Here is a 576,716-nt window from a genome sequence, read left to right as displayed (position 1 = left end):
GGATCGGAAGTCACGGTCCATGGTGCTGAAACAGTTTAACTCTTTCAGCACCATGGACAGTGACTATCTCCTGACGTCGCGTACCGATAATTTTTTTGCCGGGTTCGGCCAAAACGAGTTCGGCCGAACCCGGTGAAGTTCGGTTCGGTTGTCCATGTTCGCTCATCGCAAAGACACTCCGTTTGGATGTTCGGAAACAGAAAAGCACGTGGTGCTTTTCTGTTTTCATTCATCCTTTTCACTGCTGTTGCGCGAATCACACTCGTCCCACGGAAGTGCTTCCGTGTTGGTGCGCGTGATTTTCACGCACCCATTGCCTTCAATGGGTGCATGATGCGCGAAATACGCAGAGTTATTGAACCTGTCGCGCTTTTTGCGCAGCAGACAAACACTGCGCAAAAAGCACGGACTGTCTGTACTGCCCCATAGACTTGTATTGGTCCATGCGTGCCGCGTGAAAACCACGCGGCCCGCACGGACCGAATACACGCTCGTGTGAATCCCCCCTAATATTGTTTACATAAGACTAGAATATGATAACTAATTAGATTGTAATAAAATAAAAAAGATCAATACAATATTTACTGAATAATCAACAAAAATATAGCTATAAGGGCACATTCAGACATGGCGGAATTTCTGTTGAATTCTGCTGCTGACAGTCCGCAGTGGAATTCTGCAGCAGCCGGTTTTTTACATTTCTTTCTATAAATTTTTAGGAAAGTTAGTTCAGACGTTGCAGAAAATAACTGTGCGGAAATTAGGCGGCAGTGCAGATTTTTCCCTCCGCAGCATGCTCATGACGTTGCAGAGAAGAAACGGAATTTCACTGCGGATTTCAGCCTCTGCAATGCAAAAACTGAAATCTGTGGCAAGTCCGCTGTGTTTTCTGCAATGTCTGAATTACCTGTCAAATATGCAAATGTAGGTGCAGATTCGTTACGTAATTGCCCCGAATTTGCACCAACATTTGCAGTGGAAAAATTCCGCCACGTCTGAACATGGCTAAGGGGACTCACAATTCATATGGAAAAATACGTTTATAAAATGTTTATATTAAAGTATTAAAATACATTCAGGCTGGGTTCACACGACCATGTTACGTCCGTAATGTACGGAACGTATTTCGGCCGGAAGACCCGGACCGAACACAGTGCAGGGAGCCGGGCTCCTAGCATCATAGTGATGTACGATGCTAGGAGTCCCTGCCTCGCTGCAGGACAACTGTCCCGTACTGTAATCATGATTACAGTACGGGACAGTAGTTCCACGCAGAGGCAGGGACTCCTAGCGTCGTACATCACTATGATGCTAGGAGCCCGGCTCCCTGCATTGTGTTCGCGCCGGGTCTTCCGGCCGAAATACGTTCCGTACATTACGGACGTAACATGGTCGTGTGAACCCAGCCTCAACATTACAAAACCCAAATGTCTAGGGAGCGCAATGGGCTTATACTAAATGTTTTTTATTGATAATCTTTAGATGGAATGTTTTATAAAATTTGAAACATGACAGATAATCTATTAGGGTTTTGGATGGAGCTGTAGTGACGCCTCTATAGAGGTGTATGAGCTTTCCAATGTAAGTTTTTCTCTAGTGGATTCCGTACAAAGATGACAGAAAAAAAATCGTAGGATGTTCCAGGTGCTGTATGCATGGACCCTTACTCCCAAATCTTTGTTTATGGTACTGAGAATGCAATGCATATTAAAAAATAATTAGATTTACAATAATTTTTTTTTTTTATGTATTTCAGCACACTGTGTCTATAGAAAAATACTCAGGCACCTGGTACGGCATACTACTGGTATGCCCTAATAAACACTTAGGCCCCATGCACACGAACATGCTTTTGCGACCGCAATTCCCCCGAAAATCAACGGGAGAATTGCGGCCCCATTCATTTCTATGGGGCCATGCACAGGACCGTAGTTTTTACGGTACATGCATGGCCCGGGAGCCCGCACCGCAGAAAGAACGGACATGCCTTTTTACGGCCGTCTTCTGCGGTCCGGGCTCATTGAAAATAATGGCCACGGCCATTTGCGGGCGGCTCGCTGCTGACAGTTCGCAGCCAGCCGACCTGAAAATCACGGCCGTGCACATGGCTACGGTCGTGTGCATGAGGCCTTACTGTAGAATAGACAGGTCTATGGACCACTGTCAGGTCCTGGACTGCCTCCATAGTGATTCTACCCCTGACAATATTGATCCCCTTTATACAGTGCCACAATCAGGTTTGTTTGTGGCACGGAAGTCTTCTGTGGTCCGGAAAGTCGTTCTACAATGCCGCTTCATTGCACGAGGACAGTGGTAATAGTCACGCAATCTGCTTGAGGTGATGGTACGTCAAGATACCTTGACATACCGCGGTGTGCCAGGAGGTTAATTTTATAGGACAACGTTTTAAGTAAGATTTTTAATTTACATTTTTACTATTTTTGAAATAATTCCACTAAAGACGGAATTTATGTGTGCAATTATTTGATTTCAAACAATGGATGCAAGAGGAAATACCCCATAGAATATTCTACAAGAATAAACTGTTCAGAATGCTTTTTAGATTTTAAAACATGGCTGGAAAATATAATTTTGTGCCTGTATCATCATACATCACTATTTAGTCATGTGCTTCTATCCAGAGTTACTGCTGTAAATTAAAAGTTTTTATATACAGTTGATTTTTTTTTTTGGCAACCTTTTGAAAATGAGGTGGGAAATATTGCAATTCTCCATTGGTATAAATGCCTTCTAGCTGTCTGCTTTTTAGCTAGGAGGCATTTCTTCCAAAATAGATTTCTTGAGGAACATTGCCATTCAACAATAGGATAGAAAATTCATGGGTTTATTGTGCAAGTTACAAAAGAAAAAAATATTGTGCTCATTAAATCCCAGAAAATTATTACGAAGGGCTGATAATCACAGCAGATTTTAGGTGCCCTATTTTCCTTCTTTTTTTATCAAGAAATGGGATTTGTAAGTGAATACAGTTTTTCAGTAATATTTTAAGAATCCTGTAACAAAGTCTTTTAGCACTTTTCCAATGTTTGCTGCTTTCAGTATTTATATTACGGTTGAGTTACGACCAGTTTTTCGCTTAAGCTGAGTACTCTGGAAAGGAAAGAGTTAAATCGATATACTAATGAGGTAAAGAAGCCCAAAAATAGCTCTATCTGCCTCTATGAATTATTTCCAGAGGGTGCAGCTTAGAGGGAACAGTTCTTATGAGAGAAGTACTTGTACTACAAACAAATAAGTAAGACATAGCAGTTCTAAGTTTAGGATTAGCAGTGTATATTGACAAGAGTAATAACAGAAGCAATTCAGAATCTTAGATAACTGGGCGTTTCTCCTCAAAAAAGGCCTAGGACGTAGATCTATATCACTGGGATGTAATTTAGGCAGGACATGCTGAATTCAGAACAGCTAAGTGTTAAATATTGCAAAGAAGGCCTCAAGGTAGGTTCTAGACCTGAATTGCAAACATAATTCCGATAAATAGGTCAATTGTATTTATGACTAAATAGATATCTGCTACTAAAATATTAAAACTTTTTTTTTTTTCAATTGGACTGTTAACACAGTAACATAAGCAGCTGACTTATACTATAGATACCTATTCCTTATGTCTAGCTAGTATAAGTCCTCAATAAAAATGTTGATCTACAGTATATCTACACAAGTATAAAAACGCATATTTCTGCTTCATAAACTTTTAGCAAAATAAAGACACAAATTAGCATACTGTCTGCTCAGTTGAGGCATAGGAGAATTGATATATGCATTTCTAAAGCTTAAAAAATGACAGCAAAGCAACTGCAGCAATATTTCCATCAGTCAGTCAAGCATTTTAACAAACGTTGCTCTCAATGCTTTCGAAGTGGAACGTAACATGAGAAAAAACATCCTAAAAGCACTTTTTGCAGCCAGCGTTATTTCCAGCACATGGTCAGATAGTAAGAAGTGCAATTAATGAACATTAAGAAAGTATAGCATGATTAGTTTTGATAATGCTTAGGTTTGTACCACCATCTATATGAATAAACAGAAGAGGCACCAAGATCATGTGACTTAGGCTGGACTATTAGCAGATTTTCCTCTCCCTGCACGGCGATTTTCGCAGTGTTTTTCGCCCACGGCCATTGAGCACCGCGGGCATAAAACGCCGCTAAATACGCTTTCTCTGCCTCGCATTGACGTCAATGGGAGGTCAGATGCGTAAACGCCCGAAGATAGAGCATGTCCCTTAATTCTCCCGCGAGACAGTTTTTCCGCTCGCGGGAGAAAACCACCCCCGGCTCCCATTGAAATCAATGGGAGGCATTTTCGGGCCGTTTTTGACTAGTTTTGCGGCGCGGTTTCCGCGTCAAAAAACTCGCCAAAAAAACTCAGTGTGAACATAGCCTTAGTTTTTTGAGCAAAACACAGAAGTGTATCCAAAACGGTAGAGAAATGTTCTGAGAGTATGTTCACATGTGGCAGATATATTGCAGAAATTTCTGAAACTGTCCCATTCATCTGAATATTCATGCACATGCTGCAGAAACAACTCCATTCAGATGAATGGAGATGATTTTTTAAGCACAGAAATGTCTGCAACAAAATCTGCCATGTATGAATCCACCCTAACAATTCTTTTGTATTCACTCCTGTTTTTTGCTCAAAAAAATGCATTATAAACTGCATCAAACCTGCATGTTTGAATCTAGCCTAAGAGATTTAAATAGATTGGTCAGAGATTTGGAACAAATCGCAGTATGAATGAACTAAACAGCTTGCAAACTGCATCACATCTACCAAGTTTTATCCCCACTCTGCAGAAAATATCCTTGCAGAAATTGACCTGCGCTGTAGATTTTCTAATCAGCAGCATATAAATTTATGCTGTGCAATTGTTTTCTCTATTGAGTTTAACAGGGAAGTAAAAATCCCTAGAAAAACTCCAACAGCGATTATTGCTGCAGAAAAGCTGTAAATTCATAGCAAAAATTTCAAGCAGGAAAATAAAAAAAAGCCCTATTTCCAGGTTAAAATAAAAAAAGACAATACTAACCTCCCCTAGCATTCCCCTAGTGATGCCTCACTTCTGCATTTGTTCTCCATGCTACCACCTCCTTGAATGACGTTTCATTCGATGTGACTGCTGCAGCCAATCACACACAACAGCGGTCACATGGGAAGCAAAGTTATCCCAGGAGTCCAGTCCAACACAGACCAGAGGAGGGTGTAGGGAGGCGTCTCTAAGATAACTCCAGGGCATCTTTAAGGTAACTCCAGGGCAGGAGAGTATTGCCTATTTTTATTTCCTCTGCTCCCATCTTCTCTGCAACGGCAACATTTTTCCCAGCTTTTTTTTTGCCATTTTTTTCTAAAAAAAAAAAATGCTGCTGACAGATGTTACTTTAAAGTCCTTGTTAAAATATGGTTAAGTCTATATACACAGCGTTTTGATTTGTAGTGTTTTAATAGAGTTTTTGTGGTCATTTTTCAATACTATGTACGTATTGACTCTGAATGTAAGATTATTTATCATTTGTGTCTATCCAAAACGAATACAAATTATGTTAAAAATAAAAACAGCATGCTTTAGGCGTGGCATTTTTCTAGGCTTCTTAATAGTATTTAAAAAACGCCTGGAAAAAAAGCAGCTGTACAAAATAAGACATTTTAAAAAACACCATAAAAACGCTTCAAATTGCAGGTGCTTTTTTTTTACATGTTTTTAAGGCCTTGTTCACACGGTGCTAAAAAAAAAAAGATGTGTAAATGCATCAAAAATTCTAGCATATTTGTGAAGCACTTTTTAAAGTACAGGCGTTTTTGCTGCATTTTTGCCGCGGTTTTTTGGGCGCGTAATTAGAACTCCCATTGACTATGGGAATTAGGCGCATTTTCGGAGCATTTTCAGAGCGTTTTACATGCCAAGAATTGACCTGACGCTTCTTTTTTTACACGACACAGTTTTTAAACACACGAGTGTAAAAAAAACTCACCGTGTGCACTACAATTTGTTTATCCCATTGATGTCAGAGGGAAGCTTAAAGCATGCGTTTTTTCGGGACACAAAAAATGCTGCAAAAACGCGTCAAATACATGCCGTGTGAACAAGGCCTTAAAAACGCTACAAAAAACACTGTGTAAAGGAGGCGTTAGGGCTTTCTTGGTTAAGAATTTAGTTTCTAAAATTATAAATGTATTCTAATCCCATCTGTGTGAAAGTTTCACTGTTATTGGCCAAATTAGTATGTACAGTAAATGTAATTGAGCTGATTGCTTACATGTACATTACATAAAGCATACTCAAGTAAAGCTTCATTGACCAACATTAGTAAAAGTATGGTGATTAGTAAAGGTCTGTGATTTTCAACATTTCACAGTCATGCAATGTGACTGATCGAGAGAGTTTATTCATCAAATTCCTGTTCTGATAAAGCCACACTGGTTAAAGAAGTTTTGCACAAAGATAATGAGCTGTTTTGAAGGGGCCCCAGCGATCCTGCGAGAATTGCTTCACCTTCCTCGCTCACACTGATTGGTCCTGTCAAATGCCGGCACACTTGAATGGGAGAAGGCTGTAATACTGTGAACCGCTGCTAGTATTAAGCAGTGAAGGGAATGAAGGATAAGCAGCACTCGCACGAGTACAGTGGCCCCGTCAAAGCAGCTGATAGGCGGGGCTGTCAAGAGTTGGACCCCTACTGATCAGATATTTATGGCCTATCATGGAGCTATTTCTCTCTCTCCGGTAAAACCCTTTAAGTGCTGTTTTTGGGAATTGAAAAAAAAAAATCTCAAATTACCGGTAATTTGGTTTCTATGAAACCCTCCATGACAGCACCACAGGTTGTTAGGGCTTCACCTCTAATAGGCGATAACGGTTCTCACCGGTTTGTTTGTCGATCCTTTGTGACGTCTGGGAGATGGTGCTTGTAACCCTGGGCAACGCTTAGCACAGCAGGTTTAGAGGCAGTCAGATGAATAGGCCAGAAGTCAAGACAGGCAGCAGACGTCGTTACGGGTATGGATAGCAATAGGTCAAGGCAGGCAGCAGGCAAGGATAGTACAAGTTCACAAGTTCAGGCAGAGGTCACAACGGGAAATCCAGACAAAGGCAGAAGGCAAGGTAACAGGGAAAACTGGGTACAGGGAAGCTCACAGGGATAACTTGGTTGAACAAGCAAGGATCTGAGGGAGGAGGATCCTTAAATAGGAAGTTTTAGGATTTTGGAACACGCCGGCCCTTTAAGAAGAGAAGAGTCAGCGCGTGCGCCCGCTAGTGGCTGCAGTCACACATCGTGGATGATGGCCATGGAGGGAAGTGAGTGATGCAGTTACCTGACGATGCCCAAAGCCTGCGGAGCGTCTGGATCGGGTAAGTGGAACTCAGGACGAGCATGAGGGAATGGAGCGTACAGAAACTGGAGCAGAGGCCGTAGAAGCAGCGGGGAACAGCGCGGCAGCAGTTACATAGGCACAGGAAACAGCAAGAGGTTAAATAAACCCCCCACCTCCCAATCCTCAGTGTTTTTCCTGTCCCTATTAGGGCATGTAAGAGGAAGAGGATTGCTGCCACTCCTGGTAAAACTTTTTTTGGGGCTAAGCAGGGATTCTTACCTTTGTTCTGCTGCCTTCCGGATTGCCTTCCAGATTGCTAATCCAGCCTCTGGTCTTTGCTGCGCCCTAAGTAAAGCGAGACCTCAGGTGCCAGTTCCAGTTCCGACGGGTTCCCCTCGTGTGCCCCCCCCCCCACACTTTAGGCATCAGAGGACTGTGTTCCTAGCTGGAGAGGGGGGGATGTCCTCCTTCTGGCAGCTTTTCCGGCGTGCGTTCCATGCATGTGGAGCACACTCAACGTCACTTCCAGTTGTGTTGTACGTGCTTCCGGCCACATGATGATGTACTTTCGCTCATGTGTGAAGTCGCGCTGTTTCAATGGCGGCACACATCGATCGCGGTGACTTATTTGGTCCAAGCTTCCCACACTTCCTCCCACATGGTCGTATGAAGGGGAAGTGGACTGCAGCGAAGAGAGGAGGACCAATCTTGCATTGGAAGAGGAAATCAGGCGCATCCCGGTGGGCGAGGTTAAAGGTCACCCAGATTCAAAGCTCACTCTCTACAGGCAGGACAACGTGCTTTTACTCTCATGTCTGAATAGGAGAAATTGGCTGTAAAGCATGGTTCTATGGAATCTGAAAAGTGCGTGACCTCCGGCTCAGTAAGTTTATTCTGGTAGGGGTCTTACTTGAGGAAATTGGACGTTATTTTTTCCCCCTTCCCCCTTTTTTTCTCTCAGAGTGATAAAGATCCTCCTCAGAAATCTAAGAAGGATCCTAAAATTCGAAAATGTGCTATTTGTTTAAAAAAATTACCATCCTCCATTAAGAAATAGGCGTGCCAGATGTGTATTGACAAAATTATTTGGGAGGAACAGCCATGGATGAACTTAAAGCAATGGTTAGGGAGGAGATTTCAGTCATCACTTGCTACCTTCTCTCAGTCCTTTATACCTACTGCCCCCCCCCCCCCCCGTTTCAAAAGAGAGAACGATTTCTTTTGAGGATTCTGATTCAGAAGGGGTAGTTAGAGGATGGAGAGTTACCGTGTATGTCTACATCTAAGAGAGAATAAAAGTACTATTTTTCAACAGAACAGATTGATGAACTGCTTAATGCTGTTAGGAATACAACGGGGTAGAGTAGATCCAGGAAGCCCATTCAGTTGCAGGACGAAATATTCGCAGGGCTATGAGCAAAGAAGAGGCAGTTTTTCTCAGTACGTGAAAATCTACTATGCTTAGATGAATGTAAATTTCCTGAAAGACAACTTCCCCTTCCAGCGGAAATCCAAGACTGATTTCCTTTGGATGAAGACCAATTTAAATAGATGGAGGCTCCCAAGATTGATGTTCAGATAGCCAAAGTGACGAAGAAAAATTGTTCCCCTTTGAGGATTCTTCACAATTGACCCATTAGATCGCAGAGCAGACAGCTTGCTCAAAAAATTTTGGGAAGCAACCACTGTGCTACTGCAAGCCAACACCAGTGCCACTTGCATGGCAAGGTCTATTTAAAGATGGCTTAACCAGCTAGAGTCTCAGCTATGGGAGGGCACAGCTAGGGAGGATATTTTTGCCTCTATCCGCCTTCTTTCTATGGCAACTAGCTTCCTGGCTGATTCTTCCTCTGAATCTATTAAAATAGCTTCAAGAGCAGATGTTCTATCCTACACAACCAGAAGGGCCCCATGTCTAAATATATGGAAGGGAGATCCCCTCTCAAATACCAAACTTTGCAGGATTCCTTTCCAGGGTGAATACCTATTTGGACCAGAACTGGATATTATTATAGAAAAAGTGGCTGATAAGAAAAGTCTTCATGAATCTAAAAATATCCTAAAAAGACAGTTCTTTCATCTCTTTCAGAACACACAGCAAAATTATAGAGGAAAAGGACAATCGGACAGATGGAGCTATCGAAAAAGGATGTAAGGGACAGAATATTCTTCTCACCCACTACAAACAAAACCAAAATCAACAATGACGCCATAAGAGTGGGGGCAGGATTTCAAGAGTCATAGACCAACAGCAAATCATAACGAGCAACCGGTGGATCCTAACCTCAATTTCACAAGGTTTCAAAATAAATCTTGCCACCTAACCCCATCAAAGATGGTCATTACTCGGCTTCCATCAGTCACTTATCAAGCAGCACTAAAAAAAAAGGTATCCATAAATTATTACTCCAAGAGGTAATCTCTCACGCAGATACAATTGAACACTAAAGGCTGCAGCTCACGTTAGGCCTACAGCCTATAAGGCTCTGGGAAGACTCCCTGCGCAGGGAAGACTCCCTGTGCAGGCCGGTGGGGTGACATCACCTCATCACGCTGGCCTGCGCATGCAACCCACCCAGAGGCAGTGGCGGGAACGGGGCAAGGTAAGTAACATTTTTTTTTTGGGGATTGTGTGCCACTATATGCAAGGGAGGGGGGAGCTGTGTGAAACTATATACAAGGGGAGGGGAGAGCTGTGAGCCACAATATACAAGAGGAGGGGGGAGCTGTGTGCCACTATATACAAGGGGAGGAGGGAGCTATGTGCCACTATATACAAGGGGAAGGGGGAGCTTTGTGCCACTATATACAATGGAAGGGGGGAGCGGTGTGCCACTATATAAACGGGAAGGGGGGAGCTGTGTGACACTACATACAAGGGGGGCGGGAGCTGTGTGTCACTATATACAAGGGGGAGGGAGCTGTGTGCCACTATCTACTAAGGCGGATGTGTCAATATATACAAGGGGGGGACTGTGGTGCTATCTACAGTGGGCTATGTGTGGCACTATCTACAGGGGGCTGTGTGTGGCACCTACTACGGGGGGCACAAAGGAGGCTTTACTGCTGTGGGGAGACAAAGGTGGAACGGTTACTTAAGAGGCACTGTTATTGTGTCGAGCACTGAGGGATCATTATTACTGTCTGGGCCACTGCGGATTACGAGTTTGTTTAGAGGATGGGGTATTGGTGTGGAGGATGCTGGAAAATCTAGAAACCAACATGTCTGTGTGTCAAATTCTGCAGAGACAAATTGTGGCTGAAATAAGTCGTCACAGTGGTCTGGGCTGGATGGAGAAAAAAAGGGAAAATTAATTACTCTAATCAGAGAAGACATCACCTCTGAGTCACTAGATATAAATGTGCTGTAATCACTTATACATTCTGCAGAGCTCTGGTGTATAACTGGCATCTACCACTTTAAGGTCACTACATAGTGGTAATATTGGCCTTTGTATAGCAGGTTTTTTTCAGTAACAGTATGTGGTTATGGTGTGGTGGTATTATTCAGTAACAGTTTTGGGGGTATTAGTCCGTCAATATGTGATTATGGTGTGGTGGTATGATTCAGTGACAGTATGGGGTTGTTAGTCAGTCACTATGTGATTATGGTGTGGCAGTATTATTCAGTAACACTTTGGGGGTTTTATTCAGTCACTACATGGCGGTATTTTTTGGACCTTATAATGTATTATAATTGGTAATATTGGTCTTATAATAGTGAGTTGTGTTCAGTAACAGTATGCAGGTAATATTTCATCTGGTATAGTTGATATAATAACTGTATATGTATATAGATAATTTTTTTGTGTGAGAGGGGGGACATATGCTTAATAAATTGACCTGCAGTGTGTTTTCTGCCAACGTTGCGACTTTGATTTCACACAATAAAAACTTATTTTTTCTTGAGTTTGTGGCGGGAATCGCAGCGATTCCTCCGGAAAAATCGCAGCGATTCCTCCGGAAAAATCGCAACTCAGGAAAAAATAAATAAATTATACTTACCCATTAAACTCTCCTTCTTCCTGCAGTCTGGCCACCTGGGATGATGTGTCATCCAATGTGACCGCTGCAGCCATTTACAGGCTACAGTGTCACAAGGCCTGCAACGTCATCTTGGGAGGCGTTTTTATTTTTACGCCAGTGCTGCATTCCGCAACAAAAATTCAGTTGTGGTGCGGTTTTAATGGACGGAAGATGCTGCGGATTCCAGGTCAGATACGCTTCGCAGTTTTTATGCAGCATATCCGACCCGTGGGAACCCGACCTCAGTCTGGGTTTACAATCTCCAGTTTCGGTCCTCTTTTTTGCTGCGATTGGCGCAATATAGTGGCTAAATGCTACCTTTTTTTATTGATTTTGCAAAAAACGCTGCGTTTTGCTATAATTTCAAAGTAGTTGCGGCAAAAAAACGCACGACAACCGCAGTGTGTGAACCCAGCCTAAAGTACATCACGGAACTGCTGCGACTTTGTATTTTTGCATTGGCTCAATCTACCACCAATCTGACTACGGCTATTTTCTTTTGCCTGCCTACTTATGTTGGCCCCACCTGCTGCCAATTTTGACATACCTACAATATCAAGGCCACTTTTGATTTTTCTCCAGGGCCACTTTAAGTTCCCAATCTGCCCCTGGCTACTGGCCACGTTTGGCCAGCAACCTTTCAGACCAAGTGACTGGATCCCTATGCAGGCCGGCAAGGATCCCGTCAGCATTGAGGATGCTTTGGAGAAGCTTTCTTTCGTCACGGGACCAGTGCCTAGGTGAGTATAATTGTATTTGTTTTGTGGCGCTATCTTCAAGGGGGAGGTGAGGGGGTGCTATCTACAGTGGGGCTGTATGGCGATATCTAGAGGTATCACATCCATCTAAGTTACTTCTTAAGTGGCCGTCTAGCTTGAAAAATGCTCATTATTAAACTAAAGTATTATGAAAGTTGTAGACCAAAATAGGATATTGGATGGAATGCTTACATCTACGATTTGGTTTCCATATGGTAGCTAGGCTTTCCTCCCTCATGGCAACGATGCATTTTGTGGTCGTAGCTATCTTAATAGCATTCCAAGGCAGAGTGGCTTACTGAAACCCCCCATTGGCAGCCAGCACGCAGGTACCGCCTGGTTTTGTTGTAGATTCTTCTGTGTGCCTCATGCAACTCAAAGGCAAAAAAAATATATTTAGAAAACTAAAGTTTGCATTACTAACAATAACAAGAAAAACTAACATTACAAACTGGCTTTGCCCAGCAAAAGGTACTTCAAAAGGTTAAAGAGGCTCTGTCACCAGATTTTGCAACCCCTATCTGCTATTGCAGCAGATAGGCGCTGCAATGTAGATTACAGTAACGTTTTTATTTTTCTGCAGCAGCATCGGCGTTTGCAGGTAAGTCGATGTAGCTACTTACCTGCAAACGCTGATGCTGCTGCAGAATCAACTGTAGCTTCTGGTGCCGATGTGGCCGACACGATGCAGGACCTGTGAGTGACGACACAGCGTGATCTCTCGAGAACACGCTGTGAGTCTGCACTGCCAGAAGCTGGGCGTTCTGAAGAGAAGTGGATGATACTTCTCGTCAGAATGCCCAGCTAGTAAAAGTAGTAAAAACGCCCCGATGTACGCACATAATACACGCCCACTTGGACTTTTACTTTAAACACGCCCACTTGGACTTTTGCAAGCCTCATTTGCATAAATACAAAAATGGTCATAACTTGGCCAAAATGCTCGTTTTTTAAAAATAAAAACGTTACTGTAATCTACATTGCAGCGCCTATCTGCTGCAATAGCAGATAGGGGTTGCAAAATCTGGTCACAGAGCCTCTTTAAATAATGTTCTCAGCAGTATATAGAATAGTTCTGACAAGTAAATATTAAATGTGTTTAACATTTATTTTAAGTACTATTTGATTTCAAATACTTTACTTTTCCATTTCATCTGCCAAGTCAATAGAAAAACATCAAAAGAACAGAGCCTCTTCTATAAGAACGTTTATCATGTTGATATGTTCGGCATTCATTCTGTCTATTTAATACTCCTTGTTTGAATGACAATTCCAGATTAGCATTTGTGGTCTTTAAAATTATATAGCTTGGAGACAGACATTTATTTATCTGATACCAAGTTCTGTAGATATGCAGAAACCTTGAAAGTGATTTTTTATTTATTTTTTTAAGCACAGAACAGATGAAAACCAAGATAAGATTTATATTATTATAGTGCTATATTTTAAACAATATGAAAAGGATTGCAAACACATTGGTCAGGGAATGCTGTATCATGGTTGAAGCCTTTTGAAAGGAAATATTTTCTTTGTGTATACCTAATCAGAAATTGACTGAGAAGCAATGATAAATGTTTTGTTTACACAAGTGAGACGATTCCGACACCCTTTCCAATTTTTTTCTCCAAATTTTCAGCCTGAGCCCCTCAGGATTTGTTAGTATCTGTTTTTAAAACAGGTCAGGCATGGCTCTGTAATAAACTGAAGCCATGGGGCTAGTGTGAATAGAGCTTATGAGTGTGTGAAAGGTACAATATTTTTGTGTATGACCTTGTACTATTGCCATTATTCCATTACTAAGTTTCCCATATCAAAATCTAAAGAATTTTCTTATTTTGCGGTGCCACATAGAACTGTCAGAGATACTGTATGCACTACCAACATGTATTATGACATGGGGCTGGTAGAACTATTCTTTTTATTTATATTTAACTGCTATAAAACCATAATTCTTGCAAAGTGCTTTGTTAAAAAGATGAGTGACTCTTGTGTTTGGGTTTTGATTTTGTCCTGATTCAATTTTCATGCTTTGGCTTTGATTAGACACAAAGATATAGATGAAAAATAAATAATTTGTAGGTGTCTTTGTTATATTAATATTTTATATTATTTTCAAATTTGAACAAGTGTTTTGTACCTGATGTGCTTAAAAGGCTTTTCTCACCAAAGACATCCCTTTTACTTATGCTCTATACCTGAAAATATAAATCATCTTAATACGTGTATTTATAGAAAATGGTTAAAGAGATATTTGTAAATGTAATGTCAATGGGGCACTCATTGTTAGACCATGTAGTCATTAGTTACGTCCACTAGCTGCAGTCTGCAAAAGAGGATGTGCATGCACAGATAGCACAATACTGTCTTCTGCTTCCACTATCTTCAGCATCTACAAGCAGAGAAGAGGGATCTCACTCACTGTGATGCTCCCCATCCCCTCCTGCTTGTAACACATTGACAGCAGGACTCTGAGAATGCTGCAGGCTAACATGATCTGTCAGCTGCTGTATAGTAACAGATAGGAGCAGGACAGCTCCTCTCTGCTGGCTTTGAGAGGAGCTGTCCTGTTCTTATATAGGGCTCTGTTTATATCTGCATTGTGACTTTCATTTATAAGTGACGCTGTGATGGATTTGTGACATAACGGACACTATCGATGATCAAAGGACCCCATTGACGTGTAATGGGGTCCATTGGCTTCCACTGAGGTTATATTTTATTCGTCCACAATTACATACAAAAATATAAAACATAATTAACACCCTAGGCTCTAATGAGACCATCTAAAAGTACCAGCAACAACAATATATACTTGATCCAGTAATACAGGCTGTGATTTCTCAAATAACAGAGGAAATGTGTCTAGAACACAGTATATTCCACATATAAAAACCGAAAGCTGCTGCCTAAGAGGTAACCAAATACATATCCAAAATGATGCAAAATAGCAAAAAAGAGGAGGTTAATTACCTGTTTCTGGCATGATGGAGGATGGAACACTCATAAGCGAGACACCTCGATGCGCGTTTCACAACCTTCATCAGGTGTTACTTTTTGAAGGTCTCAGTAGAGTTAATGGTTTAATTATGTTTTATATTTTTGTATGTAATTGTGGAAATGGGTTGTCCATGTCTATGGACGAATAAAATATAATAATTTGGACTATATGGGTCTAATTGCGTATTTGTTTTCAGACATATTTTGATTTAGATATATAATATATGTATGGAGATTTATTTATAGATTTATAGCCCATTACTAATTTTAGTGTATAAAAATAATGCAGGGCAGCAGTCAGGGAAGCTGGCATAGGGATACTCTTTTGACAGTTTTGTGAAGCCCCATTCCTCTACCTACCCACTAACCAGGAACAACAAAGGAGTCACATCAGGGATAAATGGAGCATAAAACAAGTATGAGTATTTTCAAACAATAAAGACACTTAGATGCTTTAATTAATAATAACTTTTGAACTTGGACAATTTTTGCATGAATACTTGTACTAAGGCAAACCCTTTAATGTGCTTGTGCTCTCGGCCAAAAGACTGCAGGAATTGAAAGATGATTTAAAAAAAACTAAATAATATTGTCATAAAGTGATCATATAATACCATAATAAAATCAAATAAAAATAAAATCATTATGCATTTTCCCAAAAACAAATACTACCATATCGTGCACAAATACTCACATATAGTGCTAAGATAATATCCTTTATATAGTATTCAAATAACCGCACCATAAAGTGCTCAAAGAATGCTATAATAAAGTGTATGGTATCTAGTGTATAGGGTACTGGTAGTGGGGGATCCAATTATTAGGGAAACGGATAGGGATATCTGTCATAAAGACTTGATGCTTAGAACCTCACATTTACTGTATAAGTACAGTAAATATAGCAGTAATGCAAATTAAATATTAAATTATGAGATGTAAATAGAAGAAATCCCACAGCACTCCGATGAATCAAAAAGGTGTCGTTTTATTCAGTCAACAAAGTTGCAACATTTCCGTTCTGCTATAGGACCTTTTTCAAGCATAGTGATGCATCAATACATGCAGTATATAATGTGTATGTCTCATTAACATAATGAGAGATCATTGACAAAGTGTGCATTAAGATATTGTACAAAATATAGGCAATTATAAAAAGACATCTGATACAATAATGTAATTACGTGAGGTGATAAATATCCAGTGATAAAAATAGACATACATTTAAAAATAAGTATATTTAAGCTTGATTAACATTTAATAAAAAATGCAACCATATGTATATAGGGGTTGAAGTTACAAGGGCACTCACCAATCCTGGATCATGTATGTAAATTCAGAATTCCAATTTTGCGATAATAATCCATGTATTGTCTAACTACCTGGCGTCCTCCAGGTAGTACTGCGCATGCTCGTATAATCACAGCGGCAGTGTCTCGTTGCGTAGAAACCGCATGGAGCATAACCTACTGTGCAGGCGCAAGAGGTCCCAAAGGACCTCACTAAATAAAACACTGCATAGTGAAAAGGGCCGTCACGGAGGCAACTTCAATTATGCATCTTTTGTATTAAGTCTGTATGACAACAAACATTAAAGGGTAGGACAATAGTCCAAATATGACAATATCTACTGATCCAATCAAATAGAACAGGGGGACATGCACTAGATAAATTATATTACCAGTGATCATATATTATTATATCAGACTATAAAGTATATACATTTGCTATTTAGTTCCACATGCAGGCTCGAGCTTCCAGATCCACACTTCCGTGGACACTGGTGTCTCGAGACAAGGTTCGTGTGCTACCCTGTTACATTTTCATGAGCAGGGATCGCTACACGAAAATACCTAATATTCGTGTATCGGTACAGGCAAAAGTAGTCTATATATTGAGAGAGCATAATCAGTCTCCCTATATATAAAGATAGATGATTAAATTAATATTCCAGTGTATGCATGTTCATTGTTCTTTAAAAGGATACACAAAGAAGAAAAAACAAAATAATAATAATGATGATACTCTATTGAGTGAAGTCAAACAGACACATATCTATGCCCTTATATATCATACATCATGTATGGAAAAATAAATCCAGTCATGGTGAGTGGTCCTGGAGTCCTGTTGTCCTCTGTGAAGAGAAAAGAAGAAATAAAAAAAATAAGAGACGGGATGTACATATGATGTATCACATATACAGTATAAATCCACTGAAGAAGACATCACAAGGCTAAAGAGGAATATTCAGGTAGACAAATGTCAAATTGAGAGTCTCGCCACATTAAACTCCACATTAAGGCCCTTTGGTTTCAAAGATTCTAATAGGAAGATCCATTTGAGTTCACATCTATGTAATAATATATGTCTGTTTTTAGGCAATATCGACACACAGACTTCAGAAGAAATACCAGGAGAGCAGGCCGAAGGAGGAATAGAGCAAGGAAGAACCCGCCATCAGAGAAATTCACGGCTACAAGGAATGAGGAATACCTCCAACAGGGGGAAGCATCTTCAGAAACAGTGGTAAATATTTAGTCTACTGTTTTGACACCCACACAATTATAGGTCTTGTCTAGAGGACTGTCCTTTTGTCCCAGCCAAACTATGGACTGGTTTGGTTTGGAGTTAGATCTGTACAACTTTATTAGGAGTCTTAAAGTTTGGTTTGGTTCACGGGATGTGGATATTGACTCTAGAATTGTTAATAGTGAATTTTGTCTTAACAGTTTTGGATTACATAATAAAAGTAATTTTCAGCCACCAGCATTAGAACATCCTATTGAGGCATATATGAATTTGGTTAAAAACCATATTGAAATACTGCATATTGGTAGTCAAGATAGGGTGTTTGAAACATCCTAATGTTACGACTATGGAAATGTTGGCTATTGAGGAATTGGTCCATAACCACGACCTTACCATAAAACCTGCGAACAAGGGTGGTGCGGTCGTGGTTATGGACCCACTATATTATTATATATACTATGTTTTTAATCTCTTGTTTTCTTTTTACAGAGGACAACAGGACTCCAGGACCACTCACCATTACTGGTTTTATTTTTACATACATGATGTATGATATATAAGGGCATAGATATGAGTCTGTTTGGCTCCACTCATTAGAGTATCATCATTATTATAATTTAGTTTTTTCTTCTCTGTGTATCCTTTTAATGAAAGATGGACATGCATACACTGGAATATTAATTGAATTATCTATCTTTATATATATATATAGGGAGACTGATTATGCTCTCTCAATGTGATACACGAATATTAGGTCTTTTCATGTAGCGATCCCTGCTCATGAAAATGTAACAGGGTAGCACACGAACCTTGTCTCGAGACACCAGTGTCCACGGAAGTGTGGATCTGGAAGCTCGAGCCTACGTGTGGAACTAAGTAGCGAGTGTATATACTTTATAGTCTGATATAATAATATATGATCACTAGTAATATAACTTATCTAGTGCATGTCCCCCTGTTCTATTTGATTGGATCACTAGATATTGTCATATTTGGACTATTATCCTACCCTTTAATGTTTGTTGTCATACAGACTTAATACAAAAGATGCACAATTGAAAATGCCTCCGTGACGGCCCTTTTCACTAAGCAGTGTTTTATTTAGTGAGGTCCTTTGGGACCTCTTGCGCCTGCACAGTAGGTTATGCTCCATGCGGTTGCTACGCAACGAGACACTGCCGCTGTGATTATGCGAGCATGCGCAGTACTACCTGGAGGACGCCAGATAGTTAGACAATACATGGATATTTACAGCGAAATTGGAATTCTGAATTTACATACAGTACATGATCCAGGATATATTCATATTGTTGCATTTTTTATTAAATGTTAATCAAGCTTAAATATACTTATTTTTAAATGTATGTCTATTTTTATCACTGGATATTTATCACCTCACGTAATTACATTATTTTATCAGATGTCTTTTTATAATTGTCTATATTTTGTACAATATCTGAATGCACACTTTGTCAATGATCTCTCATTATGTTAATGAGTCATACACTTTATATACTGCATGTATTGATGCATCACTATGCTTGAAAAAGGTCCTATAGCAGGACGGAAATGTTGCAGCTTTGTTGACTGAATAAAACGGCACCTTTTTGATCGGAGTGCTGTGGGATTTCTTATATTTATATCTAATAATTTAATATTTAATTTGCATTACTGCTATATTTACTGTACTCATACAGTAAATGTGAGGTTCTAAGCATCAAGTCTTTGACAGATATCCCTATCCGTTTCCCTAATAATTGAGTCCCCCACTACCAGTACCCTATACACTAGATACCATACACTTTAAGATATAATTCTCTGAGTACTTTATGGTGCTGTTATTTGGACACTATATGAAGGATATTATCTTAGCACTATATGTACATGAGGTTCTTTGTAAACATTTTGATCAAGTGGCAAGTGGGCTTATACAGTTTGATCAAAATGTTTACAAAGAACCTCATGTTCATGTTTTTAAATTATGCCTAGCGGCTCAGATCAACGTATATACTGTGGATTGTGCGGTCCATGTCTAGTTTCTCACAATGCTGATATTGTATAGTCTATCCTCCTCATTTCCTTTGTTTTACTTGGTACCAGCACTACACGCATTTGAAAAAATACCCAGCTGATTTTAATTCAGGAATGACCTCATAAGTGTTCCTGCTCTTGCTTGTGCTCTCAGTTGGCCACTGGGGGCGCATGGCAAGGTGAGCTCATGCCATCTGTTCACGTGTTGTGGTGCTGTATGGTGGTGTCTGTTGCTGTAGTGCTGCACTTGTGGGGGGATGTGGCCCAGAGCCAAGGAGGCTTGGCACGGTCTGAAGGCATGGGTGCTTATGGGCCCCTGGGTTGCTCCCTCTGCGGGAGCGGTGCTGCGGTGGCAGTAGCCTCCATGCGGTGCTGCAACCACTAGAGTAGGGACCCACTTTAAAGAGGTCGCCGTGAAGTGGCAAGTGGGCTTATACAGTTTGATCAAAATGTTTACAAAGAACCTCATGTTCATGTTTCTAAATTATGCCTAGCGGCTCAGATCAACGTATATACTGTGGATTGTGCGGTCTATGTCTAGTTTCTCACAATGCTGATATATATATATATATACTGTATATGTATACAATGTTTGCATATATCTTAGCACTCGAAGAGTGCTGCTGCTTCTTTGTGTTTGTCTGCTATTTCATTGCAGTTACAGCATATTTGCACCTGTCCATTCATATCACTATGTTATGAGGTGCAGTCTTGTGTTTTGCCTAAATTTGGAGGTATCGCTGTTTTGGAGGTGGGGGGTGCTAGGAGGTTGAAGGAGTGTTTAAACTAGGAACTGGGAGGGAAGGCATACAATATGAGGGGAAGACAGTGTAGATAGTAACCTGGGAAAAGTAGTGAAACTGGGGATGGAATAGAGGGAAGGATTACAATAGTTAAAAGGTATAAGAGTAAGGCCTCATTTACACGAGCGTATTATACGCGCGTGCGACGCGCGTGCTTTTCACGCGTGTCGTACGCACCTATAATAGTCTATGGGGCTGTTTAGACGATGCGTGAATTTTGCGCTGCGTGAGTGCGTTGCGTAAAACTCACGACATGTTCTATATTCTTGCGTTTTTCACGCAACACGCACCCATTGACTTCAATGGGTGCGTGAAAACAACGCATGCCACACTGACGGTCCTGCGTTGCATGCGCGAAAATCACGCAAGAGCTGTCAAACTCCTGAATGTAAACAGAAAAGCACCACGTGCTTTTCTGGTTACAAACATCCAAACGGAGTGTCAAATTCGAGATGAGCGCACCGAACTTCACCGGGTTCGGCCAAACTCGTTTTGACCGAAACCGGTAAAAAATGTTCGGGTACGCGACGTCAGGAGACAGTCACTGTCCACGGTGCTGAAAGCGTTAAACTGGTTCAGCACCATGGACAGTGACTTCCGCTCCGAAAATCCATGAACCTGTAAAAAAAAAAAGACGTTCTGACTTACCGATAACTCCGGTCCGACCTCCCGGGATGACAGTTCAGTCCAAATGACAGCTGCAGCCAATCACAGGCCAAGCACAGGCTGCAGCCAATCACAGGCCAAGCACAGGCTGCAGCCAATCACAGGCCAAGCACAGGCTGCAGCCAATCACAGGCTGCAGCGGTCTCATGGACTGCGGCGTCATCCTGGGAGGTGGGGCCGGATGGCAAGAGAGGGACGCGTCACCAAGGCAACGGCCGGGAGCCCGGACTGGGGGAAGCAGGAAGTTCTTGGTAAGTATGAAAGTCTTTTTATTTTCACAGGTTGGTGTATATTGTGATCGGCATTCACTGTTGAATGTGCTGAAAGAGTTACTGCCGATCAGTTAGCTCTTTCAGCACCTTGGACAGTGACGGGCCTCGACTACCTCATCTCTATGATGGCGGCTGCGTGAAAATCACGCAGCCGCGCATCATGACACACGGAGCTGTCAAATGCCTTTTGCGCGTTTAAAACGCAACAAGGCTGCGTATACGCAGTGCATACGCCATGCATACGCGCGCAAAACGCAGCGTTTTTTGCGCGCGCAAAACGCATACGCTCGTGTAAATGAGGCCTAAGAGAGAATTGAAAAGACACATAAAGAGCATGTATACTAATGTCTGAAGCCCCTTAATCAAGATTGAGGAATTAGAAGTGATAATGTTTGAAGAGAAACATGAGATATGGCTGGATGATAGCTATGTGCTGGACTGGAGCAGGACACAACAATAGGAGTGGGGCACTTCCAGGGGTGAACCCAGCCTGTGTGGCGCCTGTGGCGTACTATAAAAAGGTGCCCCCCCCCCCCCAAAATCTATCAGAGTTTTCTCATTCCTAGCTTTACACATCTAACACGCAATATATACATTTTTTAAATAGGAAAGCATTTTATGTTTATTTGTTAGGCCCTGTTCACATGGAGTATTTTGACGAGTTTTTGGGCGCAGAAACCGCTCCGCAAAACTCGTCAAATACCGGCCGAAAATGCCTCCCGAGAAAGAAGGGACATGCCCTATCTTCGCGCGTTTACGCCTCTGACCTCCCATTGACATCAATGGGAGGCAGAGAGAGGGTATTTCGTGGAGTTTTTTGCCCGTAGCACTCAATGGCCGCGAGCGAAAAACGCGGTGAAAATCGCGGCAAACGACGTGCACGAAGGACAAAATTTGCCTCGAAATTCCAAACAGAATTTTGAGGCAGAATTTTCGTCCTGCAAAAAACTCAGTGTGAACATAGCCTTAAAGTGCTGTTTGAAGTATGGAAAATATTTAAAGAATTCTTCTTACTGCCAATCAGTGCAGTACAAATAGTACAGTCTGCACAGCCCCATATCTCTCCTCGGCAGCCAGTCTCATTTGCGGCGTCACTCTCTGCAATTACATTCAAGCCAGTCCAGGACGGATCGCGCTTAGCGCTGTTTTGAAGCGGCACGTCCTGGGCCGGTTTCTTTGCTCTACCTGCTGTGTTGTTGTGGTCTGGCTGTGCTGGCTTGATGCTAGTGGTGGATTAATATGATCTTTGGCCCTGGGCTGTACAGAAGTTATGGGCCCACATCCCACACGTAAGTATCACCTACATGTCAAAGTACATCACATGCCACTTTGCAGACTGTCTCTTAGCCTGATCATCTGCTGCCGCACTCACACTTCCCCACAGCCACCACACCAGTAATTTACATAGATTGTAAGACCAACATTACAAATAATACCGCCATACTGCTACTGAATAATACCTCCATACTGTTATTGAATAATACCTCCATACTGTTACTGAATAATACCGCCATACTGCTACTGAATAATACCTCCATACTGTTACTGAATAATACCCCCATACTGTTACTGAATAATACCTCCATACTGTTACTGAATAATACCCCCATACTGTTACTGAATAATACCCCCATACTGTTACTGAATAATACCTCCATACTGTTACTGAATAATACCCCCATACTGTTACTGAATAATACCTCCATACTGTTACTGAATAATACCCCCATACTGTTACTGAATAATACCCCCATACTGTTACTGAATAATACCCCCATACTGTTACTGAATAATACCCCCATACTGTTACTGAATAATACCCCCATACTGTTACTGAATAATACCCCCATATTGTTACTGAATAATACCTCCATACTGTTACTGAATAATACCTCCATACTGTTACTGAATAATACCTTCATACTGTTACTGAATAATACCCCCATACTGTTACTGAATAATACCCCCATACTGTTACTGAATAATACCCCCATACTGTTACTGAATAATACCCCCATACTGTTACTGAATAATACCTCCATACTGTTACTGAATAATACCTCCATACTGTTACTGAATAATACCCCCATACTGTTACTGAATAATACCCCCATACTGTTACTGAATAATACCTCCATACTGTTACTGAATAATACCTCCATACTGTTACTGAATAATACCTCCATACTGTTACTGAATAATACCCCCATACTGTTACTGAATAATACCCCCATACTGTTACTGAATAATACCCCCATACTGTTACTGAATAATACCCCCATACTGTTACTGAATAATACCCCCATACTGTTACTGAATAAAACCACCAAACCATGATCACATATTACTACAACATAGTGTCAGAAAAACCCCACAATACTGTTAGTGAATAAATCACACTATATATAGACCAATATTACCACCATATAGTGACCTTATAGAGGTAGATGCCAGTTATACACAAGATATCTGTAGACCATATAAGTGATTACAGTATAGTTATATCGAGTGACTATTGTGGCAAATTGAAGTTTTTAAAATTTTTATACTGCTTTTTTTTTGGTAGGTTCCACTGGAGCGTTTGGACTACGTCATAGATTCATTGGACTACTCCGATTATCTACTTTTTAAAAAAAAAAAAAAATGGTGAAAGAGGGTTGCATGGGGGAGTTTAGATTTCAATAAAAGTTTTTCTTATGTCTGTTTTTTTTAATACTTTATTATGGCCTTGGTAATGGCTGTTGTCTGATTGAGAGCGTCCATTACTAAGAAGGGTCTTCGTGTTAGCCAGTAAAAAGGCTATCACTAACCCCTATTATTACCCCGGTTCTCACTGCCGCGAGGGGAGTACGATCCAGTACCCGACCATCTGAAGCGACGGTAAGGCAGCACAGGCTGGTTTTAGCAGGCTGGGAAGGGATAAAAAACGTGGCCCTTCCCACCCTGGTGATGCTAGGCTGCAGCTGCTGTATTGTATCTGGCTGGTTGTGAAAAATAGCGGGAACCCCACGTCTTTTTAAAAAAATAAATAGAAAAAGAATTACGTGAGATCCCCTCCATTTTTCATAACCAGCAGCAGCCTAGCATTACCAGGGTGGGAAGGGCCATGGTTTTTGGCCATTCCAAGCCTGATAGTACCAGCCTGCGGCCACCCCAGTACCCGCCCTTCTCTTCAGACGGTCGGGTGCTGGATCGTACCCAGCTCTTCCCAGTACTCCTGGTGGCGGTGGGTACCGGGGTAATAATAGGGGTTAGTGATAGCCTTATTACTGGCTAACACTAAGCCCCTTCTTAGTAATGGACGCTCTCAATCAGACAGCTGCCATTACTAAGGCAGTAATGAAGTATTAAAAAACAGAGACATAAAGAACTTTATTTTATTGAAATGACAACTCTTCCACACAATCCACTTTAACCATTTTATTAAAAAAATTAAAATAAAGCTTAAATCGGCGAAGTAGTCCAACGAATCTACAACGTAGTCCAAATGGTCCAGCGGAACCTGCAAAACAAAAATTAGCTGTATGAAAAATAAAAATAAAGTTGGCTACCCCCACAGACGTACAAACATATGAATAAATAGCTACCTTTGGAAACATATTAAAATAATTAGAAAAATTAGGCCCATAAAATAAAACATATAAAAAATAAATAAATTATTATAACACCTTTCTTTTAAAGAGAACCTTTCACCTCCCCATACATGTACAGCTGAGTGCAGTATGTAATGGGGAGGGCTGCACAAACTCTGGGGCACTTTACATTTTTTTCCTAGCCTCCTTCGTTATTTAGATATCAGTGCTGTAATATTTGGCGCCCGATATTTAAATAACCCCAGGAACTGTCAATGGGGAGGTAATTGGCAAGGGGGCGTGTAACATCGCCATGACACTGTCCAATCAGCTACGGTCAGCGTTACAGCAAGAGCTGGAGAGAGAGCGCGTGCGCGCAGCTCCGCCACCACTAAGGAACACGAGGAGAAGAAGAGTGTGAATTCTTCTTCTTCTGTTCCATGGCATCGGAGCTGTGCGCGCACGCACGCTCTCACACTTTAGCTCTCGGCAGACAAGGACGACGACAAGACTGATCTCTCACCTGAAATCACAGTCTTGTACTTGCCTGCCGAGAGCTGAAGAGTGAGAGCGTGCGCGCGCACATGATATCCTCTCTCCAGCTCTTGCTGTTGACATTGTCCGTAGCGGATTGGGCAGTGTCACAGCGATGTTACGCGCCACCTTGCCAATTACCGCCCCATTGGCAGTTCATGGGGTTATTTAAATATCGGGCACCAAATATTACAGCACAGATATCTAAGTAAGGAAAGAGGGTAGGAAAAAAAATATAAAGTGCCCCAGAGTTTGTGCAGCCCTCCCCATTACATGCTGCACTCAAATGCAAATCTGTGGGCAGGTGAAAGATTCTCTTTTAAAGTGTAACAACTTTTTAAAAGACTTTTGACATGTCAGAAGTTTTGATCAGTGGGGTCCGAGCACTGAGACCCCCCACTAGTCGCTAAAACGAAGCAGCAGAAGTGCTCGGGTGAGCGGTGTGCTGCTTCAATTCTGTTTGGCTTTCCTTGGAGCAGTGTACGGGCTCAATAGAAAGTCTAGGAGTCCGTACACCGCTCACTCGGCTGAAAGTCGATCATTAATGAAGCGGCACAGCGCTCACCCGAGCACTTCTGCTGCTTCGTTTTAGCGATCGGTGGGGGCCTCAGTGCTCGGTCCCCCACCGATGAAAACTTCGGACATGTCACTATGATATATAAAGATATCTATTAATGCGATTGGTGCAAGTTTTAATTACTTTTTATTGAAAATGATTTGTACTTTTTGAGATACAGCTGCTTTGTATCCTGTATATAGAGCAGCTGTATATAGCGCTGAGACCTGAATGCATTAGGTCGCCTATTACTGATCACATCTAAGTTATGAACTTAGATGTGATCGGTAACAGCTCGATCCTGCAGGACTCGCTGACACTGAATCAGTCAGTCCCGCTGACCTGACAGATACAGGATACAGCGCTATATACATTATATATTTATTTTTATTAGCGGGGGCAGGTATATGGGGAAGGATTAGGGCCTGTTCACATCAGCGTTGGCTTTCCTTTCCGGGGTTCCGTGGGAGGTTTCCGTCGGGTGAACCCCGCAACGGAAAGTCAAACTGAAACCACAGCTTCCGTTTCAGTCACCATTGAAATCAATGGTGACGGAAACATTGCTAATGGTTTCCGTTCGTCACCATTCCGGCAGGTTTCCGTTTTTGTGACGGAATCAATAGCGCAGTCGACGGCGCTAATGGTGACCAAAACGGAAGCTGTGGTTTCAGTTTGACTTTCCGTTGCGGGGTTACCTCCGACGGAACCCCAGAACGGAAAGCCAACGCTGATGTGAACAGGCCCTAAGGCTTCTTTCACACTAGCATTAATATACGTTTACCTCTCTTCCGTCAGAGGAAGAGAGTATCGATATATTAAACGGAAAGCAACGGTTCCATTAGAATTACCATTGCTTTCAATGGTAATTCTTTTGTATCAGTTGCTTTCCGTTTGTCTCCGTTCGCTAAGTTTCCGTTTTTTTTTTAAAGGAAACAAAAGTACAGTCTGCAGAACTTTTATTTCCGTTCAAAAGAATTCCGTTTAACGTATCGATCCTCTCTTAAGGTTGCTTTCCGTTTAACGTATCGATCCTCTCTTCCTCTGATGGAAGAGAGGTAAACGTATATTAATGCTAGTGTGAACAAAGCCCAATACAAGATATTAATATAAAAAAAAAAAAAAAACCCCAGCTGGGATTTGAACCAGCAACCTTCCATGTGTAAGGCAGACAAGCTAACCACTGCACTATAGAAGCTGTCATAGTCAATGTGTCTGAAACTGTAGTAGTTGAGGGTTTATTCAACGACAGGCACTATCAGTCTCTGCTGCGTGTGGGTGGTGACTGGTCAGAGGACTCACAGTCAGACTGGCTGCCGCATACAGTGTGCACTGGGAGTGACTGTGAGACTCACCAGTCACAGCCCTGATTGTAGCTTTCCCACGCTAATTAAGCACAGGAAAGCTACAAAGCCAGGAGAATACTGCAAGGGGGGGAGCCAGGAGTATACTGCAAGGGGGGGAGCCAGGAGTATACTGCAAGGGGGGGGGGTCTGGGCGTTTTACTGACAGCAGAGGGCTCTAAAGGGGGGAATTATCCCCCCACCATAGAGCCCTGACTAGTTACTATACTGAAAGGTTAGGGGGGGTCTGAGCATCTGACTGACTGCTCTAAAGGGGGGGGGGGGCTGAATCCCCCCCTAGAGAGCTCCCTGCAGTAAGTCAGACAGTCAGACGCTCCCCCACCCACACTAATCCTTCCATTATAGTGATGTGAGGGCTCTATGGGGTGGATTATTCCAGCCCCATAGAGCCCTCTGCTGTCGGTAATATACCCAGACCCCCCCTTGCAGTATACTCACGTCACGGGTCCCGGTCCCAGCAAGGCAGGAACTTACCTTGTGCTGCTCGTCGCTCCTCCTGCAGACTTGCTCCTCTCTGGCTGCATGTGCTGTGTACAGCGTCAGAGAGGAGGAGGAGTGTTACAGACGTTCGGCACGTCTGCTATGTGCGTCTGCATGGCCCCTACCCCCGGTCCAGTCCGTCCCGGGCTGAAAATGCCACCACCCCCCGTTTGGGTAGGTGGTGCCGCCTGAGGCCGTCGGCTCACCTGGCCTCATGGCAGGTGCGGCACTGGGCACTTCTAGACCTAATTTTAACAAATAGGTCTGACCGGATATCTAAAGAACAGGTTGGGGGTTAGCTATGTGAAGGTAAGAGTAACTCAACTTTATACGCTTTCATTTAACCTTCACTAAGATGTTTCATAGAGGAGCTACAAAATCATTTAGCTTCAGGAAGACCAATATTTATTTGCTTAGAGAAGTTCTTATAAACATAAACTAGAGAAATATACTCAAAAATAAAAGTACACAAGCTAAATGGGACATTTTTAAAACCAGCCTTAAAGGATATGTGATTTTTTTTGTTTAATAATAAAACAATGTCTTATATTTTATGTGTAAGAGACACACAGGACCAGCTTTCTGCTGAGCCATCAGTCCTGCTGACCTGTCGGATTAGGCTTTATTGACAAGATGCAACTTCTATATTCAGGATACAAAGAAGCTGTATCTCAAAAAGTACATTTAAAAAAAATAAAAACCTATGTAAAAATTGCATATAATCACATAATACACTTTATTTAAGTGACTTCAAAGTCTTACATAGCCTTTAAATATGTCCTGTGAAAGATACAGATGTAGCCAAGTTTATCTTGACTGATAGCTTGCTGCAGTGGGATTTCACACAATAAAAGCCATTGAAAAGTCATTGAAAAGGTCAAGTTAAAGTTTCTTGCCACTGTGTATTTAAATCGTTGAGTCAAGATAAAGATGGCTACATCTATACACTCCTTATAGAAATAAACGAGTTACGAACTGGAGAAAACAAAGTGACAAAACAAAAGCATTTAAACTACTGCACAGGAACAAGAAGGAGGTGACAAATAAAAGACAAATAAAGGCAGCAAAGATTGAAAAAGGGGCAAATAATTGCCAAAGTAAAAATAACGTACAAATAATAAGAATAAAAAAAATATTAAGAAACTTAAAACGTAAAGTGTTGGCCCTCTCAGAAATAACCTGTGCGTAATAGTAGAGGAGGATGAGGAAAAGGCCAATATATTAAATGCTTCTCAACAGTATTTTCTACAGGAATATTCAATGACAGGTAAAATGCTTGGGGATAAAATAAATGTTTTATTAAATTATAGATCGATGTGGTATGTGCTACATAAAAGTCTAACGGGGGAATATATGTAATGGGGTTAAAAAAACCAGAGTGATTATTAATGGAACTTAGATTGGTTCACAGTTACCAGTGGGTTACCAATGGGGTCAGTATTGGGCCCTCTTCTTTTTAATATTTCTACTAATGACCTTGTAAAGTAATCCACTCAGAAGAAAATAATATAGTACAGGGATCTGGGAAACTGGAGCCTTGGACAGAAAAATACCAAATTAAATTTAAAGAGGCTCTGTCACCAGATTCTCAAATCCCTATCTCCTATTGCATGTAATCGGCGCTGCAATGTACATAACAGTAACGTTTTTGTTTTTTATAAAACGTTCATTTTTGGCAAAGTTATGAGCAATTTTATATATATATATATATATATATATATATATATATATATATGCAAATGAGCTTTGAAATGGACAATTGGGCGTTTTTTTTTTTCGTTCTGTCCAACTGGGCGTGTATTGTGTTTTTAACTGGGCGTGTTTATGTGTATAGTGCTGACCAATCAGTTACCAGTCAGTGTCATACACTCCTCTCCATTCATTTACACAGCAGCGATCTGCAGCCACATACACAGAGATTAACGTTAATCAAGTGTCCTGATAATGAATACACATGACCTCCAGTCTGGACGTCATGTGTATTCAGAATCCTCACACTTCTGGCTCGTTTCTTTGAGATTTCCAGCAAGGGAAACGAAATCTCGTTTACCTCCGTAATCTTGCGAGATTATGCGTGGCTTGCTGGAATCTCACAGAAAAGATTCAGAAGTGTCAGGATTCTGAATACACATGACGTCCAGGCTGGATTTCATGTGTATTCATTATCAGGACACTTGATTAACGTTAATCTCTGTGTATGTGGCTGCACATCGCTGCTATGTAAATGAATGGAGAGGAGTGTATGACACTGACTGGTAACTGATTGGTCAGCGTCATACACGTAAACACGCCCAGTTAAAAACACAATACACGCCCAGTTGGACATAACGAAAAAAAAAACGCCCAATTGTCCATTTCAAAGCTCATTTGCATTTATATAAAATAGCTCATAACTTGGCCAAAAATGAACGTTTTTAAAAAAAACAAAACAACTTTACTGTTCTCTACATTGCAGCGCCGATCACATGCAATAGGAGATAGGGATTTCAGAATCTGATGACAGAGCCTCTTTAAATGGATATTCCGACCCTTGGGACCACTTGCTTGGCTTTTTACTTATATTCGATAGAATGTAATGGAAAAAGCAGCCCTCATGCATGAGCACCTATCTATTCATCCTCACCAGGTGGGGCAGAAGTCAGATAAGGTGGGTCCCAGGGTTGGACCCTGCATTTATCAGATATTTATGGCATATCCTGTGGATATGCCATAAATGTCTGATTTAGGCATAACCCTTTAATGTAAATAAAAAGAAAGGTTATGCACTGGGCCAATAAAATATAATTTTAAAATTATGTATTAAATAGTAAAACAATGTGTAAAATTGCCACTGAATGGGACTTGGGGATATTATTGGACAGTAAACTTAACTTTAGCAACCAGTGCCAGGCAGCAGCTGCCAACGCAAATACAATCATGGGATGCATCAAAAAAGGCATAGATGCACATGACAAGAACATAGTTTTGCTCATATACTAATCAGACCACACATGGCATATTGTGTAGAATTTTGGGTACCTGTGTATAAGAAGAAAACAGCTGATCTGGAGCAACACCTGAGCCAGTTCAGCTATGTCTTTCATATATATATATATATATATTTATATATATATACATATATACATACATATACGGGTGCGAATAAGATAATTAAGGAAATGGGTGGGTTGCAGTACCAAAAAAGATCAAACTTGAGATTATTGAGTTTGGAAAAAGATGAGTGTAACTAGAGGTGTAAATAGTCATATGGGACCCAGAGCAAATTTTGCACCTGGGTCCCTCCGCTTGTTGCTCAGATGCACAGGCCCCCGTTGTGTTGCGAGTCTCAAATACAACATAGCAATAATACAATTTAAAATTATACAGTCATAAAGTAACCACAATCCTCTATACAAATAACACATATCACCATATTGTTAATGAACAAAACCCAGTGACCATGACCACATTACCACAACATAGTGACTGAATAATACTACTATACTGTTACTGAATAAAAAAAACGCTGTAAAAAGACCAATATTACCACCACACAGTGATCATATATATGGTAGATACTAGTTCTACAGAGGGTCCCTATAGACCAAATCAATATACAGTACAGTTACGTCTAGTGACTCACAGGTGATTTCTTCTCTGAATGGAATTGTTCACTTTCCTCATCATCTTCATTCACCGCCATGACAACTTCTACCAGCCACAACTTGTCTCTGAAAAGTTTACAGCACAAATATTTGGCTTCTTGTTTTTCCAGCATCCTCCCCAAATATTCCCAAATAGTTACAGTGCCCCTTTAGGCCCCACACTGTAATAGTGCTCCACTAAGTGACCCCCACAGTAACAGTGCCCCTTTAGGCCCCGCACTGTAATAGTGATCCACTAAGTGACCCACACAGTAACAGTGCCCCTTTACGCCCCGCACTGTAATAGTGCTCCACTTAGTGACCCCCATAGTAACAGTGCCCTTTTAGGCCCCCCACTGTAATAGTGCTCCTCTTATTAGTCCTCACAATAATAGTGCCCCCAAAACACCACACACTAGTAGTCTTCTTTTGTGCCCACATATAGTTCTTTTTTTTTTGCCCTATATAGTAGTAAAGCCCCAAATATAGTAGTAAGGTATCCCCATATAGTAGCTAGGCCCCCATATAGTAAGTAGGTGCCCCATCCTCAATAGTGCCCCCCACAAATGAAAATAAAAAAATGTAAATTCAAGTAACCTTGTACCCACAACGAGCTCATGCGTCTTCTGCCTACTGCCCGGCGCAGGCTGTGCGATGCAGTAATGTCATCACGCCGCCTGTATCGGTATGTCAGGCGGAAGTTCTCAGCGTCCTCCGGAACTAAAAAAGCCTGCGGCTTACCAAAGTTAGTGGTGGGGCAGAGAGCCAATGATTCTCTACTCCAACAAAGTAAGTGACGCTCGTAGAGGGGTCCGCGGCTGACGGGCTCCCTTCCCCTCCAGACCCTGTACGCCATGTAAAGGGGAATCTAATTACTATGTACAAATACAGTATATCAATGAACAGTACAGAAAGACTGCCTAATGATCTTTTAATACCTAGGTCTGTCAGCTTGACATGGGGCAACCTCTACATCTAAATGAAAGATTGTTTTATTAACATAGACAGGGTTTCTTTTTTTACTGTAAGAACAGTGAGACTGTGGAACTCTCTGCCACAAGATATTGTGATGGTTGATTTGATGAACAAGTACAAGAGATGCCTGGATGCCTTTCTTGAAAGATACTATGCAACATTACAAGATATAGGTACGAGATTTCTGGAGGTGGGTTGTTGATCCAGGGATTTATTTTGATTGGCATATATATATTTTTATATATAGCAGACAAAAAATTGCCACAGCACACTGCGAACACTAATGTAACCTAAACCGCTAAATATAAATAAATATGCATTACATGCTAAATCTATTTACAAAAGGGAGGTTATTATTGCACATTTTGATCAAAAAGTGTTTTCCCACCTGCCACGACAAGGCGACCTCTGTAAAGTGGGGACCTACTCTGCACATACACCCAGAACTGGGACTAAGCCTACATATGTATCTGGGGTTGGTAGGAACCAGCATTAAACTAATTAAAATCACCCAGGGCAGAAAGGGAGGAGTGAAAGAACAAAAATGGAGGCAGTCACTAACCCCACATGTATAGATCACATAAACACGACAAAGGTTTGAACAGCACATTCCAACAAAATGATACAAAACGTGTATGCAGGTGCAAGAACACCTGTGACTGCAAATATACAGCAGACAAAAAAATGGCGACAGCACACTACAAACACTAATGTAACCTAAACCGCTAAATATAAATAAATGTGCATGACATGCTAAATCTACTTACAAAAGGGAGGTTCTTAGTGCACAGTTTGATCAAAAAGTGTTTCCCCACCTGCCACGACAAAGCGACCTCTGTAAGGTGGGGACCTACTCTGCACATACACCCAGAACTGGGACTAAGCCTACATATATATCTGGGGATGGTAGGAACCAGCATTAAACTGATTAAAATCACCCAGGGCAGAATTAGAGGAGTGCAAGAACAAAAATGGAGGCAGTCACTAACCCGACATATATGAATCACATAAACACAACAAAAGTTTGAACAGCACATTCCAATAAAATATATTTATATTTACTGTGTATATATATATATATATATATATATATATATATTACAGTCCAGATACAAATGAACACAGAGCACTCCAACACACCTAAATATTAGGCCATGTGCTCATTACCAGAGGATGAATCAGTTCCCCAACTTGAATATAAAACGACCATAGAACAAAGTAACAGCACCAGGACTTCAGAGAAGATGAAACACTGTGGATTTATTCACCTCAAGTGAGCGACGTTTCGGTTCATCACAGAACCTTTCTCAAGCTACTACATACTGCACACAGTGTCAAGTATAAATAGGATGTACATACAACAATTTACAAAAACATATTTGATGTGCAGTTTATATAAAAATAGTTTATAGATATGAATTCCAACCCATGTCACAAGCCAATTATATGAAGTGCATGAATTTCACAGTTGTACAGAAACATGTCAGACATCATTTGTCATTTACCTATTGAGCTGCCCCTGTGGTGTTCACTATGTTGGTGAGACCCCCACGGAAGTGACCCTCAGGATGAGGAGTCACAAATCCAATATTAATACAAAGAGACGTGATTTACCAGTGTTCAGACATTTTTTTGGAACGTAAGCATGGGGTGTCACAATTAAAATTTAGAATCATAGATTCAGTACCCCCAATGAGACGAGGTGGCGATAGAGAGTTGGCCTTTAAAAGAAAGGATTTGGAGTGGATATATAGGTTGGAAACTATGTCCCCTAAGGGGTTAAGTGTTGAATATCCATATGGTCCACATATCTAGAACAGTGGAGGGTAACTTGCCTAGGCTCCTGGGGGTTACTGTTGGTGGTTTAACTTGAAGGTATAGCTAGTTTATATACATGTAAGATTAAAGGTCTGATTTGGACCTTTTCCATATGTATTTTTAACCAATTTTACTGTTTGTACTTATGAATACTGCATATTTTTTTTTCTATCCTGTATCTTTCGGATAAACAATTCTTTGTGAAGCAATTGGATGGCTGTTATAAAGTAGCAGAAGCCCATTTTTTTGAGTCTTAAAGAGGCTCTGTCACCAGATTCTGAAATCCCTATCTCCTATTGCATGTGATCGGCGCTGCAATGTAGATAACAGTAACATTTTTTTTTTTTTTTAAACTTTCATTTTTGGCGAAGTTATGAGCTATTTTATATATATGCAAATGAGCTTTGAAATGGACAACTGGGCGTTTTTTTTTCGTTATGTCCAACTGGGCGTGTATTGTGTTTTTAACTGGGAGTGTTTACGTGTATGACGCTGACCAATCCGTGACCAGTCAGCGTCATACACTCCTCTCCATTAATTTACAAGTAGCACAGCGTTCTTACTAGAACGATGTGCAGCCACATACACATGTGTCCTGATAATGAATACACATGACCATCCAGCCTGGATGTCATGTGTATTCAGAATCCTGACACTTCTGAATCTTTTCTGTGAGATTCCGGCAAGCCACTCGTGATCTCGCAAGATTACGGAGGTAAACGAGATTTTGTTTCTCTAGCTGGAAATCTCAGAGAAAAGAGTCAGAAGTGTCAGGATTCTGAATACACATGACGTCCAGGCTGGATGGTCATGTGTATTCATTATCAGGACACATGTGTATGTGGCTGCACATCGTTCTAGTAAGAACGCTGTGCTGCTTGTAAATGAATGGAGAGGAGTGTATGACGCTGACTGGGCACGGATTGGTCAGCGTCATACACATAAACACGGCCAGTTAAAAACACAATACACGCCCAGTTGGACATAACGAAAAAAAAACGCCCAGTTGTCCATTTCAAAGCTCATTTGCATATATATAAAATAGCTCATAACTTGGCCAAAACTGAAAGTTTAAAAAAAAACAAAAAAACTTTACTGTTATCTACATTGCAGCGCCGATCACATGCAATAGGAGATAGGGATTTGAGAATCTGGTGACAGAGCCTCTTTAAGTACTCAAGTAAATATACTGTAGATGTATATTAGCTCTTCAATTTCATTCCGGAGTACAAGGATGGAGCATTTTTTTTACTGTATTGTAGAATTGCTGCAAAATATATAGTAGAGCTCCCCTCTATCTAAATTGTTACCCATATGTATATTAAAAATAAGGTGAGCTCCTCTCCACCAAGTAAGTGTATATTAACAGTATTTAGTAAACGTCTACCGCTTGATGTTATGGGTGTGGGTTTATTCGAAATCTCCAGCGGAGATGACATTATCCCCAGTAATTCTGAGAGTCCGACACGGTTGGATGGTGAGTGTAGCTAGAGTTGATAATACACCTAGATATCTATTCCATATATGGTAGCTTTGAATTTGGGGTTATATAAATGTGAGTTATTTTTCTCTGGATCCATGCTATCTGCCACATCTATTGGATGCAGCACTGCTCATGCATCTATTCTGCAGCCCCTTCTCATCCTTTTTTGTGCTATATATTCTATCTAAATCTTATATCCATGTTCAGGAGACTAGTGCCGCAGCTCGCACATGCGCAGAACGGCTGGAACGCAAGTGCCGCTTGTGCGCATGCGCAGTAGTGACCTTGTGGTCATATGCGTTCCACTTGACCGAACTTCCGGTTTGGACGCCATCTTTGAGCACGCGCAGTAGGTGCACGCTGATGCTGAACTGATGCATCCGGAGCCGGTAATATATTAGTATTTGCAAGATTTACATGTATATATCTTCTAAATTGGCCTCTGCACCTTTCCAAATTAGCCTAATTGCTAATTAGTCACTGTCCACAGGTTTTATACACTATGTATTCACATATATTGCATTTTTTGTATCAATCAACTGTGAAATTCATGCACTTCATATAATTGACTTTTGACATGGGTTGGAATTCATATCTATAAACTATTCTTATATAACCTGTACATCAAATATGTTTTTGTAAATTGTTGTATGTACTTCCTATTTATACTTGACAGAGGTCAGAAGAAGCGCGATCTCCAGCGCGAAACAGGCTGTAACCTACAACTTGCTGTCTTCCCTGTAATGCTTTTACCCTCGCCAAGGTGACACAATAAAGTTAAGAAGATTTGCAAACGGGTGAGTGCCGCATTTTCATTTCTCTCATTCATATTATACTGTGTGCAGTGTGTAGTTGCTTGAGAAAGGTTCTGTGATGAACCGAAACGTCGCTCACTTGAGGTGAATAAATCCACCGTGTTTCATCTACTCTGAAATCCTGCTGCCGTTACATTGTTCTATGGTTGTTTTATTTATTTATATATATATATATATATATATATATATATATATATATATATATATATATATATATATGGCAACTACCTCCTTGTGGTGTTTGCCTTCCTCTGGATCAACACTGTAGGATTATAGGTTGAACTTGATGGACCTGTGTTTTACTTATTTTTTTTCAATGCCATCAACCGTGTAACTATGTACTGTAAACATAACACTGCCATGCACAGCCAAGATAAAACCTCTATGCATGGTTTCTGATTTAATTTATCCATATTTCAATATTTGACGTTTGACATTTCAGTTATTAGGATTGCACAATAGGTGACATTTCTTAGTAAATATGTCACAGGTCTAATTAACCTTCTATATTCTGTAACCTCAGCTTTGTATCACATCTAATAAACAGTAGATGGCCTTGCCCCTGCCCTTTATTGATTAACAGATCTCAAATATTACCACTGTACTGTACTCAAAGCTACAAAACAGTGTTCGAATAGAATAAGAAAAATTCCAAATAGTGCTTAAATAACACTATTATCCAGCAAAAAAAAAAACCACCATACAGTGCTCAAGATATATCGCCATATAATGCATGAATAATACAGTACCCAAATAATTTTATCATGCATCAGTCAAATTATACCATCAAACACTGACCAAATAATACTGCCATTCATTGCTGAAATAATATCTGCAATACAGCAGATAATAAATATTGCATAATGGTGCATATAGTTAAAAAAAAAACTGCACATTTTGCCTATAAAATGCAAAGCAGTGCCTAGATAAATAGTTAAAGGGTAACTAAACGTTCAAAAAACTTCTAAAAAGTCAGTGACATGTCAGAAGTTTTGATTGTTGGGGGTCTGAGCACTGAGACCCCCACTAATCGCTAAAACTAAGCTGCAGAATCGCTCAGGTGAGCACTACAGCCGCATAGTTTTTGATCGCTATTCTCGGAAAGCCATGAACGTTCTATTGAGCCCATACCCTAGTTCCTCGGCTTTCCGAGAAAAACCAATCAGAAACTAAGCAGCTCAGCACTCACCCGAGTACTTCTGCCACTTCATTTTATCAATCAGTGGGGGTCTCAGTGCAGTATCTGTACGTGATCTGCTACTTTGTGGATGAGTTGCTGTGGTTCCTAAACATTTTCACTTTGCAATAATACTGCTCTCAGTTGATCCTGAAATATCCAGGAGGGAAGATTTCAGTACCACGCTCGAATTCAATGAGCTTTTTAAACCCACCCATTCACAAATGTTTGTAAAGGCAGACTGCATGGCTAAGTGCTTGATTTTTTTTTTTTACACCTGTGGCAATGAGAGTGAATGAAACTAAATTCAAAGATTAAGAGGTGTGTCCCAATACTTTTATCCATATAGTTTATATACTGCATAACTACATGTTAAAGAGAAATTAGCTGCTTAAATAATTAATCATCCAAATGCAATGTACCATTAACTCAGTGGTATGTTCATGTACATCTATTTATTGTAATAAAGTGAAAACTATAAAAAGTAATCCTTTAACAATTACACAACCTAGACCTCTTAACAAAATAACTCCACATTTATTTTAAAATTTAAATCAATTAAAGATTAGCAACAAAGAATTCCACAGTTAAAAGTGGAATGTGCATTTCTTACATTCAAATAATTTAATTTAACAGGTCCTTCACCACTATGTGCCTTCACCAACGTCCTCAAAATGATTGACAGCTAGGTCTAACTACAATGCTCTGCTGCATGGCTTCAAAACTAAAACCTGAGCACTGTTTTATCGGCATTAATTATCACTGTTAATGGTCAGTATTTGGCGGTATTGTTAGGGCACTGTATGGCACTATTATTTGAGCACAAAATAGCTCTGTTTTTTGGTGCATTATTGTAGAGTTGTTTTCGACACTGCATAATACAGTTTCTTGCTCACTTTATGGTAGTTTTTGAAAGACTAAAATAATAATCATAATAATAATCTTTATATGGCGGCAACATACTCCGCACTTTACAATTCAGAGGGATCATGTACAGGCAATATCAGACATTACATAGTGACAAAATAAATTAACAATTCAAACAAGAGGAATGAGAGCCCTGCTCGCAAGAGCTTACAATCTATGAGGAAACAGGAAGTGATACAAGTGGTAAAAAGTGATGGTTTTGTAAAATGGTCCAGCCATCTTTTATACAAAATAGTGTAGTAAAGCTTCATGAGCCGGTCACCAGCCACTATATGTGTATGCACAGGTAAGAAGGGCAATAGGATGCAAGGAGTGTCGGCGACAAAAAGGAAAGGAGCCAAATTAGGGAATGTGATATTGAATCTACCCACAGAAAATACAGCACAATTCAGAAGAGATAATGGACTGTTGCTAGATTCATGCAAAATGTAAAAATGTTTGAAAAATATTATTAATAGTATTAGACCCTGTTCACTCCACATATATATTTTTTTCAAGATTAGAAAAAAAGGTATTTTTTTGCCATTGACTTCTATTGTATAATTAACAGAATCCGTCTGGATCCTTCTTTTCAACACGACACAAAAATGGAGCCTGCATAATTTTTGTGTCCTGTTGTATCCTGTTTTAAAGGGAACTTAAACTAAAATATAAAACAGTACCTTTCAACAGGATGTAAAAACGTGGTATAAACCTAGCCTATCCAGCTAATAACCATCACATCTAAGATCATCAACTTAGATGTGAACGTGATTAGCTGGAACTCTTTTTTATTTTATAGAAAAATACAAAACATATCTACAAAATTCATAACTAAAAACAAAATCTTAGCAAAAAATACATTGCTGTATATATAACACCTGGCCCGATATACTCCTCTCATACAGCCACATTCACACCTTATCCAAAACAACAACAACTAGATTCTCAAAAAAGATAAAACCAAAAACTACATAACAAAACAATAGCAAAAAAGAACCTACTCCCACCCATGCCAACCAAAGTGCACAGAAACAATAACAATAAAACAAATAAGCAACTAACACCCCAAACAACAAAACACCCTTTTTTTTTTTTTACAATTTTTATATTTATTTGACATTTTTTTTTTTAATATATATATATATATATATTATTTTTTTTCCCTTCACCATAATAAATGTCACACACACATATCCTATCTTTCCCTATCCTTACATATCCTAACCTTCACCACCCCCAGCCGGCATCTCGCCTCATGTCCTCTCATGTCCGCGTAGTCCAGATGCTGGCCCCTACTACCACACCCAATACCCCAGCCCAGCCCCACGCCCCATGTCCTCCCATGTCCGCATAGTCCAGGGCTGGGCTAGGCACACCCCCACCACAACCCCAACCCTCCTCCCAACCTAACTATTACCCCCCTAAAAAATGACCCTAGTCTAACAATATACAAAATGATATACAATATATTCAATATATACACAACTAATCTTACAAAAACCATACAAATACAAAACCAAAACATTCCCGAAAGCACCAAGTTCGGTCGCTTGTAAACCCTTTTTCTGCCTTTATCAAAAACAAAACAAAACACTTCTTGTGCTTACCCAGCCCATCACCAGAGAGAGAGAAGGGAAAGGCCCCCCAGCACCCCCCAGAGGCCAAACTCCACGTCCACCACCTCACCCATCCCTATCGCTTGCCTTATCTCCTTACCCTATTACTAGCCCTTCTACTGACCCTACTAAAAACTGACCCTATGCTGACCCTCACCTTTCCCTATTCCTAGCCCTATCGCTAATATTCTTTTGGTGCCTCAGTGGAACGCAGACCCCCACCTCCAGTTGAGCACCGGCGAAAACCCTCCCCTCCCCCTCATGGAGGCCGACACATTAAGGTACCCGAAAGGAAAAGCCCCTCCAAAGGCGAGAGGCTTTGGATGCCCCCAATCTGTCAACCTCCAAAGAATGCACCTTCACCAGGTCACCCATGATATTGCTAACAACCTCATCGACTAGGAGGATTTTCTTCTGAGTAGAGACTAGGCTTCGTGTATTCCATGTAAAGTGCCTAACCACTATACTGACTAGAAACAAGGTGCAGTGGTCCCTACCACCAAGGTCTCCGAACACTCCATAGGCCCACCCAGCATAGGAGAGGCTGGTTAGGCCTGGCCAACCAATGGAGGCTCCCACCCTTTTGTATACCTCTGTATTGAAGGGGCAATGAAGCAGGAAATGCTCCATGCTTTCCAGCACGCCACCACACTCCTCCCGGGGACAACCCCTATCATCAGAGTTTCTGTACTTCAAGTTGCCTCTTACATACAGTCTCCCATGGAAGCAACGCCAAGCCAGATCCCAAAACTTCTGGGGAATCCTCGCTGAATTTAAAAGTTTTAATCCCACCCCGAGGTCACTACTTGGGCAGTCTTTGAGCGCCAGGGGCTTCTGAAAGTGGGTCATCAGGACCGTACTGTCAAGAAATTTTCTCGACATGGTCCTGATCTCCCGCACTCCCAGACCCCACCGGCGAACAATCTTCAGCACCAGGGTGGCATAAGCCGGGAGATGTCCGTGAGGCGTACGCAGGTTTTTCACTTGCCCTCCTCTCTCCCATTCCTGGAAGAAAGGCAGAAACCACCCCCTGCAGGAGGATATCCACCAAGGAGCCCTCTCTTGCCAGAGGTTTGCCAGGTTGATCTTAACAAAGGTGTTTACTAGAAACACCACCGGGTTAACCATATCTAACCCGCCTAGTCTCCTTGGTAGGTAAGTAACCTCCCTCTTGATTAGGTTAAGCCTGTTCCCCCATAACAGCTGGAAGAACAGGCAATAGACCCGAGTCCAGAGAGGTTCTGGCAAAATGCACACACTGCCTAGGTAGAGCAACATGGGCAACAGGTAGGCCTTGGCCAGGTGAACTCTTTCCCTCAGGGTTAAGGACCAACCCTTCCATTGGCCGACCTTCTGGGCAACTAGATTCAGCCTACCCTCCCAGTTTTTCTTGGGATAATCACCCGGGCCAAATTCGACTCCTAAGATCTTAGCAGACCCCTGAGGCTCTGGAAGGGTGTCCGGGAGATCAAAACCGGGATCTCCGCCTCCCAGCCAGAGACTCTCGCACTTATCCCGGTTGATCTTGGACCCAGATGCCAACGAGTAAGGTTCCACTTCCGACATCACCCACTCCGCCTCCCCTCTCGAGGAGACGAAAATAGAGACGTCGTCTGCGTACGCAACCACCCTCTGAGTGGCTTCCGGCCCCTCCAGGCCGGCCCCGACCCCCGCCAATGGCCCACGATCGATCCTTTTAAGAAAAGGATCAATTGCAAACACATATAGCAAAGGGCTCAAGGGACAACCCTGGCGGACACCAGACCCAACCTCAAAGGGGGTTCCAACCCAACCGTTCACCAGCGCAAATGTCTCAGCCCCAGTATATAAGGTCTGAAGCCAATTGACAAACCCCCCCGGTAGGCCGTACCTCAGAAGGACCGACCAGAGGTACTCGGGGTCCACCCGGTCAAAAGCCTTGGCCTGGTCCAAGGACAGGATGTACCCCTTCCATCGACCAGCACTTCCCTGCTCCACTGCCTCTCTGACACTGAGAACAGCACTAATCGTGCTGCGGCCTGGAACAGAGCAGTGCTGGACCGGCGAAAGGAGCCGGGGTGCAAACTTCACCAGCCGATTAAACAGCACCTTTGCGAGAACCTTTCTGTCCGTATTGAGAAGCGCTATGGGACGCCAATTCTCAATACGGGTCGAGTCCTTACCCTTCGATAAAATAATCAAGGCCGACCTCCTCATTGACTTTGGCAAAATACCCGAGGAAAGGCACTCATTAAAAACCGCGGTCAAGAGAGGAACAAGGGTTCCTTTAAAGGTCTTATAAAACTCGGATGTTAAGCCATCCGGACCTGGCGATTTTTTGACGGCAAGCCCGTCAATCGCCAGTCCCACTTCCTCTTCCTTGATCGATTCTATCAAAACACCAAGAGCGGGGTCTACCCCTGGTTCGGGAATGGTTTCGGCCAGGAAAGCCGACATCTCATCTCTGTTTAGATCCTGCTTTCTCAAGAGGTGTGAGTAGAAGGATCTGACAACCTCCAGGATCCCTGACTTGGATCTCTTCAGGGAGCCTGTACTATCAGCCAGTCCTGTAATGATCTTACGATTCACTGACATTTTACAGTTCCTGTAGGGGTCGGGCAAGCGGTACCTCCCGAAATCGCTCTCAAGAACCAAAGATGCGTGCCTATCATACTGACACCTCTTAAGCAAAGCTTTCACCCCGGAGATTTCCTCACGGCTACCTCCGGTGGAGACTAGATGCTCGAGTTTCCTCCTCAGTTCCTGATATAGGCGGTACCTATTCAGGGACCTGAGGCACGAGAGCTGGCGGAAAAACTCTGCTACCCGTTTTTTGAACATCTCCCACCACTCTGACTTAGCACCACTAAGATCCAACAAAGGTACCTGGCTCTGAAGAAAATCCTCAAAGGCCTGTCTTATCTCCGTTTCTTCCAAGAGAGTTGAATTCATTCTCCATACACCTCTTCCCATCTGGAGGGACTCTGCAATATTCAAAGAGAAAATAATTAGACAGTGGTCGGAGAACTCCACCTCAACAACGGACACTGCTGAAGAGATGGCTTCCTCCTTCAAAAAAAACCTGTCTATCCTAGACCTACAATTACCTCTATGATAGGTGAACCCCGAGTGACCTGGGGTATGCCTGATGTGGATATCCACCAGGCGAGCATCGCTAACTATGCTATTTAATGTCACACTATCATAAGCCAACCTATCTCTGGAACCTCCTCTGTCTTGGAGTCTAACGACAGTATTAAAATCTCCTCCAAAGATGACATGTCGGCTCGTAAAAAGGAAAGGTTTAATTCTCATGAAGAGGCTTTTTCTGTCCCACTCAGTCTGGGGACCATAGATATTAATTAGTCGTAGTTCTTGCCCCCTAATGAGAACATCTAGGATCAAGCACCTCCCCATTTCTAACTCAATCATCCGTCGGCATGTTACCGGTGCGGTGAAAAGGACCGCCACACCGCTATACGGCTCAGCCGCAAGAGACCAGTAGGAGGGCCCGCGTCGCCACTCCCTCCTAGCTTTTACGACGTCTGCCAAAAGTGACAGCCTGGTCTCCTGCAAAAACAAAATGTCGGCTTCAACTCGGCCAAGAAAATCAAAGGCTGCAAATCTAGCCATATCAGACTTAATGCTGGCAACGTTAATCGATGCCAGCGTCAACGGTGCGGGTGCCGCCATCTAAGATGATTGAGTTAGACGGCTTTCCTCTTTCCACTCTGTGCTTCCTTATCTGAGGAAGACCCCTGGGAATTCCTCCCCTTTGCCCTTTTTTTGGAAACCGAAGAGTCCATTTCTTCCAAATTTTTCCCCTTCCCTTCTTTATCCTCCGACTCCAGGGCAACCTCCGCCCCCGAAACCAGTGCACCTCGCAAGGGAGGAGGTTCAGCGTCCCCGGAGACCCCTACCTCGCCCTCCTACTTGCCTTGAGGAGCTGGAATATCCATGAGGGCTTGGTAGCGGTTGGGGGAGAGACCCAGGGGGGTGCAGGTCCTGCCTTCCCTGGTCAGGGTAGAGCCAGATGTTCTTGGCGCTTTGACGTTCTTTCCCTGTGTCCCTTTTTCTTTAGGCTGAACCCTCTCCTCCTCACCAACGCTTTCATAATGGGAGGACTGAGAGTCTTCAGCCACCTGCTCTCTCTGGATCCTCCTGATCTCCTCATTCAAATCGGACTCCTCAAGGGCATCTGTTTCTGGGCCAGGGTCCAGGTCAGGGCCAGAGATCACCCCAGTTGCCTGGGCCTCTCTCTGCTCCCTTTCCTTTCGCCTTTTCTCCTGCCTTCGTTGATAGGAAGGGGGGGGCTCTCTTAGCGTTCTTCACCTGCCCTTGGGCTCCGCCATCGCCACATGCCTCCTCACCTGCAGAAGCCACCCCACTTTCCTCTTCCACAGGTTTAGAGACAGTGTTGACCACGGAGCGTGGACACCGACTGAATGGGTGACCTAAGTCACCACACAGGTGGCACCTAATCTGGCCACACGTTGCGGCTAGATGGCCTACCCCTCCGCAATGAGCGCACTTCTGCACAGTGCAGCTGGCGCTCAGGTGCGAAGGGTCGCCACACCGGTGACACAGCTTCGGTTGCCCCTGGTAGAAGACCAAGATTCGATCCCTCCCGAGAAAAGCGGAGGATGGAATGTGGGACACAGTTTGCCCCAGACGTTTAAGTTTGACCATAAACGTCCAGGCCCCTGACCAGATGCCAAACTCGTCCAAGTTCTTCCTTGGCATCTCCGCCACCTCGCCATATCTGCTCAACCAGGTCATTATATCAACGCAAGAAAGTGACTCGTTACGGGTGAGAACGGTCACTTTCTTGAGACCACTCTGGCGGGATATCGCTTGTACAGCAAAATCCCGCCAGCCGGGCTCGCTCTTCACCAGCTCATAATTCCCCCAGAAGACCTCAAGGCCCCCCGGGTGAACAAAGCTGATGTCGAACTCGGCCGTACCATAAGGATGTATCAAGGCAAAGATGTCACTCGCCTTGAAGCCCATCTCCAGCAGCAGCTCCACCACCCTCTTTCTAGGAGGGCACGCATCATTGCCCCGCCACCGGAGACGGACCACATTCCTCCTGGCAGCGGCCGGCCCGGTTGTTGGGAGCGACCACTGATCTCCCCTTCTCTCTCGGAAGGCATCCAGACCGTACCTCTCTATCCAAAAGGATAGGTCCCGCTGCACACCCCCTACTGTTAGGGTCTGCTTCCCCTCCCTTAAGGCCTCCAGGAGACGCTGTTGCAAGTTACCGTCCCTGGGGCCAGAGGAGAAAGAAGGGTGAGCCGGTGGTCCCCCCCTCACTACCCCAGCATAAGATCTGCTGGGAGTAGTAGTGGAGGGAGCACCCGGCCCCTCTGCACCCTTGGTTGGCACATTATCTAAAGAATTTGACACATTTTTATTACCCACGCTATTACCTATCACATTTCTAAACAAACTCTCATACATCATTTCTTTGGCCAGGTCAGGATCAACATTTTTCTTTTTTTCAATTGCTTTTGCCCCCCCTCCTCCACTACCCACCTCCGCATCATTGGGTGCTTTTGTGGAGAGACCGCCAGATGTTATAAGCGGTACCTCCACGCTACCCTCCGCTTCATTAGTGTCCATGGCAACCAGGGGAGGGGAGGGGAGGGGAGACATTTACTCCGACACTGCGTTGCGGCAGTGCCAGCATCGGGTTATTAATTTCAACATATCGGACGCCGCTGCCGGGCTGGTCTGCGGCGTCCAAACCACTCCCCTTTCTCAGGGAGGGGCTTCCCACTGGCTCATCGTTGTCAGCATCGCCTCTGTCCGGGGCTGTAGCTGACTTTCCGCCTTCTTTGTCAGCTGACTCAGATGTTACAGAGCTGGCTGACATCCAGTCAGCTACATCACGGGAACGTGCCGCTGACTTCTGGTCCGCCCCGTTCACCGGCCCTTGATTCACGCTACTGGCCGGCTTCAGGGACTCGCCTTCTGTCAGCCTCGGGACCACTCCCCCTGACACGATGACACCAGTTTTGCCCGGCCCCACGATTTTCTTCCCGTTTACCCGTTCCAGCCCCACTGCAGAAGCTGGAACTGGGGGACTTGCGGGACCTGCACCCCGAACCGAGACATCCTCTGGCCTGGAGTGCAGGGGAGACCCCAATTTAAATACGAGTCTCACCTGGGGCCTCTTCTCCTTCTCCTTCTTCTTCTTCTTCTTTTTCTTTTTCTTTTTTCTCCCCTCATCCTCGGCTGGCAGCTCTGAGCCAAAGCAGAATCCCTCCATGGGTATTGGGGATTCCAGCTCCTGGATCTGCGTTAGTACACCCGGGGGACGCTCGTCCTCGGACTCAGAGCTGCTCCCAGACGACGAAGGCAGCCGCACATTGCTGGGTGACGCCATCCTCCTCACTCCTCCATCCTCCTCCTCGCTGCCAGTCTCCCCAGTCTCCCTCGGGACCTCCGAATCGCTTTCCTCCTTCCGAGGGGACCCGGTGGAAACTGACACAGATGGTCTTAAACTTTTGTCCTCCTCTGCCACACATGTCTTCACGCTGGGGGACGACATCTCTCCAAAACGATCATCGTTCTGGAGCTTCTCCGAGAAGACGCCTCCCCCAGCGACAATCTCCTGGCGCCTTTCCTTCATCTCCTCTATGTCCCGCAACAAAGAGCGCACTTGCAGCGTGTACCGGGCCCTCTTCGCCCCAGAGGACTTGGCCGCCCTGCTTCGGGCCATTGTCAGCTCACCCCGGAGGAGCTGCAGGGACTTACCCAGGTCACGGTACTCCTGGACGTGGGCCGCCAGGCGGGAGCTAAACACCGTGACATCCTCTCCCGGCCTCAGCGATCCCCATCCCAGGGTGTCCCCGCAGCACTGTTGTTCCGGCCCTGATGGTGCTGGGCCCTCTCCAGGGAAAACCGACGCCATCTCCGATCCTCTCCTCGCGGCACCTTTTGGAGCCTCAGCCTTTGGGGGAGCTGGGACAACATTGCTGCTGCCCCTGGATGCTTTCTTCTCCCCTGAGGCTGACTGTTTCTTAGCAGCCTGCTGGCTGGTCCCTCCACCCTCCACCAGCCTGCTCCTGAGGGTGAAGGACCGAGGCTCCATCCTAGGATGGAGCCCCCTTCAGGGCCCTCTCCAAGCCCAGGTACGATGTTACAAACCTGGGCTGCTGGTATAGGAGAGTCCCTGGTCTGGGCCTGGTAGCTGGAGGCTGGATGCTGGAGCCTGGAAGCTGGTAGCTGCAGCCTGGAAGCTGGGTGCTGGAGCCTTGAAGCTGTAGCCTGGAAGCTGTCAGCTGGAGCCTGGAGCCTGGAAGCTGGAACCTGCGTGTCAGACATGAGCAGTCAGTCCTGCTGACCTGACAAAATCAGTTTTGATGGCAAGCTGTTTTGTATACATGATACATAGAACGTGTATTTTAAAAATAAAAACATTTTTTATTTAAAGTAAATTTGAAAGTTGCTTTAAATCACCTAAGGCATTAAGTTAAAAAAAAAAAATTGTTTCAAGTTTGTAATTCTGGCACATTTTTATGATTATTATCTGAAATGTATTGATCATCATTAATTTAATGTTTTGAAGATTTTGTACTGTACTATTCTGTTATGAATTTAACCCCTTCCCGACATTTGCCGTAAATATACGTCATGGAAAGCCAGTGCTTCCCGCAAAATGTCGTATACTTACGCCAAATGTTTGGCACCGGCTCAGAAGCTGAGTCGGTGCCATCATCGTCGGATCTCAGCTGTATCTTACAGCTGACATCCGACTGTAACGGCGGGGACCGAAATTAGCTTCGATCCCCGCCATTAACCCCTTAAGTGCAGCGCTCAAACGCGATCGCTGCACTTAAGGTGTTTGCAGCTCATCAGAACCCCAGCAATGAAATTGACGGGGTTCCGGTGGCTGCAATGGCAACCGGAGGCCTAATACTGGCCTCTCGGTCTGCCTAGCACCGAAGCCGGTCAAGATCCGCCCGGCGGCGGAGCCTGATCGGCTTCCGTAGCTGCCAGCAAGATGGCGCCAGGTCAGGAGCTGATCCGGCGTCATCAGCGGTGGAAGTCAGCTGTACTGTACAGCTGACATCCACCTGTAACGGCAGGAAGCGGAGCTAGCTCCGATCCCTGCCATTAACCCCTTCGATGCAGCAATCGAAAGCGATTGCTGCATCGTAGCAGTCACTAGCAGATCGCCAGCCCTGTCAGGCAATCAGGACTGGCGACTGCTGTTATGGCAACAGGAGACACAATGGTCTCCTGCTCTGCCATTACGGAAGCCGATTTAGGCCCCGCCGGGAGCTGAAGCCTAATCGGCTTGCTGTCAGTGAATGACTGACAGATCTAATACATTGCACTACATAGGTAGTGCAATGTATTAGAAAAAAACAAATCTGACCGTTGGACCTTCAGGTCCCCTAGTGGGACTTGAGAAAAAGTGTAAAAAAAAAGTATAAAAAAGTGTAAAAAAATTTGCAAAAAATAAAAGTTTGAAAACAATAAAAGTTTCAAGTAATCAAATAAAACACAATCCCCCTTTTACTCTTATCAAGTCCTTTATTATTGAAAAATAATAATAAACCATATGTATTTGGTATCGCCATGACCGTAACGACCTGAGGTATCAAAATATTATATTATTTATTGCACGCGGAGAACAGCGTAAAAAAAAACCGTAAGAAACGTTACCAGAGTTTCTGTTTTTTGGTCACTTTGCCCTACAAATATTAGAATAAAAAGTGATCAAAAAGTCGACAAAAAAATTAAAAAGTTATGGTTCTCACAACTTGGCGACAGAAAAAATACATTCTTTTTACAAAAGTAATTTTATTGTGCAAAAAGTTGTAAAACATAAAAAAGTCCTATAAAATAGGTATCGCCGGAATCGTACTGACCCGCAGAATAAAGTTAACTTGTAATTTATAACGCATGGTGAACACTGTATAAAAAAAACGAAAAAAGCTGTGCCAGAATTGCGTTTTTTTGTTTACCTGGCATCCCAAAAAATAGGATAAAAGGTGATCAAAAAGTTGCATGTACCCCAAAATGGTACCAATAATAACTACAGCTCGTCCCGCAACAAACCAGCCCACATACCGCTACGTCTATGAAAAATAAAATTAGTTATGGCTCCAATAAGTCAGGGAATAAAAAATATGCAGTTGTGCTGACCCGAGGGGAACATTTCTTCTGTTTCAAGAGGCGATTTATCAAGGACCTAAAATTAGTGAACCAGGAAGGGGAGAGCCCAAACATATCCACTGGAAGCGACGGTCCCCGTATTATACCAGGACAACACTTTCCCAGCAAAATTCCCCAAACTACAAAAGTGGGGAGTGTGGACCAAAAGGGGGATAAGAAATGACACCATTTATCAGTGCGACACCGGCCTGTGCAGAAAGGATTGCTTCACAGCGTAACACACATCTATGGATTATTTTTATTTATTTACCCCATTATTATACCACCTGACTATGCCCCTTATATACTCCGCCCCGCTTACATGTACCCCCACATTATAAATGGAAACACCAGCAATACTCAAACAAATATAGTACCAAGCAAAATCCGCTCTCCAAAAGCCAAATGGTGCTCCCTCGGCTCTGAACCCTACATCGTGCCCAAACAGCAGTTTCCTTCAACATATATGGCATCGTCATACCGGGAGAACCCTTTTAACAATTTTTGGGGTGTGTGTCTCCAGTGGCATAAGCTGGGCATGACATATTTTCCACTGAATGGCATATCTAGGGAAAAATATAAATTTTTAATTTGCACCATCCGCAGTGCATTCATTTATGTAAAAGACCTGTGGGGTGAAAATGCTCACTACACCCCTTAATAAATGCCTTGAGGGGTGCAGTTTCCATAATGATTTCTGAAGAGACCCTAGTAGTTGGAAGGTATATGGTTAATATTGAAAGAAACAAATGTGCCGGAGCACACTAAAACCCAATTTCCCAACTACTAACTGATTAGTGATAATAAAATATAACTTTTATTGATTTGCTATTAAGATGTCCATGAAGGGACACACAATGAACACAAAGGGTTAAAAATTATAGCCAATGTCAGTTAGCACACACTCTGTATAGACTCTGCCTGCACTGTTGCAGGATAGAGTATAAAGTGGAGAGAGTCTGAATGTATTAGAACAGCAGCTGCAGACTGCTGAACCTACGTAGATTCAACGATTTAGCGTGCTATAAATGCCAATGAGACATGACTGTTTAAAAGTAACTTAGCCCCCCCGACATGTTTCGCTGTCAACACAGCGTCCTCAGGGGATCAATAATGGGGCTAATGGGGTCACTTCTCAGGGGTTTCTTTTTATTATTTCACATCTGAGCCTCTGCAGTTGTGAACCAATACTTTGTAAATCGCCAAATTAGGCCTCCACTCCGCATGGTACTCTTCACTCCTGAGCCCTGTCATATGTCCAGGCAAAAGATTACTCCAAATGGCGGTCCTTCCCTTCTGAGCCCTACTGTTTGCCCAAACAGCAGTTTATGACCACATATGGGGTATTGCCGTACTCGGGAGAAATTGCTTTACAAACGTTGGGTTATTTTTTTCCTTTATTTGTTGAGAAAATGAAAAAAATTTCGCTAAAGCTACGTCTTATTGAAGAAAAAGGACTGTTTTTATTTTCACTGCCTAATTCTAATAAATTCTATGAAACATCTGTGGGGTCAAAATGCTCACTACACCCCTAGATGAATTCCTCCAGAGGTGTAGTTTCCTAAATGGAGTCCCTTTTTGGGCGTTTTCATTGTTTTGTCCCCTCAGGGGCTTTGCAAATGTGACATGGCCTCCGCAAACCATTCCTGCTAAATGTGATCTCAAAAAGCCAAATAGTGCTCTTTCCCTTCTAATAAACATATTATTTATTATGTACTTTTTGCACATCACTACGCATCTTTTCAAATAATATAATGCTTTCTTTTTATATAATGGATTTATGGTCCAATTAAGATCTATGTTCTCTTCACATCACTCTTTTGTTTTTTCACTTTTTTTCTCTTTTATTCATTTATCTTTTCACTCTTTCATTGTCACTTTCATTATTTATTGCATATATATTTTCACCTTTAAATGGCACTCCATCCATTCTAAGCCCTGCCGTGTGTCCAAACATCCATTTATTACCACATGTGGGGCATTGTTTTACTCGGGAGAAATTGCTTTACAAATTTTTTGGTGCTTTTTCTCCTTCAGTCCTTGTGGAAATGAGAAAAAATTAGCTAAACCTACATTTTCTTTGAAAAAATTTAGATTGTCATTTTCAGGGCCTACTTCCAATAATTTATGCAAAAAACCTGTGGAGTCAAAACACTCACTATACCCCTAGATCATTTCCTCAATGGGTGTAGTTTCCAAAATGCAGTCAATTGTGGGGGGTTTCCACTGTTTTGTCCCCTCAGGGGCTTTGTAAATGTGACATGGCCTCCGCAAACCATTCCTGCTAAATGTGAACTCCAAAAGCCAAATGGCACTCTTTCACTTCTAAGCCCTGCCGTGTGTCCAAACATCCGTTTATTACCACATGTGGGGTATTGTTTTACTCGGGAGAAATTGCTTTACAAATTTTACGGTGCTTTTTCTCTTTCAGTCCTTGTGGAAATGAGAAAAATTTGCTAAACCTACATTTTCTTTGAAGAGATGTTGATTTTAATTTTCACGGCCTACTTCCAATAATTTCTGTAAAAAACCTGTGCGGTCAAAATGCTCACTACACCCCTAGATAATTTCCTTGAGGTGTCTAGTTTCCCAGATGGGGTCACTTTTGGGAGATTTTTACTGTTTTGGCACTGCAAGAGCCCTTCAAACCTGACATGGTGCCTAAAATATATTCTAACAAAAATAAGGCCCCAAAATCCCCTAGGTGTTCCTTTGCTTCTGAGGCCGGTGCTTCATTCCAGTAGCACGCTACAGCCACATGTGGGATATTTCCTAAAACTGCAGAAACTGGGCAACAAATATTGAGTTGAATTTCTCTGGTAAAACCTTCTGTGCTATAAAAAAAATTGTATTAAAAAATTATTTCTGCAAAAAAATATGACATTTGTAAATTTCACCTCTACTTTGCTTTAATTCCTGTGAAATGTGTAAAGGGTTAAGACATTTTCTAAATACGGTTTTGAATACTTTGAGGGGTGAAGTTTTTAAAATGGGGTGACTTTTTGGAGTTTTCTAATATATAAGGCCCTCAAAACCACTTCACAACTGAACTGGCCCCTGTAAAAATAGCCTTTTGAAATTTTCTTGAAAATGTGAGAAATTGCTGCTAAAGTTCTAAGCCTTGTGAGGTCATAGAAAAATAAAATGATGTTCAAAAAACGATGGCAATCTAAAGTAGACATATGGGTGATGTTAATTAGCAACAATTTTGTGTGGTATAACTGCCTGTCTTACAAGCAGATACATTTAAATTGAGAAAAATGCTAATTTTTGCAATTTTTCGCAAATTTTTGGTGTTTTTCACAATTAAATACTGAACATATCGAGCAAATTTTGCCAGTAACATAAAGTGCAATGTGTCACGAGAAAACAATCTCAGAATCGCTTGGATAGGTGAAAGCATTCCGGAGTTATTACCACATAAAGTGACACATGTCAGATTTGAAAAATGAGGCTCTGTCAGGAAGGTCAAAAGTGGCTAAAGAGGGAAGGGGTTAAACATGAATATTGTGAATTATTATGTCACTTTTATCTGCACCTAATATGTCATACTGGTGATGACCTCATATTACATATTTGTGCACATTTTTATATGTAATTGATGTTACAATCACTGTTAATGATTGTGAGAGTTGTATATACTTGACACTTTGGTACTGTTGTTATGCTTGATAAAGGCTTTTTACAGCTGAAATGTTGTATGGGTGAATAAAGGTCTACTATTTTAAAGTGCTGCCTTCAGGGGCATAGCTAAAGGCTCATGGGCCCCAGTGCAAAAGTCCTTCTTGCCCCCCCCCCAAACTTCTCTTCATGGCCGATGGCTTCATGGCTTTCAGCTGCGTTGCTGGGTCTCCTAGGTGACCCAGAAATGCAGCATTAGGAGCCAGGGGTATTGCTAAGGTCTTAAAACATCAGGTGCAATAGCCCAATACATGTTGTCGTCGTCCCCAAATCTGTGTATGTGTGTGCATATGTGTATATGTGTGCATATATATATATATATATATACTGTCAAAGACATGAACAGTCTAGAATTTTTAGGCTAGGTTAATTTTACCAGTGAGAGAGAGATTATATAAAAAAAAACAGAAAATCATATAGTCAAAATTATATATATTTATTTGCATTGTGCACAGAGAAATAAGTATTTGATCCCCTACCAACATGGGCAAGACCAAAGAGCTTTCTAAGGATGTCAGGGACAAGATCATAGACCTGCACAAGGCTGGAATGGGCTACAAAACCATAAGTAAGACGCTGGGTGAGAAGGAGGCAACTGTTGGTGCAATAGTAAGAAAATGGAAGACATACAAAATGACTGTCAATCGACATCGATCTGTGGCTCCATGCAAAATCTCACCTCGTGGGGTATCCTTGATCCTGAGGAAGGTGAGAGCTCAGCCGAAAACTACACGGGGGGAATATGTTAATGATCTCAAGGCAGCTTGGACCACAGTCACCAAGAAAACCATTGGTAACACATTACGCCGTAATGGATTAAAATCCTGCAGTGCCCGCAAGGTCCCCCTGCTCAAGAAGGCACATGTACAGGCCCATCTGAAGTTTGCAAATGAGCATCTGGATGATTCTGAGAGTGATTGGGAGAAAGTGCTGTGGTCAGATGAGACTAAAATTGAGCTCTTTGGCATTAACTCAACTCACCGTGTTTGGAGGAAGATAAATGCTGCCTATGACCCAAAGAACACCGTCCCCACTGTCAAGCATGGAGGTGGAAACATTATGTTTTGGAGGTGTTTCTCTGCTAAGGGCACAGGACTACTTCACCGCATCAATGGGAGAATGGATGGAGCCATGTACCGTCAAATCCTGAGTGACAACCTCCTTCCCTCCACCAGGACATTAAAAATGGCTCGTGGCTGGGCCTTCCAGCACGACAATGACCCAAAACATACAGCCAAGGCAACAAAGGAGTGGCTCAAAAAGAAGCACATGAAGGTCATGGAGTGGCCTAGCCAGTCTCCAGACCTTAATCCCATCGAAAACTTATGGAGGGAGCTGAAGATCCGAGTTGCCAAGCGACAGCCTCGAAATCTTAATGATTTACAGATGATCTGCAAAGAGGAGTGTGCCAAAATTCCATCTAACATGTGTGCAAACCTCATCATCAACTACAAAAAACGTCTGACTGCTGTGCTTGCCAACAAGGGTTTTGCCACCAAGTATTAAGTCTTGTTTGCCAAAGGGATCAAATACTTATTTCTCTGTGCACAATGCAAATAAATATATATAATTTTGACAATGTGATTTTCTGCTTTTTTTTAAAATATAATCTATCTCTCACTGGTAAAATTAACCTAGCCTAAAAATTCTAGACTGTTCATGTCTTTGACAGTGGGCAAACTTACAAAATCAGCAAGGGATCAAATACGTATTTCCTTCACTGTATGTATATATTTGTATATATATATATATATATATATATATATATATATATATATATATAAACCGCAAATCAGCCACATCGTTTTTCAATTATTATTATATTTTAAAACCACATGGGGTCCCCCCACCCCATTTTTCATAACCAGCCACATACAACAAAGCAGCAGCAGGTTAGCATTACCAGTGTGGGAAAGGCCACAGTTTTTGGCCGTTCCCGGCCTAATAATACAGCCTGCGTCCGCTCCAGTACCTGACTACCACTGCATATGGTCGGGTATTGGATCGTACCTGACTCTTCCCGGTAACCCTGGTGACGGTGGGTTCTGGGGTAATAATGGGGGGTTAGTGTTAGCCTTTTCACCGGCTAACAATAAGCTCTGCCTTAGTAATGGACAGTGTCATTCAGCCAGCCGCCAATACTAAGGCAGTAGTAATAAAGTAAAAAAAACAAAAACACAGACACATAGAAAAAATATTTTATTGAAAAAAAAAACCTACACAACTCTTGTTAGCTATTTTATTGAGAATAAAAAAAACATTGTCATCGAAGTAGTCCAAAAACCGAACCTGTAAAAAAAAAAACACAAACCCCCGAAAACCCAATTTGTAACAAAGCAATTATTATACTTACCTTTCCTGGGTCCGCAACAGCAAACTAAGCGGAGACAGCTCTAAGTTGTCATTGGTTCGTTTACATCACGTGGTCCCAGGTTATCTCCAGGTCATTGGCTTACTTTTAAATGTAGGCCAATGAACTGAGGTAACTGGGCACCAAGTGATGTAAACTAACCAATGACAGCTTAGAGCTGTCACTGCTTAGTTTACTGATGCTTGTAAGTGGCGCAGGATCACCCGAGATTTTTGCCGCGTCTCAGGTGCATGCACCACTAAAAATACCTAGTGCGGGGACTCCTTCACATACAAAGGAGTTCCAGCGCTAGGAGTTGTTAGTGGTCATTCACCTACTTTCAAAAGTAGGTGAATGATTGCTAGTAACCAGGTAAGGCCCTGATCACATCTGCATTCAGCATTCTATTGTTCTCCTCTGTGAGAGGAGCAGAACAACAAAAATGACAGAAGTGCAGGCTCAGTTGAACCACAGCGCCTGACCGAACCCATTGACTATAATGAGTTCCAACTGGGTGTTATTCCCGATATTTTCAGTGAAATCTGCGATGGGGGCCCCTAACGGAACCACCAATGCAGATGTGAATTAGGCCTGGGAGTCTATGGTTGACAGATGCCAATGTATGGCATTGGTCATAGGTGCACGTTAAACGTATACTCAAGGGAGCTCCCGACATCACTGTCCATATAAAAGGACATATTGGGTCAGTCCAAGTTGCCATACATTATCAACCCATATATGTTTTTTGTTTTGTTTTTGTTTTAAAAAATTGGTGGATGATTGAACATACTGATATATCGGGCATAGAAGGAAGGGGCTAGTGAATGACAGCGTGAACTGTACAATGCATGTTTAAACCCAGGGTATGTGGAGTAATGGTGTATATAGCTGAACTAAATATAGGACAGCATAGAGGCGGTATTACTCAGTAACCGTCCATAATAAACATTGATGATGCTCACGTACAATATTGGTTATAGTTGCGTAGAATGGAGAACCTGTTTATTAACACCTTCCTGCTCCTGGACATACTACTAGGTCATGATAAGTGCATAACTCGTACAGCAGTTGTCACCGCTCCTTCAGCAGGGATCGATCGCGCTGTCCCCGCTGTTTAACCCCTTAGAAGCCGCGTTCTATACCGATTGCGGCTTCTTAGGGGTCAAAACACCATCGACATCCCGCAACATTATTGCGGGTGCCAATGGTTACTATGGTAACTGGAGGCCTAACAATGGCCTCCGGCTATGCCATCTACGGAAGTCTAGTGGGTCAGTCAGGACCCACTATTCTTGCTGTCAGTGAGTAGCTGACAGCTCTAATACACAGCACTACTCATGTAGTGCAGTGTATTAGAATTGTGATCAGGGCCTCCTGCCCTCGAGTCCCCTAGTGGGACAAAAAAAAGTTAAATAAAATAAAAAAAATAAAAGTTTAAAAGTAACAAAAGTAAAAATCACCCTTTTTCCCTTATCAGTCTTTTATTATTAAAAACAATTATAAAATAAAGAAACTATACATATTTGGTATTGCTGCATCCGCAACGACCGTAACTACAAAAATATTTTGTTATTTGTCCCGCGCGGTGAACACCGTAAAGGAAAATAATAATAAACCATACCAAAATCGCTATTTTTTGGTCACTTCATCTCCCAAAAAATGAAATAAAAAGAGATCAAAAAGTCACATGTACCCAAAAATGGTACTAATCAAAACTACCATTCGTTACGCAAAAAACAAGACCTAACACAGCTTTCTTGATGGAAAAATAATATGGCAAAACAAAAAGCAAATTATTTTTTATAAAAAGTATTTTATTGTGCAAACGCCATAAGACATAAAAAAAAACTATAAACATATGATATTGCTGTAATCACATTGACCTGCACAATAAAGTGAATATAATTTTAAGTGCATGGTGCAGTTTTTTCGTCACCACACCTCTTAAAAAAACAATAAAAACTGATCAAAAAGTCACATGCACCCCATGAAAACTACAATGAATTCCTCATGGGGTCTAGTTTCCAAAATGAGGACACTTTTCAGGGGTTTCCCCTGTACTGGTACCTCAGAAGTTCTGCAAATACGACATGACGCCCAGAAACCAATCCAGCAAAATCTAAATGCCAAATAGCGCTCCTGCCTTTCTGAGCTCTGCCGTTTGTCCAACCAGCAATTTATTACCACATATGGGGTATTTCCGTAATCGGGAAAAATTGCTTTTCAAATTTTGGGGTGCTTTTTCTCCTTTATTCCTTGTAAAAATAAAAAATTTGCACGTATTATCAATTTCACAAACTAATTCCACGAAATGAAGCAAAAAACCTGTGGGGTCTAAATGCTCACTATATTCCTTGATAAATTCCTTGAGGGATAAAGTTTGCCAAATGGGGGCACTTTTGGGGGGTTTCTACTGTTTTGGCACCACAAGACATCTTCAAACCTGACATGGTGCCTAAAATATAGTCTAATAAAAAGGAGGCTCCAAAATCCACTATGTGCTCCTATGCTTCTGAGGCCTATGTTTCAGTCCATTAGCACACTAGGGCCACATGAGGGATATTTCTAAAAACTGCAGAATCTGGGCAATAAATATTGAGAAAAAAAGAAGAGAGGAAAACTCCAGCTCACCAGTCCTGCGTCTTGCACCACACTTCGTTCGGATCTCCGCCACGACCCACGGTGAATAGCATAAGGAAAAAGAAGGTACGATCCAGCGCTATTTGGTGATTAAAAAGGAATCGATATTCCCACTTTTATTAGCATAGAAAAATAGATGAGTATAAAAGACACAGTATCGAGGTGGTTTCAAAATGGTAAGTGTCAAAGGCTTTGATACTTACCATTTTGAAACCACCTCGATACTGTGTCTTTTATACTCATCTATTTTTCTATGCAAATAAAAGTGGGAATATCGATTCCTTTTTAACCACCAAACAGCGCTGGATCGTACCTTATTTTTCTTTACAATAAATATTGAGTTGTGTTTCTCTGGTAAAACGGTCTGTGTTACAGAAAAAAATATATTACAAATGGTCACGTCCCCCATCAGACTGACTCCAGATGCCTTAATCACCCCTATAACCTCCATTTTATTGCCCCGGCTTATCTTAATGATATATCACTTCATGTACTAATTGTCTTTGTGTAACATCTAAATGTTGTGCTTTTTTCTAAGTCATTCATTTGTAAACTGCCTGAAGAAGGAGCCTCTGTGCTCTGAAAGCTTGCATATAGAACTTTTATGGTTAGCCAATAAAGGTATCATACCTTCTATACTTTTGTCTTTTTTGACACAAAGGCAAAAAAAATGAAATTTGTAAATTTGCTTTAATTCCTGTGAAACGCCTGAAGGGTTAAAACACTTTCTGAATGCTGTTTTCAATACTTTAAGGGGTCTAGGTTTTAAAATGGGATGCTTTATGCTGGTTTCTAAAATATAGGCCCCTCAAAGCCACTTCAGAACTGAACTGGTACCTAAAAAAAAAAAGGCTTTTGAAATTTTCTGCAAGATATGAGAAATTGCTTCTTATGTTCTAAGCCTTGTAACATCCTAGAAAAATAAAAGAATGTTCAAAAAATGATGCCAACATATAGTAGACATATGGAAAATGTGAAATAATCACTATTTTGTGTGGTATTGCTATCTATCTTACAAGCAGATACATTTCAATTCTGAAAAATGCAAATTTTTCCACATTTTCTAAACGTTTTGCTATTTTTCACAAATAAACACTGAATATATAGACCAAATTTTACCACTAACATAAAGTCCAATCTGTCACGAGAAAACAATCTCAGATTCGCTTGGATAAGTATAAGTATTGAGTTATTACCACATAGAGTGACAGATGTCAGATTCGAAAAATGGGCTATGAGCCTTAAGGCTGGGTTCACACGACCTATTTTCAGACGTAAATGAGGCATATTATGCCTCGTTTTACGTCTGAAAATAGGGCTCCAATACGTCGGCAAACATCTACCCATTCATTTGAATGGGTTTGCCGATGTACTGTGCCGACGACCTGTCATTTACGTGTCGTCGTTTGACAGCTGTCAAACGACGACGCGTAAATTGACTGCCTCGGCAAAGAAGTGCAGGACACTTCTTTGCAACGTAATTTGAGCCGTTCTTCAATGCATTCAATGCAGAGCAGCTCAAGATTACGGGCGTCAAAGACGCCTCGCATAATGCGAGGAGCTTTTACGTCTGAAACGACGCAGCTGTTTTCTCCTGAAAACAGTCTGTGTTTTCAGACGTAAAAGGAAGCTAGCGTGTGCACATACCCTAAGGCCCAAACTAGGCTGCGTCATTAAAGGGTTAAAGTTGTTGATAATGTATACTAATACTAACACTTTTAGATAATAGTCTCGGAAATTTCGTTTAGACCATTAGTTTTTTTATTGTCTCTAATTTATACATCCAGTAAACTTCTCTTTTACATAAGTTATTGTAGCTATTGCTACACGAAGAATCTATATGATCAATTGGTGTGATAGAATAGCAGTCAAAGGAACCTTTATGTTTCAATAAACAATATCTTGATATGCTGTGTTGTAAGACATTGTTAGTACAATCGGAGCGATGTTTATTTAATCCATGGTGTAATGGTTGAATTGTTCTAACAACATATTGTATGTTGCAGATGCACTAAATAAGGTAAATTACAGTACATAACTGGATTTACAAGGAAGATGATGTTTAATATTGAATGTGTTACCGGAATGGGTAGACCGAAATGTAGTTTGTTTGTGACTAATGGCCTTGCAGCACATACTGTACATCTAGTAGTATCACATCTATAGCTACATGGGGATGTAACTGGGGGGTGTGATTTGGTCATTTGTTAGTCTCTCCCACTGTCGGATCCTGCTTGGTGCCAGCCTAACACTAGGCTTAGATACAGGGCCTCAGCAGACAGTGTAATCTTATATTTACCAACTCTTCCGCCACGTCACTGGTCCTGACTTCATACAGCTACATAACGTTGTGAAACATGTGAAAGACGTCCGGACCAGCGCTGTTCCCGGACGCGAGGATGGTAAGTACCGTATTTTTCAGACTATACAACGCACTTTTTTAGCAAGAATAGATCTTGCTAAAAAGTCCCTGCGTCTTATAGTCGGCAGTCAGGGGGCCCCGCCCCCCTGACCTCTTCCTTAACCCCTTCCCAACCCACGACGAGCTGGCACATTATGAACCGGGGGGGGGGGTGATGTTTATTGTGGGAGCCCGCTCGTTACACTGCAGGTGTTAGCTGTGTTTTACAGCTGACTCGCTGCTCTGATGACTAGGAAAAGCTATCGCGCTGTTCCTGGCCGTTTAACTAGTTAAATGGGTTTTCCCCATGAGGGAAATTTATGACATATCTACAGGATATGTCATAAATGTCAGATATATGCGGGTCTCACCTCTGGAACCCACACCTATCTCTAGAACGGGGCCCCCGAAAACCTTCTAGGTTTTTGTGCTCACGCTGCCTCCCGGCCACTTACTAATTACATAGTCGGGAGTTACGGAAACAGCGTAACATGCTGAGCTACACTGTTTACGTAACTCCCATAGAAGTGAATGGCAGTTACAGAAGCAGCGTAGCATGCAAGCTACACTTTTTTCGTAACTACTATTCAGTTCTATGGTAGTTATGGAAACAGTGTAGCTCAGCGAGTTACGCTATTTCCGTAACTTCCAACTATCTAATCAGTAAGTGGCCGGGAGGCAGCATGAGCACAAAAATCTAAATCAAGGTTTAGAGGTTGGACCCGCATCTATCTGATATTTATGACATATCCTGTGGATGTAGATAAATGGAGAAAAAAGTGGATAAAATTCTCCAGCGCTGTCCAATTGTTGTGGAATTGAAGGATTCAATCCAAGGGAAGAAGTTTAAATAAGATATATTTTTAATGGATAAGAATGCTACGCGTTACAAGATCGGACCGATCTCTTCATCAGGCAAAGAAACATACATTTGTATTTTATACAGTTGTATGTTTCTTTGCCTGATGAAGAGATCGGTCCGATCTCGTAACGCGTAGCATTCTTATCCATTAAACATATATCTTATTTAAACTTCTTGCCTTGGATTGAATCCTTCAATTCCACAACAATTGGACAGCGCTGGAGAATTGTATCCACTTTTTTCTACATTTATCTCGATCTACTGAGGGAGCCCTGATAGCCCCTGCACGGATTTACCAGCTGCAGTCCTTTGAGACCATACAGGCACTTCTGGGCGTTGTGCTCCTAGCACAACACCACAAGGTAAGCACAACCGCTTACCCCCGACCCTGTGTCACTTTAAACGAGAGATGATGCACGATGTGCGCCGGGTGTTTTTTGTTTTTTTCTCTTCTTGTCTATAGATATCCTGTGGATGTGTCATTTTCCCACATGGGAAAACCCCATGCCCAGTCAATAGCGACTGCTGCATTTAAACAGTTAGGAGGGGGCAGCCCAAAGCCCCCCAGCAACACGAGCGGGGGCACCACTGGTTGTCATGGCACCCTAATGAAGGTCCCCAGGTCTGCCTTCTGTCTGCCTCTGCCAAACCATGCCTCTGGCAGGACGTAGCAGAAGCCTGTAAAAATGACAATATATTGCAATACATTTGTATTGCAACGTATTGTACCAGCAATCTAATGATCGGTGGTTCAAGTCCCCTAGGGGAACTAATAAAATGTGTAAAAAAAAATGTTAGATACATTTTCAGGAGTGTACAAAAAAAAATCAAAAAATGTTACAAGTTAAAAAAATACTTTTCCCATTTTTTCACAAGCACAAATTAAAAAATTGGTATTGCTGCGTCTGTAAAAGTCAGAAATATTACAATATCCCATTATTTAACTCACACGGTGAACAGCGTAAAAAAAATAACATTTAAAACATCATTGTTTTTTGGTCACCTTAGCGCTAAAAGAAATTAAATAAAAAGTGTTAAAAAAAGAGTATGTACCAAAAAATGGTGCCAATAAAAACTACAGTTTGTCCTGCAAAAAATAAGCCCTCACACCGCTCAATCAATGAAAAAATATAAACGTTATGGCTCTCATAATGTGGTGAAATAGAACAATCGTTTTTTCTTTGTAAAAGTAGTAAAATATGAAATAATTTTTTCGTCTTATAATCAGGCGCGTCTTATAGTCTGAAAAATACAGTACACTGTTACTATAGTATATGTAGTGTATTACATAGACCCCAGTTACTGTAGTAACTGAATAGATGTGGTGCAGGGCAGAGTTAGCTCCAGGTTTATGTGAGCACTTGGGTGACACAGACTTAGTGGGCCCCTTTGTCGGGTAACTCACTCACGGCAGCAGTAAACTGGCAGAAAATGTCACTTTGTGCCCCCATATAATAGTTAAGCCCTGATTATGCCCCCATAAAGAAGTTAGGCCCCCAGTTTGCACCCCCATTAATTTAGTGCCCACTGTAGATAGTACCACACAGCCCCCCCCTCCCTGGTAGTGCCACACAGCCCACCCAGGAAGTGCCAGACAGCCACCCTTCCCAGGTAGTGCCACACAGTCCTCCCTTCCAGGTAGTGCCACACAGCCCCCACCTCCCAGGTAGTCCACACAGGCCTCCCAGGTAGTGCCACACAGCCCCCCTGCCTTTTACTGCCACACAGCCCCATTCCAGGTAGTGACACACAGCCCCCATCCCTGGTAGTGCCACCCAACCCCCCCCCCCCATAGGTAGCGCCTTTGGGGCTCCCTCTAGGAGTGGAACCCCACCAACGATGCTCTGGCCCTGGAGCCCCTGACTTCACTATCCATATATGGATAGTTATTTCCGGAGCAGAGCTGAAGTCCCAGGCAGAGCGCTAGCAAATGCTCTGCTTCTCGGGCTCTGCCTGAGACTGCTTCTCTCCTCCTGGCATCACTGTCCATATGTGAACAGTCATCATTGTTCATTTATGAACAGTGATGTCAGGGGCAACCCCAGAGCTGTCTCTCAGGCAGAGCACTATTATAACTCTGCCTGGGAATCTGTAGCCTAGTAAATGGCAGTGTAGGGAGCTACCTCCCTGCTCTGCCATAGTGTTCAATAGTATCTGCATCCTAAGGACGCAGATACTATTGAATGTGGCGTCGCTACCGCTGTAGCAGACATAGCGGCTGCTAGCGAGGTCATTGGGCATGGGGGCCCCCTCATGCCACAGGCCCCGTAGCATCGGCTATGGCTGCTACAGCGGAAGTTACGCCGCCTCCTAGACAGGGGCTCCCTCTAGATGCGGAATCCCGTCGGCAACACTCTGGCTGGGAATTCCACTCCTGGAGGAGCCATGACACCAGCTTCAGCACTCGGCGGCCGAGTGGGCCCCCCGAAGTACAGTTGGCCCAACACTCGCCCAGGTTTGCCGGGTGCTGACACCGACCCTGGTGCGGGGGGCCGTGGGCCCCCCTAGCTTTGCGGCCCGTTCGCAATTGCGACCATTGCAACCCCCTATGGCTACGTCACTGGCTGCCTTAGTATCTATGAATTGTACACAAAAAGTCACAGATGCAACAATTCTGTTTATTTCTAAACATTTGTAGGTTATTTAAAGCTTCAGTAAACTTGCTCCAGAAGCTACTATTTGAATTACATTTACATAAAATCTTGAAACCAGTTAGTCACTGTGGCTCACATTCTAAACTTTTTGCACCAAATTTTTTTCCTATTGTTAATTATAACTATGTGGCCATAAAAGAAATGTGTGACCCTCCCTAACACTAATAATTAGAATACCATCCATTCAGCAAGCAAATAAAAATAAAAAATGAAATATGGAGTTTTTCTTATATTTGTACTCAATTCCTGTGTTTTTTACCCATAATAAAGCATTCTCTGAATAGATAAATACTAGCAGCAAACATTGGCAGGATCCCAAAGCTAAATACATAGTGCAGAATATAATGAAGAATAGAACTGCAAGATAAGCTATGTGTGCGCCAGTAATGACCTGCAAATAAACACAAATTAAAGGACCAACAATTCCCTTTAAGAGTAAATCACAATACTAACTGTGCCAGACTGAAGTCTGAAGAACCTGGTCGAGGAAGAGAGAGTTTTTACAGTAGCAGCAAATCTCATCCGCACGCTGCAGAAAAAAAAACCCAAACAAAAGACGTGTGGAAATTGACTTGCTGTAAGGATTTTCAATTCGCAGCATGTCAATTTATGTTGTGAAAATGCTGCGGAATTTTCGCACAGGAAATCCTGATATTCAGCAGTGTTTATGTGAAGTGTGAATTTACCCCTAAAACAATTTGGATAAGTTCTCCCACATCTTTTCCTGTGCCAATCTCTCATTGCAGGTGTCAATATTTATTTAACTTTCATGCAATAGCAGATTATACCCTGTTCACCTATAACTTCCTTGCTGCTGGCAGTGGAGGAAACACCAGTGTTGAAATATGAACCAGGTAAGTGTGCTGTGCTTTACTATAAGGCTGGCACTATACCAACTACAATGAGTTTGGCACATTGGGGACTACTATGAAACTAACATTATGGACACAACTGGTACCAGAGACTCTATTATGAGCACAGTCAGGGCCGGCCTTAGGGGTGTGCGACCTGTGCCATTGCATAGGGCGCATCACTCCAGCAGGTGGAAGGGGGTGCTGCGCTGGCTCCCTTCCCCTTCTTGTTTCAGAAGCACCCGGGCCAGCGACTCAGCAGCCGCCTTTCCAACCTGGGGGCTTCTTCACTCAGTGGCGTCGCTACCGCAGGAGCATTCATAGCAACTGCGGCTACTACAGCAGTAGAGACGCCACAACAGCAGAGCAGGGAGGTATCTTCCTGCTCTATCTACTAGCGCTACTGTAGCTCCCTGAATTAGCGGAATCCTCATGTGGCTGGGGATTCCGCTCCTGGACGGAGCACTTGATGTCTCTGTCCATAAATGGAGAGTGACATCAGGGGCAACTTCTGAAGCAGAATTTCCATCCACAGCGTTGCCGACGCTGTGATCAGGGATTCCACTCCGGGTGAAGCCAGTGATGTCACTATCCATAAATGGACATAGATGACAAGGGCTTCTCCTGGAGTGGAATCCCCAGTCACAACGTCAGCAACCCTGTGTACAGGGATTCCGCTTCAGGAGTTTCCCCTTATGTTACTGTCCATATATGGACAGAGACATCAAGTGGAGCGCTCCAGGAGCGGAATCTCCGGCCACAGGGGGAAGGGGATTCCGCTCCTTCAGGGAGCTAAAGAGGCGCTATTTACAGGAAGGGGGGTGCTATCTACAACTGTGTCGCACTACCTACAAGGGGGCTGTGTGGCACTACCTACAAAAGGGATGTGTGGCACTACCTACCAGGGGGCTGTGTGCCACTACCTACCAGGGGGTTGTGTAGCACTACAAACCAGGGGGCTGTGTGGCACTACCTACTAGTGGCCTGTGTGGCACTAGCTACAAGGGGGCTGTGTGGCACTACCTACAAGGGGGCTGTGTGGCACTACCTACATGGGGCTGTGTGGCACTACCTACAAGGGACTTTGTGGCACTACCTACATGGGGCTCTGTGGCACTACATACTGGGGGCTGTGTGGCACTACATACTGGGGGCTGTGTGGCACTAGCTACAAGTAAGAGCACTGGCATCTCCTGAGGAGGAGACGGGGACCAGCGCTCACAGATCCATGGCTGCGGGCGTCAGGAGGTGAGTGAGCCTGCCGGCCCGCGGCCATGGGGATAACAGTATCCTCCTCTTACGCCCGCTCCTCTTGGGGCCAGAACGAGAGAGAAACTTCTTCAGGAGAGTAGGGGCATTGAGGTTCTCTTCTGGCTCCCAGGACCACCCTTCAGGACCAAACCCCCGCCAATCCACCAAATAAAAGGTTCTTCCACCCACTCTCTTGGTGTCCAGGATCTCCTTAACCGCAAAAGTCTCTGATGAACCGCTGGGAGCCACTGCAGGAGAAGAAGTCTTGGAGTAGCGGTTCAAGGTCACCGTCTTGAGCAGGGAGACAGAAGGAGTTGGGGATCTTGAGGGTAGGAGGCAGCCAAAGCTTGTAGGAGACAGTGTTGATTCGTTGCAAAATCTCAAAGGGTCCAAAGAACCTGGGAGCAAACTAGTACGATGGCACCCTCAGCCGGATATTCCTAGAGGACAGCCAGACCTTAGTACCTGGAAGAAACTGGGGAGGCTCTCGTCTTCTTGTGTCTGCCTTTCTTTTCATGCGTTCGGCCGCTAGCAGAATAGAAGATCGGGTCTGCTGCCAGATTTGTAGAAAGTTCCTGAATGCAGAGTCAACTGCAGGCACCTGGGACATAGTGAAAACAGGGAGAGGTATTCGAGGGTGTTGGCCATAGACAATAAAAAATTAACTGTTAGCGGTGGACTCACTAGTGTGATTGTTGTAGGAGAACTAAGCTCAACCTAGCAGCTGCACCCAGTCATCATGCTGCCTGGAGATACAGTGTCATAGATAGTTCTCCATAATCTGATTTATTCTCTCGACTTGACCATTGGACTGGGGACGGTAGGCAGAGGAAAAGTCCAACTTCACACCGAGGAGTACGCAGAGGGCTCTCCAGAACTTTGAGGTAAACTGAACCCGCCAATCTGACACAATATGCAGAGGCAAGCCGTGCAGACGGAAGATGTGTTGGACGAAGAGATTGGCCAGTCGGGAAGCGGACGCTAGGCCGGTCAGTGGAACGAATTGAGCTATCTTGGAGAATCGGTCTACCACCACCCAGACGGTACTGCAGCCAGCAGAGAGAGGCAGGTCTGTGACAAAGCCCATAGCAATATGTGGCCAGGGGGCATTTGGCAAAGACAGCGGATGGAGCAGTCCCGCCGGTTTGGAGTGGGCAACTTTATTTGCTGCGCACACCATGCAGGAGACAAAGTCTGTGATGTCTTTGGGCAGTGTGTGCCACCAGAACTGACGATCGATCAAGTCTCAGGTCTTACCCGCGTGCCCTGCCAGTTTGGAACTGTGTCCCCAGCGGAGGATTCTTCTTCTGTCTGCCAGACGCACAAAAGTCCTCCCTGGTAGACTGTCTCTAACTTGAAGAGGGTTGACAGGGATGATGCAGGACGGATTAATGATATTCCGTGGAAACTCCATAGTGTCCTCTGTCTCGAATGACCTGGACAAGGCATCGGCCCTCACATATTTGTCGGCCGGACTGTAGTGGAGCTCAAACTGGTACCGTGCAAACAACAGCGACCACCTGTCCTGAAGGAGATTCGGTCGTTGGGCCGTCTGGAGATAAGTGACGTTCTTGTGGTCCGTGAATATCAAGATGGGATGAACTGCGTCCTCTAATAGATGTCTCCACTCCTCCAGAGCCGATTTGATGGCCAGTAACTCCCGATCCCCAATCGTGTAGTTGCGGAAGAGAAGAGCTTGGAGTAATAGCCACATACCATTGGCTTGCCCTTGGAACCTCTCTGGAACAGGAGTGCACCAGCACCGACAGTGGAGTCGTCCACCTCCAACGAGAACTGTCGAGAAACATCTGGATGATGGAGGATAGAGGCTGACGTGAAGGCACTCTTCGGGCTATTAATTGTGGCTTCCGCTTCTGGAGTCCACACCTTGGCATTCAAGCCTTTCTTGGTGAGGTTAGAGATAGGAGATGTCAGTGAGGAAAAGTTTGGAATAAACTGTAAAAATTGGCGAATCCCAGGAAGCGCTGTATGGCCCTCAAGCCTTGAGGACGTGGCTATTCCAGGACGGACTTTACCTTTTCAGGATCCATTTTGAGACCTTGATTCGAGATGATGTAGCCCAGGAAGGGTAGAGCATCTTTCTCAAACAGGCACTTCTCCAACTTGGCGTACAGACGATTCTTCCTTAACCGTAGCAAAAGTTGACGGACATGTCTCCGATGAGTCATTGGATCTTGAGAAAAAATCAAGATGTCATCAAGATAGACCACAACACAAACATAGAGGAGGTCACGGAAGATGTCATTAACAAACTCTTGGAAGACCGCGGGAGCATTACACAGACCGAAGGGCATTACTAGGTATTCATAGTGTCCATCACGTGTGTTAAATGCCATCTTCTGGATTAGGTTGTAAGCCCCACGCAGGTCTAGCTTTGAAAAAATCTTGGCTCCACGTATGCGATCAAACACTTCAGAAATCAATGGCAACGGATACCTATTTTTCACCGTGATCTGGTTGAGACCCCGGTAGTCGATGCAAGGACGCAGAGAACCATCCTTTTTCTTGACAAAGAGGAACCCGGCTCTTGCCGTGGAGGAAGACTTCCGTATGAAGCCCCTCTCCAAGTTCTCCTTAACATAGGCGGACATGCACAGAGTCTCTGGTAAGGAGAGAGGATATACCCTACCACGAGGAAGGGATGCACGAGGAACTAGGTCGATAGGACAGTCATACGCCCGATGTGGGGGCAGGGACTCCGCCTCTTTCTTGCTGAAGACATCCGAGAATGACCAGGCAATCCTGCCAAGGACTGAGGCAGGGGAGGCTGAGCTGAACTAATCTATACCAGGCAACGGTTAAGACACTCGGAACCCCACTTGAGAACCTCTCCAGAATTCCAGTCCAGGACTGGGGCATGTAGTCAGAGCAAGGGCAGACCCAGCAGCACAGGATTGACAGCTTTAGCCAGAACAAAGAACGAGACGAGCTCGAAATGGAGGGCTTCCATTTGGAGCCTCAGCGGCTTGGTCACAGCTACAATTGGGTCTGGCAGAGGTAGTCCATTCACAGATGCAACCCTCAACAGCCTCTACAGAGGGGTTGTGGGCAATTGGAGAAGATCCACCAGGTCTCTACGAATTAGCAACGGATCCATAGTCCAGATACGCAGAGACCTGATGAGTTTTCTCACCGGACACTATGGACAATTGCGACGAAAATCCTTCTTTACCCAGGGTTGTTTCTCCCACCAACTCTAGGCTCTGGGGCAGCAGCTTTGTACTCGCGGATTACTTTTAACTTTACAGGTGAGCAGTTACGATCTTTTGCCCATCAAATTCATAATTGATACACACATGTGGCGCCGTGTTTTTTCACTCTACTTTTAGTATATTTATCGGGCCATTGCTATTTACCCAATCTGGTTGGCTTGGATCCCGCTGTGTGAGGAGTTTCCGTGGGACCATTCGCCCGCAAATCATTGGGGGTATTTGGTTCGGAGACCCTCTGACACTGGCTGCCTACTACTACAATCATCATCATGTTGGATTTCATTAACGAGAGAGCAACCTCCCGGGATTTTCTCATCACGCAACTGATAACAACAGATACCTACGATGTTCAAACTGTACCTGTAAGTAACAACACCAATATTGAACAAATGAAAACTATGACTGATTTATTTCTCCAGTTGGAGGATACTTTGAAGGAAGAAGCCTTTCTAAGCATTGACTGTCGCTTCCTGGACATTTATTTGACTGAGAAAATAGCCCCTAGGGGTCTTAGGGTGTTTTTTAAAACCCCATATTTGAATGATATTAATTTCTGTACGGATTGGCTTAAGGCATTGGAACTAAGCAATGCTGGCCTAATTAAGTGTTTATTGAGAAAAAGGCTTGAAATTTGTGCCGGTTTGGCAACCACTATACATGCATTGAGCGATGAGCTATGTCATTTTTCTAACATTCCAGTTTTTAAAAAATTGGAATTGTCAACCATTGACCGTTTGCAACAATTTGAAAGAGACACTATCTCTAAAAAAATGAGGAAACTCAAAAGAGATAGAACTGACTACATTGACAATGTATTAGGGGACTGGACCTCCAAACCTCCACTTAGCAAACACACTAATTTGGAACCCCCCAAAAGGATCCTCGAGACCCCTCTTAGGAATTCATCCTATCATTGTAAACGCTCCAGATCAAGAATTACTTCCAATACTAATAGTCCCATGGTCAATATGGATAAAAACAAAGAATTGATTAAAAATAAAAACTTGACAAAACATACATCTATAATCAACATGAGTACCAGTAGGTCCAACAACACTAATCCAATTATAAGGCCTATAGTCTCTGTTTCTAATCAGGAATTGCTTTCTGCCAGCCATATACATGCCCAACATTCACATTCTAATATTCAAAATTATCCAAAAATTTCTCACAACCCTAATACTACCCATTTCACTCCCTTAGGACAGGTTCCTCTACATGCCTTCAAAGCAGTCAATTTGGAGGCGCATTTGAAATTATACAATCTTATTCCAGACACCCCACCTAATTTATCCCCTAGATCCCCTCTATTTAATGACTCTATTGAAATTGACAACATGTCTCCCCTCCCACCATCCCTGGTGAATTTATCCACACACGATGACTTCACTCAGGACAGTAACCATATAACTTTACCATATCCTTTTAATAACACCACTGATGGTTTGGGGCCCATTTTGGATAATACCCTGGCAGCAGTATCTTTTTTAGGACTCCCGTCACATTTCACCAGGCCTCCAATTACACCAATATCACAAACAAGGGACATCCTACTACCTATTATAAAAAGTCCAAAAATACAGATGACAACTCCCTTTTTCCCAGTTTTTCAGAAAATTACATCAAAAAGAAAACTGGTAGAAGATTTAGAGGATGTAGAGGTGGCAGACACAAACTTCCCCCTCCTCCCAAAGAAACACAGGCAGACACAATAAAATTGTTTAATCTGTCTAAATATGTATTGAATAAGGACGAGACCAGTCTATTATCCAAGGGTCTTTCCTTTTGCCCAAATACCCCCCCTAATGGATTTGATTTATTTATGGACTTAAATAGATTTATGCGCAAGCTTACATTATTACGGCATTTTGAAATTTCCCCAGTAATAGCCCTTCCCCTTGCCATACAGAGTCCCGACATACCACCGCATATCCCTAAGCCCTTAGCGGTAGATGTCCGCCCTAAATCTACATTTTACCCTTTACACCATCGGGGACCGGCCCTTGAGACCTTTTATAATCTTGTTAGTAATGATTTTAAGACTATTGAACAACCGACTTTATCCTCAGACAATCTTACCAAATCTGAGCGCATTGCATTGAAGAATCTATAAAAAAAACATCTAATAGTAATACGTTCGGCTGACAAATGGGGGGTATCATCATCCAGGATCGTTTAGACTATACAAATGAGGCATATAGATTATTGTCTGACACAAATTTCTATGAGAAATTACAGTGCAATCCGATACCTTTGTTCCAACAGGAATATAAACTACTCATTGAGACAGCTTTTTTAGACCAAATTTTAAGTAAAAAAGAGAAACTTTTTTTAACGGTCCCATTTCCTACTATTCCGTTTTTATACCATTTGCCAAAGGTACACAAATCTTTGTCTAACCCTCCCGGTAGACCAATCATTTCAGGGATTGGGTCATTAACGAGCAATATGTCCCATTTTATTGACATGCACCTACAAACATATGTTTTAAAATTACCATCTTATCTTAAAGATTCTACACATTTAATCAGAGAATTGCACAACCTATAATCCCTTTATGATTTTATGGACCTTTGGTTTTTAACAGCTGACGTATCCTCACTATATACAAACATTCCGCATGACCTTGGCCTACAAGCCATTTCATCATACTTAACTCTGGATTCACGTCTTCCAAGCAATCAGATAGACTTTCTAATAAACTGTATTGATTTCATTCTTACACACAATGCATTTACATTTGAGGGTAAGTTCTACAGACAGATTAGAGGCTGTGCGATGGGCTCACGCTTTGCCCCATCGTACGCCAATCTGTACATGGGAGCATATGAAAATCTATATATTTACGGAGATCACAATTATAAGGACAACATAATTTTCTATACAAGGTACATAGATGACCTATTCTTTATCATCAAAGGAAACCAAACAGTGATTCCTGCAATTATTGACCATCTCAATAATAACAACTTTGGAATTTCTTTCACATACACTTATTCATTTGTTAAAATTGATTTTTTGGACCTTGCGATAGAGAAGTCTGGTCAGTCAGTGATCACGAAAACACATTTTAAAGGGGTAGATGTGAATAGCTATTTAAATTTTAGGAGCGCTCACTACCCACCATGGCTGATAAATGTACCTTTTGGACAATATAAAAGAATAAGGAAAAACTGCACGAGCAATAAAGATTTCTCTGACGAATGTAAGTTGCTTAAAAAGAGGTTCAAAGAAAAAAACTTCCCAATGAGTCTGATTAATGGTGCAGAGACTAGGGCGAAGGCTCTGACACAATTTGAGTGCATCAACCCTGTGGCTAAAGACCCTAAAAAAATCGATTGATTTTAGCTGTAATTTTATCACCACATACAATAAAGGCAGTAAGTACATTAGCTCTACAATACATAAATATTGTCATATCCTTAAAAATGACCAATTTATGAAAGACATCCTCCCAGTTAAACCAAAAATTACGTACAGAAGGGCGAAAACCCTGAGGAACCTAATTGCACCTAGTAAACTTCGGAATATTTCCCAAATACCTATCAAAACTTCTCTGATTATGAATGGTTCATATCGCTGCGGGAGAACAAGATGTCTGTGCTGCCTGAGTATTACTAATAAAAAAACAGATTTTACTTCTATGTCAACTAACGAAAAGTTTCAGATAAAAAGCTTTTTAAACTGCGGAAGCAGCTATGTTATATATCTTCTCCAATGTCCATGTAACCGACAATATGTGGGCCGTACTACCCAAACCCTCAGAGACAGGATCAACAAACACAGGTTCAATGTTAAAAGTGGATACACCAAACATAGTGTATCACGTCATTTTGCTTTAAAGCACAAATGTAACTTTGATCTCATAACTGTCACCCCTATTGAGTATATTCCTGTAGATATATCCAATAGGTTCATTAGGTTAAAACAAAGGGAAAACTTTTGGATCTACAAACTGGGGACCTTGTATCCAAATGGCCTCAATGACATCGCAGAATCTACATTGGACTGATACCCTTTACTAATTTTAAAAAATGCACCTTTTAAAGCACTTTTACATATGAGCTTCTTCTTATGAATATTAATATTGCTTAATTCTTTTTCATTTTAATATTTTATTCTTTTATTATAGAGGAGGTGTCCAGTTTTTTCTTTTATCTTCTTATTTTATTAGCACTCCAGACAATACCTGTAATTTTTCCCACCAAAATGACCATTATTTCAATAGTCTGCACATTATTGACAGAATAACATCTAAATATAATCTTTCTACTTACATTTTCGTGATGCTCCGGACCTCGTTTCGTTGCAACCCTTAGGTTCTCTGTATGCGCGACCCTGCGTGTCACTATGCGTTTCATGGGTTCGATTGGACTCTCCCGGCCACCTTATCTCTTTTGATAGCGGTCGTCATGACAACGGTCTATGCGTTTCACCTTGCGTTCCATTGGCGTTCTGATTTTCCTTCCCTGCTGTGTCATAAACAAACACTTGTCCTGCCTGCGCCCTATGAGATGCTTGCTGTGCGTCTCACCTTGCATTCCACTGGCGTTTTGACTTCCTTCCCGGCTGTGTCGCTTATGGTCTCCATGACAACGCGTTGTTATTGATGGTACAATTATTTCTATATGTATCCAGCAGTTGCAAATGCATTTTTATTTATCTTACTTCAATTCTTGTGTTATTTTAAGTTTATGTTCAATGTGCAATTTCATAATCCATTGCCTTTTTGCGCAAATATTTTATGCCATTTCGTTTAAATGATTTAATTACTATATAATTATGCAATTATGCGGTTATGTACTGTCTGATCATTTTAATTCCATTAATGTTGTTAACATATGACAACAATGAATTGTTTTAACACTTTACGTTTGGATTGAACTCTGACCCGCTGGTTTTGGCGGTTTTTTTCAGGACTCTGGTCTGAATTAGGCTTAATTAGCCCTGCAATCTGTATGTGTATAAATATGTGCCTCCTTGCTGACATCTTAACTTGCCTGAGGAAGACGCCAGTCCGGCGTTGAAACGCGTAGCAATTGTCTATTTATACTACCTCAATTAAATGTATTAACTCTTTATCAAGCAGCGCCTCAGTATCCCGTTTTTTATTCTTTATCAATCAATTTTGGCATCTCTTTGGAGTTTTGCGTTGGGATCGGCAGCAGCTTTGTACTCGCGGATTACTTTTAACTTTACAGGTGAGCAGTTACGATCTTTTGCCCATCAAATTCATAATTGATACACACATGTGGCGCCGTGTTTTTTCACTCTACTTTTAGTATACTGGGGCTTTTGAGGACACAGATACACAAGTTGGCCTCCGAAGCCGCAATATAGTCAAAGTCCCGAGGTGCGTCTGCGTTGTCTCTCCTGGGTAGACAGCTTAAACTGGTCTGTCCTCACAGACTCCTTAGAAGGATAAGCATCTGAGGACAGCAGGGGTTGGAGCAAAGTAGGAACCGGACTAGGGAGTCCTCACTCCCAACGAGCTTCTTGGAACCATTCTCAGATCCTTATATCAATCTGGGCATCCAGGGTACATGGTAGATCTCGGGCGACAAGCTCGTCCTTAATCCTAGGAGACAGTCCCTGCCAGAATGTTGCACCAGGGCCTCATTGTTCCACAACAGTTCTCCCACCAGGGTGTGGAAGTGGATGGCGTACTCGCCCACGGAGGTGTCTCCCTGGCCTAGGTTCAGCAAGGATGTGGCTGCAGACGAGACTCGTCCAGGCTCCTCAAACACAGTGAAAAATGTCCGTAGGAAGCCCTGGAAGTCACGGGTCTCCGGTCCTTGTCTCTCCCAGATAGGGTTCGCCTATGCAAGGGCCCTGCCAGTGAGGAGAAAGACGATGAAAGCGACCCTTGCGCCATCAGACGAGAATGCCCTTGCTTGCAGACTAAAGTGGATTTGGCACTGGTTCAAAAATCCATGGCAGATCCTCACGTCTCCATCATAGCGGTAAGGAAGCGGCAAAGAAAATCAGGGATCAGCAATGCCAGGAGGTGTAGTCGGAAGATCAGTACTGACAGGAGGTGTAGTAGGAGGAATGGCAGCTTGCACCCCCAGCCGACGTGCAATAATGTTCAATGCCTGGAGGAGTTGGTCCTGTTGAGACCGGAGGTCTAGCATATCCGCCCGCTTCTCCTGTGACGTCGTCATGGTTTTGGATTGACCAGCGGGGTCCATGGCCTGAGCCTACTGTCACGTTGGGTATGTGGACCCACTGGGCCGTACTGCCTTCACGGTATGGCAGCTGGCCAACAGGACACAGGTCATAGTCTATAGTTCATATAGTGTACCTGTGGTAGCTGAGACCGTAGCAAGACAGGCTCAGCTGGTACTAGGCAGCAGGCAGGCACCAGGCATGGTGTAGCAGGACAGGCGTGGTACACAGCACAGCAGGATAGCACGGGATACAGGTTACAGGTAGCAGGAATGGGGAACACCGGGAACTGGAAAACACTTAGGAGACCATTTGAATAGACATACTAGGATAACGACAACAAGGCTCAGGCAAGGGAGGAAGCGGCTGGGCACCTCTTATAGTCCAGGGTGCTCATGGGCTAATCTTGTACATTAATTCTGGTGCGCGCGCTGGCCCTTTACGGGACCCGGCCGGGAGAAGTGGAAGTGAGCGCTGGCGTCTCCTGAAGAGTAGACGGGGACCAGCGCTCATAGATCCATGGCTGCGGGCGTCAGGAAGTGAGTGAGCCTGACGGCCCGCGGCCATGGGCATGTGACACAGAATTTTCACTCCGCAGCATGCATATTCTGTTGCGGAGAAGCAGTGGAATTTTACTGCAGATTTCAGCCATTGTAATGCAAAAACTGAAATCTGCAGTAAGTCCACATTGATATCCGCAACGTCTGAAAGTCAAATATGCAAATGTTGCAGCACATTCGTTGCGTAATTGACGTGATTTTGCAGCCACATTGTCAGCGGAAAATTCTGCTTCGTCTGAACGTGCCGCCCTTAGGGTTAAAGCAAAACTCACTTTTGTTTACATTTCTGTCTTCTCTTTATTTTCTTTGTCATCTCTATCCTAAAAACAACAATACAAGATTTAAAAAGAGATTAACACCTTCTGCCACAGCCAGTTTTTGCTTTTACCTCTTAATACTTTAATTTTCTAAATTTTTTTATTTTTCCGTTGATATAGCCATATGAGGACTTTTTGTTAATTGGTTTTTAACGGCATTATTTAATGTACCATATAATGTAGTGGAAATCTTTTAAAAATTAATTTGTTGGATGGAATCGAAAAAAGCAGCAATTTCATGATGAACAGCGTTCACCGTGTGGTAAAAATGACATGTTAACGGGTCATTATGATTAAGGTGATTTTATGTTTCAGTTTTTTTACAAAATAAAAATAATTAGTTAAAAAAAATCACTATATTCTGAGACCCATAACTTTTTTTCTTTTTCTATCATTGGAGATATGTGAGGGCTTATTCTTCGCAGGGCAAGCTGTAGTTCTTATTGGTACTATTTTGAACATATGTCTTTTTGGTCACTTTTTATTTCATTTTGTTTTTGGGAGGAGAGGTGAAAAATTCTGGTGTTCGTTTACTTTTTTTCTTTTCGGCGTTCAGCTTGCAGAATAAACAACATCAGGGGTGCGACAATACCAATTATGTTTATTTTTTTATTGTTTACATTATTTGAGATTATTATCTAGTCATTGAAAGCCTACAAGTTTGTGGTTGTATGTAATGCTTTTCTTTCCCCCATCAACTCTCTCTAACAGTGATTTACTGTCTGACACACACGCGCTGCTAATCTCTCTGCTATATAGCTCTTGTATATTTTCGTTTTGTATTTGTAGTGAACAAGCTACAATGAGGATAATGTGGGCCAACTTAAAGGACAGGTGTCGCGAAAAAAAAAAATTTGATATGTTTTTGCTTTTAGTATGTTATTAAAATACATTTTATTTATTTGTATTTTTGTGTTTTACTTTTTTATTTTTTATTTCTTTTACTTCTCTATGGGGGCTGCCATATTTTTTTTCATCTCTGTATGTGTCGATTAACGACACATACAGAGATGGAATACGGCACATACATCCCCATATTGAATGCGAACGGGAGCCGTTCCATTCACTATAGTGTACACCGTCTGTGTGGGAACGGCCGCTCCCACACAGTCCAAAAGCATGGTCTTCGGCCGAGTGACATCCGGCGCCATTTTCATGTGGACCGGAAGCCGCGGCCGGACTGTAAGATGACTACTCCCGGTCGCGGCTTCCGTCCATATGTTCAGAAGCAAGGACTAGGAGCAGAGGGAGCGGACAGAGCGGCGGCAGTGGCGGCGGCAGGAGCAGGTAAGTTATGTTTGTGTATGTTCGTGTTTTACTGTGTGATTACACTCTATCTAATCCTCCTACACTGTGCATTCGCTCAAAAAATGGCGGCACACAGTGTAGGAGGTTTGAACATTCAACCCCCTTCTTTTCTCCTGGCACTAGCCAGGAGAAAGGATGGGGCATTGTGTGAGCACACTAGAGCGTGTGTGTCTACACCAAATTTGCAGCATAAAGCAATGAGGTTGCTTTACCACATTGCAATGCTGCAATTTTGGGAATTGCTCCCTCTAGTGACCAGCACATGGAAATGTTATAAATTAGAATCTAATTTATAGTATTTCCTGACTTGTGAAAAAAAATGAGAACAATGTGTAATTATTTATTGACTAACAGTTTTACTAAAAAAGAAAAAAATATTTTTCTAGCGACACATTCGCTTTAAAGGAGTTATCCGACGGCAGCAAAAAAACACCAAACACCTATAACAGTGATCTACACTGTAATTCTATTGCTTTTATCGGAAAAAATAAAATGTTCCTACCATTAGCTCCATATCGCTGCTTACACGCTGTAAGTCTTCCTGATTCTGACGGGACTGCACACTGTTTTACTGATCTTTTCCTACATGTCCCATGAAGCTTTGCTGTCCTCTCTACACAGTTATCTCTTCGCACCAAATCCCTCTGCCCACATCCCATTGGTAGTGGTATAGAGCATGCGCCGATTGGATAGGGGAGTCACTAAGTCAATTAGACCCAGCGCAGGCAATATTGATGCAGGGGCTGGGTTAGTAAACGATTGTCATCAGCACCAGCCCCTTGCAGTCACATGTTGAATGATGCGCCGATACCAAGTGGAGTAGGAAGAAATTCAAGGTCACGTGTAGCGGTGTCGGCGCATCATCAAGAATAAGAGAACTACAGAGTAAATGGATCACGTGACTGCAAATAGGCATTATCATGCAAATATGCAAAAGCAAGTATATTGAGAAGAGTAGTACAAAACTGTTTCAGAGGACGTTTATGGTGTCTGGATAACCCCTTTAAGACACCATAAATATGAATACCTATGTCTTCATGCATTTGCATCAGTGGTCTACAACCCATTACTCTCCAGCTGCAAAGTGCCATGGCACAACTGTTGGAGAACCTCTGGTTCATAAACCTATGAATAGTTCCCCAATATTATTTTGTAGGTTTGCCAAATAAGCTTTTTTCCATGTGCTGATCATGTGTTTATTTTATGCTATACAATATGTTTCATACCACATTTGGTGCATAACATAAAGATAAATCATGTAGGGGAAAATGAACAGATCAATCCAGCTTACTATATTTAGCAATTTATCAGAATGAAGGTTTTTAACCTCTAGTGACCAGCCTATTTTAGACCTCAATGACAACGCATTTTTTGCATTTTTTCCATCATCGCATTCAAAGAGCTATAACTTTTTTTAACTTTAAATATTTTTTATTAGCATCATTTTGGGGTACATATAATTTATTGATTAACTATTTTTTGGGGGGAATTTAAAAGAAAAAGCTATTTTGCCATTCTTTTTTGCATCTTACATTTACGTTGTTTATCTTGAGGTATAAATAACATAATAACTTTATTCAGCGGGTTGTTACAATTGCGGTGATACAAAATTTATATCGTTTTACTACTTTTACACAGTAAAAACACTTTTTTCAAAATTATTTGTTTGTATTGCCATATTTCAGGGGCCATAACTTTTTTATATTTCTGCTAACATAGCTGTATGATGGCTTCTTTTTTGCGGGATCACTTGTAGTTTTTATTGGTACCAATTTGAAGTACATCCGACTTTTTGATCACTTTTTATCTAATTTTTTTGAAGGCAGGATGAACAGAAAACAGCAATTCTGGCATTGTTTTTTATTTTATTTTATAAATAAAATGGCTGCTAGCGGCGCCACTGGGTATATGGAGGGGCCTCACAGGCCCCGTAACATCCTCTATGGTTACACCACTGATTTAAGTGTATTATTGCCTGTCAGTGTAAAACTGACAGGCATCTGTTAGGCCATGTTTTAGGAAACGTCAGTCCCTTTAAGATTACCATGACTACTAGTCTAGCTTCCTGGAGGTTCTGGTTTTAGTTGCTGAGCCTATTCCACTTCTCTGTCTTTCTTCAGATTGAAAGGTGGTGTATTTAAATCTGGGTTGGTTCTGTTTTCTTTGCTTGTTTTTTTCCCGGTTTCCATGTGTTTGATCAATCTACTGATTATACCATGTACCTTTGACAATTTGCACTTTTTGGAACTGGAAATCGGCTTGTTTCTGGATTACCCTTTACTTACTGATTTGGACTTTCTGCTCCCGGATGGTTTTAACCTCTGCAATCCCTGATATCCACTAGCTTTGTGATTTGGAATTTCTGTTTACTCTCGGGCTTTCTTGTTATCTGCTCTGGTATTGTCTGCATTGCCCCTCTTATCCAACACCGAATTCTGTTAAAACAACCTGGGTTCCATGCTGCAAAGTCCAACCTGCCTTGCGGTGGGCTCTGTCAGAAACCATAGAGTAGCCTTAGGTTCTGTTGATCAGAGTTGTGAGAGATTTGGGTTTGCGGATTTATTTGCACGCTCATTCCTGAGTCTCCAGTAGCCTTTGGGGAATCGCTCACTTAGAAATTCCACCCTGGGAATTGCTCAACTGGTGATTCCATAACAACATGCCTAACAGACATTCACTAAAGGCAGACCTGGGAGCCTTTGTTAGGCCCTGGCTGCCATAAAAATCATCGGCACCCCGCGATCATATCGTATGTGTTCTGATAGGGGGAGAGAGGGATCCCCTGCCCTCTAAAACCACTGAGATGCGGTCGTCGCTATTGAATGCTGCATCTATGGGATTAAACAGTCGAGATCAATGCTAATTTTGATCCCACCCTCTCGAACAGGTCAGCTCCAAGCCCTCAGCTACTTCCAGTAGCTAAGAGCAGGGAGCTTTTACTCCTCCCGGCAGCACTGTCTTATTCTGAGGCAGCGCCGTGAAAAGGCTACTGCATCAGATTAAAGCCCGTTAGTGACCTCCATAAAAACACCTATGGGCGGTCAGTAACGGGTTAAACAAATAAAAAAACATATCAATTGTTTTCAAGTTCTATGTAGACAGCACCAATTAAAGTTTTCACACTAGTTTATGTTCTCAGTTCTTCCAAATAAGTTACTTTTTCTGAACCATGTAAAACTCCAGGGGGCACCAGCTTAATTTACCTGAGATCACAGGTTCCCACAGAAGTTACTATAGGAGTGTGTTGCTGAACATATTCACTACTAAGATTTAAGCCTTTTCACATTATTTTTAAAACAAGTCATGTCAGTTTTAGCCAAAGGCTATGTGCCTGCTGGGGGAATAGAGAATAAGCATGCAGATGGAAAGCTAATGGCCACTTTCAGCATGAATATGTAAATGACAACAGCAGTCAGACACCATTTAGGGTTTTAAACATTCAGCTCGTCATAGTCATCTGTTAAGGATCACTTGGCCAAATGCAAACATTTCAATGACTGACAGAAAAATTGTGCCTCACCTTTAGTCATGCACTTCAAAAAGAAGCATAATGCCAAGAATTACAGTACATGTTATAAGAACACAATTCCAGCATATATTTCTACCTACTTGCATACAGGTATTTTTCAATCTAATTTCCAACCTGGGTCTTTAGCTCAGATGCTAATTATGTATTTCTAAATAAATAAAAGAAAAGGAATTTTATATACACTGTAATTCTATTCATGTAATGTATACAAATATTAATACATAAAGCAATATTATACAATATGGTCACATCTTATACATTTTTTTGTTACTCAGCTGATGTACTTTTTCAGTTTATATAATGTAAATTTTTGTTATCATAGATGTGGTTTAACTATCAAATTTGTAGATATTTTGCTATTAATAATGGAAGATTCAATTGTCAATTGTCATGATTGAAAACAAATTAAAAGATTTTGTTTTCCTCCTACAAACTACAAATTACTTTAAAGTATTCCAAATATCTATGTATGTTATAAATAGAAATACTGTAGATAGATATGAATATCAAGGATGTACATGTTATGGGGGCTCACATACATTCATTTTAATGGGTGGTGAGGACCTGAACTAGGATGTGGTCTGCAATGATGCAATGCTGCAAGGTTAGCAAAAAAAAAAGTGGTGGAAAATGTACTTTCGTATGTCTGATCATATATAAGCTAATATTTTGTCACAGAACCTTTCTTTCTACAATGGCGACTCTAGAGAGTGCCACACAGTGGCCCCTGGAGGTAGTGCTATACCCTCCTGTAGGAAATGCCCCACCTTCCTCTGTAGATAGTGCCACTCACCCCTCTAGGTAGTGTGCCACACCCCCCTGTAGGTAGTGCCACACACATCTCCTGTAGGTAGTGCCACACACATCTCCTGTAGGTAGTGCCACACACATCCACTGTAGGTAGTGCTACACACATCCCCTGTAGGTAGTGCCACACACATCCTCTGTAGGTTGTGCCACACACATCCCCTGTATGTAGTGCCACACAATGCGCTTTGTAGATAATGCCACACACCCATTGCAGCTAGTGCCACACCACACTTGTCAACAGTGCCCACAGTGCCCTCGGTAGATAGTGCCACATACACCTGTATAGTGCCACAGACACACCCCTTGTACATAGTGCAACACACACCCCGATGTATAATGCCACGCAGACCCTGTAGATTGTGCCGCACAACCCCTTGTAGATAGTGCCACACCTCACCTTTTAGATGGTGCCACACACAGTCCCCTGTCAATTGTGCCACACCCCCATAGACATTGCCACACAACCCCCTTGTAGATAGTGCCAAACCCCCCCCCCTTTTAGACAGTGCCACACACACCCTGCTTCTAGATATTGCCACACACCCTCCCCTTGTAGATAGGGCCACAGCCCCCCTTGTAGATAGTGCCATACAACCCCTCTTGTAAAAAAGTGGCATACATCCCCATTGTAAATAGTTCCATACACCCCGCTCCTTGTAGTTATTGCAATATACCCCCTTGTAAATAGTGCCATATACCCCCTTGTAAATAGCGCCATACCCCCCTTGTAAATATTGACACACACACCACCCTGCATATTGCATCTCCAAGAAAACAAAAAACAAAACCTGTACTCAACGAGCCTGGGCCGTTCCTGCGATGAACGGAGCTCCAGCCTACTCAGCCACATTAGGCCTGAAGCATAAGCTGGAGCGATTTGGGTCATTCCGCCGGCACGGTGACATCATTGCGCCTGCGCAGGGATCCAATCCCTGTTTTCTATAGGCTGCAGCGAATAGCGAACAGGGGACCTAGCTCCCTGCAGCTCCGCCATTGTATTCAATTGTATCTGCATACAATTGAATATGGTAGTCATCGGGGGCCCCCTTGAGCGAGGGGGAACACGGGGCCTGGAGCTCCAAGAGTGCCAATGATAATCCGGCCCTGGATACCACTCCTGCCAGAGGGCCCCGCCGCCGGATCCTGTACTTTCCTCGGTGGCCTTTCCTCCCGCAAGGCCACCAACATCTTCTGCATTCTCCTGCTCGCGTCCATTGTGTTCCAAGTGTAAGCGCGCCATGGATGTATCTTTTAAAGAGCCAGTGCGTGCAAAATTCGAAAATCACCCTATCATCTCTGCTGCACCCCAGGACTATTTCAGGCACTTTCACCATCTACCAGGTGCCTGAGCAATTTTGGAACAACCCAGAGTTATCCTGCAAGGGTTCTTTCTATGCCCCTGATCCTGTCTGCTATTGAGACCAGTAATTAGTCTGCATCCAGGTGTTCGTTACCAGACTGTATCCTGTCTGCTGGTGCTATACACTACCAGTCTGTATCCAGTAATTTGTTACCAGCTGTATCCTGTGATCCACTACCAGCCTGTGTCTGATAATCCATTACCAATCTGTATCCTGTAATCTGCTACCAGCCTGGGTCCAGTAATCCGCTACCAGTCTGCATCCAGTGATCGCTACCAGTCTGCATTCAGTAATCTGCTACCAGCCTGCATCCAATTATCTGTTACCTGCCTGTGTCCAGTTACCTGCTACCTGCCTGTGTCCAGCTGCATGTCTTCAGCTGTTTGCTATCCACTATCCACCTGTGATCCGTGATCCGCAGTCAAGCCTCCAATTATCAAGTTACCATCTACCTGAGCCCAATCTCTAATTCTTTGTGCAAGGAGTTTCGTACAAACCTTCACATCCACATTGAGTAGAAAAATTGGGCGGTAACGCTCACATTTGTCGTCTTTGCTCTTTTTAGGGAAAATCGTGATGGTAGCCCCCAAAGCCTGCCTGGGAAGAGGTGTCCCAGAAAACAAAAGCTGAGTACCAGTTTGTCATATGTGGAAGAAGTGTGGGGAGTAACTTTTTATAATAGCCACCATGAAGACCATCAGGACCGGGACTCTTCTCTATGGGCTTTGAGGGAACAATGTCAGAAATTTCTGGAGAAGAGAGATGGGCCATTGCAATTTATCACAATCCTATTCTAAAAGGGCAGGAAGCTTGAGAGACTTTAGGAAGGAATTTATTTAGGTACATGTCTTTGGATCTAAATAGGAAAAACTAGGTTTCAGGTTATATAAAGAGTAAAATGCCTAAATTCCTCTGCAATCTGTTCTGTGTGAAGAATTTTCAAATTTGATATAGGAAGAGTCTTTTTTTTTTTTCAGCAGATGAGAGATGAGATCTATCCTCTATCCCCATGGGTAGAGGTGAGCGAACTTATGAAAAGTTTGGTTCGGCTAGTTCGCCGAATTTCACGAAAAAGTTCGATTCGGACCGAACTAGTTCTGACCGAACCTGTAATTTCCGTGCGCCGAGCATGGTACTGTCCAGGGTGCTGAAAGAGTTAATGGGCTGCACTAACTCTTTCAGCAACCTTGACAGTACCATGCTCGGCGCGCGGAAAATAAAATTTTAATGTAATAAAAAAATAAAATAAATACGTTCATCCTTACATTCCTCTTGTCCGGCCTCCAGCGATTATGTTTCATCCATGTCGCCGCTGCAGCCAATCACAGGCTGTAGTGGCGGTCACGCACGTCAGGATGACGTCAGAAGGCCGGCCTCCAGGGATGACGCTTCATCCCACGTGACCGCCTCTGCAGCCAATCACAGGCTGCAGCGGCCTCTGCAGCCAATCACAGGCTGCAGCGGCCTCTGCAGCCAATCACACGCTCCTCTCCTGAAATACTCTGTGCTGCCTTAAACTCTGTGGACAGGTCAGGATCCTGTTTCTTTTAAATGCTGCTGGGGAACCCGCTCAATCCACTATATAAGGCTGCGCTACAGTGCAGCATTTAAAAGAAACAGGATCCTGACCTGTCCACAGAGTTTAAGGCAGCACAGAGTATTTCAGGAGATGAGCGTGCAGATTCAGTGCTGCTGTGAACTCTGCTCTTACCATTACGTAGCTCTCAGTCTGTTACCTCTCCTCCACTCCTGTCCTCAATAACACCTTCACATGATTGGCAAGTCACCACGTAATGGTAAGAGCAGAGTTCACAGCAGCACAGAATATTTCAGGAGAGGAGCGTGCAGATTCTATGCTGCTGTGAACTCTGCTCTTACCATTACGTGGTGACTTGCCAATCATGTGAAGGTGTTATTGAGGACAGGAGTGGAGGAGAGGTAACAGACTGAGAGCTACGTAATGGTAAGAGCAGAGTTCACAGCAGCACAGAATATTTCAGGAGAGGAGCGTGCAGATTCTATGCTGCTGTGAACTCTGCTCTTACCATTACGTAGCTCAGTCTGTTACCTCTCCTCCACTCCTGTCCTCAATAACACCTTCACATGATTGGCAAGTCACCATCCCGCACAAGATCCGCACGCTCATCTCCTGAAATACTCTGTGCTGCTGTGAACTCTGCTCTTACCATTACGTGGTGACTTGACAATCATGTGAAGGTGTTATTGAGGACAGGAGTGGAGGAGAGGTAACAGACTGAGAGCTACGTAATGGTAAGAGCAGAGTTCACAGCAGCACTGAATCTGCACGCTAATCTCCTGAAATACTCTGTGCTGCCTTAAACTCTGTGGACAGGTCAGGATCCTGTTTCTTTTAAATGCTGCTGGGGAACCCGCTCGATCCACTATATAAGGCTGCGCCTCCATCCTCGTCTGCCCCAGTCACTTATTCCCAAGCACTGTAGCGCAGCCTTATATAGTGGATCGAACAGGTTCCCCAGCAGCATTTAAAAGAAACAGGATCCTGACCTGTCCACAGAGTTTAAGGCAGCACAGAGTATTTCAGGAGATGAGCACGGCCGAGCACGGCCGGCCACGGGCAGCCGGTCGTTTTTCCGAGCCGTGCTCCCATTATAAAGTATAGGAGCACGGCCCGTAAAATAAAAAAAATAGAACATGTTCTATCTTTTTAACGGCACGGGCACATTCCCGTGAGAAAGCGGGAAGGTACCCGTGGCTAACAGAAGTCTATGGGCCCGCTATTTCGGGTCGTGATTACGACCCGTAATAACAGGTGTTTTTACGGTCGTGTGCATGAGGCCCCGTAATGACGGGTGGCTACATGTGTGCACCCGTCATTACGGCAGCGTTGCTAGGCGACGTAAGTAAATAGTCACTGTTCAGGGTGCTGAAAGAGTTAACTGATCGGCAGTAACTGTTTCAGCACCCTGGACAGTGAATTCCGATCAGAATATAGAGTAACCTGTAAAAAAAAAAAAGACGTTCATACTTACCGAGAACTTTCTGCTTCCTCCAGTCCGGTCTCCTGGCCGTTGCCTTGGTGACGCATCCCTCTCGACATCCGGCCCGACATTCCTGGATGACGTTACAGCCCATGTGACCGCTGCAGCCAATCACAGGCTGCCGCGTCAGAAAAGAAGGTCGGACTGGAGGAAGAAGAGGGACTCGTCACCAAGACAACGACCGGGTACGTATGAAATGCTTTTTATTATATTTTTAATCAGCAGCCTCTTTTCTCTATCAGTGATTGATAGAGACAAGTGGCTGCCGATTTGTATAATATTTTTGACCGGGTTCAGTCAAAACGTGTTCGGCTGAACCCGGTGAAGTTCGGATTCGCTGCGAACCGAACTTTTCCTGATGTTCGGACCGAAACCGGGTTCGGTTGTCCCGGTTCGCTCATCTCTACCCATGGGCATAACTTTTAAATTTTAGCATATGAAATTGTTTAACTGACTTAAGGTTAAGGTGGTTCTAAAGTTGACACGAAAGGTCGGTAAGTTCCTTTTAGACCTTCAGAGATTTTGAATTTTTTATGAATAGATTCTAATGATGATATTTGTGCCAGTCTCTTTTAGCTTTTATTCTGGTGAAATTTGAATAGCATATCTGCCCCATTGTCACCAGCAGTAGTCTTAATTTCCAAGATATATGTACTTTCATACTGGGCCTTAGAAGCTAGAAAATGATTTGCTGTTTCCCTTTTCACATGGAAACATGAGTTTGGCAAACATGTGAAAGTTGTTGGCCATTTCATTAAGATGTGATTGTAGCATCTCGTGTGCCTCTTACCACCGAGATTTGGATGTATCGCTACCCTCTTGTATATAAATTGTTTCCGCTTCCATAACTCTAGTTTGTAAAATTGTATGCATTTCCATGTTTTGAAATTTAATGTGGCTAATTGTTGCATTAAAACCCCTCATAAGAGGGACTTTATAGAGTCCTATAAAGCAGAGCCCTTATTGATGGCAAAATATTCAGTTAAACTGGCTATTATATGGCCCCCATTCACAAGGTTTAACCAAAAAGCATTACGATTTTATCTCGCACCTTGTCGTCATAACAGCCTTCGTATACTCAGTAGCATTTGGAAGTGGTCAGAAAGTCTTTGGACCCTAATACCAGAACAATAAGGGAGAGTGATTAATACGCTTCAGAGAAGCAGGAAAACTGCAAGGACCTCATCTCTAATGAATTGCTGTACTTGTTACTCCCCATTGTGCAAAAATATTTTTATAAAAGACGTCTTGTGCCAACTGTAAGCTAAAAAGTATTTCCAAAATGGCTGTTTTTAACCTCTGTTATAAGAGAGATATTGACTTTACAAAAAACAAATTAATATTTAATTAGAATACTATTTTTATACTAGATAACTGCACCATAATTTATAACACTCAATTGTAATAGCATTATTTAATTACCAGTATCAAAACAAAATGACATTTAAATTAAAATTAAAATAGACTAATTTGGACATTTTATTAACTACTCACTACGTACTTTCAAACTGTACTAATTCCATGAGAAAATACTTTTTCAATTATTCATATTTGACTAATCAAGTAATTTTATTAAATCATTCAGCCTAATTTGTCTGTATTTTATGTTGTTCTGGAATGTGTATATGAATGTTTTTATCCTAGTCTGTTTGAAGTTCGTCTAACAGGAAATTGTAATTTTTATTATAGTTACTTCGTAACCTGGCTAAAATTATTATTACTTTCATGTCTTGATTGACCAACACTATACATCATGCAGTTTGAGTTTATTTAGGGGGGATATATCCTATGACAACATACTGTATTTACACTTTATAGACCTCCTTTCAAATATATGAATTGATTGACTAGGATTTGTACTGCATACACTGAAAGCAGGGTCAGCAGTCATCTCATCATTCGAGTAAACGATTACAAGAAAAGGTAAAAACGCTGTTTTTAATCGACCCATTTGTTTCAGCATAAATAACTTTCACAGGTTTCCAGTGGATTTCCAGTCTGCTTAAAATTGTGTGATGTATGACACAGTCCTGCTCTATAAGTCGTGGTCACGTCATTCTGGTGCCATTTACAACATGGAGAGGGACCTGTGTCAATGTACCAGTCAGTAATATAGATGACTTGCTTACACACCGCAGTGCACACAATAAAATATAAAATGTTGTTTTGTTTTTTTTACTCTTTCACTAGGACACAAAACATTGTTTGAACGAAAAAAAAATAGTGTCAGGTCACTGCTGTGAGATTTCATCTAATTTTTCAGAAGTGCAAAAATATCACTTCTGTTTCTTCCTCCACACAGTGCAAATAAAAAATAATAATAATTTTGCTGCTTTGCAAATGGGCTCATATGAGCAAAACCAGAGACCAAAAGGAAGAGAGACCTATCTGTACACAGCACTGTTTTGGGGCTCTTGCCCCTCATCAATACAGAGAAGGGTACTGGTTAGCCTTAGATGCTCAGCGGGTGTACTGGCTCTCATTGAAGGTGTATGGATACTTACTGTATTTGCAAGAATGCAACTTATTTACATTTTGTGTCACCCCTTTTTTTTCTCAAATATTGTAAGATATTGTGAACAGGACCCTCCCTACTTTTGTTTAAATTTTTTATTAGTTTTACTACTGTGTGGTACCCTCTGAATTGTATAGTGCTGCAGAATATGTTGGCACTATATAAATAAAGATTTTTATTATTATTATTATTTACCACACTATGACATACTCCTCAGCATCAGTGTCTGTCAGCACAAGGGAGAAGAGATCACTCATGGGCTGTACAATACAAAAGCAGTATATGGATGAAGCTGTGCCGATACAGGGGAGTAAGTCAAGACAGCAGAATCCTGGACTCAAAGAAATCACATCCAGCATGTATTACTGGGAGGGACACATAAACCAAGTTTGAAATAGGAGCAGGATTTAAACTGCATATCAAGGGGATCTGAAAATGAATGAAGGAATGATGATTGTAGCCTGAAGCTTAGTGACATTTTTTTACTCAAGGTCATCACCATTAACATGTGTAAAATCATTTTTACCATGTAAAAAAAAAAATCAGAGTCCGACATGAGTTACCAAGGCAAATTTGATTTGCCATGAATTTATTCAGATTAGAATAGAAGTGATACAAAATAAAGAGTTGTGTAATTTTGTTTGAGAGTTTTACTGCCCCCTTTTTCATTGAATATATATTAGAAACCCATTGTGTGTCTGTGACATACCTTGTGTTTGTGCTCTATCTTTCACTAACTTTTTGTCCTCTTTCCTTAACTCCTTTATATATCAAAATCCAATATAATTTTTCACATCAGCCTCTTAGTTTTATTTAATAAACGAGAATAAAATGGGGTAGTTTCAATATAAAAAAAAAATCTTTTCCCCTTACTTTGCTTTACTGTGTGTATTAATTGAATGTTACTATAACATTCCTTACTATTATTTTATTCTAATCTCCTTTATTATCAAATATTGGAAATATCTTATTAATTCAACTAATATGAACAATCTCATATTTTGTGTAATTCACTCAAGAACTTATTTTTCTGTAATTGTGTAAAGTAAGTACTCTGGAGATGAGCGAGGGTCCCAATTTTTTTTCGATCATCTCTAGTGCACGCACTTTACACCATTATGGAAAATCAGAATGTTTATTTTGTTGAACAAAGCGATGAATAGGGTACAGCTTGTCGATCGGCGCTTGTTTGCTTTATTCACAAGGAGCAATGATCATTATGTATGGGGATGAACACTCCTTACTACATGCATTCGCCTCATGCTGGCAGCACATCTTCCGGTTAACAAAGGGAGATGTGCTCTGGACTAGCGACCGTTTTTTTGTCCGCATAAAAAATGTGACTAGCTGATGAACGTTTGCTTATTTATCTTCCGATCTTTGCCCTGTTAATCACAGCATTCGTATGAACACTCATTCACCCGATCATTTGCCCATGTAAAAGGGCTTTACCATATAGTATTTAACTCTTCAGACAGTCTTTCAGACTTCTAAATGAATAATTTTCTTATCTATGCTGTTGGTCACAGAAGATGACAGATGCGAGAGATCCATGCGCTTGATAAGTTTAAACGTTATCACTCATATTGAGTAGAAGGGCTACTTGTGTTTTTTTCACATCTGCCACAGCAATTCCAGTCAAGACTTGCAGTGGATTGCTGGTTTTCTATTAAAAAAAATATATATATTTATAATTATGGGGTATCAGGAGTTGTAGAATTTGTATTTCCCTTTTAATGTAATGAACTTAGGACATCTTGACATTCTTCAAAGTTTTTACATTGTTAGATGATGGCTTTGGACTATAAGAAAAGGTCAAGCATCATAAATCTGGGATTAAAAATTACATTAAATACAAAATATCAATCAATAAGTAGTAAATATTGTAATTAGGGTAAAAAAAAAAATACGAAAAGCAGCCGATGAGGAATATTAAAAACATAAAAGACCTTCTTGAGAATTTTTAGAACAGTGCATCATTTTTTATATCATAATCGGAAAAATTATAATACAAAAGTGGATATTCTTGGAAATGTCTTAAACATTACTGTTAATGTTAAATAATGATAACCGTAATACATTATAAATAATCAAGTTTCTTTAATGAGCAAGTCAAATATACTTTATATAATAGCTAAAGTTTGGCCAACTCCAGAGTTACATTTTTAATCTAAGCAATCAAATACTGTACAGTACTAGCTGGGTTGTTAAGTAAAGGTTATTTTCAGTTTGTTTACTATAAAAAGTTTGCAGCAAAATGTTGATCAAAAAGTCAAAGGCAAGCAAGCCAATATTTCATCTGAATTTACAATAAAAGTCAAAACGATTTAGTGAATTGATGGCTTTGGGAGAACAGACTGTAGAAGGTAGATAACTAGTTTAATTCTTGTTAAGGTCATAAAGATATTGATCTATAGCGGTCAGAAGTCTACTGCAGCAGTATAAAATGAAAAAACTTAGCAGGCAAGAAAAAGTTACAAAGAAATACAGAGGTGTTACATTGTGAAGCAAGATTTTCAGTTGAATGTGGCAACTGTTATATTTGAGTCAACTCTGCTATCCAAACTGAAATTAAGATTTTCTTTTAACCCCTTAACGACCAAGGACGAAAATGAACGTCATGGTCGGCTGCTAGTTCCCGCACCATGACGTTCATTTTTGTCCGCATTTCAAACTGTCACTCTGTGTAAACACAGAGTGACAGACCCGCGCTGACAGTTGTCCCCGACAGCTGAGACATCAGTCTTGCCGGACAGCGGACCATCGCCGCTGATTTCGGCAGTTAACCCCTTAAGTGCGGCGACGGATTGCCGTCGCCGCATTTAAGTGGTTTGAAGCACATCAGCAGCCCCCACGAAGTGATCGTGGGGGCTACCGATGCTTGTCACGGCAATCGGAGGTCAGATAATGACCTCCGGGTTGCCATGCACGGAAGCCTCGGAGGAACAGCCTCCGGCCGTTCCTCCTCTGCTTCCTGTCAGTGTGACAGTCACGTCACAATGACAGTTAGAGTACATCACACTACGTGTGTAGTGTAATGTACTCTAGCAGCGATCAAAGCTGCAAGACTAAGTGTCCCCTAGTGGGACAAGTTAAAAAAGTAAAAAAAAGTAATAAAATTTTTTAAAAAAAGTGTAAAAATAAAAGTTAGAAGTTCTATAAACACTAAATGCTTTTTTTCCTATAATAAGACTTTTATTATAGAAAAAAAATGAACACGTTAAAAAAGTACACATATTTGGTATCACCGCGTTCGTAACGAACCCAACTATAAAACTATAATGTTATTTTTCCCGCACGATGAACACCCCAAAAAAAATCAATAAAAAACTACGACAGAATCGCAATTTTTTGGGTCACCACCGCTCCCTAAATAAAGAATAAAAAGTGATCAAAAAGTCGCATGTACCCGAAAATAATACCAATAAAAACTTCTATCCGTCCCGCAAAAAACAAGCCCTTACACAGCTTTTTTGACTAAAAAAATTAAAAAATTATGGCTCTCAGAATATGGTGACACAGAAATATTTTTTTTTATAAATAAGTCATTTTATTGCGCAAACGCTAAAAAAAAGGACCAAACCTATATACATATGGTATCGCCGTAATCGTACCAACCCGCAAAATAAAGTAAAAATTTCATTTATAGCGTACGGTGAGCGCCGCAAAAAGAAAACCTAAAAAACGGTGTCAGAATTCCTGTTTTTTGCTCAGGATTGCAAAAAAATTTAATAAAAAGTGATCAAAAAAAATCGCATGTACCCCAAAATGGTACCAATGAAAACTACAGATTGTCCCGCAACAAATAAGCCTTCACACCACTCTATTGATGGAAAAATAAAAAAGTTATGGCTCTTGGAAAGCGGGGAGTGAAAATCTAAAATATGAAAGCAAAAAATGGATCAGTCCTGAAAGGGTTAATTCATTTCTAATGAAAAAACGTATGACCACATGTGCGGTATTTCCGTACTCAGGAGAAATTGCTTTATAAAAAAATGGTTGTTTTTTTCCTCCTTTATCCCTTGTGAAAATGAGAAAATGCAACATTTTAGTGGAAAAAATGTTGATATTAATTTTCGCGCCCTAATTCTAATAAACTCTGCAAAAGACCCGTGGGGTGTAAATGCTCACTATACCCCTAGAAAAATTCCTTGAAGGTTTTTCCAAAATGGGGTCACTTTTGGTGGGTTTCCACTGTTTTGGTCCCTCCAGTGCATTGCAAATGCGACATGGCACCGAAAACCATTCCAGCAAAATCATAAATCCAAATGGCGCTCCTTCCCTTCTGAGCCCTGCTGTGGGTCCAAACAGCAGTTTATTACCACATATGGGGTATTGTCGTAATCGGGAGACATTGCTTTACAAATGTTGGGGTGCATTTTCTTCGTTATTCCTTGTAAATAATAAAAATTTCTATGTTGTTTCAGAAAAAAAGTACATTTTAATTCTTACAGACTAATTTCAATATATTTAGCGAAAAACCTGTGTGGTCAAAATGCTAACTATACCCCTAGATAAATACCTTATGTCTAGACTAAGTTGCACCTGCACCTCTCAGAGTATCAGCCGTGAGTGCCGCGACGTCATCAGCACTCGACGGCCAGGCGGCGTATATTGGTATCGCCACTACTCTCATACGATCCCACTCTATTTGGAGCGAGCTTCAGGTATGGTAAGATTAGTTTTTTATTTTATCATGCTAATCTCTCCCTCAATAGTTCTTTCCCTACTATCGAGTCGGTATAGTCCCGACGTACGTTTCACTGACAAAGTCAGCTTCTTCACGGCTGATACTCTGAGAGGTGCAGGTGCAACTTAGTCTGCGATCCTAGTCCCACTGGTCAGTGGTGTGTGATTGTGAACGGGCAGCGTGTCTGCCCTAGTGTAGCGTAAGCCGCTATCCCAGTACTGCTGCTTAACTGATGGTCAGAGCAGCAGTGCTAGGGAGATATAAATATAACTAAGACGCACACAGGGGAGTTTAATTCTCCCAGACAGAAGATCGTGAACGGACAGCGTGCCTGCCCCAGTGCAGTGTAAGCCGCGATCCCAGTACTGCTGCTTAACTGATGGTCAGAGCAGCAGTGCTAGGGAGATATAAATATAACTAAGACGCACACAGGGGAGTTTAATTCTCCCAAACAGAAGATCGTGAACGGACAGCGTGCCTGCCCCAGGGCAGTGTAAGCCGTGATTCCAGTACTGCTGCTTAACCCATGATCGAGACAGCAATATTTGAGATATAAATACAATTAGGATGCATACAGGGGAGTCTTATTTCTCCCAGAGAGAATAAGTTGTCCCAACTTGAATATACACAATCGCACAGTATAGGTACTAGGGGATTACCCCCCTTTCCTGTGTGAGTTACTAGCTGTTCACACAGGCTATGATATCGTGGTGTATATAATTATCAATCACAGTCACAAAGCAAAACCCTTGGAGCACTCCCTCAATTTTCCCATTGAAGAGGAATAGCCATAGATTGGCCTCCTAATCAATGGGATTGGATATAACCAAGTAAAGAAAGTATTCAACACAAATACACATATATAAAATTAATAAAACAATATTGTTGCAAATAAAGGGGACTTTGCACAAGCAAATTCTTTCTCCTATTATACCAGTCGGTATCAATTCAAATAATTGAAGGCGACATTGATCCATCGTGCTCTACTTTTCCTCTCTTCCCCTTACCTAAAAAAATTTTCTATGAAACAAAAGGTGGTGTACACCAGAGCATGAAAGGATATTATAAATAATTCAATTCACAACTAAGAAATAAAAATTGGAGGTTCTCCTCAAATAATTCTTTATGTAGCTTGCAATTGCCTGCTGTGTGGCTCGCTATAGGAACCCTGAGTTCTAACCATATGCTCTTGCTACAATATGACATCCAAATTAACAATATTACAGACTTATCTTATCCCCAGAAAAGTGCCAATTTGGTTGGTGGAATACCAATGTGTTAAATTTAAAACTGAAATAAGTTGAAATTTCATGATTTTGTGTTTCTCTATATTAAATAGGTTAACAATTTTACTTAAATGTGGCTCCTGGTCATCACTCAGAATTAATTGTGGCTCACACGGTATAAAGGTTGGGGACCACTGATCTAGAGTAACAGTAATAAAACCATGAATGTATCATATTTTCATTAACCCCTTCCCACAAAATCACGTACATTTACATGATGGGAGCTAGTGTGTTAGCGCATCCCCACGTAACTGTACGTGATGGTGATGGAGCTGGCTCAGAAGCTGAGCCAGCGCCATCACCGCCAAGTGTCGGCTGTGTATTACAGCCGACACCCCGCTGTAACGGCCAGGACCAGAGCTAGCCTCCGATTACGGCCGATTTACCCCTTAGATGCAGCGATCAAAAGCGATCGCTGCATCTTGGTGGTTTCTAGCCTTTGACACCCCTGAGACATACTCTCAGGTATGACGATGGTTGCCAGGGCAACTGGAGGCCTAACACTGGCCTCTGGTCTGCCAAGTACGGAAGCATTTGAGGCCAAGCCCGGAGACGGGGCCTAAAAGGCTTGTATTCAGGGCCAAGAAAATGGCGCAGTCTCAGAAGCTGAGCCTGTGCCATTAGCCAAGAGTGTCAGCTGTTTGTCACAGCTGACATCCTGTTGTAATGGCCAGAACCGGAGATAGGCTCCGATCCGGCCAATTAACCCCTTAGACGCAGCGATCAAAAGCAATTGCTGCATCTAGGTGGTTAGATCTCACCCGATAGTTGCTATGGCAACTGGAGGCCTAAAAAATGGCCTCCTGGTACCGAAGCCTATTAGGCCCCACCGGGAGATGAAGCCTAATAGGCTTGCTGTCATTGAATAGCTCTAATGCACTGCACTATGTAGGTTGTGCAGTATATTAGAACAGTAATCAGGGCTTCATGCCTTCAAGTCCCATAGTGGGACAAAAAAAAAGTTAATAAAAATGTAGTCAAAAATATAAAAAATTGAAGTTTCAAGTTAAAAAAACAATAACCGCCTTTTTTCGCATAAGTCTTTTATTATATGAAAAAACTGAAAACATTACAAAAAGTACACATATTTGGCACCACCATATCCGTAACGACCCAACCTATAAAAATATCACGCTATTTTACCCACACAGTGAAAACCGTGAAAAAATAAAATAATAAACTATTCCACAATCGCTGCTTTTTGGTCACTATCCCTCGCAAAACAGAATAACTAAAGTGATCTAAAAGTTCCATGTACCCTAAAATTATACCGTTAAAAACTACAATCCGTCTCGCAAAAAACAGGACCTCCCACTGCTTTTTTTGACAGAAAAATAAAAAAGTTATGGCTCTCAGAATATGGCGACACAAAAAATAAATTATTTGAAACAAAAGTGATTTTATTGTGCAGACGCTGCAAAACATAAGAAAAATGATATACATATGGCATCGCCGTAATCGTATCGACCCGCAGACTAAAGTAAATATGTAATTTATAGTGCACGGTGAACGCTGTAAAAAAAAGAATAAAAAAACAATGGCAGAATTGATGGCCTTTGGTCACCTATCTTGCCAAAAAATGAAATAAAAAGTTAGCTAAAAATCGCATGTAACAAATAAGCCCTCACACAGCTCCGGTGGAGAAAAAATAAAAAAGTTCTGGCTCTCAGAATATGGCGATGCAAAATGTGCAGAGCGGATAAGATCGAGCACCATTTATGAATGCGACACTGGCCACACATCTGCGGATTATTATTTATTTACCACATTATTATACCCTCTTTGTAATGACGGGGTAGGGAGACAGACAGGTGAGCCCTAATCTATCCGCCACTCAGTCCCTGCCTACTCGCACGGCCCGTCCTAGGCAACGGCGTACAATTGGGCGACGGTCCCTACGCTCAATATGTGCACGACAGACAAACAGACAAGGGTACACAGAAGCTAAGGGAAATGGGGCAGTTGCCCACGGCACCACCGTGAGCAACAAGAGTAGTGAACAAGCCGAGTAAAACCAGGAGTGTACGAGGTACCAAACGCAGAGCAGGAGAGTAGTCAGTAAAGCAGGTTCAATATGAAGCAGAGGACAATAGTACAAGCAGCAGCAGCAGAGCCAGGAAACAGGCAGAATCACAGGCAAAAGAAGAGCAGGAAACGAAGGTATAAATAGACAGAGGGCGGGAGCTAGCTCCATCTGGCCAGGCTGTGATAGGCTCTCCCACTTCTCAGCCTCCCAGCCCGAGTGGTAGATGATCGAGTCACTCTATCGGACTTAGGAGCAGGTGCAGACTGATTAACCACGGGCGTCGACACAGAAGCTGTGTCTGGCTGATCCTTTACAGTACCCCCCCCCCCTTTGATGAGGGGCCACTGGACCCTTTCTAGGTGGACCTGGCTTATTGGGGAACCGAAGATGGAACCTCCTGAGCAATACCCCAGCGTGAACATCCCGGGAGGGTACCCAAGTCCTCTCCTCAGGCCCGTATCCTCTCCAATGGACCAGGTACTGGAGGAAGCCTTGGACCATCCTGCTGTCCACAATCTTGGCCACCTCGAATTCTACCCCTTCAGGGGTGAGAACAGGGACCGGAGGTTTCCTCGAGGTAGCCAAGGATGGGGAGCAGCGTTTCAGGAGGGAGGCATGAAACACGTCGTGTATTCGAAAAGACGGGGTAACTCCAGTCGGAAGGAGACAGGGTTAAGGACTTCAATGACCTTGTACGGCCCTATATACCGGGGAACAAATTTTTGGGACGGGACTTTAAGGCGCAAATTTTTTGAAGACAGCCACACCAGATCCCCAACCACAAACAAGGGGTTAGCAGAACGTCTTCTATCTGCCTGAGTCTTTTGTATGCTCTGGGACGCCTCTAGGTTCTTCTGAACCTGGGCCCAGACTGTGCACAGTTCCCGATGAACGACATCTACCTTGGGATTGTTGGAACCACCAGGTGAAACGGAGGAGAACCGTGGATTAAACCCAAAATTACATAAAAAGGGGAAGACCCCTGACGAGTTACTGACCCGGTTATTAAGGGAAAATTCGGCGAAGGAAATGAAGGACACCCAATCATATTGACAGTCAGAGATAAAACACCTTTCTGTCCTTCTCCTCGGCCTTCCATCCTGAAACTAATGGCCAAACCGAGAGGACTAATCAGTCTCTAGAACAATATTTAAGGTATAAATAGACAGAGGGCGGGAGCTAGCTCCGTCTGGCCAGGCTGTGATAGGCTCTCCCACTTCTCAGCCTCCCAGCCCAAGTGGTAGATGATCGAGTCACTCTATCAGACTTAGGAGCAGGTGCAGACTGATTAACCACGGGCGTCGACACAGAAGCTGTGTCTGGCAGATCCTTTACACTCTTATTATGCCCTGTACTCTGCACAGTTTACATATGCCCCCACATTATAAACTGAAATACCAGCAATACCCCAAACAGAACAACTACCAAGCCAAATCTGCGCTCCAAAAGCCAAATTGCGCTCCCTCCCTTCTGAGCTCTACAGAGTGACCAAACAGCAGTTTACGTCCACATATATAGCATTGCCATACCTGGGAGAACCCGCTTAACAGTTTGAGATATTTGTCTTCAATGGCACGAACTGGGCACAACATATTGTGCACTAAAATGGCATATACCTGTAGAAAATTGAAATTTTTACTTTGCACCATCCACTGAGTGTTTTTTTCTAATAAAACAAAAGCCTGTGGGGTCAAAATGCTCACTACACCCCTTAAAAAATGCCTTAAGTGGTGTAGTTTACAAAATGGGGTCACTTTACAGGGTTTTCCACTCTACTCTGGTACATAAGGGAGCTCTGCAAATGCGACATGGGCGCCTGTACACTAGTCCAGCAAAATCTGCACTCTAAAAGCCAAATGGCGCTCCTTCCATTTTGAGTTCTGTCATGTGCCCAAACAGCAGTTTAGGGCCACAAATGGGGTAATGATGTACCCGGGAGAAATTGTGTAACAAATTGTGTGTTGTTTTTTTCTCCTATTACCCCTTGTGAAAATAAAAAATTGGGAGCAAAATTACATATTTTAAAAACTACAAGTTTTTAATTTTCACTGCCTAATTCTAATAAAATCTATGAAACACCTGTGGGATCAAAATGCTCACTACACCCCTAGATGAATGCCCTGTGGGTATAGTTTCCAAAATGGAGTCACTTCCCAGGGGTTTCTACTGTACTGGCACCTCAGGTGCTTTTCAAATGCGACATGGCGCCCAAAAACCAATCAAGCAAAATTTGCATGCAGAGTAGCACTCCTGCCATTCTGAGCCCTGTGGTGTGTCGAAACAGCAGTTTATGACCACATATGGGGAAAGAATGTAGATTTTTATTTTCACTGCCTAATTTCAATAAATTCAGCAAAGAAACTGTGGGGTCATAATGCTCACTATACCACTAGATAAATTCCATGAGGGGTGTTGTTTCCCAAATAGGGTCACTTTTGAGGGGTTTGCACTGTTTTGGCCCCTCAGGGGCTTTGCAAATGTGACATGGCGCCGCAAACCATTCCAGCAAAACTTGAGCTCCAAAAGTCAAATGGTGCTCCTTCCATTCTAAGCCCTGCCGTGTGTCCAAACAGCAGTTTATTACCACATATGGGTTATTGCTCTGCTCAGAAGAGTTGGCTTTACAAATGTTGTGGTGCTAATTCACCTTTATCTATTGTGAAATTAGAACATTTGAGCTAAAACCACATTTTATTACAAAAAAATAGATTTTCAATGTCACAGACTAATTCCAATATATTCTGCAAAAAACAGGTGTGGTGAATATGCTAACTATACCCCTATAAATATTCCTTGAGGGGTGCAGTTTTCAAAATGGGGTCACTTTTGGGGGTTTCCACTGTTTTGGTCACTCCAGGGCGTTGCAAACACGACATGCCACTGAAAACCATTCCAGCAAAATCTACTCTCCAAAATCCAAATGTCCCTCCTTCCCTTGTGAGCCCTGCTGTGGGTCCAAACAGCAGTTTATTACCACATATGGGTAATTGCCGTAATTGGGAGAAGATGCTTTACAAATGTTGGATGCTTTTTCTTATTTATGCCTTGTAAAAATCAAACATTTCTATGTTTTTTCAGAAGAAAGTTTCATTTTTACAGACTAATTCCAATAAGTTTAGCAAAAACTGTGGGGTCAAAATTCTAACTATATCCCTAGATAAATTTCTTAAGGGGTGTAGTCTCCAAAAAAGGGGTCACTTTTGGGGAGTTTCCACTGTTTTGGCAACACAGGACCTCTTCAAAACTGACATGGTGCCAAAATATATTCTAACAAAAAAGAAGGACCCAAAATCCACTAGGTTCTTCTTTGCTTCTGAGGCCTGTGTTTCAGTCCATTAGGACACATGTGGGATATTTCTAAAAACTGCAGAATCTGGGCAATAAATATTGAGTTACATTTCTCTGGTAAAACCTTCTGTTTTAAAGAAAATTTTTAATTACAAATCAATTTTGGAATAAACAATGAAAATTGTAAATTTCACCTCTACATTGCCTTAATTCCTGTGATACGACTAAGGGGTTAAGAAACTTTTCTGAATGCTGTTTTGAATACTTTGAGGGGGTCTAGTTTTTAAAATGGGGTGATTAATGGGGACTTTCTAATATATAAAGCCCTCAAAGCCATTTCAGAACTGAACTGGTCTCTGAAAAATATAGCCTTATGAAATTTTCTTGAAAATATGAGAAATTGCTGCTAAAGTTCTAAGCCTTGTAACGTCCTGGAAACACACTTTTAAAAAATATGCCAACATAAAGTAGACATATGGGAAATGTTAACTAGTAACTATTTTGTGTGGTATTACATCTGTCTTGCAAGCAAATACATTTAAATTTAGAATGCACATTTTTGCAAATGTTCTCTGAATTTTGGTGTCATTCACAAATAAACACTGAATCAATCGACCAAATGTTACCACTAACATGAAGTACATTGTGTCACGAGAAGACAGTCTCAGAATCTCTTGGATACATAAAAACATTTGAAAAGTTATTACCACATAAAGTGTCACATGTCGGATTTGAACAAAATTGGCTGTCCTTAAGGCAAAAACAGGCTGCGTCCTTAACCCCTTCCCGACATTTGCCGTATGGATACATCATGGAAAGCTAGTGCTTCCCGCATTTTGCCGTATCCATACGACAAACGCAGGGCACCGGCTCAGAAGCTGAGCCGGTACCATCATCGCCAGATGTCAGCGATATCTTACAGCTGACATCTGGCTATAATGGGGGGGACCGAAATTAGCTTTGATCCCCGCCATTAACCCCTTAAATGCAGCACTCAAACGCGATCGCTGCATTTAAGGTGTTTGCAGCTCATCGGAACCCCAGTTGATATACTGAATTGGATGAATGTAGATATGGTCCAAGCTAAATTAAATAAAATAAATGTGCACAAGGCCCCGGGACCAGATGGGTTACATCCTAGAGTTCTTAAGGAGCTTAGTTCAGTTATTTCTGTCCCCCTTTTCATAATATTCAGAGAATCTCTAGTGACTGGAATAGTGCCAAGGAACTGGCGCAGGGCAAATGTGGTGCCTATTTTCAAAAAGGGCTCTAGGTCTTCCCCGGGTAATTATAGACCAGTAAGCTTAACAACCATCGTGGGGAAAATGGTTGAGGGGCTATTGAGGGACTATATACAGGGTTATGCGACAAAAAATAGTATTATAAGTAACTGCCAGCACGGCTTTACTAAGGACAGAAATTGTCAAACTAACCTAATCTGTTTTTATGAAGGGGTGAGCAGAAGCCTAGACAGAGGGGCCGCTGTTGATTTCGTGTTTTTGGACTTTGCAAAGGCATTTGACACTGTCCCCCATAGACGCCTAATGGGTAAATGAAGGACTATAGGTTTAGAAAATATAGTTTGTAATTGGATTGAGAATTGGCTCAAGGACCGTATCCAGAGAGTTGTGGTCAATGATTCCTACTCTGAATGGTCCTCGGAAATAAGTGGTGTACCCCAGGGTCCAGTGCTGGGACCACTATTATTCAACTTATTTATTAATGATATAGAGGATGGGATTAATAGCACTATTTCTATTTTTGCAGATGACACCAAGCTATGTAATATAGTTCAGTCTATGGAAGATGTTCATGAATTGCAAGCAGATTTAAACAAACTAAGTGTTTGGGCATCCACTTGGCAGATGAAGTTTAATGTAGATAAATGTAAAGTTATGCATCTGGGTACCAACAACCTGCATGCATCATATGTCCTAGGGGGAGCTACACTGGCGGATTCACTTGTTGAGAAGGATCTGGGTGTACTTGTAAATCATAAACTAAATAACAGCATGCAGTGTCAATCAGCTGCTTCAAAGGCCAGCAGGATATTGTCGTGTATTAAAAGAGGCATGGACTCGCGGGACAGGGATGTAATATTGCCACTTTACAAAGCATTAGTGAGGCCTCATCTAGAATATGCAGTTCAGTTCTGGGCTCCAGTTCATAGAAAGGATGCCCTGGAGTTGGAAAAAATACAAAGAAGAGCAACGAAGCTAATTAGGGGCATGGAGAATTTAAGTTATGAGGAAAGATTAAAAGAATTAAACCTATTTAGCCTTGAAAAAAGATGACTAAGGGGGGACATGATTAATTTATATAAATATATTAATGGCACATACAAAAAATATGGTGAAATCCTGTTCCATGTAAAACCCCCTCAAAAAACAAGGGGGCACTCCCTCCGTCTGGAGAAAAAAAGGTTCAACCTGCAGAGGCGACAAGCCTTCTTTACTGTGAGAACTGTGAATCTATGGACTAGCCTACCGCAGGAGCTGGTCACAGCAGGGACCGTAGATGGCTTTAAAAGAGGGTTAGATAATTTCCTAGAACAAAAAAGTAATAGCTCCTATGTGTAGAAATTTTTTCCTTCCCTTTTCCCGTCCCTTGGTTGAACTTGATGGACATGTGTCTTTTTTCAGCCGTACTAACTATGTAACTATGTAACTATCTGGTGGCTGCAATGGCAACCGGCAGAGCCGTAGCTAGGTTCTCCTGCACCCTGGGGCAAAGATTCAGTTTAGCGCCCCCCCAACCTCTTTCCCGACATCTCCTTCCCCCTCGCCGTGTTTGTTTTCTCTACCAATCAATGACGTGTCATTTGTTTTCCACATTTCTTTTTATGTAACGCGAGCATAAAAACATTTGTACATTTTACAAGCAATATAGTTCTATACACAACACCAGAATAGGGCTCAGTACATAAATACAGCCCCAGAACCAAGCTCAGTACATACTGTATATACAGCACCAGCACAAATACAGCTCAATTTAGTGCAACCCCTGCTGCACAGGTTTGTACGGCGTAAAACTACAGCTCCCAGCATGGTCCGAACAATGGTAAGGATATGCTGGGAGTTGCTGTTTCACAAAAAATAAATCCTATCATAATCATACCACCCATCATCTCGCTGCGGATCATACAGTGACTACATTACTGATTAGAGGCAGAATAAACATTTACATTAAGTGACTCACCGGTGACATCTCAGATTCTAGTTCTTTTTCTCCATCCGGTCCAGACCTCTATGATGACTTCTCCCGGTCACAGACCATTTCTGCAGTTTGCCGCTCAGATGTCTTCAGCTTCTCACTTTTCCAACATTTCTACACCTATAAACAAAGATAAAGTTATCATTATACCACACACTATGCCCCTAAATATAATAGCGCCATACACTGCACCTCTAATTATAATAGCACCATACACCGTGTCCCACACACACGCACGCACACACACACACACACACACACTGTGCCCCCTGTAGATAGTGTCTGCCATAGAGCCCCCTGTAGATAGTGCCCCCATAGAGCCCCCTGTAGATAGTGCCCCCATATAGCCCACCCCTGTATATAGTGTCCCACAAATAAATCCCCCTATAGTGCTCTACAGATAGCCCACCCCTGTATATAGCCCCCTGTAGATATATCCCAGCCCTGTATATAGTGTTCCACGTATAGTCCAACCCTGTATGTAGCCCCCTGTAGATATAGCCCACCACTGTATATAGTGCTCCACAGATAGCCCACCCCTGTATATAGCCCCCTGTAGATATAGCCCACCCCTGAATATAGTGCCCAACAGATAGCCCACCCCTGTATATAGCCCCCCTGTAGATATAGCCCACCCCTGTATATAGTGCTCCACAGATAGCCCACCCCTGTATATAGCCCCCCTGTAGATATAGCCCACCCCTGTATATAGTTCTCCACATATAGTCCACCCCTGTATATAGTGCTCCACATATAGTCCACCCCTGTATATAGCCCCCCTGTAGATATAGCCCTCCCTGTATATAGTGTTCCATAGATCGCCCACCCCTGTATATAGCCCCCTGTAGATATAGCCATTATTATACCACCTGACTATACCCCTGATATACTCTGCCCAGGTTATATGTGCCACCACATTATAAATGGTAACACCAACAATACTCAAAAAAACTAGTACCAAGCAAAATCCGCCCTCCAAAAGCCCAATGGTGCACCCTCCCTCTGATTACTTCCACATATATGGCCTCACTATCTCCAGGAGAACCCTTTTAACATTTTTTGGGGTGTGTGTCTCAAGTGGCACAAGCTGGGCATGACATATTTGCCACTGAAATGGCATATCTAGGGAAAAATAACATTTTTTAATTTGCACCATACGCAGCGCATTCATTTATGGAAAAGACCTGTGAGGTGAAAATGCTCACTACGCCCCTTAATAAATGCCTTGAGGGGTGTAGTTTCCAAAATGGGGTCCAAATTAGGCCTCAATTTTACATGGTACTTTCACTCCTGAGCTCTGTCAAATGTCCAGGCCAAAGATTAGGGTCACATGTAGGGTGTTTCTAAAACCCGGAAACACAGTAATTAGAGAGCTGTCTTGTTATGGTGGTACAAGCTGGGCACCACATATTGGCATATCTATGGAAAAAATCAAATTTTCACTCTGCAATATCGAGTGCACACTAATTTCTACAAAACACCTGCGGGGTTAACATGCTCACTACACCCTTAGGTGAATGCATTGCGGGGTGTAGTTTCCAAAATGTGGCCACTTCTGGGGGGTTTCCAACTGTTTTGGTCCCACAGGCGCCTAGAAACCAATCCAGCAAATTCTGCACTCCAAATGCCAAATGGCGCTCCTTCTCTTCTGATCCTTGCCGTGTGCCCAAACAGCAGTTTATGACCACATATGGGGTATTGCCGTACTCTGGAGAAATTGCTTTACAAATGTTGGGTTCTTTTTTTCCTTTGTTTGTTGAGAAAATGAAAAATTTGGAGCTAAGGCTATGTTTTATTGAAGAAAAGGGATTGTTTTTTCATTGCCCAATTCTAATAAAATCTATGAAACACCTGTGGGGTCAAAATGCTCACTACACCCCTAGATGAATTCCTCAAGGGGTGTATTTTCCTAAATGGAGTCACTTTTGGGCGTTTTCATTGTGTTGATTCTGCAAAAAAATATGAAATTTGTAAATTTACCCTCTACTTTGTTTTAATTCCTGTGAAACGTCTAAAGGGTTAAGAAACTTTCTAAATGCTGTTTTGAATACTTTGAGGGGTGATGTTTTTAAAATGGGGTGATGTATTGGGGGTTTATTTTGAGTATTGAACCATGTTCAAATTGTATATTGGATCATATATATATATATATTTCACTTTATGTGGTAATAACTTCGGAATGCTTTTACCTATCCAAGCGATTCTGAAATTGTTTTCTCGTAACACATTGGGCTTTATGCCACTGGCAAAACTTGCTCGATACGTTCATTATTTAATTGTGAAAAACACCAAAATTTTCCGAAACATTGCAAAAATTAGCATTTTTCTCTATTTAAATGTATCTGCTTGTAAGACAGGCAGTTATACCACACAAAATTGTTGCTAATTAACATCCCCCATATGTCTACTTTAGATTAGCATCGTTTTTTGAACATCCTTTTATTTTCTAGGACGTTACAAGGCTTTGAACTTTAGCAACAATTTATCACATTTTTAAGAATATTTAAAAAGGTTATTTTTACAGGGGCCAGTTCAGATATGAAGTGGCTTTGAGGGCCTTATATATTAGAAACCCCATATAAGTCACCCCATTTTAAAAACTTCACCCCTCAAAGTATTCAAAACAGCATTTAGAAAGTTTCTTAACCCTTTAGACGTTTCACAGGAATTAAAGCAAAGTAGAGGGGAAATGTACAAATTTAATATTTTTTTGCAGAAATTAATTTTTAATACTTTTTTTTTGTAACACAGAAAGTTTTACCAGAGAAACGCAACTCAATATTTATTGCCCAGGTTCTGCAGTTTTAGGAAATATCCCACATGTGGTCCTAGTGTGCTACTGGACTGAAGCACCGGCCACAGAAGCAAAGGACCACCTAGAGGATTTTGGGGCCTAATTTTTATTAGAATATATTTTAGGCACCATGTCAGGTTTGAAGGGCTCTTGCGGTGCCAAAACAGTTGAAAAACCCCAAAAGTGACCCCATTTGGAAAACTACACACCTCAAGCAAATTATCTAGGGGTATAGTGAGCATATTGACAGCACAGGTTTTTATAGAAATTATTGGAAGTAGGCCTCGACGCACGTTTCAGTGTATTCCTCAGGAGGCGTGATCAATAGGGAGAGGCAGGGAGCGGATTATGTCCGTGGATATGGGTTTGCAGCGCTTGCAACCTCGGTCGCTGTTAGGTAATGGTGCCATTACCTAACAGCGACCGAGGTTGCAAGAGCCGCATATCCATATCCATGGACGTAATACACTCCCTGCCTCCCCATATTGATCACGCCTCCTGAGGAATACACTGAAACGCGCGTCGAGGCGGCTGGTTCACTCTCACTCAGACTCTATCCAGGTATCCCCTTTTAATTTCATTGCTTTGTATCATTGTGCTTTCAAACTGTTATTGTATCCATGTAACTGATTTCTGACTTGTTTGTAAAAGGGATACTTTATTACTCAGCACTCTTTAGACTTATTACCATCTAGAATTTGATACTTTATCTTTGCTTCTCAATGAGAAACATACAGGGATATTGACGTGGCCAACTTTTTTACATACATTTACTGTGTGGCTCACCAGCGCATAGAGTTGTTCATTACTGTGTGTGTACCAGCTTATTGTTGTTTTCAGCTCTTCATATTTACAGTTGTACTTTGTTGTTTTAATTTTTAATAATAAAATTATATTTTATTTCTCATTCATCCTAATTAATAGTACTCAGTTTTGGTCGATTTCCAGTCTTGCATAAAGTGAAACATGTCAGATTTGAAAAATGAGGCTCTGTCAGGAAGGTCAAAAGTGGCCAAAGAGGGAAGGGGTTAAGGGGTTAATAGTCCTGACCATTATATTCTTATTATTTCACCAAGGCTGTGCCGAACTATGTCAATTATGCTTTTAAATTATGAGTAGCAAACAGATTTCTCCATGTCTATAGATACGGTTGTCTGCCCTGATGTGATGGTTATTTTTAGCGGATGCCATAGTAAGTGGTATAGGATGTCCTTGTATGTATTAACTGACTGTCCTAAATAAATTCTCATTGTGCCATCTGTATGTCAACATCATAGTAGGCAATAACCCTAAAATGATTGACATTTCATGCATTTATGTTTCATTAATTTCATGACATTTCATGCATTATGCCAATCCCCCACCACCCTAAAGTGATTGCCTTGATAAAAACAACCCCTTTTTAAATTGAAGCTAGATTGCAATAAGCTGATCACCGCTGGTCCAGCTACAGGGAAATTTGTGTTGTAGTTGATATGTAGTATTACATGCCAGCCATTCAAAGTAATGTATGGACTGACTAGGCTCTTTGTTAGCGGCTCTCTACTCTGGCCAATAAAGATGGATCCCGAGTGGGGGTCCGCTATCTATGATGTCCATATGCAAAGTGGTTGTCTTGATGAGACGTCTGTTTTTTTTTTACTAAGTGTATGTAGGAGTTTACGCTGTGTGTAGTATTAGCTGAATTGATATAAGTAAGGGAAAAAATTCTTTCTTTAGACCATTAAAACAGCTTGATTTTTGTTCTGTGTTTACGATGTTGGAGCCTTCAGAGGCTGCACTACCTGGAAATTGAATCTGAAAGCCTTTTGTACCTTCCAAAGAGCTGTCGGCTGTCATCAAGTGGTCACCATATGCTCTATCAATGTGGACTCAGTCTGGCAGCTAATACTTTACAAAGAATATATCCTGAGGCACGAGATAAGAATTACAAAATTTAATGCTGGTAAAGGGATTACGTACTGCATTCAATTTTCAAATACTTTATCTATCTGAAAACAGAGTTTAAATTTATCAGATTTAAAGATTATCCAGTTATTATTATCCAGTCAATAATTTGGCAATGTTAAACATATTATTCCAATTACCAAACTACCATCTAAATAACACATTTAATGCACTGGATTAGTTGACCTGATAGTAAGGGTATGTTCACACTGCTTATTTTCGCCCGTTTTTCGGGCCGTAAACGGCCGAAAAACGCCTGATAAATCGAAAGCAGAATGCCTCCAAACATCTGCCCATTGATTTCAATGAGAAATACGGCATTCTGTTCCGACGGGCCGTTTTTTTTAAAAACGCTCGCGAAAAAGAAGTGCATGTAACTTCTTGAGACGTTTTTGGAGCCATTTTTCATTGACTCTAAAGACAAACAGCTCCATAAACGGCCTTAAAAAACGCTGCGAAAAACGCGAATTTGCTTAAAAAACTTCTGAAAATCAGGAGCTGTTGTCCCTTGAAAACATCTCCGTATTTTCAGATGTTTTTTGCTAAGCATGTGAACATACCCTAAGAGAGAGATTTTGTTTAAGTTTAAGCTTTAACTTTTCTTTTACAATTACAAGTGTAAGATGTAGTTGCGTCGTTGTCTGTGAGGGATGCTACTGGAAAAGTTTATTATAGTAGGTAGAATATGTACCATCTCCAACACGTAAATTATACTTGCATGCCAACAACGTAAGCCAGAATTAGGCCGGGTTCCCACAAGACGGATACGCTGCTTAAAAACAACATGCAGTGTAAACGACCTGGAACCCACAGTACATTCCGTCCGAAAACCGCACCACATTGTGGTGCGTTTTTTCTGACGGAATTTCTGCAGCGGAAAGCAGTGGTAAAAAATCACTCATACTTACATAACCCACGTAATGGTGACGCGTGCTTCTTGTGCAATCCGGTCTAGCCTCCTTGGATGGCGCTGGAGCTCATGTAACCGCTGCAGCCTGTGATTGGCTGCGGCGTAATCGCTGAGAATATGCTGCAAAAGTTGCAAAACTCTTGGCTTTCTGTTGTGGGTTTTGCATCCCCATTGAAATCAATGGGGAAAACCTGCAACGGAAAATCAACAAAAATGTAGCATAAATTGACAGGCTGCGAAATTTAATTCCACACTGCAGGTCAATTTATTAACGTTTACGCTGCGTTTTATTTTTTTCAGAATCTCATCCACTCTGCTACTGTCAATGCTGCAAAATTTCCGCACACAATTCCGTTGCGGAAATTTCGCAGTGTTTATGCTATGTGGGAACCCGGCCTTAGGCTGTAATAGACTGGCATAGTGCTTCATTCATCTTCTTCTGGTGAGTACTTAGGAGATATAAAAAGCCTTTCTTTCCATCTTGGGTTACTCTCCTACACTGTGCTAGACAGTAGGTAACTGCCTAAGTCACTGTGTACAAGATTCTCTATTACCAATTAAAAACTTCATCCATAAGATAGATATTTGGCTAAAATGTTGTAATGTAGAATAAGAAGTCTGCATGTATTTTACAAGTTAGTTGTAAAGGATCTGCCAGGCACAACTTCTGTGGATACTCCCATAGGTAATCAGTCTGCACCTGAGTTTATGTCTCTGAGACTGACTCCATCTTCCACCACTCAGGATGGCAGGCTTAGGAGTGGGAGAGCCTATCGCAGCCTGGCCAGATGGAGCTAGCTCCCGCCCTCTGTCTATTTATACCTGCCTTTCCTGTTCCTCCTTTGCTTGTGATTCTTCTCGTGTGGTTTCCTGGCCCAGCTCCAGCTTCTATCTATTTGATCCTGCTCCATACTGACCCTGGCTTTCTGACTACTCTCCTGCTCTGCGTTTGGTACCTCGTGCACTCCTGGTTTGACTCGGCTCGTTCACCACTCTTGTTGCTCACGGTGTTGCCGTGGGCAACTGCCCCTTTCCCTTTGCTTTGTGTTCCCTTGTCTGTTTGTCTCGTGCACTTACTGAGCGTAGGGACCGCCGCCCAGTTGTACCCCGTCGCCTAGGGTCGGGTCGTTGCAAGTAGGCAGGGACAGAGTGGCGGGTAGATTAGGGCTCACTTGTCCGTTTCCCTACCCCCATCATTACATTAGAAGTCCAAAAATATTAATAAAAACACCAAGATCTAGAGGTTTGTTTAAAATATGCCGACTGTTATTTATGTAGATTATGCATGTTTACTGCACTAGTACAGTATGTGAATACACATTTTAGGCCTTATTCATACGAACGTGTATTACGTCCGTGATTTTCACGCGTGTCGCAAGCACCTATGTTAGTGAATGGGGCCGTTCAGACAGTCCGTGATTTTCACGCAGAGTATGTCCGCTGCGTAAAACTCACGACATGTCCTATACTTGGCCGTTTTCCGCAAATCACGCACCCATTGAAGTCAATGGGTGCGTGAAAATTGTGCACGGCACAGGGAAGCACTTCCGTGTGACACGCGTGATTCGCGCAACAGTAGATAAAGAAATGAAGGAAAAAATAAAAGCACTTCCTTCATCTCTTTTTCAAAACTTCAACGTCATAAGCATGGCATATGCGTGAAAATCACGCAGCCACGCAGCACATACTGATGACACACGCAACTGCAATGCGCAAAAAAAGCAGCGTTTTTTGCGCTGGCAAAACGCACACGTTCGTGTGAATAAGGCCTTATTTAGCAACTGTGCTTCCACATGCCCTATTATCCTTAATAAAGATAATAAAAATGAATCACATAATAATGGCCCTAACTCCACCTCTCAGACGGTTATTAAAGGTTCCCAATGGTATCAATAGATTCACAAAAAGACAAACCCTAAAATATATAGTTTATAAAATGAATCACTATAATTGAAAATGGAATAAACTCCTCAACATGGATATATACAGTATGTATCACCGTTGGGAAGTATATTGTACATTTGGGGAGTATAGTATATTTTTTATTTTGATCATTTATTAAAAGTTCTGTTTTAGGGGTTGTATTCTTTATTTCATAATAATAATAATAATAATAATAATAATAATAATAATTTATGCACAATCATTTACAGGGAACCCTTTCATAAACTTTTTCTTGGCTAAAGATCAAAAATTTATTAAGATCAAGAAGCAAGTAAAAACATCTTTATTAAAGCAAAATAAATTGCCAATTCTGTATGGCTCCTGAAGGTGTCTTGTGCTAGCCAATTGCGTAAATTTTCGGGATGTTTTTACATAGGGTAGGACCATTTTTGTTATCTTTTCTCCATATGTGAAAAAACAAAACAAAGCAATAGACCCATTCAAAATAAGCACTATAGGAAAGCAAATTCTTGAAGTGGTTTTAAGGCCGGGTTCCCACGTAGTGTAAACGCTGCAGAATTTTCGCTATGGAATTCTGTGCGGAAATTCTGCAGCATTTGCAGTAGCAGCAATGTGAATGAGAGTTAGAAAATCTCATGCCCACGCTGTAGAAGAAAAATGCAGAGTAAACGTCAATAAATTGACTCGCCATGCGGAATTTAATTAGGCAGCATGTCAATGTATGCTGCGTTTTTGTTCATTTTCTGTTGCGTGTTTTCCCCATTGAATTCAATAGAGATGCAAAGCCTGCAACAGAAAGACAAGTGTTGTGACTTTTGTGGCGTATTCACAGCTATTGCACCGCAAAAATAGCAACTACGGAAAAAATAAATCATACTTACCCAGAACGCCCTCCTTCCTCCTGCAGTTCGGCCTCCTGGGATGACGTTGCATCCCATGTGAGCGCTGCAGGGAAATCACAGGATGCAGCGTCACATGGCCTGCAACGTCATCCAGGAAGGCCGGAGCAGACATCAGAGGAGGGAGGGGGTAAGTATGAACGGCTTTCTTCCGCAGCAGATATTTCATTAGAAAAACCGCACCACAAGAAGGTGCGATTTTTTTGGACAGAATGTACTGCGAGTTCCAAGTCGGACACGCTGTGTGATTTTTACGCTGCGTATCCGCCACATGGGAACCCGGCCTAATCAATCCACTTTTTGGCAAATAAATATGGACATATTATGTTAAAGTCCTTTAGTAACATTTTCGCAAGTGAGATGAATTATATACATTTTCATTATATTGAGTTTAGAAAATCGCATAGTCTAAAGCTGGTCACAGACAGGGAAATTTGTAGCCATTGCAACCAATATTCTGATATTTCTACTACTGGTTTTCAAAGAGGAATACATTACAAAATATTTGTAATTTTGTAAATGATTTTTCAATAGTAAATTTGGTGATTTTTTTGGGGGAAAATTCTGCCATGTAGTTTGCATCAGTATATTTTTGGCCTGTACCATTACTATATTGCGGGAAACATACGTATATTGTTATGATACTAGTCTAACAATAATAAAATCCAGTAACCGACAAGTAATAAACCAATCCGTGAGGTGCAATGTAAAAGCTGAAAAAAGCAATCTATTTATTGTAGACGCAGTGGAGAAGCATGAGTAATCTGGCAGGGACAGTCCTTAAGGGGGCACAAAACTGGGACAAGTCATAATACTCAAGCACTGCTTTTATTTCTATGTGGTGTTTTGTAGGTCCAACATGAAGCACGATAGCATGTAGTGAAAAGAATGTCAGCCATCTTTTGTTACATGTAGGAGAGCAGTATCAAAATTATTAACAGAAAAATAGCAGCAACTTGTGTTCAGAAGTGATAAACACAGCAAAGATCCTGGAGAACATTTACTATCAGTATAATTGGTAGTAGTGCTGACACATAGCTTCAGGTTTGTGTTTTTCTTTTCAATGCTTTGCCATTTCTGAAATCATAAATCCGATGTGAATTTTAGTTCAATTGAGGTACCAATAGAAAACTCAATTTAGTACGAGAAAAATATCAATTTACGTGTAAGGAGTGACATGTAAACTGCGCTGATGCATAGCAAAATTAGTTCGGCCACTTCAGAAAAAGCAGTATCCAAATTCTCAGCAGTAAAAGGGTTTGTGTAAAGCTAACAAGTCTGGAGGAATTGTGTTGTCATGTAAATATCATATCTCTGAATATGCAGTATGTCCAGCACTGATTTATTTAAACATTATTTAACATTTTTACATTGCCATAATTAGAGATGAGCGAATCGGGACAACCGAACCCGGTTTCGGTCCGAACATCAGGAAAAGTTCGGTTCGCAGCGAATCCGAACTTCACCGGGTTCGGCCGAACCCGTTTTCACCAAACCCGGTCAAAAATATTATACAAATCGGCAGCCACTTGTCTCTATCAATCACTGATAGAGAAAAGAGGCTGCTGATTAAAAATAAAATAAAAAGCATTTCATACGTAGCCGGTCGTTGTCTTGGTGACGAGTCCCTCTTCTTCCTCCAGTCCGACCTTCTTTTCTGACGAGGCAGCCTGTGATTGGCTGCAGAGGCCTCTGCAGCCTGTGATTGGCTGCAGCAGTCACATGGGCTGTAACGTCACCCAGGGATGTCGAGAGGGACGCGTCACCAAGGCAACGGCCAGGAGTCAGGACTGGAGGAAGCAGAAAGTTCTCAGTAAGTATAAACGTCTTTTTTTTTTTTACAGGTTGATGTATATTGTGATCGGTAGTCACTGTCCAGGGTGCTGAAACACTTACTGCCGATCAGTTAACTCTTTCAGCACCCTGGACAGTGACTATTTACTGACGTCGCCTAGCAACGCTGCCGTAATGACGGGTGCACACATGTAGTCACCCGTCATTACGGGGCCTCATGCACACGACCGTAAAAACACCCGTTATTACGGGTCGTAATTACGACCCGAAATAGCGGGCCCATAGACTTCTGTTAGCCACGGGTACCTTCCCGTTTTCTCACGGGAAGGTGCCCGTGCCATTAAAAAGATAGAACATGTTCTATTTTTTTATTTTACGGGCCGTGCTCCTATACTTTATAATGGGAGCACGGCTCGGAAAAATGACCGGCTACCCGTGGCCGGCCGTGCTCATCTCCTGAAATACTCTGTGCTGCCTTAAACTCTGTGGACAGGTCAGGATCCTGTTTCTTTTAAATGCTGCTGGGGAACCCGCTCGATCCACTATATAAGGCTGCGCTACAGTGCAGCATTTAAAAGAAACAGGATTCTGACCTGTCCACAGCGTTTAAGGCAGCACAGAGTATTTCAGGACATGAGCGTGCAGATTCAGTGTTGCTGTGAACTCTGCTCTTACCATTACGTAGCTCTCAGTCTGTTATCTCTCCTCCACTCCTGTCCTCAATAACACCTTCACATGATAGGCAAGTCACCACATGATGGTAAGAGCAGAGTTCACAGCAGCACAGAGTATTTCAGGAGATGAGCGTGCTGATCTTGTGCGGGATGGTGACTTGCCAATCATGTGAAGGTGTTATTGAGGACAGGAGTGGAGGAGAGGTAACAGACTGAGCTACGTAATGGTAAGAGCAGAGTTCACGGCAGCACAGAGTATTTCAGGAGAGGAGCGTGCAGATTCTGTGCTGCTGTGAACTCTGTTCTTACCATTACGAGTCTGTTACCTCTCCTCCACTCCTGTCCTCAATAACACCTTCACATGATTGGCAAGTCACCATGTAATGGTAAGAGCAGAGTTCACAGCAGCATAGAGTATTTCAGGAGATGAGCGTGCGGATCTTGTGCGGGGTGGGGACTTGCCAATCATGTGAAGGTGTTATTGAGGACAGGAGTGGAGGAGAGGTAACAGACTGAGCTACGTAATGGTAAGAGCAGAGTTCACAGCAGCACAGAGTATTTCAGGAGAGGAGTGTGCAGATTCTGTGCTGCTGTGAACTCTGCTCTTACCATTACGTAGCTCTCAGTCTGTTACCTCTCCTTCACTCCTGTCCTCAATAACACCTTCACATGATTGGCAAGTCACCACCCTGAACAAGATCCGCACGCTCATCTCCTGAAATACTCTGTGCTGCTGTGAACTCTGCTCTTACCATTACGTAGCTCAGTTGCCAATCATGTGAAGGTGTTATTGAGGACAGGAGTGGAGGAGAGGTAACAGACTGAGAGCCACGTAATGGTAAGAGCAGAGTTCACAGCAGCACTGAATCTGCACGCTCCTCTCCTGAAATACTCTGTGCTGCCTTAAACTCTGTGGACAGGTCAGGATCCTGTTTCTTTTAAATGCTGCACTGTAGCGCAGCCTTATATAGTGGATCGAGCGGGTTCCCCAGCAGCATTTAAAAGAAACAGGATCCTGACCTGTCCACAGAGTTTAAGGCAGCGCAGCACAGAGTATTTCAGGAGAGGAGCGTGTGATTGGCTGCAGAGGCCGGTGCAGCCTGTGATTGGCTGCAGAGGCCGCTGCAGCCTGTGATTGGCTGCAGAGGCGGTCACGTGGGATGAAGCGTCATCCCTGGAGGCCGGCCTTCTGACGTCATCCTGATGTGCGTGACCGCCACTACAGCCTGTGATTGGCTGCAGCGGCGACATGGATGAAACGTCATCGCTGGAGGCCGGACAGGAGGAATGTAAGTACGAACGTATTTTTTTAATTTTTTTTATTACATTAAAATTGTATTTTCCGTGCGCCGAGCATGTACTGTCAAGGTTGCTGAAAGAATTAGTGCAGCCCATTAACTCTTTCAGCACCCTGGACAGTTCCATGCTCGGCGCACGGAAATTACAGGTTCGATCCGAACTAGTTCGGTCCGAATCGAACTTTTTCGTGAAATTCTGCGAACTAGCCGAACCGAACTTTTCATAAGTTCGCTCATCTCTAGCCATAATGCACAAAAAACTGAGTCATTTTATAAACATATTTTGTTTCTTATGTTTAACTGACCTTGATTTGTAGCCTTTATTATAGCCCTAAGCTTCATTCACAATTTTGTTGGTTGTCATTGGAAACAGTCAACAAGTTTGTTGCCACACACTAGCTGAGCTCCTCTAATACAGTGAAACAGCTAAGCTGGCCATACACTAGTGGTTTTGGACTGCCATATAGTGAGAGTCTTATCATTCCTAGATGGTATGAAATAGCTATCGTCTTGACAAAAAAATCCCTGACAATATCAAGATTGATATCTGCCCAATTTTGTGACATACTGTAGGAGCAAGCAGTGAATGCTGGTGAGATTGCAACAAATCACAACAAAATAAAACAATAAACAAATTTTTTAATAAAATAAATGGTGTTGCATATATATATATATATATATATATATATATATATATATATATATATATATATATATATAATATATATAGTGAAGGAAATAAGTATTCGATCCCTTGCTGATTTTGTACGTTTGCCCACTGTCAAAGACATGAACAGTCTAGAATTTTTAGGCTAGGTTAATTTTACCAGTGAGAGATAGATTATATTTAAAAAAAACCTGAAAATCCCATAATCACATAGTCAAAATTATATATATTTATTTGCATTGTGCACAGAGAAATAAGTATTTGATCCCTTTGCCAAACAAGACTTAATACTTGGTGGCAAAACCCTTGTTGGCATGCACAGCAGTCAGACATTTTTTTGTAGTTGATGATGAGGTTTGCACACATGTTAGATTGAATTTTGGCCCACTCCTCTTTGCAGATCATCTGTAAATCATTAAGATTCCGAGGCTGTCGCTTGGCAACTCGGATCTTCAGCTCCCTCCATAAGTTTTCGATGGGATTAAGGTCTGGAGACTGGCTAGGCCACTCCATGACCTTAATGTGCTTCTTTTTGATCCACTCCTTTGTTGCCTTGGCTGTATGTTTCGGGTCATTGTCGTCCTGGAAGACCCAGCCACGAGCCATTTTTAATGTCCTGGTGGAGGGAAGGAGGTTGTCACTCAGTATTTGACGGTACATGGCTTCATCCATTCTCCCATTGATGCGGTGAAGTAGTCCTGTGCCCTTAGCAGAGAAACACCCCCAAAACATAATGTTTCCACCTCCATGCTTGACAGTGGGGATGGTGTTCTTTGGGTCATAGGCAGCATTTCTCTTCCTCCAAACACGGCGAGTTGAGTTAATGCCAAAGAGCTCAATTTTAGTCTCATCTGACCACAGCACCTTCTCCCAATCACTCTCAGAATCATCCAGATGTTCATTTGCAAACTTCAGACGGGCCTGTACATGTGCCTTCTTGAGCAGGGGGACCTTGCGGGCACTGCAGGATTTTAATCCATTACGGCGTAATGTGTTACCAATGGTTTTCTTGGTGACTGTGGTCCCAGCTGCCTTGAGATCATTAACAAGTTCCCCCCGTGTAGTTTTCGGCTGAGCTCTCACCTTCCTCGGAATCAAGGATACCCCACGAGGTGATATTTTGCATGGAGCCCCAGATCGATGTCGATTGACAGTCATTTTGTATGTCTTCCATTTTCTTACTATTGCACCAACAGTTATCTCCTTCTCACCCAGTGTCTTACTTATGGTTTTGTAGCCCATTCCAGCCTTGTGCAGGTCTATGATCTTGTCCCTGACATCCTTAGAAAGCTCTTTGGTCTTGCCCATGTTGTAGAGGTTAGAGTCAGACTGATTAATTGAGTCTGTGGACAGGAGTCTTTTATACAGGTGACCAATTAAGACAGCTGTCTTTAATGCAGGCACCAAGTTGATTTGGAGCATGTAACTGGTCTGGAGGAGGCTGAACTCTTAATGGTTGGTAGGGGATCAAATACTTATTTCTCTGTGCACAATGCAAATAAATATATATAATTTTGACTATGTGATTTTCTGCTTTTTTTTAATATAATCTATCTCTCACTGGTAAAATTAACCTAGCCTAAAAATTCTAGACTGTTCATAACTTTGACAGTGGGCAAACTTACAAAATCAGCAAGGGATCAAATACTTATTTCCTTCACTGTATATATATATATATATATATATATATATATATATATATATATATATTTATCTATATATATATATATATATATATATATATACGTATGTATGTATGTATATATATATACATATGTATGTATGTATATATATATATATATATATATATATATATATATATATATATATAGAAAAGTTAACGTGTATGTACCTCAAAATGGTATAGGTGTTAAAATGCTAGGAGGGGAAAAAAGGAAAAAATGATTTTAGTCTTTAAAGGGGTTTTCCAGCCAGTAAAAATTGATGGCCTAGGGAGAAGGTTGTAATACTGTGAATCGCCGCTACTGCTGTGTCGGCAATTCACAATACGAGCAGTGACCGGAATGAAGGGGAAGCAGCACTCATATGAGCGATGCGGCCCTTTCAGAACAGCTGATTGGCGGGGGCCCTAGCATTCGAACCTCGAGCGATGAGCTATTGATGGCCTATCCTGAGGATAGGTTATGTAGCGTCCATGGCCGCGGGCCGTCCGGTTTACTCACCTCCCGATGCCCGCAGCCATGGATCCGTGAGCGCTGGTCCCAATCTCCTTCCTAGGAGACGCCAGCGCTCACTTCCTCTCTGTCCTGCTTTGTCCCATAGGGTGTGCGCGCACGCTCGTGCCCGTCCTTATAGGGCCAGCATGCGCACATCAGGAAATCATCATCAATAGCCCATGATTTCCTGGCCTATAAGAAGGCCCCAGCCCTTCTGATCCTTGCCTGAGCATTGTTAGCTTATCCCAGTCTGTCTTGCAAATGGTCCCTTAGTGTTTCCCGTTCCAGTTGTTACCCGTGCCCCGTTCCTATGTCCCGTACTATTCTTGTTCCTGTGCCTACCAGTGTTGGAGTCGTGTCTACTACACCTGTTGTCGTTTGCCACGTCCAGTGTTTTCTGCCACATCCAGTGTCTTCTGAAACGTCCAGTGTCTTCTGCCACGTCCAGTGTCTTCTGCCACATCGGATACTGCCCGCCACGTCTGGAGCTAACTGCTGCACCAGCCTCCATCCGTGCTGAAGTCACAGCCACCGTCTGAACTAGTTCAGGTACTCAAGCGTTACTATCTACTATTGACTTTCATATAGACTGTGACCTGGTCAGCTGCCTCTCTGCTACGGCGGAGCGGCCTAGTGGGTCCACATACCCTGTGACTGTGGCAGGTTATCAATTTTTAGGGACTGGAAGACACCTTAAGGGGTTAAAAATACTTGTAATTCCTTGCTGTATTCAATAACATTTTATTATAAAACTGTTTGCTAGGTTCCATATTAAAGTTGTATTCTTCTCTTGAAAATCAGGAAATCTAAATGACTGAATCAATCATTCCATTTTTTCTAAAATAAAAGTGAAGCATATTCATGTTTACTAAATCAAACAAGAAAATAAAAGCAACCTGAATATGGACTTTTGCTCTCCAACAATATGATAGAACTGAAATGTGTCATTTATTATGCCAGAAAGGTAAAAATTAACAGTCTCATATATAAGTAATCCTGGATGTTTCATGTTTTTTCTTCTTCTGAAGCATTGCTCTGGGAGAAATAGACCATCAAACAGCTTTTGCTTCAGGGCAGCAAACAATGAAAAATATACTATGCACAAACATGTATCCAAGGGAAATACTGAGCAGCTGTAGGCTGCTATGCTGAGACTCCCAAGAATGATCATTAATTCTCTACTAAGGCACTCATGTACAATAACTTACAAAGTTCTGTATTAAAAACTATATATAAATGGGAGGAAAACCAAAATAGTTTATAAATGGGCTTAAAATAATTAAAAAAAAACACATTTCTATTATTGATCAACTGTAAGTGCTCACTATTATAAACATAGCACCAATACTAAATCCAGTAAAGTTTGCAATCTTAAAGTAAATGTCTACCTTTTATCACCATGTCATTTTATGCCCAAAATTATGTTATGATTCATTTCTTAATAAATCTTTATAGCAGTTGGAGCTCAGTTTTGCTGATACAGAGCTCCAAATCCCTAGCATAGACATGAATTTAAAACATAACATTTCAGCTGCCTGCAGATGCCACGAAGAGAAGTTTAGGAGTTTACTGCATACTGTTTTACTATTGAGTTACATGTATAAACAGTATGACGTATGCACCTAAGCTGCAAGCAGCCAGAATATAATATATTCAGGTGGTTCTGATCTCTATATACTGTACTTATGTTAAGAAATGATTTAACGCAGACAAAGCTATTTAGATTTTGTTTTTAAATTGTGTTTTTTGGGGGTACTTACTTTGATGAGTCCAGAAATGTTCCACTTTACTGGATTAAAGTAAAGTCCATATAAAGAAGTTGTATGAATGAAAACAAAGAAATGTAATTACTTTCTGTGGATAACAGAATATCTAGATATTTTTCATGAATATCTCCTTTATACTGGTTGAATGAAGCATGTCATTTCCTGAGCATAATTTCATTAGGATGTTAGTGTTAGCATTTTTCTCGTTTTCTCATATTTGCTATACGTGCACACTAGTCTACTGAGTTTAAATTTAAGTAAGGGCACATTCACATGTGGCGGAATTGCTGTGGAATTCTCCAGCGGCCGTTGTTTACATTCGTTTCTATACATTTTTTGGAAAGTTACTTCAGATGTTGCGGAAAACTCTGCTGCTGACCATAGGCTGCGGTGTGGAATTTTCAGTCCGCAGCAAGCACTGTCTGTTGCGGGGAAGAAGCAGAATTTCACTGCGTATTTCAGACTTTGCAATGCAGCCTTTGCGTGGATTTTGCTTGTAGTACTTTTGTTTAGAGTCTTACTGGTGTTTCTGTTTATAATGTGGTGGTACATGTAAGCCGGGCGGAGTATATAAGGGGCATAGTCAAGTGGTATAATAATGGGGTGAAAAAAAACAATAACATAATCCATAGATACAGTGAAGGAAATAAGTATTTGATCCCTTGCTGATTTTGTAAGTTTACCCACTTTCAAAGACATGAACAGTCTAGAATTTTTAGGCTAGGTTAATTTTACCAGTGAGAGATAGATTATATTAAAAAAAAAAAAAAAAAGAAAATCACATTGTCAAAATTATATATATTTATTTGCATTGTGCACAGAGAAATAAGTATTTGATCCCTTTGGCAAACAAGACTTAATACTTGGTGGCAAAACCCTTGTTGGCAAGCACAGCAGTCAGACGTTTTTTGTAGTTGATGATGAGGTTTGCACACATGTTAGATGGAATTTTGGCCCACTCCTCTTTGCAGATCATCTGTAAATCATTAAGATTTCGAGGCTGTCGCTTGGCAACTCGGATCTTCAGCTCCCTCCATAAGTTTTCGATGGGATTAAGGTCTGGAGAATGGCTAGGCCACTCCATGACCTTAATGTGCTTCTTTTTGAGCCACTCCTTTGTTGCCTTGGCTGTATGTTTCGGGTCATTGTCGTGCTGGAAGACCCAGCCACGAGCCATTTTTAATGTCCTGGTGGAGGGAAGGAGGTTGTCACTCAGGATTTGATGGTACATGGCTCTATCCATTCTCCCATTGATGCAGTGAAGTAGTCCTGTGCCCTTAGCAGAGAAACACCCCGAAAACATAATGTTTCCACCTCCATGCTTGACAGTGGGGACAGTGTTCTTTGGGTCATAGGGAGCATTTCTCTTCCTCCAAACACGGCGAGTAGAGTTAATGCCAAAGAGCTAAATTTTAGTCTCATCTGACCACAGCACCTTCTCCCAATCACTCTCAGAATCATCCAGATGTTCATTTTCAAACTTCAGATTGGCCTGTACATGTGCCTTCTTGAGCAGGGGGACCTTGCGGGCACTGCAGGATTTTAATCCATTACGGCGTAATGTGTTACCAATGGTTTTCTTGGCGACTGTGGTCCCAGCTGCCTTGAGATCATTAACAAGTTCCCCCCGTGTAGTTTTCGGCTGAGCTCTCACCTTCCTCGGAATCAAGGATACCCCACGAGGTGATATTTTGCATGGAGCCCCAGATCGATGTCGATTGACAGTCATTTTGTATGTCTTCCATTTTCTTACTATTGTACCAACAGTTGTCTCCTTCTCACCCAGCGTCTTACTTATGGTTTTGTAGCCCATTCCAGCCTTGTGCAGGTCTATGATCTTAAAAAGCTCTTTGGCCTTGCCCATGTTGTAGAGGTTAGAGTCAGACTGATTAATTGAGTCTGTGGACAGGAGTCTTTTATACAGATGACCATTTAAGACAGCTGTCTTTACTGCAGGCACCAAGTTGATTTGGAGCGTGTAACTGGTCTGGAGGAGGCTGAACTCTTAATGGTTGTCAGGGGATCAAATACTTATTTCTCTGTGCACAATGCAAATAAATATATATAATTTTGACAATGTGATTTTCTTTTTTTTTTTTATATAATCTATCTCTCACTGGTAAAATTAACCTAGCCTAAAAATTCTAGACTGTTCATGTCTTTGACAGTGGGCAAACTTAAAAAATCAGCAAGGGATCAAATACTTATTTCCTTCACTGTACATGTTACGCTGTGACACAATCCTTTCTGCATAGGCCGGTGTCGCACTAATAAATGGTCTTTACTTATTCCCCTTTTGGTCCACACTCGGCATCATTGCAGTTTGGGGAATTTTGCTGGGAAAATGTTGTTCTGGTATAATACGGGCACCCTCGCTTCCAGCAGATATGTTTGGGCCCTCCCCTTACAGGTTCCCTAATTTTAGGGGCCTTGATAATTCGCCACTTGAAGAAGAAATGTTCCCCTCGGGTCGGCACAACTGCATATTTTTTCTTTCCTGACTTATTGGAGCCTTAACTAATATTATTTTTTCATAGACGTAGTGGTATGTGGGCTGTTTTTTTGCGGGACGAGCTGTAGTTTTTATTGGTACCAATTTGGGGTACATGCGACTTTTTGATCACTTGTTATCCTTTTTTTTTTGGGAGGCGAAGTGGCCAAAAAACTGCAATTCTGGCATATTTTTTTAGTTCTTTCTATACAGCATTCACCACGCGTTATAAATTACATGTTAACTTTATTCTGCGGGTCAGTACGATTCTGGCGTTACTTAATTTATAGCACTTTTTTATTTTACAACTTTTTGCACAATAAAATAACTTTTGTATAGAGAATGGATTTTTTCTGTCTCCAAGTTGTGAGAGCCATAACTTTTTAATTCTTTAGTCGACGGAGCTGTGTGAGGGCTTGTTTTTTGCGAGACGAGTTATAGTTTTTAAAGGTACCATTTTTAGGTACATGCAACTTTTTGATCACTTTTTATTTCAATTTTTGGAAGACAAAGTGACCAAAAAATATTTTAGTAATTATGTCAGTATTTTTTAGGTTGTTTTTTTACGGCGCTCACTGTGCGGAATAAATAACATAATATTTTTATAGTACAGGTCGTTATGGTCGCAGCAATACCAAATATGTATGGCTTTATTATTTTTTTCAATAATAAATGACTTGCTAAGGGAAAAAGGGAGATTGTGTTTTATGTTATTACTTGAAACTTTTATTATATTTTTTAAAACTTTTATTTTAACTTTTTATACACTTTTTTTTTTTACACTATTCTTTAGTCCCACTAGGGGACTTGAAGGTTCAACTGTTTGTTTGACGTTCTAATACATTGCACTACCTATGTAGTGCAATGTATTAGAACTGTCAGTTGTTCACTGACAGCAAGCCGATCAGGCTCCGCCTCTGGACGAGGCCTAATCGGCTTCCGTAATGGCAGATAGGAAGCCATTGTTAGGCCTCCTGTTGCCATAGTAACAGTCGCCAGCCTTGCCATCGCATGGCAGGCTGCCGATTTGATACAAAACACTTTGATGCAGTGATCGCATTGGATCGCTGCATTGAAGGGGTTAATGGCAGGAATTAGAGCTAGCTCCAGTTCCTGCCTTTACAGTCGGATGTCCGCTGTAACATACAGTGGACACCAACTGCTGATGACGCCGGCTCTGCTTCTGTGCCGGAAGCTGAGCCGGCGCCATCTTGCCGATGGTACCGGAAGCCTTTTGGGTCCCGCCGACGACAGGGCATAGGAGGAATTCGTTGCTGGCAGACTGGGAGGTAAGTATTCGGCCTCCGATCGCCTTTGCAGCCACCGGCAACCCAGCGATCACGTTGCTGGTTTGCCGGTGGCTATAAACTCCTCACATGCTGCGATCTCTATTGAACGCAGCATGTGAGGGGTTAATCGGTATATCAGAGGCTAGCTCAAGTCATGGCCGATACCTTAGGGTGCCAACTGTAACATACAGCTATTACCCGGCGGTTATGTCGCTGGCTCAGCTCCTGAGCCAGCTCCATCTCCTTCACGTACAGTTACGTGGAATTGCCTGAAAACACCAGCTCCCACCACGTAACTGTACATGAAAATGCGGGAAGGGGTTAAGGACCCTGACCACTGGCCATAAAAAAGACAGTTTTTAAATGTTAAATAGTAACTATTTTGTGTGCTATTACTATCTGTTTTACAAGCAGATACATTTAAATTTAGAAAAGCTCTAAATTTTGCACATTTTCACAAGTAAATATTGAATTTATCGTCCAAATTTTTTCACTAACATAAAGTACAATATGTCACGAGAAAACAGTCTCAGAATTGCTTGGATAGGTAAAAGCATTCCAAAATTATTATCACATAAAGTGACACATGTCCGATTTGAAAAAAACGGCTTTGTCTTTAAGGCCAAAACAGGCTGTGTCCTGAAGGGGTTAATTAAACTACCCTGGAAAAATGAAAGCCGTGCTGTGATTGGTTGTTATGAGCAACAAAGATAAGAGAGCAACCTTTTTTCTAGACAGTTTGGAAAAATCGGCTCAATAAAACAACACATTTGTTAAGGGATCCTGTCACTAGCATCTTCACCTCTAAACCCACAGCACCATAGCTTAGGGTGTTGTGGGTTTGGTGGTGAAAATGCTAATAACAGGTTCACTTTAGAATAGTCGATGAAGGGAGATGAGAGACAGGCTGAGAAGCTGTGTCTCAGCAGTTACAATTAGCACTATGTATGTCTGCTTCAACATGCCACTGATTGGATGAAGTGGTTATACCATGTGACTGCTGCATCCAATCAGAGAAGTGAGTCGTTGGCAACACGGTTTGCCTTTTATATATTAGTATAATATGATGACACTAAAGTATAAAACCATATCAGATTGTAATATACCATACTAAAACAAAGTTCACCATATATTTTTCTTTACCAGGATTATTTTTATTATTATTTTTGGGCTTGTTTACTTTTTTATAGTATTGCGTTTGGTTTATTGTGCCATTGATTTTTGTCCATTCTTACATCACAGAGTATATTGTTTTTCTATGAGAAGATCCCAAATATGAAATGTATATCAGCTTAAAAGTCTCCAGGCAAAGCAGCTTAGTGTGCTATTTCCTGAGCCATCCAGCCTTTGATCAGATCCTTTCATTTGTTGTTTATTTTCTTGCCATTATCGGAAATCTTTAAAGCTGCAGATTAACTTCTAAATATTGACAAGGCTTAATCTGTTTACACCATAGATGATGCATATGTAAATTAACACCAATATTGTATTAAGTTCTTTACTAACTGATTTGAAAAATATTATCATAGCTCAATAATTTGCTTGATTTGAGAGGTGTACATATACTCTACTTTCGAGTTGTCATGCTTGTTTTTTAAAAGGAATGTATGTATCATCAGAAAATGACATATTATTTAAATTAGGTTTTTATTGTAAAGATTTTTGTTAAATGTTTGGTGTTTTCTTATTTATTTTTTTTTAGTAACTATCCATTTAAAATATTCCACTAGCCACTGGAACTATAACAGGACACCAGATGCTCCTCATAGCTGTGAAACTAATGTCCCTCTCTTTGTCTCACTCGCACAACCAGTGTCACATTTTGCTACATCTTAAAGGCACAGGCCAATGTCAGCTGGTCAGTTCTCAGTCAGCGGCTGATCACCTCTAATTATTTCAGCCCGGAACAGCGGCAAGTTGCCTGAGCATCAAGGCTCTTTTGTGCTTGTTTATTTGTGAAGGTGTTTGTTGTTTACTCTTTTGGATTTGACCCAGACTGTTTCCTGACTCTGCCTTCGGATCACTGCCTGCCGTCTTTCTTATTATGTTGCATGAACTCTGCCAGCCCTGACCTTGGATTTGTACAATGACTCTTCTGTTCATCTGTTCTGGTACTTTGCGTCAGAAATACCATCTGCAAGTTGTAAGTGCTTGCTATTGGACACTACCACAAGGAGGTCATCTGGGGATGGGCCCCGCTAACACTTAGCTGCCAAACGACACCAGATGTGTATGAACTGATGTAGGAGATCACGTAAACGGGGAACCTACAATTAGAGATTTTCCAAGCCCAGAATGAGATTTATGCATGATTTGATGATATGCCGCCAGGTTTTGCACCACAACTCTTGAATTGGCAACTCCACTATGGGAATGCAATGACCTGCTTATGTACTATTTGTCAGCTTTCTTGTCTGTATTTAAAAAAGTGTTTTTGAAAAACCAGAGTAGGCTTCATCTAGAGCAACAGCACTGAATTTAAAGTGCTACTTAAACAAGGCACATTAACTGAGAGCCAGTACGTTAGAAGTTTGAAGCATCTGAGTTGGCTTGGAATAATGATGCTGTAACGTCTATGGCCACGGTCTGTCGTTCTAACTTACCCCTCGACCACTGCGGCGATGGACGTCCTGCTGCTGTGCTGCTTCGTCTCCCTGTGGGGCGCGGGCACTCACTTCCGGATATCAAGTCTGTCTCCCGGAGGGTGTGCGCGCGCTAGTGCCCACTCTTAAAGGACCTGGAAACCATCATCATTTACCTGGAAATCATCATAATCAACTCCTGAATTCCTAGACTATAAGAGGGTCACCGCACTTCTTATCCTCGCCCGAGTATTGTTGTTGTTTCCCTTAGTCTGTCTCCTACGTGTCTTCCAGCTTCCCAGTGTTCCCCGTACATGTATCCTGTTTCCCATGCTATCAGTACCATCCTGGTCTACTGCCGTGCTGAACTGTTGTCGTGTTTTGCTGCATCTCCACGCCTGTTCTACTACACCACGCCTGAAGTCTACCTGCTGCCTGGTCCCAGATGAGCCTGCCTTGCTACTGTCTACATTGCCTCAGGTACCCTTTTCTGGATTATAGACCCTGTACCATACCTGTTTGGCCAGCTGCCATCCCGCTACAAGGTACGGCCCAGTGGGTCCACACCCAGCCTCGTGACATTACGCTCAGGCCATGGACTCCGCTGGTCAATTTAAGTGCATGTCACCCTCCAAAGGCATGCAGGTGGACCTATAGGATCTCCGAACAAGACAGGATCAACTTCTTGTGGCAGTGGACTCCATTGCACAGCAGCTAGGGGAGCTAGCTGCTTCCATTCCTGCCTCTATACAAGCTTCTCCGACCGACCCTTCTGCTACATCTCCTGGCGGTTCCGGTTCGGATTCCCGGTTCTCGCTGCCATTACCTTCTCGGTTCCATGAAGACGCAAGTACGTGCAGGGGATTTCTGAACCAATGCTATATCCATTTTTCCCTGCATGCCTGAGCATTTCCGTCGGACGGAACCAAGATTGCCTTCATCATGTCTCTACTTGCTGGCAAGGCCCTGGGATGGGCGAACCCAATATGGGAACGACAGGGACCCGAGACTCGAGACTTCCATGGGTTCGTGCGGTTGTTCCATACTGTTTTTGAGGAGCCAGGACGTGTCTCGTCGGCAGCCACGGCTATCTTCAACCTTTGCCAAGGGGACACCTCCGTGGGCGAATACACCATCCAGTTCTGCACCATGGCAGGAGAGCTGTCCTGGAACAATGATGCCTTGGTGGCATCCTTCTGGCATGGCCTGTCGCCCAGGATCAAGGACAAACTTGCTGCCCGAGACCTACCACCTGCCTTGGACGACCTGATTCTGCTGGCTACTCGGGTAGATATAAGGCTCAGGGAGAGGTCTCATGAGGTGCAACAGGAGAGACGACTTCCTAGATTGGTGCCCAACTTCCAACAACCCCTCATGCTTTCATCTACTACTACGCCCGAGGTGCCGATGCAGGTGGATTGCCTAAAATTGTCTGTACAAGAGAAACAGCGCAGGCGCACCTCTGAACTCTGTCTGTATTGCGGCCTCGCTGGCCATGTCGTCCATCTGTGTCCACAGAAACCAAAAAACCCCAACGCCTAGGTTTGATTGGAGAGACAACCCTGGGCACCTTTGCCTGACCCAGTTGTTTCCGTGACCAAGCCATTGAGACTTCAAGTGGGAGCTCTTCACACTGAGCTCATCTCCCTGTTTCTTCTGCTCAAGGCTGTCAACCCCGTGCTGCTGGGTTTGCCTTAGCTCCGTTTGCACGCCCCAGTCCTGGATTGGAACTCTGGAGAGGTTCTCCAGTGGGGCCCCAAGTGTCTCGACCGCTGTCTGTGTCATATCCATCCACCGCAGCCTTCTCCGCATCAGTCATTGGCAGTATTGCCTCCTTGTTTCTCTCAGTTCGCTAATGTCTTCGACAAGAAGGAAGCAGAGACCTTGCCGCCTCACTGTGCATATGATTTTCCAATCGACTTGGTTCCTGATTCATCCCCTCCTCGCGGTAGAGTATACCCTCTCTCCCTGCCAGAGACTCAGTCTATGTCAACCTACTGTACATTAAGGAGAATCTGGAAAGGGGCTTAATTCGTAAATCCTCATCCCCGGCCGGAGCTGGGTTCTTCTTTGTCAAGAAGAAGGATGGATCCCTCCATCCCTGCATTGACTACCGATGCCTCAATCGGATCACGGTGAAGAACAAGTACCCTTTGCTTTTCATTTCGGAGCTGTTCTATCGCATACGGGGGGCAAATATTTTTTCTAAACTGGACTTGCGGGGGCCTACAACCTGATTCGGATTCGTCAGGGTGACGAGTGGAAGACCGCATTTAATACTCGTGATGGGCACTACGAATACAAGAATTCAAGAATTTGTCAATGGCATTTTTCGTGATCTACTGTATATCTGTGTTGTGGTGTTTTGATTTTTTTCCCCAGATCCAGTAACTCATCAGAGTCATGTCCGCCAGGTGTTGCTTCATTTAAGGGAGAATCATCTTTACGCCAAGCTGGAGAAGTGCATGTTTGAAAAAAGATCTCTTCCCTTCCTGGGCTACATCATCTCCGATCAGGGCCTCAAGATGGACCCTGAGAAGGTAAAGGCTGTCCTGGAGTGGCCACGCCCCCAAGGCTTAAGGGCCATACAACGCTTCCTGGGATTCGCCAACTTCTACCGGCTGTTCATCCTCAACTTCTCGTCATTGACAGCCCCATCTCTTCCCTCAAAAAAAGGGTATGAATGCCAAAGTGTGGACTCCGGAGGCTGAAGCCGCATTTGAGACCTTTGAAAAAAGCCTTCACGTCAGCCTCTATTCTTCACCACCCTGATGTGTCCCTACAGTTTTCTTTAGATGTGGACGATTCCTCTGTTGGTGCTGGCGCACTTTTGTTCCAGAGAGGTTCTAAAGGCAAGACTGTGGTATGTGGCTACTATTCCAAACTGTTTTCTTCCGCAGAGCGCAACTACTCGATTAGGGATCGGGAGTAACTGGCCATCAAGCTGGCCCTGCAGGAGTGGAGACAACTACTGGAAGGCGCAGTCCACCCTATCCTGGTCTTCTGATCACAAGAATCTGACCTATGTACAGATAGCTCAACGGTTGAATCCTTGTCAAGCCAGGTGGTCGTTATTCTTTGCTTGATTCCGGTTCGAACTCCACAACCAACCTACCGACAAGAATGTGAGGGCCGATGCCTTGTCTAGGTCATTCGAGACAGCGGAGACTGTGGAGTCCCCACAGAATATTATTGATCCTTCCTGCATCTTCTCTGTGAACCCTCTGCAGGTTAGAGACATTCCTCCAGCTGGCAGGTCACGCGGGTACTCGTAAGACCCAAGACCTAATCGCCCGTCAGTTCTGGTGGCCCACGCTGCCCAAAGACGTCATTGACTTCATCTCCTCATGTACGGTATGCGCAGCAAATAAAGTTTCCCACTCCAGACCTGCTGGTCTGCTCCAGCCACTGCCTGTGCCCGATGCCCCCTGGCAGCATGTTGCAATGGACTTTGTCACGGACCGCACTCTCTCTGCGGGTTGCAGTGTGATCTGGGTGGTGGTGGATCGATTCTCTAAAATGGCTCATTTTGTTCCCCTGACTGGCCTGCCTTCTGCTGCTCGACTGGCTGACCTCTTCATACAAAACATCTTCCGTTTGCACGGCTTGCCCCTGCATATTGTTTCGGATCAAGGGCTCCAGTTCACTTCAAAGTTTTGGAGAGCACTCTGCGGTCTACTTGGTGTAAAGTTGGACTTCTCTTCGGCCTATCATCCCCTGTTCAATGGACAAGTCGAGAGGATTAACCAAATTATGGAGAACTATCTGCGGCACTTTGTTTCCAGACGACATGATGACTGGGTGCAGCTGCTTCCGTGGGCAGATTTATCCTATAATAACCATACTAGTGAGTCCACCACCTCCAGCCCGTTCTTCATAGTCTACGGCCAACGTCCTCGAATACCTCTTCCTGTCTCTACTATGTCCTAGGTGCCTGCAGCTGACTCGAACTTCAGGGACTTTTTGCAAATATGGCAACAGACCAGATCTTCTATTCTGCTAGCGGTGGATCGCATGAAGAGAAAAGCAGATGCTAGAAGACGGGATCCTCCTCAGTTTCTTCCAGGTACGAGGGTCTGGTTGTCCTTAAAGAATATCCGGCTGGGGGGGCGTGGCTAACTCCCGCCGTGAGCAGTCGCATGCTGTAAGAGCTCCGTCCCGGCTTCAGTGTTTCTGCACTAATCCTGCCGTAAAACTTCCCGCAAATACTCCTTGAACTTGGGGCAATCGCAGGCATAGCAGAGGAGAGCTCAAAATGAGCAAGACACGCCATTCGGCGAACGCTGACCGTCCCAAAGAGTTCGCCAGATCGATTAGCCATCATGGCACCATTACTCCTGGACAGCAGCATGAGGAGGCGGACCCTCAGGGAGATGAGGATTCGGAACCATCACTAAAGCAAGTCACAGCACAGCTCCTGACTGGTATACGTGAGTCTACTACTTCTCTTACTGGGAAAATTGATGAGGTTAAGGTGGACCTTGGATTGATGCGTCAGGATCTCCAGAAACTAAGAGATCGGGTACGAGATACCGAAAATCGGATCTCTCAAATAGAGGATGATCCTGCCCCTGTGGCGCGGCAAATTGGGGTCCTGGAAAGGTCGGCAGATGCATGGGCACAAAGATCGGATGATCTCGAAAATAGGATGCGCAGGAATAATGTTCGTATCCTGGGTCTGCCAGAACATGCTGAAGGCAAGGATTCGGGGACATTTATGGAGCAATGGCTCAAAGATACGCTGCCTGAGGCTACACTATCTGCGGCTTATGCGGTTGAACGGGCACATCGCGTTCCTGCCAGACCACCCCCGCCAGGGGCCATGCCTAGGCCTATGTTGGTTCGATTACTCAGCAGTATAGATAGAGATGCCATTTTGAGAGCTGCGCGCCAAAAGGGCCAGATCACTCACAACACCGCTACGGTCACGATTTTTCCAGATTTCTCTGCAGCACTTCAGAAAGCTCGGGCTACATTTGTTGGAGTTAAACGACGGTTGAGATATCTTCAGATTCAATACTCCATGGTCTTCCCAGCATGGCTCCGAGTTGTTCATCATGACAGATCTATCTTTTTCAACACTCCGGGAGAGGCTGACGAATAGCTTAATAGCCGAAATATTCCGGATCCAAGACCGTGATTGCTGTTTTGTTACCCGACCTCTAGAACCGTGGACACGGTGACTCGGTGACTTTCGTGGAACTTCATCGTCGGGATGTCTTTCTTTTTGACGTCGATCCAGTTTGCTGCTCTGTGGTATAATCTGATATGACTTCATTGAATGTACACTCTCTCTAACCACTGTATTTTTTTTACTTTTGATTGTATTGCTGTTACTGGGGTTCTGAGCTGTCCCTGGACGGGCTGTTAGCCCGTCCTGGGGTGACTTGTTGTCCCATATCCAGTGCGATGGTCACTAGGTACTGAATGTTACATGGCTGGGAGGTCCCAGTTCTATTATTGCGGGTTCTTATATGACGGGTTATATACCTGTCTTGTGTGGGTTGGAGATGCTGGAGGGTGGAGGATGGAGCAATAGTCTGTGCAGAGTTTCCAGTTTCAAACAGACTACCCCCGTGTTTCAGAGGGGATATACTATTCCCCTAGTTCGAAAGGTCTCCTTGACAGGGAGACAGAGTTCCCCCTCCTTCTTATTGTTGTTTTGTTAAATCTTCTATTTTTATTTAAGGATCATTAATTTAGCGGTGCATGATGTCTTTAAGTGTTATGTCTTGGAATGTGCGGGGATTGGGAGAGCCATGTAAATGCAATCAAGTTTTCTCTCAGATCAGAGCAAGAGGCCCACAAGTAATATGTTTGCAAGAAACGCATTTAATGTCAGACACCATTAAATTGATGAGAAAGCCATGGATACAATGGTCAGCACATTCCACGTATTTCTCATATTCCAGGGGGGTTTCCTTACTTGTTCACAAGTCCTTGAGATGGGAGCCGGGAATTATGAAGAAGGACCCAGATGGGAGATATATTTTTGTACATGCCTGGATAGAGATTCATCCTTTTGTCCTCCTGGGTATTTATATTCCTCCGGCACAATCCCTAGCGATCCTATATGAGGCAGCCAATTTTGCATCAGCGTATCCCCAAGCTAAGGTCCTCTGCATGGGAGATTATAATACTGTAGCAAACCCTACATTGGACAGATTTCGACCGGGTGTGGGGACTCATCCTCCCTGTGTATCTAGGCCCCTTCCTTTATTGTCATTCCTGGAAGAGGTGGCGTGGCATGATCTTTGGAGGTATATGTGGCCTGATGTTCTAGAATATACCCGTTATACCCCGGGAGAAATGCACTGTCCCGGATTGATTACATCTGCGGTAATGTGCGGGCGTGTTCGGCGCTTTCTTCTGTAGAACATTTACCCCGGGTGTTTTCTGATCACTCCCCTATAATGGTAACATTGATTACGTCCCAGAGTAGGAACCACATATGCAGGAAAATACACCCATTTTGGTTAACTCAATTTACCCAGCAGGATCGCATTCCTGATCAAATTGACATTGACACACAGGGCAACGTGAATGGCACGAACCACTCAGCTTATTGGGATGCATTGAAAGCCTATCTGAGGGGCTGTCTCCAGTCCTCCATTTCTTATATAAAAAGGGAATCGGTTAAAAAGGAACAGGAACTAGCTAACTCCTGCAAAGTACTGGAAGCCACTTATGTCTCGGACCCATCGGAAAACAATAGGGTCAGCTGGTTACGGGTGGGTAGACAATATTTGTTGTATTTGACTGAAAAAAGCAAGCGTAAAATGTTCTTTGCAAATCAGAAATACTTTGAACAGGGAAACCAATCCAGCAGCCTGTTAGCACATTTAGTCCACCAGAACGCTTCCTCCCCAGCTATTTTGAAAATTAGAAGCCCTAATGGTGTTATTCTCACCACTACGTCGGATATACTTTCTGCATTTTCTGATTTCTACAAAGACTTATATGTCTCTAGGATTACGAAGACTGCAGAAGAGTTACGGGTATATTGTGAATCTATCACCTGCCCCTCTATAACTAATGAACAGAGTCTCCTACTTGATGGCATGATAACGATAGAAGAGCTGACTGAGGCAGTGGCGGATATGTCTAAGGGGAAAGCCTCGGGGCCGGATGGCATACCTTTGGAGGTTTATCTGAGATACCAAGAGCAGTTACTCCCAGAACTCCTTCATACCTACCATAAATCTTTGTTAGCGGGTTCCCTGCCCGACTCATTTTATGAGGCCACAGTAGTGGTAATACTTAAACCGGATAAGGATCCCTTGGATTGTTCTTCCTATAGACCCATAGCATTACTTAACGTGGACTATAAAATATTGACCAAGGTGTTGGCAAATAGACTTAATGGTATTATGCCTTCTATTATCCACCCTGACCAGGCTGGGTTTATACAAGGGAGAAGTACGTCAGACAACCTACGCAGAGTCCAAATTGTCTCTCAGATAGCATCGCGGCAGGGTGCGGACTGGACTTTGGCATCTTTGGATGCAGCTAAGGCCTTTGACTCCATTGAGTGGCCATATTTACTCCATATTCTGCGTGGGTTTGGATTTGGTCCTGTGTTTTGTCAGTGGGTCTCCTTATTGTATTTACATCCCAGAGCGGCTGTGTTTTTAAATGGACAGCTCTCTCCATACTTTAATTTAGCTCAGGGCACCAGACAAGGTTGTTCGCTCTCACCTTTATTATTTGCAATTGCTGTGGAACCCTTAGCTATTTTACTTAGATCTGATGTGGTTTACCGGGGCATACCCCTAAGCTCTGCGGAACACCGAGTGGCATTATATGCTGATGACCTGTTGGTATTCATGTCATCTCCTGATGAGTCCTTAGATACAGCAATGACCATAATTGATATGTTTGGAGACTTCTCTGGACTGTCTATTAATTGGGGCAAGTCGTGTCTGATGTACTTTTCCCCGCGCAGAAACGTTATGGTGGGTTCATTGGTAGGAGGCTTGAGGGTGGTTTCTAGTTTTAAATATTTGGGAATTCAAATCACGAGATTAGACGCTGACATGGTACAGGCAAATGTTGCTCCCCTAATTCCGATGTTTCGAGATAAATGTAAGATTTTGTCAGGGCTACCTCTTTCCATAGCAGGATGTATCAACCTTGTCAAGATGGTGGTTCAGCCTAAATGTCTATATATTCTGCAGCACATTTTTGTATATATTCCAAGGTCATTCTTCCAAGAGATGGAATCGCAACTAATAAAATTCATATGGGGATCTTCTAGATCTAAGTTACAACTGGCAAAATTGCAACGACCCAGAGATTTAGGGGGAATGGCCCTTTCTGACTTATATCTATACTATCTGGTGGGTAAGCTCAAATATATAGCCGCCTGGGTGTCACCTGACGTACCAGAGGGATTGGAACTATGTCTGGCAAGCTATTTGGATCTTCCTAAACTATGGCCTGTACTAGACCCTTTACTTCCCCTTAGTAGGAGATCCCTACCGATACATAAGGTTGCTCGTAATTTCTGGCTGGCAGCACTTTAGATCTCATGGGAGGACCAAATAATAGCGGAAACACCCCTATGGCAGAATGCTGCACTCGATCAGTTAACTTCCTCACAGGATGATGCATTTTGGTCGATACTGGGGGTGGATACTGTGGGGGATCTATTTGTGAACAATGTGATGCTCTCCTTTACTCAGGTTGAGGAGAATTATCAGGCTCCGAGACGAGCCTTCTATAAATATTTGCAATTGCGCCATTCACTGCTGACTCAGTTTAGGGGAAGAGAAGTACTTATCTCCACCTATCCCTTGATTGGCATTATTAGATCGCAAGGCCCCGGAGGGTTAATTTCATCCATCTATTCTTACCTTCTCCATGCGAAGGCAAATAAAGCAGCTTTCCCAGCAATGGACAGGTGGCAGGCCTTGATCCCATCCCTAGATGAGGACTCCAGATCGGATCTTTTGGAGTCGCATAGATTTGTATCTCCTGCTATTAACAATAAGCTTATACAGCTCTACATCATACACCAGAGCTATCTTACCCCGGTCCGTCTTTATAAAATGGGTAGACGACCTAATCCCAGTTGTCACAGGTGTCTATATGGACCTGCTGATTTTCATCACATGATATGGGAATGTCCTGTACTTCAAGATTTCTGGACCGAAGTTACTGACCTGTTATCCCGGGTATTGGAAGTCCCAGTTAGACTGGATCCAGGGGTTTGCTTATTTGGATTGGCGGAGGATGGGATGTATTCTATTCCTACTCGCACGTGCCTTCGAGAGACGTTATATATGGCTAGGAAGGCTATAGCTATTAGATGGATGAATCCTCGTTCTCCTACTAAATCTATGTGGATAGAACGGATTAACTCTATGATACCCTATGAGCGAATTGTTTACATTAATAGAAGATGCCCTGATAAATTTCATCAGGTGTGGGATCGTTGGTGTAATTCTGAGCTCACATCCTACTCTAACAATGCATTATCTATGGCTCTAAGAGCAATTCCTACTTAAGGTGCTTTGCAAAAAATGCTGTCTGTTTCTCTTTTTGGGTAATTTATGGTTAAGGATGGGATATGACCTCATAGATACCTTATGTCACCCGGATGGGCTCGGGATTTTGGTGGTTCTCCATCTCTTGCATACGGTAATATATAATTGCATCCAAGCGAATATGGAATGTCATGCACTGCGGATGTTTGTGAAATGTTTATATACTATGTTTTAGTTTATTTCTTGTATAAGTTTGAGATTGATTGCAATGCCATGCATTGCTGCCATGATATTGTAACACGCACTTTTGTATTTCTGTTGGGCATGTCCGCTGAGCGGGGGCCCAGAAGTGTCTTTTACCATTTGTGTTTATGTACCTCCTTCAATAAAACGAGTTTAAAAAAATAAAAAGAATATCCGGCTGAGGGTACCGTCCTGCAAATTTGCTCCCAGGTTCCTTTGAGATCCTGCTACTAATTAACCCAGTGTCTTACAAGCTGCGGCTGCCTCCTACACTAACTCCTTCCATGTATCCTTGCTGAAGCCCATGGTTCTGAACCGCTACTCTAGGACTCCTAGTTCCGCAGTGGCTCCTGGCGGTTCATCAGGGACTTTCAAGGTAAGGGAGATTCTAACCACCAAGAAGGTGGGAGGAAGGATATTTTATTTGGTGGATTGGAGGGGATTTGGCCCAGATGACAGGTCTTGGGAGCCAGAGGAGAACATCGATACCCCTGTCCTCATAAGGAAGTTTCTCTCCCATTCTGGTCCCAAGAAGAGGGGGCATAAGAGGGGGGATATTGTAACGTCTATGGCCACGGTCTGTCGTTCTAACTTACCCCTCGACAGCGGCGGTCATGGATGTCCTGCTGCTGTGCTGCGTCCCCCCCCCCTGTGAGGCGCCGGTACTCACTTCCAGGTATCGAGCCCGTCTCCCAGAGGGTGCGCTCGCACCTGGAAATCATCATCATCAACTCCTGAATTCCTAGACTATAAGAGGGTCATCGCCCTTCTTATCCTCGCCTGAGCGTTGTTGTTGTTTCCCTTAGTCTGTTTTGCAAATGATCTCAAAAGTGTCTTCCAGCTTCCCAGTGTTCCCCGTACATGTATCCTGTTTCTCGTGCTATCAGTACCATCCTGGTCTACTGCCGTGCTGAACTGTTGTCGTGTTTTGCTGCATCTCCACGCCTGTTCTACTACACCACACCTGATGTCTACCTGCTGCCTGGTCCCAGCCGAGCCTGCCTTGCTACACTCTACATTGCCTCAGTTACCCTTTTCAGGACTATAGACTCTGTGCCATACCTGTTTGGCCAGCTGCCATCCCGCTACAAGGTACGGCCCAGTGGGTCCACACCCCGCCTCATGACAGATGCATTCGTTGCAACCTTCTGGGAGGGCCTGTCCGTTCTAAAAAATAAACTTGCAGGTTGAGGTTAACCACCTAATCTGGATGATTTGACCCTATTAGCCACCAGGATTGATATTAGGTTTTCGAAAAAGGAAAGAATTGCAACAAACTTACAAGTTCCTTGATTGGCTCTTACATTTCAGAGACCCCTGCAGCATGCTACACCTGCATCCTGTGAAAAATTGTTGCAAGTTAAACGTCTGAAGTTTTCTAAGTGGGAGAAACTTCATTACCACCAGAATTATCTCTATGTATACTCTGCTGGTATAGAACATTTTGTCAGCAATTTTTTCCAATAAGCAGGGGAACTTTTCGCCTTGGCTCAGTATGGGAGGCTTCCCTGGACAAGAGTTTTACCTCGCTAAAGCCAAGATTTATTTTCCTTGTTCAGCTGTCTACCAAAAGCAACAACTTTGTCATTGACTGCTGAAAATTTAATTCACCAGATCATGGTAACACGTGGTCGAACCACTGCAAACTCCACCTAAACCACCCTACATTTCTTCCATGTATGGCAAAGTGCTACCTAGTGCTATTTGGTTTGTCATGATTCTGTTCACTATGCGTGTGGGTGCACTTCATGAGGAATACATTTCTAACTATCCATCACTTCTCAACCTTTGTGGATCCCATCTCTGATATGGCTTGCATGTAAGAAAATCCTAAATTTTGGCTGTCCACAGCTGGGGTATCCTTTGATAACCTTAAAAAGGTGTTCCTTTTGATGCAGTTCTTCAGCTCCCAGATTCTAGCCGACAGTTAATTATAGATTGCAATGCTTTTTTTTCTTTTCAAAATATCTCTGGAAAAATTTCAGCCTTGTGGTTTCTTCTCAAAAACCTTTAGTTCTGCTGAAGGCAATCATGCCGTTGGTGATAGTTCGTTGCTCGGTATTGAATTGGTGTTGGAAGAGTGGCGACATCTACTGGAAGAATCGTTTTATTCAGTAAGTGTCTACACTGAAGTTATTATAGACTGCCTATAGACTCTTGCAGACGAGATGGTCTTTTTCTCCCGATTTTAATTTGAGCTCTGCTTCCATCCTGCTGAGAAAAATTTAATGGCTGTGGGTCTGTCAATAACCTTTTCTTCAGAGGATGCCAATGTTGAACTACTGTACATAATTGACCTTTCCCGCATAACCTCTAGGTAAAATCTTAGTGCCCAAACAGCAAATTGGAAAGATTCTTCAGTATGGATATAGCTTCAAAGTGGTGGATCACTTCAGCATTTGCTGTTCTCATTTCTTGGTGTACTGGTGGCCTGTGTTGACTAAAAATGTGAAAGACTTTGTCGCAGCCTGCATTATCTATGCACAAAATAAATCCTCCTGACAAAGTCCTACAGGTCTTCTTCCACTTCCAGTTTCTGATCACCCTGAGGTCCAGGGCCAGAAGAGCCTGTGCCGGTGACTCAGCAGCTGCCTTTCCACCCGGGCTCTTCTCTTAGTGGCGTCACTACCGCTGCAGCAGCCATAGCAGCTGCTAGCGGTGACACGGGTGGGATTCCACTCCTAGATGGAGCGCTTGAGGTCTCTGTCTATATATAGATAGTGACATTAGGGGCAACTCCTGAAGCAGAATCCCCATCCAATTGATGGAGACGTCATCTCCTGGAGTGGAATCCCCGGTCACAGCGTCGGCAACAATGTGGACAGGGATTCCACTTCAATAGTTGCCCCCAATGCTACTGTCCATATATGGATAGAGACATCAAGCGCTCCATAGTGGAATCCTCGGCCACAGGGGGATTCCGCTCACAGGGAGCTACAGTGGCGCTATCTAGAGGAAGGGGGTGCTATCTACAAGGGGGCTGTGTGGCACTACCTACAAGGGGGCTGTGTGGCACTACCTACAATGGGGCTGTGTGGCACTAGCTACAAGGGGGTGTGTTTCACTACCTACAAGGGGGCTGTGTGGCACTACCTACAAGGGGCTGTGTGGCACAATCTACAGGGGGCATCTGTGTGTGGCGGGCTATTGGTCATTTTAGTGAGAGCGGTGGGCTGTTGGTCACCTTACTGTGAGTGGCGGGCTGATGGTCATTTTACTGTGAGTGGGGGGCTGATGGTCATTTTACTGTGAGTAGCGGGATGATTGTCATTTTCCTGTGAGTGGGGGGGCTGATTTTTTTTTCTAGGGGTGCCTCGAGTCCGAAAAGGTTTGGAAAATCTTTATTAGGCTACAGGATTACGCCGGCCTACGCAAGGATCCCGTCATCGGCGTTGTGGAGCAGCTCAGTTCGTCGTGGGAACAGGGCCTAGGTGAGTACAATTGTTTTTGTTTGGGGGGCACTGTCTACAAGAGGAAGGTGGGGGCCATATGGCACTGTCTACATGGGGGAGGTGGGGGGCTGTATGAAACTATCTACAAGGAGGAGTTGGGGGATTATGGCACTGTCGACAGGGAGGCTGTATGGGGTTCTACAGGGGGCATTATCTCCAAGGGGGGGCTGTGTGAGGGGTGCATTATACTGTGTGGAGGGCACTAAGCGGGCATTATACTGTGTAGGGGCACTACAGGGGGCAATATACTGTGTGGGCACAATTAGAGGACAAAATACTGTGTCCTTGAAGGGGTTATAATATATTATATTATTAAGTATTATTATTATACTGTATGGGGGCACTAAAGGGGCATTATACTGTGTGGGGCACTATATAGGGCCTTATACGGTGGGGGGCATTATACTTTTTTATGGGCCTTTGTTTTATGATGGGGAGGGGCGCCGAAAGATAATTTCGCACGGGGCACCATCTATCCTAAGGCCGGCTCTGCTGAGGTCCATATTTCCATGGATTTTTAGCACATAGACTTGCATGAATAATAGTTCTGTAATCTGTGAGTGGTGGACAGATTTTCGTAGATGGCACATTTCATATCACTCAGAGGTTTCCCTTCTGCTATCCAATTGGCATAGCTTTTTGCACAACATATTTATAATTAAAATGGACTTACTGACCACGTAGTTCACTACAAGAATTAGGACTGCTCTTTGAAAAAATCCTAGACATCCAGCATGATTTCTTCTAAGCATAACCAATAAATATAGTAGTGATCACCCACAAAATAATACTAATAGTATATACAAATAGTTTTTTTTATGACCAAGAGACAAATATATATTGCCTTCATACAAGATATATAAACCAAAAATGAGAAAAAGATGCAAATAGCAATTTAGAGAATCAAAATTATGAAATAATCTTTATTAACAAATATCTAATACATATATATTTCAAAAGGTCCACAGACACAGTTAAAAAGAGGACAACCTAATTAAGAAGCTCTAATATATATGGGAATAGGTCTAAGTATGATGTATATTGTTAACATAGAGGTTCACTGCAAATAGTTAGTGAATTCAGGTGCACATTATATAAACATTTATAGTAAAACCTAACAGCCAACAGTAATGTGCATTATATTTATACAATTACATTTATAAATCAATGACCCATGGTATAATCAATGGATACAAACAATCATACTGTTACGGCTATGGGGAATGTGGACCCACTGGGCCACTGCGCCATAACGGAGTAGGAGCTAGCCAAACAAATGTCAATATGTCGAGAGTACCTGCATACCTGACTTGTGCTGGTTTATCGGAAGCTGACTTGTGATGGATAATCGCAAGTTGGATTGTGCTGAACTATTGGAAGCTGGCTATTGTTGGTTAATCGCAAGCTGGCTTGTGCCAGACTATCAGAAGCTGGCTTATGCTGGATAATCGGAAGCTGGCTTGTGCCAGATAATTGGAAGCTGGCTTGTGACGAATAATCGGAAGCTGGCTTGTGCTGGGTAATTAGACTTGTCTCGGATACGGGACATGGATACAAAAGTTGCCACGGACACTGGACTTAATGCAAACGCACAAACGCCGGACACGGATACTGAATTCCTCACGGACACTGGACTTGACAGGGACACCGGACACAGATACTGAAGTCGTCACGGACTCTGAACTCAGGAAGAAGCTATGGAACCTTTGCAGACTAACACAGGGTTATACACAACATTGCTCGGGCAATGAGGAAGAGGGCAGAGGGTATACAGGGATTGGTTGGGAGAAATATTCCTTGTGTGCACGCTAATACTTTAAGAGCAGGAACGAGTGCGCACCCTACGGGCACAGGGCGGTTGAGAGAGCACCGGCGTCCCAGAGGAGGGAGGCGCCGGCGCAGAGGACAAGGAGGTTGGCAACCGCTGGGGTGAGATCTGCGGCCGCTGGCGCTACACATGCTAACCTATAGTGTAGTATACGAGCCAAGCAACAGATTGGCATCCACCACGACGCACATTTCGGCGCACTTGTCTTCATCTGGGGGTCTTCTTCTCAGTATATAATTAGCAATTGATTGTCCAAACTGAATGTATCAATGACATGCTTGATTGTTTTTTAAGGAACTACCTATCATAACAACTGGGTGGATCTGCTTCCTTAGGCCGAATTTTCATACAATAATAAACATAAGTGAATCTTCGGAAAGTTCGCCTTTCTACATCGTTTATCCTGCGTGTACAGCAACCACAGTCAACATTTCACATCCCAATTTTGTAAGATTTGTAAACAGAACTTCAACAATTTCTTCAAGCCACTACTCACTACAAAATATTTGACGATAGAAAATGTAGGACTTCATAGTGCCAGTCAGGAGGCAAAGTGTGGCTTCAAGTTTGCTTCTTGTTCCTTAGTCCTTTTTTGTCCAGATAAATACTGTTATTTTTATGCTGTGGGCTCCTGCCTCTCTGTATGTCTTTAACTCTTTCGATGTGTCACTGTTGAAACCTCACGTGCTGAATCAGTATTTCACCAACACACAGCAATGTGATCTTGTGATCCATTATTTATTTATTTTTTCTATTAATCTGTTCTCACTCCAGGGCTCCTTTTCATCTCCGGGCACTGCCGCAGTTGGTCCTGATGTAGTCCAGCTTCAGTACATAGTGTGCGGCGGCACACAAAATGCCCTGATGCTGATGGCACAAGCAGGGGCGTAGCTAGGGGGGGGCAGGCGGGGCATGTGCCCTGGGCGCAACCCGGAGGATAGGGAAGGGGGCGCCGAAGAGCAGCTGATCGCTGCTGACAGGCGCCCCGTATGTGGGACACCTGCAGCAGCTTAGGAAGAGCAAGGACATTACGGCGTTCTGACTGGGGTCTGTGACGGCCAGGGAGTGGACCAGTCCAGTCACCTGACCTCATGTCGGTGACATGAGGTCAGATGACTCAGGTCAGGGGACAGGTCCACTCCCGTGCTGCAGCCTCCCTGCATCTGCCTCTACTCTGTGCTCTACACACACACCGAGAAGCAGAGCGGATGCTCCGCCCACACACAGCCCGTCCTGACCTATCAGCAAGGAGACATGGTGAGTGTGTGTGTAGTGTGTAATTTGTGTCTCTGTGTTTGTATGTGTATATGTTACAGGATGTGTGTGTGTGTGTGTGTGTGTGTGTGTGTGTGTGTGTGTGTGTGTGTGTGTGTGTGTGTGTCTGTCTGTCTGTCTGTCTGTATGTCTGTGTCTGTCTCTGTCTGTCTGTGTCTCTGCATGTGTTTGTCTCTTACATCTACTACATTATCTGTACTCAGAGAGTTATCTCTGTGTTATCTGTGGTGTTACATAGGACTGCAGGGAACATCTACTACATTATCTGTACTGTGTGCTAAATTACAATCTCAGCTCTGCTACACAGTACAGATAATGTAGTAGATGTTACCTGCAGTCCTATGTAACACTACAGATAACACAGTGATAACTCTCTGAGTACAGATAATGTAGTAGTGTTACCTGCAGTCCTATGTAACACCACAGATAACACAGTGATAACTCTCTGAGTACAGATAATGTAGTAGTGTTACCTGCAGTCTTATGTAACACCACAGATAACACAGTGATAACGCTCTGAGTACAGATAATGTAGTAGATGTTATCTGCAGTCCTATGTAACACCACAGATAACACAGTGATATCTCTCTGAGTAAAGATAATGTAGTAGTGTTACCTGCAGTCCTATGTTACACCACAGATAACACAGTGATAACTCTCTAACTACAGATAGTAGTGTTACCTGCAGTCCTATGTAACACCACAGATAGCAGAGTGATAACTCTGATTACAGATAATGTAGTAGCTGTGGCCTGTAGTCGTATGTAACACCACAGATAACACATTGTGCTAAATTATAATCTCAGCTCTGCTACAATGTGTTATCTGTGGTGTTACATAGGACTGCAGGCAACAGATACTACATTATCTGTACTCAGAGAGTTACCACTGTGTTATCTGTGGTGTTACATAGGGCTGCAGGGAACATCTACTACATTATCTATACTCAGAGAGTTATCACTGTGTTATCTGTGGTGTTACATAGGACTGCAGGTAACATCTACATTATCTGTGCTGTGTACATATGTGCCTGTGTGCGTATATATGGGTCTGTTTGTGAATATATCTTTGTGCTTCTATATTTGTGCCTTTCATGTATTTGTATATGTCCCTGTCTGTGTATTTATCTGCCTGTGTGTGTGTGTGTGTGTGTGTGTGTGTGTGTGTGTGTATGTGTTTGTACGTCAATATATTTACCTGTATGTATTCCAGAATGTGTGTATGTATATTTGCCTGTATGTCTAAATATCTGTCTTTATGTATGTACAGTATATATGTTCCAGCGTGTCCATATATGTAGTTCATTTTTGGTTTGTGTAGGGGGCGGCAATAGAGAGTCCTGCACAGGGCGCCATCCAACCTAAGGCCGGCCCTGGCTGTCACCAACCCTAGTCAGAAGGAACTCCGCCGCTGCCTGCGCCGAATGACCTCCTCGGCTCCTCCGGTAAGTCACACCAGGCAGAGCGGAGAGTGGTAGCAGTAGGCTACTGCTCACCGGTCTGTTCACAGTGTGGCGCTAAGTACAAGGGGGGGAATGTGGCACTATTTACAAGGGGAGGAGTGTGGCGCTATTTACAAAGGGGCAGCGGGCTGTGTGTGGCACTATCTACAAGGGGGGCTGTGTGGCACTATTTGCAAGGGGGGCTGTGTGGCACTATTTACAAGGGGGGCTGTGTGGCACTATTTACAAGGGGGCTGTGTGTGGCACTATCTACTGGGGGCTGTGTGTGGCACTATCTACAGAGGGCTGTGTGTGGCACTATCTACAAGAAAGGGGCTGTGTGGCGCTATCTACAGGGGGCTGTGTGTGGCCTCTTTGATAAATTTTCTTTTAATTTATTTTTATGTTAATTACATTATAGAACTATACCGCTTGTAAAATGTAGAAATGCTTTTATACTCAAGTTACATAAAAAAAATTGTGAACAAAAAATTACATCTCATTGATTGGTAGGGAAAGAAAACATGGCGAGGGGGTAGGAGATGTCGGGAAATAAGTTGGGGGGGGGGCGCCAATCTGAATCTTTGCCCCGGGTGCAGGAGAACCTAGCTACGTCTCTGGGAACAAGTACCCTGTGTGCAGCAGAGCTTGGAGTGGAAGAAGACCCAGTACAGAGGCGGGAAAGCACATGCAGGGTTTTGGTATGGGGTTTGATTAATTAGGGGTCTGATATGGAGTCTGAATATATGTAGGGTTCTAGTCTGAGGTCTGAATTGATTTACGGGTCTGGTGTCTGAATTAGGTAGGGGTCTTATATGGCGTGTGAATATATGTTCCTTTTACATCAGCCAATATGGGCAATAAAAACGAGACAGATTGTAGAGCGGCGCTCGTTTGCTCCTTTCACAAGGAGCTATAATCAGTAATGTATGGGGACGAGCGATCGTTACTATGATCACTCGTCCGAATGCATTTCCATTATATCGGCAGCACATCTTGCTGTTTACACAGGGAGATGTGCTGCCGACAACAATAATATTTTGTGCTGCATAAACTATATGATCAGCTGATGAACAAGCGTTTGCTTGATTATCGGCTGATCGTTGCCCTGTTTACATATGAACGCTCGTTTGCCCGATCATTTACCGGTGTTAAAGGGCCTTTAGGATCTAAATTAGTCTGTTTAATTTAGAGGTCTGGGATCTAATTCAATTTAGAGGTCTGGTCTGGGGTCTCAATTAAATTAGGATTATGGACTGGCATCTGAATTTATTTAAAGGGAAGGTGTCACGAAAAAAAAAATTATATGTTTTTGCTTTTAGTATGTTAATAAAATAAATTTTATTTATTTGTGTTTTTGTGTTTTACTTTTTTATTTTTTATTTCTTTTACTTCTCTATGTGGCTGCCATTTTTTTCATCTCTGTATGTGTCGATTAACGACACATACAGAGATGTAATATGGCACATACATCCCCATAGTGAATGCGAACGGGAGCCGTTCCATTTACTATAGCGTACGCTGTCTGTGTGGGAACGGCACATGCGCCGTTCATGTAGACCAAAAGCCGCGGCCGGACAGTAAGATGACTACTTTCAGGCGCGGCTTCCGTCAATATGTTCAGAAGCAAGGACTAGGAGCGAAGGGAGCGGAGGCAGCGGCGGCAATAGGAGCAGGTAAGTTATGTTTGTGTATGTTCTTGTTATACTGTGTGATTACCACTGCATCTAATCCTCCTACACTGTGCATTTGCTCAAAAAATGTCGGCACACAGTGTAGGAGGTTTGAACATTCAACCCCCTCCTTTCTCCTGGCACTAGCCAGGATAAAGGAAGGGGGGATTATTTGAGCCCACTAGAGCTAGTGTGTCTTCTCCAATTTTGCAGCATAAAGCAATGTGGTTGCTTTACCACATGCCAATGCTGCAATTTTGGGAATTGCTCCCTCTAGTGACCAGCACATGGAAATGTTATAAATTCGAATCTAATTTATAATATTTCCTGAATTCTGAAAATTTTTTAAATGTTTAATCATTTATATACTAACAGTTTAACAAAAAAAATATATATATATTTTTCTAGCGACACATTCACTTTAAGGTCTGTGGTCTCAATTTTTTTAAGGGTCTGATCTGTGGCCTGCCTTGAAATAGGTGGTCAGGTCTTGGGGTCTGAAATTGCATTGCTATGGAGCGTGTGCAGCAAATAAGCAGCAAATAATGTCTGGGAGAAATTATCATGGCTGCCTGGGCCTAATGGAAAAGAAAAGGAAAGTGAATGGCTGTAATCAGAGATGTCACAAGTGAGTTACTGGATTTAATTGTTGGTTATTACGCCTGTGTCTAATCAGTGTTTTTCTCTCTTGTATAGTCTGTAGTATGATAATACTATGCAAAGTGTCTGTGTACAACTGGTTTCTGACCCCTATTTGGTCCTTGTCTACACTGTGTTCCAAATTATTATGCAAATGTTATTTTTCGCTGATTTTCCTAAATAGTCGATGCAAATGACAGTCGGTATAACCTTCAAGCCATCAACCATTGGAGTATAATGCAAATTTTATTAAACAAATCTACTAATGATAACAGATTTTTTTTTTAGAAGTAAAAAACTCAAAATGCACTGTTTCAAATTATTATGCACAACAGAGATCAAAACATTTTAAAGGTTGTAAAGAGAACTAAAATGGTAATTTGTTGAATTTGCAGCATCAGGAGAACATATTTACAGAAATCAAAAGCTCTTTCAATCATAAAAAACTTAGCAGGCCAAGTTACATGTTAACATAGGACCCCTTCTTTGATATCACCTTCACAATTCTTGCATCCATTGAATTTGTGAGTATTTTGACAGTTTCTGCTTGAATATCTTTGCAGGATGTCAGCATAGCCTCCCAGAGCTTCTGTTTTGATGTGAACTTCCTCCCACCCTCATAAATATTTAGCTTGAGGATGCTCCAAAGGTTCTCAATAGGGTTGAGGTCAGGGGAACATGGGGGCCACACCATGAGTTTCTCTCCTTTTATGCCCATAGCAGCCAATGACACAGAGGTATTCTTTGCAGCATGAGATGGTGCATTGTCATGCATGAAGATAATTTTGCTACGAAAGGCATGGTTCTTCTTTTTGTACCACGGAAGAAAGTTGTCAGTCATAAACTCTATGTACTTTGCAGAGGTCATTTTCACACCGTCAGGGACCATAAAGGGGCCTACCAACTCTCTCCCCATGATTCCAGCCCAAAGCATGACTCCGCCACCTCCTTGCTGACGTCGCAGCCTTGTTGGGACATGGTGGCCATTCACCAACTATCCACTACTCCATCCATCTGGACCATCCAGGGTTGCATGGCACTCATCAGTAAACAACACAGTTTGAAAATTAGTCTTCATGTATTTCTGAGCGCACTGCAACCGTTTCTGCTTGTGGCCATTGTTTAGGGGTGGCCGAATAATAGCTTTATGCACACTTGCAAACCTCTGGAGGATCCTACACCTTGTGGTTTGCGGGACTCCAGAGGCACCAGCGGCTTCAAATACCTGTTTGCTGCTTTGCAGTGGCATTTAAGCAGCTGCTCTCCTAATCCTATTAATTTGTCTTGCAGAAACCTTCCTCATTATGCTTTTATCTGAACGAACCTGTCTGTGCTCTGAATCAGGCACAAATCTTTTCACAGTACGATGATCACGCTTACGTTTTCTTGAATTATCCAATGTTTTCATACCTTGTCCAAGGTATTGCACTATTTCACGCTTTTCGGCAGCAGAGAGATCCTTTTTCTTTCCCATATTGCTTGAAACCTGTGGCCTGCTTAATAATGTGGAACGTCCTTCTTAAGTAGTTTTCCTTTGATTGGGCACACCTGGCAAACTAATTATCACAGGTGTCTGAGATTGATTACAATGATCCAAAGAGCCCTAAGACACAATACCATCCATGAGTTTCATTGGAAAACTAATAATTAAATGTTTATGACACTTAAATCCAATGTGCATAATAATTTGGAACACGGTGTATTAGTCCGAATGGGATCAAAACACACATCTTGGTGCACAGAGACTGTATAAACTGTCTATTTAGGATTGTTATTTTCAGTATATCAATGCCTTTGGTATGTAGTTACAGATTATACCAATGTTCTAGAGTGATCCAAAATATATATATTTACACTTGAACTTTGATACAGCTGCTGTAAGGCTTCGTTCACATCTGCGCCAGGGCTCCGTTCCGACGTTCCGTCGGAGCTTACCGTCGGAACGTAGTCCTGACCGACACAAACTGAAACCATTGGCACCGGATCCGTCACTATTGAAATCAATGGTAATGGAAACGGAAACCTATGGTTTCAGTTTGTGTCAGTCAGGGATCCGTTCCGACGGAAAGCTCTGACGGAACGTCGGAACAGATCCGTGAAGCAGATGTGAACAAAGCCTAAGCAGTTAGTCTCTGTATAATTCATAAACGTTGGTTTTTGATTGACGCTTTCAAGCACTTAACATTGCCAATATAGATGAATTGAAAGTACAATATTTACTTTTTGATAACCTCTTTTGGCTGGTACTTTCTATTATTAATATCATATCTTTTTATTGTATTTATGGTAATTGTTTTGTATTTATTAAACAATAAAGATAAAAATTACAGCGTACGAGAAATTGTAGTGGTATTGTATTATGTAGGTAGTAAATGTTTGTATAGAAAGACATTTATTTAATATTAAATTGGGATGCATGTATTTAATAGAATTTCTAAATATAACTGTAAAAGGGGCACTGAGGCCTTCCAGGTACACCATTTTTTAATTTTTATAAGTTTTTTAGTGACATTTTTTATTTTATACAATATTGTACATGTGCTTTTCCTAAACTACATACATACAAGATGCTGCATTTTGGAAAAAAAATGCCACTGACACCAAAAAACACCATAAACCAGAACGGTGTGTATGTAAACTTTCTCAGATTTTACTATAGATTTTAAATTAACATCTGCTCGCAATGTTTTTGGGAAAAAAAAAACATGAAAAAACACTGGAAAAGGCAATGCCAAAAATGCGAGTATGTGTGAATTCAGCATAAAGATTGAGTTCCACCTTACAAAAATGGACAATACAAAAGCCACGTTTAGAGGAAGAATTGCTGCAGATTTTTGGTGCCGATTCCGGACTGAAAATTCACAACAAATAACAGTACCATACATGCAATCTGTGCAGTATTCAGAGCATGCTGCAGATTTTCAAATTCCCATCATGCTCATTCTGTGGATTTAACCCTTTTTAAGTTATTCAATAAATTTAAAGCTAACTTTCAGAAACTTAAGGTGTTTAAAAACTCTTATTTTGCTTCAAGGAATTTCTTTGTGCCCAATATATTGGAATTGTTGACAATAAGATAAACTGCATATTTTCCTTGCCTATAGTTTTCAGCTAAAATCAATTGTAATCATCATCCTCCATATGTGGTTATGTGTGGCTCCCTACTGTTTCCTTCATTGGTCTTAGAAGACTTCCTGTTCTGTGAAAAGAAAGTTCAGTGTGTATGAAAATTACCTCCCTATGTACAAAAAGTTATATGAATATCCTGTCTGAAGTATTTATGTAAAAAACTTTTTTGAGTTTGATATGAGATACGCAGGAGTTGAAATGTAAATATGAGCGTGTTTTTATTATACACTAAAAAATGTGTTCTATATAAGCACACAGCCCAGAGCAACCAAATATACAGGATGGAACAGGACTAAGGCCTCATGCATACGACCGTGCATTTGCGTCTGCATACTATCCGCAATTGCGAATAGTATAGGGCACATCATATCCCATTGGTCAGTGCACGCGACCGTGGTTTCCATGGTCCGTGAGGTGCCCGGACTGCAAAAAACATAGGACATGTCATTTTATGGTCCGGGCTTCTTGAAGTCAATGCACATCTTGTCTTTGCACGGTCCGTGATTGCGGGCGGCCACAATCACGAACCGTGCACACAGCTATGGTCGTGTGAATGAGGCCTAGGGGCTCATGCACATGCCAATATTATGTAAAGTAGGAGCTGTACGTGACACGGCAGTTTAAGAGGCCATATTGTACTTGGATATACCTAGGATTTCATATGGAGGCATATGGATGTTTTTTTCTGTAGAGCTCTGAAAAAAAAAAACATACCGCCCTGTGCTACAGTAGTTTCCTTCTGACCCGGCCACCGACTTTTGCCCTTTCGGAGCAGGGCTATACGGGACACGAGGTGGTGTATGCAGAGTTGGTAAGGCCACTATGTCAATTACAATGGCAGACGCTCTCTTTTGTGTTTCCCCGTAGTGTGCTTCGGCTCTGTTCTAGTCAATTCTGACCGCAGCTAGTTTTAAACTATGTTTTGCCTTAGCATTTTGCACTGTCTTTGTCGGCTAGTCGACTACGCTGACACTAGCAATCACCTGCTCCCTAACATTCTTCTTCCTTAGGTTCCACCTAATTTAATCCTACAGATCAAATAAGCAACCACATCTAAGCCCAAGGAAAAGCAGCCTACCTAGACCCTTATCAAAGTTGCAGGAAAAAAACTATGGGTGTCTATACTGGGAATCTGACTTAAATATTTCTTTGGGTGTCTCATTGGCAAGTTTATTACAGATTTATACACAGCGAGATAGAAAACACTTTGCTTTGCAGCATGATCCATCGAATGCCGTAATACGGAGATATTCTCTCCTAAAAGCTTTGCTACTAGAGTAGAAAACCTCCATAAGACGATGCTGTTCAATAAAATACCTCTGTAGTGCACATGACTCTGCAAGGCTCTTGCTTTAACCCTAAAATAGCGCTTATTTATCATTGATTATTATTACTCTAGCTAAGGCATAGTGTATACTGATTGTCATCTGTATTGTATCTAAACCATTGTATTAATGATTTCTTTTTAAAAAGAATGATTCCTCATTACTTATTTACAATGCACACTCTTAGTGCAGACAGTCAAATAAATTACTTTTCCTTTCAATAGAAAAGCACAAAAACATGGATTACCACTTTGAAAGCTCATGTATAATAACTTTTTTCGTTCTCATGGTGATATCAAAACATAAGTTACAATAAAATCAATACAGACCAAAATGAGGTATTGGAGAGCAATTAATCATAGTAGACCTACTTTTTCTCATTGTTACAGTATATTTTATATCTATGTTTTTAAATTGGTAATTAGTGAACGAGCAATCTAACAAACTTTTTACACCAGTTTTCCGGCGTAGAAAAGTCAAAAAGGGCCTTTTTTGCCGCCCTCAACATTTTTAAAAGGTGTGGAGTCAGATGGCCCAACAAATTTGTTATAATTTACACCAGAAATCCCCACCTCTGGAACCCGCACCTCTCTGTAGAACAGTGCCCCCATCCCCGTCCTACCTTCTCTTGCTTCTCTCCAGCCACTGATAGACTAGGTGGCCGTGAGCACGGAAACATTTAAGCTCTCTGTGCTATGCTGTTTCTGCAACTCCCCTAGAAGTGAATGATAGGTCCCGAGTTTCATAAACAGCTTAGCTCGCCGTGCTATACTGTTTATGTAACTCGTATTCACTTCTACAGGAGTTCCAGAAACAGCATAGATCAGCGAGCTCGGCTGTTTCCATACTCCCGACCACCTCATCAGTCAGTGGCCGGAGAGCAAGAGAAGGTAGGACGGAGGTCAGGGGGCCCCATTTTAGGTATAGGTGCAGATCCCAAAGGTGGGACCCACTTTTATCTCTGGATATGCCATAAATATTCAAGATGGGAAAACCCATTTCATTCAAAGTTGTATTTTTTTTATTTCAGAGTCTTTATTCTAACAAAAAGACAACATCCATAAAAAACAACTTAATAATCACAGAAATTTACATTTTACTCCCCCCCCCCCCCTATATACCTTCGTAAGCCTAACACAGAAATAGCAGTATGATTTAATGTGCCCATCCATGTGGGCTTCAAATGACTACAAAGTTGTCCATGTTATTTAAAGAGGCAAAATAAAAATTTTAAATTTGGGCAATTATACCCAAACGGGTCAACCATTGTGACTGTCTTCTTAGCCACTAATAATGACCTACACATACCGAATACAAAGTCACGGCTTTCACTATGGGTAGAAGTATAAGCAAGAATACAAAATGTTATATCGAAAGACATATCTGTATTATAAACTTCTTTAATCTTCCGAATAACGCAAGACCTGTAACGTTTTTATTTTGGGCAATTCCAACGTAAGTGAATCATTGTTCGACATTTAGAACACAGATACGAAACTCTAGTTCCATATTTAGCTCGATATAGCAGAACAAGATTTAAGAACCTATTGGAGATTAATATATTCGTTATTCAAAATGGGACCACAGTCATCTTCCCATTTTCTTTTCAGTTCTAGAAGATTTTCATTATTACTTAATTGAATAAGATAAATATGACATTTTGAAATCCTCCCTCTCTCTGATTTTGAATTTTAAAGATTATGTTCAAGTTATTACATTATTTTTTAGTTTGTTTAAATATTGCCAACCTCTATTGCTAAATATTTATAGAAAGATTTATTTTTAAGATTAAGTTCTACTTTAAGTTGTTCAAAAGATTTAAAAGAATTTCCAATATACAATTGACATAATAATATGACGCCTTTGGACTGCCATTCAGCAAAACCAGTGAGTTTTTGACATTTAGTTTTTTCTTAAATAGACTCCAACCATATTGGATCAAGGATTTGGTTGGACATAAGTTGCTTTTTTCTTTCCCTGCCTCTAGACATTGTAAGATGCTAGATTCACAGCTGCTCATCTGGCATACAAAATGGATTGGATCCTGGGCCCTAGTACAGTCCCAATTAAATTAGTGATAAAACTATTTTGGGGAATGGGGACATTAAGGCCACCCTTACTTCTTTCCCTTTGAAGATTTTTAAGACAAATGTTAGGTTTCTTATTTCTTCATATCTTATCACAATTTTGTTTTATTTTTTTGAAACTAGTATAGATACTCTGATTAATTATAATTGGGGAATTTCTATAAACATACAATAGTTGTAATTGTGGTAGAAGAACCATTTTAATTAATGCTATTTGTCGCACCACATCCAAATTTTCGCCAAGATCAGATTTTTCGTTTTTCACACAAAAAAATTAACAATACATGTATATTCAAGTTAAAAAAAAATTCAGACATCTTTTGATACATCACTTCCTATATATTTAAAACTATTTTGACAAGTAGTGAATGGAGAATTAACTGGAGGTGAAGGGTCTAAAAGTACTAAACAAAATTTCTCAGTTCACCTGAATTCCTAAAATGGAGCTGTAACAGGTTAATGCTTCAATAGTATGTGTTAATTAATTATTCGTATCTCCAAGAAAAATTAGAACATCATCTGCGTATAGTATTATTTTCTCAGTCCTAGCCCAATAGTCGAAGCAATGGATATTATAATTGATTCTTATCGTTACTGCTAGCAGTTCAACAATAAGGGCAAACAAAAAAGATGACAGAGAACATCCCTATCTAATTCCTCTATTTATTCTAAATCAATCTAATGTTTCTTACGATTAAAAAAGATGGAGGCAGATGGACTCATATAAAAAGATAATCCAGTTAATAAAAGCAGTGCCAAACTTGTATTCTTCTAGAATAGCAAATAGAAAGGATCATTCAAAGGCCTTTGTTGCGTCAATTGAAAGCAATGCAGTGTTACCAGTAGAGATGAGCGAACCGGGAGAACCGAACCCGGTTTCGGTCCGAACATCGGGAAAAGTTCGGTTCGCAGCGAATCCGAACTTCACCAGGTTCGGCCGAACCCGTTTTGACCGAACCCGGCTACATTTTGGCGCCTGCCACATGTTAGATGTAAAATGGAGGATTTCACAATATCCCCTGACATCAGGCTACCCAATAATGCCTTGCAAACGGCTCTGCCAGCCAATCGGGAGGCAGCAGAGGGGCGGGCTCAAGCCTGCAATAAAAGTCTATGCACGGAGCTCAGCGGCCATTTTACAGACAGGAGCTGTAGGGATAGCATCTCTGTGCAGTTAGGGAAAGCTTTAGGAATGTAAAAGCCAGGAATCCAGCAATCGAAGGGGCTCATCCACTTCAGCGGGAGTCTACTCTCAACATCCAAATTGCAATACAAATTCTCCATTTGCCAAGCCAGTGTGTGAATAAGCTTTTAGAAGGGGCTCATCCCCGGCCGTTAACATAACAATCCAGCTTGCAATACAGGCAGCCTTTGTAGTACTACAACGCCTAGCATTCCCTGAGTGCACAGCGGCGTGGCTGATAGAAATTCTCATTCATTGCCATTTGCCAAGCCAGTGTGTGAATACGCTTTTAGAAGGGGCTCATCCCCGGCCGTTAACATAACAATTCAACTTGCAATACAGGCAGCCTTTGTAGTACTACAATGCCCAGCATTCCCTGAGTGCACCGCGGCGTGGCTGATAGAAATTCTCATTCATTGCCATTTGCCAAGCCAGTGTGTGAATAAGCTTTTAGAAGGGGCTCATCCACGTTAACATAACAATCCAACTTGCAATACCGGCAGCCTTTGTAGTACTACAACGCCCAGCATTCCCTGAGTGCACCGCGGCGTGGCTGATAGAAATTCTCATTCATTGCCATTTGCCAAGCCAGTGTGTGAAAACGCTTTTAGAAGGGGCTCATCCCCGTTGCATCCAACTTGCAATACAGGCAGCTGAGGCAGCCTTTGTAGTACTACAACACCCAGCATTCCCTGAGTCAGTGCAGTGGCTGATAGAAATTCTCATTCATTGCCATTTGCCAAGCCAGTGTGTGAATATGCTTTTAGAAGGGGCTCATCCCCGTTGCATCCAACTTGCAATACAGGCAGCTGAGGCAGCCTTTGTAGTACTACAACGCCCAGCATTCCCTGAGTCAGTGCAGTGGCTGATAGAAATTCTCATTCATTGCCATTTGCCAAGCCAGTGTGTGAATAAGCTTTTAGAAGGGGCTCATCCCCGGCCGTTAACATAACAATCCAACTTGCAATACAGGCAGCCTTTGTAGTACTACAACGCCCAGCATTCCCTGAGTGCACCGCGGCGTGGCTGATAGAAATTCTCATTCATTGCCATTTGCCAAGCCAGTGTGTGAATAAGCTTTTAGAAGGGGCTCATCCCAGTTAACATAACAATCCAACTTGCAATACAGGCAGCCTTTGTAGTACTACAATGCCCAGCATTCCCTGAGTGCACCACGGCATGGCTGATAGAAATTCTCATTCATTGCCATTTGCCAAGCCAGTGTGTGAATACGATTTTGGAAGGGGCTCATCCCCGTTGCATCCAACTTGCAATACAGGCAGCTGAGGCAGCCTTTGTAGTACTACAACGCCCAGCATTCCCTGAGTCAGTGCAGTGGCTGATAGAAATTCTCATTCATTGCCATTTGCCAAACCAGTGTCTGAATACGCTTTTAGAAGGGGCTCATCCCCGGGGTTTTGATTCAACTTGCTGCACTCCAGCAGTGAAATGTCTGGTAAAAAAAAGATTGTGAAAGGACGGGGTAGAGGAAAAAACACCCATGCCATGTCCTCTTCCAGTCCAAATGTTGGATCTGTTGGTGGCAGACCCAGTACCAGCATTTGTGGCACAAGACATGTGCCCAGTTCCACTAGTAGCAGCAGCCATGTGCCTGCTGGTAGTAGTAGCAGTATCAGCAAGCCAGACTTGTCCATCTCCTCCGGTGGGCGGGTTACTTTAGACAATACGGCCATTGTGGACAGGTTGGCTGGCTCGCGGTCATCTCAGCAGGAAGACTCTGACGATCTGGCTTCAAGACAGGTTTTGTTGGATTACAGATCCTCTACAGTTCCTTGGCACAGTGACAGTAGTAATATGGGTATTTCTAGCGTTTCCATTCCATCATCTATGTCTTCACTCCCCCTTCCTAGCGGGAAGCCATCTTTCCAGAGAGTCCTAAGAGACATCTCCTCGGGTGCGAAGGAAGATACTGAACAACATAGTGATGATGATTTGTTTACCGCGAGTCAGCCAACGGAGTGTGTTGCGGCGGAGGTGGAGGAGGAGTCCGAGACGCATAGCTGTGGTAGTGGGGGTGTTGGTGGTAGCCGTGGTGGCAGACGCAGTAATAAAGGGGGGGCATGGAGCCCGCCATGATGTCACATCACATTCACAACACAGTGACAGAAGTGGCGGGGATGATGAGGAGGGCTATGATGATGTTGTTTTAGACAGGACGTGGGAACCAGGTGACGAGGTGATGACGGCGTCAGAGGAGGAGGGTAGTAGTGGCAGCACTGGCAGTGATAAACAGCCAAGCCGAGGTAGGGGCAGAAGTCAATCTGCAAAACGTTGCAGCGGTAGGGTCAGCTCAGGAGCCGGTGATGGTGACACTGATGCTACTGGTGTAGGCTCCCGAAAAAAGCCTGCCAGACAAGGGGCAAGCTCGGGTGGTGGTGCTGGTGGTGGTGGTGGTGGACGTGGTACTACCTCTTTACGGTACTCTGCCGTGTGGCAATTTTTCTGTACCTTCCCAGAGGACGAAACCATGGCACAGTGCCGTATCTGCAAGCAGAAAGTAAGGCGTGGGCAGGGCAGAAATGTAGGAACTACCGCTCTACGTAAACACATGGAGCGGCATCACAAGGCCATGTGGGACAATCGACATACCCCACCATCATGTACATCTAATGAAGACACCTCTGCCGCTGCTGCTGCTGCTCCGAGTCCCTGTCATCTAAGTAGTAGCCAGGCCTTATCCACCATGTCGTTGTCATCATCATCATCACTGTCATCTAGTGCTCCTCCTACGTCCCGTCAGTTATCCATTACGGAATCGTTGTCCAATAAGCAACAATATATACCCAGTCATCCACTTGTCGTGCGGCTTAATTCACACATGGCTAAGTTGTTGGTGGTGCAGTCACTGCCATACCACCTGGTCGACTCCGCCGGCTTCAAGCAATTGATGGCGTGAGCTCAGCCTAGGTGGCGAATACCTAGCCTCCATTACAGCTGTCCCGGCCTTGCACAAGCACGTGGAGGAAAAGGTGGGCCAGTCCTTGCAATTATCCGTGTGCAGCAGGGTACATGCCACCGTCGACACGTGGAGCAGCAACTATGGGCAGGGACAGTACATGTCTTTCACGGCCCACTGGGTCAATATTTTGCAGTCCGATTCACCACCCCAGCAATGCCAGGCATTACCACCTCCACGCTTGTATCTTTCTGGTTCAACTCCGGACACCAGGCGCCTACCATCCTCCTCCTCCTACTCCTCCTCCTCCTCCTTGCCCTCCTCAATGGAGGTCTTCCCGTCCCCGACAGGACACAGCGTATCTTCCACTCCTCCTCCCTCCTCTTTTCATAGGTGCAAGCTGAAGCGCCACAACGCTGTCTTACACCTGCTGAGCCTGGGCGAGAAAAGCCACACAGGGCAGGAGCTGCTGCTGTGCATCAAGGAGGAAATCGCACGCTGGCTGTCTCCTCTGAAACTCACACTGGGCAATGTTGTCTCTGATAACGGGAAGAACGTTGAGGCTGCACTGCGTCTACGTCACCTGACACATGCTCATTGCATGGCACATGTGATCAATCTGGTCATAACACGCTTCTTAAAGTCATATGTTGGTTTGAAAGGTGTGCTGGCCATGTCCAGGAGGGTTTGCGTTCGCTTTAGACGTTCGTATGCATTTAAGCACGCCTTCCTGGACTTGCAGCGTCAAAACAATCTCCCAGAACACAGCCTGATTTGCGACATTCCAACACGCTGGAATTCCACCCTGCACATGTTGGACCGTCTGTACAAACAGCGGAAAGCCGTGAATGATTTCCTGATGCAGCAGACGGGCAGCGTTTAGAGCCAGTGTAATTTCGAGCTCAGGCACTGGCAGCTGGTTAGAGACGCATGTCGCGTTTTGAGGCCCTTTGAAGAGGCCACACGATTTGTGAGCCATGACGCTAGCGGAATGAACGATGTTATGCCGCTGATATTCATTATGGAGCAAACGCTCACAGCGATGATTCAGCAAAGGATGGAGGAAGGATCACATCTGGCTATGGATGTTGAGGAGGAGGATGAGGATAAGGAAACAGGACCTGAAGAGGAGCAGGATTTGGAGATGGAATCACAGGAAGGGATAGGGGACGAGGCAGCCGCACAACATGACAGTGATGGTGATGACGAGTCTGACGACGACCTTGATGATGGACAACCATGGCAGTATGGGGCGGAGATGGAACCAACCGGGCCCTCTGAAACGCTGGCCAGGATGGCGAGCTGTATGCTTCATTACTTGCGCGCTGACTGTCGTATTGTTAGCTTGAAGCAAAGAGATGAGTACTGGATAGCCACACTTTTAGACCCTCAGTATAAAGCCAGAATGGGGGAGTTTTTTGCGCCTTCCGAGAGGGAGGCAAAATTGGCTTATTATCGAGAGAAGCTATGCAGCCAGCTTGTCACGGCTTTCAAACGGCAAACACCTGCTGCAAGCATGTCTGACCGGGGGGCCACTCTCCGCTCCCCACTGTTTCATCGTTCCACCGCCTCTGGCAGAGCTACTTCTACAATAGGCGGCAGCAGCAGCAGCCAATTCAGTTTGGAAAATATGATGACAACATTTTTACATCCAATACCCCGACCTGACACACATCGTAGTCACCAAAGGGATGTTCACCATCACCAGGTCCAGCACCTAAACAACTAGGTTCACTCGTACCTAGACTGTGCCCTTTCTCCGTCAGAAATCCTGATCCCAGACCCCATGGACTTCTGGGTCAGCAGATTGGATCATTGGCAAGAACTGGCCCAGTTTGCCATGGGTGTACTGTCTTGTCCACCCTCCAGTGTAGCGTCAGAGAGGGTATTCAGCGCGGCAGGGGGCTTCGTCACCCCTAAGCGAACAAGATTGTCCACTAACATCTTAGAAAATCTCATGTTTCTGAAAATGAATCAAGCGTGGATCGGTGAGGATTTTAAAACCCCTGTGCCTGATGCCACTGATTAGATCTGACATTGCTGCCGCCGCTGCCGCCGCTACCGCCTACTACTGCCGCCTGCTACTACGGGATTCTGTCCTGTCCACTCTTTTTTTAATGTGCCGCTGTTGGTGCTGCTACTACTTCTACCACCAATCCACCCCCAGTGCCGTCTGCTACAAGCAGGCCTGCCCCACCACAGGGCTTTGTCCTGTGACTGTCCAGTCTCTTTTAATGTGCTGCTACTACTACTACCACCCTTGCTGTCTGTTGTCTACCTCTACTACCACCAATACACCTCCACTGCCGTCTGCTACAAGCAGGCCTGAGGCCTGCCCCACCACAGGGCTTTGTCCTGTGACTGTCCAGTCTCTTTTAATGTGCTGCTACTACTACTACCAACCTTGCTGTCTGTTGGCTACCTCTACTACCACCAATACACCTCCACTGCCGTCTGCTACAAGCAGGCGTGCCCCACCACAGGGCTTTGTCCTGTGACTGTCCAGTGTCTTTTAATGTGCTGCCACTACTACTACCACCACCCTTGCTGTCCGTTGGCTACCTCTACTACCACCAATACACCTTCACTGCCGTCTGCTACAAGCAGGCCTGGAGGGCTTGTGAAAAGCCATTGCTTGTTGCTTTTACATCCATGTATGAATGAACCCCGGCAGTTATCTGCCAATGAAAAGGGTAAATTTTTGGAGGGCTTGCACTCAAAAGCCATTGCTTGTTGCTTTTACATCCATGTATGGATGAACCCCGGCAGGCATCTGCCAATAAAAAGGGTACATTTTTGGAGGGCTTGTGAAAAGCCATTGCTTGTTGCTTTTAGATCCATGTATGGATGAACCCCGGCAGGCATCTGCCAATCAAAAGGGTACATTTTTGGAGGGCTTGTCAAAAGCCATTGCTTGTTGCTTTTACATCCATGTATGGATGAACCCTGGCAGGCATCTGCCACCATAAAGGGTAAATTTTTTGAGGGCTTGTCAAAAGCCATTGCTTCTTCTTTGAACACCTTATATGTATGAACCCTGGCAGGCATCTGCCGCCAAAAATGGTTCATTTTTGTACCTTTTTTAACAATGCATTAAGCATACAACATGCACCAGTGCAGTGGTTTCTGTTAGTTATCACCGTGTCCCATCCGTTTTCCTATAGCCATACATGTTGGCGTAACTTTGACACTAACTTTGCCTTAAAGACAGCTCAAAAGTACTTGGATACACTCATGGGTGACCTAAGAGTGTTATACAGGGCTTCTAGGGCTTTTAACCAGTGTTATACACGATTTTTAGGGGCTTTCTTGTATTACAGGTTCGGTCAGAACCAGTTCGGTCCGAATCGAACTTTTTTATGAAATTCGGCGAACCAGCCGAACCGAACTTTTCATAAGTTCGCTCATCTCTAGTTACCAGCATTATCAAATTTCACTTGGATTTTTAAAAATAACGATCCTTTATTAATATGAGTTGTTTTGTAAGTCATAAATGCTGACTAATCTGGATTCACAATTTCTTCAATTACCAATAAAAAATGTTTTGCCATTATTTTTGCCAAGACTTTAATATCTGAGTTTAACATTGCAATCAGTCTATACAGTTGACTGCCATCGAATCTTTACCTGGTTTAAGAATTAGAGTTCGAATAGATTCAGACATTGATCATGGTAACTATTGCAAATCAAATGCAGTGTGGTCTTTATCTTGCATAAATTTAAAAACATTCACTCCATAAGTGAATGGTGGTGGGATATATGCAGAACCAAATTCATCATAAGAAGTAACAATGGGTTGAAAACCTGCTCTATTGTAAATAAATAAGGATACCCCCGTGAATAACTAGACCAAACTGATTTACATCTCTGCCCTTTCCCATATGGGAATAAAATGTATGAATTTTGATGTGTTAGATGTGTTTCTCAAAGTCATTTTATAGACGGTGATAAGTTATTGAAAATTTTTACATTTTAAAAATGGCAAATCTCTTCAGCTTACCATTTGTCCCTCTCATGATTCATGAAACAATTAGAGTTTGCATATTGAATGGATAAAATTAAAAACAATGATGGCCAGGCATCCCAATCCCCTTCCCCACTAAACATTTCCCCCTATTATCTATCTGAACCAAAGCATGGAGAGTCTCTGGCGTGACCAAGATTCCTAATGTGTTGCATGATCAGTTCCACAGTGAGCATCAATCCAGCTGCTAAGGAGGCATAAAAAAAAAATTCTCAAAGTTTTTAACACAATTTCCAGAATCATTGCCCTGGAAATGCCTGAAGCCCTAACAAAAATAGAGCTTTAGACCTTATTTAGACAAACATGTCCAACGGACACGTTTGTCACGCGTTGCAGTTCCGTGTGGCATCCGTCTGTGTTCCGTGTGGCATCAGTTGTTGATGTCTGTTTATGTAAACATTTCTTTATTTAAATTTTTTTTCTCTTCATTTCTTATGAACTGGCGCGTGAATCACGGACAGCACATGGATGTGTGTCCGTGTGCTGTCTGTGATTTTCACGCAACCATTGACTTCAACAGGTGCGTGATGCAGAAAAAACGCAAAAGAATAGGACATGCAGTCAGTTTCACTCAACGAAAACACGTTGCGTAAAAACACTGCATTTCTGAATGGCCCCATTTAATTCCAAAAGTCTGTGTGAATAAGGCCTGAGGTGTAATTTTGGGATCACTATGGCAGGAAACAAATTCAGTACAATTAGATTTTTTTTTTTGTATTTTACAAAACATTTCTGGGATTCCTGGGAGTATTTTTGAATACAATAGGTGTTATTAGAGCCAAGGATAAGGGTAGACAAACTAGTGTGCACCTAACCCATAAAATTTATTAACTTGCTAAAATTGCTTTCTATAATTTAATATCAGTCTTTCACATTATTTAGCTCAATCTGAACACAATACACAAACAGGTATGTATGTATGGCAAGAAAATACCATGAAATAACTATGTATATGACAAATATAAATTTTTATTAGAATTAAATACACCACATGAAATAATTAAAAACATTTAAAATAGCATCGACATGCTACATAGGATCTCTAGGGGTAGCCACCATGATAAGTGGCAAACAATAGAGACCCCCACAATACTACCTAATCCCCTAGATATGCAATCCTAATGTAAATGCATCTATGAACACAAATATTGCATCAAACCAGCATATTTACGTGATATGTCAAAAGGGGAGAAGGGGACTGAAAGCCCCACGCGTATCGCCACAATGTGGCTTCCTCAGGGGTTATTTCTGTAAAGGGTTGTAACCTTACTTATATAGACCTTTAATGAATTGCAGTAATTTGAACAATAGTGTGCACCTTGTGACGCACTTACGGTGGCCGCCATGTAAATCCCAGGTCCGCGTCCGCTCGAGCACAGTGCACACGCGCCAGGGCCGTTACCATGATTACGTGATGCGGCCCCCAGCGCATGCGCAATACCTCAAGAGGAAGCCAATGCAGCCGCTATGTTGAGCGCCATCTGCCCACTCAGGGTGCGAATGCGTCGGGCCGTCCCCATGGTGACATGGTACGGCTACCGAAGCATGCGCCACCAAGAGCGGCAGGGGAAAGGCGGCTAAGGCCGACACGCCATGCGCCCGTTCTGGAAATTTCCGCGCATGACTGCAGCCAGACCGTGGCTGGAAATAGGCATCATGAAGAGAACATATGGTAAGTGAAGCATGCATGAGACAGATGTCTCATGCATGTGAAGAGGAAATACATGCTTAAATAGAATAGTAACCATTTATGTAAAACGAAGAAGCATCGCCCGCATAACTTGACCATAGATTTTTATAAAAACTATATGCACAAAAATTTATAAGACGACATATTAGATGCTATATGTCTGATGGTGAGATGTTGTTACCAACTGAGAAAATGATAAATTATGACGTAACTAAAGCTGTGTCATTCATCATCATTGATATGAGGAAACAATAAACATTGATATCCAGAAGAATATCCCTGTATATGGTCCCTCATAATATGTAAAATCCAAATTATGCAATAATACGCTAAGACACTCTAATGCATAATAAAATTAAAAGCATGAACCACAAGTTATTTCTTCATAGATCCAATGTACTTCATGACCAAAAAGACATGGGACCCACCGGGAGAGAGATAGGACATGATCATGAAACATCAATTATGACAAGAGTAATTAAATACAGTTTATATAGAATAATACATGAGGAATAAAACAGATATATCTTTATGCTATTTTCTTTAATGGTTTCTTCGTCATCCTGACTGGCGAGTCTTATATATTCAGGAAGGATATAGAAGCAACATGGTTGGATGTATTAGTGTCACCTAAGGAAATAAATGAATCATTTTTAGTTTTTCAAAGTAATATTTTGATTTAAGTGAGAGGATGCGTCCCAAGGATGACATCAATAAGCAAAAAAGTATTTTTAAAACAAAAATGTGTGATGTGCCATTTGTAAGGGCTATCATAGCCTAAGGATATGTGAAAATGGATGTGTCCATATGGTGTGTATTAAATAAGTGCAACTAAAGCAAATGTACCACTTTAAAATAATCTATGAGTGTTTATATAAAAAAGGTGTGAAACAAAGTTTATTTTATAAATATATATATATATTCACATATATATATATATATATATATATATATATATATATATATATTGTGAATTATGCTTTGTAGAATCCTGTGTATAACTATTCCTCACTTGTACCCCTAGGAGACATGCACCCAACGTTATAAATCCATCTGGCTTCATGTTGTAAATGTTTGGGGGTCATGTTGCCCCCACGAATATTGGTCTGTATATGCTCAAGGTCAGTTATTTGTAAGCTAGAGCTCTTACCTTTATGTTTCTGCAGGAAATGTGAAGCCACCGAGGTCAAGATCTTGTTTTGCTTGAAATCTCTAGCTAGAGTGATAGTTGATATATGTTGTTGGATTGCATTATTTAGCTCAATCAGTTTTTTTTAGATCTGCTTTGATTCATTCACATTGGTAGGCCTTTCTAAAGGCCCTTTTACACGGGCCAATTATCGGGCAAGCGATCGTTCATAGAACGCTCATTGCCGATAATTGCCCTGTGTAAACAGGGCAGCGATCAGCAGATGAACGAGCAAGCATTCATTCATCTGCTGATTGTATAGTTTTAAAAAATTCAAATATTATCGTTGTCGGCAGCACATCTCCCTGAGATTGATTTGATCGGCGCCCCGGACCTTAAGACTCTAGTATTGTTTTGAACAACAGTGAGAGACATTATGGCCAAATGGAGAAAGTTTGAAACAGTGGTAAACCTTCCCAGAAGTTTCTGTTCTATCAAAATGAATACATGACTACAAGGGTAAGTGAAGAAAAAGTAGTATGCACTTCACACTTACTTTTTTTTTTAACTTGTAATACAGATAAAATAAAAATAATACAATGTAAAATAAATAAATTTAAATTGAACCTAAATTTTAACCTTTACTAATTTAAAATTCACATAAAGTTTACAATGCATGAAAAACAACTAAATATAAATTTCTCAAAAATGTGCAACCAAATTTTGTATCATTTCAGATCAGTCTTTCACATTGCTTAGCTCAATATTCTTTTTTTTTTTAGGCCTGCTTTAGTACTTACACATTGGTGGGCCTTTATAAAACTCTAGGATTGTCTTGAACCACAGTGAGAGACATTACCAAATGGAGAAAGTTGTGAACATTCCCTGAAGTGTCTGGTCTGTCAAAATGACTGCAATGGTCAATAGAGGTTAAAAGGTAAAAACAAAAGTTGAATGCAAGTCTAAACACAACTAAAACAATTAAAACCAGTATTAATAAATTCCAACCAAGGTCGAAACCGACAAAGGTAAACCATATAGGGGGAAAAAATTTCAAGATGTCCTTGGTGGCATTCCTGCAGGAGCAGCCATTAAACCTAAATATTTCATTTGGTTTGGATAGAAGTCTTCCTTTGGCTACAATCTTTCTCCCAATGTACTACAATCAATTTTTGAAGTCTATCTGACAAGTAAAATCAGAATTGTTGACGCATTTGACGCAGTCAAACAAGGCTATAACATTATATGCATTATTATTTCTGCCCTTGCAATTAAATTAAAAGTATCCCTGGTGTATATCTAAATGACCCACATTTCCAATATGTATAGAATATATTTAAGGTAAAAGTGAAATTGAAAAAGCTTAAATGTTGTTAAAGTTTGCTTGGTATAATAAAATGTTTAACATTGTAAAGATTAATGTATTATGGGAACCATAAATATCAAACTTTACTTTTTATAACACAGGCAGGGTAAAATTCCTGAATTTGCAAATACACCGAATACATATTCAGTTACAGTATCTGGAGTAATATAATAGACTAAAAAAATTTAAAACTGGGCTACATTTTAAAAATTATGCACATAGAGTAAAATATCACTCTTTAATCACAGTCCTTTTGGATTGGTGGATTTTTCTGTTTGTGGAAGTAGAAAATTTGCTTGAAATAAAAGCCTTTTTTTCCGTTTCTGTAAACGTTGACTAATAAAAAAAATTCAGTTCAATTCAGATGCAATAAAGACAGGCTGCACAGCAAGTTTCCTCACTGCTGTTCCATCATGGACATCAATCTTAGCCTGGAGGGACCATCTTTTCTGAAAGTGAGAGGCAATTTAGTCTCCATAATATATCAGTCCTAAGTTTCAGCAGAATGTCAACTGCTGAATTTATTTCAAGCCGCATGTTGACGGGGGATTCACACCACAAGGGAATAGCATCACACCACTAATTTCATTTCATTTAGGAGCTTGACTTAGGAAAGACCTTTTGATGTAATAAAAAGGTCACATTTTTACTCTACCATCAACAATTTTTATTAGCTTCTCTGTTGTTTGGTTTGGGATTTTTCTTTTTTGAGCTTTCCACTTTTCACACTGTGTGCTTGCAGGTTTTTGAAACATACATTTCGATCAATACAACACCAAGGTGCTAACATGAATAACAAATCACTATACATAGACTACCTGGAAATATTGAAAATCGCCTTTGGCGTCTGATAGTTTTTCCTATTACAAAAATTCTAATAAATAGTCTTGTTTTTAAAATGGAATATGTGATTTACTTGTTAAAATTAGTTAATCTTTTATTTATGTAGCATATATTTGAACAGATCCGCAATATCTTCACCATTCCTTAATTTCATCTTCAGTATCCATTTTACATTCCTGTGCAGCTAGATTGCTTTCTTCCTTTGAATAAAAATGTTATTTGTAGTGTATGTTCTCTTAACCATTCCAGCATTAACCTATACATAGGAAGAGGAGCCAGCGTCGCCCGTAGGTAATGAAACCTTATAGATATGACTGCAGCCATGACCGGGGGTCAAGTTGTAGGGTGTAATGCATTTCAAAATATATTTCATAGCAAACAAATATGCAGTGGAGTGTGATTATATCCTTTGGGTGTTCGGCATCTATTGTCAAGTAAAAACACATTCCTTTTAAAGAAGTGAATATATAGGACGTGGAACAACAGAGAATACACAGTGCTCGGATATTATTTACATAAAATGCACCACGTTTTTTTATATTTCAAATGTTCTCATAGATGGCAATTTTGCAATACAGTAATATAAAAGGATTATATGCTTTACAGTTCCATTATGCAAATATGTAAGAATATCTGAAAACTCCTAATATCAAAAGCCCATATTTTACTGATCCAAGCATATAGTTACATAGTCACTGGATTGAAAATACACGTCTATCAAGCTCAAACTGTCAGACATACAAATTCTGTTGATCCGAAGGAACACAAAAATCACCCTCTTTTGTGGTCAATATTGGGATGGAGCTACACACTAGTATTAGTGACCTGCAAACACAACTGCAGCCGTTCTGGGAGTTTTTCTGACTACTATATCACGGAGCACTACTCTTAGTTACAATGTCTCAAGGCAAGCACATTGGGGCAGATTTACTATCTAAGATATATACAGTGTAAACTTAGAAAATGCACCAAATTATTAGTGCATTAGTGGTGCATGTTGTATGATAAGCTTGGCGCATCTTGCTAGATATGTTAGACACTTTTCTCTTCCATATAGCACCCCTTGGTTGGCTTAGTTTATGCCAGTTTTTTTGCCAAAATTTTAGCACAATTTTTGGCCATAGCGTCGCATTTTAAATCACAAAATGTGTTGAAAATGGTTGATTAATGTGGCGCATAGCATGTACACCAGAATTCTGGCTTAATTTTAACCAGAATTCTGGCGCATTTTGAATAGTAAATCTGCCTCATTGTGCTTACACTACATTTAATTGATTTATAGTTAGGTGTGATGCAGTTCTCACATGTTGGAACACAATGGGATGTGATGTTATGTGCTTCAGTCATTTGGGAAAAATTTGCATGGGATTAGACACCTTCTTTGTAGTGCTGCCTAAAGAACTGCTAAGCAGTGGTGCTGGTTATGGCTACCTATTTTTAGACTCTACCTGATTCTTGCCGTTCTTGGAGAGCAAATATGATAAAGTCAATCCTATAAAGAACAACTTTAGTAAGCTCCTGAACCCCATGATAATGGATTCTTGCTGATACAGTAGCTTCCTGCTCTACACAAATGGGGCTGCAACAGCTTTGTTTTTCCCAGGACTTTTCCTACCCATATGAGCATGGCAATTGTAACGTCTATGGCTACGGCCCGTCGTTCTGACTTACCCCTCGACGGCCGTGGCCATGGACATGTGTGTTCTCTGCTGCGTCGTCCCCCAGTGAGGCGCCGGCACTTACTTCCTGGTATCGAGACTGCACGGTCTTAAAGGGCCAGTGAGCGCATAATTGCAGGAAGTCTGCACTCAAGCCCAGAATGCTACTGGACTATATAAGGGGCTTTGTCCTCTTGTTCTTTGCCTGAGTGTTGTTCGTTACCCAAAGTTTGTTTTGCTAATGGTCTCCTAGTGTCTTCCAGTTTCCAAGTGTTCCCTGTTCCTGTATCCTGTTTCCCATGCTATCCAGATCTAGTACTGTGCTGAACTGTTGTCATGTTGTGCTGCATTCCACGCCTGTTCTGCTACTCCACGCCTGACGTCTACCTGACACCTAAACCCAGCCTTGCCTGCCTTGCTACTGTCCGAGTTACCACAGATACCCTTTCTGGACTATAGGCTCTGTACTATACCTGTTTGGTCAGTTGCCATCCCGCTACGCGGTACGGTCCAGTGGGTCTACACCCTGCATCGTGACAGTATGCTCAGGCCATGGACCCCGCTGGTCAATTCAAGGGCATGTTATCCTTCCAAGCCATGCAGGCGGACCTTCAGGATCTCCGAGCAAGACAGGATCAACTTCTTGTGGCAGTGGACTCCACGGCACAGCAGCTAGGGACACTAGCTCCTTACCTTCCTGCCTCTATGCAAGCTCCTCAGATCGACCCTCCTGCTACACCTCCTGGCAGTTCCGGCTCGGATCCTCAGTTCTCGCTGCCATTACCTTCTCGGTCCTATGGAGACGCAAGTACGTGCCAGGGGTTCCTGAACCAATGCTATATCCATTTTACCCTGCACGCCCGAGCATTTCCGTCGGACGGAACCAAGATCACCTTCATTGTGTCTCTACTTGCCAGCAAGGCCCTGTCATGGGCAAACGCTATCTGGGAGCGTCAGGGACCCGAGACCCAAGACTTCCAGGGGTTCGTGCGGTTATTCCGGACTGTTTTCGAGGAGCCAGGACGAGCCTCATTGGCAGCCACTGCTATCTTTAACCTTCGCCTGGGAAACACCTTCGTGGACGAATACACCATCCAGTTCCGGACCCTGGCAGGAGAACAACCCTGGAACAATGAGACCTTGGTGGCATCCTTTTGGCATGGTCTATCACCCGAGAACAAGGACGAACTTGCTGCTCGAGACCTGCCACCTGCCTTGGACGACCTGATTCTGCTTGCCACGCAGGTGGACATAAGGCTGAGGGAGAGATCTCATAAGGTTCTTCAGGGGAGACGGCTTCCTAGACTGGCGCCCAACTTCCAGCAACCCCTCTTGCCTCCTTCTACTGCTTTCCCCAAGGTTCTGATGCATGTGGATCGGCTAAAATCGTTCGTCCAGGAGAAACAGTGCAGGCACACCTCTGGACTGTTTATATTGCGGCCTCGCTGGCCATGTCATGCATCTGTGCCCTCAGAAGCCCATGGTCCTGAACCGCTACTACAGGACTCCTAGTTCCGCAGTGGTCCCTGGTGGTTCGTCCGGGACTTTCGAAGTAAGGGAGATTCTGGCCACCAAGAAGGTGGGAGGAAGGACATTTTATTTAGTGGATTGGAGGGCGTTCGATCTAGAAGAGAGGTCTTGGGAGCCAGAGGAGAACATCGATACCCCTGTCCTCGTGAGGAAGTTTCTCTCCCGCTCTGGTCCCAAGAAGAGGGGGCGTAAGAGGGGGGATACTGTAACGTCTATGGCCACGGCACGTCGTTCTGACTTACCCCTCGACGGCCATGGACATGTGTGTTCTCTGCTGCATCGTCCCCCAGGAAGGTGCCGGCACTCTCTTCCTGGTATCGAGACCGTCTCCCAGAGGGCGCGCACGTCCGCGCATGCACGGTCTTAAAGTCTGCAATCAAGCCCAGAATGCTATTGGACTATATAAGGGTCCTCTTGTTCTTTGCCTGAGCGTTGTTCGTTACCAAAGGTTTGTCTTGCTTATGGTCTCCTAGTGTCTTCCAGTTTCCAAGTGTTCCCTGTTCCTGTATCCTGTTTCCTGTGCTATCCAGATCTAGTACCGTGCTGAATTGTTGTCGTGTGGTGCTGCTGTTCCACTACTCCACGCCTGACATCTACCTGCCACCTGGTCCCAGCCTTGCCTGCCCTGCTACTGTCCGAGTTGCCACAGGTACCCTTTCTGGACTATAGACTCTGTACTATACCTGTAGGGTCAGCTGCCATCCCGCTACGTGGTACGGTCCAGTGGGTTCACACCCCGCATCATGACAACAATCAAATGCATTGTCAGGCTTTCTAATCTTGTATATGCCTACAGGAGCATTTATTTTACATATACTGACACAGCCAAAGGCAACCTGTAGGCGTTCCTTACCCATCCACTTTTCACCAGCTCTTCGGTTTATTAACAAAGGAGACTCCAAGTGGATTAGTAGTGACACTATTAGGGTATGTTCACACGCAGAGTCAAAAACGTCCCAAAATACGGAGCTGTTTCCAAGAGAAAACAGCTCCTGATTTATCAGACGTTTTTTGTGCCACTCGCGATTTTCGCTGCGTTTTTCGCAGATGGTTTTGGAGCTTTTTTCAATAGTCTATGGAAAACGGCTCCAAAAACATGCCAAGGAGTGACCTGCACTTCTTTTTCGTGGGCGTATTTTTTACTCCGTCAGAACAGAACGCCGTTTTCACATTGAAATCAATGGACAGATATTGGAGGCGTTCTGCTTCCGATTTTTCAGGCCCGAAAAATGACCGAAAACAGGTCGTGTGAACATACCCTTACATGGTTTCATTGTCAAACTTTAAAACTTTTATTGATGTCCAAGGTTACTTTCGGTGAGCCCTGTTTACTCCTTCCCTCTGTTTGCTGAAGAAAGACATTGTTTAGCTTAAACATCCAGATTCTTGCTTTGTATTCCTGATCCCGATTTCCTACATAAACTAATGGAATGAACGCGACTTGGGGCTTTCACTATCCAATATTCGATGAGGAGACAAGAACAAAAAGCACGGCGCCACATAGTGCAGATGACCAGAGAGATAAAAATTATATCGAACATATACAGTGGTACTCTCACCTGGGAGCGATCAAAACCAGGGTTGTAGGAATTGTTTCCAATGTGTGCTGCTGCCAAGACCTAAAGTCGGTAAACCATCCGGTCACCGCAAGGATAGTAGAGTGAGAGGAAGAAAACAGATCTTGTTGTGGCGCTGCTACACTTCAAAGCAGATAAAACCATGGAATGGATAGTCATGTAACGAAAAAATTATTTATTGATAACAGTGGCAACGCGTTTCAATGCAGAACTAGCATCTTCAGGCCTGACACATAGCGTTGCCAACAGAATAGGATCATACAGTAAGGCCTTATTTACACAAACGTGTGCGTTTTGTGCACGCAAAAAAACGCTGCGTTTTTTGGCGCGTTGTAGTTCCGTGTGTCATCAGTGTTTGGTGCGTGGCTGCGTGATTTTTGCGCATATGGCATCCTTATGATACACGGTTTAGAAAATGAAATGAAGGATGTGGTTTTATTTTTCCCTTCATTTCTTGAACAACTGTTGCGCAAATCACGCACAGCACACGGAAGTGCGTCCGTGTGCTGCACGTGATTTTAACGCACCCAGCTAAAGTATAGGACATGCTGTGAGTTTCACACAGCGGACACACGCTGCGTGAAAAACACGGAATGTCTGTATTGACTTACATAGGTCCGTGCGATTTTCACGCGCGTATAACGGACGTGTAATACGCTCGTGTAAATAAGGCCTAAAGGACACAGAGAAGGTACTGCTATAACACTGCCTATGCTCTTGTGTACATTCATACAGTATGTGCACATACGAATGTGTAACTGTGCCCCAGTAATACAACGTTCTATCTCCTCTGCTCTCTTTACATTGAAGCAGCCAATTGGCAGCTACTTAAAGTAGTTCACTTTGTATGCCAATCGCTGCAGTTAGAGATCAAGACTGAAGAAAATAGGCAGATGTGTTATGTTCCAGGGTAGTGCTATGAATGTAGAACTGTCTTTCTTAATCGTTGACAACAATTTTACATGTGGTTGGGTAGTCATGAGCTACATAAACGAGCCCCTGGAACCACCAGTAGCTCCCAAATATATAATGTATTCATTTAAAATTATCTAAAATCCTTCCTTCCAATGATGTGCATAACAGACAATAAGATTTGAACAAATAGACATTTTTGTAACTGTTCGGATGGCCACATACTGTATAACTTACTCTACAATGTGCATTAATACAGTGGATTTGACTATACAAAATTAGAAAATAAATTATATTCAATGGGTGTATTAGCTTTAAATATATATTTTATGGCAGCACTAAACATACAGAACCACAGGAAAGAATTTCACAGCTCAAGCAAGTTTATGAATAATAAAAGCATAGAAGAGACACATTTAAGCAATATTGCGAGATATCAGTATAAAAACCCTGCAACTATTGGATAACCTCCCTCCATGCTTCCTTATTATGCTTTCCATGCTTTCATGTGTTCACTTGCTTTCATGGATATGTGCCAGCAGCTTCTATGCTGCATGACTGCAAAACCACTGCAGGATTTCCTAAAGCACAGATTTGCTGGCATTAGGCAGAACTGGGGAAATAATGCTCTCATTTTGTGCACTGTACTTCTAAGACTATAAATACTGTGTTCAGAAATATGCAGCTTCCTTCAGTTACCTTTAAGTTTTATATCTTGCCTTCCAACATACAATACAAAATCAGTCATAACGATATGTATGTATTCTGCTTTTTTAATATGTGAAATGGGATTGAACAGTATATTAAAGGGGTAATTCCATCATGAAAATTTCTCAGGATAGGTGATAATTATCTGATCACTGGTAGCCCCACAACTGGGGATCCCACCGATCATGAGAACAGGGGCCCCAAACCCCCAGATCCTCTTCACTGTGGGGGGTGCAGTGAGGAGGATCTAGGGGTTGATTGGAGCAGCGGTCAAGCATGCACCCGCCAGTCCATTCAATGTCTATGAGAATAACGGAAACAGCTGAGCGCTGTACTTGCCAGTATACGGAATCCTCATAAACTTTTAATGGAGCGGCAGCACATATGCTCGACCGCCACTCCATTCAATGTCTTCCTCACTGCGGTCGATCAGTGTGGAGAAACAGATGGTTCGGGACCACCATACTTATGGTCTGTGGGTAACCCATCGGTGGGGGTCCCACAAATCCTAAAATTATCACCTATCCTGTGGATAGGCGATAATTTTAAATTCTGGTACAACCCCTTTAATGTTTGTTAATTTTTTATTATGATGGTAATTTTATAGCCATACATTATAAACATGTTGTTCACCTCGTGTTTGTGTGGGCGTCCTCTAGTTTCCTCCCATGCTCCAAAAACATACTGATACTGCAGGTTAATATGGTTAATTGGTTAATATTTTATGAAATTGGTTCTAGAGTCTATGTGTGTATACAAGATCGGGAATTTAGTAAGCCAAATTTGGAGAAAGACTGATGTGAATGGTAACAATCTCTGTACAGCACTGCGGAAAATGTTGCCACTATATAAGCAATGGGAAATGCTAAGATTTCTAGGAGTCTAAAATATTTATGCCTAATTATATATTAAAAATGCTCCTAAACACATAGAAAAAAAAAATACATGCTACAGGTATTGGCACTGTGGAGACCAATTAGCTAAACTCCCTAAGACTGAAGAATTTTATTTTGCATTTATTTGGATCAACATAGCAAATGAAGGGGTTTTAGACATTTTACCCAAATATGAGCTACATATGGAAAATAATAACAAATAGGCACTCACCTTTCAAATCTCCTGCTTCATCCACGCTTACTGCTTTGTGATCTCCTGTCAGACTTTGTCTTTGTAATCCCCTTGCAAAATGTTTCATTATACACTACCGTTCAAAAGTTTAGGGTCACTTAGAAATTTCCTTATTTTTGAAAGAAAAGCACAGTTTTTTTCAATGAAGATAAAATTAAATTAATCAGAAATACACTCTATACATTGGGCTAAACACAAGAAATGGTTATAAACCATACCTAATAGAAATCCCAAAATATGCAATCCATATATAGCACGGTGCCGTTTCGGAGAGCAACAATTCAAAAAGAAAAAAACAAAAAATATTTTCCAAAACATACCAGGCACTCTTTGGGATAAGAATAATTTTATATAAATTTTTATTAAATTCCATATAAAAATATATTTTAAAGATTTTTCATATATAAATATATCTCTTTCCTCTTTTATCCATAATACAAAGATTTTTTATAGGAAAAGAAAAGGGTTTGAGAAAACACATTTGTTTCAAACTAGATGTACATAATTTAAAAAAAAAAAAAAAAAAAAAATTGTCTCCTGGCCAGGATACCAACACAGACTTTTATAACATTACTGCCATTAATTTATCCCCCTCTAAACACAATGACATGTCATGATGAGATATCTAGGTAATAGGTGTTCTATACATAAGCCAAAATCAGACCCATATAAGAGATTAGCTATAAGAACCGGTTCTGAAGATTTTTTTATCCAGACACCATTGGTCTCCGTTCACACTTGCGCTTTTTTCTTTTTACTCCTTCTTTTCTAATTTTGGTCCGAAACCAACAGAAACAGTTCCTCTTGTGTGATAGCAATGCAATTGTATATAAGGAGTTAAATATTCATCTTTAAATCTTCCTATACTCGGGGGCAGCCGAGATTTCACCCAAAGGTGAGCAAATTTAAGCAATGGAGCACGCTCCTACATTTAAGAGTCGGAATCCTGCTATGCTGGTATCCACGTTAAATTTTTATTCAGACACCATTGGTCTCAGTTCACACTTGCAGTTTTTGCTTTTTCCTCCTTCTTTTAGAATTTTGGTCCGAAACCAACAGGAGCAGTTCCTCTTATATAATAGCCATGCAAATATAGATAAAGAGTTGAATACTCATCTTTATGTTGATCTCGCAACTCAAGGTGGACTGAAAGTTCACTCTTTTTCACTATGTTCCTCCTCCTGGAGCAATTGTAGAGTTAAGGCAGATTTTAAAAAAAATATATCAATCGCGTTTTTCACCCCTTCAATCCCATCATTGGCAGATCACAATTCCCACATGGAAGGTTCTCCTTATATCCACTCCATCCACGGTCAATCCTTATGTTGAATAGCTTGGATCTTCCTATACTCGGGGGCAGCCGAGGTTTCACCCAAGGTGAGCAAATTATAGCAATGGAACACACTCCTCATTGGAGAGTCGGTATCGTAATATGCTGGTATCCACGTTGGTTTTTTCTGGCAACACTGGAGACTGCAAGACGAGGCAAGGTTGACGTCACTACCTGCCAGGTGTAGACTAATTGATCAGCTGACATGTTTCATCCCGAACCGGGATTTCCTCAGAGCCATTTTGTGAGTTCAGTAAAGTCTGGCATCTTTATAGTGCCAAATTTAAAGGGAACTGGACCCATATGTAAAAATATTACATTAAGTACTCATAGAATCCAATGATTCAAATCCAAAACGTCCAATTATACACATGTTTTGTCCATATTTATAGATTCCCCTCAGTATTTCATCATACATTTCTATCCGGGAATATACATATATATAAAATACCAAAACATATACACACAGTACATTGCAAGTAAATTCCCATTTTTTGGATTAAGAAAAATTAATTTATCCCTAACAAACCCATTAGTGATCAGCAGTGTCTATAATAAATAAAATATAACAGAAAATTATATAAATAATAAATAAGAAAAAAAAATAAAAATAACAAAAAAAAATAAATAAAAAAATAAAATAATAAAAATAATAAAAAAAAAATAATAAATAAAAATAAATAAAAAATCCAAAAAATTAAATAAATGATGAGAGATCCATGTTGCATTTCAGATGGTATAACACTAATTTGACGCTGCACCTGTCAACGGACTGTCCATAAAGCATTAAGCCCATAAAGTACCTATTTATTACAGTAATATGATAGTGTCCCGCTAATTTTTATCTGCCGAAAATCAGGCAAGGCATCCTCTGTACCCGGGTGACAGGGAGTGGGTCCAACCCCGAGAATATTTCCGGAGGGACCGAGTCCCCATCACCCAGGGACAGAGAACATCCATAGGACCTATCCATTTATCCAGAGAAAAAAAAAAAGGTATTTATAAAAGGAAAATTAGTTCGCTGGTTGGTGCGTGGAAAAATCACGGGACGCTGTTACACAGCCGGCCCTTAAGGATCCACGCAACCCCCACCCAAATGCCAAACCGACAAGATCACTTCCAAAACATAAAGGGATATAAAACAGGCTTTCCCAAATTAGGGCAAAAACGCTTCCGGAATCCAAGGATTTTAATGTCTGTCTCCGAAGGGCAGGGAGCGGGTCCACAACAGATAAAAATCTGTAGGGACCCAGTCCCCACCACTCGGAGGCAGAAAATCATAACAGTTAGTTCTTTATTCATCCCATAAGTCTATTCCCTCCTATTTTCAAGGAGTGAAAAAATATATTTACTTAGATTGGGTCGAATCAAACCATTTGAGAATAGGTCACAAGGTAATCAATCCATTGGGGGTTGTTCACCTCGTGTTTGTGTGGGCGTCCTCTAGTTTCCTCCCATGCTCCAAAAACATACTGATACTGCAGGTTAATATGGTTAATTGGTTAATATTTTATGAAATTGGTTCTAGAGTCTATGTGTGTATACAAGATCGGGAATTTAGTAAGCCAAATTTGGAGAAAGACTGATGTGAATGGTAACAATCTCTGTACAGCACTGCGGAAAATGTTGCCACTATATAAGCAATGGGAAATGCTAAGATTTCTAGGAGTCTAAAATATTTATGCCTAATTATATATTAAAAATGCTCCTAAACACATAGAAAAAAAAAATACATGCTACAGGTATTGGCACTGTGGAGACCAATTAGCTAAACTCCCTAAGACTGAAGAATTTTATTTTGCATTTATTTGGATCAACATAGCAAATGAAGGGGTTTTAGACATTTTACCCAAATATGAGCTACATATGGAAAATAATAACAAATAGGCACTCACCTTTCAAATCTCCTGCTTCATCCACGCTTACTGCTTTGTGATCTCCTGTCAGACTTTGTCTTTGTAATCCCCTTGCAAAATGTTTCATTATACACTACCGTTCAAAAGTTTAGGGTCACTTAGAAATTTCCTTATTTTTGAAAGAAAAGCACAGTTTTTTTCAATGAAGATAAAATTAAATTAATCAGAAATACACTCTATACATTGTTAATGTGCTAAATGACTATTCTAGCTGCAAACGTCTGGTTTTTAATGCAATATCTACATAGGTGTATAGAGGCCCATTTCCAGCAGCCATCACTCCAGTGTTCTAATGGTACATTGTGTTTGCTAACTGTGTTAGAAGGCTACTGGATGATTAGAAAACACTTGAAAACCCTTGTGCAATTATGTTAGCACCGCTGTAAACAGTTTTGCTGTTTAGAGGAGCTATAAAACTGACCTTCCTTTGAGCTAGTTGAGAATCTGAAGCATGACATTTGTGGGTTCGATTAAACTCTCCAAATGGCTAGAAAAAGAGAGCTTTCATGTGAAACTCGACAGTCTATTCTTGTTCTTAGAAATGAAGGCTATTCCATGCGAGAAATTGCCAAGAAACTGAAGATTTCCTACAACGTTGTGTACTACTCCCTTCAGAGGACAGCACAAACAGGCTCTAACCAGAGTAGAAAGAGAAGTGGGGGACCCCGCTGCACAACTGAGCAACAAGACAAGTACATTAGAGTCTCTAGTTTGAGAAATAGACACCTCACAGGTCCTCAACTGGCAGCTTCATTAAATAGTACCCGCAAAACGTTATTGTCAACGCCTACAGTGAAGAGGCGACTCCGGGATGCTGGCCTTCAGGGCAGAGTGGCAAAGAAAAAGCCATATCTGAGACTGGCTAATAAAAGTAAAAGATTAATATGGGCAAAAGCACACAGACATTGCACAGAGGAAGATTGGAAAAAAGTGTTATGGACAGACGAATCAAAGTTTGAGGTTTTTGGATCACACAAAAGAACATTTGTGAGACGCAGAACAACTGAAAAGATGCTGGAAGAGTGCCTGACGCCATCTGTCAAGCATGGTGGAGGTAATGTGATGGTCCGGGGTTGCTTTGGTGCTGGTAAAGTGGGAGATTTGTACAAGGTAAAAGGGATTTTGAATAAGGAAGGTTATCACTCCATTTTGCAACGCCATGCCATACCCTGTGGACAGCGCTTGATTGGAGCCAATTTCATCCTACAACAGGACAATGACCCAAAGCACACCTCCAAATTATGCAAGAATTATTTAGGGAAGAAGCAGGCAGCTGGTATTCTATCTGTAATGGAGTGGCCAGCGCAGTCACCAGATCTCAACCCCATAGAGCTGCTGTGGGAGCAGCTTGACCGTATGGTACGCAAGAAGTGCCCATCAAGTAAATTCAACTTCTGGGTGGGGCTTCTGGAAGCATGGGGTGAAATTTCTCCCGATTACCTCAGCAAATTAACAGCTAGAATGCCAAAGGTCTGCAATGCTGTAATTGTTGCAAATGGAGCATTCTTTGACGAAAGCAAAGTTTGAAGGAGAAAATTATTATTTCAAATAAAAATCATTATTTCTAACCTTGTCAATATCTTGACTATATTTTCTAGTCATTTTGCAACTCATTTGATAAATATAAGTGTGAGTTTTCATGGAAAACACAAAATTGTCTGGGTGACCCCAAACTTTTGAACGGTAGTGTAACTTAACTAATATGTTATTAGTTTACATATTAATACTACTTACCTGTGCAATGAATACAATGTGTTATTTTTCAATTTCCAAGGTCATTTGTAACAATCCTCTTAAAGTCTGTACAGTTTATCTCTGTACATATTATTGTAAATACTCATTACTGCAAAATTAAGCCGAACAGAATTATATTAAATGGGGCGAAGACTCTAATAATGATGACTCTAATAAGACCCAACTTTAACCCCTTCCCAACATCCGCCGCTCCATAAGACGATTCCATAAGATGAGCGTGCTGGCTGTATCTTACAGCCGACACTTCAATGTAACGGGTAGGATTCCACTTGAGCGGAATGCCGCTCGTTTAACCCCTTAGATGCCACAGCATTTAGGCCGTTTGAAACAGGGGGTGTCCCCCTTCTGACATTCCATCACCCTCAAGTAACGCAATTGTGGGGTGCTGATGGTTGACCTAATGAAGGCCCCCAGGTCTGCCATCTTTGTACTCCTATTAAGCATGGCTTGATAGGAGCCTGTATCACAATATACTGCAATAGATTAGTAATGCAGTATATCGTGCAAGCGAGCTTATGATCGCTGGTTCAAGTCCCCTAGGTGAAGTATTAAAAAAAAGATAGAAACAGTTAAATAAATCACATTGATCCGCAGAATAAAGTTAACATGTAGCTTTAACATGTAGCTTTTACCGCAAAGGTGAAACGAAAAATAAAAAAGTTATGGCTCTTGACAAGTAGGGAGGAAAAGCGAAAAATAAAATCTGAAAAAGGGCTGCAGAGGGAAGGGGCTAATTAAATCAGTCCTTCAACCCACTTAAGATCCTCAGGTGCTGGAACCGATCCACATAATCAGAGGTGCTTCCCACTCAAAGAATCCATCTATCCTTTTACATTCAATGATCCCCAGCCTCTTAAGACTCTTATCATGGAGCCTTGTTAGAGTCCTTCCTTTAGCTGCTAAAACAAATGTACCCCCACAATTGGAAAACAATTGCCCCCCCCCATAATTACAGGATGGGAGCACTTGCTTCAAAGTCCAAGGCATTCTCAGATACTTAAATCGGCACCATGACTTGGCTTGATTTCCACACCCATTCATAGAACCCTTACCTGATTCCCTAATCTAGCAAGCTAAAACTGCATTCTACTAGTCACTAGCAGGGATGAACCTAGCCCCTCTGCTGCCTGAGGCGAACAATAAAAAGACGCCCCCCCCCCCAATCTATACGAGTTTACTCATTGCTAGTTTTACACAACAAACACGCAATATATACATTTTTTTTAAATAGGAAAACATTTGTTGTTTATTTGTTAAAGTGCTGTTTAATGTATAGAAAAGATTTAAATAACTCTTTTTACTGTATTACTTAAGTATCATAGATCAGCAACGCAGCATTAACACTGAAAATGGTTTAACACATCTTCTATGCCCCCTTTTTATTACCTAATGGACTTATGATTTTTAACTGAGTTCAGTGGACGGCATGATGCAGAGACGTCATTGTGCCGGGCAGTTGACGTGCTCCCGATCTCTTGTAGGCCTCATGCCGAAACCAGGCTGTGGCCTACAAGAGGAAACGGCGGAGCAGGGGTTTCTATTGTGGCAAATGTTTTATTTTTTTTACATTTTATACTGCTAACTTTTTTTTGGTAGGTTCCGCTGGACCGTTTGGACTACGTCGTAGATTCATTGGACTACTTCAATGACCTACTTTAAAAAAATAATAATAATTGTGAAAGAGGGTTGCATCAGGGAGTTTTGATTTCAATAAAAAAAAAAATCTTATGTCTGTTTTTTTTAAATACATTATTATGGCCTTGGGGCTGCTGTCCGATTGACAGCGTTCAATTACTAAGGCTGGGGCTTAGCATTAGCCAGTAAAAAGGCTATCACTAACCCCTATTATTACCCCGGTTCCCACTGCTGTCAGGGATACCGGGAAGAGTCGAGTACGTTTCAGTACCTGGCCATCTGAAACGACGGTTTGGCCGCAGGCTGGTATTATCAGGCTGGGAAGGGCCAAAAAATGTGGCCCTTCCCACCCTGGTGATGCTAGGCTGCAGCTGCTTTATTGTATCTGGCTAGTTATGAAAAATAGGGGGAACCCCATATAATTTTTGAAAAAAAAATTGAAAAAAAGATTACGTGAGATCCCCTCCATTTTTCATAACCAGCCAGATACAATAAAGCAGCAGCAGCCTAGCATCACCATGGTGGGAAGGGCCATGGTTTTTGTCCCTTCCTAGCCTGATAGTACCAGCCTGCGGCCACACCAGTGCCCTTCACTTCAGATGGTCGGGTGCTGGATCGTACCCAGCTCTCCTGGTGGCGGTGGGTACCGGCGTAATAATAGGGGTTAGTGATAGCCTTATTACTGGCTAACACTAAGCCCCTTCTTAGTAATGAACGCTCTCAATCAGACAGCAGCCATTACTAGGCGGTAATGAAGTATTAAAAAACAGAGACATAAAGAAATTTATTTTATTGAAATGACAACTCTTCCACACAATCCACTTTAACCATTTTATTTAAAAAAAAAAGAAAAAAAGCTTACATCAGCGAAGTAGTCCAATGAATCTACGACGTAGTTCAAATGGTCCAGAGGAACCTGCAAAACAAAAATGAGCAGTATGAAAAATAAAAATAAAGATAGCTGCCCCCACAGACGTACAAACATATGAATAAATATGTATATATTTGAATTAGTGGGGGCAGGTTTATGGGGAAGGATTAGGGCCTATTCACATCAGCATTGGCTTTCCGTTCCGGGGTTCCGTCGGAGGTTTCCGTCAGGTGAAAGTCAAAGTGAAACCACAGCTTCCGTTTCAGTCACCATTGATATCAATGGTGACGGAAACACTGCTAATGGTTTCCGTTTTTCTGAGGGAATCAATAGCATAGTCGACTGCGCTAATGGTGACGGAAACGGAAGCTGTGGTTTCAGTTTGACTTTCCATTGCAGGGTTACCTCCGACGGAACCCCGGAACGGAAAGCCAACGCTGATGTGAACAGGCCCTTATACTGCGCTCAGCTTCCTGCCCCTACTAATTTAAAAGGGGTCGCCAACGCTGGGGGGCCGGGAATATACTGCAAGGGGGGTCTGGGCGTTTTACTGACAGCAGAGGGCTCTATAGGGGGGAATAATCCCCCCCATAGAGCCCTGACTAGTTACTATACTGCAAGGTTAGGGGGGTCTGAGCATCTGACTGACTGCTCTAAAGGGGGGCAGAATCCCCCCCTATAGAGCCCTCTGCAGTAAGTCAGATGCTCAGACCCCCCTCCCCCCACTAATCCTTCCATTAAAGTGATGTGAGGGCTCTATGTGGTGGATTATTCCAGCCCCATAGAACCCTTTGCTGTCTGTAAAATGCCCAGACCCCCCCTTGCAATATACTCACTGGTCCCGGTCCCAGCAAGGCAGGAACGTACCTCGTGCGTCTCGACGCTCGACCGCTCCTCCTGCAGACTTGCTCCTCTCTGGCGGCATGTGCTGCGGCATGTGCTGCGTACAGCGTCAGAGAGGAGGAGGAGGAGTGTTACAGACGTGCCCATCATGCGGCACGTCTGCTATGTGTGTCTGCATGGCCCCTCCCCCGGTCCAGTCCGTCCCTGGCTGAAAATGCCGCCCCCCGTTTTTGGGTAGATGGTGCCGCCTGAGGCTGTCGGCTCACCTCGCCTCATGGCAGGTGCGGCACTGGTCACTAGTCACTGTATAACTTGCCTTAGCTCTTCTCTGCCCCCTTCATCTAGGGATTTTTTATTCACACCTTAACATAGGCCATTAAATCTACTCATACTAAAATAATGACGGATCTCTTCCTCTAATTAGAAGACTTTGGAAAACTAGAGACTATGCAAAGCCATGATGATCTTTTTCTAAAAATGTATCAAAAAAATATATGATCTTCTGTTCAGCAGGCATGATAGATCGCTTGATTAAAAAAGATCCTTATTGAAAGATGAGCATACATCACATATTCACCTCATGTGGTTTAGCCTGGAGGAATAGAAAGGGACTTTTTTACCCTGGAAACATCAACTAAAAAAAAGATTAGAGAAAATAGAAAAAGAGATCACTGAGAAAAAAGCCAAGAAACTATTGATGGATTGCAGTGATTACGTGAATAACCTTTTCCATAATTTTGAGAGAATATCATATATATAATATATAATATATCATATACCAACCCTCGTCCAATCAATCAGCAACCTTGGAAAAAATACCGCAATCTGAATACCTACAGAAACACCAATATGAGAATGCAACACCCAGCTTTCCCAGATTCAGAAAACCACAAACAAAGTCACTCGCCACAGAAATCTTCACCGGAAATGTTTCAATGAAGATACCAATACATCACACACCCAGAGACCCAATACTGAATACCATTCCCACAAAATCTCTGATTCAAATATCCCTCCAAAATCTCCCAGGTCTGTGCCGGTCAGCGAGCCCACAAAAAGAAAATCTGACGAATTTCACATTCATCGATAACATGTTCTTCACCACTCATGACTCCACTGAAGGGGGTAACACAACCATGAGGGACACCCTACCGACCCCACCCCCCAAAGAACAAAAGCCCATATCCCCTCTAGTACTATACCTCAACGTATGTGATATACACACCATGTCAAAAAGAATAGCACAGACCCTAGTAGCTGGCAGGGATAAGTAATATACGAAAACAATTGGTGTGCAAGACCACTGTTGATCCCAATTTCCCATAGAGCACCCTTATGAAACATGGATGCGCTGACAGCATGCCATGCTACTATGCCTTAGCGCATAATTCGACCTCCCGTCGTAATCTGAAGGGAACATATGTCCCTTTTAATATCCAAATTCTATCACCCGATTCGACAAGAGTGCGCATTCGCCAAAAGAGTCTTCTGACGCTGAGAGCGGCACTTCGAGATATTTATCTCTATTACCTGATCCGACTAATGAGCGCATGCGCGCTAACCTACACCTGACTGGAGGAACAGCTATGCGATCACATAGGCTAGCCAGCATGTCATTCAAACACAATGAGGGCTCGTCCCTCTAAGCAATCACTATTGGCTGCCTCTTGGCAATGACGCACCCTAGTAGGTGGTTCCCCCTCCTATAATAGGAAGAGGAAAATGAACGCGCGGCTACTAGCCCCGAATTTATCCCCTGAGGACGCTGCTGTAGCAGCGAAACATGTCGGGGGGGGCTTGCGCTTTTTTAAAAATCCCAGTCGGCATTAGCTATTGCACTTATCCTGTGTGGCAAAGAGGCTCTCCAGCAGACTGCAGCCGCTGTTCGTGCCTGCCACTCAATTCATATGAGACCCTAATACACATTGGATCTCTATAATCACGCTTACCGACTTGGAACTATTTTTACTCACCTTTGTGTTGTACGTCTTTCTCTTCTCTGCTGCGCTTCATTTCTAAATTACATAAATAAATGTTACGTTTTAATAAAATCATAACTTAATAGCAGCTGGGAAATTGGGATCAACAGTGCTCTTGCACACCAATTGTTTTCGTATACACACCATGTCCACCCCCACTCTGGATTCCCCAGAACCCTCCTTCATAAAGTAGTCAATACAATGTTTCATTTTTAGAGCCCCCCCCCCTCCATACCCAACACCATCGTAATACAGACCCTTCCAACAAATACAAGAATAAAAAAATCACATAATAACAAAATAACAAAGTACTTTCATTCCCTTCCACAAAACAAAACCCTACCTGCATCCTAAAAAGAAAAAAAAAATAGAGGCCAACATTTTTAAGAACTTCCAATTGGGATGAGCCATACCGAAAAATAAGAGCTCGTAGTCAGAATATATATGAAAATATAATAATTTTATTACACAAATATAACATACATTTAAAAATCAAACAGGTTTTAGGACTCTAGTAATAACACTGCAGTGTTTAAGAGCACAACAAGGAAAGTACTGAATAAACAGGAAGAATGGATCGACTGCAAACCACACGACTGCCTATCAAGAATATGTGAAGTATCTCAGCCGCACTGGGTTCAGAAACTGAAACACCCTAATGTCCTCCACAAAAACCCCTATATGTAAACATCTAATGAATGTGGGGGGGAGGCAGAGGGAGCAGTCAGTGTCAATCATAGGCTGTCAAGCATGCAGTCTTAACCATAGTATGTACAAGAAGTGTATGCAGATCCGTGTTGGCTCAACCACAGGGACCCCAACGCGCGTTTCGCCGTTAGATGCTTCCTCAGGGGGTACCTTCTTGTACATACTATGGGTAAGACTGCATGCTTGACAGCCTATAATTGACACTGACTGCTCCCAGTGCGGCTGAGATACTTCACATATTCTTGATAGGCAGTCTGTGTGGTTTGCAGTCGATCCATTCTTCCTGTTTATTCAGTACTTTCCTTGTTGTGCTCTTAAACACCGCAGTGTTATTACTAGAGTCCTAAAACCTGTTTGATTTTTAAATGTATGTTATATTTGCGTAATAAAATTATTATATTTTCATATATATTCTGACTACGAGCTCTAATTTTTCGGTATGGTTCTAATTTTTATGGAGGAGTCTATATGCTAATTATGGGGGGAAGTTGGTGTTCCATACTTTACTCAGTCTATAATTAAAATGCGCTTGGAGCCTATTTATTTACAATTGGGATGAGCGCAGCTCATAAAATTAGAAAAAAAATGAAATATTTAATTTGTCATGATACAAATTAAAAGAGGAGGAAAAAGAGCTCCAATCGAAAGGTCTGTCATTCTGCCCTGTACAAAGAGCGGATAACTTCCACATTTTTCTGGATTTAAATAATTTCATAAGGAAATTAACATTACGACATCATTTTGTAATAAAGGAGAAAAAAAAGCACAAAATTAAAAAAAATGAAGCCACACCCACAACAACTTATAAATACCTGTCAGTCCACGTCAAATCAAAATTTTACCCATTGCATCATAGGGGTAACCATTTGTAAGCTTTGTATGCCCTTGTTTCCAATGATCTGAAGAATATTAGCAAAATAAGACCACAACACGAAAATTTAGACAGGGAGGAAAAAACAGCCCTCAAAAGATGACAAGAAAACCACAGTAAAGTGATCAGATCAGCTGATAAAGCGGGGGGTACTGTAATCCAAGACAAAGATGACTATAACAAGGAAGCAAAAAATATCCTTTCAGACAAGTCCTACTATCGGGTATTAGACGAGAACCCTACCGTAATTTTTTTTTAATTAATATTGAACTATTAATCGAGGATGCACACCAAATAGGACTTATAAAAAAATAAAAAATAAAAATTCCTCATGGTACAGAATCCCGAGAACCCTTTCTTTTACCATCTCCCTAAAATCCACAAGAGCCATGAAAAATCCCCGGGGATGACCCATTATCTCTGGGATAAATTCATTCACCTGCAAACTTTCACACTTTATTGACCTACATCTACAAAATTTAGTTACCCAACTCCCCTCCTACCTTAGGGACTCCACTAGTTTGATTAAAGACCAAAAGAAACAGTATTGGAGGGACAGTTGCACTTTTTTAACCCTCAATGTCACGTCCTTGTATCCAAACATCGAACACATATTGGGGCTGGAACTAAATAATACCTGGAACTTGATGGCTTAAAGAACTAAGATCAGAGCAACTTTTTTTTATAGAAAGTCTCAAATTTATTCTAACGAAAAATATATTTAAGTACGAAGGAAAACTTTGCCATCAGAAGAAAGGAATGGCGATGGGGACTAGAGTTGTCTCCAGCTATGCAAACCTATTTATGGGATGGTTTGAATCCATATACATCACTGAGGGACATGATCATACAAACAAGATTGTTTATTATTGTCGTTATATCGGCAACTTACTCCAGAAGATGCAATCACCTTTGTAGATTCCCTAAATTTGAACAATTGGGGACTAACATTCACACACACCCACAATATCAAAAGCATATCCAATAGCATAGTATTTTTAGATTTAGAAATTGGTAATAAAGGCACAAATTTTACAACAAAAACACATTTTAAAAAGAAGGACACAGACAGTTTCCTAGATCTTAAAAGCGCACATTATAAGAAATGGACAGTCAACATCCCTTTTTTTCAATTCAGACGGGTGCAAAAAAAATTGCTCATCCACGATCACCTATAGAGATCAAGCCAAAATCCTAAACAAAAGATTTAAATACAAAGGATCCCCGAACAACCTTATAACCAGTGCATTCCGGGATAATTTAGCTTTATTTAAAGATCAATGTTTAAAAGCAAAAAACAACACCTTAAATAAACACTGGGGAATACTACTCAATGACCTTATACTTAATAAAATAATCCAGACAAAACCAAATATTACTTTTAGACAGGGAAAAACAATTAAAACCATAGTAGCACCGAGTAGACTCAGAAGCAAACACCCACCTAAAACCAACAGTCTATTTCAACAAATAGTGAGTGTTTACAAATGTGCATAAAATAAATGTCTATGTTATGCTAGCATATTCCATGGGAGAAAAACAATAATATCCAATATCACCAAGGAGGAATTTGAAATAAAATCTTTCATGAACTGTAGCTCGGACCATGTGATTTACGGTACGTGATTGAATACGAATGTGGCATCCAGTATGTTGTGTGACAACCTGGGGACCACTTAGCTCACAGGATCGCCATCTCCCGGGTGAGATGGTTGGCACACATAGAAAGTTCACTCCAACTCCTTGAATAAAAGGTTTAAACCAGCCGCAGCTAGCTTTATTGTCTTCACCACAGCAATCAGTGTAACAACAATAAACATACAAAATAAACCCTAGGCCGTCCAACCTCTAACTAACACATTCAGTGTCCCTCACTACAAGACACTGAGCCTTGTGCCCAGTAGCTCAAAACCTTCACAGCTTTATCTCACACTGTGGTAACTCTCACAGGCTAGCATGCCAGTCTTCCCCAGACTGAGGCCTCATGCACACGACCGTAAAAACACCCGTTATTGCGGGTCGTAATTACGACCCGCAATAACGGGCCCATAGACTTCTGTTAGTCACGGGTACCTTCCCGTTTTCTCACGGGAAGGTGCCCATGGCGTTAAAAAAATAGAACATGTTCTAATTTTTCATTTTACGGGCCGTGCTGCTATGCTTTATAATGGGAGCACGGCTCGCAAAAGCGTCCGGCTGCCCGTGGCCGGCCGTGCCCGGCCGTGCTCGTAATTACATGAGGCCTGAGATCCCTGTGTGAACTGTACGCACCTGAATTAAAGAGCCGTCTCAGGTGAAGCCTAACTAGGCTAATCAGAAAGCCCAAGACACAGACTGTCTGTATGGAGTGGAACCCCAAGATACGGACTGTCAGTATGGAGTGGAAGACGCCCTTCTCCTTCACACTCCTGCAAACCAGGCCCTATTCCAGGCTTTACACCCAAGCAACAGCAGAGAAAACCCTCTCTGCTGTACATGCTCCCTGGCTGCTTAAAACCTGAGTTTCTGCACTGTCCAGTAGCTGCACTGCTACAGTTGGAAGAACTAACCAATCCATACGTTGTAGACTAAATGGTCATAGATTCAACGCTAACATCAGTTGTCATAAGCACAGCATTTCCAGATATCTCTCACAATATCATAAGGCAACATTTGACAAAATAAACATTTCCCCCATTGAGCAAATCGCAAACACTGTTAAACAAACGCGAAGCGTTTTGGAGCTTCAAACTCCAGACCTTGACCCCAGATGGTCTGAATAAAAATGTTGAGAAGGTATAACAACTGGGGGTCTGAAACGTTGAGAAAAAAATACCAGCACCGAAGCATATCCATAATACCTCCAGTAGCTCTCTTTTCTATTATTTATTTAACGACCAGAACATTTTTTAACAAGAAAACTAAAATAAGAAACAAAACTAAGAAATAAATAACAAATAAAAACTTTGAGACTAATATAACCTAGCGCAACCATAATTAGAGAAAGTAAGCTGAAAACACATTATACTCACCCTCCGAAGAAATGCCAACCCGATACAATTCCAAACTAGCAAAACTTCGATCTTCAGATTCGAATTGATCTGAACCATTACGGCCACCATAGGGATCGAGGCAAATCCGGCCTTGCCCCCTCCACCACCTTCAGCTGCCAGGCAACCATGACTCATTTCAAAACACCAATCGGCACCCAGGGATTTGTTTCCATGACAATGTCGATGCTCCCTCAACCAAAATATAAACAAACAACCTTAAAAACTCAGAAAGATTATTTTTACATTTGGTTTCCATCCGAGCTTATCCCAAGAATGAAATTTGCATTAACACTTAAAAATGTCAGAAATTGGGAATCTATTAGCACGATACTTTTTAATGGAATACCGATTTTACATCTTTTACAAAATATATTGTTTTACACTGTGCTTCCCCGCCCCCCTCTGTTTCTACAGTTTTATTACAACGTTAGACAATAAACATACTTAGCTAAAAGAGGGAAATATAACATTACGGGAATTAACCACTCCCTCTTTGTACTAGTTTCCCAGTATGGTACTTTAAATGGTGACATAAAAAACTACATCTCATCCCTGCAAAAAACTAGCCCTAATATGGACAGTAAAGGAAAACAAAAGAACAGGGATTGACAGAAAAGGTTTGATGATAAACTGTTTATTCTATATGCAGAAGGGCAGAGCAGCCATAGATGCTCATGATCACATCACTGCCCAGTGACTATTTTCGCAGTGTTAGAATTGTGACAAACTCACAGCTTTAAAGTAAGCAGCAAAATATTTGTTTCCTATTCTTCGTCTTAAAGGGGTTTCCCGAGTTAAAACGTGTATGTGTTAATGCTGTGGATAAAGCTGGGCTGTAATGAAGAGAAGTGTATAACTATGATTGATCAGTGTCATATACTTTTCTATACAACACCCACTTGGTAAATAGAAGAAAAACGCCCAGTTGGGCATTTAGAAAAAATGAGCATAAATCGAAAAATGTTCAGAACTTGCACAATAATAAACGTTTAAAAAAAAACAAAAAAAAAAAACAGTAGTTATCTACATCAAAGCGCCTATCAGATTAAGTAGGAGATAGGGAAGTTATAAACTGGTGACAGAGCCTCTTTAAAAAGATAGAAAATTGCTTTTATTTGTATATTGTTTTTAACATGTAAAGTATATATAAAAGAAGAAAAATATAATGTGATTATGTTACTAAAGGAATTGTTTTCCTACCTTAAAATATTGAAATGAATGTAATTTTGGGCACAGATTCAACTACCGGGACAACAGAAGAAAGAAAAAATCTACTTTACAAGGTGGACTTATTACTACTGATTCCCCGTCTTTTTTGGGGGAAACCCCGACAACTTCAACGCCAGCAGGAAGCGTACCAGACGTGGGGGATCAAGGCACCACTGGCGACGTCAACTACAGAGGCAACAGACCGAGACAGATGATGAAAAGGGGCTCGATGGCACTACGGAAACGCTAGTTGTAAATATATCCACTAAGGTATTGTCTGAACCACAACTTAGTCTCTTGGAGAAGGGGCTCTCTTTTTGCCCCTCATCTCTGACAGACTGGTTCCAGATTGAAGCTGATCTGTTTAAATTTTTCAGAGCCATTAAACTAAAATGTTGGTTTTCAGATAAACCCTTATTAGATCGGAATGTCGTTACCAATTCTGAATTGAATCTTAGGAGGTTTGGTTTGTTTAAAGAGAGTAATTTTATGCCATCTACCAATTTACCGGTTGTTGATGCGTTTGTTACAGCTGTGAAAGATGAAATTGAGAATCTTAAAACCAAATGTACTGATATATTTAAATTTGCACATCCTAATCTGACTACAGAAGAGTCCAAAGCATTAGAGGAACTAGCTGGGGATTCTGATATTACAATAAAACCGGCTGACAAAGGTGGGGCAGTAGTGGTAATGGATACTAGTGGATATCTTAAAGAAATTATGAGACAGCTTAATGATAGCACAGTCTATAAACGGATTTCATATGACCCCAAATTTGAAATTAGCAGAAAGATTAAAAATTTATTGGATGAAGCAGTGTTGGGTGGAATCATAGACGATAAATTGGCAGAGTACTTACACATTATGCAACCTAGAACACCGGTTTTATACATGCTTCCAAAAATACATAAATCTCTGGTTGATCCTCCTGGCAGACCCATTGTGTCAGGGATAGATTCTATTTTTTGCCACATTGCTATTTTTCTTGATAAGATCTTGAGGTTATATGCCATAGGGGCAGCTTCATATATTAGAGATACATCTGACTTTATAAATAAACTTAATGAAGTAACTCTACCCGCAGATTTAAAAATTACATTGGTATCGTTCGATGTGGTCAATTTATATACTGTTATAGATCACAAAAAGGGTATACAAGCTGTCAACAATTTTCTTGACACGTCAGACTATACACCTGACTGCCGCACCTTTCTTTTACAATTATTAGAGATCGTTTTAGGTATGAATTATTTCCTATTTGGGGATACTTTCTATCTTCAACTACAAGGAACGGCGATGGGGTCAAACATTGCCCCCACTTACGCCAATATATTCATGCGCAAATTTGAAGAAACGTTTGTCTATGGATCAAACCACTTTAAACATGTCATTAAGTGGTGGCGTTACATAGACGATATTTTCATGATACGGTCAGGAGACAATGATATGTTATTGGATTTCTTCTCATGTATTAATGTATATGATGATAAGATTAAATTTACACTGGTACAGTCGGATACTGAAATTCAATTTCTGGATGTTTTGGTTAAGGTCAATAATAACATTTTTAGTACTGAGCTCTATACTAAACCAACAGATTGTAATAATCTCCTTTTATATAGCAGTAACCATCCACGCAGTATGGTAAAAAATTTACCAAGTAGTCAACTGATGAGGGTTAAAAGAATAGTTAGCGACACAGATATTGCCACTGTAACCCTTGAAAAAATGGTAAACCGTTTTCGTACTCGGGGAAACCCCAGGAAAATTTTGAATGAACATAAGTTTAAGGTGTCACAAACGGATAGGGATACTCTCCTTAGACCTAAAACAATTAAAATACAAACTGATCGTATCCCATTTATATCTACATATACGGACCAGAGTAAGGCCATTACGGACATCATCAGACGTCATTGGCCTATGTTGAAGAATTGTTTGACACATATCCCTGAATTTTCGAGATATCCACTGCTATCATATCGCAGATCTCAAAGCCTCAGGGACAGATTGGTGAAAACTGATGTTGGGTCCCTTAAACCCACTGGACAAACATATTTGACTAAACCCAAGGTTGGGTGTTTCCCATGTTTGAACTGTATAAACTGTAGTCACATGCTAAAAGGTCCAACTCTTATACATCCTACTACACAAAGAAATTTTCAAATTAGACACTATCTAACATGTAACACTGATTTCGTCATTTATGTTCTACGATGTCCCTGTCATCTATTATATGTGGGTGAAACCACACTTGAGTTGAAAATCAGACTAAATCAGCATAGATACACGATTAGGAAAAAACGTTTGGACTTACCTGTTTCGAAACATTTTTCGGAGATGGGCCATACGGAACATCAACTAAAATTTGGGATCTTGGATCATATTCCTCCCCTGAGACGAGGTGGTAATAGGATTACACTATTAAAAACTAGGGAGTTACAATGGATTAAGAGGCTCAATACCCTTAAACCAAATGGACTTAATGTCGATTATGTGTTGAGTGGAGTGGTGTGAGTTCTCCTTCGTTCCATCATACCCCATTATGTGGATCCGCTTGATATTTTTATTAGTAGATATAAATACTAACATGTTGATTCATAGGGTTATTACCTTTTGAGATACTAATATTATTATCTTCTTCTTTTTACTCTAGAGCGTTCTTTTGAACTTGTTGGAAGATCACCTCTACGGACGAAGAACATCACGATTTTTTCTATATATCAAAAAATAATAATAAAATAATGAAAAAATTTTTTACAAAATTTTTTTTGCATTGTATTCTTTTACGGATATCATATTGTGAAACTATATAAAATATTATACTATTACATATATTTTGCCATGTTATCTCTAGAGGGTGTAAAAAATATACAGACTGTGATCAATTTTTGTATTGAGAGGTTTTGGACGTGTATGAGGTATACGATATTCACTTTGAAGTTCAAAAAAAACATATGTAGGGGTAAGGGGGAGCAACATGACATTGAGGCATATGACATGTCTTCATTGTCTATGTTCCTCCAATATTGGGGTGGAAATGGGCATTTATAAAATGGCCATTGACCAACCTGTATACTCCAGTGTTCATTAAAGTATTTTAAATCCTGAATGTGAATGGGGTTATACCACCGCGTTCTTACCTCCCTCCCATCTTTATTTTGGATGTCTTATTCAGATATCCGTTGAGATATATATGCACTCTCTACAGATATAGTCTTAATCTAGATCGAGAGCGATATTGTTCCTATATAGGTATGTTCTGGCATGTTGTACATACCTTTCTTGATATATTCCCTACTACGAGATATTTTTCCCTATTCAAAAATGGCTGCGTCGCGTCTGCGCTCTTCTGCGCATGCGCGATCCACATACCGGATATCCGTAATATTTAGTACATTGCAAAACTCCTACGCATGCGCAATAGCGTTTTCTTACATATCGCCATGGCGGCGCCGTGATGCTATATCCCAAGAGGTGATTTCCTGTTTTAATTTGTTTTTAATACACACACATGATACGCACAGGTGCGGACACCATCTTTAATTGGATATTTTAACTGTATTATAGGTTTTAGACATATATACTGTTGATTATTCATCTTATTCTTACACTATATGTTTGATATTATTGTGTTATTTGTCACTATATATTTATTACTCTATTTATATTATGCTGATATATACTTTTTTTCTGATTGCTATTGATTCACTGATTTAATTGTCACTATGTTATATACTTGGAATGTATCACATGTTATTTGCTTGAGAAAGGCTCTAGAGGATAGAGCTGAAACGTTGCACGCACAGGGGGCAATAAATACACCCTTTATCATATTTTCTGCGGAGTGCTGCCTCTTTTTTGGATACTATTGGAATTTGAACGTGGTCTGTTCCTGAGGAGTTGCACCCACCGTATACTGGTGCTGCTGGATATATTTGTTTAACTAATTTTGGGCAGATATCAACGAAAATAAAAATAATAATTTTGAACTGTAAATCTTAGTGTAAAGTTAGCTTTACATTTAATCATTCTTTATTGCCTCTTGTACGCACTCTTTTCCCAATTACACTTGCTAAAGTCACACGGCTTTGCAACCAGAAAGTCAAGTCAATTTCTGCTCCATTTCAATTGCAGCCTCTTATCAAGACCAGAAGATGAGCATTTGAACAGGCACATAAGGGTTTTCAGCGTGTTTCTTTACTCCATTCCCTGTCATATCCAATATAACCAATAATCATCTCTTTTTTTTTCCATTTCTGTCACTTCCTGCACTCATTCCATTGTTAATAATATTCTGAAATCTTCACAAATAAAAAAAAATTCTCTCTCAAATTTCCTCTTGAATTCCTTTATAATTTAAAGTTAGTAATTTAAACCTAGAAATTACTTTACGGTTCGTGTTCCAGGTATGGAGGTTGGGACTTGCAGAACTTCTGCCCACAGCAATTTTACTCCAAGCATTCTGCTACGAGGCTGAGGGGGTAGAAAGGGGTTGTCTGCCATTCTGCCTTTAGCTCAATAGTGTTAGTTTGCATTTTCAAAAAGCATTGTTCGGCTAAGTCTCTGTTCATACTTAAGGCCCTATTACACCGGTCGACACTTGACCGGTGTAGCGAGCGCTGATCAACGAGACATCGTTGATCGGCGCTCGTTTGCTCCTGTCACACTGAGCTATGGATGGGGATGAGCGGTCGTTACGCCGATCGCTCGTCCCCATACGTTATTATCATGTTGGCAGCGCGTCTTCCTGTTTACACAGGGAGATGGGCTGCCGACACGATAATCTTTTACTTTTTTTAAATGATGCGATCAGCAAATGATCGAGCGTTTGCTCATTCATCTGCTGATCGCTGCACTTTTTACACAGAGCAATTATCGGCAACGAGCGTTATATGAACGCTCGTCTGCCCGATAATCGTCCTGTGTAAAACCCCTTTCACTCTGGGTTCTCTTCCATAAAGATTACAGTGTTTTTGATAGCAAGAATAGTCTGCAGCACTACTCGTGCCTAAAAAATCAAACACAAGAAAACCAGACAGTAACCTTATAGACTTCATTATAAGTTAATGAGATCCATCAGGATCCATCATACCTGTCATGGCCCTATTAAGAACTGGAGCATTGAAGTAGGTACGAACTTGGTAAGTCTGCTGCTGCTGTGTTTGTGCTGCCGCTGTTTTAAAATGAAGTCAAATTGTCATTATTAGAGAGGGATAGAGAGTGTAGCAAATTATTTTTTTTAAGTGATTGAGGAGTTATGGCACCATCATGCACAAAGGGCCTAAGCGTCAGTTCACACAGAAATTTTTGACACTGAAACCGCATCAGAATCAGCACCAAAAAATGGCCCAAACCGCCCCACATCGATTTCAGAGGGAGACAAGTTTGCATTTCACAGAGCAGCTTTGGGTTGCTCGTGGAAAAAAATTGGCATGCTCTTTGTTTCAGAGGTTTCCGCCCCTGACCTCCCATTGAAATCAATAGGAGGCAGAAAAAAACTGCAGTGCTCATTTTGATAGTTTATTTTTCGCGCTATTGCATCAGATTCAATGGCCGTGGGAAAAAAAATCTGCAAAAAAAGCATCCAAAGGCGCTTGCAATTAAAAATCTGCCTAAAAGCAGATTTTTTTCAGCCTGTCAAAAAACTCTGTGTGAACTAGGCCTAAAGCTACCTGCATACATTAGGCAAAATGAAAGGCAACTTCTTCACCTGATTGTTCCATTGACTACACTATACACAAAGAGACATTTGTAAAATTGTGCTTTAGTATATTTTATCAAACCTGTGAAGTAACATGAAATGGTTGAGCACTTTAGCACTAACTTAGCAACATTGACATATATCAGTTTTCTTCACCACCAAGATAGGGTGCAACTTCAATCTCACCTACAATCAGGAGGAACCAAAACACATTAATATAATCAAGACCAAACACAGGCGGAGTGCCAGTATCTAGTATTACGTAGACCACTTCTAAAGGCCAAGCAATAGTTTTTCTTGAGTTTTTTCTGTGCTCCTGTTAATTTCTTGTGCCAGTTTCTAGAACTCTAGCAAATTACTTCATTGGACATAAAATACAAGTGTGTATAACTTACAGTATATCAGTCTATCTCCTATAGAGAGCACTTCAAATCATGGCACGGGGAAATTTCTGTTGGATTTGTCAAGATAGCAAAAACTGTTTGGAAACAATAACTGCTGCACAGAATAAGTGTCAAGATTGAATTATTATTTTTTATTTTTTTTTAAATAGCAATCAAAACGTTAAGTCCAGCATGCAATATAAAGTATTTTTTTCTCTGTTCCTAGCTAACTAAAAGGGGTCTAATGAAAGTGTTTAGAGTGTTATCCAGAACATTTTTGTTCTTCTGGTGAAGCTTCCATATACAGCAAAATGCTTGATGAAATGAAAAAATAAAAAAGACATTAAGTATTTTTGTGTGCATGTATTTTTATCCGTTCCTTTTAAATACAGCCTATACATCAAATTAGATGAACTGGGGTAAAAGGTGACTAAAAGCTCTTTATTGTGCAGTATGCAATGAAAATTTTTAGAAGTAAGTAACCTTGTACTGCACTTAAATGTCTATTAAGTAGACTTATTAAATATTAAACATCACAGGATTTGTAGGTTCAGAAGAATTTGTGCTTTCATACCACTCGCTTTCAGACAGTTGTTGTGATATCATTAGAGCTCATCATAAGAGATTTGGTTTTATGCTTTTGTCAAGTTTATGTGATGTGAAATTAACTGCACTTCTGATCATTATAGGAGAGGCTAACCTAGGGAAAATGTTCACACTACTTGTCATATACGCTCTATTTTTTTTAAAACTCATTTTATTGAAGAAAAATAATGAACAATAGTCATGTTCACTTTGAAGAAGAAAAACAAAAACATAAAAGTTTGCAATACACAAGTACACTATAAAATAAGACATCAGATTTGATCACAAAAGTAACAAAGTGCATCTGATACGCAGTAAATGCAGAACCATTCTGATTCAACCATAAAAGAGAGACATTACAAAGTGGCTATCAACAAGGTTCTGGCATATATAGAACAAAGTCAGTTATGTCCAAAGTGTTAACCTGACTGGTCTCAAGTAGGATTCAATCTACTCTTTCATCAAAGGTAACCGTTATCTATGATGAAAGAGTAGATAGAATCCTATTTGGGACCAGGAAAAAGAATGTTGCGAGCAGCAGTGGTGGTCCAAGTCTCATAAGAGGGAGATGTCTAAACAGGTGGAAATAGAAGTCCGTAAAAGGGCAGACGAGAAGTGTGTTAACGGCGAGCTACACCAAACACCCCAGACTTTTTGAAACTTTGCTGGACAATTGCAAATCTTGTAAACAATGGTTTTATATGGGATAATTTGCTTAACAAGCTGTTTCATCAAACGTAAATTTGGAGGATAAATATACGTTGATAATGATCTTAATGGTCTGCATCCATTAATCCTAACAGATAGAGGGCTGTGAAGGGAAGCAATAGAACGCCTAGTACTCCAGACAGTAAATCTAGCACAGTGTGCCAATAATCAGATATGTATGAGCAAAACCAGATCATATGTATGAAATCTGTTTCCTCTGTGTGACACCTCAAACAAGCGGAGGAGGGAAGTCTGCACATAAAATGCAATCAAACAGGAGCTAAGTAACACTGATGGACAATATTAAGTTCTATCAATTTGAAATATGCAACTGGGGATACAGTCAAAGAGGGGATAATATCATGCCATTTAACCCAGAACGAAAAGGTGACATTTTTATGATCTTTATCATATAATTATGCTTCCAACGCATGGCAAAAGTGCAAGCAATGGTAAAATGAGGAATCTGAAATATTAAAGTGTGTGGATAGTTGTTCAAAAGACAGCAGTACTGAGTCCTGATATATGTCTCCCAGGGTGGAAAGCCCAGAAACTTACATCCTGTAGATAATTCAGATGTGATAAACAGATGTTATGCCTGAGGTCTGGAACCCATGGACTTCAGCAAACGCTGGGTTTCCTCCTTTGTGATGCTTTGCCCGGCCTTTACTGCAGTGTCTTCAGTTGTTGCTTGTTTGTGGGTCTTTCTGCCTTAAGTTTTGTCTTAACCCATTAGTGACCGCCAATAAGCTAACGGGCTTTATTCTGATGCATATGCCTTTTTACGGCACTGCATCAGGATAAAGTAAACAGAGCAGGGAGCCGTCAAATCTCCCTGCTCTCAGCTGCCAGAGGCAGCTGAGGGCTGGGGGCGTCCCTGCTCTGCCGTGTGAGATCGACATAAGTATCGATCTTACCCGTTTAACCCCTCAGATGCAGTGCACAATAGCGTGCACCGCATCTGAGTGGTTTTGGAGAGAGGGAGGGAGCTCCCTCTCTCCCCCACCGACACCCGGCGATACAATCGCCGAGTGTCTGTGTCTCCAATGGCAGCCGGGGGCCTAATAAAGGCCTAATAAAGGCCCCCAGGTCTGCCTGGAGTGAATGCCTGCTAGATCATTTAAACGGATGGGCAGTAATACACTGCAATACAAAAGTATTGCAGTGTATTATAATAGCAATCGGAGAATCGCATATTAAAGTCCCCTAGTGGGACTAGTAAAAAAGTAAAAAAAAAGTTTAATAAAGTTAATGAAAAAAAAATGTGGAAAAAAATGAAAAACCCACCTTTTCCCCTTACAAAATGCTTTACTATTAAAAAACCAAAATAAAGTAACAAAAAGTTACACATATTTGGTATCGCCGCGTCCGTAACGACCCCAACTATAAATCTATTACATTATTTAGCCCGCACGGTGATGGCCGTAAAAAACAATTATTAAAAAACTATGGAAAAATTGCTGTTTTCTGTGAATCCTGACTTAAAAAAATGTGATAAAAGTGATCAAAAAGTCGCATCTGCTCCAAAATGGTACCAATAAAAACTACATGTCTTCCCGCAAAAAAGCCCTCATACAATAGAATCGGCGAAAAAATAAAAACGTTACGGCTCTTCAAATATGGAGACACAAAAACAAATAATTTTGAAAAAAAAGCATTTTTACTGTGTAAAAGTAGTAAAACATACAAAAACTATACAAATTTGGTATAGTTGTAATCGTAACAACCCGCTGAATAAAGTTATTGTGTTATTTATATCACACGGTAAGCGGCGTTGATTTAAGACGCGAAAAAGAGTGGCGAAATTTCAGGTTTTTTTCTATTCCCCCCCCAAAAAAAAGTTAATAAAAGTTAATCAATAAATAATATGTCCCCCAAAATGGTGCTATTAAAAAATACAACTTGTCCTGCAAAAAACAAGACCTTATACAGCTATGTCGACACAAAAATAAAAAGGTTATAGCTCTTGGAATGCGACAATGGAAAAACTTAAAAAATGGCTTAGTCATTAAGGTTTAAAATAGGCTGGTCATTAAGGGGTTAAGCAAGTGAAATGCTCGATCGGGTTGAGATCTGGTGATTGACTTGTCCATTGCAGAATATTTCTCTTCTTTCCCTTATAAACTCCTGGGTTTCGCAGTATGTTTTGGCTCATTGTCCATCTGTACTGTGAAGCAACGTCCAATCAACCTTGCTACATTTGTGAATCTGAGCAGAAAATATTTCCCTGAAAACTTCAGAATTCATCCGGCTGCTTCTGTCTTCAGTCACATCATCAATAAACACTAGTGATCCAGTGCCTTTGGCAGCCATGCATGCCCATGCCATCACACTGCCCCCACCATGCCATCACACTGCCTCCACCATGTTCTACAGAGGATGTGGTGTGCTTTTGATCATGAGCCGTTCCAAGCCTTCTCCATACTTTCTTCCTCCCATCATTTTGGTGCAGGTTGATCTTAGTTTCATCTGTCCAAAGAATACTGTTCCAGAACTGGGCGGCTTCTTTAGATGTTGTTTGGCAAAGTCTAATCTGGCCTTTCTATTTTTGAAGCTGATTAACCCTCTGTATTTTCTCTCATGAAGTCTTCTCTTAATGGCAGACTTAGATACTGATACACCTAGTTCCAGGAGAGTGTTCTTCACTTGGGTAGAGGTTGTAAAGGGCTTTTTCTTCAACATGGAAAGGATTCTGCCATCATCCACCACCACTGTTGTGTTCCGTGGACGTCCAGGCCTTTTCGAGTTCACGAGATCACTAGTGCGCTCTTTTTTTTTCAGAAATGTATCAAACTGTTGATTTGGCCACTCCTAACATTTGTGCTATCTCTCTAATGGATTTCTTCATTTTTTTTCAGCCTAATGATGGTCTGTTTCACTTGCATTGAGAGCTACTTTGACCTCATGTTGTGGGTTCACAGCAACAGCTTCCAAATGCAAATGCCACACCTGGAATCAACTCCAGACCTTTTACCTGCTTAATTGATGATGGATTAACGAGGGAATAGCCGATGCAGCCCATTAAATAGCGTTGGAGATAATTGACAATTACATTTGGTCCCTTGAAAAAGAGGCAGCTACATATGAAAGATCTGTAATTCCTAAACCCTTCATCAAATTAGAATGTGAATACCCTCAAATTAAAGCTGAGAGTCTGCACTTTAACCAGTTCAGGGACGGGCTATTTTGAGCCTTCAGGACCAGACCGTTTAGCCATTTTTAGCACGCATTAGTTAAACAGCTATAACTTTTGTATTTGTTGGGTTAGCCACGTGATTTTTACGATGTTTTTTTCCGTGGACAATGCAGGTTTATTTTTTTCTCATTTTTATATGCAACCTTTTTGATATTTTAGAAATTTTAGGCTTAAAGTTTGGAAATAATAGTAATAAAAATTAGCTTTTTTTACATTTTAGCTATTTTTTCTGGTAATAACATAGTTTTACCCAAAAATAGACCTTTTATTTGTGATCATCCTTTTCTACCATAAATGTTAATATATTACATGTCTATTTTAGGATAATTGGGTCAGGGCTAGCGTTACGACAACGATTGGCGGGGGGGGGAACGTTTTTTATTTGGGGTGGGTATTTTATGTATATTTATTATAAATTTTTTTGCACTTTGCTTTACTTTTATTCTTTTTTCTGTGGTCTGTCCCTCAAAGGTCAGAAAGGACCTTTGTGGGACATTATTTTTTTTTTACTTTCTTCTTTTACACGATAGTTTTCCACTGCAACTGGGGCAGCACAGCAGCCCCAGTTACAGGGGAGATCAGCCCTCTTATAGTGACTATTGTCACTAATATGGCTGTATTGGGTCTAGTAAGACCCAGCAGCAGCCTGCCACTAATGACATCCCGGCGATCATGTGACCAGTCACATGATCACCGGGACCAATAGATTCAGCAACGCTGCCGCTGCCTCTATTCATATACACAGCGCTCATTGAGCACTGTGTGCAAGAGAACAGAGAAGGTAGAAGCAGCGAAAGCTGCTTCTATCCTCTCCTCAGGGTCCCCGACAGTCACTAACTGATTCTGCTGCCATATCGCTCGGACAGCAAGCTAAAACAGGACCCCGACTGCCGGCCGTAAATACACAGCCAGCGGTCGGGAACCGGTTAAGCCCATATTAATTATATAACTTTATATTCAATATGTTTTGGTAAACAGCTAAAATGTCAAAACTTGTGCCAGTGTCCAAATAATTCTGGACCTAACTGTATATCGATCAGCCATAACATTACAACCACTGACAGGTGAAGTGAATAACATTGATTATCTCATTACAATGGCACCTGTCAACAGGTGGGATGTATAGGGTAGCAAGTGAACAGTTAGCTTTTGAAATTAATGTTTTGGAAGCAGGAAAAATTACATGGACAAAGGACAAATTGTGATGGCTAGACGATTGTGTCAGAGCATCTCCAAAATAGCAGATCTTGTGGGCTATTCCTAATATGCAATGGTTAGTATCTACAAAAAAGCATCCAAGGAAAGTCAACCGGTGAATCAGAGACAGAGTCATACCACCTACGAGCTACTGTACCATTAATTGCTGAAGAAAACAAATAAGTTCTTCATAGCAAAGTCTAAAACTGTGGCGCCCTTCTTGGAGAGCGGAAAACAGGGGATCAGAATGCAGGAACAGAGGTTGAATCATTCAGCAGTGATGCAAGTTGACTATACATTTCCGATGCATAGTCAATATTTGGGGGGGGGGATTGGAGGGCCGCTTTAAGTGATGGGTTGTATGTAATCACATACAAATTATCTTCTGATTGCCCTGCCAAAAATGTGCTAAGAGAAATGGTTATATAAAAAAGAAAAAATATGTAATTTGTAAAATAGGAGTTACATGACTTCATTAAATGTCAGCATCAAACACACGGCAGATTAAAGGACACAAGAAATTTGACTGTTCAATATGGGTAATATTTCCAATTTCACAAATATTAAACCCTGTTCTGGGCAGCACGGTGGCTCAGTGGTTAGCGCTGTTGTCTTGCAGTACTGGGGTCCTGCGTTTGAATTAGGCCAAGGGCAACATCTGCATGGATAGTTTGTATGTTGTCCCAGTATTTGCATGGGTTTTCTCGAGGTACTCCAGATTCCTTCCAATTAAAAAATAAAATAAAACTATTTACTGATAAGTTAATTGGCTTCCTATGAAAATTACCTTATTGTGTGAGTCAGGGAGCGAAATTAGATTGTGAGCCCCATTGCGGACAGGGACTGATGTAAGTAAATAGCAACAAACTCTGTACAGTGCTGTGAAAATGTCAGTACTATATAAGCAACAGGAAATAAATAATATAAATCATTTTATAATAATCACGTTTCTAAATAAGCTGCTGGTTCTACCGTATAAACTGCAGGATTGTAGACTGCAATTTTTTTTATCAGCATTAATTCTAAGTGATTCCCAGCGGATGTGAAATGGACTTAAGAAACCTGATAAAATCTGGCAGCCTCCTGGCATTTGGGCAGGAGAACAACTACACAAGATGATCTACATTAATTTTATGATTGTTTTATTTTAATAAATATTTATGAATTGCTGAAACTACTGCATCATTCTATTGGCCTTTATTTCATCTTCATTTCAATCAGGATATGGTACTAAGTAATGCAAGACCCTTTTATCAATGCCAGGCCACACTGCTGACTGCTGTATACACACTGCTGACTGCTTTATACACACTGCTGACTGCTGTATACACACTGATGACTTAGATACAGATCAGCTTATTAGCAAAACTATCCGTCAGTAGAGCTTACCATGAGAAAATAACTGTAGTTATAGAAAATTCCTAATTCAAAAATGATCATATGTGAGCTTATAAAAGTATGCATGATAAAATGAAGATGGTGAATGGTTAATATGACACAGCTTCCCTAGTCTAACAAAAATACACAAGTAGATACCACTTCTGAGCTCTTAACTTGCCTCTGAGGACAATAGTGCACAGCCCAGTTGTGATGCCCCAGTGCATCTGTGTCCTGTTTTGTCTATCAGTAGGCAGCTTTTGCTCCAGTTCTTCCATCAGCCTGAAGCATGTAGTGGTTAATAACCCATAGTTCTATTATAAAATGAAAGAAAGCTTTCTATGAATTACTCACCTTGCCCAGTCTGAGGGGAGAATCTCTCCAAGTGGTGCCTCCTCTTCTGCTCCTGTCATCAGGAGTGGCCCTGCTGGATCCGGCCGAAGTCCTCCTTTCCAGCTCGGCTGGCAGTGTTAGGTTGTCAGGATAATCGGCACTCCTAGATGACATCAGTCCTGGCGGCCTACTTAAAGGTTGCTACAACTTTCCCAACTCGCATGCCGATCAAGGTACATCCTTTATTTTGGTATTGTTCATATTATTATTTGACTCTGCTTCTGCCTTTGACCCTAATAGCTACAAAATAATAGACCCTAGTGGGTGGCAGGCCTGAATATACCCATAATAAATAGATAGTGATTAAAACATAAAATGTATTTATTATTAAATTGAATAGAATTGAAAACTCGATATGGGCCCTGCATTGTCCAATTGTACCACCACTCTGCTGAATAGCAGAATTGTTTTAATTGTAACACTAAGCATTGTGTGTACAACGGTATAGTGAGATGTGGCTGCAGTCTGCAACCCACTTTAACAATACTGCTAAGTAGGGCTCCACATCGCTATTATAACAAAGAATCACTGTACCGCCTACATGTTTCGCCATAAACTATCATCTTTATGGGTTAAGGGGCTAATGGCAGTGGTGTAGCTATAGGGGTCACAATTGTCACCGGGCCTTGTAGCCATGAGGGTTTTAGGGGGCACTACATCACTGCACAATTTTTTTTTACAGTGCTGGGTCTGAGCGGCTGATAATGAAGTGCAGTGAAGGAGAATTCCAATGGACGCTTCCCTTAGCAGTAAAGGGAAGTGTTCTTGACAGTTCCTATCACACTATTAGCCTATCTTTGTGTGACAGGAATCTCTCTTAACCAAATGGGTGCTTCCCTGTAGGCAGAGGGAACCTACTGAATGAAGAGTGTGGCAGCTGCAAAAGAAACAGTCAAGAGAGGGAACTTTGACATCCATGAAAAAGCAATGTAGCTGAGTATATGCACATCCTGTAAGTAAATTTTGCTGTGGTTTTAACATAAAACAGCACATTTTTGTAAAAAAAACAACATTTGCTAAATCGCAGTATTTTTACCATGATCTTCACAATGTTTGTCCACTGAGGCTACATGGAAAGGTGAGCTCTTTTGATCTGTTTACTTGGTTATAGTGTTGTTGTCTTTGCAGCTGTGATGCTGTACCTGTGGGGGGACATGACCCAGAACCAAGGTGGCGTAGGCTGTCAGCAGCAGTGCTGTTGGGATTCTGGGTTGCTCCCCCTGCAGGTGCATTGTTGCAGCAACATTGGTTGCCATGCAATATTGCTACTAATATAATAGGGATCCACTTAAAAGTGTCACCATGAAGGAGCAAGTGGGCTTATATCGTTTGATCAAAATGTTAATAAAAACCTGATGTTCATGTCTATACATTTCACTTAGCGGCAATAGATCAATGTATAAAAAGTGGATGTGCAGTCCATGTCTTTTTCTACAGTTTGACATTGTAAACTGTATCTTTTGCACTATTGGTAAATGTAAATGCTCTTGTATAAATAATTATATCTACATTAGGAATTTATCCTCATGCATTACTTTTTAAACCAATAAGGGTCAGTTCCCACTGCGTTTTTTGCAGGCAGAAAGAATCTGCCTGCAAAAATCCTCTCAGGTTTTTTGAGGCAGTTTTGTACTGCACACGTTTTTTTAACACGGTTTTTCATACGGTTTTTTTCTGACCAGGACTCACTCTCTGCTGTTATGTGGTTGTGGAAATGTACCTGAATTGAGTGGATTCATGCTAATGGGCTATGTTTCCCTTTAACATAAATCCAAGAAGAACAACTGAGATACTGTAAATAGACACACACACACACTGTACATACATTTTAATAAAATAATCTATTACAAAATAAAAAAAATGTAAATTAAATATATTCCCCTTATTACCCACCCACCATAATTTACTCCTAACATTATGCAAATAACTATATACGAAATTGTTCACCACACCCAGAGCTAACCTAACTAATTAAAATTGTCTGTAACGAGCGGGGGTGGAGGGTTGAGCCAGTAGACTGTAGAAAAGGCTTAGGGTATGTTCACACGCTAGCTGTCATTTACGTGTGAAAAGGCAGACTGTTTTCAAGAGAAAACAGCTGCCTCGTTTCAGACGTAAATGCTCCTCCTCGCATTTTGCGAGCCGTCTAAGACGCTCGTAAATCTTGAGCTGTGCTTCATTGAGTTCAATGAAGAACAGCTCAAATTACGTGGCAAAGAAGTGCCCTGCACTTCTTTGCCGAGGCAGTACATTTACGCGTCGTCATTTGACAGCTGTCAAACGATGACGCGTAAATTACAGGTCGTCTGCACAATACGTTGGCAAACCCATTCAAATGAATGGGCAGATGTTTGCCGACGTATTGTAGCCCTATTTTCAGGCATAAAACGAGGCATAATACGCCTCGTTTACGCCTGAAAATAGGTTGTGTGAACCCAGCCTTACTGCTGGTAGGGTGGTATGGGAAAAAGCAATTAAAAATTGTGTACCAGCAGTGGGCAGGGGTGGAGCTGGGAAAGGAGCAGGAGTGGAAAGGGGTTGGCTCTAAGTGGCGGTGGAGACCGTGCCAGAGGTGCTGGACAAAGTGCCAGGGCCCTGAAAGAGCTCTAAAGCCTGCCAGAACTGGATGATAAGTACACCCATTTCTCGCAGAGCGGGACGTGGTGGAAGTCTGCCGCCATGACGAGACAATAGGCCATGAATTGTTGCTGCCTTTCCACTAGCATCCAGCGGCAGGATGATGCCAATGTGTACCCAAAAAAATCTAATTCATCATCGCCGTCCACCCTCCAGATAAAGGAAAAGGCCTCAGTCTCCACCTCCAACTGGGGAGGGGGGTCCTTTTACTACACACCCGTATAGTAGAGGTGCAGGACCACTGGGCTGGGTGGCCACAGGGGGTCATCAGCAGGAGCTGCTGCTGTTGCTGGTGAGAAGACACGTGTCACCTCCCCCGATGACATATTTCTGGCCACCAAGCATCCCTCCAGCGGATCATGATCTTCTCCTTCTGCTTCATGCTCGGCGGATGTTGGAGGAATGGGTTTCTTCTCCTTCTGCTGCTGTCCATCTTGTATGGCAGGGGTCTCTTGTTCTTGAAAATTTCTCTGTGATCTGTAGGAGACAAAAATACATTTTAAGTATATAGTACAACTCATTTTGAAAATACAAACATAGGCATCAATACTTATGGCTGTTGTCCCCTGCTGGGCAACATGAACAGCAGCGCCTCGTTGTGAGGGAGTTTGGGTTTTTTAGAGGGAGAGTCCCCACTCCTCTCTGTCTTCCGCACCTCCTTCATGAAGCGGTCCCGCACACGCTCTTCCAGCTTTTTTTCACGTCTTCCTCTGCAAATACAAAATATATGTTTAGAGCTTTAAAAAAACAACAAAAAAAACTGTGGAAGAAAACTAATCACGTTAAAAAAAACAACCATACTGACCATTACACCTTTTCTGACAAGCAATTACACGAATTTGACAAGCATCTCCAGGCCGGGTACAGTGCCTCGCAATGTCTATCCACGTATCTTCACACAGATTTCGGTCACTGTACCCAGCCGCACCTTTGTCCCATAGATTGGAATGGGAATGGACCTGAAAAAATGTAAATAGAAAAGGTCAGTTTATTAACTGTTTTATTTAACACAGATTAAATAAATTCTGATGATTAAAAAACAAAAATATTTGGCCTGTGCCATGCATCATATGGTTCAAAAAAATTGGGGTTATAACATAAGGCAATTATGATCCTACATACACAAATATGATCCGACACCACAGGGTATGTCCATACGTAGCTTAAACACAGCAGATTTTCCACAACATATTTCACTGCGGAAAATCCACAGCGTATCATAGAAGCAGAGTGGATAAGATTTGTACAAACCTCAACCACACGCTGCATAAAAAATTAGCTGTCAAAAACGTACATAGGCTATGTTCATACAGGGCGGATATGCTGCGTAAAGGTACACAGCGTATACGCCCTGGTGGCCGCAGAGAATTGTGTCCGAAAAACCACACTAAACTGTGGTGCAGTTTTTCGGCCGGAATGTCCAAAGGGGGTATAGTCTATAACTGACCTGACGAAGGGACCGGTTCGGTCCAGAAATGCGTAGTCTGAATGAATAAAGAGATCATTTTATTATATACATCTCATCTCTACTTACTAGCCTGGTGCCGTTACCAAGACACTGCATGAACTTTTTCTTTGTTTCCTTTTGCTTATGATTGAGCTTGAGCCATTTTAAATTATGCAACATGTAGAAATGAAAAATGGTTGCCACTGCCTTAGCTTGCAATGTCACAGACTCTGTGCTTCAGCTCGCTGGGACCTGTGGTTCGACAGCCTTTGTATGGCAGTGCCCAGTGCGTGTTGAAGTTAGTTTCAGCAAATGACAACATGTAGAGAAGAAGACAGCACGGGACTCAGCATTTGCAAAAGGTTTCTCTTTATTCCAATATTGAGGCAGGCAACACGTGATTCAAAAGACAACAGAGCCGACTGTTTCACGTCCTTCAGACGCTTTATCAAGGCATACTGGGACTCAGTGCACCCATTTTAAATTATAGCTGAAAGATAGAAAAAAAAGAGAGTAGATTAGTGAACAGTGGAGAAAGAAAAAAAAATTATGATTTGCACATCTGCCTAGATGTATGGCAGATGTGTATAAGCAGTACTTACTTTTCTTTTTTTGTAGGTGGAATCCTTGGGGGTGGATGCTTCTTCTTCTCCTCAGGGGAGCTGCGCTGCCTTCTGATGCTGTTTTGCCTTCAGTTCCTTCCACATCTTCCAGACCCTTTTTTGGGTGGGATTATCCTTTTTTTTCAATATGCAAACCTTAAAAACCGTGCGTGTTTTTTGTCAAAAACCACTCCAAAAACAATGGCGGCTGTTTGAGGCGGTTTTTTTTTTCAGTCTCCCATTGATTTCAATGGGGTTTTTTAGGTGGAAACCACTCCAAGAAAGATCATGCCGCGTTTTTTCCGCGAGTGGCCAAAAAACTTTTTGGTCGCTGATTCCGACACGGTTTCAGCATCAAAATTAGCACAGAAAACTCTGTCTGAACAGGGCCTTACTGTTTGCCTTCCTGGTTTAAAAATCATCCCGAGTGAAGGGGGCCTTACGTGTGTGTATAGAGGGAGCCTAAGGTGAACTATTTGCAACAGTTGGCATGAGTCTAAAGCAACGCTACTAGCTAATGTTGTTTGGATCCCCACTTGGCTAATTTATAACCTTGTGTGATGTCACACAGGCTTTCAAAATGATATGGACCAACCAGAAAGCAATGTGATGTGCACACCTATTAATATAGTCATTCAACAGTTCTAATAAAAAGCTAAATAATAGGAAGCCTAGGCGACAAAATCAAAATCTAGGAGTTCCCTGTGTCTGCATATTCAATCAGCAAAGTTAATCTCTAAGTGCCAAAAAAAATATAGAGTGCATGTCACAAAACTTCACGTACAATCCCGCGTCAGAGCAATGTGTCTAATGCTCATGGCGTGGTAGCTAGTCAAAACAGTAAGTTCCAAGAAAATATCCACCACTGGCTCAGGTCTTTGGTTCTAAATCAACTGAAGAAATAACAGAACGAATTCCCACATATTTAGGAAGTAGGAATGCATGCCAGTAACTAAGGCATATAATAAGAAGCTTACTAGCGTTCCTATTGCAACAGTGTGCTATGATCAAGATAGTATTCAGAATCTAGTATCCTACTTAATGTTAATAAGAGGCAGAACATCTCACATGCAAAGATCATCTACTGAGGGGTCAGTCAATGGCAGATGTAGAATCAGAAGGGAACCTAACACCAGCATTTCACCTATTGAAGTCTACTCACCCCTCGCTGGCCGCTGCTGTCAAAAGTTCACTGCCGTTATCCCCTCTCCTAAACTCCTCCTCCGACTGTAAATAACGGTCTGCAAACATTTCGCAACTTTTATGGTAATAATCCGGCAGTCTCGTTCGTTCCTCTTCCCGCCCTGAATGTCGAAATCTCATCTGCGCCCGTCAGGTATGGTCCGACACCCTTTCCTGCTTAGACCAGGCCTCAAATCTAGTTACTGCGCATGTGCCGCTATGGTGTCCTGTTGTGCGCATGTATCAGAACAGGACATCGATGCGCAAGCGCGGGATTTCGTGTGTGCTGCAGGATTAATCAAAATTAAGGAGACGGAAAGGCTTGAGGAATGAAGATATGACTCTTTTCGACTGAAGATATGGCTCTTATGCTCATTAGCATACGGTGTGGGAACAGTAAAAAACTGGATACTAAAGCTACAGAGCCGACTTAGAAGATAATTATAGGTTATATAAAAATGATTTTTCACCCACTTCCACCAGGTATTGATGGTTTGCTGGTTTAATAGGTGAAATGCTGGTGACAGGTTCCCTTTAACCGTGTTACAGTAAAGCTTTTAATAAGCTAAATAACTAATGTGAGTGAAAGAAATTGCTCGTCTGTACGTCAAATAATACATAAATATATGCTAAACTGCAAAATAGGTGATAATAAAAAAAACCTCTAAAGTCCGAAGTAAAACCAAATGTAAATAATAGAAGTGTGATGGAAGAGCAGAAACAATATATTTGTGACGAAATTCATAAAAAGTTAAGTTTTACAGATAAGTATAAATCATCAAAGAGTGTAAGTACAAAACAAGGAATTATGATATTCTTTATGGCACACCCTAAAGTGTGTTTAAGACTCCAGCTGCTTCTCACTGTACAGTTGTATACACAACGCATAGTATTACATTGATATTACTACTGCTATTCAGCAGGGTGGAACTCTTCTATAGTATATACATTGAATGCATATATTGCAGGGCTCATGTCGAGTTTTGGCTTTTATATTTTAATGTTAAAGTGGTTATGTGGGGATGGAAAAGGATTAGCAGTGTACTCACTGCAGTATGTTAGTACAATGGCAATATACATTCTGGTGCCCCGTCGTGCTGATTATGATATTTGAATCGATTTTTACAGCGCTCACGGGGAATCGGAAGTCTAGTGGCACAGTCTAACTTCATGAACACACAATACGAGCTGTGTCGTCATGTGACTGGCCCCGCTGTACTCTATGTAATAACTGTAGAAGTAGAACTGTAAAAATTTATTAGAATATCATAATCAATGTATATTAGCAGTGTACTCTCATCCTGCAGTGAGCACACTGCTAATAATATTCTATACCCACATAACCCCTTTAATAAACATTATATTTTAATTACTATTACATAGTTAATAAAGTAGAAAAAGGGAACTTTTTTGTGCCATAGCGGCATTTGGGTATTGATAATGACTGATCCTGACCCTAACCTTGGTCTTTTCCCTGGATTACGCTCCTATCGTGTCCCGTGGATTTGTCACTTGGCTCCTGTAGTTCTACTCATGGTATCAACTCCTGGCCTAACTCCTGACTACAGTTTTGTCTCATTCTCCGGCTTGCTGATTGCTGACTGCGAATCCGTTGACATTGCCCGGCTGCGTTCCCTATTTCACTACAAGTCCTCTGCTACAGTGCACTCCCTGCCAATCGGTAAATGTATTCTGGGCATCGCAATCCGGGAATCCGACCGGTAAAGTCCATACCTCTTTGCAGGGGTTAAGGGTAAAGAACGGGGAGATTCCTTTCACTTCGCACCGCAGTCTAGCTAGCGCCAAACTGTCTGCTGAGAATAAATATGGTAAATAAACATGCATGCTAGGCCAAGCCAAGCATGCATGTTTTTGGGGGGTTGAGGGAGAGCTGTCGACCAAATGAGCATTCTGCAGACAGCCACCTTATGCATTTGACAACCATAAGGATGATTTCTATTGACCAATACGATAACAGCAATAAACCGATCATTAGACAGGACATTCCCTTCAGCCCAGGAAAGATATTGGGAGTAACTTAATGCGTCATCTAAATCTTGGAGTCTGGATGTTGTCCTTATGTAGTTGGAGAAAACAGACTTTTTGATTCAGTTAGTAACAGATCAGGCATTTGTTGCTAAAGGAAATATAGATACACTCCCAATACCCCTATCAAACTTAGAAACATTAATAAAAAAAAGTAATTTAATATAGTCTTTCTCTAGGGCTGAAAGATCATTATAGTAAATAGAGAAGTTGAGGCAGCCATCTTGGGAGTACTAAGCAAAGCATTGCCTACATGATTTTTTACATTTATGGACATGGCTAGGGGGCATATTACTCCACATACTCATCTGTATTGTTTTCTCTTTATTTGCTTTCTGGAAGTTTTATTTCACATTATTATACTTTGACGAGGCACAGTCATTTCTTCCATCTTCAAATATTTATGCATTTGATAAGTGTTTCATAGGAACACTGCAGACAGTAGTTAACACTAGTAACAGAGCTATCAGATTGATGTTAATAACGTACAATGGTCAAAATAATCTATAGAGACTCTCATTAATTATTTCATAGGTGAGACATGTTCTTCACTGTGTTTTGCACTGTAGAAAGTTCTGTACTTTTTGTTTTCTTTATGTCTACCGTAACAGTTCTATATACAGCAATTTTAAGATGTGTCTTTTTGCATCCAGCTTGAATATTATGGATGGACAAGTATATTTTCTGAAAGCAAAACATCTTTGTACTTCTTGAAAGGTTTTGTTTATGTTGTTTTATATTCTATAAATAGATAGATGGAAGATTGGTTTACATCCAAATGTGAATTGTCCTAAATGTGATGCCCCTTCGGCTGATTTCTTTCATGTGTTTGGCTCTGTCCTCACATATAAGTATTTTGGCCAAAACTGGGCTTGGGTTGAGCACCCATATTCTGTTAGAAGTTTTGGCAAATATTTTTTGTTTTTTTGTCACCTGTTTAGCTTTGGAAGTTAATTGCTAATTTATTATTTCTGAGAATACTACTTGATTTTTTTTCTATTCTCCTCCCTCTCCTTAATATGTTGAGGCGGTTGGATTTCTGGGTAACAGGCGGTTTGCTGTGATATGTTTGTGATTAATTATTTTTGTCTTTGCAAGATCATTTATTCTTGACTGATTCTTGTATGTTATAAAATGTTATCAATAAAGACGTATTTAAAAAAAAAGGATACAGTAATTTTGAGATTGTGTGTCTTTTCTGCATCCAGCAGGAATACTATCGAAGGACAATTATATTTTCTGAAAGCAATGGTTTTCTTTATAATTGTCACCTTTATGGGGTCCCTACTACAGAGGTGAGAAAATGAGCAGTTGCACATCTGTGCCCATTTGTCGCCTCCATGACTCGGATGTATATTGATATCTGGACCACGGGTATGTTTGGTCTCTTTAGCTTTGATGATTTTATGAAGATATGTGATTTTTAACATAGACATAAATGACATGTATGAGCTCTGCACATCTTCCACTTTTATTTTTATGAGGTGTTATAACGCTCTGCTTGGGTCAGACTTTTAGCCACACACATAAATTTGTTTGCATTTTTTACAAACACATTTCTTTATCATTAAATAAGCAGCAGTCATACAGCACATATATCATTGTGTGTGTGTGTGTGTGTGTGTGTGTTTGTGTGTGTATATATATATATATATATATATATATATATATATATATACAATGTGCTCTTGGGAATACAATACTGGTAAAATTGCTGACATATAATCTTTAATGTTGTGCTTTAGGCTACATTTCTTCCCATGCACCAGGCAGCAAGATGCTGATACAATTTGTAGCTGGAAAGATCAGCATATTACAGTGTAGCTTCTACCCATCTTTGTTAGAAGATAATATTTCTCCATGATGTAATAATTTAATTATGGTTGACTAACATACCAGTGCTTTACCCCCCCCTCCCCAAAATTAATGTCACCGGAGTATTTCACGGCAAACACCTTTCAAATATGGTTGCATTGTCCTAATCTGGTGTCAGGGCTAGGTTTGTCAGATGAAGAGATGTCATTTAAACAGAGAGGACCGGGATTGGGCCAGAGGAAGTGTTGTTACACGAAATAGGCTGTTGCCCGCTGGGATCATCACATTTTATGAGCAAACATAAAAAGGATTTTTACGCTAGATGGTGAGTTGCCGCTTTTTCTTTTTCGCTTTTCTTTGGATTGATGGATCATTAAAACAGAGAGCCTCAGAATCAACATTGGTGGAAAATCCCTAGGACATGCCGTAAATGTCCAATTAGTGGGGTCTGATTTCTGTGACCCCCTGCCATTTCCAAGATTCTTTTGCTTACTGTTAAGTTTGCATGACTTTCTTTAGAGGTTGTAGGAGCATTGCCCGGAAAAGTAGAGGTGACAGAAGACAAAATGGCATGACGCTTTCTAGGGCCACTGACACTTTGTTCTAATATTGGCAGAGTGACAATGGTCGGATACTAGTGGCATATGCTAGTAATATGCCATCAATGTCTATCCCACGGCTTAGAAAAATACGTCTGATTTTCAGATGTTTTTGTAACACCTCACGTTTTTCGCGGCGTATTCTACGGACGTTATTGGAGCTGTTTTTCAATTTAGTCAATGAAAAACGGCTCCAAAAACGTCCCAAGAAGTGACATGCACTTCTTTTTCGCGGGCGTATTTTTATGTGCTGTCTTTTGACAGCGACACGTAAAATTACACCTTGTGTGAACAGAACATCGTAAAACCCAATGAAAGCAATGGGCAGATGTTTGGACGTAATAGAGCCATTTTTTCAGGCGTAACTCTAGGCGTAAAATGCCCGAATTACGTGTGTGTGAACATACCCTAAGATTGGCTTTCCCAATAACTTCCATGAGAATATATATATATTTTTTTTGTGTGAAAAATGTTTACTTCTTTTCTTCAGTCAATTGGTTATTTTAGATCAATGTAATAAATATTTGTAATAATGTAATAGAGTCAGGGCAACATATCCAAACTAGTCTTACCATTAAATAAAACAAGTTTGGATAGGATGCCAATATAAAAAGCACTTAGGAGAAAATACCGCCTTCTGGTTCCTTTGGAACCTTAATTTAATTTGTTTGTTCAGCAACTATATAAGGTTTAGCTAGAACCACTACTGCAGCATTGTTAACATTTATAATTAAAAGAGCAGAGTAAAGGCCCTTTTACATGGGCAGATCATCTGCCCGGTAAATTAGTGCCAATTCACAATACAGCATGCCAATCGGTGCTGTATTGCTGTAATAGTTTTCTCCATTCAACTGGAACAATGCTCGGAACATAAAATCATATTACTATATCACTGTTGTATCATAACTTCTCAAGATATTGGCTGATTTGAGTTAATACTCCATTTTATTGATAAGCGTTCAGTACAATATAACGGACTAACTATACTTTCAACCATCTGCTAAAAAGTACAGTATACTGCAGCAATATACACTGGTGTAACTGAACAGACATTTCAAATAAATAATCAACCCAGTGACTGAATCACCATAATTAAAGGGGACCTGCCAGGGGTTTTGAGGCCTAAAAACTGCTGACAGAGTGATATAGGGGAGGGGGAGAACATTTTAAACTTAACGGTTTTCTTGGTCATGCAAGTTGCGTTTGATTTCTCCGGTGCAGCGTTCACAAGTGCCACTCTCTACTCTAGCGGCCAATCAGGAGACTGCTAGTGCCGTCACTCAGAGCAGAGGAGCGGGACTTGCAGCGTGCAAGGCAGAAGCACTTGCACATCAAGTCCCGTCTTAGTGGCACTTGCGTTTGGCACAATGGGGGAATTAAATATTATTTTCTCGGTCATGCAAATGCTGACAGGTTCCCTTTAATTAGAATAAGTCATTAATCAGAATTTTTTTTTAAACAATATGAGCCATTGAAGCAAACTAAATAAATTTATTAAAAGGCAACAACTTTGTGAAAGAAGCCGGCTGTGACTGGAAGTTGCACTAAGGTTAAGACTTGATAGAACATTTCGTAACATCAACTTGGTGTGACACTTGTCAAAGTGCTTTGTGGCAGCCCATTGAAAAGCAATGCATCACACCATGATGCAACACAATGTGACCATAGCACAATTATCACCCGGGGAACATCACATCACAATAACAAATTGTTCCCTAAGGAAATATTGGAAACAGGTAAAATAGCACAGTTGGTTTTTGTGAAAGGAGCAGTGAATAAACCAGATGGCGGCATTAATAATAAAGTAGCACCTGACAGTCAGAGAAGTCAGTCAATTTATAAAAGTAAAAGTTGGATACAGTGACAACAAGAGCTTGATCATAGAGCAGGTAGGAGAACATTTGTGGAAATCTTGTACCAATTTTTAGGCTTCGCTTGGTATATGATTGTATAGAAAGAAAAACACCCCAGAAAACTATTCTATCTTTAGAAAGAAGCTTTAAAAAAAATAAAATTGATAATTCAGGAGCTACGTGCGGATGTAGCTATCTCTAACTTGATTCTGATAACTTGTTGCAGCGTGATATCCCACAAAAAAAGCCATTGAAAAGTCATTGAAAAAGTCAAGATAAGGGATCTAGCACTAAAAGTCAAGGTAAAGACGGCTACATCTGTATGTGAAAAAAATTAACACCCAAACATTAGGATATCAAATGTCCCACTCAGTATATACTTTTAATATGATTATAAACAAATCCATTTTATGTGAACCAACTAGTGTTAAAGTCTAGGGCTCTTCTAGTGGAATGTTTTGCTGAATTTTCAATGTCTATTTTTATTATTATTATTATTATTATTATCGTTGTTATTATTATACAAATGCATCTAGAATTAAAAATGTAACAACTTTGAAAATAGCCGTCATTTAAAGTATTCCACCGTTTTCTGTTTGCAGTTCCTATGGAGAACTAAACCCTCTGTAGTCTGATCCTGCAGTCATAATCCCTTCAAACTGTCCCATACTTCTTGGTAACATACATTCAGTAGCTTAGCAAAAAAAACATTGTTAGCAAAAAAAACATCGTTGATCGGCGCTCGTTTGCTCCTGTCACACGGAGCTATGGATGGAGACGAACAGCCGTTACTCCGATCGCTTCTCCCCATACATTATTATCATGTCGGCAGCACGTCTCCCTATTTACACAGGGAGATGTGCTGCTGACAACGATAATATTTTACTTTTTTAAAACGATACGACCAGCAGATGATCGAGCATTAGATGCTTAGATGCTGCGCTTAATAGCAACCATGGCATCTTAGCCATTAGAAAGAGGGGATGGCCCCCTCCACCAGCCTGTTACCCCCCCCAGGAGGTCCCTGGGTGTGCTATCTTTGTGCTCCTATTAAGCACTGCCAGAGGCAAACAAAATACAATTTACTGCAAAACATAGGTACTGCAGTATATTGTGCAAACAATTTAACGATCGCTTGTTCAAGTCCGTTTAAAAAAAAGTACAAAAAAATGAAATAAAAAAAATTAAGTACAATTTTTTTTTTTTTTAAATTCAAAAAAATGTTTGCCCATTTTCCCCCTAAAGTAATGTAAAAAAATAAAACTAAACATAATTGGTATCGACACATCAGTTAAATATGATCAAAACCCATGTACCCTAAAATATTATCAATAAAAACTACAGGTCATCCCACAAAAATGGCAAGCCCTCTCACAACTCAATCAATGGAAAAATAAAAAAGTTATGACTCTCAGAATAAAGCGACATAAATTTTTTTTTCAAACAATTACTTTTTTCTTTGTAAAAGTAGTAAATCATAAAATTGTATATATTTGGTATAGTTGTAATCGTATTGACCTGCAGAATAAAGTTAACATGTAGTTTTTACCATACGGTGAATGCTGTAAAAATGAAATCCCCCCAAAAAATTGAGGAATCATCGTTTTTTTCACATTCCACCCCACAAATAATTATTTTTTTCAGTTTCCCAATATATTAAATGGTACAAAAAATTGGGCCGTGAAAAACTACAAATCGTACCGCAAAAACAAGCCCTTACATGGCTATGTCGACAGAAAAATAAGTTATGGATTTTGGAATGGCTGTGGCAGCAAGGAGTAAATTAAGACTATTTGCTATTTTTTTTTTTGTAATTTTTTTACATTACATGCATTGGTCCAATGAAAAATATAATAGTTTAAAAAGTATACATGGTGTAAATGGAAACTCTGGGCAAAGTTGATAAACTGTGTTATACCGTGTAGCATAGGGTTGGCAGTGCATGACAGGATTTTTTCTTTGGTGTTCTTTGAATCAACGTGTTATGCACTGCCCCCTCGGACCCTGTACTAACTTTTGATCATAGTAAAAATATCTGCTGCTAACGTCTTGGTGCCAGATACCGCAAGACACATTCAGAGTCTTGTGAAGGCCATGCCTTGAGGGGTCAGAGTTGTTTTGGTGTCATGAAGGGGACCTACACAATATTAGGCCGGTGGTTTTAATGTTATGGCTGATAGGTATATACAGTTATGTCCTTCCTTATCTTTCATCATATCTCAACATATTCTGAAATGTGTGGCGCAAAATGTGTGCCTGCTCTTTGTTATGTTTTTCTGCCCGCCCGGCCGTTGCTAGGCAACGGCTCCGTCACACACGGACGGCACACGGATGCGTTACGTGTGCCTTCAGTTTTTTTGACGGCCCCATTGACTTGCATGGGCCTCACGGTCACGGAATCTCGGACCAAAGTAGGACATGCTCTACTTTGGATCGGAACGGAGCAACAGGACCGTCAAAAAAACTGAAGTGAGCATGGCCCCATTGAAATGAATGGGTCAGGGTGCTAGCCGTCAGAAAAATGGCTAGCACCCTGAAGGAAAAAACTGAAGTGGGCATGGGGCCTTAGATGTGAGATAGTAGTCAAAAAGTGCAGTGATAGATATTACAGATATATAGCTAATAGCCACATGCTAATATTCCCTATACAGATCAATAATGAGACTAATGGTTATATGCTGCAAAATCAAAAGGACTGAATGACATCAAACTGCCGACATGGATAAAAGATAAGTGTAAGGAATAAGTACATACCAAAAGTCACGGTCTCGCATAGGATAGACGTCCATCCTATGCTAGACCATGACTTTTGGTATGTACTTATTCTTTACACTTGTCTGTTATCTCATGTTGGTAGTTTGATGTCATTCAGTCCTTTGGATTTTGCAGTATACAACCATTAGCCTCATTATTGATGCGTATAGGGACTATTAGCATATGGCTATAAGCTATATATCTGTACTGTCTATCACTGAACTTTTTGACTACTATCTCACATCTAACAACTATCTGATGCATTTCCCATGCGGCTTGGCTGTCCCCCTTGGACTTTGAAATACATTTGTGTTTGCACCCTGCAACAAATATCCATAAACATGCCCATTACATTTACTTTTTTGGTCTAGCATAGGCTGACGCCTTCACATTGTGTGACTCATCTTTTTATTTTGTCATGTCTATTTGTAATAAAATGTATATATTTTTATACTCCAACATTTTGTGCCGAAGTTGATCATTTTTCCACTTTGTAGTGTTTGTCCGCTGTAGATAGTGTAGATAATGTCACACAGTGCACCCTGTAGATAATGTCTCCTGTAGATAGTGTTACAGAGTGCCTCCTGCATAGTATTCCCTGTAGATGGTGTCACATGGCATCCGCTGTAGTTTCCCCTGTAGAGTGTCACAAAGTGACCCCTGTAGATAGTGCCCCCAGTAGATAGTGTAACAGAACTCGCCCTATAGTGTCACAAAGAGCCTCCTATAGATAGTGCCTCTTGTAGAGTGTCACACAGTGCTCCATGTAGATAATGTCCCCTGTAGAGTGTCACAGTGCCCCGTAGATGGTGTTCCCTGTAGACAGTCCCACATACAGTGCCCAAACAAATAAACATGCTCGTCGTTCCCATGCTGACCAGTGACGTAGGCATGGACTGTTCTATCAGGCTCCTGCTCCTGAGGAGCGACGTAGACGGTACAATGGTTTCATCGTGCCACCTGCATTACAAATAAAGTGCAGCACGGTGGGGCAGGAAACTGATGGTTTCCATGCCTCCACCAGTGCTGCTTACAAGATACAATGGTATCTGCATCCTATAGATGCAGATACAATTGGAGTGAATTGGAGACCAGCGGCGGCTGTTGGGAGAGCTCGACCATGCTGCTACCACCCCCTAACAAACCCTATAGGCCACCTCCTGAGGCAGGATGCTCATATCGCGTCATGGCAGATGTGGCCCTGGCCCTAATGCATGTGTGATATAGGGAAATTAGATTGTGTGCAACATTGGACACAGGGACTGATGGGAGAGATGACAATCTCTGTAGAGAGCTTATGAAAAGCAACAATAAAATTATGCAACAATAAATAAATAAATAATGCCTGCTAGATATTTAACATTATTGTACAGATCAGTTGGGATTGAAACTTGGTTTGTGTAGGTGGTCAGCAAAGCTGTCATGAATACCACCATGATTATCACCCACTGAAAGAGATGGCTTTTTATGTTTAGAAAAAGTATTGGAAATGGAAATCCCCTAAAGTTTTGAAAGTTCCATCCTGTAACCCCGTTACGCAAATGGGCATACCCTTATGTCCTAACTGTGGCATTTTGACCGCAATAGGATGTAATGTACACCCAGTGGATGGCACTATGTAATATACATCCAACATCCCACTGCAACGGCCAGATTTGTCTATCCTGGACGGTATACCCTTTAGTGGTTTACCTCTTTAAGTGGTTTGACAGAGGGAGGGGGCTCCTTCTGTCACCCATCGGCGACCCACGAACACGATTGCCCGTCACCAACTGGTTGCCGTTGCAGCCAGCGGAGGAACAGAAGCTTCCAGGCCTACCATGACTGTATGCACATTAGGCTGTGCCAGACGCACGTCCTACTAGACTGTCTACTAGACTGTCTGTTTGACACTAAGAGGCAGTAATGCTTTGGTCAATAACGACCATGGCATGTAAGAGGCTACAGAGAGAGGAGACTCCTTTGTCACCCCCACAATGCCCCATGCCACAATCGCGGGGTGCCGATGATTTGCCTGCCATGGCAATTTGCCTACATGGCTATATGCCAACGGCACATCCTAATGGATTGTTTTAAATTGACAGGCAATAATTAGAGATGAGCAAATAGATTTTACATAAATCGAATTCTGTCTGGATTTCCCAAACGTTTTGAATTTGGTAAAAGCCCAAACTTTTTGTGGTTGTGGTTCACAATGCAGAAATCACAGCAATTTTTTTCCATACCCCCCAAAAAAAGTCATAAAAGCTAATCGCACAATAAACATAGTCAAAGTCTTGAAAAAAACAACACATGGCGTGACGACAATTTCTATATGTTGGAAGTAAGCCCTGAGTAAAACAACATTATAAACATAGCAATAAGTGCCATTAACATTGTCCATAAAAATATAAGTATTCATTGATTCCTCACAAAGTTTTTGGGCATATCTGGGAGAACAGAGAGGAAAAAAGAAAAAGTCCGCGGGGTGAGAAAGAAAAAGAAAAGTAAAAGTGGTGGGGTATAAGGTATATATGTTAATAAGGACATTTTAGATTAGGCCTGGGCAACCATGAGGCGGGAATAGTGGGCTGAGTAGGTGAACTGTAGCCAATAAAACCAAGCCTTATAGACAGTCGAGAAATGTTTCTACCCTGAAATTGTCAAGTATTCCATTCTCATAATCTCGTTGACACCAGCAAAACATTGAAGATAGTTGGTGATGTTCAAGATTTACGGAGGCCTTGCCACATTCCTTGGCAGAGTTTAGAAGATATATCAAAAGGGAGCACTTGTATTTCCAAAGAGGGATGTCGCTATGATGGAGGAGGAAGAGCCACGGATTGTTTGGTAGAGACCAACCAGTGATTTGGGAGGTTATTAAAAAAAAAACTTTTGCCAGAACATGACAAAGAACCCACAGGACAAGATATTTAGGAGGGTGCCTTCTTCTTCTTCTTCAAATCTTTATCCTATAGTGGAGATTGTAGGAAATATTTTCCCTAACACCATGGGTCCCATGTTCAGATTAAGTATTGGTCCGTACCAGTCAGTAGTTTGTAATTTGCTTCTTAGTACCTAGATGAGATTGAGGTTTTATGCGATAGGTGTAGGCAGGATTTCTCCGCAGTCCAAGTTGTTTGAAGGTCTCTTTCCCACTTGTAGAGGAAAGGAAGGAACCAGTCCTCAGGGGGTGCAGAGAGCCTATTATATATCATAAAGTGGGATTGTCTGATTAGGCCCCTGACTGAGCACATGGGCGCAAAATGTGTAAGGGTTTGAATTCAAAAGGGGTAAGGGTTTTAGTTGTATGTGTGGAGGAGGAAGTGAAGATAGGAAATGATTCATTTAAGATAGGTGCCAATCGTCTAAGAGAACTAAGTCTGTTGGACATGATAGTTTGGTGCCGGATACCCATTGTGTGCCATAAACAAAGTTTCTCACTTGGAATTTTCCCCCTCACATCCATTATCCAAAGAAGCCTCCAGCATCACACAGTAGGAAAGCTGGGTTTCTTAGATCAGAAAGGACAGAAGGAGGAAAAGTAGATAGGTTCGATTTTGTAATGAATCGGGAGGCAAGGCACAATGTCAGGCCTATCGTGACATGGGAGCGAAGTGGGGTAAGCCCTCAGAGAAATATCCATGGTAAATTAGATATTGGCATCTCTCTTGCTGCCTGTTCAACTGCCACCCATCATTTATGAGCAGAATGTCTGCACAAGTTCACAATTACTGACGAGCCAATTAATCCAAAGGTGACGTAGGGAGTGGAAGAAGGAAAGAGGAATGTTAATGGGCAGGGCTTATTAATTCAAGTTTATTTTAATACTTTATTGGGGGAATTTATTATGACTGGTGTTTCAAACGCCAGCCTTAATATAAAGAGCACTAGAGTAAAATGTGCCCAATTTATTAAGAGGCGCACGCCTCTTAATGAATTAGGGGCATCTCTGGCTGCTAGCTGGTGTCAATTTCCGCCAGTTTCTGGGGTAAATTACAGTAAATTTGTAGGGCCGCGAGTAACCTTGCCCCTGTAATCCAAGCCCCGCCCACAATTGTAAGAGTGGCAAAGACAACATAAAACGGCAAGTTGCAAATGATTGCGCACATATGGTGTGCACCACAATCTGCGACATTTTAGTGCCATGATACTAGCATACAGCCATTGATAAATTCTTTATGTGTACTACACAATGGTACCATTAACCTCTTAATGACCAGGCCTATTTTGGCCTTAATGACCAAGTATTCTTTTAATTTTTTCAGTGTTGCATTACAAGAGTCATAACTTTTTTATTTTTCTTTCGACGTAGCAATATGAGAGCTTATTTTTAACGGTACAAGTTTTTTTTTCCAATGGCACATGGATACATATAATATATTGATTACATTTTACAAGCTTTTTTAGGTGAGAAAAATGCTATTCCGACGTTCTTTTTTGCGTTTTAAATGTATGCAGCACATTGTGCTGCGTAGATAACATGTTACCTTTATTTCATGGGTCGGTACAATTAGGGTGATATCAAATATGTATAGGTTTTTTATGTTTTACTACTTTTGCACAATAAAAACATTTTTAAAGGAAGCAGGTTTTAGGATAACAAACGGATGACACCGCAGCGAGCAGTATGCAAATTAGGTTGGTGTGTGCCCCAATCACTCCCCTACACTCTGAGGTTGGTTGACAGCTCTGCTTATTTTCATCGTCATACAAGCAAAGTAGTCAATCATCTGCAGAGGGGAGTTGTTGGAGCGCTAGATGCAGGACACTTCCTGGTTCGGCTGACTCTTCAACCTAATTAGAATACGATACGTGGCGGAATAAAAGTATTTTTTTACACTGAAGCAAGTCCTATGATACACCTCACTAGTATGTAGATCTTCCTTTATCCCATCACTAACTAGCGGTGCCAGACGTTTGTTTGCCTAAAATGTGCTGAAAGAATCCCTCTACACAAAAACAATTTGTCTTTGAATCGCCATATTCAAAGTCGTATCTTTTGTATTTTTACGTCGATGTGGCAGTATGTGGGCATGTTCTTTTTTTTTTTTTAAATAAACTTTCTTTAACTGTATTTATTAATGTTTATTAGTCTTACTAGCGATCTTTTGATTGCTTATATAATGCTTTAATATACTCAATTTACCAAAGCATTTGTTGGGCCCTTGACTGCTATGGCAACCAATCTGCCGCCAGTAATCACAATTGCGGGCCACTGTTGGGTGACAGAAGGAGTCCTCTCCCTCTGTCAAGCCACTTAAATGCTGCAGTCACTATTAACCGCGGCTTTTAAGGGGTTAAACGACCACCTCCGATCCCAGCCGTTGCAGCAGGACCAGGCTCCCGCAGTGATCGCGCAGGCACAGCGTCTGTGCCTGCGTAATAATAAAAATAATTATTATTATTATTCATATAGTGCCAACATATTCCGCAGCACTTTACAATTCAGAGGGAACATGTACAGACAATATCAGACATCACATAGTGACAAAGCTAATTTACAATTCAAACAAGAGGAGTGAGGACCTTGCCCGCAAGAGGTTACAATCTGAGGAAATAAGGGAGACACAAAATGTAAAAAAAGTGCTTGTTAAGTTTATTGGTCCAGCCATCTTTTATACGTATGGGGTAGTACACATAAAACTGCATGAGCCGGTCACCAGCCAGTGTCAGTGTATGACAGACATGAAGTGCATTAGGGTGTAAGGAATGTGGGGGATACTGCTAAATGAGGAGTCAGATTAGGGAATGTTATAGACCTGTCTAACAAGATGTGTTTTCAGGGCACGTCTAAAACTGTGGATGTTGGGAATTGATCTGATTGTCTGGGGTAGCTCATTCCAGAGGACTGGTGCAGCACGAGAAAAATCTTGGAGACGGTAGTGGGAGGTTCGGATTATGGTGGATGTTAATCTGAGGTAGTTTGCAGAATGTGTAGCGCGAGTAGGGTGGTAGACCGAGATGAGGGGGAGATGTAAGGAGGTGCAGCACTGTGGAGAGCTTTGTGGGTGAGAGATTATGTGTTTACTGTATTGTACTGGTTGTTGTGTTTGTGGGGATACCAAATATACATATTAATTTTTTAATTTTTTTTTAAGGTTATTCAATAAACTTTCTTTTACTTAAAATGTTTTGATTTTTAAGACTTTATTTTATTCCCATTTTTTTTCCAACTCGGCAATTATCACAGGACAGCCCTGGGGGTCTTAAGATGGATATACACATTAGATGTATGTCGGCAGAACCCGCCCAGCTGAGGGACTGGCTGACCATCTAATGTGTATGGCGGCGTCCCGACTCTCCCCCGACAGCAGAAAAAAGGTTTGGGCATGTTAAATTTCAACATGCCCTATCCTTTTGCTTGTTAGTAGATAAGCCATTCCCAGAAAAGTCTGTGAATGCGTACATGTTTAAGGGAGTCGGGAGGAATAGCTGTCGGCTGAACGATTGTTTGGCCGACTGCTATCTAAAGTATATGGCCGGCTTTACTCAGGCTTTTGGCTGCCTCTATATAAAGGTGATCCGTGGATATTGCATTTCCAGAGTTCACAGTGAGCAAACAAAGGAAGACTCCTGTGCGTTCAATTTTGATCATGGGATTTAAGTGGTTGTCCATGAATTTCCCTTGTGGCCACTGAAGGGGAAATCTAGCCATTCAAATGCAGTTGTTCTCTTAGCTGTCACATAGAAAGGGCACATGAGTGGGGAAGCCTTCTATGATGTCCATATGAAATAATAGGGCATATGTACATGGGTTGTCTTTCTGAGAAAACCCCTTTAAAGAAAATAACTTCCATAGTACACTGTATGTTTATAACATCATTCTAAAATCATTGTTCTAAAAACATACAAAAACTGCATTATGACGATGATCCTTAAAGGGGTTGTCTGCTTTGGGCAACCCCTACATGTTAGGAGGGTCCCATGTCAATAAGCTTATAACAAAATGTCCCATTGCAGTAACCCCAAAGGGATCAGCTGGGAGATACCTGGCAGAAAGTGTTCAATTTCCCTGCAGCGCCACCACAGGGAAAATAAAAGCGTAACTAAGCTTTCAAAAAACTTCTGACATGTCATAAGTTTTGATCGGTGGGGGTCTGAGAACTGAGACCCCCACCAATCGCTATAACAAAGTGGCAGAATTGCTCTTCTTGGAAAGCCAAGCAATTGGTGTACGGGCTTAATAGAAAGTCTATGAAGTCAGCAGAGCTCTTCTCCGCTTCATTAGAGCGATTGGTGGGGGGATCTCAGTGCTCGGACCCACACCGATCAAAACTTCTGACATGTCACTATAACACGTCAGAAGTTTTTTGAAAGTTTAATTACTCATTAAGCATTATACAGTGCCCCATCAAATCATTGGCTGTCTATGTAATGCCGGACAGGTCCTCCAGAGCGATAGACACTTTTAGTAACTGCTCTCCACTCTGGTCAAGAGATGTGGGTCCTAAATAGAAAATGTTTTTTTTATTTTAAAATAAACCACCCCTTTAATCTTAAAATAACAATCAATATCAATTTTAATTGACAAGACCACTTAGACACGATAAAAAAGCATGAAAAATGTATTCTGTAATAATTAGAAATATACAACGAGAAAGAAGTAAAAAGGTAATTTTTTTTGCACCCGCTTACTGTCCTCCCATCAGCGATTGAGGTTTTTCTAGAACATTTCATTTTCTTTTAAAGCACTGTATTATTCTGTAAGCTCCTATGATCTCTATAAAAGAAACATGTACGCAATTCAATGACCAACCAGCACTGTTCATTATTGAATACTGAGCTTTTGTCGGAGCTTGGACCTCAAGAAAGAGAATATATACTGAAGATCTCTCGCAGGTTAGGTTTTTCATAATACACATCAAGAGACATACGTTTTTATAAGCTCAGTCAGCAGCAATCTGATCTACACAGAGAGCTCTTTTATAGTCTTTGAAAGGTGTCACACTCTATGACATACTGTACAGCTGCATAAGCTTATTGGCGATTTTGTAACGTGGCATAAATAAGAAGCTATTCTAAAGCAGTCAAAAGAAAGAAAAAAATAGACCCAGTAGGACATTGTTGATCTATTTTTCTATATAAATGGATATCTATATCATGCTTAAGTCTGTGTTATATGGTAATAATGACAATAAACCATGGTTATCTTCTCTTTCTTGGAGAAATAATTCCATATGCTTTTTCCGTAGCTCCCGAGTTTCGCAAACAGCGTATCTCACCATACTACTTTGTTTCCGTAACTCCCATTCACTTCTATGGGAGTTACGGAAACAGCGTAGCTCTGCTGTTTCCGCACTCTCGACCACCTGTTTCTAGGTTTAAAGGGCAACTAAAAGTTAAACAAACTTGACACTATGACATGTCAGAAGTTTTGATTTGGTGGGTTTCCGAGCACTGAGACCCCCCCCAATCGCTAAAACTAAGCAGCAGTAGTGCTCGTGTGAGCCGCTTCATTTCTGTTCGGCCTTTTCCGGAAAACAATGTAGCGGAGTACGGGCTCAATAGAAAGTATATAAGCCCGTACTCCGATACATCGGCTTTCCGGAAAAACCTGAACAGAAACGAAGTGGCTAAGTGCTCACATGAGCACTTCTGCTGCTTTGATTTAGCGATTTGTGGGGGTCTCAGTGCTCGGACCCCTACCAATCAGAACTTCTGACATGTCACCATGACATGTCAGAAGTTTGTTGAACGTTTAGTTACCCTTTAAACTCACTGCTCATTTCCTTATATTTGTAAGGCTTCTTTCACGTGTATGGGATAAATGTGATACCAATACCAATGATAGGACATACTGCAAATTTGAAATAAGGGCATATAAATTCTGTAATTAAAATGGCATTACCCTTTTACCCATTCACATATAAAATCTACACTTAAGTGCTGGATATAATTTCCTAATATCTATTTCTGTTATTATTATATGTTTATATTTAAACTGGTCACATTTTTTTAAATGTTTTTGTTTGTTAACCTTTATTAAAGTGACCAACTCGTTATTGTGATACTATATGTCATTTTGTAAAAATTTAAAGAATACAAGAGTCTCATAACCAACATTAATCTATTAACGACCACATAAATATACACTGCATGGTCCTGTACTTCTACAATCAAAAAGGAGTAAGTCGGTGCCCGTATGTCAGAGACCGCTGGATACTCTAGAGAAAAGCACTGAGTATTTGTGGATGGTCTTTAACAGCAAATGATTGGCTTCTAGTCATCCTCGATGGGATTGTCTTCTACTGGACCTTTGTTGCCAATTACTTGGGTCCACCGAAGGTTCTATTGGTACCACGGTGGCCCTTCCATCAACCCAAACCATATCTATAGACCAAATTGATGATCAAAAACTATACACATCATATATAACCAAAACAAAATGGGAAATACATGTTAATACTTTTTAAAATGTTATTCTGAAACGTAAATAAAAAAATATATAAATGAGAACATTTTTGGGTAATTAACAAACAAAAAATGTATTTCTGTATAAATTAAAACACCCTTATGTGTCACAAAATAAAGGTAGAAAAAGACAATTTGAGTAGTCTAACAAAATATGTGCCCAAAATTAAGGACCAAATCACTTTGGTGGTTAACAGGTCAAAACATTTCCTGGTGCAGAACAACAAAATTGTTCACGGTGTCACAGGCTTTTACATACTTCTGCATAGTTACGCTGATTGCACAATTAAAATTGTGTAATATTTTCCAGGTAAATTATGTGGGCATCACCAAATTCAAAGATTGGCACACGGTATACTCTTATTTTTTTTTTTTTTAGAAAACTTTAGAATGAAATAAAATGTCTTGGCTTAATGAGGAATGGCAATATAAATGAGAGACATTGTAAAAAAAAAAAAAAAGCTAATAGTCTTTACGGAAACCTAAGGGAATTGAAGAAAATAGCTGCTTTATAAATCCGAGCCTAAGAGTAATGTAATGCTATTTATTTTGTTTAATGCACTTTTTATTGCAGCTCTCTGACTGTACCACAGCACTCTCTGGCCTAGGAGATAGCTGCCCATTTTGACAATTACAGCTTTACGTAATAATTTGGCATTGCACAGAATTTATATATTCCCTAACTTAAAATAGAAAAAGCTATCAATCCAAAGAGTACATCAATATTTATTGTAAGCTTTTACCATCGCTCCATATAATTTTATACACTTTCACAGTAAAAGCACTGAGTGCTTCTGATTACTTCATAATCTACATAAACAAATGTTTTTCCCTTGTAAAGCCAACCAAGAATTGACTTCTGTTTGATGGCCCTTGTAAGGATGTTATATAGCCTTCCTGTAATTAAATTAAATCAAATTCATGAAATGGTTGCCTTGTAAATAGTATTCAATTATGGCAAGTTCAATGCACAAAGTAGCCCAAAGGAAAAATAATGCATATTCATGAAGATCAACATATGTTAAACTTAGGAACATGTCAACCACAAACATATAAAATGGCCATATGAGGATTATTTCAAAATTCTATTCTGAGTGATTTTCTCAAGGCACAAAATACAAATGGTTACATGTTGTTTATTGCTACATGATGAATGCCATAGCATATTGCTGAATGCCTTGGCATAGTATGACTTCTGTAATAGTGCAATGGTAGGAATCGTTATAAAAACATTCCACTGGCATGCATATAGACAGGGGCAAATTAAGGATTTTAAAAAGGAAGGTTACTAAGTGCATTGGTGCCCGCAATAGAGACGGCAAAATTCCTCCGGCTTATACTCACTTTGCCAACTTTTTACATGCATTAGTTTAAACATTTACACGTAGGTTGGTTACGGGCTAGGAATAGTATTTCTGTAATATTCCTGGTAGTCAAGAGTGGTTTAGCTGTTAATACTAAGTATCTCTGGTAGTCTAGTATGATGGACCTGTTAATATGTATGTCTATTATCCATGATGGTCTAAGGAGGTTATGTATTTATATCTTATTTACCTGGAGATCTACGGTGTTTTAATGGTTAACACTTAAAGCAGTTGTCCACTTTGGACAATCCCTACTTCGAAGGGTCCCTTGACAATAAACAGATCACAAACTTTTTCCCTGCTGGGACCACCTGCGATCAGCTGTAATCTGTGGGAAACCCTTGTAGCAAGTGTTCAATTTCCCTACAGATCCACCACAGAGGAAGCATTACAAAGTGGCCAATTAAATCGCTGGTTTGTCTGCAATGTAGAATAGAACAGGACAGGTCCTCCAGAGTGAGAGATGCTCTTTGTAACCTGTCTCCACTCTACCCATTATCCATGAAGGTCTAAGGTGGTTATGGGTTTATATCTAATATCTCTGGAAGTCTAGGGTGGTTTAGTGGCTAAAACTTAAAGGGCTTCTCCCACCATTAAATATCATATTTGTTGTATAGATCCTAAAAAATGAACAATGTTTACCATTTACATGCTGTTATAAAAACAATTCAGCTGTGATATTTACTTACATAGTATACAAGCATATATCAGCAGCACTGGACAAAAAAATATAGGTTGGGTGCAAGCCTCTTAGGTCACAGTCCAATGACCCTTCAGTATACATAAAAGGAAAGTGAGGCAGCACTACCAAATTTGTGAAAAAAATGATCCGTTTATTCCACTCGTGTGCGACGTTTCAGCTCAGTGTGAGCCTTTCCCAAGCATGCTTGAGAAAGGCTCACACTGAGCTGAAACGTTGCACACGAGTGGAATAAATGGATCATTTTTTTCACAAATTTGGTAGTGCTGCCTCACTTTCCTTTTACGTATACTTACATAGTATGGTGCCACCTGGTGTTAAAAGAGTAGATCAATGTGTCCGACCACCTATTGAGCTGAATGTTGGTGGACATGCATGCTCAGTCACTCTCCCCACAGCCAGTTCTCTGAATAGTGATCCTCTGTTCACTGTAGAGAAACAAATAGAAATAGCTTTCTTCCCTGCTTGTCAGGAAAGGAGCAGAGCCCCTGAAGTAGCATGGCAGTATAGCTGAGGAGACTTCTTCTAAGGGTATGTTCACACGGTTTATTTTTGGACGTTTTTCAGGCCGTAAACGGCCTCCAAACAGCCGAAGCAGAATGCCTCCAAACATCTGCCTATTGATTCAAATGGGAAAAACGGCATTCTGTTCCGACGAGGCGTTGTTTTACTCGGCCGCGTAATAAAACGCCTGCGAAAAAGAACTGCATATCACTACTTGAGCTGTTTTTCATTGACAAACAGCTCCAAAAACGGAAGTAAAGAACACAACAAAAAAGGCGAGTTGCTAAAAAACGTCTGAAAATTAGGAGCTGTTTTCCCTTGAAAACAGCTCCGTATTTTTAGACGTTTTTTGCTAAGCGTGTGAACATACCATAAGCTTGTATGAACTGTAAAGCGCTGCATCCTGACAGCACATATGAGCCATGCACATGCCAACTCTGTCTTTATGGTTTTATTTCATTATATTTTCTTTGATTTCTAAGGAATTTCAGGGACTATATTGACAGCTGCCTGTGGGGGAAGGAGACTGATTCTAATCAGAGCCCACCACCAGAAGCACAGACTAGCAGCAGAATAAAGAGGGACACAGACGCAAAAAAATATGAAAACGGTTATTTTATATGCTATAAATACAGCAAATTATTGTAAAACAGCTATTAGCAGCATTTCTGGACTTTTGGTATGAAAATTATTCATGTCATAACAGCTCTACTTTTCTACTTGTTAGAGGTAGAGTTATTGTCTCTTGACAATAAGTATAATACAAAGTCTCAGCCTGCTGGGACCCCCAGTGATCACCTGTAATCTGTGGGGAACCCTGGCAGTCAGTGGTCAATTCCCACCACAGAGGAAATTAAGCATTAAAAAGTGACCATTTAAATTAATGTTTTTTTGTGTAATGTAGGACAAGACAGGTCCTTCAGAGTCAGAGGTGCTCTTTGTAACAGCTCTAACCATCCTCTATTAACTCAGAATTCCCTAAATGTGTGTATGAAAATGGGTTTTCTAAACTGGATAACACCTTTAATATTGTATAACAATAAAATTACAGCACATGGTTATTATATTGTTTAGGATGGTGATGGAGTTATTGGTGATGATAGGAAAGTGTACCTATAATTTAATTATATTTCATCTAAATAGGTTCAAAATTCTTTATAGGGGTTGGAGCTCAGTTTTTGTAATACAGATCTTCAAATGATCTGCTACTCTTCACACAACCATCAAGTTAAATAATACAATTCTGTTTGCCTGAAGCCGTCACTATAAGTAGCTCCCAGTTATACAGCTCCCATTAAACTCAGTAACAAATCAGTGCGCAATGAGCTCCCCCTAGTGGCGGCAAAACTCATTTGATAATTGAACTGCAGGGACTTAAAGGGGGGTTTACAGGTATTAGGAAATCACCCCTAAGTGGACTCCTGATTAAATTTTAGTGGTACATCAGCTATAGTTTTCTATCCCATTTTACTTTAGTATTAAATTGTGCAAAATTTTCAATCAAGCAAAGCCTGTACTGCTACTTGGGTTGTGTGATGGTACTATAATAAAACATCACTTTTTCAAAACTCAATAAAAATGTTATTGATCTTATAATAAAACATCACTTTATGTTATGTGACATAATTGCAGTGCAGCATTGTGTAACATAGTACTACCCCCATTGACAGTTCAACACTAAGCAACTTGATGTCTGAAGGCCAATGCACTTTTTTTTTTTTACAAATTTATGCTTTAATTGTAGCTAGGGTTAACTCAAAAGTGTACTCCTATTAATATATATGTCTTTAAGTAAGCACTAGTGTAAAGCCCAGGTTACTGACCGTGCATTGCAGAACACCCTGGGGGGAACTAGCACTCCTGTCCTAGGATGAGAAATTGGAGAATATCTGATAAAATTAACCAGCACCAGGACGGAAAGTTTTACTGCAATAATGCGTTATATGGCAAATCACAAGGTACGTCTGGACCTTGCAAGTAGTTATGGAGGCTGCTTATAATGGAAGTGCAGAGTATTTTACACTGTCTGGTGATAAGTTGGTGTTCCCAGTTGCCTAATATTACTAGAAATTAAGCAACAAGCCACAATATTATCTCTCTGGCTTACTGTGTACAATAACGTTAGAGGCTATGAAAAAGAAAAGTACAAAAATTGTGAAGTGAAATTGTATTTTTACAATTAACTTGGACAAATGAGTCTTTTTTTTGTGCATTATCACACACATTTATTTTGTGTTTTTCTGATCTCTAAGGACACAAAAGGGCAAATGTAAAGCTCTATTACAGAAATCCCCAAGTACGCTGCACCACTTAATGACTAGAAATCCAATCATTAGGAAAAAGAGCTCTGTCTGCAGGAATCAAAGGGGATGAACACAGCTAATGTATTATGTTTTCATCCCGCCTGACTCATTGAAAGGGCAAGTTTTAATTATTGTAAATGATTGTTCTAGGTTTGTTCTCATTTGTTACTAGTGATAAACAACACTGTTCGGTGTAATGCAAAATGCAGGTTCCACTTGTGGTTTCATGAAATATTCCATCTTTTCAAGACATGAATGAATGAGCACTGAATCCTTCAACTGCCACACATAGTAGACATGGATTCCCAAGCAACACCTCAACCACTCAAATTCACCATATACTTTTGTGCTTCAATATTCAAAAGGGAAATCAGATTTCTTTTCATCAGAACACATAAGAAGTACATAACAGCTATTGCAGGCTCAAGTAATAAATGTTTTCATTTTTTTCTCATTGAATTCAAGGGATCTTGGGATTTTTCTTTCAAAATTGTTGAAGTGGAAACGAAAAAAATTCAAACCAGTCACCAGATCCAAAATTAGCATTTTATTCAGAACGTGGGGTCAGAGGTGCATCATTTATATTCTGGTACACAATACAGAGGCAAAGCTGTCGTCAAAGTCTCTCCAGTTTAAAAGCTTCCCACCCCTTTAAACATGTATTAGTAGTGCGACCGACATCAGTTTGCCCCTATCTGATTGTTTTTTTTTTTGTTTTTTTGGTACAAATTATGTAAAACATTTGTGCTAAGAACTTTTTGTTTTCACCCTCCCAAATCAATAATAATCGAAATAAAAATGGTGTACGGATTCTACAGTTTGTCTGCTTTAACGTAATTATGTTTGTCACCTGTTTTGTAAATACTTTTTTCATAAAGAAAAAAAAAAAAAGATATAAACATGCAAAACCTGAATCCATAGTCCAAATAATACATACACATGTTCTGAAGTTTGGAAACTTCTTGATAGACTATGCTGATAAAACATTATGTACACATACCATTTTTACAGTGAAGTGAAAAAATACCCAAATGAAAAAGAGTGTACATTGATTAAGACCAAAATGTGCCTATCTTGTGAAAGAAAAATCAATTCTGCTACTAAGAAAATTCGATTATGCTAAAAACTGGTGATATGACAACTCCCTTTTTCTGCAACCAACTGCAAAATCCGGTAGACTTCCAATGAAATAACCCTAATACCTACAACTAAGTATAATGCACTGTACATGTCAATCACATGGTTTTGTTTGCAGCTAATAAAGTTATTCTAATGAAATTTGTTCTTTATTCCAGATTATAACAAAAGCAACACAACGTATAATAAAAAAAAAAGGCGTGATGAAGAAAATCCTTGTAATTACTTACGCCACCCCACCCACAACATACCTTGTCTTTTCACCCTTTCAGAAATCAGTACCATTAAAGCGTTGAACATAAAACTAAATCCGATCTGAAAAAGGTACAAAAAGGCACATAAAATCCCAGTGCTTCTGTACTGTAAAATTCAAGTGTAACTGAGCTCAATCATTTTTTTTTTTCCAAACAGTATTGGATGACTGATATTCCCACTGAGCCCAAATTGGTTTGCAGCCTATGCCAAAGCCTTCAAACAAGCACTTGTGCTAGTAGACTACAAAGTTAAAGCCAAGCTTCTTTACGCTTTTTGGGAATATCAGTTCAAATGTTTGTTCTTGTCCACAAAAACGAAAGTTCATTCCAAAGTTCAATCATCTCCTCCTCCATACATGTCAGCAAGTTTCTTGAAGCGAGGGCCCCAGTCATTTAGGTAATCATAATCTTGCTCGCCACCACTACTTGATGAGTTCAGGGAGCTTAGAGACCCAGCCGTAGAGCCACTACCTTCATAGTCAAACACTAAGAGAGAGTCATAAGGTGGAGCCGTGGGGTCGTTGTCTGCTGCCTTCAACCCCTAGAAAAGAAAAAAAATATAGAAATGTATATATTAAACAAATAGATAACAGTATCAATGGCGGCATTAACTATAGTGATGTCATCGCTTCTCTAATCACATAGAACATTTCGTGTTTATTAACCCACTGCTTTGGTTTATCATTCAGAAATCTATTTCTTCTTAGGCTATGTTCACACGGGGTCTTTTGCCGAGTTTTTTGACGCGGAAACCGCGTCGCAAAACTCGGCAGAAACGGCCCGAGAACGCCTCCCATTGATTTCAATGGGAGGCGTCGGCGTCTTTTTCCCGCGAGCAGTAAAACTGCCTCGCGGGAAAAAGAAGCGACATGCCCTATCTTCGGGCGCTTCCGCCTCCGACCTCCCATTGACTTCAATGGGAGGCAGGAGAAAGCGTGTTTTATGCCCGCGGCGCTCAATGGCCGCGGGCGAAAAACGGCGCGATAATTGCTATTCACACGGAGTATTTTGGGGGAGGAATATCTGCCTCAAAATTCCGTTTGGAGCTTTGAGGCAGATATTCCTCCCCCAAAATACTCCGTGTGAACATAGCCTTAATAACTAAACCTAAATAAATGTAACACAAAAAATACATTTTTTGGAAAAAAAAATCTTGTATATCACGTGTAAACTGCCTCCCATCATTAATTGACACAGTACTAAGCAGGATCTTCCTGAGACCGCTGGGCTCAGAAATTGAAAGATAACTATTTCAGAAAATACGTGGATTTGACTAGAAATGGCAACAGGCGGTTGTGTATCATCGACACGTGACTTTTTAATTGGCAGAATTTTTGTGATTGCTGAAGAGTTTGATTTGTTAAAATACTTCAGTGGTGTATAAATAACATGTAGCATTTCTGTACTGCTCCTATTGACTCGGATAGCTGCCATACAGCAAGGCTGCCTTATCTGTACGGATCCATAATACAGTACCATAAGAAACTTTACATCCATACTGTACCTCTGATTTCTATTGTTCTATTGCATGCCGCATTACAGAGGTATTCTCCTCCAAAAACATTGCTTCTCGAGGAGAATACATTGCCATACGGTGGAAACAAGCGGCGGAACACAGAATGTCTACTGCTCCATAATATGTAAGTGTAGTGTAGTGACTCCATAAGCGGAATCTGCTGATCAGGTATATTCGAAAGTTAAACATTAACGGCAGCGCTGACTAATTTTATTTTTTATTTCAAAACAGAAGTTCACTAAAATGCAAGGAAATAAGAATACCTGCATTATATTGGGGTGCATTAAGAATATAAAGCTGTCTCTAGTAGTGCATTTTTGGATTAGGCAGGGAAGCAATATAAATATATACATATATAGACATCTATATAGATATATAGACATATCTATATAGATATAGACATATCTATATAGATATAGACATATCTATATAGATATATAGACATATCTATATAGATATATCTATATAGATATATACATGTGTATATATATATATATATATATATATATATATATATATACCTGTGTGTGTGTGTGTGTGTGTGTGTGTGTATATATATATATATATATATATATATATACCTGTGTGTGTGTGTGTGTATATATATATATATATACACACCAGAATACTAGGGTGACAGCACAATGCAGAGTTCTAAGAAAAGATGCTCCAGTATTGTTATTTCATGGGAAACACAATTATTTATTAAGGGCGGGTTCACACATAGCGGAATTTCACTTAAATTCCGCTGCGGACACTCCGCAGCGTTAATCCGCAGCGGAGCCGTTTCTCCATTGACTTTCACTTTAATTTAGCAGTGTTCGTTTACACGATGCGTACAATTCCGCTGCGGAGCATAGGCTGCGGAGCGGAATTTGGTGTCCGCAGCATGCTCTGTCTGTTGCGGAGCAGTGGCGGACTGGTTGCGGACTCATGGCGGAATTTCTCCATTGACTTCAATGGAGAGTCAAAATTCCGCAATGAAGTCCGCAGATCTTATGTGTACTGCGGAGCGTATTGTTTTTACTACCATGACATTTCTTCATTCTGGCTGGACCTATGTATTTCTAGGTCTACAGCCAGACTGAGGAAGTCAATGGCTCCCGTAATGACGGGAGCGTTGCTAGGAGACGTCTGTAAATAGTCACTGTCCAGGGTGCTGAAAGAGTTAAGCGATCGGCAGTAACTGTTTCTGCACCCGGGACAGTGACTACCGATCTCAATATACATGTATCTGTAAAAAAACATATAAGTTCATACTTACCGAGAACTCCCTGCGTCTGTCTCCAGTCCGGCCTCCCAGGATGACGTTTCAATCTAAGTGACGGCTGCAGCCAATCACAGGCCAAGCACAGGCTGCAGCGGTCACATGGACTGGAGCGTCATCCAGGGAGGTCGGGCCGGATGCCGAAAGAGGGACGCGTCACCAAGACAACGGGCGGTAAGTATGAATTTCTTTGACTTTCACTAGGGAAAGTGCTGTCCCTTCTCTCTATCCTGCACTGAATAGGGAGAAGAGAAGCACTTTTCCTGCAGTCCGCAGCGGCCAGTCCGCATCAATTTTCTGCACATTTTGTGCAGATCCGCTGCAGAATCTGCAACGCAGATTCTGTGCGGCATTGATGCGGACAGTTGCGGAGGAATTCCGCCATGTGTGGTCATGCCCTAAAACAGACATGTCAGATTCTCTTTAAACTTGTAAAATAATTTAAGAATTTAATCAAATATATTTTAGTTATCTAGAAAACTTTGAACACCACTAGCTAAATGAGAAGGAAAAAGATGGAAATATTTTATTACTGACGGGATCGATGACATAGCAAGACAAAATGATTACAGCATTTCCAAGGAAGGGTTATAATTCTTAATTTCATGGAAATAGGAGTCCAGCGTGAAGATTATGGACTGCTCAGGAATTTTTTTTTATAGATGAAGGAATCTGTAAATAAAGAGTTTTGCATGGACTGGAATGGGCACAGCTGTCAAACGAAGATATAATTTATAAATGGATTACCATGTTGGTAGAATTAAGTGAGAAGGAATGAATTCTAGAGATATTGAGGAATGTGCCTGGACTTCATAAGCCATTGAGACTAATGACTGAAAGAACGGGCAGCCCCAAACATGATTTAAGGAAGAAAAAAAAAGTCCACCGGCTAATGGGAAAACACTAAGACGCAGTGAAGATGGACGCTTGGAATAAAAGTATTCAAACAAAAAGGACCAGAGTTGCTCATAGCAACAAATCAGATTACTGTTTCCACTTAGAATATTTTTTATGAATGAGGGCATATTTCATCGGAAGAAAAAATGCTGAGCCCAAGAAATGGCTAACAGTAGTATAATAATAAAAAAAATATGATTTTACACATGGGCACTCACATCTATAGAGCACCTGTAGAGCCCTATGCAGATTTACACTGTAAGGCCGGATTCACACGAGCGTGTTCAGTCAGTGATATACGGTCCGTATGTCGGCAGTATTTCCCGGACTGAGCACACTGCAGGGAGCCGGGCTCTTATCGTCATCGTTATCTGTGACGCTGCGAGAAAACTCTCCTGTACTGAAAACATGTTTTCAGTACGGGACAATAGTTCCGTGGAGAGGCAGGGACTCCTAGCATCATAGATAACTATGACGCTAGGAGCCCGGCTCCCTGCACTGTGTTCGGTCAGGGAAATGCGGCCGACCTGCGGACCGTATATCACGGACTGAACACGCTCGTGTGAATCCGGCCTAAGAGGGAATTCTGAATGGGCAAAATTGGACTGGGTCCCATGCCTCTCCAAAGGGCTCAAAGTAACTATATAGGCAGGGTGACCTTAGGGATGTGTAACCAGTGCGGCAAATTAATTGTTAAAGGAGGCACCACAGATAGCCTGACACTCTAGGCTCTTCTAAGAATCCTAATATTAATTGTAAAGTAGTTTTTATAGCACTCTCATTACATTATGTATTGAGCTGTAATTTGATAACTATAAACTGGTATTATTTGATTACTATATGGTGGTATTTCCATTTTGTGGAACTGCTACTTAGGCACTGTATGGAATTCACAGTATATATTTTTGTAGTGAATAGTGGTGGTGGCAGAATACAGTATTGTTATTTGGCAACTGTGTGGAATATTCACTTGGCAAATGTATGGCGTTCTATATATTTTTTTATTTTACAAAGTTTATTGATATAGACGAGTATGACAATGCCACAATGAAGTAGTCAACAACTGTCAAACTAGAGTACAAGAAAATCACAGTAGTGCATTAAAGTGCGTACAGTTAAATGTGTACATAACAGATCAGTACAGTAAGGGTCCTTTTACACCGGCCATTTTTGGTCGGTTGGTCAGCGCTCGTTTGCCCCTTTCACAGGGAGATATTACGATTGCTCGTCCTCACGCATTACCATCATGTCGGCAGCACATCTCTGTTTACACAGGGAGATGTGGTGCCGACAACGATAATATTTTATTCTATATATACACACGATATATGATCAGCCGATGAACTAGTGTTTGCTCGTTCATCGGCTGATCGTTGACCTGTTTACACAGGACAATGATCGGGAACGAACGTTCATATGAATGCTTGTTTTCCTGATTATTGCCCGTGTTAGACGTGGGCCTTAAGATGTATGCATTTGGTAAGGCAAGCACAAGCAAGTTAATGATCAGCATCTCAATGCTCAAAATATGACCTGTTTGTATCTTCTCATAACTTAACAAATGAAGTTTAAGATAAACCATTAACAAAAAACCTACACTGTGTTTGATTAAATTATTTCTGATAAAGGCAGTACAAAGTGTATATAAGGAGTCGAGGCACCTGCTCCAAATCCTAGTGAATTTCTGGGTACACGCTTGGCCCTATAAAACTTAGCAACGTATGGCACTTATAATCAGGCACTTGTTGGCACACTCTATAACCATATACCTTATGGGACGACGACAAGAGAAAATAAGGCACAGGGCACAATGCAATGTAAGGCCGGTTCTACCCACAGGCTGCCTCCATGATGCAAATGCTCTTGCCTCCATCTTAATTTTGGAAACTTGTAGTAGAACAGTAACAAGACTTTACTGGTTCCAGAATGAATATTAAACTTGTACTTACCACTAGTTTCCTTTTCTCACTTACAATGGATTTCCAATTTAGGAGTTATATTAATTAGGAGTTTTATTAAACCTCAGACAAGCAACATATCTAACTTCTAATCCGGTTCTATAATTGGATCTTTATTAGATCCCTGTGAATAAATGCTGTAACAGTACCGATTATCCAAAGTTGAAGTTTTACTAGCATAGTACTTCTAATAAATAATCAATGTTTAATACTCATCACTAGTATATGACCTTGACCACATTTTATCTTATGCATTAAGCTACTCTGGGAGCAAAACATTAACCGAGTAAATCAAGGAAGACATTTTGTCCTTCGCTATTATAATGTACACTGCCTGCTTTGCTTAAATAACTTAAAAAACAACTCACAGGGCTGTTAAAATGCTTCACAAGACAAGTGTATAAAGCACTTACATAATTGATTTAATTTGGCTGCTCTGTACACTAATCCTATTTGAAACAACTCTGGGTAATTATGAAGGTATTGAATTTCAACCATTCTCACCAACTGAAAGGGGGATACGTGAGGGAAATAAAAATTAACTATTATTAAATTTGGTTTATAATTGAATTTAAGGGACATTGCAGTACTAGTGGACTATTATTTTCCAGTTAAATTAATTCCTCCCTTGAATACAGTAGCCAATTCTTTTAGAAGAATAGAGGTACAGTGCTAACGCCTTTATGGTTGATTAAATATTCTAGTATTGTATTTGTTGAAACCAAGAAGAAATGGGCAAAAAATGGGTGTTAGATAAGGATAACTGAGGCATGTCAATGAGCAGCACAGGGTTCACATCTTAAGGCCCTTTTACACTGGACAATTATCGAGCAAACAAACGTTCATCAGCTGATGGGATAGTTTTAAATGTGCAAAATATTATAGTTGTTGGCAGTTAACCTCCCTGTGTAAACAGTGAGACGCGCTGCCAACATGATACAAATGTATGGGGACGAGCAATCCGAGTAACAAGCGCTCGTTCCCATCCGTAGCTCCGTGTGACAGGAGCAAGCGAGCGGCGATCAATGAGCTGTCTCATTGATTGGCTCGCAATGCACCGGCCAAAATTGGTGTAAAAGTACCTTTACGCCCTGTACACACAAGCCGGGCACCAAAATAGCTCAAAAGTAACCAAGGGCTTCAGTGAAGACACAATTTACAAAATGAACATATTACTACTGGAGGTGACCATAAACATAAGACAGCTGAGCACATAGATTGTCTCTACTCATGCTTGTCTTTACTCATTCCATATGATATAACAGTATCCAAATAGCAACAAGAATATATAAAATATCATTTTTATAATATATAAAAGTCTGAGTAATCCATCTTGAACATGTTTTACTTACGAAAATCTTTTTTTTTTTTTGGATAGACCTATTTATAATCCTTGACTTGTTTAATGTACACATACACTTAGCTTCTAGTATCCTATGAGCTCCTACTTGATGTTGTAATGACCGGCATTGTACTACATGAGCGCCCGAGCTTTGACTTGGTTCCCGATTATATGATTGATACTCATCTACTAGCCTGTACAAGTCTAATAGACCTCCGAGGAGCTTCAGCAAGCAATAGCCATATACGACCGCAGTCATTGCGTTCACGCCCTTCTTTTTTTTCTTATGGTTAACTCTACGAAAAGTTTAAAGAATTATTAGGTTTCTGCCTCTGGAGAATCCAGCCAGTCTGTCCATTAATGTCAATAATCACCATGTCATTCTTCATTTCCCCTATGGCGATGGCTACAGGGGAATTAAACCCTTTCTACCGGATGCTCTACAGATCACAGCTGATCATTTCATAAAGTGTGCATGTTAAAAGGATTTTCCAGGAACATAAAGCATTTAATAAAAAAACAGGGCATTAAACTTTCGAATTACCCACCACTACTGTTCCAATACAGAATTTATTTATGACATTCCAGCAATGACCTGTTGTCTCAACATGTGACTGTGGTAGCCAATCACTGGTAGTGACATTTTGGTGTTTTTTTTGTTATTTTAAACCATATACATTTGATGAACTTTTTAATATGACGCTGAAAAACCCCTTTAAGTTCAATATCTTTATTTGTATTTCGGATCTTAAACTATATTATCAATATCCAAAATATCAACATGTATGGTGTTCGTTCTGATGTAATTTTACACATATATGGTCATAAAAAGTACATCATGTTATCAGATATAAGGTAGATTGATACTAGATGGAACACATATTAGACAGATCTAATAAATGTTGCAGTACTAAATCCACATTCCAAGACAAAAAATATGTTTCTCGATATTTGTTAATGATAAATCCAATTCATGGATTTGGTTAAGGAGCCCTTTGCATTAGCTGAAGAAATGTTTTGAAATATTTTTCAATAGTTCTGTAGTATTATAATTCACCTCATTGATGAAGTCTCCAATATCACCAGGATGTGGAGCAGCTGATCGGATAGGATACTGAGGCTCTGCGTGAATTGGTCTTTCATCCATGCGTCTTATCCCCACGGGCTTAATTGTATCTGGTTCTACTGTGTCAGGCTGTTGCAATTGGCTTAGATCATAGTCCTAAAAAACAAAATAAGTATTGTTATAAAATAAAACAAAAACAAGCAAAAAAGCGTCAATTTGGCAGATTTACATTACATCCTTATGCAAATCTTATCGTAGGACCCAGTGTCGCGTGACCTTGCGCTCTTTAGTTATGAGCAATAATGAAATTTCTAATATGCGCTGTTCACGGGAGGTGTTTGATTTAGGTGGCAAAACACCTCAGAACTCTGATGCAATCAACACCTCAAGATAAAAAAAAAACTTTAATTTATTATGTGTCAAATAGGAAGTTGTGTTTCTAATTTTACAAAATGTAACATTTATTTTACACTTCAAAGTACACATCTGTACAGAAATGCAGAAGAGTGGACGTGACATCATCTTAGGTTCAATTTACTACTGTATAAACCTCCTTGATAAACTGACCCGCCATTCCATGCATGATTCTACGCTAACACGGGGTAATACAATTACATTGCCTGCATACCTACATAAGGATGTACAAAACGTACTTATATCATGGTTTTAGGTATTCAAGGACTCCACTCCGTACAATACTTTTACAGATTTACATTTACACAACTTACAGCTCGAAAGAGAAAATGGAAGGAGAAAAAAATATGTCAATGATTTAGCCTGAACGTCTAAATTCCATTATAGCATGTATGTTATACTGTATTTCTTAATATTTCTATCGAAAATAAGACGAAACATAAAATGTAATCTCCGTTTGCTGCACATATAAATTTAATCTACTGTCCCCTGTAAACCGTCACTTCAGTCTTGGGATAGGCTGGCTGTATTGTCATACAATCGGGCAGGAATTCCAGAAAAAGTTGTCTTATTACCTTTATTTCAGTGGAAACCCTTTGATATATTTCATTGCCCCTGGGCACAACCACCATTGTTTTACATAGTGGTTGCCGCGTATGCGCAGATCCCCTCTTATACGAGACACGCCTCATGGGGGTGCCCATATAAACAAATGAGCAGAAGCCAAGGCCAACTCCAGCTCATAGATATCAATGGCACGGCTTTAGGCATGCGCAAGTAGACTAGAAACCGTCCTGCCCATCTCACCTTGCAAAGCTGTAGCGGCAGAGTGGTCAAGTGGGCACAAGTCGTAAGCCCGACTAGGGCATCAGGGGTTTCACTATAAAGCAATTCTTCACTTTCATGCAGCCAAACAGCTTTACGCTGTTATTTTTTTTAAATGGGCTGAGGTGGGGAAACCCCTCTAAGATTCTTTTGAGGTTCAGTTGAGATACATGTCCAGCATGGATAAAGAAGGAAGGGAAACATACAAAAACAGAAAAGGAAATGTGGAGATAGTAAAACGTTTAGCAGGTACTTGATATTGCTATGGCTGGAAGGTACTTTAGTTAGTTATTTATTGCAAGCACTTTACTGTAACTTTGTGGTGCAATGCTACTTTACTTAACCCTGGCATTGATATATATTACACACTAGTGTTTCCAATGTATGGCTCCAAAAAATGGCCGAAAACGCCTCCTATTGATTTTCAATGGGAGGTGGAGGCATTTTTTTCCTATGAGCTGAAAAAAACGCTTGCAGGAAAAAGAAGCGTCATGCCCTTTCTTCAGGCGTTTCCGTCTTTGACCTCCCATTGACATCAATGGGAGGCAGAGGAAGCGGTTTTCACAGCGGTTTTTGCCCACGGCGCTTAAAAAAACACAGCAAAACACGCAGGCAGGTCATGCAGGCAAGTGAAAATCTGCTGATTTTTCCGCCTACAAAAAACTCTGTGTGAACTTAGACTTGATTAATTATACTTTAAGTGTTGGATGGGGTTAGAGAAAAGGTATTTTTCTCAGAAACAGAACCACTCTTGGCAATGACTGTGTCCAGTATTGCCTTTCAGCTCCATTTAGGTGATAGGGCAGAACTGAAAAGCCAGACACAGCCCATGGGCAGGAATAAGTTTGTTTAAAGAAAAAGAAATGCAGATATTTTTTGGGGTAATCGGATACAACCCCTTAAACCACGGGGGGGGGGGGGGTGCATTCCGGTTAAGATGTTTTATTCTTTAGAGACTTTAGTAAAATATCTAAACTAGATTGCACCCTCTTAATTTCTCCATGTATTGTCCAAATTGTGAAATTCCATAAATCTTTTGTAGGGTAGTGCCTTCATCCCACAACTTTATTAGGTGAGTATTGTTTCAATTTATGTTACATTTCTTTTGCGCAGTCCAGATGATAATTATATACAGTATAGAAGGAAATATAAATTGTCTACAACCAGCTTGGAATTACCACACTATTCACAGAGAATGTATCGACTACATGTAATATTACCTGATCTTCCTCTCCTCCACCTTCTTCATCATACTTTAAGATGTTATCTCTGACGTCATCCTCGGGGTCAATAAGAAGTTGTTTGGCTTGTCTCTCCTTATCGCGGCGTTTCATCCATACCACAAACATCAATACCAGAGCTGTTGTATACAAATAATAATAATAATAATGAGTTAAATACAGAATGAACTTTAGTTAAGGGCGTACATTTAATGATTGCAATTTGCGACTACGGCACCAGCAGATTCATTAATTTACACGGTACAAAGGAAGACTAATAGTAATGTGATATTTGGCTTGAGCCCATAATGGAATTTTCACCCAATTATTTCCAAATCTTGCTTTAAACATATCTGATTTCTCTTGTAGACAAATTAAGTAAGGCAATTAGTTTAACGAAGGCTTTTAAATATTAATACACTTTAACTTGAACAAGTAAATCAATTTGCCTTCGACATCAGTTTTAACAACTGTAAAACAAATCTGTGTAACATAAAAACAAGCTGAGAGTCTGTAAATCATCGATGCTGCAGAGCTTTTCAACAATACACTTTCTGATCCTGTTACTTGATTTTGAGAGATTACAGCTCTCGTCTGTTCCCTTGGATTCTATTGCTATGGTAATATTTAATATATTCATCATTTTGAAGATGTTCTACTTACAGAGCGTCTCCCCCTAAATCACCATTAAATAAAAAAAGTTATCTTCTTGTGCAAAGTTGATCAAATTTCTGTTCAGCCACATCTTTCAATTGCATACTATTACAGCATGGTTACAAATGATGTAGCGATGCACGAGATATCACAGATTTTTGGGCTTTATTTTGTATTGATGCATTCCTCACTACTGTACTGCCGCATAACTAGGCTGATTTGCCTTCAGGACATTAGAAAAGCTGAGTGACGATCCATGAAACAATAGAAATAGCAGCCATATTGGTTGTCGAAATGGCGGAATGGAATTGTATACACCCCTCACATACAGTGCTGTTGTAGACTCCTACTGGAAATGATACACTGCACTTATACAGATATCGTCTGCTTCCTCTAGCTGTAACGTGCCCCCTGACTTGCTCAATGTAATCTGTCATTATGATTTACAAAGATCATTTATTGAACATTTTATGCTTGACATTTGTATCATTAGTATTATTCCTTAACCTGACATTGCATGTATACAATAAGCCAAGACAGATTCAGAATCTCAACCCTTAAACAATGTTTCTCCCATTACACATGACAAGAATTCAGATGATGATAAGATCCATCACGGCTGCAGTAAACTTAGGAGTACTAGAGGAAAACACAGAACTGCTAGAATTATTTATGTGGGTTGTGGATTGCTCTTTATAGCTTTGCTACATGTGCCTTACTCAGTGTGCCGGCAGCATTGCCTTTTCTTTTCCTATTTGATCATTGAGGCGAGCCTCATCCTTATTCTTGGAAAATCTGTGCAACACAAGGTAAAAGTTTTCACTAATGCCTAATGCAGAGGAAGCTAAACTTGAAGAAATTATTTATTCATCAATGTTTATCATGAAATCCGGGTAACATTCTGCGAATAAGGCTGAAAACGTCCTCTAATAATTTGTTATTCATGTAATGTTTGTAAGTATGTGTAGATGTACCTACTTCAGGGACCTTTCACACAGTGATTTCACAATTTACCCATTTATTAGTTCTGGGGTATGGCAGGAAAAGACATCCACTAAAATATACAAATGAATACTGCAATTCAATGGTAGGTGAACTTACTGAGCAAAATGATGATGCAAAGAAGAATTGCAATGATGGCTCCTGTGCCCAGACCAGTGCCAATGATGGGAGCCACTCCACTACAGTATCCATTCATGTCACAGGAGCAGACTTTAACACGGAGAAATGAAGTGTTCGACAGAGAAGGGTTTCCTGAATCTGTGATCTGAATTGGAATGGTATAGATTCCATCATCGAGAGAAGCAATTTTCAGGCTGAGCTGGGCATGGTCACCTAAAAAAAATTTTATTCATTGTTTAATTTCATTGTACAATTACAATATAAATGCGGTAAATAAATTTTATATGGTTAATCAAATTCACCTAATTAAATGCATAATCAGGCAGACAGGCAATAAACTATATTGTAAGTAAAACTAACACAGGGATATAAACATCTTCTCACTACATGAATGCAAGCTTGCTAAGACTGAATCCGGACAAAATTCTCTTAGTCGGAAGTCAGTGCCGAACAGCAAAATGGCAACTTACACATCGAACACCTCTATCCCTGGGAAAAACAATCCTTAAAAGCTCAAACCATGTCCACAATTTGGGTGCAGTGATTTATGGGGAACGGTCTTTCAGGAACCAGATATCTGCTGCTATTAAATCTTTATACGTCCATCTGAGGAACATTGCAAGAATTAACCACCTAATTCCACCAGAAGACATGTCAACACTGGTACATGCCTCCATAACTCGACGGCTGGACTACCGTAATACATACATACTGTAGGCCTCCCAGACAAAGCAACATATCGCCTTCAGTTAATGCAAAATGCATTGGCTAGGCGAATATCCAAACAACCTCGCCATGCTCACATGATACCAATCCTTCTCACAGTACTGGGCTGCCCATAAAATGGAGAATAACTTTTACAATTTGTTTGCGGACCTTTAAAGGCGACCTGTGACTTCTCCTGATATGTCTATTTTAGTAAATACTTATATTCTCAATGAAATGACAATCCTAGGTTGTCATAAAGAACTTAGGCCTCAGCTACTTAAAAGAACGACTGAAGCCCCACACTCCTCGCCGTCCTCTCATATCAATAGGCATATAGGTGCCTATAGAATCCACCATAAAACATTTGGAGCCACACACTTCTGTCATGCAGCCCCCACTCTCTGGAACTCAAAACCTGGATCAGAGAGAATCATCATTGGACACATAAAACAAGACTCAAAACGCACCTGTTCAGTTTGATGGCAAATATCACAATCACTCTCTACATAAGACATTATAACAAATGGATCAGTTTACTCTCGGACTGAGATTTGAGTCCCTCGTGAGAAAAGCGCATTACAAATGTTTTTTGTTGTTCTTACACACAGCAGATAAAGGGAATTGTGGTATCTCAACATAAATTATGTAACTATTTTCCAACACGCAGGCTACCCATGCATTACTGTATTATAAACTGTCAAAATACAATTATGAGAGGATTACAGGTAATGTGTCATCAGCAATCTACAGTCATTCTTTTTATATATTTGTGAAAGGAAAAGGCTGTCAAGTACAGACATAAAATAGAAGTAAAACTTTTGTGCAGCCCAAAATGAAATAAATGCAGCATATCAATGCTACCATAAATTTGTTTTATGGATTTCTGTATTGGAAATAACTGCTGTACTATCAGAATTGAAGGATAATCAGATACCAGAGGTGATGTCAGGAGCTCATATAGGGTCCTATTAGGTGTGTTTGACGATACGGACCACAGTAGCAAAAGTCTACCTACTGTCTACAAAGCAGTTTTGCCTTATATAATTCACACAAAAAAATTGCAGCTGCAATCCTTTAATGTTTTCCTTTTCAGCAAATGAGTTTCTGGTAGAGAGTTTTTATAAGGGAATACAGAATCTATTCTCTTAGTGTAGCGAGCAGCGAGTTATACTGCGAAGATCTTAAATGTAGTTTCAGCACATAAAAGATTTTACAAAGTTCTTTTGAAAAAGAACAACTATTTACCAGCTATAATATCCCCTTGAAAAATGGAAAGCACATTCCCCTATAAAGCTCAGCAATATATTTTGCAGATAAAACAAAGTGAAGGCACAGGGTTGCACTTAGAGGCTTTTTCTATAAAAGTAACAATAGCGGATCATTTTTCACAGCTATGTACACAATGTTGCATTAAAAAGACAAGGCAACAAAGCAATCAACAATATTACAGTTCATAACATTAATAGTTGTGGGAAGAAATACAATTGTAGCAGCAGGTATAATTTCTCTTCATACAGGCAGTCTAATAGGCAAAAAAGCGAAGGAACAAACTATTTACTGAATCACATAGGCTACAAAGAGAACTTTCCATCTTTTCTTCCACTTTGCTGGTAATTTATTTTTCTGAAATTATTATAGAGGCATACAAAAGATTCCGAAATGTGACAGTGTGTATTCAGTTTGGATGTACATTGCCTAATATATTATGGAGTTAACCCCTTAATGAGCTGGTCATTTTGCACGTTAATGACCAAGGATTATGTTTTGTTTCTTCACTGTTGCACTCTAAGGGTATGTTCGCACGCTTAGCAAAAAACGTCTGAAAATACGGAGCTGTTTTCAAGGGACTCCTGATTTTCAGACGTTTTTTAAGAAAAACTCGCGTTCTTCGCTGCGTTTTTCGAGCTGTTTTTCTATAGAGTCAATGAAAAACGGCTCCAAAAACGGCTCAAGAAGTGACATGCAATTCTTTTTCGCAGGCGTTTTTTTACGCGTCCGTTTTTAAAAATGAAGAGAGAGAGCAAAAAACACGGCGCCAACTTGTGCAGGTCAATATGTTAGGTAGGTGAGGAGAGGGGGCATTACCATGCTCACCTAGGCTGAATGCATATAACGCAAGGGTAGGTCCACATATGCTGCTGCCAGATCCGAATCGGTTCCCGGAGGGGACCGCTTAGTTAGCGAAGAAAGGAGGAAAAAAATGGATCATCTGGAGGCGCTGCTGCGTGGTAAAATTGTAAAATGACAGGATGGTAGAGTCCAGATATAATAATTTTACCACGCAGCAGCGCCTCCAGATGATCAATTTTTTCCCTCCTTTCTTTGTTTTTAAAAATGGCAGCGTAAAAAAACGGCCTGTCGGAACAGAACACCACTTTTCCTATTAAAATCAATGGAGCAGATGTTTGGTGGTATTCTGCTTCCGATTTTTCGTCATGTTTTTGCATCGCTGCATTCCAAGAGCCATAAGTTTTTTATTTTTCCGTCGATGTAGCCATATGTGGGCTTGTTTTTTGCGGGACAAGGTATAGTTTTCATTTGTAGTATTTTAGGGGACATGGGGCTTATTGATTAACATTTATTTAACTTTTTTTATGGCGTAAATGGGAGATAAAAAGGAATTTTGCCATTGTTTTTTGTGGGGTTTTTTTGGACGCCGTTCACCCAGCGGCTTAATTAATGTGTTAACTTTATTGTTTAAGTCATTACGATCACGTCGATACCATATATGTGTATGTGTTATTATTCTTTTACACTTTTACTAAATAAAACCTCTTTTTGGATAAAAAAAAGTTGTTTTAGTTTATTTTTACTGTAATATTTTTTTTTTTTTTCATAAACTCTATTTAACTCTGGCATGGCCTAATAGGTGGTTGCTGAAGGCAGACCTGGGGGCCTTTGTTAGGCCCCCTGCTGCCATGGAAACCCGACCGCGCCCCGCAATTTCTTTGCGGGGGCGCCGATGGGGTGACAGAGGGATCTCCCTCCCTCTGCCAAACACATTAGATGCCGTGCTTGCTATTAACAGCGGCATCTAATGGGTTAACCTGCCGGAATCGGAGCACGCTTCGATTCCGGCAGTTGGGGCAGGAGCCTGGCTGTGTATAACAGCTGTGCTTCTGCTGCTGATCGCGTGGGTGCACTGGCAGTACCCACCCGATCAGAGCGACAGATATATACGTTGTTTTGCAGGAACTAACCCCTGCTTGCGACGGATATATCCGTCGCTCGTCGTTAAGGGGTTAAACTATCTGCAGTCCTATAATATACCTTACGGTCATTAGCAGAACTGCTCCAGCTAGAAGTGGGAATAATTCGAAGATAAGGTCGGGATGAGGTGAGGAACCCATTTGGAGTTGTTGGTCTTTAGTTTGCTTATGGGGCACAGGCTAAAGAATTATAGTCCTGCATCCTGCTGTGGGGTTGAAGGGAAGCTTTACCCAGGGCTTCTAGACTCTAGTTGAAGACTATTGGGCGTCTGTTAAGTGGACATATTTAGCTTTCACAATTTTTCCCAAGGATACTCTCTTATGTATATAGTCTCCGGGGAGTGTTGGGTTAATCGGAAAACCTGTGTCTTCTAAACCCAGCTGAACTAAAAGCTGCTAATCGGATTGGATTGGGAAGAGATGGATTCCCCGATCTGCATTCTATCTCATGTATTGAAGATACGACTCTAAATAACTGGCTTCAACTTCAGCTGATCCACTGCCTCAGTGGGAGTCTCTCAGATAGAATTGGACCATGGGCAGCCGATGATTATACTCTGGGTGAGTAATACTGTGTCTCCAGCGCCTGGTAGTAACTTATTGGGCCCAGTTAGGAATCGTTTTGTTTAGTTAGGGATCAGATAAATAGTTTATTTCTGTTGATGAAGTTTAAAGAGCGCCCCTTATCTGAGGATTTAAAATTTCTGGAATAAAGACAGGTGCGACTTGTGTTGGTTTTTTACATTCCATGTTAATACCTGTAAAAACGTTGCTATTAGGTGTTAATTAATCTCTCATCAATCATTATACACAGAGACACATACCATTGAGCCGAGTAATGGTCCAATTCTTCTTAATATCCATTGGGCTGAAAGGAAGTTCAAAGATGAATGGTCCTGCATTAGGGTTTATGTCGGCATCTACTGCTGTAATGTTGATTGCATTTGGCTCTGGTCGTTCACAAATTTCCACTTCTCTTGGAAAGACTTGAGGAGCGTTGTCATTTATATCAAGCAAATATACCTGTAATGTGCCTGTGCCACTCATTGGAGGAATACCTAGAAAAATGACATGAGATCAGTCATCATAAAATAATATTATATCTTTATTTTAACTGACTGACTGCCGGAATGGACTGGGACACATTGGCAATAGTAGTAATGAGCATTTACTATTTACCCTGCTGTATAATACTCTTGAGGTAGGTTTCTGCAGGTATTGCACCGAATTGTTACATCTGACTGAGGCACGGTGGGCACCTTTTGGCTATAGGTGCTTAGACAATGCCCAGAACAGTCAGTACGCACTGACATGACTGTATTACAAATACTTCTGTAACTATAATAGCTGTGGGTCATTGGGTCAGAACAAAATATACAATACTTGACTTCTGCTTGTCTGTGTGTCACTGATGGATATCTACCTAAATATTCTCAGCTATAGGACATGGTTTGGCTACTCCAATGCTATACCAGCCACTGATACAACTGTAAATGTAAAGCCTTGTTATTTGTATCATCATCATCCCTTATAATAAAGAAAATGTATAAAAGCAGCTAAGACAACAATAAAAAAAAAAAACATAGAAATGACTATTTCATTCTACAGTCCCATTGGAGGCGCCCAATTGTGCTCCAGCTGAATTATATAGCAGATGACTTTCATTAGTTTATTATGGTTGAATTAGTTAACATTCATGAAATATTTCAATATTTTTATGGCGCCTCAGCCTTTATTAGTAGCCTATGATATGCATTAGTCTAAATTTAATATTTGGAAAACATTACAATTTCACGAGGCCTCATAACGTTTATCCCCTGATCTGTGCGTATCTAATAAGATGGTGTCAACGTAAATGGCCATTTAATGAGATTACGGGGATGTGCGCACGCTATATGGATGGAAAAAAGAGCTGGGGTAATGTGAACTTTCTCCTTTTTGGCACACATCATCCCATATCTCTTGAACAATATGATTGTTGTTAGTTGTATTTTAATTACATTCATGATGAGGCAATATATTTTCAAGCATACTCATAAACTATCAGCATCCACTTCAACAGAGCTGCAGTATAATACATTCATTTAGAAGTGATTTGACATAAATACATTACAAAGAATGGGCAATATAAATTAACAAAACATTTTAAAAATCAAAAATCCTTCTAGAGAGATCACAAACCCTTCCCTGTTTCCATGGAAACCATTTAAATACGATTGTAAATGGTTTATATGTCCTATTTTCAATTCCATAAAGGCAGAAGACAACTAATATGAACGAACATATGATTAACTAGTTACTTCTGAAAAATTCTAAATTTAATGTTTGGTTTCAAAAACACAAAACAAGATATATTATACCCTTTCCGTCTATAAAACAAATTAATTTCAATACATTCTAAAAAAACATATAGAATCACGCAATAAATACTGAATATTAATACATACCGCTGTCTGTGGCTAGAAAAGTTGCATTGTACATATTGTTTTTCACATACATAGATTCCCTGTCTAAAACTGCTATGGTATTAATTTGTCCATTCATGGGGTCAATTTTAAGCCAGTTCCCAGGATCGGAAAGTTTTGAATACCTAATAAAAGTAACAACATCAAAGAATAATATTACCCGTTTTAAAATATGAACACAAATGTAATGCAAAAAAGGAACAGAAGTCAGTCTACTGATGAGGAAAAATAGAAAATAGATTTTTATACAATGATAGATAGATAGACAGACAGACAGACAGACAGACAGACAGACAGATAGATAGATAGATAGATAGATAGATAGATAGATAGATAGATAGATAGATAGATAGATAGATAGATAGATAGATAGATAGATAGATAGATAGATAGATAGATGATAGATGGATGGATAGAATAGATAGGATGGATAGATGGATAGATAGGTAGGTAGATAGATAGATAGATAGATAGATAGATAGATAGATAGATAGATAGATAGATAGATAGATAGATAGATAGATAGATAGATAGATAGATAGATAGATAGATAGATAGATAGATGGATGGATAGAATAGATAGGATGGATAGATGGATAGATAGATAGGAGATGGATAGATAGTTAGATAGGTAGATAGATAGATAGATAGATAGATAGATAGATAGATAGATAGATAGATAGATAGATATGAGATAGATAGATAGATAGATAGATAGATAGGTAGGTAGATAGATAGATAGATAGATAGATAGATAGATAGATAGATAGATAGATAGATAGATAGATAGATAGATGGATGGATAGAATAGATAGGATGGATAGATGGATAGATAGATAGGAGATGGATAGATAGTTAGATAGGTAGATAGATAGATAGATAGATAGATAGATAGATAGATAGATAGATAGATAGATAGATAGATAGATAGATAGATAGATAATAAGATACCATAGACAGCATAAACAGATCACTAGCTGTAAAGGGCATTGGAAAGATGATGCTTAACCCTGTAATATATATATATAATTTTTATTAACACATAGAAAAATCGGTACACACATGAATATTGAAAATCTTGATACAGCTGAAAAAGACTAAAGTAAAACCAAGAAAAAACGTTGCATACCTAATTGTTTGCTGCATATAGCGATCTGGATCTTGTGCATTGTATGTTACAAGTATATTTCCAGGCATCAAACCTTCTTCCTGACGTATTAGCTTAGGATTTGGGCTGAAGTAAGGACTCTCGTTGACATCAATGATGGTTATGGAGACCGTGGCTGTTGACTGTGGAGGATGATGGATGCCTTTAATTAAAGGCACTTGGTTTTCTGCAGCTACTGTTAGAACAAACATCCGATTGGTCTCAAAGTCAATTGGCTAGAAGCAAAATAAAAATATAAAAAAGAAAGAAATGTAGGTTAGAAAACATTTATCTTACTCTATTTATGAATAAAATCCCAATTACAGTTGTAATCAATGTGATCTCATTTGTTTCCATGCCCAATCAGATTTTATTATCTAAAGCTACATACTGTGGCAGGTACCTACGTTGGATTACATTGTCAATTGTGTTACTGTACCTTGACTACAGTGACCAAACCATCATTACTGTTTGGATCTGTTCTAATGGTAAAACGTCCGGTTGCGTCACCGCTGACGATTCTGTATATCGTGTTCCAAGCGTTAGTGTGTGGCTGGTCCTTGTCTGTTACTGTAAGATTGGCTACTACAACATCAACTCGGTTTTCAGGCACTTCTCCATAGAACTACACAAAAAAATAGATAGGAAAAAAAAAAACTTGTTATAGAAGATTGAGAGACCCTGAAGAGCTACAATATTTAGATTGTCACATAATCAAAAAATGGCTAGCGATTATCGCTGTAGGAGAAAGTATTAATTGACTGTCATTGCCTGGTATTGTCATGGACTCTTATCTCCTCCGAACAGTGCATTGTCTCAGAACTAATACCTTACTTATCTCATTCACTACAGCATTGACTTGCAGGTAAAGCTCAGTTGAGAAAAGATTAGTATGTGTAATAATATGAAGTTAACAGACAGGCTAAGCATCCCAAAAATATAAAGAAGTCATGAAATGAACCGTCATTCCGTAGCATTTAATGCCTTCCAATGAAAACAAATATCTGAGGCAGTGAGAGAACAAGGGGACAGCGGAGCATTGCAATGCATTGAAAACAAAATGAAGGCCATTACAGCTCATTCCTTTCTAAACTAATGTAATTACACGCAAGGCAGTATTATCTTGTCATCCTACGCAGTTCGCATTTTCAATCTACAAGCGTCCGAAGTCCAACATTATTTACATTCTTTCCAGAAACACAAAAATGAAGAAAAAGAGAGAAATCTCGGCTTTTCTAGGAACAAGACAATACTTGTTTCAGCATTTTTGTTCAACATACTTGATGTTTTTTTTCTCCATTTATGTCTAAATCTAAAAATTCTGCTGATTTTCCAATATCAGACAGTTGTATATTTGAGAGCTCAGATGAAAGTTAAAGGGGTTGTCCAGTTTTTATTTATTTGTAGAATATAGTTTTCTAATATACATGTATTAGAAATTCTGCTCACAAACCTTTCTTAGGCTAGGTTCACACGGAGTATTTTGCCGAGTTTTTTGACGCGGAAACCGCGTCGCAAAACTCGCCAAAAACGGCCCAAAAACGCCTCCCATTGATTTCAATGGGAGGCGTCGGCGTCTTTTTCCCGCGAGCAGTAAAGCTGCCTCGCGGGAAAAAGAAGCGACATGCCCTATCTTCGGGCGTTTACGCCTCTGACCTCCCATTGACTTCAATGGGAGGCAGAGAAAGCGTATATCGCGGTGTTTTATGCCCGCGGCGCTCAATGGCCGCGGGCGAAATACGGCGCGAAAATCGCTGCGAAAATCGGCGTGCAGGGAGAGGAAAATCTGCCTCAAAATTCCAAACGGAATTTTGAGCCAGATGTTCCTTCTGCAAAATACTCCGTGTGAACATGAGGCCCGTCACACTAGATTGGACTTAAAAAAAGACTTTGTTCACATCTGCGTGGGGACTCCGTTCCTGAGTTCCATCGGACCTTTCCATTAGGGGAACCCATGAACAGAATCCAAACTTAAACAAACGGAAACCATAGCCGTTTGCATCACCATTGATTTCAATAGTGCAAATGGTTTCCGTTTTGTCACCGGTGTGTAAGGGTTCCGTTGTTTTGACAAAGTCAATACTGCAGTTGACTTCGCTATTCATTCCATCAAAACAACATCCGTGTGCTGTGCGTTGAAACAACGCACAGCAAATGGACCCATTGATATCAATGGGGCTATTCACACATGCGTGCGTTTTTACGCAGCGAGTGTCGTTTGTGTGAAACTCACTGCATGTCCTATATTGGTGAGTTTTCACGCACCTTGTCGCCCATTGAAGTCGATAGGTGCGTGAAAACCACGTACAGCACACGGACGCACATCTGTACGCTGTCCGTCTTTCACGCTCAATTACATTGAAGAAAAAAAAAGTGCTTGCAAGTGCAAGAAAAAACACATGCCACACGCAAAGCACACTGATGCAAAAACGCAACGCACAAGGACAGATTTAAGTGCGTTTTTTACGCGTGTGAATGTACGCTAAAGAGTGGAATTATGCTGGAAGATTCCATGTTGCCTCAAACAGCCATTTAAGACTAAATACTGGGTACAGCTGGCTGCTAGAATACATCATACAGGTTTACCAAGGTAAGTATAACAGAGCAGGTTGCCAACTCTCCTATGAAACGGAATATTTCAGATAACGGTTTGACCAGTAAGTCGCAATTACTAATGAAAAGTTTTTTCTAATACAATGTTGTGCTTCATTTCCTTATCATTTTGAATATTTCTGCTTGATGTTAATAAATAGAAACCTTCCTGTTTATATTCAAAGACAGAAAACCCAAACCCCTTTCATGCAGGTGCAGGTTGGTAAAAGGTATCATCATCCTGTAATAGAGGGCAGTGCTGGGATTTGTGTTGCTGTGTAGCTTGAGGTACCTAGACTAGACTGACACATCATTAGAAACTCTAAACCGTTTCAGCAGGACTAGATCAGCCCCTCAATGTTAATGAGGGTGGTTCATCAGTGACAGCCAGCAGAGATTTTGAAAGTGAGAAGGTACTGAAACACAATTGGGACTCGTGCATAGAAACTCGACAACGTAATGTGGTAGGTCTACTGTACCTTTTGTGATATGTAAAGGCATAGAGAACGCTTTGTGATATCACCATTAGCTGAGTGAAATGACAAACTGAGTTCTACTACTGATGGGGCTGAAGTGAACAAAGATAGGTACTAAAAACAAACTAATAGTAAAACCCGAATACTTGATGAAAAGCCAATTTACAATAAATAAGATGGAAATGTGTCCTATATTGATTTCCTTCTCAGAGAGTAGCTGGAGTGAATAGAATTGAATATGTACATGGATTAGTAAGACAGTCCACCTTGTAATAATGGCATGTTTAACATTTCATGTTATTTCATCTGATGGCGGACTTTCTTCACACAAAGGACTTCTGATGAGAATACAAGTTCTTCATGTCCATGACTTATTAGGGGGAAGATACAAAGGGCTGCGTGTGATGAGCAGCTTATGTGCCGAGGCTCAGACACTATTGTTGTACAGTTATTGATGGGGCTGGAAGAGACGACTGTCGGGATCTGTTACCGTTTCCTCCGCGCACCGTCTCGAATTTCTCACTGCAAACACTGTCTACTGCTTGTCATATAATAACATGTAAGCTGGAGGTTCTGATTCACCAATGGAATATTAAAAAGCGGTTTCAACAAACTCGCATCGACCTTCTTGTATGTTATATGATTTAGGCCTCGTTCACATCTGCGTTGGAGGCTCCATCCAAGATTACCGGAAAAACAATAGTGCTGCATGCTGCGCTTTTGTTTCTGGTAATACCACGGACACGCCGACCCTGGTGGTGTCCGTAGTGCAACGGAAGCGTCGCTTACGGCTTTCCCTTGTTCTGTGTGAACATAGCCTAATGTGTATAGTTTTATTTGACATATGTTTAAATACAAAACCCTTTTAAGTAGAATTTGTAAACTTGTTTCGCAAATAAAATGTAACCATCTAGGACAACCCCCTTTCTTCAGGGGCTTCTGGCATATACACATTTTCCCTGCTAAGCTATAGGAGAGAAGTGGCATTACACAGCACCCACTGCAGTAACTTAGGGACTATGTGATACATGATAGCACCAAGTTTCCTGGAGAAAGCACGTCTTTGCAGTGGCTCTCAGAAAGGGGTGCCAAAAGAGGAACCCTATTTAAGGCTTCACAGAGCATTAGGACAGGGGTTGTCCTGAGTGTACTACCCCTTTAATAATCACAATAATCTTTATTCATATAGCGCCAACATATTTCGCAGCACTTTACAATTCAGAGGGAACATGTACAGACAATATCAGACATTACATAGCGAAAAAATGAATTAACCAATCAAACAAGGGAAGCTACGGCCCTGCTCGCATCTTGGCGGAATAAATCCCAATACGATGAGAAAGAGTGATTCACCATCTTGTTGTTGTGCTTTGTTATATAGAGGAGATTTTCTTTAATAGTCTCCACTGAAACTCTGAAAATGGATGAAAGTTTAAAAGCTGAAATCGGCGATGCCGACGTGTGTCAAAAACTAGACAGATCTACAGGTTTAAAATTCTAAACACATGCAAGCGGAGGTAAATAGAGAAGAAGCTGATTATTGTGTATAGCAGTGGTGCAGTGTAAGAAACAGGCTCCAAGGGGGGAAAGAAGAACGCTTGTCATGTAATGAATAAATCATTACAAACGTTCCAATCTGAAACGAAGGGATAATAAGGCCTGGATGAAAGTAAGTCCTGCCGGTTATATTAGTATACAGGGTATGTAACCATAAAATTAGCTTAAAAACCAAGGAGTTTTTTTCTGTTAGTAACTTATGAGGATTATGTGCCAGCAAGCTACATTCAACTGACCCTTGACTGACGTTTTAAAAACGCCACCAAAAACATAATAAATGCCTCTACTGCTACAACACTCTGTGCTGGGTCAGTCGTGCATGTGTTCCAGGTTCATAAGATACAAATCTGTCTTTAGACATTGATAAATCTGGTATACAGCTGAACACATCAAGATACCCTCCACTGCATCTCCGTCACCCCACCTTTTCAGAAGAGAAAATAGAAGTGTTTTAGATGTCATAAGCGGTCTAAAAAAATGTGTGATAAATATAGGGGAAGTTACCTGAGACAAGGGGCAGACTGACAGTCCTGGGTCCCCCGGCAATAAGGGTCGGTCATAGATCACTAAGCACCCGTGATACAGGCTGCTTTCTTTTAAAGTTTTTTAATGCACTATTTTAATTTAAAGGGAAGATCTCTGTGACTTGTTCAACATTGACAAAAAACAAAAATGCATATATCTATATAGGAGTTGAATCTCTTTTTTTCTTATACAGAGCTCCAAATCTTCTACTTCCCTTTGCACAGCCATATGATAAAAATACTATTAATGATGAAATGATGTCTGCCTGCATCCGCCACTAAGGGGAGCTTACTGCATATGAATTTATACAGTTCCCTTTTAATTCATTCAGCGAGCTTCACCTTGTGGTATCTGCGGTCAGACAGAATGTTATAATTTTACTCTATAATGGAAAGCAGGGGATTTGGCCGTAGGCCCCCAGGCAAGTGTCCTATTGTCTGAACCGTCAAGTCATTCACTGCCTAAGACATTTTTCAAAACTTTCCTACACTAGTTTTATATATCTGCGACACATTGATAAATTTGACCCAGTATGGGAATTATTACCCATATAATGCTACTTAAAAGAGCTGTGTAGTATATACAGTATTGTGCAAAAGTTTTAGGCAGTTGAGGAAAAATGTAGCAAAGTAAGAATAATTTAAAGAATAGAAGTGTTAATAGTTTTTTTGCCAATTAACAAAATACAAAGAGAATGAACAGAAGAGAAATCTAAATCAATATTTTGTGTGACCTCCCTTTGCCTTCAAACCTGCATAAATTCTTCTAGGAACACTTTCACAAAGTCATGGATTTTGTAGGATTATAGTCAGGTATATGATTAACCAATTATACCAAACAGGTAAAAATGATCATAATTTTCATATGTAGATTTAAACACAGTTATTAACTGTAACTGAAACAGTTGTGTAGGCTTCAGCTGTGTAGGAGGCTTAACCAGTTCAGGACCGGGCTTTTTTGCGCCTTCAGGACCAGACACCGTTTAGCCATTTTTAGCACGTGTTAGTTAAATGGCTATAACGTTTTTATTTGTTGGGCTAACGACGTGATTTTTGCGACGTTTTTTCCGTAGACACTGCAGGTTTCATTTTTTATCGTTTTTATACACACCTTTTTTGCTATTTTAGAATTTTTATTCATAAAGTTTGAAAATAATAGTAAAAAAATAAGCTTTTTTACGTTTCAGCTATTTTTTTTGGGTAATAACATCGTTTTAAGCTAAAATAGACCTTTTATTTGTGATCGTCATTGTCTACCGTAAATTTTAATATATTACATGTCTATATTAGGGTAATTGGGTCAGCGCTAGCGTTACAACAATGATTGGCGGGGGGAACGTTTTTTTTTTGGGGGTGGGTATTTTATGTGTATTTATTATTACATTTTTTTTGCACTTTACTTTATTATTTTTTTATTACTATGGTCTGTCCCCCAAAGGTCAAAAAAGAGCTTTGGGGAACTTTATATATTTTTTTTCTTTCTTTTACACCATGTTTTTCCACTGTAACTGGGGCTGTACAGCAGCCCTAGTTACAGGGGAAATCAGCCCTCTCATAGTGACGATTGTCACTAATAGGGCTGTGCTGGGTCTTGTAAGACCCAGCAGCAGTCTGTCACTAACGGCACCCGGCGATCATGTGACCTGTCACATGATCACCGGGAGGAATAGAGACCACGCCGCTGCTGCTGTCTCTATTCCTATACACAGCGTTCATTGAACGCTGTGTAAAAACACATCGGAGAAGACAGAAGCAGTGAAAGCTGCTTCTATCCTCTCCTCAGGGTCCCCGGCAGTCACTGACAGCCGGAGACCCGACATTCAGCTGCCCGATCGCGCGGGCAGCAAGTTAAAACCCGAGCCGTAAAAAGTCTATGGCTCGGGTTTTAAGGACCCTGACCGCAGGCCGTAAATATACAGCCAGCTGTCGTGAACCAGTTAAAACTGGGTAAGGAACAGCCAAACTGCTACAAAGTAAACTTGTGGAAATTTATGTCACAGGTCCACCATGGCAAGACTGAGCACAGCAACAAGACACAAAGTAGTCATACTGCATCAGCAAGGTCTCTCCCAGGCAAATATTTCACAGTAGACTGTGGTTTCAAGATGTGCTGTTCAAGCTCTTTTGAAGAAGCAAAAAGAAACGGACAATGTTGAGGACCGTAGACAAAGTGGTCAGCCAAGGAAACTTGCAGCAGATGAAAGATACATCATGCTTACTACCCTTCAAAATCGGAAGATGTCCAGCGGTGCTATCAGCTCAGAACTGGCGGTAACAAAGGCAGTTTTTTCGCCGAAGGGCTAGAGAGCAGTTCAATAATGAGTGTCTGCAGGCAGCAGTGAAGCATGGTGGAGGTTCCTTGCAAGTATGGGGCTGCATTTCAGCAAATGGAGTTGGAGATTTGGTTGGTGATTAATGGTGTCCTCAATGCTGAGAAATACAGGCAAATACCTATCCACCATGTAATACCGTCAGGGAGGCGTCTGATTGGATCCAAATTTATTCTGCAGCAGAACAATGACCGACCCCAAACATACAGCCAATGTCATTTAGAACTATCTTCAGTGTAAAGAAGATCAAGGAGCCCCAGAAGTGATGATATGGCCCCCACAGAGCCCTGATCTCAACATCATCGAGTCTGTCTAGGATTCCATGAAGAGACAGAAGTATTTGAGGAAGCCTACATCCGCAGAAGATATGGGGTTAATTCTCCAAGATGTTTGGAACAACCTGCCTGGCGAGTTCCTTCAAAAACTGTGTGCAAGTGTACCTAGAAGAATTAATGCTGCTTTTAAGGCAAAATATTGATGTGATTTAGATTTCTCTTCTGTTCATTCACCTTGCATTTTGTTAATTGATACAAAAAAAACTATCAATGCTTCTATTTTTGAAAGCATTCTTACTTTGTAGCATTTTTCCACAACTGCCTAAAAATTTTGCACAGTACTGTATACATAGATGTAGCATAGTTGTGTCCGCTGTCTGAATCATCATGGTGAATGCAATCTAAATACACGCACGCACGCACACACACTCACCCCCCTCAGAAGAACATTCAAATCTTACTACAGCAACTTACATTAATGCAATGTCATAAGTCTATGCCTAAGATATTACAGCTTTACAAGGATAATAATAATCCCCATGGCACTCAAGGGGTTGAAACTTGAAAGCAGATTTTGTTACAAACCCTGAAATCAGCAGCTTAGTGGTTTAAACTGGGTGACCCTTAAAAAAGGCCAGCTGTGGAATGGATTTGACTGAGAGAGTGCAGCAAATAAGTAAAAAAAAATGAAGGACAGAAGAGGAAGAATCAAGTCCATCTCCTTCTGTTTGGCTGTCTCAGAGATCAGACAGATTAGATGTGGTTTATTGATTGAGGGCTTCTTATTTTATTAAAGACGAAAAGCAAGCCTCACACCAGCCCTCAATGTCTGTTCTAGTCTGTAAAACATTACTTATGGTTGCACTTAATATGGTTGAAAGAGGTGAGTGCTAACAAATGGGGAGACATTCTGAAGCTCGCTCCTAATTCAATTCAGTGTAATGTCATCTGGAGGAGCCAGCGTCCAAATATGATGCAATAGATTTCTACTGCAAATAAGATTCACAGGTGTCAGGGGCTATCTTTAATACAAATATGTTTTATTCTGTAATCAATAAACTCCAAAGAATTTCTTCATGCAAATTCACCTTCAGATCTAAATCAAAGTCGCACTAATAATTATTATGGAAAGGAAAAATCTAAATCTAAATCACAACCCCTTGATAAATAACAATGAAGAATGAATGAATGAATGAATGAATGATTACATCACATAAGTTTAGATACTTAATAAGTAAGTTAAAATATCTTCATTTATTTGTAAACTCAACTCAGTGACATCCTGTGAATCCTCAGCACAAAGCAGGAAAGAAAACCCTGTACCCTGTAAGGCGGCACATAGAGTCCTTACCGGTCTAAAGTGTGCCAACGCATGATGTCTCCGATAGGTGCCCATAGCAGCTAAAAACAACACTTTTTACATTTTCTTACGTGTTTTAGAAAAATAAATATTGAAATCTGGTTTAAATGATATGGGCAACTGCTTCAGTTTTTTTTACTCAGTTTTATACATGAGCCCCATTGTGTTCATAAGGGTGTACCCTATGCCCGTTCATGAAGTTTGTTTTTTATTTCCAGTTTTGTGGGCTATATAATACACACATACTTTGCACATATATAACTCATTTCCATTGTAGGGATTTTCCATTATTGCTTGAATCTTACCCGTAAATAACACAGCCTCCTGTCCCTAAGGCCTCATGCACACTTCCATCACCGTTTTCTCGACCGTTTTTGACGGATCTGTGTGTCCGTTTTTGTTTCCGTGTGCACTCAGTTTCCGTTCCGTGTTTCCGTTTTACACGGACGTTTTGCTTCCGTTTAAAAAACGGATGTGAACTTCATTTGAACTTATCACATGTCCCAGGAAGCACCCATAGAAAGTTTACAATAAGTTTTTGGTGCTGTTTTCTGTAGCTTTCAGAGCATAAAGAACAGTTTGAGATTACTCTGCTTGGCTTACTTTGGTTTTTTGGGTGTTTTGGAGTGAAAATATGAGCCTATCTTCAGGAATGAACGTTTACTGTAGTCTGTGAGCCTGTGAACTTTTGCTCACCCAGCCGTTGCTATTGCAACGGATCCGTCAAAAACGGACGGCACACGGAAGCCTTCCGTGTGCCATCCGTTTTTTTCACTGACCCATTGACTTCTATGGGCCACACGGTCACTGAATCACTGAGCAAAGTAGGACATGCTCTACTTTGCACGGAACGGAACAACGGATCCGTTTAAATAACTGAAGTGTGCATGGGGCCATTGAAATGAATGGGTTCAGGGTGCCATCAGTGACAAAAACGGATAGCACCCTGAAGGAAAAAACTGAAGTGTGCATGAGGCCTAATAATGTTGTTCTGCTTTTCCGCCTAGGTTGCTATCCTTTTTTCCCTTCTTAACTGTCCCTACTGTGTTTTCACTTTCTCTTGTTTCTTTTTTTATTGGTCCTCCTAGTCCATTCGTCTTTCTTATTGTTTATCCCCCTCTATGTTTTTTGTATTCCATTATTCCTTAATGGAGAGACATATAATATGATGAGATCCCAAATGGTTTGGGCAGATTGATCAGATCTTACACTTGGAGGAAGCAGTTCTTCCCAATAGAGTACTATGTAGATACTCTAATGATCACTTCCCATGGGGCCAGACTGGGAATGCACAGCCGCTGAACAACGACCCCTCTGGGACACGGTGGGACTGCTGAGTGTTATTTTCACTACGATCAATTTGATACTAGGATGTAGACGAACACTTTACAGATACCAAACAATTGATTTAATTTTTCTATTTGTTAAAAATGTATGTCCAGCTTTGAATATTGTTTAACAGTTTACATAGAAGTTGAGTAACTTTGTACATATACATACATTTGCATTATTTCTTGTACTGGTCCTGGGTTACTGCACAACCTGAAAACAGTCCAGAGCTGCAGTTTTCTTTGATTTTTTTTTTTTTATACATCAGATTACTACTTCGTGCCTTTTGTGAAGCGTATCTTTTACAGACATTGAGCCAGCTTGAGATTTCCACTCTGAAGCTTGCAGAAGTGTGAATGTGGCTTTGGACTACAATAGAGACTGCATTGGATCAGTACAATCTAAGTAATGAAATGTATATGCCATGTTTTATTTAGATTACTTCTGTATTTTATTTGTAAAATTGTGTTCGAAGGTGGGCATCTACTCTACAGCTCTACATTTAATCTTTATTTTCTAGTTAATTGTATTAACATTGTAAGGAACTCAGGACCTGATTTAGATAGAATGATTTTTTTAAGGTTAATTTCATGGTCTGAGGGTTTAGAGCCAAATAGTTTGTATTTTCTCCTGATCCTGTTTGTAGCCGGAGCCTCTTATGGGAGAGAGCTGGAGGATTTCATTATACATAAAAGAAAATACCTGTGTGATTCACCTGTATGGCATTTTAACACATTTCCTTCAAGCATGCCATGAATAGAATGACTATATAATAAACTCACTTTAGGACCACGTAGTAAAGAAATATTGGTCACTCTCTTAGGATTAATGCCCTATCGATGGAAATACTTCAAAGCATCTGTAAAGTGTCTCCGAGTCAGTTTGTGTAGAAGGTTCTCAGCTCAGCTTATTAGGTGAGAATCTATTGTATTTATGCAATTCCCTTATAGAAAGCTTACATGTTCTTCTTGGGTGCAGTACAAGAGTGGCAGAGGTCAGACAGATGTATGTGACATTAGAGAAAGTTTTATAGATCACTCATACCTCACAATGACTAGGACAAACTGCACTAAAGATTGAATAACGCCCTATGGTGCCGTCTTTTAGGAAGGGCTATTACTGTCACTGTTGCCAAGAAACACAGCATGCTGCAACTTCCTAATGGTTGATAATCATGGGAAAAAGGAAAAGAGGCAATGTCTGCATTGAAGCCTATGACACCTACGGGCCACAAAATTTCAGAAACAATGTCTTAAAGATCTTTCAAAGTGCACTTTCTTGCCAAAGTTTTCCTTCAGAACTGATCTTCAGGGACGGAGCTGCTAACATTAAGCCTTGCTGCCTATACTGCAGGACTGAAAACTTTGAAAACAAGCAGAACTTCACATTCGGGGATTTGAAGGCTACAATGATGATATCTATGCTTTACTGTTATCTCCGCTTAACCTTTTGTACTAGTCTTTGTTATGGTGGTAAAGCATATTATATAAATGTTATAATAAACTGCCGACGTTACCCTGAAGATACTTTCTTTATTTGTATGTGTGATGACCATTCATATCATCAAGAGACAAAGTATTTATGCATTAGGGACAAAAGCTGGACCCGAGTGTGTTATTTTTTGTTTAATTAAAAGCTATACAACTTTCCAATAAACTTTCTGTATTAATTCCTCACTATTTTCAAGATCTCTGCTTGTTGTTATTCAGTAGGAACATTGAGTGTTTACTTCCTGTGAATAATAATCTGTCCATGGTCATGTGATGGACGTACAGGTGCACGGCTCGTTACAGTTACAGTATGTGTGTCAGAGCTGTGTCTTCTAACGATCCCAGCACCTGTGTGACCATCACATGATCATAGACAGAATTGTATCCACTGGAAGTAAACAATGAAAGTCCTTACTGAAAATTAACAAGCAGAGATCTTGAAAACCGTAAGAAATTAAAGAGTAACTAAACTTTCCAAAAACATCTGACATGTCATAGTGATATGTCAGAAGTTTTGATCAGTGGGGGTCAGAGCACTGAGACCCCCAACGATCGCTAAAACAAAGCGACAGAAGCGCTCGTGTGAGTGCTGAGCCGCTTGGCTTCTGATCGGCTTTTCACGGAAAGCAGAGCAGTTGGTGAACGGGTTCAATAGAAAATCTATAAGCCCGTATACCAACTGCTCGGCTTTCCGAGAAAAGCCGGTCAGAAACTAAGCGACTCACCCGAGCGCTTCTGTCTGGTTCGTTTTAGCGATCGGTGGGTGTCTCAGTGCGCAGACCCCCACCAATGCCTATGACATATCAGAACTTTTTCGAAAGTTTAGTTACCATTTAATACAGAAAATATATTGGAAAATTTTATGACTTTTAATTAGACAAAAAATAACAATAATTTGCTGAAACTGGACAATCCCTTTAAATTTTGGGAATTTCATAGCCCTCTGCATTGCCAGTCTCTGTTCTGCTTTCACTTCACAGTTTAACTTCTAACTTTTTTCATTGTTTTATTTCACTGACTTTGATTCTATAATATGCAAACATATGAAACACGCTATAGGAATGGGGGGGGGGGGGTCACCAGTGAAACTTAAACTACAACAATGGGTAGGGAAAAAGGAGCAATGACAGCAATGGACAGAGGAAGGAGTCAGTTCGCTCCAAGAGTTTGTTTCATTTGACTTTAGTAGCCTGAGAATAAGAGAAATGTAGAAGCAATAAATTTGTGGCTGCCTGGTTCCTGGTTTCTTTCCAGCACTGAGCTATGTCATCCACTCCCTATGTCTATAAGTCATCACAAGGATGCTGAGCATTGTGGGAAACCACATTTCCACATTTAGTTAGCACATAATTATGTATGGTCTGTTCACATGTAAACTGCAGCCCCATTGAGGAAAAGGATATGATTTGGATATCTTCCAATGTTACATGTGATACCACAATTCAGATTTGCATCTCCACAAGGAATATAGGGGAAACCGGCTTCACAGCTTTTCATTTTTCTATAATTATTAAATGAGGGAATTCCAGGAAATCTGTAAACGTGAATGTTCCCTTAATCCTAACAACTACTTCAGAGACTGCATTTGAATTCAATAAAAAAATGTTTTAAATTCCTAATAGTTTTTTTTAACCCCAATAAGTGGATGAAAGTTGAATGAAGTTTTGCTATGGGACTAAATAATGACATGACATTCTAGGAATGAGGGGCGTTTCAGAAGCATTAGAAGAAGATAAAGTTATATCGGCTCTGTATCTGCGAGCGCTGAGTGTAATGACAAGCAAGCATTAGGTAAATGGAAGATGTCAATTGCGCCATATCATGCCTCCGTTCCACTCTAAATTGCCTTATCCTCCAGGGCACGCACTGCAAACCAAGGCACTTACACTTCAGCTCTCAGACTCTGTAATACTCCATGTATATCTCTCACTGTAGTAAGCTATTTAGGACAGTGATTTTTTTTCTTGCGTGTTCGTCAAATTAATAGTATAGTCTGGCATGTCTACGTTATAGAAGAAAAGATGTGCTGTTACGGGTTAGATCAATTTTACAGAATACTGGATATCAGTGCCAAACAAATCTAGAATGTGGCTTAAGTGTGAAAACTCATGTTCCATAAATCCGTCTTCTCCATGCCCACATCCACATGATTACATTAAAGGAAATCTCCGCCTTCAGAGGGAATTCCTTCTCGAGAATTTATTATGGTGTTTGTGTGAATTAGTAATGCAGAGGCAATGTCAAGAGAGTTGCAAAGAAGAAACCCAGGTATTTGAGAAATGAAAGAAACATTTTCTAAGGGTTATTTTTCCTTAAACGTAATGACTGGAATCAAGAGCGACCAGCAAATTGGAGAACTAGGCTAACTTAGCGTCCTTAGAATATTTTAAACCATTAAGGTGCAGGTTTGAGTCTTGCTGCTTGCTGTGTAAAATGCCTTCAGTTGCTCCTCAGCTGTCCCTTAGAAACACATTATAAGTTGCCATAGTTTTAATGAACAGTGAATGCTGAGGCCATCAATTGAGAGCCCCAGACAGCCCCTTTATAGCTTCCACTGGGATTGCCGGAGCCAAGACTCCTGAACGGCAGGTCTGCCTATACATACAGTCATACTCCGCCTCATATTAAGCATTATATTACGTGGGCATATTTGAAAAGTGCCAACTAACATAAGTGACAGACGTGTGGAACTGTATGCCTTTGCAGTTAAATATGGCCGCCACTGACTCCCACTGTAAAAGTAAATGTATACCCTTAGGCTGGGTTCACACGACCATGTTATGTCCGTAATGGACGGAACGTATTTCGGCCGCAAGTCCCGGACCGAACAAACTGCAGGGAGCCGGGCTCCTAGCATCATAGTTATGTACGACGCTAGGAGTCCCTGCCTCTCCGTGGAACTACTGTCCCGTACTGAAAACATGATTACAGTACGGGACAGTTGTCCTGCAGTGAAGCAGGGACTCCTAGCGTCGTACATAACTATGATGCTAGGAGCCCAGCTCCCTGCAGTGTGTTCGGTCCGGGACTTGCGGCCGAAATACGTTCCGTCCATTACGGACGTAACATGGTCGTGTGAACCCAGCCTAAGACATAAGGTATGCTGTTGTATTGAAAAGCTTTTCATTATAGCTGAAAAAAGATATACCAAGGTATACCGGCTAAAGGTATGCCAAAAGGAGACTTTTTGTTTATGATCCTTGGTACCATATAAAAAGGTATTTATGAGCAATATTCTTTTAAATAATTCATAATGTAATAAATGGATGCAAATTTAAACAATGTATACGTAAATAAACAATATTCAATATGCCCTCTTTTTGTCTAGATATACCATTTTCTTCCCAACATGTATCTAATAAGCATGGGCACATATTTTGCACATATCTATAAAGTGAGTCTGTCAGCACATTTTAGGCTAACAAACGCCTGTCACCGCTAGTTAGCGATGGGGTACAGGAAGAGGGACATATCAATGAGGTGGATCATAGGACTGGGTCACTGTTATTCTGCCGCGTGTTGTATACTAATTAGGTTGGAGAGTCCACCGAAGCAGCAAGTGTCTGAGAGATAGAGCTCCATCCCCTTCCTACCCCCTCTCGGCAGTTGATTGACGGCTTTGCTTGTATGACGATGAAGACAAGCAGAGCCGTCAATCACCTAAGGAAGGGAGGAGATTGGAGTAGTTGGAGCTCAGAAAACCTAAGTTCCATACGGCGCACAGCAGAAGAGGTTATATTTTTTACCCTGATGCAAGTCCTATGATCCCCCTCACTAGTATGACCCTCTTCCTTTACGCTATTGTTAACCAGCGTTTTTTGTTAACCTAAAACATGTTGATTGATTCCCTTTAAGAAAGATGTTATATAATTAAGCATTAATCTCCCGTCTACATGTAACATATCAGATTTTGTCTCCTCACAAAACAAAACAAACTTAGTGTATACTTTTCAGGCAAATAAACCGGTAACTTTTATCTTGGTGTCATATCTGTATTTCACCGGTGCTTATAATAATCTATACTTACAGTCATTGACGTGAACTCTGGGGGGTTGTCATTGACATCTGTCACAGAAATGACAGCAGTTGCTGTGTTTGAGAGACCATATGTTGGGTTTCCTTCCATGTCTGTGGCTTGAATTATTAATGTATATCGCGGCACTTTCTACAAGACATAAAATAGCATCAGTATTTGTGTTAAGATCTTGTCTGCGTTTTAAAAGAACGGTGCAATATTGCCTAAATTGTGTATCATTAACATGCTGAGTTATGAGGTTTAATGCCAGGAATACCAGCTGCCTTAACATGTTTAATCGATGTGCCATGATGATACCTGCTAGGCTTTCTGCTTTTATGGAGAACGTATACAACACCGCTATAAACTTGTGGATAAATTCTGCTGCAACAATTCTGCTTTCAACCAAATATATAGCGGTAATCATGTTTCTGAAGAGAAGACCTACAGCCCTGAAGGCTTATCATATTTCTATGCAATTACACAATTATTACTGTGGATATCACCTTTAAGTCACGTGTTATTTTTCTCAACAGAGAAGTGTTATGTGATCTCACTGAGGGGGGGATCTTAGATGAAGGAGATATAGTAGAAGCAAAATTGGAAGACAGAAAGAATTTCGCAAATTTGCTGTAATTCTACCTGCCAGACAATGTAAACACAAACATCTTTTTTCATACATAAATAGGCGCTCATTTTTCTCATTAATTCAAGAATATGATACAGAAAGGTATAAGAACTGCTTAAGCTTAATCGTTGGCTAATGAAAAATTATGCAGCTTTCTAATATATTTAAATTATTCATTGATTTTCAATATCTCTATTAACCGTCAGTGAATGGAAATATTCTTGTTTACATTGGCAGGATGAGAAACTTTCACACTAGCATTGTGGCTTCTGTTCATAATGGAAGCCACAATGCTCTGCCGAATCCGTCGTAGAATGGATCTCACCGGCAGATAACAGACCACGGTTACTTATTCTGATGGAATAGTCCATGCTATTTTCCCAGTCAAATTTGATGGAATCTGCGACAGAGGGTCCAAATGGAGCCTCTGACACAGATGTGAACAGTGCCTTAAATAGAGTTGGGAATAAGTGAGACTCAGCTGGGTTCATGTATAAATTGCTATAGGAAACAAGAATGGAGCAAATATGTCAGGAAATATGGTGAACAATTTCTATACAACACATTTACTAACATATTACTCCAATTTTATTTCCGATATAAACAGACTATAACGACAATAGATGTTTTCCTATGAAATCCATCAGTAGAATGGGTGGAGTGGGGATGAAACATAAAACATCCACTTATCTGTGTCAATGATATAGACTGTGCTATTTACTTGGGTTAACAGATTTGAAAGATTTATTTTCTACAGTTTTAGAGGCATGACCACCATGGTTATAATACATACAATACATAAAAAATTTTTTACCTCCCGATCAAGTCCTGCTGCCAAAGTGATAATATCTCCTGTCTCATTATTGATTGTAAACATGTTTGAGGAAGGGGTGTCTGGAGTCTGGGACAGGATTTTATATCTCAGCATGCCATTCGGTTGTCTAGCATCATCTCCATCAATAGCAGTAAGAGTCATAACATAGGACCCTAAAAATAAGGAAAATTATTTAAAGTGAAAAACAAGCAGTGCAGTCAGTTAAATAGAAAATACAAAAATCACAAAACAGTTCTTGAGCCGTCCTCTGTAAAGTCATTCAAAATTTTATTCCGCTGTTTCTCAGTTATATCCGTTTCTGGGAAGTATAGGTGACTACCATTGTGGCCAGTGCTAGGCTAACCCCGACAAAACTTGCTTAAAATATATGATGTCAGAGGTTTATTGCCATCCAACTCGGCAGATTTGCCACTCAAGAGTCTGGAAAATGATAAAAAAATGTTTTTATCAACTTAAAAAAGACAACACAAGGTCTTGTATCACTTGGTGATTTTCTCATGTTATGGGGAAATGCAGTTGAAATTTCCAAAACAAATATAATATTTTTTTTTAGGAAAATGGGGGGATTTCTCAATATTAAAGAAATGGGAAAGTAGAGCAGATATACATACAGATAAACCGAGGGAACATAAACTGCTTCAAATAAAACGTATCACATGAAGAACTAGGGTAGGGTGGCATTATTCTGGAAGAATATATTTAGCATGTGACACTTGTGTTTTCACCTGCTAACACATTGAAGTGTATGAGAATAGAAATTGTGATGTTGTCATGAAAACAGCTCAAAATGAAAATTATAACCCACAAAAAGCCAAAAATAAACCAAACAAAATGCCTGCAGTGTATTTTGCTTAAAGATGTTTTCTTTCATCTTTGTGTCCAGATATAATTCAACGTGGGCCTAGTTACTCAATGAATGTGACTAGATAAATTATGAATTATTAAAGTCATCTGGATTATCAGACCCTCATGGAAAATATTATAAGACTAGAGAATCTAAAGGACCTTTAGAAATGTTGGCAAAAATTGAATGTTTAAAAATACTAACCATCTATCTAGTCGACAGCTATCTAAAGTGTATGGCCAGCCTAAAGGCCCTTTTACACGGGCCAATTATAGGGCACACGAGCGTTCACAGACCGCTTGTTCCCGATCATTGTTCTGTGTTAACGCTCGTTCCCTAGCTGATCGTATAGTTTATGTAGCCAAAAATAATGTTGTTATCTGCAGCACATCTCCATGAGTCATCAGGTAGATGTGCTGCCGACATAACAGAAATGTAGGAACGAGCGCTCGTCCCCATACATAGCGCCTTGTAAAGGCAAACGAGCGCCGATCAACGAGCTGTCTTGTTGATTGGCGCTCGTTTACACGGCCCACTTCGGGGCGTGTAAGAGAACCTTAAGTCAGGGTGGTAACCAGCAACTTGTGACTATCTATCTATCTACTCTCATTTGTAAATCTTAACATAAAGCAAGAACTAAACCAGAAAAAAACTATTAACAGAAATGATATTTGAAAAAAAAAAAAATAAAAAAAAAAATGTGTTCTTTTTTTTGTTTTTTTTTTACCTGGCTTTGATCCTTCAGAAATGCTCCCATTCCAAATTTGGTGCAAGAATTCCGGTCTGTTGTCATTCATATCTATTACATTGATCACTATGTCTATTGGATTTTCCACCTGGTTTCCATTTACATCTACTGCGTGTGCCCTCAGCTGCAAAAAACAATTTTAGATGGCAGTTCTCGGTAGAAATATGATGCAGAAGATTACACTGTGCGTATGGTTGTCCCCGTGATACACTGCTATATCCCGTCCCAGATGAGTTATTTAGAAATATCAGTGAATCTGCTGTCAATTCAAGCACAGTAAGTACAGAACTGGATAATAGATGCTCCGAACAAATCTTCCCTTTAATTTTGTATTTTCTTGTATTGTCATTTTGTGCTTGCTATGATAACTACATGAGCGGATTTTATGATAAAGGAAACAATGCGCCGAAATAAGACGGTGATGTGAGAAATTGGATGGGAACCTGGAAACATGTATGTCATATATAATACACGGTGTCTGAAGGCTGACTGCTCTCACATATACGATGGATCCATGGTTGATGTCACAGCTTCATTTTTCACACTTGCTGCTCAAGAATATAATCAATAGTAGATCCAGTGTCAATTTAGACTAAATGACATATGATTGAAAGCAGTGTAAGAAAGTGGGTAATGTCACCTCTGTTTTAACGCAGCCTTTCTGACACTAGAAAATTCCCTTTTCAAAGGCTTGGCTAAACAACAATTGTTTTCTAGAGGATAGAGTTCTTGGAAAATAAAATTGGCAGCTGCTGCTTTTTGCCACTTTTTATACTCCTACAATTTTTGTGATGTGTTCTGATCAAATAGCACACAGATACAAGGGACTAGTGATGGCATGTGAATGTTTAACCTCCAAACCCTACTCCACAGGACCATGGTTTCTCTATCTTGTACTGATGAGAACTAACAAGCCTGAAACAGTTGTATACAAGTTGGAGTAAGTGTCTCTATTATTTTATGCTGCATCATTGCTATATACCAGCGGTTCTGTATGCATAGTCAACCACACGGATGAAAAAGAATAATGTGCATGGCTCCGATCGCTAGCCTAAAATGTGTAACATACCCTCAGTTTTGGGAATTTGTATTAAAAGTGATGACATGTAAATAATTTCTATGTTCAGAAATCAGTGCTGTATTCATGTCCCCTTAAAAGGGAAAACCAGTCTAAATCATTATTTTCTGACATGTCATACACTTATGAAATATTTCCTGGCTCCAGGAAATCAAAGGCACTTAGCGCCAAACGTTTTATGGGAGATTTCCACTGACCGATTCCACTGTAATTGTCTGTCATGTTGATATGACATGTCAAGCAAATGATTTAGGATTGAATTTCCCCTTTCAATAAGTAATAGGGGCAGTTGGGGGGGGGGGGGATTATTATGGGTACAATAAAAAAAATAAAGCTTTTCAATTACGGTAAATGCTGGCATTAGTTTTTTGTTGTTGTTTTTTGAATTGTTTTCTATAAGAATACATCTACTTGTTCAAGGAATGTCTATTATTCCACTGTGATATATCCGTAAGCCACAACTCGAAAATCTAAACTAGGCAGTAGAAACTGTAAAGATTGATTTTTAGCTAATGAAGGGAGTGTGAAGGGCTTGTGAGAAGGATGCTTATATATTCAAATTGTAAATCCGAGCTTCCAACATGGATTAGACTACAGCGGACACATATAGAGGCATTCTTACATGGAAAATTGCAATCTGTTCCCGATCCAAAGGCTTTGTTACAGAGAGGTGTCCGGAGATGGGACTGATGATGAACACACCGATGGGTGGCTGGTCAGCGCCTGGACCTGTCACACTGTATCGTAGGGAAAGGCTTTTATCACGATCAGACCTGATCTGTGGATCAAAAGAGTTAAATTATTGAGGATATTCTGATAAAAAAAAACAGAAAAGACAAGAAATAAAGAGATATTCTTATTTCTGAAATTCAGTGTAGATCATGGTTTGCAATGTCACTGGGAGAAAGGAATCTGCTATACAAAACACGACTACCCTTCTGGGCACTAATATGACGTTTCATTCTAGCTCCGACCTCAAGACATGAAGGCCCTGGTTTCAGGACAAAGGTGTAGTTCTCAATTGTTCCTATTGCTGTAGTCATATATGGATGCTGACTGATGAAGCTAGAATATACATGGGAGCGTGATGTCAACATCACTAACGGTACCTCAACATGGCTAGTTCGGCCCTGTTCACACCACGTTTTGTTATGTACGGCACACAGTGGCGTCGGTCAGGCCTTTAACTTTGCTGTATACATCAGGAGATTTCCCTTTCGTATGTGCTGAACGTAAATGGAAACCGTCACGTGATCAGGGTTTTATTGTGTTTCTGTTATTATTATGTGTTCTAACAAAAGCTTATGAAACGTCACACCTATCATGTGTCGTATATGTATATTGTTTGTTGTAGTAGGGGAAACAAATTGTACGTATGCATTTCTACATGTAACCAAAGCAATCACTGTTCACTAGAAAATAGAAAACACAAAAGCGGAAAAAAAAAAGTTTGTATCACATTTCTTCTTTTTTTTATGTTATGACTAAACAGTTTATTCATTAAAAAATCATTTCAATCTCAGTTCTAATCTCATCTTATTATTTAGGGAAAATATACTATTGTATAAGACAAATTGGGGAGATCAGGTTTCCGGATCGCTTTTGTAATAGGGTCTCCTAGACCAGAAAACGTCTCCGCTGACTGCAGTGAGTGGATCACTAGGTATAATGTGTTGTTATTATGCAGCTGAACTACAGTACTATGCACAACTAATACTTGCTTTTATATTTATTTTTCAGTTCAGTTGCCTAGGAAATAAAAGAATAGAGGCCGCCGCTAACAGAACATTTCTATATCATTTTTTTTTTTACCGTATCTGTACGCATTTTTACAGAATCAATTAAAATGGAATACTGATTAGTCGGGGTTAATGATTGTGACACAATTGCTTTCACTGCAGAACATTTCATAGCCACATTCCTTGACAATAATTAATAGGAAATGATCATTTTTTTATATTCTCCTTTCCCTATTATTACATCGATGACATTCCCTCCCACATATGTCTATGGAGTGTCATTAGCTATTATTGGACCAGCTAAGGAATTGGTAAGGTCTATGCGCATATTTAAGTGTTATGGGAATTTGCTATACGCTATTAACGCATGATGCTGGTGCTTACTGGGGAAATGTCGAAAATAAAATTCTTCATTCTAATACTCACTCGTACTAATTCCTGAGGAAATGATCCCCTTGAGTTCTCCGGTACGTTAATTGGTGGAATAACCCAGTCTCTTTTCTGTCGTTGTAGAAAGCCATTGTGCTTACGTGGTGGAGGAAATAACATTTCTCTGACTTCAAGAGAACCCTGCAAAATAAAATGGATAAAATATCAGTTAATATTTAGCTTAATTGGAAAGGGCGAGATGAAAACAAAAGGGTAATAAGTCTGAGTTTTATAGTAACTATCAATAGAGTTTTACATGTACTTGAAATTCACCAGTTAAAAGCTTAATCCAATTGATATTTACGCTGAATTTTCAGATGGATCAGAGAAAGAAGAGAAAGCTCCGGCTTGTTCGGTATAAGGGCCGCTATTGATTTTCTGATAACGTTTGTGTGCATAGTGATTCCATTTTCCATATAAATGATCTCTAGTTTAGTCTCCGTTCAGCGCTCTCCTCGCTGTTTGATACATGCATGTAATAGAACGTGGCTTCATAAAAGACGTTCATTGCACAATAAAACATCTGCTTATAAGGGACATTCATCTCTGGGATTCTCCCTCTGGTACATAAGGTTGCGCGGTGCAGATAACCGTGCCATGTTCCTCATCTTTCTCACTGAGGGGTGAGTCACATAGGCACAAGGTAGTCAGGCATCCGCAGTAGCAATATAGCGGGCAGTAGTTTGGGAAGACTTTATATAAGTAATTGATCTCCACCGTATTTTCGTATCTATACATTTCGGTGGGGAATCTCTTTAGTGCTTGGTATTCCTACATAAAACACATATACAGTATATTTATATTTGTAACGTATTGTATAACAATACTTTGCTGCGCTGCCAATCTGAGCACATTGAATCTTCTTGTATCCAGAAACTTTGCCTGTCATTTGTTTCTAGCGGAGAATACCTGACAATCTGTCATCTCATAACACTAGTTTTAGTAACATCTTTTGTAGTATTTTATTTTACAGTAAACACTCGTTGCAGCTGAGAGTTTTAATACAGAATCCATAGCCTAAGGCCCAATGCATACGAACGTATTTTTGCGGCCGCAATTTTGCCCGCAAATCTGCGGGTGAATCGCGGTCCCATTTCAATTGTTTACACGGTCCGTGCATTGCTCAGGAGCCTGGACCGCAAAAAGAACGGACATCTTGCGGTCCAGGCTCGTTGAAATCAATGCACACGGCAATGTGCACGGCCCGCGATTTGTGGGCGACCACTACGGTCGTGTGCATTGAGCCTAATACTGGTTGGGGTATGTGGATGATATTTGTGTGAAAGTACCCTGCATTCTATCTAACATGGCATGGGGCTACCAGATGATGGTCTGTATTACAAACCCTGTTAGTAAAGTTTGCCTGTTCTCTGACAACAACTACTGCTACTGTTTTCTGCCACTTCAGTGTTATCATAGGGATAATGGCTCCTCACAGGTCTGTTATGTCATTTTCTCAAATGTTCTGGAAAAAAAATGATTGGTAACTATGAGAATCTTATGATAACACTAAATTGCAAAAGAGTACAGGGCATAAGATGTTTATGTGTGGGCACAGGCAAAGCGGCTCTTCACACGAGACATTTGTAATGTAACCCACTGTACCTTGGCACAGGCATATGATATGTAAAGAATACATGTCGGCTCTCCTGAAATGTCAGTTTTAAGTAAAGACTTGCCTTCCCCATAAATGAACAATGCTGAAGCACCTTTGTTCTACATTGTGCCGCTCCTCTGTTATTCCTCCTGGAAATGTATGAATCAATTGACAACAGGGTATTACCATTCCCCGTCTCAGACTGTGTAGGGACACACTCTATTGACAAGAGGAATAGTAAACTCGCCCATTGTCAATTTATTCATACATTTCCAGGAGGAATAACAGAGAAATGGCACAGTGCATTGTTAATTCATCTGGAATACAAGTATTTACTAACACAAAATGTCCAGAGAACTGATAGATCCTCTATAAAAACAAAACGCTAAAGAGGCTTTTAATATAGATTATCATAAAGGATATTTAACAACGGTCTTCATTTCTTATTTTACAAATGAGCGACATCCTTATTTATGATTTGTTTCACGTTTTAGTTTTGCAAATTTAGGAAAGTCACAAACGGAGCAAAGAGCATTTCCAGATGAGATACTTCTAATAGCCTGCAAGATCAATAGCCGCTTAGTGACTTATTGGTTATATGGGCATTCATATAGATCAGACGTTTTCTGAAAACTCACCTACTACAATGGGTCCACACCTCCGTCACTAAGGTTTGTGTTATAAAAGAATAGCCCGAGTCACTGTGTTATCTCATCTGTGAAACTGCATTATTTTGCGCAGTTCCTGAGGCTGCTTCTGAGAAAGTGAAATTAAAATAACCGGATAACATAAGGTAACCCAAGCTAGATGGATGCGATACAGCATGCAATAACTATCTGCACGCTTTGTCCCTGATCCCCATAGGTGTAAGCTTGACTTCACTGGTGTTTTCAGCAGCTCATGGAAAAAGTGCTGGAGGGAAGCTCTCTGGAGTAGAAGAAAACCTAGATCTTGATGAGAGTGTCATGCTAAGATACAGAGGTGAGGGACAGGAGGTTAGATTGATGTGTGGAGGCCACAGTACAGGGATCAATATCGGGACTCTCTGGGGAATAGCATGTAAGTAAATGTACGAGGATGGTGGGAGTGCTAGTAAGAACAAGACAAAACCAGAGTTCAAGCTGAAATCCTAGTACACATCTATGGGCTGTTTTTTTTCCTGACAATAGTAATTAACTGGTGATACATTAATAATTCTAAACAAGAGGAATAAAGGAGGAATGGCTTCATATGCGAATGTAGTTCTGATGAATGTAAACCGCATAAGCACATGCTAGGCCCTGTTCACATCTGCGTCAGGGCATTCCATTGTTCTGGGTTCCATAGATTTACCCAAAACAATAGCGCAGCATGCTGCGCTATTGTTTCCAGTATTTTTGATGGAATCTGTGACAGAGGCCCCTAACGGAGCCTCCAACACATGTCAACGGGCCCTAAGTTATGGCTATGATCTTTGGTTCCCTAGTGTTGTGGACAATAACTTCTGAAAATTGAATCAATAAACTCTAGAACAGAATGTTCAAAATGTAAAAGAATGGACGTCCTCGGGGTATGTTCATACTGAGATTTTTGGTACTGATTTTGACTTGGAAACCGTGCCGAAAACGCCTCCCATTCATTTTAATGGGAGGCAGAGGCGTTTTTTCCTGCTCGTGGGGAAAAAGAAGCGTCATGCCCTTTCTTCAGGCGTTTCCGTCTCTGACAAGCAGAGAAAGCGGTTTTCACGTCGCTCAATGGCCGCAGGCGAAGAACGCAGCCCAAAAATGTGCAGACAGGTGAAAATCCGCCTCAAATTTCCTGAAGGAATTTCGAGGCAGATCTTTCTGCCTGCAAAAAACTCTGGTGAACATACCCTTGAAATAGAGGTATGTCAAATAAGATAACATAGTATTTAAAGAAGAAGAGAACAAACAGAACATAAGTGGGTGTTCCTATAATACACTGTCAGGAGAAATATAGTTACATAGTAACTTAGATAAAAGGCCAAAACTAAACTTTCCCATGTGTACCATTATGGTATACCATGTGTCAGTCTCTGACCTGTTATTTTTCTTGCTGCTTCTATCTCTATATATTAGACTGGGATGGTTGCTTAGCAGCAGTGAGAATCAGGCTCGGTGACACGTTTTCTCTACTTGATTCTATGGAGATCTATGTGTCACCCATCACAGGCTTCAGCAGTTCCTGTACCACATTAGTTTTCCACAGGGGGGACAGAAACTTCTATCATCAGCTACCACTGATACTTAGACGGGTTCCTGTCACACTGGTCTAATGGAGAAGAATATATTGCAGCCTCCCTCTCTGAATACTTATGGTTTCTCAGCTTATTTAGGAGAATGTAGAGAGAATGATAACACAGTGTCCCTCAGCATGCAGAAAAGATATGGTCTTTAGCTGGTCATGTGATGCTGTGCTGAAGCACCATGGGATTGATAGCAAAGCAGAGAGGAAGAGAAAGCTGGGGAAATCTAAGAATCGAGATGGAGGCTTTTTCTAAGCACAGACAAGGCAGCAGTTCAATAAGTAAGCACAGAATACATAAAAGAAGTGTAGTGTGTGGTATACAGTCAGGTGAGGAATGCAGAAAGGGGAATTTGTGATACCATTGGAGGTCTTCTTTAAAAAAAAATCACATCCATCAAGTTCAACCCTTCACACACAAACTTGCTAGGTTTAAAGGGGCCAAAACAAAACTCTTCAGTTGTAGCTAATTTTGCCTCCTTTCAAAAAGGGCTCTAGGTTTTCCCCGGGTAATTATAGACCAGTAAGCTTAACATCCATCGTGGAGAAAATGTTTGAGGGGCTATAGAGGTACTATATACAGGATTATGTGACAAAAAATAGTATTAGAAGTGACAGCCAGCACTGTTTTACTAAGGACAGAAGTTGTCAAACCAACCTGATTTGTTTTTATGAAGAGGTGAGCAGAAGCCTAGACAGAGGGGCCGCTGTGGATATAGTGTTTTTGGACTTGGCAAAGGCATTTGACACTGTCCCTCATAGACGTCTAATGGGTAAATTAAGGACTATAGGTTTAGAAGGTATAGTTTGTAATTGGATTGAGAATTGGCTCAAGGACCGTATCCAGAGAGTTGTGGTCAATGATTCCTACTCTGAATGGTCCCCGGTTATAAGTGGTGTACCCCAGGGCTCAGTGCTGGGACCACTATTATTCAACTTATTTATTAATGATATAGAGGATGGGATTAATAGCACTATTTCTATTTTTGCAGATGCAGTATTGTTCAGTCTACAGAAGATGTTCGTGAATTGCAAGCGGATTTAAACAAACTAAGTGTTTGGGCATCCACTTGGTAAATGAAGTTTAATGTAAAGTTATGCATCTGGGTACCATCAACCTGCATGCATCATATGTCCTAGGGGGAGCTACACTGGGGGAGTCACTTGTTGAGAAGGATCTGGGTGTACTTGTAAATCATAAACTAAATAACAGCATGCAGTGTCAATCAGCTGCTTCAAAGGCCAGCAAGATATTGTCGTGTATTAAAAGAGGCATGAACTCGCGGGACAGGGATGTAATATTACCACTTTACAAAGCATTAGTGAGGCCTCATCTAGAATATGCAGTTCAGTTCCGGGCTCCAGTTCATAGAAAGGATGCCCTGGAGTTGGAAAAAATACAAAGAAGAGCAACGAAGCTAATAAGGGGCATGGAGGATCTAAGTTATGAGGAAAGATTAAAAGAACTAAACCTATTTAGCCTTGAAAAACGACAACTAAGGGGGGACATGATTAACTTATATAAATATATTAATGGCACATACAAAAAATATGGTGAAATCCTGTTCCATGTAAAAAATAGGGGGCACTCCCTCTGGAGAAAAAAAGGTTCAACCTGCAGAGGCGACAAGCCATCTTTACTGTGAGAACTGTGAATCTATGGAATAGTCACCGCAGGAGCTGGTCACAGCAGGGACAGGAGATGGCTTTAAAAAAGGCTTAGATAATTTCCTAGAACAAAAAAATATTAGCTCCTATGTGTAGAAATTTTTCCCTTCCCTTTTTCCCATCCCTTGGTTGAACTTGATGGACATGTGTCTTTCTTCAACCCTACTAACTATGTAACTGTGTAACAAGGCCGTCAGATAATTTTAGTGGATCAATTGAACATCACTAAATTAATAACTCTCAAATGTCTAGCCCATTTTTAAAATGCTGTCATAGTATCTGCCATTACTTTAAATTACTCTTGGGATAGGACATTCCACATTTTAACTACTCTAACTGTAAAGAACCCTTTCCTACAGAGCTGTTTGTATTGACTTTTCCTGTCCCTTAGTAAAGTCCTTGAGATGAATAAATCATGTGCTAGTTCTGTGTATTGACCTTGTATGTATTTATACATGCTAATAAGTTCATTAGTGTGGGGAAATGGAAATTCCCTATTATAGCCTGTTGACAAACTTCAAAGTGAATCTCCACTAAAAGACAGTGCTGACCATCGCAATGACTAGAACGAGGAGAAATGCTATCAAGCCAAATGCAATAACCGAGAATCATTATAGAAGAAATTCATGTTTCCATTCCTGGTCCATTACATTGATAGATCAGCAGAGAACCTTCTTCTGCTTTTCTATATAGAAAATCGTCACCCTTTGCAGGTTGCTGTCTAAAGTTCATAGTAATCTTTACATAGCAGGAATCTTCCTATAGGCTATATGTACTATACATCTATACAGGCTATTTGCATCTTAAACCTTTTGAAGAATGCTTAACAATTCAACCCACAGCTCTCTTTCATATCCAGCAATGATTTCCGATACTCGAGAGTCACATGATATAGCAATGCGGGACTCTGGCACAGATTATTACATACACAGGTTATAATAATTGTATGATAAAAAAGCAATTTGGAATTTGTGTGTGTACTGGACGTGTTTTCCTTCGCACTGTCGAATATACTTGGGTTCAGCAGCAGGTTCTGATAGAAGACACACACAGAGTACTCAGCCAACACATGAGAGAGACCCCCTCCTAAACCTCACATGCAATTATTCAACAAAAGCGCCTCTAAGGCCTCCTTCACACACACTTTCTGTTCTGCGTTTTGGTTTTTTACAAGTGTTTATAGGGGTGTTCTTTTTATTTTATTCCATTTGTAACATGCATTTTTTTCTGTCGTCTTTCAAGTTCTAAAAAGAAGACTTTGGGGGGGGGGGGGGGATAAAAAAAATGCCATGCTTTGAGGATGCTACGTTTTGACAAAAAAAAATATTCTACTGACCCAAAAAATTAAGTAAAAGACCAGAAAAACACCACAAACAAAAAAAAGCATTGTTTGTAGTGTTTTATATTTGACTATAATCCAATTCTTTAAAAAAAAAGGAACCAGCATACAGTCTCAATATTCTAAATTGATATGCTGGTTTATTCACCACATGTGCAAACCCGGCGCTTCTGCTCAACCTAGAGCCTTTCTCTTGCTTTATGAAGCATTGGATTTGATTATATGAGAATTATCCGCCCAATAGGAACATGTAACGTCCTATATTAGGGTTTGGGGAGTGCTATATCCCTTTTAGGGTATGTTCACACGCACTGTTTTCAGACGTAATTCGGGCGTTTTACGCCTCGAATTACGCTTGAAAAAACGGCTCCATTACGCCTACAAACATCTGCCCATTGCTTTCAATGGGTTTTACGATGTTCTGTTCCCACGAGGTGTTATTTTACGCGTCGCTGTCAAAATACGGCACGTAAAAAGACTGCCGCGAAAAAGAAGTGCATGTCACTTCTTGGGACGTTTTTGGAGCCGTTTTTCATTGACTCCATTGAAAAACAGCTCCAATAACGTCCGTAATATATGCGGCGAAAAACGCGAGTAGTTACAAAAATTTCTGAAAATCAGGAGTTGTTTTCGGCTGAAAACAGCTCCGTATTTTCAGACGTATTTTGCTAAGCCGTGTGAACAGACCATAACATTTGTTCTTATATTTTACTATAGACTTTCAGCTAACATCTGGCCGCAGAATTTTTTGCCCCAAAAAAATCTAGGAAAGCACACCAATTGCGGTATTTTTCCCAAAAACGCTATGTGTGAAACGAACCTAAGACAAGTGACACACGCACGCACCCACGCACACGCACGCACACACGCACACAGAGTTTTGATGCAGCGGATTCAGAAAAGAAGGAAATGTATACAGAAAAATCTAATGCATCTCCTTTCCTTTGTGTCCACTCCTGTGTTTAGCTAAAAAAAAACAACTGCATCAAAAACTGCATGTGTGATCCAGGCCTAAAACTGCTTTTATTAAATGTGATTCAACATCATATAGCAAAATTGACCGCAACATGTGAACCCAGACTGAGAAGCACCCTCAGTCAAAAAGTTAATTTACCTATTACCTAATCCTGTTTCTGATATTCCAAGCAAAATTGCCAAGTTGGGTGATGATGCGAGGGTGTTGGTCTCAGAAATGGCAGCCCTAGTGGATACTGATCTCCCTAACAGCCGGGAGAACAGCCCAGCTAGTAGTTGGCGGAATGGAAATGCAGGTAAGGAAAGACAATTGGTAGTTGTAGGGGATTCTATAATCAGGAAGACGGATAGAATAATTTGTCGCCAAGAATGCCTCAACAGAATGGTTTGCTGTCTCCCTGGTGCCAGGGTTCGGCATGTGGTGGAACGGGTGGATAAATTACTGGGAGGGGCTGGTGATGATCCAGCTGTCGTGGTCCATATAGGTACCAACGACAGAATAAATGGTAGGTGGAGGAGCCTTAAGAATAATTTTAAAGAACTAGGCTACAAGCTGAAGGGAAGGACCTCCAAGGTTGTATTCTCAGGAATACTGCCTGTGCCATGCGCATCACAGGAAAGACAGCGGGAGCTCCGGGAGTTAAATGCATGGCTTAAGTCTTGGTGTAGAGGAGAAGGCATTGGGTTCCTAGAGCACTGGGCTGACTTTTCATTGGGGTACAAACTGTATTCTGCAGATGATTTGCACCTAAATGGTAGGGGGTCCGCTGTGCTCAAAAAACAAGGGGGCACTCCCTCCGTCTGGAGAAAAAAAGGTTCAATCTGCAGAGGCGAAAAGCCTTCTTTACTGTGAGAACTGTGAATCTATAGAATAGTCCCCGCAGGAGCCGTCACAGCAGGGACAGTAGATGGTTTTAAAAAAGGGTTAGATAATTTCCTACAACAAAAAAAATATTAGCTCCTATGTGTAGAAATTGTTCCCTTCCCTTTTCCCGTCCCTTGGTTGTACTTGATGGACATGTGTCTTTTTTCAACCGTACTAACTATGTAACTATGTAATATTTTTATGCCAATAATACTGTACCAAAATGGAGTTCTAAAGAATTACATAAAGAAGGAAAAGAAAAAAACCAAAATACTTTTTAGTACAGGATCACTCGTAGCTTGTAGGGGAGTATTTGGGGATTATTTAGTTACCTACACATTTTATATAGTGCATTTCCATGTGACACTAAAAGCATTGCTGCAAAAATGTGATGGAATCTTATTCACAAAGGAAATTTCCATTTGTTTACATGATTTCCATTCCATTGTATGAGCAGAGCCGTGTACGCGGCATTCACAGCTTGTTATGTATTGCGAATGTGATAAGTCTAATGTTGTCGTGTACTGAACAGCCACGAGTATGGAAATCTGTGATATTTTCCACACATTTTGTACAGGATGAAGACTGGGGAAATATATTAAGACTTATAATCTTAAAGCGGACCTGTTCTTAGGTCATATAATTTGAACTGGTTAAACGACCTGAATAGCGCTATTTTTTGCTTTTTCTGCACCCCTGTTCCAGAAATACAGCCCACTGTTGTGTTGGCTCCTTATATGCTCATTTTCTGCAGTTAGCCAACGGGGTGGCGCTAGCTTCCATGCCTCTGACGCTGACCAATCAGTGCAAGGCAGCTTGAGGGTAGTTCACGCCCTGTTGGCTAACTACAGCATATTAACATATAGGGAGCTAACACAAGAGTGGGCCATATCTCAGGAATGGGGGGTACTCAGGAAAAAAACGCTGGAATCAGGGAGACATCGCTATTCAGGTCAGTAAATCAGTTCAACTTATATTAACTAGCCATGGGTCCTCTTTCAACTAATTTACATGGAAAATGCGCCAAATATTTGCACCCCTCTTAAAACAACATAAACTGCTTATATAACTGGTGCTATGTTTCAAATGTAGGCCCATGACAAATGATCACTTGAGTCTCCTAGATATTACCGTGCAGCCGTATCGTGATGATGACCCAATGAAATCATGCCCATGTGGACCAAACAAAATCCTCACACAAAAAATAAGGAAATATCAGGGTAGTCTCTATGTCATGTGAAAATAATTATAATAGGTTAATCTTAGGGTATGTTCACACGGCCTATTTTCGGCTGTTTTTCTGGCTGTGAACGTCCGAAAAACGTCTGAAAAATCGGAAGCAGAACGCCTCCAAACATCTGCCCATTGATTTCAATGGAAAAACTGCGTTCTGTTCCGATGGAGCGTTTTTCACTGCGTTTTTTACGCGTAAAAAAACGATCGCGAAAAAGAAGTGCAGGTCACTTCTTGGGACGTTTTTGGAGCAGTTTTTCATTGACTCTAGCGAGAAAAGCTCCGAAAACGGCCGTAAAAAAACGCAGCGAAAAACAAAGCGAAAATCGCGAGTGGCTTAAAAAAATTCTGAAAATCAGGAGCCGTTTTCCCTTGAAAACAGCTCCGTATTTTGGGACGTTTTTGCTCACTGCGTGTGAACATACCCTTAAAATATAGTTCTCCAACAAACACATACAAATGTAAAGTAATGTTCACTTCATAGAAAACCAATTCTTCTGTAATTTGTAGGAGGTAAATATAAGAGGGACTTCTCCAGAGGTCACGCACACAAATGTTGCTCTAGCTTAATTCTAAAGAATGGCCCACCACTAGAGGGCAGCAGTGCTAACCACTGAGTCACCGGCTGTACCACATTCACACAGCACAGCATGGATAATTGCAGCAGTCGGCAAAAGAGAAGCTGACCTCATCCAAGTCCTGTGCTAAATATAAGATGCTTGTCTGACTTCTGTATATCAGTGGGTGACAGGGAAAGTATTGCAATGCCAAGTGTCCTATTTACCATTACCACTGCAGATATAGACTAGTTTACCTCAGGAGAATTTAGAATGTGGTAATTCTCATTGCAATTATTTATTAATATTACTCAATTGTTTTCATACACTAGGCATGCGAATCTGTCCACCAGCAACAGAAAGCAGGTGACCCTGAAGTCAGTCACCCGATACCGGAGAGAGAAGGGTTACTAGGTTGAGGCCATCGGGACAATTCTATGTACTGCATTGCATTCTGGGAGAGTTACCGTTTTCTATATCTGATCTCTGCACAGGGACTATAAATACTACACTTCCCAGAATGCAACAAAAGCCAGTTCTGTGTAGACACTGAGCCAGCAGGGAGTATATTTCAGCACAGCAAATTCGTAATTGCAGCTGTGGATGAAAACGCACTATTATACAGGATGTAACTCAGGACTACTGCAAGAGAAGTAAGGGCCTGTTCACATCAGCGGGCGCTTTCCGTTGATGGGTTCCAATGGAGCTTTCCGTCAGAGGAACCCGTCAACAGAAAGGCAAACGGAAACCATAGCTTCTGATTGCATTACCATTGATTTCAATGGTAAAGCTTCCGATGCTAATGGTTTCCGTTCCGTAAGGTTTCCGTTTATTTGGTGGAAACAATAGCGCAGGCTATTGATTCCGTCATACACAACCGCAGCCCCCTTTGATGCCTGTTTAACCCTTTGAATCCCACGATCATGGAATTCATAGGGAGGGACTGGGGGAGGGGGCCCTTTTGATCGCATCACAAGGATTGGGGCCCATTGAAGGAAATCAGGGCTGCTTGACCACATTTCCTGTTATAAGGACATACTTAGGTATGCCCTAACAACTGCCCGTGTACTCTTAGTACAGTGGCTAATGTACTGGAATATAGACATATGCCAGTACATTATGAATTAACAATTAAGAATCTCCCCATGGGATAATATAAAGTAAAATGTATAAAAGAAAAATCTCCATTTTACACAAAAACATTTTTATCAATTAAATGCTAATGCATGTGTACAAAAATAATGGCACCTACATAAAGTACAACTCGTCCCGCAAAAAACAAAGCCTCATACAGCTACGTCGAACAAAAAAAGAAAAACGTTCTGACCGCTGGAATGCAAGGAGGAAGAATAGAACAAATTGTTCTGGCCCTCAAGGCAAAAATTAACCTGGTAATTAAGGGGTTAACAGCAAAATGGAGTTCAAAGTTGAATATAGCTTTGCATGGAATCCAATTGCTCCCAGTGTCTCCCTTCAACAAAGGCGCTATCCATGCGTCCTAGGGTCCGTAATAGAAGTCTAAGTGTATAGCAATGAAGGCGTGCTGCCTGCCTAAGCCCCTCGCCCTGAATACATGAACAGATTTGCAGGATTTATATTCCTGTCTATCATGAAATCTGCCACAATCCCGGCAGAAAGCTTAAGTCAGAGTTTGGTATGCTAAACTGTCATGCAAGTTCCAAAGCCACATTAAATATGTACTGGTAAAGAAATGTCTCAAATATTTATGACCCTATTAAATCCCACGGAATTAATTCTGTAATTATTTGAAACCTATGTCAGACAGGATGGATGCTCCGGATGACCCACTTTGCACATTGATCATTAATCTTTTGTAGGTGTCGACAGTCCTCTCTGTTTCTACTCATGGATTATGCGTCACACAATTCTCTTTTATAAAGTACGAGTATTTCCTACAGAAAATCGGTTCAAAAATGGAATTTCTAATAGTAAGAGTTGTGTTTTTTTCTAAGGTAAGTGACAGGAGGGATTTCCCATATCTCCTTGAAAAAGACTTTATAAATCTTAATAAGCTTGTGGAGGATGATGGAAAATGTGTTAAAATGTACTGAGAGTGAAAATAGCAGCGCAATATACCTTTCCCGTGAACTGCTATTACGCCATGGCCATTTCCGCTACCCTGTATTACACGCACTGCCTGAAGATGCTGTCCACCATTGTCTGGATAAATGCCCCTATGCCTAGATTATAAGGATGAGATGCCTTCTGAACATATCTTGGGACTGCAGTGCCACCGTTTTTAGGCTGCTTTCCCTACATTGTTTCTGTAAAAATAAGAAAGTGTCAAGGGAAATACCCAAATCACTAATCCTAAATCTTCATTCCTACAGCAGTTATACTGGACCTACGCTTAGATATCGGTTATGGCAACATGTTCATGGAGGTCACAAGTTCTTCCCATGTACACATTGATTTCCTGCAACCAGGGACGTTTTCGGGGGTAGCAAACTGGACAATTGCTCAGGGCCCCATTTACTAGAGGGCCTAAGGTTAGGAACCCCAGGAGCAAACGAAAAGAACCCAGCATGGCAGTGTGATGTAGTAAATATACGGCAGTATTATGTGGGTGTATGTAAAGGAATATTATTTGTATATTGCATATTATTATGGCACTACATATAGGTATTATTTTGGCACTATATGGTAGTATGGCGGTATTACGTGGACTGAAATTCTCAGAACAAATTTCTAAACTGGGACTGTCCGAAATTTATGTTAAACACAAGCTAAAACGACACTTATTCAGTCATATACTTCGGTTATCATTGATCTCATTACCAACATACACCAGGACAGGGAGACAGGGAGTAGGATACAGGCTGGAATTTTCCTTTAGGCCCTATGCACACAACTGTATTATGGCTCTGCTTTGTACGGAGCAGTTAGGCTGGGTTCACACTACCTATTTTCAGGCGTAAACGAGGCGTCTTACGCCTCGAATTACGCCTGAAAAGATGGCTTCAGTACGTCGGCAAACATCTGCACATTGCTTTCAATGGGTTTGCCGACGTACTGTGCCGACGACCTTTAATTTTACGAGTCGCTGTCAAAAGACGACGCGTAAAATGACTGCCTCGGCAAAGAAGTGCAGGACACTTCTTGGGGCGTAATTTGAGCCGTTTTTCATTGAATCCAATGAAGAACAGCTCCAACTTACGCCCGTAATTGACGCCTCGCAAAACGCGAGTACGAGCAATTACGTCTGAAATGCAGGAGCTGTTTTCTCCTGAAAACAGCTCTGTAATTTCAGATGTAATGGTCGCTATCGTGTGCACATACCCTAATAGTTCTCTCATTCAAGTGCACGGGGCTTAAACTCTATCTCCGCATGTCGCTGATTTTTTTGCGCTTTTTATTCTGGACATTTCTGTATGAATCTGACAAAATACAAAACTGTGCCATGCTATATGGGCTGTCCAGCTGCATTGGTTCTAGGGGAGAACAGCTCGATAGAGCCTGTACGGCAACTTCTGATAACCAATTTATATTAAGTGCACATATATAATTAAGAAGTTCATATAAAATGTTGCAAGTTTTTTTTTCTTACATGCGGCACACTGAATCTTTAATCACAAGTTAATTGAAAATAAAGCCGATAAACATCACTTGTATTGATCCACAGACTTGACTGTTTGCTATTAACATCTCTATTCACATACAGAGGGCAACACTGGTCTGGTAAAATTTGATTACAATATGGAGACGACATTAAACAAGGCGCGGAATTATTTAATCAAATTAAGATTCTGAGGTGTGTAACAATGGACTGGTGGCAGATATGTGTTCATGTTATATTCCAAACTGGCCTTGCCATCCGTACTGAGATATTTATGTGCTTTTTATTGCTTGTTAAAAAAAATTTTAACTCCGAACTAAATGTAAAATAAATGTAAGTGTATTATTTTACAAGAGGTTTTGTAAACAGCGACCCCGTACAATTATAATTGTTGATCAAACTGCGGTAGAAAAGCCCTTCATTTACAGAAAGGATTGACCCAGAGCTTCCTGTGAGATACTAAACATAAACAGGATTAGCAATTTATCTATACGAGTAAAAATGTTTAACTATAAAATTCTAATTGGTCATTTTGTGTTTGAAAATAATACAGCACAAAGCTAACGGAAAACAAATAAAAGCTCCTGTGACTTACAGAAAATGACCGTAACATCTATGGCTACACCAACAAGGGTTTAGACCACTGCCTGGCCTGACCCAAAATCCTAACATTGGGCCTAAGGGTGCATTACCAATGCCCAGCTGAATAACTGGCCATGGCTGTAGCATAAATAAGACACTACACACTTAGGCTATGTTCACACGGAGTATTTTGGGGGAGGAATATCTGCCTCAAAGCTCCAAACGGAATTTTGAGGCAGATATTCCTCCCCCAAAACACTCCGTGTGAATAGCAATTATCGCGCCGTTTTTCGCCCGCGGCCATTGAGCGCCGCGGGCATAAAACACGCTTTCTCCTGCCTCCCATTGAAGTCAATGGGAGGTCGGACGCGGAAGCGCCCGAAGATAGGGCATGTCGCTTCTTTTTCCCGCGAGGCAGTTTTACTGCTCGCGGGAAAAAGACGCCGACGCCTCCCATTGAAATCAATGGGAGGCGTTCTCGGGCCGTTTCTGCCGAGTTTTGCGACGCGGTTTCCGCGTCAATAAACTCGGCAAAAGACCCCGTGTGAACATAGCCTTACAGTAGTATTGGGTTGACAATGGTGTGACAGGTTTATCCTTGTATGAATGAGCGTACAGCATAAATTATTTATTTCTTAGCATTAAAGATTAACTTGCATTTATTTTTTTTAACAACAATCACCTAGTATCCTATGCCAGGCTACTGACAGCCATGGGCATGTAAAGAGCCAACTCAACTACAAGAATACCTCCCTGCTGTGACAAAACCAAAACGACCCAAATGAAAACAAGTAAAGAACGCCACAAAGTATGAGGGCAAGGAGCTTCTACAGATGTCCAACCCCACAGCTACAGTACTCTCTTTTTGAAGCTAACTTTGGTACTACCTACTCCCCCCTAATGGAAATCCCAAAAATGACTCCTAAAAAACCTGGCACCATAGGCCCCAACTACAATTATTAACCTCTAATCTGCCAGCAGTCTCAGGCCCATTAGCTATACATCTAAAGGCCTAAAATATTAGAAAGTTGCACCTGATCCCAACTCAAGACAGAACTGTATGTCTGTGGCTACCATGAAAACAGCATCAAACAAATCTATCGTCTGCTCTCCTACAAATACATGTAGAAAGGGGAGAAACAGAAAAATATAAATTATCATCTATAAATTATTATTATAAAAAAAAATTATCAACACGTTTTTATTGTAAATATTTTCCAACTTTTTACAACCAGCCATGGAATTCCACGACAAACAGGAACAGAACGGAAGGGAAAAGGGGGAGAAAAATAAAGGGAATGGGGAGGTTTAAAGAGTCCAGAAAGAGAAAAGGCCCTTGGCCATTTAGGGGTCATTCCGATGAGGGCTCCAGGGAGCAGGTCATCCAGGGTGAGTCCAAGTAGGGAGCTTGTAGAAATACAGGAGGGTGTGGTGTCCGCTTACTCTCAATGTACGGAATTCCAGACTACTGGACTGCAGCGGCAGTTATGTATTAAAGGCTGGCGTTTAGCGGTAGTGAGGATAAATGAATAAATAATAAAATAAAAATAAATAAATAAATGGAGGGGGGGGGGAATAGGGATATGAGGACACGCAGACAATAAACACCCCAATGGTTCAAAGGGACAGACCAATGAGAAAAAAGAAAACCAATCACTCAGTGTGTACGATTATTCCGGGCCACTATAGAGGGTCATCACTAACGTCCGTTCCAGGAACCAGACGGTGGGACTAAAACAATCTCGTATTCTGGTCTTAATGTGTGTGTGGATTATGTGTTGCCAGGTCTCAAAGAAACCACGTACTCTCGATTCTTTTTGGAGGGAGGCGTTCACCCAATCCATGCATAATAGAATAACCATTTTATTACTTTTTTTTGTTTAATTGGATTTGTATTGAAAAATGCAAGAAAAAAAAGGAATATACAAGTATGCATCTCAACACACAATGATACATTCCAGAAAGGAAAAGGGGAAAACGGGAGGTAAGTTATTTTTTTGACTCTAATATTCTCAATACTTGTGATGCACAAAATATTTCACATTCTAAATGACAATACCCTTTTTTCTATAAATAATTGGTATTACGATGCGTCTGCTAAATGGGGATATGAAGTTTCTACCTTGTGCTAAGGAGCAGAAAGACATAACTAATAAGTATAATAAGTACAGTCCACATTTATGTTTTACTGACTGGTATAAGATATGTATGCTTACTGGTACCAGATCCTGAGCATGCTGCGGTCGTAGAGTCATTTTCACTGTAACATGCCAAAGCTGCTGGGTGTCTTCATCTTGGGCATACACCAAAAACTCTGTCTGCTTAGGTGAAATGTCAAAGGTTCTTGCAGCAAATATCACCCCATCGCCATCGATTCGAAAATCTGTTGGGTTACTGGTTTCATACATTATCCGTCTTTGTGCACCACATTCTGTAAACATCACTGGAAAATAAAAACATACAATAGGAGTCAGAACCAGCGGCATTTATAGATGGTAGTAAAACAATCGCTTAATCAATGGCAAAAGCAGAGGGGGAATACTCTAGTGGAATGAAGAAAATACAATCTGTGCAGAGGAAACAAGAAAAAATGAGATAAACTGGCTGGAAGATGACATGTTTATCGACAGAATCATTGCCCGAGATGGAGAATTTAGAACCACACGTGGATTGGAGGATCATTAACTGATGGTTTCTAAACTATTCCTCAATGAATATACTTACTTACATACCGCCGGCTATTCTATTCTTATATCACTGTGAACTGGTCTGTAGTTAGGTAGAGAAGTAACGCTACAATACAGAGATATTTTATTATCATCCCTATCATTTTTGGATCCACATTTAACAATGCATCCAAATTCTACACTCTGGGTAACTGTCTATAGTATGAAATTTCTCTAAACTTCATCAAAATGACCATCCAACCAAGAACAGATTGGGACCAGGCAGTCAGAAGATATGCCAAATTGATCACAGTGGCGTACGCTGTATTATAAATGTGGCGCATCTTGCTAGACGTTTTTCTCTTTCCAATACCACTTCAGGGTTGGCTTTGTTTCTACGCCAATTTGACGCACGCTGGAGCATTCGATTCCCCAACCTCTTTCCACTAATCCATGCCCCCTTCTCTAGACACTTTAAAAAGCGTATAGTGAAGCACAAAAATTTTTTTTTTTTCAGCGCATTCCTGAAATAAATCTGTCTAATATGAAATGTGGCTTCGTGCGCCAAAAATATTCCACATTTGGGCACAGAATATAACAAAAAACAGCCGCAGCCACAATAGTAAATCTGCCCCATTGTGTATTTGTTAGTCTTTTGAACAACTCTCAGAATGGGAGTATACTCCACCATATAAACCGGAGTTTCTGAGGTACCGTGAATTATATCACGTGTATATTCTTTATATAAAAGGCAATTGAACAACTTTTTCCAGACATTAAATGGAATTCTAGTTTTAGTCATATTCTGTCACTGAGACATATCAGATAACACTGGTAGGAGTCCATGAGGGGCTGCAACGCTCTAAAAAATAGCTCAGAACTCGCGCCGCAATGATTCTTCAGAACCAACAATAGTTTCAAAGGTCACTTTGTTTCTGATCTGCATGGAAGTGTTTCACTATGAGCCTTTTTTTTTTTTTACAACAGAAATATTTGCTGTAATACTTGTGCGGCTAAATATTGCAGCCCACTTGTTTGTGCTCCAGTCGATGGTTTTAATTTTTTCTATTCAAAAAAGCTGCCAAGAGAAGTAACCAATGACCCCCATCACTTTAGCTTGGCCATAGAAAGAGGCAGGTCCAAATCTGGGATGAAAAAACGTCCAGGACCCCGGTAGCTACAGCATTTACAAATGCTCTTATTTTGTTATTGATAATGTCTATGAAATGTTTTAACGAAAAGCCGATAAGTCAGATAAGCTCAAAAGTGGTCTACCGGACCTCTAATGTCTACCATATTAGTTCTACTACTCTACTTTACGAGTTATTTAAAGTGAATGGTCTTAACCAGTTATGAACCGTCTATGCTTATGTCCTAGTAGATGTGACACAGATAAACACCATGAGAGAGAATCATCATAAGTAGTGCAAATGAATAGTGAAGCATTAGCCCATTTCAACCAATCAAATGCCACCTCTCATGTTTCCCAATTGCTCACGTTTTCCTTTGCAACGGTTTTGATTAATTAATCTTCCCCATATCTCTGCGAAAAGAAAATCCAACAGAACTGAAGAAGAGGGGCTGGCTATGCCTGTGGCAGTCGGAGAGTGTCCACAGTCACGATGGTAATCACCCATCTGTGGTCCGCTTCACTGTACTATTGCCTCCGGTATTATAATGCATGGTAAAGGTAAGCTCAGCCAATATAATTAGATATCTTATGTTTACTTTGAAAATGTACTTTCACTTAAATCCACTATATAAAATATTTAACACATTTGATGTTGGTTGGGTAAAATGTAAAGCATTCTGATAAGCGCTGACGCATTTTTAAAACTTTAATTTACAAGCGTATTATATGAAAACGCTGAAGTATGCAATATTACAGGACTGCAGCTGATCTGTCACAGGAAATAGACATTTTAATCGAATTAGGAAACATTGTGAGAACAGCAAAAGTAAGAACTTCCCACCAAATGACTTTGATATAAACAATTCTGGGATTTTTATGAGCAAAGGGATACTTACCCAAATGGCCTACTTCAACATATTACCACTACTTATCATTTAATACAGGAAAGCTAAAACTATTGTGCAACTCAGGCAACCTCTTCGAATCGCTCAGAAAGAAAAATGTCTAATAGAAACAAGAGTTCCTCTTATACATGGAGCCTAAGTGACTGTCTTTATCTGTTCTCAGCTGGAAAAAAGAGAATGTTGTATCCAGTAATTAATGTACAAGCGCATTCTCATAAGGAAACATTAAAACAGAGTAGACGGTTAAAAGTGTCACACTGCAGTTAGTGACTTCCAGTCCCTTAACAATGTGACCTTACATGGTGACCCCATTTGTCAAGGGCAAGTTTTGAAATTCGGCAGCTGGGTAAGGAAACATATGGAATACCATGAATTAACCTTTAATGTCTAAAGCCAGAAGGGATCTGCAAGTCTCATTCAAACGATACAGAAAAAGAAATAGAGAAACAGATAAACTAACTACCCGATGTGGTTATGAAACACGTCCTGAAATATTTTTTCTGCAGGAAAAAGATTTAAAACAGTATGTGTTCATTGAATCCCGTATTCCAGCCATATTTACCGTACATTGATATTACAACAGAAAACATGGCATTAGTTTAGTATAAATTGGGAATTATTAAACTTGGACCCAAACGGGAGGTTTACGGTTTGACTTGGCAGGCACAATTTGGACATGTTTCCACCTTCAGGATTCTGTCAGGATTCAGGTGCAGATTCCGTATAGAAATCCTGACAGAATCCGCTTACGTTCCCCCTGCAATACACCAGTCACACGTTCAGGAAAATGTTTGCGTGGAATAATGAACACACTGCGGATTTTACAATACAAAGCATATTCATTATTGATGTGGACTTAAAAGCTGATGTGGACTTAAAAGCTGCGGATTATCTCCATTAAATTATAATAGGACTATTGTGCGTGTGGATCTGGTGGCCAATCCGCAGCAGAAATACAAGTTTCTAAAACATGATGCAACAGATATTGATTTTGTTATATACTTAGATCATTATTTGCAACAAGCTTGAAATGAACTTAAAGAGGCTCTGTCACCACATTATAAGTGCCGTATCTCCTACATAAGGAGATCGGCGCTATAATGTAGGTGACAGCAGTGCTTTTTATTTAAAAAAAAACGATCTGTTTTCACCACTTTATTAGCGATTTTAGATTTATGCTAATGAGTTGCTTAATGCCCAAGTGGGCGTATTTTACTTTAGACCAAGTGGGCGTTGTACAGGGGAGTGTATGACGCTGACCAATCAGCCTCATGCACTCCTCTCCATTCATTTACTCAGCGCTCATAGGGATCCTGCTAGATCCTTATGTGCTGTCTTATACTAACACATAAACAATACTGAAGTGTTTAGACAGTGAATAGACATTCCACGGGATGTCTATTCACAATCTCTGCACTTCGTTACTGTTTCTATGGTAGTTACAGCAGAGGAAGCGTGATCTCGTTGTAACCTGTCATTTACAGCGAGATCTCGCGAGATTACGCTTCCTCTGCTGTAACTACCACAGAAACAGTAACGAAGTGCAGAGATTGTGAATAGACATCCCGTGGAATGTCTATTCACTGTCTAAACACTTCAGTATTGTTAATGTGTAAGTATAAGACAGCACATAAAGATCTAGCAGGATCCCTATGCGCTGAGTAAATGAATGGAGAGGAGTGCATGACGCTGATTGGTCAGCATCATACACTCCTCTATACAACGCCAACTTGGTCTAAAGTAAAAACACGCCCACTTGGGCATTAAGCAACTCATTAGCATAAATCTAAAATCGCTAATAAAGAGGTAAAAATAGATCGTTTTTTTAAATAAAAAGCATTACTGTCACCTACATTATAGCGCCGATCTCCTTATGTAGGAGATAGGGCACTTATAATGTGGTGACAGAGCCTCTTTAACAGCCAAGAAAAAGTAAAATTTGGAAGGATAGCCTTCAATAAGACCAACATAGTCCACAGCGCTGTAAATCATTCAAACTTCATGCAGATGTTTTCCATAGTCAGATTTATACCCAGGACGCCAGTGATACAAAGCAACAATATATACCACTGTGCCATAATGTGGCCCTAAAGCTTAATTCAGACTTATGCTGGTATTTAGTGCATTTTTTGTTCTTATGAGTTAAAACATGGTCTAGGATTACATTGTGCCTAATTCAATTAATAAGTGACCGTGTAGTACATGGTCGTGCCAAGTCTACCAGAGAGGTTTTCTGGGTGGGTAAATGCTTCTATTACATCTATATGTCCTTTAAAGCTAAAAGCTGCAAAGGAATGGCTATTGGCGTTAAAAAACTAAAGGCATCCAATAAAATCAATAAAAATCCTGAGTGCCCTACAAGCATTTACTCCGTGCTCCCCCATGATAGAGGCTGGCGGGTCTATGTGACCTGTAGTTGTGGACCTACAATATGTGCAATAAACATAGTAAAATTTAATGTCTACTTTTTTAAATTCTTACCTAAATTAAAGTGAACATTTTCGTCAAGTATTTAATGTAATAGAAAAATGGTTCTTCATAATAAATCAATCAGCCATATTTGAAATGATGTATGTAAGGGCTCACTAATTTCCAAGTATTTGTAGCAAAACGTATTTTTATTTGCATATTATTCCATGAACAAAGAACATACAGTTTAAAGACTCATAGCAAAACGCCCAAGGCTAAGAAAACCGCCTAACAAGAGAAGATATTGTCAGAAGTCAGAGGCTGGTGGCAGGGTGCCATGTGTGGGGTTTCGTTACTGGTTGGAAACATCTTTCTTTGTTACAATCCAGCAATAAAGCAGAGGGTCAGGACATCAGGAAACGTTTAGGAACATATGGGAACATGCTAACAACTCTAATAACTACGTCTACCTACATCACTTCAGACCCTGACCGTGTTGTCACCTACTTCATGAAGGATGAGCCTTTTTTATATTATTATTATTTACTACTACTTCTACTACTACTGTAGTAGTAGTAATGGTATGTGTTCTCTAAGGGTATGTTCACACGCTAGCTGTCATTTACGGCTGAAAAGACAGACTGTTTTCAGAAGAAAACAGCTGCGTCGTTTCAGCCGTAAATGCTCCTCCTCGTAATATACGAGGCGTCTGTGACGCTCGTATATCTTGAGCTGCTCTTCATTGAGTTCAATGAAGAACGGCTCAAATTACCTTGCAAAGAAGTGTCCTGCACTTCTTTGCCGAGGCAGTCAATTTACGCGTCGTCGTTTGACAGCTGTCAAACGACGACGCGTAAATGACAGGTCGTCTGCACAATACGTCGGCAAACCCATTCAAATGAATGAGCAGATGTTTGCCGACGTATTGTAGCCCTATTTTCAGACGTAAAACGAGGCATAATACGCCTCGTTTACGTCTGAAAATAGGTCGTGTGAACCCAGCCTAATTCTTCCTTTTCAAGACTTGCCAACGGCACCACGGGATGGGAGCGCATGTAAACGCCACACGGCAGTAATGCAGGCAGTATACATATAGAAGCGGTTACTTAACTGCTCGGCACAAGCGCCTCTATATGCATGCACAAGAAAGGGGAGCTTTGGTTATCACGAGACCACCGACTCATAACTGCCATTACATGTGCCCTGTCCTGCAGCACTATTTGAGACTTGTAAGGAAGAATTTGAGGATACACACCATTAAAAGTATCATAACTTATTATTTCACACCAGCTGAGAACATTTATCAGAACTGGCCAACCCTTTAAAACAAATTATAAAAGCAAAAAAACCCCTAGTGATCACCGAACCACAATCGAGCCCCAACTCAACTTTCTAATACAAGGTTGGGGAGAAATAAGTTTTGTGCACAATGAAAAGTTACCTATTATGCTACTAAATAGGCACTGTAGATATATAGATAAACAAAATAAGATATTAGCACATGTATAATTTTATATATTCTCTTATAAGAGATCAGTAGTGCTCTCCAATAATAATAACCACAAGGCTGTCTGTCTTTACACTAGATAGAATATCGCACCATGTTTATACATCATATGATTAGAAAGCAGACAATACAAGAGGAAAAGAACAATGGGGTACATGGAGAACACCTTGAGACTGACCTAGAAGCAAATAATGTACATGGCTCCATGGAAACAATCACAAAAGGATCATAATTCTGTGTAACTGCTTTGTAGAATACCATTGTGTAGTGTAGCAATATTATTATAGATGTGATTCCATACAAATTTCTTCCGAAACTGGTATATTAAATGCACGGAGGCAGGTGAGGACAGAACAGTGGCTGCCAGACTGTTGGCATCTTTTGTCTTGGAGAAAGACGTAAACCAGCCCTCAAAGATATAAGTCTGAGAGCAGACCTGAGCTCTCCTCTGAACTACACTATATGGACAAAAGTATTGGGACACACCATTATTGAATTATTGAATTCAGGTTTTTTCATTCAGTCCCAATGCCACAGGTGTATAAAATCAACCTAGCCATGCAGTCGCCTTTGCGAACATTTAGGAAAGAATGGATTGTTCTAAGGGTATGTTCACACGAGGTCATTATGTCCGTAATTGACGGACGTATTTCGGCCGCAAGTCCCGGACCGAACACAGTGCAGGGAGGCGGGCTCCTAGCATCATACTTATGTACGACGCTAGGAGTCCCTGCCTCGCTGCCGGACAACTGTCCCGTACTGAAAACATGATTACAGTACGGGACAGTTGTCCGGCAGCGAGGCAGGGACTGCTAGCGTCGTACATAAGTATGATGCTAGGAGCCCGGCTCCCTGCACTGTGTTCGGTCCGGGACTTGCGGCCGAAATACGTCCGTCAATTACGGACGTAATGACCTCGTGTGAACATACCCTAAAGAGCTCACTGAATTCAAGTGTGGTACTTTAATAGGAAGCCACTGTGGCAACAACAGTTTGTGAAAATTCTTCCCTCGTATATATCTCATGATCAACTGTGAGTGGTATTATTGCAAAGTGGAAGCGTTTAGGAACAAAAGCAACTCAGCGACCTAGTGGCAGACCACGCAATGTTACACCGCGCCGAGTGCTGACTCAATTATTGCAGAGTTCTGAACCTCCTCTGGTATAACATCTGCACAAAAACTGCGCTGAGAGCTTAGCAGCTGCATGCACACCTTACATCACCGAGCACAATGGCAAGCGTCAAATGGAGTGATGTAAACCGCTGGACTCTTCTCGCTTCTCTATCTGGCAGTCTGGTGGCTGAGTCTGAGTTTGGCGAATGCCAGGAGAACATTACTTGCCTGACTGCATTGTGCCAACTGTAAAGTTTTCTGGAGGAGGGATAATGCTATGTGGTTGTCTTTCAGGGGTTGGCCTAGGCCCCTTGGTTCCAGTGAAGGGGAATTTTCATGTTTCAACATACCAAGACATTTTGGACAATTGTAAGCTTCCAAATTGTTCCAGCATGACTGTGCCACAGTGCACAAAAAAAGGTCCATTAAGGCATGGTTGGGTGAGTTTGGTGTGGAAGAACTTGACTGGCCCACACAGAGCCCTGACCTCAACCCCATCCAACACCTTTGGGATGAACTAGAACAGAGATTGCGAGCCAGGCCCTCTCATGCAACATCAGTGTCTGACCTCACAAACGCTCTACTGGTTTTATGGTCAAACATTTCCACAGACACACTGAAATTTTTTGTAGAAAGCCTTCCCAGAAGAGTGGAAGCTGTTTTAACAGCAAAGAGGGGCCAAACGCCATATTAATGAGATGTCATAAAAACTCAACTCCTGTAGGTCTAATCTGTAGGTGCCCACATACTTTTGTCCATATAGTGTATCTAATGCAGGGGTCTCAAACTATAATAATACTACGTTACTATAACAATACTACATTACTATAATACTACATTACTATAATAATGCTACATTACTATAATAATACTACATTACTATAACAGTACTACATTACTATAATAATACTACATAACTATAAAAATACTACATTACTATAATACTACCACTAGGTTTAAACGTAATGGAAATTGCGAGTTTATCCCACGTGCTTACTTTAACAATCCAGTTTTCCAGTTTGAGTTTCGCTAAATGCAGTTTGGCTGCTCAGATGGCAGCTTTTGGCAGACATAAGAATGTCAAGATTGGGCAGCCCCTTTTTAGATACTGCCACAGTGCCCTCTGTAGATAGTGCCAAACCCCCATAGATAATGCCACAGTGCCCTCTGAAGATAATGCCACAGTGCCCTCTGTAGATAGTGCCACAGTGCCCTCTGTAGATAATGCCACAGTGCCCTCTGTAGATGGTTCCACAGTGACGTCAGGGGATCCTCCTGGACCGAATTCCCCAGCCAGAGCGTTGCCGATGCTCGGGCCGGGGATTCCTCTACTGGAGGAGCCCCTGAAGTCGCTGTCCATATATGCTCTAGCTGGAGATTCCTCCCCTGGAGCCCCAATTGAGCTAACTACAGTGAGGGGTGTGTAGCGCTATCTACAGGGGGGGTTGCACTATCTACAGGGGACTGTGTGCCCATTGCTCACCTACCACCACCGATCTAGCAGTGTGGGAAAGGGACTGTGCTCCTTCATGACGTGATGAAGGAGCGCCGGCACGCTCCGCCTTCGGCCTGCTCTCTCTTCCGAGGAAGCTTCAGTGCCCCACGGGTCGCAGATGACAGCCTCAGGTGCCTGCATGAAGTCCCTGTGTTTGAGACCCCTTATCTAATGTCTATGGGCAGCTTTCAGACTACTACTTAAGGGGCTCGTTTACACTTCAGTTTTGGAATATATGCTAATTAGCAATTAAATGATCGTCAATTAGCATCCAAAACACTGTAGCTGTCCAGAGGTTTGTCAGTGGGATCTACCATCAATCTAATGTCTATGGGACTGGGGACAACAGAGACAGATGGATTAACCATTTCACAGATGATTCACAACTGCTCAACAATGCCAAACTACAGAAAAAAATATGAATATTCAGATGATATTGGGGAAATCAGAACTAACAGCAGCCTCTGAACACTGTTTCACCCAGCAGATATCTTGTCTTTATGGCCAACTGAAGTACACTATTCCCAAATACCTCCAAAGGGTCAAAAACACAAACAAATTCAACTACAGTAATATATATATATATATATATATATATATACATATATATATACATACACACACGAAAGAAATCCCACAGCACTCCGATGGTTCCAAAAAGTATGTGATTTATTCAGTCAACAGCTGAAATCACATACTTTTTGGAACCATCGGAGTGCTGTGGGATTTCTTCCGTTTATGTCTTATAATCCACGGATCTGGATTACCCGCTTGCACCCATTACCTTGTTGGAATCTGTCGCAGAGTGCTGCTTATCTCTACCTATATATATATATATATATATTCTATGTCTAGCTTTGTGCGCATTTTGATTACAATGTTACATACTCAAGTCAATAATATAACTAAGTCATGGATCAAATGATTTACTAAACAATGGTATTGTAATATAGTTTTTAGGATAAGAAAATTGAAGAATTTCACCAAAGCTCTAAGTAGTTTACCAATAAATATTTTTGATGTGTTCCTCAAACTACATAAAATCATTCTAACTTTAAGGCCTATTGCCTTATATAAAAGCTAAATTATGTTTCTAGTCCATTTGGGTAGCATTTGAATATTTAAAGGATGTCTGTTTATTGTCAGTTTGGTTGAACAGCAAATGCCTAACCAATACATAAAAAGAACACATATAGAATATACGAAAATAAAATTAAAAAAAAGAAACCAACACAGCCTGAAACAATTACAAAAGCTGAAAAGTAAAGATACCAAATGCAAACAACTGAGCAAATGCACTGTTTGTAGATCAAGAAGCTAAAAGATTTTACAAAGGGTTTGCTTTTTATTTGCTTCCTGGAATGTTTCCCTTCAGAATCCTTAGACAACAGTTCATTAAGCTTGGAATACATAAAGCCCGTTAGGCATAATGTAGAACTGAAGAAGCAGCTTAGACCAGAAATGCCAGCAGCTAATGAAGCGGAGAAACGCAACAAAGAAACTTCAGCTTTACAGCAAAGAAGTGATAAACACACACATATATGTGTATATATATATATATATATATATATATATATATATATATATATATATATATATATATATATATATATATATATAAATAAAAGGTGCTCCAGAAAAGTATTTGTCCCAGCACCCGATTTCTTCTATGTTTGTTAAATTGTTCCATTTACTGTATATGTTTTAGATCAACCAACTGATTTTCCATTTATGAAGGATAAATATTTATTCAAAACCGATATCACCCATGTGAAAAAGTTAGTGCCCCCTAAACCTAATAACTGGTAGTGCCACCACTTGGCAGTAACAACTGCAATGAAACGTTTGCGATAACTTGTGATGAGACTTTTACATCGATGTGAAGGAATTTTGGCTCACTCTGCAGAATTATTATAATTTGGCTACATTGGAGGGTTTTCGAGCATGAACTGCCCATTTAATTTATTGCCACACGATCTCAATGATCAGAACTTTGACTCAGCCACTACAAACCCATAATATTGTTTCTTTTGAGCCACTCAGGTGTGGACTTTTTGAGTTTTAGGTCACAAACTAAGGGGCAGACATTCTCCAGGATTTTCTGATAGAAAGCAGAGTTTATGGTTCCATGATATAAGTCATCCAGGACCTGCAGAAGCAATGCAGCCCCAGACCATCACACTACCACCACCATGTATGACCGTTGGTATGATGTTCTTATGGTGGAAGGTGGTAAAGCTGTAAAGGATCTGCAAGACACAGCTTCTGTGTCGACGCCCGAGGTTAATCAGTCTGCACCTGCTCCTAGGTCTGATAGAGTGACTCGATCTGCTACCACTCAGGGTGGTAGGCTGAGGAGTGGGAGAACCTATCACAGCCTGGCCAGACGGTTCTAGCTCCCGCCCATGGTCTATTTATACCTTCATTTGCTGCTTGTCCTTTGCCTGTGATTCTTGTGTTTCCTGGCTCTGCTGTTCCTGCTATTACCATAGACCTCTGCTTCATATTAACCCTGGCTTGACTACTATTCTCCTGCTCTGCATTTGTTAACTCGTACACTCCTGGTTTGACTCGGCTAGTCCACTACTCTGTTGCTCACGGTGTTGCCGTGGGAAACTGCCCTTCTTCCCTTGCTTCTGTGTTCCCTTGTCTTGTTTGTCGTGCACTTATTGAGCATAGGGACCGTCGCCCAGTTGTACGCCGTCGCCTAGGACGGATTGTGCAAGTAGGCAGGGACTGAGTAGATTAGGGCTCACCTGTCCGTCTCCCTACCCCGACATTATATTAGCTTTATGTTAAGATGTAAAGAGACCCATGTCTTGCAAAAAGTTCCACCTTTGACTCATCAGTCCACAGAATATTATTCCAAAAGTCTTGGGTGTCAGCTACATGTTTTTTGGTAGATGTGAAACATGCCTTTGTGGTTTTTTTTGGTCAGCAGGAGTTTATACCTTGCAACCATTTTTGCCAAGTGTCTTTGTTATTGTGGAATCCTGTACATTGACCTTAACTGAGACAAGTGAGGCCTGCAGTTCTTTAGATGTTTGTCTGGGTTCTTTCGTGATCTCCTGGATGAGTCGTCAATGCGCTTTTGGTAAAATCTTGGTAGGCCGACCACTCCTATGAAGATTCACCAGTGTTGCACGTTTTCTCCATTTGTGGATAATGTCTCCCACGGTGGTTCGCTGGAGTCCCAGAGCCTCAACAATAGATCTGTAACCCTTTCAAGACAGGTAGATCTCAATGACTTTGTTTGGCATTGTATTTGAATATCTGTAGAACGTTGCATCACGTGCTGTATTTTGAGATCTTCTAGTCGGCTTCACATTGCCAGACAGTGATGTTTAGATTCAACAGGTCTGGCAGTAATCATGCCTGGGCGTGGCTGGTGAAACTGAATCCAATTAAGTAGCTACAGGGTAATTACTTTTTTACATAGCGCCAGCTAGAACTGAACAGGCTTTTTACTTCAATAACTGAAATCCTCATTTCAAAAACAGCATTTTGTGTTTATGTGGGATATGTTTGGCCAATATTAAACATAGTTTGATGATCTGAAACATTTAAGTGTGACAAATATTCAAAAATAGAAGAAATTGGGAAGGGTCAAATACTTTTTCACACGGCACCTTATAGTTATATAAATATATATATACACGTATAGTAAAAAAGTTGATGTGGTAAAAAGTAATAACCCATCAAAACATTTTTATCACAGTGAAAAAACAATCTATGCATGTCCAATTTCATACAAGGCTTTTCTTAAAACAGAGGGCATTACTGCCATTCGCTCTTGTATGCATTCTAATAAGCCCAAAAAACCGAGAACTGCTCACTGCTTCATTGATATTCTTCCTCTAGGCTAAAGCACAATATGAAATTCAATGAAAAGTCTCTTTCATTTGACAGCACCCTGCGAAAAAAGCATCAAATTGCCGATGCCCTGGCAAAATGATGCTCTTTGTGCAGGGAATGGCCATTAACAAATTACACAGAAGTCTAACTAGCCATAATGAAATTACTCTGACAGAGTACAGGTTGTGCAGCAACCACTGCTCTCCTATTCTTCCAAAGCATCCTGGAGAATTATGGTTTAACCCTCTGCATGCCATAGACAGCGCAAACATTATCCCCTATAAAGAACAGACTCCATCACAGGCTTAATATGACAGGCTATTTAGAAGGCCGAATTTACAAATACTATCAAAGCGTACCTAACTTTTCAGGTGACTATTCAGAAAAAGTTGTCATATGTGTGTACATGAGCAATAACACTATTTCTGGCCATTATATGACTTGTATATGGCATTTTTTTTTTTTTTTTGAGTTTTCACCTCTGCAGGCTCTATCTCTAATTCTCAGTTTTTTCTGAGCTAGTGGTCGGGGGACTAACTGCTATCATGTCTTTTATACACAACAAACAAAGAAGAGGAGACTCCTGGTCTCCCATCCCTATCTATCTATCTATCTATCTATCTATCTATCTATCTATCTATCTATCTATCTATCTATCTATCTATCTATCTATCTATCTATCTATCTATCCATCCATCTATCATATATACTGTAAATATATTTATATGGGAACTGTAGCAGCATGGAGGAGATTATACAGAAGTAATGAGCAGTGTAATTGAGAATCCTGGGTGACAGATGACACTTACCAAGATGCTGCAGCAGCGTTTGTCTGTGTTATTCTCACTCTGCTCTCCCTCCCCTCTTCATAGACTTGTATGGGCAGCGTGTCTATGTCTCTTTCTCTTCCTGCTCCTGCCCCCTCCGCTCTCCATAGACTTGTATAGGCAGGGTATCTGTGATTTTTATTGAAAGGCAGTGAACAGACACACCCCCACCCTCTGTAACTAGGGATAGATTTTGCTTGACAACAGGGGGTGAACCGCAGATTACAGGAAGTGAGACACCTAGTGGCAGTAACTTTACACCGAATTTGCATGGATGAAACAACATTTTAACAGTAAGTAAATTACAAAATTGTTTTATATTATGAATACTATTAGATTAGCATAAGTTGTTTGAAAAGTTAGTGTCGATTTAAACAAAGCCTAGTGTAAACATTTCTCAATGGGGCATTGAATGCATTTTCTATTGGAGTATATAATTTGTAAGACTAGGTGGGCAGATTATTAACATCAGCTATCTGTATACTATTTTTTACACTCCCCTGCTCAATGCTTCCACGTTTTATAGATGTGCCAATATATCATCAAATTCAATAGTGTCTTTTATTATGACCAATAACTTGTGCATCTACAAAGAGAAGAATATCTATTTCAACTATCAAAATTTAGTGGACAAAATCATTGAAATTTTTTTTTATGGCCTTATGATTAATGACCTTATGTCTATTTATATTTTATATATATATATATATATATATATATATTTATATACACACACACACACACACACACACACACACACACACACACACACACACACACACACACACACACTTCTCAACATTGAAATTGCAACACCAAGAAGGGTAAACCGTGAGGTTATGCAAATCGAGGAAGTAGCAGGTGTCGCTAAGATCTGCAAATGATCACATTTTCAAGCACCTAGCACCAATTTGTGGCATGTGGGAGAGGCATAAAAGCCAGATTGAAAGCAACGTTTTTTGGGCTACATGAAAACTCAAAAATTGAATCAAGTGGTGTGGGAAGATTGTGTGATGCCTCTGTTCACCGACATGCCAGTTATCACCACTTGTCGCAAACTGAGAGGGACAGAATCCCTGGACTGAGAGACCTTGGTTTATCACTCCGGCAGATCGCTACGCGCCTAGGCTGAGATGACGAATGGGAATGACAGCAAGAGGATCGCGGAGGCAAAGCTCTGGACGGGAGGATCGTCTGACCCATTCTGTATTGCAAGTGAAATTGGACGTCAAATCCCAAGCCTAGGGCGTTGACACAAACAATCAGAAGGCATTTGCACGACATTGCGCTACGAGCCAGACATCCAGCTACAGGTGTTTCATTGACCACACGCCACCGCTCTCAAAGGCCATCATGGAACCAGTGGTACAGCCATTTCTCCAAAGTGTCCCAGATGCCATTTTTCAACAGAACAACACCAGGCCGCATGTCGTTCGTGCTACTGTAAGAAGCCTGCGTAGCCTAAACAGGCTACCATGGCCTGCAGCGTCTCCGGACTTGTCTCCCATTGAGCATATTTGGGACAACATTGATCGGCAATTGCAAAGTGATCTGCCATCAGCCAATCATTATGTAAGTGCGTGTATTTCTGCGGGTGACGCTCATACTCGATACTGAATAGATCAAGATGTTTGGAATATTCTGTCTCCATTTTTTTATCATTCGCATACAATTAACACGTCTATTGATCCTAGGATTTCCACAATCCCAAAACGTTTTCTTCTTGGTGATGCAATTTCAATGTTGAGGAGTGTATGTATATATACATATATATATATATATATATATATATATATATATATATATATATATATATATATGTATATATATATATATATAAAGATATAAGTGTATATATACAGTATAGCATAGCACAGGAGAGAAGAGTAAAGAGGAAACTGGCACTTGTTAAACTGTATAATAAATGTGCCTATTTGTGGTCTGGCTAAGGAGAGTGCAGCAGTTGTTGAATTTTGATAAATGGCTTCATATTTTCAACAATGACTTTTTCAATATTTTATTAAGTAAAATCATGTAACTGACCTTGACCTTTTTCGTTTCCTTGAAAATAGTGAAGAAGTCAGATAAATGAAAGCAAAATTTCTAGAGGTGAAGAACAGTTGTAATCATTCCTTCATGTTCTGGTGTTTTAGAAAGGTTGTGTTTTTATTAATTTTATATCAATCTCAATCAGGACATGTCATAGTTGGCTGCGTGCCGGAAGGCTGCAGGGGAGACATAGGAGTGATAAAAGGAAATGCAGACCACTGGCTTCACCACTTATTGGCTGGATACATAGTAACAATCCCATGTTGTTTCCTATACTTTCCATACCGCTATAAAGAAATGATATCACTAGCTGTCTGTAAATAAATAAATACCTATTGGTACTTTATTCTATAGCGAGTATCATGTGTCATGGACTGCTAGTGATTGTATTACCCAATGCATGCAGCACAGGCACATGGTATAGCGGCAAACTGTACACATGGACAGAAATCAATCTATGTAAAAAGGTGAAGAACTTATAAATGACAGGGATAAGAGGTATAGACGTGTGATACATTTTTAAGCTCCAACAACTTGGAATTTGATGGTATAATAACATAAAGGCAGCGCCTGTGACCATGCTGGAGTTTGTGGCAGATCACATTAAACTCCATAGGACTCTCTCTTTCCTCAGGCACCAGAACATTACATAACTAGTTTCTTCTCTCATGCAATAAATGCGAAGGTAATATAGAGTTATTGGACAAACACCAGACCCTCCCATCCTGGTATTGAGGTAACACCGTGTCATAAGCGCGGAACATTGAGGTAAAGACGCAACTTTACTGCAACTTGCCGGCAATGAAAAGTCTCTGTTAACCAGTTAGTGACCGCCCCATAGTGTTTCTACGTCGGTCACTAACGGGCCTTATTCCGATGCCATAGACTTTTTACGTTGCTGCATCAGAATAAGTAAACAGAGCAGGGAGCTGTCAAATCTCCCTGCTCTCAGCTGCCAGAGGTAACTGAGGGCTGGGGGCGTCCCTGCTCGAACGTATGAGATCAATATTAGTATCGATCTCAGCCGTTTAACCCTTCAGATGCGGTGCTCAATAGCGTGCACCGCATCTGAGTGGTTTTTGGAGAGAGGGAGGGAGCTCCCTCTCATCCAACTGACACCCGGCGATAAGATCGGCGAGTGTCTGTGTCTCCCATGGCAGCCGGGGGCCTAATAAAGGCCCCCAGGTCTGCCTGTAGTGAATGCCTGCTAGATCATGCCTTTGGACAGGCATAATACACTGCAATACAGAAGTATTGCAGTGTATTATAAATGCGATCGGATAATCGCAATTTTGAAGTTTCCTAGTGAAAAAAAAAATGAAAAACCCACTTTTCCCCCCTTACAAACTGCTTTATTATTAACAAACAAAATAAATTTAAAAAGTTACACATATTTGGTATCACCGCGTCCGTAACGACCCCAACTATAAACTTATTACATCATTTAACCCGCACGGTGAACGTCCTCAAAAATAAAATAAAAAAACATGCAAAAATTGCTGTTTTCTTTGAATCCAGCCGTAAAAAAATATATATGATAAAAAGTGAACAAAAAGTCGCATCTACTCCAAAATGGTACCGATAAAAACTACAAGTCGTCCCGCAAAAGAAAAGCCCACCTACAATGGCATCGGCGAAAAAATAAAAAAGTTATGGCTCTTCAAATATGGAGACACAGAAACAAATAATTTTGAAAAAAAAGTGTTTTCACTGTGTAAAAGTAGTAAAACATACAAAAACTATACACATTTGGTATCGTTTGCAATCGTAACAACCCACTGAATAAGGTTATTGTGTTATTTATACCACACGGTAAACGGCGTAAATTTAGGACGCAAAAAAGTGTGGCGAAATTGCTGTTTTTTTTCTATCCCCCCCCAAAAAAAGTTAATAAAAGTTAATCAATAAATTCTATGTACCCCAAAGTGGTGCTATTAAAAATGACAACTTGTCCCGCAAAAAACGAGACTTTATACAGCTATGTCGACGCAAAAATAAAAAGGTTATAGCTCTTAGAATGAGACGATAGAAAAACGAATTGGCTCGATCATTAAGGTCTAAAATAGGCTGGTCATTAAGGGGTTAAGCCCGAGTTCAGACTTAGTTGATCTTTCTGCAAGCTGCTATTATTGCGCACCACCACATGTATCTGCTCATCCAGCACACTTTACTACACACGGATTTTATAGTCTTGTAAATAATCCCATGATATTGATGTGGATCAGAGAACAACATGGAAAGACACTCGGTGCACCCAGTTAACATCGCATCAAATTCTTACCTGTTCATTTCAGACATTTTTCTTTTGCAAAAAGATTGTGTACCGCGGTGAGATATGTCTCACTTTCGAGTGTTTAAATCATTTTTTAATGAAAATATTTCACACATAAGTCCCAGAAGCAACAACAAAGTGAAATAGAGGACAATTCATGTCATTGTACAAGTGGGAATGAATGAACCTCTGTAAACTAGTAGATTAGCATTTATGATGTGATTTATTTTGGCCCATTTGGGGTGCTGTAAAGGGGGTGCAACTGAACCAGCGAGTTTAGCTATATTAGGGCATTTTAGAGATGCCTTAAAGGGAAACTACATTGGGTGTCCCATTGAAGGCATTCATTAGAGAGTCCATCATACTTCCAAATAAATATGTCCTGTCCTGAAATCTGCTTTATGGGCCGCTGCCTAGTAATGAAGATGAACCCACTGAATTTGCGTCAGCGCCACCTGCACTTCCACTCCTGCACCCAGTAGAAATAGATGCCAGCGGTCCCTTGGTCTGGAGCTGGAAGTATAGGGCACAGTGATATGTGGAAGTCTTTACAGTTTACACTTTACTGATATATCTATACTTATTTATATTATTGATATGTTTTCCTGAAATACCTATACACAAAACATGAATTCTAAAGGTTTTGCCTTCGCCTGATCTAATGAGGGACATAAGAAAAGAGCAGAATAAAACAAATCAATACCTCAAATAAGTTCAAAGTCTCTAGAAAAATGTATTTCTGGGACGTACTTTGCAGGTGCTCGATAACAAATCTGTACCAGCTACATCCGAACACATGAAGAATATACAGAGCAATGCCCCCGTCTTACATACCGCAGCTGGTATGCCCATATGGCTTTATTACCCAAGCACCCACAACCAGCTAAATTCCTTAACAAATAAACAATATCACCATTATTTTCTTCAATCTCATTTAGGAGCCACTGACTGTTAACTCTAAAGAAAAAAAATATCATAATTTGCCTGTGGGTAAAAAACACAAGATGTTAAGCACAATGTTCTGTGTCGAAATGGAGGTCATTAAAATGTTGCTTGAAACTGTAATTAGCGGAGGCCAAAACAACCCATAATAGTAACATAACTTAAAATGAGCGTGTTGTTGGAGATACCGCAGCATGCATATTATATATCCGATGCCATACTAAAATCTATGATCCCCAAATCTGCTGTGACTGTGCAATGTTTAATTACAGCATTTTATGTTTCGTGCCGCGATGCAGGACGACACATTACAAAAATACACATCATAAAGTCTCTTCACGTTTTCCCAAATGGTTTTGTTTTTCTCCTCTCTCTTTGCAAACTGTCATTTCTTCCATTTTGAATTAACCATTAAATAAACAGTAACTTTTCATACAACTTGTGCTAATCTAATAGTAGATCTGATATCTAGTAACTTTGCAATTTGCTCTTTTCATAAATTCAGCTCACCCTTTGAAACCACCTTTGCCTCAGTGCTGACACTCCGTTTGCCGCCGCTATGATACCGGAAAATCCTGCAGTGGTCACGTGCTGTTTGCTGGTCACATACCACGACAGCCAATTGCTGGCCTTACCGGTCAGGTGCCGTTCATAGGAGCATCACCGCTGAGGCCAGCAAATGGCGTGACCAATGAACGGCATGTGACCACTGCAGGATCTTCCAGGACTGAAGTGTTGGCGACAAACCGGGTGTCAGCGCTGAAACAGGGGGCGTTTTAAAGGGTAGGTACCTGTTAGTTTATTATTTTATACCCTTCCCTACCCTTCTGCAAAATGTGAAAACCCTCGAGATAACCCTTTAACCCCTTTCCAGTTTAGCAAACCGATTGTTATACACCCTATTGGGAAATTCTGGGTTACTAGATACTGTTCAGGATCCTCATCAACCCATTGATTTTAATGAGCACTGTGTAAGGCTTAGTTTTTCCTGTGGTGGCGCTGCAGGGAAATTAAACAATTACTGTTAAGTTTCACCACAGATTACAGCTGATCTCTGGGGGTCCCAGGAGGGGAACACTTTGTGATCTTCTTATTGTAAATGGTCCCTTGGTCCAAAGTGGCAACCCCATTTAATACTTTTGCATCAAAGACTTAATTAATGCAAAATGTGTGGGGATTCCGGAGTTATTTTTTTGTTGTTATTTTACAAATTATAGGTGTCGGATCAACTAATATACCCAATGTCTAAGCTAATGTTAGGGCACGATTTCCCGTGTAGTTCAGAGTATTATGCGTTATCATGCATCCTATCTAGGTTTCACTAGGACCCAGAGCTGCCTGATGTCTATGTAAACCCTGGTGATCACATCACAAGTATTTGCATTGTAGCAACAAGGAGGCATGCCCCTATATTAAACACTATATGACTGCAATGGTTTTTAACTTTATGTCAGAAATTAGATTTTGGATGTCTGCCCTATGACCCCACAAAAAGCACACAAATCCACAAGACGTAAAGGTATGTCAGTATGCTGCAAAGGTTGTATATTTGTGCCACCCGATGCCACCTTATTATGTGCTACAATCCCATAATGCAGAAATGACACGCTACGGGTAGAATAATAAACTCTGCAGAACACAATGCGGATAAAATACATCAGAAAACACCGGCTTTTCACTTTGTCATCCTCTAAAGGACAATTCCAGCCAATTTTTCTCTATTTTCGCAACTATCTTTGCCCTTGATGCCATGTTTGAAAGCTTTTTGTTCTCTTAATGACAAATTATGCTCTTAGCATTGGATTCTTTGCTTGGCAACAGCACCAAGCAATAATAAGGTGACAACTGCTGCTGCTTATGTGCGTCTTTGTAATGTGGTTGTCACCTCTCTAGTCAGAGCAGTGGATGTAGGAAGCTTTTAGTGAAACCACAAAGGGGACAAACAGAGAGGGTCACGGATAATAAAAGCGCTGGCAATATATCTTTTAGAAAATAAGGGCTTTTGTATGGAAACAAGTTGTAAATGACATCTATATACATGACACATCTTAATGTTATCTTTATTTGTTACCATATCATTTTTTTCCCTCTGTTATCATACATCACTAATGGAGAAGCACTCAGAGGAACCTAAAAAATAGACATGCCCTAAGAGGAAAAAAATGACAAATAAAAAAAAAATGTTATTAGGTTAGGACAGTTTTTCTTTCAGGAGTAGTTGACGTTTTTTTTATTCTTCCTACAATAACCCTTTCCCTTTTGAGCAAAGTCACAAAGGCGAGCCAGGATGAAAATGGAGATGCTGTTTTTGTTGCTTCAGTTTAATGGAACTGCCTATGCAGCTTTTTATATAGAAATACCGGCCGTCAGCAAAACATAGATTTGGTGACTCAAACAAAAGCCTACATTACATTTGATTCACTGATCCCTTTGAAATCCGGGCCCTGCCACTCACTGCCACACAATCTCCTTGAATACTGACATTCCATCTTTATATTTGTATAAAACGCTGGGGAAAAAATAAAATCACATTTATTTAGTGGATGATGGAAAGGCAAGTGATCCTATTCTTACTTACAGAGTCCTCGGAGCATGAGAAAATTCATTAAGTAGAAAAGTGACTGTACACATTATGACCTGTGAAGAGTTAACATATAGTCCTATACGTTTTTGCTTTATAGGTCAGCGCCAAATTACTACTATTTCAGGAATGTAGAATTCATAGTAATCTCATTATAGGTTCTAACACATTCATTTATGTTGCGGAGATAATGCTCTGCAGGGCTCCGGGCAGACAGCTGTCTGCGCTTCACATATACCTGCACCAGAAAAACCTTGGAAATGTAATTATGTGTGCCATGTTACCATCAGTCAGGAGGGTGTACTTAGCACCGACGTGGCATCTGACACCAGAAAGGCACAAACCAGACTCTATTATTGAATCAGAGGCTAATACTAGTCAATGCTCCTTCAGATTATCCACCATGTCCTCAGCGCCTACTCTGATTTATGCTGCTCCATCCATAGAATATCAATATAGGGAACAGGTATAAAATCTACTATGATGAGCGCTTACTGACAACTTTGTATTTGTTGTCATGCATAAATCAAGGCAGCTTAATTTTAAGAGACTCAGTCTCTGTTCACACTATTGTTTAATGGGGTCTGGGTCGCGGTTCTGACTGGGTTTCAGTGTATTTAATGGCAAGAACTGTGCAGCAGAGTGGGCTATTTTTATCGGAAATCCAGACAGACCCCATATGAACATAGCGTCACTCTACAGAATTACCCTGTTTTCACACTAGTGTGAATCTCAATTGTATGCCCTTAAAGGGTTGCACCATCGGTCACAAGTGTCCTGCCCCCCCGCTACAGTTTCTCCTCACTGTACCCCCCACAGTGAAGAGGAGCTTAGATAGAAGAGTAGGCGATCATGCGCTCACGGCTCCATTCAAAGAGCCAAGCACTGTAGTCGGCTGTTTCCTTCATTCCCATAGACTTTGAATGCAGCTGCACGGGGCTCCATTCAATGTCCTCACTGCCGTCGAGTAGTGAAGAGAAACAAGGGTTTTGGGACCGCCGTTCTTGTGATTGGTTGGGGTCCCAAAGGTGGGCCCCCCAGCGATCAGAAAATTATTATCTATCGTGTGGATAGGTGATCATTTTTTATTCTGGGTAAACTCCTTCAAAAATCTGGCACAGTGTGAAAACATAAACAAGGATTTAGTGATATACAATAAAAACACAGGCTATGAGTAAGGGCTTTGGAAGCCCAAAACGCGTAAGCAGGTTCTGTATGCATTTTAAATGCATAACAATAAATCCTGGTTTTGTAATTTCAGACTGTGCTAGAATTTCTCTGGTTTGGACTTCGTACTATGCAACCCAACATTTCCTGAACTTATGACCCGATATGCGAGTCCTGCTGCAGATGGCTATCTGGCATGTCACGCTATCTGGATACATATCAGATTTGGCATTCAGGATTCTTGGAAAATGGGCGACAACCACTGTGAGAAATCTAATGGCAAGCATATCCATTGTCAACTCGTGGACCTATATTTTTGGGTGATTCTTAGATGGAAATACTCTTTAAGGGTTTGTCCATGCGTTGCGTTAACACTGCGGATATTCCACAACGGATTTCATTGCGGAAAATCCACAACGTAATACAGTAGCAGCAGAGTGGCTGAGATTTTAACAAATCTCATCCACAGGCTGCGGAAAAAATCAGCCGAAAAACCGTTCATAAATTGACATGCGGTGCGTTTTTTTAATCTGCAGCATGTCAATTTATGCTGCGGAATTGCTGGTTTTCTGTCGGGGGTTTTCGGCAATTAAATTCGATAGGGAGGCAAAACCCGCAACAAGTAGCAGAAGTTGCGATTTTTGCGGCGCAAAAGCTACAATTCCGCAATAAAAATCGCTACTGAGAAAAAAATAAAAATCCTTTTTTTTTTACCTGCTGTTTTCCGCAGCAGACATTCCGCTCGAAAAACTGCACCACAATTTGGTGCGGTCTTTTGGCTGGAATCCCCTGTGGGCTCCAGGGCGGATACGCTGTATACTTTTACGCAGCGTATCTTCCCTGTGTGAACATACCCTAATAACTATTCTTCCATTTTCTCTAGATTATATGAGCACTATTGACCATTCCAAGTGATAACTTGTAAAATAATGTATAGAACAGACGCCCTCTGTGCAGTATATGCTTGACTGTACAGATGGCTGTGTTTCCCATGTATAAGTGCATCATCCAGTAACACTAGCGCACCACATACAATACAGTACAGCCTTTCAGAACAGAATTCACACCGCCATATGTAGGAGGATGTCATGATTAAATGAGTGACTGAAGCATCAGAGACAAGCAGCATATTACACACAGGAAGGGCCGCACACATTAATAACACACATTATTCTGTCGTCGCAGCTTCCTCATTGTTTTCCCTGCCGTAGTCAGTGTGTTAGTCATCTTGTCTGTCCTCGCTACTCCGCACGGTTTTTGATGTTATAAAATTTGTCGGCTCGCAAAACAAGATTTGACAGCTTCTTGGCAACGCAACTGTTGTACTTTCTTTATTGTTATTTTGGTGCCACTCAGCAAACATTAATTTAATAGTTCATCCCGGTCACCTCAGTCTCCATTTCAAAAATGTTTTAGACTCTTTGGGGGGTCATTCACAAAACACAATTCAATGCAGCGGAAACCTGCTCTTGCACAAACCGCGCGATACTTGCTGGGACTTTCTGGACTGACCAGTGTAAAGCGGGTGCATTGATCTTGTGATGAATTATATATCGGGACTGGACAATATATAAACCAAATAAATAATTCAAATAAACCGCGATTATCCGTCACCGTATGACCAAATGAATTCAACTAAGTTTGGAGCTTCGATGGAGGAAAGATAAGATACAATATTTAGGTATTCACTTAACCCCGTCTATTCAAATACTCCTTTATGCGGAAAGTTTTAATCACGTTTTTACTGCAGTTCTGTAGTGATTTTCGTGTGCTTCGTAAAGTAACGTGAAAAAGGCATGGTAAAAAATACACCGCCGTGGTTTTGCGATGCGGTTTTCAGCTGTGCGGCTATTACAGGTGAGGAACATGGTATCAATGGGCTTCACCAGTAACAACCACACCGGCAAAAACCACATCGCAAAACTGCAGTGATTCTCGTTAAAATGCATTCAGTTTTTAACTTGCGTTTTTCAGAGAAATTAGTGTCCTGTGGAATTCCAGCCTGAAGATAATTTAGTCTTTTATGAACCTGCCATGGCTGGGACATATTACGGCCATAAAAATGTCTCTCTTCCTGAGAATTCTGTATTAATTGAGAACGTTACCAAGTGAATGCCGATCAAGTATTTAAAACAACGAAGCTATTTCGACTTTTGTTTGGGGACCCAAATGCTACAAAATATCTTAAAATGTTCTTTATGCACCTAATGTTACTGGTGGCCTTGGACTTCCAAGTCTGATTAAAGGGGTCGTCCCAATTATCACCTATCCTGCGGATAGATGATAATTGTCTGATTGCTGGGGTCCCCCTTGCTGCCACACTCACCAATTGCGAGCATGGGGTCATTGGGTTATTCCTCCTCACCGCACCCACCCCCACAGTGAGAAAGAGCGTGAATGGCGCGTCAGTCATACATGCACCTGCTACACCATTCAATGTCTATGGGACTGACGGAAACAGCCGAGTGCTGTATTCGTATGTCTCTGTCGTTCCCATAGACTTTGAGTGGAACAGTACCACCACTTTATTCAAAGTCCTCTCCACTGAGATCAAGCAGTGAGGAGAAACGGGGGGTTCTCGTGATCGCTAAAGTAACCAGCAATGGAGCCCCTAACGATCAGACAATTATCATCTATCCTGTGGTAATAATAGAAAACAAATGAATGAATAAATAAAAATAGTTTGATCAGTTCTGGAGGCAATTTATTTTTTTAGTGGCCATTAACAATTCTCCCTGACATCAGAAGAAAACAACCCCCAAAGTTAGGCTCCAGCCATACACTTGTAGTCGCAGTGGTTGCCTGGGGTTTGCCCAGCTTCCCCTGTGCCCCTCTAATCACCCATGAACAAGCATGCATGGTAATATTTGGTTGCAAACGTCAAACGTTTAGGTGTCTTCTACTATTCCCAATGCTGTAGAAAATATCCTGCGTAACGCCAATTTTCTGGTAGCAAGAATGAAACACTATGATGTGACATAAAACTATGCCCGTGAGGATCATTAATAATCTAGCCACAATTAACATTAAAGGGGTTTTCCAATACTGATTATGGTAAAACCCCTTTAAGATCTCCATTGGATGATGATGATGATGAAGAAAAACACTGCAAGCATGTCCATCATCAATCATCCATCGGCTAATTTTCCCTCTTCATTTATCCATGCTCATCCTGTCCTCTCTCTATATTTTGGTTATGTAGAAATACATATTCATCATGTGTTAACTACTCAATTGATCAAACAAGATGACTTAGTTTTGCCTCTTCAATCATTTCTATATTCTCTACTCCTAAACTTGGATGTGAAACTGTAGCTGTTGATTTTTCAGCCACTAGGCAATGAGCCAGAATCAATGGAACATTTCACTTCTCAAGACTGGACTTTTTACATTGATAACACAAATGCCCTCATATCAATCATCTTCTCATCCCACTCACCTATAGTCTGCAGTACAAGACAGGATTTTACTTTGAAAAATAAAACACATGGATAGCCGGCTTAAAAAAAAAAAACTAAAAAAATCTATCCCAAATCTAACCTGCTCTTTTTAATTTTAATATCTTCTTTTAATATAGAAATTGTATGTCATTAGAGGTGGCTGCCATAAGAGCCCTATTTAGCACTACTAGATCAATGGTAACCGCAAAAAAAACATTATGGTGTTCTGATGGATACTATGCGGAAATCCTATACCCTTCCAGGATGGGTCCACCCTCCAGAAGGAACCACTGAGCAAAACTAAAAAGAGTGGCAAGGAGATATAGATGGGAGGGGGAGTGAGTAACTTTACATTAAGTCAACAAGAGAAAGTAAAAAAATACTTTATCCTGGAAGGATTTTATATATACTTCAGTTTCTTGGCAATTTCTCGCATGGAATAGCCTTCATTTCTAAGAACAAGACTAGACTGTCGAGTTTCACATGAAAGCTCTCTTTTTCTAGCCATTTTGAGAGTTTAATCGAACCCACAAATGTAATGCTTCAGATTCTCAACTAGCTCAAAGGAAGGTCAGTTTTATAGCTCCTCTAAACAGCAAAACTGTTTACAGCGGTGCTAACATAATTGCACAAGGGTTTTCAAGTGTTTTCTAATCATCCATTAGCCTTCTAACACAGTTAGCAAACACAATGTACCATTAGAACACTGGAGTGATCGCTGCTGGAAATGGGCCTCTATACACCTATGTAGATATTGCATTAAAAACCAGACGTTTGCAGCTAGAATAGTCATTTAGCACATTAACAATGTATAGAGTGTATTTCTGATTGACTTAATATATCTATTATAGGTATATATAAACACATTTTATATAAAAGAAAGAATAGTGTATGCCCTTTACTCCAGAGCTTCATCATCTTTTGAGTCCTTTATTGCTTCTCATTTTTAATGTGTCGACTGTGTTTTGAGTCATTGCCCATATGTCTTCTCTTTATCACCGTGACAATTTAATGTATACCTCTTCATGGAATGACTGCGTACGCTTCTTAATTCTTAACTGTAAACGGATTTACAACAGGTAAAACTATAGGGTGCAAATATAAGACAAGGCATAGGAGATGATGATGGTGATGATGATGATGGTGATGATGATGATGACAATGTGCATGTTGCTTCTACTACTATAGTATTTGTCAGTAAGTGGAGAAAGGCTGAATGTCCCAACACACTCCACAAGATCAGACTACAAGGGAAATGAAGCAAGATTTTGCGATATCACAGCAATTATGGGGTTATTCCCATCACCAAAAGCTGCAGCCCCTCATTCGCAGGATCGGTTGGGGTCTCGGCAGTTGTGATGGTATGTCCTACCTAATCTGTGATGGGATTAACCCTTTAAGAATTTTCTAATAATTATATCTGCCCGTGTGTGGAACAAGTTGTTATCCACAAATTAATTTTTATCAAGATACTTTTGGTTGAACAGGCAAAATGTTAAGGAGGTTTTAGATTTTTTTTCGTATAACCGTATAATGAAAAGTTATACAATCTTATAATATACTATGTGCATCCATTTCTTAAAGTATTCAAGATCTCTTCTTGTAGCTGTTGAATGGAAACCTTCCATCACACAGGTGCACATCTCATTACAAGACAGAGCTCTGATAACTGTACCGTAGCTGTAACGAAGATTCCCATTCAATGACAACAAACAGAGATCTTGAAAATAGTGAGGAATTGATACAAAAAGTATATCAGGAACTTGCTTAATTTTTCATAATACCTTAAATAAACTTTATTTTCTAAAAACAAAATACTGAAAAATCTGTTCATTATCTAAGATCATGATGGAAGATCTTTTGGCTGACAATTCCCCCATTATAATGTGGCTGCAAAACACTAATAGATTTGAACAGGAAAAAGAAAGATCAAAGTGGTATTGAATAGGAACACGCAGGGGAAAACAATGAATGGAATAAATCAGAAATGATAAGATCGGAATACCCGTCTAACTTGTCCCTCAGGATCAGATGTTAGACAAGGATCTGGAGGTCCCCATACACATATTTGGCAAAAATGACTGGGAATCTTGGCATAAGGGAACAGATCACTGTTGGCATCTAGTATGATAGTTTCGACAATAGCCAAACATCTGATTTTTTTAACATATCAGAAGAAAAATTCATAGACTGAACGGTTATAAACATCCCACGTGTCCTATCATCACAGCAGATAAACAAATGAATTAGTCTAAAAGCAATCCAATAAAAGTATGATTAAAAAGAGGTATAATAAAAAGTATAACAAACTACCCAGTCCAATAATCTTTCGCTCCATATATATATTTTTATATTTATTTTTTCCAAATTACCTGCTCATAATATTGGTTCAGCACTTCCAGCCAATTTACTCCTAAAAAGGCAAGCCCTGCACTTTGCAAAGAAAATAAAGCACACGGTCCTACAATTCTGTCGGAAGAAATTGCTTTGAGACGGAATAGTCAACAGCATAAAGCAATAAAGCAGTCCTCTGTGCATCCAATGAACAGATTTGTTTTTATTTAATGGCACAGAAATAGATATAATTTCGAGTATTCACCTGCTCACCGGAGTGCGTGTCAGAGAACAAGCTTTGCCCGCCACAGCAGAATAATCGCCCGTGAGGAAAACTCTGTTTAAACAGCAACAAATCATTTTTCTTTTTAAGAAATTTATATAAGAACAATAAACCAAATTGCCGAGGGGCCAACACATAATTCTTCAACCTAGAATGAACAAGTCTTCATTAATAACTTTGTGTTAGCACGCTGCCAACAAGGATGCCCACTTCTAGACATTAGGACCCATACCCAGGGTGGAAGTGACAAAGATGATGGGACATAAGAAGTAAGTGGGCGGCGCAGAACCACATAAGACGAGTCGCTCCGTTGGGACGTTTGCACCAGATCTAGGGCATGTCTTTTTGAAGCCATTAGTAGCTGTTAACACGGGATTCTTGCTGCCAGCAAAGGAAGTCTCCATTTATCTGCAGCTACATAATTACTGAACACCAGCGCCCCAGAAAGCAGCCATATAAATCCAGAGAAACACTCCAGTTGCTAAAATAACTCCTCAACAACTGACTCATTACGAGAAAAAGAGCAACCAAATAAAAAGAGGCATTCTCGGAACAATGTATCCATATAAAAGCAAATTTTAAACACAGTAGATAATTACACGTTGACCACTTTATTATATTTTCGGAGAAGATATGTTTTTCTTTGCATGACAAGCTTCTCAGGACCTCGCCACCACTTCCTGTTGCGTTACAGTAGCTGTACAATGGAAGGCTAGTGTTAGGGCTCATTCACACTCGTCCGTGTGTTGTGCGTGAAAATCACTGACTTATTGATTTCAATGGGGCCGTTCACACATGCAGGAGTTTTTACGCAGCGTGTCCGTTGCGTAAAACACACTGCATGTCCTATATTGGTGCGTTTTTCGCGCACCTTTCGCCCATTGAAATCATTTACGCATCAATTCAATTGAAAATAAAAAAAGGTGTACTTTGCGAGTGCGTGAATAACGCATGCCCCTCACAAAGCACACTGATGCATAACGGACCAGATTCACGCGCGTGTGAATGTAGCCTAAGACATCGCTCAAGCTCTTTATACATGGCTGACTGCCCGCTGTCTATAGTGGAAAGGATGTTGTGAGCCCATCACAATGCCCAAACTGTGAGGTATCACACATTCTCACAAAAATGTGCATTTGTTACACAAAGTAGAGCTAATTCCCAGCCACAAGTATTTTCAAATCCCGTCCGGCAATATTTAACTATGTCCAGAAGGTCCCAGCACCAATTACAGGCAGCACAACGGAATCCTCCGAAGAATTGAATAGATTGTTCTTTGAGCGGTGTGTGTTACTAATCGCATACAAAAGATTTGTATTGAATCGAGGGCACAGCCGGGCTATCCAATGTCAGTCCACATTTTATATCAAGTTTAGGAATGTGGATGATCCTGTGGACATCTATCCCAGACGTGTTGAGTTTTATTAAGTGTTGATTTTCTAATTAGACCGGTTACATATCAAGGTGGATATAAAGTTTGTTACATTTTAAGCTAACACTTTGCTTTAGTTTTGAATCTAATCTCTGAACTATTTCATAACATCTTTTTATCGGTTAGAAAAAGCATTTGTTTTGCATAAAAGATGTGTGAAAGAACGGACATGCTGTAAAAGTATTAGATAATGTAAAAGAGCTTGAAAAGGGAGGGGTGTTGACTATGGGCCTCCATACAACAAGCTAGCCAAAAATTATGACAGGAACGACTTCCAAAATGACCAATGATACAAACGTCCATACCATGTTAAAGGGACTTTTCTGCTAACAAAATGTATCAACTATCCAAAGGCCAAGTAAAAAATGTTAGATTGCTGGTGCACACTACTGGGACCCCACCAATCACTTGTATGGGGGACCAATCAGTGACCAATCAGCATCATACACTTCTCATTGTAACAATGGGCTGGAACAATGAGAAGTGTATGATGCTGATTGGTCACTGATTGGTCAGCGTCATACACTTCTCTGTACAACACCCAGTTGGTAAAAAGTAAAAACACGCTCAGTTGTCTATTAAGAAACAAATTAACATAAATCTAAAATTGTTTATAACTTGCTCAAAAATGATAGTTTTTCAAACTAAAAACCACTGCTGTTATCTACATTCCAGCGCCGATCAGATTATGTAGGAGATAGGGCACTTATAATCTGGTGACAGAGTCTCTTTAAGATAATATTGGTTTGTAAAAAGGCCTCATGCACACGAAAGTATTTTTGCAGGTACAATTTATCTACATTTTTGCAGACCCATTATTTTCTATGGCCCCATGCACACAACCGTGATTTACATGGATCGGTGCAGGGGTTGCAAATCACCGGCGAAATCACCAATACTGGTGAATTGTTGTGGATCTGATTTCTTGCAGTCATTAGACAATACTGACTATTCTTTATCGCTCCACCCTAAACCTCCTAAAGTTTTCGCAAGTGTCAAAGTAAAGGTGACCAAAGAAATAATATTCTAGATCCTAATAATGTTCAAAACGGCTGACGATCTAATGTCTATACTCCATACAGAAATTAGAATGTTAGCAGATTCATCCATATTTGTGAGGAACACCAACCTATATGCAGTGGTCTCTTTATAGGGACACTCCAGACAAAACTAAACTTTCCCATGTGTACCATTATGGTATTCCATGTGTCAGTCTCTGACCTGTTATTTTTCTTGCTGCTTCTATCTCTATATATTAGACTGGAATGGTTGCTTAGCAGCAGTGTGAATCAGGCTCGGTGACACGCTTTCTCTACTTGAGTCTATGGAGATCTAGGTGTCACCCATCATAGGCTTCAGCAGTTCCTGTACCACATTAGTTTTCCACAGGGGGGACAGAAACTTTTGTCATCTGCTACCTAGACAGGTTCCTGTCACACAGGTATAATGGAGAAGAATATATTGCAGCCTCCCTCTGTGTATACCTGTGGTTTTTCAGCTTATTTAGGAGAATATGGAGAGAATGATAATCACCGTCCCCGTCCCCCCCCCCCAGGATACAGAAATGGTTTGGTCTTTAGCTGGTCATGTGATGCTGTGCTGAAGCACAATGGGATTGTTAGCAGAGGAATAGAAAGCTGGGAAATCTGAGTTTTTTTTTTAAAGCACAGACAAGGCAGCAATTCAAAAAGTAAGTACAGTATATATAAAAGTGTAGGGTGTGGTATACGGTCCGGTGAGGAATGCAGAAATGGAAAGTTGTATTCCCACTGGAGGTCTTTTTTAAATGTGTTTTCCCATCAGGGACATTTATACCCTAAATGTCAGATAGATGCGGGTCCCACCTCTGGGACCTGCACCTATCTTTAGAACAAGACCCCCTAAACCCAGTTCTACCCTTCTTTGTTCCCACTGGCACTTGTGATTTCCGACCACGTAAGAATACAGTGCAGCTCGCTCAGCTACACTGTTTCCGTAAATCCCATAGAAGTGAATGGCAGTTACGGAAGCAGCGTAGCATGTGAGCCGCGCTGTATTCTTCTTACGTGGTCGGAAATCACAAGTGTCAGCGGGAACAAAGAAAGGTAGAATGGGGTTTAGGGAGTCCCGTTCTAGAGATAGGTGCAGGTCTCAGAGGTGGGACTCGCATCTATATGACATTTAGAGCATATCCTGTGGATATGTCATAAATGTCCCAGATGGGAAAACCCATTTAACTGTTTTGCAATAACATATTTCAGTGGAGTTATTCATTATGGCAGCAAATCAAATTCGAGCTGTCAATCGTCCTATGCAAATTGGAAAATGAAAGCCGTAATCTGACTGATTGATTGATTGATTGATTGATTGATTGATTGATTGATTGCTAGGAGAACCTCATCTCCTTTTTGTCTGTACTAGTTTTGATATGTGATACCCATTCTGTTCTACAAGGAGATAAAACATGTATGGATTTTAGTCACAAGTCAACCATTAGCCCCCACTTTGTGAGATCACAGCCACAAAATTACGAGAAAATTACCTAAAAATTTCATAGTATCCTTACATATCAAAATCTCTGGTAGACACATAATTATTAAAGATGAAAGCGCAGGGACGGAATATGAAAACACCACAGCCATTATCAGGCAAGCCTGAAAGTCTCTGAAACATTGACCTCATCTCATGTACAGTCATTTCTGCAGACGCCACATAACGGGAGACATTAATTGGACATGTTGTATACCGGTGCAATGTGAAACGCGTTCTCTTTGTATGTGTAAAGCAATAATTCAGGATAAAGATTGGCAAGACGCAGTGTGTTAATTGCTAATTACAACCCACAAGTATGTCAGGATTATATGGCTGGAATCAAATAAAAACTGCACTGGATGAAGGTTGTTCTAAAAGCTTATTATCTAAACAGAACAAAAACAGAACATTCACTTGTAACCGATAACTCAATATGGCATTTTCTGTTTATGTGTGTATTAAAAAACAAGGATTGAGGCTAATGTTCTATCCATATATTATGAAGCAGTTTACAAACAAATTCAAAACTACAAAGGAGAGATTTAATATACGGAAAGCCAAACCCATCATACATTAATCTTTACATGAACAAGGCAGAATAAGGCTATGTAAGGAGTTGCATTGAGGGGCATAGCTATTACCGCTATTTTCAGGCAGGGGCAGATAACCACCAGCCAAGAAATGCTGCCCCCTAGTGAGTTATTAACTTATATGGAAGTCGTTGTCCAGGGCAAAGCAAATGTCAAGTTCTATTTGCCTGCACTGTGCCATTTTTATGGTGGGGAAGGCAACCATCCGTCAGGAGGTCACTGAACTTGTAGTTAGCAGATGTCTAGTGGGGGCCATTCACCATATACCAGACAGGTGCCCGCTGTCAAGTGTGGACACTTAGGAGAACTGATGTCATGAGAAAAAAGACAATTTAGCTGATAACAACTCAGATATCGGATCTGTGAGTCTATACATTATCCTATAATTTGCTTTTCTTAAATGTTTTCGGTGCCTGCATTGAGACCAGAACAGGTTCATCATATTCAGTCCCTCATAAGTCAGCCACAGTCTTTTGTTTCAGCCTTCACCATGTCTCAATACACTTACTGTACAGCATTCCCTGACAATGTACTGTATTAGTTTACAGCTGAAAAAGAAATGGTCTGTATTTTATATCAACATGCCTATACTGGGTGCAATATATACATGTCATGTAATAGTGTAACTGCATGCAAGAGCGCACATGTAGCAGAGCTGAATGTGGGTGCACTGCGCTGCATTGGGATAACTGTCTGAAGTTAATGAAGTGATTTTACTTGCAGTCTTATGTTCACAAATAACACATTACAACATATCATGATGATCCAGGACCCCGGTGGCAAAAATCTGTACCAAGGTCCTCCTTGTAACCATCATGTCGCTGTGTAGAATATATATATTATAAAAAGTGAGATATAATATGGGAAGATAGCGCTGTCTGCAGTTATTGCATAATGTAATTGTTAAATTGTGATGAAGCACCATCAAACTTCTGTACTACCCCTCTAAAAATATTACTGTTATCTCATATGGCAGTGGGCATTTAGGCCGTCAGGTACCTAGGCCAAGGTATCGCTGCAACCTCTGCACTTACTATAGATACACCACTGGTACCCAATACTACTAGGGAATAATAGCACCCTAAGGCCTATGTTCATACACTGCATAAAAGTACACAGCGTCTTTGCCCAGCGTCGGCCAGAATATCCGCTGCGGAAAACAGCACTTAAAGACGATCTGTCACCATATTATAAGTTCCCTGTCAAATACACCCATATTAACTTTACTGAAGTGTCTTGAGAGTGAATAGACATCACCTCCAGCCAGGATGCGATGTCTGTTCACAATCCCGACACTTCGGTAACGTTTGTGTGGAACTTAATGACAGCAATCGTGATCTCGATGTGCTGTGTGAGTAAGGGTATGTTCACACGCAGTGACCAAAAACGTCTGAAAATAGAGAGCTGTTTTCAGGCGAAAACAGCTCCAGATTTTCAGACGTTTTTCGCTGCGTTTTTTACGGCCGTATTTTGGAGCTGTTTTTTAATGGAGTCAATGAAAAATGCCTCCAAAAACGTCCCAAGAAGTGTCCTGCACTTCTTTTGATGAGCCATCATTTTACGCGCCGTATTTTGTCAGTGACGCATAAAATAAAGGCTCGTGGGAACAGAACATCGTAATTCCCATTGAAAGCAATGGGCAAATGTTTGTAGGCTTATTAGGGGCGTTTTTTCAGGCGTAATTCAAGGTGTAAAACGCCCGAATTACGTCTGAAACCACTGCGTCTGAACATACCCTAAGTCACACACAAACGTTACCGAAGTGTCGGGAGTGTGAATAGACATCCCGTCCTGGCTGGAGGTGATGTCTATTCACTCTCAAGAAACTTCAGTAAAGTTAATGTGGGTGTACGTGACTTCACAGCGTGATCTCGCGAGATCACGCTGTGCTGAGTATGAATGGAGAAAAGTGTATGACGCTGATTGGTCACTGATTGGTCAGCGTCATACACTTCTCTCCACAACGCCCACTTGGTCAAAAGGTAAAAAACACGCCCAGTTGTCTATTAAGAAAGTAATTAGCATAAATCTAAAATAGGTCATAACTTGGTCACAATTTATCGTTTTTCTAAATAAAAAAAACACACTGCAGGTCAATTTATGAACGTTTTTCCGGTGGTGTTTTTTTTACGCTGCGTGTGGTTGAGATTTGTTCAAATCCCATCCACTTTGCTGCTAATGTAATGCACTGCGGATTTTCCACAATGAAATCTGTTGCAGAAAATCCGCAGTGTTTACGCTGCTTGTGAACCCGGCCTAAGGGTGCTCTCACGTATTTGCCATGTGTTTACGCAGCGTAATAATACGTTGCGGAAAACTGCCATGTATGCCTATGGGAAAAATATTCCGCTACTCATGAGTTCTTGCGATAGATTAGTTCTTGCGTTGTTATTTTTTCCATAGTCACACATGGTAAAGTAGCAAAATATCTGTTCAGATGCAAAGCTTAGGCCAATGTTCTAGTCTGTAACTACATTGTGGTACTGCTTGTGAAAACTGTAAAGTGCTGTTTTTATATGTGCTTTTCTATATTGATGCAAATAGAGGAAAATGTCACAAAAAGCCATTGTACAGTGTCATCCATTAACACGGCACAACCATTAGCTGGAGATCTGTATTAATGTTGCCTTACAGATACGGCAATTATAGAATTACAAACTTGACAAGGACATTTTGTTGTGATCTACATCTGACCTAATCTCATGTCCAATGACCAGTAGACGCCGACGTTCAGCACTCCTAATACATAGCAACCGCACGTATACGAGACCCTACACTGTCAGTCATTACAAATCTGCAACCCAACCTGACAAATTTGTTTCAGGATTAATCGAGTCTAAATTGGAGTAATATATTCCGTGCAGATGCTTTATAAATGAGAAGTGCAGGAACGGACTGACACAACCCCAGTAACTAATCCTTAATAGGCCTATCATAATTCAGGACATTGCACGGGACAATTACAGACACTTTCACACTATCACGTCAGGAAATGCCAAAAACATTAAATATAATCTTGTAATGTTAACTTCTGAAAACAAACTCTCCCACTGTCATCTATCACGTAGGGTTTTTTTTGGAACCTTTCCTACCAAATATAAATATTAATGTCTTCTTAACAGCTTTACCCAACGACTTTACAAAAAGGAGATACTTTTGCTATCGGTATGAAATGTATTATTTTTAAAAGCGCGCACCAATAAGATAAACGTTGTCTCTTGTTGGAGCATAATATTGTGATAAAGGACATGAGATATGTGAGCAAAAACATTCTGGAGAAGAAAAGGCTTCCTAGTGTGAAACAACACATTGCGGATCAGAAATGAGAAAATTCCATGCCCATTTTCCCTAGCAGACCTCATAGAAATGCTCCCTGCTCTGCATTTGAATGGTCCTGCAATCTGTATTGCCTGTGCAATGATTTAACCCTAATTTTGGGATTAAACGACTGAACGAAATACCGGTTCAAAAGATCTGTATCTAATCCACATGGTGTTTGCCAGTTCTAATTGTCTATTTATTTTGCTTTCCAGTGTGAATATCTGCTTTGTCTTATCTAAGTGGTATTATATGCACAACCTCCTGCCGAAAACCCATGTTTATATTATGCCCAAAAAGGTGAGAAAATCCAGCTTTATGATATATAAATACATGTCTGTCCAGTAATGGAAATGACAATAAATTACTATAACACATTGTTTAGTGGACTATATACACTTATCTCCCCATACCATAGGAACCAACCATTATTTTGCCACAACATATACCAAGTGGGCACCCTGACGCACTATGTGGGCTGTGAATATGGTCTTAGTGTCCAACAGGGAGCCTACGATACATTCAGTCATTTTTATCAAAGGGACTATGTCATCACATTTTTGCCTCCCAAACTGCCAATACCACTATAAAGGGAAGGATGATAATTTTTAAAAAAATACCTATGTTGTCCAAGTCAGCCCATCATGAATCATAAAAAGTGATTTTATTCCTCTGGGCTCTGTATGCAAATGAGCACTAAAGGGTTGTGCAATCCAGGAAGTGTCCTGCAGTGTACGTGGTTTCTGATTAGAATGCAGGACACTTCCTGGATTTTAGGACTCTTAAGTGCTCATTTGCATACAGAGCCCAGAGGAATGCAATCACTTTTTATGGTTCATGATGGGCTGACTTGGGCAAAGTAGGTAGGTATGAAAAACAATAATCCTTCACTAGTGGTATTAGCGGTTTGGGAGGCCGAGAATGTGATAACATATTCCCCCAAGGAGTCCAATGAATCAGCTACTTAGTTACACACCATTAAAGTAGTTGTCTAGGACAAGTAATACACAGGTTGCAGAAGGGTATGGGCTAAAATAACAAAACAAGGCATACTCACCTAGTAAATTCCCACGCTGTTCCAGTGCTGCTGCTCCGGTGGTCTCCGCCGATCTGTAAACTTTTACAGGAAGTGATGACGTCCTGTTCGGCTGCAGTCAATTACTTGAATGGGACAGTAGTGCAATACCTTGCACGGCCGCTACAAATGTAATGGCGTGTGCAAGTACGAACAGAAAGAAAAACCATGTAAACAATAAAGAGGCTTTGGTACTCGTACTAGTCCCCCGGCCCCTTCAAAGAGCTGATCGGTGGGGGTGTCGACAGTTGGTACCCTACATATCTAATATTCATGGCCTATCCTGGGGATAGGTCATCGATTTTAATGGGGTTGTCCAGTCCCTAAAATTTGATGGTCCACCCTACGAGCGCTGTGGCCTCTTCAAAACAGCCGATCGACAGGGGCCCCGGGAATCGGACCCCGACCGATCAGATATCAACCCATTTCAAAACCCGATTACCCCTTTAAGTCGCATACATTTCTGCAACAAAATCTGCCGTGTGTGAATTCCTCCTACAAGTAGTTCTCAAAAGTAACCTCTTTGTTGCCTGATTGCTGCGCGGTGACTGCTATAGAAATTGGAAAGAAATAACTTAAGGTCTTAAGGTCTTGATAATAAAGGGATAGTATGCTCACACCACTAGCTGATTAAGTGAAGCAGTGGATGCACATTGAGCAAATGATTTATTGTAGATCTGAACTGGTAATGTACGACACAACATTATTAATGTTAAGCTATGCATATTCATATAAATCAGGGCTTATGTTTCAGGATAGGCAACCAACAGAACTATTAAAACACAGTCTGCATTAAATAATGGAATTAGCTGATTGTTAGAAATGAATAGAAAATGAATTTTAATACAAACAACTGACATTTAAAGGGGAAAAAGTGGAGGTTAGAGAATGGAACCTTCTTGTGGGTAGAAAATCTGATGCTGTATATAAAGAAATAGCGCACTGATGAACATACAATGTTTTTGTTAAGTTGCTAAACTATTGTCAGGGCTAGACGACAACTCGAGTCGTGTGTGACTTTGGTGACTAACGCCTCATGCACACGACCGTGTGCGCCAGCCGAGTCCCGTCAGTGATCCGGGGAAAGATAGAACATGTCCTATCTTTCCTCGGATCAGAGACTCGGATAATATTTCACGAACCCGATTCACTCAAACTATCGGGTGCCACTCGGATGCTGTCAAAAACGGCCCGAGTGGCACAACAGTCGTGTGCATTAGGCATGACTGTGTCTATGATACTGTGCCGATGCTAAGTTGCAGATCCCCAACTGTTATACTTCAATATAGGGTCAGGAACATGGCTGTCGTGTAACTTTTTCCATTCACCTTAAGTGGAGGTTGAAATATGCAGTGAAAATCCGCTGCTTTTCCGCAACAGTCTGTGCATGCTGCGGAATGTAAATTCCACACCGCACGCTAGTTTTCACACCGTTGTTTTCCACAACGTCTGCACTAAGTTAACTAAACAACTATAGAATCTAAAGATTAAAAAAAAGGCTGCTGCGGATTTCCACTGCGGCCTGCCCAAAGCAAATCCGCCACGTCTGAACGTGCTCAAATGGAGAAGGGGTGTCACGTGACGTGCGTTGGTTTACCTAATATTCTCCAGACCAGAGGTCTTCAACCTATGGCTCTCCAGCTGTTGTGAAACTAGCCGCGATTTGTAGTTTTACAACAGATGGAAAGTCACAGTTTGAAGACCTCTGCTCCAGCTAGTGGTGAAGAATGACATAATAATAATGAGGGGAGACAAACTTTAGAGTTAATTGAGGTGAGAAATGATAAATTACTATAATATAAAATATAAATTTCACATGTAAAATTAAATTCTATTTATTACAAAGGAAATGATTACATCTTATTTGTATCTATTTTTTGTATAGAGAATATACAGTGCACAAGTTTGTATGCCATTTTATTATGTTTAATTTGTTCTGCTTTTATTATAGTTATGATTTTGCTTTATTGTGGGGCTCCTCTGTAAATAAAAATGATTTGATTTTTTTGAAATGATGAAGAAGTGACTAACAAAAACAACATGCCTTGTCTTATTTTTAAATAGCTTTTTGGATTCTGTTCTGCTCATTATAGAATTTGTACAAAGCAATAAGCAGCCTGTTGGAAGAACATGAAAGCTACTGGCTGATACACTAAGGCCTGGAGTGGGCAACTAGCACCCAAAAACTAGGTCTGAGATCTAGCAATTATAATGATTTTTCCAATAACACAAGCTGTAGCACATATCATTTATTATCATTATTACTTACAGCCCAATAGGTCTAACTGTAGGGTATTGTAATGTGTCTATTATAACTATGAAATGCAATTATAAAAAATGACATGTAATAATGCTAGAAATAGCTCTGTCCTGACAATAAGTCATATAAAAAGCCTCATTTAGGAATAAAGCTCTTATTTACCTCTCAACATAGAGAGTATGTTAAGCACATAAGACATATAGAATCAACAAAAGTAGATGCTAGGATATGAAAAAAGAACAAAAAAAGAGAGCAAAAAATAGCTCTCGTATATTTCCTCATAACATAATAAAGTAGGTAAGATACCTCCCTAATATATAGCATAATAAAGTACTAGGGGGAGAAAAAAAAGAATGGGAAAAAGGCACTCGGTTAGGCCTCATGCACACAAACGTATTTTTCCCTCCCGTAAATACTGGCGTAAATACGGGTCCTTGGTCACGCGTATTCGACCCGTATTGCACCAGTATTTACGGACCCGTGCCCGTAAATACGGGTCCGGTGTCACCCGTATTCCACCCGTATTTACGGGCACGTTTTCGCTGCAAAATTACACTGCAGTAATCGGCAGCCCCTTCTCTCTATCAGTGCAGGATAGAGAGAAGGGGCAGCCCTTTCTGCAGAAAAAGTAAAAGAAATTCATACTTACCCGGCCGTTGCCTTGGTCCCTCTCTTGACATCCAATCCGACCTCCCTGGTTGACGCGGCAGTCCATGTGACCGCTGCAGCTTGTGATTGGCCTGTGATTGGCTGCAGCCGTCACAAGGGCTGAAACGTCATCTCAGGAGGCCGGACTGGAGGAAGAAGCAGGGAGTTCTGGGTAAGTATGAACGTCTTTTTTTTTTTTTCCAGGTTGATCTATATTGTGATCGGTAGTTTCTGTCCAGGGTGCTGAAAGAGTTACTGCCGATCGTTTAACTCTTTCAGGACAGTGACTATTTACTGACGTCGCCTAGCAACGCTCCCGTAATTACGGGTGCACACACGTAGTCACCCGTAATTACGGGAGCCCCATTGTCTTCTATGGGCCTGCCCGTGCCGTAATTACGGCCTGAAATAGGACATGTTTTATATTTTTCAACGGCACGGGCACCTTCCAGTAAGCATACGGGGAGGTACCCGTGGCCAATAGAAGTCCATGGACCCGTAAAAACGTGCTGTAATTACGGTGCGCTTTTACGTTCGTGTGCATGGGGCCTTAGAGGATTAAAAATAATAAGGAAATATATTAAATAAAATATCTGAATATACTAGTATAATATAAAATATATTATAAAATATATGAATATAAATTATATGAATATTAAAATGTAGGCACATTGTATCAGGTAATCCTGCATCAAACTAGGGTCACATCCCCCAAACAAATAATGACATACAAAATAGAGCATTTCATGTGTATATACCACCATATGAAAAGTTTATATTAAGTTGCCAAAGTGGCAGGAAAGGTCTAGTGGGCCGACAACTATCAGTTATGAGGTCACATACATAAAAATGTAGTGAAAAACAGAAAGGCCACGCGGTAAATAAGATTAGGGTGTGATACACCTGCATGGAATATACAACGAATTCCCAAAGCTTGGACCTGTAACCACTGCATGTAATATATATTGCAAAGTCCCGGCATATGAGCATATAGTCTCTTTATGGCCTAGTGGCTCCAGAGAGACATAATGGGTACATCATGTGGCAGTATTGAACACATCCGGAGCATATAGTCAACCGACCATTGTCCAAGTAATTGGCAAAAATAGACCAAGGCTGATATTCCTTGCTACGGGTCAATGCACACGATGCATATTACGTGCGGATTTGCGTGCGGCAAATCCGCAGCGTAATACAGTACCAGCATAGTCAATGAGATTCCAGGAACGCCGCTTTACAGGCGTTCATCTGCTGATCGCTGCCCTGTTTATACAGGGCAATTATCGTCAACGAGTGTTCTATGAACGATCGTTTGCCCGATAATTGCCCAGTGTAAAACCCCCTTTAAACCTTATCGATAGAATATCATACCCAGCAAGAGAGCGTTGCCTTTGATCAGGACACACGAATAACAATGGAAAAACATACCAAAAATAAACAAACCAATAGGGAAAATAATAAAAAACAAAAAATAGAAGAGAAAAAAAAAAAGGATTTGCCATCACTTCATGATTGGTGGGAGTTCCAGAGTCGGACCCCCATCAATCATGTAGTGATGGGAATAGCCAAACGATACGCCAACACGTCTTAAGATGGGAATACCCCTTTAAACATATGACCTGACTGGTATACTACACAAGATTTACATGCACGCATCAGGATCACACATTTATTGATCCGTCAACCACCAAATAGTTCCAATAATATCTTGTCCTGGCAGAGAAGAGACGTGCTTTTTATAGCTCTGCTTGATTAAATGCCCACCTCACTGTACCATGCTGCTTAGGATGCATCTACAGTTATCCTACTTTATACACAGGTTTTATAATACATCCATCACTATACATACTGGCTGCCTGTATACCCAATCCAGCTATCCCACAGCCCAGATAGAAGCTAGCCTCCTAATAAGCCAGCGATATCATTTATCAGGGAATCTACATAAACATGCCGGCCTCCGAATCCTAGACCATTTTTATATTCGTTACATCTGTTCATTTAGCAGAGCCTGAAATTGAGCGTATGAAGTCATCAATCATGCATCAAAAATATATTTGACGCACCAAATCTCTGCTGGACGTGCTAGCCAAAAAACATAAAAAGGCTGGTTGTCTAGCAAGCGATCCCTTTACAGCACCGTGTTGCTATGGATATTCCCAATACCGGCATAAGTGCCCAGGATTAAGTGGAACAATAAAAAGTATTAACAAATTTCAGAAAAAAAAAGATAAGCCACTTCACAAACGAAAAATGCCAGAAAATTCAGAAGACAAAGGGGGGAATGTGGGGCTTGATATGACAAAAACAAACAGACTCATGCTTTATATCTTCCCAGAAATCTCTTAATCGCATAAAGTATTTTTAAGGGGATTAGAATACTCTAGACGTTGCTATGGCGACTCTTTTATGCGCTGAACTCAACCTCACGTGCTTTGGCATGGCGACAGAGACAGGTTTAAGGGTGAATGCCCGTGCATGGCTCAAAAGTAAATTATTTTAGTATCCGACATTGCTGGATTCAGCTGTACAAAGTATGACAGCCAATACCTGAAAAGCCCCATTCAGCAAAACGCAACCTGCCCTTTATGTTCAAGGTGAAAACAATGCGGCGACTGGCATCTGATTAACCCATTAGTGACCAGCCAATTTTGGGCCGAAGCAATTTTTTTCCATTTTTTTCATCATCGCATTTGAAAAGCCATAACTTTTTTATTTTTCCATAGGCATAGCTGTGTGAGGGCTTGTTTTTTTGTAGGACGAGTTGTATTTTTACAGACGCAACAATATCAATTATGTGTAGCTTTTTTTTAAAAAAAAAACAAAAAATAAATCATGATAAAGCATTTCATAAGGGGGAAAAATTCTTTATTAGTAACTTTATCAAACTATTATTTATTCATTTTTTTTAGTCCCACTATGGGAGTTGACTATGCGAATGTTTGATCACTTTTATAATACACTGCAATACTTCTGTATTATGCCTAGCGACAAGTGTTCTATTAGGCCATGCCACGAGCACACACTGGAGGCATCTGTGAGATGTGCTGTAAAAACAAGCCTGATCCACGGAGGCCATGTCTCGCAACTTAAAGAGGCTCTGTCACCACATTATAAGAGCCCTATCTTCTACATAATGTTATCGGCGCTGTAATGTAGGTGACAGCAATGTCTATTCACAATCCCGACACGTCGGTAACGTTTGTGTGTGACTTACTCACACAGCACATCGAGATCACGTTGTGCTGTCATGTGCTGTCGAGATCACGCTTGCTGTGCTGTAAGTCCCACACAAACGTTACCGAAGTGTTGGGATTGTGAATAGACATCCCATCCTGGTTGGACGCGATGTCTATTTACTGTCAATACACTTGAGTAACGTTAATGTGTGTGTATGTGACTGCACATCATGATCTCGTAAGATCACGATGTACGAGTACATGAATGGAGAGAAGTGTATGACGCTGATTGGTCACTGATTGGTCAGCGTCATACACTTCTCTCCACAACGTCCACTTGGTCAAAAGTAAAAGAATGCCCAGTTGTCTATTAAGAATGTCATTAGCATAAAGCTAAAATAGGTCATAAGTTGGTGAAAATAGATCTTTTTCTAAATAAAAAAAACTCTGCTGCTACCTACATTACAGTGCCGATCTCATTATGTATAAGATAGGCCACTTATAATGTGGTGAAAGAGCATCTTTAAAGGATCTGCTGCTCACGTCTTGGTGTCAGACACCACAGGACAACCTTCAGAGGTCTTGTAGAGTCCATGCCTTAAAGGGTCAGAGTTTTTAAGGCATGATAAGGACCTCCCCAATGTTAGGCATGTCGTTTTAATGTTATCGTGGCTCGGTGTATAATAATTAAGGCAGAATCTATAGTTGCTGTGGTTTTAAACTCCTCTCAATTTCAAATAGAAAGTCAGGTAAAACCAGGAGCCGTTCAGACTCCCTAACTGCATAAAGGCTGCGTTTTATAGCCACAATTTTGCGCCAATCACTGAAAAAATGCCAAAAAACCTGCGCGTGGAAATTCATGCTTAGGCAAGCTCAGCTCTTACAGCGGTTACTCACAAGGGTGTATTTACATATGCCCAAAAGAGGGTGGGCAGTTACCTAGCAACAGGCCTGTCAGCACAGCATAGTCACACATTCATATTCAGCTTTGGTTTTCCATTGATTTCAGCATTAGTAATAATAAAAAATTGCCATCATTTCTAGAGCAGCTTTGGAAGAAGCTAACCAGCTGTAAAATCAATGTAGCGCTGTCATGCTGAGTGCACACCGTGCTAGAGCTGAAAGAATAGCGCCAATCCTGACACACATCACCTTTTTATCTTTGTGTATTGCTGCCCGTGGAGGCCACCTAAATGCTAGCGCAATTAAAATGCTGTCAGAAACACAAAGCGAATGACTGAAGTCGATATTCTGTAATTAAAGAAAAACTGCAACTTTCCATGTAGACCCTTCACTGGCAAATACGGCTAGAAAAGTAGGTTGTTTCACTACATATTTTACAGCAGAGTAAAATGACTCATCTTAGCATTTTTGAGAAGTATTTTTAGCCAAGGACGAGTACGTAATTTAAATGAATACTACGTAGGGATACATGGTGGAAAAAAACGTAAAATGTATGCAGGGGAAGAATACTAATACGGTAACAGGCTATGTATACATTTGTTAGCATTTCTTTTTTTAAATGAATGTATTTTGTGTTTTTATGCAAGTTTTAAAATCACTTTTATAAAAAAAATGTTGAACTTTTTAAGATACAGCTTCTATGTATCCCGCATACATAGAAGCTTTATTGCCCTGTGTGAGACGTCCGTTAGTTCAGCTGAGTATGGGTTCTGTGTGTCTCTAACACGCAGGATCCAGCTAATAACGATCACATCTAAGTTGTCGACACGCACGCGGACTGTTAGCAGCTCTGCTATGAGCTCCGGTAAGAAAGTGAAGCGAGCTAATCCTCATGAAATACGCATGAGACTGATTTAAAAGTATACCAGGGCCTTTACAAGCATCAATGACGCCTGTAGAGGCATTATTGCGACCTCTTGTCCAATAATAAGGCCCCACGCACACAATCGTAAAAAATCTCCATAACTCCGGACCGTAAAACGGTCCACAATTACGGGCCCGCCTGGTTCTATTGGCCGCAGACACCTTTCCGTATCGCTACGGATGAGTGTCCGTGCCGTAGAACCGTACCAGGAATTATGGAGCATGTCCTACTTTTCATTTTTTTCTGGGCCGTGCTCCCATAGAGAGCACGGCCCGAAAATGCGGCCCTCAACTGCCGGCCGTGCCCGCGGACCATGATTACGGGCATGGCCGTGTGCATGAGGACTTAGACTTAGAGCAGGCGGGCACAAAATGCAGCAAATTATCACAGCGGTGCATGCTGCATGATAATTTTGTTGCATTTTGCATGAACTGTTAGGGCATGACCACACATGGCGGAATTCCTCCGCAACTGTCCGCATCAATGCCGCACAGAATCTGCGTTGCAGATTCTGCAGCGGATCTGCACAAAATGTGCAGAAAATTGATGCGGACTGGCCGCTGCGGACTGCAGGAAAAGTGCTTCTCTTCTCCCTATTCAGTGCAGGATAGAGAGAAGGGACAGCACTTTCCCTAGTGAAAGTCAAAGAAATTCATACTTACCGCCCGTTGTCTTGGTGACGCGTCCCTCTTTCGGCATCCGGCCCGACCTCCCTGGATGACGCTCCAGTCCATGTGACCGCTGCAGCCTGTGCTTGGCCTGTGATTGGCTGCAGCCGTCACTTACACTGAAACGTCATCCTGGGAGGCCGGACTGGAGACAGACGCAGGGAGTTCTCGGTAAGTATGAACTTATATGTTTTTTTACAGGTTGCTGTATATTGGGATCGGTAGTCACTGTCCCGGGTGCAGAAACAGTTACTGCCGATCGCGTAACTCTTTCAGCACCCTGGACAGTGACTATTTACAGACGTCTCCTAGCAACGCTCCCGTCATTACGGGAGCCCCATTGACTTCCTCAGTCTGGCTGTAGACCTAGAAATACATAGGTCCAGCCAGAATGAAGAAATGTCATGGTAGTAAAAACAATACGCTCCGCAGCACACATAAGATCTGCGGACTTCATTGCGGAATTTTGACTCTCCATTGAAGTCAATGGAGAAATTCCGCCATGAGTCCGCAACCAGTCCGCCACTGCTCCGCAACAGACAGAGCATGCTGCGGACACCAAATTCCGCTCCGCAGCCTATGCTCCGCAGCGGAATTGTACGCATCGTGTAAACGAACACTGCTAAATTAAAGTGAAAGTCAATGGAGAAACGGCTCCGCTGCGGATTAACGCTGCGGAGTGTCCGCAGCGGAATTTAAGTGAAATTCCGCTATGTGTGAACCCGCCCTTAGACAGTTTTCTGTTTCAAATAGTTTTGATTTGGCTTATTTTGCGCCATAATTTCTGTCAGTTTTTCAGCACATTTAGGCGCACATTGGCACATTTTATGACACACCACTTTCTAAAAAACCACGCCCTTTTACCACCAAGCCACACCTCTTTTTTGGAACACGTTTAAAAAAGTGCCCAGTTAGATGCAAACATTAAAACTGCGCCAAACTGGGTTAATTTGCGCCAACGTTTGGCACATTTGCAACACTATAAATCCAGACACAGTAGTGCCCTATAAACTAAATACATGATAATGATTTGCTAACTTACAAGAAATGAAAGGAATAATTTCCAACATGCCTGAAAATGAACCATACACAGAAGAACGAAACAGAGCTTTTGCGCCAATTTATATATAAAAAGTAGAAATTTATTTAACATATATAACAGACAATATTAAAATATATAATTTAACACACAGTTAACACACATCCCCCCTGAGGAAGCACTTGTAGCGAAACGCGCGTTGGGGTTCATGTGGAGGAGCGAGCACTGACAATTATTTCCCTTTTGCTGTTATGGGTAAGGCTGTCACTTTATTTCATTTCCCTTCTTTCTTATATTCACTGACTATGCTTACTAGGTTTACTGATTAAGATTGGGATAATCCCCTTTTTTTTGGATACATATATACCTTTTTCAAAAAATGTTCTAACACAGCCTGTATACCTTTGTATTACATTCAGCAAATTGTCATTATTAGCTTCGTTGTTCATACTAGGGTCTTGTCCTTATATATGTTAAATAAACTTCTACCTTTTTATATATAAATTGGCGCAAAAGCTCTGTTTGTTTGTTTCTTTCTTCTGTGTATGGTTCATTACATGGAGATGCCTGTATGGTAATATATGGGGGGGATGTTTTTGGTATAAACAGTGCCCAGCCCTTATTATAATTGCTTTTGGAGTCTACATATTGATGCCTGAAAATGAGTAAGGCCCTGGTCACACTGAGTTTTTTGACGAGTTTTTTGACGCGGAAACCGCGCCAAAAAACTCCTCAAAAACCGCCCGAAAATGCCTCCCATTGATTTCAATGGGAGTTGGACGAGTTTTTTTACCGCGAGTAAAAAAAACGCGTCGCGGTAAAAAGAAACGTCATGACCCATCTTGAGGTGGTTTCCGCCTCCAAAACCCCATTTCAATCAGTCAGAAAGAGGAAAAAAAAACCTTGACGAGTGTTTTGACGAGTTTTTGTCAAACCACTGTGCAAAAACCTCCTGCAAAAGGCTAAGGGCGGGTTCACACATGGCGGAATTTCACTTAAATTCCGCTGCGGACACTCCGCAGCGTTAATCCGCAGCGGAGCCGTTTCTCCATTGACTTTCACTTTAATTTAGCAGTGTTCGTTTACACGATGCGTACAATTCCGCTGCGGAGCATAGGCTGCGGAGCGGAATTTGGTGTCCGCAGCATGCTCTGTCTGTTGCGGAGCAGTGGCGGACTGGTTGCGGACTCATGGCGGAATTTCTCCATTGACTTCAATGGAGAGTCAAAATTCCGCAATGAAGTCCGCAGATCTTATGTGTGCTGCGGAGCGTATTGTTTTTACTACCATGACATTTCTTCATTCTGGCTGGACCTATGTATTTCTAGGTCTACAGCCAGACTGAGGAAGTCAATGGGGCTCCCGTAATGACGGGAGCGTTGCTAGGAGACGTCTGTAAATAGTCACTGTCCAGGGTGCTGAAAGAGTTACGCGATCGGCAGTAACTGTTTCTGCACCCGGGACAGTGACTACCGATCTCAATATACATGTATCTGTAAAAAAAAATATAAGTTCATACTTACCGAGAACTCCCTGCGTCTGTCTCCAGTCCGGCCTCCCAGGATGACGTTTCAGTGTAAGTGACGGCTGCAGCCAATCACAGGCCAAGCACAGGCTGCAGCGGTCACATGGACTGGAGCGTCATCCAGGGAGGTCGGGCCGGATGCCGAAAGAGGGACGCGTCACCAAGACAACGGGCGGTAAGTATGAATTTCTTTGACTTTCACTAGGGAAAGTGCTGTCCCTTCTCTCTATCCTGCACTGAATAGGGAGAAGAGAAGCACTTTTCCTGCAGTCCGCAGCGGCCAGTCCGCATCAATTTTCTGCACATTTTGTGCAGATCCGCTGCAGAATCTGCAACGCAGATTCTGTGCGGCATTGATGCGGACAGTTGCGGAGGAATTCCGCCATGTGTGGTCATGCCCTTAGGCTATGTTCACATGGAGTATTTTGCAGGAGGAATATCTGCCTCAAAATTCCGTTTGGAATTTTGAGGCAGATTTTCCTCTCCCTGCACGCCGATTTTCGCGGCGATTTTCGCTCCGTTTTTCGCCCGCGGGCATAAAACACATTGAAATACGCTTTCTCTGCCTCCCATTGAGGTCAATGGGAGGTCAGAGGCGTAAACGCCTGAAGATAGGGCATCAATGGGAGGCATTTTAGCGCCGTTTTTGCCGAGTTTTGCGATGCGTTTTCCGCGTCAAAAAACTCGGCAAAATACTCCGTGTGAACATAGCCTTAGACTATAAACCCAATCTCAAATGAGGTATTTAGGGAGAATTACCTCCTTAGGCCCAGTTCACACTGAGTTTTTTTGACACATTTTTTGACGTGGAAAATGCCTCCCATTGATTTCAATGGGAGTCGGAAGCGACATGCCCTATCTACAAGCGACAAGCGACAAGCGACATGCCCTATCGTCATTGACATCAATGTGAGGCAGAGAAAGCGTATTTCACTGCGTTTTTGCTCAATGGGCGCGAGAAAAGAACGCCGTGAAAAACGCGGCAAACGCAGTGCAGGCTGATCAAAATCTGCCTCAAAATTCCAAATGGAATTTTGAGGCAGAATTTTCTGCCTGCAAAAAACTCTATGTGAACGTAAATGAAAACAATAAAACTCCAGTCCTTAAATATTCTGCTTCTATCAAGTTGTTATAGGTTAAAAATAAGTTGACTTTTTTTTTTCATACTTCGTGTTTCAATTCCTCTAATTTGTCAGAATCTCTGCTTGTTATTAGTAAATGGAGACATCTTGTGTGACCTCTAGGGGTAAAGCAAATGTCCTGCTCATACAGGTGCACCACACCTACGTGAGATAGCAAATGATGAGGACAGGGTTTCAGCCCCTGGATGTAAAGAACAAATGTTTCCTTTTACAGACAACAAGCAGAGATATTAAAATAGTGAGACATTCAAACAAACAAAAAATATCAGAACATGTTCGAGCCTAATCAGTGTATATGAAAAAGTTATGCAACTTTCTACTACGGTATATTTTGTGTTACAATACCCCAACATTTTGAAGATTTTTGTTTGCTGTCAGTGAATAGGAACATTCTTATTTACATCCAGAGGCTGGAAACCTGTACATCCCTAAGGCCTCATGCACACTTCAGTTTTTTCCTTCAGGGTGCTATCCGTTTTTGTCACTGATAGCACCCTGAACCCATTCATTTCAATGGGGCCATGCACACTTCAGTTTTTTTGACAGTCCGTTGCTCCTTTCCGATCGAAAGTGGAGCATGTCCTACTTTGGTCCGGGATTCCGTGACCGTGAGGCCCATGCAAGTCAAAGGGGCCGTCAAAAAAAACTGAAGGCACATACGGCACGCATGGACCAATACAAGTCTATGGGGCAGTACAGACAGTCCGTGCTTTTTGCGCAGCGTTTGTCTGCTGCGCAAAAAGCGCGACAGGTTCAATAACTCTGCGTATTTCGCGCATCACGCACCCATTGAAGTCAATGGGTGCGTGAAAATCACGCGCACCACACGGAAGCACTTCCGTGGGACGAGCGTGATTCGCGCAACAGCAGTGAAAAGGATGAATGAAAACAGAAAAGCACCACGTGCTTTTCTGAACATCCAAACAGAGTGTCTTTGCGATGAGCGAAGCCGGACAAGCGAACCGAACTTCACCGGGTTCGGCCGAACTCGTTTTGGCCGAACCCGGCAAAAAAATTATCGGTACGCGACGTCAGGAGATAGTCACTGTCCATGGTGCTGAAAGAGTTAAACAGTTTCAGCACCATGGACCGTGACTTCCGATCCCAATATACATGAACCTGTAGAAAAAAAACCGAAGTTCTGACTTACCGATAACTCCCGGCGTCTTCCTCCAGTCTGACCTCCCGGGATGACAATTAAGTCCAAGTGACAGCTCCAGCCAATCACAGGCCAAGCACAGGCTGCAGCGGTCACATGGACTGGCGCGTCATCCAGGGAGGTGGGGCCCGATGTCAAGAGAGGCGCGTCACCAAGGACGTGTCACCAAGGATGCGTCATCAAGGCAACGGCCGGGAAGTTCTCGGTAAGTACGAACTTTTTCTTTTTTTTCTACAGGTTTTGCGATATTGTGTTCGGCATTCACTGTCGAGGGTGCTGAAAGAGTTAGCTCTTTCAGCACCTTGGACAGTGACGGCCGTCGACTAGCCTCATCTCTATGATGGCGGCTGCGCAAAAATCACGCAGCCGCGCATCAGACACGGATGACACACGCAGCTGTCAAATGGTTTTTGCGCGCGCAAAACGCAGCATTGTTTGCGCGCGCAAAAACGCAACGTTCGTGTGTATCTGCCCTAACAGTGATAATTTTCTACGAGTGTATCCAGTCTAGGCAATGAATACGACAGCACAGACGAGGAGAGATCCTGTCCTGGAAGTTTGCTATAATGTATCATCTATGAGGCCCATTGTACCAGAGTGAAGCGACCCGCAGGACAACTACTTCTCAATTTGTATGAATATATTCCCCTAAACCTTACATACAGACAATTACCTGTCTCTATACTATCTTTATATAATCTACTTCCTGTAAAGACTTCTATTCAAGCAATCCTCCTTCCGCAGCCGCTTTTGACCTCCATAGAATATTCCGGGGGTTTTCACTATCAATATTCTATCACCACTGCAATATTCATTAACAGAATCAATGTCGCAGAAGCTGACCATTTGACTGAGGGCAACATTTACTGTATCCACACAAATCCGCAAGGATTAAAGGCTTTATGATCCCAGATATTCATTATAATAAATCATTATTGGGCCTAGGGAGGTGTCGGATCAAACCCTACATTACATACAACTGTATACCGTGTACGGAGCATTTTCTATACTGTACGTCCAGCTCCATTCAGCTTACAGTTTCCTCAGATACATAGACCAATGTATGGAGTGACAGATGTCACGGGTTACACATACATGGAGATGTAAGGAGCTGTCACTTTCATGTTATGATCATATCTGGTGATCAGATCCACACAAAGAATGACTATAATATTGTAATGCTCTTATGATATCTGCTGGAACAGAAATGTATACAGTATAACTAATGCTTATTGAATAGTCAATCACTTCTGACAGATACATGTGGGGTGTCGAAGGTGCTGAGTTATGATGATGTTAAGGCCCTGTTCACACTGTTTCCGTGGAAACCGCGGCAAGAAACATCCAAAATCGCCTCCCATTGATTTCAATGGGAGACGGAGGCGTTTTTTTCCTACGAGCGGCAAAAAAACGGGAAAAATAAGTGACATGCCCTTTCTTCGTGCTTTTCCGTCTCTGACCACCCATTGACAGCAATGGTAGGCAGAGAGTGTTTTTCGCTGCATTTTTTGCCCGAGGCGCTCAATGGTCTCGGCCGAAAAATTCCGCAAAAAAACGCTGCGATGGAATTTTGAGGCAGATTTTTCTGCCTGCAGAAAACTCAGTGTGAACGGGGCCTAAGGGTATGTGCACACACACTAATTACGTCCGTAATTGACGGACGTATTTCGGCCGCAAGTACCGGACCGAACACAGTGCAGGGAGCCGGGCTCCTAGCATCATACTTATGTACGATGCTAGGAGTCCCTGCCTCGCTGCCGGACAACTGTCCCGTACTGTAATCATGTTTACAGTACGGGACAGCAGTTCCACGGAGAGGCAGGAACTCCTAGCATTGTACATAAGTATGATGCTAGGAGCCCGGCTCCCTGCACTGTGTTCGGTCCGGTACTTGCGGCCGAAATACGTCCGTCAATTACGGACGTAATTAGTGTGTGTGCACATACCCTAACTGTTTATTTAAGCATTTGTTACATAGCATCAAAATATTCCACTGTGCTCCCACATTGGTGCCTTTGCTTTTATCAAATGAAATTCCATTAATCTGGCATTCTGTAATCTGATAAACAAGCGTTTCTTCTCTCCACAGAACTGCGTGATTATCCAGAATCTCCCAATACCAGAACAAGAAGACTGAGAAGATAAACCAAATGATGAGGCTCTTCCGATTACAAAAACCTAAGTAATTGTGGAATCATTTAGTTCTGCTTGATGATCCAGAACATCTGATAATCTGGCACATATTAGATCCTCATAACTTTAGTGTATTAGGGAATTGCAGTTTTGCCTATTTTTGAATACCTTACTTTGCAAAATTGTTCCCTTTATTAGGCGAAATTCACACGAACGTGTGCGTTTTGCGTGCGCAAAAAACGTAGCGTTTTTTGCGCATTGCAGTTCCGTGTGTCATCAGTGTTTGGTGCGTGGCTGCGTTTTTTTCGCGCATATGGTATCGATATGACACGTGGTTTTTATGTTTCGAAACAGAAATGAAGGAGGTGCTTTTATTTTTGCCTTCATTTCTTGAACTGTTGCGTGAATCATGCGCAGCACACGGAAGTGTGTCCGTGTGCCGCGCGTGATTTTCACGCAACCATTGACTTCAATGGGTGCGTGATGTGCGAAAACCGCTCAAGTATAAGACATGTCGTGAGTTTTACGCAGCAGACAGACGCTGCGTGAAAATCATGGAATGAGTTACATAGGTCCTTGAGACGCGCGTGGAAATCACGGACGTGAACTACGCTTGTGTAAATAAGGCCTAACAAAGAGCAATTTGGCAAAAAGAAGAGAGGGGACTTGTGAAAAACAAATATAGCTGTGGCTACGCTCCTGGGGATATTCTGTCAAATGAGAGACAAGTACGGTAGAACTATAGTGATGTTTACAAACCGGCTCTCCCTGTTTGAATGTTAAAATCCGCCGAAAAAACTGTTTATAACTAGACTTGCGGTGAGTTTTTTTAATCCTGCGCATGTCAATTTTGCTGCTCTTCTGTTGCGGGTTTTCCCCCTTGAATTCAATCGGAAGGTAAAACAAAGAGGCAAATGTTGCGATTTTTGCGGGGAAAAACTGTGATTATTCCACACAAATCAGGAAGAAAAAATAATAAAAACGCTTATACTTACCCCCGGCCGTTGTCATAGCGACGAGATCCTTTGTTCTGAGCGCAGCCAGGCCTCCTGGGATGTCGTTTCATCCCATGTGACTGCTGCAGCCAATCAAAGGTCACATGGACTACATCTTCATCCCAGGAGGCCGGTCTGCACTCAGAAGAGGGTCACGTCGACATGACAACGTATACATTTTTTTCCACCCTGCAGTATTTACGCAGCGGAGATTCCGCCCGAAAAACTGCACCAGAATTTGATGTGGTTTTCCGGGTGGAATTCCCTGCGGCTTCCAGGACGCCTATACGCTGTGTGCTTTTACGCAGCGTATCCGCCCTATGTGTCCATACCCTAAAGATGGGTTCACATTGTGCCGTTTTTGATGCATTTTTAGCATGCATTTTTTTTTAGGTTGACGAACTCCCATTAAGTTTATTTACCAATATAATAAAACGCATGCCAAAAACGCACCATGTGAACCCAGCCTAAATCCAATACCCTACTATATGTTTGATTTTACCAAAGATAGACCTTCGCATGAGGTAGGCTTCACATGACCATATTACGCCTGAATTTGGTGTTTGTGTTACGGCAGAAAGGTGATATATACGTTATAAATCCTACGTGCATATTTCTAACCAGAAACTGCATCCTGTCTGGGCAACACAGAAAGATACAACATTTTATAACACTGACAACTAGAAATAACACAAGGATGATCTGCACATATTGTCAGAACTAGAATTCCAGCAAGGGAAATGCTCATATCCAAGTACGGCTCTATATAAAGATGCTGGCAAACTCACATCCAGAGGTTTATTGATTCCTAAGAAAAATAAATGAAAATGTTTTATCTATACATGAGGGAAAGTCTAAAGCAATAAGATAACATATTCAATTATTCAATAAATACTGTACAACCGTCCGCAACTGTCGAAGCCATTAAAAAGAAAACAAAACTGAAACTTTCAAAGTTCAAGACCTTCTCTTACTTGTGAATTCAGAGATCACATAGAAAAGTGCATGTGTATAGTAAGACACCCCACAGCTGCCTAAAGCCTGTAACCCACCCGAAATAATGTATTATGCTAGAAGAACTAATATACATATCTACCTGACAATATGGAAAATAAACTGACCCTTGTCTTTAGTGTAGAGAATTTGGTGAATAATATAAACTCTAAAAACATAAACTTAATAGGCCGTATAAACTTTTTTTTTCACCAGAGAGGTAAAGTAGTGCTGATATCTGGGATTTTTATCCTCTATATATTAGCACTTGCAAGCTAAAACACTTTGAAATTTCATGAATATTAAACTGCCTTTAACCCCTTTAGGACACAGCCTGTTTTGGCCTTGTGGACACAGCCTATTTTTTCAAATCTGACATGTGTCACTTTATGTGGTAATAACTCCGGAATGCTTTTACCTATCCAAGCGATTCTGAGATTGTTTTCTCGTGACATATTGTACTTTATGTTAGTGAAAAAATGTGGTCGATAAATTCAATAATTATTTGTGAAAAACTTCAAATTTTAGCAAAAATTTGCAAAAATTAGCATTTTTCTAAATTTAAATGTATTTGCTTGTGAAACAGATAGTAATACCACACAAAATAGTTACTAGTTAACATCCCCTATATGTCTACTTTATGTTTGCATCATTTTTTTTCACGTACTTTTATTTTTCTAGGACTTTACAAGGCTTAGAACTTTAGCAGCAATTTCTCATATTTTCAATAACATTTCAAAAGGCTATTTTTTCAGGGACCAGTTCAGTTCTGAAGTGGCTTTGAGGGCCTTATATATTAGAAAGTCCCCATAAATCACCCCATTTTGAAAACTGCACCCCTCAAGGTATTCAAAACCACATTCAGAAAATATTTTAACCCTTTAGGCGTTTCACAGGAATTAAGGCAAAGTAGAGGTGAAATTTACAAATTTCATTTTTTTTGCCGAAATTCATTTGTAATAAAAAAAAATCTGTAACACAGAAGGTTTTACCAGGGAAACGCAACTCAATATTTATTGCCCAGATTCTGCAGATTTTAGAAATATCCAACATGTGGCCCTAGTGTCCTAATGGACTGAAACACCGGCCTCAGAAGCAAAGGAGCAGCTAGTCGATTTCGGGGCCTCCTTTTTTTAGGAATATATTTTAGGCACCATGTCAGGTTTGAGGCGGTCTTGTGGTACCTAAACAGCCGAAACCCCTCCAAAGTGACCCCATTTTGGAAACTACACCCCTCAAGGCATTTTTCTAGGGGTATAGATAGCATATTGACCCCACAGTTTTTTTGCAGAATTTAGTGGAATTAGTCTGTGAAGATGAAAATCACCTATTTTTCTGTGGAAACATAGAATTTTTTCATTTTTACAAGGAATAAAGGAGAAAAAGCACCCCAAAATTTGTAAAGCAATTTCTCCCGATTACGGCAATACCCCATATGTGGTCGTAAACTGATGTTTGGACCCACAGCAGGGCTCAGAAGGAAGGGAGCGCCTTTTGGATTTTGGAGTGCAGATTTTGCTGGATTGGTTTTCAGTGCCATGTCGGGTTTGCAACGCCCCGGAGGGACCAAAACAGTGGAAACCCGCCAAAAGTGACCCCATTTTGGAATCTACACCCCTCAAGGAATTTTTCTAGTGGTATAGTGAGCATTTTGGCCCCTCAGGATCTTTTTTAGAGCTAGGGTGACCAAAAAACAGCGATTTTGGCGCTTTAAATTCTTTATTTATTACAGCGTTCACCGTGCGCAATAAATTACGTTTTAATTTATTCTGCCGGTCGGTACGATTACGCCGATACCATATGTGTATAGGTTTTTTTACGTTTTGCAGCGTTTGCACAATAAAATTAAGTTTCTATAAAATAATTTATTTTCTGGGACACGCTATTCTGAGCCGTAACTTTTTTATTTTTTCGTCAAAAAAGCTGTGGGAGGTCTTGTTTTTTGCGGGACGGGTTGTAGTTTTTATACGTACCATTTTGGGGTAAATGCGACTTTTTGATCACTTTTTATTCTATATCTTGGGAGGGGTGGTGACCAAAAAATAGCGATGCTGACAGTTTTCCGTTTATTTTGTTTGCGGCGTTCACCGTGCGGAAAAATTAACATTATAGTTTCATAGATTGGGTCGTTACGAACGCGGCGATACCAAATATGTGTACTTTTTTTTTAATGTTTTCATCTTTTCCCTATAATAAATGACTTATTATAGGAAAACAAAACCTTTTATTTTTACACTTTTATAAAACATTTTTATTAACTTTTTTTTACTTTTTACACTTTATATTTTTATTTATTAACTTTTTTTTACTTTTTACACTTTCTTTTTTTGACCTGCAGCTCTGATCGCTGCTTGAACACATTACACTACCTAGGTAGTGTAACGTATTCCAACTGTCAGTGTGACGTCACAGTCACTCTGACAGTTGGTCTACGAGGATCAGCAGAGGCTGATCCTCATAGGCTGACATACATGGCAGACCTAGGGGCCGTTGTCTGGCCCCCGGGTGCCATCACAAGCATCAGAAGCCCCCACGATTGCATGGGGGCTGCTGATGCGCTACAAACCCGCTACATGCGGAGATCGCAATCGAGCCCCGCATGTAACGGGTTAATTGCCGAAATCAGCGGCGATGAGCCGCTGATCGGCAACACTGGAGAGTGTCAGCTGTCGGGGACAGCTGATCTCCAAGTTCCCGACGCACACTGTCGCCGACAGTGTGCATCGGGAACGGCACAGTGACTTTCTGTCACTCTGACCGAAGGTTGGTCCTGATGGGCTTCTGTCCATGGCAGACCCGGAAGCCATTGTTTGGCTTCCGTTTGCCATACTAACTATCGGCAGACCCCGCGATTTCGGACGGGGGTCTGCCGATATGTTAGAAACCCCTAAAATTCGGCGATTGCACCCGATCGCCGAATTTAAGGGGTTAATGCGCCGAAATCAGCGGCAAAGGACCGCTGGCCGGCAAGAGGGGAGTGTCAGCTGTCGGCGACAGCTGACCTCCTGGTTCCCGGTGCACACTGTCGCCGACAGTGTGCACCGGGATTAACTCAGTAACTGTACGTCCTCGTGCGGGAAGTAACTTCCCGCAACGACGGACAGTTACGTCCTGGTGCGGGTAGGGGTTAAAATAAAGTCAATAGTGTCCTATTAAAGACTATGTGCACCTTTATTATTTATATTTAGATATCATGTACATAAAAAAATGTCTTATCTTGTAATAATCTTAAATGATATCATACGCTATAACCAAGAGCTGCTTTCACATTTCTGTGGGTTGCTAGTAGAACCTGTCAACGCACTGTTGACAGAAATCTCTCCACAGGGATGACTTTCCTTAGTATGTTACTTACGGAGAATGTATTAAAGAGGCTCTGTCACCACATTATAAGTGGCCGTGCAGTGCAGTGTAAATGAATGGAGAGAAGTGTATGACGCTGATTGGTCACTGATTGGTCAGCGTCATACACTCCTCTCCACAACGCCCACTTGGCCATATAGTAAAACACGCCCAGTTGTCTATTGAGAAACTCATTAGCATAAAGCTAATATAGGTCATAACTCTGTCAAAAATGATCGTTTTTGCCGATCACATTATGTACAATATAGGCCACTTATAATGTCGTGACAGAGCCTCTTTAAGAAAACGACTAGATTATAGACTGTTATATAGAGCAGTACTTAATTTTCTCATTGAAACAAAAAGGATTGCCATTTCTGACCCTTGCATTCTGAGAACTATTACATTGTATATTGAAGGGCACCTGGGGGAAGACGTTAGTCGGACAACTTAAATTCAGAGTGTGTGAGCTTTGGGATGCTGCCTAATATTAATGTATCTGAAACGTAACCCCTAATTTCCCTTTTTTGGGGTGTTTTTTTGAGTTCAGAAAATAAATTTTTGGGACTATATTTCATTTAATTTTTTTTACACAAAACAGTCGTTACACAGTAAGGAAAATCAGCGCTGTTAGGGTATGTTCACACACAAACTCAAAAACGTCTGAAAATACGGAGCTGTTTTCAAGGGAAAACAGCTCCTGATTTTCGGATGTTTTTTAAGCCACTCGCGATTTTTGTGGTGTTTTTCGCTGCGTTTTTGGAGCAGCAGCATAAAAAAAGTCCTGTCTGGCAGATGTTTGGAAGCGTTATGCTTCCGATTTTTTGGCCGTTTTTCGGCCGAAAATAGGCCATGTGAACATAGCCTTATAATGACTATTGTCACTGTTTATGTTAGACCCATCAGCAACTTCCCACTAACAGCATCTCAGCGGTCACATGACCACTGAGACTAATAAAGGCAGTCGCCACTATTCTTTACTTAGTGCTCATTGAGCACTGTGTACGTGAGTACAGAGAAGACAAAAGAGACTGAAAATCTTTTATGTCTTTAACCCAAGGTCCCAACATTCAGCTGCCCAATCGCTCGGGCAGCAAGCTTAAACCAGTGACATATACAGTGGATATAAAAAGTCTACACACCCCTGTTAAAATGCCAGTTTTTGTCATGTTACAAAATCAGTACAAGATGAATAATTTCAGAACTTTTTCCACTTTTAATGTGACCCATAATCTGTACAATTCCATTGAAAGACAAACTGAAATCATTTATAGGGAGAAAATAAAAATAATGTGTTTGCATAAGTGTGAACACCCTCTTATAATTGGGGATGTGATTGCTTTCAATATTAGCCAATCACATTTAAACTCATGTAGAATAGTACTCAGCACACAGCTGCCATTATTTATAGTGATTCTGAGTAACCCCATATAAAGTTCAGCTGTTCTATTAGGATTTACCTGACATTTTCTATGTTGCATGTAACAACAAAAGCCATGATCCGTAAAGCTCTTACAAGACATCAAAGGGATCTGATTGTTGAAAGGCATCAGTCAGGAGAAGGGTACCAAAGAATTTCCAAGGCATTAGATATACCATGGAACACAGAGAAGATGGTCATCAAGAAGTAGATTACATTTGGCACAACAGTGACATTACCAAGAACTGGACGTCCCTCCAAACTTGATGAAAAGACAAGACGAAAATTGGTCCGCGATGCTACCAAGAGGCCTACAGCAACATTAAAGGAGCTGCAGGACTTTCTGGAAAGTACTGGTTGTGTAGTGAATGTGACAGGAGTATCAATAAGCACGCATCCATTAAAGACAATCTTTTTAGTGAGGAAAAAAATTTATATATTTTCCATTAAATATATTCAGAGTAATATATAAAAATACACACTATAGCAATAGTGTGTAATATAAAGGTAAAATGTCACCCAATATACTAGAGTCCTATAACATGAGATCCTCCGGTAGATGTTGCCTTTTTCTGGATGGGTCCTTGAGAGGAGTCCTGCAGAGATTCACATTAGGAGACAGAAAAGGCGTCTAACTGCGCCAAGTGCTGGTGCGACGTTTCGGGGTCCGCCCCTTTTTTCAAGCATCAAGTAGTGCATGTGACAACAATCTCCCATAGTCTTCATATGTTTGGGCTGTGGGGTAGGGTGGCAAGACGGAAGCCTTTTCTAACAAAGAAAAACATCCAAACCCGGCTATGTTTTGCAAAGACCTGCATCAAGTCTGTCAAAAGCATGTGGGAAAACGTGTTATGGTCTAATGAGACCAAGGTTGAACTTTTTGGCCATAATTCCAAAAGGTATGTTTGGCACAAAGCCAACACTGCACCTCACCAAAAGAACCCCATACCCACAGTGAAGCATGGTGGAGGCAGCATTATGCTGGAATTGGGGCTTTAGTCAAGGTGAAGGGAATTATGAACAGTTCCAAATATCAGTCAATATTGGCACAAAACCTGCAGGCCTCTGCTAAAAAGCTGAAGATGAAGATGCATTTCTCCTGGTTAAGGAGACTGAGAATGTGTGTCCACCAGCACTCAGCACAGAAGGTGTAGGTGCACTTTGCTATAAACTTTGAACACCAGGTGGCGCAATACTCAGCATGTATATGTAATAACTTCAGTGGATAATTTTTTTATGATTTTAATAAAGAGTTGTTTTTTTCTGAATTGTGCTTTCATAGTGTATTAAAATCGACAGTTTGTATGATCACTTATGCAAACTATTTTGCAAAAATATACTGGATGCGGACAAGAGATGAGTGTATTTGGCTTGATGATTTGTATGTTGGTTTCTTTATTCCTCCCTCATTTCCATATTTATTTCTTGAAAGCTTTAAAGAGCAGGTATGTTGGTCACTGCCCTTAGTACATGGTGGCAGAAGGGTCTCAGAGGATAAATAATCGCTCATCGCTTGTTACAATTATTTGGTGTTAGATTTCCTTTAATGGTTAGGTCTGTTCCAGTCTAATGAACGACGCGCTGAGCAACTGCTGCATCTGCTGCAATGCCGGACTTGCCATATGGAAATTTAATTATTCATTAGAAAAGACGAATGGTTCTTGTGTCTGTACAAAGTACAATATAATAGATTTTAAGCTGAAAAATGTCACTACTAAGGACATGTCGGGCTAAGAAAAGAAGAAACACTGAGACAAAACAAATGCTGCCTTTTACCCCATAATTAAGGTGTGACTTTCCCGCATGTGGGGGAGATTATACAGTACGTCTTTACTTCATCACAGCCAAAATCATTTACTAAGTAAATATTATAATTACACAGACTGCAAGGAGTAAAGAATATATCTGGTTTACAGCTTTAAATGTAAGGACCATTTTGTACTTAATTAAAACTTTGTAAATTGTTATCTAACACGGTGGATTTACGATGACTGGCATTTCATACTCTTAACTTTCTGCTCCACTGGAGTAAGATGTGGCAGATTTATTAAAAGGTGCACGCCTTTCAATAAATCTGTTGCATCTTGCGGCTGCCCGTGTGATACAATTATGGCGTAACAATCGTGGTCGTACCACATTCCTTCCCCCTGATCAGACACAAAATAAAAAAAATACAAGCGAAAAGAAGCAAAGCGGTAGGTATTATTTTCTCATTTATTTTATCATAATATCCATCCATGGGAGGTTACAGGGCCTGGCACGGGGCCTGCCTGTGCCCTGTTACACCTCTGGCCACAAAGTCAAATTTATGCCAACTAGGAGCTGCCATAAATTTGCACTATAATTTACGCCAGTTTCTAGCATAAATTATAGTAAATTATCTGGCCATTAGTGGCCCTACCTCTTTCCTAAGCTATGGCCACTTTTTAGAAAAGTGACAATAGCGGTGTAAATGATGCAAAAGCTGCGATTTTTACTGCAAATTGTGATTTTTGAGTGCTTTGCGACTTTACTACGCCAGAAAACTGGCATAATTAATAAATGCACTAATCTTCTCTATGGCCATGTGTACGCATCTGACACAGCATATCCATATAGATACCCAAAATCTCAGCTAGGGAACCACATTTTTAGCATGTTGATATGTATCTTTAGTTCAGCAGATCTATGGGGGTTCTGGGTACTGCGGCTTTAATATGGACAGTACAATGCAGTCATATTATGGCAGTGTGGACTCTACCTATTATAGAATCTGAAGAATCCCTCATTAGTCCCAAATACAGTTTCTGGCTTCAATCTAGATTGTTATAGTTGAAATATTGTTTCAGCTTTGAAATTGAATTAACCATTTCATTTGGATTCATTCAATGTATACCCATATATTTTGCAAGGGAAAAAAAAAAGGTAAATACTGAGAAACATATTTTTATAAAAGTTAATTGAAAGCTTAAAAAAAACAAAAAAACTTTTTTCATGGCTTGTAGACTATGTGTTTAGAAGTAAATTGTACATGACAGTTTTTACAGTGTGATAGACAACAGCTTTCCTAGCTTCTTCTATTTAACCAGTTTAACAGCCGGGCCAGAATGACCTGGAGAGATTGTAATAAGCCGGACCACCATGGGAGGTCGTGCACTAAAAGGAATGTTTCTCCAGCAGAGCCTCTTGGGAAGCAAAGCTACAAATCGCTGTTCTACTTCATTAACTCACACCCCATAATTTGGATTGCCTGCTGGAAGCCGAGTGGTAAGTGACAGCCGGCCCCAAAGAGATTCCTGCAAGAATCCAGGTTCTACTTGCTATGCTGGCCAACGGAAACACACATATTCCTTCTACCTCTATGTGCACACTAAAGATGTAAGAGATAAGGAAGACTGAATGGCTTCAGAGAATATCAAGGCTTAATGTAACAGCACGACTCTACTAAATCGTAATCAAAAGGTCTGTTAAGTGGGGTTATTAAGAGATATATGAAAATGTTACATCAAAAGGGCTCATTCATCAATATTAACATGGCTTATATTAGGTCTCATGCTAAAAAATACATATACGGGTAGCATACTCATCTTGCATTAAATACTAATCTTGCTTGGATTGTCAAGGACAAGCTAATAAGAAATATGAAAAAGAGTGTGTTCATTTCGGCAAGATAGGGGTTGGTATTTGCATCCTAGCACAATTAAGATGCCACCCTTGCCCGCATAAAACTCCTTCGTCATGTGACCGAAATGATAAAAACTGACTATAAAATAATCACAGCCAAAGATATATGATAGATGAAAATATAAAATATCTGAAAAAGAGTACAGATGTGTCCTTCTTTATCTTTTATTATATCTCAACATATCATGAGATGTGTGGCGCAAGATGACTAGCTTTGAAAAACATGATTTCGCAATGCTCTGTCAAGTGTATGCTATATTTGTCTATGTGCGGCCACCCAGTGGTTGTGATGTGAATTGCAGCCTTTTAGAAAGTTTTGCTAGCATATCGCGATATTGTATTGAATTTATTTAAGGAGAAATTGGAGTCCTTAACCAAATTCATGAAAAGATAAAAGTGGAAGGGTGGACATATCTGTTTATTCAGCAAGTTGAATACATTTACAGTTAATCGAAATTTAGAACACATACAAAATAATTTAACTCTTTATATTAAATGCCTCAATAACCTTGTGCACTTAAAGTTAACCATGGGTTTCCAACTTGAAAAAACATTTGAATTGGGATATGTGTGGTAATTATATGTTAATATTTTTCTTACTGGTGGTTTAGTTGCTCATAGATTATAATCATTATATCCTTGCTATAATGAAAATCATGTCAACATGCTGACTCCCTGGTAAACTTGTGTTGCGGTTGTGCTTATATAATTTAGCTAATCTGTATGGACAGAGCTGCATTGTATAGAATGAGGAGGCAAAGAGCAGCAGCATGAGACTGATGAGACAGGAGGTTAGCTTATGGCTATGTTCACATCACATCTGGGCATTGTGTTGGAGGTTCCGTCCAGCATGCAGTGCTATTCTTGCTGTCAAAATAACAGAGACCTCAATGGATAAGTCTTAATTTCCATCTGCATTGGAGGCTTCATATAACCATGACCATATAACCATATAACCATTAAAGTCAATGGGTTCTGTAGGCCGCTGGCGTTTCCAGTTTTTCTGTTGTCCTGCTACTCTGACGGAGCAGAACAACGGAAAGCGCAACACAGGTGTGAACCCAGCCTAAGTCCATTGGGTGCGTTAAGCACACCGTTTGGATCTGTCGGATGTCAGATCCAGCACAGCATTATGGCTTCTGCTATGACTACCATAGATTGTAATAGACCTATGGAGTATTGTATTTGATTATATTTGAGTTTGATACTATTGCTACTTTTCATTGTGTGCCTGCCATAGATTCTAAATTCTACAAACACTCTAACGTGGTTGATTTCTACAGCATGATTATCGAGGTAGCCTAGGTCTTACCCCATTGTTAAATATATATGTATGTAAGGAAAATGAAAAAGCAATAATTTTCTTTGTTTACACCAAAATATAGGTGTCTGGGTTAAATGTGCTCTGTATACAGCAGAATAAAGGGCTGACTACCTCGGTGCACGCTGCAGACAGCACGCGTGTTCTAATAAAAAGCAAAGTTGCACATTTGTCACACACCCCGAGACAGCTAATGCCCTTGTGATTGCAATTAAAGTAAAAAATGCAGTAAGTGTAACACTAAATGAAAAATGAACCCGCTCAGTTCTGCCGTACAGCACTGCTCTTAAAAAAGATGGAAACTCTTTGGCTTTTTTTTTTTCTTCTTTTAGACAGAAATAAATAGTATACCACTTAGCAAAAAAAAAAAACCTCCAGTGCTGGCATTTTGGCAGTGTTAGCAGTATTTAGTTTCAGTTCCTCAGCACATGTTCTCATCACATCAGAATTCTTAATTTCAGCAGCCTTGCAGAGGTCCAGTTACTATCTTTTGTATTTCTCCACTAAGGATGGTAATTTAGGTCTAATTAACGGAACTGAGTCACAAAGAGCTTTTCTCTCCCAGAATCCATTTATATGTCTGAAACAACCAGTAAGATTGGGCTTTTGCTCTTGTTCATCCCAGACTTTGGCAGCACAATGCCGTTATTGAAGCCTCCTGCTTTGCATACAGTCAGAGGTCTGGGGGTTATCCACAAAGTGAAATTCTTTCGATGGGATGAACAATAGGATTTAACAGCATGTCGTCAGCGTTCATATTTTAGCTAAACATCCATGTTTAAGTCCGCAAGACAACTTTCTCATCCTGCAGCTCTCTCCGGCCCACACCGTACCTTTGAAATGTTATCCTTTTGCCAGTTGCTGAATTTGATATCATGCTTTATGAGGGATCAATTTCCATGCAGCAGAGACAAAGACCAGGATGAAAGGCGAGGCAAAAGCAGTGCATACAAAGGCTGTGCAGCCACGTAAGGGAAAGCATGATAAAGCAGATCTGCTGCTGATGTGATGTGGAGAATGAGCATGTAATTATAAAACGCACAAGGATCTGATAAGTAGAAAGGACTCAAACATACATGATATGGTGTCTCTGAACGTCTTACTCCATTTCAATAAGAAAGGAAATGAGGATAGCTATATTTGAAAACTATGAACGATAAGCACGAGATTCTTTAGAGTAAGTGTGAAGGCTTATTTTAGGTTTGCATGCCTCAGAAATACAAAAAAAAGTGCCGACCAGGAAGGTAGGAACAAGAAAACAAACAGAGAAACTTTCTGAATATTTTTGAATGTATGAGACATTGTTAAATACTAGTGTAACCGTATGTCCGGCCTTATGGCTCCTGAGACCAGGGCAACATGGAGACCTCCATTCCTGGTAGCCTCTCTAGATGACTTGACCCAACAGTGTCACACAGAAGATCCACATAGCATGGCACCAGATAAGTAGACAAGTGTAGTGGAATGTCTATGGCTATTCGCTCTGATGAAATGCAAGATGCACATTGTCATGTTAAAAAAAAAGTTGCTACATAACCAATACAGGTTTGTCATTATTTTTTATTGCATAGCTACATCTGCTCAGCAATGTAAGTTGTTATTTTCCCTGACAGATCTAAATCAGGGATTTCTCCAATAACATAAGGTAGCACGAGGTAAGCGGCTGCCAAAAACTTCTGGCCCCTATTGTCTCGTGTAAACACACTAGAATTGGACGCGTACATTTATTTCTCCACCGTGAACAAACGTCTGATGATTTCTACATAGTTATTAAATTGTGTACAGTATCTGCCGACAATAATTCACTGTCTATGGGCAATGCAAGAGTAAACATTATTTGTTCTGTGCTTTATGAAAACGGTCATGTCATTTTGATATAACAACTCTGAATTGTAGCAAGATGACACTGTTGCCAGGAGCTCCTGCCATGTGTACCAATGAAAGTCAGTGCCACTTTGACATTCTTGAAATTGCTCCCTCAGGGAACCCTTTGTTGTATCATAAGGAATGTAGCGAGCATCTTTGAACTTCCCGAATGAGTTTCTGGAACAGAGGATGTAGACTTCCAAGAATTACAGAAACATGGATTTGAAAGATCAACAGAATAATGCCCTCAAGGCTAACCAATAAAGAGACAAAATCTGTGTCCAAACGTCTGGGCATGTACAGCCATTCTTCAAACTGACTAAGCAACTACATCCATTGGAATAGTCATAAAAAATATTTGTTGGACAATGATCACATATTTGGTATTGCAGGTCATGTTGGAACCAACAATGTGGGGTTTGGTTTGAAATGTAAGACTATAGAAACTCATACTGACCCTCATAGTACTAAAAAAATAATCAATTCTATTAGTATAATACAATATGAATGTTCCGTAGCTTTTTCATTTAATGGCCATGGTTAGACACTATTAAAGACTTAATATGCCTGTGGCTGTAATATACTGCAATATCTGCTCATCGTGGGGGTTAAAATGCTTTAAGTGACTAATTTAGCCTATACGGATTTGAGATCCCAACATGAAATTTCTCTTGAAAAGAAATCAGCCAGAGACCGTCATACTGAAAGATAAAGGCAGAAAATTACAAGTGATTTCTACATATTTCCCCAAACCACAGACTTGATATAAAGCCAAGAGACGTAGGTTCACACTGTGCACCATACCAATGTACAACATTTATATTTCAATTTTACAGAAGGTTCTTCAATACGGCACGCGCTGCAAAGCTCTTAGATCAAAGAGATTTTAATAAGCAGCACAAAACTCAGATGTGGTCAAACAAACAATATATCAAGCGTTGCCTTATCTTTAATATCTAGCAAACAACTCATTTCATGATGGATATCAGTTAATTTCGTTATTACAGGAAAATGTCAAACTAAATGATTACACGTGTGAGGCAGCGGCTGCCTGTTGTTTAATCTCCCCGTAAATCACTCCAGTAACTGAATGCTTTGTTATATGCATAAGATTCACGAGACGGAGACTTTTCCATGGACAGATAGGGCACATTCAGACGTGGCGGAATTGCTGTAGAATTCCGCTGCAGACAGTCCGCAGTGGAATTCTGCAACAGACGTTTTTTACATTAGTTTCTATATATTTTTAGGAAACTTAGTTCAGACGTTGCGGGAAAATAACTGTGCGGAATTTAGGCTGCGGTGCAGAATTTTCCCTCCGCAGCATGCACATTATGCAGAATTTCACTGCGGATTTCAGCCTTTGCATTGCAAAGGCTGAAATCTGCAGAAAGTCTGCTATGTTATCCACAACGTCTGAATTACCTGTCAAATATGAAAATGTTGCTGCAAATTCACAAAGTATCTGCAGCAACATTTTCAATGGAAAAATTCTGCCACGTCTGAACATGGCCGTAGTGTGCACTAATGTCTAGAAAAAGGTGATGCTTTTGTTGACTGCTGAATGTCTTTAAAGAGGCTCTGTCACCAGATTTTGCAACCCCTATCTGCTATTGCAGCAGATCTGCGCTGCAATGTAGATTACAGTAACGTTTTTATTTTTAAAAAACGAGCATTTTTGGCCAAGTTTTGACCATTTTCGTATTTATGCAAATGAGGCTTGCAAAAGTACAACTGGGCGTGTTGAAAAGTAAAAGTCCAACTGGGCGTGTATTGTGTGCGTACATCGGGGCGTGTTTACTACTTTTAGTAGCTGGGCGTTGTGTATAGAAGTATCATCCACTTCTCTTCAGAACGCCCAGCTTCTGGCAGTGCAGACACAGCCGTGTTCTCCAGAGATCACGCTGTGACGTCACTCACAGGTCCTGCATCGTGTCGGACGAGCGAGGACACATCGGCACCAGAGGCTACAGATGATTCTGCAGCAGCATCGGCGTTTGCAGGTAAGTCGATGTAGCTACTTACCTGCAAATGCTGATGCTGCTGCAGAATCAACTGTAGCCTCTGGTGCCGACACGATGCAGGACCTGTGAGTGACGTCACAGATCTGCACTGCCAGAAGCTGGGCGTTGTGAAGAGAAGTGGATGATACTTCTCATCAGAACGCCCAGCTAGTAAAAGTAGTAAACACGCCCCGATGTACGCACATAATACACGCCCAGTTGTACTTTTACTTTTCAACACGCCCAGTTGTACTTTTGCAAGCCTCATTTGTATAAATACGAAAATGGTCATAACTTGGCCAAAAATGCTCGTTTTTTAAAAATAAAAACGTTACTCTTATCTACATTGCAGCGCCGATCTGCTGCAATAGCAGATAGGGGTTGCAAAATCTGGTGACAGAGCCTCTTTAAATGTGGACATAGCTGATATGCATTTTCTGACTTAAACGTGAGCAATGTTCATGTACCGGAAAAGCTCCACGCAGCAGTGTTGACCACGCATCACATGTTACTGAAACGTTCCTTGAGTAGGGAAGCAATGCATGAGCTACTGGTGGAAATGGAGGGTAGAAAGCATGGTTGGTCGACTCCTCATAGCGTTCAATGAACCTTACACAGTACTTGGGCTTAGTTTAGAGGAGTTCAACATGAGAAGAGTGATTCAAAGGCACATAAAAACATTGTATACAACCTGTATAAAAGTGTCTAATGATAATAGGGTCACCATACATTTCTGGGCCTTATGTGTCAAAACTGTCTCAGAGAAAAAGTAGATGTGCTGAGAATAACAACCAAAGTTCAGCCTCCGTTTCCTAAACTGCTGTGTTATAGAAAACCGAAACAAGGTCACTTTTTCTTTGTGACAATCTTAATGTAAAAAATATGAATCAATATAATGAGCAAATGCAACCAAGAACATTGATACAATAATATATAATAATAATCTATGCAGTTATTTAGTTATTTAGTTATCCATTTAGGTTACACAGTGTGATATTAGCATGATAACATCGTCTCTCCCTATTCTTTACCAATATTAGGTTTTAACTATGCATAATCCTTGCTAAAAATTCTCACTAAATCAAGAGAGAGAACCGTTAACGAATAGTAATGATACTAATGATGGTAACGCGTCTTCCGTGAAATCTCCGGGACTCGCTATTTAAATAAGTGTACGGCTAGAGTTAGAATTTAGATTTTTTTTTATGTTGTTTAATACAAGTAAGAAAAGTGTAATAAAAGTTTCAAGTGGTTTTATGGGTTTTGATTTTTTTTTTAATGACTGAAAATGAAATAACTTAACAAAAGAAGCAGTACTTATTTATCCTTTTGCCCGGGCGATCCAGTGCTGGCACTCCGGAGGAACTTCCAGTGATTGTTTACATGCATGTAGCATGTGACCGTTGCAGCCAATCAGAGGGTGAAGATTGTATTTCTGGCATAATGTCAGAAATTCAATACATGACTGCAGAGCCGTTTGATTGGCTGCAGAGGTAACACGCTAAAAGCATGTAATCAATCACCGGGTCTGCTACGGGAGAGTAAGTGCTGGATCGCCGGGGGAAAGGATAGGTGAGTACTGCTTCGCTTGTTAACTTATCTTATTTTCAGCCATAAGCAAAACATTTTTAGAACCTGGATAACCTCTTTAATGAGTTTAGAGAAAGTAATTGTACTATTAGTAGGCTGTCGTAATGAAACGTCAATGGAGTAGTGACATTTCCATTTCCTTCATTTAGCATATTTACAGAAGTTAAGCCAATGTCCTTAATGCAGAGCACATTTATTAGCACATTCAGTTGTTAACTTGAGACACTTGAATTAAAAAGCTACAAAGCTACGTATATGTGTAGAGTCAGCAAAGGACAGAGTGACAGCTGTGAAGGTGTGAGACAAAGACGCATACAGCTAGGAAAACCTGCCTGCCTTTCTGAGAGCACCGATTGGCTAGATTGCACACAATGGGCGCTACAAATTACATGTACGGGATCTGTCAAAATGCAAAGTGAACCTGACATACAATTAAGGAAATTGGTTACTGGTACAAAAACACGAAGGGTGACAGTAGTAAGTCAGATATCATTACTGCAATGGAATTACAGAGTAAACATCAATGGCTTTAAATTACTCAAAATAATGAAATGTGAGCATGGAACGGATTAAATGTTTTATCTAAATGTTTATCATATCTTCTTATATTGTGAAATTAAATTAGTACTTCATTTAGGGAGTGCATTAAACTGTTTCACTGACACGAATATAGGAAAATATGATGGTGTTTTGGACAAGGAAAATTGAAATGACAAGGGCTCTGTTCACACTTGCGTCATGGGCTTTCTGTCAGAGCTTTCAGCATTCTTGATAGCAAGAATAGTGCAGTCTGCAGACAAATTCTTGCTGTCAAATAGACCAGAGCCTCGACGGACCTCATTATAAGTCAATGTGGTACGTCAGGATTCATTGACATCCCTTTAAAAACGGACCCGGCATAGCTGTTGTGCCGCTGTTATAAATGGAAGCCATGATGCTAGTGTGAACAGAACTTAACTGAATGTTATTGGTTTCATTTGTCCAAAAATACAGGACCAGTGCATGTAGCTGGTATACGCTAAGGCCAGATTCACAGGAACGTGTCCGTTTTGAGTATGAAAAAAACGCACCGTGTGCCATCAGTGTTTGTTCCGTGTGGCATCAGTTTTTTAGGTCAGTGTTGGCGCATATTTATTTATGATTTTTTTTCTCAGCCTTCCTTTAGCAACTGTTGCGTGAAACACGGACAGCACCCATAGACTTCAGTGGGCGTGTGGTCCACAAAAACGAACTAGAATAGGACATGCAGTGAGTTTCACGCAGCGTAAACACGCTGCGTTAAAAAATCACATATGTCTGAATAGCCCCATTGAATTGCGTAGGTCTGTGTGCTGTCTGTTGTTTGAATAGCCCCATTGAATTGCGTAGGTCTGTGTGCTGTCTGTTGTTTGAATAGCCCCATTGAATTGCATAGGTTAAACTATATACCGCACTCCTCTTAGTAGAAATGTCTTAGCTCTACAGCGAGCTCCATCCTCGTACTTCTATATCTATAAAATAATGTGACCGATAATGCAATTGTCTCCCTGCCCTTGTTTACCAGCCCTCCCATAACCTCCAATTGTGAGATTAACTTTAAGAATTTGAGGACAATCTACTTCCCACTAAATATTCATAACCCATCAATATGGTAATATGTGCTAACAGGAAAATAAACTCTTACAAGAAGTGTTGGCATTTTGCATTTGTGAGTTGCGATGGCTGCCAAGACAGGTCTCCGTTCTACAAATGAAATGACTGTACAATAAATTTCCCACATAAACAAAGACATTCATTTACAAATCATTAATAGCTGACAGTAAAAGCCGAGTGCCACTATGTTAACACCAGCGTAAAAACCAAACAGCCCTCAACGTGCCTAAATCAACAATAACCTCCTTTACATTCAGCAAACACTCACACTAAAAGAAGCTCTTATTACCGGATATGTTTTCTATAGGCAAGAAACTGCTGTAAGACAATCTCGTCCAATAAAGTACACTTAAGGTGAGATTCTGCAGCATGACGTCCCATGAGTTCCAACAAAGCTGTGCCCATCCCCCGTGCTTTAATCATCAAGCCCTTAAACTGTGTCAAATCGATCAGCGCTCGCCAGCTTGCATAATTTGAGCTTAGTTGCACCAGCGGGCAGAAAGGAACCTTTCTCTGAAAAGGATGAAACGCACATCCAAATTTCAGGCATTTCCTCAAAAATCGAAAATCAGCAAACAACAAAAGCACAAGATTTGCCATCTGCTGATAAAAACATATTAATCACGAAATGGTGACGAGGACGTTATTTGCCCCGTTCTGGTACATGGCACTTACAAGTCAGTAGTCAGAAAGGTGAAACTACACATTATTCAAATTAGCAGGTTGGTTAAAATGTGACTCTCATTGTATGAAGGTTGCCTCATACTGGTTTGTGCAAGACGTCTGGTAAGTGGGCAGACCCTCATTGTCAGCAGGTTACCATTTCTTTACAGAGCAGACTTTTTTCTTTCCCATTGAACGTAGCACGCCAGTATTAAATTATATCCTTTCACAAAGTATTCTGTTTAATCATAATAACCCTTTTCTATAAATTTTCGTTGGCATATATGTGCTGGAGAAATCTAGAGAATCTACCTGCCTGGAGCGAAACCTACAAATTATAATATAGGCTATCAATCAATAATCCTATTGAGTACGGGGTTAAAGGACAACCCAATTTTAATTTCTGATCTATCGACATAAGAGAATTGTTAAAAACATATACACCACTAAACAATACAGCTATCAAAATTGCTATTAAAAATCATAATGCATAAAAACGAAAAAACCGTGGGAAAGCTGCTACAAGATCTACACTTACAATAACTCCATGTGATCTAGATATAATAGACAGAGCAGATATTACTAGGAGCCGTGAGGCTGCCGTTCCAGGTGCAGTCTCTGCCTCTTCTGTTTTTAGAACCTGTGGGGACTTAAATCACTTTATGGCATCTACTGACCTGAATAGGATGTGCATCAAAAGGTGTGATCACATTACAGAGGGAGAGGGGGCTGAGAGACGAAACAAAGCAGCAGCCAGGGGAAAGGAGGCCTCGAAGAAAGGGAAGAGCAATGGACCTAATGAAAAGTGGACTTCCTAAAGTATTTCATCTTTGCAAGCTCAAAGATGGAGTGTCTGCCTAGTAACAGGCCTGGCTACCATGCTCTTGTAGAGACAAATGTAGTCACCTTGAAGTGCTGATAATGAGTATTGCTAATGGCAAGTGACGCTGAGATCCCCACAGGTTGATAGAACAAAGGGGTCGCATCGGTCAAAGGGTCAGAAGGCAACGGGGCTGGGTGCTCAGAGAAGCCCATTCGTTATAGCCACTAGTGGGGTTCACAGTCAAATGTTTAAGGGTAAATCCTTTAAGATGTAACGCAGCAGGCTTGTCATATATTAGAACGTTTCCAAAAAATGCAGAGTTCACCATGTGCAGCTCTGAAGAAGCTCACACAAATCCATAGTGCTGGCCCTCAGACTTAAAGAGGCTCTCTTACCACATTATAAGTGCCCTATCTCCTACATAATGTGATCGGCGCTGTAATGTAGGTGACAGCAGTTTTGTTTTTTATTTAGAAAAACAATCTATTTTGACCAAGTTATGAGCGATTTTAGCTTTATGCTAATGACTTTCTTAATGCCCAACTGGGCGTGTTTTTACTTTTGACCAAGTGGGCATTGTGGAGAGAAGTGTATGACGCTGACCAATCAGCGTCATACACTTCTCCCCATTCAATTACTCTGCACATAGTGATCCTGCGTTGTTCACTATGTGCTGTCACATACACCCACATTGACGTTACAGGAGTGTCCTAACAGTGAATAGACATCACCTCCTGCCAGGACGAGATGTCTATTCACAATCCCGACACTTCGGTAACGTTTGTGTGGTACTTACAGCACAGCAAGCGTAATCTCACTGTAAGCTGTAATTTACAGCGTGATCTCGCAAGATTACGCTTGGTGTAAATCCCACACAAACGTTACCGAAGTGTTGGGAGTGTGAATAGACATTGCGTCCTGGCTGGAGGTGATGTCTATTGACTGTCAAGACACTTCAGTAACGTTAATGTGTGAGTATGTGACAGCACATAGTGAACAACACAGGATCACTATGCGCTGATTAAATGAATGGAAAAAAGTGTATGACGCTGATTGATCAGCGTCATACACTTCTCTCCACAGCGCCCACTTGGTCAAATGTAAAAACACGCCCAGTTGTCCATTAAGAAAGTCATTAGCATAAAGCTAAAATCGCTCATAAGTTGGTGAAAATAGAGTTTTTCTAAATAAAAAAACACTGCTGTCACCTACATTACAGCGCCCATCTCATTATGTAAGAGATAGGGCATTTATAATGTGGTGACAGAGCCTCTTTAAAGGAACACTCAAAATAGAAATTAATGATGATGATAAACAGGACATACATTGGCTCACACTGTTGTCAAGTCAGCAGAATCTTCTAAAAGCAATAGTCTCGTACAATTCCTGCCTAAAACACAAGGGTTAATTTACTGCTTATTTCTTCCATTTTTGTCAGGTGAATTGATGAGGGGGAGTGGCTTAGCAATGGGGCGTGGTTTACCAATATATGTGTCCTACTGTGGAAAGGGCTGAGGCAGTTGTCTTAAAGTCAGACACAAAATATTGAGGAGAAGGAGGGGGAAATAGCTGATCTCCTGGGATATAGAGAATATTTATTTATATATTTCTCAGTATTAATTGCAATATAAGATAATATAGGATCAAACGAAAGCAGGAGATTAAGAAGGAAAGTGATCGGATATTCTTTTTTTTTTTTTTTGTACATTTTCTGTTTACTTTTCCTTTAAAGAGGACCTGTTAGCTTTCCTGACATGCCTGTTTTAATAAAAACTTGTATTTCCCATAGAATAATGATTCTGGAGCATCTTTTCTCATTCTATCTTATATTTTTCCTCTGTTATCCCTCCTAGAAATTTATAAATAAATTGATTGATAACGAGGTGTTACCAGCTGAGGGCGTGTCCCTACACGGTCTGACGCTGTCCAACCAATGCCAGACTATATAGGGGAACGCCCCTTTTCACAAGGGGTATTATAACATCTAGTTGTTACTTTATTGATACAATTGTAGGAGGAATAACAGAGAAAAGGCCCAGTGCAGAGTTCTAAGAAAATAATTGTGATTTTATGGGAAATACAATATTCACAAAAAAGACATGTCAGAAGAGTTGACAGATCCCCTTTAAAGGGAACTCTTAACTTATTCCACAGCAAGCTACTCCCACCTAAGACATATGCGGCAGAGAAGTAATGTTAGGCATTTCAAGACACATTGTTACCTTCTCCACATCTGCCTGTAGTTAATAGGTCTTAGCTAGTGAAGGACATAGGGGTGACTGTCAGTGAGAGTCCCTGCTATGCTATTTGCAAGTTAATTCAATAGATGGAACTTTTGTACGTACTGTAGCGCTTGTGTTAAGCCAATAGCATTAATATTATCTACTATTTGACTTCTTCTTTCTCAATACTTGTTCCCCATTCTCCCCTCAACGTCCTAATTAATGATAAAAAGAAAGTCCCTGGTGTCAGAGTGACATGACAAATCGAGTTGCCGCTTTGGGTGAATGAGATCAAATGGCTTTTTATGTAACTTTAAACAGCCTAAACCGTGTAATTTGTGACCTATGGCATTGAAAATTAGTTGTTTGATGCATAATTCGTTGTCACTATGGACAAATTGATCTTGCCGGCCCTTATAGCGGCAGAACTATTATTTTGTGTTGTTTCAAATTCTAAACAAACATTCCATCAAACATTCAGCTTCATCTACACATTGAGCGGTATGTGAGCCAACAACTGACCGACAATGTATGACCAAGAGTTCGTAATTTTAAACCCCTTTAAAGGGCAACTCCACCTTTTTATATATTCATCCGTCATGATAAAACAATACACTTTACGTAGAGATTATGTTATATTGTACTGCATTATGTTATTCCTTTTTCAGATGCAGCCACAAGTAAACTGCCTGTTATGGCCTTGTCCACAGTGCAGATTTTTGTTTGTATTGTTTAAAGAGACTCTGTCACCACATTATAAGTGCCCTGTCTCCTATATAAGGAGATCAGCGCTATAATGTAGGTGACAGTAATGCTTTTTATTTAAAAAAACGATCTATTTTCACAACGTTAGGAGCGATTTTGATTTATGCTAATGAGCTTTCTTAATGCCCAAGTGGGCGTATTTTTACTTTCGACCAAGTGGGCGTTGTACAGAGGAGTGTATGACGCTGACCAATCAGCATCATGCACTCCTCTCCATTCATTTACACTGCACTAGCGATATAGTTATATCACTATGTGCAGCTACATACACAAGCCCTAACATTACTACAGTGTCCTGATAATGAATACACATCATCATCCAGCCTGGACGTCATGTGTACTCAGAATCCTGACACTTCTGAATCTTTTTTGTGAGATTCCGGCAAGTGAAACGAAATCTCGCGAGATTACGGAGCTAAACGAGATTTCGTTTCACTTGCCGGAATCTCACAAAAAAAGAGTCAGAGCTAGGGCACTTATAATGTGCTGACAGAGCCTCTTTAAGTCAGAACCAGAATCGGATCCAGGAGAGGGGACACTTCAAGGCCTTCTTTTGTATATTTCTTCTGTTTAGGTTCTGTTCCTAGTTTTGGCTTAAAACTAAATCTGCATCAAATCTGCACTGTGGGAACAAGGTCTATAACTTCTCATTTGGAGCACATCTCAATGGCTAAAACAGAAGCCAGAAGGAAGTCTAGTTCCTGTTCACACTATGTGAACTATGTAGAAGCAGAAACGCCATATCAACCAGCAGACATAAAAAGATAGCAGGAATCCTTTGCAAGAATAAACCTTGTTCTCATAGGACTAGTAATAAATTCAATTTTCATAACAAAGCCGGGGCTGCACTTTCAATAACACTAAATTGGAATGTCTTGTTATCTGTCCTATTACTTTTCAATATATTTTCCACATTGGAAAGCTTCCAAAGATCATTTTGACCTTGAAAACCCTGCTCCTCTTTTCTCCATATCTAGCAAAGAAATTTTTCAAAAGGAAGATAAAAGGCCTCTCATGCCCGCACCTATGTACAATGCAGCATCTTTTAATAGGTACATTAGAGGAAAATGATTATACAGGATAATATTATACATATACTTCTTATGACACCTAACAGAACTGCGGAAAGCCTTCCAAAAACACAAGTATGAACCAAGACTTAGCCGGGAAACAGCCATAAAAGTGCAGCGTAGAAAAAGACAGCAATGTATGATAATTTGGTTTAATATGTGAGATAAAGTGTGAGCACGGGGCAGACATTTTTCTGGATTTCCTGTCAGCCATCCCATTGAAAAATACTCCACTCAGCTGAAATGTCCGCTTACAGGGAACATTCATCTCCACAACTAATGGACAGATGGTAAAAGTTTAGGTTTTACATTTACAGCCTGAAGGTGACCAAAGCCATTAGACATTTGTAAGTAGATCCAGCCAATTCGGTGGGACTGCTGATAATCGAACTAATATACCGCGCTCCAAACACCAGATTGTCAGTGTCTACCATAAAATATTCACAGAAATGTATCCTATAGACACACTTGGGCTAAAAGAAACCACCTAAAGATTTGGAAAGGCCACATCTACCTACAGATGTGTCCAGCCTTAACTTTTCCTTGAATTGCGTTAAGTTACACAATGTCATGATACCAATTTAATATAATCTCGCGCCATCCAGTAAAAAAAGTGTATTTTTTTTTACATGGGAGTATATGGGGCAACTATAGCCGACGGATCGCCTCTGTCACAACCATCTAGAAAAAAAAGTATACATTAAACGTAAATGGGAGTGTATGGGCGACAGATGATATTTATCGGGAGCATCCGTCTAGGATCGTAGACAGAAGAAATATACAAAAGAAGGCCTTGAAGTGTCCCCTCTCCTGGATCCGATTCTGGTTTTGTCTTAAACAATACAACAAATCTGCACTGTGGACAAGGCCATAACAGGCAGTTTACTTGTGGCTGAAAAAGCAATAACATAATGCAATACAATATAACATAATCTCTACGTAAAGTTCATTGTTTTATCATGACGGAGGAATATATAAAAAGGTGGAGTTGCCCTTTAAAGGGGTTTAAAATAGTTTAAAGGGCTGCTTACCCTTAATCGCTCACGCTGCTCCAAACTGTAAAACACTGAATCACGTGTAGCGGCTGCTCACAGTATTACAGCCTTCTCCTACTCAAGTGAATGTAAGAAGGCTGTAATAGGGCATGACCACACGTGGCGGATTTCCTCCGCAACTGTCCGCATCAATGCCGCACAGAATCTGCGTTGCAGATTCTGCTGCGGATCTGCACAAAATGTGCAGAAAATTGATGCGGACTAGCTGCTGCGGACTGCGGGAAAAGTGCTTCCCTTCTCCCTATCAGTGCAGGATAGAGAGAAGGGACAGCACTTTCCCTAGTGAAAGTAAACGAATTTCATACTTACCGGCCGTTGTCTTGGTGACGCGTCCCTCTTTCGGCATCCAGCCCGACCTCCCTGGATGACGCGCCAGTCCATGTGACCGCTGCAGCCTGTGCTTGGCCTGTGATTGGCTGCAGCCGTCACTTAGACTGAAACGTCATCCTGGGAGGCCGGACTGGAGACAGACGCAGGGAGTTCTCGGTAAGTATGAACTTATATTTTTTTTTACAGATACATGTATATTGAGATCGGTAGTCACTGTCCCGGGTGCAGAAACAGTTACTGCCGATCGCTTAACTCTTTCAGCACCCTGGACAGTGACTATTTACAGACGTCTCCTAGCAACGCTCCCGTCATTACGGAAGCCCCATTGACTTCCTCAGTCTGGCTGTAGACCTAGAAATACATAGGTCCAGCCAGAATGAAGAAATGTCATGGTAGTAAAACCAATACGCTCCGCAGCACACATAAGATCTGCGGACTTCATTGCGGAATTTTGACTCTCCATTGAAGTCAATGGAGAAATTCCGCCATGAGTCCGCCACTGCTCCGCAACAGACAGAGCATGCTGCGGACACCAAATTCCGCTCCGCAGCCTATGCTCCGCAGCGGAATTTTACGCCTCGTCTAAACGAACACTGCTAAATTAAAGTGTACGTCAATGGACAAACGGCTCCGCTGCGGATTAACGCTGCGGAGTGTCCGCAGCGGAATTTAAGTGAAATTCCGCCACGTGTGAACCCAGCCATACTGTGAAGCGCTGCTGCAGGTCTGGCGGCGTCTGACAGTATGGAGGAGTGAAGAAATGAAGGAGAAGCAGCGCTCTCACAAGCGCTGTGGCCCCTTAAAACAGGTGATCAGCGGTGGCGAGAGATGGACCCCCACCGATCATATATTGATGGCCGATCCTGACGAAAGGCCATCAATTTTATCACTCCGGACATCCCCTTTGTGGTAAATATGTCGCCTTTACGAACACTTGGTCATACATTGTCGGTCAGTTGTTGGCTCACATACCGCTCAACGTGTAGATGAAGCGAAATGTTTGATGGAATGTTTGTTTAAAATGTGAAACACCACAAAATAATAGTTCTGCCGCTATAAAGGCCGCTTTTTTTTTTTTTACATCTTTGTTTGACATTTCGCGCCACACATCTTGGGTGATACATTGGGTTTACAGATAAGTTAATGGATGACACATCTGTATCACCAATATATTATTGCGTTTGGTATTAGGGACAGAGGTGGAATTATATACCTCATTACCATTCATTAAGAAAGGCTTTGTTAAAAATCAGCAAACAACACGACATTACTGCTATATTCCTGACCGATTTTCAAGAGTTAACATCTAGCTTAAAGATTATTGCCACTTTTTTCTCATATTTCCGTTGTGTCTTTGACTGGAATTCTACCCAGTATAAAAGAACAGAAACCTGACAGATCCCATCAAAGTCAATGAGATCAGTTAAGATCCATTAGGGTATGTTCACACGTCTTAACAAAATACGTCTGAAATTACGGCGCTGTTTTCAGGCGAAAACAGCTCCTGAATTTCAGACGTTTTGACAAGTGCAGGCGTTTTTTGTGTCGTCCATCACGGACGTAATTGGAGCTGTTTTTCAATGGAGTCAATGAAAAACGGCTCCAATTACGTCCCAAGAAGTGACATGCACTTCTTTGAGGCGGGCGTCTTTTTACGTGCCGTCTTTTGACAGCGACGCGTAAAAATACACCTCGTCTGCACAGAACATCGTAAAACCCATTGAAATCAATGGGCAGATATTTGCAGACGTAATGGAGCCGTCTTTTCAGGCGTAATTCGAGGCGTAAAAATCCCGAATTACGTCTGAAAATAGGCCGTGTGAACATACCCTAATGCTTCCATTTGATCCGTTAACCCCTTAATGACCAGGCCTGAAAAGACCTTAATGACCAGCTAAATTTTTCTGTTTATGCCTCTCTGCCTTTCAGCAGCCGTAACTTTTTTATTTTTTCATTGACGTGGCTGCCTTGTTTTATGCAAGAGAAATGTTTGGTTTTTTTTCCACGCAGTTTGGGGGTAATTTTTTTTTTTACGGCGTGATTATAGGAAAAAGTGATTCTCTGCATTGTTTTTCTTGTTATAACCTGTTGAATTAATTTGTGTAGATACCTAATATGTGTAGGTTTTTTGTTTTTATGTAATGTGGGGGCAATAAAATATATTTTATGCAAAATAATGACTTTTATTTGGGACTTTTTTTATTTATTTAGTTTGTTACTTTTTTTTTTTTTAAATCCCATTAACTCCTTCCCGACCGCCCAACTGTGTTTTGATGTCGCTGTAGATGATCCTGATCAGCGCTCGTGTGAGGGCTCATCCTCTAAGCAGGAGCTGTAACGGACAGCTCCTGATCTCAGAGGAGCCTCCTGAACACAGCTAGGGTCGGAAAACATTCGGACCCCAGCTGTTTAACCCTTTGATCGCCGCAGGCCGTGACCGCGGCATGATCAAAGGGAATTCGCCTCTTTGATCGCATCACCTGGATTGCGGTGATGCGATCAAACACCGGGGAATCCCTTTGCAGTCAGCCCTGGGGACCTACAAAGGACCCCAGGGCTGTCTGTTCCATTTGCCTGCTGTTCGGGCACACTATGTGCTGCCCGATCAGCAGCCTGTGTCATAGTGACACAGTGTAATGTATTAGCATACAGGAGCATGCTAATACATTACATGTAAAAAAAAAAAGTTATAAATAAAGTTATCCCTTAAAACGGATCCTTTTGGACTTGACAAAAACGTAAGTCTTAGAACGCAACATTTGCCATAAACCATGAGAAGATGTTATGAGAAACGTAAAACTGCAATATTTAAAACTGCTCTTGTATTTCTTTAGCGAGTGATGCCTTTCAGGTGACGGAACGTGTATCACTAGCCGTCCCAGAGGAAAGACAAATGAGTTATCTATACTTCTGTGCTGTGAAATATAAAGACCGGTCTAAGCCCCTCTCAAATTGAGAATGTTATATCAGCATAACAAATGGAAATGTAAACGGCCCTTCCTATGCTTGTAACTAAAGATAACCGTGTCTTACTAGCATTTACATTTCATAAAACAGAAGCATTGTTCTAGGAATCACTTTCTCTGTCTCGTTGGAATATAGAACGATTAATTACTGCAACAAAACTAAGAGACGCCCTCGCATTGCTGGCTGGCTATTTGTGCTGGAGCCAGTGCTGATCTAATAAACATGACACATTGGTCAACATGATTGCCGCATCCGACATCTTCATTATTATTCTTGTATCAGGGATTAGAGAATAGAAGGCAGGCAGCGTTCCAAAAAGGTGAGATTGCCTGCCTATATATGGAGGTTTCTTATTCCTGTCATGTGGCGAAATTAATTCCCAGCCTTTGTTTGTATGTATGATTATAGCAGTACGAGACCTTCCTATGGCTATGTCCTTGCCTCGGATTCTAAATTCCTTCTTGGATTAGTTGTCCTTGAATTTTATGATCGCAAAGTTGTATTTTCAGCGATCAAGTTCAGCTGTGACTGTAGTGAAGGGGAGAACTAGATTGTGTTTCACATTTTGACTCAAATCAAATTAGCCATATATAATGTAGTTATGAAAATGACTACTGCAACAACCAACTATTACCCTGCCGAGTAATCGACTGAACACAACTGTCTAATTCATTTAGGCTGTGCTCTGTGGCAACGCTGCAAATTGCTTGCCGCTGAATATGATTTATGGCAAAATATCCGGTTGGTCTGTTTTTTCTTTTGAGGTACAATTCCAGACTGGGACTCTAGATCACTTAACTTTGTAGGCTCAACCAACATAAACCATGCTATAACATTCATCATATACCCTGTTACACATACAGATGTAGCAGTGCTCAATTTATCATTTACTACACAGCAGTCCTTTGTAAAATCACTACACAATGCAGAAGCTGCTCAGAATGCCAAATGACAATCTCGGCTCTGCTACATCGGTGTATATAATATAGCGTTGTAAATAATGTTTAGCATAATAGTGTATTCTATATAATAATCATATATTATGACAGAGCTTTCTCAGCCCATGTAGTAATATTTATTACCAAGAGAATGACATGCCCGGTTGTGTTAAGGAGCAGGTTATACTCCTACATCTTGAATCTTTCCTGAAATAAAAAGACTAATTTGCGACGCTTCCTCAGTAGAGGGACTAACCTGCCCGTTGGTTGGACTACCTAGTCAATGTGAATAGAGACATGCTGCTTGACGATCAATTTAAAATAGGAGCTCATCCTTTGTTTTTATAAATATCCTTATTGACTACAAGTAATTGTGTATTCAATCTTAATAGATAGATCATAGTATCACAAAGTTGTCCTAGTTCCCATAAAAGTCCTTATATTAAGCAAATTACAGTGTAGAATTCGGTTTAGTCAGGTATCTAACAAAAATACTCTTAAAGAGGCTCTGTCCGCAGATTATAAGAGCCCTATCTTCTACATAATGTCATCGGTGCTGTAATGTCAATTACAGAAGTGTTTTTTATTTAGAAAAACAATCATTTTTGACGGAGTTATGACCTATTTTATCTTTATGCTAATTTGTTTCTTAATGCCCAACTGGGCGTGTTTTACTTTTTGACCAAGTGGGCGTTGTGGAGAGAAGTGTATGACGCTGACCAATCAGTGAGAAATCAGCGTCATACACTTCTCTCCATTCATTTACACAGCAGATAGCGTTCTTACTAGAACACAGCCACATACACACACATTAACGTTACTCAAGTGTCCTGACAGTGAATATACATTACCTCCAGCCAGGACGGGATGTGTATTCAGAGTCCGGACACTTCTCTAGTGTTTGTGGTTGATTTACAGCAGAGCAGGCGTAGTCTCACGAGATTACGCTGTAAACTGTCATTTACAGCGAGACTACGCCTGCTCTGCTGTAAATCAACCACGAACGCTACAGAAGTAACAGGATTCTGAATACACATCCCGTCCTGGCTGGAGGTAATGCATATTCACTGTCAGTTCACTTGAGTAGCGTTAGTTTGTGTGTATGTGGCTGCACATAGTGTTCTAGTAAGAACACTATTGCAGCGTAAATAAATGGAGAGAAGTGTTTGATGCTGATTGGTCACTGATTGGTCAGCGTCATACACTCCTCTGTACAACGCCCACTTGGTCAAAAAGTAAAACACAGTTGGGCATTAAGAAAGTAATTAGCATAAAGCTAAAATAGGTCATAACTCCGTCAAAAATGATAGTTTTTCTAAATAAAAAGCACTGCTGTTACCTACATTACATCGCCGATCACATCATGTAGGAGATAGGGCACTTATAATGTGGTGACAGAGCCTCTTTAAAGTCAGATCACCCGATCCTCCAATGCCCAGCGTTTTCAGGGACTGAACATAGAAGTGTCAAGTAGGCAGAATCATCTTTAATTGGTGTTGTCAAGAATTGGAGATGCATTAGGGACAGACTGTGGTTTGTATAAGCATCAAAGCTTGGAAAATGTGATATTAGGGCACCTTACAAGCATGTCAGATTATCCAAAATTCTTCCGAATCTATCAGCTGTTATTGCTGGGGGAAGACCCCTGCTGACAATTTAAATGAATGTGAGACATGGAAGGGCCAGATTCATCGGAGCGAGAGTCCCTATTTGCTAGTGTCTCGCAACTCTGGCTAATAAATGAGTGGGGGAGGCCTCTATATCTAAGTCCATATGCTCCCTTTAATACAATTTTTAATATCAGACTTTAATTCTAATAGACAATTAACCTTGGTAAACCTAGAGATACTTATAATAATGTTAACTTTTTCCTTATGATAAAAAAATTACGTAAACAACCAGTTTAAAAATAATTCTTTCAATTGGACCAAATTGTTTTGTTTCCAAGGAAAAGCTGGTTAGCATAAATGCGTACATTAAACAGATCACGTCCCTAGACCCCACACTGCTCGTAATGTGCAAACTGAATAGAAGAGGTCTAATTGAAGGCACAGCGCAGCAATAACTATGTTTTTGTAACCTTGTGTTGAAAATATACCATGCCAGACACTACTCTTTTGCTTTCTGTTTTTCAGAATTGGACTGATATCACGAGTATAAACATTGCTAATTTGTTTATCCATTTTTATTTACTTGTGAAGGTCAAATGATTACTGCTGGGTTAAATCAACAATAATTAGTTATTCAAGCTCTATAATCAGCCTTACGTTGCTGCGGCTCACAATACCATCCCCTCAAGGCTTTACTTGTTTCTTGGCGTAAGGGCCATTTTGGGTTACCTACATTGTGTCTAGTTATATACACTGCATTACAACCCAATTAAATGTCCACTCCTGAAAATCATTTTTCTGATGCAGAGACAAAGAGTTAAATGATAAAATTCTAGCTTCTTGCAGCCACCACTAGGGGGAACTTAGGCGTTTACTGCATACTGTTTTATTATTGAGTTCAATACATAAACAGTATGCAGTAAGCTCTTAAGCTCCCTCTAGTGATGGCTGCAGGCAGACAGAATTTTATGATTTAACGTATGTCAATGCAGAGGATTTGGAGCTCTGTACCAAAAAAATGGAGCTCGGACCCCTATAAAGGTATATTAAGAATTTAACCAGCACAGAATGTCACACACTAAAATGACATGGTGTTAAAAAGTGGACATTCACCTAAAGCTAGCCATAAACGTAATGATTGTTGGCTTGATTCTTGCATCTGGGTAAGAGTAAGACAATATATCACACACTTTAGCCTTTTGACAAAACCTCTCAACATAGCTTAAACATTTTATACATTCCATTCCTTTTCTCGCAGAAAAAGGAAGAATTTGAGCTCCACTGTACTAGGACCATTGTACTGTTCTCCGGTCTAAGTATCTTGAGATATATCACTAGTCATGGATGTTGGTGAAACATTTTATTGTGCATGTTGGCTTTAAGCCACACATCCACATCCACATCCTTATCTATTTTGATATATCCACACAAAAAAACAAGAAACACTTTCAACGCCCATTTTATTACTATTCAAACTTGAACATATGAGATGACATATGTGAATAAATTAATTCCAGGAAGGTCATTTGTGACAGAATTCACCTATATGTCACTTATCTAACTTAAAATAGCATACGAAGGTGTAGCAATTGGGGGTGCCAAGGTTGTAGTAAGCCCCATCCTACACAAGAGGGCAGCAGCATAATATGGGGAGAGAGTGCGTGCCAATCATGCTACTTGAACATGTTAATCCCACCATACCAAGGTATTTCAATATACAAATTAATACCTTCTTATGTAGATAAAAAGGAACATAAAGTAATTGGGTCAGATTTGCTAGTACTGTCACAGTTTTAGACAGCATAAACTTAGAAAAGACAATCAGAAATTGAACCAAATTTATCACAGTGGCGCACGCTATAATATAAATTTAGCGCATCTTGCTAGACACTTTCTCTTCTTTAAACCACCTATTAGCTGGCTTCGTTTACGGTAGTTTTTTGCACCAAAATTTGGGTGCATTTTTGGTGCACGTGTCACATTTTAAGCCACACCCCTCCCTGATAGACCACAACCCTTTCCCAATAAGAAACTCTCGCTTATTGCGCATGTCATAAAAACCATCTAAAACAGTTAATAAATGTGGCGCACAGCATGTACACCAGAATTCTGCCGCATTTTGAAAAGGTAATCTGCCCCATTGTATGTTAATCATGGAGACTAGGTAAAATGATTGCTCCAGGGCACAAGAGCTTCAAGCTATGCCCCTGGTTGCGCTCATACATTTCACTGTTTGATGGTTTGTACACAAATTGTATCCATATCTATTGTAGGTTGGTAGAAAATGCACATTGTACAAGTCATTAAGTTAAGTTCAAAGCCCCGACTTTCATTTTAGAAACATTTTATGTGGGGGGAAAAAAAGCTTAAAGTTTCTAAAACTATCCAAAATATTTCCAGACATTATTTAGGAATAATTTCATATATTCATCTTTAATTACAACGCCTCGGGCCAATCATTAGTGAACAGTCTTATTTGGTCCCAGCATGTAGAAAAACTGCATGAGCTTGCAAAGCTAGATGAAGACTCTTGAGCAGAAACATAAGACGAGTAAAATAAAGAAGATCCCAGGAAAAAAACAACATTTTATCAGAAAAGACAGGTTGTCTCTTTATTGTATGGGACTTTTTTCTTGAAGAAGACAGGAAAGTGAAGGAATCTCACGGACAAGTCCTGAAAAGACCATGGAGCTAAGCCTGAGCAGATCGCACTGTCCACTAGTAATCCACGACATACTCTTAATTTTTGGAAGGTTATATCCGATTCATAATTCAAGATAGGAACACACAACCCATATCTACAGCCAAAATGATACATTACATCTTATGTATTTTACAACTGGTTTCTTAAAAATGGATAAGAGCTTGAGAGTATGTCAGTAAGTGGTAAGAAGTGGTTGGTAGAATTCTTTCAATGGCCAGGGCAGCCAAGATCTTAAATCCACATGATAACCCGCAAGGTCAGAATAATATAATTTTGTAGAAATCAAGAAGATCCCCGCCAGAGCAGTGATCTTCTGTAAAGCAAGGAGGTCCCGATGATTCTGTGCCTTCCACAGACCACCAATTAAATTAAATGGTTAAATGCTTCATTTCCCCCATCAAAAACAGCTCATTATTAGGTGACCCCTCCAACAAAAAAAAGTTTTCAACCCAGTAAACCCCTTTGTAAGCAACAGATCTCAATGTTGTCCTCAGCTTCAACTTAAACAGGCTATAGGCTTATGTATTTACTTTTTGAGCTTTGAAATCAGTATGGTTTGGGTCTTAGGGTCTTTTTAGAATGGTCGATTTCTGCCGGTAAACGAGCGGCAATTGATGATATAGTACATTGTTCGGTGCTCGTTTACCTCCATTTACCTGGAGCAATCATTGTACTGTATGAGGACAAATGAGATTGTTCATCCTCATACAGTTTACATCACTGTCGTCCACACATCTCCTGTTTACACGGGGATATGTGCTGCCAACAACAATGATTTTTACTGTTGCATAAAAGATGCGATCAGCTGACAAATGAGCCTTTGCTCCTTTGTCGGATATTCGCTGGGCGCTTTTACACAGGCTGATGATCGAGAACGAGCGTTCCATTCCCCCGGCCATCGGCCCGTGTACAAGGACTTTGAGGTATTTTTCAAAAATTGGATTAAGGATATAGAAGACGAAATAGGAACAAGTGTGGTTTGACTGCTAAAAGTTTATCCAAGAAGGCAAATGTCCTGTATTACAACAAGATTGGATATAGAAAAGAAACACCACTGTGTCATGTGAGGTACCCCCATCCTTCAATAAGGACATAATGCTGTTCTTTTTGGCTTAAACTTGAAAACATAAAAATATAAAATCTAATATACACTGTCCAAAAAGTTAAAGAAACACCCACTGACTTGTCTTTCCTTTTTCTGTTTGTTTCAATAGAACACATCATACTGGATAATTGACCTCCATCTATATTCAGAATAGTCTTGTTCTTTCACAGCATTCCTATAACTTTTTACTTCTACGTGAGTCCTTGCTGGATGTATAAGATAACATGACCTTTCCTTGAAGATAGTATATTAAATATTGCTGCCTGTTTTGTAATAAACAGTTGTTAACATCAGAGTAAAAAATCGCATCCTCTAAATTCACAGTATGCGCCATGTATCTCACCACAGCCAGAAAGGTCATTCCCGTGCAGTCCTATTGTGCAATAGAGAATCTGTACAGCCATTTACATAAGAACAGTGCCACTTCCCCTTGAATTCTCTTGGGATTTATCACATAATGTTGATGGGAATAGGAACGATCCAACACTTGGACCCTAAGAGCGTATCTGTGACACTTTCACCTTTCACTTCCTTTCCCATAAAAAGCTTATTTTCCCATCTTCCATCTCTAGTAGAGCAAGTCAACTCCTATTTTCTGTATCTAGTAAATGAACAGATAAGTTGTATAACAGAAGTATAAACAGACTTTATATTTGTTACTTTATCATCATACACATGCCTGTGTTTTAGGATTCTTCAGAGGTCAGATCAAAGTTACTATTTTTTTTATAAACTTTACGCTCGTTTACGTTATTTTTAAGCTATTCTGGAAACTAAAAGTATTGTAGCAGTTAGTTATTCTATTAAATAAGCATTATACAGACTTGTGGATACTATACTATAGAAACACTAAAATAAACTAAATTTTGGTTCTAAAATAAAGTTAATCCAGTGAGCCTATCATCGGTAATATTATGATTTAGTAGTCTTATTATATTTCAATGGCTTTTATTAGGATAACAATGAAAAGAAAAACCAAAGGGCAGCAGAAGGAAAAACATTTTAGTCATAGAATTAAACTTAGGCTGTCATCACCTATAGCAGCTCTCTTTCTTAGTTGCCCTTAGCCCTTATGTAGGTGACTATGCTAATTGGTTCAGACAAACTACGGAGTCTAGGTTGAAGTTCATGATCTGTTCCCTAGCGTAAATTCAGGCAAAAGGTCAATAGGATGTGGCAAGGATCATGGTCAATATTAAGGAATATCAGGCTCTCTCTTATAAATAAAATGTGAAGAAAAATCCAGAAGATACAATGCAAAAATAGGAGTGGAGTGTGTAAAAAGCAGTGAGAATGGTAAAGGCAATTCCAAGTCCTTCGCCACACTACAGCTACAGGCTCTGCTACCCATCCGTGCATTTCTAAGATGCAATTACTTGTAGCGCTATTACTCCACAGATAATCTCAAAACTTTATCTATTATGTGTTCTGGGAACTACAGAACCGTTATCAATCTTAATGGATTAGTAGATGATCGGTGCCAGCTCCAAAAGATTAATCTTAATGCTAAAGAGGTATTCATTGTGCTTGTCTGTTAAGCATTTGTCAGTCCTAGGAGTTAGCATTAGATCTCCTTCTCTTTCCAGTGGAAAGGATGTTTGATATGTTTTATATATTTCAACTGTATAGATTTATTTGACTTATAGGTCGAGCAGTTTACTGAACAGACAGGAGTGTCTGCTGATGACTAAGGGAAGCTTTTAGGCTATATCTTTATTTGCAAAAAAAAAATAAAAAATCAGTTCCAAAAGTTCACCCAGCAGATGATCCCGATTTTCACCGGAAATGTAGTATTAGTTTATGTTATAGAAATATTTTCAAAGATACTTTATTGTAAGACACAGGTCAATAATATGATGGATGATGGTGGGGATGAATTAACACATTCTACTGTACGAAGCCTATAATACATTCCATGTCTGAATATGTAATGCCTATTAAGAAGTCCATGTTGTATACATTCATTGATTAATCCATGTTATATTAATCATACAATTGGTTTCACTTATGTCTGCTCTACACATCAGGAATAATATGTATATGATAGAGTGTAAAATACCCTATGAACGTGCGTCAGGATGCCAAAAATCTAATACTGCTGGAAACGCCGGAGCTTTATGAGTCAGAGATGTAAAGCTGATGAAATGTTCATAAAGAGCAGACAATGCATGGATGTTATGTAGGTGCCATCAATATTCCAAATCTCACCGCTATGATTGTAATCCCTAATTTATTTACTAAGTGTGGCCCAAAAATGTAGCTGTCAGTTGTGCTGTTTAACTTAGAAATGATAGGGAAAAGAATAGTAACTATCCCAGTAAGTGGACTTTTATATTGGTGAAAGAAGGAGGCGATGGTTGTCAATTAACACCTTCACTAGGGAACCATTCTCCTGTTAAAGAGGACCTGTCAGCTCTCCGGACAGGTCAGTTTTAGTAAATACTTGTATTCCCCGTGAAATAAGAATTCTGGAACATATTATCTTAGAACTCAGCATTGTGCCGTTAATCTGATATTCCTCCTAGAAATTGATGAATAAATTGACAACTGGGTGTTACCATTCCCATTGTCAATGGGGCGTGTCCCTACACAGTCTCACTCTGTCAGCACTGATTGGACATTGTCAGACTGTGTAATGACACCCCCCAAACTAGTTACACCCAGTTGTCAATTTATTCATAAATTTCAAGAAGGAATAACTGAGGAATGGCACAACGTAGACTTCTAAGAAAACATGTTCCAGAATTGTGATTTTATGAGGAATACAATTATTTACTAAAACAGACATGTCAGGAGAGGCAACGTGTCCTCTTTAAACACAAGACTTTTCCTTCCACTAGGGAAATAATTATATTTGTCTTCTCAGTAAGTTTCTTCTCCAGTAGGAAGTCTTCTCAGACATCGATAAAAAGGCATGAAATCGCTCAGCTTGATGTACTAAGCACTGTAGTTAGATTTTTCCTCCTGAAAGGCCATCTGAGAAAAAACTATTTTCCACTAAAAGCTCAAACTGGATGTCATTCTAGCAGGCGAACGTGTAGGTGACTTTCTTCAGCACCAGAGTTTTAAGAAAAGATAAAGTGTGTATATTCCCACCGATGAAGTCAGCGTGAGCAAACAGAGACTGATCAGGTCTGTAAATATTAACTCCTTTCTGGGTGTTTATTTGTCTACGGCATATGTCCTCATTAACTGTATCCACTAATTGCAATCTAAGCCACTGGAATTTTCATCTGCAGCTGAAGGACAAACTGTGCAAGTGTCCAACTTAACAGGTCCAGCTGTCGAGGTAAGGAACAGATGAAATGCAATTACACACATTTGGTGCTGTGCCAACGTGGATGCCTCCTGATAGACTGGTGCTTTATTTATTTATTTGAGAACACAGCTGCTTCAGGACATGCCCAAAGCTCATTAATTGGAGCAGTATGGCAAGATATGGGTTATCAAAATTAAACTTGCCCCGTGCAGAGTAACAGATCTAACAGCACGGTGAATTACAACTTTGTGCTTGACCTCTACGAGTGCTTCTACACTTGCCAGTAACAACATGCCACCTGAAATTGTTACTTATTATGAACTGACCATAGAAGATAAGCGGGTGTAAATGTGTGTATATATAGAATATATAGAATGTGGTCCATATAGAATGTCCTGTTGACAACACTGGAGTTTTGCAATGCTGCTGGGGCAATAAATATAGCTCGTCCTGGTTTCCGGTTGTCCTCAATGCACCTGCCAGTAATTCTGCGAGTGTCAGAGTCATGGTACGGCAAAGTCATCTGAGCAGTTTTTAACACCTGTACTAGAGATTTGTGGGGCCCGAGCAACCTCACATTTAGCTCCTGTCATTAGTTGGAAAACCCCCTTAGTGGCAGTTGTCCACAGCTGACACTCTTGTATGAATTCTGCCCATGTTATCAGAATATCTCCCATTACAACAACTAGAAGAAAATGTCCATGCAGACTCATCAGCAGAATACAGGCTGCTGTTAGAAATGTGAAATCCCTGCAGAAATTATGTCCTTATCTACTATAATATTTAGTTTGCAGGATAGGAAGGTTGTTATTCCACAATTGAACTTTCCTCCTTTATATCTGGGACTCCGTTTCCACTACATCATGCTGGAAAGCGAGGAGGAAGCATATGTTTAACAGGCGGGTAAAATGTACAGGCTTTCACAAATCAAGTAAATGGCTGTTGTAGGCAGAAACTGCTGTATGTAAAAACATTTTAACAACTTATCCTGTGTCTAGGGCTGCCAGTCACCGTGCACTTCACAGTGTAGACACTTCCATATGTATTTGTTAATGTTCAGATCTCCCTGGCTGTCAAACATTTTGAATAAATCTGTATTTTTCAGCCATTGATATTTTTTTTATAAGAGGATACCACATCTCAGGCCCCCTTCACATCACGTTTATTGCACTATGTTTGATGTATACGCTGGGAAAAGCTCCCGACATATATGTTAAACGTTGTCTGTAAAGGATGCCTGAACAGTGGCATCCATCACTATAGAGTATAATGGTATCGGATAAGCGTATCCGTTACCCGCTAAACGTATACGTCATGAACTCTCATGACCCTGTTCATGACATGTACGTATAACGGACACCATTGTAGTCTATGGGTGATGGATGACATTACTAGGAATCCGTCATAGGCATCCGTCACCCATAGACTAATATGGTATCGGTTTAATGTATGTCATGAAAAGCTATTGAAAAGCCTATAGTGTATACATTAAATATATGCCTGTGACGTATACCATATAGTGGCATATGTCATCCTTAGTCACCCATGTAAAAATATATGTATACCGTGCGATCTACATTTTTTGCGAGATGGAAAAGTGCTGTCTACTATACTATTCAATCCTTCAAAGAGAAAAAAATGTACTGACATATACCAGTCTAATGGAGGCCAAAATGACACTCATTTGTCCTCTGTCGGACTAGTAGAGGCATTTGTACATGTTTACGGTGCACACTTTCCCTATGCTATGCATAGGGAATAAACGTGATGTGAAGGGGGCCTAACTATCTTACAAATTGAGATTTGACAATTACCGTTCTAATGCAACCATTCTGACTATTTCACGTAGTGGCGTTTTGGAGGCTGCACCTGTTATATCTCGTTTAGGGGCATCATGAAGGTGTCCCTATTTAAAGTGTACGTGTCTTATTTAAAATACAGATGTGTCCTTCCTTACCTTTCCTCTTATCTCAACATATCATGGTATGTGGGGTACAAGACTTTGAAAAAATACAACATGGTTTTGTGATGAAGCCTGTGAAGAGTATTTCTAGCATGTTGTGATATTGTATAGAAATGGTTTCATGAGAAATTGGAGTCATTAAAGGCTATGTACACCTTTGACATTATTTTAGGTTTTTTTAATAAAATTGTGCATCTGTGTGATTTTATTAAAAATTATTTTAACTTTTTCATATACAGCTGCTTTGTATTCCGTATATAGAGCAGCTGTATCTTGCGCTGAATCCTGTATCTGTTAGATACAGGATTCAGTGACAGCGGGTCCTGCGTGGTTGAGCTGTTAACGATCACATCTAAGTTCATAATTTAGATGTCATCAATTACAGGTGGATACTGCGTGTCAGAGACACGCAGGACCGGCTGTCACTAAACCCGTCAGTCCCGCGGACCTGACGGATTCAGGTCTTAGTGCACGATACAGCTGCTCTGTATACAGAAAACAAAGAAGCTGTATCTCAAAATGTTAAAATAATTTTTAATAAAATGTGTTTAGGAAGTGGCACCAATGACACTGATGCACAATTTTATTGAAAAAATAAAAATGATGTCACAGGTTTACATAGACTTTAACCAGATCCAAGCAAAGGTAAGGGTCAACACATATGTACATATAAGTTAGTCTTGACTCCAAATAGTCTAAAAAAAAATATATAAAGCTACATTCATATCCTTATATTTTTGTAAGGATTTTCAAGCAAGTAGACGGCAAAACATTTCTCATTATGATTTTCTGGGATGTGTTTTCATGTGTGTAAATATCAGCAGCCTAGGTAATGTTGGCATCAGGTAGGTAATTGTAATCAGGCATCATGTAGTTAACGTAGAAGATGCATTCTGCTGTGTAACTGCAAGCCACAGCATGTCTGTCTGGCAAGTAGTTTACACAGCTGATGGAGTCATACATTTAAAGGGGTTTCCCAAGATTCTCATTTGTATGATCAGTGGGGATCCTACTCCAACTTTCACCGATCCGCAGAATGAAGGCACTGCGGCCCAATCATTGTTTATCTAGGCACAGTGACATACATATGAGTGTGGCTGTGCCTGGTACTGCAACTCAGCCCCATTCACTTGATTTGGCTAAACTGCAGTACCAGACACAAGCCCACTAGTATGTATGCCGCTGTGCCAGTATATACAATAAAGAGGTCACAGTTCCTTTGTTCTGATTATCAGTAGGGGTCACCGATCATATATAAATGACCTATCTTAGGCAACATCAATTGAAAATCACACAAAACATAAGATTGGAACCAATCACGTAAAAGAAGGAAACCTTTTCCCATAATAAAAAGCTTGAGAAAGGCATTTCTGCTTTCACATGATATGGTTCAATCCCATCTTTGACACTAAATACATGTCTTAATAACGCGGGAGAATTTCTTGAGAAAATCAAATCAAAGTCTAGTTTTTCTAATTTTCTAAAATTACTGTATGGTCTAACTAAAACTCCTCTCCCCTATAGTGTATATATATATATATATATATATATATATATATATATATATATATATATATATATATATACACATCAATGTAATTGTATCTGAGAAATAGTCATTAAATGCATTCTTCACACAAGAAATCTGAAACCATGATGCATTGCAGCGAGACGCCTATGCTGCGGTATGAATTTTAAAATAAATTTGCAAGGATGACAAAGAAAAAGCAAAGCATGGGAAATACAGGGAAAGCGTAACATACGTATTCAGCGGACATATCAGAGTGCTAAATATGTAGATAACGCACATGCATTAACATTTCCCTCTTCTGCAGCATATTGAACTCTATCGCTAAAGGATTAAGATCACAGAGTAACCTTTACATTGGGTTAGGCAAACTCGAAAATTGTGCAATGTGTTGCCATGGAGACTAACAAGATATCAACATTGCAGAGAATGTATCTTTCATACCCTAAATTCCCAATGGTTCCTCCATTTAACACATTATCATGCATTTTCAATATTCCCCGGCACTAGCGCTGGTGATACTGACTAGACAATATCCATGCGTCTTCCTTAACCGTTAATGGCCGGGACGCTCACAACACGGTAATAATGGGTAACAGCCGTGTCAAACTTTCGCTCTCCCCCTCGCGTAGGGAATCGTTTGACTTTGTTAATATTGTGAATGATCATCAATGCGCATTCTGATCCGTGGGATTTATCCGACAAGAAAGGAATTAGGACCTCCACCTTCCACCATGAATGAGATGTGGAGGTATAAAGCAGCAGTGCACCTTACCTCAGTGCCCATATATCACAGCTAGTTTCTCTGAACTCAAAGCTCTCATTGTCTTCTTCAATCTGCCCAACAGTGGTGTTCAGCACAGGAAAAACAGGCAGTATTTTGTTCCTTTTGTCTCTGCATTGCTGCACTCTGCGGCCCCAGGGACGGCCATGTCACATCAATCAGTATCACTTTAATAGGCAGTCAGCTAACGGAATCACATGTTGCCATGAAGCTGCACTGCTGAACAAGCAGGAATCCATGGGACGGGAGATCTCTGAGCCAGGGCTTGTTTATCAAAAGCCATACGAATGTTAAGAACCTTAGGGCAAATAAGGTATCGCTGACGGCAAACTAGACATCAAACGTCTTAGGCTTCACTCACGATACTACATTTAAAGTCCATTAATTCATGCATTATTCTGTCATTTATAACCAGCTAAATATTTCAATCTTTTTTTTAAAAGATATTGTGGGGCACTATCTCCAATGCCGAAAGTAGTAAAGATAATGCAAAGTCATGAGCAACTACTGAAGATGATGTCATGTAACCTACGGCCTATTTTCAATGGTGCAGCAAAAAAACCACAAAGAAACATATTTCTGCTGTGATCATCATTGGTATACCGTACGTAAAAACCACAGTTGCTGGTTTAAAGGTAATGTGTTGCTAGAAAAAAAATTTTGTTTTAGTTAAACAATTAGTGTATAGGTGATTAAACATTGTTCTCATTTTTAAAAATTTTTCACGAGTCAGGAAATATTATAAATTAGATTCTAATTTATAGCATTTCCCAGTGCTGGTCACTAGATGGAGCAATTCCCAAAATTGCAGCATTGGCATGTGGTAAAGCAACCACAATGCTTTATGCTGCAAAATTTTAGAAAACACACTCGCTCTAGTGTGCTCACAGAATCCCCCCTCCATTATCCTGGCTAGTGGCAGGAGAAAGGAGGGGATTGAACGGTCAAACCTCCTACACTGTGTGTCGCCATTTTTTGAGCTAACACACAGTGTAGTAGGTTAACATACAGTAGTAAACACACAGTAAAACACGTACATACACAGACCTAACTTACCTGCTCCTGCCGCCGCCGCTCCCTCCGCTCCGTCTGCTCCCTCCGCTCCAAGTGCTTGCATTAGAACACAAGTCCGGAAGCCGCGACCGGAAGTAGTAATCTTACTGTCCGGCCGCGGCTTCCGGTCCACAAGAAAATGGCGCTGGACGTCGCTTGGCCGAAGACCTTCCATTTGGACTGTGTGGGAGCGGCACATGCGCCGTTCCCACACAGACGGCGTATAGTATAGTGAATGGAACGGGTCCCGTTCACATTCATTATGGGGCTGTATGTGCCGTATTCCATGTCTGTATGTGTCGTTAATCGACACATACAGAGATGAAAAAAAAAATGGCAGCCCCCATAGACAAGAAAAAGTTAAAAAGAAATGAAAACACAAAAACACAAATAAATAAAACATTTTTTAATAAAACACTAAAAGCAAATTGATATAAAAAAAAAAAAATTCCGCGACACCCGTCCTTTAACACATGGTTTTCCCTGGTTGTGTTTGTTTTTTTAGGGGGAAGAATAGGATAAGATTTTTGTTTTTTAAAACAATAAATTTTTAAAAAGATTTTTCAAATGAAAACATAAAGTTAAAGTAGTTTTCAAAGAGAAAAAAAATATACAGCATAGATTTATCCATACATGCCCAAACACTAGGGGAAACCTAGAAGAACATTGTATTACAGAGGTATTCTCCCCTAAAAAGCAATGCTTATACATCATATGGCAGGACACAGCGTGCCTATGACTACATACTGAGACGTAAGAACTCTATGTGCAGCAGTGCGGGCTCCGTGTACAACGCCTATGACATTAAACAGCCTTCTTCTGTTTATCACTGTCAAAGAAGGAGGAGAAGCAAGGGAGGGGAACACTTTTATAAGATATATACAGTATATAATAATGAGTATCTGTGCTGATAATATGAGTGTCTGTGGTAACCAACCGACTGTTCAGAAAATGGAGAAGACATGCTTAAAAACTGTAGTTAGACTTAAGCGCAATGTAAGGCACATGTACACGGGCCAATGATCGTTCCCGATCCAAGACCCGTGTAAACAACGCAGTGCTCAGCCAACAAGCAAAGAAAGGCTGATTTGTCTGAGGTATCTTCTATGTGACAGGGGTTGTCCTGCCGACAATATGTAAAATGCATGGGGACCGAACGATTGTATTAACGATCATTAGTCCCCATACATAAACCAAAAAATAGCAAGAATCCAATATCCCAAATGCAAAAAAAAGTATCATACATCGTTCATATGGGATGATCCTATGATTAAATCCTAAATGCATCAAAAAACATACGACAAACCTACAAAAAAGTGATGCCACAACAGCACAAAAATATAGAAAATTGAAAAAAATGTTTATTGAGTTTAACTAGAAAAGCTGAATACAAGACAATTAAAAATAATCCATAAACCTACAAATAAAAAGGACCGTTCACAATGTAACTCCCAAAGGAGATAATAATAACATAGAAACCCCCCCCCATTAATCCACAGACCATGTACAATGAAATATATACGTATATAAATGGCAAGTTGCATGAATGTTATTCTATATTACAAAAAAATATATCTCATTTTAAGTCTGTGTAAGGATAAGAGCAAAGAATTTACTGGACAATAAAGATAAATATCAAGGGACATAACATACCCATAATGAATTGCAGGGGTGACCACACAGCGAGCGTCCACCCCAACGCGCGTTTCGGTGCTTAATGCCTCCGTCATACATTTTACATCGGCCCGTGTAAAGGGCCTTTAAACGCGCGAGAATCGACCTGTTATTATCGACAATCAGCGCTAGTTATGGGCAGAATAAACCGGCCTTTACTGTGACAACCGAGCCCACAGATTAATTATGGCAGAATCACATCTTCAAGGTCATTCATTATAAACCAGCCTTTTGCTCAGGAATATAATAAGATAGAATTTTAAATGTTCCTTGTAACCAGAAAAAAAAAAAGACAATTTATTTATGTCAACTCTAAATCTGTTCACTACTATTTATTTTATCCTGTAGCGAGAAGATAACTTAGATTAGACATAAAGCCAAATAAAATATAGAATTAAGCCTAACTTGAACTTCAGATCAGAACAGTGCACTATACATGAAAAATGTGACACCTCTAAGCCCTGGGATAAACTTAGACCCATATCAGGGTGATTCACTATCTATACATTCAAGTATTTGTAAAATCCTGTCACACCGATAACAATGTCAAACGGCTCCACTTGTACAATGGTACAAGTTCCCAGCAGCTGATGATTTCAGGGCTCAACTATGAGGTTTCTGGTAAAACTCAAGATTAAAGTTGCCCATTCGCTGTCTGTGAGTCTTGTCTGGGTCCTGGGCTAATGATATGAGTGCAAGGAATTTGACAAGGAGGTAGCATTCAGCTTAGAAGGGGCCAGGTCGAGCTGACCTCTGCACTGAAGCATGATGGTCATATTAAAATGTACCGCGTGAACATTCTCCAGCATCTAAAACACCTCAGCGACAAATCTGTCTCCACAATACGAAATACCTAAAGCATTACATGTAATCCTCCAACGTCGTTTTTTCCATCCCTGGATAGTGTCTGACCATATTTAGGGTGAACTGACTTTTTTTTCTCCGAATTTTGTATGTGTAGAAGAGTAGAGTTGAATTGTATATTTCATGCGGCCATGAAAACAAGAATAAATGAGACAATTGTGCTCAATGTTTGCAATAATTATATAATGTATGACCAAAATATTCATATAAACAAAAGAAATCTATTTTTAAAGATACTTAATTATTTTAAGAAATATATTTTTTTAAGTGTCCACAAGGACATTTTTGTTACATTAGGTCTCACGATTATTTTTTCCGTTATAATGCCACGTTTATGTAAACTTATAATTTGATGACATCCCTTGAGATCAAATATAGATAGAATGAAATAAAAATTCAGTAAACATCTTCCAATTTCCAGTAACCGACTATGGCAGGACTTAAAAACACAGATCAAAACACACGGAGTACAACCTAATATGCATTTGTACCATTTAACATGTGACATTTCAATGGCTTCTGCTGCCAAAGATTAAAGTCACAAGCAGCAGACGTCAAGTACGATAACCACTATATTCACAAAAATCATGTTCCATTTAAATATACCCACTAATACATATTTATGAAAAAGCAGCAATCCAGGGTATAAAATGTAAACTATTAGTGATGGCTTTTAGAAGCCTGGAGCGTATGCAGTCTGTTTTTCACAAGACACGAGTGGCACGTGTGCAAACAATGCGGCATGTAGACTGTAAATGTATGTGTTCATGCGGACCGCCTCACACCGATATGTGCAGGTTAAATACGTTCGTGTGCATGAGGCCTAACACTGTATATGTATGTGTTCATGCGGACCGCCTCACACCGATATGTGCAGGTTAAATACGTTCGTGTGCATGAGGCCTAACACTGTAAATGTATGTGTTCATGCGGACCGCCTCACACCGATATGTGCAGGTTAAATACGTTCGTGTGCATGAGGCCTAACACTGTAAATGTATGTGTTCATGCGGACCGCCTCACACCGATATGTGCAGGTTAAATACGTTCGTGTGCATGAGGCCTAACACTGTAAATGTATGTGTTCATGCGGACCGCCTCACACCGATATGTGCAGGTTAAATACGTTCGTGTGCATGAGGCCTAACACTGTAAATGTATGTGTTCATGCGGACCGCCTCACACCGATATGTGCAGGTTAAATACGTTCGTGTGCATGAGGCCTAACACTGTAAATGTATGTGTTCATGCGGACCGCCTCACACCGATATGTGCAGGTTAAATACGTTCGTGTGCATGAGGCCTAACACTGTAAATGTATGTGTTCATGCGGACCGCCTCACACCGATATGTGCAGGTTAAATACGTTCGTGTGCATGAGGCCTAACACTGTAAATGTATGTGTTCATGCGGACCGCCTCACACCGATATGTGCAGGTTAAATACGTTCGTGTGCATGAGGCCTAACACTGTAAATGTATGTGTTCATGCGGACCGCCTCACACCGATATGTGCAGGTTAAATACGTTCGTGTGCATGAGGCCTAACACTGTAAATGTATGTGTTCATGCGGACCGCCTCACACCGATATGTGCAGGTTAAATACGTTCGTGTGCATGAGGCCTAACACTGTAAATGTATGTGTTCATGCGGACTGCCTCACACCGATATGTGCAGGTTAAATACGTTCGTGTGCATGAGGCCTAACACTGTAAATGTATGTGTTCATGCGGACCGCCTCACACCGATATGTGCAGGTTAAATACGTTCGTGTGCATGAGGCCTAACACTGTAAATGTATGTGTTCATGCGGACCGCCTCACACCGATATGTGCAGGTTAAATACGTTCGTGTGCATGAGGCCTAACACTGTAAATGTATGTGTTCATGCGGACCGCCTCACACCGATATGTGCAGGTTAAATACGTTCGTGTGCATGAGGCCTAACACTGTAAATGTATGTGTTCATGTGGACCGCCTCACACCGATATGTGCAGGTTAAATACGTTCGTGTGCATGAGGCCTAACACTGTAAATGTATGTGTTCATGCGGACCGCCTCACACCGATATGTGCAGGTTAAATACGTTCGTGTGCATGAGGCCTAACACTGTAAATGTATGTGTTCATGCGGACCGCCTCACACCGATATGTGCAGGTTAAATACGTTCGTGTGCATGAGGCCTAACACTGTAAATGTATGTGTTCATGCGGACCGCCTCACACCGATATGTGCAGGTTAAATACGTTCGTGTGCATGAGGCCTAACACTGTAAATGTATGTGTTCATGCGGACCGCCTCACACCGATATGTGCAGGTTAAATACGTTCGTGTGCATGAGGCCTAACACTGTAAATGTATGTGTTCATGCGGACCGCCTCACACCGATATGTGCAGGTTAAATACGTTCGTGTGCATGAGGCCTAACACTGTAAATGTATGTGTTCATGCGGACCGCCTCACACCGATATGTGCAGGTTAAATACGTTCGTGTGCATGAGGCCTAACACTGTAAATGTATGTGTTCATGCGGACCGCCTCACACCGATATGTGCAGGTTAAATACGTTCGTGTGCATGAGGCCTAACACTGTAAATGTATGTGTTCATGCGGACCGCCTCACACCGATATGTGCAGGTTAAATACGTTCGTGTGCATGAGGCCTAACACTGTAAATGTATGTGTTCATGTGGACCGCCTCACACCGATATGTGCAGGTTAAATACGTTTGTGTGCATGAGGCCTAACACTGTAAATGTATGTGTTCATGCGGACCGCCTCACACCGATATGTGCAGGTTAAATACGTTCGTGTGCATGAGGCCTAACACTGTATATGTATGTGTTCATGCGGACCGCCTCACACCGATATGTGCAGGTTAAATACGTTTGTGTGCATGAGGCCTAACACTGTAAATGTATGTGTTCATGTGGACCGCCTCACACCGATATGTGCAGGTTAAATACGTTCGTGTGCATGAGGCCTAACACTGTAAATGTATGTGTTCATGTGGACCGCCTCACACCGATATGTGCAGGTTAAATACGTTTGTGTGCATGAGGCCTAACACAGTATATGTATGTGTTCATGTGGACCGCCTCACACCGATATGTGCAGGTTAAATACGTTCGTGTGCATGAGGCCTAACACTGTAAATGTATGTGTTCATGCGGACCGCCTCACACCGATATGTGCAGGTTAAATACGTTCGTGTGCATGAGGCCTAACACTGTAAATGTATGTGTTCATGCGGACCGCCTCACACCGATATGTGCAGGTTAAATACGTTCGTGTGCATGAGGCCTAACACTGTAAATGTATGTGTTCATGCGGACCGCCTCACACCGATATGTGCAGGTTAAATACGTTCGTGTGCATGAGGCCTAACACTGTAAATGTATGTGTTCATGCGGACCGCCTCACACCGATATGTGCAGGTTAAATACGTTCGTGTGCATGAGGCCTAACACTGTAAATGTATGTGTTCATGCGGACCGCCTCACACCGATATGTGCAGGTTAAATACGTTCGTGTGCATGAGGCCTAACACTGTAAATGTATGTGTTCATGTGGACCGCCTCACACCGATATGTGCAGGTTAAATACGTTCGTGTGCATGAGGCCTAACACTGTAAATGTATGTGTTCATGCGGACCGCCTCACACCGATATGTGCAGGTTAAATACGTTCGTGTGCATGAGGCCTAACACTGTAAATGTATGTGTTCATGCGGACCGCCTCACACCGATATGTGCAGGTTAAATACGTTCGTGTGCATGAGGCCTAACACTGTAAATGTATGTGTTCATGCGGACCGCCTCACACCGATATGTGCAGGTTAAATACGTTCGTGTGCATGAGGCCTAACACTGTAAATGTATGTGTTCATGCGGACCGCCTCACACCGATATGTGCAGGTTAAATACGTTCGTGTGCATGAGGCCTAACACTGTAAATGTATGTGTTCATGCGGACCGCCTCACACCGATATGTGCAGGTTAAATACGTTCGTGTGCATGAGGCCTAACACTGTAAATGTATGTGTTCATGCGGACCGCCTCACACCGATATGTGCAGGTTAAATACGTTCGTGTGCATGAGGCCTAACACTGTAAATGTATGTGTTCATGCGGACCGCCTCACACCGATATGTGCAGGTTAAATACGTTCGTGTGCATGAGGCCTAACACTGTAAATGTATGTGTTCATGCGGACCGCCTCACACCGATATGTGCAGGTTAAATACGTTCGTGTGCATGAGGCCTAACACTGTAAATGTATGTGTTCATGTGGACCGCCTCACACCGATATGTGCAGGTTAAATACGTTTGTGTGCATGAGGCCTAACACTGTAAATGTATGTGTTCATGCGGACCGCCTCACACCGATATGTGCAGGTTAAATACGTTCGTGTGCATGAGGCCTAACACTGTATATGTATGTGTTCATGCGGACCGCCTCACACCGATATGTGCAGGTTAAATACGTTCGTGTGCATGAGGCCTAACACTGTAAATGTATGTGTTCATGTGGACCGCCTCACACCGATATGTGCAGGTTAAATACGTTTGTGTGCATGAGGCCTAACACAGTATATGTATGTGTTCATGTGGACCGCCTCACACCGATATGTGCAGGTTAAATACGTTCGTGTGCATGAGGCCTAACACTGTATATGTATGTGTTCATGCGGACCGCCTCACACCGATATGTGCAGGTTAAATACGTTTGTGTGCATGAGGCCTAACACTGTAAATGTATGTGTTCATGTGGACCGCCTCACACCGATATGTGCAGGTTAAATACGTTCGTGTGCATGAGGCCTAACACTGTAAATGTATGTGTTCATGCGGACCGCCTCACACCGATATGTGCAGGTTAAATACGTTCGTGTGCATCAGGCCTAACACTGTATATGTATGTGTTCATGCGTACCGCCTCACACCGATATGTGCAGGTTAAATACGTTCGTGTGCATGAGGCCTAACACTGTAAATGTATGTGTTCATGCGGACCGCCTCACACCGATATGTGCAGGTTAAATACGTTCGTGTGCATGAGGCCTAACACTGTAAATGTATGTGTTCCTGCGGACCGCCTCACACCGATATGTGCAGGTTAAATACGTTTGTGTGCATGAGGCCTAACACTGTAAATGTATGTGTTCATGCGGACCGCCTCACACCGATATGTGCAGGTTAAATACGTTCGTGTGCATGAGGCCTAACACTGTAAATGTATGTGTTCATGCGGACCGCCTCACACCGATATGTGCAGGTTAAATACGTTCGTGTGCATGAGGCCTAACACTGTAAATGTATGTGTTCATGTGGACCGCCTCACACCGATATGTGCAGGTTAAATACGTTTGTGTGCATGAGGCCTAACACTGTAAATGTATGTGTTCATGTGGACCGCCTCACACCGATATGTGCAGGTTAAATACGTTCGTGTGCATGAGGCCTAACACTGTAAATGTATGTGTTCATGTGGACCGCCTCACACCGATATGTGCAGGTTAAATACGTTCGTGTGCATGAGGCCTAACACTGTAAATGTATATGTTCATGCGAACCGCCTCACCCCGATATGTGCAGGTTAAATACGTTTGTGTGCATGAGGCCTAACACTGTAAATGTATGTGTTCATGCGGACCGCCTCACACCGATATGTGCAGGTTAAATACGTTCCAGAATTTGGTCCATAGGAACAAGGTGCAGTTACACAACTAGTCACAAAGAACAATTCTATGTCAAATAAAAGGATTTTATTACAATTAAATATTAATACTGTTATTAAAACTTATGTTGAACTCCTCTAAACTAAGCCCAAGTACTGTGTAAGGTTCATTGAACGCTATGAGCAGTAGACCAAGCATGCTTTCTACCCTCCATTTACAGCAGCAATAGAAAGCCAGTATATTCCACACCTCTTGGTACACATTAGAATAGAAAATCATCAGTGTAATAAAAGAAGATTCCAATTAACTGAACCTTCATGTAACATTGTTTATTGCAGAGATGGGGTTTTTTAACGGGAACCTGTCAGATTGAAAATGCAGTCTGATCTGGTGGCAGCATGTTATAGAGCAGGAGAAGCTGAGCAGATTGCTATTACGTTTTGTGGGAAAATATTCATTATATCTTGCAATTTATTGATTTAAATCTCTGTTCTTTCTGGGCTTAGGAGTCCAGTGGGCGGTCCCACTCAGTGAATGACAGATATGACTTCTAAGTCTAGAACGAGCAGAGATTTCGATCAATAAATTAGGGCAAAGCCCCACGTGGCGGAATTGCTCTGGAATTCCGCTGCGGACACTCCGCAGCGTTAATCCGCGGCGGACCCGTTTCTCCTTTGCCTTCCACTGCTTTTTAGTTGTGTTCGTTTAGACGATGCGGAAAATTCCGCTGTGGAGCATAGGCTGCGGTGCGGAATTTGGTGTCCGCGGCATACAATGGTTGTTGCGAACGTGTGGCGGACTGGTTGCGGACTCATTGCGGAAGTTCTCCATTGACTTCAATGGAGATTCTAAAATCCGCAGATGTCATGTACATGTTATGTGTGCTGCGGAGCGTATTGGTTTTTTAACATGACATTTCTTAATTCTGGCTGGACCTATGTATTTCTAGGTCTACAGCCAGACTGAGGAAGTCAATGGGGCTCCCGTAATTACGAGTGACTACGTGTGTGCACCCATAATTACGGGTGACTACGTATGTGCACCCATAATTACGGGAGCGTTGCTAGGCGACGTCAGTAAATAGTCACTGTCCAGGGTGCTGAAAGAGTTAAGCGATCGGCAGTAACTGTTTCTGCACCCTGGACAGTGACTACCGATCACAATATACATCAACCTGTAAAAAAAATAGAAGTTCATACTTACCGAGAACTCCCTGCTTCTTTCTCCAGTCCGGCTTCCCAGGATGACGTTTCAGTCTAAGTGACGGCTGCAGCCAATCACAGGCTTCAGCGGTCACATGGACTGCCGCATCATCCAGGGAGGTCGGGCTGGATGCCGAAAGAGGGACGCGTCACCAAGACAACGGCCGGTAAGTATGAAATTCTTTTACTTTCACTAGGGAAAGTGCTGTCCCTTCTCTCTATCATGCACTGATAGAGAGAAGGGAAGTACTTTTACCTCAGTACGCAACGGCTAGTCCGCATCAATTTACTGCACATTTTGGGCAGATCCGCAACAGAATCTGCAACGCAGATTCTGTGCGGCATTGATGCGGACAGTTGCGGAAGAAATACGCCACGTGGGGCCATGCCCTTACAAGTTGTGCTGAATCTTTTTCTACAAAACTATGTATCAATCCGCTCATCTTCTCCTGCTCTATAACATGCTGCCTGCAGATCAGACTGCATTTTCAATGTGACAGGTGAATTAGGGATGCTTTCAAGCTTTAAAGTGAAATTGGGGATATCCGTTGGTTGCAATAAGTCAACAGGATATATAACCGTCATATAAGGAGATCAGTTTGTTAAAGTAACACAGCTGCAGTCATAAAAAGTGTTGAAAACACTCTTGAATCATGTATGTGTAAATACGTCCTGATGAGACAATTAGGGCTCATTCAGGCGAGCGTGATTCTCGTCTGTGCGCTGTGTGTTGAAACAACGCACAGCACATGGAGCCATTGACTTCAAGGGGGTTATTCACACATGCGTGAGTTTTAATGCAGTGTGTGTTCGTTGCGTGAAACTCACTGCATGTCCTATATTCTTTCACTGCACAATCACACTGTAACAATGGGCTGGAACAATGAGAAGTGTATGACGCTGATTGGTTACTGATTGGTCACTGATTGGTCAGCGTCATACACTTCTCTGTACAACGCCCAGTTGTCCATTGAGAAACTCATTAGCATAAATCTAAAATTGCTCATAACTTGCTCAAAAATGATCGTTTTTCAAAATAAAAACCACTGTTATCTACATTACAGCGCCGATCAGATTATGTAGGAGATAGGGCACTTATAATGTGGTGACAGAGCTCCTTTAAGCTGCTTTCACACGATCGTATTTTTCATCAGTGTTACAAACGTTTTCTTCTGTGTGTAATATATAGCTAATGTAAATTTATAAGGCTATTCACATGAGCGTATAAAATTATTACTTTTTTTTCTTAAAAAATGCAGCATGCACTATTTTAGTCCGTTTTGAGGATGAAAACACCCATTAAAGTCGAGGGAGATTATTTAAATCATATGTATGTGATCCGTATTGCATCAGTATGTCATCAGTATTTCATCCGTTTTTAAAGGGGCTGTCGTATGAAGTTCAATTATCAGCTCTAGCTGTGACACAATCGGAGATATCACCAGTTGAAAACACAGTCGGGAATGGAAGCTGTATGCTATATGATCACGCTCTATTGCTGGGCAGGGAAGGGGGAGAAGCTGTATGCTGATTGGACAGCGTCATACAGTAAACATTACACCGTTCAGAGTGAAAAGAAAGAGTCACCTCCTATTTGGCAAGTATAGCCAAATTAGCATATTTAGAAAAATGCTCATAACTTTGCAGTTACACTTATCAGCAGCAAAGTGCTTATTAGATTAGTTAAGAGATAGGACATTAATAAACTAGTGACAAATCCCCTTTAAGTAAAGAAGACGTAAAACATAAAAGATTGACGCTTGATTTCCATGAATAAGCGGAGAGTCCTATAATATTTCCCAACTAAATGCATTGCACAAGAGATAGGGAACTTCTGTCCCCTCTTGGCATCAGACTCGGGTGTTGTACATGTCTGGCAGAAGTAATGGTTACAAATGTATATTGAGCTTTCTAGCAAATGTTAATTTTCTTTAGCAGTATTCTAAGCTGTATCAGCCTGACATGCATAAAAGCGAGAGATTAATGGTGACTACGAGATATAAAGTAATAAGCCGTGAGTGTTCATTTGCATAGTGTTACCCAGAATTTCTGACGACATTGGCAATAATCTTTCCTGTGAGGAGACATCTTTCCAATTTTCCACGGAAGAATGTTAATAATAAAGCAATAGTTTAGTTGTGTGGTTTACTCATTGGCATAACGGTATTGCCCTCAGAGATTATAGTCATGTGTGTGATGTCATAAAATGACATTAGCAGTGAAGCGATGTTAGCTCCCTACTATTTATCTCCATGGCCCCAGCCACAAATCTGAAAAAGAAATCCGTTAAATAACGGAATAAAACCACATTATGGGTCTCAACTTTGTTTGCAGGATCAATTGATTCTGGTTCACTGACCTTCCCTTCTACACGGCTCACTAACACAAGTACAAACTAGAGCATTCATTTCCAGCACAAGTGCCACTTAGCAGCCCACAAAACAATTATCAGAAAGGGCGCTACTTAACAACATGCTAAACTTGAAATAGAGTGAAAGCTCTTCATTACGTACCCGCCTCTTTACCACATCTAACATTTGTTTTACAAGGCCACATAGTTTTAATAGATTTTTAAAGTAAAGATATGCACCTGTGAAATAAAAAACAAGATAAGGGAACACCATAATAACTAATACATTTAAAAAACAAAAAGAAAAAGAAAAGAAAAGGTATTCCAGAAATATACTGGGCACTCTTGGGTTAATAGAAATTTATGAAGATTATTTTATTTTGAAATATATACACACAAATTCCCGAAAATATTCAGAGTTCAAAATAAAATAATCTTCATAAATTTCTATTAACCCAAGAGTGCCCAGTATATTTCTGGAATACCTTTTCTTTTCTTTTTCTTTTTGTTTTCTATATATCTTTTATCAGAAATGGCACCGTGCTATATTTACATAGCATTTTTGGGTATGTTTATCAGGTATGGTTTCGTTATAACCACATCTTATTCTATATAACTAATACATTCCTATAATATACAGTAACTTTACTGATTTACTGCATTGCTGTCCCCTGTATACAAAACCCAGCGTCTTCTACAGTTGACTAAAGCAAGTCATACCCATAAGATTGTTGTTTTTTTTTGTTTTTTTAAATCTCTTTCTGGCAATTAACCCGTTTGATGCTGCTGGAGACCAATAGAATATAATGTTTCTTAGAAAGCAATATAAATGTTCAGGAAAAAGTGCAATGACTTGATCTAAGCCCGTCATCCCCACCCCACCGAGTACAAATACCCAATGTTGTCTGGCAGTCCACCATTCACACTAGATGTGTTTAAGGGGCTTGATTTAAAGGGGTTTTCAAGTTTCAGAAAATCAGTTGTATTCATTGTAAATGAAAAGTTACACAATTTTCTAATATACTTTCTATACGAATTCCTTAAGTTTTTCAAGATATGTCCTTGCAATCATTCAATGGAACCTTCATCTCTTACTTCCATGGGATAAAACTCTGCCCCGGGTCATGTAACTGTACCGAGCCGAGCAGTAAACAATGACGATTTCATTGAATAACCGCAAACAGACATCGCGAAAACATTGAGGAAATAATACACAAAGGCTAAGTATTTACTATAAAATGGATAACCTTTATTTTCTGAAATCGGAAAACCTCACTAAGAATAAGCGAGAGTTGGTCACATAGGGTTAATGAGCACTGAGACAGATACGTTTTCCAGGTAGTCAAAAACCAGGTTATCTATGCTGAATAAGTAGTGAGGTGGGTGAACAGGATGTGAGCCTCATGGGCCACTTCACCGAAAATTGTGATTACATCAATTATCACTACGTGTAAATGGTCATGTCCAGATAGTGCATTGGATCCCATCATTACACTGTGATCTCTACAATAATAGTGACTGGGAAAGGAAACCATTATGGAGAATAGCAGGTATATATTGTAATAAAAATTAAAAAAAAATTCCAGCCAGTAAAAGCAGAATTTATTCCAATATATATTTATATTTCTCATTGTGTGGGGGAGGGGGGAGGATAATCGGCACGTGCAAACACTAAATGAACTCTATGAAAACAGTTCCCTTTAGTGGGTAAAATGTTCTGGTTAGGGACATAATGTCTTCGGGAATCATTACCGTTATCCTGCTGAACCAGCGCTTTATTATCTATATGGTCTAAATACAATAACACCTCCTGCTATTTACTGCTGTACGTTTCTAACCATTTATGTTGCATCATGTTTTATGCATAGCCCTGAATAGGAAGACATCTTTATGCTTTTGTTGGAAGTGACAAAACAACATGCAAGATGTCTCAAACTGTATTAGTACATTGGGAGCAGGTAGATTACATTTTGTTCCACCAATAGTTTCAAACTGAAAATGAATTTCTGATCGTAATTATCATCTGGGAGAATAGTATGTAAGCTGTGCTGATAACTAGGCAACGGTCCAAATATGTGCCAACGCTGCCGCTGGGTGACAACATAGGATCACCGCGGCATTTTACAGATCTAGGGTTTTCACCTGCATTGAGATGAGCAGCCGGTGACGAGTGTTCTTATTAGTCACCACTTTGAGTCTTTCACACATAGCATTAATTGCTTGACGTAGTCACATTTAAGGTCCATTAACCGATAATCGGGAAAGACCATTCCTAAGAACAATTATTGGCGTGTATAAACAGGGCAGCAATCAGCCAACAAACGCGCAAAAGCACTTTTTTCAGCTGACCACATCATTTATGCATGCAGGTTATAAAATCATCATTTTTGGCAGCAGATCACCCCTCGTAAAAAGGGGATGTACTGCCGACAATGATGCAAACTGTTGGGGACTGAACTATTGTATTAACGATTGTTCCCATACAAAAAAGCATCGGCCCCTGTAAAAGGATCTGCTGCTGATCGCCGATCTACTTGTTACATCGTCGATCGGCCCACTTTATGGGCCATGTCACAAAACCTCATTGTCACCCTGCCTCAAGATATGTATTTATGTATTTAGCAAGGCAGCCATAATAGGGCAATGCACATGGCAGAATCTGCAGCACCACAAGATCATATGTTTAGTCTTATCCGTTTAAAATTCATTTGTTTTTTCCTAATATTCCATAAAACATTTTCAATAGATGTGACAAACAAAAATTCCAGATTGAAACTAATATTAAAGCAAATAAAAACAATCTTGTAGCTATTTTGTGTCTTTAAATGACTAGAAAAATCCATTTAAATATTATGTAAAAACAGCGTAAATATTAAATGCATCAACAAAACCTAATTCACCTTGAAACGTATATAACAAACCAATGCGGGAGATGTTCTCTCCATAAATTGTCGCTAAATGTTCCAGAATACTATGTTGCAAATGTGACAATTTGTAATGTAGGATTTGCTAATCTATCATCGCTGGTTCCCATGGAAACAGCCATTGTTTACCGGAGCTCTCTTCTTCCCACTCCCTCTCAGATGCAAGCATTGCTCGACCTTCAAGTTCTCTAATTTGAAGTGTTTCCTTCTAAAGACTGGAAGCAAGTAAATCATTTTCCTCATAAATAGACAGCTGTTCCACTTTTTTTCCATAAGTTATTTTACAAGCGATATATTTATATAACACACTGGAACAACTGAACAAATTGGTTGAGTGGATGAATATTCTGATGAAATATAAAGTCATTTTGTTATTTAGAATCATAATGTCAAAACACTAAAATAATACACAGTAAAATTCTAACTTAGGATTGTCTGCTATTTCCCTCAATGTCACAGGAAGGCGAAGCTTTATTTAAAGGCAAAATAGCCACGGGCGCCCTTGTAAATATCCTGTTATAGGTACACTAAGCACGCCCTTGTAAATATCCTGTTATAGGTACACTAAGCACGCCCTTGTAAATATCCTGTTATAGGTACACTAAGCACGCCCTTGTAAATATCCTGTTATAGGTACACTAAGCACGCCCTTGTAAATATCCTGTTATAGGTACACTAAGCACGCCCTTGTAAATATCCTGCTATAGGTACACTAAGCACGCCCTTGTAAATATCCTGTTATAGGTACACTAAGCACGCCCTTGTAAATATCCTGTTATAGGTACACTAAGCACGCCCTTGTAAATATCCTGTTATAGGTACACTAAGCACGCCCTTGTAAATATCCTGCTATAGGTACACTAAGCACGCCCTTGTAAATATCCAGTTATAGGTACACTAAGCACACCCTTGTAAATATCCTGCTATAGGTACACTAAGCACGCCCTTGTAAATATCCTGTTATAGGTACACTAAGCACGCCCTTGTAAATATCCTGTTATAGGTACACTAAGCACGCCCTTGTAAATATCCTGCTATAGGTACACTAAGCACGGCCTTGTAAATATCCTGTTATAGGTACACTAAGCACGCCCGTGTAAATATCCTGTTATAGGTACACTAAGCCCACCCTTGTAAATATCCTGTTATAGGTACACTAAGCGCGCCCTTGTAAATATCCTGTTATAGGTACACTAAGCACACCCTTGTAAATATCCTGCTATAGGTACACTAAGCACGCCCTTGTAAATATCCTGCTATAGGTACACTAAGCACGCCCTTGTAAATATCCTGTTATAGGTACACTAAGCACGCCCTTGTAAATATCCTGCTATAGGTACACTAAGCACGGCCTTGTAAATATCCTGTTATAGGTACACTAAGCACGCCCGTGTAAATATCCTGTTATAGGTACACTAAGCACACCCTTGTAAATATCCTGTTATAGGTACACTAAGCGCGCCCTTGTAAATATCCTGCTATAGGTACACTAAGCACGCCCTTGTAAATATCCTGTTATAGGTACACTAAGCACGCCCTTGTAAATATCCTGTTATAGGTACACTAAGCACGCCCTTGTAAATATCCTGCTATAGGTACACTAAGCACGCCCTTGTAAATATCCTGCTATAGGTACACTAAGCACGCCCTTGTAAATATCCTGCTATAGGTACACTAAGCACGCCCTTGTAAATATCCTGTTATAGGTACACTAAGTGCGCCCTTGTAAATATCCTGTTATAGGTACACTAAGCACGCCCTTGTAAATATCCTGTTATAGGTACACTAAGCACGCCCTTGTAAATATCCTGTTATAGGTACACTAAGCACGCCCTTGTAAATATCCTGTTATAGGTACACTAAGCACGCCCTTGTAAATATCCTGTTATAGGTACACTAAGCACGCCCTTGTATATATCCTGTTATAGGTACACTAAGCACGCCCTTGTAAATATCCTGCTATAGGTACACTAAGCACGCCCTTGTAAATATCCTGCTATAGGTACACTAAGCACGCCCTTGTAAATATCCTGTTATAGGTACACTAAGCACGCCCTTGTAAATATCCTGTTATAGGTACACTAAGCACGGCCTTGTAAATATCCTGTTATAGGTACACTAAGCACACCCTTGTAAATATCCTGCTATAGGTACACTAAGCACGCCCTTGTAAATATCCTGCTATAGGTACACTAAGCACGCCCTTGTAAAAATCCTGCCATAGGTACACTAAGCACGCCCTTGTAAATATCCTGCTATAGGTACACTAAGCACGCCCTTGTAAATATCCTGCTATAGGTACACTAAGCACGCCCTTGTAAATATCCTGTTATAGGTACACTAAGCACGCCCTTGTAAATATCCTGTTATAGGTACACTAAGCACGCCCTTGTAAATATCCTGTTATAGGTACACTAAGCACGCCCTTGTATATATCCTGTTATAGGTACACTAAGCGCGCCCTTGTAAATATCCTGTTATAGGTACACTAAGCACGCCCTTGTAAATATCCTGTTATAGGTACACTAAGCACGCCCTTGTAAATATCCTGTTATAGGTACACTAAGCGCGCCCTTGTAAATATCCTGTTATAGGTACACTAAGCACGCCCTTGTAAATATCCTGTTATAGGTACACTAAGCACGCCCTTGTAAATATCCTGTTATAGGTACACTAAGCACGCCCTTGTAAATATCCTGTTATAGGTACACTAAGCACGCCCTTGTAAATATCCTGCTATAGGTACACTAAGCACGCCCTTGTAAATATCCTGTTATAGGTACACTAAGCACGCCCTTGTAAATATCCTGTTATAGGTACACTAAGCACGGCCTTGTAAATATCCTGTTATAGGTACACTAAGCACACCCTTGTAAATATCCTGCTATAGGTACACTAAGCACGCCCTTGTAAATATCCTGCTATAGGTACACTAAGCACGCCCTTGTAAAAATCCTGCCATAGGTACACTAAGCACGCCCTTGTAAATATCCTGCTATAGGTACACTAAGCACGCCCTTGTAAATATCCTGCTATAGGTACACTAAGCACGCCCTTGTAAATATCCTGTTATAGGTACACTAAGCACGCCCTTGTAAATATCCTGTTATAGGTACACTAAGCACGCCCTTGTAAATATCCTGCTATAGGTACACTAAGCACGCCCTTGTAAATATCCTGTTATAGGTACACTAAGCACGCCCTTGTATATATCCTGTTATAGGTACACTAAGCACGCCCTTGTAAATATCCTGTTATAGGTACACTAAGCGCGCCCTTGTAAATATCCTGTTATAGGTACACTAAGCACGCCCTTGTAAATATCCAGTTATAGGTACACTAAGCGCGCCCTTGTAAATATCCTGTTATAGGTACACTAAGCACACCCTTGTAAATATCCTGCTATAGGTACACTAAGCACGCCCTTGTAAATATCCTGTTATAGGTACACTACATTGTTCTGCAGCAGGGGCTGCATTCATACTCTTCTCCAAGACATCTTGTCCCAGCTAGAGAAGAGAGTAAGATGTGAGCCAGAGCTTGGGGCTGGATTGAGGATTAATAATAAAGTACTTTACTAAAGAATCTTAATCAGTACCTTCCAAATGCAACTGATGTGATCACAAATGTCATTTGCATATTTTTCTTCATTTTCCATTGTTCTTGCTCTTAACATATCATTATTATAAATGAAGCCGTTACTCAAACATATGAAACGCCAGTCTTAATAAATTCCCCCCATTGCGTTTAACAACGCGATGGCAACATACTGCTTTTTTTTCCTATTAATGATGAGTACTCTTCTTACTTATAAACAACTAAGATTTTCTTTGAAGTTAAAAAGAATAAAAACAGCAAACAAGGAGAACGTCATCTTTTAAGATAAACACTGAAGAATACATACAGAGGCTATCTACTCAGACCAGGCAGTTCAATAATGGGCAGTGGGCCGCTTCCTTTAGGTTTCTGTATTCTGTTCTAACAAATTAACGGGACCATGCGAGGATCCTGATGTAACCAATTGTTGCAGCTAGATAACTCTGTTAACCTCTTGTAATGCTGCTGATCTTGCTCGGATATGCTGATCGTTTGGTGTCTTACCAGCGACCTGTAATGCGTAGGACAGAGCAGTGATTTGGACATCCATTGATTTCCGTCAGTGTCCTGCAGTGCTAGATATAGCTCTCTGCTTCAGCTAACAGAGTGATGTTCCGAGTAGGATAGAGTAGTCTCTTAGCTACATATGACTTAATAGGGTATATTACAAAGGGCAGACAAAGACTTGTTCTACATGTGGAGAAACAGAGTTATCCTCTCTCTGTTCCCCCAAACATTGAGGGTGATAGTCCTAACAGACCATTCCTTAGTGATACATTCATATCTGCCATATGCATATAAAACTAGGCACATGTGGTTTTTCTAGGCAGAATTTACCAAGACGTTTTCTCAACTCCTTGCTGTTCTTTGCAAGCAACGGAAATTAAGTGTGACAATGTGAATAGCGTTGTACTTACTACAGTACAAAGGGAAGCTTCAGTGTCTCAGAACGGTGTACGATTGCTGCAAATAGAAATGATTCTGCAATGCATGACCAGGTTTGGAGAAAGGCAAAGGAAAGATAACATAATTGTAAGAGGTTTACATTATCATCACATAGCCATTGTCTTCCGCTGCTGTGTGAATTGAGTGATGTGTGATCAGGGACAGACAGCTCGGCTGTCAGCGTTAATTATAAGGAGGCCATAATGATGTGTTTTTTTGAGACTTGTCATAGGGCTTTTCTTTGCATGCAAGGGTTTGAATGAATCCAGACTCTTCCGGTACGGTTTGCATGCTCCGGCTTATCTTCACTATTACAATGCATCTCCTTTTGTAGGAATATGTTCCTCAACTCTGATAATATGTTTTTGTGCTGACTGCAGGTTGGCTGAAGTAATGATCTCCTGCCAAATTCTGCTGTGTCTAGAGTTTGAAAAATAGAAACCGAAACCGTGTACCTAATGAAATCTGAGCTCTATATAATCTAATGATTACTGATGTATAGTGTTATTATGTATCAGAATCCAACTCCGATTTTATTGGATCTTTGTTGCCAAGTTTATAGTAAACTTCCACCCAATAAAAAATGTTTAAAAAAAAAAAAGATAGAGAACAGTGGCCACAGATGAAACGTTATATCCACGTATGCTCGGAGCATTAACAACAGCCTGCAGTCTTAAATTCAACTAGACAAAGAATAAAAAAACAAAGTAGAACAATTTTTATGTATTAACTTTTACCTTTAGCCATTATTGAACTAAGGGTATAGATTTTCCAGCGACATAGGCCCTGTCAGAAGAAGAATACTCCCATCATGTGCTTGTGATTTTAACATTCGTGTGACATAAAACAATGAATAATATGAGAAGTATGTACTAAACGTATCAGAGAGGCTGGAACCATAACATGGGCAACTTGTATGTACTGAACGGAAAGACAAGATACAAAAATGATTCCATAGAGATGAATAGAAAGTAACCAAAAAAGTTGAAAACTAGTAGCGCTACCAGAATCATGGGATTTGACCATCCCTGGAGTAATGTAACATTACTTTAGTTTTGCAATAACAGGACTTTAAATTTGCTGGATTATCAAATGTTCTGGAATATCAAATGGTTATAGAAAAGTATATAAAACTTTGTAAGTATGTAGAACAAACTCAGGAAGATGTCCCCAAAATGCTCAAATATATTTATATTATGCTCGTCTTCTTAGGCCTCATGCACACGACCGTATTTTTTCACACCCGTAAATACTGGCGTAAATACGGGTCCGGTGTCACACGTATTCCACCCGTTTTGCACCAGTATTTACGAACCCGTGCTCGTAAATATGGGTCCGGTGTCACACGTATTCCACCCGTATTTACGAGCACGTTTTTGGCAGCAAAATAGCACTGCACTAATCGGCAGCCCCTTCTCTCTATCAGTGCAGGATAGAGAGAAGGGACAGCCTTTTCTGTAATAAAAGTTAAAGAAATTCATACTTACCCGGCCGTTGTCTTGGTGACGCGTCCCTCTCTTCACATCCAGCCCGACATCCCTGGATGACGCGGCAGTCCATGTGACCGCTGCAGCCTGTGATTGACCTGTGATTGGCTGCAGCGGTCACATGGCCTGAAACGTCATCCAGGACGTCGGCCCGGATTTCGAGAGGGACGCGTCACCAAGGTAACGGGCGGGAGACCGGACTGGAGGAAGCAGGAAGTTGTCGGTAAGTATGAACGTCTTTTATTTTTATTTTTTACAGGATAGGGGATACATGTCTTTTGTTTATGGCAGAGCGGGGAGATACCTCCCCGCTCTGCCATAGTTTTCATTGTAGTCCCGGCGGTAGTTACGGCACTGGGCTGTGGCCTGCAGACCGGGTAGTCCCCTGACCTCGCCTCACCTCGCAACGCTCCCGTAATCACGGGTGAACACACGCAGCCACCCATGATTACGGGAGCCCCATAGACTTCTATGGGATGCCCGTGCCGTTATTACGGCATGAAATAGGGCATGTTCTATCTTTTTTAACGGCACGGGTACCTTCCCGTGAGCAAACGGGAAGGTACCCGTGGCTAACAGAAGCCTATGAGCCCGTTATTGCGGGTCGTAATAACGACCCGCAATAACGGGTGTTTTTACGGTCGTGTGCATGAGGCCTTAATGATCATCTCTGCTCAGCCTTTTGTTAGTGGTTTCATGGGTTTCTGGTTACCTTGTAGTTTTGTGCAAGACACTAAATTTTGGGTGCCAGATTAAAGAAATGTGACTGTAATTAGAAGCTTGTAATGAAATGGTATGGATGTGAAATGGTCTGTTTTGGATAATCTGGCACCATTCTTTCTCACTCAAACCTATCTCTCATTTAGGCAATATATAGTTGTCAACCACAAATCTTCATACTTATAGGATGCCATATGATGGTCATAGCAGCACCGATAACTCATCTTATAATAAGCAAAGAAATAATAGATGTTATGATGCCAGAATAATTGCTTGATTAAAGGTGTTGTCTGGTTCAGCGAATTGATTACATTTTGTTTTTATAATTAAAAGTTATACAATTCTACAATATACTTTCTGTATTAATTCCTCACAGTTTTCAAGATGTCTCCTTGTTGTTATTCAGTATGAACTTTCATTGTTTACTTCCAGTGGATAAAAGTTTGTCCATGGTCATGTGATGGACACACAGGTGCACGGCTCGTTACAGTAAAGTATGTTTATCAGAGCTGAGTCTTCTAACGATCCCAGCACCTGTGTGTCCATCACATGATCATAAACAGAATTGTATCCGCTGCAAGTCAACAAACAAACAAACAGAGATCTTGAGAACTGTGAGGAATTGATCTTGAGAACCGTGAGGAATTAATACAGAAAGGAAAATTGGAAAACTTTTAATTATTTAAAAAAAATTTGCTTTAATTTGTTGAAACCCGACAACCCCTTTATTATCTATTTTGTCACTTGGAACGTTTATCAGACCTGCTTATTCTTATTAGTCCCTTGTCATTCAGTGACTACTAAGAATCAGCTCGGTATTTGGCATTATTGAATAGTAAAATAATGTTTCATGATAGGCTTCGTTCACACTAAAGTCATAACTATTTTTTATAACGTAACTATGATAGGCGGATTCGTTTTCAAATGGATTTTAGGTCATGCCTGATAGGTTCGGGTTCCACCTCCCATCCATTGGGGAAATAGGCTTTCCGCGACCCCTGTCTGCAGATTCGTGGCCGAACCAGTTCACTGGAAAGGTAACAACTCGTGCACGCAGCCCTCTCCATTCAAGTCTATGGGAGTTGCTGAAAGAGGTGAACGCTACTGAGAATATGCCATAAAAGCTTGAGAATATAAAAGTAGCTTAAAGGGGTACATCGATGACATAACACATCTCCAAGTAATCTCTTAATGTGTTTCGTGCTGTGTAATAAAGTATAGTTCATGTTTTTCATTTTTCCATATGTCCCCTGTACCTCATACATCTTCCATTATTTCCAGATTGTTCCTGGTATCTGTAAAACTGATTGGAATGTCCTTCGTCACTCTCGAGACCTGCCATACACCCCTCCAGACTCCAAATACCACAATTCCTCGCTGCGCTTGTCTGCCTGCATTTACTTATATTTATTGATTTTGTTAGGATTGCCATTGTGACAATATTAAACACCCTTGCTGTCACTGGAATAGCCCTTTAAGCATCTTAATGATAAATGTTCCAATTTTGTAAATTAAATTTAGACCAATTGCGGTCAATTATTTCTGTTCCAACGGCTATCTTTATAAAAAGTAACTTATTTTATTGATATCAGCTATAGTCTATTACGGCTGTACATATATTCATGTTATACATTTTTGTTTTTATTACTTGGTAATTTTTGTTTTTATTTATTACTTGGTAATGTCTGTTCTAGAATCTATTTGGATACTGTTGCTACACGACATACAGCTGAATTTATGTACTATAAGCAGAATCTGCACAAGGCATTTATTGATACCAAAGACATATGGAGTTCTCAATTAACATGAATTCACATTGTAAATGATAAGTTGCAGCTCCCATGTACAAATGTTGTGCATTTTAGGGAAATTCAGCAACTTTCCAGGAAGCCCAAGCTAAAACAAGATGGAATATATGGTCTGACACAAAGATAGCTCCTGTAAGTGCGCAATAACTTAAACTCGAAAGGTTACACGCACACCAGAAAATGTCTCTTTAACAGCTCATAATTACTTTTAACACGTGGTTAATATAGTTGTTTAATACGCTAAAATAACCCGAAAACCGGTTATTATGGCGTTTCCACAACTTAATCTGTTTCCACGACAACGATCACTTAGGTCAGAGCTCAGTAACTCTTAACATTTGCCTTAATATGAATATCAGCATTTGTTAACTGCTTGACCAAAGATACATTTTAAAACCTGAATTAGACATTGACATTAAGAGTGAGAACTTTCATTGGCACTTTCATATCGGCTGAACCAAGTAATTTACCATGTGAAAGGTAAAGGAGAAGCTTTTGGCTACTAATTCTATCACTAGTAGCCAGGGCATGCATAAGCAAAGCCAGCTTTATAATTGCTGAGCTAAGAAAAAGACCGCCATCTTTATGTAAAGAAAAAAAGAGAGAGCTAGCGGACACGACATACCGTAAATCGACAGTATTTTAAGCATATTATTTAAAGTGGAAGTATCAGCTTTGATTTATGCTTTTAGATTTACTAACACATAAAGCCTACCCATACATCATGCTAACCATTAGATCCACAAATGCTAACCTTTTTACAAATTTACATTTTAATCTTTCCTTCCCCTCTTTTTTGTTGGCACCACAATCCATAATGCATTCTTGACAACATTTGAATACAATAGCCAGGGACCCTTGACATCGGCTATATAAATCCGTACACGTCTCTGAAGATATACGGTTGTATCTTACAATAGCCCTTTAAAGAATATAGCAGTAGATTATACTACCATCTATTAGTATAGCTAAGTTCGGGTATGGAGACAAAAATGTCATGGATGAGATGGAGAATGGGCTTTGTCAAGCACCGTTGATTACCATCATGCGGCAGATTCCGCACTTCCAGTTTTTCCGTTGTTCTGCGCCTATGAAAGAGCAGAACGGAAACCTGAACGCTGATGTGAAACCAGCCTTAGTGACGCTGCCAGTTGGTTGGTTTTTATTAGCGAAACCCCCACAAATTGGACATCAATGGCATATTTTAGTGATATAGGTGAAAATGTATGATCGCTGGGGGCCCCACTGATCACTAGATGGGAGTCCTGACCCCCGTTCCTCCTCACTGCACGATCTCAGTAAGGAGGATCTTGGGTGGAGCCGCCATCAAGCATGTGCGCTGCCACTCATTTCAATATCTGTGGGATCTACATAGATAGCGTTATGCAGAACTTGGCTTTTTCCATTGCTCCCATAGACATTGAATGGAGTGGCAGCGCACATGCGCGTCTACGGCTCCATTTAAGATCCTCCTCACTGCAATCGTGCAGACAGGTGAAAAGGTGTAGAGACCCCGCCTTCTAGTGATCGGTGGGAGTCCCAGTGGTGGGACCCTTAGTGATCATACATTTGTCACATATCCTCTAGAAAGATGATAAATGTGCTTAGTGGGAAACTTCCTTACTCCAGGCTATGTCACTGCTCCCAGCTTTTAATAGTTCGTAAGTCTAATAGACATTAGATATTCATCAGAAGATCCATCAACAATTTAATATCTACTCTACTGCCAGACCCTCATGTATATCAATTGTCTATGATAGACTCGCCAAGTGTTTGCCAAGAGTTGGCGTATTGTGAAAGTAAGTGGTAGGTTAAAAATTGGCCCACCCTGTAGAACCAGGCTGATTGGCATGAACAAATAATTCCTGTGGGATAAAAATTAAATCCTACTAATGCCATTATTACTGTATTCCTGGGACTGAATAGAATACAAATAAAATGATTACTGAGAGGTTTGCAGATATAGTGAAATGTATTTTAGAAAGTAGATTCCTTATCAATTCATATACATGAAAAGATTTACATTAAATAAGAAAAACGACCCAAAAAATTACCTTTCTTTTTAGCTGTTCTCAGAGCAATAATATTGCATTGTTTCTGGTAATTGCATTTATTGGCAACAATGCGCCATTTAAAGGCCCCTGTGGCTACAACAGTTAGTTTATTAAATTGGAATCCAAAAATGCCCTCCGGCGCTATGAAATTATTTACCTAATCAACAGAATACAATTTGGAGCAGAAGACGAGCTCTTGTGCATAGTTCTAGTAGTTGTGTACTTTAGATCATTAGTTTTCTAACTTCACAGAAGACTTCTAAAAAGTTATGTTTTATGAATGTCCAGAAGGGTGGATCCTGATCAATGCAAACTGCTATATGTTCATGACAAAGTGTAAAGCTCACAGTTCAAAGCACACACCATAAGGCCCCATGCACACGACCAGGAAAAATCTCTGTAATTGTGGACCGCAATACGGTGCCGTAGAACCGTGCCGGAAATTATGAAGCATGTCCTACTTTTCGTTTTTTTACGGGCTGTGCTCCGATACTTCGTATGGGAGCACGGCACGAAAATGCGACCTGCGGCCGTCGGCGGCCGGCCGTGTCCACATCCGCGTGTCGTGATTACGGGCACGGCAGTGTGCATGAGGCCTTATACAGAGCAGTGTAAAAGAAAAGTTTTTGTATTTTATCTATTTATTTCTGTTGCCTTGATTTTTTACCCAAAACAGAAATGGGAAGTTTGTCTCAGCTAAATGGGGAATGATCATTCATGGAGCAAATAGTAGGTTCTTTAAGGGGTTTACCTGGCTTGGACAACCATTTAAAAAAATAAAAAATAGATTTGTTGATAAGTAGGAAAATAAGTATTATATTGCGTCTTATTGCACAGTAAGTAGCAAGTTCAGAGTGAGGGGGCTAAAAGTCAACAAACGAACATTGTCATATAAGGCTACATTCACACGAGCGTATCAAATTTACGCGCGTGAAATCCGCACGTAAATCTGGTCCGTGTGTGCTACGTTATGCATCAGTGTGCTTTGCGAGTGTCATGCGTTTTTCAGGCACTCACAAAGCACATCTTTATTGATTTACATTTTTTGTCAATCAAATTGATGCGCAAATCACGTACCGCACACGGATGCACATCCGTGTCCTGTCCTTGTTTTAAGCATCAATTACATTGAAAAAAAAAGAAGTGCTTTCGAGTGCGTGAAAAACGCATGACACTCGCAAAGCACACTGATGCATATCGCAACGCACACGAGCAGATTTACTGTTAGATTGTAAATCAGTCACGCTTGTGTGAATGTAGCCTTAGTGTTCACCAGAGCAAAATATGGAAACCATGGCTTTATGAAGCTAGTGCTTGAGAGGTCCTTACCCAAGGTAGGTAGCAAGGTTATGATGAGGGGGACTGAAAAGAGAGACAGAGGGAAGAAAGAAAGAAAGAAAGAGAGAGAGAGAGAGAGAAGGAAAGAAGGAAAGAAGGAAAGAAGGAAAGAAGGAAAGAAGGAAAGAAAGAAAGAAAGAAAGAAAGAAAGAAAGAAAGAAAGAAAGAAAGAAAGAAAGAAAGAAAGAAAGAAAGAAAGAAAGAAAGAAAGAAAGAAAGAAAGAAAGAAAGAAAAAGAAAGGGAGGAAGAGAGAGATGGAAAGAAAGAGGGGGAGGGAGAGAGATGGAAAGAGAGAGGGGGAGGGAGAGAGAGAGATGGAAAGAGAGAGAGGGGGAGGGAGAGAGAGAGGGGCAGGAAGAAAGAAAGAAAGAAAGAAAGAAAGAAAGAAAGAAAGAAAGAAAGAAAGAAAGAAAGAAAGAAAGAAAGAAAGAAAGAAAGAAAGAAAGAAAGAAAGGGAGGAAGGGAGGAAGGGAGGAAGGGAGGAAGAGAGATGGAAAGAGAGAGAGGGGGAGGAAGAGGGAGGGAAAGAGAGAAAAAGAAAGAATGAATGAATGAATGAATGAATGAATGAATGAATGAATGAATGAATGAATGAATGAAAGGAAAAGAAAGAGAAAAAAGGGAGGGAGAGAGAGACAGAGAGAAATGGAGAGAGAGAAGTTGCACCAGCTTTCCACTCTACCTAAAATAGTGGGGTCCTGAGCAGTGGACCAGACAACAGCTTTAAAAACGTTGGTATCAGTTGTAGTATAACAGGACATTGACTATACAACATTTCTATACAGACAAACTGTAATTCCACGACATTATACCAGACTGCCCACATGAAGTAGCGGTATATACAGTGAAATGGGGAAAAATCAAAAGTGTTTATGATTAGAAACTCAGTGACCATATTACCATTTCCAATGGCTGCGACATGCAATTAACATTGACCTTCAGTGGTTGAGCTGATCAATGAAACAGAATGTTATGTCTAGTAAAGTTCAAACACAAGTATGCTAAAAACCTTCTCCTTCATCAGCGATCAGTGCTTGTTTTCCATCAATATCATTGAACATGATGGAAAGTAATTTGTACATTTCTTCTGGAGCATTTTGTACTGTCCATGTCTGTTTAAAACTCTTTATTGATTGTATAAGTAGGGTTCTGCTGCAAGTACTTTTAAAATGCATATTAGTTACATTTCGGTTCTTCCATGAAAGTTAATAAATACAATTTTAGTGCTGCGGTTTCTAAAGGTGCAGCCTCTATGGAATTCATTTGCTGCTTTTATCTTTAATTTGTTACAATTTTACAATTCTGAAGTTACTTAATGTCTTAAGATATAAGAATATTCCCAAATACTCCGTTTATAAGAAAGCTATATCTAGATTTCATATATTTCTAAGTCTCTTAAATGGCTTTAACTCCTTGTGTTTATACAAGTGATACAAGATTTAAAAACTAAAGGGAGAATAATATTTCTTGAATAAACCACCACTCATAGAAATGAAGGTTTTCAGTGAACAAAGAGTTGGGGACACCACTGGGTTATTTTTGGGAAACAAGCCTTTGTCTGTGATGATGATGTACGCATTACAATGACGCCCAGACTCCCTTTCTTTACTGCTCCCCATAATCTTTCCATCTTCTTCCCAAGTTTTCTTTTTAATTCTACAGTAGTACTAAAGATGGAAATCCCTTACTTATTACTGTATAATTACTTATGTTACTTACTATTACTGTATGTTACTTATTATGTACAATTGTTTTAACTCCCAAGGACAATTCTGACCTAAAGGGTGATAAAAATTGTACTCCTACAGTATTCATAGCCCTGACCCTATCCATGAGTATATTTGTTCCATATCAAAATAAAAATAACACGATGTTAAGTCTAGATTTTGATACCCAATTTAGGGAAAGCCCTTGAAAGAGTATTACTATTTTTCCCTAGTATAGCTGTAATGACAGGGATAGGGAAACAGACAAGTGAGCCCTAATCTACCCGCCACTCAGTCCCTGCCTACTTGCAACGACCCGCCCTAGGCGACGGGGTACAACTGGGCGACGGTCCCTACACTCAGTAAGTGCACGACAGACAACAGACAAGGAAACACAGAACAAAGGGAAACGGGGCATTTGCCCACGTCAACACCGTGAGCAACAAGAGTAGTAAACGAGCCGAGTCAAAACAGGAGAGTACGATGCCAAACGCAGAGCAGGAGAGTAGTGAACAAGCCGAGTCAAACCAGGAGTGTACGAGGTACCAAACGCAGAACAGAAGAGTAGTCAGTAAGCCAGGGTTAATACGAAGCAGGGACAAGTAGTTCAAGAAGCTGCAGCAGGGCCAGGAAACCAACAGAGAAGAATCACAAGCAAGGAGGAACAGGAAAGGCAGGCATAAATAGACAGAGGGCGGGAGCTAGATCCGTCTGGCCAGGCTGTGATAGGCTCTCCCACTCCTAAGCCTGCCATCCTGAGTGGTGGAAGATGGAGTCAGTCTCACAGACATAGAAGCAGGTGCAGACTGATTACCTATGGGCGTGGATACAGAAGATGTGCCTGGCAGATCCTTTACAATAGCCCTAATCATTTAAAAAAAAGACAATATACAATAAAAACGATACAACTAAAAAGCCTGTACTAAATTGAAAGAAATATATTTTCAAATAAAAATAATAAAAAATATTAAAATGCAAACAATGCGGGAAAAAGAGTTTACTTACATGACACTAAACCTACAGTCTATCTTGTATACATTTGCTGACAGTTGAATGTGATCGACTGTTCCCTGTTATCAGCCAGTTCAGGCTGACTGTAGGACTATTCAATGGGATGACTGACAGGACTGCCCACATGATGACTACACATATATGTTCAGTTCTATAGATTCTATAGATTTGTGTGAAATATATTAGCATCATTTTTATAAGCTATGTATTTATAGGGTTGCTCCACGAAAAGACAAGATCCCCTTTAAGAACAGTGACCGTCTCTGTATGCAGCACATTTCTCTTTTGCCAATTACTTTGGACATTCAGCAAAACATCAGACCTGTTAAACACAAAGTCCCATGACGTCACTAATGCCAAAACAACATAACAGAATTCACTCAGATTTGTCATTCCTTTTATTTTTCACATGACCTGGTTTTTACAAAGAGCTGAGGCAAATCAGAGCATTCCAGGCATAATGCTAAAAAGCAGGCACAGACCATTCATCAGGAGATTTAGAAACAATAGCTGACTCGTAACGGATCATCTCTGAGCGGAGCAGACAAGCCAGGAAAGCTCTAGTGCATTTTGTTTCACACTGAAATTACAGTGGGAAACAAGGCAGATCAGACAAGAGACCCGCACATTCCCAGTTCACAATCTCACGCTAACTAATGTTTCCCATCTATACCGCCCCTTACTGTTAAATGCTGGACCTAGAGGATCGTGTTAAGTAGAGAAATTGCAGTACAGTAAATGCCCGTTCTATGTGACTTTATAGGGATTCTTGGGGATAACCTGCTCCAACTGCTGAGCAAACTTTTTGTCAAAAAGTTTTGTTAAACGTAATCTCCTGAACCACAGATACTGAATGGACGGTACATGTAGGTTATCCAAAGGGGCTTCATTTACATCCAGCTCATCCAAACTGATAACTATACTCTATCGATGAATCTTGAGTATCCTGTCCATTGGTCTGCCATTTTAGAACAATTTTGGAGCAATACAAGGGGTTTTCCCACAAAAATGTTCCCGGATTTGGTGGAGGTCCAAGCCTTTATGACATGCCATAAAGCACTTCGGAAACATTGCTCATCAAAAACGACTGTCATAGACCTAGTTATTTACAGCATGGTGGCAGCGACTGCCTCCATCTTGGTCGTGCTCTCCTCCCACCTGTCCTGGGCTGTCTTTAATTAGAACAGAATAAATTTTGTTCCTATCTATCCTGAACTCTCTTTAAGCTCATTCTCCAGAATAGCGATATAATGTTCAGTGTAGGGACCCCCTTTATGAAGTTCCCTTGTCGTGGCAGGTAGGCTCGCACAATTTGATGAAACTGAGCGGTAAGCACTTCACATTTATAAACATTACTATAGCAGTAATGTAATTGAAATAATAGTAGTGCATAATAAACATAAAGTATATATATATATATATATATATATATATATCTCTCTGTGCATCTGCATTCTCTTGTTACTGTCAATACATAAATCACGGCAGATTATCACCTGTAGATCCATTTTATGTTTCAGGAAGAGCTGACCAACTCTCTTTATTTCTAGTCACCTAGACAGCCGAGCCCGTTTGAACCCCAACACTATCCCCAGATTGGAACAGAAGAGTAGATAGGATCCAGCGCAATTAAATAATTTCCGAAGAATATATTTAAAATGGAACCTTGTTCCAATTTTATTGAATGACAGAATAAAAACGGGAATCCATATCCCACAGAGGAAAGGTGGATGTATGAAATATATATATATGTATATATTGCCTACGCGTTTCAGACGATCTCCTCGTCCTCAGCCATGACTAAGGACGAGGAGCCTTATTTCAAGAATTTTGACAGTCTGGGAGTTATTCCATAATCCCTGAAATTTACATGTAGCTGGACATATCATTGTAACACAAAAAGCAAACAGAGACATTAAGGCTTTCTCGGTTTTCACATAGTAGCTCATTTAAGCGAGATATTTTTATTTTTTTCTTGTGATACAACATACAGTAAAGAGATCTGAAGGTGTCGGTATGTCACAGTAGTGTGTAATCCATGTCTTTGTATACAAGCTTTTTACAATTTCCATTTTTCCTTCATACCATAGGACCAGCTTAAAGGAAGGGTGTCGCGAAAAAATTTATTTTTATATCAATTTGCTTTTAGTGTTTTATTTAAAAAAAAACATTTATTTGTGTGTTTGTGTTTTCCTTTTTTTTATTTTCTAACTTTTTCTTCTCTATGGGGCTGCCACTTTTTTTTTCATCTCTGTATGTGTCGATTAACGACACATACAGACATGGAATACGGCACATACATCCCCATAGAGAATGCGAACGGGAGCCGTTCCATTCACTATGGTGTATGCCGTCTGTGTGGGAACGGCGCATGCGCCGCTCCCACACAGTCCAAATGGAAGGTCTTCGGCCGAGCGACATACGGCGCCATTTTCTTGAGGACCGGAAGCCGCGGCCGGACAGTAAGATTACTACTTCCGGTCGAGGCTTCCGGACATAAGTTCTGAAGCAAGCACTAGGAGCGGAGGGAGCAGACGGAGCGGACGGACCGGAGGGAGCGGCGGCGGCAGGAGCAGGTAAGTTATTTCTGTGTATGTACGTGTTTTAGTGTGTGATTACCACTGTATGTAAACCTACTGCACTGTGTGTTAGCTCAAAAAATGGCGACACACAGTGTAGGAGGTTTGAACATGCAATCCCCTCCTTTCTCCCGGCACTAGCCAGGAGAAAGGAGGGGGGATTGTTTGAGGACGCTAGAGCGAGTGTGTCTTCTCCAATTTTGCAGCATAAAGCAATGTGGTTGCTTTACCACATGCCAATGCTGCAATTTTGGGAATTGCTCCCTCTAGTGACCAGCACAGGGAAATGTTATAAATTAGAATCTAATTTATAATATTTCCTGACTCGTGAAAAAATGTAAAAAATTAGAACAATGTTTAATCATGTATACACTAACTGTTTAACAAAAAAAATATATATATATTTTCTAGCGACACATTCCCTTTAAGGTGACCATACACATTAGATTAATGTAGGTCGAAGCATGCCGACTCTCCCCTGATGGCAGATGTCGAAGGAGAGAAGGATCAAGCAGTAGGATTTCAACAAGCAGCGGCTTGCTCCCCTCTCCCCATTCAGAATACATGCACGCTCGGCCGAACCAACCATGCATGTGCATGGGGCGATAAGCAGAAATAGCTTTCGGCCCTACGGTAAAGTTAATGGTCAGCCTAAAGATATGTGAGTTTCAGGTCAATAAGTACAATTTATCACCGCTATGACAAAGGTAAAAAAAACTAAGAATGAGTTTTCTCTTTCTCATTGAATAACTGTACATCCTGAACAGTTCGTAAAAGATATAGCATTGACAAAGTAATAAGAACGCAAATAGTGCCCTGTGAATGTCGCATCTTCTGGATATCATGACCATGGAAGTAGAAAGTTTTATCATTATGTTTATGAAGGATACCATATATCTGCATTCACTATTCTTCACACCTGCTATATTCATACAAGAATCTCACATATTCAGACCCTAAACTGATGAATGTTTGCAATTACCTTGATTTAAGATGAATGACCTGTCACAAAGAAAGTAAGGTAGATACCGCATGCAGAAAGAAGGATACATTTACTAGGAAACACACAGTATGTGCAAAAGACGACATTACCCAGTACAATGTTCTAGCAGTAAATTATATATATATATATATATACACATACATACAGTATATACTCTCCACATGAGCTGTAGGATGAAATAAAGGTTAAGGAGGGATAATGTAAATATCCATTTGTTATATGATCTGGGAGAGAGGATATACTACTGTCTGTTACAGTGATCCACACCAGAGAAATGGAGCGCATCCTTCATTACAGAGTATTGATCTCACAAACAAAGGGCTTCCATGTTATCGATCACTTCACACAAATGCCCTTTTTGCCAAGTCAGGCATAATTCTCTGTGATTGTTGATGCACCGCAGATAAATGTCAAATGGTAACTTACTGTGCTATATGTTATTACTAGTATTAGTACTAGTATTTACCCGTATTTGCAGGGACAGAACAAAATGTCAAAAGCTGATTTTAAATTGAAGATCGTAACGTATTAAAAAAATAATAATAAAAAAATAAAAAATCAAAGCGAACAGGTGACTTTAGAGTGAGTTTATGAATGAGAACTATTATGGAAGTATGGCACAAATACACTTTAGTCTGTCTACATAGTGGAAGCTATGAATGGACTGGGGATTTATATATGAAACATGGAATCTGAATACTCGTTCAACTCTTTGCAGCCTATTCGTTCTGTATTACAGAAGCCATATCTGATGTAATGGTCAATAGGTGTTATGTACCATTGAAGAACATTTTATGTATGTATGTTTCCACACATAAGCTTGTATAGTAACATTTTATGTATCTATGTTTCCTTGCACACATAAGCTTGTATAGTAACATTTTATGTATGTATGTATGTATGTATGTTTCCACACATAAGCTTGTATAGTAACATTTTATGTATCTATGTTTCCTTGCACACATAAGCTTGTATAGTAACATTTTATGTATCTATGTTTCCTTGCACACATAAGCTTGTATAGTAACATTTTATGTATCTATGTTTCCTTGCACACATAAGCTTGTATAGTAACATTTTATGTATGTATGTATGTATGTATGTATGTATGTATGTATGTTTCCACACATAAGCTTGTATAGTAACATTTTATGTATCTATGTTTCCTTGCACACATAAGCTTGTATAGTAACATTTTATGTATCTATGTTTCCTTGCACACATAAGCTTGTATAGTAACATTTTATGTATGTATGTAAGTTTCCACACATAAGCTTGTATAGTAACATTTTATGTATCTATGTTTCCTTGCACACATAAGCTTGTATAGTAATATTTTATGTATGTATGTATGTATGTTTCCTTGCACACATAAGCTTGTATAGTAACATTTTATGTATGTATGTAAGTTTCCACACATAAGCTTGTATAGTAACATTTTATGTATCTATGTTTCCTTGCACACATAAGCTTGTATAGTAACATTTTATGTATGTATGTATGTATGTTTCCTTGCACACATAAGCTTGTATAGTAACATTTTATGTATGTATGTTTCCACACATAAGCTTGTATAGTAACATTTTATGTATCTATGTTTCCTTGCACACATAAGCTTGTATAGTAACATTTTATGTATGTATGTATGTTTCCTTGCACACATAAGCTTGTATAGTAACATTTTATGTATCTATGTTTCCTTGCACACATAAGCTTGTATAGTAACATTTTATGTATGTATGTATGTATGTTTCCACACATAAGCTTGTATAGTAACATTTTATGTATGTATGTTTCCACACATAAGCTTGTATAGTAACATTTTATGTATCTATGTTTCCTTGCACACATAAGCTTGTATAGTAACATTTTATGTATCTATGTTTCCTTGCACACATAAGCTTGTATAGTAACATTTTATGTATGTATGTATGTATGTATGTTTCCACACATAAGCTTGTATAGTAACATTTTATGTATGTATGTTTCCACACATAAGCTTGTATAGTAACATTTTATGTATCTATGTTTCCTTGCACACATAAGCTTGTATAGTAACATTTTATGTATGTATGTATGTATGTATGTTTCCTTGCACACATAAGCTTGTATAGTAACATTTTATGTATGTATGTATGTATGTATGTTTCCTTGCACACATAAGCTTGTATAGTAACATTTTATGTATGTATGTTTCCACACATAAGCTTGTATAGTAACATTTTATGTATCTATGTTTCCTTGCACACATAAGCTTGTATAGTAACATTTTATGTATGTATGTATGTATGTTTCCTTGCACACATAAGCTTGTATAGTAACATTTTATGTATCTATGTTTCCTTGCATACATAAGCTTGTATAGTAACATTTTATGTATGTATGTATGTATGTATGTATGTATGTTTCCACACATAAGCTTGTATAGTAACATTTTATGTATCTATGTTTCCTTGCACACATAAGCTTGTATAGTAACATTTTATGTATGTATGTATGTTTCCTTGCACACATAAGCTTGTATAGTAACATTTTATGTATGTATGTATGTATGTTTCCTTGTACACATAAGCTTGTATAGTAACATTTTATGTATGCATGTTTCCTTGCACACATAAGCTTGTATAGTAACATTTTATGTATGTATGTATGTATGTTTCCACACATAAGCTTGTATAGTAACATTTTATGTATGTATGTTTCCACACATAAGCTTGTATAGTAACATTTTATGTATCTATGTTTCCTTGCACACATAAGCTTGTATAGTAACATTTTATGTATCTATGTTTCCTTGCACACATAAGCTTGTATAGTAACATTTTATGTATGTATGTATGTATGTATGTATGTTTCCACACATAAGCTTGTATAGTAACATTTTATGTATGTATGTTTCCACACATAAGCTTGTATAGTAACATTTTATGTATCTATGTTTCCTTGCACACATAAGCTTGTATAGTAACATTTTATGTATGTATGTATGTATGTATGTTTCCTTGCACACATAAGCTTGTATAGTAACATTTTATGTATGTATGTTTCCACACATAAGCTTGTATAGTAACATTTTATGTATCTATGTTTCCTTGCACACATAAGCTTGTATAGTAACATTTTATGTATGTATGTATGTATGTTTCCTTGCACACATAAGCTTGTATAGTAACATTTTATGTATCTATGTTTCCTTGCATACATAAGCTTGTATAGTAACATTTTATGTATGTATGTATGTATGTATGTTTCCACACATAAGCTTGTATAGTAACATTTTATGTATCTATGTTTCCTTGCACACATAAGCTTGTATAGTAACATTTTATGTATGTATGTATGTTTCCTTGCACACATAAGCTTGTATAGTAACATTTTATGTATGTATGTATGTATGTTTCCTTGTACACATAAGCTTGTATAGTAACATTTTATGTATGCATGTTTCCTTGCACACATAAGCTTGTATAGTAACATTTTATGTATCTATGTTTCCTTGCACACATAAGCTTGTATAGTAACAAAAAATGCAAAACAACAACTTACGCATGAGGGAAAGAGAGCCATAATGGCTCCTGCCACCAGTTATCTATAGGATAACCTAATAAATCGACACCAGTGGGTGTGCATGCTTTGAATGACCATCTAAAGTGCCGACTAATGGCCTGAAATTAAGGGCGCACCATATAGCAATGTGACTCACCAGTTTCTTCAGGTAAAATCCTGAAATAAAGGGCGCACCATACAGCAATGTATTAAGCAAAGAGCCCCCGCGCCATTGTGTAGTATATAGGTTGGAAAGGTGCAGTATAGAAATGCTGTACTCGCATGAGGTGAAATGTGATCCTCAGTTGTTGGACCTGGGATCGTCTTCCCCATCTGTGGTCTGTAAATAGTCCTCCAGTAGTCCTGTTGTATCACAGGTCATGCTGATGAAGTGAATGTTTCGATCAGTCGGGCTTTGAATGGGCCTGTTCACATCAGCGTTCCGTTTCCGTTGATGGGTTCTGTCAGACCTTTCCGTCGGAGGAACCCATCAACGGAAAGGCAAATGGAATCCATAGCTTCAGTTTGTATTGCCATTGATTTAATTGGTAATGCTTCCATTGCTAATGGTTTCGGTTTGTCTCTGTTCCGTAAGGTTTCCGCTTTTTTGCGCTATTACGGAAAGGTGTCCGTGCCATAGAAAAGCTCCGCAAAAGATAGGACATGTCCTATTTTTTGCTTTTTATGGGCCGCAAATGCGGATGGCTGTCCGCGGACATCAGCGGCCGTTCCCCTTAATCAGTGATTACGGGCACGGTTGTGTGCAGTGGGCCTAAGACAAAGGCCTCACCAACGGGGGGGATATTATGCCATGACGTTTCAGGATGTACAAATGGCTTTTCTTCACATAGTTTTGTTATCATGAAATTATTTGATGACGGAGCATAAAGATGTGTGACCCACTATTACGAGTGTGGTTTTGTATCTCCTGCACTAACTCTTTCTTACATTATTGTTATTTACTCATAAAATCTCAGAAAGAAACGTGAAAAAGCGGAGCTGTTTTTCTGCACACATTTCTTGTAGAAATGAGAACAACTGTTATGCTCTCCTCAATGCTTTTCTGAAGAAAGGGTTCATGACACTTAGCACAAGCAATTAATACACAATCCACCTATAAGGGATGTCACAGTATTCATTGTACCAACGCAACCAATTATCACCTCACGCGGTGTTTTGAGGTTTGGCTTTAGACTTTGAGATATGCTGATAAGTGTTACATGTGATAACACTTTTATTTTTTCTTCTCTTCCCATTACGACACTTATGTCATAAGTGATATAAATCCACAAAAACACTTCATTATCCCTATGACAAAACCATCCATGCATTGTAATAATACTGTACACATTGTAAATGTAACTAAAGTGCACCCACTGGTAACACATAACCGAGACCACCATTTATGGGTCAAAGACCAGTTTTATATAAGATGCTATAAAAAAAAAAGCTAAATGGGTAATATTATACCAACTTAACAGAGTAGATGTAGATGGAGCATTAAACTCCTTAGTGAGTCTTCTTGGCTGAATGATTTTTCGGATGACAGCTAGCTTCCCCGTCTCCCCCATGGATGCAATTGTGGTGTTAGCCTAATGACAGCTGAAGCTGGCCACAAACATAAGATAATTGTTGTCCAAACAGCCATTCCCCCATGAACATGTACCCATGCTTATCTCAACAGGGAGAGACAAGGGGCATTCGACATGTCCGATCCTTCTTTTCCTCGATGGCAGAAATTGGGGGCAGTCAAGAGTTGAGCTCACATTTAGAATTTGTGACAATGCTTAGTGTGTTTCTGCTTCAACAGTTTCTATAATAAGCTAATTTTTTTATTAAAAAAAAAAAGTTTAAAAATATTAATTTTAATAGTACAGTACAAATTTCATCCAAACTGTCTAATTTACCTAAAAAGAAACACATCTATCTATCTATCTATCTATCTATCACATATCTATCTATCTATCTCATATCTATCTATCTATCTATCTATCTATCTATCTATCTATCTATCATCTATCTATCTATCTATCACATATCTATCTATCTATCTATCTATCTCATATCTATCTATCTATCTATCTATCTATCTATCTATCTATCTATCTATCTATCTATCTATCTGTCTATCTATCTATCTATCTATCATCTATCTATCTATGTATCTATCTATCTATCTATCTATCTATCTCATATCTATCTATCTATATCATATCAAATTCAAATTCAAATTCAAAGAAGCTTTATTGGCAGGACCAAATACATATTAGCATTGCCAAAGCAAGTAAGAAGTAAGGGAATGAGGGATAGGGACTGAGGGCTTGGGGATAGGGACACATCTAGGGTCGGGGTTATACAAGTCCATGGCATATCATGTCTCTCTCAGTTTATGGCATGCAGTGACATATTGTGCCGCTGTGCCCACTGTGGTTTCCTCTTCACCCAGCAGGATGTAGAGTTTCTCTTCCTCTTCCATGGAGCTGAAGTCCGGTAAGAGATCAGAGAGTCTCCTGAAGTGAGTGTCCCTCACTGCTGAGTATTTGGAGCAGTGTAGCAGGAAGTGGGCCTCATCCTCCACGGCCTCCTGGTCGCACTGTTGGCACAGTCGGCTCTCCCTGGGCTTGTAGTTCTGTCTGTGGCGCCCGGATTCGATGAGCAGGTTGTGGGCGCTCAGTCTGTAGCGGCTCAGGATCTGTCTGTCTCTGGGGTTTGGCAGTTTCTCCAGATATGGCGCCAGTTTATATTCCCGCTGTAGACTCCGGTATATTGTCAGTTTCTGGGATGTCTTTATGTCGTTCCTCCAGTCACTGATATACTCCTCTTGGCCTTTGTTTATTGTCTCCTTGATTTCGGCTTTTGTGAGGCCGCGCTGAGTGACATTTTCTTCAGGCCGGGTCAGGGTGAGATGTTCTGGGGGGCCTGGTTTACCTGGGACCCCTTGGTGTAGCAGGGCTTTATGGTGATAGGAACTTTGCCTGCTGCTGTGTAGATGGGCCCAGAATGATAGCGCCCTCTTCTGGATTGTGAGGTGTAGTTGGAATCTGCCCAGTTCTGCCCGACAGGCACTATTTGTGGTGCTCCGATGTACTTGGAGAAGGTGTTTGCAGAATTCTAGGTGGAAGATTTCTGTTGGGCTGGAATCCCACCTTGACCAGTCTGGGTATGTGTCCGGACCCCAGACTTCACTGGCATACAGGAGGATTGGGGAGATGATGGAGTCAAAGATTTTCAGCCAGACCGTCATTGGTGGTTTGAGGTGATAGAGTTTTCTTCTGATGGCATAGAAGGTTTTGCACGCCTTGTCTTTCAGTATCTCTATGGCTTGTTTAAAGCTTCCTGATTGGTTGATTTCTAGGCCCAGGTAAGTGTACCTGTCGGTCGCTGTGATTGTGGCGTTATTTAGTGTGAAGGTCGGGTGCCTGGGGGATTTTGAGTTTTTCTTCTGGAACACCATGATGTTGGTTTTCTTTGCATTGATGGGTAGTGCCCACGTGGAGCTGAATTTTTCTAGGATTTGCAGGAGACCTTTCTCGGTTGGTGATAGTAACAGAAGGTCATCTGCATACAACAGGAATTTCACCTGGGTGTCATGGAGGGCGAGACCTGGTGCTGAGGAGGATTCCAGAGCTGTGGCCAGTTCATTGATGTAGATGTTGAAGAGTGTTGGACTGAGGCTGCAGCCCTGTCTGACTCCTCGGCTCTGCTGGAAATCAGCCGTTCTTCTCCCGTTCACCTTCACGCTGCATCTGTTCTCTGTGTAGGAGCTTCTGATGACGTCATAGGTTTTACCTCCTATTCCGCTCTCCAGCAGTTTCAGGAATAGGCCCGGGTGCCACACTGAGTCAAAGGCCTTCTTAAAGTCCACAAAACAGGCGTAAATCTTCCCATGCTTTGTATTGTGGACGTGGCTCTTGATGAGGCTGTGCAGGGTGAATATGTGGTCAGTGGTGCGGTGGTTTGGCATGAACCCAGCTTGGCTTTGGTGGAGGACATTGTGCTGGGTGAGGAAGGTGAGGATTCTCTTATTCAGGATGCTGTTGAACAGTTTCCCCAGGTTGCTGCTGACACATATCCCTCGGTAGTTGGCCGGGTCGTACCTGTCCCCACTCTTGTGGATTGGTGTTATAAGGCCTTGGTTCCAGATTTGCGGGAAGTAGCCGGCACTCAGCACTATATTAAATAGTTTTACTATTGCGGCCTGTATTTCTGGCGGGCTGTGTTTTATCATTTCTGGTGAAATTCCGTCTAGGCCGCTGGATTTTTTTACACCTTATATCTGAGGTTCTCTCTGTTACTTCTTGCAGTGTTATTGGTGTATCCAGGGGGTTTTGAGAATCTTTAAGTGTTTCCTCCATCGCCTTCAATTTTGATATTATTTGTTTTTGTTCTTGGCTTTGTTTGTCTTTCGGGATATCTTTGTAGAGGTCCTTGAAATATTGGAGCCAGATGTTGCCATTTTGGATATGAAGGTTGTTTTTCTTGCAATTTTTGCCCATGTGTTTCCATAATTCCCAGAACGAGTTGTCATGGAGGGCATCTTGGAGTTGGGTAAGTTTGGTGGAGATGTGCCTTTGTTTTTTCTTTTGGAGGATGGTCTTGTATTGCCTCTGTATGTTGCTGTAGGCCTCCTTCAGACCGGTGTTGTTTGGGTCTCGGTGCTTCTTATTTGAGGCATTTCTTAGGGTCTTCCGTACTTCTTTGCACTCACGGTCAAACCAACCGTTAGGATGTATTTCTTGTGGCCTCTTGTAGTCACATCTTTTCAGGTCAGACTTCTCTGCCATGGTATAAAATATATTATTGAGGTCATTTACGGCCTGATTTACCCCTCCTGGGCTTGTCTCATACACCTTGTTGTAGAAGTTGTGAAGCATCTCCTGCACTTCTAGTCTGTTCATTGTCTCTTTATATTTTATAGTTGACGTTTTGGACCATTTATAAGATGGCGGCAGGTTGAAGAGGCCGGTTTGATGTGGTTTTTGTGCAGATGGTTTGGTTGTGGATTTGATGTATAGAAGTAATTGGTTGTGATCTGACAGGTGCATATCTATCTATCTCATATCTATCTATCTATCTATCTATCTATCTATCTAATATCTATCTATCTATCTATCTATCTATCTATCTATCTATCTATCTATCTATCTATCTATCTATCATCTATCTATCTATGTATCTATCTATCTATCTATCTATCTATCTATCTATCTATCTATCTATCTATCTATCTATCTATCTATCTATCTATCTCATATCTATCTATCTATCTATCATCTATCTATCTATCTCATATCTATCTATCTCATATCTATCTATCTATCTATCTATCTATCTATCTATCTATCTATCTATCTATCTATCTATCTATCTATCATCTATCTATCATCTATCTATCAATCTATCTATCTATCTATCTATCTATCTATCTATCTATCTATCTATCATCTATCTATCTATCATCTATCTATCTATCTATCTATCTATCTATCTATCTATCTATCTATCTATCTATCTCATATCTATCTATCTATCTATCTATCTATCTATCTATCTATCTATCTCATATCTATCTATCTATCTATCTATCTATCTATCTATCTATCTCATATCTATCTATCTATCTATCTATCTATCTATCTATCTATCTATCTATCTATCTATCTATCTATCTATCTATCTATCTCATATCTATCTATCTATCTCATATCTATCTATCTATCTATCTATCTATCTATCTATCTATCTATCTATCTATCTATCTATCTATCTATCTATCTATCTATCTATCTAATATCTATTTATCTATCTATCTATCTATCTATCTATCTATCTATCTATCTATCTATCTATCTATCTATTTATCCATTCCCCTTTAATTCACATTCCATGTTTATCTACACAAACATGAACAAGAAATGAGAAATGGAAGTCAAAAGTTTATTGCTCAGGATCCTTGGAATGTGACTGATAGCAGCGCTCTAAAATGCTGCATCCAGCCAATGTGCTATACACATGCTGGAAGAAGACAGTCTGCAAGATAAAATGAGTGCAAATGCCAGTGTGTACAGTGTGTGACCAAACCACATTTCCACATCCTGTCATTGGAGAGAAAGCCTTAGAGAGGGGGAGTAAGAGGCAGCTGGCTGGGGAGGTTGAGAGAGAACTTATATTAAAACAACAGACCTTGTAATCATGACAACTATGTTAAACCCTTATCATAATACCTAGATTATAGCACTTAGCATGGACATCTCTCAATCTCTTAAATAATTATCTTTGTGTTTGTAGGTAATGCGTCTGTCCTCTGAACGTTTACCGGTGGGAAATCAAAGTATGATAATGCTTTGTAAACGTACCGCGATGCTAATGGCTTGCTTCCTTATTTTATGTAATTAGGTATTTACATCAAATTTACAGATATTATTATTACACCACACAAACAATTAAAACAAAATCTGCAGTCGTTTGGAGTCTAATTTTCAATTGTAACTTGATTTACAGGAACGCAGACAGATCTGTTCTACATGTTTTTGGGAGAGACTGCCGATCTGAGCGGTGATTTGATAGGTGTTCATAGCTACGATTTGAGGGGTACCCATCACCATGGAATGACACCTTGACGTTTTCTGACCGGTTCTCTACCTACAGGAGGTTTTTATACAGAACAGTATTTATGATTTCATTCTTATTGCTTATATAACACCAACAAATTCTGCAGTGCTGTACATGATTATTATTAATAATAATTTAGAGAAGGGGGTATATTATGCTTTCTGATGCTCACCAAAGCTGCTTCAAAGCATAATTAATACCTTGAGGACCGGAACAATTTTTAAAAAAAATTTCCATTGCATTTTGGCGGTCATAACTTTTTCATTTTTTTGTTTGTAGTAGCTGTATGAGGCTTTTTGTGGGACGAGTTGTACTTTATTTATGTACCATTTTTTTGGCACATATGCATTAGCATTTCAATTCTATACATTTATTTATTTTTCCATTACTTTTTTCAGAGCAACTGCCTGCCACTCATGACAATCATACTCGGCATTGGTCCTGAATGGTTAAAGAAGAAGATGTAGCTTAACGCCAATCAATTATTTATTCAAAGAGGCCCCCTTTGGTCTTCTCAAAGAGGTTCTGCAGCAGCAGATTTATGCTTTTTACAGTACACTTTCCTGCTTCTAGATCAGAAAGTGGGAGCTTCGTGTCAATCAATATTGGCTGGCAAGAAGCTTCACCTGAGAAAAATGAGCATTCAGGGAGAAGAAAAACATTACAGAAAAGAGGAGACTAGCAGCCAGGAAGAAGGAGCGCACCAAAAAGAAGGAGAGCAGTAACGGAGGGAGGCTGCTGTGGTATCTGTAAAGCAGAGCCCTCGTTATGTTTATATTATTGTACAGATTGTTTTTATACGTCACTGTACCCTGTAACTTATTGTACGCTGAAGAAAATGTTGTTGCTTTATAAATCAAATCATTGGAGCTGGAAGGAATGTGGGGCAAGGTTCTGTATTATTGTAGCAGTCTGATGTCAGAACCCAATAATAATACACATATATGTCAATGGAAATCATTTCTATATATATTTGTGCACTAAGGACACTTACTGGTGTCACACGTTACTGTAACAATGCTTGCCTCCATGCAGTCTATGGAAAGCACAGGGTTAGGAAAACATATTGTATCCTTCATATCAATAGAGAATAAACATTCCTCAGTGGAACAAATAATTCCCATGTGAGACTGTGTGGTTGAAGAAAAAACTATGTAGCAATTTCAGATTTCACTGAGCAAAGGTTTTGGGTGGGAGGAATTTCTCATGATTTACATGAACATATTGACCTCAAAGCCGGAACAAGGCAGAGACTAACACGACAAGCACGGCCCTGATCTCTAGACGTTCCCCAAGGCCAGGTCAATGAGCTCCAATTTGTAGGAAAAAAAACCGTATGTGGATGACTGAAATGAGTGGTGCCTGGAATATTAGCCGTGTTATCATACCGAACTGTCCAGAGTAGGTAATGGTCTACAAAGCACCATATGTGCTGATAAGGAGGGCATTAAAGAAACCAGTCATGTATGCCCACCGTTCTGTTTAGTGTCACCCGTCAGAAGAAAAAACAAAGAAAAAATCTTCCATTAAAACCACACGCTAATATAAGGCATTATACTGGCCTCTGCATTCATTATTTATATAGATCATGGTATATTTAAAATGAATATTTCTCACAATTCATAACAATAATGTGCTATATGCTCTGTAATAATATACAAATAGGTGAAAATAGCAATAACGCCATGAAAAAGTTCAAGCCTAAGGTTTGCACTTTAAATAGACCAGTTTACTATAGTAAATATTACTGCCTGAGCTGAACGATTAAAATATGTTTATTAAGATAAATCTTTAAAAATGGGCCCTTAAAGCCAAAATACCAGGCTCAATCATATGGTCAGCAGCAGAGACCTAGCCTAGGAGGCAAAAAATACTAACTACCCACAGACCAGTCTCTCCTATTATTATATACAAGCTGAATCCTAATGATTGATTAGTAATAGCGCCGTACCGCGCTACACCTTGCGCTATATTGCGCTAGTCCGGCTCTTAAAGCCACGTCTAGTGATGTGGTCAGCAATAGGGTCAAGACCTCCAATGTTCGGTAGCAAGCCCCCTGTTGCCAGATCACTGACCAGTATTCACTAAAAGTTAGATTGTTAGTTGTAATGCTATATCGTTAATCCTACGCGTTTACTATAGTGACTTAACAATTAAGGGGGTTATGGATATCATAGAGGAGCGCCACCTGCTCTGGACTCTCTCGCTCTGACGGACTTGGACCATCCATGTATTACAACTGAATGTCTGCCATGTAATAATACATTTCTGCTACAGTGGAAAAGTATAGCTGTAAAATAGGACGCGGGTAATTTCTGGTCATACATTTCAATTGACAACATTTTCAAACCCCTGAACCATTCTTTTTGGTCCAGTTGGAAACTATGGAATCGCTCTTCTCTTTTATCTTTCTGAACTTCGATAAACAATGCAGGCGCTATTTCATATCTTTTCAGTCCATCTACGGCTAAATCAGATATTCTACCTCAATTCTCTTTGTCCCATCTTAAAACAATGACTTAACCCCAGAACTATTCACTGTCAGAATAAGTCTAAAAAAAAAACCCTGTCTACGACTGCTTGCTATTAGGTAACAGCATATAAAAGATCACATTACTTACAGATAAAAGAGCCGTAGAAGGGTTAGATGACAACAGTCAGAAAGGGTGAGATAACAATTCTCTCCTGGGGGTTTCAAGTTCAAGATATTTCGCTGCTTTAGATTTTTATGGCCAAAATAATATTAAAAGACATAAACAGGATTTTGACAACACGCTATATATGTGAAGGCTTTTTCAGCTGCAGTGAGAACATATCATAAGACACATTGCCGAAAGGTATTTTCACGTATAACATCCCCTTATTTGCTGTGAAAACAGGTTCAATCAGGTGATGTTCTGGAATATTTACCAGCTGAAGGATAACTGGTGAGAAAACATATTCTCCAGTCTACCCAACGCCTTGTTCCTTCGACACAGTTAAAGGCTGTGTTCACACGTTATGGTCATATTGCAAAAAAAACAAACATTAAATGATTGCAATGTGGGAATCATTCCTACGAAAAACTAGTATATAGCATGCATATATAGCATATATAACTATTAAACTCTCGTATATAACGCTATATAACTTTTTAGTCTAAACAGCAATACCCTAACAAACAAATCCGCTACTTGTAGGAGTGGGAGCAATGCAATGAAAGAGGGGGGCAGCCACAAAGAAAACAAAGTCCTTGCCATTGCCTAGTGATGTAGTTAGCAGAATGAGAATTGGCAGTGCCGGTTTTGCTATGGCACAGTATGTGTAATAGGCAAACATGACAAACAAGTGAAGGCGCCATGTCAGGAGCCGATGTTGCTACAAAACCGTTGCCATACAATATAATGTTAGTAAGTTTTGTGTGTATGTGTCAGAAGCGTGAAAAGTTCATTGCGATCATTGTGTGTAAAGAAGTATCATTTCTCATTGAGTAACACTATTTTGACAGCCTTTAACTTGTCGATGAACTTTTATACTGTCAGACACTATCAAAGTGTCTATGAGCACGTATCTGGAAATCAAATGTTTCATTAAACAAATGCCCAAGAATGACTATTCTGTGCGTGACATTCTTGACGTGCGTAGATTAGTATTTGTTTTTACAGAAATAATCAGAAATGTCAAAACACGAGTAAAAACAAAGAAGTAAACGTACAGTGCAGTGACACCGCAGTACTGGTTTCCATATAAGCCGGCTCATGGGAAGTGTATGCAGGAATAACGCACCCCCTATGGCTTCTGCTCCCCACCTCTTTTTTGTGATCTATCCCCTTTCGATGCTATTGTTTTGAAAGACTGAAGACAGTAATTTCCTAGTCAGCAGGCGTCTGCTTCATAATAGCAGCAAAAGAGTCTTTATTATTGTACTGAACAGCTCCTAGGGAGAGTACAATGCAGGCAGGGTAGTCGTATCCTACACCAAGACTTGCTTTACAGTTTAACTTTTTGGAATTTAAAAAGACAAAACGACAGAGAATGACCACCCGGCCAGCAGCAGCCCTCCCATTGAGGTCATATACTAGTTACTATTTCTACACCCAAGTGTTAGAGGAACGGGCAGCCAATAACCAGAACCCCTGATGTTCACCAGATACTCACCCTCCCAGCAGGTGCCTCCCTGTCATAGAGCGTAGGAGAAGTCTAAAACAATGCTCACAAAAAGTCTTGTAAAATACCTCTAAAAGTGAATTTGTTTTTTAATTAAGGCATGGGGATTTGCACAAGGGTGTTCATACCATAATGGCAGCCCATGGCCTCATTTGTGTTCCCAGGGGTTTGGATGTTAGTGGGGGCAAACAAGTGCCAGACCTTTTATGCCGCAGACTAGGGGTGGTGGGATCCAACACAGGAAGGGCGGCCCTATTTTGATTTCTGCCATGGGCCCCTCTGTATTCTACGTGCCTTCGGCCCTTACACCATATTGTTAAATGGTAAAGACATGTTTTGAAGCTGCTTATATCAGCTAAAAAGATTTTAAGGTTTTTACTCTTACAAGTAGTGTATGAGGGGTGTTGTGGGCTTATAGTTGAGGTAATGCATTTCTCAAAGTCTATAGACCGAATTTGAATCTTACAAAACTGTGTCTTACACCGGTACAATAAGTCAGAGCTGGTCTAATGCTTGTACCTTTTGTATTAAAGAGTACAAGTGGTTTCAGCAAAATTTTGACATGTCATAGTGACATGTCAGAAGTTTTGACCGGTGGGGGTCTGGGTGCCAAGATCCTCACTGATCGCTAAAACTAACGTGCAGAAAGGGCATACTAGGATTGCTGATCGCAGCAGAAGAGGCAAAGTGCTTGAGTGAGTGCTTCTTCCCATTCATTTTAGTTGGGGTCTCGGTACCTGGATCCCTATTAAAATGTCACTATGACAAGTCAAAACTTTGCTGAAATCACAGTTACGCTTTAAATATATAGCATGAGCAATGCAGAATTATAAAATATATATCACAGACTTCGCTCTAATGAATGGCAGTATTTACATTTAACAGTATTGTTATAGGATCTGTCACCAGTTTATTCATGTCTTCTCTCCTAACTAATCTAATACCCACTTTGCTGCTGATAACTACAATGTGATTTGTTTTAAAAAAAAAAAAATGCTTATTATTTGTAAAGTTATAAGCATTTTTCGAAATATTCTAAAGTGGCTCTAATAGCCGAACAGGAGGTGACTCTTTCTTTTATCTCTGGGCGGTGTAATGTTTTCTGTATGACGCTGTCCAATCATCATACAGCTTCTCCCCCTTCCCTGCCCAGCAACACAGCGTGATCATATAGTATACAGCTTCCATTCCCGACTGTGTTTTTAACTGGTGATATCTCCGATTCTGTCACAACTAGAGCTGTGATATGAAAGATTAGAATCTCCTCTTTCATATGCCACAAGAACCGCTGATATGGCTATTCTGAGTGGTCCCCCTTCCCTCCAGCCTCAGTCTCTCACACTGTGTGAAGCAGCTTCATGCTGATAGGACAGCGTCAGAGGCTGTGAGGAGGCTCCACCTCAGGAGAATCGCTCGTGTTGACACCCTGTTGTCAATTATAGGCTCATTTGCATATTTAGAAAAAAACTCATAACTTTTACAATAATAAACGTTTTGGGACACAATTTTCACTAGCATTATCAGTGTGACTGAGCCTATTAGATTAGCTAGGAGATTGGGCACTACTAAACTAGTGACAGATCCTCTTTAAATCTGACTGACTGGACAAATTTAGCTAATAGACTACTGAATATTAGAGCCAAGAAGAGGAACATCTTGATTCGTCTGCAGCCGTCCCTATCAGTTAACTAATGTGAGACTTGTTCCCCTCCTGACCTGTTTACCTTGTAAATGGCTTTTATAGCAGAGTCAGCTGCAGAGAAAGAAAATAAAAACCTTGAAATAACACTTTCAGCTGCTATAAAATGCAAACTTCAACAGGATTTTACACCAAAGAGGCCTTTGTTCATCGCACACCACAGCAGTTCTAGGCCTAATAACGACCTAAAAGGAGGCTCTGATAGTGCAGCTAAACATACGCACATGGCTAAGTGTTCCTGCAGAGGTTCCAGCTTCCCTTACACAGCGCTTGTAAATGGAAAGCGTCACCGCTCTGTCATTTTACATGCCATGTTCATCTCCAGCTGACACATTTAATAATGTAAAGTTCAATGGTAAAAGTTGTAAGGCTGCTGAGCGTCATCTTATTTTTCACTGACCGTAAGCTTTATAGCAAGTTGGGACCAAGCTGGTATCATATTAAACCAAAAAATTCTTAGGGTATGTTCACACGTACACGTCCGTAACGGCTGAAATCATGGAGCTGTTTTCAGGAGAAAACAGCTCCGCAATTTCAGACGTAATGGCAAGTGCAGGCGTTTTTCGCTGCGTCCATTACGGACGTAATTGGAGCTGTTTTTCCATGGAGTCAAGGGAAAACTGCTCCAATTACGTCTCAAGAAGTGACAGGCACTTCTTTGACGCGGGCGTCTTTTTCACGCGCCATCTTTTGACAGCGGCGCGTAAAAAAAATGACCGGCGGCACAGTACATCGTAAAACCCATTCAAATGAATGGGCAGATGTGTGCCGACGCTTTGGAGCCGTATTTTCGGACGTAATTCGGGGCTAAAACGCCCGAATTACGTCCGTAAATAGGGTGTGTGAATATACCCTTATTAGGCTGCATTCACACGGGGTCATTACGTCCGTAATTGACGGACGTATTTCGGCCGCAAGTCCCGGACCGAACACAGTGCAGGGAGCCGGGCTCCTAGCATCATACTTATGTACGATGCTAGGAGTCCCTGCCTCGCTGCCGGACAACTGTCCCGTACTGAAAACATGATTACAGTACGGGACAGTTGTCCGGCAGCGAGGCAGGGACTCCTAGCGTCGTACATAACTATGATGCTAGGAGCCCGGCTCCCTGCACTGTGTTCGGTCCACTACTTGCGGCCTAAATACGTCCGTCAATTACGGACGTAAAGACCTCGTGTTAATCCAGCTTTATCTTTCCCATCATGGAAAGCTGCCCCCATGTCCGAACACAGTAGAGTGACCCTCACTTTATCTTTCAGGATGCAGAATTATTAATGTATGCAGGATTTACAGCAGTGGCGTGACCTGGGTGTATGAGAGCAGTCCATATCCGGAATACAGACTGCTATAAACAGCACTTGTACCCTGGTGATGGCACCCGCATTATATCCCATTATATCAGGGATTTTCTAGTTTACTAATAGAAGTATCTTCAGACGGGAGCCTGTCTTTCACTGCTTAGGACAGTGTTTGAAGAGAAGATCATCTCTTCTGTGTGACTTCTAGTGTATAGTTTAGCTCTTCTGTGCTCTCCACAAGTAAACTGCTTATGAATCACATAAAAAAAGGTAAATTTTTCATGGATATTTGTGGCATCTGCCATCTCATACCACCAGAGACCACAGCAGATCACCACCTATAGATCAGCTTGTCAAAACAGACAATCCATCATTTTCGTCACTGCCAGTCTCCGTGAATGGAGAGACCTGTGACAGCTGAATTTTAAGGCTGCCTTGAAGGCAGCTCACCTGCCATGAACAGACATCCTCACATTTAATTCTGTAGGAACAAATGTTCATGGCACCTGTTTTCTACGTGTACGTTCAGCTAGAGCAGGATTTTGCCACAGTTGTACCAACATTGATATATTAACAGCACATTTCATGTAAGGATCAATAAACCATACATTGCTAGCCTCTTAAGACACCATGAACGAGCCTCTTTGGCACTTAAAATGGGGAAGTGGTAATTTTCCTTAAAACTAAAGGTAAAAACGGTAAAAATATTATTAATCTCTCTCAACCATCACAACTTTCAGGCTATGGCTTCACAGCAACGCCAACAAGTCACAGAAAGGACTTCTTTGGCGCTGATTTGGACGCGGAAACCGCATTGGAGTCAGTGCAAAATAATGCCCGAAACCGCCTCCGATTGATTGCTGCTCGCGGTAAAAAAAAGTGACTAATGGGATCAATGGGAGGCAGATAAAGCGTTTGTCGCAGCATTTCTTGCCCACGACACTCAGTGGCCGAAAAACACAATGAAAAACGCTGCGAAAAACGCGGCAAGAAAGTGCAGGCAGGTCAAAATCTTTTCTGCCTGCAAAATACTCAGTGTGAACAGGGCCTAAGGGGGAGTTCACATGGAGTATTTTGGTGCTGTTTTTGACGCGGAAACCGCATCGGAAACAGCCCTAAAAATGCCCGAAATCGCCTCCCATTGATTTCAATGTGAGGCGGAGGCGCTTTTTTTCCCGCGAGCAGTAAAGAACACTCGTGGGAAAAAGAAGCAACAAGCCATATCTTCGGGCATTACTGTCTCTGGAAGGCAGAGAAAGCGGTTTTTACAGCGTTTTTTGCCCGCGGCACTCAATGGCCGCGGCTGAAAAATGCTGCATAAAACGCTGCAAAAAACAGGGCAAACAGCATGCAGGCAGGTCAAAATCTGACTTTTCCACCTGCAAAAACTCTGTGTGAACAGGGCCTAAAGGTGCAGCCTTACTGCAATTTATGAGCGACCTCAATGCTCCCCTATGAGGGAAAAGTTGTGGACGACTAGACAGCCATCTCAGAATTCTTGAAATGATTGTGTCATTGTTCTCCTATGCAAAATATTGATGTCCCACAAGTCGCTAAAATGCCACAATTTTACTTCAACCCGAGGGCGATCCTTATGTTGCCATGGAGCCCGAGCCTTAGGCCTCATTTACACGAGCGTGTGCGTTTTGCGCGCGCAAAAAACGCAGCGTTTTGCGTGCGCAAAAGGCACTTGACAGCTCCGTGTGTCATCAGTGTATGATGCGCGGCTGCGTGATTCTCGCGCAGCCGCCATCATAGAGATGAGGCTAGTCGACGTCAGTCACTGTCCATGGTGCTGAAAGAGTTAAATAATCGGCAGTAACTCTTTCAGCACCCTCGACAGTGCATTCCGATCACCATATCGAGTAACCTGTTTTAAAAAAAAAAGAGGTTCGTACTTACCGCGAACTTCCCGGCCGTTGCCTTGGTGACGCGTCCTTGGTGACGCGCCTCTCTTGACATCTGGCCCCACCTCCCTGGATGACGCGGCAGTCCATGTGACCGCTGCAGCCTGTGCTTGGCTTGTGATTGGCTGCAGCTGTCACTTGGACTGAATTGTCATCCCGGGAGGTCAGACTGGAGGAAGAAGCCGGGAGTTATCGGTAAGTCAGAACTTTTTTTTTTTTTTTTACACGTTCACGTATATTAGGATCGGAAGTCACTGTCCAGTGTGCTGAACCAGTTTAACTCTTTCAGCACCCTGCACAGTGACTGTCTCCTGCCGGGTTCGGTCAAAACGAGTTCGGCCGAACCCGGTAAAGTTCGGTTCGCTCATGTGTAAGACACTCCGTTCGGATGTTTGTAAACAGAAAAGCACGTGGTGCTTTTCTGTTTACATTCAGTTTGACAGCTCTTGCGCGAATCACGCAGTTCGCACGGAAGTGCTTCCGTGCGACCTGCGTGGTTTTCACGCACCCATTGACTTCAATGGATGTGTGATGCGCGAAAAACTCTGAATTTTAGAACATGTCGTGAGTTTTACGCAACGCACTCGCGCTGCGCAAAATTCACGCATCGTCTGCACTGCCCCATAGAGTAATATAGGTGCGTACGACACGCGTGAAAAGCACGCGCGTATATTACGCTCGTGTAAATGAGGCCTTAAGCTGGGTCCATTGTGAGATCAATGGGGTGCGGTTTTGTGCATATTACCAAACTCTTATTAACTGCCTGAGAAACCGATGCTGGCTTCATCCCTCACAGTTCCAGAATTTATGTAAGAATCAACCTCTATATATATAAGAAATGTCTAGAGTTGTTAGCAGGACATGAGGTGCCAGACCAGTATAATGGGCAACCTGATCTCCTCGCCCTCACCCTCAAACATTTTCTTTGAAACAAATTAATTATAGAACATTGAAAACAGTCCCAACCCAACGCTCCTTCTATGTCCTTTCAAGAATACCCTTTTCCTTTCCACACCATACAAATCTACCAACAGCTACAAGTGTGTCTTATTCTATACATTGTGTTCAAAACACTGGCTGAACATGGATTTCTTACCGTCATGACTAGGTAAACAATATGAAGAGATACCGAGCTCTATATTTAGCACTAGCACTTCATTTGATTTGCGTCTCTTTCCTAACATTTCTTGACACCGGCTTTTCAGTGTCTATTGATTATACATGCAAACAAAATTCACCTGACAGGCTGTATGCAAATATCACACTGACAGATTGTAGAATAAATGAAAGAACTAGAAATAGGCAGGAGTTCTAAGGACTGGGAAAGACCTGGCTGAAATTAACATTTCAATGATGCAGGATTTGCATTTAGCTCTACAAATATCCATTTTGATCAAAATAAAGTGGGATCCGATCTACTTTTTAAAAAACAGCTGATACGTTTTAAACTAACTTTATATCGGTTATTATTACTACAATCCACTTTTTTTTTCTCTTACCTATTTTGTACATGGAAGACCTAAAAATTGCATTGTGTAAGGTCTAAGGTCTAAGCTAGCAAACATGGCAGATCTTCCCTAGACCTTTAACAAATGTTTTAGGGTACCAACGGTCCCGGAAGAACACAACCCCATTTAGAGCCGACTTTGGAGCCAATAACTTGCCACTAGGGTCTATTTCTTGAAATACAAATAACCTAATTGACCTTATTGATTGTGTGTCCTGTGTGTGCAATGATAACTATAAAGATTACAATGAAATGAAAAGTGAAAATGCACATGTTGTATACAGACGGAGGGTGAGTCCTCAGAATCATTTCCTCTTGTGGCCTCAAGAAACCCCAGTCCGACGCTGATTGTCTCTATAGAAATGTGATGAGTTGCATAAAATGTGGCACTCCTGCCAGAAGTTACTTTCGACAGGAACCTTTGTGCATTGCAATATTGAAATCTGCAAGTTAGGAAGCTGTGAGCAAAGCTGGCCCTACACATAAGATAAAAATCGTCCAAACTCCCCGACGATCTTATGTGTATTGGGGTCGCCTGACACTCCCCTAAATACAGATGTCAGAGGAAAGAGGGATCGGACATGACCAATCCTTTGTTCCAGCGGGAGATAAGCCTGAGAGGGGTCGAGCTAAATAAGCATGGTTGGGCTAGGAGAAATAGCTGTTGGTCAACAGCTTTCTCATGTTTATGGCTAGCTTAACACAAATGTCCACTGAGTTCTATAGGAAGGAAACGCCTTACACATGACTTTGTGGATTTCATCCTGACAACTTCTACCACGCAAATCTTTGAAGCGTTCTTAGCACAGTGGGCAGATTAACTATTCAAATTGAAACAGAATTCTGGTACACATGCCGAACGCCACACCCCATATTTTAGTTACTTTTTGCGGCATGCCCCTAGGGGGTGTGGCTTAGAGGAAAGAGGTGTGGATTAAAAAGACCCTTTATAGCGCCACATTTTGGCACAAATAACTGGTGTAATATAAGCCAACCAATATGTGGTATTAGGAAGAGAAAAATGTCTAACATGTCTAGCTAGATGTGCCAAATTTATCTTACAGCATGCACCACTTTGACAAATTAGGCGCATCTTCTGAATGCCTGGCCTAAGTTTACGCTGTCAAAATCGTAGAAAGTATTAGTAAATGTGTGCCAGTGTTTACAGCTGCACAATATACAGGTAAATATACTATAAAGAAACTTTGTTGACTACAACTTAAAACAGCAATTGTGCTTATAAGATGAGCTGAACAGTTCTTGTACCAGCAGATTTGTTTTCTGGGTACCCTGTAAAACTTTGGCTCGCAACATGTGGCAGCCTAGAACTTAGATTGTACCCTTAGGCTTTGAAGAAAGGACATCTGATGTACTGCTGTGATGGTTTTGTCAGTAGCAACATGACTTTCTAGTGTTACAAAAACTGTCAGGTAAGACTTGTTATGGTTATTTGTATCTGTAGGAGCAATTTATTATAAAATATAATGAATTTTTAATTACAGCAATTAAGCATGATAATTGGCTGTAATTGTTGTCTTGTCACAATATTCCCTGTGAATACTCTGTTATTACTTCACTTTACGCCATGTGAATATACTGTGGTTAATATGAAAATACTGTGGGTCCATAGGGAGGTGGAGGTACTGCTATTTAGCTCCACTTATGTGAGACTGCCTCGCTTACACTAGGCCATGTGTCCCGAACACTGGTCTGTGACTCTTTACTTATAAGGAACATAGTACAGAGAAGTAGTAAAAAGTCTATTCATCATAATACACGAGCATCTACACTGGAGAAATATTAGTCAACCAAAATGCAAAAAAAAGAGGAACTTTCTAATTTTAGAACTTCTAATTCTGTCGTATAAATAGGTTTTGCAAACTGGACTTGTTTTACCAATCATGCTGAACCACGGCTGTGGGATAAAGATACAGGAAATGACTAATCGTGACGGCAAGACAATCATTTAGGCAACCAACAGATTTCACAAGAAGGATATTATCTAAAACTTTAGTGGGGAAGAAGTTATAAAAATAATATAATAAATAATATTAGTAATACAAATAATATTTCCACAGGTTTGTAGATCAGATCAGGTTGGCAAAGCAACAGAAGCAATGATTGGAAATCCTACATTTCTTGAAAAAGTCACATTGTGACAAAAAGCTATTGCAATGTAATATTTCTTTACACATTAATAGGAGTATGGCTACAAGCTGCAGAGGTAAGAGGTAGAACATCATCTGATATATACCGTAGTCTTCAGACTATAAGATGCACTTTTTAGCAAGAATAAATCTTGCTAAAAAGTCCCTGCGTCTTATGGTCGTCAGTCAAGGGGCCCGGATGCGCCAGACCCGCCTGATGGCTTCCTTAACCCCTTCCCGACCCATGACAAACCGACACGTCATGGAGCAGGAGGCGTGATGTTTACACTGCAGGTGTCAGCTGTGTTTTACAGCTGACACGCTGCTCTAACGGCCAGCAACCGCGGCATTTAAACCGTTAGGAGGGGGATGGCCCCCTCCGACAGCCTAACAGCCCCCCCGCAACACGATCAGGGGGCTCCGATGGTTGTCATGGGAGCCTTGGGGCCCAATGAAGGCCCCCATGTCTGCCTGTGCTCCTCTGCTAAGCCTTGCCCCTGGCAGGGCTTGGCAGAAGCCTGTAAAAATGACAATATATTGCAATACAATTGTATTGCAGTGTATTGTACCAGTGATCTAACAATCGCTTGTTCAAGTCCCCTAGGGAAACTAACAACATGTGTAAAAAAAAATCAAAAAATGACACATTTTCAGGAGTGTAAGAAAATAAAACAATATTAAAAGCAAAAAAAAAAAACATTTTCCCATTTTTCCCCAAGCACTAGGGATGTATCGATACCAGGATTTGGACTTCGATACCGCTACTTTGTGTAGTATTGCGATTTCGATACCAAAACGATACTTTGCCAACAGTAATAAAAAAAAGAAAAGTTCTTCCATTTTCTGATGTGAGGCGCGTGGTGTGATGAATTTTGAATGTGCCTCACATTAATAGTGATTAACCCCATCATGTTATGTTTCTTAGTGCGGCCGAATTCACACGAGCGTGTGCGTTTTGCGCGCAAAAGGCGCTTAACAGCTCCGTGTGTCATTGACTTCAATGAAGAACGGCTCAAATTACGTTGCAAGGAAGTGTCCTGCACTGTGTTACGAGGTCATTACGTCCGTAATTGATGGACGTATTTCGGCCGCAAGTACCAGACCGAACACAGTGCAGGGAGCCGGGCTCCTAGCATCATAGTTATGTACGACGCTAGGAGTCCCTGCCTCGCTGCCGGACAACTGTCCCGTACTGAAAACATGATTACAGTACGGTACAGTTGTCCGGCAGCGAGGCAGGGACTCCTAGCGTTATACATAAGTATGATGCTAGGAGCCCGGCTCCCTGCACTGTGTTCGGTCCGGTACTTGCGGCCGAAATACGTCCGTCAATTACGGACGTAATGACCTCGTGTGAACATACCCTTATAATTGAGTTCTTTAGTTCAGGAGACAAATGAAAGGTAAATTAAGCAATATTTTTACTCTCGGCATGGACTTCCACCATAGTCTAGATGGTGGGGCCCCAGTAGAATAAGATTGATAAGCCATGCGTTAGAAAATGGTTGAGACATAGCTGTCAGTCATGACTGGTATGAAGGGAAGCCATGATGCTAATGTGAACAGTGCCTTAGCCTTACAGAATACAAGATAACTGTAACATGTTTATTGAGTTATATTTTAGGAGGTCACTGAATTCTGTTCTGCAGGTTTCACATAAGGGTATATTCACACACAGTAGCAAAATACGTCTGAAATTACGGAGCTGTTTTCCCCTGAAAACAGCTCCTGATTTTCAGACGTTTTTTAACAACTCACGTTTTTCGCCCCGTATTTTACAGACGTTAATGGAGCTGTTTTTCAATAGAGTCGATGAAAACCGCTCCAAAAACGTCCCAAGAAGTGACATGCACTTCTTTGACGCGGGCGTCTTTTTATGTGCCGTCTTTTGACAGCGATGCGTAAAATTACACCTCGTAGGAACAGAAAATCGGATGTTTGTAGGCGTAATGGAGCTGTTTTTTCAGGCGTAATTCGAGGCGTAAAACGCCCGAATAACTTCTGAAAACAGTCCGTGTGAACATACCCTAATTCTCAATCATTTAATTTTTAGTGTAAGGAATGCAAATCATGACTGAAGAACACTGTAAAAGAAAAGACTCCAAAGCCCTTAGCCGGCAGCAGTGCACGGCGCACTACTTTCTCCCAAGTATCCCCTCACACAGAAATCACACATCTTTTACAACAGGAAGTTCAAGGGAAAGCTTTGCCCTTCATTTTTTTCATGGCAGAAACAAGTGCCAAGAAAGAGACTGCCATTGTCTTGTGTCATTTGCATTCAGATGATGAATAAGCAGAAAATATTTTGCTGGCAATGATAATCTTCTATAATGATGGTGTAATTAAATATATATTGGAGGAAGAGTTCAGTGATGGATTGCTCATCTGCATATACTATACATAAGAATTATCTTTGTAACTTCTTTAGATCTCCTTCAGATTTACTAGTTACAATGTTATTACTAGTTACAACCGCGGGGATCTCAGATTGTAGGCTCGTGAGCATTCAATAACAGAGTCACATGGTATGATTTCAATGTCACCTGATCTTAAAGGGTTGTCTATTAGAACAAACTGATTATTAGGGCATATGGATGTCATAGAGGGAAATCCTTTGCTCAGGACCCCCCCCCCCCACACCCCCTCTTCTAAGACCAAGAGCCAGAACAGATTGCTACTCTGTCCACAGTGATGACAGCTGACTGCCAGGGGTTAAAAAGGCCACGCCGACTTTCATTTGAAAGGGGGTTGTCTTTATGGAACAATCCCACTAATGCATTTCAGTGCACAAAGCATGCCCCCTACATCCATTGCACTGCAATAGTAGTCATCGATTAATTTAGAGAGCCAAGATTGGCTTAAGCTAAATACACATCGGTGGAAAACTGTGAGACTTCTACACCTGAAGCTAAACAAAGGTCCGAGCAGCTAGGAGTGCTGCCTGGCAAGTGAGGGAAGGAGAAAAACATTGGCAGAGCCGTAACTCGAAGCTTCTGCTCCCCAATGTAAACCCCCCACCTACTATGTGCTATTTATAATACAAGCGTATTCTTATGCAGCGGAGGGGCTTTTGGATCCCCATACACCAGGGCCTGGGTGCGACTGCTACTTCTGAACCCCTGAATATTGGTAATGTTTGGTAATGCTTAATGAATGGATATCATCAGCTCTAAACTGCCCAACCCCCGAGAAATTTCATAAACCCTTAACGTCACATGGATTTGGTAGTATCCGGTGGTGTAAATCTCTAGCAGTTCTGAGATAAAACACTTGTAGATGATTATCTTTTAAAAAGAACTCAACATGTAGGTTTCTTTGATATACTGGGCATAAATACTGAGCTATAATTTTCATAGAGAACTCAACTATCAAATATCCCCAAAGGTGGAAACTGATGAGCTTCTTCAATTCTCTGCAGGTCTAATAAAAAGTTGCATTAAAACAGCCATTTTTTTCTGTAAATGGAAGAAATGTTCTTTTGCCCAGACATATAATACTTGCAGACTTGTATAAGATGTTTTGCCAGCACAAAACTTAAACTGTTCTTTCTTTATTTAAATTCCGTTGCTGATGGCGATTCTATTTTAAAAATGAATGAATTATCCGGTTATCTGCTGCTCAGTGCTGCTTCCAAGCACCGATGAAGATTACTGACAATTGCGTGAGGCCGGCTGGGATTAAAGCCGACTTGCAGCTCCAACAAATTAGCTGAATATTTCTGCTGCCTTTCCATTATTGGACCAGGGCTAGTTTTTCATTAGCTTAGCTATAGCCTATAAAGAAGCATTTTATAAACAGTAAAATTGAACACGCACCCGTGCAGGCCACCCATTATTTTTCTAGGTTTTTAGTGCAATGACATCTTTTTAAAAAGTACTTTAAAATACTTGGAAATATTATTTTTTTATATTATTATCCCCTAGTGTGAAGTCATTTAAAAAGTGACTACACTTTCAAACTTTTGCTATGTCACAGAGGTAGGGCTGGGAGATTATGACCAAAATCACGATTAATTGAACATGTAACCTCGACTACGATTATTTGGACCACACCCCTTTTGCATACCACACCCCTTATTGGCATGCTACGCCATTGAATTAATATTTATCCCGTGCCTGCTATAAACTACTGTATATAATATGCCCCCTGACACTGCCCCCACACAGTATATTGCCCCAGTGTTCCCCACACAGTATAATACCCCCCACACAGTATAATGCCCCCATAACTGCCCTCCACAGTATAATGCCCTCATAACTGCCCTCCACACAGTATAATGCCCCAATAGCTGCTCTCTATGCAGTATAATCATCCATAGCTGTCTCCACACAGTATAATGCCCCCCATAGCTTCCCCCACTCAGTAAAATGCCCCCATAGCTGCCCACACTCAGTATAATGCCTCCCATAGCTGCCCCCACTCAGTATAATGCCTCCCATAGCTGCCCCAACACAGTAAAATACCCGCTAATTGCCTCCACACAATATAATGTCCCCATAGCTGCCCCCACGCTGTATATTGCCCCAATAGCTGCCCCCCACACACTGTCTAATAAAATACATACTCACCTAACCCCATTCCAATGATGAGTGGAGGAGATCCCGGTCTGTGTGGCTCGGCCCAGACAGTCATGATGACATCACTGCCTCCCGCCTGTCTGCACCGAGCCGTTTGCGTCCGGCGATACATAATGAATGGTGGAGCAGGGACCTTACAGCTCCCTCCTCTACCATTGGATTCAACTGTATCTGCGTCCTAAGGACGCAGATAGAGTTTAAACTGGGGAAAAAAATTTAAGAAACCGATATGCGCAAGATGACGCCGGTTAATTGTGCTGAGTTTCAGTTTCAGTTATTTTCCTATTAATTGCCCAGTCCTACATGAGATATATTACATTTATGGATCGGTGAGGGTCCGGGTGCTGAGACCCCTACCGTTGCTAAAACGAAGGTGCAAAAGTGCTCAGCTGAGCACTCTGCTCCTTCGGATGTGATCAGTGCTCCTCGTCAGGCTGAAGACGGTGTACATAGAATGTCTATGTGAGCCGTCTTCAGCTTGACAGGTGCAGGGCACTCAGCTAAGCGCTTCTGCACCACTGATCCAAACTTTTGATATGTCTCTATGACATATCAAAACTTTGATCAAAGTGTAGTTACTCTTTAATATCCTTTTCAGATATAACGTGGTCCTCTATAAAGGTCATAATGAACTACCACCAATGGCCGGCATTAGAGTGCTTACAGGTACTGTCACTTGTTTTTAGACAGACCAGAAACTTTTATGCCATATCCACAGCTGTTGCATCCAGGGGGTGAATAAATGGAGAGGTGACCATTCATGTATACAGCTCTCTCTCTATTTAAGTCTATGAGAGTTATGGCCACCTCTCCATTCAGTCGCCACCTAAATGTGACCACCAATAGGTGGGCCCCTCACCTATCAGACATTTATGGCATATTAACCATATTAAATGAGTTTTCCCATAATCAATATTTATCACCTATCAGCAAAATAGTGCTCAGCAGCCCCATACAAATGACTGGAGGAGTAGCCGAGCATGCGCGGTACCGCTCCATTCATACTGGACTTCCAGGAACGGCAAAATAAGCTCGTTCTTTTAATCAGTGGGAGTCCCAGTGGTCGACCCCCACCGATCAGATATTTGTTACCTATCCTATGGAAAGGTGATCAATATTGATATTGGGAAAACCCCTTTAAATCAAGTTATTACATTTATTTTTTCCACACAAATATAAAGAATTTTAAACTGTGCCGTTGTACATGGAATTGAGGCAGGACAGATAAAAATTGTATTTAACCCTTAAACTTTCAGTCATTTTTAGCAAAGATTTGAAAATTTGAAAAACTGTTTGGGAATTAGTGGCTACTATTTATGAAGAATAGTTATTTGAATATAGTCATTACTTTTAATTCGAGATTGGTCCTTCCGACAAAATGGTTCCCTTAGTTAGGCTTAAAGTGATGAATCCTCTTAAAGGGAAAGCAGAAAATAAAAATCTCCCAGAACCTCTCAGCAGAGCGGTGGTAAGATTGTTGTCCTTTAAATGAAAGTTAAGTTTAGTTAATGGAAGGCTTATAATGTAGGACTATGTCACTTGTGCTCATGAAACAGAATGCTTTTCTGGGCCATTAATAGAGCTTATTACAAAGAAGTGCACTTGTAAGCTATTGCCTAATTAAAAAGAATTGGTAATTGACAAAAAAGACCTGAGTTCTATCTCATAATATGGACAAAGTAAAAACTAAATTAGGATAGACTGTTGCATTAGGATAGAATTATCTATCCTTAATTCCCTAAAAACCTGACAGATCCGGTCTAATTTGAAATTCACTTCTTCTCCTAAACAGATCACCCTTTATAAATGTATGCATTAAGCGATTAAAGCAGTAGAGGAACTGAGTACCTTAATTCAGAAAACATCTCCGTTCATCATTTCCTCCTGCATTTAAGTTTCAATTACAGTTGAAAAATGCAAAATGCAATGTGAAAATATCATTACTGTGAGCTATAGCTTTACACAGTCAAGGTAAATCAAGTCTATAGCTTTTTGTTTCAAGAATCCATTCCTCTGGCACCTGCTCAATCCATCTAGCAAGATTTATATGCAAGATAGGAAACTAAAGGAAGAGAGATTGGTCCTTATAATCTACTTCAAAGCACTGGAAACTGAACCTTTTTATCAGCTCAACTACATCTAAATTAACTAAGCAGCAACAATCTCACAGACAAAATAACCCTAATGTGTTTACATAATCCAAACAGAGAGTGAACCGCCACAGTCCCAAAAATGGGACAATGAAAGATACAAAATAAAGTCTGATGGTGATGGACTGATAATCCACTGTTCCTGACAATAATCTATTCTGAACATGGTCCTGGTCCACTAGCAGGGAATGTTAGGGAAAAAAATAAAAATATTTCAAGAAATTACATTCTGATCATCCCAAAAATATCCCAAAATAATCATTTTGTTTCAAAAGAAATAGGACTTATAATGATTGACCCCCCCCCCCCCAACATTTTATGTATACAAATGCTCGCTTTCACATCCCACCAAATGTTGTTTTTCTAAAAAAAATGAAAAGAGAATATTACTAAATAACAAACGCTGCACTGACATTTTAGTACATGGCAATGACAGGGAAATAATATGCAAAACAAAAGATCAATTTACTTCTCTTTGTTGCAAGAAATTCCACAACCAAGGGGAGAGGTACAAGAATGCATTGTCCCTATGTTTACTGCACCACATATCATTTTTCCTCTGTAATTCTGAAATATTCATACGGTAAATTCAATTAAGTCCAAACTTGAGGAACTGGAACAATTGGTGCCCTGTGCTTGGCTATTTCATTATAGTGTAAACTACTGAAATGTTTCATTTCCACTATTCCATTGCTTAAAGAGGATCTCTAACCTTATTAATGGTCAATTTAGTAGCTGCTACCAAAAATTTTGGCCGGTGCAGCAAGCGCAGATCAACGAGACAGCTCTTTTGCTCCAGTCACAAGTATCTATGTATGGGGACGGGCGGTCGTTACTCAGATTCCTCGTCCCCATACATTATCATCATGTCAGCATCGCGTCTCCCTATTTACACAGGGAGATGTGATGCCGACAACGATAATATTTTACTTTTTTAAAACAATACGATCAGCAGATGAACGAGTGTTTACTCGTTCATCTGCTGATCTCTGCCCTGTTTACACAGGGCAATTATCGGCAACGAGCGTTCTATGAATGATCAGTTGTGCGATAATTACCTAGTGTAAAACCCCCTTAAACAAGGAGGATTGAAGAGTAAAGCAAAGTGAATGGACAAAACCAGAGAGAATGGTTTGAGTCTCTGACATCATAAATGAGAAAGGAGGCGAATTTCGGACTGTTTGGAGTCCAAAAGACAGTAAATGAGAACCAAGAGACAACAAAGCAGCCAAGGCTAAAGATTAAAAGCCGTCCGTAATGTCCTATTTAGACAATATCGGCCAATCATCCTTATAAAATTGTAAAAGTTTGTTCGCAATGCCGGACGACAAATGTATAATGAAATAGTGATTGCTCATGACTGATTTTTTCCAGCGGATAGTCAGCCAAAACTATGGGGCAGATTTACTATTCAGAATTCTGGCTAAAAAATGACAAGAGGGTGTTTCGCTCAAAATGAGGGCATGGTTTAGAGGGAAAGGGGGTGGTTTCGCCAAATGGGCGTGGCTTAAAATGTGCCAACGTGCGGCAAATTTGTGCCACATTTTAGTACAAAAAGCTGCCATAAACTGAGCCAACTAGGAGAGGGTATAAAGAACAGAAAAGCGTCTAACATGTCTAGCAAGATGTGCCAAATTTATCATGCATTCTGCACCACTTTGATGAATTTGACGCATCTCCTGACTGCCTGGGCTAAGTTTACACTGTCAAAATATTGGTGGGGAAAATGTTCCAAGCGCTGGGTGGCATGTTAGTGCCAACAAGTCACTTTGTCTTGGCCACAGTGTTTAGATACATGGAAAGGGTAGTGATCTGAATTTTTGCACCAGGTGAAGGACAGCCTAGGTCCTCCACCCCTGAGATCTATTCCCATGCCTTTCTTAAGTATGAAAAGGTATGATTCTTTGTATAAGGTGTGATTAATAGAACAATTAAAGCGATGTGAATAGATTTGTGTTAGAATTGAACTCACACCTATTAACATTGATTTACCCACAATATATAACCTATATATATATTAGATGTTTTATAAAGGACTTACATTTTTCACCAAAGAGAAATCAGTAACATCATGTGCAACTATGGAAACATACAGAAAAAGTATTCTTCCTGGTGACCTTACCATTTAGGAGAGGCTGCCCTTCACGTACGCTCCTGTACAAACTAGCGTGATAAACATCCTCATGAAATCCTGTCTTGCATAATCTGGATCCCCCGAGTGCTTGTGCTGGTCCCTGAAATGTAACAGAATATATCTGTTATACACACATGCACCATTATCAACAGACATTTCACTCGACATAAAACCTTTTTTCACTCCAGCTCCGTATAAACGACTTGTTTAGGTTCTAAAAGGTTTACAATTAGAAATGTGAGGGCAAAGGGTTAAACTTTTTGATAACTGAATTGGAAGAAACAAATCCCACTTGTCTGGTAAGATCTAAACTCTAAACAATCTTGCTTCTTTTAACAATTGAACTTAGCAGTCTTTGAGCCTTAAGTGGAGTCATAGGGGAGAGCAAAAACATTCTTCCAGAGGTGATATAGCTAGCAGAAACCATTTCACCATCGCAAGCTTATTTTCAGACAAGGATGCTCTAAATGTCAAGCCTGAGCCGGTGAATTTGGTCAAGCATTTTAAAATGTTCTCAAGAAAGGTAATGAACTAGAGACAGAAGGAAACCTGATAATTGTCCGAAGCGTTCCAGGAGCCGATATCATTTTGAAGGCAGTCATAACCGATGTATAACATTTGACCACTTTAGATCATTTCAATTTAATTTCAAGGAAAAATGGCATTTAACTCTTTTGAGGGCATCTCCGACAATGCTCTTCCAATATAGTGAAAAAGGGTAATTTGGGTGCTTTTGTGTTGTTCATAATCAGAAATCTTTGCCATTGTCACTCATACCTTTCAAAAGCACAAATGCACAAGAAAAACATCGGAGAGAAGATTGGCCTTGGAATAGGGTTTTGAAAACAGCTAAGAAAGTAAAAGCTTTTAATGGTTATTTTGTCATTGGATAAACAATAAAGCACAAAAAGGTTATGTATGGCACGAAAAGAGCTTAAAATCTATAGAAACCTAGCTGCAGGCTTTGTCAAGAAGAATGTACTTCAGTAGAGGACGGCCATACAAGACGAGAGTGGCAATTTACTAGAGAAGATTTGATGTATATATAAAAAAAATAAAAAATCAGTATGTCCTTGCTTATCGAGGAACAAAATGCTGAATTTGTCAGGGAGAGGAGACAGAGAACTGACAGCTTCGCTTCTCTCATCCGGGTCTGGAGAAGACTAAATGGTCCAGCCTGCGCTTTCTCACTGGAGGAATGTAGGTGATAGTCCTGAGACTTTCCAGGGACTGTACACCAGACAGGAAGCTCGGGGTGGAGAAGTCTGTTTTGACAATGACTATAATCACTGCACGCTGTCAATTCACTTCCAGGATGACAAACAAAGAACTGGAACTTGCTCAACAACCCTAAAGAAAAACTTCCTATGAGTTTCCTGTATACGTTATCAGTTTTTTCTTTTGGGAAATGTCACCATACAATCATGGCTTTACCATGAACCATTTCCGACTATCCACAAGACTCTTTTGCCCATACCACAGTGCACGCATAAGAATTTTGTTTTTATATATATATATATATATATATATATATATATATATATATATATATATATATATATATATATATATATATATATATATATATATATATATATATATATATTAATATTTTTTTTCCGTCCTTGTCACTTTCTGCTGAATGATGCATTTTTTTATGACCTGTCAAGACAACTGGAGGAAGATCCTTAAGAACGGAGGGTTCGCAAACCATGTAGAACATAAAAAACAGAGGTGCTGTAAGTGTCTACTACAGACTAGTGATGACTTTTCATAGCTGGTTGTATTTCCACTAGACAGGTCTACTGCAATATACAATTGATCACGTAATATAGTGGATTCTATACATTATACACTGATATATAAGGTTTGTGGATATAAATTAATAGACAACTGCTCTCGACATATTTCTTGTTTAGGATTGCCTACTCAATCATTAGCCAGGCATAATAAGCTGCATATTTCTAAGGCTACATTATAGACTACTGATATTCTGCACCACATATATAGGGCCTTATTCACACAAACGGGTGTCAAATTGGCCGTGCGGGACCCGTTTTCACGGATCCCTCATAGACTGGAGTCTATTAAGGGATCTGTGAAAACGGGAAAAAATAGGGCATGTCCTATCTTTTCATGGGACGTTCACAACAGTCTATTAAAAAATGGCAGTGTCAATAGTCCCATAAAAGTACATTCATTTTAATGCAGCCGTGTGATGTCCGATTATCCCGTTCATGTGAATAAGGCCTCAAGAGGATTTTATATTTACCTGGAATTGCACCATTAAACTGGCATAGATAATTGTGACCAACCTTTGAGAAAAAAATTTGGAAAACAGTCCAACTCACTTATAACATCAAGACAATATTTATATGCCAAAACTCTGGGATTAAAAACAAAATATTATATATATTTTTTTTTTTTACAGATGAAGACCACACTGTAGCATAAAAACTAAATGATTAGTGAGCACAAACAAATAATACTTTACATAAGTAACTATGTAATAAAAAATAAAGAGCGAAGAAGGTTTCCCAGATTCCTAAAGTGACGTGAGTGGGTTAGGAAATGACCAGCAATTCTGTAGGTGTCAGAATTCAGTACTCAGGGGTCAATACTGTGTGGAGTCCTCTACCTCTATGTATCAGTCATTAATATGGGACGGATGTGAACATGTGCAGATCAACGAATGTTGGACAAATGTGTTGACATGAACACAACTTCATGTCCTTTCTTGCCATAATTCATATAGTACACAAATAGGGCTATTACTTTAAGGGTTTCCCCCTGTCAGAAAAACCTCTGTCCGTCCATATACTATATGAGGGCATATACACCTACATTATAAGTTTTGTCTCTTTTCCCAGTTCCTTTTTTCATGCTGCTCTGACAGAAGACATGCGGGTCTTTAATGTAGTCCTGACGATCTGTTTAAGAACCAGGAAGATTAGGATGATCACTCATTGAAAACCAAAAAGTTTGTGTCGAACTTAAATCAGTCTGTTCTTCTTTTTAACATTACAAGAATGTGTTTAAATAAATTGTCTGGGTTCTGTTCCATCTTCCCTTCTGATTCCTGTTGGATGCAGCAAGACATTTGCAGCTTGTTTATAAGAGAGAGACAAGTGGAGCCAGCCCCACCCCCACCAAGGACTAAAGGGGACTGTAGCAAAGGGAATATAGAAAAGGAAGGTCCTGTCTTGAAGGTGCTTAGAATTTTTTTATTGCAATGTTTGCCGAAATCTGTAGAGTTCCCAGCCGCACACAAAAGCACTTGAAGGGAACCTGTCAGCGACTAAATGCTGCCCTATCTAAGGGGAAGCATAAAGTAGTGAAAGACATACTGATTCCAGCTCTCTGTAACTTATATGTGAATATGTTGTGATTTATAATAATTTAATTTAATTGTTGCAGCGCGATGCGGGCATTGTGAGTAAGGAGTCCGGCCTTTCTGTGAGCTGCCGCTCCCTCTGCTTTGCGGCCACTAATTGACGGGTTTTCTCCCTATTACTGTGGATAGAGAGAAAGATGTGGAATCAGAGTCTGGAGGGCAGGGGGAAGGAGTAGCTATTGAATATGCCGGACTCCTTTCTCACAGCGCTCGCATCGCGCTGAAACGATTAAACTGTAAGTTCTCAGAAATCACAGAACATTTCCACATAAGTGACAGACCGCTGAAATCAGAATGCCTCTCACTACTTCCCCTCAGAGACGGCAGCATAAAGTCGTTGGTAGGTTTCCTTTAAGAATCAGAAGTTTCTCTGTAATTATTATAAACCCTTTCACGCACACCCTGTGTTTTTGGAAGTTGGCTTTAAGTAAGGAAAAGAAATAGAAATGAAATGGACAAATGATGAACAAAGTGGTTTACATCAGAATTCACTCCTTTTCAATCTGGTCTCAATCAATTATTTTTCACTTTGATAAAACAAAATATATGTTGTTTTTATTATGGGGTAGGTGACCATAGCTAGCACATCACGTACACTCCATGTTTCTCACTATGCATTAGAGCCCCATCATAATACCTATTCTGTAAATTCATGCCTCTGGGTCACTATTAGCAGAGTCACGTTCAATACTGATGTTTCTCAACCCTTTTGTATTCCTTCTAATATAAAAGCAACATAACAGAGCAGATTCTGGTGCCTCGAGCAGCAAATCTTCTATCTACAACACAAATCACTTCACTACAGTTAATCGGAGCCTAAAAGTCCATTATATGGTTTATAATACAGTTTTTGCCTGGCTACGTGTGCATCTATAGCATCAAAATAATGACTAATCTTAGAGCAAATTTATTTCCACCATTTGCATGCGAAGGACATATTGCTTGTTACGAGATACTCCTGCCTAGGAAGGAAGACTCTTTCTTTATTGAATATGTCTGGGGGAAAAAAACACAATTGTTGTGTGCCCTCAACTAACAGGTTAAAGTACAAAAAAAGCCAAAGAATTAGTTAGTAGGAGCAAGCTGAGCTTAATGCAGACTGGCTTTGCCTTCTCACTGCCAAAGTGGATTTGAGAAGCTCTAGTGGTTCCCTTCCCCACTGGGAATGCATCAAAGAACTGGGATCATGGTGATTAAATTCCACCTGAGAGGAATTTGAGGCCCTACTACAGAGAGCAAATGCTAACAATAAGACAAAAGATTGCCAGATTTCCAAATCTAGACAGAAGCTAGCTGGGCCAATGATGATATTAAATTAATGTGAAAGCAATTTTCATGAACAAGAGGAAAAGCTTGGAGAATCGCAGGCAAGCCAGATCAAGATGATTAGAAACTACATTCTCCAGTAAGTAAATACTTCTAAAAAAAAAAGTAATTACTTTTATATTACATCTTGTCAGCATCACCTACGGGGGTTATATCTTTTTCATTGTAAGATCTTCACCACCAGTTATATTACATACAGATGTTTATGTAAGGCTCTCTGGAATATAATCGTACATTATAAATAAAAATGTAATGAAGGGAAAACAGATAGTCTAAAGCCCGGTCTACTTTGGGACATATATTAAATGTTCTGACAAATCCCAAGACCCACATAACTGCTGACTTAAGGTGTACATACAAGCAAAACAATTTTCATTAAGTTATGGGACTTTAGTTGACCCCAAAGTTTCCTGAACAACCAAAACTCTTACCCGACTGGGTAACCAAAAGCTCAAAAGGATAAATATCCGAATTGTCTGACCATAATTTCACCTAATATAAGACACAGGGCTGGCTGTCCCCATAGACATGAGATTGCCAATGGATCCTGCAGAAATCTGCTCCATAAAATGATATGTCTATGGCAAGCTTTAGGCTCAGTTCTCACTAGCATCAGAGTGAGTTTTGGGTTTTTTACTAGTCCAAAAATGAGAAAACATTCCAGGAGAGTGGGAGAAGAAAAAATATAGAAAACTTCCCAATTATTTTTGCATTACCCATTCTTGGTAAAGACAGATATGTAAAAGTAACATACCCTCTGACATTAGTGAGATGATAAGGCCTTGTTCATACCAAAGCTTTCAAGGGCAACAAAGATATGCCATACTGCACGTATGCGTTATTGTGCGTAACTTCCCCTTACTGGATCCCCCACTGCAGTGACAGATCCCCATCCATATTGGCTGACCAAAAATGGAAATCGGGAAAGGAGGTCTAAAATCTGAGACCTTCATCTTCACAGTGGGACATGACTAGCAAGTAACAGTTGGAAGTTGTTGTGGTGGGGGGGAGGGACATTTGGCTTGAGTTTTTAATACATTGAAAGGAAACAGTGACACAATTCTTCTCAGAATAAATTGTTCCAACATCTCTGCAGGAGATTTTCTCCTAATAAAATATTTTGTTCAATTGAGATCATTATTTGTTGCACAACTACAATAGATACATTTCCGGCTTATGTATATGCTAGGCAATCTTTGGTGTATAGACATTTATTTTCTTTGGTCTGTTTTTCTTTTTTAACTGAATTTGCAAATGACAGCGGCCATTGTGAATCCACACAATGGTCACAAAAACAAAGGCCCGTGTGCATAAATAAAAATCTCACTCAATTCCTTTCACTAGCTATGCTTCCCGTTTTCAGAAAACAAAAGGCATCACTATTTCCTCAAACAATCCCTCATTAAGGCTATGTTCACACGGAGTATTTTGGAGGAGGAATATCTGCCTCAAAGCTCCAAACGGAATTTTGAGGCAGATATTCCTCCCCCAAAATACTCCGTGTGAATAGCAATGATCGCGCCGTTTTTCGCCCGCGGCCATTGAGCGCCGCGGGCAGAAAACACGCTGTCTCCTGCCTCCCATTGAAGTCAATGGGAGGTCGGAGGCGGAAGCGCCCGAAGATAGGGCATGTCGCTTCTTTTTCCCGCGAGGCAGTTTTACTGCTCGCGGGAAAAAGACGCCGACGCCTCCCATTGAAATCAATGGGAGGCGTTCTCGGGTCGTTTCTGCCGAGTTTTGCGACGCGGTTTCCGCGTCAAAAAACTCGGCAAAAGACCCCGTGTGAACATAGCCTAAGACTCCACGAAGAGAAAAACTTTCAATAGATAAGACAGTCTTGAAAGAATTTCCCATTTCCTGGCTGAAAGTTTTAGAAAACGAGAGGAAATTAAGGTAAAAAAGTGCAATAAGACAGACTTTATTTGAAGGTTGCAAAACAGCATAGCAAATTTAATAAACACAAATAATAGGAAAAAAGATTTGACATTTTCCCATACAGTCAGAGGCTAAAAGGAAATTGACAGCAACCAGGACTGCCAAAGACAGATCAACAACACAAATTGTGTCTATTCAATCTTTTCAAACAAGTGAATAGGGTGGTTTTTGTTTTGTTTTTTAAAAATACCTTTTTGATTTTCTTTAGATAATGAATATTAAGTGCCTTGGTTTATCTTTACTTCAAGAAGGGCCAACAATAAAAAGAATACAATAAAAAAAAAAGATCTTTAAGTAGCAGATTTGTTCTCGTTTTTAAAATTGCATTCACAATACTGACTTTAACCCCTTCCCGACATTTGACGTACATGTACGTCATGGAAAGTACTGACTTCCCGCATCTTGCCGTACATGTACGTCAAACGTTTGGCACCGGCTCAGAAGCTGAGCCGGTCCCATCATCACCGGATCTCAGCTGTATCTTACAGCTGACATCCGACTGTAACGGCGGGGACCGAAATTAGCTTCGATCCCCGCCATTAACCCCTTAAGTGCAGCGCTCAAACGCGATCGCTGCACTTAAGGTGTTTGCAGCTCATCGGAACCCCAGTAATGAAATTGCCGGGGTTCCGGTGGCTGCAATGGCAACCGGAGGCCTAATACTGGCCTCCCGGTCTGCCTAGCACCGAAGCCGGTCAAGATCCGCCCGGCGGCGGAGCCTGATCGGCTTCCGTAGCTGCCGGCAAGATGGCGCCGGGTCAGGAGCTGATCCGGCGTCATCAGCGGTGGAAGTCAGCTGTACTGTACAGCTGACATCCACCTGTAACGGCAGGAACCGGAGCTAGCTCCGATCCCTGCCATTAACCCCTTCGATGCAGCAATCGAAAGCGATTGCTGCATCGTAGCGGTTACAAGCAGATCGCCAGCCCTGACAGGCAATCGGGACTGGCGACTGCTGTTATGGCAACAGGAGACACAATGGTCTCCTGCTCTGCCATTACGGAAGCCGATTTAGGCCCCGCCGGGAGGCGAAGCCTAAACGGCTTGCTGTCAGTGAATGACTGACAGATCTAATACATTGCACTACATAGGTAGTGCAATGTATTAGAAAAAAAAAAATCTGACCGTTGGACCTTCAAGTCCCCTAGTGGGACTTGAGAAAAAGTGTAAAAAAAGTATAAAAAAGTGTAAAAAAAAGTGCAAAAAATAAAAGTTTGAAAACAATAAAAGTTTCAAGTAATCAAATAACACACAATCCCCCTTTTACTCTTATCAAGTCCTTTATTATTGAAAAATAATAACAAACCATATGTATTTGGTATCGCCACGACCGTAACGACCGGAGGTATCAAAATATTATATTATTTATTGCACGCGGTGAACAGCGTAAAAAAAACCCGTAAAAAACGTTACCAGAGTTTCTGTTTTTTAGTCACTTTGCCCTACAAATATTACAATAAAAAGTGATCAAAAAGTCGCATGTATCCAAAAATGGTACCTATAAAAACTATAGCTCGTCCCGCAAAAAACAAGCCCTCATACAACTCCGTCGACAAAAAAATTAAAACGTTATGGTTCTCACAACTTGGCGACAGAAAAAATACATTCTTTTTACAAAAGTAATTTTATTGTGCAAAAAGTTGTAAAACATAAAAAAGTTCTATAAACGAGGTATCGCCGGAATCGTACTGACCCGCAGAATAAAGGTAACATGTAGTTTATAATGCGTGGTGAACTCTGTATAAAAAAAAAACAAAAAAAGCTGTGCCAGAATTGCGTTTTTTGGTTTACCTGGCATCCCAAAAAATAGGATAAAAGGTGATCAAAAAGTCACATGTACCCCAAAATGGTACCAATAATAACTACAGCTCGTCCCGCAACAAACCAGCCCTCATACCGCTACGTCTATGAAAAATAAAATTAGTTATGGCTCCAATAAGTCAGGAAATAAAAAAATATGCAGTTGTGCCCGAGGAGAACATTTCTTCTGTTTCAAGAGGCGATTTATCAAGGACCTAAAATTAGGGAACCAGGAAGGGAGGGCCCAATCATATCCGATGGAAGCGACGGTGCCCGTATTATACCAGGATAATACTTTCCCAGCAAAATTCCCCAAACTACAAAGGCGCGGAGTGTGGACCAAAAGGGGGATAAGAAATGACACCATTTATCAGTGCGACACCGGCCTGTGCAGAAAGGATTGCTTCACAGCGTAACACACATCTATGGATTATTTTTATTTTTTTATACCACCTGACTATGCCCCTTATATACTCCGCCCCGCTTACATGTACCCCCACATTATAAAACACCAGCAATACTCAAACAAATATAGTACCAAGCAAAATCCGCTCTCCAAAAGCCAAATGGTGCTCCCTCGGCCCTGAACCCTACAGCGTGCCCAAACAGCAGTTTCCTTCAACATATATGGCACCGTCATACCCGTGAGAACCCTTTTAACAATTTTTGTGGTGTGTGTCTCCAGCGTCATAAGCTGGGCATGACATATTTGCCACTGAATGGCATATCTAGGGAAAAATATAAATTTTTAATTTGCACCATCCGCAGCGCATTCATTTATGGAAAAGACCTGTGGGGTGAAAATGCTCACTACACCCCTTAATAAATGCCTTGAGGGGTGCAGTTCCATAATGGGGTCACTTATCAGGGGTTTCTTTTTATTATTTCACATCTGAGCCTCTGCAGTTGTGAACCAATACTTTGTAAATCGCCAAATTAGGCCTCCACTCCGCATGGTACTCTTCACTTCTGAGCCCTGTCATATGTCCAGACAAAAGATTAGGCCCACATGTAGGGTGTTTCTAAAACCGGGAAACACCGCATAATAATTAGAGAGCTGTCTTGTTATGGTGGCACAAGCCGGGCACCACATATTGGCATATCTATGGAAAAAAATCCCATTTTCACTCTGCAACATTGAGCGCACACTAATTTCTACAAAACACCTGCAGGGTTAAAATGCTTACTACACCCCTTGGTAAATGCATTGAGGGGTGTAGTTTACAAAATGGGGTCACTTCTGGGGGGTTTCCACTGTTTTGGGCCCACAGGTGCCCAGAAACCAATCCAACAACATCTGCACTCCAAATGGCGGTCCTTCCCTTCTGAGCCCTGCCGTTTGCCCAAACAGCAGTTTATGACCACATATGGGGTATTGCCGTACTCGGGAGAAATAGCTTTACAAATGTTGGGTTCTTTTTTTCCTTTATTTGTTGAGAAAATGAAAAAATTTGCGCTAAAGCTACGTCTTATTGAAGAAAAAGGACTGTTTTTATTTTCACTGCCTAATTCTAATAAATTCTATGAAACATCTGTGGGGTCAAAATGCTCACTACACCCCTAGATGCATTCTTCAAGAGGTGTAGTTTCCTAAATGGAGTCCCTTTTTGGGCGTTTTCATTGTTTTGTCCCCTCAGGGGCTTTGCAAATGTGACCTGGCCTCCGCAAATCATTCCTGCTAAATGTGATCTCAAAAAGTCAAATAGTGCTCTTTCCCTTCTAAGCCCTGCCGTGTGTCCAAACAGCCGTTTATTACCACATGTGGGGTATTGTTTTACTCGGGAGAAATTGCTTTACAAATTTTGTGGTGCTTTTTCTCCTTCAGTCCTTCTGGAAATGAGAAAAAATTAGCTAAACCTACATTTTCTTTGAAAAAATGTAGATTATTATTTTCAGGGCCTACTTCCAATAATTTCTGCAAAAAAACTGTGGTGTCAAATCGCTCACTATACCCCTAGATAATTTCCTCAATGGGTGTTGTTTCCAAAATGGGGTCACTTGTGGGGGGTTTCCACTGTTTTGTCCCCTCAGGGGCTTTGTAAATGTAACATGGCCTCCGCAAACCATTCCTGCTAAATTTGAGTTCCAAAAGCCAAATGGCGCTCTTTCCCTTCTCAGCCTCGCCGTGTGTCCAAACAGCCGTTTATTACCACATGTGGGGTACTGTTTTACTCGGGAGAAATTTCTTTACAAATTTTATGGTGATTTTTCTCCTTTAGTCCTTGTGGAAATGAAAAAAAATTAGCTAAACCTACATTTTATTTGAAAAAATGTAGATTTTCATTTTCACAGCCTACTTGCAAAAATTTCTGCAAAAAACCTGTGGGGTCAAAATGCTCACTATACCCCTAGATAATTTCCTCAAGGGTTATAGTTTCCAAAATGGGGTCACTTGTTTGGGGTTTTCACTGTTTTGTCCCCTCAGGGGCTTTGTAAATGTGACATGGCCTCCGCAAACCATTCCTGCTAAATGTGAACTCCAAAAGCCAAATGGCGCTCTTTCCCTTCTCAGCCACGCCGTGTCTCCAAACAACCGTTTATTACCACATGTGAGGTATTGTTTTACTCGGGAGAAATTGCTTTACAAATTTTGCGGTGCTTTTTCTCCTTTAGTCCTTGTGGAAATGAGAAAAAAAATCGCTAAACCTACATTTTCTTTGAAGAAATGTTGATTTTAATTTTCACGGCCTACTTCCAATAATTTCTGTAAAAAACCTGTGCGGTGAAAATGCTCACTACACCCCTAGATAATTTCCTTGAGGTGTCTAGTTTCCCAGATGGGGTCACTTTTGGGGGATTTTGACTGTTTTGGCACCACAAGAGCCCTTCAAACCTGACATGGTGCCTAAAATATATTCTAACAAAAATAAGGCCCCAAAATCCACTAGGTGCTCCTTTGCTTCTGAGGCCGGTGTTTCAGTCCAGTAGCACGCTACGGCCACATGTGGGATATTTCCTAAAACTGCAAAAACTGGGCAACAAATATTGAGTTGCATTTCTCTGGTAAAACCTTCTGTGTTATAAAAAAAATTGTATTAAAAATGTATTTCTGCAGAAAAATATGAAATTTGTAAATTTCACCTCTACTTTGCTTTAATTCCTGTGAAATGTTTAAAGGGTTAAGACATTTTCTAAATGCTGTTTTGAATACTTTGAGGGGTGAAGTTTTTAAAATGGGGTGACTTTTTTGGGGTTTCTAATATATAAGGCCCTCAAAACCACTTCACAACTGAACTGGCCCCTGTAAAAATAGCCTTTTGAAATTTTCTTGAAAATGTGAGAAATTGCTGCTAAAGTTCTAAGCCTTGTGAGGTCATAGAAAAATAAAAGGATGTTCAAAAAACGATGCCAATCTAAAGTAGACATATGGGGGATGTTAATTAGCAACAATTTTGTGTATTATAACTGCCTGTCTTACAAGCAGATACATTTAAATTGAGAAAAATGCTAATTTTTGCAATTTTTCGCTAAATTTTGGTGTTTTTCACAATTAAATACTGAACATATCGAGCAAATTTTGCCAGTAACATAAAGTCCAATGTGTCACGAGAAAACAATCTCAGAATCGCTTGGATAGGTGAAAGCATTCCGGAGTTATTACCACATAAAGTGACACATGTCAGATTTGAAAAATGAGGCTCTGTCAGGAAGGTCAAAAGTGGCTAAAGAGGGAAGGGGTTAATGTAAGAACGTTATTCTTCAAAAAGCTATTTCATATAAATATAAAATAAACACTGCATTATCCAAAGTAAAAGTCTGGGATGGGGGAGGGGATAGAGCACTAAGGGTAAACAGCACACGTAAGAGTGATAGTAAGAAAAACACAGGATGAGAGAAGCTTGAATTGGGCACCTTAGTGAAATACATAAGTTCCACATGTCAGGATCATGGAAAGTGCCCCTAGTGGTACATTTATATATCAATGCTGGCTTGCTTGTACCAAAATCTGACAACACTAAATTCACAACAATTTTGCCCAAATTATTCTAGATCTAAACGTTCAGATTGTACTGTATGCATTTGGAAACAGATCAAAATGTTGTGTCCATCCTATTTAGAGCACTGCGGTACCTTCTCGGAATGTAACATATTATTATGCTTCATTAACACGGTACAGATAGATACCACAGTTCTACAGAAAGAAAGAAGGAAACACTAAGCAACCAAAAGCAAACAACACAAGGTTAAACAGCCTTTGTAGTCTACTGTAGCCTGTATGGATCTCACCAGATAACTGCCCTATTATGACAGAAAGATTTAGCAATAGCTGCGCTTGGACGGCCAATACTTGTCAACTGCTATGGTGGGTGGTTGTCACCAGTCTTTTTGATTTGCTCAAAATACATACAATGTATTCTCAAAAAAAAGAAGAAAAAAAACAATATGTGCACTTTCTCAAAATAATGCACTACATTCTCTATATTTTGAAGACGGTTTTAAAAAAAATGTAATATTTCAAATTTTTTAATATTCAAATGCATGGACTACTCTGGAATGCATGGGACTTCTTTTACAGAGTAACGAGCATTCGGCTGACAGCTATTTCTTCCGGTACCCCAGACATATTTTGGTGGCGGCTTATCTCCCCATAGAAATCCAATTGCCCAATCCTTCTCTCCCCCGACATCAGCTGTTGGGGGAGATTCTGGAAGCCACCATACAGATAAGATGGTTGGGCGTCCCTACTGAAATCAGTCGTTTCGGCAGACATTAATCTAAAGTGTTTGGCTACCTTAACTTTGAAGGTCATATAAGATCACCAGTTGATTTTGTTGCTTCAAAAAATTGTATTTCTTTTCCTCCCCATAAGAAGACCATTTCCTAAAAAAAACTATAATATCGGTCTTCAGTAGATGTAAGTAACAGAACAAAACCTATCTATGTCAAGCCTATTCATCAGCCTGCCAACTTAAATAGTACCTATTACCTAGATAAGGCTATCCGTTTTACTTTAAAAACCGCTAGCATAAAAATAAATCATTATGTGAAAAAAAAAATTGTGATAACTAGCGAGATATCATGTTCTGATACTGTATGCCACCGGGGATTATAGCACGGTGCCAGAGACATGAGAGGTGCTGCTTAAAGAGGATCTGACACCACTTTATTAATGCCCTATCTCCTAGCTAATCGAATAGGCGCTATGATGCTGATAACTACAGTGTAAATTGTATTATTTGCAAAGTTATGTGCATTATTCTAAATATGCTTATTTGGCTATACTTGCCAAATGGGAGGTAACTCCCATTACCTCCCATTTGGCCAACACCGTTGTTTTTGTTTTTTGTTAAATTTCTTTAAATTACTTAGATTTATAGATTTATTTTATTTGGTGAACAATTCTTAATTTAAATCCATACCCTTATCCAGGTGATAGCCAATCTTTAACCCTTTTACGACTAAGGACGAATATATCCGTCCTGTGCAGGAGTTAGATCCCGCAAAAGGACGGATATATCCGTCCTCTGATCGCGTGGGCACTACCAGTGTACTTACGCGATCAGCGGCAGGAGCACGGTTGTTATACACAGCCTGGCTCCTGCCGCAACTCCTGGAATCGAAGCGCGCTCTGATTCTGGCAGTTTAACCCATTAAATGCCACTGTCAATAGCGACAGCGACATCTAATGTGTTTGACAGAGGGAGGGAGCTCCCTCTGTCACCCCATCGGCGCCCCCGCAAAGAAATCGCGGGGCGCCGTCGGGTTTCCATGGCAGCCGGGGGCCTAACAAAGGCCCCCAGGTCTGCCTTTGGCAAATGCGTGTTAGGCCATGCCGGAGGCATGACCTAATAGATTGCCTGTCAGTTTTACACTGACAGGCAATAATGCTTTGGTATACTAAGTATACCAAAGCATTATATATGCGATCAACAGATCGCATAGTGAAGTCCCCTGGTGGGACTAAAAAAAAATGGAGAGCAGTTAAGTAAAGTTCGTGAAAAATATAAAATAAAAATTACAGTCAAAATAAAATAAAACTTTTTTTTGCCCAAAAAGTGGTTTTATTTAATAAAAGTGTCAAAACAAATAACACATACACATATATGGTATCCCCGCGATCGTAACTTCTTGAACAATAAAATGAACACATTAATTAAACCGCCGGATGAACGACGACCAAAAAAAGACAACAGCAAAATTCTCTCTTTTCTCCCATTCCCCCCATAAAAAATTCAATAAAAGTTAATTTATACGTCCTATGTGCCCCAAAATAGTACACATTAGCCCGCAAAAATCAAGCCCACATACGGCCACATTGACGGAAAAATAAAAAAGTTACGTCTCTTGGAATGCGGCGATGCAAAAACAAGTAATTTTTTTCTATAAAGTTTTTTATTGTGCAAACGTAGGAAAACATATAAAACCTTTACATACTTGGTATCCCCTTAATCGTGCCGACCCATAGAATAAAGTTAACATGTTATTTACGCTGCATAATAAACGGCGTAAATTTATAACGGGAAAATCAATGCTGGAATAGCTGCTTATTTCCAATTCTCTCCTAAAATAAAGTTAATAAAAGTTAATCAATATATTATAAGCATCTAAAAATGGTGCAATTACAAAATACAACTCGTCCCGCAAAAAACAAGCTCTTATACGGCTATGTCAACGGAATGAAAAAAAGTTGCGACTCTTGGAATGCGACCATGAAAAAACAATAAATAATCCTTGGTCATTAACGTGCAAAATGGCCCGGTCATTAAGGGGTTAAGGCACAATATTAATTGCACCCTGGAAACAGTTATATTTAGGAATTTTCAAAACTAGCATGTGCTTATCCTTTAAATGATTTTTTTGGAAGGGAAGTTATTTGCGTTTGAAAAAAATGACAAAATGTAACAGTCTAGAAACAGATAAGCTCTGCATTGTATAGAAGTGTCTAATGACCGCCACTGGCAACTGCTATTACATTGTGACCCCAGTGGAGACCAATGTAGAGTGACCACACATAAATCAATTCAGCCGAATTTCTTAGATTTCCTTTTTCTTTTGGACTTCAAACTTTATGAGTTGCTCATAACATTGAAAAACTCTGCAAGACACCTGGAGAAGTGCACAGAAAACAGCCTCTCTGCATTAGCGGGAAGGAACATACAGAGCTGGAAGTGCACTTTGTAGAATGGATAGAAGCCGCACTGTGGAGATAAGTGGACCAAGCATCATGACCATGAGTTACAAGTCCTTGTTCAGTATAAACTTCAGAAAAAGATGAAGACTGGGAAAAAAAAAAGGTTTGAAGACAGTTGTATGTCCACCACCCTTCTAAGAAAATCCCATACAAGCCAATCTAAGATTTCAATTCCTTACCATAAATTGCCCTCTACGTCCATCTTATTTATTAAAACTCTCAGGGTACACAGAAACAGAAATACACTACACAACATGATTCATTGCTGCAAAATGTGGCTACCTAGTCTCCGGGCTTCCCACTCTTGAAGAATTTGTTTTGATCTGCACTTACAATAACCATATAGTTCTCCCTAAGTCTCTATTAAGATCCTTGGTCCGCTGCCATACCTGGTATTGGACAAAAAAACACATGCAATGTATCTGATGGTGGATTCCATTCATTTCAATAGGATCTTTTTTTTGCCACTTTTATATCAAAATAGTCATCCGTTGCCATCCGCATGCTGCATTGTTCAGTATGTTAAGTATATATTTTTTCTGTCGTTTTCATATTGAGGTAAATAAGACAGGGGATGTAGAAATTCATGATGTTAGTTGTTACAGTTTTGGAATTTATTTTTACTTCTAAAAACAAGATTTATATATACATCCATTTTTATTTTTTATAAGGATTGGAGAAGAGTGAGCAGAGCCTTAGATAAAAAAAAATAAAAAAATAAGAAAAACTGGATAGGACTGCATTGATTTTAATCCATGGAAAAAAAGTCAAAACAAAAACACTTGCTCCACACAAATTATTTTTTCTGTCCAGGATCAGTTTTCCCCCGATTATTGTCAATTGCAAAAGAAATGCCTTAAATGTGACATCCAATAATCCTGAAGAAGTACGATAATCCAACATAGAACTGCAATTTTCAATTCAGAATATGTGATAATCTGGCACCTGCCATGTCCCATTGGTGTCAAATTAAAAATAAGAAAGCAACATATCTGTTGATAAATCCTGTTAATTTATATAGGACAAAGCGCAACAGTAAAAACACCTGATACAAAAAAGCCATTGTGGATGGGGAAATTCTACTTTGTTCACTCCAGTAACTATTACAGGAACCCAAGAATTAAAAAAAAAAAAGATGCACATTGATATAAAATGTATACATCAATTGTCTAAACAGTTTTATTCAGCCCCTCAAAAACAAAAACATAAAGCACAAAATGCCTGGTCTTCAGCATTTTGCCGTTTTCATCCCATTGTTTCGACCCATTTTCAGCAATTTCAAGAAGATTTTCTGAATCCATTATGATGCCACTAGACGTGAATTTATTGTAGAAATCCATTTATGTTATCCTGGTTTTAAGTTAAAGCATTTATAAAAATTGATACCAAAAAATGACTTGCATGCTGTTTTTAACCAAAAAACAAAACAAAAACTGAAAAAAATAGATATGAGCAGATAACAAAAGCAAAACATCTGGGCCTGAGAAAGGATGGACAAGTGTCCCTGTAACAAGTGACAAAATATAAGTCCCATAGACATGATTTGTTAAGAGACCTGTTTAGTTTTTTGATTATTTTTTTTTAAAATGCCTTGTTAAATAGATAATTCTATGAATATGCAGTACACGGGGACACAGGTGATCTGGAGCTACGTATGAGACAAATGGCAGAGACTACACTGCTACATATAAAGATTGTGGTGGCCACAAGCAACATCTACAAGCCACATACTGAATAAAGATTTGTTCTGATACTATTCAACTCAATGGAATCAATATAAACTCAGCACCCTTCATCTTTAGCATTTATCTTCTTTCCTAAGGAATTTATTTTATGCCATGGGTCAAACCCATTAGAATCCGTATAAACCCATCTAGCGGTGGTCACTGGCGTTCAGGATATTTACATTTAGCAAAAAAAATGCTCCTCCAGTGACACAAAGGATTCAAAGCTCCATAAGAGACAAGTTTTCGTTTTTGTCGGATACATTAAAAAATACACCAAAAAAAGAAATGAATAGGTCAGTGCGTAACATTTCTATAAAGCTAAGGCAGCAATGGGATTTTCTATAATGAAGGCCCTGACTGCAGACCTCCGATCACGCTGGTCATTCATTATCTAAATAAGTGAAATGAAAACAGATTTAGAAAAAAATCAAAGTGGTTTAGATTCAGAGCAGCAAATGGACCTTATCTTTAATAATTTGTGCAGTACGTTCATTAAGAGTGTTTTGTAGTAACTAATATGAAGGTGTAGGGCTGCTTTTCTTTTTATCCAGCAGCAAACCCTACTGTGCTATTTAACACTAATTCATGGATAAACCCTGTTACCTTAGAACCAGTCTCCAATGGGTTTAATCCTCATCTCCATACATTTTTCTCAAAATCATAGATAATTCCATCTAAACGTTTAATAAAAAAAAGGAGCATAGTATAACATACAATTAAAGAAAGAAACAAAATATTGTTCCTTCTATTTACTAAATACCAGCTCCTAAAGGTGGATATACACTTAGGCCTCATGCACACGACCGTAAAAACTCCCGTTATTACGGGTCGTAATTACGACCCCTAATAACGGGCTCATAGACTTCTATTGGTGACGGGTGCCTTCACGTTTTCTCACGGGAAGGTGCCCGTGCCGTTGAAAAAGATAGAACATGTCCTATTTCAGGCCGTAATAACGGCACGGACAGTCCATAGAAGTCTATGGAGCTCTCGTAATGACGGGTGGCTACATGTGTGCACCCGTCATTACGGCAGCGTTGCTAAGCGACGTCAGTAAATAGTCACTGTCCAGGGAGCTGAAAGAGTTAACTGATCGGCAGTAACTCTTTCAGCACCCTGGACAGTGACTACCGATCAGTATAAACCTGTAAAAAATAAAAATAAAAGACGTTCATACTTACCGACAACTTCCAGCTTCCTCCAGTCCGGTCTCCCGCCCGTTGCCTTGGTGACGCGTCTCTCTCGACATCCGGCCCGACGTCCTGGATGACATTTCAGGCCATGTGACCGCTGCAGCCAATCACAGGTCAATCACAGGCTGCAGCGGTCACATGGACTGCCGCGTCATCCAGGGATGTCGGGCTGGATGTGAAAAGAGGGACGCGTCACCAAGACAACGGCCGGGTAAGTATGAATTTCATTAACTTTTATTACAGAAAAGGCTGTCCCTTCTCTCTATCCTGCACTGATAGAGAGAAGGGGCTGCCGATTAGTGCAGTGCTATTTTGCCGCCAAAAACGTGCTCGTAAATACGGGTGGAATACGTGTGACACCGGACCCATATTTACGAGCACGGGTTCGTAAATACTGGTGCAAAACGGGTGGAATACGTGTGACACCGGACCCGTATTTACGCCAGTATTTACGGGTGGGAAAAAATACGGTCGTGTGCATGAGGCCTTACACTCGTTCGGGCAACAGCTTCTTCCCAACTCCACCGTAAACATGCATGCTCAGCCGAGCATGCCCTATCCTTTTTTCCCCTAACCTCTACAATCAGTGGCGAGTCGGGAGACCCCCAAACATTGGATAATCAGCCACTCCCACTGAAATCAGAAGCTTCAGCAAGTTTATCTAAGTGTGTATAGCCAACTTAAAGTTTTATTATCAGATTCCGTCACTTTAAAGGGGTTTTCTGGTCCTAAAAAACGAATGTCCTATCCTCAGGACAGGCCATCAATATCTGATCGGTCGGGGTCCGACTCCCGGGACCCCTGCCGATTAGCTGTTCTGAAGAGGCCGCAGCGCTGCTTCCCCTTCATTCCTTGTCTGCTCGTACTGTGAAGCGCTGACACACTTGAAGCGGCGGTTCACAGTATCACAGTAAGGGTATGTTCACACGGCGGGGGTCCGTAACGGCTGAAATTACGGGGATGTTTCAGCCTGAAAACATCCCCGTAATTTCAGCCGTACCGGCATGTGCAGGCGCTTGAACGCCGCGTCAATTATGGACGTAATTAGCGCTGCTATTCATTGGAGTCAATGAATAACGGCTCTAATTACGGCCAAAGAAGTGACAGGTCACTTCTTCTACGCGGGCGTCTATTTACGCGCCGTCATTTGACAGCGGCGCGTAAATATACGCCTCGTGTGAACAGACAAACGTCTGCCCATTGCTTTCAATGGGCAGATGTTTGTCAGCGCTATTGAGGCGCTATTTTCGGGCGTAATTCGGGGCAAAAACGCCCGATTTACGTCCGTAAATAGGCCGTGTGAACATACCCTAAATGGGAGAAGGCTGTAATACTGTGTACTGCCGCTACAAGTGTGTCAGATTCACAGTGTGAGAACTATAGGAAATGTAGGGAAACCAGCGCTCATACAGGTGTTGCAGCCCCTTCAAAACAATTGATTACTGGGGGTCCTGGGAGTTGGACTGCGACCGATCAGATATTGATGACATATCCTGAGGATATATCATGGAAAATCAGCCACTCCCACTGAAATCAGAACAGGCAGGCCATACATTTTTTTAGGACTAGTGGTAGGAGTCCAAAAACAGACATGAAGTGCTGCATGAATTTTACAACCTGTAGACTGCTGGCAGACTACTCTACTGATGAATTCAGACACTTTCACTACCAAAGGGAAAAGTTTCAATAATAAAAACAATATATAGGGGAATTGCTGTTCAAGTGATTTCCTACTTTATTCTGACAGTTAACCTACATTTTAACATATTTTTGTATGATACTAAAAAAAATTAATTACTTGAGCCAGATCTAGGTCTGAGATTGAGTAAAGACTAGTTCAGGAAAACCAGTTTAGATGTGAAATATGAATATTATACAGCTAGAATATAATCAGTAGGGCAATCACAAAAACAGTCCCTAAAAAGTGACCATGAAATATAAAAGTTATATAAACTTGAAATACTAATACCCTAATAAATACTGCCATACAATGCCTACATAACAGTGCTACACAATGTCTAGATCCCAGTGCACAGGTATTAAAGCGAAGCATCTGAACCTCTTGGCTGTAATCCGTCCCTTCAGCAAGCTCTTGACGCAGCTACTCTGAAAAAAACATCACCTCCAAGTGTTCCGAAAATTTTAGAACAGGTGTCACTGATACTAACAGTATTACTCAGATATGTTAAAAATGTAAATAAAGCAGTAAAGAGAGCCAATGCACTGTAAAATGAACGAACAACATCTGCTTGCCTTCAAATCCACAATGCCAACTAAAAAGTAAAAATAAGGGTAACACTTTTTCAGTTCTGTCTCTGTTTACCATGTTTTGGCTGATTCACATTCATGCTTAGTGTCTTTATTACACTAAGAATCCATTTTGTGGGCTGAACCAATAATAACATAATCAATTCATTATAATCCATGACATCTCTGGCATGCCCAAATGCACCGGGAAAAAGGCTATGGTAAAATAAGGAGTTAGTCAAGAAGAGGCGCCACTAGAATCTTATGAGGAGCCAGAGAAAATGCGAGTCTTCAGACCTCAACAGAGATAGCTCTGGAAAAAGAGGCACCACTAGTATTTTTTTCTACTGCATCATTTAGAAGAATAGAGAGTAGAAAGAAAAACCAACAACACAGCGATCACAAGTAATATACACCACTGGTTCACTGTAATGCCACCGCAAGAACAAGGAAACGCACGAACACATAAATGAGTAAGTAAATCCACAAAAGATAAAAGAAAAAAAAAACACTGTAATGATCAAAAATCTGCCTCTGCCATTTGTAGCACACAGATATATTATTCTAAAATATTAATTTAATGTTCCACTTAAATAGTTACGGTAAAAATTGTGTATTGGCACAGACTAGGTAAGTATTACTAGGGGGCTGGGTACAAATCCTAAACTCCGGGTAAAATCTGATTTTTGTGTTCTTACCTTGAGTGTCAACCAATCACAACCTTCTGTTTTGATGGATCAATTTGATCAAGATATAATATATATTTATATATAAATCTATGTGAGTAGTTTAAAGTGAAAAAATTAAAACATATATATTTCCTTCAAAAATTTGGTAACAAAAAATAATACAGAACTGTGTGACTAACAACACTTTAAATGCAGGAAAAGAGTTTTATATGTTAAATTGCCACGTGAAACCCAAAGTAGTCGGCATATGGAATAGAAACCCAAACCTCCCCATGGATCCAATTAACACAAAATAGTGATGAGAAGATACAGAAATATATAGACTAGAGAACATTATGTTAACTTTAAGAACACTTTAATTAATAGCCAGTTCTAATTCACTGGTGACAACTTCCGCCTCTGCCCTAGTAATAGCGGGTACAATGTCATAGCTCTGAAATAAAAATTTTACACATGCACATACTAATGTCTTATCTCATAAACTTCAAATTCACATTTAAATATTTTTCAAACCAATCTACTTAAAAATGCCAAATACTAATCCAATTAAGTTAACTAACTGTAGTTAGACAACGGGGTGTGAACCACAGTGATTCTCCTCAGGAAAAGCCATCTTCACAGCCTCTGACACTGTCCAATCAGCGTGAGGCAGCCTATGACAAATGTGCTTGATAAGAAGTCTTCTTCCAGCGTGGTCCCGCGATATCATGCTGGGCAAGGCTTGCCATGCTGGGCAAGGCTTGCCATAAGCTGCCTCGCGCTGACTGGACAGTGTCAGAGGCTTTGAAGATGGGAGCACCCATGAAGATTCACTGTAGTCCACGCCCCATTGGCTAACTACAGTGAATTTACATATCAGGCATCAAAAGAATGATCGACATGAACTCCGAAACGGGAAGGGGGGAAGCAGGAAGAAAAGAAAAACCGTGATGGAAATAGGCAGCAAACGGGCTAAAGGTAACGCATGTAAATTAGATTCTAGTACCTAGTGACAAATCCTGAACTGGGGATGCTAAAAGCTCCAACTATGCAATTACAAGAAGCCAAGTTTTGGGACCATACACTATGCCTGGCATCTAGCTGATAAGGACATTCGAGAAGAGCATGGTAAGGAGAGGCAGTCGGCCACTTTCAGACCATCAGCATTGTTTAGAATAAGCCTGGTGATGCAGATTGGCTGAGAATAGTATACAGCAGCTCACAATGTCCGGCACAGTGTACAGCCCCCAAAACTCTGATTCTGGGACAAGTGTAAAGTAGAAGCTCACAGCATCCAATAATTTTGTTTCTGTGGGTATCACATAGATGCCTTTGCTTAAAGTGCTTCTGTCTTATGATATATACGTTTAAAGATTATTAAAACAAAAAAAATATTACATAGACAGACAGACAGACAGACAGACAGACAGACAGACAGACAGACAGACAGACAGACAGACAGATAGATAGATAGATAGATAGATAGATAGATAGATAGATAGATAGATAGATAGATAGATAGATAGATAGATATGAGATAGATAGATAGATAGATAGATAGATAGATAGATAGATAGATAGATAGATAGATAGATAGATAGATAGATAGATAGATAGATAGATAGATAGATAGATAGATAGATAGATAGATATGAGATAGATAGATAGATAGATAGATAGATAGATAGATAGATAGATAGATAGATAGATAGATAGATAGATAGATAGATAGATAGATAGATAGATAGATAGATAGATAGATAGATGATACATTTCACTGATGCATTTCTCGAATTGTTACAGCACATTGTGAAGAAAAAATTAAAAGAGGAAGAGCAGCAAAAATTAAAAAAAAAACAAAAAAACACTTCTATGTCCTCATGAAACACGATTCATGATTTAGAAACTGCTGGCCTGTTCACTAAGCCTGAGAAATCTCTATGAAATTATGTGCTGAATGTATTATTTCTCACAATTTCCCCACTGACAGTGGTACAGAATACTAACGCTGACCCTGTAGTTTACACACAGTCTATGGCTTACAGTCCCACAGTAAAACTGAATGGAGAGGACTTAGGGGTTGTTTCATTGTCACTACAGTTTGTGTTTTCCTGGACATTACACTGTGAACGTACCACAGAGATGAATAGCTCTTTTCTACAACATACATTACATTTTGTACACCGTTGTACAGTTTACATACAGAAATGTCTGTCTATGTAAAAAGTCAAATAACTTTGGAATTACATTGCATTATTCATCTTGTATTGCGCCTTAGTTACAGCCTGCATTATAGCACAGTCGGATTCACAATTCTACTAGTTGTTACAGGAAACAGTCGACAAGCTTTGTTGACAGACACACCCCTTACAGTTTAGATTCTATTAAACAGTGGGGCAGTTAGTTTCTTCCAACAAAATATTGTAGTGTATAAATGACACTTCTCACAATGCAAATCACCACAGCAAGCTCTGTGCAGTCATAGAGCCATCATGTAAGGCCCCATGCACACGACCGTAAAAAATCGTCCGTAATTGCGGACTGTAATTACAGTCCGCAATTACGGACCCATTCACTTCTATTGTCTACGGACACCTTCCCGTTTATGTATGGGAGCACAGGCCGAGAATGCGGGCAGTTGTCCGCGGCCGTCCGTGCCCGCAATCGTGATTATGGGAACGGTCATGTGCACGAAGCCTAAGGCCCCATGCACACGACCGTATATTTCATCCATCCGTAAATACTGTCCGTAAATACGGATCCGTAGTCATTTATAAACATCTGTAAATAATCTGCATATACGGAACTATATCCATAAATATGGTCTGTAGTGCATCTGTAATGCATCCATATTTACGGATCCGCAAAAGGATGAAAACCACAAATGATATGCAACATCTGAAAACCTGGCATCGCCTAGCAACGCTTCTGTAATAACAGACGGCTACGGGTGCAAATCCGTAGCCCATAGACTTCTAAGGGGAGTCCGTGCCGTAATTACGGACAAGAATAGGACATGTTCTATATTTTACGGATCATTTTTACGGAACGGACACCTATCCGTAAAAATACGGAAAGGTGTCTGTAGCCCATAGAAATGAATGGGTCCATAATTGCGGTCCGTAATTACGGATGAAAAATACGGTCGTGTGCATGGGGCCTAAGCCTGCAGATGTGTAAAATGTATTTGCCCGACCTATACTACAGACTATCTCACGAGTACGGGATAAGTAATGTGATGTATTTACAAAGTTATTTGACTTTTTGTGAAGATTCCTTAAAATGTGAAGATACAGACCCACATTTCTAGAAAGGGGTGCACAATGTTGTATTCATACATGACCCAGAAATAAGAATGTATCCGCGTTTCCTGGATCTATTGAGTATTGTAGCTGTATAATGTATGCCGTTTTGTTGTACTCCGATTGTCTTTGCTCTTCCCTGCTGTCATATACTACTGTGACATCTGCAACAGAAATCACTTATTAAATGCATGAAGGGATGAAAGATGGTCTGACGGAGATAGTGTGATAAATACAAGTCAGCCGTTACCCTAAGAACACCTGTGCAGAATGAATGTAAAATAAGAGGAAGATCATTGATCACTTTGGATTGATCAGCGCAGTGCTATACTTATAATTAATACATATGGTTTACTTCCAATTGGTGCCTAGGAATCCCTAAAGTAAATTCAACCCCTCATTTATAATTCAAGCATTCAAGGAGCAAAGAAAGAAACTGCAAACCTTATACCATGATTATCCTTTTTATCATTAGTAAACCTAATTTACATGAGCCGAAAGGTCAAATCCCTGAAGTCATGTAGACAATGCATCCAGAAGTATGGATCTGGTGCCTGTATTTTTAGGGGGTTTTCTATTGCTTATACAGCACCAATATATTCCACAGGGATGCACAGAGAAAGTCATCATTCACATCAGTCCTAATGCAGGTCACAATGTAATTCCAGGAAGCCCATTAACGTATTGGTATGTTTTAGCAGTGTGGGAGAAAACAGGTGTAAACACATGAGAATATAAGAAGTACATAAAAACTTCATTTCCTTGGTGGGACACGAACTCAGGACCCCATTGCTGCAATGCACCAGTGCCTATAAAATGGACACATTCAAACTAACATAACACAGAATTCAGATGGTTAAGGCTCAATATATTCTTAGCATGCTTTCCAAATATCACTGTCCTACTGATGTAGAGTCACAGGTATGAGCGCTATTTTTCCAGAAAAGCAATTCAACATGTTACATATCGGTGAATTAAATGACATTGCAAACAGATTCTGGTATTGCAACTGTTTAAATAAATCATATTGAATTTAGATAAAATATCATATCCACATGACACTCAATGAACTGCCATCTAAAACTTGAAGCCACTCAAAAAACTAAATATTTAGGTGTAAATGTAGTTAAAGATTCACTCCAGGATTTATTTGTTTGCCCATATGGCGCAGCTAAGGCTTCTATTAAAAAATACTGTAGAGGCTCTTGTTTATGCCTTGTGGATACGTGTTTTCGTTGACGTGCCATCTTGGTTCCTTCATCCCCTCTGATTTGGTTCCACTAATGCAGCCTACATTTCCCATGATGCTTCTGACTTTGCAGAGGCAGAGGGGGCGGAGTTTTCTAACATTCCACTAGCTCTGCTCTAAGACTTATCTAAAGGCCATTTTACACCGGCGGACACTCAGGCGCTGCAGCGAGCGACGATCAACAAGACATCGTTGATTGGCGCTCGTTTGCTCCTGTCACACGGTGCTATGGATGGGGACGAGCGGTCGTTACTCCGATCGCTCGTCCCCATACACTATCGTGTCGGCAGTATCGTCAGGAAGATGTGCTGCTGGCAACGATAATCTTCTACTTTTTTAAAACGATACCACCAGCAGATTGAGCATTTGCTTGTTCATCTGCTGATCGCTGCCCTTTTTACACAGGGAAATTATCGGCAACGACCGTTATATGAATGCTCGTCTGCCCAATAATCGTTCTGTATAAAACCCCCTTAAGTGCAGTAAGTGAAAGATCAATGACATAGAACTTCTGTACTCACCATGCAGAGTCTCAGTGCATTCTATGTTATGTAGCTTCAGCCTGTCTCCTCTGCCTGCTGCTTGTGATATATTTCTGTCAGTTTTTACATAGGAGGCAGTGAGGAGCAGCATATCATAGAAATACACTGGACTCTCTGCACACAGCACTCACAGATACTATAGACAGTCAGTGTAAGTCATGGGAGGTTTATAACTCTGCAGCTAACCATTGTATGGACTCACCTATTATATCACTGCACTCCTGCTCCATTATATGGGGCAGAAATAATCTATTCAGCAGCACTATATGCATGGGGGACATATATAAGAACAAGGAGAGTGGAGCTGGGTGGGGAGAGGAGGCGTTTCAGAGCTCACAGGAGGGATTTGATTAGTGATGATGTAATCCTATAGGTCACAGGAAGTCAGACACACAGGAGGAAATGACCTACTGCCTACACATGAAAGCATGGACTATTCTGGTGGTGAGACTGAGATCACATGACACAGAAAAAGATCTCAAAATCTATAGATGCAACTAGGGATGTCACAATACCAGAATTTGGACTTCGATACCGATACTTCGTGTAGTATTTGCGATTTCGATACCAATTTCAATACTTTGCCAACAGTAATAAAAAAAAAAGTTCTTCCATTTTGTGATATGACGCGCGTGGTGTGATGAATTTTGAATGTGCCTCACATTAATAGTAATTAACCCCATCATGTTTCTCAGTCATGATGGGGTTAATTACTATTAATTTGAGGCACATGGAGGTTAAAATCATCACACCTCACAATAAGTGAAAGCAGTTTTTATTTTATTTTTACAGCGTACACATCATAAATGATGCAAAAAAATTGTTGTGCAGGTTATTACGGACGTGCCAATACCGAATATGTGTATTTTATGTATTGAGACTTATTTTAATGTTTATTGTAAAAAAGGTGTATGTGTATTTTTCTTTACTTAATATTACTTTATGTTTTTACTTTATTTTTAAACTTTCATGTACTGGCATATATCTATATGCCAGTACATTAGCCTGTGTACGGATAGTACACAGGCAGTTGTTAATGACATACCTAAGTATGCCCTAACAGGAAATATGGTAAGAAAGCCCTGGGGTCCTTCAATGGACCCTGGGCTGTCTGCCCATATATGGTATGTCCCTCAATCGCGTCACAGGGATTCCTGTGATGCGATCCAAGGGGCATCCCCCCTTCTAATTTTCCTCTTGAATGCTGCAGTCAGCTTTGGTCGCAGCATTCAGGGGAATAGCGGCGGAGATAAGAGGTTTCTCTGATCTCCGCCGTTATGGAGCGGGGCTGCGGCTGTGTAATGCAGCCATTGCCCCGCTCCTGACATTAAGTGAGTGCACGGTCAGCAAGAGGTGATGCGGCCGGCGCTGCACTAATAAGCGGCGGTTCATGCACTGTAGTCAGAACATGGGGGTGTTTTGCAGTGCGCCTGCCATGTTCTGTCTTCATTGCCGGCGCTCATTAGTGCAGCGCTGGCCGCATCACATCATCCTGACGTACGCACTTGTCAGGAGCGGTGCTGTGGCTGAATTACACAGCCACAGCCCCGCTCTCTTACATTCATGTGTTACTACACTTAGCTGTGTGGCTGCACAACTAAGTATCAAAATACATGAAATAACGGTATCGAACCCTTTGGGGATGCACGGTATCAAAACAGTATCGACGTTTCGATGCATAATGCATCCCTAGATGCAACTCAGCTGGAAAGAAACGAATGACACTGCTAGAATATTGATAGTGAGTTAGCATTATATGTGCATAAAAAAAAAAGACCGGAGTTCTTCTTTAACTGAACAATTACCATTTATGGCACATCAACTTAATGCTCAGTCCTAGCATGGATATGAATGGAAATGTCCGTTCTTGGGATAAGTATGGGTCCCAGTGCTTGAACCGCCACCAATCAGACATTTGAAGAGTATCAACTTGATGAAAGGTGGCGGTTTCCCATTCCAGACAGTTGGCCCCACATGCTTGGTGTTCTCGGGTGGGTACAGGGCAAACCCTCTGACACTGTCCAATCAGTTCTGACAGTCCCCGGCTGGGTAGGGGCACTTTTATTAACAAGGGAAATGGTAACACTCAGTGGTAAATTTATTTATACATTTCAATGTATTATGCAGAGTTCTAAGAAAAGGTGCTCCAGAATTGTGATTTTATGTGGAATACACGGAGCTAGGAATAAGCTAGAAATTAAACAATTCCCATAATCAAAAACCTATATCAAATATATCAGACAATATCATGGACTTAGAGTTGCTGTTTCTTGGAGAAACAATACAAATTAGACCCTTTTTTCAAACCCCAGACAAACTCTTTATGCAAAATTTTGTAAGTCACATTTTTAACATGTGAACAAAAGAATATAAACAGTATGACAAGTATACAAAGCCTATGATATAGCAAATCATAGTTGTATCATTCCATGGTTACTGGTATATAAATGTGAGTGAGGAGACATTGTAAACAGAAATTAAAAACCTGCCATCTATACTATAAAAAGTTGTCCAAGCCTCATACAGTAGTTCACATTAAAGCAAACACAAAGCAATGTCGATTGTGGCCCATTGTATAGAGGAGTAATACAGCTTAGCTGCTGGAATGCATTGTTCTTTATGCCACAGAAAGTAGACGGTGCCGTTCTCCTCCCCTGCCAACATCACCATGGAAATCTTCAGAGCAAGACCTTAATCCAGAACGCAGCAAACCTCACAATGCCCTTTCACTTACATTTACTTTCCCCCAAGTATTAGGATGACAAAAGGAAAGCTTGCATTTTGCCCTCCATGCCTCATATCCTTTCACTACAAGGCAATGTCTTTCTCATACAAATGTTAAAAATTTAAATATATTTGAAGGTTTCATATACTTTTTTCATGAAATAACAAAATATTTTACACTGATGCAGAAAAGGAGACACCCGCCTGAAAATTTTATATACTAGCAAAATCGTACTCATAAATATAACTATATACTGTCCTACTTCTCTATATACTGCGGGGAGTGATATTCCAAAGCATCAGACCTATGCATGAAGAGCTTCACTAAAGCTGGATGTAGATGACAACCTGCATGACTGTCCTATAGGACTGTATTGTGCGAATCTCAATGAATCTGTCACATGTCAGCCAGCAGTAGCCATAGCTGACCAACTTTTGTGTGATCTGACTGTAAGGACTAGGGTTAGGACGATAGAGGCACCTTTGTCATATCCAGTCACTTATCAATGTTGGATTACATAGGATTGAACTGCAAAGGCCACACAACACACAAAGGGTTGCCACCGCTTGGCAACCCATGGCACTAGCATTGGAAAAGATAGTGGTTGAGGTAGCTTTCCTGCACCTATTCATGCTTCAGAATGGGCTCCCCACAAAAACACCCAAGCTATTAGCAAGCAGTCCGCTCTACTCACCAATGTACTCAATATTATAGACTATTTCCCTTATCTTTACTTGTTAGCCATCCCGATAGATGCCTAACAGCAGCTCTCAATTTTGCGATCTCGGCTCATCCATGTACTACATAGACAGCCAACGATTGAATGGTTGGCATGTAATACTATATTTCCCCTGCAGGGGCTGCAGCTTTACCTAGCCTGGCACTTGGCAATCAGCTGATAGCCGGGCCAGTTTCAGTATAAAAAAGTGTTGTCATGATATTAAAGCGATTGTTAAGTCTCAGCAAATGAATGTTATTTTTTGTATAATAAAAAGTTATACAATTTTCCAATATTCTGTATTAATTCCTCAGTTTTCAAGATCTCTAAGGGCATGGCCACACGTGGCGGATTTCCTCCGCAACTGTCCGCATCAATGCCGCACCTAATCCGGGTTGCGGATTACGGCTGCGGATCTGCCCAAAATGTGCAGAAAATTGATGCGGACTAGCTGCTGCGGACTGCGGGAAAAGTGCTTCCCTTCTCCCTATCAGTGCAGGATAGAGAGAAGGGACAGCACTTTACCTAGTGAAAGTAAACGAATTTCATACTTACCGGCCGTTGTCTTGGTGACGCGTCCCTCTTTCGGCATCCAGCCCGACCTCCCTGGATGACGCGCCAGTCCATGTGACCGCTGCAGCCTGTGATTGGCTGCAGCCGTCACTTAGACTGAAACGTCATCCTGGGAAGCCGGACTGGAGACAGAAGCAGGGAGTTCTCGGTAAGTATGAACTTCTATTTTTTTACAGGTTGCTGTATATTGTGATCGGTAGTCACTGTCCCGGGTGCAGAAACAGTTACTGCCGATCGCTTAACTCTTTCAGCACCCTGGTGACTATTTACAGACGTCTCCTAGCAACGCTCCCGTCATTACAGGAGCCCCACTGACTTCCTCAGTCTGGCTGTAGACCTAGAAATACATAGGTCCAGCCAGAATGAAGAAATGTCAAGTTAAAAAAGCAAGACGCATCCGCAGCACACATAACATGTGCATGACAGCTGCGGACTTCATTGCGGAAATTAGAATCTCCATTGAAGTCAATGGAGAAATTCCGCCATGAGTCCGCCACTGCTCCGCAACAGACAGAGCATGCTGCGGACACCAAATTCCGCTCCGCAGCCTATGCTCCGCAGCGGAATTTTACGCATCGTCTAAACGAACACTGCTAAATTAAAGTGGAAGTCAATGGTCAAACGGCTCCGCTGCGGATTAACGCTGCGGAGTGTCCGCAGCGGAATTTAAGTGAAATTCCGCCACGTGTGAACCCAGCCTAATTTTTGTTATTCAGTAGAAACTTTCATTGTTTACTTTCAGTGAATACAATTCTGTCCATGATCATGTGATGGACACACAGGTGCAGGGACCATTAGAAGACACAGCTCTGATATACATACTGTAACTGTAGCAAGCCCTGCATCTGTGCGTCCATCACATGACCATGGACGGAATTGTATCGACTGAAAGTAAACAATGAATGTTCATACTGAATAACAGCAAGCAGAGATCTTTAAAAAAAAAACTACAGGAATTAATACAGAAAGTATATTGGAAAATTGTATAATTTGTAATTATACAAAAAAAAATATAACATTCACTTGCTGAAACTGTACAACTCCTATAAGGTTGATAAGGAAATAACAATTCGAACATTACCAAATGTTAGGGACTATATATATATATATATATATATATAATTATTATTATTTTTTTATTATTTTTTTTCTTTTTTCCACCCAACGGATTTAGAAAAACAAACAGATATATGTATTACTGCATCCATTTTCAAATCCATTCAGATCCTTTTGTAAAACATGTGTGAACAAGGCCTAAGGCTATGAGAAGGCAATCTGTCCGGGGAGAACAACTTCTCTTTAAATAGAGCTCTGTCCTGCCATGATGTGGTATATCAAAAGACTGATGTTAGGATACTACCAAAAGATGCAGAAACGTAATCTCCAGATCAGCGCCGGTGCTGGTGGAGTGAGCTGAATTGACGTCTATATAAAGAGAACCACCATGAATTGTGTCCATTTGGCAGGCACCAGTGGCGGTTGTGTAAGCGCAGTACAAGAAACCACTGATTTCTATGAAAAGCCATTCCTAATACAGTGGCAACTGAATACAAGAAATGATAGATTTTATATTTTTGCGCGCACGTTTCATTTGCCAGGAAACCTTCGTGCACATAATGACCAATACTCCATATGGATCAATAATCCCTCTCTGCTTGTTGCTAGCCTCTGCCATCTGCTGTAGAAATGCTGTTACATTGAAGAAAGGAATACTTGTGTCAGGCAGAACATAGCATATGAGCAGTTAAGATAAGTTACCTGCTTCGTTTCCTTCCATTCATCAGGTTCTTTGCGGATTTATTATTTGCAAAAGTTTACGATTATCATAATACTTTTGTCACTGGAGGGCTACGGCAGGTCTACGTTTTACTGCAGAAGTTTAATCAATATTGCCTCTGGTCAGAGCTAACAATGTAATACTGCCCTTACAATTTGGTCCAAAATAAATGCATAATATGAACAGAGCCTATATGCATAATATGAACAGAGCCTATATGCATAATATGAACAGAGCCTATATGCATAATATGAACAGAGCCTATATGCATAATATGAACAGAACCTATATGCATAATATGAACAGAGCCTATATGCATAATATGAACAGAGCCTATATGCATAATATGAACAGAGCCTATATGCATAATATGAACAGAGCCTATATGAATAATATGAACAGAACCTATATGCATAATATGAACAGAGCCTATATGCATAATATGAACAGAGCCTATACGCATAATATGAACAGAGCCTATATGCATAATATGAACAGAACCTATATGCATAATATGAACAGAGCCTATATGCATAATATGAACAGAGCCTATATGCATAATATGAACAGAGCCTATATGCATAATATGAACAGAGCCTATATGCATAATATGAACAGAACCTATATGCATAATATGAACAGAGCCTATATGCATAATATGAAGAGCCTATATGCATAATATGAACAGAACCTATATGCATAATATGAACAGAGCTTATATGCATAATATGAACAGAACCTATATGCATAATATGAACAGAGCCTATATGCATAATATGAACAGAGCCTATATGCATAATATGAACAGAGCCTATATGCATAATATGAACAGAGCCTATATGCATAATATGAACAGAACCTATATGCATAATATGAACAGAGCCTATATGCATAATATGAACAGAGCCTATATGCATAATATGAACAGAGCCTATATGCATAATATGAACAGAGCCTATATGAATAATATGAACAGAACCTATATGCATAATATGAACAGAGCCTATATGCATAATATGAACAGAGCCTATATGCATAATATGAACAGAGCCCATATGCATAATATGAACAGAGCCTATATGCATAATATGAACAGAACCTATATGCATAATATGAACAGAGCCTATATGCATAATATGAACAGAGCCTATATGCATAATATGAACAGAGCCTATATGCATAATATGAACAGAACCTATATGCATAATATGAACAGAGCTTATATGCATAATATGAACAGAGCCTATATGCATAATATGAACAGAACCTATATGCATAATATGAACAGAGCTTATATGCATAATATGAACAGAGCCTATATGCATAATATGAACAGAGCCTATATGAATAATATGAACAGAGCCTATATGCACAATATGAACAGAGCCTATATGCATAATATGAACAGAGCCTATATGCATAATATGAACAGAGCCTATATGCATAATATGAACAGAGCCTATATGAATAATATGAACAGAGCCTATATGCACAATATGAACAGAGCCTATATGCATAATATGAACAGAGCCTATATGCATAATATGAACAGAGCCTATATGCATAATATGAACAGAGCCTATATGCATAATATGAACAGAACCTATATGCATAATATGAACAGAGCTTATATGCATAATATGAACAGAGCCTATATGCATAATATGAACAGAACCTATATGCATAATATGAACAGAGCTTATATGCATAATATGAACAGAGCCTATATGCATAATATGAACAGAGCCTATATGAATAATATGAACAGAGCCTATATGCACAATATGAACAGAGCCTATATGCATAATATGAACAGAGCCTATATGCATAATATGAACAGAGCCTATATGCATAATATGAACAGAGCCTATATGCATAATATGAACAGAGCCTATATGCATAATATGAACAGAGCCTATATGCATAATATGAACAGAGCCTATATGCATAATATGAACAGAGCCTATATGCATAATATGAACAGAGCCTATATGCATAATATGAACAGAGCCTATATGCATAATATGAAGAGCCTATATGCATAATATGAACAGAACCTATATGCATAATATGAACAGAGCTTATATGCATAATATGAACAGAGCCTATATGCATAATATGAACAGAGCCTATATGCATAATATGAACAGAGCCTATATGCATAATATGAACAGAGCCTATATGCATAATATGAACAGAGCCTATATGCACAATATGAACAGAGCCTATATGCATAATATGAACAGAGCCTATATGCACAATATGAACAGAGCCTATATGCATAATATGAAGAGAGCCTATATGCATAATATGAACAGAGCTTATATGCATAATATGAACAGAACCTATATGCATAATATGAACAGAGCCTATATGCATAATATGAACAGAGCCTATATGCATAATATGAACAGAACCTATATGCATAATATGAACAGAGCTTATATGCATAATATGAACAGAGCCTATATGCATAATATGAACAGAACCTATATGCATAATATGAACAGAGCTTATATGCATAATATGAACAGAGCCTATATGCATAATATGAACAGAGCCTATATGCATAATATGAACAGAGCCTATATGCATAATATGAACAGAGCCTATATGCACAATATGAACAGAGCCTATATGCATAATATGAACAGAGCCTATATGCATAATATGAACAGAGCCTATATGCATAATATGAACAGAGCCTATATGCATAATATGAACAGAGCCTATATGCATAATATGAACAGAGCCTATATGCATAATATGAAGAGAGCCTATATGCATAATATGAACAGAGCCTATATGCATAATATGAACAGAGCCTATATGCACAATATGAACAGAGCCTATATGCATAATATGAAGAGCCTATATGCATAATATGAATGGAGCCTATATGCATAATATGAACAGAGCCTATATGCATAATATGAACAGAGACTATATGCATAATATGAACAGAGCCTATATGCATAATATGAACAGAGCCTATATGCACAATATGAACAGAGCCTATATGCATAATATGAACAGAGCCTATATGCACAATATGAACAGAAACTATATGCATAATATGAACAGAGCCTATATGCATAATATGAACAGAGCCTATATGCATAATATGAACAGAGCCTATATGCACAATATGAACAGAGCCTATATGCATAATATGAAGAGCCTATATGCATAATATGAATGGAGCCTATATGCATAATATGAACAGAGCCTATATGCATAATATGAACAGAGACTATATGCATAATATGAACAGAGCCTATATGCATAATATGAACAGAGCCTATATGCACAATATGAACAGAGACTATATGCATAATATGAACAGAGCCTATATGCACAATATGAACAGAGCCTATATGCACAATATGAACAGAGCCTATATGCATAATATGAACAGAGACTATATGCATAATATGAACAGAGCCTATATGCATAATATGAACAGAGCCTATATGCATAATATGAACAGAGCCTATATGCACAATATGAACAGAGCCTATATTCCCTTTCCAAATCAGGCAGAGAATAAGCAGGTAATGACAGCAACCAAAGAGTTCTGGTGGCTCCTAACTGTGCCAGCCTGGCTACCATTTCTGTTTATGTCAGTAGATCCCTACTGACTCCTAGATATGACGCGATTGACTCCTAAACGTCTCATTATTTCTATTTTCCTTCTTTTTATGCTGCTGCATTATGTTTCACTGCCTGATACTACAGAAAAATATTGTATCTTATTTTTTTTCACACAACAGAAATCCAGGCAAAACGACTGTGATATATTCCCAGATAAATATTACTGTATGTATTTATGTGCTAGCATATTGGCAAGAAAACTAGTCAACAATATATTTCCTTCAACCTCATGCTAATAAAGTGAATGATTCCAAGTCAGGCTCGGTTTGTAGAATACATAAATTTAGGAGCAAATACTTTATGATTTATTGTGTCCTTGTCAATAAACGAGATTTACAACATTTATTTAGGAAATGCATTGTAATAAAAAAGAACTAATAAACAGAAATAGTATATACATGAAATAAAATAGTTACATGACACATGCCAATATAAACTGGAGCAAAACCACTAAGGGGAAATGAAATTCCGTCTGTAACATTGCTGATGCCCCTGATACTGATGAAACCCGAGTCCATTTCCTGTTTGCCTGGCTCCAAATATTAAACGTACCCTGTATAAGAGCTTATCTAAAATCCCCCCACAAGCTGTCACCTTCTCACATTAAATCCCCAGAAATAAAATGTCACATGCTCAGGAGTTCACCTCGTTTCTTATCGAAGACAAAAAAGACAGAATTTCTTATCAGACATAAAATAATTTTCGTGAGGTAAAACACAACACAATTAAAGTAAATTGACTAATTGTTGCGGTCATTGACGTCTACGACCAGTTTCTTTTCATGAATACGTCACTCTTCAAGTGGATCGCAGGATCGAATTATCCAGTAACGCACATTTTCCCATAGTAAGCAAAGAAAGGATGCCTGTAGGAGTATATAGCGAGGCCTAAGAACATGGCCAGTCCATGAGAGGCCTATAGGGCGGCAAGAGGCAAAAAAAAAAAAGACTGAACAATAGTTTCCGAGCTGCTCTGGGGTCATTACTGTCTAAGAAATAGGACTGGGACTGGTGTGACTTGTAGGGATGTAATATTACAGGGAAAAGTTAATGTAACAGATTGTAGAGCACACCACGCTGAACACATTTATCATGCTCGCTGAAGAAGTTTATTCTGGTCTCATGTGGGAAATAGCTGGGGTTAGTAAGTTAGCAGAGACTTGTCGGTGAGGAATTTGTGGTAAGAGTGTGGCCGGTTTTAATCACTTCTCGTTCAGGGACTAGTGTACACCTCTAGTATGAGGCACGAGGTAGCCGCTGAATTATGGGCTTCTCCTTGGAGAGGTACCAGTGACTTTAGTGACTTTTCCTATCATTCTCATTTTGAAGAAACACAGCGAGCGTGCAGAGAGCATAAAAGCAGGAAGCCCGTCAGCACATTATGGCTTATAGACTGTAAAACCTGGAGGCAGACTGTAAGTAATCCCCACGGCTCGGCTGGCTCCAGTTTAAACACCATGGACAGTACTCAGCACAGAAGCCGGAGCTCAACAGAAAAGAAAAGCAAAATGAGGAGAGTGACAGGAGCAGAAGGTAAGATGAAGACAAGACAGATGCACATAAAGAACGACTCATGAATACCATGCAAAACCAAACACAAAATATCAAAAACATAGGGAAAATGCCTGCTGCAAATATGAAATAAAGCTTATTATTGGCATTACTAAATAATCAAGTGGTGGATGGGAGGGGGTCGTCAGTAGACACCACCCCCACCACCTTATTGTCTCCATGTAAAAGCACACAAAGAAATGCTTCTCTGCTAAACATGCCCGCCACACAAAGAGCTAGTCACTTAGCCCTAAGACCTCCGCCCCATAGAAATGGGAAAAGCCATCTCCATCATGAGAACTTCTCTCCTCATAATACGGCATGGAACAAATACACGTTATGTAGGTAGAAATGTAATAAGGGGACGGTAAGAGGTAAACGAGTCATGTAGGGATTGAGCATCTATCTCCTTGTAAATAGTATTAAGCAATGATGATCTGCTCCGTCTGCGCTGCAGTTGCCGACAGCTATCGTTTTAAACCCTTTTTCATGCGTTTAAGGAAAGGTACCAGCTTGACCTTTCTTCTACTTGTAATGTAACGCTCCAAAGGTGCCCATGAAGGATAAAGTAGCTGCAGGCACATGTATCCCCAGGGGGCAGCTAAACCAGATTGTGTTGTAATCCTTCCAATCGCCATGGTGACACAAGGGCACTTCTGGTGTTTGGCTACCCCATGGGTTTAGCAGGTGGCACTCTTACACATACATGTGGTGGGCATGGTGAAGAGTAGAAGTGGCATTAGAATTGTTAGGGCCATAGAGGGAATAATGTAAATCTTGTGTGGAAAAAGTAAAGCAGGCAGAGACTGGCAAGACACATAATACCCGGTGTCATATCCCCCCCCCCCCCCCCCCCCAGACGTCCTCTCTGCCCTGTATATAGTACATGTCCTATTATACAGCTCTCATACCTCCAACCACTTCACAGCTTCTGAGAAATAAGAAGAGACAGGCCAGGCCGATCACATCCATTCACACACACGGTCTATAAGTGATGAGATAACCCAACCATTGACTACAGGCAGGTGCAAGCCAATGCCATGGGGACAACCTGCTCATTACAAGTCACCAACCCCAAGAGGCCTACCGGGTAACATGGAAGTACCCACTGCACCAAGTGCACGAATACCTCAGGAGGACCGGACCCTAATAACCCACAAGTAGGCCCCCCAGAAGCAAGCGGATACCCGGGTGGACTGATCACAGCACTGGCATGGTGCCAGTAGTCAGCGGGCACCCAGCACTTCTTATAGCTACATACATGACATATATGTAGTGTTTATAGTCAGATGTATGTACTGATAGTGTATATAGTAACATGTCTATGTAGTGATCTAGTATATATCGAGACATGTACTGATCTGTATTTAGTAATGTGATAGTGATCTGTAGTGACATGTATGTAGTGATCTAGTATATAGTGACATGTGTATGTAGTGTATATAGAGACATGATGTATATGTAGTGTATAGAGTGACATATATGTATATCATATATATGTAGTGTATATATAGGCATCTATGTGCTATCCAGACAGTGGTCCCGGATCCGCGGTGTATATAGAGCAGTGCTGAGTACACTTGTATACCTGGTGCAGCAGCAGGGCCGCCAGGATGCGCAGGGTCGGCAGCAGCAGCAGCTCTCTGGACTGTCTCCGGCACATGGTGTAGTGAGGACAGAGGCGATGATGGCTTCAGATGCACAATAATAAGTGTCCCAGATCTAGGAGCAGCAGAGGAACCAAATGAGCGGCGGCAGAGCGGATCCGTACACCCTGTGCCTCGCACACACACTGGGTGATTTCCAGAGAATCCTGCAGTTGCCACCCTCCCCCCGGGAGGAGTCCCCGGGCTGCTGTACAGTGGATGTGATAGCAGCCGCCGTCCCTCTATACTGGAGATGCTCTCCCTATTGTCTGTACTCCACGCAGATAAGGGAGGCAGACGGCCGGATGGTCCAGGTCCAGCAGAGGCTGTGAAGTGATGGCAGCCCAGGCTCAGTGCTCCTCAGTGTACACGGCCGAGGTTGCACCTTCATACAACGCGCTCTCCCGCTAGAGCATCACACGGAGGAGCGGTCCCTCTATGTCTCCCTCCTCCTCCTCCTCCTCCTGCTCCTCACACACTGATAACAATACAAGGCGCTGGCTGCAGGAGTCCCGGGCGGCTGCTCCTGGCGGCTCCTCCTCCCCCTGTCACCGTCTCCTCACACACAACTCGGTGCACGCCGCGTCCTCTCACGTAGTAATAATAATAATCCTCCTCACCTCACATTACATGCGCCGTCCCTCAGACTTTATGACGAGAGCCATAGACAGTTAGTGAAGTGGTCCGTCATATCCCACTGATCAATAACATGGTGGCTGGTCTCTTGCTATTAATATTTTACATGATTAATACGAAACATGGCGGCACTGACCGCTCCAGCCTGTCTGACGCTTCTCCTAAATGTGTGGCAAGCCTCAAGTGAATATTGCAGGTGCTGCGTCTTACCCTAATATTCCAGCATGCGCCTTACTGAAGGAAACGGTGTATCATCAAACACTCATTTTAGTTTTTTTTATAAATTGTCTTTTCCTTAAAAATTAAAGTTTACAATATTTTTTCCATAACCGTTAAGGATTATCCATTACGGTTAAGAGACACACATGTAGCAATATTTTGCTATGATGGCAGCGGTTTTCTCATAAGAAATATTTATATTGATATTTATTAAGATGGTGTCATTATAAATCCTCTCTTTTTACTGATGCTAAAATTGGGGGCTTTATAAATATGGCATATGACACAAACACCGTTCTTTTAAATGGAATGGCACCAGAAAGTATCATAATTTAATAAATAATTCTTGTAATTTCATGAATAAATCTCCTCCATTGTGTCTTTCCAGTTTCCCTACTTCCCTAGTTTACAATCCACATAACAGTAATGAGGACCAGCAGCCATCTTTACTGTCGTACTGGTGTAGGCCCTATAGCAGGGGGGCAAAACCTTTTCTGGCTCGGGGGCCACATTGTTAGACTGTACCACTCCCAAGGGCCACAATATAACTTAACCCCTTAAGGACATGGCTAATTTGTGTTTTTTAATTATTATTTTTTTTCCTCCCCGCCTTACAAAAGCCATAACTTTTTTTTATTTCTAAGGCCCTATTCACACGACAGCGTTTCCCGGCTGTTTTACGGCCGTTCTTTGAACGGCCGTCACACGGCCGCAGTAGGAACAATAGACTCCAAATGGGGCTATTCACACGGCCGATTTTTTTGACGGCCCAGTGAACCGAGCCGTCGAAAAATGGGACATACTCTATTTACGGCCGTTCTCCTAACCGCCCAGCTCCCATAGAAGTCTATGGGGCCGTGTAAAGAACGGCTGTCACTCGGATGTGATCATTACCTACAGGGGGCTGTGTGGCATTACCTACAGGGGGCTGTGTGGCATTACCTACAGGGGCTGTATGGCACTACCTACAGGGGGCTGTATGGCATTACCTACAGGGGCTGTATGGCACTACCTACAGGGGACTGTGTGGCATTACCTACAGGGGGGCTGTGTGGCATTACCTACAGGGGGGCTGTGTGGCATTACCTACCGGGGGGCTGTGTGGCATTACCTACAGGAGGGCTGTGTGGCATTACCTACAGGGGGGCTGTGTGGCATTACAGGGTGCGGTGTGGCATTACCTACAGGGGCTGTATGGCACTACCTACAGGGGGCTGTGTGGCATTACCTACAGGGGCTGTGTGGCATTACCTACAGGGGGCTGTGTGGCATTACCTACAGGGGGCTGTGTGGCATTACCTACAGGGGTGCTTTGTGGCATTACCTACAGGGGGCTGTGTGGCACTACCTACAGGGGGCTGTGTGGCACTATCTACAGGTGGGCCCTGGCAGTATCTACAGAGGGCAGTGTGTGGCATTATCTAGAGGGAAGTGTGTGGCAAAAAATGTACAAATTAAATTCATCCGTTTTTAAAATGGACAGGGAAAAAGACGGATGCAAAACGGGTCAAAATCGGCCGTTAAAACTGAACGGTAACGATGCAAAACGGCCAAGAAAAACTGACCAAAACGGAAGTTTTTATCGGCCGACACTCGGACCTTGTCATGTGAATAGAGCCTTAGGCCTTATTCAGACGACAGTGTCCGAGTGTCGACCGATAAAAACGTCTGTTTTGGTCAGTTTTTTTGCATCCGTTTTGCATTCTCTCCAATTCCGTTCAGGACCGTGTTGCCGTTTTTAATGGACGATTTTGGCCCGTTTTGCATCCGTTTTTTTCCCTGTCCGTTTTAAAATCGGATGAATTTCATTTGTAAATTTTTTGCCACACACTTCCCTCTGTAGATAATGCTACACACTTCCCTCTGTAGATAATGCCACACACTGCCCTCTGTAGATATTGCCACAGCCCCCTGTAGGTAGTGCCACACATCCCCCCTTGTAGGTAGTGCCACACAGACCCTCTTGTAGGTAGTGCCACACAGCCCCCTGTAGGTAATGCCACACAGACTCCCTTGTAGGTAGTGCCACACATACCCCTTCGTAGGTAGTGCCACACAGCCCCCTGTAGGTAAGGCCACACAGCCCCCCTGTAAGCAATGCCACACAGCCCCCTGTAGGTAATGCCACACAACCCCATATAGGTAATGCCACACAGCCCCCCTGTAGGTAATGCCACACAGCCCCCCCTGTAAGCAATGCCACACAGCCCCACTGTATGTAATGCCACACAGCATGTAGTGCTACATAGTCACCCCCCATAGATGGCACCCCCCCCCCTAGTTTCCTGTAGGGAATGGCTCCAGGAGAAGTCTCTCACTTCACTGTCCATATAGGGACAGTAAAGTGAGGGACTTCTCCTGGATCGGAATCCCCGGCCACAGCGGTGAGGATTCCGCTTCAGAAGTCCCCGACGTCACTGTGTCCATATATGGACAGTGAATGCAGGGACTTCTCCTGGAGCAGAATCCCTGGCCACATCGCTTGGGATTCTGCTTCAGAAGTCCCTGACTTCACTGTGTCCATATATGGACATAATGAAGTCAGGGACTTCTGCTGGAGCGCAATGCCCAGCCACAGCGTTGCCGAAGCTGTGGCCGGGGTTTGGGGATTCCGCTCCTACAGGGAGCAAAAAAATACTCTCCTCCTCCTCACATGCACTTCACACTGTGAGCAGGAGAAGGAGAGAGAGCGAGTGACGGAAGACACGGCCGTCACTTAGAGCACATTCAAGTGATGGCTGTGTATTACCCGGCCCCATAGACTTCAATGGGAGCCGGGCGGCCGGAAGAACGTCCGAAAATAGGGCATGTCCCATTTTTTGACGGTCGGGTCAAAAAATCGGTCGTGTGAATAGCCCCATTTGGGGTCTATTGTTCCTACTGCAGCCATGTGACGGCCGTATTTTCAACGGCCGTCACACGGCCGGGAAACCATGTCGTGTGCATAAGGGCTTAGTCGACATAGCTGTAAGATTGCTTGTTTTTTGCGGGACATGTTTTCGTTTTTCATTTATTATACCGCATAATGTATTGGGAAGCTGTGGTGTGAAATGGGCAAAAAAAACAGCGATTACGCCATCTTTTGGGGGGTTTTGTTTTTACGGCGTCCATCAGGCGTTAAAAACTATATCTTCACCTTATTCTAAAGGTTGATACGATTACGGAATATCAAATTTATATGTTTTGTTTTATGTTTTACCACTTTTAGAAAAATTAAATTATTTGCTAAAAAAAAATGTATTGTGTCGCCATAATCTGAGAACCATAACTTTTTTATTTTCCCATCAATTTAGCGGTGTAAGAGCTTAAATTTTGCGAGGCGAGCTGTAGTTTTCACTAATACCATTTTGGGGTAAATACGACTTTTTGATCACTTTTTATTACATTTCTTTGGAGAGTTAAGAGCCTGTTCACATCAGCTTCCGTTTCCGTCACCAGTTGACTGCTCTATTGATTCCGTCGGAAAAACGGAAACCTTCCGGAATGGTGACGAACGGAATATCAATGGTGACGGAAACGGAAGCTGTGGTTTCAGTTTGACTTTCTGTTGCGAGTTCTCCCGACGGAAACCTCCGACAGAACCCCGGAACGGAAAGCCAATGCTGATGTGAACAGGCCCTAAGGTATATTAAACAACGCTATATTGTGATAATTCAGACTTTTATGGACACGGCGATACCAGTTATGTTAACTTTAATTTTTTTTAACATTGTTTTAGGGAAATGACGGGAATTTTTTTTTTTTTGTAACTTTTAATATTTTTTTTTTGTAACATTAAAAAAAAACTTTAACAGTTTTTTACTTGTCCCCGTAGGGGACTTGAACCAGCGATCGTTGGATCGTTTGCATGATATACTGCAATACTAATGTATTGCAGTATATCGTGATACTGACAGTCTCCTTTGAAGTCCTGCCAGAGGCAGGGCTTCAAAGGAGTGCAAACATGGCAGACCTGGGGGCCTTCATTAGGCCCCAGGCTACCATGACAACCATCGGCACCCATCAATCGCGCTGTGGGGGGCGATGGCGCGTTGGAGGGTGGCGCCCCCCTGATATTAAGAATTTAAATGCCACGATCGCAATTGACCGCGGCATTTAAGGTGTTAAACGGGCAGGATCAAAGTGATCTTTGATTCCGCAGCCGTCACCCACTGAGTATGGAGCGCGCTCAACCCACTCCATACTTCCCCTTAACAGCGGTCACGTACTAGTACGTGACATGTCGTTAAGGGGTTAAATGCTATTCCCATCCTAGAGATTTGTGGCAGAGGGACACTTTATGTCATAAAAGTCTTAAAGGTGGGGGTTCCACTTTTGGGCCTACCAACTATCAGGAGAATGAGAGTCTCTTGCTCCACGGTTTGGCACTGAAGAGACGAGGAGACCACGTGGCCATGCATTACAGCTACATAAGATTGTCACACAGTACAACATTAGCACTTACCTGTCTCTGCTCCCGTACTGCACATCTCTTCTCTATTCCAAAACTTGCACTTATATCTATGATCACTGAAGGGAAGAAAGAACGGAGCCGCCACCAAACAACGGCACAGTTCTTTGCATCGGAAGAGATCAAACCTGTCTATATCCCAATGGTTGGGGGCTGCACAGGCCAGAGGTTGTAAACCCCTGCTCTATGGCAAGTAAGGTCGCTTTCAAGTGGCGATAAAACAGACGCATTTTAGCTTTCACCACTGTACCAATCACCATAGGGTTCTATTGATAAGCGACACCTGCTATTTATCATCCTGCCTGTCTGAAGACAGTCTTACACTGCTGGATCTCCATAAGAGTGTGGAGATTTGGCTTTGCCACTGGTGACAGGCCTTTTTCTAGGGGGGCTGTCTATCAATATTGCTAATGCCAAAATTTAGAAGGATGAATATTAGGCCCTGTTCACAAAATGTTGCCTCCCATTTACTTCAATGGAGTCGATAGCTTTTTCCCGCTAGCCGTCCTGCTGTTTTTTTGGGTGGATTCTGCCCAAACCTCGCATTAAAGTCAATGGGAGGAGGAATATTCCTGTTGACTGCAGGAGTAATTCCACGTCGGATTTTGCGGCGGAACCCACCACGCAATATACGCTGTGTGAACTGACCCTAATTATTACAATGAGAATTTTTTTTTACCAGTGTTTCCCCCTATAATAGTAACCTTACAGTGGTCTACCAGACAATAATTCTTTGGAAAACTAGGGAGTCGTCAATAGATGTTACCTAGTTGTTTTTTCTAATTATATATTAGACTTCTCGGAATGTACATACAGTGAAATAGGTTTTACATATAAGTAAACTGTCTGCCATGAACTGTTGCTATGTAAGTTTTTACCTTGTAAGACCAGGACTATTCCCAAACGTCAAGTGCACCATAACAGCAGAAAAAATGCCACACCTTCATTTATTAATAATAAACCCAAAACAATGAGATTGAGAGGATTTTCAGGACAAATGAAAATATTTTTTTAAGGTACTAATTCTAACAGTATAACAATGTAAAAATAAGGGACTTTTGACTGTAAAAAAATAAAAAAGATGAGTGCCTGATTTTTTTTGATCGAGTTTGGTAAAGGCCCCATTGCAAACATTTTTGTAGGGGCCCCCTCCCCAATAACACCTGCATCTAGGAATACATATTCTCTGCAGCATTTCCCCTCTTATACATCGATGACACACTAGACTGGTTCTTTATTATGGCACATTGAAAGGATCCTGGGTGGGGTACACCCCTTTATGATGTCCATATGCCCTAATAGGCCATATGGACAGGGATTGTCGTCCTGAGACAGCCCCTTTAAGACTTATCTTTGCTCAATCGATAGATAGGTGGAGTCAGAGGTGTCTGGCAGCTACATATTCACATGATCCTAAGTTAATAAACATGCATGCTTAACCACCAGATTCCTTCTAGTTAGTAGTGCAGACAGGTGGGACAATGGACCTCCATACAAGGAGACAAATTCTTGTCCGATAATAAAAAAAAGTTTTGTAAAAGCTGCATAATCACTAATCAATCAATAGTTGGAAGAATATTATCAATGTTTTTAAAGTCCCATGCTAGGATTGTATGCGAGAGGCTGGGGGAAACTTGGTGGTAGAGGCCCATTTGGGGTGGAGGTCCCTGGGTGATTGACCCTTTTGCCTTCCCTATAATCGGTCCCTGTTGGCAACCCTGTCTCACCCAAGTAGAGACATGACCCAGAACACTAGCAGACTCTCCTTACTTACTAAGGGCCTGTTCACATCAGTGTTAGGTTCTGTTGATGGGTTCCGTCAGACCTTTCAGTCAGGGGAACCCATCAACGGAAGGGCAAACGGAAACCATAGCTTCCGTTAGAATTACCATTGATGGTTTCCGTTTGTTTCCGTTCTGTAAGGTTTCAGTGTTTTTGGGCGGAAAGAATAGCGCATTCGCAGGGGTTTGGTTGTTTACTGAGTGCTGAGACCCATTTTTACAAGGCACTAGTGTGGTTTATATGATGTCACAAAATACAAATGTAATAAAACTTGAGAACCCTAGGGCTGAGTTCACACGTGGCGGATACACTGCGTAATAGCATGCAGCGCATCCGCCCTCTCCGCTACAGGGATTTCCGTGCAAAAATGAGCACCAAACTGTGGTGCAGTTTTCCGCCCGGAATGTCCGCAGTATTTACGCAACGTGTGGACTGGCCCTAGTAATGTAGTAATGTGAAATCTAAAGTAGATAGACGAAAGGTTGTACTTCTGCTATACTACACCTACTTATAATAAAAATCCCTGACACCTTATCTTGGATTAGATATTGGGCAGTATGGAAAAAAATAAAACTGTGACGAGCATGGCGCAAGGATGGTAACTGGTAAAAGCTCTCCAATGAAATTGATATTGTGCAAGGCTTTATAATTCCTTTTATTCTCCAGACACACTTAACAGCATAGTGAAGCCGCTTTACTATTTAATAGCAGATTGCAACTAGCTGTGTAGGATACACACGTTATTAAAATTACCACGAGTGGAACAATTTGGCCCTGGACCCCAGGAGGCCACTTCATCCTTATGACAATCCAGCTCGGAGTATGAAAAAGAATGTATATTTTCTAGATCTCGCTCTCCCCTGTACATTTCATCATATTCTGTATTTGATATTCATTCTCCATTTTTTTTACTACGATATTTCTTTAACTTCTTTATATTTTGAGGGAGCCCCACTAACATTACCACTTCACAATTAGCCCCTTCCCAACATTTGCCATATGGATACATCATGGAAATCTAGTGCTTCCTGCATTTTGCTGTATCCATATGACAAATGATGGACTCCGGCTCAGAAGCCGGTGTCATCCTCGCTGGATATCAGCGGTGTATTACAGCTGACATCCGGCTGTAATGGTGGGGACCGAAATTAGCTTAGATCCTCACCATTAACCCCTTAAATGTAGCAGGCAAAAGAGATCACTGCATTTAAGTTGTTTGCAGCTCATCGGAGCCCCAGCAATGAAATTGCAAGGGTTCTGGTGGCTGCAATGGCAACCGGAGACCTATTGCTGGCCTCCCGGTCTGCCTAGCATGGAAGTTTTCCAGGTCCCGCTTCTGTAGCTGACGGCAAGATGGCGCCGACCCAAGCGCTGAGCCAGTGTCATCAGCAGTGGATTAGCAAAAAATAAGGATAAAAATTGCTCAAAAAGTCGCATGTACCCCAAAATGGTACCAATAATAACTATAGCTCGTCCCGAAAAAAAAACAGCCCTCATACCACTACATCTATGAAAAAATAAAATTACTTAATTCTCCAATAAGCCAGGAGAGAAAAAATATGCAGTTGTGCAGGCCCAAGGGAAAGATTTCTTCTGTTTCAAGTGATGAATTATTAAGGCCCTAAAATTAGGGAACCAGGAAGAGGAGGACCCAAACATATGGAAGTGAGAATGCCCGTATTGTACCAGGACACTTCCCAGAAAAATTCCCCAAACTACAAAGGTGCGGAGTGTGGACCAAAAGGGGGATAAGGAAGGACATTTCTCGGTGCTACACTGGCCTGTGCAAAAAGGATTGTGTCACAGCGTAAGGGCAGATACAGACGGACGTTGCGTTTTTGCGCGCGCAAACAACGCAGCGTTTTGCGCGCGCAAAAACCATTTGACAGCTGCGTGTGTCATCCGTGTATGATGTGCGGCTGCGTGATTTTCGTGCAGCCGCCATCATAGAGATGAGGCTAGTCGACGCCCGTCACTGTCCAAGGTGCTGAAAGAGCTAACTCTTTCAGCACCCTCGACAGTGAATGCCGAACACAATATGGAAAAACCTGTTGAAAAAAAAGAAAAAGTTAGTACTTACCGAGAACTTCCCGGCCGTTGCCTTGGTGACGCGTCCTTGGTGACGCGTCCTTGGTGACGCGCCTCTCGACATCGGGCCCCACCTCCCTGGATGACGCGCCAGTCCATGTGACCGCTGCAGCCTGTGCTTGGCCTGTGATTGGCTGGAGCTGTCACTTGGACTGAATTGTCATCCCGGGAGGTCAGACTGGAGGAAGACGCCGGGAGTTATCGGTAAGTCAGAACTTAGTTTTTTTTTCTACAGGTTCATGTATATTGGGATCGGAAGTCACTGTCCATGGTGCTGAAACAGTTTAACTCTTTCAGCACCATGGACAGTGACTATCTCCTGACGTCGCGTACCGATAATTTTTTTGCCGGGTTCGGCCAAAACGAGTTCGGCCGTACCCGGTGAAGTTCGGTTCGCTTGTCCGGCTTCGCTCAACGCAAAGACACTCCGTTTGGATGTTCGGAAACAGAAAAGCACGTGGTGCTTTTCTGTTTACATTCATCCTTTTGACAGCTGATGCGCTGTTTCAGTCGGTTCGCACGGAAGTGCTTCCGTGCAACCTGCGTGGTTTTCACACACCCATTGACTTCAATGGGTGCGTGATGCGCGAAATACGCGGAGTTATTGAACCTGTCGCGCTTTTTGTGCAGCAAACGCTGCGCAAAAAGCACGGACTGTCTGTACTGCCCTATAGACTTGTATTGGTCCTTGCGTGCCGCGTGAAAACCACGCGGCCCGCACGGACCGAATACACGCTCGTGTGAATCCCCCCTAACACACATCTATGGATTATTTTATTGTTTTTTTTAACCCAATTATTATACCACCTGACTATGCCCCTGATGTACTCTGCTCAGCTTACATATGCCCCACTATTATAAACGGAAACACCAGCATTATTCAAACAAAACTACTACCAAGCAAATCCACGCTCCAAAAGCCAAATAGTGCTCCCTCCCCTCTGAACTCTACAGCGTGCCCAAACAGCTGTTTACTTCCACACATATGGCATCCCCATACCCGGGAGAACCCTTTAAACAATTTTTGCAGTGTGTGTCGCCAGTGGCATAAGCTGGGCATGACATATTTGCCACTGAAATAGCATATTTAGGGGAAAATCTAAATTTTTACTTTGCACTATCCGCAGCGCAATCATTTATGGAAAAGACCTGTAGGGTGAAAATGCTCACTATACCCCTTAATAAATGCCTTAAGGGTTATTAGGGGTTTCCAAAATGGGGTCACTTCTCAGGGGTTTCTTTTATTATTTCACATCAGAACCTCTGCAATTGTGAACCAATACTTTGTAAAGCACCAAATTAGGCCTCAATTTTACATGGTACTCTTTCACTCCTGAGCCCTGTCAAATATCCAGGCAAAATATTAGGGCCACATGTAGGGTCTTTCTAAGACCGGGAAACACAGCATAATAATTAGAGAGCGGTCTTGTTATGGTGGTACAAGCTGTGCACCACATATTGGCATATCTATGGAAAATATCCCATTTTCACTCTGCAACATCGAGTGACATTAATTTCTGCAAAACACCTGCGGGGTTAACATGCTCACTACACCCCTAGGTGATTACCTTGAGCGGTGTAGTTTCCAAAATGTGGTCACTTCTGTTTTTTTTTTGATGTTTTGGTCCCACAGGGGCTTTGCAAATGCGACAAAGCGCCCAGAAACCAATCCAGCAAAATCTACACTCCAAAAGCCATATGGCGCTTCTTCCATTCTGACCCCTGCCGTGTGCACAAACAGCAGTTTATGACCACATATGGGGTATTGTCGTACTCGGGAGAAATTGCTTTTTTTTTTCCTTTATTTGTTGAGAAAATGAAAAATTTTGAGCTAAAGCTACATCTTATTGAAGAAAATGGATTGTTTTTATTTTCACTGCCCAATTCGAATACATTTTATAAAAAACCTGTGTCAAAATGCTCACTACACCCCTAGATGAATTCCTCAAGGGGTGTGGTTTCTTAAATGGAGTCAATTTTGGGCGTTTTCATTGTCTTGTCCCCTCAGGGGCTTTGCAAATGTGACATGGCCGCTGCAAAAGATTCCTGCTAAATGTGATGTTCAAAAGCCAAATAGCACTCTTTCCCTTCTAAGCCCTGCTGTGTGTACAAACAACCATTTATGACCACATGTGAGGTATTGTTTTACGCAGGAGAAATTGCTTTACACATTTTGCTGTGCTTTTTCCCCTTCAGTCCTTGTGAAAATGAGAAAAAATTAGCTAAACCTACATTTTCTTTGTAAAAATGTAGATTTTAATTTTCAAGGCCAATTTTCAATAATGTCTGCAAAAAAACTGTGTGGTCAAAATGCTCACTATACCCATAGATAATTTCCTCAATGGGTGTAGTTTCCAAAATGGGGTCACTTGTGGGGGATTTCCACTGTTTTGTACCCTCAGGGGATTTGCAATAGTGACGTGGCCTCCGCAAACCATTCCTGTTAAATTTGAGCTCCAAAAGCCAAATGGCGCTCCTTCCCCTTCTAAGCCCTGCTGTGTGTCCAAACAGTTGTTTATGACCACATGTGGGGTATTGTTTTACTCAGGAGAAATAGCTTTATACATTTTGTGGTCGTTTTTCTCCTTTAGTCTTTGTGGAAATGAGAAAAAATTTGCTAAACCTACATTTTCTTTGAAAAAATAAAGATTTTCGTTTTTACGGCCTACCTCCAATAATTTCTGCAATAAACCTGTGGGGTCAAAATGCTCACTATACCCCTAGATAATTTCCTTGAGTTGTGTAGTTTACCAAATGGGGGTCAATTTCTGTGGATTTCCACTGTTTTGGCACCGCAAGAGCCCTTCAAACCTGACATGGTGCCTAAAATATATTCTAATAAAAAGAAGGCCCCAAAATCCTCTAGGTGCTATTTTGCTTCTGAGGCTGGTGCTTCCATACCACACTAGGGTCACATGTGGGATATTTCCTAAATCTGCAAAACCTGGGCAATAAATATTGACTGGCATTTCTCTGGTAAAATTTTCTGTGTTACATAAAAAATGGATGAAAACATGAATGTCTGCAAAAAAAAAAATGACATTTGTAAATTTCACCTCCACTTTGCTTTAATTCCTGTGAAACGTCTAAAGGGTTAAGAAACTTGCTAAATGCTGGTTTGAATATTTGAGGGGTGAAGTGGGGTGACTTATTGGGGGTTTCTAATATATAAGGTCCTCAAAGCCACTTCACAACTGAACTGGTCCCTGTAAAAATCGCCTTTTGACATTTTCTTGAAAATGTGAGAAATTGCTGCTAAAGTTCTAAGTCTTGTAATATCCTATAGAAATATAAAAATGTTCAAAAAACGATGCCAATGTAAAGTAGACATATAGGGGTTGTTAATTAGCAACAATTTTGTTTGGTATAACTGCCTGTCTTACAAGCAGAAAAATGCAAATTTTCACAATGTTTTGCTAAATTTTGGTGTTTTGCACAATTAAATATTGAATGTATGGAGAAAATTTTGCCAGTAACATAAAGTCAAATGTGTCATGAGAAAACATTCTCAAAATCGCTTGGATAGGTAAAAGCATTCCGAAGTTATTACCACATAAAGTGAAATATGTCAGATTTGAAAAATGAGGCTCCATCAGAAAGGTCAAAAGTGGCCAAAGAGGGAAGGGGTTAATAAAAATGATTTCTAGTACACTCACAGTATTCTTCCTAAGGGTATGTTCACACTGCAGCGTCCGTTACGGAGGAGAAAACAGCACCGTAATTTCAGCCGTAATGGCATGTGCAGGTGTCTTTCGCTGCGTCCATTACGGATGTAATTGGAGCTGTTTTTCCATGGAGTCCATGGGAAACGTCTCCATTTACGTCTGAAGAAGTGACAGGCACAGAACATCGTAAGACCCATTCAAATGAATGGGCAGATGTTTGCCGACGATTTTGAGCCGCATTTTCGGACGTAATTCGGGGCTAAAATGCCCGAATTACGTCCGTAAATAGTGTGTGTGTGAACCCAGCCTATGAGAAGCACTTCGAGGTGTCCTGTTATGCAGCCTGTAGAATGTACCATGTTTTTCTTTTGAAAGTGAAGTTCCACATTGAAGGTAAACTCTATGTCCACCTTTTCAGGCAATTATTTTTCCAATTCATCTAAAATGAAAAATTTATCAATTTTGTCAATAGCCTTGATTAAAAATGCCCTATTGCTCCCATGCAGTCCTGTGTGTGTCCAAGAAACAAACCCTGTGTAGTCTGATTCTGCAGTCATATTTTCTTTAATCTGTCCACTACTTCTTTCTAATATACAAAATGAATGTTATCAAAAAGTAGGGGACAGATGGAAGAGACTATGACAACGGGATTAGACTACACAGAGTTTGTTTGTAGTCTGTTACCGTGGACATGCATAAGTCTGCATAGTAGCAGTAGATGCAAAATGACTATTTGCAAAATTGCTTCATTTTGGACTTTAACTGTCTGGAAGCCTTTAACTTCCAGAAATTATTAAATAACTGTATACATTGAATATTTCCTAATATTCTATTGTTATTTAGGATTTAAAAATCTCAGTATATTGGCTCAAAATTGAAAAAAAAACTGTTTAATATATTTACTTAACCAATTGTGCTTGCATCCATAGTGATGACATGTTAGGTGACCACAGTGGCTAAACTCTGACTACATGACCGATGTTCAGTCCATAGTGATGCTCAGTGATGTTTAGTCCACAGCAATTGTCCGCAGCAGTCATCTGACATGTCATCACTATTGATTGGAGTGCATTGCACAGTTTGTTATTTTTCTATAACAAAAGCTCTTATAGGGCTAGTTCACACGGCAGATTTTGCGTGGCGGTTCCCGCTGCAAAATCCGCTGCAGAACTATTTCTGCAGACGACAGGAAGATTCTTCCCTCCCATTGACATAAATGGGAGGTTTGGCCAGAATCTGCTCGCAGATCGAGCAGGAGACCTTTCTTTCCTGCTAGCTGAAATAATCAGCTAGCTGGAAAAAGAAGCATCCAACTCTTATTGAAATAAATGTGAGGCGTAATATTGCGGCGGAATCCGTAGAGTATTTCGCCTGCAAAATTCCTCCGTGTTACTGTGGAAGTCACCTTGTCACGTTGGGTACGTGGACCCACTGGGCCATACTGCCTTGACGGTATGGCAGCTGGCGAACAGGACACAGGTCACAGTCTATAGTTCGTATAGTGTGCCTGTGGTAGCTCAGACAGTAGCAAGACAGGCTCGGCTGGGACTAGGCAGCAGGCAGGTACCAGGCGTGGTATACAGCACAGCACGACTTCAGCTCAACACGGCACTTGACCAGTATAGCACGGGATACAGGTTACAGGTAGTGGGAATGGAAAACACTGGGAACTGGGAAACACTAGGAGACCATTTGCTTAGACAAACTTAAGGTAAGACAACAACGCTCAGGCAAGGCAGGAAGAGCGGGTACGAGCGTGCACGTGCACCCTACGGGACCCGGCCGAGGTAAGCGGAAGTAATCACTGGCGTCCCCTGAGGAGGAGGAGGCTGGGGCCAGCGCTCGCAGATCCATGGCTGCGGTCGTCAGGAGGTGAGTGAGCCTGAGAGCCCGCGGCCATGGGCATGACAGACCTGATAACCTGCAAAGTTGCTACCAGCAGACTACAGTCTTCTTATGACAATATGTTATCTGCGCACAGACTGCAAACACAAGTCGTGAAACATTTATCCAGCTAAAATATTTGTAATCCATTTGCAGAGTATGTAAAATTTCCAGCAGCCCTTCACCACCTCCACCGATAAAGGGAGCAAAATATGACTGTCCGCGGCGGTCCAAAATTCACAAAGAATGGGAGCACGGTCCATAAAATAAAAAAATAGGACATGTCCTTTTTTTGCGGAGCCTTTCTACGGCCCCTACATCTTCCCGTAAATATATGGGAAGGTGTCTGTGGGCAATAGAAATGAATGGGTCCGTACTTTGATCCGCAATTGCGGTTCAAAATTACAGCCGTGTGCATGGGGCCTAAATATGATATCAGAGAGAACACTTTTATAATTTCATCCAAATATTTGTTTTGACGGAATAAGAATTTTTTTGGTCTTTTGTTTTCACTGGATCTTGGTGTATTATTCAATCAGTAAAATGTCAACAATGTGGCACAAAATTTTGTACAATACAGAGATATTCCTTCCAACCAGAATATACTGTGCTCTATTTCTACTCTTGACACTTTCTCTCTAAATTTAACCAGTTATAACAATGGCAGTAACATCAGCTAATGTTCATATTGGTATCCGCAACCCACTTTGGGGGTTCTGTCACTTTTGATGGAAAGAATAGGGCAACATGCAGATCTATTCTAGCAGTCAAATGAACCTAAGTCAAAAGGGTCCGTCAGTCGTTGTTTGGATCCATCGTATGATAGATCTTGAAGCCATGGCCCATCTTAATAAGCTTCAGAATAACATAATATAACATATTATTTATACGGCACATGGCGTAAATAAAAATCCAAACTAACAATTGTGGATTTGCTGTTTTTTTCCGACTCTCTCCAAAACAAATTAATAAAAGTTAGTCAATAAATTATATGTATTCCAAAATGGTGTCAAGAAAAACTACAACAAGCCCCATAGCTTTCTGAATGTGGCAACCGAAAAAATATGATTTTAGGGTCAGTTCACACATTGCGTAAATACTGCGGAATTTCCGCAACGGAATTTGTTGCGGAAAATCCGCAGCAAATACAGTATACTGTTGGCCGCAAAAAAACGCTCAATGATGTTTCATCCCATGTGACCGCTGCAGCCAATCACAGGCTGTAGCGGCGGTCACATGGGTTGAAACATCATCCCAGGAGGCCGGCCTGGATGAGGTCAGAGAGCCAGCCTCCTGGGATGACGCTTCATCCCATGTGACCACCGCTGCAGCCAATCACAGGCAGTGGTCTCCTGGGATGAAACGTTGTTGCCCGGAATTCACTGCGGTGCACAGGGCGGATACGCCGCGTGTTTTTACGCAGCATTTCCACCCCGTGTAAACTAAGTCTTATTGTGCAAACGTACTAAAAGATTTTTTATTTTTTTTACATATTTGCAGTGATAGTAAGAATCCGTAAAATAAAGTTAACATGTTATTTATGCCACATTGTGACCAACATAAAAAATCTCACAAAACAATGGTAGAATTGCTGTTTTTTTTAATCATTTCAAACAAATTAATAAGGTGTATGTACCCCAAAATGGCTCCATTGAAAAATATAACTCATCACGCTAAACACTAGCCATCATACAGCTATGTTGATGGGAAAATCAACAACTTAAAGCTTTTGAAATGCAGCTATGAAAAAATGTATTAAAACATTGCTTGGTCCTGTAGGCCCAAAATAGGCCGGTCCTTAAGAGGTTAAAGATGTTCTCTCATCAAGGCAACCTTTTTTTTTATAAAAGAGTTGCCCCAGACAACAAATGATCGCTGGGGTCCTTCTTCTAAAATCTTGGCAATCAGCGAAGTTGCATACATTTCCCCTGCAGCAAAATGAAGTATTACATGGTGGCCATTCAAATGAATAGCCAACCAGTCAATAGGTGGATGTGTTGGCTAATAGAGGGGTGGTCTTTGAGTGAGAAGGACCCCTTATATGATGCTCATATGCCCCAAGGCTGCACATGCACCAAATTTTGTTGAAGAAATGTTCTGCGATTGAAAATAAGTTCTATTCATCTGAATAGAACCTGCAGAAATACAGGCACCTGCTGCAGAAACAACCACATTCAGATGAATGGAACTTGTTTTCAGTCGCAGAAATTTCTGCAACAAAATCTGCCAGTTGGGACTGTACCCGAAGGCATTCTTCACACACAGAATTTTTCTGGCAATATTAACAGCAAACAGGCTTCTAAAACCGCTACCGTTATAAAAATGTAGCAAGCTTTTTTTAGAAGGCGTCCTTAGTGACTTTTTAATTTAATGTTATTTTGTACATGGCATTTTTCTGGTGTTTTTAAGTCCTATAGAGAAATCTATGGTAAAAACGCCTGGAACAATGCCATACCCAGAGCATGCTGTTTTTGAATAAAAATGCTACTTAACCACAAATTTAAAAAACGCCACAAACCAAAATGCAGTTGTATGTAGTACATTTTATATTTTACTATAGATTTCATGTAACATGAAACCGCACTAAAAAAACTAATTAAAAAATGCTGCAAAAAACACCATTAAAAATATCACAAAAAACACAGCGAAACGATATGTGTGTGTTTGTGTATGTGTGTGCGTGTGTGTGAATCCAGCCAAATAGGACAAATGGAAAGGGGTGTCTTGTTTTCCTATTATGTTAACAGCAGCCAGATCTCACTGTGCAGCTTACCCATAGTACTAGAAATGGTTTTTGGCATAATTAGAAAATAACTTTTTCTTGTATATTAGGAAATTCATTCATTAGCATTTACTTCTAATACCCAAATGGGTATTATAAGCAGGAAAACAATGACTAATGGGGGAGTGGAGCTGCAGGGAATTCACATTTACTGCTCCCATAGCGCCATCCGCAGAATACAGCGGCCATTGGTGAGAGGGTTGTTGCAAATTGCTAACAGTCCTCACTACCCTCAGCCATGAAGCCACCTGCTCTCTCAGTTGCCAGTTTTATTAGTAACAGGTTTAGGATTATTTATTTTCATTATGAAGGGATGTGGTTGTCACCAAAACATTTGGCTTTTTGATGGCATTTCCTTTCTAAGTTGCCCACTCAGTCTTAAGTAACCCAACAAAATATGTATTTTTCAAAGGCTTCTCCTCTTATTCAAAATCACACAACTTGTTAATATCCCGGCAGCAAACAGAACAAAGGAAAATCAATCTCTTAAATCTTAACACTGAGTACAACTTCCGTTATCATTTTCTGGCTTCCATGAATAATAAAGGTAATGATATTCCCAGATAATTAACCTTAATAATGTGCAAACTGCTATACACAAGCTTCTCTAATGGCGAAAGATTTAATTGGTATGTCAGTACTAACCTCAGCAACGCATTTGCTAGGCAGTTTATTTTTCTCATGTCTTCCCTGTGAGGATCAGAGGATGAGAAGTAAAATGTTAACCAGAGCCAAGCATTCAGCTGAAAAGAAATAAAGAAGCACTTTTTGAATTTGCTATTTTGCACCCAGCCACCTGCTGGGGAAGAGAAATTGGCAGCGGCTGTGCACGCATTGAGAGGTTGTGGCTCTTAAACCCTGTCCTGATTTTCACATGGCTATGTGAAGATATCTTGCTTGAACTAAGAGCTCTGCATTTTACAGGCATTATTCTATCCTAAGGACCTGCTAATTTGCAGCATTATGACACCCTCACAGTAGATGCCATTACACAGAATGAATTAGATGGCATACAGATCAAGAACATGGTGTTGATATCTGAACGAGCATTTTCTTTGTATTGAATCTACTAATAAATTATTTATTTCTGTTTTTCGCCTCAACCGTACGGCTGCAACTTTAAAGCATATAAAAATAGATACTAAAATGCAAAACTTTCAGGTTGGAGCAAAAATCAAAGCTTAAATACCCATGTCAGTTTAATAATACAGCATCCACTAGATAGTATTTTAATGGTTGATTGCTAACAAGCTGCAACCTTTTTATTTAGTGACTATGCATCACCCAATTCATCCTCGCTATTGTAAACTTGTAATTATAATTGCCTAGACTAAAAAATACCAGTTAATTAACATTCTAATTAGATTTCTAGTGTTTGTTCAATGCTTAAACTAGTAAGACATCTAAATAACAGATTAAATCACAAATCAGCACAGATCTGTTTCCATTATGTACATGTAAGACATGTTTGTAATATGTCACTACTGAGTTCAAATGACACGGCTGGAAAAATAAGTAATTCCAGTCAAGTTGGTAACTTGCAAGGTTCACTTTACTTCATCTACATGAAAGTGTAGCGATTTATTTATATTGTTCATTGGTGTAATAAGGGGTTTCCATTTAGACTTTTAAAGCAAATAAACAAAAAAACAAAAAATTCAAGGCAGAATGTCTCTGCATAGTTAGAGGATTAGAGTTCTTTCATCGTGATTGGCTGCCAGGAAGCTTTGAAAGAGGACCTTTTGAGTGATGGGGTTACAGTAAAAGCAGCCTTGTGAGAACTAATATGGCTGGCAATGGTTGAGCTATGCACAGTTGAAATTAAGTTTCCCTTAATATATAGACTTTCAGACACTTGAAGACAGTTGGGGGAATTTATAAAGGGCTGAATGCTAGTGTTATGGCGTTAAAAAGTCACAAAATATGCTGCACGCTATACTTGCGCAATAATTTGCACCTTCTTTCTGCCACTCACGGCACTTTTTTGGAGGGGCGTGTCCACGACAGATTTATAATTTTGAATTTACGCTAGCTGGTGTAGATTTCACTCTGTAGCACATGGAAAGCCAAATATGCAACAAATTTAATAAAAGGCGTGCACCTCTAAATAAATTTGTTGCACCTTACTTTAGTCCGGAGCACAAATGGCTGAGCTTGTGTGAGAAAGACAAGACACACAGTTAGGCCTCATTTAGACGAGCGTAATATACGCGCGTGCGACGCGCATGCTTTTCCCGCATGTCGTACGCACCTATATTACTCTATGGGGCAGTGCAGACAACGCAAGAATTTTGCGCCACGCGAGTGCGTTGCGTAAAACTCACGACATGTTCTATAATCGTGCGTTTTTCGCGCATCACGCACCCATTGAAATCAATGGGTGCGTGAAAACCACGCTTGCCGCACGGAAGCACTTCCGTGCGAACTGCGTGATTCGCGCAAGAGCTGTCAAAAGGATGAATGTAAACAGAAAAGCACCACGTGCTTTTCTGTTTACAAACATCCAAATGGAGTGTCAAATTAGAGATGAGCGACCCGAACTTCACCGGGTTTGGTCGAACTCGTTTTGACCAAACCCGGCAAAAATCGGTACGCGACGTCAGGAGACAGTCACTGTCCACGGTGCTGAAAGAGTTAAACTGGTTCAGCACCCTGGACAGTGACTTCCGATCACAATATACATGAACGTGTAAAAAAAAGAAGAAGTTCTGACTTACCGATAACTCCCGGCTTCTTCCTCCAGTCTGACCTCCCGGGATGACAATTCAGTCCAAGTGACAGCTGCAGCCAATTACAGGCCAAGCACAGGCTGCAGCCAATCACAGGCTGCAGCGGTCACATGGACTGCCGCATCATCCAGGGAGGTGGGGCCGGATGACAAGAGAGGGACGCGTCACCAAGGCAACGGCCGGGAGACCGGACTGGAGGAAGCAGGAAGTTCTTGGTAAGTATGAACGTCTTATTTTTATTCACAGGTTGGTGTATATTGTGATCGGAATTCACTGTCGAGGGTGCTGAAAGAGTTACTGCCGATCAGTTAACTCTTTCAGCACCCTGGACAGTGACTGACGTCGACTAGCCTCATCTCTATGATGGCGGCTGCGTGAAAATCACGCAGCCGCGCATCATACACTGATGACACACGGAGCTGTCAAGTGCCTTTTGCGCATGCCAAATGCTGCGTTTTTTTGCCTGCGCAAAACGCACACGCTCGTGTAAATGAGGCCTTATAGTACGTCCATAGACAGCGTAAACACTGCAGAATATTCATCTAGATTTTCCATGCAGAAATGCAGCGTTTTCGTGAGAGAAATTGACATGCTGCAGATTGAAAATGTGCACCGCAGGTCAATTTCAGCAAGTTTTGTCTGCAGGGATTTTTCGCAGCATGAGGATGAGATTTGTTTAAATCTCATTCACTTTGCAACTACTGTAATACGCTGCAAGATATTCTTGATGTAAATTCCACAGTGTTTACGCTGTGTGTGGACCAACCCTTACTGTACATGAGGATTGAGGAGCACAAGCAAGTTTTAATTTTTACCCAGAGGTATGCTTTAAGAAATTTGAATTTTATTTACACTTATCTTCCATGTCATTATTAACTCAATCTGCTGTTATGAAACTCATATGACACCACATTCCCCATACATTTCAATGGAGAGGTGGCCACATTTACATGTAGCCCTCTCCATTGTAGTCTATGGGAGTTACGGAAAGAGCTGAGCTAGCAGTACCTGGCTTTTTCTGTAACTCCCATAGACTCCAATGGAAAAGGCCAGGCACAAACACACAGGAACTAATATGAGGCCTTGAAAAAGCGGGAGATCACGTGAGATGGCAGTAGATCAATTCTTTCGACATCCTACAGACCATGATCACTGAATAAAGAAATATTTTTACAGGATCGGTGAGTGCTGCGGCATTTGTTTTATAATTGGATATGAGTAATGTAATGTCCATGGCCGCGGGCTGTCAGGCTCACTCACCTCCTGACGGTCGCAGCCATGGGTCTGCTATCGCTGGCCCCAGTCTCCTCCTCAGGAGACGCCAGCGCTCACTTCCGCTTACCCCAGCCAGGTCCCGCAGGGTGCACGCTCGCGCCCGCTCATAAAGGGCCAGCATGCGCACCTGAAGTTAATGTTAAAATTAGCCCCTTAGTTCCCTGGACTATAAGAAGGGCTCAGCCCCCTTCCTCCCTTGCCTGAGCGTTGTTGTTGTACCCTAAGTTTGTCTAGCAAATGGTCTCCTAGTGTTTTCCAGTTCCCAGTGTTCCCCGTTCTTGTACCTGTATCCTGTATCCCGTGCTACCTGGTCAAGTGCCGTGCTGAGCTGTAGTCGTGCTGTGCTATATTCCACGCCTGACGTCTGCCTGCTGCCTAAGTCCCAGCCGAGCCTGTCATTGCTACTGTCCGAGCTGCCACAGGTACACTATACAAACTATAGACTTTGAACTGCGACCTGTTGGCCAGCTGCCATACCGTTAAGGCGGTACGGCCCAATGAGTCCACACACACAACGTGACAGTACGCTCTGGCCATGGACCCCGCTGGTCGATCCAAGACCAAGATGACATCACAAGAGATGCGGACGGATATGCTGGACCTCCGGTCTCGACAGGACCAACACCTCCAGGCCTTGAACATTCTCGCACGTCGACAGGAGTCACAAGCTGCCGTTCCTCCTACTACACCACCTGGCATTGTTGATCCTCAGACTGCACCTCCTGGCAGTGTGGATCATCATTTTCTTTGCCACTTCCTGACCACTATGATGGAGACGTAGGGACATGTCATAGATTTTTGAACCAGTGCCAGATCCACTTCCACCTGTATACAAGGGCATTTTCGTCTGATGGCGCAAGGGTCGCTTTCATCATCTCTCTCCTCACTGGCAGGTCCCTTGCTTGGGCGAATCTTATCTGGGAGAGACAATGCAGACGCACTTCGGGACTCTGTCTATATTGCAGCCTCGGAGGTCATCTTGTGCGTCTGTGTCCCCAAAAGCCCCAAAGCCTAGGGTTGATAGGAGAGACAACCTTGGGTAAAGAAGGACTTCCGTCTAAATTGGCCATACCCGTGACCATAGTGGCCGGTGAGAAAACGCATCATGTCTCTGCATATCTGGACTCTGGATCCGCTGCTAATTTCATTCGTAGAGACCTGGTGGATCTTCTCCAATTGCCCACAACCCCTCTGGAGAGGCCGTTGATGGTTGCATCGATAAATGGACTGCCAGACCCAGTTATAGCTGTGACCAAGCCGCTGAGGCTCCAAGTGGGAGCTCTCCACTCCGAGCTTCTATCGTTCTTTGTCTTGTCCAAGGCCGTTAACCTCGTGCTGCTGGGCCTGCCTCTTCTCCGACTACATGCCCCAGTCCTGGACTGGAACTCTGGAGAGGTTCTCCAGTGGGGTCCCGAGTGTCACAACTGTTGCCTGGTACAGATTAGTTCAGCTCAGCCTCCTCTGCCTCGGTCATTGGCAGGATTGCCTGGTCATTATGCTGCATTTTTGGACTTCTTCTTTCAAGAGGGAGTTGGAGACGCTGCCCCCACACCGGGCGTATGACTGTCCTATTGAGCTGATTCCTGGTGCATCCCTTCCTCATGGTAGGGTATATCCTCTCTCGTTGCCAGAGACTCTGTCCATGTCCGCCTATGTTAAGGAGAACTTGGAGAGGGGCTTCATACGCAAGTCTTCCTCCCCGGCAGGAGCCAGGTTCTTCTTCTTCAAGATAAACGTTGGTTCCCTGCGTCCTTATATTGACTACAGTGGTCTCAACCAGAGCATGGTGAAAAATAAGTATCCGTTGCCACTGATCTCAGAACTGTTTGATCGTATACGTGTTGTCAAGATTTTTTCAAAACTAGACCTGCGTGGGGCTTACAACCTAATCTGGATTCGCCGGGGTGACGAATGGAAGACTGCATTTAACACCCGTGATGGACACTATGAATATCTAGTAATGCCCTTCGGCCTGTGTAATGCTCCCGCGGTCTTCCAGGAGTTCGTTAATGACATCTTCCGTGACCTCCTCTATGTTTGTGTTGTGGTCTATCTTGATGACATCTTGATTTTTTCTCCAGATCCTATGACTCATCAGAGACATGTCGTCAAGTTTAGCTGCGGTTAAGGGAGAATCGTCTGTACGCCAAGTTGGAGGAGTGCGTGTTTGAGAAAGATGCTCTACCTTTCCTGGGCTACATCGTCTCGAATAGAGGTCTCAAGATGGATCCTGAAAATGTAAAGTCCGTCCTGGATTGGCCACGTCCTCAAGGCTTGAGGGCCATACAGAGCTTTCTGGGATTCGCCAATTTTTAAAGACGGTTTATTCCAAAGTTCTCACTCGCATCTTCTATCTCTAACCTCACCAAGAAGGGCATGAACGCCAAGGTGTGGACTCCTGAGGCAGAGTCCGCATTCAATAGCCTGAAGAGTGCCTTCACGTCAGCCTCTATCCTCCATCATCCAGATGTTTCTCGACAGTTCTTGTTGGAGGTGGACGCCTCATCCGTCGGTGCTGGTGCACTCCTGTTCCAAAGAGGTTCCAAGGGCAAGTCAATGGTATGTGGATATTTCTCTAAGCTCTTCTCTTCCGCAGAACGCAACTACTCGATTGGGGATCGGGAGTTACTGACCATCAAATTGGCCCTGGAGGAGTGGAGACATCTACTAGAGGGCGCAGGTGGTCGCTGTTCTTTACCAGGTTCCAGTTTGAGCTCCCATATCGCCCAGCTGACAAGAATCTGAGGCCCGATGCATTGTCCAAGTCATTCAAGACAGAGGACACCATGGAGATTCCACAGAATATTATTGATCCGTCTTGCATTGTCTCTGTCAACCCCTTGCAAGTTAAACACATCCCTCCGGGGAGGAGCTTTGTGCGCCTGGCTGGCAGAGGGAGAATCCTCTGCTGGGGACACTGCTCTAGACTGGCAGGTCACGCGGGTACCCGTAAGACCTTAGACCTGATTGCCCGTCATTTTTGGTGGCCCACGCTGCCCAAAGACATTATGGACTTTGTTTCTTCCTGCTGAGTGTGTGCAGCTAACAAGGTTGCTTACTCCAGACCTGCTGGTCTGCTCCAACCACTGTCGGTGCCCGATGCTCCCTGGCAGCATATAGCTATGGACTTTACTGAACTGCCTCTCTCTGTAGGATGCAGTACTGTCTGGGTGGTGGTGGATCGATTTTCGAAAATGGCCCTGTTCGTTCGTCTGACCAGCCTTCCTTCTGCTCCTCAACTGGCAAACCTTTTCATCCAACACATCTTCCGCCTGCACAGCTTGTCGCTGCATATTATGTCTGATCGGGTGGTCCAGTTCACCTCTAGGTTCTGGAGAGCCCTCTGTAGACTCCTCAACGTGAGATTGGACTTTTCCTCTGCCTACCACCCTCAGTCCAATGGCCAACTTGAGAGCATCAATCAGCTCTTGGAGAACTACTTATGCCACTTCATCTCCAAGCAGCATGATGACTGGGTGCAGCTTCTTCCATGGGCTGAGTTTTCATATAACAATCACACTAGCAAGTCCACAAAAACCACACCGTTCTACATTGTCTACAGCCAACATCCACGAATTCCTCTCCCGGTGTCCGTTATGTCCGAGGTGTCAGCAGCTGATTCCGCGTTTAGAGACTTCCTGTAGCTCTGGCAGCAGACCCGATCCTCCATCCTACTGGCAGTCAACCGCATGAATCGGAAAGCAGACACGAGGAGAAGAGAACCTCCTCAGTTTCTCCCTGGCATGAAGGTCTGGCTGTCCTCCAGGAATATAAGACTGAGGGTGCCATCATGCAAATTTGCTCCCAGGTTCCTCGGACCCTTCGAGATCCTGCAGCAGATCAACCCTGTCGCCCTCAAGATCCCCAACTCCTTCCATGTCTTCCTCCTGAAGCCGGTAGTTCTGAACCGCTATACCAAGACTCCTAGCCCTGCGGTTGCCTCCAGTGGCCCTTCAGACACCTTTGAGCTTAAGGAGATCTTGGACACCAAGAAAGTAAGAGGATAAACTTTTTATTTGGTGGATTGGAGGGGGTTTGGACTTGAAGAGAGGTCCTGGGAGCCAGAGGAGAAGCACAATGCTCCTACCCTTCTGAAGAAGTTTCTCTCTCGCTCTGGCCCCAAGAGGAGGGGGCGTAAGAGGGGATACTGTCATGTCCATGGCCGCAGCCATTGGTCTGCGAGCACTGGCCCCAGTCTCCTCCTCAGGAGATGCCAGCGCTCATTCCGCTTACCTCGGACAGGTCCCGTAGGGTACACCTGAAATTAATGTTAAAATTAGCCCATGAGTTCCCTGGACTATAAGAAGGGCTCAGCCCCTTCCTCCCTTGCCTGAGAGTTGTTGTCGTACCCTAAGTTTGTCTAGCAAATGGTCTCCTAGTGTTTTCCAGTTCCCAGTGTTCCCTGTTCCTGTACCTGTATCCTGTATCCTGTGCTACCTGGTCAAGTGCCATGCTGAGCTGTAGTCGTGCTGTGCTGTATTCCACGCCTGTCCTGTTACACCACGCCTGACTTCTGCCTGCTGCCTAAGTCCCAGTCGAGCCTGTCATTGCTACTGTCCGAGCTGCTACACGTACACTATACAAACTATAGACTGTGACCTGCGTCCTGGTGGCCAGCTGCCATACCGTCAAGGCGATACGGCCCAGTGGGTCCATGCACCCAATGTGACAAGTAATATGTTGGCACTACAAACAAATGAAAAATAAAATAATTTCTTGTGAATACTGGATTTTATTTTGGTGTTCTGCTGGCACACAAGGCCGTAGATCATACACAAGCTCCTAACGAAGTTCACATAAAGAGAGTAGGACTCTGCAGTGATTAGAAGCATTAGAAGGGCAGAATGTAGATGAAAGAAGACACAGATGAAAAATAGTCCTCATGATCTTCTACCTGGCAAGTTTTCACTGTTGGGAAGAAATACACGTTTGTGAATTTCTGAGAGTATTGTGGCGTTAAGATGATAGGAGTGGATCTTAACCCTAGTAAATGTGCCCCATCGACCAGGTAGAGTTAAATCCATTTTCAAAAAAACTGATACAGAAAATGTGCAAAAGGACCCAAAGTTTACACTGCCCGCAATGTGCAAATGTAGGGTTTACATATTGCCCACAAATTTCAGTAAGATTGCAGCATTACCACAACTCATGCAACCTCAGTGTTTTCCTGTGAGAGAAAAAGTTGCTGCATATGGTTGCATGCAAGTCGTGGTTGTGCTATGATTCTGCCACAGCTTGCAGGTGTTGTGATGGAGCCCTAGCCTTACCTAGTCATGTCCCGTAGCAGTAAATACACCCGGTAGAAAATCAACGTACTTGTCATAGTCTTTACAGAACTAAATCATTGAAAATGCTAAATAAGCTAAAAAGGTTGAAGGCCAAATTTTTATTGTCATTGGGGATATCACCCAATATATTAATGTATAGGTGAGAATGTTAGCGGAGAGAGTGGTGGTCCTAAAGGACTTTAGTAGAATATTAAACCATAAAAAATATTGCAATATTATATTCGGGGTAGAAATGGTTAGCTGGGATGGTTATCAAAACTCACAGACTGAAACACCCTTTGTTAATTATTTTAACTCGCAATACTGAAATCATTAGTAGATACAATTTTGCATATACATTTCCATTTAAAGTAAATCATTCTCTCTTTTAGAATGCTATGATTTTTTTCTCCCTTTATTATGTAATTTGCTATATCTCTGGGATATAAATTGACATCCACTACGTCTTCGGGAGCAAGGTTCCATTTTTGAATTAGTCCTGTTATTAACCTATACCATCTGTGGGCAAAGTTGCATGAATCACTTTAATCTTTGAATTAAATGAAAATAGACTTTTACAAGGATTCCACATTACTGGGAGCTTATTTCTATTTTATCAAGCATGAAAGGGAACTTAAAATGATGGTACAGTCAGATCCTCTCTTAAAGGGAACCTGTCATCTTCTATTTGGTTAGTCCTGTAAAACCAGAGTTTGGTTGGTCATATAAAACTGTGTGCCCACATACCTCTTAAATGCTTTGTATTACCTTGTTTGTCCAGATTAGCGACTTTATTGCCATATGGGAATGACTCTGCAAGTGCCATTCAGGCGGTCCGTTTCCCTTCAAGTTCTCCTGTTCTCGCCATTTTAGCCTGCTCAACTCTGCCCTCTTGCCATAGCATGCTGATGTCAATCCTGAGTAAGGAAGCATATTTGAGCAGGCTGAAATGGTGAGAACATGAGCATTTGAGGGGGAGCGGACCATCCGAGTGGCACTTGTACTCATTTGCATATGGCAATAAAGTTGTTTATCTGGACAAACAAGGTAATACAAAGCAAGAAAAGGATTGTTTTAAAAGACCTACCAAACACTGGGACCAGTTGGATGGGCAAATAGGAGATGACAGGTTCCCTTTAATGTTATATGTACTACTGTGTTATAGGGTGGTTATTATGGTTATCATGGGGAGGATGATGATAATAATGATAACAATGTTGATAATGATGAATCTTCTTGGTAATAATAATTATAAAACAGTAGGATGTGTGTGCATGTAGATAGATAGATAGATAGATAGATAGATAGATAGAGACAGACACTGAATGGCTATTTTATTAAAGATGCCTGCCCTTTCAAGATTGGAGCTTTTCTGTATGGAAATTAGACATGTTTAGTGGATCAGTTTAATTGTCAATCCACATTAGAATGAAAAATCTAGCAACTTTAAATAAGGTACGGTCATTGGTGCTAGACTAGTCGAGGCCAGTATTTAAAAAACTGACCACCTTGTGGAGTTTTCTCGTGCAACGGTGTCAAGAGTATAGCGATAATGGTGTGATTGAGGAAAACATCCAGGGAAAGGGGATTCTGTGGACGTCAATTACTTATCAACTAAAGGGGTCAGAGGAGGACGCCAAGAATCGCTGTGCACCGTCAAGCAAATTGCAGCTGAATACAACCCTGGTGCTCCAACGAATGTGTACAAATGTACAACTCGCTGTTCCTTAGCACAGATGGGCTATAACAGCTGATGACAAGTTTGAGTTCCATTGATGTCTATGGGAAATAAAAAGCGCAGAAATTGGATCACTGAGCAGTGGAAAAACATCGCCTGGTCAGATGAATTCAGATTTCTGTTGCACCATGCTGATGGGGGGGGGGGGGGGGGCAGATTTTGGAGCAGGCAGCATGAATCGATAGCCACTGGAGGAGTAATGATTTGGGGGATATTTTCTTAGCACACCCTGGCTCCTCTGTTACCTGTGGATGGACGTTTGAACAGTAGGGCTCAACTAAGCATTGTGACTGACCAAGTTCATCCCTTCATGGTTACCCTATGGCAGAAGGACACTTTAGCAACTTTTATCTACAAATGTAACATGGGTCATAAATACTATAAATAAGCACCTGGCACACATCCTGCCTTGCTGTGCCACAAATCATTAGTAGTATTTTTGATTGGGTGATTTTGGTTAACCCCTTAACGCACCTTGACGTTAGTGCACGTCATGGTGCGGGGATGAATGTATAGACCGCGCTTTCACACTGAGCGCGCTCCATGCCCTGCGGGTGTTAGCTGTGTATTACAGCTGACACCCGGCACTAACTTCCAGGAACAACGATCGTGCTGTTCCTAGCCGTCAACCCCTCAAATGCTGCGGTCAATCGCGACCGCAGCATCTAAGGCGTTATAGAGAAGGAGGCGCCCCTCTCCGACAACTCATCGGCGGCCCCACAACGTTGTCATGGCAGCCCAGGGGCCTAATAAAGGCCGCCAGGACTGCCTTCACTCTGCCTCTGTTAAGTTCTGCCTGTGGCAGGGCTTAACAGAAGCCAGTAAAAATGACAATATACTGCAATACATCAGTATTGCAGTGTATTGTAACAGCGATCCATCGATCGCTGGTTAAAATCCCCTAGGGGGACTAATAGATTGTGTAAAAAAAGGTTTTGGTAGTGAAATTTTAAAAAATAAATAAAAAAGTTAAAAAACAAACTGCTTTTCTCATTATTCCTTTTAAGTAATGTAAAAAATAAACAAAATTGGTATATCTGCATCCGTAAAAGTCTGATATATTACAATATACCATTATTTAATGTGCATGGTGAAGGCCGTAAAAATAAAAATATAAAACGCCAGAATTGCTGATATTTGGTCAACTCAGTGGTGAAAAAAAAATTTCATAAAAGTGATCAAAAAGTTGTATGTTCCAAAAAATGGTATCAATAAAAACCACAGCTCGTGCCGCAACAAATTAGCCCTCACACCACTCAATTGACAAAAAAAATAAAAAAGTTATGGCTTCCAGAATATGGAAAAAAATTTTTTTTTCTAACACATAGTTTTTCTTTGTAAAAGGAGTAAAACATTAAAAACCTATATAATTTTGGTATCATCGTAATCATATTGATCAGCAGAATAAAATAAATTTGTCATTTTTACCGCATGGTGAAAGACGTAAAAACGAAACCCAAAAGAATATTGAGGAATCAGTTTTTTCCAATTCCACCCCAATTAGAATTTTTGTTTCAGTTTCCCAGTACATTATATGGTACTTTAAATGGTGCCAATAGAAACTACAACTCCTCCGGCAAAAAACAAGCCTTCACATCACTCCATTGACTGAAAAATAAAAAAAAGTTATGGCTCATAGAAGGCAGGGAGTGTAAAACGAAAACAAAAAAAAACAAAAAATGGCTTGGACACTAATACAGTACAACACTTCTTTACCGCTGCTAGATTGGAATTGTGATTTGTAGTATGCATATGCATTGCTAAGGCACACATGTAGACCTTTGATGAAGGGAGGTAAACATTTGCCCTATCCTAAAAAGACTATCTATCTATCTATCTATCTATCTATCTATCTATCTATCTATCTATCTATCTATCTATCTATCTATCTATCTATCTATCTATCTATCTATCTATCTATCTATCTATCTATCTATCTATCTAATCTCCCAGAAATAAATTGTGCAGCACTCCAGTAGTAAAGATGAAAAAAGTGTGGTTTATTATGCCAACATGGCAAGTGCAACGTTTCCGTCCCACATTGGGAACTTTTTCAAATCAAAATAATGAAATATATAATTGTCTATACGCATACATATATATCTGCCACTATTGAAATCAGGTAGGATGTAGATACTGTTGTATTCGGTCATTTAACTGGTTGCCGACACAGGACGAGAATACTCGTCCTGAGTGGCGGGTACTTGGCACGATGAGTGGGGCAACTGCTGTAACGGCTGTAACACACAGCCGCAGCCCTGCTGATCAATGACTATACCTGGTATGGGCAGGCAGCCCAGGGTCCATTGAAGGACCCCAGGGCTGTCTGACCATATTCCCTGTTGTTAGGGCATTCTGAGGTATGCCCTAACAACTGCCTGTGCACAATCAGTACACAGGCTAATGTACTGGCATATAGATATATGCCTGTACATTAAAGTTCAAAAATCAAAAATCCAAATGAAAAATCCCTCTATGGGATTAAAAAAAAAGTGAAGGTTAATATAAAAAAAGTAATGATAAGTAAAAAAAAAAAATATTGTAAAAAAAATACATAGAAATACAAATTTTTTACAATAAATAAACTTTTCAAAATATAAGTCTCAAAACATTAAATAATATACACATATTTGGTATTGCCATGTCATTAACAACCTGTACAATAAATATAATGATATTAAAAAAAAAAAGAAAACTGCATAGGAACTGCTTTTTTTTTTTTACATTTTTGCCAAATTAAGCATTTAGAAAATTAAACGATAATGTAAATGTACCAAAAAATGGTACCTACATAAAGTACAACATGTCCCACAAAAGACAAAGTCTCATACAGCTATGTAGGACAAAAAATGAAAAAGTTATGAGCGCCAGGATGCAAAGAGGGAAATATAAAAACATTGTTCGGTCCTCAAGACCAAAATTTGGCGTGTTCTTAACCCCTTACTGCACCAGGACGCATCGGTACATCCTGGATTGAAGTGCTTTAAGGCACCAGGGCGTACCGGTGCGTCCTGGCTAAAAACTGTCACCCTGTCAAAGGACAAGGTGACAGAACTGTGCCGTCAACGGTTTATGACAGTTGATCGGCACAGTAAGACGCAGGGGACCATTCACAGCGGTCTCCTGCCGGCGATCGCTGTGATTGGTCAGTCAAAGCAGACTGACCAATGACAGCTCCATGACGTGTGATGAATAGGTGGATGAAGAAAAATAGGATCTATAATGGCCCTGCTGCATGGAAAACAGTAATGGCAAAAACGGAACAGTAATGGCAAAACTGTTGCCATTACTGTTCTGTCTGAACTGGGCCAATTAAGACCCAGTGGTGTGTATATATACAAGCCCTTCTTTTATACTTGTTATGCCTGATGAAGACGCCAGTTCGGCGTCGAAACGCGTTGCTACCTGTTACAATAAATAATCTTGTAATATAGAAGTGATTCCTCGTTTTTCCACCGATTTGTACCACGCAGCAGCGCCATTATAGATCCTATTTTTCTTCATCCACCTATTCATCATACCAAGCGGTTATCGTTGGAAACCGGCCCGGATTTGGCAGCAGCACTTGTGGACCTACTTTGCGTATTACCTATGGCTAAATGGTGAGCATGGTTTTCTTATTCCTTCATCAGCCTACCCTACTGATCTGCACTATGTGGCGCCGTGGTTTTTGCTCTTTCCCTCCATGACGTGTGTATGTGATGGCGCTGGCTCAGAAGCTGAGCCAGCGCTATCACCGCCTGTAAACAGCTGTCCGACACCCCTCTGCAACGGCCAGGACTGGAGCTAGGCTCCGATCCGGCCGATTAACTCCTTCAATGCATCGATCAGCGCGATCGATGCATCGAAGTGTCTTGTAGCCTGTCGGCAACCACGATGGTTGCCACGGGCGCGGGTGTCAGCTGTTTGTCACAGCTGACATCGTGCTCTAACGGCCGATCCGGCCGATTAACCCCTTAGATCGCACCCTATGGTTGCTAATGACAACCATCGGCACCCGCGGGTGTTCCGATGGTTGCTATGGCAACCGTAGCCTAACAATCGCTTCCTAGTACGGAAGCCTATTAGGCCCCGCTGGGAGGCGAAGCCTAATAGGCTTGCTATCAGTGAATAGCTGACAGCTCTAATACACTGCACTATGTAGGTAGTGCAGTGTATTAGAATAGCGATCAGGGCTTCATGTCTTCAAGTTCCCTAGTGGGACACAAAAAAACTTAAAACAAGTTAATAAAAATGTCAAATAGTAAAAAAAAAATAAGTTTCATGTTAAAAAACACTATAACAGCCTATTTTCCTATAATAAGTCTTTTATTATAGGAAAAAACAAAAAACTACACATATGTGGTATCCCCGCGTCCGTATTGACCCAAACTATAAAAATATCACGCTATTTTACCCATATGGTGAACACCGTAAAAAAATTAAATAAAAAACAATTCCAGAATCGCTGTTTGTTAGTCACAACCCCTTGCAAAACAGAATAAAAAAAGGGATCTAAAAGTTGCATGTACCCCAAAATTATACCATTGAAAACTGCAGCCCGTCTCGCAAAAAACAAGCCTGCCCACAGCTTTTTGGATGGAAAAATAAAAAAGTTATGACTCTCAGAATATGGTGACACAAAAAATGAATTATTTGAAACAAAAGTGATTTTATCGTGTTGACGCTGCAAATCATAAGAGAAACTATATACATCTGGTATCGCCGTAATCGTATCGACCCGCAGAATGAAGTAAAATTGTCATTCATAGCGCATGGCGAACGTCGTAAAAAAAATAAATAATAAAACACATCAGAATTGCAGGTTTTTGGTCACCTTGCTTGCCAAAAAAATGAAATACAAAGTGATCAAAAAATCGCATGTACCCCAAAATGGTACGAATGAAATCTACAGATTGTCCCGCAACAAATAAGCCCTCACCCAGCTCCGGTGGAGAAAAAATAAAGAAGTTCTGGCTCTCAGAATATGGCGATGCAAAATGTGCAGTGTCCAAAAGCGGATAAGATCTGGCACCATTTATCAGTGCGACACTGGCCACACATCTGTGGATAATTATTTATTTACCCAATTATTATACCCTCTTATTATGCCCTGATATACTCCGCACAGCTTACATATGCCACCACATAATAAACTGAAATACCAGCAAAACCCCAAACAAAACTACCACTAAGCAAAATCTGTGCTCCAAAAGCAAAATGGCGCAACCTCCCTTCTGAGCCCTGCATCGTGCCCAAGCAGCAGTTTACGTCCACATATATGGCATCGCCATACCCGGGAGAACCCGCTTAACAGTTTGAAGTATTTGTCTTCAGTGGCACAAACTGGGCACAAAATATTGTGCACTAAAATGGCACATACCTGTGGAAATTTGCAATTTTCACTTTGCACCATCCACTGAGCGTTCATTTCTAATAGAAAAAAACCCCCTGTGTGGTCAAAATGCTCACTACACCCCATAATAAAATGCCTTCAGGGGTGCAGTTTCCAAAATGGGGGTCACTACTTGGGGGTTTGTTTTACTATTTGACCCCAGAGCCCTGCCATTGTAGGATAATGCTGCGAAAATCACCAAAATAGGTCTCACATGCGCCTTTCACTCCTAAGCCCTGTCATATGTCCAGGCAAATGATAAATGCCTTGAGGGGTGTAGTTCTCATGGTTTTACACTCTACTCTGGTACCTAAGGGAGCTCTGCAAATGTGACATGGCGCCCATACACCAGTCCAGCAAAATCTGTGCTCTAAAAGCCACATGGCACTCCTTCCATTTTGAGCTCTGCCATGTGCCCAAACAGCAGTTTTGGACCACACATGGGGTATTGCCATACTCGGGAGAAATTGGGTAACAAACTATGTATTGTTCTTTCTCCTATTACCCCTTGTGGAAAAAAAATTGGGTGCAAAACGACATATTTTTGGGAAAAAAAATAATTTTTCATTTTCACTGCCTCATTCTAATACAATCTATGAAACACTTGTGGGATCAAAATGCTCAGTACACCCCTAGATGATTACCCTGAGGGGTAAAGTTTCCAAAATGGAGTCACTTCTCAGGGGTTTCTACTGTATGGGTACCTCAGGGGCTCTGCAAATGCGACATGGCGCCCAAAAAACAATCAACCAAAATCTACATGCCAAGTAGCACTCCTGCCATTCTGAGCCCTGCGGTTTATACAAGCAGCAGTTTATGACCACATATGGGGTATTGCCGTACTCGGGAGAAATTGCTTTACAATTTTTGGAGCGCTTTTTCTCCTTTATTCCTTGTGAAAATGAAAAAAATTCAACATTTTAGTGGAAAGAATGTAGATTTTCATTTTCACTGCATAATCCCAATAATTCAGCAAAAAAACTGTGGGGTCAAACTGCTCACTATACCGCTAGATAAATTCCAAGAGGGGTATAGTTTCCCAAATGGGGTCACTTTTGCCGGGTTTGCACTATTTTGGCCCCTCAGTGGCTTTGCAAATGTGACATGGGGCCGCAAACTATTCCAGCAAAACTTGAGCTCCAAAAGTCAAATGTCGCTCCGTCCTTTCTAACTTCCGCCATGTGTCCAAACAGCAGTTTATTACCACATATGGGGTATTGCTGTGCTCAGAAGAGTTTGCTTTACAAATATTGGGGTGTTTTTTCTCCTTTATCTATTGTAAAAATGAAAAACTCTGAGCTAAAACTGCATTTTATTAGAAAAAATTTAGATTTTCAATTTCACTGCATAATTCCCATAAATTCAGCAAAAAATGTGTAGACTCAAAATGCTAACTATACCCCTAGAAAAATTCCTTGAGGGGTGTATTTTCCAAAATGGGGACACTTTTGGGGAGTTTCTACTGTTATGGTCCCTCCAGGGCTTTGCAAACACGACATGGCACCGAAAACCATTCCAGCAAAATCTGCGCTCCAAAATCCAAATGGCCCTCGTTCCCTTCTGAGCCCTGCCGTGGATCCAAACAGCACTTTATTACCACATATGGGGTATTGCCGTAATCGGGAAACATTGCTTTACAAATGTTGGGGTGCTTTTTCTCCTTTATTCTTTGTAAAAACTAAAACATCATATGTTTTTTTCAGAAAAAAGGTAGATCTTCATTTTCACAGACCAGTTTCAATAAATTTAGCAAAAAACCTGTGGGCTAAAAATGCTAACTATGCCTCTTGAACAATTCCTTGAGGGGTGTAGTTTCCAAAATGGGGTAACTTTTTGGGGGTTTCCACTGTTTTGGCACCACAAGACCTCTTCAAACCTGACATGGTGCCTAAAATATATTCTAATAAAATAGAGGCCCCAAAATCCACCAGGTTCTCCGTTGCTTCTGAGGCCGGTGTTTCAGTCCACTACCACACTAGGGCCACATGTGGGATATTTCTAAAAACTGTAGAATCTGGGCAATAAGTATTGAGTTGCGTTTCTTTCGTAAAACCCTCTGTGTTACAGAAAAAACTGTATTACAAATGTATTTCGTTAAAAAAAATTGAAATTTGTAAATTTCACCTCTACTTTGCTGTATTTCCTGTGAAATGCCTGAAGGGTTAAAATAATTTCTGAATGCTGTTTTGAATACTGTGAGGTGTGCAGTTTTTAAAATGGGGTGATTCATGAGGATTTTCTAATATATAAGGCCCTCAAAGCCACTTCAGAACTGAACTGGTCCCTGAAAAAATAGCCTTTTGAAATCTTCTTGAAAATGCGAGAAATTGCAGCTAAAGTTCTAAGCCTTGTGACGTCCTAGAAAAATAAAAGGACGTTCAAAAAACGATGCAAATATAAAGTAGACATACAGTGAAGGAAATAAGTATTTGATCCCTTGCTGATTTTGTAAGTTTGCCCACTGTCAAAGACATGAACAGTCTAGAATTTTTAGACTAGGTTAATTTTACCATGGAGAGATAGATTATATATAAAAAAAAAAAAAGAAAATCACATTGTCAAAATTATATATATTTATTTGCATTGTGCACAGTGAAATAAGTATTTGATCCCTTTGGCAAACAAGACTTACTACTTGGTGGCAAAACCCTTGTTGGCAAGCACAGCAGTCAGACGTTTTTTGTAGTTGATGATGAGGTTTGCACACATGTTAGATGGAATTTTGGCCCACTCCTCTTTGCAGATCATCTGTAAATCATTAAGATTTCGAGGCTGTCGCTTGGCATCTCGGATCTTCAGCTCCCTCCGTAAGTTTTCGATGGGATTAAGGTCTGGAGACTGGCTAGGCCACTCCATGACCTTAATGTGCTTCTTTTTGAGCCACTCCTTTGTTGCCTTGGCTGTATGTTTCGGGTCATTGTCGTGCTGGAAGACTCAGCCACGAGCCATTTTTAATGTCCTGGTGGAGGGAAGGAGGTTGTCACTCAGGATTTGACAGTACATGGCTCCATCCATTCTCCCATTGATGCGGTGAAGTAGTCCTGTGCCCTTAGCAGAGAAACACCCCCAAAACATAATGTTTCCACCTCCATGCTTGACAGTGGGGACGGTGTTCTTTGGGTCATAGGCAGCATTTCTCTTCCTCCAAACACGGCGAGTTGAGTTAATGCCAAAGAGCTCAATTTTAGTCTCATCTGACCACAGCACCTTCTCCCAATTACTCTCAGAATCATCCAGATGTTCATTTGCAAACTTCAGACGGGACTGTACATGTGCCTTCTTGAGCAGGGGGACCTTGCGGGCACTGCAGGATTTTAATCCATTACGGCGTAATGTGTTACCAATGGTTTTCTTGGTGACTGTGGTCCCAGCTGCCTTGAGATCATTAACAAGTTCCCCCCGTGTAGTTTTTGGCTGAGCTCTCACCTTCCTCAGGATCAAGGATACCCCACGAGGTGAGATTTTACATGGAGCCCCAGATCGATGTCGATTGACAGTCATTTTGTATGTCTTCCATTTTCTTACTATTGCACCAACAGTTGTCTCCTTCTCACCCAGCGTCTTACTTACGGTTTTGTAGCCCATTCCAGCCTTGTGCAGGTCTATGATGTTGTCCCTGACATCCTTAGAAAGCTCTTTGGTCTTGCCCATGTTGTAGAGGTTAGAGTCAGACTGATTAATTGAGTCTGTGGACAGGAGTCTTTTATACAGGTGACCATTTAAGACAGCTGTCTTTAATGCAGGCACCAAGTTGATTTGGAGCGTGTAACTGGTCTGGAGGAGGCTGAACTCTTAATGGTTGGTAGGGGATCAAATACTTATTTCTCTGTGCACAATGCAAATAAATATATATAATTTTGACTATGTGTTTTTCTCACTGGTAAAGTTAACCTAGCCTAAAAATTCTAGAATGTTCATGACTTTGACAGTGGGCAAACTTACAAAATCAGCAAGGGATCAAATACTTATTTCCTTCACTGTATAGGAAATGTTAACTAGTCAATATTTTGTGTGGTATTACGAACTGTTTTACAAGCAGATACATTACAATTTAGAAAAATGCATATTTTTGCAAATTTTCTCTAAATTTTGGTGTTTTTTCAGTATCATAAAGTACAACATGTCACGAGAAAACAATCTAAGAATCGCTTGGATAGGCAAAAGCATTCTGGAGTTATTACCACATAAAGTAACACATTTGCAAAAATCGGCTGTGTCCACAAGGCCAAAACAGGCTTAGACACTAAGGGGTTACGAGGTTAAATCCAAAATATGTCTTCATGACAACATTGCACCTGACATCAGAAGCAAACGTGTTGTTATTATATATATATATATATAAAAATATATATATATATAAATATATATATAGATATATAAATATATGTCTATCCATCTATATATATATATATGTGTGTGTGTGTGTGTGTGTGTGTGTGTGTGTGTGTGTGTGTGTTTTTCAAAACATTTTCCCTCTTTTAATACAGACCAACTGAAAAGAAAAAAAGAAATAAAAAAGACTTTTAGTCCTTCAGAAGATCACATTTCAGCTTAGAAGTACAGTGAGATATATATATTCCCCTCATGGTGCACCAGTCCTTTGGAATACACTAACCAAGACAATCAGATTAATTCCCAACATCCACAGTTTTAAACGTTTTAAACAGTTTTAAATGTGGCTGCTAGCGGAGCCTCCAGGCATGTGGGGGAGGGCCGTGCTGGCTGGCGGCACGGGCCCCCTCATGTCAAGGGCCCGGTAGCAGCAGCTGCACCTTGCACCCTAATGCACTTCATGTCTGTCATACACAGATTCATGCAGCTTTATATGTGCTACTCTATGTTTATAAAAGATGTCTGGACCATTGTACTCAACAAGCACTTTTTACCTTTTGTGTCTCCCTTATTTCCTCATAGGTTGTAAGCTCTTGTGGGCAGGGTCCTCACTCCTCTTGTTTGAATTGTAAATCAGCTTTGTCATTGTGTAATGTCTGATATTATCTGTTCATGTTTCCTCTAAATTGTAAAGTGCTGCGGAATATGTTGGTGCTATATAAATAAAGATTATTATTTTTATCATTATATATCGTTTTTCATATTTTTTATATACACCAAATGAACTTTGTTTCTTTTGTTTTCCTTATCAGTCTCCTGTGTTTAGCCTACATTCAGTCAGAATTTTACATTGCTGAATCTTATACAGTGGGTGAAATAAATGACAATTTATTAAATAGAAAATGAGTTCCGCAGTAGTATATACAAATATTCCAATATTATTGACTCCTAAAAAAATCTTTAATTTTTATTAAAATATTTTAATCTGAGCAGAGTATTTTAGTTTTTACAGGGAGCTTGTTCAAACTGCATAGTTATTAGAATGCTAACACGCATGGTCAATATGCATTAATAATACCGAGCACAAAACAAGCATGGAGAATGAGATTAATGTAAAACTTTAGAAGATGTGTTTCATGTTTAGCTGTATGATTTCTGTTTATATCCTTACAACTGGGCTACAATTGGGTGCACAGCCCTGAAGGGAATTAAATTCAATAAGATAGTTAGAATCCTATTAATGAAATGAAGATGCTTTTGCTCGCTCCTCTTCCATCACCTATTGTAAGGGTGTTTTAGTAAATTAGTTGCAATTCAGTGGGGAATGGCAGTGATGAGCTTTAAATGTAATTCCTCTAGCATTTCGCAATGAACACAGGAATCACCGAACAGCGATAATAGATTCATTTTAATGATGCTGTGTTGGTTACTTAAATAGGACAATGATGTTGAAAGTAAAAAAAAAGGAATAAAAATACAACACATCCAATATTTTGCTAGTACGTCTGATTCTCTTTTTTATTTTGTTTGTTTACTTTGATCTGTATCTTTATATAGCCATCACCTTAGGCTTACCAGGCCATCATATACCTAACCCTTTTTATACAATTCTATGATTTTGCCCTAAATAAGACAATTAATCGGCCTTACAACCTTGGATTAGATACCCCTACTTTACCCAGGAGAAAAAAAGGGGAGATTTACTAAGCAAAACATGCAGGGTCGGACTGATCCACCAAAGTGCCAGAGAGCCTAGGTTCTGACACAATAGTGGACCCTAAAGTTCCATCAGAAAACAACCTCATTTGGAACTGATTTTGAAACCAACTACTTGCCATTAGGGTCTACTTGCTATGTGTTGGTTCACAAATAACCTATTTGACGAAATTCATGATATATTCTGTGTGTGTGATTACAAAATTTACCATGTAATTAAAAATGGATGTGCACAAGTTCTGAATCGATGGCAGATGGACCCTTAGGATCGTTTCCTCTGGTAGACCCAAGGAACTCCAGTCTGACACTGAAATGTTCCAAACACATGGAGTAAATAACCTGTGCCAAATGTATTATATGTTTTTTAACACTTTTTACACTCATCAGGACAGATTAGAAAAAATGGGCGTGGTTAAATGGAGTCATAAAATGCCCAAATTTAATAAAGAAATGCACCATTGTTAATGAAAATTTTTAGCATATATATATATATATATATATATATGCCACAAGTTGGAGTATGGAAGAGATAAGTGACTTGCATTCTTAGTGAGTTATTCCAAATCTATTACATCATGTGCGCCATTTAGGTAATTATGCACTATCATAATACTATTGATAAAATCCCCTAGTAAGTACAGTGGTAAAGCACAATATCCTCTTTTAATATGCAGTGAGACAAGGTTTATTCAATTCAAGTTGAGTACAGTCTTCCTTGGATCTTGCTTTTCAAACTATCCTTAGGCCTCGTGCACACTTCCGACACAGTTTTCACGGCCGTTTTTGACAGATTCGTGTGCCCGTTTTAGCGTCCATGTGCACTCTCGTGTGCACTCCGTGTTTCCGTTTCCAAGCGCTGAGCATGGTATTGTCCAGGGTGTTGAAAGAGTTAATGGGCTGCACTGATCGGCAGTAACTCTTTCAGCACCCTGGACAGTACCATGCTCGGCGCTCGGAAAATACAATTTTAATTAAATAAAAAAATAAATAAAATAAGTTCATACTTACTTTCCTCCTGTCCGGCCTCCAGCGATGACGTTTCATCCATGTCACCGCTGCAGCCATTCACAGGCTGTAGTGGCGGTCACACACGTCAGGATGACGTCAGAAGGCCGGCCTCCAGGGATGATGCTTCATCCCACGTGACCGCCTCTGCAGCCATTCACAGGCTGCAGCGGCCTCTGCAGCCAATCACAGGCTGCCGCGTCAGAAAGGAAGGTCGGACTGGAGGAAGAAGAGAGACTCATCACCAAGACAACGACCGGCTACGTATGAACTGCTTTTTATTTTATTTTTAATGAGCAGCCTCTTTTCTCTATCAGTGATTGATAGAGACAAGTGGCTGCCGATTAGTGTAATATTTCTGTAATGTATTTCTGCCCACCCAGCCATTGCTAGGCAACGGCTTCGTCACACACGGACGGCACACGGATGCCTTTCCGTGTGCGTTCAGTTTTTTTGACGGCCCCATTGACTTGCATGGGCCTCACGGTCACGGAATCTTGGACCAAAGTAGGACATGCTCTACTTTGGATCGGAACGGAGCAACGGGACCGTCAAAAAAACTGAAGTGTTCATGGCCCCATTGAAATGAGGATGCAGATACAAGTGAATGTGGCTGTCAATAGCACTGCTGTCCCTTATATACTCTGCTGCCCCTTATATACCCTGCTGCCCCTTATATACTCTGATGCCCCTATATATATATGCCTCTGTGTGTGTGTGTGTTTATATATGTCTGTGGGTATAGTTATCATCTACGACATTATCTGTACTCAGAAAGTTATCACTGTGTTATCAGCAGTGTTACATAGCACTGCAGGTAACATCTACTACATTATCTGTACTCAGAGAGTTATCACTGTGTTATCTGTGATGTTACATAGGACTGCAGGTGACATCTACTACATTATCTGTACTCAGAGAGTTATCACTGTGTTATATGTGGTGTTACATAGGACTGCAGATAACATTTACTGCATTATCTGTATTCAGAGAGTTATCACTATGTGTTATATGTGGTGTTACATAGGACTGCAGGTAACATGTACGACATTGTCTGTACTCAGAGAGTTATCACTGTTATCAGGACTGCAGGTAACATTTACTGCATTATCTGTATTCAGAGAGTTATCACTGTGTTATCTGTGGTGTTGCATAGGACTGCAGGTAACATCTACGACATTATCTGTACTCAGAGAGTTATCACTGTGTTATCAGTGGTGTTACAAAGGACTGCAGGTAACATCTACAACATTATCTGTACTCAGAGAGTTATTACTGTGTTATCTGTGGTGTTACATAGGACTGTAGGTAACATCTACAACATTATCTGTACTCAGAGAGCTATCACTGTGTTATCTGTGGTTTTACATAGGACTGCAGGTAACATCTACTACATTATCTGTACTCAGAGTGTTATCACTGTGTTATCAGTGGTGTTACATAGGAGTGCAGGTAACATCTACAACATTATCTGTACTCAAAGAGTTATCACTGTGTTATCTTTGATGTTACATAGGACTGCAGGTAACATCTACTACATTATCTGTACTCAGAGTTATCACTGTTATCTGTGGTGTTACATAGGGCTGCACGTGAAATCTACGACATTATCTGTACTGGGTATATATGGGTCTGTTTGTAAATGTGTCTTTGTGCTTGTATATATATGCCATTTATGTATTTGTATATGTCCCTGTCTGTGTATTGATCTGCCGGTGTGTGTGTGTATATGTGTCTGTACGTCTATATATTTACCTGTGTGTATATATTCCAGATGTGTGTATGTATATTTGCCTGTATGTCTAAAGTACATGTAGTACAGGTAAATAGCAGTACAATACATGTAGTACAGGTAGATAGCAGTACATGTTGTACAGGTAGAGAGCAGTACAGTCCATGTAGTACAGATAGAGAGCAGTACAGTACATGTATTACGGGTAGAAAGCAGTACAATACATGTAGTACAGGTAGAGATCTGTAGTACATGAAGTATAGGTAGAGAGTAGTACAGTCTGAATATGACTGAATATGTGACAAGCAAAACTAAAAGTTAGGGTCAGTAGAAATGTATTATGGAATCCTATGGTGCAATACCGTACTTTCATATGTCTTAGGCTTTATATGGAGACATATGAAAGTGTTTTTCTTTCAAATTCTATATCCAACAAAAAAATTGGGGCTTGCTCAACTAGATGCCATATTACGGAGTAATACCCTAAGGCTGGATTCACACGAGCATGTTCGGTTCGTAAAGGACGGAATGTATTTCGGGCGCAAGTCCCAGACCGAACACACAGCAGGGAGCCGGGCTCCTAGCATCATAGTTATGTACGACGCTAGGAGTCCCTGCCTCTTCGTGGAACTACTATCCCATACTGAAAACATGATTACAGTACGGGACAGTTGTCCCGCAGCGAGGCAGAGACTCCTAGCCGTCGTACATAACTATAATGCTAGGAGCCCGGCTCCCTGCAGTGTGTTCGGTCCGGGACTTGCTCGTGTGAATCCAGCCTAAAGGTATTGCTCCGTAATATGGCACAGAGCACCATACAATGGCACACAGAGTGCTTACAGCTCCATGGTATGATGCTGCCGTACACCTCTGTGCACACGGCTCTGTTATGTGCGTGAGTAAACGATGATGGGATCCATCAGGTTTCTGTGGGGACTCTGGTATTTTTAACAGCAAGAACAACACTGCACAATGTGCTATACTTGCAGTTAAAATACTAGAAATTCTGACGGAAACCCAGATAGACCTCATTAATGCTAGTGTAAATGGAGCTTTACATCGCCCAAGTTTTTATATTGTATTTGTATACGCTTTGTATGGAGAGTCTGCAACATCCCTACCATGTAAAAAATAGTATTTGACATAGTTTGTACATGGAAATAAATCTTAGAACAGAATTGTGCCCCCTTACTTTTATTAAGCCTGCTCTTTCTGTTTCTAAGCTCATAGAAGTAATATTTCTATCAGTTTTACTCTGTGTCAGTGATTTTGTATTTCATTAACCGCTTCCCGTAGGCGCTTGCTGGGCTTTGGCCAACATTAATTTATGTTCCTCCTTATGTCCTTATGTTGACGATTGTTACCCCAGAGTGCGTCTAACACCCGGGACGGGCTGTTGCTATCAGCCTCTGGTCCGGGTGTTCTCATCAGGGCCTGATTGGTTGAGGTCCCAATCATGTGATCGCTTTGATAGTCAATCAAAGCGAACACATGGAAAGTTTGTTGTAGTAACAAACTTCCCCGGCACTTGATGTTTATAACTTTCTCTCTCCCCCTGCCTCCCGTCTGTGTGAGTTTGGAGGAGAGAGAAGACAGAGAGAGTGTTAGCGATTGGGTGTCTCAGAGTAGCGTTGACACGCGGATCGCGCTTTTAACACCAGCTTCCGGTCCCGGAGACATCGTCGGTACCTGTTTTGTTCAGGTCCCGATCATGTGATCGCAGGGAAAGTTTGTTGCTGCAGCAAACTTTCCTGGGGACCGATTGCGGGTGCTGCCGTTGGTGTCATGGCAAAACCGGAGGCCATACAACGGCTTCCGCGTCTGCCCTGCACGGCTTCCTATCAGTGTGACTCTCAGCAATACACTGACAGTTTATAATACATTACACTACCAAAGTAGTGTAATGTATTATAGCAGCTATCAGTGCTGCAGGTCTTCAAGTGAAAAATAATAAAAATGTTTTCTAAAAGTAATAAAAATAAGTTATAAGTTAAAAAAATAGAAAATGCTTTTTTTCCTATAATAAGACTTTTATTATAGGAAAAAAATGAAAAGGTTAAAAAATACACATATTTGGTATCACCGCGTTTGTAACGACCCAAACTATAAAACTATAATATTATTTGTCCCGTATGGTGAACACCGCAAAAAAAAATAATGAAAAACTATGCCAGCATCGCTATTTTTTGGTCACCACCCCTCCCATGATATAGAATAAAAAGTGATCAAAAAAATTTGCATGTACCCCTAAATAGTACCAATAAAAACTAACAACCTTCCCGCAAAAACAAGTCCTTACACAGCTTTTTTGACTGAAAAATAAAAAAATTATGGCTCTCAGAATATGGTGGCACAGAAAATAAATAATTTGATAGAAAAGTGATTTTATTGTGCAAACGCTGCAAAACATAAAAAACACTATAAACATATGGTATTGCCGTAATCGTATCGACCCGCAGAAAAAAGTTAAATGTCATTTATAACACACAGTGAACACTGTAAAAAAAAAAGGACAAAAAACATTGTCAGAATTTGTTTTTTTGTCACCTTGCTTGCCAATAAATGGAATAAAAAGTGATCAAAAAGTTCTATGTACCAAAAAATGGTACCAATAAAAACTACAGCTCATCACGCAAAAAATAAGCCCTCACATCGCTCAATCGACCAAAAAACGTAAACATTCCTGGCTCTCAGAATGTGGCGAAACAAAACGTTTTGGTGTTTTTGATGTGGTTTTTACCGCACAGTAAAAAAATAATTTCGAATGAAAAACCATTTATGATAACGTGGAATATTACCGTACTCGGGAGAAATTGCTTTACAAACTTTTGGGTGCTTTTTCTCCTTTATCCTTTGTGAAAATGAAAAAATGCAACATTTTAGTGGAAAAAATTTTTATATTCATTTTCACTGCCTAATTTTTATAAATTCTACAAAAGACCTGTGGGCCTAAATGCTCACTATACCCCTAGAAAGATTTCTGAAGGGGTGTAGTTAACCAAATGGGGTCAGTTTTGGGGTGTTTCCACTGTTTTGGTACCTCAGGGGCTTTGGAAATGCGACATGGCACCCGAAAACTATTCCAGCTAAATTTGAGCTTCAAAAGCCAAATAGCGCTTCTTCCATTCTGATCTCTGCCGTGGGTCCAAACAGCAGTGTATTACCACATATGGGGTATTGCCGTAATCAAGAAAAATTGCTTTACAGATTTTGGGTTTCTTTTTCTCCTTTTTTCATTGTAAAAAATAAACATTTCTATGTTTTTTCAGAAAAAAAAGTAGATTTTCATTTTCACAGACCAACTCCAATAAATTTAGCAAAAGACCTAGGTCAAGATGCTAACTATACCTCTAGATAAACTCCTTGAGGTGTGTTGTTTCCAAAACAGAGTCACTTTTGGGGAGTTTCCACTGTTTTGGCACCACAAGACCTCTTCAAACCTGACATAGTGCCTAAAATATATTCTTAAAAAAAAAGGAGGCCGCAAAATCCTCTAGGTGCTCCTTTGATTCTGAGGCCTGTGTTTCAGTCCATTAGCGCACTAAGGCCACATGTCAGATATTTCTAAGAACTGAGAATCTGGGCAATAAATATTAAGCTGCGTTTCTCTGGTAAAACTTTCTGTGTTACAAAAAACGTTTTAATACATATACATTTCGGCAAAAAAAATTAATTTGTAAATTTCCCCTCTACTTTGCTTTAATTCCTGTGAAACACCTAAAGGGTTAAGAAACTTTCTGAATGCTGATTTGAATACTTTGAGAGTTTTTAAAATGGGGTGATTTATGGGGTCTATCTAGTATGTAAGGCCCTCAAAGCCACTTCAGAACTAAACTGGTCTTTGAAAAATAGCTTTTTGAAATTTTCTTGAAAATGTGAGAAATTACTGCTAAAGTTCTAAGCCATGTATTGTCCTAGAAAAATAAAAGAATGTTCAAAAAACAATGCAAACATAAAGTAGACATATGGAATATGTAAAATAGTGACTTTTTTGTGTGGTATTACTATCTGTTTTACAAGCAGATACATTTAAAATGAGAAAAATTCATAATTTTTGAAAATTTTCTTTCAATTTTGGTGTTTTTCACAAATAAGCAATGAATTAATTGACCAAATTTTTCAACTAACATAAAGTACAATATGTCACAAGAAAACAGTCCCAGAATTGCTTGGATAGGTAAAAGCATTCCTGAGTTATACCACATAAAATGACTCGTCAGATTTGAAAAAATGGGGCTGGTCCTGAAGGACAAAATGAGCTCAGTTCTGAAAGGCTTAACTGTAAGATTCCCAGACTGTGGGATATGTATTTAGTGCTTAATAGCAATATTTCCTATGTTTTACATAAGATGTGTGATGTAAAGCTATTTATTATTTGTTCTTCAGCATTCTTTAACACAAATGCTTATTAAAGCAATATTTCAAAGCTCAACACTAGGCTAGTTTTGGGGCCAAAATAAATGTTTTCAGAACGACAGCACTGTGCTATGGAAACATTACTTTGTAATCATAGAAATGGTTGTGAGCATTGTTTTATTTCCCACTTAATACCCATTGTTTCCTATTTTGTTACATTAAAATATATCTCCCATGTATAGAGGAGTGTTAGTCTATCCCCATTAAAATAACAATGACACTAAAATAAAAATTATCTTGCATATGTGATTTAGACATTGGAATATTGACAAATTACTTCTACAGTTTTTCATTATAAAAATACAGTAACACTCCAATGTTCAGAACACTTTAGACCAAAACATGGCACAAAATGTTATGTCTTTTTTTCAGACATTTAGATATTTAACCGCTTTGCGAATTTGGACATAAACGTACGTCTAAATTCACACCAGGTTATGGCATTTTGATGTGCAGGCGCGTCCAAATGCTCATGCAGGCTGAGCTGCCCACTGGTTTACTTGTGGGAGTGTTGCTGCGATTGAATGTCACACTTCCGACATAATAGCCAGGATCGGATAAAGTTCTGATACTGGTTTTTTTTTACCAATTGTTTTAACTCCTACAAAAAAGTCCCCCAAAACATCAAAAATCCCTTCTTTCATAAAAATAATTTGACTGTTTAAAAATAATTCACCATAAGAAAATACATACATTGTATATGGTATCACTGCATTTATAAGGTAATAAAGTTAACATATTATTTATACCACATGGCGTAATAAAAATCCCAAAAAAACGACAGCGGATTTGCTGTTTTTTCCCATTACCTCCCAAAAAAAACGTTATGGTTCCTGGCTCTTGGAATGAGGCAATAAGGGGGTAATTAAAATAATTACATTTTAGTACCAGTTATCTCTGACACTAATTCCACTTTAGAAAACCAGTCCATTCTCTGTTGAAGTCCTAATACTTTACACCATGTATTTTTCTGGGTACCAACACTTAACATACCAAGTCATCTATATTTTTATTAGACTGGGCTTACACAAAAAGATTTCCCACCAGTCAGACTAATTTCAATATCTTAACAAGTGGTTGAATTTGGCGTTCACACACACAAATATTTTGTCTTTTTAGAATCAATCCTTTTTTCATCTTTTATGCTTTTTCTAAAATAAAACCTTTTTATTTCCTCTAATGGTGTTGTCTGTGAGATGTCTTTCAGATGCTGTATCATGTCCATGGCCGCGGGCCATTAGGCTCACTCACCTCCTGACGGCCGCAGCCATGGGTCTGCGAGCGCTGGCCCCAGTCTCCTCCTCAGGAGATGCCAGCGCTCACTTCTGCTTACTTTGGCCGGGTTCTGTAGGGTGCGCGCGCACGCTCATGCCCGCTCTTAAAGGGCCGGCGCGCGCACCTGCGTTAATGTCAAAATTAGCCCATGAGCACCCTGGACTATAAGAAGTGCTCAGCCCCTTCCTCCCATGCCTGAGTATTGTTGTTGTACCCAAAGTTTGTCTAAGCAAATGGTCTCCTAGTGTTTCCCAGTTCCCAGTGTTTCTCCATTCCAGCTCCCTGTACCTGTATCCCATGCTATCCTGGTCAAGTGCCGTGCTGAGCTGAAGTCGTGCTGTGCTGTATACCACACCTGTCCTGCTACACCATGCCTGACGTCTGCCAGCTGCCTAGTCCCAGCCGAGCCTGTCTTGCTACTGTTCGAGCTGCCACAGGTACACTATACGAATTATAGACTGTGACCTGCATCCTGTTGGCCAGCTGCCACCGTCAAGGCGGTACGGCCCAGTGGGTCCACGTACCCAACGTGACATGCTGTTACACAATACAATCGTGGTGGTTGGTAGACACATTTTTATGCACATTAGATCGGTTTTCTGGCAGATGCGACAGAAATCAATCATATCAATCGGCTAGTTACACATGTTAGTTTACATTGATATTGGTCTGATTGGATAGAGATTGGAAAGAAATCTGTATGTGTCCAAAAACATACAGATAGAACATTTAGATTTTGAACTCCATTGGGGACAGTGAATGATAACAACCAGGGGCGTAGCTAAAGGCTCATGGGCCCGGGTGCAAGAATTCAGCTTGGGCCCCCCTACCACTCCCCAACACCACCATCATCATCATCAGATCCCTGCGCGCGCCTATGCCCAGACGCCTTGCCCAATAGCCCCCATAGTATAATGCCCCCACACAGTATAATGCTCCCATAGCTGCCCCCCATACCAGCCCCATACCGTATAATTCTCCCCATATCTGCCCCCCATACAGTATAATTCCCCCATATCAGCCCCCATGCAGTATAATGCCCCCCCCCGCAATATCAGCCCCCATACAGTATAATGCCCCCATATGTGCATAATAGAAAAATAGCATAATTGCTTATCTATCCCCGTTCCCACGTCGGGTGGAGGATCCTTCGCCTCCTCCGGTGTGTGCTATGAGTGACTCAGCGCATCGTGCCTGCCTGCGTCGAGCCGCTCAGGGCACAGTGAATGCTGGATCAAGGAGATGTCAGCTCCATGCTCCAGTATTGAATGGAACCGGGACCTCGGTGAGTGTCTCGCGACCCCACGAAGGTCTTCACACGAACCCCCAGGGGGACGCGACCCACAGTGTAGGGATGTCACGATACCAAAATTTGCACTACGATACTGATACTTCATTTACTTTGCCAACAGTAATAAAAAAAAAAGTTCTTCCGTTTTCTGATGTGAGGCGCGAGGTGTGATGATGAATTTTGAATGTGCCTCACATTAATAGTAATTAACCCCATCATGTTTCTCAGTCATAATGGGTTAATGTGTGAGGTACATGATGGGGTTAATTACTATTAATGTGAGGCACATGGAGGTTAAATTCATCATCGCACCTTGTACCTCACAATAAGTGATAGGAAGCAGTTTTTATTAGATTTTTTTTACAGAGTACACATCATAAATGATGCAAAAAATTGTTGTGCAGGTTATTACGGCCGCGCCAATACTGAATGTGTGTATATTTTATGTATTGAGACTTATTTTAATGTTTATTATAAAAAAGGTGTGCGAGTATTTTTTTTATTTAACATTACTTTGTTTTTACTTTATTTTTAAACTTTAATGTACTGGCATATATCTATATTACAGTACATTAGCCTGTGTACTGATAGTACACAGGCAGTTGTTAGGACATACCTAAGTATGCCTTAACAACAGGAAATATGGTAGGACAGCCCTGGGGTCCTTCAGTAGACCCTGGGCTGTCTGCCCATATATGGTATGTCCCTCAATCGCGTCACAGGAATTCCCTGTGATGCGATCCAAGGGGCATCCCCCCTTCTCATTTTCCCCTGAATGCTGCAGTCAGCTGTGATTGCAGCATTCACGGGAATAGCGGAGGTTTCTCTGATCTCTGCCGTTATAGAGCGGGGCTGCGGCTGTGTAATACAGCCATTGCCCCCGCCCCTGACATAAGTGCCTGACTAATGAGCGGCGGCGCAGGCACTGAATCCAGAACCTTGGGGTGTTTTGTAGTGTAATGCCGCATTGCATTATCCTGATGGCGCGCACATGTCAGGACTCAGGAGCGGGGCAGTGACTGTATTAGAAGTGCCGCTCTCATAGTCATGTGTTACTATACTGTATTGTGTTGTATTGTGCAGTTTGCGGTGGAGAGAGGAGGGGGGGCTGTGATTTAACGGCCCCCCCCTCTCCACCGCAAACAGCACAATACAACACAATACATTACAAGGCATTACAATACATTACAATACATTACATTACAACACAACACAATACATTACATTACAGACTGCAGCTTACCTGGAGTCCTACGCACCGACTCTTCCACTGCTCTGTCTGGAAGACGTGTCACGCGACAACATGGTCACATGGTACACTAAGTGTACCATGTGACCGTAACCAGGAAGTGCCGGCTTCACGGCACAGAAAATTTATTTAGGAGGCATGCTGTATGGCAACGGGGGCACGTGGGCCCCACAGGCTTAGGGGGCCCGGTCGCAACTGCGTCTGCTGCGACCCCTATAACTACGCCACTGATAACTTCTGTGCAGTGATGCGAAATATGTTAGCGCTATATAAGTAAAAAAAAAGCATTAAAAAAGACACCCTTAGGCTAGGTCAAAACGAGACGGAATAATGAATTTTTTCCGTCCAGATTTTCAATGCGAAAAATCTGCAGCAAATTACAGTCCCAGCAGCGGATTTGAACAAATCTTATCCACATGCTACAAAAAAAAATTCTCAAAGAAATCAGAACATACTGCAGATTTTTAAATCCACAATACCACACAATACATTACAAGGCATCACAATACATTACAATACATTACATTACAACACAACACAATACATTACATTACAGACTGCAGCTTACCTGGAGTCCTCCGCACCGACTCTTCCACTGCTCTGTCTGGAAGACGTGTCACGTGGCAACACGGTCACATGGTACACTAAGTGTACCATGTGACCGTAACCAGGAAGTGCCGGCTTCACGGCACAGAAAATTTATTTAGGAGGCATGCTGTATGGCAACCGGGGCACGTGGGCCCCCCAGGCTTAGGGGGCCCGGTCGCAACTGCGACTGCTGCAACCCCTATAACTACGCCACTGATAACTTCTGTGCAGTGATGCGAAATATGTTAGCGCTATATAAGTAAAAAAAAAGCATTAAAAAAGACACCCTTAGGCTAGGTCAACACGAGACGGAATAATGAATTTTTTCCGTCCAGATTTTCAATGCGAAAAATCTGCAGCAAATTACAGTCCCAGCAGCGGATTTGAACAAATCTTATCCACATGCTACAAAAAAAAATTCTCAAAGAAATCAGAACATACTGCAGATTTTTAAATCCACAGCATGCTCATTTTGTTGCAGATTTTTCAGTAGCTTTCACCCATTTCAATGTAGAAGGGGTGAAATCCGCAGTGAATTTTCAGAAAAATCTGCTACATGTGTGGGTACCCTAAAGCTGACATAGATGTAAAAATCCCAAAAATATTCCGATTTTTTTTTCAATCCGAACGTACATCTGGAAGGTGCAACAAATGAAAAGATATGTCCCACAATATGATTGTACACATCGTAGAAAGTATAGTTCAAAGAATGACTCCCACTCTGGCAGACTCAAAACGAATATGAAATATATGATCATCCTCATTTCTGCGAATCTCCTGGCGTTAGAGAAAGTGGACACGTCGTGATCAGTTGGTTGCCAGCAAAACATTATTCTAGGTAGGGGTTTTCCACTTGGGATAACCCATTTAATAATAACAAAAAGTGGACACACAAAATGATGAAAGTTACATATATTTATTCACTGTGGCTCCTGTGTAATTTTCTGTTAGGTATACTCTGTGACCAGTAGAAATAACAACAGTATTGTATATATATATATATATATATATATATATATATATATATATATATATATATATATATATATATATATATATGAGGTTTTAATGCATTTTTAATAACATAACAAATTAGGTAATAGAACAGCATGCCCCAAGACACTCCAGGAGACAGGAACGAGCACCGGACATAGAAGGTAGGGATACAAAATTTTTAATATATGTCTTTCTCTTAGACTACTCCTTTAAAGGAAAATTCCAGTCAATGTGAAAAATCTTCTATCATGCAGTGTTTCTATATATGTTCCTCACCTTTATGCTGCTAAAGCTGTGTGCTCCCTGGTTTTTTGCTGTCACTGCATAATTTCTATGTTGTAGGACAAAGTGACTGCTATTTCCAACACAAATATTTCTGGGCCAGAAGATGTCTCAGCTCTATGTTAATTTTCTCTCTCTACAAAAGAGTCACTTGGCACATACACATAACTAAGCTCCAAACTAAGCTCCAACAAGGGTGGGAAATATAAAAAAAAATGGTAGATGGAAAACTTACATTATGAGGTCTAAATAAAGAAGGACATTTTAAATTTTAACTCTACATTTTAAAAATGTAAACATGTGGCTTCATTCATACCCCTTTTGATTTTGATTGTCTCGTATTTGGTGACCAAAAGTTTGACTTCAACCCCTGCAGGTGAAGCCAGTGTTTCGAGCTGTTTTACAGTACCCCCTACTCATATACATTACATTAAAAAACCCCAAAAGCTATCAATAAAGGGGTTATCGAAAAGTTTTCATAATTGACAGCAGGACAGGGGAGGGAATTACAAAGTAAACGAATAGATACTCACCCCCTGAAGTGCCCCCCTCTCCAGTGCTGAGGTCCCATTTTCTGCTGCTCTGGTCAAGGAGGATCCTGCAGCGGTCATGTGCTGTTCATCTGTCACATGCCACTGCAGACAATTGCTGGCCTCAGCGGTCACGTGCCGTTCATGGCAGCATCACTAAGGCCAGCGATTGGCTGCGGTGGCACATGGCTGATGAAGAGCAGGTGATCGCTGTAGGATCTGTGGAAAATTGAACCTCAGCGGTAAAGCGGGGGCAGTTCAGGGAGTAACTATATGATAGTTTACTATGGAATTCTTTTCATTTCCCTGCTGCCAATTTCAAAATCTTCTGGATAACCCTTTTAAAACTGTGGGCAATAAAAGCACAGCATAAGGACATTGCGAGTACCCCCTAGAAACATGTATGTAACCCCTGGAGTAAATATACCACAGGTTGAGAACCTTGGGCCTAGGCCGTAGCTTCAACATATTATTCTCCAGCCTGTGGAATGCTCACTTGAGTAGTTGGTGGTATTCTGGTAGCATTGTGTGGTTTTCTATGCAGATAAATATAGCATGTCTGATTTTAGCTATCATATCTGGCAAAGTAGAGGAGCCTGCAGGAAAGGCTATAAATGTGTTGGAATTAAAATAATGGCCAATTACTGCAGTGGAAGAATCAGACAGCTTTCCCTTTTGTACGTATAATTGAAATTAATTTGCATTGAACTGTAGTACAGGTTAATATATGAAACTTTGCAATATATCTCACCAGGGAAAGTTGTCATCGTCCTCACTTTCCAGCAGCCTGTAATTCCACTCTCCCTGCCTGCATGATCTCTGTAAAACCCTGTTCACACATTCAGGATGTAATGAGTATTTTGCTGTGGATTCTGACACAAGTGAACATAGATCAAATGCTTCAGGCTCTCTGTCTACTATTTACTATACTACAGTACTGTAGATGTTTTTTACATTTTTACAGACAGAAGGGTAATGAAGCTGCAGTTTCACCCTCTCGCTCTCTCCATTAAGTGGCTCAAGGAGAGGTTCTTGAGGATGGTGCAGTTGTGTATGTTAAATATTTGCTAAAACATCTGTGAAGTTCAAAGGAAAAAACAGGTGCTGAGTTACCAAAAAGTAGAAAATGTTTAGATATATGGGGTGTGATGCCCCAAATATAAAAATAAGGAAGAATTTGAAGAATTTTAATAAATTAAGTGTCGCCATGGACCTAATTACAACTTTGCACTAAAATACCGCATTCGTTCATTGCATTCATTAGTTTTTTTTAATGGCATGGATCTTTCTGAATTTGTCCATGAGGAGCTTTTGTGCTTTTGAATATTCTCATGTGGACAACAAACAGCATATACCTGTTTAAAATGTATTAGATAACCAAAGTAGGTTAAGTGAATGGTTAAAACAAAAATGGATAATTAAACATATTCATACTTTACTGATGGCAAAAAGTTATTGAACCATTGAGGAATTTTAAAATTTCATGTAGAGTAAAGTTAACCTCACTGTTAGTGACCTCTGCTTTGGCCAGACCATCATTTCTAAATAATTTATTCAGTTGGACTGTTTTGTGCAAAAAATACTTGGTTGTAACTGGAACAAACGCTGCAATTAAGACATGTGAAGAGAACACTGGTGATCTTGGACAACTACTGTAACAATGGTGTGAACTGTGAAATTGTGAGAGTTGACTTCTAAACAATAAAGCCACCAATAGAACTTTTTTATTCAGGTAAAAATAATAACTAACTTCAGAGCGGTCTTACCAAGGTCTCAAGAGTCCCTTTTGAGCAGAGTGTGGCAGTGAGTCTGAGCCGAGGTAAGATCAGCCCTAGAGCTAAGAGGTAAGAGACTTGCTGCTAAAGCGCACTATTAGCACCTTTTCGGGTCCTAGCTGCCACTACACTGCTATCTTTCGCAGCCCAGCTCATGTACCCGGTGGTTATTTGAGACTAACTTTCTATGCGACCACCAGTATGGTACTAGGGGTATTCCAGACTAAGCTTGGCAACAACAGATAATTACGCAGTTCAGAGAGTCCCAGCCACGGCTTATTGTTACAATGGGAAGTGTCCATTTAACACCTTCCTGCACCGCACTGTACAGTACAGTACTTTAACGGTGCTGGAGGGATGTACTTTATTCACAGAGTCTTAAAGGGAGTTCAAGGGGATCAAACCAGTAACAGAGCTGGCGGCTGCTCCCTCTTTTGCCCTGCGACGCCAAGGTTTATCTCTTCCAGGTGTAGTGTGATGTAATCGACGCATGCGCAGTACAGCCGATTAGACCGGTGAAACTTCAGGGATGTAATGCGCATGTTCCGATTCGGTAGCAGAGGAGCAGGCGTGTTCAGGAGAATACGGGGTCAGGCGTCAATACGGCTTTTACACTGCCTGACCCTTGTCAATCAAAATGCTCATTTGCATATATTGCATAAAGTGATTTTCGCTGCAAAGGAGGCACTCAGCTGAAAAATTAAAAAAGCGTTCGATTCAGGTGAGGCTAACTTATATTACGCTGTTGATGGTTTGCTCGGGTGACAGACTCCCTTTCTGGTGACAGACTCCCTTTAAATGTAAGGTGTGGGGGATGGCACGGGATCGAGAGCTCAGTCTGTGCCATCAGCTGCAAGTGTCAGCTATAATAACCTACTGACATCCTGCTGCAACGGCTCTCCATGTAAGCCCATCGGCCCATCTGGAGTGAAGGGCGGGAACTGTGGCAGCCGCAGACTGGTATTGCGAGGCTGGAAAGGGCCAAAAACCGTGCTTTATTGTATCTGGATTTTTATGAAAATGGGGGGGACCCCACGTACTTTTCTTCAATTATTTATTGATTTAAAAAAAAAGAAAGAAACAACATGGTCGGGTATTGGATAGCACCCGGCTCCTCCCGGTACCCCTTGTGGTGGGGGTACCTGGGTAATAATGGGGTGTTAGGGCTAGCTTTTTTACTGGCTAATACTAACCCCCACCTTAGTAACGGATGCTGTCAAACAGACAACTTCCATTATTAAGTATCAAAAAAACAGACATAAGAAAATATTTTTCTATTGAAATAAAAACTCCCCCACACAACACTTGTTAACCATTTAAAAACAAACAAACACGTACATCATTAAAGTAGTCCAATGAATCTACAAACGGTCCAGCAGAACCTGCAAAACAAGAAAAATAAAGTTAGTAGTATGAAAAATAAAAAAAACTTATACTCACCGCCAGCGACTTCTATCTTCTCTTCTACACTGAAGTAGAAACTAGAGGTCAATGAACTATATAGTGCACCTGAGATGCGCTAGAAATATTAATAGTTATTAATTATTCTGGCGCATCATGGTGGTCCCATGTGCCATAAAAAGCTAATGCAGGGACTCCTAAAGTGACAGAGTCCCTGCATTAGCTTTGTGACCGGGGTTACTAGTGGTCACATTTAAAGTAGGTCACTGACCTGCTTTCAGTGTGACTGCTAGTAACCCCGGTCACATTGAATTGTTAGGTAGCGGATGTGGGAGGAGATTCAAATGAATTTCCGGACAGTACTGCATTCACAGCAGGCGGTGCCCGACAATTCCTTGAATTGGCGGCAGCTCCTGCGATGACTGCAGGGGCTGCTGTTCTTCAATAAAATGACAGCTTCAGTGTCAGCAGGTCCTGTGTGTTTCTGACTCGCAGGATCAAGCTTTTACCGATCACATCTAAGTTCATAACTTAGATGTGATAGATAGCAGGTAGAGCCTGCGACCCGCTGTCATTGAACCCGTCAGTGCTGCTGACCTGACGGATTCAGATCTCAGCGCAAGATACAGATGCTCTGTATAGAGAATACAAAGCAGCAGTATCTCAAAAAGTAAAAATAATTTTTAATAAAAAGTATTTAGAAAGTTGCACAAAACACACTAATTTTAAATTCCTTGAATTGGCGGCAGCTCCTGCGATGACTGCAGGGGCTGCTGTTCTTCAATAAAATGACAGCTTCAGTGTCAGCAGGTCCTGTGTGTTTCTGACTCGCAGGATCAAGCTGTTACCGATCACATCTAAGTTCATAACTTAGATGTGATAGATAGCAGGTAGAGCCTGCGACCCGCTGTCATTGAACCCGTCAGTGCTGCTGACCTGACGGATTCAGATATCAGCGCAAGATACAGATGCTCTGTATAGAGAATACAAAGCAGCAGTATCTCAAAAAGTAAAAATAATTTTTAATAAAAAGTATTTAGAAAGTTGCACAAAACACACTAATTTTAAAGGTGTACATAACCTTTAACCCCTTCCCACTTTGGCCACTTTTGTCCTTCCTGATAGAGCCTCATTTTTCAAATCCGGCATGTTTCACTTCAGAATACTTTTACCTATCTAAGTGATTATGAGATTGTTGTCTCGTGACACATTGGACTTTATGTTACTGGCAAAATTTGCTCGATACATTGAGTATTTAATTGTGAAAAACACCAACATTTTACGAAAAATTGCAAAAATAAGCATTTTTCTAAATTTAAATGTATCTGCTTGTAAGACAAGCAGTTATACCACACAAAATTGTTGCTAATTAACATTCCCCATATGTCTACTTTAGATTGGCAATGGCGTTTTTTGAAGATCGTTTTATTTTTTTAGGACGTTACAAGGCTTAGAACTTTAGCAGCAATTTCTCACATTTTTAAGAAAATTTCAAAAGGCTATTTTTACAGGGGCCAGTTCAGTTCTGAAGTGGCTTTGAGGGCCTTACATATTAGAAACCCCCACTAAGTCACCCCATTTTAAAAACTTCACCCCTCAAAGTATTCAAATCAGCATTTAGAAAGTTTCTTAACCATTTAGATGTTTCACAGGAATTAAAGCAAAGTAGAGGTGAAATAAAAAAAAAAGTATTTTGTTGCAGAAATTCATTTTTTATCTTGTTTTTTGTAACACAGAAAGTTTTACCAGAGCAACGCAACTCAATATTCATTGCCAAGGTTCTGCAGTTTTAGGAAATATCCCACATGTGGCCATATTGTGCTAATGGACTGAAGCACAGGCCTCAGAAGCAAAGGAGTACCTAGTGGATTTTGGGCCTCCTTTTTATTAGAATATATTTAAGGCACCATGTCAGGTTTGAAGGGCTCTTACGGTGCCAAAACAGTGGAAATCCCCCAAAAGTTACCCCATTTCGGAAACTACACCCCTCAAGGAAATTATATAGGGGTACAGTAAGCATTTTGACCCCACAGGTTTATTGCAGAAATTATTGGCAGTAGGCCATGAAAATTAAAACCTACATTTTTTCAAAGAAAATGTAGGTTTAGCTAATTTTTTCTCATTTCCATAAGAACTAAAGGAGGAAAAGCACTGCAACATTTGTAAATCAATGTCTCCCGAGTAAAACAACACACCACATGTGGTCATAAACGGCTGTTTGGACACACAGCAGGGCTTAGAAGGGAAAGAGCGCCATTTGGCTTTTGGAGCTCAAATTTAGCAGGAATGGTTTGCGGAAGCCATGTCATATTTGCAAAGCCCCTGAGGGGATAAAACAGTGGAAACCCCCACAAGTGACCCCATTGGGAAACGACACCCCTTGAGGAAATTATCTAGGGGTATAGTGAACATTTGGACCCCAGAGGTTTTTTGCAGAAATTATTGGAAGTAGGCTGTGAAAATGAAAATCTAAATTTTTTCAAAGAAAATGTAGGTTTAGCTAATTTTTTCTAAATTCCACAAGGACTAAAGGAGAAAAAGCACTGTAAAATTTGGAAAGCAATTTCTCCCGAGTAAAGCCCCATAGGAACCAAAACAGTGAAAACACCAAAAAAGTGACTGCATTTAGGAAACTAAACCCGTTGAGGAATTCATCTAGGGGGTGTAGTGAGCAGTTTGACCCCACAGGTGCTTCATAGATGTTATTAGAATTGGGCAGTGAAAATAAAATCAATAATTTTTCTTCAATAAGACGTAAATTTAGCTCAACATTTTTCATTTTCTCAACAAATAAAGGAAAAAAAGAACCCCAACATTTGTAAAGCAATTTCTCTGGAGTACGGGAATACCCCATATGTGGTCATAACTGCTGTTTAGGCACACAGCAGGGCTCAGAAGGGAAGCAGCGCCATTTGGCTTTTGGAGCACGGATTTCTGGATTGGTTTCTTGACACCAGTAGCGGATCCCCATATGGGCGTTTCGGGCGGTCGCCCGGGGCCCAAGGCTTGCAGGGGGCCCATAGCTTCCCACACCGCACACAAGTGAACCAAAACTCTCCAGGGCTGCTGCTGCCGGCCGCATTCTAGTGATCATCGGTCCCACGTGCTGATGAAGAGGCGGGGGGAATGTGCAGGGGGAGTCAATTGCGGCCAGGGAACAGGGGCACAGCACATCAGCTGTAGAGAGCAGACTGTCAGAGATTGTGATGGGCAGGTGCTTGTCTCCCTGACAGTCTGCTCCTCTGTGTAGCTGTACACTGTCCCTCCTGTCTAAACCTCCAGCAGCTGCCTGATAACGGCAAAACTGAAACTAGAGGGTGAAGGACCTGTGGTGACGTCACAGTCACATGATTAAGGTCCTGGAGGCTGCCAGAGACAAGCAAGGGCGCAGCCATGCAGAAAACAAGTTTTATTGTACAAAATAAAAAGTAATTTTCTGCTCGGCTGCGCCCTCGGACATTCCGTTTTTACCCTCTTATCTCCTAAATTTACACAGCGGAGTTTTTTTCAAATCTCCGGATCGGAATTTGGGCTGCAACTGTTTCACACAAGTATATACTTGGACATCATTGGATGTTATGCTCCTAGCATAACACCATCAGGTCAGCATAATTGACCACCGTTTTATTCTCCTTTATTTTATAGGTTCATGCACGATGTGAGCTTTGTTTCCTTCTTTAACTACAGCGTGATAATCTTTTAACTTGACATTCGACCAGGCTCAGGAGTGAAAGAGTACCATGCGACGTTGAGGCCTAATTTGGCGATTTACAAAGTATCGGTTCACTTTTGCAGAGGCTCTGATGTCAAATAATAAAAGAAACCCCTGAGAAGTGACCTCATTTTTGAAACTGCACCCCTCAAGGCATTTATTAGGATGTGTAGTGAGCATTTTCACCCTACAGGACTTTTCCATAAATGATTGCGGTGCGGGTGGTGCAAAGTAAAAATGTAAATTTTTCCCTAGATATGCCATTTCAGTGCCAAATATATTGTGCCCAACTTGTGCCACTGGAGACACACACCCCAAAAATTGTTAAAAGGGTTCTCCTGGGTATGGCGATGCCATATATGTGGAAGTATACAGCTGTTTGGGCACACTGTAGGGAGGAAGCGCCATTTAGCTTTTGGAGCGTGGATTTTGCTTGGTAGTAGTTTTGTTTGAAGTTTTACTGGTATTTCAGTTTATAATGTGGGGCTACATGTAGGGCATAATTCATAAGGTGGTATAATGTAAGCTGGGCAGAGTCTATGAGGGGCATAGTGAGGTGGTATAATAATGGGGTAAAAAAAGCAAAAAAATAATCCATAGATAATATATGTTACGCTGTGACACAATCCTTTCTGCACAGGCCGGTGTCACACTGATAAATAGTGTCCTTACGTATCCACCTTTTGGTACACACCCTTGCAGTTTGGGGAATTTTGCTGGGTTGTGTTGTCCTGGCATAATACGGGCACCCTCGCTTCCACAAGATATGTTTGGGCCCTCCCCTTCCTGGTTCTTTAATTTTAGGGCCTTGATAAATCGCCTCTTGATACAGAAAAAATGTTCCCCTCGGGCCTACACAACTGCATATTTTTTATTTCCTGACTTATTGGAGCCTTAACTAACTTTATTTTTTCATAGACATAGTGGCATGAGAGCTGTTTTTTTGTGGGACGAGCTATAGTTATTATTGGTACCATTTTGAGGTACATGCGACTTTTTGATCACCTTTTATCCTATCTTTTGGGAGGTAAGCTGACCAAAAAAACATCAATTCTGGCATAGGTTTTTTAGGGGTTTTTTTTATACAGCGTTCACCATGCGTTATAAATTACATGTTAACTTCATTCTGCGGGTCAGTACGATTCCGGTGATACCTAATTTATAGCACTTTTTTATGTTTTACAACTTTTTGCACAATGAAATTACTTTTGTAAAAATAATGTATTTTTTTCTGTCGCCATGTTGTGTGAACCATGACTTTTTAACTTTTTCATGGATGGAGCTGTAAAAGGGCTTGTTTTTTGCGAGACAAGCTATAGTTTTTATAGGTACCATTTTTGGATACGGGCGACTTTTTGATCACTTTTTATTCAAATTTTTGTAGGGCAAAGTGACCAAAAAAACTGAAATTCTGGCGATTCCAATTATGTATGGTTTATTTATTAGTTTCATTAATAAAGGACTCTATAAGTGAAAAAGGGCAATTGTGTTTTATTGTATTACTTGAAACTTTTATTATATATTTTACAACTTTTTTTCCACTTTTTTTTTTTACACTTTTCTTTAGTCCCACTAGGGGACTTGAAGGTCCAACGGTCATATTTTTTTTCAAATACATTGCATATGTAGTGCAATGTAGATCTGTTAGTCATTCACATTCCAATTTTCTCACTTGTATTTATGATATATCGGAATGCAATTTTGACTAGATTTCCACTTTAAGCCAGGCCAAACTTACTTTAGCTAATATGAAAGTCATTATCTCATTAGGCTGGGTTGCGTTTTAGTTGCATTTTTAACATGCACCTATTTTTTTGATTGAGGAAGTCCCATTGAAAGACAGGAGTTTATCTTCCATACCAATAACCGCAACAAAAACATACAGTGTGTACTCATCCTTAGACAAATATTCATTATAAGTGGCGTCCAACATCAGTCACAAGCATAATTGTATATAAAACATCTTACATATTGAATTTAGGTTTAGAAGATGCAGTAATATGTAGTGAAAGTGCTCTTGTGCTAACCTTTTTTTATGTGCTTTGGTTTATTTTAGTGGTTTGTACAGTATATTTGACTTTATAGATTTCATTTGATCCACTACTGTGTCACTAGTGTTCATGCTTCAATTCTACTGGCCTTGGTAAAAGTGCTTAATCACAGCTTTAAGAATAGCTGACTTTAAAAGCAATAACAGACAGAGCTCAGCCTGCAGATATATCATCCACAGTCCACCTCTAGGGCATAATGAGTATCCCAGCTGCCATCTTGCTTTGACTATATGTGAAATCAATACTCTATCTGGGGACTGAATATATATATATATATATATATATGCTTTTTGCCAGTCACCACTTGTATTTGCTTCTGGTCAATGATTAACTGTGCCTATCTCAATTGAAATATGACTATAAATTAATATAAAAATAAGCCATTATCAACTGGATTTCCTTAAAGGGTTATTTCCAGCTCAGATATTTATGGCATATCTACAGGATACAGGTCCCAACTCTGGGACCTGCACCTGTATATACCAGGCGGGGATGAAGTGGAGGGGTGTCCACGCATGCGCGCTAAAACTATGGCAAACTAATTTTAGTTTATGGTGAAATGTATGTACATGTTTCAGTAATTGTCATTTTCACTACCTGTACTACGATCTATCTGTGTTTATCTATGTCTGGCAATCATAGCTGTGCTGTCACATAGCAAGCATATGCTACATAACAATCAGTGAGAAATAAGCCCTTTCAAAGGAACTTGCAAAATACCTCATATCATTTTAACTATAACTTAGCACACATAAAGTTAAAGGCTATGTAAACCTTTGAATTATTTTCTATTAAATAGTTTTTTATAAAAATTTTTTTACTTTTTGAGATACAACTTCTGTGTATCCTGTATCCCGATTGAGCTGTTATTGATCACATCTACGTTCATGAACTTAGATGTGATCATTATTAACCCCTTCGCGCTCAGCGACATAATGTTCCGTCGCGCTGACCACCACATTCGCGCTCAGCGACGGAATATTACGTTGCAGGGAAAATGCATCGCCATTTTCCACCGGCGCATGCACGAACTGTGACAGCTGCTGTTTCCGACAGCAGGCTATCACAGCTCAATACGCCTGGACCTGTCGCGATGGTCCCGCCTCCACGATCACCACTATTGGTCAGTTAGTGAGTAACTGTCCAATAGTGGCGATCGGTCTCTTCACTTCCTCTCCCTGACATCACATCCTGCCGCACCCGCCCTGAACGCCTTTGTTGGAGATAGAGAGGCATTCAGAGCGGTTGTGAGAAGAGGGAGAGAAGAAAAAGAGTGAAAAAAAGTGAAAAAAAAAGTGAACAATTTCTTGGTCCCTGGGCATTATTTTTTTCTTTTTTTTCTTTATAAAACATATAAAAATATATATATAAAAATTTAAAAAACAAAAACTGTTAATTTAGACAATTTAACTGGTTAGTTTAATATTAGGGTTAGTTAGTGTCAGGGAACCGTCAAAAAGCGTAGTTAGGTATAGCGTCAGGGAATTTAGCGTCAGGAATCTGTCACCGTAGTTAGATTTAGTGTTAGGGGTCCATCACCGTAGTTAGGTTTAGCGTCAAGGAAGCTCGGAATAATCTAGAGAGGTTTAGTGTCAGGCACCCGTCACCGTACTTAGATTTAGTGTTAGGGAAGCTCGGAATAATCTAGTTAGGTTTAGTGTCAGGGAATAGTCGCCGTAGTTAGATTTAGTCTCAGGGAAGTTCAAATAAAATCTAGTTAGGTTTAGTATTAGGAAACCTCGCCCTAGTTAGGTTTAGTCTCAGGGAAGCCCACTCGTTCTATAAAAACACCAATTTTTTGGGCTGGTTTAGGTAGCAGCCTATTGCTCCTAGTTAGGGAAGCAATCAAACATGTCCCAACGGACATTTAGTGCCGAAGAGTCATATTCATTTCTTGCCTCCGACACAGAGTCGTCGGATGGTGAGACTCTGTTTTATTTATCCACCTCCTCATCCAGTGATGAAGAAGAGGAACCCCCTAGGAGACGCCCCAGGACCACCACTGCAGTTGAAGCCCCCGAGCAAAATGACCCCGCCGCAGTTCAAGCCCCCGAGTGAAGTGACCCCATTTGGACCCCCACACCATAAAATGTAATACGGCAGGGCTCAGTGAAATGGACTTTTTCAAGTTCTTCTTCACTTATGACTTTATAGATCTTATGGTCTCCCAGACGAATTTATATGCCCAACAGTATATTACTAAGAACCCCACATCATTTTATGCCCAATCCCACAGGTGGACCCCTGTAGATGCAGCAGAGTTGGGCAAGTTCTGGGGACTTCACTTGAACATGGGGCTTCTGAAAAAGCCATCCATTAGGACCTACTGGAGCACGGACATCTTATACCACACCCCGATGTACCATATGGCCATGTCCGGGATGCGTTATGAGGCAATACTTCACTTCTTACATTATACGGATAATGAGCAGTGCCCACCCCGAGATTACCCCAGTTTTGACCGTTTGTACAAACTGAGACCCCTATTAGACCATTTCAGTGCCCGGTTTGCCCAAGCATACACCGCCGAGAAGTGTATTTCTGTTGATGAGTCCCTGGTACATTTTAAAGGGAGGCTTCAATTCCGCCAGTACCTGCCGAGTAAGAGGGCAAGGTATGGCGTGAAAATGTATAAGCTGTGCGAGAGTGCATCAGGGTATACCTACAAATTTAGGATATATGAAGGGAAGGACAGCAGTATTCAGCCCCCAGAATGCCCCCCGTTACTGGGAATTAATGGCAAAAATTGTGTGGGATTTGGTGCACCCACTGCTGGACCAGGGTTACCACCTCTACCTGGATAATTTTTATACCAGCGTCCCACTCTTCAAGTGCCTCGCTTCCAGAAGTACTGTGGCTTGCGGCACTGCTAGAAAAAATCTGAGAGGCCTCCCTAAGACTCTGCTTGGGCAAACACTCAGAAGGGGTGAGAGCAGGGCACAATCTAGCAGCAACATATTGTGTGTCAAGTAGAAGGACAAAAGAGATGTCCTTGTATTGACAACAATACATGGCCACACCAGTACCAATGTACCTGTACGAGGTACCAGTACAGAGACTCCCAAACCAGACTGCATCCTGGACTACAATAGGTACAGGTCAGATCAAGTCCTGAAGCCCTACAGCGCCATGCGAAAATCGAGGGTGTGGTATAAGAAGCTGGCCGTGCACATCATACAGATGGCATTGTACAATGCGTACGTGCTACATCGATGTGCAGGCCAGACGGGAACTTTCCTGGAATTTCAAGAGGTGGTTATCAAGAACCTAATCTTTAGGGACCAAGAAGAGGGAGCACCCAGTACTTCTGGAAGCACGGCCACACGCATTGTACCAGGGCAACACTTTCCAGGAGAAGTTCCCCAAACTGGCAAGAAGGGAAAAAGTCAAAAGAGGTGCAGAGTCTGCTCAAAGAGGGGTATAAGGAGGGAAACAATATACCAATGCGACACGTGTCCCGAAAAACCAGGGCTCTGTATGAAAGATTGTTTTCGATTTTATTATACATGCCTCAATTTTTAATTTACCCTGATGCACTCCGCACAGCTTACCCCTCATCTTTCCCTTCTGAGCCCTGCCGTGTGCCCAGGCAGCTGATAACAGCCACATGTAGGGTATTGCTGTACCCGGGAGAACCCACATTACAGCTTATGTGGTGTATATCTCCGGTGGCACATGCTGGGCACACTATATCGGACACTGACATGCCATATATATATATATATATATATAGGAAATTGCAAATCTCACTCTGCACCATCTGCTGCGCATTATCTTTTACAAAGTACCTGTGGGGTCAAAATGCTCACTACACCTCTAGATGAATGTCTTAAGGGGTGTAGTTTTTAAAATGGGGTCACTTCTCGTGGGTTTCAACTGTACTGGTACCTCAGGGGCTTCTGCATACATGACTTAGCACCAGAAAAGCTCCAGTAGGCCAAATGGTGGTCCTTTCCTTCTGAGTCCTGCCATGTGCAAAAGCAGCTAATAACAACCACATGTAGGGTATTTCCGTTCCCGGGAGAACCCACATTACAGCTTATGGGGTGTATATCTCCGGTGGCACATGCTGGGCACACTATATTGGACACTGACATACCATATATATATATATATATATATATATATATATATATATATATATATATATATATATATATGTGTAACACCTGCAGAGAAAGCATTGTATATAGAGGATGCTGCAGTTAATGCCAAGCAGGGACTCGCATCAACAGACTTTAGCACATCTTCTTCTGAAGTGCAGTGGACTACATGTCCCAGCACCACTTGCTTCTCTATACCCCTGCAGCCTAGGAGAGGAGCAGCAGAGGGGAGCACTGATTGGCTGAGCAGGGGATTGTGGGACAAGGTTGAGCAGGGAAGAGAGACAGTGGCCATCTTTGGGAGAGACACATGGTCAGGAGTTAGGGAGACTGTGAGTGCATTGCAGAGAGAAGAGAGTCCTGCACTGGGGCACACAACACAGAGACCCAGAGACAGTCCTGACAGCCCACCAGCTCACTGTATGAGAGAAAGAAATGCTGCAGCAGCATCATCTCTGCAAAACAGCCTGATTCCAGGGAGGTTCCCTGCTCTGCAGCACAGGAGGATTTTGCCTGCGACTCCATTGTCGTCCAGGCGTCTGAACGCTGCGGCCCCGAGCTGGATCCCGGGGGAATATCATCTTTGCTTCAAGAAGTAGTGAGTACACATTGCTGGAACTTATTGTGCTGATATTGAGGACTTAGTGAGAGAACTGTTCTTGACAGGAAGTTCAGTATCTAAGTGCACCAACGGTTCCTGAAAAGCGCGCCAACGTCCAGGGCCCCAATGTTTGGACTGTGTTCATTGCATTACTACAGCCATTAGTACAGTATAAGTGTGTGCCAGCTATTACTAGCAGTATGAGTGTGGGTGAGTGATCATTATCCTGTGTGAGTCACTGATATACTGTATATGTTTGGTGAAGACAGTATCTTAACCCTTTGTTATCCCCATAACATTTCTGGGAATATTGATATGTGTTGTATCAGCCAGGCCTGGCATATAGCTCATGCCCACCACTAGGGGGTCAATCACACAGAACTGTAACTGTTATGTCATTTGTGCTTTTTCTTTATTTGCATCATTCTTATTCAGATCGCCCGTGTTTACCTTTCCCGAGTCGACCCCTGGCAGAAGAGGAAGACCCTCCTGCTTTCCTATAGAGCTCCTAGCAAGATTCGGGTGGAGGCACTGTGCCATAGTGAGGTGAGAACTACACTACACCCTGCCTACAGAGGTCGGCCCAAAGGGGTGTTACAGTGGAGGCACTGCTGAGATTTCGAAAGAAATAGCCGCCATGGAAACGTTCACCGAGGGAGAGGTGTACACGTGGTGTGAGAAGATGAGCGCTGCTGCGGAACATAATTTTGTAGTGTGCAGCGAACTCTTTAAGGCGTCTAATGATGACATACTGCAGATTGTGAACAGGCTTCATGGGATTGTCCACCCCAAAGTGATTGACCGCCGGGAAGAAGAAGTGGGGCAATTGTCAGCAGCTTTAATAGCCACTAAAAAAAGGGTTTTAGAGAGAGAATACTTCCCATCTGTTATAGCTGTGCCACCAGAACATGGTCGGCAATGGAAGGTCGTATTGCCTATGAGGCCTGCAGCAACCTTGCATCAGGATCCATTCATTCAGAATAGGAGGCCCAGTAGATGTTTACCTACTACTCCACCTCAGGCCAAGTCAGAGGAGACTTCTGCTACTGCTGACGTGCTGATGGCAGCCATGGAGAAGTTAGTCAGCCAATTTGCAAAGATGCAGCCTGAGGGGAGCTACCACCGTCTGAGGGCCTTCTCAGGTGTCACCCCTACCTCAGCTGGAGAAGAAGGGTATGACACATGGAGAGATGTTACCCTGCTGTACCTAGAAGAGTGGCAGTGTACTGATATTGCAAAGAAGCAGAGAATAGTGGAGAGTTTGAGCAGTCTGGCTATGGAAGTGATACAGGCTGCATGGCGAAGCAAGCCCCAAGCAACTTCCCAAGACTATATGGCTGCTCTTGAGGATGCTTTTGGGTCCCCAGAGGATGCCACATACCTACTTTATAAGCTCTGTACTACATACCAAGATCCTGGTGAGAAAATGTCTGACTATCTTTACAGACTAGACAAACTAGTTCACAGAATAGTATCCAAAGGCGGGCTTAGCCCTGGAGAAGTTGACCGGTGCTGCCTTGATCAAGTACTGCGTGGAGCTCTGACACAGGACCCTATTGCTCAAAGATTGAGGTGCTGCGATAAAGAGAAAATTCCCAATTCCTTCCCTCAGTTACTTAAGGAAATGCGACTAGAGGAAGTTACTTTGGCAGCCAGGGAGCAGACCCCCAAGATGGTAGCTGCTGTTGCTCTAAAGCCTATGCCAAATTGTCGTGAGGAGGAGCTTCTTAAAATCATAGAGAAGCAGGGGGAGCAAATTGCACAACTCTTAAGTGCCCAGGCTAAGGAAGTGGAGTGGTTAAAACAGGTTGCTGAGGCTGTCACTGAGAGACATCAGCAGTCCCCGAGAAGGGCAAGTGATGATCCACGGAGAGGTAGAGATATGAAAACAGAGGGTTGCTTTGTGTGTGGGGAGTCTAGCCACACAGCTCGCCAGTGCCCGAAGAGGTGGCATTCCAAGATGTCTCCGTCTCCTCCCCATCAGAAGAATAGGCTGTCGGGAAACGGGAAAGGGGGCCAGTAGAGTCCCATACTGGCCCCCCATCAATATTAAAGGCATACTCTACTGCCCCATCTACTGTTGCTCGGTTGGAACAACTTCCTGAAGGTTTAGTAGGACCGGCCCCACATGTACCAGCCTGTATCAAAGATCAACCATGTACTGTGTTGTTGGATAGCGGATCTCAAGTCTCCATCATTTTTGAGAAATGGTACAAGAAATACCTGTCAGACGTTCCCATACAACCCTTATCGGGACTTGTGTGTCTGTTATGCTACGGTTCCCGAAGACAGTTGCTAGAGTGGAGAAGGGGATACCCATTATTGAACTAGTCTGTCCAGAGTCGGAAGCAGACCAGAGATCCGTGTCTAATATAGTGGGGACAAATGCGAACATCTTCCGTACCCTAGCACAGTGGTGTCGAGAAATCGGGGGCAATAATTACTCCCAGACCCTCACCATTCACCCAGCCTGTCTGGCTGCTTACGTGAGAAAGGAGGAGGAAAAAGAAAGGTAACTACGTCCTGAATGTTTCAATCCCTGTTTTGAAGATAGTGACCTGCAGGAGGAAAAAAAGGGGTCACTAATAAAGGGCCTGATGGAGCGTGGTGGCGCTTTCTCATTAGGAGACTGGGATCTGGGCCTGGCACAAGGAGTGGAACACCGCATCCGACTGAATGATGACAAGCCTTTCCGAGAGAGGTCCCGAAGGCTAGCTCCTGGTGATATTGAAGATGTCAGGCAGCATCTAAGAGGCCTGCTAGATACTGGAGTCATCCTAGAGTCCAACAGCCCATACGCACGGTTCCTGACCAATACACTGTGCCTAGGATTGATGAAGCTTTGGATTGCCTACAAGGCAGCAAGTGGTTTTCTGTGCTTGTTCTCCAGAGTGGTTATTACCAGATACCCATGAATAATGAGGATCAAGAGAAGACCGCTTTCATATACCCCATTGGGTTCTTCCAGTTCCAGAGGATGCCCCAAGGAGTTACTGATTCTCCCGCCACTTTTCAGAGGTGCATGGATAAGGTGATGGGAGACATGAATTTCCGGGAAGTACTGGTCTACCTAGATGACCTCATCGTGTTTGGGCAAACCATAGAAGAGCACAACCAGAGATTGTTCAAGGTACTGGATCGGCTGAAGAAGGTTGGGCTCATGTTGTCCCTCGACAAGTGTCGGTTCTGCCAGAAGACTGTGAAATATGTGGGACACATTGTCAGCCGGGAAGGGATCTCTACAGACCCAGCCAAAGTGGAAGCTGTAGTCAAATGGCCCTAGCCCACCAAATTGGGGGAGCTCCGGTCTTTTCTAGGATTCTGTGGGTACTACAGAAGATTTGTACCACAGTACTCAAAGATTACGAAGCCTCTGACTGCCCTCACCCAGGGGTATCCTCCTCCTAGAGGGACAAATCACTCCAAGAAGCCAGCTAAGCAGTCCTACTTCAAGGTTAATGAGCTGTTTGGAGAAAGATGAACACCTGCATGTGATGAGGCATTTGAAAAGCTGAAGTCCTGCCTTACACAGGCTCCAGTGTTGGCCGGCCTATGCGGACCCCAGCAAGCCATTCGTGCTGCATGTGGATGCTTCCCTTGAGGGTCTCGGAGCAGTCCTGTATCAGGATCATGGTGGTTCTCTGCGACCAGTCTATTACATCAGTCGAGGATTGACTCAGAGTGAGCGCAACTACCCAGCACACAAGCTTGAGTTCCTAGCATTGAAGTGGTGGACAAGCTGCATGACTACCTTTATGGTGTACAATTTGAAGTTCACACCGACAACAATCCTCTGACCTATGTGAGGACCACAGCCAAGCTTGATGAAACTGGGCATCGGTGGCTTGCAGCGCTGGCAGTGTACGACTTCAGCTTGAAGTATCGTCCGGGCACCACCAACATTAATGCTGACGCCCTATCCCGTCTGCCCAGGCAGCTGCTGTATGATGACGAAGAGACCTGGATAGAGGTTCCTGCCCCAGAGGTAAAAGCCATGTGTCGCAGACACCAAGCCAAGACTGTTCCTTTACTGGGCTGCGCCCATTTCTTAGGGGTTTCAGAGGAGGCCATTCCACCCTTGTTTTGCCAGTTGACTAAGGTGAATACTGAGTCCCTGCCTCAATTAACCAGAAGCCAAGTAGAGAAAGCCCAACAGGAAGATCCTTCTGTGGGAGCGGTCCGATGGTCAGTGAAAAGGGGCTGGAGACCAGAGAGGAATACTCTGAAAACAGAAGAGTCCATCTTGCTTGCTCGCCAGTCAGAATTTCTAGTAGTAAGAAATGGACTGCTGTATCGAGAGGCCAAACGGCAAAATAGAGAGGTGAGAAAACAGCTGGTGCTACCTGGCCAGTTTAGGGAGATGGTCATGAAGGCTTTGCATGATGACCATGGGCATCTTGGCATTGAAAAGACAACTGGCCTTGTTGCAGACAGATTCTACTGGCTAAGAATGGAAGCAGACATTGAGGGCTACTGCAAGTCATGTGCACGGTGTGTTCTGAGAAAGACTTTGCCCACTCGATCAGCCCCTCTTGTTAACATCACAAGTGATGGTCCACTGGAGCTAGTGTGCATTGATTTCCTCTCCATTGAGCCTGACGACGGCAACGTCAGTAACGTCCTAGTGGTCACTGACCACTTCACCCGTTATGCGCAAGCCTACTCTACCAAAGATCAGAGTGCGGTCACCGTGGCCAAAACATTGTGGGAGAAGTACTTTGTACATTATGGGCTGCCAGCCCGCATCCATACTGACCAAGGAAGAGACTTTGAGAGTCGGCTGATCAAGGAGCTGTGTGAGATATGTGGGATCAAGAAATCTAGAACCACACCTTTCCACCCCAAGGGGATCCTCAACCAGAGAGATTCAACCGTACCCTTCTCAACATGTTGGGCACCTTGGACCCCAAGCAGAAAGGACGCTGGAGCCGATACATAAGTCAGTTAGTTCATGCCTACAATTGCACCAAAAATGAGTCAACTGGGTACTCCCCCTACTTCCTCATGTTTGGTAGGGAAGCCTGACTACCAGTGGATATTAGCTTTGGAGTATCACCTGACCAGTCATCGGGAAATACATATTTGAAGTATGTGTCACAGTTAAAGGAAGAACTGAAGGAGGCTTACAGATTGGCTGACCAGGCTTCCAGTCGATCAGGAAGGCGAAACAAAAATCGTTATGACTGCAGAGTCCGAGAGCAAGTTCTGCAGCCTGGGGATAGGCATATGTAATCTGTGAGGAGTACATCAGGGCATAATAAGAGGGCATAATAATGCAGTAAATAAATAATGATTCATAGATATGTGGCTGGTGTCCCACTGATAAATGGCGCCCGATCTTATCCGCTTTTTGAACACACTGCACATTTTGCATCGCCACATTCTGAAAGCCAGAACTTTTTTATTTTTTCTCCACCGGAGCTGTGTGAGGGCTTATTTGTTGCGGGACAATCTGTAGTTTTCATTGGTAACATTTTGGGGTACATGTAATTTTTTGATCACTTTTTATTCAATTTTTTTGCAAGTCGGGTGACCAAAAACAAGTAATTCTGACAAGGTTTTTTAGTTTATTTTATTGCGGCGTTCACTGTGCGCTATAAATGACAATTTTACTTTATTCTGCGGGTCGATACAATTACGGCGATACCATATGTATATAGGTTTCTTTATGTTTTGCAGTGTTTGCGCAATAAAATCACTTTTTTATAAAATAATTTATTTTCTGTCACCATATTCTGAGAGCTATAACTTTTACATTTTTCAGGCAAAAAAGCTGTGTAAGGGCTTGTTTTTTGTGGGACGGGTTGTAGTTTTTATCGGTGCTATTTTTGGGTACATGCGACTTTTTGATCACTTTTTATTCTCTATTTGGGAGGCGTGACGACCAAAAAATAGCGATTTTAATTGATTTTTTTAGGTGTTCATCGTGCGGGAAAAATAACATTATAGTTTTATAGATGGGTTTGTTACAAACGCGGTGATACCAAATATGTGTACTTTTTCTAACGTGTTCATTTTTTTCCTATAATGAAAGTCTTATTATAGGAAAAAAAGCATTTTTTGATTACATAACTTATAACTTTTATTTTTACACTTTTTTAAAAACATTTTTAATACCTTTTTTTACTTGTCCCACTTGGCGACATTTAGACTTGCAGCTTTGATCGCTGCTAGAGTACATTACACTACCTACATAGTGCAATGTGTTTTAACTGTCATTGTGACGTGACAGTCACACTGACCGGAAGCCTCGGAGAACCGGCCGGCGGCTGCTCCTCCGAGGCTTCCGTACATGGCAGCCCAGAGGCCATTGTCTGGCCTCCAATTGCCACGACAAGCATCAGCAGCCCCCACAATCACTTCGTGGGGGCTGCCGATGTGCTTCAAACTCCTTAAATGCGGCGATCGCTGAATTTATGGGGTTAATTGCCGAAATCAGCGGCGATGGTCCACTGACCGGCAAGACTGGAGTGTCAGCTGTCAGGGACAGCTGACTTCCCGGTTCCCGGACACTGTCCGTTAAGACAGTGTGCGCCGGGAACTGCTCCGCAACTGTACGTCCTGGTGCGGGAAATTGTCACTAGTTTATTAATGCCCTATCTCCTAACCTAACTAATCTATTAGGTGCTATGATGCTGATAACTATGTTTATTATTTGCAAAGTTATGTGCTTTTTTCTAAATATGCTAATTTGGCTATACTTGCCAAATGGGAGGTAACTCATATTTTTTTTCTCTCTGGGCGGTGTAATATTTTCTGTATGACGCTGTCCAATCAGTGTCATACAGTTCTCCTCTTCCCAGCCTAGCAACACACCTTAATCAAACAATTTACACTGTAGTTATCAGCATCATAGCGCCTATTAGATTAGTTAGGAGATAGGACATTAATAAACTAGTGACAGATCCTCTTTAAGATCACATAATACATAATACATCCCGATTCACAAGCTAAATGTGTCCACACGACTCCATTTCACAGATGGAGGCACAAAAAGTCTCTTTTTGGCCGCTGTTGGGCTGGTATATGTCAGGCTCTATCGGGCTTGTTATACATTTTTTTAGGTATGAAATAGTGTAGTAGACTATGCCATTCCACTCCCCCGGATCCTGCAAAAAAAAAAAAAAGTGTACTGTGTTTTATACTTTTTTTTAAAGAAATGGGAGCCTATGGGATATGACAAGGGCTTTCCAATAGCCATTCATGACATATCCATTAAACAGATACTATAATAGTCTATGGGTGAAGGATCCGTTAAACTGATTTTTAATAATGACATCCATCACCCATATACTTTAATGGTATCCATTTAATGGATACGTCATGAATTATAATGACTCCAGTTCACAACCTATCCGTTTAACGGAAACCATTAAAGTCTATAGTGACGGGTGCCACTGTTAGGCATCCAAAAATAAAAGTGAGTGAAGCAGCACTGATGAGTGGTATGGTGTCACGCTATCATTTATCAGATAAACCACAGCCAATTGTCTACAATCTATCCACCAGTGTTCCGACAACAGCACACATCTCCAATAGTATCCCCAAAAAGTTTTTTTATTTGTCAAATATCGAGTATAAAATAACAATGGTACGACCCATTGTGAGTGTAGGAGTAATGTCCTGTCAGCTCCAATCCCCTTCTGACAGCCGAAGCTACGAGTCGGCAAGCGCTGGCCCCAGCCTCCTCCTCAGGAGACGCCAGCGCCCGCTTCCACTCACCTCAGCCGTATCCCGTAGGGTGCGCGCGCACACTCATGCCCGCTCTTAAAGGGGCAGTGCGCGTACCGGACATTTGTTGAACTCTGACCCGTGAGCACCCTGGACTATAAGAGGGGTCCAGCCCCCTGCTTCTATGCCTAAGCATTGTTGATGTTTCCTAGTGTGTTCCTGTTTCCTGTTCCTGTATCTATACCTGTTCCAGTTCCTGTTCCTTGCATTCCATCCCATCCTGGTTGAGCACTGTGCTAAGCCAAAGTCGTGTCGTGCTGTATTCCATGTCTGACCTACTTCACCTCGCCTGACGTCTACCTGCTGCCTAGTCCAAGCCGAGCCTGCCCTGCTGCTGTCTGAGCTGCCACAGGTACCTATACGAACTATAGACATTCACCTGTGCCCTGTTATCCAGCTGCCTTACCGCCAAGGTGGTACGGCCCAGTGGATCCACAGACCCTTCGTGACAGTACGCTCAGGCCATGGACCCCACTGGTCGATTCAAGACTATAAGACTATGACGACATCTCAAGAGATGCGAGCGGATATGCTAAACCTCCGGTCTCGACAGGTCCAACTCCTCCAGGCGTTGAACATTCTTGCACGTCGGCAGAAGGCACAAGCTGCTGTTCCTCCTACTACACCTCCTGACAATGTTGATCCTCAGACTACAACTCTTGGCAGTGTTGACCCGCCTGTTTCTTTGCCACTTCCTGACCGCTATGATGGAGAAGCAACTACCTGTCCTGTATTTCTGAATCAGTGCCAGATCCACTTCAGCCTGTATGCTAGGGCATTTTCGTCTGATGGCGCAAGGGTCGCTTTTATCATCTCTCTCCTCACTGGTAAGGCTCTTGCATGGGCGAACCCTATCTGGGAGAGACAAGGACCAGAGACCCCTGACTTCCCAGCCTTCCTCCGGACTTCTCGCATGGTGTTTGAGGAGCCTGGACAGGTCTCATCTGCAGCGGCCTCTTTGATTAACCTACGCCAAGGAGACACCTCCGTGAGTGAGTATGCCATCCACGTCTGCACCCTGGCGGGAGAGCTGTTATGGAACAATGAGGCTCTGGTGGCTGCATTCTGGCATGGACTGGCTTCTAGAATTAACCCCTTCCCGCTGCAGCCCTTTTTCAGATTTTCATTTTCGTTTTTTCCTCCCCACATTCCAAAAGCCATAACGTCTTTATTTTTCCGTCGATATAGTACTATGAATGTGTAATGTCGGGGTAGGGAGACAGACAGGGGAGCCCTTATCTACCCGCCACTCAGTCCCTGCCTACTTGCACGGCCCGTCCTAGGCGACGGCGTACAACTAGGCGACGGTCCCTACGCTCAATAAGTGCACGACAAACAAACAGACAAGGGTACACAGAAGCTAAGGGAAATGGGGCAGTTGCCCACGGCAACACCGTGAGCAACAAGAGTAGTGAACGAGTTGAGTCAAACCAGGAGTGTACGAGGTATCAAACGCAGAGCAGGAGAGTAGTCAGTAAAGCCAGGGTCAATTTGAAGCAGAGGTCAATAGTACTAGCAGGAACAGCAGAGCCAGGAAACCAGACAGAATCACATGCAAAGGAAGAGCAGGAAATGAAGGTATAAATAGACCGAGGGCAGGAGCTAGCTCCGTCTGGCCAGGCTGTGATAGGTTCTCCCACCTACCAGCCTGAGTGGTAGCACATCGAGTCACTCTATCAGACCTAGGAGCAGATGCAGACTGATTAACCACGGGCGTCGACACAGAAGCTGTGTCTGGCAGATCCTTTACAGAAGGCTTGATTTTTGCGGGACGAGTTGTTGTTTTTCGTAACACCATTTATTTTGCCATATAATGTACTAGGAAACGGGAAAAAAATTATTGTGGGGTAGAAAAAAGAAATTTTACGGAATTCTTTGTACAATTAAAACAACAGGTTAACTTTATTCTGTGGGTTAATACAATTACGGAAATACCAAATATATATAGTTTTTTCTATATTTTAAAACTTTTAAGTAAAAACCTAAGTGTAAAAAAGAAAATACATTTTGTGTTGCCAAATTCCGAGAGCCATTAGATGACCAAAAAATAGAGATTTTGCCATTTACAATTTTTTTAATGATATATTGTAATAGTTCATGACTTTTACGGACGCGGCGATACCAATTATGTTTTTTTTTTTTTTTTTTACTATGCTCTAGGGGGAAAATGGGAAAAGGTTTTTTTTTTTAACTTTAAATATATATATATATATATATATTTTTTACACTAAAAAAAACTTTATTTAACTAATTTTTACTTTTTTTATTAGTCCCCCTAGGGGACTTCAACCAGCGATCATTAGATCGCTTGCACGATATACTGCAATACTAATGTATGCAGTATATCGTGATTCTGACAGGCATCTATTAAGCCCTGCCGGAGGCAGTGCTTAATAGGTGCACAAAGATGGCAGACCTGTGGACCTTCATTAGGCCCCCAGACAGCCATAGCAACCATCGCCCCCCTGCGATTGCGTTGCGGAGGGCGTGATGAGCTGTTAGAGGGGGTCGCCCCCTCTTTCTAGCGATTTAAATGCTGCAGTCGCTATTGACCGCAGCATTTAACGAGTTAAACGAGCCCGCCCCATACTTTTCCTACCCGACTTTGGACACGTCAAATATCGGGAAGGGGTTAAGGATGAACTTGCCGCTCAGGATTTGCCGTCTAGCCTGGATGACCTCATCCTTTTGTCTGCCCGGATTGATATACAGATCCGAGAACGCCTTCAAGAGGTTCGATGGGAGGGAGCCCTTCCCAGTCTGGCTCCTACTTTGCAGCAAACCCTGCTGTCCTCAGATGTCGATCCTCCTAAGTTGTCGGTAATAATGTACCAGTGTAAGTTTTCCACCCAGGAGAGACAACACAGATGCATGTCTGGACTCTGTCTGTGTCCCCAAAGATCCCAAAACCTAGGGTTGCTCGGAATGACAACCTTGGGTAAGAATGGACTTCCATCTACACCGTGTTCCAAATTATCATGCACATTGGATTTAAGTGTGATAAACATTTAATTATTAGTTTTTCAATTAAACTCATGGATGGTGTTGTGTCTTAAGGCTCTTTGGATCATTGTAATCAATCTCAGACACCTGTGATAATTCGTTTGCCAGGTGTGTCCAATCAAAGGAAAACTAAGAAGGACGTTCCACATTATTAAGCAGGCCACAGGTTTCAAGCAATATGGGAAAGAAAAAGGATCTCTCTGCTGCCGAAAAGCGTGAAATAGTGCAATACCTTGGACAAGGTATGAAAACATTGGATATTTTAAGAAAACTTAAGCGTGATCATCGTACTGTGAAAAGATTTGTGGCTGATTCAGAGCACAGACGGGTTCGTTCAGATAAAGGCATAATGAGGAAGTTTTCTGCCAGACAAATTAATAGGATTAGGAGAGCAGCTGCTAAAATGCCATTGCAAAGCAGTAAATAGGTATTTGAAGCCGCTGGTGCCTCTGGAGTTCTGCGAACCTCAAGGTGTAGGATCCTCCAGAGGTTTGCAAGTGTGCATAAAGCTATTATTCGGCCACCCCTAAACAATGCTCAAAGCAGAAACGGTTGCAGTAGGCTAAGAAATACATGAAGACTAATTTTCAAACCGTGTTGTTTACTGATGAGTGCCGTGCAACCCTGGATGGTCCAGATGGATGGAGTAGTGGATGGTTGGTGAATGGCCACCATGTCCCAACAAGGCTGCGACGTCAGCAAGGAGGTGGCGGAGTCATGGTTTGGGCTGGAATCATGGGGAGAGAGCTGGTAGGCCCCTTTGGGGTCCCTGACAGTGTGAAAATGACCTCTGCAAAGTACGTAGAGTTTATGACTGACCACTTTCTTTCGTGGTACAAAAAGGAGAACCGTGCCTTCCGTAGCAAAATTACCTTCATGCATGACAATGCACCATCTCATGCTGCAAAGAATACCTCTGTGTCATTGGCTGCTATGGGCATAAAAGGAGAGAAACTCATGGTGTGGCCCCCATGTTCCCCTGACCTCAACCCTATTGAGAACCTTTGTAGCATCCTCAAACAAAATATCTATGAGGGTGGGAGGCAGTTCACATCAAAACAGAAGCTCTGGGAGGCTATTTTGACATCCTGCAAAGATATTCAAGCTGAAACTGTCCACATACTCACAAATTCAATGGATGCAAGAATTATGAAGGTGATATCAAAGAAGAGGTCCTATGTTAACATATAACTTGGCCTGCTATGTTTTTTTTGATTGAAAGAGCTTTTGACTTCTGTAAATATGACCTCCTGATGCTGTAAATTCAACAAATTACCATTTTAGTTCTCTTTACAACCTTTAAAATGTTTTGATCTCTGTTGTGCATAATAATTTGAAACAGTGCATTTTGAGTTTTTTTACTTCTAAAAAAAAATCTGTTTGAAGATTATACTGACTGTCATTTGCATCGACTATTTGGGAAAATCAGCGAAAAATAACATTCGCATAATAATTTGGAATGCGGTGTAGACTTGAGTCTACTGAGGATTCCAGGAAAACAAGCAAAAATAGGACATGTCCTATTTTTTCCAGGGCCATTCACACAGCCTGTAAAAAAAATGCCTATGTGAATAGCCCCATAGACATGCTTTGATTTCAATACAGCCATGTGATGGGCGTTAAAAAAACGTCTGTCACTCGGCCAAGTTTCCCTGTCGTCTGAATAAGGCCATTTTTCCATCTCAGACATTTATGGTATATCAACATTTTTGGCATATCCAGCTCTAAGACCCGGACCTATATCGAGAACGGGGTCATCCGACCCCCATCCTGCCTAATGAAGCTAGCTACCGATTCCAGGCGGGACTTTGTGGACAGTACGCCACACATGCAAGCAGCTCTCTCCATTGTGTTCTATGTGAGTTAATGGAGACCCCCGTTCTCAATATAAACGTGTGGGTTCCAGAGCTGTGACCCGACTCCATCAGATATTTATGGCATATCCTGTAGATATGCCATAATTGTCTGTGATGGGAATAAGCTTTTAACTTTCAGCAAACATGTGCCAGCAGCGTTTCTAGCAATAAAAAAAACAACAGTAAAACATCACAAAAACCATGCATGTAAATCCAACTTAAAGTGATTTATGTTCAATGCCATTTTTAATCATAAAATAATTGAATGTATAACTATTCAACCTTTTTATATCAGAATTTGGTATATGCAACTCTGGTATTGTAATGGGCACTGTCCGTTCCGGCTGCCGCAAAATCTCTTGCGGCCTCTTCTGGCTCCTGGTTGGAGCCTCGTCTATTCTCCACTCCACGCTGTTGGTAGCCTTCTCTGCCTCCGCTCTCCTCCTGGCTGTCCTCCTTATGCGTCTAGTGCATGCGTCGACCCGTAAAAGGGCTGGCGCGCGCCAAATTCCACCTAGCTTTCCCGCATATAAAAGGGTACCTTCTAATTTGCGCTATGCCTGAGCATTCTGCACTCCTATGATTACTATTGAGTTTACTATTACTGACCCTACTTGAACATGATTACACTGTCGCCCACCTGCCCTGAGTTATGGCTTTGTTAACTGTGAGTGAACGTCTGCTGCCGGCCCTGACCTAAGCTAATAACGGACCCTGAATATTAACTACTGTTTTTGTACCTCAGCTGTCCAACGAGGCCATTGCCAACAGAGACTAGTCTGAGGGAAGTGACCTGGGGATACCAGCGGCTAGTGCCGTAGCTATAGGTGTCGCAGCGGTCACAATTGAGACCGCGCCCCGGAAGCCAGAGGGCCCATGACGACACACACCACATCGATTCAAAGTTACTATAGTAAGCAGTGCTGCTCTGGACATCTTTCAGCATCATGACGGCACAGCTCTATGTGCGCCGCGCACAACGTTGTGACGCTGAATGGAGTCCAGACCTGCGCTGTGACCGGAGCCGGAGAGGAGTGTAAGTATAAGATTACTGTCTGCTGGGGCCCTGTATTTAAGCTTACCATTTGGTAGGCTTAGATTCAGTGTCCAGCAGACAATATCACACATGGGTCCTGTATCTAAGCCTATCATGGGTTAGGCTTAGATACAGGGCGCAGCAGACAGTATCACAAATGGGCTCTGTATCTAAGCCTACCATGTGATATGCTTCGATACAGGGACCAACAGACAGTATCACACATGGGAGCTGTATCTAAGCCTACCACGTGGTAGGCTTAGACACAGGGCCCAGCAGACAGGAGCACACATGGTATGGACTGGGATGTCATGAGCTCCCCGAGGTTTTCGTTGAACATAGACCTGTGACGGATGCCATACAGTTACATCCGTCACCCATAGGCTTCCATGCCTAATTCACATCTGCATTGGAGGCTCCATTAGGGGCCTCAGTTGCAAATTTTGACGAAAATACCGGATACAATAGCGCAGCATGCCACCTCAGTTCATTGTTTTACTTTTAAAAGTAGGCCAATGACCTGGGGATAACCTGGGACCACGTGACGTAAACTAACTAATGACAGCTTAGAGCTGTCACTGCTTCATTAACTGTCACAGACCCAGGAAAGCTAAAGATGATAATTGTTTTGCTTTTTTATGTGTTACTAATGTGGGTTTTTTTGTGTTTGTGTTTTTTTTACAGGTTCATTTGTTGGACTACGTCGGATTCGAGGATTACTTCAATGACAGTGTTTCTTTTTCATTTTTAATAAAATGATAAACGAGGATTGTGTGTTTTTTCAATTTTAATTAAATAGTTTTTATATGTCTTTGCATTTTTTTAAACCTTATTGCCGCGCTTTACTAATGGCCGCTGGCTGATTGACAGCGTCCATTACTTAGGCGGGCTTAGTATTAGCCGATGCAGAGGCTAACACTAACCCCCATTATTACCTCGGAAAACACCGCCACCAGGGTACCTGGAAGAGCTGGGTGCGATCCAGTACCCGACCATCTGTAGTGACGGCCGGGCACTGGGGCGTCCGCAGGCTGATATTGTTAGGCTGGGAAAGGCCAGAAACAATGGCCCTTCCCATCCTGGTAATGCTAGCCTGATGCTGCTATGTTGTATCTCGCTGGTTATGAAAAAAGGGGGGACCACAAGTAATTTTGTTTTTTGAAAATAGATAATTGGAAAAAACAATGTGGGGTCCCTCTAATTTTGCATAACCAGCCGGATACAACATAGCAGCAGCAGGCTAGCATTACCAGGGTTGGAAGAGCCGCAGTTTCTGGCCTTTCCCAGCCTAATAATACTAGCCTGCGGCTGCCCCAGTGTCCGTTCATCGATACAGATGGTCGGGTACTAGATCGTGCCTGGCTCTTCCCGGTACCAAAGGATACCAGGGTAATAATGGAGGTTAGTACTAGACTTTTCACCGGCTAACATTAAGCACTGCCTAATAATGGAGACTCTCAATCAGCCAGCAGCCATTACTAATGTCGGTAGTAATAAAGACACCTCGTTAACCATTTTATTGAGAATAAAAAATTGCCATCATCGAAGTAGTCCTCGAATCCGAAGTAGTCAAACAACCGAACCTGTAGAAAAACACAAACTCACAAAAAAAATTAGTAACATATAAAAAAGCAAAACAAATAATATACTTGCCTTTCCTGGGTCCAGCACTGGAGCCACAATGTCAGCGAGCGGGGCCCTATACTAAGCCTATCATATGTGATAAAATCTGCAGAGCCACTCTATCTAATCCTATCCATAGCTATAGGGGTCGTAGTGCTATAGATATGCTGTCTCCCTCTTTATATATATATATATATATATATATAGATAGATATATATATATATTCACAACAGCAACTGTCATGGCTGCTAGTGCTGCATCATTGGGTCACTTAGAAGACCAAGCAATGCAGCTGAAAGCTGTGGGCCATCCGCCATAAGAAGTAGTTGGGGGGGGGGGGCTAAGAAGGACTTTTGTACCCATGAGCTTTTAGCTGCACCCCTGCCAGTGGCCATGTCCACATCTCCATACGGAGATTAAAGGGGGGAACACCTAGCTATCTCTGCTGCCCAGGAAAGCCCAACGCCAAAATCGTTGGAACCACAGTGGATCCACACCACCCTCCTTAGGCCCAGTGACGGTGAGTCTACGTGGATAGGTAACAGCTTTGCCGCATTATGAGTCAAGTTAAAGATTTCTATATCTGTATAGACACTGCAATTTTTCTTAGTTCTTCTCTGAAAAGTTGTTGAAAATCT

The 576,716-nt window shown here is 41.1% G+C and overlaps 1 protein-coding gene across 3 annotated transcripts; it reads right to left on the bottom strand.

Moving 5' to 3' along the window:
* Positions 1-233,358: 233,358 nt before the first annotated feature.
* Positions 233,359-494,466, bottom strand: CDH2 (cadherin 2). 3 transcript variants are annotated; one of them, XM_075826315.1, is made up of 16 exons: positions 493,827-494,466; positions 454,715-454,826; positions 293,136-293,356; positions 276,274-276,417; positions 274,731-274,886; positions 273,010-273,154; positions 271,418-271,590; positions 269,988-270,125; positions 254,467-254,652; positions 254,010-254,263; positions 252,863-253,005; positions 251,240-251,473; positions 246,478-246,711; positions 244,723-244,862; positions 242,255-242,419; positions 233,359-234,758 (listed from the first exon to the last, which is right to left on the bottom strand). In XM_075826315.1, exons 1-16 carry the CDS (start codon positions 493,899-493,901, stop codon positions 234,552-234,554), a joined length of 2,727 nt encoding a protein of 908 aa, XP_075682430.1. In that variant the 5' UTR covers positions 493,902-494,466; the 3' UTR covers positions 233,359-234,551. The 3 variants fall into 3 exon arrangements, with proteins under 3 accessions (XP_075682430.1, XP_075682429.1, XP_075682431.1); XM_075826314.1 differs by having other exon boundaries at positions 293,130-293,356; positions 493,827-494,462; XM_075826316.1 differs by lacking the exons at positions 454,715-454,826; positions 493,827-494,466 and adding an exon at positions 388,999-389,017 and having other exon boundaries at positions 293,130-293,356.
* Between the last annotated feature and the right edge of the window lie 82,250 nt (positions 494,467-576,716).

The sequence above is a fragment of the Rhinoderma darwinii genome, chromosome 5 (genome assembly GCF_050947455.1).
Source record: "Rhinoderma darwinii isolate aRhiDar2 chromosome 5, aRhiDar2.hap1, whole genome shotgun sequence".
Lineage (NCBI taxonomy): Eukaryota > Metazoa > Chordata > Amphibia > Anura > Rhinodermatidae > Rhinoderma > Rhinoderma darwinii.
Note: the sequence above shows the minus strand (reverse complement) of the source record. Positions and strands in the feature narration are given on the sequence as shown.

What these genes read in the sequence shown, in the direction of transcription:
- CDH2 (XM_075826314.1), bottom strand. Translation starts at nt 493,901, where the DNA reads ATGTGCCGGAGACAGTCCAGAGAGCTGCTGCTGCTGCCGACCCTGCGC. An exon ending in GTTTGGTCACTGTAGTCAAG is followed by an intron (nt 254,264 to 254,466) that starts GTACAGTAACAC and finishes TTTTGCTTCTAG; the next exon opens with CCAATTGACTTTGAGACCAA. An exon ending in TTTTCTAGCCACAGACAGCG is followed by an intron (nt 251,474 to 252,862) that starts GTATGTATTAAT and finishes TCATTTTTCTAG; the next exon opens with GTATTCCTCCAATGAGTGGC.